General features: G+C 43.3%; 1 protein-coding gene and 1 long non-coding RNA gene across 21 annotated transcripts; both read right to left on the reverse strand.

The window, feature by feature from the left end:
* Positions 1–24,484: 24,484 nt before the first annotated feature.
* On the reverse strand, positions 24,485–353,983 carry MAGI1 (membrane associated guanylate kinase, WW and PDZ domain containing 1). 20 transcript variants are annotated; one of them, XM_088061989.1, is made up of 25 exons: positions 353,698–353,983; positions 188,785–188,901; positions 109,652–109,771; positions 98,040–98,246; positions 95,205–95,415; positions 91,735–91,817; positions 88,924–88,959; positions 84,488–84,545; positions 82,193–82,281; positions 81,191–81,283; positions 78,510–78,692; positions 76,739–77,359; positions 61,583–61,614; positions 54,664–54,880; positions 48,911–48,988; positions 46,161–46,252; positions 45,059–45,251; positions 41,564–41,857; positions 38,196–38,399; positions 33,620–33,710; positions 33,441–33,504; positions 32,295–32,438; positions 31,007–31,145; positions 28,940–29,028; positions 27,166–27,361 (listed from the first exon to the last, which is right to left on the reverse strand). In XM_088061989.1, the coding sequence occupies exons 1-25, from the start codon at positions 353,981–353,983 to the stop codon at positions 27,305–27,307; spliced, it is 3,798 nt and encodes a 1,265-aa protein (XP_087918115.1). In that variant the 3' UTR covers positions 27,166–27,304. The 20 variants fall into 20 exon arrangements, with proteins under 20 accessions (XP_087918113.1, XP_087918111.1, XP_087918097.1 ...); XM_088061984.1 differs by having other exon boundaries at positions 88,924–88,962; XM_088061982.1 differs by having other exon boundaries at positions 32,295–32,441; positions 88,924–88,962.
* Positions 353,984–423,385: 69,402 nt separating this feature from the next.
* Positions 423,386–428,145, reverse strand: LOC148183235 (uncharacterized). The gene is made up of 3 exons (XR_015773682.1): positions 427,759–428,145; positions 426,379–426,440; positions 423,386–424,751 (listed from the first exon to the last, which is right to left on the reverse strand). It is a non-coding gene; the product is annotated as an uncharacterized LOC148183235 (long non-coding RNA).
* Positions 428,146–436,630: the final 8,485 nt, after the last annotated feature.

Here is a 436,630-nt window from a genome sequence, read left to right on the forward strand (position 1 = left end):
TTATTCACCAGAGAGAGCTTATGGATTGCACTAAAGCAGGTTGATTTTGTAAGCATCCTTAAGTACCAAAAAACCTAATTTACTTTTAACTTTCTGAGTTGGATGAAAGGTGACCGGATCCAAACAGCAAGTATGAATTTTTAGTCCATTGAAAGCCCTGGGGCCCGTTGGTTCAGCAATCGTTTGCAGAGCTGCAAGCAATCAATGCTGGCTCCGTGTTTACACGAGGGAGCTGATTGATTACTGACTGCCAACATGATTGCCCCATGCTACAAACATTTTTCTCTGGACAGCTCTCCAAGGCAGCTGGGTTGTGAGGCTAACAAGCACCAAGAGAAGGGTATAGCAGCAGATCAGCTGTTTTTAGGATGCTCAGGTTAACATCAAGTGGTCTGAGGCTCTGGAAGCCCCCAAAGCTTTTGTGTGCTGTAAGGTTCAACCAAGGTCTCGTGGCCAAGGCACCACACCTTCAGTGGAGAAAAACAAACCATCCCTTCCTTCCACATGACATTTTCAGGGACATCCTGCCCATATGTTTTGTGAGGAGGGAGAGAGTTTTCTGTCTTATTCTCACCATAGCTGAGGGCACAGGAGGCAATTTCCCCTTCTTTCTTGGTTTAAACCTTCCCACCAAAGGCACTCCACAGAACCTTGCTTATAGTGCAAATTTTACTGGTTCTACAGAAACCCAGGACCTCTGTATTCTCCATCATCTGAGAAATAGAATGGTTTGTGTTGGAAGAGACCTCAAAGATCATCTGATTTCACACCCCTGCTCTGGCCACTAGACCACATTGCCCAGGGGCCTGTCCAGCCTGTCCTTGAACACTTCCAGGGATGGGGCAGCCACAGCTTCTCTGTTCCAGTGCCTCACCACACTCACAGTAAAGAACTTCTTCCTAATTTATTTTTATTATTTTATTTGCAAATAGAAGAAAACACCTCTCTCCTTAATCTCTCTTGTAAAATCTGCACTTATTTACAAACATTAACAAGTTCCCCTCCAGGAGCTATGATGGTTGGTATGAACTGACATCCTTCATGACTGTTTCAAGCCTTAAACTGAATGATGCAGAGGGATAGACCACACTTCCCTCCCCAGTCAGAGTTGCTTTCAGGCAGAGGTGAAGCCAGGGGCTAGAGCATGCTTGGTATTAAATCAATAAACTGAGTCTTTTGTACCAAAATGCTGCTTTTGGGAACAAAAGGATCATTTTTCCGTAATCAAAGACACCATATAAATAAATAAGAAAACTTTTATGCTATTTTTGTGTTTCATGCCTGCTGTCCAAAACCCTGGCAAATAAATGAAAGAACCCAGTGAGTTTCTGGCAAGTGGCATAGACAAGACAGTCAAAGTACTCTCTGGTGCCCCAGGCTTTCCACAAGGGCCTTTTACAGGACACTATTAATTAAGAATGCAGAAAAAAGTGTTGGCAGCTACTGGTGATCAGAAAACACAACCAGCTTGATTTATTTGGATTCTACAACTTCAAGACAGAGTCCAGTTTTAAAATTAAATCTCTATTTGCCCCTGCTGCCCTTTCCAGCACCTGACACAGCAACAACAATGCCAAGAACCAAAGCAGCGAAGTCCTGAACAAGGGTGTTGATTAAATGTGCAGGAACAGACAGTGCCCAAGTAACACCACCAACTTTTACTCCAGCCACTTTGTTGTGTTAGCTACAGGCACAGCAGCTTTAGTAGCTGTTGCCCAAATATATTCAAAAAGGAAACTGTTATTGCAATCAAACTTATTTTTCAAGGAATGAACCCAAACACCTTGCAAAAGCCAAATGGATCCAGAAGGCTGTGGATGAGCTCCCACCACTTCCACTGGCTTTCCTTCACAGCTGGGAGGTGTGTTGTTATGCCCACTCTCTCTAACAGTGAAAAGATAAGCCCTTTTTGCTGCCTTTTGACATTTTCCCTTTTATATTGAGAAGAAGGTTTAGCAAACAATAGCCATATCTTATTTTAAGCATGCAAAAAAAAGAATAGTACCCTCTATACATCACAATGTTTGCAACAGTAAAACTACTGGATTTGAGCTGTGACAGATGGCAATGCATTAGGAAAGGGGATGGAAGGGTGTGGATGTTCCCAACAACTACTCATAGACACTTCCAGCTTTCCCAAGCAGTTGGTCATCATCAGCTTTTTGTTTCTTTCCATCTTTCTTTTTTTTCAAGTTTGACCTTTCTTGCTCCAGCTCTCCCAAGGAGAGGCCACATTGACTCCAAGTGACATTTCAATCACAGAGATAGATCTCAAGCACAATATATTATTAAAAACCCCACTAAATCAGAGAATGCCATAAAACTTCAAATGCTGAAGTTCTGATGCCATTGATCAGTAAAACAAAGTCCCTGCTACAGACAGATGCATTGGCTGGGTATATTTTGTTGAAGGATTCACAGGGAAGTAAGAGGGAAAGGGTTTTTCAAAGTTGGACAAGAATAAAATAGAAAATTCAGCAAGTTGAGGGTTCAGCTGAAATACATTTCATTTTGTCAGAAAGAAAAAAAAAAGTTTTCTTTCTGAACTGACACTTTCATGAGCCATTTCAAGCCCTCCTATTTTCACACGTAGTTCCACAGCCAATGGAAAGGTGTGTGTCACACCAAGGCACCACAAGTGTGACCTTGTTTACCCCTTGATGGGTGAACTGATGGGGCAGATCTCTTGCAGCTCTTCCTCTTCTGCTGATACAACTGAAATCTCCCACGTGAGTGGGAATGCACTGCACTTCAGTGGCAAGGACAATGGCAATTTCCACCATTGCTTTTGCTATTCTGGATATTCATCCTACAGCTTGGCTGTTCAGCAACAACATTCTCAATAACAATTTAAGTTAATGATCAAAAAAAATTTTAATGAATACTTTCATTATACTTAGTTGCTGGAGGCCCTGCCAACATTCTGTTGGTCTGAGTTTTAAAAAAGCACATGAAGGAATACTGGATACAAGAGGAGCCTTAGAAACTAAGTGGAATTACTAAGGTCACTGATATGGGGTAGTCAGAGAGTCCCTCCATCAGACTGCAGCTAAGAAGAGAAAGGCTCTGCTCTGCAAACTTTGACATCAAGATGTAAACCTCTGAAAGGAAATGGTGCCCTTCTTTATCTGTATGACCTCAGCTTCTCAAATAGAGCCTGTGTCACCTCACAAATATGCTGAACTCCATATGTGCCCTCCTTGCATTGGAGCAGGGTGGCCATGGGCTTTCCCTGGCACACGGGACAGAAGGTGGATTAGCCCCAGAGCATCTCCTTGGCAGGTGAGAGGAAGTGAGGAAAGCAGTGCTCTCCTGCACCCTGGCCAGCTCTCGTGGGGCTGAGGCAGAAGTGGGCTCATGCCAAACATGCAGCTGTGACAGAACCACCCCAGGAAAGCAACAACATCTCTTGTGTTAACTGAAGGCAGCTGTGCAGCCAAAGCCCCCCCATCAGCAGCAGTGCCCAGCCCTCACCTCCATCCTGCAGCCTGGCATCACCGAGATGGGCCAGGCACAATTTCAAACCCCCACAAATCCAGGGGCACCAGTCCTAATGCCCTCCAAAGGACTGGCTTCCGTCCTCAGGAGGGATTCCAATTCCATCTACATTTCAGTAAAATACTGCTGATTTCAACAGAGACCATCCCGATAAATGCCAGCTTGTACAGGCACAGGAGAAAATCTTTCCTGCAATCACCCAGGGCATCTGCAAGCAAGAGGCATCTTGGCAGGATGCATGAATGGCCTGATTGTGTCCATTTTCAAGAGGGAATACATATGTATAGCTCTGCATCCAGCTCAGCCTGTGCGAGGCTCTGCTCCCTTGATGAGCAATCAGTCTGCTGCAGGAACAAACCAGTAATGACTGCTTTCAGCTGCTAATGCCACTGCTTTTTCTGGGACAATATCGAGGTCTGAACTGCAAATTCACATCTGGCTTTGTTGGAAATTAACTGTGAATCAAAAGGGGTTAGCAATTAGCCTTTGGAAAAATCTCCAGTAATTCACAAGCAGGGAACAGGACACCAGAGCCCTCAGTGACATTTCAGAGGGATTTGGTGGTGTTTGTGTGATACGGGGGGGGGTTTGGGTTTATTTTAGGGAAAGGCCCTCCCTGTTTTTAGCTTTGGTCTATGAAAGAATTCAGGAACAGTGATTTTCCAAATGCATGTTGATATTCATTTGCACAGCAAAATGCAATTTGACTACAGTTTCCCACTGTGCATTCAATTTCCATGAATGTTACTGGGATTAAGATTTTTCATGGCTGTTTTATTTTGCCATCTTCAATGAAAACTGGCATTGGTATTTGTACACTTGCTGTTTTCTTCAAGTCTGACAATATTATATTCTGCTAAAACCCCTAAACCTCCTTAAGGTTTACAAAATTCATGCCAAAAGATTGGTTTCCAACATTTAACTTGCTTAAAGGCTGTCTCTATTTTTAGCTGTTAAAATCACCAGTAAAATTAATTAATTTTTCACCCAGTTTAACTACACTTTACTCCAGTCCTCACACACCTAAGAGGAATAGCCAAATCAGCTCTGGTCAAGCAATAATAAAATATGGCATCTCCCAACTTTTCCATCAAGCAAGTAAGTCAACTGGAGGAAAGGAAGAAAATAGCCAAAGTTTCTAGTATTCATGGGGACAGTACTATAACTTGTTGTTTGTAAATATAAGCTGAAAAATCACTATTTTTCAATGAAAAAAATAAAATTATGTTTCCTGCTCTTGCAGGGGGTCAGCATGCACCATCCACTGCTCCTGCACTCTGTGTCACAGCACGGCTCCTAAGAGAATTCTCTCCCTGGTTCACCTCTAAAACCTCTGTGGCTGCTCCTGACTTTGTCACTCGAGGGGCTCAGGGGAAGAGGAGTGCGAAGAAAACCCCTCTCATTCATATTTCTCCTAAGTATTTAGGGTGGTTTGCTGATTCACTTCGCAGTTTAGCTTGCAGCAAACTCAAAATTAAGTTACTAGAGAATAATGACCATTAAGTGACTGAGATTGCTTTATTTCTCTGAGCCTTAGCAACAGTCATTTCACTTGCCTGTTGCCATAACAACTCCAGCGTGCACATCAAGGTCACTAAGCCCACTTTGCTTCTTGCCTGTAGCTATGTCTCTGATGGCTTATACGCCTCATTTTTATTGTAGGTTCGTACACGGTGACTAGGAAGAAAAGGTACTTTTTCATCTTAGGAGTAAACAAGCACACAAAGAAGAGCATTTCTCAAGGTAAGAGGAAATGGACAGAAGACAAAGCGTTTGTGGGAAAGGTTCATTCTTAATGGGGAAACAATTTGTAGAGAAAAGAAAAAGTGTAGAAATACATATACATATATATATATATAAGGTACAAAATACCCAACATGCAAGGAATCAAATCTGCAGTAAATTCTAGCCTAGAAAGATTAAGAAAAACTTCCTGAAGAGTGGATATGAGTTCCATGATTTCCAAGAGGACCTTCCAGCCTGCCTGAGGATGTGAGCACAGGCACATCGAAGTCCCTCAAGTGGCTTCTCGGATATTGAAGAATTCTGACCTTGGCTCTGAAATAAGTTTAGCTCCAATGGAAACTCTGCATTTAGTGTTAGTCTAAGAATCCACAGTGCACAGCTGTGAACTGAGGCATGCTGGCCTGAAATAAGCTGGAGCTGGAAAGCAGGAGAGGACCACTAAGCTGATGAACTGCAAAGCCCCAGGTCAGGCGAGAAACCGCTCGCAGCATCGTTTTCCTTTGTTATTCCTTCCACAAATGTTAATGGATGCAAGTTTTACTCTGTATTATTTACATGTCACACATCATCTTCATTGTATGGAAAGGTTATAAAACATTTTTTTAATGTGAGTGAACCACATTCGTTTGTCTTGTAAGCCAACTAGAGGGACTTTCAAAGGAAAATCTGAACTTCTACATACCAAAGCATTTTTTCTGCCTTGTGGAAGGAGAGAAAAGAATTACTCTCTCTGAACAAAATATAAATAACTTTGCTACCTCATCTTACAGCTGGTTGATTACAGCAGCCAGTAAATGTAAGACTTTTCTGTTTATTTGTCAGATTTATGCCAAAAATATCAGGAAAAAAGATTAAATGTCCAGAATTGCAGAGGGATTTATGAGGCACTAAATAGTTCTGTGAATCAGGATAGAAATGTAATTTTATATATGTGTGTAGTAGTTTGCTAGAGGACAAGATAGAAAGACAGGCAAATACATACGTGCACATCAATGGATAGACAAGCAGCCATCCATACTGGAGCTGGACCACAAAATGTCAAATCTCAGTTCTTCTTGATCATTTCTAGTAGGCCCAGTTTGGTTCTAACAGAGTTTCTGGCCCAGCTCACCCTGAATCTTTCTAGAAAAGGCAGAGCAGTAATTAAATTTTCCAGACAGGACACAGAAGAAAAGGAATAGCTGCAGACCTTACAAACCCTCTGGGGCCAGACAAAGAACTTTCCGTGACTGGGGACTCTCAAACACACAAGCCATGACACAGAACCTCCCCTGTGCTTCTGAGCTCCTGGATAAACAACAGGGGGTTGTTTTGGAGCTGACACCAAATGGCTGAAAAAGAACTGGTTGGCTTTTTGGCTGCTATTGTGCCCTGGTGATACATACAGAGAATAGAGGCAGAAGGCAGAGGTGTTCTTGGCAATGACTACAGCCACGAGAAAGTTCAACATGCACAGGGAAATACAGATTGCTGATGAGTTAGAGAGGAATTGCCAAATTTTGGACATTCAGGAGTAATCCCAGTACCTATGATGGGATCCACACCCTCTTAAAAAGACTTGTGACAGATGATGGGTGGGGAGAAAGCGTGTGCTGCCTGCCAGGCAGCATCACAAACACAGCCTGGGTGGAGGGGTGGATGTGGCAGGCAGGATTGGGGCAGCTCTGGAAGCAGTGGGGAGCTGATGCCAGCCCCTTACATGGGTAATGGGAAGGATGGTGCATCAAGGACCCAAAAGAATCATCCTGGACTCCACAGGAGAGTGGTAGTTAAAGTCTAACATGAGGGCACAGTCTGTCCTGCTGAGGGTATAGAAGGTTGAGGAGAAATTTGTTCCTGAACCCCTTTATTTATTCATCAGCTCTAAATTTCTTCAATCCAAATAATCTTTTCAAAAGTTGTCTTATTTAGTGCATGTTCTAGGCACCCAATGTTAGGCCACTTTAATAATACGAAGTCCCTTTGATGTCCTTAGTGCAGTCAGCTTACAGGAAAGTCCCAGCACGTCCACCCCAGAACTCTGGCTGTCTCTAGGTCCCAGCAGAGACAAAACACTAAACAGCTAAAACAGATCCAAAGCTTCAGTATTGATCTGCCTCGAAATCGAGGGAGCTCACCCTGATCACCTTTGGTGAGCTGCAGCCCATAAAGCTCTGCCTGCCCACAGGTATTAAAAGTGTGGTGCTTAATGCCTTTTGCATTACTAAGGGGAGATGGATCTCAGGGAAACAGCACATTCAACTGCCACAGATTCTGCTGCTTCCCACAGAGCATCTCTTGTTATTACTTTAATAACCAAAGAGGAAATCCTGTTAATCATAAGTCTCAAGGTTGTAGGAGCTGTCAGCTGTGATCTCACAGCTGTTGATAGCTCAACACAGGCACGATGAGATGGCAGATAAGGCACGTCGTGACTGTCAATAGGGAATTGAAGTTGTTGCCTAATTTTTTGCCATGCACACACCTTCCCTCCCAAAAATGTCACACATCTTTCTTCTCCTGGTTATTACAATGAATGCACTGCTCCTACAATCAGATGCCAGCCTACAATTAAAGACATACAGGTGTCAAACATTGATTACCACATTTGAGTCAGCAAAAGGTTAAACAGGGAGAAGATGAAGTCAGCCCAGAAAGAAAGTAAAACAAATAACTGAATTAAATCTATCTCTGCTGGTGTAGTCTGGGTTTTGCCATTAAAAAAAAAAAACAACCCAAAACATCCAGCAGCCTGAGGTTGCTTGAAACATCAATAAACTTTTCTTTAAATCATTGTTCAAAGCTCACGGTTCACGTGCCAGTAAAAGTGCCAGTGTGGCAAAATGAGTCTGGTTTTGAGACTCCTTTGTGGAATGAGCTCCCTAAAATGGTGGCTATTAGGAAGCTTTTATATCCAAGCACATGCCCATTACCACACATAAAAGTAAAAAGTCATCCTGTGCAAAATGACTGAAGCCTGGGAAATATTTTAAACCTTTTGTGATTTTAAATGACACACAGTGATCTTCTGTTTTCACATCACTTATTGCCTCTGACACACAATTTGTTGGCATGCCTGGGGTCACAAGCCAGCAGAGCAATGCTGAATTACAGCAGCTGGGAGGGTTTTCCTCCTCCTTGCTACACATTCTTTTACACAGCACATGGTCTGTAGCTCCTACAGGTGCTCCAGAAATAGAGGTGACACAGGAGGATGCTGGATAATGCACATGGATGTGGCCTCATCTTCCTTTCCCTAGGCCCTGAAGGAGGCTGACAAAGGCTCCCACAGAGAATTCAAGGTCTTTGTGCAGCACAAGGAAATTCCCATGAGAAAACAAAAATATTAGTGAGAAACCCAGTCTTGACCAATGTGACCAACATGGGAACTTTCTGGGGAAGAAAGGGGTAAAAGAACCCCCAAAAATATGTCCCAAAAAGGCAATGGAATATCTGCTTCTGGGCAAGACTGTGGGGTCCAGGCCAGGACATGGTGGACATGAAAAAAAGCTTCCATTGCTGCAAATCCAAATATCTCAGCAAAAAATGTGGCCAGTCCTGCATCTGCTGGACAATTCAACCTTGATTCTCTGGGCACCCTGGGCACTCACCTTGAGCAGCAACTTTAAATTTCTCTGTAGAGGGCTGATGTCAGTACAAAATCATGTGATTTGTTTAAAGATTCTTACCTTCTCTTCCAGCAGAGCCCGCTGGGGCTTTGTGGAGATTTCAGAGGGAGGTCATTGCATCCTCCCCCAAAGAGAGACCCAAAGCCCTGCACACACAGCAGCAGGTGTGGGAGATGTCTCCTTGGGAAGATCCCATGGGATGGCCCTGTGCTCCCCAGATCAACACAAAGCCTCCAGAGAGAAAAGGTTTCCTTTTACTTAACTCAGATCTGACTTTGCAGGAGTTTTTCACAGCCCCAAACTTTATGTAATACTTCAAGATTAACAGTTAAATAAGAAGAGACTTGACCTGGAAAAAGTTCCAGCTTAGGCAAAATTTATCTTTTTCTTCCTTCTCATTTTTAGCAAATATGAAGATGTTTGGCTATTGTAGGTACAGCTGTGCCCAGAAGCATTAGCTATTAGTCAGCTCACAATAATTAGTCATCTAAGATACCATTTCTTAAAGACCTCAAATAGCTCCATCTGCATGTTACACTGAGGATTTGAAGCTCAGTGTGAGAGGGCAGGATCCCAGGCTGGGAGCCCAGGAGGAAGGACCAGGACAGAGCTGGAAGCTGCGTGGCTGTTTTGCCTACCCACCTCAGTCCCCCTGTAACGAGGGAGAAAGGACACTGATGCTGCTGCAGGTGCTCTGAGCAGTTGAAAACGAGTGCCTGGAATATTGATTTCAGCACTCCTGATGTGCTGCTGCAGACTCACTCCCCTGTGCCGGGTGGGGACCACGGCAACATCACCGCAGGCTGTGGTGGCTCCTCACCCCAGGTCTGCTTTAGGAGAGAGGTTTTCTGCACAGGGCATGGGCTGAGGAGCCCCACAGGGCTGGCAGGGGCAGCATTGCTCCCCTAGCCACGAGACATGTGGATCCAGACCTTCCCTGATACACTCTACAAGGAAGAAAGAAATAAAGCAGGGTTAGAGATTTTTGTCCTACTCCTCCTCAAATCAACCTTTTATGATTAATTCAAAGGGAAAAATTAGTATCTTGGGAAGGAAAGACATGAATCTTATCAATTATTTGAGTAGGGTGGAATGCAGTGACATCAGCAGCTAATGAAGTAAATCTAAATTAAGCCACCTTTTTTTTTTTACAGAAGCCAGAACATCTGGTGTTTGACAGTGAGACCAATCGAGTCACCAATTAATCTCACAAAGTGCCATTGCTCCTCATTTTTCTCTGTGAAACCATTTTTTCAGTCCTTACCACCAGTATAGAAAATAAAAAATAGCTTGTTGAATGAGCCACTGCAGGAATCTTCCTGTCGTGAAGAACTCATTAGGTCAGCATTGAAGTGATTTATCAGGGACTTGGACTTCAGATCAGCTTTGCTTGTACAACTGACTTGGTGGCAGTGCTTCAAGCAAAGGCTTACAAATTACCATCAAAGCAATCATGGCTCACCTACAGCATCCAGCTCCTGACCAGTGGAGTGGAGACAGAAATGCAATCCTTCCTGTCCTCTGTTATGTCCTGTCAGCCATCCAGATGTGATGCAAGGAGTGGAGCAGGTATTAATGCTACTGAATAGTGCTCATACACTGGAAGAGATGCCAAAAGCAATATGAGATTAATTTATGTCATCTTAACTTCTCCTAAGCCCCCTCTGCTGATCTCCCCAGCCCTTTGTGGGGGTGGATGGTCCCTCAGCACGTGGCAGTGATCAGCGTGCTCTTACACAGCACCTGGCCTTATATAATCCAATGTGTGTTTGATGATATTTTTCAGTTCCCTTGAGGTGAAAACTGCCTTTTCCATGTTGGTCAGAATTGTGTGTCTTTGCCAATCCTGTTCTTCCATCTGCCTGAGCTGAGAGAGCAAAGTGGAAAAGGTGGGGAGGGGGGACATGACTTCTTTAAAAAGTCAAACCCCTGAAGTTTCCGTGGTCTGAAACATAAGATCAAGTTCACCATCGTTCTTTTCAGCCCATCACATGTGCAACAGACATTTTTCCTTGCAAGACAGATTTCACTTTCTTATCCAAGTTATTTTTCAGACAAGAAGAAAATCCACTGCTAAGTACAGCTTCAGGAATAAGCCAAATATGTGCCTGCCTCCCATCCCCATCTGTATTACATTTTCCATTCTCAGCTCTGCCTCTGATTCTTTCCCACCAGCTGGGTCTTGATATCTCCCCTCACCACCTTTCTCTCCCTTCCAACTGCTTTTCCCATTGGAATTCCTTCCCCTTCTGCCAGCATCCTCCACTCCCTCAGCACGTGAGCTCAGTCACATCAGCACTGAACTCTCAAACATGTAATGTTCAAGTGGATTCAGTCAAAACAAGCTCATCCATCAATAGCTTTTAATGTCAAGAGCTCTGAGGGCAGGGGTGGGTGGGGAAGGCAGGGCCACAGTGCACATCCAGGCAACAATGAAACTGCTGTTAAGGAAAAATTAAGTGTGCTCCTGTAAAAAGGTTGGCACTGCACTTTTGCTAAGGTGAGAGAAGTCACAAAACATTCACAGTTTACCCAGAACAAGCAGCCTTTTATGTCCAGCCTGCATCTCCTCAGCAGTCACAGGAGATCCAAACCTGCCTTGGGCCAAATAATAATTGCATTTTTAAATAATATTAATCACTTTTTACCATGACTTTTCGGTTTGCTGAGTCAAATGTCATATTCCTTATTGCTGGGCAGCCCTACGTGCTGCTCTGTGAACATTAATTAAATGGATAGATGGAATTTGTTATCCTATACTTGAGCCACAAAGCATAAACATAAATAAAGGAACTTCTTCCTTTACAAATATTAGTCTAAAATAATTTGTTTATCCAAAAATTCATTACCAAAGTATAGTAACACTACCTTTAGGAGCTTAATCAGAGTCAAAACTTCATCCCATGCAGAAGAATCTGTACTTCCTTCATATTCAGGGCTATTAAATTATTTCCATGTACCTGGGATACAGAATTTTAACATGTGAATCTGGCAGGATTTGGCTGCTGCAATCCTACCCGGTCTGAAAGCCAGGGGCTGAATTCTAAGAAGAGATGAATTGAAAGAAAGCACCTGGAGAGGATGCTTGACAAACAATATATATCTCCACTGGGTAGGATTTCCATAAGGTGAAAAATATGGCTGTAAGCCAGATATAAAAATGGAAAGCAAAAGCAGCGTAATGAACTGAGTACCTGAAGAGCAACAAGAGAGCTGATGCTCCCTGCATGGCTGAAGGGCTGAGTATGCTATTGACTGAGATGACAGAGTTTTTGGACAATATGGGAAATCAAAGAATGCCAGAGAGCTGGAGATCCAGCATTGTTCTGCATCCCCTCCTTTCCAAACTAGGGGAGTGAAGCAAAAATTGAATAATAGAAAAAAAACCCCTTGTGCCTTCAGTGCTGGGAAAAAGTCCCTGTGGAGAAAGAAAGGGCCGTGGACAAAACACACCCAGTGAAGGACTAAGAGCCCATTTCTTACTGCAGTGCCTTACCTGCCTGGAGACAGCTCCTCTTATTGCCCTGATGAGTTACCCCACAGAGGAGAGAGCAGGTTCTGCTCCTCACCAGCCTTCATGCCTGGAGGCACAGGGCAGGAACACAGCAGCTCAGCTTTTATGTCAAATGATGCAAAGCAGACCAGGCAATAGGTATTTTTCCCCATTAGTTGAAGAGTATAACAAAGCCCAAGCTTGCTGAGCACTTGATTTGGTCCTTAGTCAGCCCTGGAGATATCAACAGGGAGTTTGGCAGCACCCAACACTCCCAGGTGCACAAAGAACATTTCTTATCAGTGCCTTTCCAGAGCAGGGGGGAAGAGAATAACTTTGGCCTCCCTTGTGGTGACACAAGAGTTGCTTGGCTTCAGAAACAAACATCTCTGGCAGAGTGAGGGCTGGAAGCCACAATTCCTGGGTCTTGTATCAGCAGCATAACAGAAGTGTTGGCCTCAGGCTGAGCCCAAGCCCTGAGCTTTTGTCAAAGCACCAAAGTGAGGGACAGGCCATCCCGTTTTAGCTCCCCTCTTCATCTCCTCTCTAGCAATTCTGCAAATATTGATTGAGACAGAGCTGTTTGCTCATATGTCCTTCCAAGAGCTCACTGTGGGAGATTTCAAATTGTTTTATTAGACCATCTCCTATATATTTACCTAGCAGCAACCCAATAATAATGTGAAATTAAAAACACATTACCTTTAACTGCAATTATCCCATTATAGAAGCAGGTGAGTGCTGCAGAGGCAGTCATCACATTTTTACAGCATAACTACTTTGGATAAAAGTTACAGGGAGGCAGGATTATTATCTGTGAGGAGATAAAGTGGATCGTTTCAGAGCCTTGGTTGGTTTGTGACAGGAGGTCAAATGAAGATATTCTAAGGTTAAAGTCAGGGTTTCCAGGTGACCTGCATTTTGCCTCCAGAAAGCCCCTCTTTTCCCTTATCTCTGCAGCCTTTCTCACCTGTAGAATATTATTCAATAGGTGTTCTGTTGTTTTGTCTCCCAGCCAAGATCCATCTTTCTCCAGAGCCAGCAGACAACCACAAAAAATGAAATGGCTCTTGCTGGTCTCACCTTTTCATGGAGGGTTTTATCCACCTTTCCTCTCCTCTCCAAATGGCAGAATTAAAATGCAGGTTTTATCCTTTAATACAGATGAGAAATGTATCCACACCACATTTCTTCTGTCAAGCTGAGAGATCAAACTGGGACTGAGGGAGAGGCATGTTTGGGATGTGGACTGAATAGAAGAGCATTAGCTGGACAGATGAGTACAGGGAGAATTCAAGTAAGAGAATTCCATTCCACTCCCAAGAGTCCTGGGCAAACATGAAACCATCCAGTCCAAAAATCACTTCTAAATCTTTTTTGTGTGCCTGCTGCAAGCTGTCCATTCCTCACACAACAAAGGGTGCTTCAAGGCATAGGGAAAAGAGAAATTTGCCTTTTCTGAGGACTTTGGAGATCCCTCACTGTTTTGCAGAGCTGGGAGTGCCATTCTCAAACGTGTTTTCTCCAGTTTTCACTAAGGGAGACTGCATCTCAAGTCCTTTGGAGCATTCAGAGCAAGAATATTTGCTTCTTGCTTGGCATTTCTGGTTCATTTTTGTTTCAGATATTCAGGGTATTTGTGTTGTTTGCACTGAACATCACAAAGTTCCCACCCATAAAAACTGGAATTTTATTTTGCAAATACAAGACAAAACGTTTATTCTGACCTGTCTCAAGGAAGCAAGTCCCACTTCTGATCATCTCTCCCAGAGCCTCTATACAAAGGGAAGATGTCCTTAAATACCCTCTTTTCCTTGATGAGTACAGAGCTCTCCCCATCTGCTCTCTGAGCACAGACATGAGCCCAAGCCTTGTGTCAACGTGTTCCCAGCCTCCTTTCGTAATATGGAAATGACAGCGGTTGCTGCTTGTGAAGATGAAATCAAATGAATAAATGAATGTCAGCAGACTGTGGGTAGGGGCCCAGAGGTTGCATAACAGGGGGACTACAAGTGCACAGATGCTGTGAAGCCCAACTGGGTGCTGAGTGATTGTCAGGGCTTGTTTCGGAGGGATGCACCTACTCATGTCACCAGCACAGCTGTCAGCCCATGAATTATTCCCAGTGAATTAAGAAACAAAAAATAACGCTCTCTACCCATCCAGTACTCATGCAGGCCATTTAGAAGGAATATTAGGTGACATCTCTAGGTAAATCAGCTGGTGAATTATTACAGGATGGTTCTTCTTTCTTGCAGAAGCAAACTCTAGAGATATCCTACAAAATCCTTACTATGTCAATGTCAAACTCAATAATGCTCCCCCCAAAAAATTATTACCAGCTGCACATGTGGCAATAATGTCACACTAAGGGCATGGCTGCATGGATGAGGACTGACAGACTTATGCTTCATGCCCCAGCTCTGAGCTGGCCAGATGCAAAGCAATTCTACTCTAGAAGCAGAGAGCCACATTAGCAGGGTGACAGCTTATGCAAGATGAAAGGACAAAATTTTTGCCACTATGGTTTTCTGAATGCCACTGTTTGGACCGATTTGTCTCCTTTTCAGGTGGCTGTCTTGCCTGTTAATCCTTTAACCTTTAACTGGAATGCTTTCTTTTTATTCTCCTCTCTTGCAGTAGGAGAACTATACAAAACAAGGCTGATTTCACAAGCCTGGCAACAGCTTCTTATATAAACAGCACACTTTTGGGTTTCATTCCTCTCAAACAGAAATGCTGCTTCATCTTCTTTGTGCCACTTCCCCTCTGAAACTGCAGCAGCAGCAAGGCAATTAAGAGAGCATGAGGTAATATCCCATACAGAAGACCTGCTTCATTCCACGCAAACACACAAATAACCTCCAGCTTGAGAAGGAGGAATGCACAATTAGAAGCTAATTCCCAAACCCAGCAAGACAAAGGCAGAGTTAAAAGACTCAAAACACCTGAGAAAGCAAAACAGTCTCTTATCCCTCACTAAAGCAAACACTAAGAATAATCGCATTCACTCTTCAAGCTGGCAAGCCAGCCATAATATATTGCCTGCCACAGCTATGATCATTGTTCTTGTGCTCTCCACCCCAGCCTGATACACACTCAGCAGATTCATAACTCTTTCAAGTTCTCCAAGATAAACATGAGGGTGTTTGATAAAGAATTTCAATTATAATGTTCCTTGGAGCATCCAACACACCACCCCCACCCCCAACACAATGGGAGATTTGTCCCCCACCGCCCCAGGGACACGGTCTGCAGGTCAGCTCCAGAAGGACCAGAGGTTTCTTGTGCCTCTGGAAGTCTGTCTTCTGTGCAGATAGGTCTTGGACTTCCACAGCTGCCCATGGCATCTTCCATGGGCATCCCAGGATGTGATCCCAGGGGGATCACAGAGGGGTTGTGTTGTGTTGGGTTGTGTTGTGTTGTGTTTGTTGTGTTTGCTGTGTTGTGTTTGTTGTGTTGTGTTGTGTTGTGTTGTGTTTGTTGTGTTTGTTGTGTTGTGTTTGTTGTGTTTGTTGTGTTGTGTTTGTTGTGTTTGTTGTGTTTGTTGTGTTGTGTTGTGTTTGTTGTGTTTGTTGTGTTTGTTGTGTTGTGTTTGTTGTGTTTGTTGTGTTTGTTGTGTTTGTTGTGTTTGTTGTGTTTGTTGTGTTGTGTTTGTTGTGTTTGTTGTGTTTGTTGTGTTGTGTTTGTTGTGTTTGTTGTGTTTGTTGTGTTGTGTTTGTTGTGCTGTATTGGCCACCAGCATGTGTGACAGGAGCACTCGAAGGCCCTGCTGCACACTGAACTCACTGGGGCTTTGGGCAGCACATTTGCCCTCCCCTCTTCTATGCCCAGTGACTAAAGAGCTCCTGCTCAACCTGACTCCTATTTCCCATGGCCAAATCCCAGCCTGAAACACCCTCTTCAAATGCTGAGCTGCCACAAATGGTGGGAAAGCCACCCTCAGCCAAAGGGGTCCAGAGTTTGGAAAAGTCATCTCCCCCTTCACCCCAAGGCCAGAGTGGATTTATCTGACAGGCAGCCTTTATCAGAAGGGGCTGCTGGGGTGAGAAGGGCATGCCAGGGTTGAGCTGCTGCCAAGAGCCAGGAGAACACAACAGACTGCAATTAGATAAGGGAGGTTATCTGGTGCATTCAAATCCTGATTCAAGGAACCCGTTAGATTCACTAGTTTGGTGGTGGAAAAAGCCCTGACAGTCTTTGGCCATGTTTAGCATGCAGGAAACCCTGGAGGAAAACTGGGCACTACCTACATGTGTGCATGCACACCAAACAAACTGCAGGTGTCTGTTTCCTGAGACAGAAACCAGCACATTCCAAGTGAGAATCTGCCCAGGACTGTCACATCTACTGCTGCCAGCGATGCTCTTGTTCAAGCGAAAAGGGCACCAAATGATGGCAAGGAGCTGCGTGCTGATATGCTCTTTGTATCATATGGGGAAGAATATCTGTTCTGCTTTCCCTTCAGCAAGGGTAGATGAGGTGCTTGACAGGCAGAGCAGCATTCAGCCCAGCCCAAGTGTCCCTGCCCACTCATCCTGTCCCCCACCCCGTGACAAAACCTTTGGCTGCATAAAAGCCTCCCTTTCCCAAAGCCAGGAGCCCTGCTGCAATCCAGGCCCTGAGGGTGCACATTGTTCCTCCAACAGAGCCCTCTGCTCCTTCCAGGCCATGGCTTCACCAGCAGTGTTCTGCTGCTTCTTGAAGCATCTGCAAGCACTTGGCCCAGACTTTCTCCATCCCTCCCCATGTCCTCCTGCTGCCTCTGCAGACTGACTGTGATTTATGCCATGGTCTGTAAGAGGAAGATCAGGCTCACTGACTCCACCAGCACTGCAAACTGACAGCAGCCAGAGGCAGCTCCGGGCTAATGTCACAGCCACAGCTCCAGCACATGGCAGGGCGACTCTGACCTAGTTTTAACCCTGCTAAATATGCAGAGAAAGAACATGAGAGCGTGTGGGGGAAAACAGTACAGAGGTTTCCCTATTTCCTCAGTACTCTCTGCTCCTTTAATACTCACACTACATTGGAACACATCCAATGCCAGTCTTCTTATGGGTGTACCAAGAGAGGAAAAACATGGTAACATTTGAAGGGTGGGATGCTTGGGGTGTGGGTTTTTTTTTCACATGCTTATGGGAAGATGTGATTTTTCAAAGATTAACATTTTCACAAAATTTAAAAAAAAATGGAAAACCTTTTTGAGTGGAAATCTCTTTTAAGTTGCTTACCTTTCCTTTTTGCATGTTTTTTTCAGTCTTTTTGTTCTTAACTTAGTCATCAAGAGCTAAATGCTAGCCTGACTATCATTCTGACAGGAGTTTTTTGTTGTTGTATTGTTTTTAAGAAAATTAATTTTTGTGCACTTGGCTTTATTTTTGTTTCATCATCTGCCTTTCCCTTAGCATTGCTGGTTCACTTCCACCACAGAAAATACTCAAACTTCAGCTTCTCTTCATTCTTTATTAACTCTAGACCATTATGTAGTATGTATCTACTTCTTTGCTACAGAAACACTTTTATTTGAAGTGCCTACACGGTTCTGGGTATTTCTGTTTTCCAGCATCTTAATTTCAATATAAAACTGTTTTCACTGCCAGTGCAATGTGATTTACTGAGGGTAAGGGCAGCACAACATCCTGGTCTGGTGATAGCCAAGATGTGTCCCCTGAGTCTGAGAACACACCTGGGGCTGAGCTATGAAATTCCACCATGGTAGGTATGGGAGTACTGCCTGGCATAGTGACCAAAAAACCTGTGGCAAAAAAGAAATCCTCTAAATACTTGCTACCAGTGATCATGAGGGAAGAGATGCTCTTCTCATCCAACACTGCTAGATGAATGGATTTCCTCAGTGTAGTGCCATTTTCTGCTCTGGAGAACACGAGCACCACAAAGCAGAGAAATATGAGGAAAGTTCCTGGAGAGGAATTTCCTGTGGAGCAAAAGGACAGCAACGGGACACAAAGCCACAACCATGTTTTGAATGTGCTCCTGCTGTGTGAGGGGCACTGCCACTTGATAGCACATGTGAAACAAGTCCCAGACATGGAGATCCTTGTCAGAGTGCTCAAGAGAAAAAGGCAAGGACAGGAAGCCACAAAAACCATTAATCAGTAGACTGCAAGTGGTGTTGTTTCTGGCATAGGTTGAGAGAATGCTGATCATTAACTCCTATGAACATTCCTGACCTTGCTCAGGAAGGCTCTTAATTAAATGATTATGTCCCTTGACTTCTGCAAGTCTCAGGCTTGTGTCTCTATGCCTTCCTCAGCAAGGCATTTTTTTGGAATCAGGATCTCCATGATTACGCTCAACTAATTATTTGAAAAGCATTTTCATCTGGACTCCAAACAATCAAATTAAATACAGTTAATGTGGGTTTGGCAGGACTCCACACAAACAAAAGTTGCTCTGTTTTTGTGCAAAACTGGAAAATCAGATTTTGCTAACAGCCTGGTGTATGAAATCTGCTGCTTCAGCTTTTCACTGTTTACCCATCTTCTCCATTTTGCTGCAAAACTATTGATGCAATTCTGCTGTGATAAATGAAGCCCAAAACCTCACAACATCCTGCCTTTAGCAAAAGACCTTGTAGGAACCAGAGACTGAGAAAGAATGAATTGTTCTACTTTGCAGTAAAAGTTGATAAAGACAAAGAGCATGCATGGAAATAAAGGAGCATGCTGAAAGTAGAGGAGTCAACTTTACGCCACTTTATCAAAAGAGATACAAACAAGACAGTGATATCAATCACCAGGCTTTAGCAGCTATAGGAGATTTCAGGTAGGAAGGCAAACTGAATAACACAAAGTAGAAAAAGCAAACCAAACCTCATTTTGTTGAGAACTGCAGACAAGCAGATGGACACTTGCTAATAAGCTCACAAGTCTATTTGTCTAATTACTTAACACTTTGAAATTAATTTGATTTTTCCCTCTGAACTGCTATCCTTATGGATCATTTTCCACAATGAACAGGGAGTAAAGTACACCTAAATCTGAAGACAGCATGTGTCTATTTTTTGGCTCAAGAATTAAGAGTGCATCCTTTTTATAAAGAAATTGTGATGCAAAAAAAATCATGAGACTTCATTGCTGTAAAACATGTCAATCACAAAAAGGATTAATAATCTGTACCTGCCATGAAGCTGTGTTAGAAGACTGTCTTTATTAAGTCATAATTGGAATAAGAATTCATCAGGCAGATGAATGAAATCCTTTGTAAGCAGAGGGATATGGATTTTCACAATATGCTGAAGCAATGCAATAACAGAAGCTACAATCATTAATATTAGTTACAAACCAAGATCAATCTCTAGGACAGGCAGAATTTCAGGGTAAAATACTTGAGATGATGCAATGTCACAGGTGATGGCAGTGTTAGTCACTGCTCTCAGCAAAAGGAAGCAATTCTTATTCGGAGGTCTTTGGGAGTAAACTCCCTTCTGGCTCTGGGATGCTCCCAGAGATGCACTCAGGAGTGAAGCAGAGCTGTGTGCCTACCAGCCCAAACTACTGAGTGCTGGAATAAATACAACCCAGCAGCCCCCAAGCCCCAGATGCTCCAGTTTTTTTGGGCAGCTGGGAGGCACCAGGCAGGGATGTGCCCAGCAGGTACAGGGTCCCTCACACAGGCTTGTGCCACGCTCCCAACACCAAAACTCTGTGTCTTGTCACTTAAGCATTTCAGAGCTGTTTATAGTTTGCATATTTGCATATTTTTGCATTGTTGTCACACAATTAAGCCAAAGACTTTTGACCAAGAGCACAAGGAAATCCAGTGGCAGTCAACTTTCAATCCAGGTAATCTGTCAGAGGTTTAAAACACAAACTGGGCCCATGTGAGTCAGGCACTTTAGGAAAACACAGTCAGTAGTTTCTTTTATAAAGAATTAAACCTTTTTCATGTTAGCAAATGTATATTAAGTGACATGAAGTACCACTTTTATAAAACAATACTTTTCAAAGACTAATGAAGAACTGGTTTAGACTTTTTCTCTGAGGTTCTGGCAAAATTATTTCATTTTGACATCCCCAGCATTTTGTCTAAAAACACCTATTTCATCAGGTTATTATTTCAACTAGAAAAGGGACTGGAGAAGGAAAACAGATGTCTGATGCATCCTCAACAAGAAACAAGAAAACATATGCCATGAATGTTTTCATGGTCTTTTCTTTTTCTCTTACTGTTGTTACCATGCAAAGAACGTGCACGGGAATCTTTAAACATCTTCTAACCATTCAGTAAATCATTTCACAGAATAATGAATTCAAGTTCTGTGAATCAGCCCCCAAAATTTAATGACTTTTTAGTTTTCATGTCACATCTGGAAACCGGCAGGACATGGTACTTGGGTGCACCTTCAGAGGGTGATTCTTGGCTTTTCCTCAGCTCTCCGTGCCTGTGGTGAGGAGCTCTGTTTCCACAGAAGAGGAGGAGCAGGACATGCTGACCATGTCTGCTGCAGGGTACAGCAGAGAAACTGCCTCGTGTTCTTGGAATCCAGCCCTGTGTTACACAACTGCAGTTCAGAGGTTACAAAGGCAGAAGCTTTGCCAGCAGACTCCACACTTCAAAGCCGTGGCAACAATTGTTGGATCAAACAGAGAGGAAAGAAGTTGCCTGTGGGTCCCCAAAGCAAACTGGAGTCTCATGAAAGAAAAAACAGGATCCAGAAAAATCTTACTGAGAAACAATGAGAAAAACCCCTGCTCATTTATATGGAACAAAAGCCCGAGTCCTCAAGAAGCTCTCCAAGTTGCTTCCACATCCAATCAATATTTTCTTTAACACATATGGAATGAGCCTCAGCCAACTTCCTCCTCCAGACATTCCTATTTCTGATTATCCTTAGAAAGAAGCAAGGCAGCTAATTCAAAATCTCATTCATACGAACACGAGCCATCAGGCTTGCAGGGACAGTCTCACCATCCCGTTTTCCTGACTCAACAAATTGCTGCAGATAAGCTCAGCCATACATCCAAATGTGAGCACAAATATGGCCTTAGCTCACAGCAGATGTGAGGTGATGTCACATGGGCTCAAACCTCCAGTGACAGACAAAAAACCTGAAGACTGAAATTTTTTACAAATGCAAATGAAAGAAAGGAAATTTAAGACTGGTCATAGATGACACTGGGGCAGAGATGAAGCCTGGTCTACAAAATCTACATGAGCAATGTGGAATTCCCATTCCATATAAGCCTGACTCTTTCTTACCATCAGCACCAAAGTCACATCAGCTTAGGAATGGACCAAAAGTACCTTGGCTGAGGCATAATGCCAGCAATTTGGATTTGCTTGAGTATGACCTCTTCCTCCTGCTGTAGAAAAACCTCCCCAGAAGCCCTCTTTTAAGAAACTCTTTACTGCAAAATATAAAGCTAATGAGACTTCTCAAGGAGATGAAACCACCCCCGTTTCAACTTCAGCATCTTGAGGCTCAGACTGTTCCTTGAAAGGGAGATTTGCAATGCACATGCTGCCAAAGATGATTTGCTGAGGATAAGAGCCTCCTCATCTGTCCAGTCAGCAACACGGACGGTGCTGTTCATCTCTGCTGCCTCAGTGAAGAGCTCATTACTGCAGCTCACGTTATCACCAGAATGGGTCCATGCAGAGATGTCTGACATTGATGTAGAAGGGCCAGGGCACACATTATTTTCTGCTGAATTGCCAGAGCTCATCTCCTGGTGCCTCTAGACCCAGATATGAAAGTCTAAACTCTGACAAAATACGGGGATAAACACTGCTTGAGCCTGAACTCATGCATAAACCTCACTGGATTTTAATGGCTTTTGCACCCTATTTTGTAGGGTATGCTTGGGGTATTTATAGGGAATTCAGACACAGGAATACAGGAACAGTATGCCCTAAATTTTGGAAAGAAAAATAAAATTTCTGAATTGAAGCTCATGTTTGTGTGTCAGACTGCCCAATCACGGTCAGCCCCAGCCACTGAATTCCTACATTCATTAAGCAGCAGTCCTTGTGACACGATGCATTTCATTCTCCTCTCTGTCCTGAAACCCCAACATTTCCATTTGGGTGATATTTTACTGCCTCTTCATTACATACCAGGAAGAAATGCTGATGGATTAGCATCACATCCAAAACAGAAACTGGCATCATCTCAGACTCACGCGATTTACAGCAACTACTAAGTAAATTGGGATACTTTTTTTAGTTTCCACTCTTCCTTTTTTAGAAATAAATCTTAAAAAAAATACAATCCCAAAGGCCTAACAGGCACACATTTACAGATGGCAGCAGTGAGTCATAAATGACATCTTTTCCTGGTACTATTTATGAGAGCCAAAAAAACTGAACATATTATGAGCCATTTATAATGTTCTTCAGCAGAACAGTCAGCCAAGAGACAGAGCTGAAAGCCTGTTGTAACAAAAGGTATCAAAGTGAGGAGGAGAACAGTATCTATAATTACTACTCCAGTGATAAAACAAGCATATTACAGCAGATGGTTTAACACAAGATCACTATTAAATAAAACACTGGCTCCAATGCCAAGGGATGAATATTCAAGGAGTGAACTGAGTAAGTGTATAAAGGCAGCAAAAACAGCTCAGTTAACCCAGAAGTTACGTGCAAGACCAACCAAAGAGATCAAACCTCACATAATTCTCCATGTTGGCTGCACAATCCCTCTGCAGTCAAAACTTTCACAATTAGGAATTAATCAATGCAAATGACAGGACTGAGCATACTGATGGCACAGGAACTTTATCATGTCTGACTGATAAAAAAAAGGTGTGAAACTCAACCCCAAAACAAACCCAAACCCTAACCAAATCAATTTGCAGAGCTTTTTCACGTACCACTTCAGAAACTTCCCAGTTCTTCATAAGAAACAGATTCTAACTCATCTTCTTGGCAGCTTCACAGTTGTAGGATGTTGTTTGACAAAACAGGAGCCAAGTTACAATCTAAAAAGGGGTTCTTTTCATTTTTAGAAGTTTTGAAAAATATTTTATGGTTAAAAGTAAGGCTGGAATTAATTACAGTGACTAAGGCTGCACCACAGAGTATGGAGCTGCAATGCTCATGCTGCAGAGCAGGGCTCCAGCTCTCAGGGGGTTTGGAAGCAGTAGAAAGGATGCCACCACTAACAAGGCATTTTGAATTTTGTTTTTCAACTTGTAGCACTTTCTTTTTAAATTAGATGTTTCTGTAATTTTGGTATTATATATGTAATATCTTTAGCTGAGATTCAACACTTAAAAAGCTTGAGACTCACCTACTCATTTCTGTAAGATCATTTGAATTTATAACATGAACAAGAGGAGAAACAGTAGCAACAGCAGAAGGTACAAATGTATACCAATGTATACCACTACAGAATGGTTTCAGGGTAAAAAGGCATTGATCATCATAAGAGATGAAAATTTTAAATATCCAAACACTTTCTCAGTGACCCTTCCATACCCCTAAGGACTCAGACTGCACCAGACAAATCCCTTTGAGGATGCTGTGACTGGAAATACAAATCCTTCACTATAGACTCTCTCTAGCTGCCAGGACTCCCAGCAGGTTTCCTGAAGTTTCAGGTAAACAGGTGAGTGGAGCCTGCTGAACTATGCAAGATTTAAAAGTAATTTTAAAAATATATATATGTAATATAAACATTTTTCAATCTTAAAAGTCTTTCTACATTTTAAGAACTAAGATGGGAGACATACAGCCTCGGTGATATATATATGTATGTATGTATATTTGTGTGTATATGTATATACACTCATACATCACACACACATATATATGGCACCAACAACCTCCACAACAGCAACTGAACAGTTGCTGCCTTGGTTTTCTATGGTCACACGTGCCTACGTGCTATGAAGAATCAATGACACAAACCTCAGACACAATGACAGACCCTGCTTCACCTAAACCTTTCATTTCTGACTATTTTAGGGGAGGAAATTTTATCCTGGAAGACTGGGAAACTTTGCTTTAAGGCTTGTCAAATGATAATACATATTTAATGGATGATTAATACATATTTAATAGATGGCCCTTGGTGACCATAACCTATGATTTTATTAATTTAGGCAGGGATGAATAAGTAACATTAAGGTGTGGTTCTTCCTTTATCTTATCACTACACTCGCATGCATGCTTTGTATGGAAAACTTTATTTGATAATAAAAATAGCATTCACAGACTTTCTCCTTCTTTGTTGCTACATCATATACATAGTGTCTGTTCCAAGGAAAGAAGCTCTTACTGGGTAAGTCCACATCTACTCGTCCTAGTGTTATGTATAAACCCAATTAAGTCAAATAAAGCTATGAACAATGTAGTATTTATATATGCATAGTGTTTTATAAAAAAGATTGGCCCACATACTGCTTTTCATCAACACAGAAAAGAGCATTTTGCCTATAGCATGTTGCAAGAAATGATGATTGGAGAATATAGACTGCATACAAGTGCTTAATAATACATAAGCAGGCCCACCATGAAGAAAGAAATGATATTCAAACCAACAAAAGCTTTAGAATTACTGATACAGTCTCCCATTTTAAAACAGCTTTACATACCTGATTCAGTTTACATTAAAATATATCCCCTGAATCAAATTTTTTTCCATTTTTAGAAATATAAACACTTAATCACATTCCTCACACCTAAATTTTGTCATAAATCCTCTTTTATACAAGAAAAAGGCAACAGTTTTGTTTTTTTTTTCCAACAGGCTCTATTAATTACAATTTCAACTGTACACACAATGATTGGCCATCTTCTTTCTTGGTTTTGTTTTTACAGTACCATGGCAACAACAGTGATAGACTTGCAATGGTTTTGTGTTCATATGGAGGATGTGAGTCAGTATACATGTACACACCAATGCACTGGAAAAAGCAGCAGTTTACTTTAGTGGTCCAACAGTAACGGCAAACATTTTGGCTCAGCTAGGCAGTAATCCATTAAATCTTAGACCAATGCTACAGCAGACTTACCACACAGCTTGCAATTTTAAAAATACAACTTAGAAACTTGCAGGTTTCTCTTTTGCTGCTGTTCTTAGACTCAAATTTACAGCATATAACCAGGTATGGATAGGCTTCTACAACCAGGTTGTCCCACTGATTGCCTCTTTCAGCCTGTGATTTCCCTTTGATACTTTTACTTTTTTTCCTTTTTTTTTTTTCTTCTTTCCTCCCCAGCAAGTGCACTCCTTTTGTCTCAGTAAGGATGAACCAGTAAAACAACAAAAAACCCAACCCTTTAAATACAGAGCAAGAAGAATTGAGAGCTTTTGGAATTTGGCAAAATGAAAGCCCACTGGTTATGCCTGAGCAGAAGGAATACACCTGCTCCGAGCAGGGGGACTGTGCTCCCACCGCATTGTGCCTTGTCCCAGAATCCCAATCCCTCCCCTTGCTTCCAAGCAGATACACAATACCATGCATTGCTGTCCATATACAGCTGGGAGATGAGCAGGGCTGCTGCCTTAATGACATAGCATCGTTACATGTTGCTGAGGCTAATGAGAGCTCAACAGTCCACGTTAGCGTGTGGCACAGGCATGGTGGTGACCAGTCCTTCTGCCTCTGTGCATCCTGTCCAGGGGGCCTGAAAGTATAAACTGTTCATGGAACAAACTACAAATTACATATTGTAAATCATCTTGTGCTGTGTGGGTTTGGTTGCTTTTTTTTTTTTATTTTTTTAAATTATTTATTATTATTATAAATATCCTTCATTGAAACAGTAGTCTCTTCATACAGTTCTTGCAACTTTAGGAACATTTGTCTCTTTCCTTTTTAATTCCTTCAGCAGGAGCGCTCCATTCCTACTGAGATGAACAATTTTCTTCCTTCCCCACCCCCAACCCTTAAAAAATTTTCTACATACAGTGTAGCAGTGAGTCACTAGAGAACAGTCTGGATCAAATTATTCAAACTTGGTCATAAAATCCTTTGCCTATATTATATTACTGGCTACCCCCACTTACTATATTGGGGAGGGGGGAAAGTAGCCCAATAAAGGAATTATTTTTAAGAAATCTACAAAGAATGTAGAAACAAAATTTTATAATCCTTTAGGACCAACATTTGGCAAGTAATTAAAAAAAAAAGAATACACTGAAAAATACTTTCTTTAATATTATACATCAGGCACAATGCTTTTTTTTTTTTTTTTTTTTGTTATAAGATTTCATCTGCATAAACGGTTTGTAGGATCAGCAGGCGGCGGATGTCTCGTCGCCTGCGAAAGCCAGGTGGTTTCACTCTCTCCTCCGCTCCCTTGGTGTGGGGAAGGTGACAGGGACCCCGGGGAGCCCCTCAGATGCTGAGGTCGGTGCTGCACTCCTTGTAGGGCCGCCTGCGCTGCTCGGGCAGGTGCCTGCGGCTCGCCTCGTGCTTCCAGCCGGGGTCTTCCCTCTCCCGCTGGCCAGCTCGTTCCTCCCTGAGCCGTCTGTCGGGCGACCTCTCCCTCCGCCGGTCGGACGACTTGGCCCGTCGGTCGAGGGAGCTCTCTCTTCTCCGCTCCGGGGACCTCCTGGGCTCCGTCAGCCTCTCCAGCGACCGCCGCCGCCGGCCGGGCGACCGCTCCCTGCGCCTCTCAGGAGAGAGCTCTCTCCTCCTCTCCAGTCGCTCCCGCCTCTCCAAAGTGTTGTCAGCGCTCCTTGTCCCTTCTCTGCGCTTTTCAGGAGACCTCCTCTTCTGCCCGTTCACCACAGCCCTCTCTGGCTGCCTTTGGTGCCTCCTCTCCGGCGACCTCTCCATCCTCCTGCCTGGCACGTGGTCGTTGGTTTTAGAAGTCCCGTTCCAAGTGTGGTGTTCATTGGGATGTCTGCTAAACTCTCTGCTGCCTTTTAGGTCTCTAACGTAAGTCCGCTTGTCCCCATGTTGTGATGATTTGTGAAGGTCTGGTGGATAACTGGACTCCGATGATGGGTGCTGCCGTCGGTCGGATGGCGCGGGTTTCATTTCCGATACATTTTGTGAACCTGTGGCGGGACTGTTCCTGTCACTGCTGGGGTCTGAAAGAAAATAACAGCAAAGGGTTTGGTATTGATGCCTTCCGCGGTGCTGTGACACCACTTAGCACTCTCCAGACTTCATTAGTGACAAAAACAAACAACTGTTAAAGCAGTCAGGAAGGCTAACCGAAGCTTTTGTTAATTTAACTGTGAACAACGAGAGTTACGGGTTAGTACTGGTGCTGCTCTGATCGTTAGCCATGTTTTGGTCCAAGCTGATCTCATCTTTATGCTCTTCTGGGCACGGGGCACTTTACATTTTTCCCCAAGCCCAATTCATAATGTTTCGGTTACACTACATTCTTTCCAGTGGAAAAAAAAACATTGTACTTCAGGTTGTTGTCTGCTTTTTTTTTAATAGCTTCCAATAAAGAGGGCCTTTAGGAAACAATTTTTGTCTTTTAAGACATTATAAAGAACTGCCTTCCAGGTGTGGGAGGCCCCGGTTCAAATAGCAGAAAATGTACAGAAAATAGAATTGATTATTAAGTTTCCACCTTGTAAAATAACATTTTGAAGGTGTGAGAATTAGACCATAATCATGCCATTTCCATTTCATTTAAGGCATAGCTTAATCTCACTTAGTTCTACCATGTTATGTAAAGTCCTAGGGTAGATTTTGGTTTTGCCACAATGATTCAAACAACGATGACAGTAGTTATGATTTTTTCATATCAAAGCAATGGAAAGATACTGTAATATGTAGGATGGCTTTGACTCAAATCTAATCTCCAGTTCATTATTTTTCATGTACTATTTGAGGTAAAATACAGCTGAGCTGCCTCTGCAAGACAAACTGCAAAGCAGAAGTAGAAAAAGAACATCCAAACTAAACCCCAGCCCTGCACTGCAGCTAAGCTACAATTACTCCCGTCATTTGTAACGGATGTTTATGAATGATTCATTACAAACATGAAATACATTAAAGTAGCTGCTCTGCCTTAATGCAAATGCTGCTTTTATTTGCTTATTGTTTTCTTTCTTTAACTCCTTCGTGGCAGCTTGGCTGGCATTAGACACGTCCTTATGCTTGCACCCCAACACCCACCTCGAGGTGGAATGCCCTGATAGCAACGACTGGAAACCCTCACAAACACTAGTGGGGATAGGCAGATTTTTTTCCCTCTTTTTCTCCTTTTTTCCTTCCCTCCCACCAAGCCAAACCCTCTACATTCCTCCTGCCATCATGCCAAGTGTCTCCCATTTGATGGCATTGCCACTCCCGAGCTTGGGAGGGTAGGTGTGTCCATGGGCTGTGATTTTTGTGAATTCCAAGTGAAACCCACGTTGTAACTCACACCTGGGCAGCTTGGCTCTATTAGCACTTTCAGGCCACAGCTGGGGATGGGACCACGCTGCTTTCCTGTGGCTCTAAGCATGTGGCTTGTGGCAACCTGCCTATCACACAAGGTACAAGCGAGGTTCAAACATGTCCTGCGGAGTGTGTACTTACAATTTGGGGGACGCAGGGTGTTCGGGATGAATTGCTGTACATATAGAATATAGCGAAGCAGAAAAGCAATGTGAGGGAATTAGGCCACAGCACAAAAACACCTAATATTGATTTTAGCTACAAACCGTAGTTTGATTATGGCCCATAAGGTAGAAGCAAGACTCCCCGAGCTTGTCATTTCTCATACATGCAGCGATATTAGGAGGTATCATCGCTGAGGAAGGAAGAGCCCAGCACCAAGAAAAGTAAGAGAAAGAGAAAGAGAAAAGTAGAAAATTTAGATTCCCTATAATAAAGATGAAAGAAAGAAAAATCTACATATTTTATCTTAGAATAAAGAAAGTTTATTTTTCCAGTCAGATTGTCTAGGCTTCACCCAAATATAAGGCTGCAAAGACAGCAGTTGTTATTATTGTGACATAAAGAGACATCTAAGAGGTGATTCAATAACCCAGACAACGAGAGCATCCATTCTAAAAGACAGCTGGAACAGCGACACAGAATGTCATAGAAAAAACATTAACAATCAAACAACAACAAAAAATAAAGTCCACCAGAGACCACAACATTAAAAATAAGTACAAAACTCATTACAAAAATATACAGCCTCATAGAGAAGCACGTTCCAATCAAGTCAGAAAAATATTGGAACTTAACATTATTAGAGGAACCATTTGTGACTGCAGCGAACAGAACAAAGAGAGAAAGGAGTCCCAAATGTTACAAGGATATTCTTTACAGTAGTGCAACCCCTGTATATTAAATCCTTGCTTGGAGAACGAACGTTTAGTGGTTAGCATTAGCCAAAAGAAAATTTGTGATGGATTTCCATCCTCAGTGCAACAGACATATGCTTTGAGAAGTGAAGCACTTAATTTACAGGGTATTTATGCAGTCTAGCATATGATACAGTACTGTACATCCAAAGGAGTATAGGAAAAGACAAAAGTAGAAAGAACATTACAGAATTTCAGTGCCATCATTGAACCTTCTGGTGTGCTATTTATATTACAGAAGTGTAAACCCACAACTTCCCTTCCATATCGTTAAAACACTTCAATTGTTTGTTGGTTATACTCTGAATTGGTCATTTTAAGTTAAATAATGAGCAGACTGAGCAGAAACTCTTAAACATAGTACAGCAAATGAAAAGAAAATCTAGCTCATAAATTGTGCAGAAGGGCTTTGTTTCTGGTATTAGGGCATGGAGAGAATGATAAACACAGAACTTACTGACACAGAAATAACCCAAATACGGGGAGGAAAGTATAAAGGACATCCCTTCAATCATCAGTTTCTATAGAAACCTCAAAGACCTTTGGTTGGGAGTAGCCCTCCATCGAGGGCACAATATTTGACAATTATCTCAAATAAATAAGACATAATTATATTATTAAATAGTGTGCTAAGTTAAGCCACCCAGCAATCCAACCTCCAGGGGAAGAAAAGGAAATCTAATGCAATTCTTAGTAAGAAACAAGGACTGACTGTTTCCCCCAAGACAGACATGAGAGCACCTTTTCATAACCTCCTCACCTTTTCAGACCTTACATATTAACTAGCTGAAACCAGCAGACTGTTTAAGGGGGAAGAAAAGGGCTCAGGAGGCCAAATCAATATATTTTTGCAGTAAAGCTTTTTTCCCCTTCTTTTTCTCAAATAACTTTATAAATATTTACATAAATATTAAGGAAAGGCAAAAATCTCATAAGCCATCTCGGCATTCATGTCTATGGATACAGACAGGAACTAAGAGAAAAACCTAACCAAAAAAAAAAATAAATCACTGCTTCAGAATAGCAACTTGGGATCCCACTTTTTGCATTGATTAGAAGAAGAGATCTATGTGAAACAACTATTCAGCCGCTGAGAAACAGTTTGGCACAGTTCAATAACATTCCTTTTTTGGCTGGACAAGACAGTAAGGTTTGTTTTGTTTTGCTTTCCTCTCTGATCACCAAAAAAATACTGCTATGGTGTTCTTGCCTTACACTGCGCCCCAAGTCCATGGAAGCAAGCAAAGGATGAAATGTGTAGAAAATTCAGCACAAGCGAGGCAATTATATGTTGCAAAGGTTGGTAAGACACTGGTGAGAAAGGAAAATAAAAAAGAATTCCCGCTTCAGATCTTGAGACAAATATTCATGGAGTGATGCCAGGGAAGAAAGGAATGTTTTCATAGTTTGACCCACCATATTCTGGGACAGAGCCATCTCCACGTTTCAGAAACAGGCGGACCTTGCGGCCACCATTTTTAATCAGTTCGATGGCCCGGGCGTGCTTCATGTTCTTGGTAGTTTCTCCATTGATCTCTAAGATTTCATCACCGATCTGCCAATGTAAAAAAAGAGACTATGATTAGAAACAAGGCCCCACAAGGGTCCCTACCAGCACACCACAAGACAGTGGCCATAGCAAAGCTGGAACAGCTATGCATCAGGTGAAGCTACACATGTCCAGCTCCTTCCAGTGACCATCCACAGTGCACAGTGTACAGCAGTCTGGGAGACATGAAGATGATAGAGAAAGCCTGAGGTACGAAAATATTTCACTGCTGTTCTGCAAAATCACATTGCAATTACTGTGCTTCTCAATATTAAGTACAGTGTTAGAACTGCTGCTATTTTATTTCATTTTGATTATTTGTAAAGTCTTCAGTCAAAGTGATTGCTTGTTTCACAGTCTGCTCCAACCGGGATGTTCGTGGAGTTTTTTCAGGTCTGTTTCTAACTTGGATATAGACACCTACTATGAATCAGCAAAGCTGATTCTGTAAATATAATCATTTATCAGCAGAAGAAAACAAGGCTTGGCAGTGCTTGTCAAAGCCCTGACTTTCACAGGGCAGCACTGATTTTGCATTATATTTTCATCAGCAAAAATTCTGGACCCACAGATCTACCCCTAGCACAAGACTTTTGAAAATGCTCTTCACATTATATATCTAGAGACAATGATGTATGCAGGGAAGTTATAATGCATCTCTAACAGAGGTCCTAGGAGTACATAAAACCTGTCAAATGATTTTTTTAGTAGGCATTTTATAACATATGCCCTTGTTATAATATTTGTTGTTTAGCTGATACGTGAAGTTAACAATTAATCTTAATCAGAACCTACATTATGATTTTGTAACCCGTGGGCCACAGACATGTTCTGTCCCCTGTCTGCTCACTAGCAGGCAAAGACTGTGGCTGTTCCGTTTTCCCTGCTACACGTGAAAGCCCCTTGGGCTTTAAACAACAGATCATGTACTGGAGTTTGGAAAGCAGTGCTGGAAGAAGGGGGTGAAGTCTTCCACTGAACACACACTGCTATAGACCGTGTACCAAGAGTTACAAGAGATGCCATCAGCAGAAGTAAATAGGAACCACTTTCAGTTCACATTTGATTTCCCTTTTAGCTGGCACAACAGAAGGGAGAGGCAGGGAAGTCAGCTTATTGCAAAGAGAGGTGTTTTTAAAGCTGGTTTGTGCCTACCCTCATTTTCCCACATCGCTCAGCGGGCCCATCCTCAGCGAGCCGCAGCACGTACAGATCCATGTTGTACTCCCGGCCACCTCGCAGGCTGAAGCCAAACCCTTTGGCTCCTCTTTCTAGCTCAACAGTGTAAAAGTCTTGGTCCTGCTGGAGAGAAGACAACAAACGCCCAGTCAAACGGAAAGTCAAATACTGCTCTGCTCTCATGTTGGAATTGTTCAACCAATGTTTTGTTAGTGATAATTAGAAATGCGAAAACCAGTTGAATTTTCACACATAGACCAGGATTTGCTGCTTCCTCAGACCCCACTCTGCAGTTTGGAGTTCTGGTGGTTGGTGAAGGGCTGTTGGAATGAGTGGGCCTGGCCATGTCCTGCGGTGCTTTTTTGGGCACCCCTGTTACACAGCACCTCCCGTGCCCAGGGCAAGAAGGGACATTTTGGGAAGGTGGTTAAAGGTTCTACCAACCAGGGAAGGCAAAGGACAACCTCCCTTCCAGTGCCAGCTTTAGTGCAATGTCTGATGGTACCTGGGGTGAACCTGTGCCATGGTGCTGGTTTTCTGTGCTGTTACCACATAATTTTTTCCTCTGTAAGAAGCCCAGAAGCCTTTGCATTGTTTTTGTCAAATGCTACTGTGGAGATGTTTTGAAGTCCCTAATGGAAGATGGTACTTCTGGGATGGCCAGTGGCAAGGAAAGCTAACAGTGAGATAGATAATCTCTCTAATAAGATGCCGTCTCTGCAAGCTGGAACACTCCAGCTATCACCCCTTATTAAGTTTTCCTCTTTTTTATTCTCTGAATTTATCATTTGCACACAACAATACCTTCTGGAGAGGCCCCTCAAAACAGACAATTCAATAAACAAACACATAAATTATTACTGCCCTAAAAATGTCAGCTCTTTTTTTCTTTAATTTTACTCCCTCAAAGTCTCGATGAGAATGTGTTGGAAATGTTTCTCAGCTGAAACAACAGCAACACATATTAAGAAACTAATCAGCAAATTCCTCTTTCTTTTCAGCAGTCTGAGGGAGAGCAGCTTCTCAGGAGGAATTTTCAAGGGAAATATTTAAACACAGCCCTCAACCAGATTGGAAACAACAGTCTGTAGTAAGCAAAACAATTAGAGAGGTACTCCTTACCTGTGCTGCTTGGGGTGGTTTGAAATCATACTGGGATTCCTGCTTTGGTTTGGTGTTGCTCCTGCTGTAATGAGTAAAAGGGAGAGAGGAAAAATACAGCTCATGGCATGTGAAAGTGATGCAGAAGTAGCTGAAGAGAGAGCATGTCAAGATGCCCTCCTCAAGGAAAACATTCTGACCTGGTCTCCTGTGGTATTTGCTGAGGAGTATGTGTGGTTGTGATTGTAGCAATTTTTTCTGCATTGGTCAATAAAGTAGCATTGGAGGATTCTGCAAAATAGATTTTGCTTTTATTATGAGGGAACATCATTGGCTATTCACTGAAAGAAAAAAAGAGTTTTGCAAAAGCATTTCACTCAAAAGCATCATTACATTGTTTTTATAGAACTGGAGATGGGATCAAATTTTTTAATTCCCCAAATTAATATCTTAAGTATGTATATGAAACTGTACACTCAACTGGAAAATTAAAAAAAAAAATTGAATTAGGAAATCTGGATTGGAAATCCCCCTTATCATTAGACACATTCATGAAGACCCACTTGTATGTTTTGTCTATTGTCTGAACATATGAATTCCAATCAATTAAGTCTCTAAATATTGTAGGTTTGGTGGATTAATTTTATAGTAGCTATAACAACTATTCCAGGGATTGTAAATTTATCAGTCCTTCCTCCATCAGAAACTGCAGTCTCCAGTAGAATTAGGCTCTTATCCAATACCTCACAAGATGATACTGAATGTGGCTAAACCTCAAACTTAATGATATCCTTCTTTGAAACACAACCCACTACTGCCTCAGCAATGAAAGCAGGAACATGAAACCACCTGTACCAAAAGGATCAATAACTCTGGGTAGCACTTACAAAAGGGTGCACTGAGAGAATACAGGGAGCAGGAGTAACTTCTAAGCTTAATTTCTGCCATGGTAAAAGGCTCTCAGCCCAGCATCACCTTTGCAAATTGCAGATTTCTTAAGGCATGGAAGGAGGGGCTCCAAGGACAGGTCCTGTCTCCTGCTTCCCACAACTGAGATGGGAGCAATTGAAACGTGACTATGTAGATGTCCCTCCCAGAATGGCATGGCAAAATATTCCCCTTGTCGTTCTGGAGCTGCATCAGAGACTTCAGCAGGACCAGAGTTAACCCCAAACTCACTTGAAATTCAACCTAAAATTAAGGTCATGTCAATGCCATTAGCCAAATATTAGCAACACAGAGACGGAACTCTTCCATATTGAACTCAACATGTTTTCCAGAACTATACATTGTACCAATCCTGAACTGATACTAGTATTGAAGAGTTGCAAATGCTGAATTGCTCCAGAAGCCAGCAGTTTCTGAAAACACCCTTCCTCTCTCGTGGGAGTTTGACTTCAGGGGAAGTCTCAGTGGTAACTCCATGTACACCTTGATGGTGCTTAACCACACAAATGTTCAACACTTATGTTGGTTGCACTTGGAGAATGATGGGCAGAGTCAGCAGAAACACCCACTCATCAGACATGGCATTCCCTGCAGTGGCAGGCACCTGCTCCTTTGCAGAACAGCTCTGTGCCCAGGAGACCCCCTCTTTGTGTCTATAACCACTGTATCCAGCAGAGAACCACAGATTCCAAGTAACTACAAAATACTGACCATGATCCACCTCTCAAGACCAAAATCTAAACTCAATACACAGCCACTATGACAACAGTGACAAAAACTGGAGGGAAACATCTGGGTCTCCAACATTAAATTACAAGGCCTTCTTGTTTGCCTCTCAAATTACAGGCATCCACTAATTCATTTTATTGGCTATGGAGAAATCTGTTATTATTAAACAGAGTTCAGCTGTAATACAAAATTGCAGCAATGGGAGGGTTTTTGCTTGAATTAAGATGTGGTGGTCATGGGCTTACTTGGTCCTAGGAGTTTAATTTACTTTATGGATTTATATTAACTCTGGAGAAGTCTAGATAAGGGGAAGCTTTTTCCTTTCTGCAGCTATTTGCATGTCAAGGGAAATTCAGGAAAAGGGACAGAGAAAAAGAAGAACCACTTAGACAGATGGGTGCAACAAGGGCACAGCTCCTTAGCCTGCAGTGCTGTGCTCAAGTTAACATGCCCAAACCCTCAGCATATGGAGCTGAAGCATCTTCCAGACCAGAGCTGGCTTGTGTCCAGTGGCTCAGAAAGCAAGAGAGGCTCCTGGGTCTGCCTGCACCTCTCAGTGTAGGCATGACCAAACCACACCTTTGTGGTGATGTGCCACTGACAGCTGGCTTGTGTAAGAAGAGATGCCCCTACGTGTAGTTACACTGTTGGGGGTTAAGAAATAATTCTGTTTATTTTGTAAAGATGCCTTGATGTTAAAATCTGTCTTCTACATAACAAAGACCCCAAACATGGTTAAGTGTTCCATATTCATCCAAAACAAAAGCCTCTGAAATCCTCCACAAATATTTGGAGATCAGATGAAGATGGGCTTCAAAGAGAATGCAAGATTCCTAGCCTTTAGTGGGTCACACTAATAATACCAAGCAGAGCAACAACACATCTTTGGTACAGATGTATCTTCACACCACTGTGCTGGATCTATCTTTAGCCCACCCTCTCCCATGAGTCAGGAGTTGTGCATAATTTTGCCAGTGTTTTAGACATTGCTTCAGGATGCATGCCAGCCACCATGCAAAACCGGAACAGAATACAGCAAAAATTATCTTTAGTACAATTATAATTGCCTGTTCTAAACCCTACATATTTCATTGATTCCTTGCCCTGTTCTGCCCTAAAACTCTCAGTCACCAATTGCATGCCTAATCTAAGCTTGTCCACTTCCAGCATTCTGTATCCTTGAATCTGCTGGAAGGGTGGTAAAGCATCATCATTTCATTGCAAATACAATCCTGCAGTCATCTGTGGCAATTAACTTGTGCAAGACGTATTACAAAGCAAAAACTCTTGGTGTTTTTAATAATGTTAGAAGAGATTAGCAGTGTGAGTTTATCGTGAGTCTTGTGATGCACCTCTGTTTCATGTTTATCTGATGAGTGGCTTCAAATTTATGCTCCCCCCTCCCTGAAGTACACAGACCATTTATATTTGCCAAAAAACACTCAGAAAGAAACATAAGAAAACAACAAATCAAGAAGAGCATACAAAGACATCAAAGAGAAAACAACACTGAGACCAATTTCTTGTATCTCATGGGGTTTTAGAGCAAACCCCTCAGAGATTTTGAGAGTGTTGGGTCTTACTGTCTTTTGGAAAATAAATGCAGGTAATACTATGCAAAGATGGCAATCTGACTTGGAATTTCAAAGTGACAGAAAATAAAAAGACTTAAAGCCTGAATTGCTATGAAAGCAGAGTTGATTCCTTCCCTAAAGACCAGCTTTCCATCTTCTCCAGGAATACGTGATGTCAATCACAGGTACATGTTTTCCCAACCTAAGCAATTTACATGATATTTGGGACACATAATTGCATGAGCAAGACTGGCTCAGCATTTATGTCAGGAGGTTATATTCTTAAAAAATTCTTAAATCATTCAGAAGTTGTTTATTTCTCAGATGATTTTGCTTTTTCAGAAAATAAGCCCTTTATTTATTTAAAAGTTCACCTTCCTTTTTATCAGATACTGAAAAACAGGTAATGAACAATTCTTCTCCCAGTTTATCTTCCAAAATAGGCATGCACAGGCCAGCTCAGATGTTAGCTTGATTCACAGCCATTTCATTATTCATGAACACCCTATTTGCTCTAAGCAGCAGAGGATTATATACCATTTGACCTGGTACCCACTAGACAGTAGGAAAATAAAGCTTTTGTGCAAAACAGATCACCCTAAACAGAAATAATTTATAACCAGATCATTTCTCATCCTGGTCTGTGGGGAGCAATGTGGAAAGGTTTCTGCCCAACAAGCTCTTACTTTGAACTCATGCATGGCAGAGAAGAACAATAAACAAAGAAAATACTTAGAATTTAGAACAGCAATTTTAGTTCTGCTGCAGATACTTTAGCAGGTTTCTGATCAGTTCCTATGTAGGGATCTAGCTAGGGATTAGTTTAATGGAACTGATGCTTATTTTTATTAAATACTTCAGTGACCTGAAATCAGCACGAAGTGTCAACTTATTATTAGGGAACCTGCACATTCCCTCTCATCTGAAACAGTGAGATCCTGTCTAGGGTAACTTAAAATACAGCTTCAGAATCATCACCATTTAAGCAGTCATTTAAAATGTACTGAGCTTGCTCTCAAAGCAACTTACCCAGAATAAAAGCAAATCTGCTTTTAAAACAGCTTAAAACATGTCGAAGTGTTTATCTTTTTCTGTGATCTCTTTATAGCCTGCTTGTGTCTATACAAAGCTTCAGGAATCCCACATACTAACAAGTGATTCCCAAATATTCTAAAGCTGCATTGTTAAGCTAAGAATCAAACCCAAGTGTATTGAGAGATCCATCAAATTTATGGAATATCATTTTAATACATGGAATCATTTTAATACATGGAATGCAATATTATTTGTTTTATTTTTATTTTTTTATATTGAATTAGCACCTCCCTGTTAAAAACCAGCCATCTCTACAAAAAGAATCAAAAAATAAAGCTATGGGAGACTCACAACCTCCCTCACCGCTAACTCCCAAAGTGGGAGCGGAAATCGAGTCCTCCATGGCTTGGCAGCTCCAAGTGACAGAAAAAGCCCAGGGAACAGAACCAAGAAGGGGGTCAGGTAAGACAGCAGGAATCAGATACTTTACCATCTCCTGGAATGATGCGCAGGGTGACGGTGTTTCCCGCTTCCTTAATGAGGTTGACGATGTCTGAGTGCGACTTGTTGGTGATGGAGCACCCATTGACGGCCAAGATCCGGTCGCCTACTTTCAGCTTTCCACAGCGGTCTGCGGGGCTCCCTTCAATTATCCGACCTATTTTGTGAGGCATGGCCACACATGCATTTCCCGCTTTTGTATTGGTTTGGGGGTTGTTTTTGTTTTGGTTTGGTTTTGGTTTTTTTTTTTTTTTTATTGTTTACGTATGTGGGAATATGGTGAAGGGGAAAAGGAAAAAAAGGGTTGAAAAGGGAAAGAGAAGGTTAAGGGTTAATTAATTAATGCATCAAGCAAAAGTTATTATAGGATAGCTTTGCTGCCAGTGTTCAAAACATTGGCAATCAACTAGTTGAGTGCACAACACTTAATTTCTTCCACAAAAAGGTGTTTTGTTAATCCCTCAAAAATCCCCCCAAGTGGATTTCTGCTAATAAATGGTGCAATTTTTATTGACAACAACTGCACTCAGCAGCTCCATTATAACCCAAATCTGATTTTGTTTTTGAAGAAAAAAATTGAAACTGTTTGTAGAAAACTCAACTTTTCTCCTCCAAGATTACATCAATGTCAGCCTCTCTAGTCCTTCCCTAAGCCAACTGCTGTTCAAGCTTCTGCCAATGTTTTGTTCTTTCTCAATTTAGAAAGATAAAATCATTCTAGGCCTAGGAGGGAGTGTGGCTCCCTTTCTACCACACAGACCCACTCTATCAGCGCTGCATGGGGAAGCAACATGAAACGTTTTTCTTCCATTGGGAATAAAGGTACTACCAGGGAAGGCACAGGACCACTACAGATGGGCCAAGACTGACAAAGGAAACCTGTTTGGTGCCTCTTCAGCCTCTACTAACCCTTCCTCTTTTATGATCTTAGATGGCACCAGGTGAGAACAAAGAAGGAATAAGGTTCTCCTCATTCAAATACCTCTAAAACCACACACAAAACCATTGGGATGTCTGACACACAGAGCAAGAGCACTTTAGGATGAATGTGTTCTGGAGACAAAATTCTCCTCCTGCTCCATGCAGTTGTTTTGTTTCAAAAACACTGGGCTGTCCACAACATGCAGAATTGGGACACAGGGGATACACAACATCACTCAGAGAAATCCAGTGAGCTTTCTTACAGCTCCTTTACGTGGGCAAGAGGCCTTGGGGCACACAGCACATGGTTAAAGCCATGGGGTACACACAGTGGTCATCTTGCACTTTGCATCCACAATACATTCACCCTCAAGATGCACTTTCCCATCTCTGCTGCAGTCTCCATTTGATTAGTAGTTTTAGAGATATACACACACATGACAACACTAGAAAGACCATAAAGAAGAAAAGGCTAAGACAAGGACATGTGAGGCTGGAAAGATGCAATGAAAACTGGCAGAAAGTGTTAATATTAGTTACAAACATTAGGGAGATTTCCTTCTTTTTTTTTTTATTTTGCCATGATGTTAGAAAGTTTCTCTTTCTGGTAATACAAAACCCCATCCAGTTTGCAGGCTGTTTTGAGGATATGAGTTTCTACTCTATCCAGTCCACTAACACAGACGATAGAGCTCACACCAAAGTGACCAAGGTGGGTTTTAGAACCAGTTTGGCCCATCTCTAAATGCTACCCATAAAATAAATAAACTACAAAGCAGGTCCAGAGCAAGCACCAGACAGCAGAGGGAACACATCTCATGCGGAGTGTTAGGAAAAAACTGAATATACTTGAAAAAATTAAAGGAAAAACAGTCACAGATCAACAGATCTCCTTGGGAGCCCCTGCATAGAAAACTTCCAGTTAGCAAGTATTTTTGGCTAAAGCAAACACAACTTTTTACAGCCTCAGGTCAAGGTTTCTCTGCAGAGAAGAGTTACAGCATAGTCTTCATACAGTAAAAAGTTATTTACACACATTTGCAAATCTGTTCAGAAGATAAAAGCACACCCTCTGTTCTAGACTGTGTTCAGTTTAATCTGTTTTACATTACACCACTGTGTAATGCACCAAAACACCTATCTTGGAAGAGCAGTTTCCAGCACCAAGGAGAGTGTGAGAGAGCCTAGAACCTGAGAACTGACAGAACTCAACACACTAGTTTTATACCACACGTTTCCCCCTTGAAATCTCTGCTGCCAGACCACCCACATCTCTGCTAGAAATGGCCTGTTCTACATCAACACCAGCAAAGGAGCTGGTGCTCCCTCGACTAGGGGTGCCACTGATGGACAATGGCAAGAAATGTCAAAAATAAAGCCTAGGAGAATGAGGGAAAAGCCACTTCCTGCACCTGCGTGCCCCAGGAGCACTCAAGCTGCACAGGGAGCTGCAAAAGCTGCAAAATGTTTTCTCTGCAGATCACAGCACTGCTGTGAAGATGGCCAAGGAAGTGCTCTGCCCTTCCTTTCCTTCCACCCCTATCACGTACCACAGACTAAGGGAACACCTTCCTTTACAAAGTACAAGTGGATGCTGCATCCGGCCTCATTTTGGAGGAGATGGAAAGGGAAGGAAATAGCATCTCTGACTGGCTTCCTCCTTGTAATGACACTTCTGCTTGAGAACAGGCTGTTCTGGGCATATTTGCAAAACCAGCTGATGTACATCTCTGCATCAACCCCTGGAAACGGGTGTCTGCCTAGCAGAAAGACTGTCTTCAGACAGAAACCAGGACCACCTCTATTAGGTCAGGATATTACATGTGACATAGCTTAAAGTTAATTTCTTCCTACTCGGAAGAAATGCATTTGCGAAGAGGTGAAATGGATAAAAAAAAAATCCTGTTCTTTTAACAGTGTTCCCCATTTTATGTCTCACCAGCAAGCACTATTAATTAAAACTTTCCAGCATGCTCACAACATAATGATGATCAGAATAACACTGATTGCCAAAGAGGAGTTAATCAGTTTAAGCATTACTGCTTTTAAATCAACTGGCTTTATTCCACCATCACAAGACATATTTCATTCCACCTGCTACATTTCTGCATGGGCAAATGGCATCACTGGGAGGACTGCCAGCTGCTCCTCTGAGACCAAACCCCAGAGAGGCTCTCCCAGAAAGTGAGCATCAGGAGCTGCCATTGGTGGCACTTTAGCTCTTCAGGTTGGGATTTCTTATTTCGCTTTTCTCAACTCAGTGACAAACAAAACCCAGGAGGCAAACACCTACCAAGTCTTTGCCTCTGATTGAACTATTAATTACATAAATTGGGGCACGCTCATGACTTTTAATTAAACAGATCCCCACTCGCTTCCTCGGGCTGCAAGCCTTGCGTCTCGCTTGAGGTGCAATTAAAAACGCGCAGGACTCACCGAACGTCGTCCCTGCCTCGGGCCTGCTCACCGACGAGACGATGACGAAGCCGAAGCCCTCGTTCTCTCCGCGGCGGATTTCCACGTCGTAGGGCTGCACCACGGTGCTGACCACCCCGCTGCCCCCGCCACCGCCGCTGCCGATGCCGCTGGTGCTGCCGCTGCCCGAGCTGACCGTGTTGAGCGAGTTCTGGCTGCCCTGCGGCGTTCGCTTCTCCTCCGTCAGCGAGGCCGGCTGGTTGCTGCTGTGGTGGGAGGAGGCCGGGGATGGGACTTCGTTCTCTGCCTTGGGAACTGGGGACGGGAGAAAAAAAGACTTCAAGCAGGCTGCGCCATTTAGTGCTTGGAAACAGCTGTCTACTGAGAGAAGGGTGGAAGAAAATCACCTGCTTTGGTCTGTTATACCATGGCCATGCTTTCAGATGTCACCACCAACAGCTCTGCTCAGTGGCGGCACTGCCCGCACACGCTCACCCTCAACTGTGTGCAGACAGGACTTCTATCCAAGGATATATTCAGCCACTGTCTAACTGCAGCCTGCTTAAACCACTGCAGTGCTGTGTGCTTGGATGCTCTGGAGCATTTTAAACCTGTATTACACCAGTTCAAAGGTGTCTCCTCTAGCTATTGCATCCCCACTTCAGTCATACACGTTCAACCATATGTACATATATATGCACAAGCCACAAGGACAGGCAGTAATATCTCCCAACAACATCTTTTGTGTAGTTTTAAACTGAAAGCTATCAATTAGTGCACTGTCTGCCTTTGATTAATGGGATCTTTAGTAATAATAATAATCTCTCTACATGAGCAAAACAACTTGTGAACCATACACTTCTGGACTGAAGAACCAGCAACTATGATCTGTACAGTCTGGTACAGATATTAAATATTGTTAACATTAATAATAAACAAGTGTTTAACAGCAACTGAAGTTGGAAGGAGTATTAGTTTAAATCTAATCAGCTGCCACAAGGCTTGAAGAAATCTCAAAAAAATTGCTCAGTCTAGACTCTGCTCGAGTGAGGGCCAACTACACCTAATATCAGTCCTGACAGATGTTTGTCTAATCAGCTGTTAAATATCTCCCCAGGCAATCTATTGGTTGTGATATCTGACTTAAATCTTCCCTGCTGCTACATAAGGCTATTATTTCTAGTGCTATCTAACAGGCATATGGAGAACATATTATTCCCTTCCTCTTCGCAGCAGCCTCTTATAATCTCGGGGAGTTTAATACCTCCTCTGCTTTAAGCTAAAGAATCCAAATTTGTTCAATATTTCCTTTCAGACCATGTTTTGTAGAGCTCTCCTTATTTTCCCTGGTCTTCTGGACTCCCTCCACTTGGGCTCTCTCCAACTCAACTATGTCTTTCTTGAAGTGCTGGACCATATTGCACTAAGCCATCATCTGCTGGGAAATCAGGAGAGTTCCCCCCTGCCTACAGCCCTGCAGTCTTTTTCTTCACCTGAACCAACCTCAACACAAAGCTCGTGGCCCACAACAGCTTCCACTTCTTGTTACTCAGCCTGTTCTGTGCAGTCCATTTGTGCAGCATATTGCACTTGTCCTTGCTGAATGGCTGCCTCTGCTCATCAGGTCACTTCACCAATTTAGTGGATCAAAATTAAGCTGAAGATCTTAAAAGCATCAGCAAGAAAATGGATGGCAAACAAAATTTAAACCTGTAAAATCATGATGCAAAAAAAAAAAGGACTTTAAAATATCCTTGGATAGAAGTCCTGTCTGCACTTACATACTCAAAAGAATGTACTAAATACATAGCATTCTTCTTATTAAGAATACAGGAGCATAAAATTCCCCCTAAATGAATCTCAGGACGGAGAGTACTCATTTAGGTGAACTTTCTTTTTCTACTGGCATACAGATGACAGAAGGAACAAGGGACCAAAATTCAGGAACAGCCTTCTCTACAAAGTTATGCTGAAATTTAAAAGCTTGCAAATATAAGGGGAAAGAAGGGATTCTGAATAATTTATCCTAGAGTAAGTGTCCACATTTGCAATGATTCAGAAATAGCTCGATCTGCAGTAACATGCCTCTGAATGAAATATCAAGAGAGATCTCATGCATCTAAATCTTTCATGGTAATTTCCAGCCTGGAGGCTGTAAAACTGCATAGAAAATCTACACACAAAAACAATACCAAAATTCAGCTGCCCTTCCCCTTCCTCCCAATGCTCTTCTAAAGCTTCTCTCACACCAGACCTTGGTCAGGAGCTAAAGAGAGGTTGTCAGAGGAGAGCCATAACCTGGCATTTAATCCACACTGGGAAGAAGGAAAGAAATGAGAAGTGAACATTTATTTATTATTGTGCAGAAGGAGCTCAGGCCTGGATAAGAACACAGAGCTATTTTAGAGGTACTCTTCTAGTCTTAACTTCCACCGAGGACCTAATTTCCAATGAATGTTATTTTGATTCTCTCTAAGATCAAACCACATCACTGCCTATTTTATCTGATGATGCCTACACTTGAAAAGCTATATAATATCCTCTTTTTTTGACAGAGTTAAAGCAAATCCCACACCTCAGTTCCTAAAGGTACTCAAAGGGAGAGGCAGCACTCAAAAGTTACTCTCCAATATTAAACAAAAGGCCACATGTTATTTAGAAAGCTCATGCTTGTGTCTTCATATTCTCTGCTATCATGACATTTTTCAATCACTTATCTGTGTGCCAAAATGGTACCAGGCAATGTCACTTCTCTTTGCATCTTTGTCTTTCTGCCACCTTCTTTTTTGTTCATTTAGATCCTACACTTGTGCAGTGTGTGCACAATGCCCAGCATAACTCAGCATACAGAGAACTCTCTAGATCTGTGCAGCCTGGTCTAGTGGAAGGTGTCTCTCCCCATGGCAGAAGGGTTGAAAATGGTTGATCTTTAAGGTCCCTTTCAGCCCAAGCCATTCTATGATCCTGTGACAACAAACACACACGCCCTGGCCCACCAGAACCAACGTTTACAGTTTCCCATCCTGAGGTCATTTGACTATTTGACACGTTGAAGATTCCCTGAGCCTGGGACAGCAGCCACCACACACCAGAGCCCTCACTGGCTTCTCTGCCCTTTCATCCCCCTTCTGTGGACTCTTGATCATCTTCTCCCTCACTCCCAGTTTAAGGACACATTCATTTTGGGAAGTATACAGAAAATACAAGCAGTCAGCCATACTGTATGTTTGCTGCATAAATTGAACTAAAAATTAAATATTGCAAGTGAACAGTTCCCCATTTTATCAGCACCCTTATAAAGACTGGGAAAGCCAACTAAGAAAGTCTTGACTGGGAAAAAAAATACTTATTTGATCAGGAACAAAAAATACTGAAAACAGGCAAAAGAGGAAAAACAACAGTACATCCCTTGAGTTTTCCCAGCACTAGAAGTTTTTTTTTTCCCTTAGACCATTTGCTGAACAGATGGGATCCTGGCAAGAAAACCTACCCCTGCAGGGTGATACTGCAGCCTACCTGTGTAAACCACTTTGCGCCTGACGGTCAGATTGACATGACCTTGTTTGGCCGCCTGTTGCATAAGCTGGACCACAAGCTGGTGTGATTTCCCCACCACAGGCGTCCCATCCACACAGATCAGTTCATCACCCGATCGCAGGCGGCCGTCGGCGTCAGCAGCACCCAGCGGTACAATGTGACCGATGTAAATCTGAGGAATTAGCACAGAAGGAGAGAGATAAATGAGAACCAGCTCAACAGCCAGCTGGAAGCAAGGGGCACTCGGAGTTAGACCCAATTTAGTAGGGACAAAGAATCGTTGACAAATGTCTGCTGGTCAGGAAAGCTGCTCCTGTGAAAGTGGCTCTATGTGACTACAGCACATTGTGGAATTGTAATAAATTGATATCTTGTTTCTTTAGGCAGTCCACTCGCTCTAGGGATAGACAGCCTTGGGAAATGTGTTCAACGAGACAGTGACCAGACAGAAGATGGTTAAAAGCACTGAGGGTCTTGTCAGGGAAGCTGAGATTGAGTTACCCTTTCAGTTGCCTGCAGGGTTTACAAGCTCTGCACCACACACTTGTCCACCAACTCAGTCTTGGTTTATCTTCAGTGAGTTCTGTGGAGTTACTCTAGCATGAGACAAATTCATGGTCTCTCTTCCCATAAATGAGCAAAATAATTTTGGCATGGGAAAACATGGAAATTCATGCTGCCACCATCTAGCTGTGACCTGTGCAGCACAGGAAAGGATGACACCTCCCACAGGCACTGGATTTATGGTAAAGAGATTAACTGAATTCAAGGAGAGAACTGAGCATTCTGAGATCTGAGAACCTGGCATCCTAAGATCAAAATACTTGCAAACATGACCAGGACATCCTGCCCTCAGTGTCCAACGACCTATGTTTTCATTTGGTTTACCATTAAAGTAGAAGGAAAAGCCAAACCCATTTCAGCTATGGAGTAGTGGGGTTAATTTGGAGGGAGGGTGGGGAGATGAGGATATATATAGTCCACTAACTATTTTAGTGGTGATGCTAAAATAGTTCTGCACATCTGCACATTCTATTGCTGTGTTTCTGAAAGATGTCACAAACCAACACATGATACTTACAGGTTCTCCAGGCTCATTTCCACCTAGAATCCTAAATCCAAACCCTGTTTCCTTTCTCCATAGAAAGATATCCTGCTCTTGATAATCTGGAACTGAAGGGAAAGAAGAAAAACTATCATTTTTAACCAAAACATCACATCTTTTTACCCAAATCAGGACTACTCAGATGTATATAAAAGGATACGCTATGCAATTTTAACCTTTAAATAAGGTTGGAGACCAACTCATTTTTACATAAAAACAGAGATATAACTATCAACACTTATAGTTTTAAATACTAAAGGATCATTATTTAAATCACTATTAAAAGTTATGCAGTGGTTTCCACTTTCTAGGTATCTAATTGTGACTTTCCCTTTATTTATCACTATAATATTTCCTTCTGTCAATATTAGCATCATTACCCAGTGCAAGAGCCTCTTCCAAGCCATCAATAAATAAATGTGTACAGCAGAGAATTATTCTGCCAGAAACAATACAGCTGCCTCCTCTTTCATGGGAGACAGAAGAGCCAGTTGTTATGACTTCTACTGTTTAATTAACTTTCCCAAGCATAGTTTGCTACCTGTCTACCAACTCTTCTTTAAATAACTATGGGACAGATCCCCAGGTGGTGTAAATCAGACAGGCTCCACTCAAAACAACGCAGCTCTCCTCACTGGCTTGTGTGCAGGCTCTGCAAAAGCACTGAAGAGATAAAACCAGCTGGAAACATAAAAAAACCCAACCTCACCTACTCATTAGTATGGAACACCAGCAAGGTTTTTACAATGAATATTACATACAGTGAAGTACTAACCTTGAAGCGCTGTTGAACAGCAATGTTTTATATTAACTTACTCATGCTTGCTTTCATCCCTTTTTTAAAAATGCAAGACTAATTGCTAACATTATATCATATCAGAAGACAACTTCAGATTCATTTAATATTTATTGGATAGTATCTATAACATTGACTAATTTTGTAATGATCCCCTCCCAAAATTTATAATTAATGATAATAAAAAGCTGTTGCTTTACCAGTCAGCTGCCTATAACTTCAGCAAAGAAACCCAAGTATATAGCTCAGGAATCCAATTTAAGTAAGTGCCTACTCAGACACCAGATGCAGCACGTTTAATGAAACATCATCTAGTTTTCTGTATCTGTGAACAGGTTGTTTTCCACTGGCATCAGTGGATGTCAGATTGGGCCCTAATTGGATTTTACACTGTCTGTGCTTATTGTGCAAAAATTTGGGTCTGCTCTGGTGCTTGTCAGTGTTAAGACTTTTGGTTACCTCTGAAGGTCTCTCTTCAATGAGTTAAAATATGACATGCATTGAAGGACTGGGAATACTAAAAATTAAACGAATAGGAGGTGAATGGTAAAGTACAGACGTCTGCTTCGACACTTCATTTAAGCTGGCTTTACAGAAAATATTTTTACATTTTAATTACCTGCAATTATAAGCTACACTTAACACCCGTGCCCTCACTGAATTAGAGCCTGATTTTTGTCTAGACACAATTACAGAGCGCTGGGGTGATGAACATGCCGGGTGCCTGTGTGGCTCATCTCCTCTGGCTGAAGGCAGCTCGCCACGCACAGACGTGCAGCACAACAGAATCCAGACAATGAATTAATTGCTGTTTGTCACTGCCTTCAGCAAGGGGAGCGTGACAAGCAGACACAGTCAGGAGTGTCTCTCAGCCCTTTGCAGGCTGTTTTGGCAAAGGCTGGCCCCAAACAATTAATAGTGTGTGCTGGATCTGTCAGAGGTAAAGCGGCTTCTGCAGAGAGCTCGGGCGTGGGCCCGTGTCCTCGGCGTCTCTCAACACCTTCCCATTTGTCACCCCTCCAGTCTCACTGAGCGGTGCTGTATGGCCCTGGTTTGGGTCCCAGCTACACAATTAACGCCACTGGAGGGAACAGCAGGCCAGGCTGGACCAGCCATGTCAGACCAAAGCAACCAAAAAAGACAGGTCTGCTCCCAAAAGAAGCCAGCTCTTTCACACAGCGCTTCTCCCACTGTGAGGATTTCAGCGAGGTGGAACACAGATACAACAGAATACAGACAACACACCTTTACACAGAATGAAAACTCCTTTTACCACTTCTTGCAGCAGCTCTGCAGGGCAGTGATTCACTGGCACAGCTCAGAACACCCACTCACCCCCAAGCTTCAGAGGTGAGACCCTCTGTGGTTCAATACTGGAGAATTATTTTAGGTTCTCCCATTATTCAGTTGGACTTCAGAGGAGCCACTTTCCTTACTCAAAGGGAACATGGCGCTGCTGAAACTTTGTTGAAAATGAATGAAAAATGGCCTTTAGGAGTCATTCACTGCAACCTTGCACCTTGACTGATCTCAAGCATGTCTGACTGATAAAACATGTATGTAGCCCAAATGGGTAAAATTTAACAGCAGTGTGCTCGTCCCAAATGAAACCAGACCATTTGGAGAGCAGTGCCAAAGTGGTAAGAGGAGTTCTGTGAATGGCAGGAGAGGTGGGTGATGCAGTCCTGTTGATGAGACACAGGGGCAAACTCATGAAGGAAACAGAAACACGACACACCCGCCCCCAGATGCCTACACCCTCCAGCCAGGACAGCAAAGCCGGGCTTTGCCCCTCGGTGGCTAAACCTGGAATATGGCCCTGCCAGCCCTGCCAGACTCCCCTGGTGATGCAGAGCCCCCCACCACAGAGCAGCAACAACACCAGAACAAGACATCACAAGACACAGATACATTCTCAGCACAGTCTTACATTCTCCAAAACTCGTGGAATTGATTTCTCTCTCTCTCTCACCCTTGCTCAGTCCAGTTGCAGGTGAAGGTGACATAGCTGTAATATTAATTTTACAATTTTGCAAAGCTTAATGTATCTGCTTTCTTGTTAGTTCATTTAATTAATTGTGACTTTAAGGGTCATGTTAGGCTTGCATGCACAATTTGTTAAGGTTATAGCTACTATGGATTATGACATACTAAGTTTCACATCTCTCTGCACATGTCTGTGCACATGTGGATATAAAATACACACACATATGAATTTACACATTTATGCACATGCATGCAGGTATATTTTAAAAACCTTTTTTGTCCTTAGAGGAAAAATTTTTTGTGAGAATACAAATATACTTTTCTACAAAAAACCTTTCAACATCATGACATGAGTTAGTTTTCCAAATGGAAATATCTTTGCCTAATGTTAAAAGAAATTCTAAATACATGGTGATGAACAATGAACATAGTGCTTAATTACAGATCATATTAATCAAACTTTACTATGCCAACTTTAATATGTTATATAAAATAAAAATCTGCCTAATGTGACATCAGTTTCAACATAAGATGGATTCAAGAATGATCAGTGTGAGTTTGCTTTAGTCACTGGCTCATTTCAGGCAGCAGCACTTTCAGTGACTCATAGCTTGGCAAAGCATGAAATGTTTAAGGCCCAGATTCAGCAAAGTATATGAGGACAAGTCTGAAATTAGGAGTGGACAGTCTCACTGAAGCTGTTGCAGAGTTTCAGAGTTGAAAAGTCCTGAAATTTAGCCACAGATCTCATAAGGCTCCATATTTGCAATAAATCCATTTTCTAAACTATCCCACTGCAGGAAAATTCAATTTTTTTTTCTCTTTTTCTTTTAACCAAGCCTTTGTGGTGGCATGGAAAGCTTTTGAAAGACAGCTTCAGCAGGAGCTCTTGACAAGATGAACAAGCTCACGCGACGTGCTGGGAGTACCACGGTCCCTTTTAGCAACACATTCTCCAAGGGCATGGATACATCTGTGAGCCCCAGAGTATCACTGCAACTGTTTGTCTACTATTAATATAATAAAAGGACATAACCCTTCCAAAGGGCTTTTACTAAACATAATCTTTCAACTCAGTCTGATCAGAAGCTGGCTGCAATTTTAGGAGAGTATTTTCTATTTTAAGGGAAAAGTATCTAATGTTTGTGTTATTGTACAAATATTTTTAGTTCTATGTAACTGCCGATGAGCGAACACGCTAGGGTCAAGACTTGTTTGTATTATTTTAATTAGATTTGGGGAGAGAAAAATCCTCACAAACAAATTGTGTGCCTGAAAATAAAATTCAAATATTAATGATAACTTCGAATATTCTAAAAGCTTTAAAAATTCTCTATCTTGTTCTGCTTTACTTTTAATTAAATGCTTAAGCCCTTCAAAGGGATTCATTAACACATCTGCAATTCAGATTAATTCATTTTGTCACTGCTGTTTTGACAGATGGCCATATGTAGGATACAGTATTTTGCAAAGCAATCAGGCCACATGAGAAAAATTTGACAACAGATTGTGTTAATCTTTAAGGAAGTTTAATAATACATTGAAAAGCAAAAAGCATATTATAAAAATATATTTCAATAAAAGAGTGCGAGGTTTCCAAATTGTGGTTCTCTGCTAAGCCATTCAATTGCTGTTTCTCTCTCTGAGAAGTGCTCTTCAAGTGTGTCATTCCTGGATCTTGGAACTGCTTCAGCTTTCAAACCTTAAGGGTTTTGTCCTTCTCTCTGATTCATGTACACAACTCCCACGAGCAGCAATGAGTTACCCATAATGAGGAGCTCAGGCAGCTAAAGCTCAGCACCAGCGAAGAGTGCATTTGTTACCACCACCAAATGCTGTTTTCACATCCGCACAAAGCTGGCTATTCTCAAACGCCTTAACCCGGCAAACACTGGTGACTCTGGGCCAGATTGCAGCACGGCATCTGAGCTCAGCCTGAGCCTTAAAGCATACCTTTGGGTTTACAGCCTGGAAATAAGCTCCCTTGGACCCGAGCCCAAACACTCAGCACCTTGCAGGGCTGATCCCCTCACCCCGGGGAGCTCCACATGAAGGAACTTTAACCCGCATTTGTGGAATAAAGTTGCAGTTCTAATCTGCTTCCCCTCAACCAGAGTCCTGAAACAATGATGGAGCCTTTGCTTAGCTTTGCATTACTAATTCTATCTTAATTTTTATTCTTTTTTTTTTCTTCCCCTAAACAAGCAACATCTGTGGCTCTCCCCCGCAGAATTGGAGCACTTTCTGGTATTAAGATGCATTGGGTAAATCATAGAAACACATGCTTTTACACAATTATGGGTTAGCTGGTGCTTTTCAACCTAATTGTGCTCTACCAATGACTTCAGTGAGACAGGTCACATAAGGCAAATACAGTCTTTTTTTTAATGAAATACTCATCCAAAGACAGCTCAAGAAGAGGAGGAAGGAATTTTACAAATTCTGAAAAATTCAAACGCTGCCTTTGCTTTCTGTGTCTACATTCTTATTATTAATGTAAGTAACAGTGGGATGCGCTCCCAGAGAAAAAGGCAGTAGGTATTCATTACAGATTCAGTACTTCTTAGAAATATCTTGGAGAAGAGGAATTCATTTATTGAATAAAACCTCTTTTCAATATTATTTTTAGATAAAAAATAATCTGTCTGGGCTGGAGCTCATGAATTCATCTTCTTGTGTCAACTGCACTTGAAAAATTGCACTATGCTCTTTTTATGTTCAACAATTTCAAAAATGGGAAAAATAAAACACTTAATATGACCTAATGCTCTAAAATTCTGTCCTTTTTAAATTCATCATATACTTCAACACAAAGGCTTGTTGCTGTTTTTTCAGTCCACTTGTTGAGGATTCAAAACCCTGTCTCTCAAAAGAACATTTCATAACCCTTTCCAGGCTTTTTAAAATTTAAGGCCAGTAACAGAGGACAAGCCCTGGCCTGAGCGGCAGAAGAGCTGTGCTGGGGCTCCTCAGGTAGTGGAGCCTTCTAGAACTCACCCAATTCCCTGGTAACTGGATGTGTCACCCACCCTCAGTGCTGGCACTAGGGTGACATCCTCCTGCTATGCATAAGATATTCACTTAGTTCTGCTCACACCTCCATCAGAAGGCTGCAGAGAGAGTCACACCCAGCACCCAAAGCTGAGGATGTCATTGGAGGTGACAGTCCCAAAGCCTGAGGGAATGGGTGCTCAAGTAAAGGAGAAAGAGAAGACATTTCCCCACCAGCCAAAGGTGGTACTGGAGTGCAGCTGGGTAAAAACACAAAGAACAGCACAGGTGGAGCTGCCAGTGAAACTGGAGTCCCCAGGGAATGGTTTATCCCATCACACTCTGATGCTCAGTGTCAGCAGAGGTCCCTACAAATGACCACGCTTGGCAACACTGGGAATGAGCCTCAAAGGGATGGTTCAGGTCCATAACAAAGGGAAAGAAACACAGGGCTTTACCCCAAGCCCCCAGGGCAGCAGAGCCAGGTTTCAGCTGTGAACCACAGACTCTGCTTATGAGACTGGTGATAAATAAGGGTTTGGTGAGGGAAGGAGGAGATTACCACTGACCTCGAAGTAAAACCACCAGTCATGCTTTGGGATTAGACCATGAAAGTAGACAGAGAACATCCAACTCAATTTTTCACTTATCTTTCCTGCTTTTCTTCACATTTCATTACCCACAGCAAAGCCATGTCACCAGCTAAGAGTGCAGGTTAATCCCCAGGGAATGTGTTTCACTCAAGCTTAGGGCTGGAAATTCATAGGCTCTTAGACACTTCTAATGGTTTAAAAGGAGATATGACCATATCACACTTGCACCATTCTCCAAAAAACCCTATCAATGAAACCAAGAAATCTCAGAAACACCTTCTGGAAGGGAACAGCAACGGGATGAAAAGGTCACTGATGTTCAAACAGGTCTTATCTGGTAGAAGAGGCAGGAGACAAGGACTGAAGCAGTAGAAGAGGATCAGCCCCACTACAGAGATGCTGGACTATGGAGAGGTGAGACAGGGAAGCTGAAGGGGTGCAGCAGATCCCTGTCTAGCAACAGGCCCAAGCAGTGAGGATTGTGGCACAGGGTGGGAAACCAGCAGGTCAAGAGATTGTGAAAAGACCCCTGGAAGGGCTCTAGTCCCAGCCAAGGACAAAAGCTCTACAGGATAACTGCAGCCATCAAGGAAAGAGGGAGGATTTAGCACATGGTGTTGGAGGTGACACAGAAGGGCGACTGCCTGCCTGTGCACTTCAGGGTTTCCCCAGCTCAGTCTTGGGTTTTATCAGGAAAGACAGGCAGGAGTTAAGGCTGCTAAGCTGATACTAATGACTTATTAGCATGAGTTAAACAATTAATTAGAAATTAGCTAAGTAGCTGCAGGGGGCCAGAGGCAATGGCAGCACAGTGGCAATGGGAATCACACGGGCTGGGCAGCAGGAAGGCCAGTGCCATGGGACACGTGTCCACCCAGGCAGGAGAAGGAGGAGCTCTGCCCACAGCTCTGCAGGGCTCAGGAGCTGCTGTCCCTCAGCTCTCACCCCTTTTTCCTATTTCAATGAGCTGCACGTACAAGTTGTCACTGCACTCTGCAGATCAGCCAGGACCGAGACTTCTCTGGCCCGAGAGCTTCCAGGGTCAGTACACCTAATCCCTAGGAAAGGATGGGAAGGGAAGCAGTGCACAAAAGCAGAGACACCTACAAACTGCATTGCTCAGACATTCAATCCAAAGAGATGCATCTTCAGCCAAGAAACTGTGACTCATGATTTAATTTTTCCAGGATAGAAGACTTCAAAGTGATTCATTTGGTCAGTAAAAAAAAGTCCTACCATTTTTCATTCTGAGGTAACGGTTAATTTCTTACTGGTTTCACCAATTTCCAGCTAGCACAATAAAGTCAAACTGCAGGTGATACTCTCAGAGCACTAAGACTTTGAAACTTCCTTTTCTGTAACTAAAGTAACTGCTGCCTTTCAAAATGAACCTAATGCTCTAACTCTTTAAGAAGCTTTTACAGATTTGATCATCTTCAGAAGCGCAATTAAAGCAAAGCCAATGTGTTTATTTTGTTTCCCTGAGAAGAAACTGATTGAAACCACATTTACAGTCTTGGAACAGAGTCAAAACCCTGCTGAATTATTAGCCAAGTGTGCAGATTATTAATTGCCATAAAAGCCACTTACAATATGCATTTAATATCTGTATTGTTAAAGTGTCCACTCTGGTCAAAGTAAAATGGCTCAGCTGGATTTTCTCCTCCCCAGAGGGAGGCTGAAAAGCATCTGATATGAATTTCAGCAAACTAAATACTTCCCCTCCTTACTAAAATTCCTATACATATCAGATAATGAGTCTTAACCTCAAAAAAGAGTTTAGGATCTGGATAGCAAACTTGAAAATTCTCCTCCAGCCTAATTTAAAAGCACAATAAAAATATAGGGGAAAACACAGTCTTCAGTTTTAAAGGGATTTTTCATATTAAGCTTTGGTCTAAGTGCCCTTTCCTAGAGACGATCTAAATCCAATCCTCATGAGAGAGCAAACTGCAGCTCTACCAAGTGGATCTCATTGACAGATATCAAATTAACCAGCGGAAGCCTTACATTTCCAGCAGAAACCTTAAAGATTCAGCTCTTTGCAAAGAAAATACACAGGGAGCAGCTGCTGGAGCCGTAGCCTTAGCAACTACACCTGCTTCATACTCACGTCGGCTTTCATACATGCTCCTGGACTGGGCCCAGATTTTGAATGGATCTGGCTTTTTCTGGCCAGAAGTGTCCGGCTGGTCGGCGGCCGGCGCCTCCGGGGCGGCGTAGTCTGGCAGCACCTGGGTGCTGTGCGCGGGGGACGCGGTGTGCCCGCTGCGGTGGCTCGAGACGCTCTGCTGGGAACTGTTTTGGCTGTCTTTCCTTTCAAGTGGTTGCTGTAAGGAAGAGAGCGAGTGGAAAGGGAGAGAACAGACGGTTATTGGTCGCTGAGTGGGTGTTTTCCATCAATTTTTCTCTCTTCTTTGATCAGGCTTTTCTGCGTGCACATAAGTAAATGTGTAAGTCACAGTTTTGCTGCTACCCAGTTAATGCTGGGTACAGTTAAATTACCTGGTGACATATTCTGATAGGCAGACTGACAGAAAGAGATAAACAAAGTAATTTATCATTTAAAAAAAACACTTTTCCAACTCACAATAAGACAGATCTAAATCTCATTACAGGTTACTAGTTTCAGCGCACTTATTTTTTTCTGAGTTAAGGCAGAAAATCTCAACAACCTTCTATTCAGATAACATTTGGGTCTAACTTGAGCCTGAAAGAAAATGGAAGAACTACCAGATTTTACTGTGAAAACTCAGACTGTCCCTCTGAGACAGATTCAAGCACAGCCCTTACTATGCAAGATCACTTTCTCTCTGCAACTCTTGCAACTCCCCACGTTACAAGTGTGTGGACAACAGAGTGCCTCTTTAATGGCTCTGCTCCCCAGAGCATTCAAGGGACTTCTGCAGACCTTAACAGATGTGAAAATGTCTATTTGAAGTTTGGTCTGTTTTAATTAAGTATATTAAAACAGGAAAAAATGCATCCATCTAAACTCAGGGCTTATTCCAAAGTAGTGTGTCAAGAGTTCTGACTGCTTGCTATTCAGCTAAGCAGGGTATACAGCTCATAACTCAAATTCTCCACTGTGTGCTCAAATGAAGCAGAGGTCACATTTGCATTGCCAGGATTTGTACTGCTCAATATGCAGCAAAATCCTCAACGAGAGCTCCCCACACTGTGCAGCAAATGCTTTTTAATGCTCTTTTGAGATGAACCTTGGATTGCCACCAAGGTTGAGTGCAGTCTCCCACCTGCTCTGGAACAGGGAACTGTGTTCCCAGGGCTGCTGTGACACAGAGAGTGGCTGGAAAAACAGCATCCCACAGGTTGTTTTTCCAACATCCACTATTTCCCAGCTAAAAAGGGTCAGCTACTCACTCCAATAAACCTCAGGTGGAAATTTAAGCCTCCTGCTGGCAGAGGGAATCTGAAAACATTGCAGCAGAAATCCGTGCTTTCGGGTACTTCTCTCTAGGAACCCCAGCTGGGGAAGGGAGAGAAGCCAGCAGCAGACACAGACTGGATCAGCATGGGGGGATCACTGGCCACAGGTCTGGCAGCCCTTGGCCTCCTCTGAACACAAGAACCCAGGCAGCCAATGCTCCAACACTCAGGCTGGTCAGGCTGGACTCCCCGCTGCCTGCAGTGGAGAAGCAGCCCTTCAACAAACCAAAGAGCAGTGTCAGACACCACCACTTCCCTGCTTCTGACTGTCACCTTGGCCACATGAGCTCTGGGGTTGGTGCTCCATCACAGAGCAGCTGAATTAACTACAGAGGAGAAAGTAACCAAAGAAAGTGCCCTCCTTGAAAGTCTTAAAAAACCTCAAAAACCCAGGTAAAATTATTGTGAGGTTGCACATTCTTCAGGTTTATGCTGAGAAAAAAATCCCAGCTTCAACAGCCCAAATAATGTTGACCTCTCAGCCTTGCATTTGAGCTGTTGTTCCACCACCAGCATCTTTTTAAAGGGTATCTCGATTGACTAGAATGTGAAATTGCCTTTGTCCTTTAAAGCAATTTTGAACAAAGCTTACCTGCTGTGATTACTTATCTGCAGACCTTCAAATACAAATATCTGAACCAATTTCCAACATTTTTAGCTTTTTAAGTGGTAAATGAAACTAATTCACATGTAGCCCTTCAATTTTTAATGAAGCCATTTTTAAACAGATATGCTGGGGATAATCAACTTAAAAAAATAAAAAAAATACATCTCTCGGTCCAGCCATCTGGATTGGTTTGTTTGGCCAAACTACTAAAATAACTACAAGCATCCTGTGAAACTTCAGGCCAATCTCATTGGAAATAGCTGGTTATAGAATGTAGAGGACAGGGACTAAAATGTGAAGCTTTATTCAGCCCTTAGGGAAATAATGAGAACTCTCTGAAAGCTTTCTGATTTAAAAAGAAACAAAGTTTGGACTTCAAAAAGTGCTCTCACTTTGTGATAGAAAAGGTTTAAATTTTGAACAAACTGTGAATTCTGTTTTGCATTTGGATTGCAAATGGAAGTGCCAGCATATCTCAAGCAAAACTACCTCTAATTAAACTAGAGTTGAAATTGCAAAAAATAAGTATTTTTCCAGAAATTAGTGATAACCTCTTCAGTGGGACTGGTGGTTTTCCCAAAAATAACTCCATCAAAAAGCCTGAAACATCTCTATTTGGGAGTGTGAGAGGGGACCAGAGCAAGGGGAACATAACCATGGTAATAAGGAATGCATGTAATTAAATTAATTCAAGACAACATTTATCAACTTTCATATCACCAGAGGAGGCCAAAGAGGTTTGGGGCCAAACTTCTTTCCACATGTTGCAGCAGCTTCAGCATGTTGTACCCAGGAGGAATTGCAGGGGTCTGACCACCCTGCCATGGGCACTGCTTGGATGAAGTTTGTGTCTTGGTACACGTAGAGCTTTCCCAAGAGGGATGAGCTGACCAAATGCCATCAGAAGGATGGCTGGTCCCTCTCCCCCTTGTGCCCAGCTTTAGGACCAATCCTCCTGGGTCTGAATCTTAGTGCCCAGCTCGCTCAGCTCACACACACAGGCAGGAAAGCAGCAGATGAGCACAGGGCCTGGCTGGTGACAGAGCAGGAGGTTCTCACCTCACCCTGAGGTGCTGATCATGGTTTTCAGTGTCAAGTAAAGCAGATCACCTGAGCTGTATTGACTTCTGCCAGGAGCTACCCAGAGCATGGGGCACTGAACGACCTGTGCCAGTAAGAGCACTCCGGATTGTTGAGAGATCTTCTCCAGAGCTGCCGATAAGCACCAGTGGCTCACCACGAAGACCTTTACCAGATGTGGCTAGACATCAAGGCTATGGTGACTACCTCTAGTCCATTTAGGCAGACTGCACACTTAAATACAGGTGATGAGATAAAATAATCACCTTGCTACTGCTTTACAGCCAGGACAAAATAAATACATGGGAAGCTGGAGCTTCTCATGCCCTGCCCAAACTCCTGGGCTCTGAATGAAGAGGGATGTCTTGTAGAGACTCGATGTAGAACTGATTTCTCTTCCTGACAAAAAGAGGACATTGGCAGAGCCCCTGCCAATAAGGGCTGCTTATCCACCAAAAAAATGTGCCAAATCTCTTGTCTGGGACTAGCTGTACATAGGAATTGCAGTTTTGGTCACAGGTCAGCTATGCTGACAATGCAGTTATTTAAATCCAAAAGAAAAATATCAGATTTTTGGAAGAGCTTAGCATTTTATCCCCCCTGCAGTGATCCCATCTTCTGATGATCTAGTTGCAGATTTTGTGCTGTGGAGCTTTTTGGAGAAGCTGGTCCTGGCAGCGACACACAACTGAACTGGAAGTAGGAATCTTTGCCCCCTTGTGGAGTATTTTGATGCAAGCAACAAGGAAAAAAAAAAGAAAAAAAAAAGTTTGTTTTCATCCATGTCATACCAGGACCATTGCAGGGGAAAATGCTATAGTAGAGAATTCTCACGCTTAAAGTGTGTATCTCTAGATGTTCAATACAAAATATTATCCATTCTTATTTAAAAAACAATCAGTGGGAAATTAAAAAAAAAAAAAAAAGGAGCAGCACAGAGAGCTGCTGGGAGCATATCCTTGGTGAGGGGAAAGGGAATAAAGAACTTGGAAATGTCCAGTCCCATGTATGGCTGGAAAGGGTTTTCTTTTACTAATTTAGCTCTTTCACCAAGGCTGAAAAACTCTCCTTAATATCTGAGAAGAGCAAAGTCTGTCAGAAGATACACACAGACTGACAAATACAGCCCAGCAAACTGAGCTCAAGGCATTAAAACTTCCCAGGCTGTGCCACAGCCCCAGCACCAAGAAACCTCTCCACAGCTTTAACACCTCACCACAGCCTGGAGGTACCAACAGCATGAATTTGGCCTTTGGGGAATGCAGGACTGGGGGCTGAGAACAGAAAATAGGACTTGTTAAGGAAGAGCAGACACTGTCAGTAAGTAGGGAATGTGTCTGGGCTTTGGGAAAGGATATGAGAGAAGGAGAGAGGGCTCATCTCCTGAGCATAGCAGGAGAGGATGGACACCTGAGTCGTGACTTCCCTGATGCAGCAGAAGAAACAAAAAACAAGCACAAGTTAAGATCAAAGCCAACTGCTCCCAGCCTCGATGTGTGCTGTCCTCTAACTGCAGCTGGTTTATTTTACAAGGAATGCTGGAAAACAGTCCCTGTGCACCGAGAACAGGGGGGAAATGGGCAGCACATCCCCCCAAGCCCCACAGCTGTGCTGTGCTGGGGACAGCCCCTGGCACACAGCTCTGATGGCAGCTCCCGCATTCACCCCATCGCTGCCAGTGCAGCGGCAAACAGCAGGTCCCTGGGATTCAGAGCATCCCTGGTAAACACGTGGGCAGAGTTCAGAGATGGTATCCCAGACAGGGACCGTGCCAGCGGGGCAGGCCTGGCTCTTGGCTGCCGTAAGTGGGAATCCTCATGGCCAAGAAGGTCAGGCTGGACTCCCCGCTGCCTGCAGTGGAGAAGCAGCCCTTCAACAAACCAAAGAGCAGTGTCAGACACCACCACTTCCCTGCTTCTGACTGTCACCTTGGCCACATGAGCTCTGGGGTTGGTGCAAATCCACCCTGGACTGCACACAGATGCCCCAAGGCACTTTGCTCCAGGTTTCCATGCTCAATCTGCACAGGTCAGCGATGCCCGGGGAGGAAGGAGCGGCCGCTCAGTGAAGCTGCCGCACGATGCTGCAGTGAGCACAACATCACTGCTAATTGCGCTGCCAACCACCCCGTGTGCAGCCAGGGGAACGGGAGGCTCTGCTTTTTGGGAATCCTGCGCTTTAGAGACAACAGCACCACCTAGGACCACAGGAAAAATTACTGAAGGAACCCTGAAAAGGCTTGGGAGAGGCACGCAAAAGAATGTCAGTAGAGACAGTAGAGAGAAATCTGCTGTTGCACAGCTACACCTGTTTGTAAGCAGCCTCTCTGTTCACCAAGGTGGGATTATCCTGACATGGATTTACATGCTGCTCAGATTTTCACTGTGCACAGCTGTCAACCAGAGAGGTGCCTGACACAGCCAGATCTTGCTTCACCTGATGCCAAACGTGTGTGTGGCAAAGTGGGAGCATCCACGCTTTGGAAAGACCAAGGCTCGTGGATTAGGACTGGTTTAATCACAGAAGTCATAGTCCAGATTGCGTGCAGCCAATCCTGCTCTGAGCAGGGGAGAAAGTGGAGGCAGAGAATAGAAACGTGCCAGGCACGTCTGTATTTTACACACTCTCTTCTGGTTCACCGAGGGCTGCAGTAACCCCGTGTGTGACAGCAGCGAGCGGGCAGGGGCTGGCAGGGCTGTGATTTGCGAGGAGCACACCCCGCACTTCTGCCTTCCAACATTAATGTGAGCTGACAATGGTAGAGGCCTGGGCTCACATGACTTTAATCAGTGCTGCCCTAAGCCATCAGAATCACATTAATTATTTCAGGGCTTTCTTTTTGGATGAGCAGAGAGCTCACATTAGAAGCAAGAGCCTTCTGCTCAGCCACTTCCTAAACCTCTTGCCCAGGTTTGCAGCGAGGTGGGCTGTGCCCAGCTGCAGGCTTTGGCAGCACCAGGGACTGTTGGTGAAGTTTCACACCATCTTACAGCATGGCAAATACCTCACTTGCTTTGCTTCCCCAACACTCCTGGCAGATAATTTTGTCTCTCCCCCACTCTCAACAGATAACTGCAAACTTTCAGGCTTTAAGTATTGCATTCCCTTTAAAAATAAAACATTGTTTTTTGTTGCATACAAATAGCACATTAATTTCTTCCATAATATCATTCATGGAGCTTTAATGATACTTTAGATCACAGCTTCTGGGCTGCTAGCTAAGATGCTAAGATGTTTCCAGGTAACAGCTTTACATGGAAATACATTCAGGGGGACACAAAAATATTGTTCTGTTATTGCTTTTTTAAACAATTAGGAATCTTATAGCTGCAGGACAATCCTCCTCAGTACGGAAATGCCTCCAGAGCAGGCTCTCGGACAGCTGACTGTATTCCCTGGGAACTGTAACCATGCTCTGATCATGCTTTGTCTCTCCCGACAAGGTGCACGCTTTCACGCTTTCCCATTCTGTTAATAATTCAGCCAAGGGTTCTCAAGAAAACTCAGTTTTCTTGAGTTAATGGAAAAGGTTAGTGCCTATGAACACCCGACAGGAATTGGTACCCGACAAGAAGGTGGAGCCTCCCATCTTTCCAAAAGGAAACAATAGCTTTTTTTTTTTTTTTTTTTTTTTTTTTGGTAAGTTAAACGACAGAGAAGCTCATCTGTCAGGGAAGCGGATCTGTAAACCTGAGGCTTTATTGGCAAACAAGTCCCCCTTCTGTACTGCATCTCCCTCTCATCTCCCCCATGCAGCAGGAGCCGTGCAAGGTAATCATGGTTGCAACAGAAAGACAACTTGAAACAATCGAGACCCAGAAAGCAAACAAGCCAAACTCATGCTTTTTTTCCTTTAAAGCAGACAAACAGACAGAAATAGTAGCTGAAAAGTGCTTACCGACTTTGGGCTCTTCTTTGGGACTGGCAGTCCTGAAAAATGGCAACAAGGGAAAAATAAACATTAGCATTAAGCGTTACCTTCCCTTAAAGAAAAACCCCTAGGTGCATCATCCGAAGGTAGCCATCTGCAGAGTCATGTCAGCTTTCGCTCTGGCATCGGAGTTACCAGTCTGTTCATATCGAATCAAAGCCCGGCGAGAGGCAGCGGCAGCGGGGGGAGAGCTCTCCCTGCATTAGCTATGCTGACTTGTGCTGCAGAGCCGGGAGGCTGCGAGAGAAACCCACAGCCCTCAGCGCCTGCCTGGGCAGAATCTCAAATGCTCCCCTGGATTACAGGAGACTTAGCTCACAATTAAGCTGAGGCTCTTTGCTTTTGACGCGATGGCTCGGCGATTCTGATCGGACCAATCGCAGTGGCGCAGGGGGAACAGGTTGATTTTTTAAAAAGTATTTCTCTAGAAATTGATTTTGATTTTTTTTTTTTTTGAAGGGAAAATGTGCATTGGGCTTGAGCCGAGAGGTGTGGGCTGGGCAAAGGAAAACAAAAGCATGAGGAAGAATAAGCTTTTCTCCCTAAAATTATGAATGTTACTGGAAAAACACACGTTTTCCTTCCTGTCCATCCTAAGTGTAAACCTTTGAAGCCTGAGGTTTAATCTGTTGGGTACAATTTCAGAGAGCTGTGGCTTGGGAACAGCACTACCCCTGACCCCTGGGGGGGGATGCCAGGGAGCTTGGAGAAGGGGGGCTTACACGGATTGCAGGTGATGTAGAGGAAAAAAGGAGGGCACCAGGAAAGGTTTTTTCAAGGATAATTTTGCATTTTGAAGCAGCCTCTTACTCAGTCTGTGATGAGCAAGAGAACTCAAGCGAGATTTCAATCAACTAGTTGTGCATAGAGCCCAGTTGCCAGAAGCAAAGGAGACACTTGTCTGGGGATTTAGCTACAATGCAGGAAAAGCTCGTTCTTGGGGTCAAGACCTCCCTTTTTCTCCCCGCTGTCGGAAGAGAGAGGAAACCCCCCATATTTTTCTCTGCGTGACACTCCAGAAACCAACATAAACCAAAACACAGATTACACTCCACATTAAGTGCTCAGTAATTCAGATGTTTGAAATCTGCTTTTGTCTTTAGGATGTGATTTATGTGGCATTTATGCCGCATTACGTTATCTACTTTATGCATTTTGTTTATTCTAAACCCCATGCCCTCATCTAACTTTTACACAGAGAATAAAATAAGCTATTCAAGTGAATTACAAATCTGTCTAGGAAGATGCTTATTTTAAGGTAATTTGGGAGATGTTAGCACTGAATAGGGAAGATCCACAATTAAAAGTGATAATCAGAGCTCACTTTGGTGCTGCTCTCAGACTGGGATGAATACTGTAACGAGTATTTTAAATGAAATCTTTGCAAGCTTTTGAGGAATCTCTGTACTCTGCATGTCACTCTGATGCATTCCCAGCCAATAGCTGATACCCCTCCAGGCACTGATTGATTGAGGGACAATGAAACATCAAACTGTTTGAACTAAACAATCAAGACTGCAGCTTCATTTCTGCTGACGGGGACTGTGTTTGTGTAATACCCTTAAAGAGGAAAACACGCATAACATTCGTGGCAAGTCACATTTTTAACAGGCATCATTTATCACAGAGATAAACACACAGATAGATTCTCCTCTCTCTCTCCCTCCTTCCACATGCATGCACACACGTTTACTCTCCCTTCCCAAGAGATGATCTTTCCTATTAAATCAATACATAGAACGCATCCCCATGTACGCACGCACCCTTGACAGACCAGCATGATACAGAAGAGATTTAACAACATTTTAAATGTTCCCTCCAAAAAATAAAGCAGAAATTCAGATGAACTGCTGGGTCAAATTGTATCAGAATTCTGTCTATTGCATCACAAGCATTAAATGCTAAAATTTAGTAAGTACGAACCACTGAACAAACCTTTCTTTCAAAGTTTGTCATTAATGTTGGCTGTTCCAACCCCAAAGAGACGGAAAACAGTTGAAAAATAATGGAAAACACATCAAGACTATTGTTTGGTGGGTCCTTCAGAGGCCAATGAATCTTAGTGTCACTGCTCTGTGCCAAACTCTGCTGCAGAACAAGCAATAATTTACTTCTTACCAAAATAAGTGACTGCAGAACATGTTACAAATGTTGGTAGTTTTTCATGGGACAAACTTATAGTCAGGGGAATAACCTGCCTGTACTCTTTCCTGTGAAAATATTATTTATTCATCTAATTAGGGTCTCATTTTAGAACTCCAGTTCCTGGCACAGCAGGCCAAATGAGCAAATGATAGCTATAATGGGGAGTTTTCACGCTCAGATGATGGAATGGATGCCATATTTAACAGCAATGAACACAAAGTGCTTGAATAACCCCCAAATCCTGGGAGCTCCACGAGCAAGGAAATGCCAAGCTTTTCCAAAAAGCTTCTGCTGAAAACATTTCCCAAGCCCATGAATTTGGGATAGTGACAACTGCAAATTACAACACTGGCCTTAGGATTCCATTTACATGTCCCATCACTGCTCATGCCATGCCTTGCTAGGAAGCTCATCCTCCTGGCTGCTCCATTCTCTCCCAAAACCTCACTGCAACTTTTTCAGAGGTAAATAGGTAAATGCATCTTCTAAATTTGGGGGGTTTTGGAGATACAGATTAGAGAAGATGGAAGAGTCAAGCAATCACACAGGGCTGTTGTCACCACAGAGTTAACAATGTTTTAAAACAAATGAGCACATCTGGTAAACAATGTCAATATGACCTAAAACCCCTTGAATGGGCTCATTGTAGCTACTTACTAAATGTGCCTGGAATTAAATTAATTAGAAAACACAAATTACTTCCCTCTAAATAACAATGTAATAAAGCAACTGCTTAATGAAAAATATCAGTGATCAGTGAGCAATCCACAAGAACAAAAAAAGGGATTGTAATCAAACTAAATTCACAGACCCATCAGCAAAGCAAGAAAGACTTCATACGAGGTTAGTCAAAAATGAGTCAGATGCAGGGATCTAAATTAAACTAATTATCACAGAGATTATTACATTTATCTTAACAAAACCCTCTCCCTTTTCTCCCCAGTACTCCCTAAAGCTCTCTGTACAGCTGGCTGCATCCATCTGCTCAACTACATTTTGTAACATAGGGGGAAAACTGCAAATCATTAGGCAAGTTTTGTAGCATGACTTCAGCACTCTTCATGCACATGAGGAGCTGCACTTCTGTTGCATTACACTGTGTTATCTTGTGAGTGATGTGACCCATGAGTTAAATCCATAATTCAGCTTATTTCATATTATTTGTGTTAACTCTGCAGTCTTGTGTGGTAAAACTTTTGGGAAGCTATAAGTTTGCTAACCCTATTTATGATAAGTTCATGGAAGAACACATGGGACAATACTTGATCCCAAGTGTTGCTGTTTCCAACATGCAATTTTTAAACGAACATTTTTTTTCCTCAACTCCTTTGTTTTTATACAACCTAAGTAACGTGGGAAGACCACGAAACATGGCAAACTCTGCCTTACTGAGCATACACAGAATGAAATGTGTGACTACAAACCCACACCACAGCCTGGTTCTGGTGAGAGCTCAGAAGGCCACAAATGCCCCAAAATTACCTAAATGGACACCAGACACAACATGCCCTGTTCCACAGCCCTGTGTTTTAGAGATGGTGGGTCAAAATTAGCTAAAGTTGAATCCTAAGGAAGACTTCTCTCGAGGCACTACAGGAGTCATGCAGTCAGCCCATCCCTACAGCTTGGACACGTGGAGTCCAGATGCTGTGAATACTTTTCACCACATACACAAATTATATATTTCAGTGGGATTTCAACTCAAGCTGGAACAATTCAGTAGTTTGCACAAGCCACCCATAGGACAAAGGCTCCTGGAGCTGCTAAGAGCCAGTCTGAATGTCTGACTAACATCTTATGTATGGTTTACAATATCTGTGTACTGCTCAACATTTTTCAGTTTTGGGGTGGTTTTGCACATGAGAGAGAAGAACTGCTGTTTCTAGATCTTCACTTCTCAGAGTTTCTTAACTCTTGCAACCTGAACAGCTTATGGACCATCGATAACCAAGAGCAAAATAAGCCACAGGTGAGTTTAAGAGGAAAGGTCACCCATTAGGTTTTGCCCTTTTGCCTGTCACCTGCAGCCAAGAGTGCACCAGAGTTGAAAATTAATTGGAGATGAAGAAAAACACAAGAAAATAAAGATTTCGGACTGTGTCCCAAGGTTAACATTTACAGAGGAAATGTTTCTGCTTGGAAAAAAGATAAAACCTTCAAGCTTTCTAAATAGCACTAACATGGTGCTGAATAAAAACCAAGGGCTGTATCAGAGAAAAAAGACACTTTGAAAGATGAGGTTTAGGTAAAGCACCAGTGACAGGGGGTGCACAACCATATACCTGGCATTGAACATTGATTGCTGCTTTCTGTGAGCAAAACAAGGAACTTTAAATAATTAAAGCTAATGGCCATTAGTGCTGCTGGGGGGGGAAGGGGACAGGAGATTGGTGGTGACAAAGCAATCACCTTGATTCTGCATGATCCATTGCCAAAGAATTTCTAATAAAGGACAAATACTATTTCAAAGAGTAGATGGAAGTTCATCTTCTCCAGACCAGAACAATCTGCAGAAAAATCAAGAAGAAATCCCCTGCCCTACCAGCCAAACTTTTCTGCTTGTCATCGTGATTTCCATAACAAGAGTGTCACTGCATTAGCAAAAAAAATTAGCTATGCAATACAAGCTTTAAGCAAGAGAATAATTTACACTGCAGTAATACAGCCCTGCCATAAAACAAGTTTGGTAACTACCAAATGCAGTGAAAAATGCTACATTTCTAATGCTAATGCTTAATCCTAATGCCAAGAAAGCAATGTTTTGAAGAGATCATCTTGGGCATTATTAGCCCACTGTCACTGACGAAAAGCATAATGAGGCATAGAACATTATTGTCATTAAGAAGAATTTCAGTTCTAGATGCTCTGAAGATGCTAAATTTTATTAGGCTCCCTCATTTTTGGTTGGGATTATGAACAATTCCTTGTCATTAAAGTCTCAATCATATTTTCAGCATCCCAATTGATTTTAGAAGTGATAAAAAAGATATAGGCTAATAAAATGCTATTTAATTACTATGGAAATATAAATTTAACTATGCAGTAATATATATATGTATAAGATAATTCCAAGACAGTGAGATAATAAAAGAGATTGAGAATTAGTGTGACAATTACCCATCTAGCCTATGGTTGAAAGCATGTCAGCAGTTCTTGTATTTTTATTTTGAAGCTCATTAAATGAAGTGCTTATCATAAAGCTCAAGCTGTCGGAGTCATATGCTTAGATGAAAACCTTTGTTGATATTTAAACAAATATGTACATAGACATTAAATTTCTGAAATCTCACAAATTTCAGGAGCTAAACACTAGAACTGGAAAGTAATGACAGACCTCCACTTTCTTACACAGATAAGGGGGTGTGTACACACAGTATTCAGTAGCTATTTTTCATATACATAAGCATTCATGTATGGCTATCCATAAGCTCAAGCTTTATTTCTGGAAACCCTCTCATAGTTTTTGGGGCATGACCATGGAGATGCTGAATGGCAGCAGCACCTCCAGGCAACCCCAATGCCAAACTCAGGAGAGAGGACACTGGAGAGGAGAAACCATATTTTGCTACAGTCACATCTGTATTTATCCTGCCAGTGAGAGTGTTTGTCTTCAGACTTACCACAGCACTGCTACAAGGTGTAAATCCATGTGCTCAAGCTGGGTGGCTGATGGCAGATTCTTGTGTTTCATATCTGCTGAGCAGCTTGCACAGAGGCTCTTGGCATTAGCTGGGTGCTGCTATTGATATGTAACATCCCTTAATAATGAGCTAGCATTTACAGAATGCTCAGGCAGATTCAGACCTGGGCAGTGCACATACACACATGGCACACTAAAAGGCTCTACTAGAGGACAATGGTTTTATGGATGTTTTCACAAAACACAACTTTATTATTATTATATATTATTATTCTATTAAAATAGATCAGTAACTTGATATAGCTTCAAGGATGTAACCTGTACATCTCAGAAACTAATCCCCAAGCACGGAAAGGAGACTTCTGAGGACTGGTATTTGCCTGCATGTCCCTACCAACATCTTCATGTGCTCCCAGCCAGAGGGTCCTGACCTGTCCCAGCATCCTCAGCCAGCTGTGTCACCTCCCTCAAGCTCAGCCTTCCCTACCAAATCTGTCTGGCCTACAAGCCCTGCCAAACTCTTAAGCCCAACTTATGGCACACTGCAGGTCTTCTGGCACAAAAGGCACAGGTTAAGCAAGTCTTAAAGCTGGTATAACCTAATTACTATCATGATCACAAAAATAAATCTGAGACAAAAATAAACATTAAAACGAATGAACATAAAATTCCAGTGCAGAATGGGAAAAACATTTAAATTCAGAATGGAGAGACTTAGAGACATGCAGACAGATATTTAAAAGCAATCCATTTCAAAACAAAACCATTGACTAGTCCATTACAAACTCATCCTTCTTCCTCAGTTTTGCCCACCTGCTATTGCTTTTAATGACTCTCCAAATGTATTTAATTACAGTGATAAACAAAGACCTTTCTTGGATTTCTGACACCTCATTACTTCTGTTATGGCTGGTTATTATAATGCCAAATCAAGGCAGCAGCTATTGCACCTACCTGCAGTGTGGCTGATAAAAACTCATTATTTACTTGCACACCAAAATGTCACCCAGGCAGTAGGTAAGGGTAGGAGGAAAAGCTGAGTGGAACAAAACCCTCCTTGCTGCACACCTCCAAGTCTGCTCTATTTCCTGCCGTGCAAATCCTGATGAAGATGTGGGAGGCACATCTCCAGCTAAATCTGCCTTATCTAATGCACAGTATTAGGTTCTGCTGTGCCACCTTGTGTTACATCACATCACATTTGATATAAAACAACACTGTGTGAGTTTAAGTTGCTCCACTTACACCACTTCAGCATTTAATACCAAAACCAAATCAACATAAGGTGAAAAAAAAGGACAAACTTTCAAAACCTCAAGCTAAGGAGTGGGGAAAAAAAACAAACAAGCAACCCTTCAGGAAGAGTTTCAGAGCTCTCATCTTTCATTTGATAAGCAACCTCCTGTTTTATACTCATTTCAGAGCCTACTGCTTTCTGCAAGATAGGATGATTTAGGCAATGAAACCCCCTGATGAGGAGATTTCAGCCATGTTTTTTTTTCTTCCAGCATTCAGCAAATGCTTTGGTTTTCTTACTGATGCTAAAGCAGATCCAGATTCCCTGCCACAGAAAGGCAGCCATGCGTGTAACGTGCACGCCACCACTATTGTGCTGTCAGCACACAGGACTACACAAAACTGACATTATTTCCCTATTCCCAACATGTTAATTGTTCAGCTCCTTAGTAAATAAAGTACAGGTTTCCTCCTGACTTAAAGCTTGCTTCATGAAATAGCAAAAAACTTTAGAAGATTACATCAACCCTTGAAATAAATGCAAAATGTGTAACAAAATGCTGAATAATGAATCAGCAACTGTTCTATCCTATTTTACACTTCCAAGCAACTCTGGAGCTCAGATGACACATATATCTGGGGGACACAAGCTATAGCATAGATAGGCCATGCTGCCACAAAAATCCAGGGTAGCTCATGTTAAAGCTGATGCTGACCCAAAAAGCAGATTTCACATGCATCTCTTCATTTGCTTACTCATTTCTAGGAGAGAATCAGTGCAAATGGAGCTAATGAAGGGTAGCTGAGGGGAAAACACTTGGGCCTCGAATGCCTAACAGATTAGTGTCAGCAATTCACATGTATCACACCAGCAATAGCTGGAAATTCTGCAGGCAATTAAAATGTTCATACCCCAGCAATGCAGAATCTCCCTTATTATCAGAACCCTTATATCTCCCTTATATCAGATTAATATTAAATATTAAATATTGCTTGTTTTGGAATCAAATGTTCATAGAACAATGTGCTTTGTCTGGAGTTCCTTGGCCTCCCATGGTTTAGGAAAGGCATTTGGGTATGAATACTAGAAGCTTGAAATAAAAAAACAAAACAAAACAAACAAACCAGAAAGAATTCTGATGTGGTATCTTTATATCTGGAATTTTGGGAGATTAAGGTAGGATTTTTGCACACGTGGGCTTTTTGATATTTGGGTTTATCAATTACTGTTTCAACTGGATGTCTTGTACAGAAAAATTCCAGCAGGACCTGGCAATGTTAATTCATTAGTTCATTTATTTATATGAACATTAGTAACATACATTAAACTATTTGGTGTCTGAGCAAGCTACCAACAATTACCCTTGTGGCTGTAGCATCTGTAGGCACGAAAAACTTGGGTGAAACCCTGCTGCCTCCTGGAGTCTAATGGGAGCTCTGCCATGGATTTGAGCATCACCAAACCCCCTCCCCCTTTGTGTTTTTGGTAAGCAAAGCCATCCCAAACCTCACAAATTCAGATCATCAAAAACAAACGACTAATGTCACTAAGATTAACACCTGTAAAGCACTTTGAAGGAGAAAAAACACCACATAATCCCAACATATTACATTATTTATAAGACGACCTGATTTAAAATGTTAAGTTCGGCTTATTTTTATCACAAAGAGAAAACAAGTTTCTGCTCGCTTGCTTTACAAAACCAATTACTGTGATCAGTGTATGGAGCTGCATAACAATACACAGCATTGTCCCAAAAAGGCGTATCTAACACTCCGGAGCTGCTGCAGGAAAATTAACTCGAACACTGGATTGAAACACATGCACATAAGCAATTCTAATGAGGGGTATGAACTTCAAACTTCTTATTAAAAATACCTTAACTTATAACATTTCCTTTATTTCATCTTCTCCTGACTTCAACTGATTTTCCTATGTGCTCCTTGATACACTAGTGCCTAATCAGAATAAGGCTGTGAGAGAACAGTAAATGTTACATCAAATGTGCTTTAAAATCTCAACAGCTTCTTTTGGTGTTAGAACATAACTCCAGTCAACAAAGAGAAGAGAATAACAAAGAGTGACTTGGTGGTTTGAAAAAAAAAAAAAAAAAGATTCAGCTACTCCCACCTAAAGGTTTCCCCAGTCCTGCTCCTGAACTGAAAGATTCAACAAACAGGTTTGGTGGGATACCTGAGTAGAAGGTACCAGGAGCTTTGGTAGCTGGTGGTGATGGATAGAAGGTAAGACAAGGAAAAAGGCGATTTGGGAAGGAATTTTTAAAAAGTTTAGAAGTCAACTGAGCACACCAGAGGGCAGGAAGGAATTAGATCTGCCCCTGATCTGGAAGGAGCTGCCACAGGAAGACCAACCATAACAGCGGCCCATGAAGGATGCCTGGCACCAGCAGCTCTGTGCTCAGCCAGATGAGGTCCAGGGAGTTCCTAGATACAAACACAGCACAAAGACCTCAGTATAAAGCTCTGGTCCCTCTGTCCTTGAGCTGAAAACACTGCTGGAAATGGTGAACTTTTCTTCCCATTCCACAAGCTTTGGCACTGTCAAACGTGCTCTGTGGTAACCATCAGATGACTCCCAGGTTGTGATTTTTGTCCCAAATGCAGCTTGGACTCACTTTCTCTCTAACTCAGCAGCTGCTAAGACAGTTTGAAATTTTCTGGCAGCTCAATGCTTAAGTGGCATGACTTTCAAGTCACTCTTCACTGCAAGCCTAAAGGGTAAACAGAAGTGAGTGGCTTGTTCAAAAGAGTTCAAGTCTGCACTGAATAGCTGATTGCAGCTCTAATTATACCATGCTTTTACATCATTAGGGACAGCAAATGAAAAGGAGCTCTAATTTCATCCCTTCTTCTTTTTTTTTTCCTCTTACCACTCAATGATCCAGTTCCAGCTAAAGAAAGGAAGAGAAAACTTCATTTCCAGGTGGGAATTCCAGAAAGGGAAGGTCCATATAGCTAAGGAGACTAAATACATTTATTGCTTTAGAGCTTTGTAATTTTTTTTTCCATTGCTGCAAATTTTTGTTGTAGTTATATGTGTCACATGGAACTTCTTAAACCTACTGACCTGAGGAGGTCATAATATTCCCATAAATAGGGAGTTTACTATGGACTTTTACATAGAAGTAAGACTCAGGCACCCACTGATGGGCATTTAGACAAGTAGATGCTGCATTGATTCCTCTTCCCATAAAACACATTTAGTTTTGACACTCCAGTATATATCTACATATCTATCTAGCATATGTATTTTTTTCAGAAGATGCATTTCCATTCCCCAGTTTAATGTGAGTTTGGCACCAGGGAAAGCAATTAGAAATGGCACTGATTTGCACATGACATGTGAGTGACATTTCACCTGCGTGCCTTTACTTTGATCTGGAGCAAAGTGGGAACACATCTTCCAGGGGATTACGTAGATCAGGCTCAAGGTTTATGCTATTTTTGACCTTCCAGTGAATGAAGATGCATCTAAGCACTAACTGTGAAAGCTCTGAATGTCAACTGTCCATTCAAACCTGCATGAACACTGCTCAGTGTAGTTCTTAGAACTGAACACAAACTAAACATATTTTGGTTAATCTGAAGAGTGACCTAAAAATGGAGGAAAAGGGGAAAAAAATAATCCTCTTTAATCAGAGGCAATTCACAAAATATAAAATACATGGAAGTTTTCACTGAAACAAATATTAGATGTTAGTGATTCCAAAAAATACAGCACAGTAGTTTTGCAGAATTCCTTGTTCTGGCACATCCCCCCACCTGTCCCAACAGACACAGAATAAAAGTCCCTTGGGAAGCAGGGAAATTATTCTGACAAAATGTTTCTTTTATTATGAATAGAGTGTGCAGAATGGAGAGGTATTTGAGAACTGCTTATTTCAGTTGGTTACAGTGCATAGGCAAGGCTTCAATGACTAATGGATTTCAAGTGGCAAATAATATTACCTTGTTTCTTTGCTTTTTAAGTTTTTTTGGCTTTTTTTTGTTGAAAGTATTTTATGTACTTGGTAGGTTAAAATAACCTTTTCAGCTACAAAAATTCAAAAGGAAGTTGTACCTTTTGTGGCTGCATTAACAATAACTCTTTAAAATAACCAAAGTATGTAATCATAATTTCCAGTGCAGGGACAAAAACATATGCCTAATTCTGCATTTTGTAGCAGCAGCACTGGTTTACTTTCAGGTGCAGAGCTCTCAAACAGTCCTGCTGGGTTATCAAGCATCTCCTCTGCTGTTGTAGGCACCATGTCCTGTCCCCTTCAAACGTGCTGAGCTTCACCTTCAGGCAGTAAAGCCTTCATGCCTCCTCCAGTTTGACTTACAGGCTCTAATGGCTTGGCACTATCTTCTCATTTCCAGTTTAAATTACTCACAGCCAAACAACACACAGTTATTCAGCCAACTCCTTCATTTAAGTACCTTCTATCTTTCCTGCCTAATAAAGACAATAATTATTTTGTCCCCTCTGTCCCTTCATTTTGCCAAGCAAAAGCAGCTTTGCCAACCAGCCCAATCAACCCTCTGCACCCTGGGAGGGATGAACTCTTTCTGAACCCCTCAAGATCAATGAGTTTTATCCAGTTTTATCCAACTATACGTGAAACAGGAAAACAACAGCAATATGATTAATCCTACAGAGTGGAGGAGGGAGAAGAAAATTTTAAAAAAATTAAACTAGAAAGTAGAAAAGGTAAATTTTCTATGAGGCCTCTGGAAAGCAAATTCTCAGTGATCTGACTTTGAAGTGATGTCAGAGTGAAGTCACATCACTCAGTGATGTGACTTTGAAGTATTTCTCCCTCTGCCCCAATCCTGCTAATGATTTTAGATTGCACATAAGCACACAGAGGGGGCATTTCAGCTTCATCCCTCCTGAAATCATCCTTGTGTTCCTCACTCAGAGGCAGCAGTAGGATTCGCCCTCTCCCATAAGCCAGTGCTTCAGCTGAACCCACTTCACAGTAAATATTTTACAGGCTGTTCTCAGCAGCTCTGCATTTGCATTTCAACAATTAGACCTCCTTGTTGGGGGTGCACCAGCAGCTTGGAGCAGGCAGAGCTTTTCCTGTGTATTGCACATCTCTTTCTGATATTTTTCTGCTTGATTAGTAATCACTTCTAAAGATCCTTTTGACAGCTCTTGAATACAAGCCTTAGTGTGGCAGGGATGCTTCCTGCACAGCAGGGCTGAATACAAGTGCTGGGCTGAATGGAAGAATGCTGACAGCATCTGAGCACTTTCCTCTCTGGACACCAGAGGGAGGAGGAGGAAAGGACAAGCGACAGGGAAGCTGAAGAACAGCTTCAAAAGCCCTGAAGGAGCTCATCAGACACCCGAGCCAAATACATTTCTGCAATGGGACCAAAATAAATAGCGGCGCCTTGTCTGGGGATGGTGCTGCTGAGGAGAGACTTGGCAGGGGTAACACGAGGTAAAGTTACAGGGGAAAGGACCCGAGTGCAGTAGCATTGAGTGCCAGGTGGATTTTAGCCAGTTACACCTTTTGTGTTTTTTAAATAGTTTAGGTTGGAAAGGACCTTAAAGATCATCTAGTTCCAACCAGCCTGCTGGGCAGAGGACACCTTCCAGTATCCCAGGGTGCTTCAAACACCATCCAGCCTGGCCTTGAACACTTCCAGGGATGGGGCAGCCATAGCTTCCCTGGGCAACCTGTGCCAGGGCTTCACCACCCTCACAGGGAACAGCTTCTTCCCAAGATCCAATCTAAACCTACCTACATTCAGTTTAAAGCCATTCCCCCTGTCCTGTCTCTACATGCTCTTGTGAAAAGCCATTCTCCAGCAATCTTGTAGGTTCCTTTAGGTACTGGAAGGTGCCGTAAGGTTTCCCCAAAGCTTTCTCTTTTCATGTTGAGCGCCCTCAGCTCTCAGCCTGTACTCATAGCAGAGCTACTCACATCCTCATCCCTCTGATCATCTTGGTGGCCTGCTCTGGACAGGCTCCCACAGGTCTGCACTGTTCCAGTGCTGGGCCCCTGAGCAGGATGCAGTGCTCCAGGTGGGGTCTCATAAGGGTGGAGCAGAGGGGCAGAGTCCCCCCTCACCCCCAAGGAGCTTTGGGTGCAGCCCAGGACACGGCTGGATTTCTGGGCTGTGAGTGCACTTGGCTGGGGCATGTCCAGCCTCTCATCCCCCTTCATCACCTCAGAAGCCTTAAACAAACCTGACTGGTTTTGGTTCTGAGGCTACTCCTGTGCACACTCTGCTTGGCTTCTCTGCCACAGCTTGAGAGCCTTTTGCTCCAGCTTGCCCCTGGGCATGAGGAGAACTTTGTTTCACTGATTAACTGTGGACCAGGGCCACCAGGATCTCCAAGTTCTGTACCATAAGAGTGTGAAATTTGAAACTGCAAGTGCTCTGTGGAAATGAGAAGACCTTGAAGGAAGGAGGCAGGCAGTTCAAGGAGACTGACATGGTACCTTATCTAGGAAGGTGATAGCAAATGTGGTTAGTATCTTGATTAAATTAAAAAAAAAATTAAAAAGATTCAACAAGATTACAAGGGAGCTATTTACTATTTTATTAAAACTAGGCTTTTATTTCCTCATCAAAACTTTTCATTATGCCTTCAAGGCTTTAGGAGGATTATTAAATGTCAGGCACAATTCAAATAATTAATATATGGTGTTACCAGATATATATGCACTCTCCAGGAGCATTAATAATAGCTGCTATTTTTCTTCCAACCATATTTTCTCCATAATACATATATTAATCATAAGAATGAAGTGCATTTTTTAAATCTCTTTAGTACTAGAAGTCTTTAAGGAACTCACACTTGGAAAATTGGAGAATTCTTAATATATTCTGTTCTCTACTTTCTAATTTACTATCAAAATACAAAAACACAGTAAGCACTTGGAAAGAAAGGAATATAGGAAAGGCAGTGCTTTCTCCAGAGCTGCTATTAATTGCAGAATCAATGTATTCAATGCCTTGAAATAGGTCTTGGAAAACAACAAGCCAGACTTGTAAATTCAGGAAACAACTTGTCCCTTGTTAAAATGGACTGGCTTTTGGTGTTTACTACAATCAAAACACTTCAGAACAGTCAGAAGGAAAGTATTTTTATAGCACACACTCCCTGCAGGGCTGGCTGGGGGCTGTGTTCATCACCTACTGCCTCTGCAGCGTGGTCATTCCTGTCATTCGCAGGGCACCCAAGCGTGTGCTGTCCATAAAAACCTGCATGGGACACGGAGCACAGCGGGGACAGGCCTTTGTCCCTCTGAGAGCCCCACTGCCAGTGCCAGGGAGGGAGGGAGAGCCGAGCCCTCTGCTCTTGACTGCACACAACAGCCAACCTGGACTTTGCCTGTGAGCTTGACCCTATCCCAAATCTCAATCCACAGCCTAAAGGGGTGCTAGCTCAGGTTACTGTGTGCAGGGAAAGAGTTCCTGTGCATGGAGTGGCCAGTCACAGGTCACTTGCCAACCATGCTCCATGTGGGCTGCCTGTGGGATGGGTTCTGTACCTGGTGGTCTTGCCAATGCTACCAAAAAGTGAGCTCAGCTCCCAATGGCACAGCAAACAAAGGTGCAGAAGTCACACTGCAATTGCTTACAACTTGGAGAAATTTAAATTCTCTTCTGTGCTCCCAAATGTATCCCAGGTATAATCCTTCCCCGATTAAGTCATTAAGTATCTGATTTTGAACACTGCAAATTACAGAACATATTACCAGCCTTTTCCATATCTCAGAATAGCTCAAGGAATGTCCATGTTCTATTTAAAACCCTCAAGTTTGCAGAGCATGAGACCAGGGTTTGTTATGTAAGCAAAGGCGTAGCCACACGTGTAACCACACCACCCTCCTGCCCATTACCAGCTCTGTGTGCACGTGGGAACCTGAGCATCCCCCGCAGTGCAGCAGCACACAACAAATAATTTTAACCATCTATGTGACCTGACAACTGCCAACTTGGGGCAGTTCCTACACCTCAGGAAAAAAGCCATTTCCACAGAGAATCTTAGGAGAGCAGATCTTCCGTGACATGCATTTTTTCCTTTTTTTAATTTCAAGAAGAGGTGTTTTAAAGCAGTTTTGAAGACTTACCTCCTCGCTGCACCAGCAACGTGACTTCGCTTCCCTTAGGACATTCAATCAGCATATCCACCACCTGGTTGTGAGTGAGGCTCTGCACATTCTTCTTGTTGACTTCGACTATGAGGTCGCCCTCCTTCAGGCCGCGGCACCGCGGGCTGTCCACAATTTGTTTCACTCTTTGGCCGCCCCCACCGGGACTGTCTGCTATAGTAAACCCAAAGCCCATGGGCCCTTTCACTATGTGCACAGTTATGAGTTCAGGCTGTGTTGCTATCGAGGATGCCAAAGACACCGTGTCGTTGGGGTAGCCATGGGGTCCATTGGAGGAGACCTCAGCCGGGCTGCTGGGCCTCGCCTCCTTTGTGCCATTAACTTTCCCTGTTTTACTACTGTGGCTCGCTGGGGAGTCGTAGTTTTCCTGCCCGTTCACAATGATGGGCTCTTTGTCCAAAATCGCCACGGACGTGACCAGGCTCGTGTTGGGGTCGTCGGGGTCAAAGGGCAGGGGGTAGCCCCGGCACAGTTCCAGGTCCACGCTGGCACCGATGGGGATGGACTGGAAGATTTTCACCACTTGGGCGTGAGTGTGCCCCAGCACACAGGTGTCGTTCACGCTGACTATGACGTCCCCTGCAGCGGACACAGACAGAGAGACCATTTTGTGCACTGCAGAAAGGTGAGGACTCCAGCCTGAGAGCAGATCTGCAGCATCCACAGGTACCACTCACAGGCAACAGCAGCATTTCAGCACAAGCAGGAGTGGTGACACTTGGGCGGGCAAAAACTCTCTGGATACACGGCATAAAGCCTTTATGTACATAAATGTTTTTGAAAGTGAAAACGGAATTGGCTCATGCAAAAAATTAATGAATTTAAATGATGGTACATGGCCCGTTTCACAGCTCTTTTGAAGTCCAGCTCTCCCTGTTACACGTTGACATATGATCTAAACAAAACTGAGAGCACATGGGAGCTGTAACAGAAGGCTCTCAAATACCAACTGCTCAAACACAGTGAGTGCCACATGTCATGTCTCATACTTCAGCCTGAAATCCAGCTATCAATTAAGTTATGAGTCATTTTATTAACACTGGGGCTGCAAAAGAGGGATGTTAAGGGCTGTGATGCTCCAACTGAAAGTGAGGAGTTGTGACCTCAGACGAAGCCTAAGAGGACTTCATAGAATCAAGGTGGAAAAATACCTCCAAGATCATTGAGTCAAACCATTAACCCAACACCACTGTGTTCACCACTAAACCATATTTCATATTTTGCCACTAAACTGTGGTGGACCTGATCTCTGGCAAAATCAATTTGCCCTCAGTGCCTCCACAGAGGGAGATGCAGATTAGCCCATTCCTTGGGAGCAGCTTTGGAAAGGGGCAGGCAGCATGGCAGAGACACAAACACATGGTGGTGCAGCCCTACAAACATCCATCATCCATTGCCACAACAGGGAGCAGGAACCCATATCCTGATGTGGAGCCCCACAACTGCTGGCTCCTCTCCTCAGATCAGTGTGGAGAGAGCAGGAGCTGGTACTGCCCCAGCTGGGTATTTTGACACTGAGATGGAATTCTAAAACATGAAGTGTCCTTTTCCAAGATTCTGGAAACATCCCTCAATGTATCTCACCTCCTTACTTGCTGATCAGAAAGCTGACTGACTTTCCCCAAGAAGGGAGGATGAAGACTACAGTCCTTTATGAACAGCACTTCAAACCAGCTGCAAAAGCACAAACCAAAGTGGTTGTGATGATTTTGATATAAAGCTTCAGTACCTGTTTCCATTTTGCCATCCAACGCTGCGGGACCATCAAGCACCAGACTCTTGATTTGGAGGAATTCATCTGGCTCATCTCCTCCGACAACAGTGAAGCCAAACCCCCTGCTGCTTTTCCTTAGCTTGGTGTGAATGAACTTCCCCTTCAACTCAGAAGGGTTTCGTGTAAAAAAGGGTTTTCCTGTGTAGGAAGTTTGGAAAAAAATCTATAAGCAGGCAGGCAAGAGTGTTTGATCTCTCTTTCCTCTGCCCCTCCCCATTCTAACGAGTCCATGCACAAACACAGCAGTGTGCAGGGACAGGACTGCACTTCACTCCTGCACCCTCTCATCTCATCACACTTCACCTGTCTCCCTGGATTCAGGCATGCAGTAAAAGGCGTGAACAAAACCCCAGTACCTGGCACTTTGTTAGCTGTGGTCGTGTGCACCAAAGCCCCACGGCTACAAAGGGAAAAGCATGCTGCTTTAAAGAATGGAATATATTAAAGCTGGGAATGCTGGGCTAGATGTGTGTCTCATCTCTGTCCTCAGGTGGTTATATCCATCCCAGGAAGGATGGGGCAGGGTTAGGGGGACTCCTACAGAAGGAGTCTGCACTGAGAGATGCTGCAGAAAGAGGCATCATTGTGTCTTTCACCACCTGACCTTCTCCCAACCCACTGTGCAAAAAACAAGTTCTGAGCTCTGACAAGATGCTGATACCCTTTAGCACAACCCCCAGCCCCACCATTGCTACTACCCTGTGACCTCTAGTGAAAAAGGGGAGGACGCTGATGTTGTTCTTCAGACGCTGTTTGAAGTCTTTTCTCTTTCCTTTCTTGCCTGTTGTGGATGAAACACTTCTGGTGTGAAGTATGAATTAAAGAGCAGCTCAGGACTAGAGCAGTTGTGCTGGAGGGCTGGGAATGCTCTTTGGGACCCAGCTAAGAGGGAAAGAGGTGCTCCACGGACAAAAGCACATCCTTGCAAAGCATATTGCACAGGCTCAGAAAAGGGATCATGCTTGCTGCACTTCACAGTGCCAACACTAGACACCTTTGCACTTTTAATTGTTTTTAACGCTTAGCCTGTGCCACTAAGCCCTCTGGTGACAGCTCTGGGATCAGCAGTGGGTATCCCAGCCAGCAGAGCTGGAGCACTTTCAAACACCTCAGCAACATTGCTGTGGGCCTCTGCTCAGAAAGGAGACCTCGGGGGAGAGCGGGAGGATTTGAGACTAGTAAGCCTTTGACTGGGGGGAAAAATGTATATTTGAAGATTATTCATGAGGAGGCAGTGTGAGGACTTGTAGTTTTCTTGCCTTTGAAGGGTTTCAGAGGAACATGGGAATCCTGCACATTGTGGGCAGATGGTCTGCTCAGACCCCAGCCTGCAAAAAAGCCCCGAGAATCAAAGTGCAACCCAGTGTCTCAGGTAACAAACACAGCAGAGAGGAAGAGTGCAGCAGGGCTCATTCCTGGTTCAAAGGACAAGCAGAACAAGCAGGGCTTGCTGGTGTCTGCCCACAGACACAAGCTGAACTTGCGCTGCAGCAGCAGGACAGCAGCACCACAGGCTACATCCCACCTACAGCATTCAAGAGGGTATCACATTTGAAATTAGTGTATCTACAAAACCCAGGCTGTGAGGGTGTTGCCAGGGGCATAGGGAGGGCTCCTTGTGCCCACGTCCCTGGCAGCAGTGCAATCAGGGGGAGATATGGAAACCTCTGGGCATGGAAGCTGGAAAAAAGCTGCTGCAAATGGGGAGTGAGAGAAGAGGGAACAGCACTGAGAAAAGAAGAGGAAGGAATGAAAGAGGGGAGGAGTCATCAGCAGATACCAGGATGTGTCAGAGTGGTGCTGAGAGAGGTTAATGCTCTGCTCTAACACTGCTGCACAATTTTGGTGGCCATGTCTGTTTTGGAAGGGCTGATCTGCCTGCTGCAGAGAGCACTTTCTGGCTCTTTCTGGCAGGAAAGGCTGCCTGGGATGGTACCTTCCAGTCAGGCTTGCCTTCAGAGACCACAGGAGTACTCAGCTCCCAGCTGCTCCCAACTCTGTCAGGAAGATGCATTCCTGCCAGATTCCCCCTCTCACCTTGCCCAGGCTCTGGCTCCTGCAGACCAGGGCAATGCCACTCACTTGCAGTGCAATTCAGATGTAGTCAAAAATAAGCCTACTTACAACCACTTGTAACCAGAGAGCACTTTACTGCCACAGGTACAAGTGGAACTCCCTGCCCTTGCTGGTGAGCTGACCTGGCAATGTTTCAGCTCATGCTGCAAATTCAGGAATGATTCATGTACTGCCTGGTGAGTTACTTAAGGCAAACAACTGGTCTCTGAGTAACTGGCTACACAGACCACTGACACAATAAATAAGGCTGTAATAGCCCAAAGTACCGGTACAAAGTACAACTTCTGAGTAAGTCCACTGTGTTTGCAAACTTGGAATGCTACACAGAGAATATGCCACAATCCTCTTTTCGATGCACATAATCTCATTCACCTCTTGCATTCAGCAACAAATGTAGTCTTGACAGAACTAGTCTCAAAATCTGGGAATTCAGCTAAGCAGGCATAGGCCCTGGTGTATAACCAGTCGTGGAAATACTGCCCTTGTGGCGGCTGAAGGAATTTCATCCTCAGGAAAAAAACCTTGTTGCTCTTTTACAACTGGTTTAACAAGGCTGTTACCTTGTACTGGTGCTTCCCGAACTGCCTCTTGGTTGTTTGAAACATGGTTTGGAGCAGCAGGTGGAGGGAGAGATGGACACTCCTCTGTCCATTCTAGAGAGGGCAGAGAGGGAAGTGTTACTGGTTTCACAACAGCACCATGAGCTGCTGCATGTGCACATGCTGGGAATATGGGGGTCAAGCAGAGGAGAGGTGAGAAGTATGGCAAGAGAGGAAACAGTCACAGAGAGAGGGAATAAAATGAATGAGACATCCAAAAACCAGTTCTGAAGGATCTCTATATCCAGGTCAACTGATCCATCTGCTGGGGCATCCTATCTCGCACTGAAACTCGGGATGTGATTTGCATCTAAGTGGGCTTGACATTTAAATGAAATCTACTCTTTGTGCCACTCATGGCATCTAAGAAGAACAAGCCCAAACGCCACAGGGGCCCTCACTGCAGTTGGGCTGCATTTGAAGAAAAAAATGTAAAAAGAAAGAAAGAAAAAAAGGGGCTGGGAGGGAGGAAAATAAATTTTTAAAATGCGTTTCAAAATAAGGAAATTACTTCAGATTTTAGAGCCTGACAACATACAAAGGTCTCTGTTTAAGAAGTCTCTCATGCAGGGTTTTAGTGCATCTTAGTGCCCAGTCCTCATCCCCTCTGATAGCCTGAGTCCCAGGGCACCCTGGAACAACACCATGATGGAGCAAACTAAAGAGGAAAATGTGTTTTAGCTGTCTCTGGGAAGTCTAGAAACTTTCCAGAAACGAAGGACACATAAAGAGAAATCTCTCCTGTTTAACAGGATTCAAACCTTCTACGTGTGACACAGTTTAGATTTCCTCCTTTGCTGCATCTTCTGTGAAGGACAAATGCAGCCACTCCTATGCACGTCCCCTTGCCTCTACACACCACGGCCACCGAGGGAAGGACACACACACTGGCACGGCGCTGCCATGGCCAGGGAGGACATTCCCCATGAACACCCCACCCACCCTGCCCTCAAGGGTGCCAACCTTCTGGAGGCTGTTGCTGCTGTTCCAGCTGCTTCTTCCTCTTTGCCTCAAGAACTGGGTTTTCATACTGTGTCTTCCTGTTGATGTGGCTGGAGAGGGAAGAGAGCAATGATTTAGGGAAACCTGTGGTGCAGCAAGCAGGAATGAGGGCCAGGCATTGAAACTCTTTTTTCTGAGGAAAGGAGTAAAATACCAAACAAACCAAACAGCAGTGGGTGTGGAGCAAGGCTCATCCAGTTGTCCCAAAAAGAGTATTTAGAAAAACAAGCAGGTTGTGGTATTGATATGATGTCTCAAGTAGGTATGGCTAATTCCTTCAAATAGATTAAAGGAGTGATCTATCTGTGAAAAATGAGATTAAAGCAGGAAAGGCATGCTGTCTGATTGCATTTTAAAAGACAGGCCTGTATCATCCCTGCATAATCAGACTCCCAGAGGTGCAGTCATTTCCTGGCTCACCCAAGTTAAAAACAAAACAAAACAAAATAAACAAAAACTAAACAAACCAAACCCTAACATCTGTCAGCGATCTGATCAATGCACACAGGGTGTCTTAAAAATATCTGCAGGGATGCAGGCTATGAGCTGGGCTCCAAATAGATCAAAATCTATCCAGAATCAGCCACCAGCAAATACTCCCAGTGGAAACCAGCATTTAGTGAAACTTCAGCTGCTTTCCTCAGGCAGCTTTTGAGCACCATGAGATGTTGAGAACCAATACTTTACACCAGTTCCAGGAAAAGAAAAAAAAATCAGCCCAGTCCCATCATGGCAGACAAGGCATGCACTCACCAGAGGATTAAACCTTATTAAACCAAGTGATGAACAGCAGCCACAGATGCTGGGGTGGCAGGGGCAGGGCTGGGACTCCCTGAATGGCTCATCAACTGTCCAAGAGCCATTTTCAGTAGTGATTTTACAAGCAGACCTCAGAAAAATATATTACCTTAAAGCCTATCTTTGTATACAAAGCAAAGTTTACCATTAAAAACTGGCTATTATATTGTCTCTGATCCCGTATGCCTTTATAAAAAAAACCCCACATGAGGAACAACCACATTTTCAAGTAATTGTGACAGAAGCACTCCAGGGATTTATGTTCAGAAAATTTTCTGCTAAAGATCAACATTAAATCACTAAAAAAGTATTTAACTTACTAAATAAAAAAAACAAGTTAGTGAGTTCTAACTCTCTGAAAAAGATTTTCCATTTCAAGATACCTTCAAATAGGCAAGAAAAAATGATAACTACTTTAAAAATGATATAAACTTTTTCATGATACAATTGTATCTCAATGAAAACTATTATGTCGTAACAGAGTGCCTGATTTGAAGGGACAGAGACAAATGCTAAAATTATAACCATCTTGCTAGCTTAGAGATAGCAAGTAAAATAAAATTATGTCTTATTGCAGTTACTTTGTGATTTAATTTGACCAGTAAGGAGTGCCACAAAACTAATGGGCATGTGTACATTAAGTGACAGACCAATATCTGTAAAGATCTCTTGGCATGGCATTTAATATTTGAAAAATATTCTTGATGTCTTTGGTAAATAAATGTCAAGCCTTAATTACACAGTTTGCTAACCCTGTTTCCCTAGGCACAGATGGTAGGGTCAGAAATGAGCCAAAGCAGAGAGAAACTGTATTCCATGTCTATTCTGAGGGCTATCATAAGCCATACTACTAGACAGGAGTATACACATAATTAAAAATTCATTTTATGGGGTCAGTGATGAAACAAAACTCCGATCTCTGTTTTCCCAGAGGAGCAATCTGACATGTCGATAAAGGAGAAGCTGCTTTAATTCCACAGAGAGTCCCATTAAACCTGTAATTCTATTCACAACCACACAGCCTGATGGAAGAGCCTCTGCCACGGCTGTTTGGTCACACCATCTCCTCCATTCCTCCTTTTGGGTGTCTTCTGACACAACTGGCTGGTGGATTGCTTTGCACACTCATTTTGTGACCACAGCACTGCACAAAGGGGACTGAACTCAGTTAATTGCACACTTGCTAATGTTCTTTGGATAGAAGTATTTTGTGAGGTGCTGGGGCTCCTGCACATGCCAACCTGGATTGCTACTGCCCTCCCTGAGCCCACTCCTGCTCTGGGGTGGATGGAATGGCCAGACAGGGCTGTCCCCTCCAAGACCCTGTAACATCCCCCAGCCTGTAATGGGCCAAGGTCTTCTCCTCCTTGCTCTGAGATGTTACCAGCAAAGCACAGAGTGGGCTGAGGGAAAGGCTCCTCCCCCAGCAGCCACACCAAAACAGGGAGCAGCACTTACTCTACATAGTAGACACCATATACGGGATCCTCAATTTTCTCCCAACCAGCAGGCAACTCTGGAAATAGAAAAAGCATTACTGAAGCCTCCAAGACAGGTTTTTTTCTGACAGGCAGCTGCTCCTGCCCAACGTGCAAAACACATCAGTAGGTCAGACCTTGCTTTGGATACTTAATGATCACAGCCCCCTCTGAAGGGCTGGCACAGCACAACACCAACACCCCAGCCTGTGCCCCCGTGCTGGGTCAGCACATCACAGGGAAGACACCCACACTGGACAATTTTTGATTTGCTTTTTGCATTAAATGAGCAAATGCTCAATAAATTTCCTGTCTGGGACTGCCTCAAGTACACCCCTGGATTCTCCACCATGGCCAGTGGCCCTGGATGGAGCAGTGCAGGAAAGGCCAGGGCATTTCAACACCAACCCACGAAGGTGGGTGAGACTATGGCAAGAAATTTTAGCCCACTGACAGAGACCACTTCCATCTCCTGTACCAGGGCAAAGCCATTTATGCTTACCAGTGCAGAAAAGAGGATTTTTTTACTCCTTTCTTTGGGATTTGCATGGCTCAGCCATGAGCCCAACACAAAACCAGGACAAGGTGGATTTAACCAACATATGGAACCCACCCGAGAAGGGCTGGCACACGGGTGTATTTCATTCCACAACACTTCATGTAAGAACACACAGTGCCACAGTCACATGGAACAGAGATTTCCTTCCTTTCATTACCATAATTGACAAAAAACAGTTCTGAAGATGAAATTAACATTTTGAAATGGATCCGCTTTTGTTCCTGTTGATTTTCTAGACTGCAGATAGTACTTTAACTATAATTAGTGAATGTAATGCAATCACTTCAGCATCCAACTGAGGGTTATTAAAGCTGTATGTGTTACTTAAGGGCGTGATCCATGTGCCACTCATTTAAACACAATGTTCCCATTGGCTGGGGGTAACAAAATATTCATCCTGTTAACAATACAGAGTGGTGTGTTTGTGAAATACCGTGAAACAACTCAGAAAAAGGCTCCACCACACTATGGACTGTGCTCATGTGGTCCCACCAATTCTGCACATTCATTTAAATACAGAAAAAAACCCAACATTGTTGGATGACACAAGCTCAACTACCCCATGCAAAATAATTTGTCAAAATTTAACATGAAATTCATCAACACTGACAGGAATCTATGTTTGTTCATTATCAAATGCAGAGATTTATTTCTTTTAATGGCATCAATTGCTGAGCCAATACAATCAACAGTGGCCCATTAATTAGAATAATGTTGCTTAAGGATAGAAATATCTCAAGACTGGAGAGGAACAGCATCTATACAAACACACATAGACTAATTACTCAAAGTTTATGTTGGTGTTCAGAATTGGCTGGAGATCAGATGAAATCAATTTTCAAGGGTTTTGCTCCACATGTTCCTTATTTGCAGATAAAAGGTAGGCTTTCCATTCTTATCATTATTTTATCCTCCTTGTGTTTAACACCTTTGGATTCCTTGAGACATAAGCCATTAAATGCAAGCCAGTGCTAACTTCTGGGCATGAAAAAACTCCATGTTTTTATCAGCAGATCGAAGGCTTCAGAATTAGATATTCCTTTACACCCTGCAAGTTTTTTTGAGAAAAAGTCAGAAAGCTAGAGGCCAATCTTGAAAGTCTTTTCGCAAAGGGAACTCTCAGGTTTGCAGAGAAGTCCCAGAAGGTGAGAACACCGTGGGACTGGCTCCAAGAGTTTCAGTGTGATTCAATTAAGACCTAGCATGAAGTTGGGAAAATCACAAGCTGTTGCAGCCATTTAGTTTGTTGCACTGTGGTGAAAGTAGAATGATAAAGAGATCAAGCTGAGGTGAAAGAAAAATAAAAAGTCAATGAGGGAAAGGAGAAGCAATGCACTTCAAATGAGTTCCACCAGTGTCATGCTAAATATCTTTTGTCTGTTTTGGACTATTAAGTGCTCTTTTATTTTTAAAGTTTAAGCAAAAAAACTTGGTTTTTTTCTTTTGTTCACAAAAGATTTTTATATTAAATTTCTCTTTTATTCCTCCCTTGTAAAGTATTTTCACAAAAGATCAGAACACCAGCACTTTCCTAACCCCAAAAATGGCCCTATGCCAAAATCTTTCCAGCATACTATCTCTGCAGCTTTTTTTAAGGAACAAATCTCCACGTTTTCAGATATAACAATATACAAAACTACAGCTTTTAACACATTTCTTGTTGATTATGTAGAGGCACTTTTCAACTCCTACAAGCTTCCAGAAGTTCTCTAAAGCAAAATGCAATATTCTCCACAGCCATGTTGCAGTCTAGCTTCTTAGCTGAATTAAATTATTCATCTCCTTTCTCTATCTCTCCTGCCAAACTGAAGATGACCCAGAGCATTAGATTTTACCACAAAGATGAGATTTCAAAAAACATTTTGCATCATTGGGAGCCTGAGTGAGCCATATGGTTCTTATTTTGGTACATCCATACAGCACCAATGCAGTCTCAGAGCATTTATCAGCAGGTGGGTAAATTCAATGGACAAATACTTAATGTCACAATTTTAAGCCTTGGATAAGCACACGGATTCCTGTTGAGATGCTCTAGTATCCTGCCCTACATACAGAGGGGCTGGAAGGATTCCTACAAAATTACTTCTCTAGCCACCAGGTATTCAGCTGCAGCCATGCACTGCTGTGAAGGAGCTGGAGAGGAACTCAGTACACTCAGCTCCTACTGCTCCCTGTGAAGCTATGAGGGTTGGTCCAAGCCAAAAAGAATTTTTTGTGTCTGAAAAACAACCTTCTGTTAAAATGTGGTGACCTATTACTCCACAGCTCTTTGGAAAACAAGAAGTTGTGAAAATGCCTCAAGTCTTAATCTTATATTTAGAGCATAAACTCTTGATAAGTTAAGGCAATAAATAGCTGTTGCCAACCAGTTTTTACTAACCTGAGTTACTACAACTATACTAAGTTTTCATGCCCCCTCCCTAATGTTGCTGTAACCAGTTGAGTACTTTGAAAATGTTTCTTTACACTGCAATGTCTGCACATCTCAACAGCATATTGATGGGCTATGAGCTCAATAAAAATTATCTGCACTGAAATAAAGGGAATATCTTGCGATGCTTGAGCGGAACACCTGTGTACATAAGTGCCTGCAGATCCAGGGTCAGTCTTATCAATTAATGAATTTCCCTGCATCTATGTTTTCAGCTCTGCTCTTGTACTAATTCCTGATAGCAGACTGAAAGAAGGGTAATTTCTGTTTAAAACTGCCTCTAAATTTGCTTTTTTAAAACCTCCCTCTCATTTTAAGCCACTGGTTGTGAAGACCTTCGTGAGAACCCTTTGCAGATTGCTGATCTGCATCCACCTACTTCTGATGCTACATCTGCTGCTGATCATTTGTACGAGCTGCACATAACACTCATGGACCACTAAAGAGACTGAATTCTACTTTACATTGTTATTTCTTTCAAATTCTTGCTCTATAAGAAGTTGGGCATATTATTCCAGGCATATTATTCAGAAGAAGCATTTGTGGAGCAGTGTTCCAAGTCCACTGCTGGCTGCTGATGCTGTATCCATCACACAGAAGCAGGGAGCAGAATACACTTACTTGCAAGTCATTACAGAAACCAGAGCTTAATTCTCTTCTAATACAATTCCTCCAGTATGCAAGAACTGTAACTACAGTCCTTTTTAAAAGCAATAATAGTCCTAGTGGAAATAAAATCCTATGCAACCTCTTATCCTTTCAGCTCTGCGAGTGCACTAGAGCATAGCTGAGCAGAAATAACAACTACCTCTGCCATCAGTATAAACACAACGAGCACTGCTGAGATTAGATATCAAGACAGCATCCTTCACAAAGAGATGCAGCAAATAAAAGTGTACCACATGATTGAAAATCATCTGTTTATAAAATCACTGACTGAGGGAAAATTTTAAGCTGTTTCATTCACAAGCTCAGCTGAAGCATCTGATGTAATACTTAAACTTTCTGAATCACACTTAGCTTTTATTGTCTGGGAAATGCCTTGGGCCCCACTGGAAAAGCATCATGAGCTACTTCATTTCATCTCTGGCATCTATTAGGTTTTTCCTGGAACCAGAGATGCAAAATGAAAAGACCCCAACTTCTGCAGAGTCCAGGAGGAAGCAGCTTCAAAACAACTTTGCAAGATTGGGGCTCTCTAGCTTTCTTCAAACTCTGAATCACTAAGAAAACCACTGCAGATCTGAAGCTAGGGAAAGATAAATGCTCTGTGTGCTGGCGAAGTTTTGATGATAAATCACTCTTGTTGAAATAAAAAAAAAAAAACCTGAAAGATGCAAAATGATACAAAGGAGAAAGTAAGTAATTAAAGGCTCAAAACAGTGCAGTTGAAGTCAAATATCAAAATGAGAGATGGATGATTTACCTAGTTCACTGTCCAGTTCCTCCGTGTGCACCCCTTCTTCTCCAAGGGAAGAGCAGTAAATGAGACAGAAAAAATTAAAAGAAAATTTCAGATACCAGCCCCAAGCAAGAAATTCCCTACAGCAAACAGCAGAACCAGCACTAATTTTCTACACACCGAGCCCAAGCTTTCCATTTATCACACTCCAGTGATCAGAATATTGATGGATCTGATGCAGATAATGAAAGAAATGGTTCTTGCACTCTCAAAACATTTGCATTGATGGACTACTTCCACGTCATGGTTTGATATGGCAAAGTCATGAAATTGTGATGTTCTCACTGTAGTGAGGCTTCTCCCTCAGATCTGTACGGTCTGACCTTTACAATCTGTTCTACAGACAAATGGATCTATCAGAAGGCCAGACCTGGATTCTAATGAAGAAATCTGAGAGGAAAACCTTGCACCTAAATAAGGACCAATGTAGCAAGGTTTTCAAGAAAGCACCTAAATTTATGTGCACACAAGGTCCAACAGACTTCACTGTCCTACTCAGATGATTTAAGACAGACATGAAGTGAAGTGCCTTGTTTAACTGGAGGCACAGACCCACAGTCCAGATGCACTGGTGAGGCACAGACAGGGATGCACCAGTTTTAGCAGGGCACCTGGGACAAAGATCACATCATTTTTCAAAGACACAAAGCCATCAATATTCGCTGTTGCTCCATTTATCATTATCTGCTCCATATTCATAAGTTACCAGTGACACAGATGATTAAAGTATTGCTTGGCCTATAAATAATAATAATGCAGTCTGAAAATGAAAGATGGTGACAAAACCAGAACAAAGATGGTAAAAACAACCTCAGACCCAATACAGCAAAGTTTAAGCCACATAAATGAATGACAGAAGCAACCAGAAGATGTAGGGTTGCAACAGCTGGACACCCAAAAAACCACTTCCATGACCTCTTTGCAAAACATTCTATCAAAGCAGTTGTTTGGGACCATTAGTGTGAAATACAAATTACAATTTCCTTTCATAGCCTAAACAGCGGGAAACAAGCAAAAGCTTTGTTAGGGATATATATCCTGATGAAGCAAAAGCACAAGGCAACTGCACCCAAACAAATCTGAAATAATATTTAACAATTATAAAATCAATAAATAGGGTGGGATGAGCCTGCAACTCACATGCACACACACCAAACAAAACAGAGGAATCATCCCACTGACTTGTATGGAGGGACACACAACAGTGACCCTTGCCAAAAAACCTCCAGTTTCTATGATGAAGCAAAACTAACCTTCTCCCCACTTTGTTTTTTGAAACATAATTATTCTCGTGTGCTAAGCAAGATTAGAGCAGCCAAGCAAAGCAGTGCAGAGCACTACTGTAAGTATGAAGCAACTGGTTTAACTATTGAATGTTAAAAATATCCATTAATGAGCAAGTTGGTGAATGAAGTGAAGGAGTGTGTGGGAAGATGAAATTAGCTGATTTTAAGGAGTTGATAAACAAAGATGCCACTGCTCTCCAAAATTATGAACTCAATGAAATACAATAATACCAGCTGTATTTTTCTATTCCAAATTAAACAAATTATTCCAATGTTTGCTTTATAATTGCTTAGAGGACAAGAGAAAGACTTTCCCTTCTGCGAGGAGACTTAAAAGTGTAAGAGAGGAGCTCAGCCACCCGCTGTAGCCTTGTGGCACTGGCTGCTCCTCGCAGCACATCCCTGTGGTTTGAGGGTATCCTGCACTGTGCACTAGAAAGCTGCCTCATCACAGCAGCCTAGAGTGCAGAGGTAAATTCTCACAAGTGAAAGACAGAAGAGTTTGAAAAACTACATGTGTAGAAACAATTAACAGCAGTTCTGGAGGCCATGGTTGAACCTTACAGTGAAAAGGGATTGAGTTGATTCTTTTCTGAAATAAAATTGTGATTTTCACTGGAGGACTGACACCAGTAGGAGGTTCATCATATTTTGAAAACTGATTTTACAAGGACAGTACAAACACTGATAAAGTGGTCCATTTTTAAGAAGTGTCTACCATGACAGTACTCTATTAGCCAAGATTATGTATTTCAATACCATCACCTTTCCTGGTCAGTAGACCAAAATTCCCTCACAGGTCTTCCCAAACATTTAAGTTGTCTTCATAATTTGCTTTTTCTTCCAGCATCTCTTAAAGGAGGCTGGGAAGGGACCTCCTTTAACAGTCCTGCATTTGGCTGCTCTAAATCGGACAGTGGCTTGCATTTCCAACATCTCAAGGAATACCAAATCTTAGTGCACACTTTCAGTGTCAGTAAGCTACACTTTCAAATGGAATTCATTTCAGCAATCACAACACTGCGCAGACTGTCAGCATTTAACAGCAGAAGTGAAGCAATTGAGTTATTTCTGCTCAAACAACGAAATAACAACATAACTCTTTCAATCCATGTGAAGCAGGCGGTTGAAGCGGAACACAGCGGAGCACGCAGAGACTCAGTCACTCCCTCCCACACAGCGATCCAAGAAGCAAACATGTCAGACAGCTTTGAGTCTTGTTCAGCACCAGTGGCTTTTCAAATGCCTTTGCAAAAACAGAGGCTTCTTACTCGTAGCACCTCCTTGATTTTTATTAAATGATCTGGCACCTCAATGGCTGCTTTACATTCACAGCAATTCTACAACATAACGGATATTGTCTCTTTCTACTTACTAATAAATTTTTAATTTTTTTTTAAAAAGTCTTTCTGAATACTAGTTATTAGAAAGAGAGAAGGAAAAGGGAAAAAGTCACCTGGGAATATACCAAACACTATTTTTCTCTTACCATCATCTTCACATTCTTCTAGAGGCTTCTGCTGTTTGTTCAGGCACCGCGGATCTAGCCAAGATGTTGTTTTTGTGTTATGGCTGGAAACCAAAAATGGAAATATGACCTTTGTTAATAAACCAGAGTTAAAGTATCCGTGACATAAAAGTATATATTTTCTTTGTTATTCAGCAGACCTGAAGGCATACTTTTGATTCAAAGAAACAGCTACACAATTTGATATTGTGCAAACTAGTCGACCAAATCACAAGAACTTTGGCATTGAAAATACAAAGGTAACAAGTGAAAATATACAAATCAGCACTCCTGAATGGAAAGAGGCATGTGAATGTTCCAATATTATAATATTAATTTCCAAATTTTTGCCTTTGGTGGCATGTTTTTAATTCCAAGAGCTGTCTATAAGCTAAAGGCAGAAGTTTCTCTTCCCCACTAAATTATGCAGTGAGCTTTGTTCCTACGGAAGACCTTTGACATGTGTAGAGTTGACCCAAGCATTAAATGGTTTTGATTTAAAACTTCGTAATTACACAAATAAAAATATTCTGTCTAAGCCTTTGATGGAAGTCGAACAGTTTTACTTTCAACTCTTCTTTTCCACAAGTCCCCTGACAGCCTCATGATGCCAGTCCCAGCGGTGAATGTTGCATAGTAAACAGGCTTAAAATACATTTTTCTAGAAGTTATTTTCTCCCATAATTTCATTTGCATAAGCAGACTATCTGGTAATAAAATGCCTTTTCTACAACCTGGTGTCATCTTAGACACAACCTGCTAAATATCCCTGCACTCCCTGAGGTATCACATATCGAGCTTAGCCTTTAACACTGCTTAACAGTTTTAAGTTCCAATACCGTAGTAATGCTATTTACTTCTCCTTCAAGGTCCCAAAGAGGTTTACAGACTGAACTTTAGCCTCACAGCAGCCTCATGAGGGCTCTGCAATGAGGGCCACGATCCCTGAGGAACTAACAACCAACCAGCAAACTTGTATTGTACTGGAAGAAAAGGGGCCAGCCCTGCTCCCAAGAACCCAAGTCAGTGAATAAAAGGGCCTTGTTTTACACATCCTACTACCCAGCCCTCCCAAGGCAGGATGAGCAAATGTGTTTAATCCTGATGTGTGCTTCAGAGCAATTAATCAGCACCTAGAAAACTGAATGGCAGAAATTCAGCAAGTCAGGCAAATTAACAAAAATAAAGCAGAGGGGGTCTGCCACCTTATTTATAAGCAAGTCTGCAGTCTAGCTGAGAAGGAGGGCAGTGGGAGGAGAGCAATAGAATATTTGCATGTTTCCTGCAATTTTGTACTTGCTAACCAAAGGCTCACAACAGTCTGGTTTGCTGAGGCACAGAAAATTTAGCTAAATACCCTTCAGATCACACTCTCAGGTGGAAAGGATTGTGTTAGACCTGTAACATGCACAGATAACAGGGGACAGGGACATGCTGTGCAATAAAAAAATCCCAATTAAAGCTCCAGAGAAACATATCTCAAAGAACAAAATTGCTCCAGCTACATCAGGATTGGTTATCTGACACACAGCCCTGGCCCCACAGGACCTGCACTGGTTCTGTGCAAGAAGCTCATGCTGCTCCCTTCAGCACCCTGACTTGATACCCAAAGCACCACAGATGCTGGAACAGATATCTGAGCCAGCTTGGGTCCACACTGCTCATTAGTTCACTTTCTTAATCCGATACAAATCAAACTAAATGGTTTCTAGGCTCAGGATGTCCTTAGAAATAACAGAACTGCAGTCATTCAGTGCTGCACTCACACCAACACGTTCATGCACAAACTCAGCCCCGTGTGAATGAATCCTCAAACCACACCACAGGGAGGGAGCAGGTACTGCTACCAGAGCTTCACATCACACAACCCTATGTGTACAGGCTGTGTTTTCCCAGCACATACGTGATTCTCCTGACAAACTACTTGGAGGTGCTACAGTCCTGCCTTGTTAGAAGAACACAGACACAGCAGCCATGGGGGTGGGTTTGGGGAAATCGGTGGTGGCAGAACCCTTGATGGAAGCACCTGTAAGGAAGGACAGCAGGGGCCCCTGTGGGGTCAAAAAGGGGAGCAACCAACTGCTTAGGCAGCATTTACTGCTCATCATCTGTCCTCCTCCAAGGAGGAAAATGGCAGGCTGAACGGGCTATTAGGCTGTTCTGTATGTAAAGGCCAGAGAGTACATCAAATAACGAGGCACCCTGAGGACACAGTGAGGGGCAGAAAGCCATGCTCAGGGTAATGTACACATCTTGGTTTCATCTGATGAGAATTTGCATTCTGCCTTCTCGACCTTGTCTTACACTCAGGGACTGTTGGAGCCTCTTCAGGTAATTGAGAGTGCCCTGGAAAATGGCCTTTTTTAGAGCAGCCCTCTCCCAGCTGAAGAAGAGCTGCTGTGATGCCCTCAGTCATTCCAGCTCCTCTGGCAATCTCCTCTAATATGTTCCCTTGCCACGGCAGCCAAGGGAAAACCTGCTCTTGAACCTTTCCCTGGCCCTGTCCAAAAGTCTCCTCTCCTGATGATGAGGCAGGACTGCTGCCCTCACAACCCTGATCCAGCAAAACTCTCTGCAGGAGAGAGAGCTAATTAGCAGAGGAAGTTTCTCTGCAGTAACTGGGCATTAGCTCCTGGTAGAGTTTTCACAACTGCATTAAACAGACCATCAAATCCAAAATCAATTCCTCAAGCCCTCTTCTACTTGGCAGGAAGGGTTTGAGTTTCAAAGGCTAATTGAGTGTTAATGTCTAGCTAAACTCTGTGCAAGACATCTTTTACACTAACAGGTCCTGTTTCATAAGTTACTCCTACCTCAATAAATTTAGACAAGTATAATTTGAGACTATTATCTATGGCATGAAAAAAATCAATATCATCATAAAACTGCTGACAGCAATCAGTTCTTAGGCAAAGACTGCAGAGCTCAAGGTAGTGGTGTTCTAAACTTGCTGTGCCTATCCTGCACTGAGCTGTACCTTTTGCAGACCACTGGGGAACATTAACACATTTTCCCCCTTTGCTATGACGAGGGGACAACACACAAAGTCCATCCCTGGCTCTGCTGCCTGTGCACAGGACTGGAGGAATCCCTTCTGCTGCATTATGCACAGACACAGGCACCAGCAATGAAGTCTCAGCCCTTCCAATTAGGAGCTTTCATTCCACCCGTGAAAACAACTGGCCTGTATTTTATAAGTGTTGCTTTTGTAACTACCCTCATAAAACAAGCAATTCCCGCTGCCTTGGAACTCAGGAGTAATTTGGATGTTAATCCAACCAGGAAATGCAAACCCCTTCAGAAGCAGTAAAGAACTAACAGCTCTGCAACCTCACTGTACACACTAAATATTTAATACACACACGTACACACACAAAACACATCCATGGAGGTTTACTTAAGCCCAAAAAGAGGGAGGGAGATGGAATTAGAACAACAAAAATGTGCTTTACTCTATAAAATAGACTTCTCCGTTCTCCGTGTAGGCCATCTCCCAGTTTTCCGGCAGAGGACCTAGGTTATCCTCGGCAGAAGGAGGTAGGTATTGAGGGAGGTTCTGAGATGGTTCCGTGGTGGGGACGTGGGTGTGGCTCTCAATCGTGGACGGTGGGGCTGCCTCTCTCACGATATGCGTGTTGTGCTCGTCCTGGTCACCAGACTCTGCTGCGGGACAAACACAGATAAAAGTGAGAATCACTCCTTGTCTTCCCTGGTTTGCTCCTCTAGGTTTATCCTGCCAGTTTTCATCTCCTTGCCTTTAATTCACGAGACACAGCAACAGATGAAGCAAGGGCAGAGCCCCAGCAGCCTCTGTGGCAGCAGGGGCGAGCTCACCTTGCCCACACACACTCTGCCAGCCAGACCCTTGCCAAACAAATCAGGAGCTGTGATAAGCTCCTGTGATTGCTCCAACAGGCACTGCTGAGGTACCAAATTCTTCCAAGCTGTCTGAAGCCACGGCTCACCAGTGTAGAGGAGTTCAGAGTGCTTTCAAGCAGGCTTACAGGTTCACTCCTGCAGTGCCAATTGTGGGACAGGATTAGGAGGATAAAATTTCTTGTTTGAAGAATGATCAAAAGAGGAGATTTTACAAGTGTATAATGTTGCCAGAAGCTCAAAGTCAACAAGCTAATGGTGAATGTCTTCAGCACAGTGTGTTATTTTAAATTAAAAATTAAAATGAATGTCAGCACTGTGTCCACATGTTGCTGCTCACTGGCCCATGTATCCACATACTGCTGCTCCTCAGACCGTTCTTGCTGTCTGAGGAGGTTTATTCCAAGGCTCATCACAGTATCCTTCCAGTCCAAGTCAGTCAGGAGTATTTTACGCTGTATCTGGCCCTTCTTCCTCTAAGGAAATATTTCTGATGCTTGTATCCATGCAGTTTTGAGCCGTATCCATGAAACACTGCTGCTCATCCCCTCCCATCACTAATCACAGTAAATGCTCCCCAATAAACAGGTCTGTGCCCTCACTCCTTCACAGAAAGGTTATGGCAACAATGGACAAATTCTAAAATTAACGCTATGTCTGCCAAAGGGAGACACAAAGGGACTGTTTGGTTCTTGAAGGTGTTGAAAATTTATAGCAGTGCTTCCACATCCCTTGAGAACATCAGTACAAGCACAGACAACACACTGAGCAAAAGAGAGATCAGCGTCATCCTCTGCCAAGTCCCTAAGGAGTGGGGCTGAAAGAGCTTCAGAGACAGGACCTTCCCTGCTCTCCATACCAGAGACCATGGACATCCTCAACTCACAGCCCTGGAAACAGCTCCTTCATTATTCCAGTCTGTGTCCTGCCATTACCAAAAGAGAAGAACATAATAAACTGGGAGGAACAGGAAGAAAAATGTCTAGACTACATCAGTACCCACAGTGCTTGCTTTTCAGCCCTCTTGGAATTTGGTATTTTTAGGTAGAAGATGACGAGATAAAGAAGCGTGAAAGAATCATCCCCAGCTTAAAACTGAGAGAACAAACATGCCAAAATCTGGAAAACACAAGTTACCAAGAGGTCTCCTAGGGAAGCAGGAGCATTTTGATATGGCAAACACACTTTCATGTGAAATAAACATAAGGAAACACTTTGATATATGATAAATAACTCTTTTCTTGATTCTGTGCCCATTTAATGAAGGCAAGAGGCCAGGGTGTGATAACTTTGTGACAAATGAGCTGCATCTTCCAGTATTTCATCTTGCAAAGGAAAACAAGGAAGAGAAATGATGCTCAAGCTACTTCAGGGTCACCAAACTGAGACGGGCATCAAGGAAATCAAATAACAGATCTCTCACCAGCTTCTCCCCAAAATCAGACCCCGTGACAAAGGCTGAGGTGCTGTCATGTCACAACATGTGAGAAACCACCCTTGGTGCAAAATTTTGTCAATGAGCTGGTAAGCAAAGACAGAAACTCCAACCTGGGAGAAATTAGGCTGGCTAGAAGCAATTTGAGTTGGAAATGTGCTGCAGGTAGCAGCCAAATGGAGTACAACACTCAAAAGCCATTTGACAGTTCAGCCCAGAGAGGACCAAAACTAAATCTCTAGGCACTAACAAATACTACACCTGGGGACATGGGGAAGAGCTCTTGCCCCTCAGAGCTTCACAAACTTCCACCTGATTTCTGTGGAAACTCAATGCATCTCCAGTAGTGTTTTACTCTGAATCTGCCTGCACAGCGCTTGACTTCAGATTGCAGAGGTTTCCAGGGATCTTTCAGCCAAGGCTTGGTGGTAGCCATGGTGGGAACAAGATCTCTGTTCAGCAGGACACAAGAGCTTAATGAAATACAGAACTTGCACCATGATCTCATTCCTGCAGCAAGCAGCACTCCATGTGCTGGGAGGTACCTTGGAAAAGAGGACCTAGGACAGTAACTGTAGGTGATGGACAGCTCTAAATGAAAGGAAGGATAAAGGACAGCAATATATTTAGGAAGGAGCAATAATTAATTTCAAATGTAAACCTGGTAGAGTTATTTCATACTGTTTGTAACTGTCAACCGTAGCTCAACTCTTCCCCGACCTTTCTGCAATTAATGGATTTGAACTTTACCACATTTTTGTCTCAACCAGTTCAATCCCACAAGTCCTTTTGGAAAGGCACAGCTGTGCATGCGGTTGTTCACAGCTGGACATCTGCCATTCAGGTGTCGGCCAGCTCTGTTTGACACTGACAGCTTTGCAGAAAACACATTAGAAACAACACCCCCTCTTCAAAACACCCTCTAAAAGCTTTCCCCATGCATTCTAACTGGAGAACAGCGGTATTTTTGCTTTACCTGTGAAGCTACTGCTCATTTCAGGTACATCATCCTCTTCCTCATTCTCTGTCTGCACTATGCCAGCATTTTGCATATCATTGTAAGACTTGGTTCGCTTCGGAGTCGACTGCTTGGAGCCAGACTGCAGGTTTTGCAAAGCATTGGTGGAAGTCACTTTCCCAGTGAGGGGCTGGCTTGGAGGCTTTGGCGTTCCATAATAGTTACCTAGGCAATAGAGACACATTTGCATCTTCAAAAGAGAACAGTTTATAGCAGTAAGTTTTCCATTTTATTTTATTTATGGTTCCATTAAAATTTCCATCCCACCCCACAGGTAAGTAAATAAAGAAACTAACACGTGCCATTCCCATTTTTGGGGGTGTATACTTTATCTCTACAGCAGACACAGAAATATTTCTTGCCTTTTTAGTTATTCTTGTCGAATCTAAAAGGAGAAGCAATGGTTGCATTGTTTAGGTGCACTGAGCATACATGGGCTAAAACAAAAGGCAGTCATGGTGAATAGCAAAACTTCATCTCATTACATCTGAATTTCAATTAGCAGCCTTTTTACATGTGTGCACCCACACAATGCTGTGGCAGATCTGGAGTGAGCCCTGCAGAAAATAAAAAATTCATGACTGCTATCACCAAGAGAAGTGATGAAAGGCTCGATGGCCTGCTTTAGTACCCAGGTTCTTTTAGGAGGGATGTCGCATTCGGAAAGCAAACACTATTCTCTCTCTAAAAGAAAACTTAGTCAAAGAAGAGAAAAGGAAAGATACCACATGGCACTGCTTTCTTCGAAGAGGAAATCCAGCTGTTGGCTCAACTTGGGTAAGAGGTGAAGAACCAGATCTTAATGCTAAACTTGAAGGGACACAGATGCAGCCCTGGCTATGCCAATACATGCTCGGAATCCATCTCCAGCTGTGATGGAAACAGTATAAAGTGCTTGGGCTGCCTCCCTGTCATTTTAACTGACCATGGAAGAGACTCAGAATAAGTGCACATTCATTCATGCCAGAACAGCCCAGAGGTATTTCACTGGCTCTGTTTCACTTCACCTCCACGCCACAGCAGTGCTTGATTTGCCCTAGAATTCTCCACAGCAACCTCAGGTCTGGAATCTGTTCCCACAGCACTGGGCATTACAGCAATTCAGACCTATTGCAAGGTGAATCTTCTAATTTTCACATAATGACCTGTTAAATACAACAGTTTTATATAAAACTACCCGAATTTTTTCTTTCGGGAATTACTGTTAACAATTATTTGCCATCTTCGGATTCCAAGGGTAGACAAAATTTTTCTCTATGCTCTCTGTCATGACAAAACACAAAGGATGCCCTCCTATACAGTTCAATTGTGGCAACAGTGCAAAATTCTTCTCTAAAACATACTCTTATTTACATTCTTTATTGATCTCCATATGCCATATATATAACCTGAAAGCATTATTTTTATATTTTTCAGTACATGTTTTCTCAGATACTGTAGGAGAAGATCAGGTTTGAGACCATCTAAAGAACCTGAAGGTGCACAGGTCTATGGGAAGTGATGAGGTGCATCTGCAGGTCCTGAGGGAACCTGGATGGAGTAGCTACATCACTTTCCACCATATCTGAGGAGTTGTGGCAGCCTGGTGAAATTCCCACTGATTGTAAAAGGAAAAACACAACCCCTTTCTTAACAATGGAAGATCCAGGAAGAGGCCAGCCAACCTCACCTCTGAGCCTGGCAGGATCATGGAGCAGGTTTTCCTGGAAGGAGGATCACCAGGACCCATCAGGAGCTGGAATCACCCTGACTTGGACTGGCAGAGTCCTTCTGGGAAGACCATTCAGGAGCCACTTGCAGTCACTCCCCCTCACTGCCTCCTGTGAGGTGGAGAAGTGTTTCTCACAGAGCTGAGGCCCAAGAAGCCAGAGCAGCTCCCACCTCCACGCTTTTACAGCTGGAGTAGTAGGGCAGCAACACGTGCAGGTTTGTCTTAACAAGGTGTGCTCCAGCCTGTACACAACGACGTGGATCCAGCTCCGCGGGAACAGCGGCGCTCCGCAACGCTTTCATCTTCTGTTCATCATTTCAGAATCTTAAATGTACATTGATGCATAATTTATGGGGAGAAGGAAATTACTTCTTCTGGAAAGAGCCTCTAATGGGTACGGAGGCTCCGTAAGCAGGTTGCAGTTTCTGCTAGAGAAATAATTCTTATGCTCTACATACTGCAGAACTGTTTTATACAAAAAGAGGCGGAATGGGGGAGAGAGAGTGCAAAGGGAAAATACAAATGTAGGTGGTCAAAAAAAAAAAAAAAAAAAGATAATTAGCCCTGCTCCCATCTATCCTCTTAGGTATTTCTCAAGAAGAATGACACTACTCTGGGATTTTGTGGTGTTTTTCAGGGTTTTTTCTTAGGATGTTGCTTTGTTTAGTTTTACAGGGGGAAAAAAAGTGTTTTCTAAGGATATTAACTGCTAAGCAGAGAGCTGTGTGTGTGCCATACACATGAAAACAACTTTCATTTATAGCACTGCGCATCGCTATTTTATACAGAAGTTATTTCTGGTCTGTTTTAACTGGTTAAACTCTTTAGGATGGATGTAACGAAGAGGATGAAGGGGATATATAGATGTTGGTAGTGTGGGTTTTATTTCCCCTGGACAAGAACAAAGCACAGATGGTACCATCCCTCCTCCAATTACAGAGAAATGTATGATTATATCTTCAAATTTTGTTCCTCTTCAGTTCCTCTAGCAACAGCAAAGCTGGAGTTCCCACCAGTCCACGGAGAGCTGTTCCTCAACAGAAAAACAAGCTTCTCTAAAGTATTTCAGGTTTTCTTACATCAAAATCATTAGTCATTTTTCAAACCAGCCATGGTTCTTGGTACTAACATTAGTGAATAATTACTCTCTACCAAAACAGTGTGCTCTCTTAGAGGATCCCTGTAAATATAAATGAGCACAAAAAAAGAGCAAATATGAATTTGTAAGTATGGCTCTGCATGTGTGGGGTTTATGGGAAATGCAGCCATTGCGGCTGAACTTTTCTTCTTTCACCACAGGAGGCAGATTAAGCCTGAGTCGATATTCGAAAAAAATAGCAGAACTCTTCCTTCAGATTCACACAAGGACAAACAGCTGGGGAAATAACCCAGCTCATGATGAAAATCTTTAGAAGAATGCTCCCAGCTTCCAGGTGAGATGGAAAATGAGAGAAAATGGAAATGCTATCTTCCCTCATGTTTGCTGTATGCAGTCAGCCCTACTTCTCTAAGCAGTTATTTCTGAAGACATGGCATGTGGGCCTGGGTGTGGGAGCAGACACACTATTAGGGGGGACTGGTAAAAATAATCATCAAACCTCATGTTTCATCCTCAAAATCGGAAATAGAAAATATTTACACTGTGACTCATAAATCCAAATATGTTCCATTAACAACCGACAGTGAACAGCCCAGCAAGAGTTTTACAACACTCAGACTTGACATTATTCGTTCAAATTAAATCTATCCATGTTTATGAAAAAACATACATTTTAAAAATAGGCTTTAACAGTGTTTTGTGAGCCACTTGTAAGCCTAAGGAAGGGGCTAACTTCATAGCCAGTGTAATTTGTACTGAATATCCAATCAGCTCTAATTATTAACAGCATGTTACATGTGCATACACAAGCATCTGCCATCCCAGAGGATCCCAAAACGTTTTCTCAAGTCAGCACAGCAGTTAGGGCAGGACTCCCTGGGGTGCTGAGCTCAGGTGAAGCTCTGCAAAACTTCTGAGGATTCTGACCCCAACAGGACATCTCAGTCCCCCAGACAATTTCCAGAACAAGACTGCAGGAAACTCTCTACTTTTCTGTGGAAATGCCAGCTCTGAAGCAGCCAGCGTGGCAGGAATGGCACTTTCCCATGACCAATTCCTATGGGAATTGGGCCTCTACCCCTCACCCTCTTCTCAATCACATTTGGATCCTGCCTACAGCACCTGAATTAATAGCTAATAACAGCCCATTCACTGCACAGATGCACATACCATTAACTGAATCCCTTGTCATCACTTTTCACTAACCATTATTTTATTCAGTCCCTTGGTGCTTAAAACTTACTTAACCACAGCTGAAGTTTCATGGCAGCATCTGCAGCCAAATCCATGACTTAATCCATGCACTCTAAAGCACCACTCAGGAGAGTACACAAAAATAACAATAATAAAACCCAAACAGAAGAGCTGTTTGGAATGAGTTGCTTTCTTTTCATCTCCTTATCTTTAAGTGTCGGCAGCTTACACATTTTAGCATCACACCCAGTAATTAGACTTTGGTAACAGCTTATCACAACAATAAGACAAGTTCTCATCATCATAACACTTCCTGCTCTGCCAATTCAAGCAGTGATCACAATCAATGAAAGCAATCTACAACAGCTTCCACCCTGTCCTGAATTAAAGCAACACTGTCAGTCAAGAGAACTTTCTTTTTAAGTTTTAGAAACCAAGTGGCACTGCAAAATTTGTCTTATATTTCAAATAACAAAGTGCTCTTATTAAGTATTCCCCTGGTGCACAGTAAGTTCATCTTAAATTGTTTATGTGACCTGGAATTTAAAATACAATTCACAAAATACACCAATTAGCTATCTTTTCCACAAAAAACTTGAATTCACACTATTGAATTCAATTCCATTTGGGTTGAAAGGACTCCATCCAGCCAAGATGCTGTTTCTGGAATAGGTAGAAATGCACAAGGAAAGAGGTACAATCAAACAGGTTCTAAAGTGGAATGGACACTAAAGCAGAGAGGGAAGAGGAGACCATGGAGGCTGCTGGGGCGGGGACAGGGAGCTGACATGGAGAGGTGCAAGAAGGCAGAGTAGCTGACTGCAAGGTCAAACATGAATTTGAGCATTAATTCTAATGGTGCAACTACAGCAATTAAAGAATGTGGTCCCAAACCACATATCTGAATTACTTTGATCTGTAGGTGTTTGCTCTGAAGACCACTCTCCTTTCTGGTGGAAAGATGTCTGTGCCTGGGACTGGGAGTGCATTTGTGTCTCAGCAGAAGACCAAGAAGAGTTCATGCAGTTCTGAATTTACTGATGCCTACTTGTGAAGCCTAATTTTGCAATTATAAAAATCCCAAGAAACTCAAAAGCCCCTGTGCAGCACAGAGGGCCCTGTGTCCATGAGAAGTGCATCTGATCTTCAAAGCAACCACTCTGTGCTAACAAGGACTCCATTAACAGCTCATGTTTTAAAAAGCACTTCATAGCTTTCTCTCATGGTGCAAATGGGTATTTTGGGAAAGACACTTGGAGATAAGCAGCAAAATTAAGCAAGGCCTTGACACAAAGACTTGAAATGTGATTATTAATGTAATTGTTTTATTTTCTGAGACTCAGCTCCTCTTCTCTGCACTGTACAAGAACCAAAACAATTGACCCTTAATTTTAGCAGAAGAGCTTCTGTTCATCTAATCCAACAAGAGTGCTCGTGTCTGATGAGCACAGGATGAATTGGTTCCTGGGAGCAGAGCTCCTGCCATGGTGTTTTGTCTGTTCTCTTCCCAGATCACATTCTGCTACAGATTTCCACATTTAGATGACAGATCTGGCTGCTGTCTGTGGGATTCACCTAGCTGCAACTGCACATTGATTAGCAATTGCCTTGAGGAAATTCAGAGTATCCAGGCAACCGAGAGGAGGCTGCGGATACAGCATCTGGATCGGAAGGAAAACGGGCAATGAGGGAGAGCTCAGAGAAATTAACCTACAATATATCCATTTGCTTTAAATAGGAGATTCTCTCTCAATTTTTGTAGTTATTAATGATGAGGTTAACTGAAAATCAATTTGGGTTTCTTGTAAATAAGTCAAACTGTTACAAACTGCACATTTCAATTAGGTCTGAAATTTAGCATATACTCCAATTAGTGTCCCAAAGGCAGTGGCAACATGGGATAAAGTCACCCACAGAACAAATCACTCCTGCTTATTCTTGTTTTTGCTGTGCTATCACTAGGTGTTGCCACATGCTCTTGTTAGCACTCATGTACAAGGGTATCCAAGCGCATTTAAGGCATGGAAAAATCCTAAAACAAAGCAACGATACTAAAAGTAATAAATAAGCAATACAACCTTGTTAGCATGAAACAGGAGGGGGCTGAGGAGGCTCAGGGTGTTCCATGAGATCAGCTGTGTTATATCAACTGCTACATCCACAATCAAATAGATTAAAAAAAAAACATAGGGAACATAAATAAACATGTACTTGTGTACGGTATGTACAGAAAGCAGGAGAAGCAGCTGGAAACACCCTACCTAGCATAGGGCTGTAGGAATAAAGAAAATACCCTGTCAAGCCACTGCAATATGAAACTTTTCTTGCAGGCAGTTGAATATTTATATATATAGTCCCACCATGAAGATGTGTCCCATTAGCACCTTCCCTCTCTGGAAGGCAGAGAGCTCTGCAGGCAGGGAAATGCTGCAGTCTGTGGAGGCCAGGCTGCTTCTGCAGAGGACCTGGGGGACACCAGCAAGAAGCAGCCACTTCTGGAGAGCCCCAAGAACACCCTGCACCAAAAAAAACCAATGCCAAAATGTGCCTGGACTGCTAGGAACAGCCTTCAACACACCAAATTATGGTTACAAAGTAAACCATGGCTGAAACAACATGAACTCTAACTTAAAAATAAAGCAACTAATTCACCATATCTCTTTTCTTGCCAGAGGTGTTTGGGAACCTTTTCCCTGAGGTTTGTGTCTTAAAACACATGACTGCTAATGAACCATTTCTGACACAGCTCACACTGAGAAACTTGTTACTGGAAGTGCAAAGAGAGGGAGAAACCAGTCCAGAATGCCACAGGAAATTCAAAGCTACTCTAAACCCCTATGATATTAAAATATTTGCTTTTAGAGAACAAGAGTTACTCGGGTACCACTTCAGCTGTTTGCATAATGAAGCATTGCTATCATTCTGAGTACAGCAGCACTCAAGCTTAGCTAGCACTGATAATTGCACATAAACACAACAAGGTGTTGCCTTTTTTCTCTACTAGTGGTTTAAAAAATAACAAGATAAAAACCAAGCAAAGTATTAAGAGCCAAAACCAGGAGAGGATTCTGCAGTGCACAGATATTAGAATGTGGATATTCAATGTGACACATTATAATGGTGCTAAAGAAACCATTATGATTTATTGAGCCAGTCTCTAGTCTGGAGACAAAAATCAGCAGGTCTGATCTTACTAAGCAGAACACGTTCACCTGCATGGGCATCCCCAGCATCTACCACCTATCCTCCCCCAACCCTTCCCTTGTGTTCTGCCTGCCACAGGCTCCCATTTCCAGGTGGGACCGAGCTGGTGACAGACACAGGCTGTAAAGGCACCAGCAAAAAAAATCCACTCATTTTGCTAAAGCTGCTGGGGCAGCGTGGCTGCTACAGAGAAACCCAAGGAGAGCCAGCACATCAGATAAATTAGGCTAAAGGTGTCTTGATTGGAAGCATGTTGCTGAATACACCTCTCTACTTGGGCTGAAATTCAAACTGCACTATTAATGTAATTTATTGCAATCATTAAGTACCACAATCAGAGACCCTGTCTACAGTAGCTAGTTTTATATACTTTGAAAGTGTTAGCAAGTCACCCCATTACATCTTAGTCACGAGATTAATGCAGATTACTTATTACTTCTCTTGGCAATCACATAACACTTGTCCTGAGAATGAAAGATGATGCCTTGACAATAATACTCTATAATGTAATAACCCTTCACATGTTATAAAGTGCAGCACTTTTTCTTTTGAGGATCACTAAGTGCTGGGCAGGCATTCATTCACACAGCCTCACCAGACCCTGGTGATACAGCCATCTCCACTCAAAATTCAGCCACCAGGCCCATGTCCCCATGTGCCTCTGCACAGCTCCCATCTGCAGGGCTGCCTGAATTCAGCACAGCCCTCCAGAACACTGTGGCTTCCACTCTCCCCCTCCTGTTTGAAACAGCAGATAGCTGCAGGCACAGGGTATCTGCTGAAATATTAATGAAGAGAGAAGTAAGTGTTGTTTTAATATTCTCCAGGCCAGTAACCTGACGTATGGAGCAGTTACCTGATCTGCCCAAGGCCACTCAGCAGCTGGGGAAAAACAGGAATAAAATCTGGAAGTGGTGGCTGTGCTCAAAACAGCCCTCCCTTGGGGTGCCTGTGAGAGCCCGCAATTCAAATGCAGAAGTAATTGCTAAATAATTAGTAACCTACACAATTACTTCCATGCATCCATCAGTATTTTCTGCCCTGAAGGAGCAGTCAATAAATGCCTGAGACTACAATTACAGTGATTTCCTATCCACCAGAAGACCTAGACGATGTGCAGCCTAAAAAGAATTTTCCTTCCTAATGAGTATTGTCAATGGGAATTTCTAACTGGCTTGAATGTGTTGTGTGCAGCACACACGTGGGGCAAAATCACCAATACTGGGGCAGCATCGCAGCTTTGGGCAGATCTTCCAGCTCCAGTTGCTGGATTCACGTGATCAACGTGTAGCTTTCATCAGGGGAGGAAAGATGTTTCTGGGCTTTATGGTCAAACCCAAACTGAAAACCTGCCAATGCCCCCTCCTACCTGATTACATTTTTTGAAGCCTTTTGGGCACAGAACACACCAGGGAGATGAGAGGTGACCAGAACAGCAGCTGATGTGCCTGCTCTGCCTTCACTGGGATGTGAATCAAAAGCTGCCCACAGGAAACTATTTGCAGTGCCCCAGAAGAAATAATAATGGCATTACAAAGCCCTGGAGGTCGGCAACACCTCTCCTCTCCTGTTCAGCTTGCACTTTCTCTTTTAGCAATTAGAGCACTTTCAAAACCCAATTTTCTTTGAAAACCTGATACACTCTCCTACTTTTTTTACAGGTTCCAACTCTTCTCTTCTGCTTGTTCTTTATTCTTTCCAAATCAATAGTATCTGTATCAGCATCAAAGTCCTGTGTTTTACCCCTCTTCTGATGGCTCCCTGTTTTCTAATCTTTCTCCCCAGAACTTCTCTTCAGTAACTGTTATTAAATGCTTCTTATTTTATTAAATGTTACCTCTTCTTCTGCAAGATCTTTCCCAGTGACAGTATCCAGGTAACTTTATGTCCATCTTCTCCACCACCATAAACTGATGCTTACAAACAAAGGCCAGAAGGGTTCTTGGGACCACAGTGAACCCAAACCACCAGCCTGCTTGAGCCACATGAGCTTGTGGCTGGCTAGCACACAAAAACTTCCCCATTCCTCATCCCTACTGTCTATTTCATAGCGTTCCTCTTCCTTCATCTCTAAATCACTTGAGAGCATTAAATCACAAGCAACCCTATCTCTTCAATTGTTCTGATTTCTACTCAGCAAAGCAGGTAGAACTACAACATTATTTCCTTTTGTTGGGTTTTACTTCTCTGGTTTAGAATAAGCCATCACTGATCAGAAATACAGTCAAATTAATCATGGTGGAGCACTTATTGAAAATAAAAAAAGTGTCAGCAAAATGCAGAGAAAAACAAGTGATAATTAAAATATCTAAGACTGTAAAACTGGATAATAACAGAGACTTGGCCATTAAAAGTGCAACTTGCTTTGTGGTTTGGATTTTTGGCAGAATTTTTTTTATAGACAAAATTGCTTGCAACTGCAGCATCAAGTCTGAATCACCCCATCTTCCAAGATCTAATCAAGATCGACACTGTCTTGATCGATACAGCCATAAAATAAGATTTCCAAAAAAAAAGTACAACAAAGCCATTAAAGAAATCTCAGAAGGCAGCGAAATAATTTCTATAAGCCATAAGTGAAAAATGAACTCTATTTATTTCACATTACAATCAAATAGTAATGTGTCTTGGTGCATATGTGCACACATGCATCATCATTATTTGCTTTATTCTTATTGATTTTTCCTTCCATGGGCCAGCACTCCAGAACCACAATGCACCAGCAGCACTGATGTCAACGGGGAAAGAAGATTCTCAGCACTTCTGATAAATTATTCCTTTAAAGTTCAGGCACTTCTATCACCCACAGAAATGAAACACACATTAGACTTATGAGAAATCAACCTCATCTTCAGCAACTGAAAAGAGCAAACCATGAAACCTAAACAGTTTAGCTGCTGCTGCATATAATCACATAAGCAATGAAACAACCGTGTTATAACTGTCCCAGATGGATACAGCATTTCCTGAGAACTAATTCCCAGCATGTCCCAGGAGCCAGCTTACAGACAGTTACCCATTTTGTCTTTCCAAGTGGAAAGGTCACTAGAACAAATAGATCAGGAAGCAATGGAGAGGCCTTTCAGCTGATCTATTTCAAGCACCATGACAAAGAAAACTAATTCGGTGTTATAATTAGAAACACAGAGAGGAAAAAGCTCATTTTGGAGAAGAGCTGCTGCTGGAACGTTAGCATTGGTGCTGATGGAGCTAATCAGCTCAGAGAAGTGGAAGAGTGAAACCAAATTATACATTTAGCATCTTCATGCAAACCAGGTTTGACACTGCAATTGTCTGGGAATAAGCACATGGTTTAAAGGTGCTCTTAAAAAGGAGTATTTAAAGAAGTAGACAAAACAGTACTTCAGGACTCTTTCTTCAGACCCTGAACTCCAAAACTACATGTCACAATTTTTTCTGTTCATGTTTGATGACTACTTTTCAAAGACTTTTGGCTAGTTGTGTGTAGTTTGTATTTCTAAATGTATTCCGTATTTCTTATTATAAAGAATAATTAGAATAAGGCTGCAAGAATAAGGCTTTTTCAGTCTCTCATACTTACAGAAAGAACCATTAAACCTCTTTCAAATGGAAATATAAAATGACTGAGCTGAAGTACACTGGAAGGACTTTCAAACCTGTAAAGTATTTCTTTTCATTGTCTTGTCAAGAAGTACATTCGAATGTTCTCCTGAGGAAAAAAACCCCAACCCACTCCAAAAGGAGTTTTCAATTTAAAGGAGCTATAGACTGCAGATTTAATTACACAAATCCTATTGTGCACCTAAAAATGGCCAATTTGCCTTGCATTTCTCTGGAGCTTTTTCCTGCTCTCACCCTGGTGACATTTCAGTGCCCCTTGGCTGTCTCAGTGCCGTTGTTTGCAAAGCTGTGCTGTAAAAAGGATCAACACTATGAGCCAAGGACCCAAATCAGAAGCAATTATCCAAGAATAAGGGGGAAAAAAAAAAGTGCATCACATAGCTGCATAGTGACACACGACCTGGAGATGAAGGAAGTGTTTTTAGGGAAGATGGAGGGAAAGACCGGGAGGAAAGAAAAATTGAACACGGAGATGAGCCCTAGTGGATACAAAGAATAAATGCATACTGCCCCAGTATTCTGTTATGGGACTGCAGATTGGATTTTCCTGGCCTACTGATGTTGATCTTTTCAGGCAGTGAACTTGAAGGCAAAAGATAAAAGCATGGCAAAACTGGAATTCCCTCTCTCAGGTTACAGAGGAAAGGGAAGTAAAGCACTGGGATGGAAAGCAAGGTCCTAACTTGAGCGAGGGTGATGCAAATGGGGTGTCCCACCATGGGTATTTGAAGTGCTTTTTCACTGCCCATGCCTCCATACCTTCATAAGTTCCTACTTCCAGAAGGGTCCCACTTCGCTCCAAGTCCAGAAACTCCTCCACAGTCAGAAAGTTATAGTCCACACCAGGCACTTCTCCTTCTCTTGGAGGGCGGGTTGTGCCTGAAAGGAAAATTAGAATACATTAGAGTTGTTTTCTTATCAAGAGTTAAAAGGGACAGTAACAAATTTTCACAAAGATACAACAGTATCAAGAATCTGTAAAACACAGTTCTGTGAACTACAAGGGTCAAAAGAAGTTTGAAGTTAAGAGCCCATGTGAAAACAAGACATAGATTTCAGGCTGAACTGGTGGCACCAATTAGAACAAAACAACTGGGGGAAGTTTCTTGTATTCTCAGAAAGACTCTGGCAAAGAAATCTCTTCTGTGTGTCCAGAAACACAGCTAGAAAAGTTTGGTACCTAGGAATATGCCAGCAATCACTTTTCTGCTGCTAGCATTGTCTCTTATACTTCACTAAAACTGCAATGTGTATTAACAGATAAAGCAACTATTTTCGAGGTTCCATTATTTCTGTATCACTCTCTCACCAAATGTTCTCTCCCATCATAAACATAATTCCTCCCTTGTTTCTTCTTACTGTTTTATCTCTTTTTATGCTATTATTTTTCATTCAGCAGCAAAAAGTACCATGAGACAATTTGATGCTCCATTCACACATGCCCACTGAAGAGACAACCTGACAACTCTTCTCACAGAAGTTCACCTACATGCTCATTCCTGTTCAGGAATACTTTTTGAGTTTTAAGTCACACCAAATCTCTCCCTCCAGCACTTGACAATTTTTGCAGCACCCATGGAGAACTGGCTCTGATCACTGCAACTATGTCAGCTCTGAAACTCTTGTCCCTTCTGGCCAATTTACAGCACTCTGAAGCACAGTGTAAGATGAGTAATTTCATTACTTTTTTCCTAAGATGACTTGGGATGCTGCATTTTAGGTCACTGAGCACAGCTTCATTGATAAGGATCAATTTCTGCTCAATAGCCTTTATTTTCCATGACTCTGGAAGCTGGGAGGTGACTGGATTCTGTACATTTGAGATTAAATATAAATGACAGATTTACAGATGGTACAGGAAACTGAATTTTGGAAGAAAGACCGGAGTTAGAGAGTTGGAGGTGTCTGAATGCTGTAACTGAAACAGTCTGCTGGCTTGGGAATAACTTCAGAGATGTGGAAACCACACCTAACATTTAACAAAGCATAATTCCTCACTTCTGAGGGACTATTCTGGCCCCTGGGCAGTGTCTTCTCAGTTCATACAATTTCTTAAACCCTCTATAAAAGGACAGAAGAAAGAATAAAGAAGCTGAGCTTCTGAAAACTAATTGGGAAGATTCCAGTTCTCAGAAGTTGAAAGAGCATAAATTTACCATGCCTGCATCTGGCAAATGTTTTCCTCAAGTGCCAGGAAAGCGGAAAGTCTGCTTATCTCCTATTCATCTGAGAGACTGTTCAAGAGGTCAGTCTTGACAGAGTGACACCCTTGAAAGACTATCACTAGATTAATTTCCTTGATTGACATCCACTTTCTCTAACATCCTCCATTTCTTGTTTCAAAATAGAAACTCTCTTTTTTTATTATTTACCATCAGCCTTCAAAGAGTCTATAAATTCCTGTGCTTTTTTCCATCATTCCTCCTCTTGGAGCTGTATGAATGGGTAAAGGAGGGAGAAAAAGTAAGAAAGGGGATGGAAACAGTGATGGATATCTTTACCTTGCTAGAAGAATTAATCTTTCCTATTTGTTGAGGACTCAGTCTTGCATTCTTTGTATTTCTGAATCCTTATACTAAGGCTACAACAGTTTTTACTGGGTAGATTGTAACAGAAGCCAATTTTCTTTCACAGATCTAGGCCAGAGAAATGCTGGAGCTGCACCATGTGCCCCACTCCGCCCCAGTGCCAGTGTTTCCATCCCCAGGCAGGCAGAGAAGCTCACTCAGGTCCCTCCCTGGCACACCAGGAGCACGGAGCACACACCCAGCAGCTGGGATGATCACAGCCCAGATGCCACAATTCTCCCATGAGTGCTGACATTGTCACCAAGGCTATGAGAACCCTCCCTGGAGCATCGTGTCTGTGGCCACTGCCACACTCCCTGAAACCCGGCCACAAGTGGGAAGCGAGGAGGACCAAAAGCCACACCAATAACCATGAGCAATGGTATGCTGTAGCTGTCCCATGCCCAGAGCACAACGAAGTGAGAACTAGACTGTAGCACTGCTCATCAATCAGTCAAACGTCACCCCCAGCCATGTGGCATGTGAGCCAAATGACAAAGATCGGGACGTGTGTTTTCCCAATAACTACTAACACATTGATGAGACACAAAGATCAGGGAACTTCAGGATTGCTTTCACCTTATATTTTAAAGACTCTTCCTTATCTCTATCTTCCCACAGAGCATATTTATTAATCATTTTTTCCTTCCTTCTGAATTTTTATAGCAGTGAAATTGCAGTCAGCAGTTTACTAGTGCTGGCTGCCTATTTGACATGACAATTATATCTCTGCCATAATTCCTCTGAGCCATTTTAATGGATCTATTTGTTTCATCTCAGTGTTCTTAATTTCCTGAATGTGTTCAAGTCAAAAAAAACGCAGCTGTGCCTGCTATCAGAGCGACTGCCTGCAACACACGCAGGAAGCATTAGGAAAGTCACCGCGGAAAAGGAAAACATCGCATCACAGAGATAACATTTGTCACCTCAGCTGGTCCTCAGCAGCAGGCCCAGGGAAAATAAAAACTACACTGGCTGGGATATCTTATCTGGGCGAAGGCAAAAAACCCAACAACTTTCCATGTTGCTGTCTGGAGCAGAGATTGCTTGCAGATGCTCCGGCTGTTATCCTGCTCCACATCTGAGCAAGTGTTACAGAATGCAATTCAGGAAGGCAGGGGGAAGGGAAAACCCGCCTCCGTTTTTCTTGTAGCAGAATGACAGGCTGCCGGCTGGACACACGCCTGGCAGATGGCATTTCAAAGAGTTTTCATGAACCATCTGGGATGTGTACAATGATTACAAACCACACTTACAACAAAGCCAGAAGGGCTGCTTCACAAGGGGGGTGGGGGGAGAGGGCAGGCGGCAAGAAAGGGGGGAAGAAAGGAAAGCCAAGAGGCACAAACTCCATGACTTTTCCCAGGCACTGGACACAGGGAATACTCAGCACCTTCCATGCAGAGCCCTTTCACAGCCTGGAACAACTGCTCCAAGGCTGTGCAGCTTGTGTGTGCACAGGCCAGCACCATCACAGCCTGCAAGCCACCACTGGAGCTCTCTGCTGATAAACTCCAATTGTAATTAAGTCTCCCATCACTAGCATGGCTTAATTACGTACAAAAGCAAAGTGTGTGTATCCTCCTTCCCCCTTTAAATTGCATTTCAACATCCTTACTGCAGGATGGTCCTCAGTGAAGGGGATGACTACGTTTTATCAGAGCTAATAGCAGGTCAGACCACTGCTAATGGCAGAATTAATTGAGCACAATGAGAGCTGTATTTAGCCCAAACAAAAGATAAGATACTCCACTTGAGAAGATGAGCCAATCATATTTAAATACGTTTAGTTGCCTGTCTTGTTTGCATTGAAATATTAAGTGGCATGAAATCTTATTGCCTTTAGGTACCAATTTAGCTAATTAATTTGCGCTATGTCCATTGCATGACTACCTCAGAATTGCTAATGCTGCAACAAGAAGGAACTGGAGGGGAAACTGGGTGGCTACCAACTCCTTCTGCACATTTAATGGTTCATAAGCTTTCAGTCTTACTTGGCTAGCATATCCCACAGCATACACAACTAGTTAGATACATTACATTCACAGGGGTATTCCTCAAATTTCCTGTAACCACAGAAGACTTAAGAAAACAAACAAAAAAATAAATAAAGCTACTGGTTAGCATTGCAGTTTTTACCTTCTCTTGTGGACTGGGCAATGAAAAGTACACCTAACATGAGTGGCTCAGACAAAATGTTTGCCCAGCTGCTGGTTTGGTTATCACCCCTAAGCTATCTGCATCCCAGTTCATTCATTCATCCCTAATGCCTGGGCCACAGTAGAGGGATCTCATCTTGGGCTGGTGACCCCACCTGAGAATGCTTCTAGACACAGGTGAGTTTGCCCAAGGAGGGCTCAGTGCTGTACGTGAACTAATTAGAGCTCGTGCACACATTCCTAGAATAACTGAGCTGTGGCTCAGATGTTCTGATGACTATCAACTACTATGCTGAATAATTTAAGTGGCCATTTAAAAGACAAATAGCTTCTGCTCTTGTGTTGCCCATCAACCATGCTGACACTTACCCAACACGAGCCTCAATTATACTATGGCCAGACTGTTAATATACGAGTCAGGGGCTATTTAGTTCTTTATCAATCTACCAGGGCTTCAAGTTAAGCTGTTAATATTCACTGATGCCCTGCTGCTAAATTAATCAGAGTCTCGCTTATTGTAATCTAAAACTAAGACCTAATGGGGCTTCAGTCACTTCAATTGCTTCCATGCTAAAAGAAAAACCGTTCTTGTGCAGTAATACTGTTAGTGTGCACCAAAACAGCCCCTAGCAAGTAATTTGGAAGTCACCATTTCCATTTCAGAATACTTACCACTCCCATTTGCAGAGCAGTAATTTCTGCAAACTCCTTCTCCAGTTCCACTGGCTGGCAGTGACAATCTTGTGAGCCACCAAAATACATCTCATCAAACCACAAGCCATTTGCTCCTCATCTCCACTGACCAGTATCTCTTAAAATGACAGACAATGTGGGAGCTGTACACTCAAAGTAATGATAATAGTTGCTACAAATATATTTTATACAGACTCAAGCCACTGGTGGTTACCAGCAGCGGGTGGAACTGCAGTAAATAAAGTTTTAATGTGAAGTGTGCAGGGATGCTCCTGATCCGGGAGGCTGCAAGGCCAAGTGCTGCAGTGCAAGTTTTGGAAAGGCTGGGGTGGGAGGAAGGCAGGGTGCTGCTCTTCCCAGTGTTCTAAAAAACTGGTATTTTTGTTCATTCAGCAGGAAGAGACCGCTCTCATCACCCACACGGAAAAAGCCTTCAGCTGCCAAAGAAACTTATTAGGAAAAACAGCCCCTTTTCTCTCCCACAGTGTTTGGAGGTCACCTTCTTCCCTCACACCACAGGGTAATTTGGAGAGCCTGCTTTGGCTCTCCTGCATCTGTCACCTATGGTGCCAAATAACTGGAAAGCAGAGCAAACTTCACAGGTCTGCTAGTAGCAAATGGAGAAAAGACAGAGACAACCTGGTCTGACTCCAGAAGAGGGAATCTGATCAGCAGCCAAGCTTAAGGCAGAACTTATCAACAGCACAGTACTAAAAACAGCCTTATCCACATTCACAAAAATAAAGTGTGACCTATCTGCAAGAAGACACTGTACACAGTTGACTTCTAGGGTTACTCAAACAAAGAATATCTTATTTTTTCCCCCAACAGAAGTAAAAGGAATTGTATTTGGACATTGTTGTGCAATCCATTATGCACAGTAACCCCACGTACCTGTGGTAAGGGGTTATTCATAGTTGTAACTACGTAAAATATGAACATTTCAGACAGGCCCAGCCTGTTACAAACCAAACAGGCTCAGCTTATAAATACAATTTTCTCCTGAAACTTGAGACTCAGGAAACCCATTTCGGGATTTTAAATTCCGTCGGTCCCTTATCCAGCCAGCGACTCAACACCTATAAACCCCAAGAACGTGACAAGCATCCAAAGTGTCTTGGTGCTGGAGTAGAAATTCAATCCAAAGAAGAATGTGTCTGCTGCTAGAAATTAAGTCACAGCCCTGTTAATGATGCATGTGCAGGAACAGATGCTGATTGACTCTTCCTGGCCACACACACAACTGCAGGACTAAAAGCAAATTACTGTCACCTTGGTCAGCAGGAACGACTGATTCAACCCAGAAAAGAGCTGACCAAGACAAAACTGTCTTTCTACAGACACGTTTTGGAGAGAAATGCATTTCATGGCCATGGTCTAAAGCAATTTTTCTTCCATGGGGGAGATGGAAGGGATCAGTATCTCCTTCTCCCACCTGCCTTTCCAGCAAGTGGCCAAAGAAAGACCCCAGAACAACAGCTTGTGAGGAACCCCTCTTGCCCAGAGGGCTGTTCCAGCCATGCACACAAGAGCTGGCAGGCTGGCGCTCAGCACATGCAGAATCCATTCTCCCTCTCTCCAAGATGCTGTGTCCATGCATCTCCCCGGCCCTTCCCCTCAAAAAGCACGGATTGCCTCGAGCCTCCCTGGAGAAGTGATTCAGCCAAGCCACACAGAACAGCTCAGATTGTGTAAACCCTTCAGGCAGAGAGTTATTTTTGTCCTTTATAAATCTATTTTTGGTATTTCAGTGGCCTTCCCTGCCACCAAATAAGAACACTGATAATCTTCAACACATTTATCCTTAGAGCGCTCTGAGGTAGAGAAAGTGGGTTTGTTTCCGGTTAATAGCACAAGACCAGCCAAACCCAAGCTCTCAGAGGACTCCAGGAACCTAATTCTAGAGAAATCAATGAGATTTAGGAAACCCTACAGATCAGGATCAGGGCCTAACAGATTAAAAGGGACAAAAATAACTTGCCACCACGTCCTTTGCAAGCTCATCTGGACATGTTGCGAAACACCACAGCAGGGCTAGCAAAACCAATTCAGCCTGAAGGGTTCACTCTCTATTGTAACAGCAACTTAAAAGAAACTGATAATGAGTTTGATCAACTGATGATGAGAATTAAGGGTATAAAATTTGCCACACTCCCCAAGAAAGCCACTTAAAAAAGACCTGTTTAAGGATCTATGCCAAATATTCAAATAGAGTATCACCTTCCTGACCTGAGGAAAGTACCACCAGTGGTTCTACTGCCATGTGGCACTTGCTAATGCAGTTACAGCCTCCTCATGTGTCCTTCTGAGCATTCATCTGCTTTCTCCTAAGCAAAGAAAAGAGTATTCTGGCACCAAAAAAAGCATAAATAATAAATATTCTCAGGTTCACAATAGCAGCAGCTCTAGATCCCATTCTTTGAGTGATTGCTTTTACCTCACCAGACACCTGCAGCCAAATCCCTCTTATTTCCCACGAGGTGGGACACCCACCAAGAAGATTAAACTTCATGAACTAATGAGTTTGCCATTAATCCCATGTTCCTAGAGTCCAACAGCATGACATCCACTAATTCAAATTGTGAACTACTGACGAAAAGGCAAACCATGTGCCTCCTTGTTAAGAATACCTTAGCTGTAACTATGCACAGTTTTATTCATTCTAATATATGGATTAGTGTAATAAAGTGCAATTTTATAAATCAATAAAGCTGTAGTAATGACATTACACAGTAATGTTCTTTTAAATACTGGCATAGAAATGAATGAAAATTGCCATTTGTCTAAGTGTGGATGCAACTTACAGAAAGTGAAATTAGCTGAAGGTAAATTAACAAGTGATTATATACTTGCATTTTATATTCTGTTTCTCTCATATATACATTTTTTGAAGCTTAGATAATTCTGCCATGGCACACACCTTAATTTCAAAAGGTCCATCTTTCATCTCTGTAAAAATTATCGTAATTACTTTCAGTAGAAATGCCTATCTTGGGAAAGGCTATGGCTGAGGGTGGTAAATTAAATACATACACTAGATAATTACAGAGCATCCTGATTATTTATATATATTATTTATAGCTGGTTATTTTTAATCCTGTAGATCATTCACTCTAGGCGATTTCAACCCAAGCCCAGCCTGATCCCTGCAGTGTTTCCACATCACCTGCAGCCTCACCATGCTGAGGCAGAGCAGTGGAAAAACACAGCATGGATTCACATGACTATTCCATATGAATGTGCACATCTGTATTACATACAACAGGCCAAAGGTGTGTGTGGGGAAGTGCTTAAAATACTCTTAACTCACAGGAGATCTGGAATGGAGGACTGCTCCCACGCATTCAGCACTTTTAAACAAATACTTCATTGTCTTATTTATACTTTCATATTTTAGGAAGCAGTTTATCAGGAGGTATAACCTATCATGTTTTAAGTCTGCTTTTCTCAGGGCTGCTTGCAGAGCTATCTGATTTCTCCAAACTGCCAAAGAGAAGGTGTAGCCCAGTCTGAGAGCTTCATAACTCAAGGACAGCATTAAACCAGGCTGTGAACTGGTCCAGTGACAACACCCAGCTGCTGAGAAAGAAAACGCCCATCAACTCCCTGTGATGTTTGGCTGAGTGGCTGGATTAAGACAGTGTAGTACTAAATACTGCATTTCATTAGCTATCAAATGTTCACATGGTACAAGTTTTGATTAGGTTATACAGTCTGAGAGCTTCATAACTCAAGGACAGCATTAAACCAGGCTGTGAACTGGTCCAGTGACAACACCCAGCTGCTGAGAAAGAAAACGCCCATCAACTCCCTGTGATGTTTGGCTGAGTGGCTGGATTAAGACAGTGTAGTACTAAATACTGCATTTCATTAGCTATCAAATGTTCACATGGTACAAGTTTTGATTAGGTTATACAGGAGTAGAACCATAGAATAGGTAAGAAATAAATGGCTCTTAAACCTTTTGCCTGATGTTCCAGACCAAAGGCTGGGAGAAAAGGGCTTTGGAAAAGATGAGGGGACAAGACAGCATTTGGGACTGGGTACACTGTAAACTCTTACAAGATGAATTGCCAAGTCACAGAGCAAAGAAAGACACAAAATCAGGGAAGTCCGATCAGCCATGCTCACTGCATTCCTGAGAAAACTTTAGGGTTTTATAAATATTATACAATCCTTTTTGCCTGCCACAAAGTAGTGGAGGAATTTTCCCGTTTGGGGAAAGACATGGAGTTTTGAAGCAGAAATACAGTGAACAAGAACACAACGACCAGTTTTATCAAAATATAATTAAAACTTGTTTGGGCAATATGTGTGACTATTTCAACCAAAAGAATAACAGCCTGACAGTCACACTCCCAAGGCCAGAGATTTTAATTTCTGGGACTGGAGGGTCCTGCAGCGCCTCTCAGTGTCCATTCACCTGGCTGGCATTCCCCAGCTTCACGTCCTTTGTTATCCCAAAGGTTCACAGCCTCTTGTCTGGGGCTCTCACCCAGAGCTCAGTGCATTTCCATCTCCATCTTAATCTGTAGCTTTTGAGCCCAGTACCTGGACCAGGTGTATTCCTCAACACCACTACTACACAAGCTGACACAAGTATTGGAAGAAAAAAATGCAACTCTTTTCTTTAAAACTGGATACCGAAACATTTAAAATTCTACAAAAACAAGATATCCTACTTTCTATTCTACTTCAAGGCTTCAGACGTGCCCTATGATCAGGTACCACAAATAAGCTCATAATAAATGGCATTTCCAACACAGACTGAACACCTGCAGTATTTCAATTCAGCTTTTATTCAAAATCAGTGTTTGCTTTTCACATCTGCATACCTATGTGCATATATATCCATGAGATATTCTGCACTTAAAAGTCACAGTACTGAATTTCAGATTATTTGATGTCCAACAGCTCAGGTGCCTCAACAGAGATTCTTTACCTCTTTTTGCTGTTTGCTCAGATGAGATACAACACAATGTTGGTCACCCCTGTTTGGGTGTGATGAAAAACTCCTTCCTTGTACTTTAACTGCCCTTGCAGCAGACCCCTAATTTGTAGTTAAACGTCTAAATAAAACACCTCACCTAAGAGCAGGAAGATCAGTTCATTAGCCTAATCTCTGTAAAATTCCACCACAGAAAGAAAGAGTCATAGAAGACATACTGATTTATCTCATTGCCTTGTTTGTTTCAGTGCCACATCCAGTCAACTGAAAAGAAAGAGTCACAGAGGGTTTTTCGCCCTTTTTTTAACAAAAAAACAAACAAAACAAACACCACTCTCACAACCACCATTCCACCACACTTCCACATCAGTATAGTTATTAAAGGCAGTCTTTTTCCCTGAACAACATACACTGTAAACACACATGGAATACTTTCTCCCATAGCCCAGAGCCATGAAATTCCATAAAACTAATGGACTTGAAGCTGTGATAACGTCATCCCACTGTTAGAAAGTCAGAGTCTCCTGTAGCTCCTCAAGTCGTGGATCTGCCCACTCCCCAACCCTTGGTTCATATGGTTCTTTTTCCCTCACAAATCCTCCTTGACCTTTGCTTAGCAGTTTTCCAGCTCCATATTCAATACTGACCAAAAAATGTGAATGCCTGTGCTACGGCAAGGAGGATGCAGACCATAGAAATGTGTGCTCATGTAACCATGTGGATGCACTTGCTGTAAAACTCCAGGGAAGGACTAGAACAGACAGCAGATCTACCCAGCAATGTGCACATTTAGACACTATTCCCTACAGATCCCATACTGTAATTTTACCTGTTCTTAACTGCTACCAATTCCTGCATTTATTTTTCTGTAGCTCTGCATGCAAGGCATGCTTCAGTCCTTCATGATTGCTATCACTTGGCTGGTTGAAAACATCTTCCTGGTATACCTTCTGTGATGCTGATTAGATAACAGCTCAAGATGCTGAAAAAATGCCAAACATTGAGAAGCTGATTGGTGTTTGAGTTTCAGATTCATCCCTGTTGATAGCTGAAAGTGTTAAAATGTAAAAGAAATCAAATACATAAATTTAAAATTTTTTATTACCTCACTGAAATAAAAACTATTACAGTATTTTGTTATTTACAGCTCCTCTGCTGAAAATTCCACATCCACCAGCTCTAACACAGATGTAACTTGTAGTTTTCTAAGTGCAATAGAATACTAAAGAAAATTCAAGTTACAATACATTCTCCTCACTTTTAATTAAAACATTTCCTGGCACAGTAAAAGCCTGTTGGTTGGGTGGTGCATAACTCTGCATCTCTGCAGTCCAAAATGAACTGTCATGTTATTGATAATGTATACAAGGTTCTCAATTGATTTTATTGCTTTTCCAGTTGTACACAAACAATAAAAACCTCGCCTACAAATCCTCTCATTGCCTAGGAGTTTCATAGGATACACTATGACAGGGTGCTTTACTCTGTCTTTCTGAAGCCAAACAACACCCCTATAAAATACTCCAGTGCTTAAATGATCTTTGCTTCATTTCATCTGACTACTTCTAGTTCTACCTTCTCTCTGTTAAATATCCCTGTACAGTCGTTTACAGCTCTGCATTCACACAAAACAATCATTCCATCACATCACACGCTCCATCACTTTATTAGCATCTTGCAAATAATTTTCTGCAAGTGACCCGATTTTAAATGCCATTTTAAATTCATTTGCTGGTTTATCAATGCCCTGCTGGTGTTGACTGGGCACCAGACAACATGAGATGCCCAACAGAGCTGTAACACCAGCAGCTCCAACTTTCACCACGGTGAGTAATTCCAGAGCATCTCCAGGTCCCCACCACCACTGGTTTGAGTCCAACATAAATAAACAGCACAAAATAATTATCCTCATGCAACTGTCTGGCAGCCCAAACAAATGAGCTGTTCCTTGTCTTGCCTCCAATTCCCTGCAAAGAAAAACACCACCAGGTTTTAGCTTGCAGTTGTGTTGGCATCACACAGAGGATAAGGAAGAAATCCTCAATACCCCAATTACCTCCTCGGCTTAGACACGGTTGGTGGAGGGTGCTGTGATCTGAGGTGTTGAGAAGACAGTCTTCCCAGAAATCTGATCTCTCATGCTCCTAGATCACTACATGTCTGGAAAATGAATGCCTGGAAGCACATAATCAGATCCAGGCTTTAGAAAAACCCTGAGATTATATTCTCTCAGAAGTATCTGGATGTTATTTGACTTAGAGGACGGTGGAGTGATTACCAGAGATAGACTGCTTTTCTTCAGGACAAGAATATCATATGACAGATTAAAAAAAAAAAAAAAAGTTTAAATCTAAACTCCAGCACTTATTTTCAAAGTGTGAAGCATTTATCCTTTGACAGCTGTGTTGAGTCCTTCAGAGGAGTGATGCAGGTGAAACCACTCTGCCAGACAGATGCTGGTACAGAACTGATAATGGGACTTGCTGCAAATCACCTGCTCAGTTCAAAGCACACAAGTATTCCAATTGCTTCAAGACCAATTTCCATGATTGGTGTTAAACACATGCTCAAGCTTTTGCAGGATAACAGCCTCAGGGCAATAAATGTTTTGTGAATTAAAAAAAAAGAGAAACGGAAAAAAAATAAAACTGTCTTCTGGTTCTGACTCAGGACACTGCTGATTCAAGGTGGTCCCTGCTGCCCATGGCACTGGTGGAGCTGACAAGGCTGGACAGAGCCAGCAGTTCCATCTCCCAGCACCATTTTTTAAAGAAATATTCTCTCATCCTGTCAAGGACGTGTTGCAGAAAGGCAAAAGAACTTAAGAGAGAAATCCCTGCTACCTCTGCCACTGCAGGATGAGGGTGACCAAAGTCCAATGAATGAGACATAATTTCATTGGAGGCACTTTAAATATTTGAAATAAAAATAAAACAAACACCCCAATCTTCCACCATACATTGAAAAATCTGAGCAGGTCTCATTTATCAGTACATTTGCCTTCAAAATGCCTCCAGCAAGGTGGGAAGATAAAAGTGTGCCCATTTTTCAGACAGGTTATGGAGGCACAGAACAGCCAAGCTGGCAGCCCAAGCCCAGAGCCGATTAGGAAGGAAAAAGCAGAAGGTCACTTGTGTCCCACAATTCTGTGGTGAGCAGACAATGTTTGGGAGTTAATAGCATTACGTGCTCTGTGATGCTGATCTGTGCAGATAAACGTGACAGGCCTTGGTGATGGCTTCATCAGAGGGAACTGCTGACTCAATATTCAGCTGTAATGGCAAGAGCTGTTTATGTGCATACATTGAAAAACAACAGATGACTTCTGGAGCAAAACACATGGGGAAAATTCTTTCTTGAGGCAATACAAAAGAGCCAAAGTAGCTAAAGCACTTTCCCACAGTGACTGTGCAGTAAAGTAAATTAGAGCTCTGAACAGCAACCATCCATTATCCCATGTATTTTTAGCAATTCTGAGATTAATAACTGGGAAGGGCCAATAAAACAGTATTAGAAGAAAACACACATCTTTTTGATGAACTGCCACTCACTCGTTTCAGAGCACTTCATACCTCAACAGAAAATATGAAGTTTGAAACATTCACTATACCGTTTTTTCTACCACTATTGCCATTTAAGTTGTGCTTTACACTTTCAAGATGCATTAATCACATTTAATTATTTCTTTTTTCCCTTCTGACTATTCAGCCAAATTAGGCTACTTCCAGAGTTGAAGGGGAAAACGCAATCATTAACGCTTCCAAACATCCATTTGGCAGAAAAACATGCAGAAGGGAAGACATTCCTGTGAGCTGTGAGAAATCATTGTCTATTACACAAATACCATCTTCTCCTTTATTGTTGTAGCTGTCTTTCATCTATAAAAATTTTACTTGAAATAGGGTAAGACTGTAAACAAGTGTACTCAAAAATCACAACTCTGAGACAACCTTCAAAATTAATAAAAAGTTATTAACACTCGTGCTGGGAGCCATTTCTACTAGGTTGGACTTGTAAAACCTGCAGCTTGGAGAGATTTGTTCATCTCTCTTCCAACTCTCATCAGTTCTTCCCAGCCCTCCATCAGAGACCACAAAACTGTAATTCCGAGAGCTGAAGAAGATTTCCTGGATCATTTTACTCAATGGGAATCTCATTTATTATTGAAAATAACAGAAACTTGACCTTCCCTGGAGACTTTTACAGAAGTTCAGACTGGAGGTGAATTTGTCCAACCTGCATAATGCAAGTCAATTCCTCCCAGGGTAAAGCAGCATTCAAAGGGAACGAGGCTGGTAGAACTGACCCCTTTGTGCATAATTAATGCAACCATTGATCAGCCACAGCTTGGATTAGGAATTTTTCTGAAAGATAAATGCACAGCGATGAACTTACACACTTTTGAAAAGTCAAACTTCGAGAAACCTGCTTTGATCAATGAGAGGCTCTTGCTACCACAGCCCTAAGCAGGTATTTTCCATGGCAGACAGATCAGGGTCATTCAGAAGGAATTCACAGCAGACAGTGGCAGCTGTGACTCTTGCTCACCACAGATCTACAGAGAGCCTCTCTAATGGACAAGTGAGTGATTTCCTGGTTTATTCCTCAGGTGTGTGCACAAACAATTCCCATCAGGATCAGTGGGAGCGTGGAGCCTGTGACCACGAGAAGACAATGAAAGCTCAGGTGCTGAAGATACCCACAGGCCATCAGTGGTCCTGTTTCATGACCTTTAGCTTACACTCCTCATCTGTTTGGAAACCATGACTACAAGTTACCACAATGTGTGAATTTACAAATAATAATGAATTAATCTAGATTGGTATACCTGCCAGTCAGGTAGCAATGGCCACAATATTTACAGAACTGGATTTATAAAGCTGCTTATTCTCAGACATCCAGTACTTGCTTTTCTTTCTCCCAGACCTTACAATAGCACAGAAGAAAATGAGTATTTTGTTTTGTATACTCTGTGTTACACAGTATACACAGTAACTTTGTGGACTGCCAATGGAACTTGTTCACTTAGTGACATCCTGTTTTCCCATACACCATTCCCATGGAAAGGACTTCAGTTTCCCAGGATGATATTTAAATGTCTGGGTAAAAACTATAGCACTTACAGGTACATTTTGAAAGAGCTCAACATCAAAAATTCAAATTTGCAGGAGGACTGGCTCTGCACCAGCAGCTACAAGTGGCTCGAATGACCAGTGGCTTTGGAACCATTAAGAGCAGAAAAATAACTCTCCCTATCACATCTTTCATGGATGATTCTTAGGCAAAGCTGCTCTTGCCTTCAGGTAGAGAAATGGATTAAATTACCTCCTTCAAGGTCTCCTCTAAAGTTTGCAAATCATGGGAGCTCGCAACACTGGAATCATGTAGCAGAATTTGCAAGAGGACAATGTTGTTGTAAACTATGTCAGAGTTGTAAAGTGTGCTGGTAGAAGAGGATTTTTCTTTTCAAAGGTATCCAAGCCAACTCATTCACCTGTTTAGAGCAGGCCTCTTTCAAATGAGTTCTTACAAAGTGCACATCTACACTGCAGTCACTTGAGGACAGGGCTCAGCAGCCAAGTATTTATGGATTTGTTAGGGCAGGTGCTGCATCTTACCAAGGGCAAGAGATCGTGTGTCTGGATTATGAGCAACACTCAACTTCAAATCCAGCCAAGGACCTTTACACACACCTATGATCAACATTTTCCAGCACAGACAGAGCCACACACTCAGTCACAGAGCATCCTGAGTTGGGAGGGACTCACAAGGATCATCGAGTCCAGCTCCTGGCCTGCACAGGACAGACCAACAATTCAATTTCACTGTGTGCCTGAGAGCACTGTCCACACCCAAACTCTTCCCCCAAGGTCCTGGAAGCTCACCAGGGCTGGGAGAGGAATGATGATGGAGGAAGGATGGAGAAGGGATGGAGGAGGGATGGAGGAGGGATGGAGGAGGGATGGAGGAGGGATGGAGGAGGGATGGAGGAGGGATGGAGGAGGGATGGAGGAGGGATGGAGGAGGGATGGAGGAGGGATGGAGGAGAGATGGAGGAGGGATGGAGGAGGGATGGAGGAGGGATGGAGGAGGGATGGAGGAGGGATGGAGGAGGGATGGAGGAGGGATGGAGGAGGGATGGAGGAGGGATGGAGGAGGGATGGAGGAGGGATGGAGGAGGGATGGAGGAGGGATGGAGGAGGGATGGAGGAGGGATGGAGGAGGGATGGAGGAGGGATGGAGGAGGGATGGAGAAGGGTGCTGCGTGGGACTCAGTGCCGGGCCAGCACTGTTCCACACCCGGCCCGGCTTTGCCCAGATCTGCACGCTCCAGGACCACATTTAATAATAATATATATATATATATCATTATACAATCGTTATTGTTATACAATACAGAACTGTTACATATTGTCATCTATAACCCTACCATCACTATGTTCGTTCTGCAGATGGGATCACTGCAGCTGGGACCGAAGCCCCTTCACCACAGTGGCTGCAGTGACAGATGGGCACCCCGCTTGCCCTCCCCGCTCCCACAGCCACCCCAGCTCTCCTGGCCGGTTCCTCCCCAGGTTCCCACGGCACAGCCTCGTTCCACAGACCCGCTAATTCACAGGAACACAGGAACAGCCCGAAACAGCCTCCCCTGTAGCCCCGGCTCCAGGCTGCAGCTCCCGGCCCTGCCCCGTGTCCCGGGCCGGGACCGCTCCCCGCTCACCTCCAGCCTGGGGCAGCCGCGACCCGCTGACCCTCACTCCTCCACACACGCAGGCTTATATAAACTCGCCTTGCAGATTAAGGGTTTAAAAGTTTGCGAGGTGTTGTGTTTCCACGCAGATAAGCGCGGTGCCACGTGCTCCCTCCTCACCTCCAGGCGCCCCTTGCCCTCCCCGACCCCCTGCACCGCCTCACGCAGCCCTCAGCAGGCCGCATTTAAACAATACCAACTAATTTTAAATTGTATTCTCTATAACCTTGGAGACAGCTGCGGATGGTGATCGTGGTCCAGGCAAATGAAAGCCGGTAACACACAACTGAAAGAACGTATTTAGAAAGACAAAAAGACATGGATGAACCGAAAGGCCCCTGTTCTTCAACTTTCAGCTTTGCACAGGGCTGCAGTTTTCTGGCTTAGCACATCAGGAGACCATGGTGATTTTCTTTCTTTCTTCTTCTTACCAGTTCAAGCAATTTCCCCCTCTCTAGGAAAGAGGGTTTCAGTCCCTCTCTTGGCTGAAATAGGTGAGACCAGAAGGAAAAGATTATTTTTGTATCATTTCATTTATGTCAGATTTGCCCCCAACACATACCAATTTTTTTTTGAGTGTATTAGCTGTTAAACCTCTGCTAAGTTAGATTTCTCTCTTCCTCAGGTGCTTCTACCCTGCCAGGGGACAACCTCTGTTCCTCCTGGAGACTGAAACTGCATCATTACAGATGTTTCTGGTACCCTTGGCCCACAGGTAGCACATCCACAAAAGTCAAGTTTTGATCTGTCAGACCAGTAGCTTGATTCTTGGGATTCAACCTCCTCACCAAAGACGGATGAGAAGTTCAGATGGGGACACCCCTCCCACACTGAACCACAAGGCCACTTCTATCTCCTTTTTCCACTAAGTAGTAATGGCTACAGAAGACACCAGTTGCTGCACCCTCATGATCTGCTTCAAGATACACTTCATGTTGCCAGCAAAGCAAATGGAAAGCCAATTCTGTCACACAGACTGTGCTGATTCATCTGCAGTAAGAAGTAGGACTCATTTGTCAGGTCATCCAGACATGAAGGTGCTCCTAGTGGTTGAAGCCTGAAAGGTTATTTTTTCTTGCCTGGAGAACATGAAGGAAGGGCAAAGTTGGTTACCTCTCTTTCTGAGAGCTTGGTTCCCATGCTAAGATTAAAGAGCAGAATATGTAAAGGTTTGCATGATGAGTTCACACCTCAATTAGGAAAGCGTAAGAGAGCAGCAGAGTTATGCTCATCACTTCTGGAAAAAAAAAAAAGAAAAAAAAAAGTCTTCATCACTCACCAAGACCTTCCTAGAGCAAGTTTCTAACTCATCAACAGCGCAGTCCCTCCCTTACTCTGTGCACATCCTGATTTTGTGAATGCTGAATTTGTGCAATAGAAGTAAGCCTGGTTTACAGGGGTCACTCATCTCCTACACCCCACGCTCAGAAGTGGAACGAGTTTGTTGTCAGACAGCAAAGCGCTAAAGACTTGTCAACACTTTCCAGGCTACAAGTTTATACAAAGTCTTCTATGAAAAGCGTCCTGCCCTTGCCCCTCTCCTTGTGCATCTCTCCAAGAACATGCAAACAGTTAATACTCAATAAACTTCATAAAATTACACATCTCCACTGCTCTGCATGTTTCACCTCTTGGCTCAGTGAAAACAAGGAAGACATCACTGCTGGAATCTGGGTGCCTGCAAACATACAAATAAGGACCAGTAGTGCAGAACAGGAATGCATTACCCTTTCAAAGCTCTGCTGACACATGGGTCCAGGCTTCATTATCACCTCTGGAGTTTACAGAAGTGTATGCTATAATTAGAAGTGTGTCAGAACTCAGAGAGAGCACTGCAATCATCACTGGTCTCTGCTGGCATGAATATGATAAGCAGCAGAGCATGAGGCAGAACTTCTATCCAAGTTCTTAAACAGGGATGAACTGTCACCCTCTTCTCCTGCTTGGAAAAGACCATATTGAATGTTTTAAAGAAAACAGGCTGCTTCATTCTGCAGAAGCCCTTGGTTAATGTCAACCTCCCACCTTTAATTCATGATGTTGCAAACAGGGCGGGGGGCAACAGGAGGGAGCCCAAGCTGCAGTGAGAAAAAGGGTTCAAAATACCACTAAAAACTTAAAGAAAAACAACTGCAAAAAGCTGACCTCTCACATGTCAAGTACCATTTTCATAAAGGATTAAATACATATAAAAGGTTTTTATACAACTATACTAATAGGTTGTTAAATATGTATACTCATGTTTCCTGGAGTAGAACAGCTCTGCAGGAGTCATTCCTCACCCTTAAATATTCACAATATTTTGGCAGACTTGCTAAAACTAGAGCCCACATATTTTATTTTTTTTTTTTCTTTTGTTGCAGCAACCTGCAAATCATTCTGTGCTTGTGCATTATTGATATTTTCTTGGCTGTTTGCTAGCTTCAGGTGCTTAATAGTTTTGCAAAAGTGCATTAAACCCCAGTTTGTAACAAGCTTTTACACAACCGACATCCCAAAGAGGAATTTTTTTTATGGGTTTCTTTAACTGCTTAAAGGCTGATTGCACACACTTATCTCTCACCACTGGAAGGACTATAAAGCTAAAGTGAGATTTTATATCCCCATTTCAGGACACTAAAAGTATGGCACTGTAATAGAAATGCTGACATTATCCAGTTATGGTGGTGCAACCTCTCTACCATAATTATGTACAGTTGGAGACAATAAACACTGCTGATTCAGGAGAAATCTCTGATTGGGCTGGAAGATGGAGAAGTGCTGGATAATCTGTTTCCTGAGTGGCAACAGCAGGCCTAAAGAGCATAAACGGAGGAGCAGAGTTGGGAAGGAAACAACAACAAAGTCCAATCATGACTTCTCAGAGATGCTCTTACTCTTTTTTGTTGTTCATATGATTGCAAGGACCCAAAGGACTCATTCAGGACTTGTCCTAAAAGGACATCGTGATGTAAACCTGGAGGAGTGAACAACACCAATGGAAAGGTTTGATTATGTGACCGAGACCCAGCCAAGAGAGCACAGGGCACTGATTTTCTGAAGAACTGTGTTCCCTTCTGGCCTTTGATAAACAAAAACCCTTTGAAATAACTCAAGTTCACCACCAAAACTGAAGGAAAAAGAAGAAAAATACCACAACATGCATGTGCATATTAAATCTTTCTGAATAATCTGCAAAAAATTGCCTTGAAATGTCTGATATATGGAACAAAGCCCAATTGGAACTGTTTCAATGAGTAATTTTTTTTAAAAAGAGATATAAGGTCTTTCCCTTCTTCCACCTTTTTTTAATTTGCTTTGGGAGATGGTTGGGACATGGATCAGACAAGACAAGACAAGAATTTTGGTGAAAACTATTAATTCAGTTCAGTGATTTCCTGTATTGTTTCTCCTACCATATTTAATTTTTTACATATTTATACACTAAATTTCCTATTAAATGATCATCCTCTCAAAAAATGCTTGTTTGATTGATACAAAAAATTCCAAATGCATCACTGTGACTGGCTCTAATTACTATTAATAAACACATAATGAACATTGATAAGATTAACAAACCATTCCAAAAATTTGTTACTATATTCACTCCACAGCTGAAACTCCAAATTAGCAGTAATGCCAGCAGGCTATTAATATTCTCAGATTAACAAAACACAAGCAGATCATACATGGATGAGCTTGAATTTTGCACAATAAAATACCTGGGCAAATATTTAGCACAAAAGAAAAACCGTGTAAGTTAATATTTGTTTATCAGGGGGTATTATGGATGAGTGGGAGTTGCAGGATTTACTTTGAGGGAGGGAATGTGAAATAATGAAATGAAGGCAATGGAGCACAACGTCCTTACCTGTGGCGTGGGACAGAGTTGCTGAGTGTCCCAGTGGTCCCCTGTTATTATTTTTAGGAGCATGGCTCCACATCCAGCTCCAACCTGGGGCTGGCAGCAGGTAAGGATAAGGGAGAAGGGCTCTCCTGGCATGAGAGCCAGGCTCTGATGGGTTCAGGGGTAGAAGCTCCTGGGAGCTGATTGCAGCAGGGTGTCACAGCCCCTGTCTGAGCAGCACCTGGACCTCACTGCTGTGTCCCCAACAGGATGGGGAGAAGGGCACTTCCCTTTGCTGATCCCTGCAGGATCCCAGCAAGAACCCACAGTGCCCCACACCCAGCAGCAGCTTCTCCCCTCCCTGAGGGCACAGAGCCCACTCCTGGCTATAAACCATCCCCTGTCTCCTTCCCATCCTCCCCAAAACCATCCCGCTCCTCCAGCACAACCTGCAGCTCCATCCGCCCAGCTACCTGGCATCACCTACTGCTCTGCAGGAGAGGTCAGGGAGGAATACACCCTTCCTGCTTCCTGTTTGTCTGGTGCCCTCAGGCACTCACAATTTAATATGTATTTCTTTTTAAAGTAAGTGGAATTGAAATAAATCCATACTGTTAGCCAGTTTCCAGTTTACATAACCAAAGTCAACTGTGCATTCACAAATTCCTCCCTACTCCGCAAGCTAATCTGACAGTAGCAGGGGGGGAAATAATCTCCCTGGCACTGTCTTGATTTCCCCGTGAAAATAAAATGCCTTCAGTTTATAATGACTTAGTAATGAATTAAACATTCTGAAACCCATAAAGGAACCTCAATAATAAGATCTTTAAAAACTGCAGACACAGTCAAAGCGAAGACAGAAAAAAAGGAAGCAGAAATATGTTTGAAATTAAGTGGAGACAAATCACAAAGACATGGATGTGATGAAGCAAGGCAATAGGTGCACCCGGGAGAGGGTGGAGAATCCATTCACCAGCCTGAGTTCACCCATTCAGCATCCACTTCCATCAGACACTGAACAAAACAAAGTTACTGCAGCTCTAGTTGTCACTTATCCAAAGGACCTAACTGGAGTTTCAGTATACAGAATTATCAGAGTTTTCAAACCTTTTGTTTGAAAGTTGATACAGGCACCCTGGTTAAATGCAAACTGATGACTCCACTACACTGGGAAGTGCTGAAATTCAGACATTTGCATGGCTTAAAATGGCTGCAGCAGTTCAAGGCTTCTGTAATTTACTGTGCACAACACCATGGAGCACAGGAGAAGGGTCTCTTTCCTGGCTATACACTATTTTAAATTTAACAAAGCCAATGTAATTAGTCCCATGAGCACCCCTCCAGTAACAGCTTCAGCTCCCAGCACTAGTGAGCTGTATGCTATGCAGTAATTATGCTACCAAGCTGTCAGAGCCTCCTTATCTGCATGCAAATTAGTTCATATGCTATACATCTGCTGTAATGACAGTATTAAACCAAGAATTTTATAATGAAGCCATCCTCTTTATAGCAACATAGCACAATTACTTTATTAACATATTGCACATCTATGTCTGTAACTGCTCCCAGTCAAACAGATGATTTTTCCATTCCTCCATACAGCAAGATCTTTGCTTCTCTCCCTATCTGTAAATAAACACAAAGAACAGGAACAGGAATTTCTAAACTACCTCCGTCCAACACCACTCCTCCATTGTTCCTGGGGAAGTACCATGCCAAATGCCACGAAAGCGTGACAAGGTGAAAAAGTATTCCCATAATGCTCCAAAAGGTTAGGAGATGGAACAGTAATAATCAAATCAGCAGCTGTTTGCTCCCAGCCTTGACATCAATCACCAGCTTCTGTCAACCAGGGGCTGCCAGCACCAAATGGCAGCGGGAGGGGGCCACAGCCCCCTGCAGCAAGAAGGGACAGCGAGCAGAGAAGGGAAGGCGAGGCAAGAAAAACCTTCAGGAGCGAGGAGTGGGCAATGCAGACCTGGTGCCTGGGAGGATTTCTGCCTAGAAAAGGCGTGTTGGTGGCAGCCCCACCGCAGAGAGGACCTGGGGGATGCGGAGCTGGGACTGCAGAGCGCGGCTGCTGCCCATCCCACCCATCACAGCATCTGAGGAGGGGGGAGCATCCTCATCCCTGCCCCTCCAAAACAGCAGCAGCAGCGTTTCTCAACACACCAGCACCAGCTCTCGGCCCCAGACCTCTTGCCAACGCTGGCGTTGGGAAAGTTTGCTGGCTTCTCAGTCCCAAAGCTTTTTCTCAGTTTGGGTTTGTTTTTGGGTTTTTTTTGTGGAGGTTTGGAATACTTCACAGAGGTTATTTACAGTAACTAATGTCAAAGAAATAAAATTAATAGAGGATTTGATTAAATTCCCTTGTGGGCAGTTGATGAGTTATTCTCTTCATTATTTTGTGAGCAACTGTTCAATTCTTCTACAATTAAAAATAAAAAAAAAACATCAACCAGCCAACCCAAAAACCCATGTAGAAAGCTATGTGATCAGCTCTAAACCTTCAGTAGATCTTCACACCAATTTCTTAGTTTAGGTCTGTTTTTAACTAACCTTAGTTTAGGTCTTCCAGCTCTATTTCCCGTGGATCTACCCTCCAATCTTCTTGAAGCTACCCTTGAAGCCAGCTAGCTGCCTCTCCAGGGTGACAAGGAAAGGTCATTTATAATAATGGGGAATATCAATTCTGGGACCTTATTCCACTGAATCTGATACAGGTTATTTATACTTGTGACCAACTGATTACTTCTTTAAAATCAACTTGGAATAGAGCAGTTGTGCTTCATGGGCATCCTCCATGGGCAGGAACAAAGACAAGTGTAAGTAAAGGGGAAAAAACCCAACCAAAAACCTTTTCCCCTTTTCATGTTATATTTCCCCATGCACCAAAAGGTGTGGATAGGTCTCCGCCAAAGTTTCAGCACTACTTTGTTCTCCATGCAAATCACCCCTTTCATCAATTATCTTAAAGCCATTTATAAAAAACAACTGCCGTTTCAAAGCCACAAGGAGATAGGTGAGAATTACCACGGACAGCACAAAGATGTTCAAATACTAAACAAATCCAAATCTTCTCTTAAAAATCTATATTTACAGCCTTAGTAAAGCCCTGAGTACTGACACCACAGTGGATAAAACAACAAACAAAAGAGCTAGGGAAAGGCTTCTTTCTCCCCTACAAAAGCTTGTTTTATTTTTGTCAGCATAACCTGTAGTTTGTAGGGTTTCTGTGAGATCAAATATTTGATCAGTTTATGAAAGGGATGATATTATATGTTTGCCTGAGGGAGCAGGGTCACCAGATTTCATGACCCCAGAGTTTATTCCAGTATTCGGTTCCCATGAGAAAAGTACTAAATTACTGTTTTCCTTCGGGAGAAGAGAACACAAAATCAGAATATATCATAGTCCTCCTGCAGCTACTAACAAGATCTTCTGTAGCCTTTGACACCACCTCATGAAATAATGCAACACAAGGCATCTTATTAGCACTCAGTGGGCACCCAACCAGTGCAATGTGCTTCCAGAGCAGCCACTCGTGCGAGGAGCAGCTCAGCCGTATCTGCTGGAAACCTCTTCTGCTGCTGTGCTGCCATTTAAATCTCTCCTCTGCTGCTGCTGATAAAGGTCCCTTAATGTCCACCCAGTCATTAGCTGCAGTGGAACTTGAGTCATGTCCTGGGGGTGGCACTGATCTCACCCAGCTTACCTGCTGGCAGGGCAGACACCTCAGACTGAGCCAGTGCTTCAGACTCCCCGTGCTCTCAGTGACCAGACACAGCCACAGTCAAACCAGGGCACTGCTCAGGCCAACAGCCACCTCATGATGAGCTCCAGGAGCATCAATTTATCTGCATTGGCCTTAAAGGCCTTTTAGAGCATTAGCTCAGATGTAGATGTTTGCAGTCAGGTGAGATGAATGCTACCTCAGAGCATAACCCACCCAGCATCATCACCTGGCTGTCTCAGTGGCTCTGAATTTTGGTGTCATGCCCTCCTTATCACTGTAAATCCCTCTGTATTTCACCTGACAGACTCAGCTTCATCATCTTGTACCTGAGATTGTGCATCCACCCTCCTCTCCCTCTTCCATCTCTGCTCCTGTGTCTCTGGACACTCTTTCAAACTTGGATAGTATTTTTTTCAGACCCACTGGTACATTCTCCATCACCTCTCTCTCCCCAGTCACATATTCATGATCTGCCACAGGACAGTTCTCTCTCCACCTGAGACAGAAGCAAAACACCTTCTGCCACCTCTTCCAACCTCCAGGTTTCCTCCAACAACTGAATCAACCACAACTCCCTGTCTCTGCCTTGGCAGCTGAGTTTACCATTGCTTCCTTATGCTTCTGCTGCATTATTAAAGATGGAATTCTGCCATCAGCACACTAATCTGCTAGGAAATAAAACCACATGGAAATCACCTGCAAGGTGTGCTATTTTAGGTGGGACGGCTAATGTAGGTCAAGTTTTATTTCCAAAAATCCTGCTGATACAATTTGGAAGGAAAATCTTCTCCTCTGGGTTGCATATGTGTTTATTAAGAAGTCTCTTATGAATTCTGAATTTTGAATCTTCTCACCATTGTTTTTTAGTGAAAAAATCACATAAGCATATGTAATTCTCACTGTGTAGGAAGCCAACTCTATACTCACAGCTCATGCATTTTGAGTGATATTCCACAAAATGAAAATCACGGTTTCACATTGAAAAAAAAAGAGTAAATTCTAACAGTGAAGAAAGACCCAAAGCACTTGAGAATGAGCTCAGGATCACTTCTTGATCCTGTTACAATTCTGTTTGCCCAATTCATTGAGATAAGTATCATGCAGGCTTCTCTTATAAGCAAATCTCCCCAAAGCCCATTCTAGTCTGAGTAGTCCTTGAAGAATTTAAGTTTTCCATGAAGCTCTGGCATTTCCTCTCCCTCATGGTAGCAACATTGGTGCATCTGGGAAGTTGCAGTCACACACCAGGCCTCAGAAATCCTGCAGAAATACCCTGAAATACTGAAGTGACCTTGTTTTTAACATATTGTAATAGACTTCATGCGTATATGACCCACATTGAAGCTCAGAGTATGGGCTTTTTTCTTTCTTCCTTTTTTTTGTTAAACATTTGAGATTGCTACTGCTCCTGAGCAGAGTTTAATCATTAGAATATCTTAATTTTGTAATTAAAAAAATGGATGCCAATCCCAAACTGGGAGTAAAATGACTGCACTTCATAAAGAAGACCTCTGACAAGGGATAAAGCAATTTATTCACTCCTTCTTCCTTCACCTAGAAATTAAATACTTCAGAAAAGATCATCAGCAAGACACTCAATTTGTAGACACTAATAACCTTGGCAGTGTCCTTGCAGAGCAGAACAGCTGTTGAGTTGATGGGCACCATGTCCCAGTAGGGAAAAGCTACAGCCTTCTCCACTGTAAATGCTGTGGTTTTCTGCTTTTCAGGCCCTCCTGCTTTGAGCCTTGCTTGCAAGACAGCCCTGAACAGAAACATTGCCACTAACATTGCTAATGTTAACCTGAAAAACTGCTCTTTTCTGGCATTTAAGTGTATTTAAATCCCAGCAAGCAACCCTTGTTCCTTTCAAAAATTAAACAACAAAATGTGAGTTTTTCTGAGATTTTCAAGTGCTTGAATCCAGCTACCACCATTTAGCACTGACCAGAGGCCAAATGTGCTGCAGCACCTCACTGCAAAATCCCCCTTAGACCAGCTGTGCAATTAAATATGGTGAAATAAAGGAGGAAAACTCATTTCTCCTTGCCTATGCATTGGGCTAAATGCATTTACATGCTCAATTTCTGCAGCTCACCTGACTGCTTCTAATGGTAACATTTTCTTGACAAAGACTTTACATAGGTCTCCCATCCTTTGGCAGAGAGAGAAGAAAAGAACACAGCATCTTCCTCGAGCACACTGGGGAACCCACCAGCCTGTAACCTTTATGTGGTGTCTCTGAAATCCTTGTTCCTGCTGTGCTTTCCCAGACTGCTGTTTACAAGTGTGGGCAGGGACAGTAAAACAGTGTCAACCTCAAAAGATCAAAACCCCTGACTTTGAAAAACTGGTCTGGGCCTGTGATTTCCAAATTCCCTTTATCTGCCGTGGTGTGTGCTCGATGCTTTGTACTGTTAGCAAAATAAGCAATGTTGAGATGAGGAATTTTGAAGGGCTTCTCACATCCTATCTCTAACCATCCCCAAAGGGCAATCCTAGCTCTTTTTTCCTTTTAATCTTGCCAGAGAAGAAAGGCAGCTTGCACCTAGCAACATCTCACAGAAAGCCATATGGCTCAGGATGCCAGGGATTGTTCTTTTCCCCACACCTAAACAAGACTTCATCAGGTACATGGCACACAAAATTTGTCTACAATCCTGCTTCCAAATAAGAGCACACTGTAGTAATTACACTGACAAGTAGATTTTTGGTATCTCACATGGTGCAAGGTCAGGCAGAAGACACTTGAAAAGACAGAGACTTAAATACAGTTTTATAATCCCACTTCTAAGGCTTTCAGAAAGTTGGATTATTTTAGTAGAAACCTGAGAGGTAAAAGCAACAGTTCTGCTATTGTTTATTACCTTGTGTGAAGTGATTAATACAGTAGTTTATTGTCTCAGTTGCACAAAAGAACTATGTGCCAACTCTTCCAGCTGAGGAAAAAGCACCATGTTGCTTTGAAATTAAAAACAACATGGAAGAGTGCCAAAGGTGAAAGGTGGACAAAATCCAAGCTTCCATCGAGCAGAAGGAATGAAAAAGTAGAGCTATGGCACAGAATCTCTTTCTACCTTTGCTTCTGCCGCTTCTGAGTTTACAAGAGAGTTGTGGTGAGCTTATTGAAAGCCCAAATGACAATCATTAGAGTAATAAAATCTTAGGGGTTTGGAACAGACCTTAAGGATCACCTAAATTCCAACTGTGCCTGCCATGGGCACTTCCCACTAGACCAGGTTGATGAATCTGGCTTTGATTCAGCTATATCAATCTAGCTTTGAACACTGCCAGGGTTGGAGAATCCAGTCTCCTCCAGACCTGCTCCCAGAACCTCACCATCCTCACAGTAAAAAAATCAACCCACGTGTGGATCATGGCAACTGAGAAAATCAAAGTGGAATCTCTTTTCTAGAAAGAAAGATCATTAAACACCAGTAAATATGAGACCTTACTAGGTCAATACCTTGTCTCTTACATATTGCTATTTTATGTTGTAGAATATCCACTGGCATCTCATTCCTTCCATCTGCCACCAGCAGCGTTTGCTGCACCCTTGTTCAGTCCTTCTCTTCTGCTCACAGTAACACAGGGGGGGCAGAGGTGGTGAGCAGCCATCCATGCTGCACCGTGGTTTCACAGCCTTCTTTGTCCAGAATGGTCTAAAAGCCACTACTGGCAGCTACTGGCTTGCCAAGGTGGCAGGACCAGCAGCTACTGTCCAACAGGTTGTTTCACAGAGCCCCATCCTGTCTACATCAGAGTGTATCATAGCTTGTTGGCAATCTCTCATGTTGATTTTGTGCTGAGTGTCTACACACCCAGCACAGCTCTGACCTGTGACTAATGTGCCCTTCTCAGGCTACCCCACACTACACTAAGAAAAAAAAAACAGTGTGAGAGCTTTCAATCTGCTAGCCAACATGCACAAGCTGTCTTCTTTAGCTTTAAGTTCAAACCATGCTAGAACCAACATCAGTGGGATGCCTCAGCTGTTACAAACACATAAACTTTATTCATCTTAGGCCATGTGGAGATACAGAGGCCAACCCAACAGCAGTCTACTGAAGCCCTCTGTAGCTTTTCCTTCTTCTGCACTGGTGCACAGAAAAATTAGAAAGACTCTGGTTTAATAAAAATACATGCACTGTAACAGAACATGATTTTACATTGATATAGGAACTCAGCAGGAAATAATAAAACACTAAAAAAAAAAAAAAAAGAAGAGAGCTTTTAAGTGTGACAGCTTTCAAGTCTGATTGCATGGCTCTCTCTCAAGTCCAGAGGTGGGCCTCTCATAGAGTAGGTAAAAATTTCTGTGCTTCAGTACCATAAAGCTCTTGTTTCTTGAGCTCTCTAGGAAAGCTTTTTAAACACCCAACATCTTGGCATCTAGAAGAGCTGTGCTCGGTGCAGCATAAATCCACGCCCATCCTGTCCTCAGCTCTGACACATTGAATTTTGTAAGAAAAACGGAGGATTTCCCAGCTACCTGGCTGATATTAGAAATATGTCATGTGGAAGATTAATTTTTGGGTAGAAAGCAGAAAATAACTTCCTTTGCTGGACACGGATTTTTTTTTCCTTCTTTTTAAGCAGAAGATGCCACAAGCTCAAAGTTAAGCTGAGATGGTGAATTCAAGTATATATAAGTGTATCTCAGTTATCACGACTACATACTTTCTACAAAAATCACATATTTTTTATGGATCAAAATCATATCTAACACAGAAAGACCAATCTTCTCTGAAATCTAGAACTGATTTACATAATGCACCTTTAAAGTCCCTTTTTATGTATTAGTTCCTGTTAATAAAGAAAGATGTTGCAGGCACAGGTTCAAGCTAGGTACATTCTGCTGTGCTCCCCCTTAAAGACAGCAGCAGAACTCTTATAAAATAACTATTTAGGAGCTGCATGGTGCTTCTTTCTGATCAGGAGTCAATGTGGAGAGATAACCTATGGATCATGCATAATTCACTGCTCATTTGCCCCTGTTAAGGCCAGGAGGAAAATAAAAGGGGCTGGTGACAATCCTGCAGCAGAAGCAGGGCTTTGGAAGGCACCTCAAAGGATACCCAAAGGTGCTCACCTCCCACTGCCCCCAGCTGCTCCTGGAATTCAGTGGTGCTCAGGCATTGCAGCAGAAACCTTGGCACCTTGTCCTCTGCTCTTACTTCCACATATGTTGTCTTCAAAAGGCATTTTAAGACCAAAGGATGAGCCAAAAACCTGGGGGAGGCTTTTGATCATTCCCAGCATGGAAGGTCTTATGTGGCATTCCCAGTTTCTGCAATAGCAGGAAATACAGCAGTGTTGTTGCCATTGTATGTCTTTATATCTAAAGAAACATATGCTCAGAATTCAAATGAGAGAATTTACACTTTACATAGACTGGGTTTGCTTTAATGTTCCGTTTCCTCCTGTCCTCTCTTCTTCAGGTTCAAAGGAATCCCTCCCTGAAGCAATTTTCTACAGGACACAATTCTATTTGGAACTCTATTATGTATCATAACTTGGTATATTAAAGTGGCTAAAATTCTGGAAAAGTTATGAAAGAAACTGGTGCTGAAATTGATCAAGACTATAACCTACACTCCCTAGGCAATAATTTATGGACTACAAAAACTACTCAATCCTTCATGTTTCTCAATTATTTCCAACACACAGTCCACACAAGATTAACATAAAACCCAGGCAACATCAGAAAGCTGTAACTGTTTACAATAAATCAGCCACTTCCCCTTCATTAGGCTTTGCACAGTTCATAGCATTTCCTTTCTGGAAAAATCATGACTAGTTACCGTCTGCCTTCAGAAACAAAACTATCAGTAACATTTCCATGGGGACCATCTGAAATGGATTTCCAATAATGTGCAGGTTAAAAGGTTTTCTTGTTCTCCCCTTTCTGCATCCAGCATTCAAACTTTATGGTCCCGATGACACTATGAAAGGCACATGTGCTTAATAACAAAACTTGTGAAGAAGTATGTCTTAAAACATACAACTGCATGTTTAAATATAGAACAGACATGAACTCAGGCACTCATGTAATGCAGAGGAACAGGTTCTATTTATTCCCCCAGCAGCCAGCCTTAGAATAGGAATAACTGACGCAGCAGATAAAGGCTCTTATCCTGGGCTGGTTCAGTATGTAGCACTTCATCAGGTCGCTTAAAGGCACTTTGCTAAAGCAGAGATGTATTGTTATCCCTATTTTACAGCAAAGGAAAAGCTTCCCAAGGTTACAGGAGAAGGTCAGAAACCCATATCTGCATCCACCACCTACATACCTGAACTGCTGTGCTTTGCCCATTAAGCCACACTCCAGATTATTTATGTAAACATTTAAGTTGGTTTCTCAACAAGCCTAAGAGAACTCACAGTTTTCGTCTCCTAAGTTGAATTGAATTAGGCCAACCTCTAATGTGCCCAAGTGCACAACACTGAGGGTCCTGATTTCTCTCTCTGGAAATGCAGGGACTCGTAGCATTACTTCTCCATAAACTCAGAGGAAATACCGACGGCCCTGATGCATCGCACTTCAACAGGAAGACCAAGAAATATTTCAAGTCCTGACAATCCAAATTCAGATAATTTTGCTAAATCTCAAGGTGGAAGACACAAGAGAGAGATTCCTGAGTTAATAAGGTCACATCGGCTCAGAGCCTTCTCTTGGAGGAATAGCACAAAACACCACAACACTAGTTAGGGTGAGGCATACAGCAAGCCAGTCCCCACAGATGAAATGTTCTGTATTTCCCTGTGAGGGAGGTGACACCCAGAAGATGTCATCCTATCCGGACCATATCTCTCCCCATACCTCCATCACAACAAAAACTGGTTTTCAGGTAACACTGCCCTCCATCAGATGAATTTTGCCCAAACCAGCTGCAGATGAGAGTCCCTTCTGACCTCCAAAGGCAAATAGAAGCCTCAAAGTATGTCTGATTAGAAGAGTCCAGATTAAATGTTCTTTTTAGTGAATGTTTTCTTTGGTTACCTTTACTGTCCCCTTGTTTCTCTAGCAAGGCACCAACCTGGCAGAGCAAGCTCAGTCCAAACACTGGAAGGCTCTAGAGTTTTCCAGCCGCCTTTTTGTTTGGCTTTCCCTCCCGTGCCTCAGCTTAGTGTCTTGTTTTAAATGGGAAAGCCCAAAGACTTCATTTTTATAAAGTGCCTGAACAGTATATTTGATATAAACCTCATTTTTCAGAGGTGTCAAATACCTTGGCTCCCACTGAAGTCAAATACATCACGGCTCTGAGCGCCAGGGCAGCGGGGCTGGCACGGCCAGGGAGCCAGGCTGTCCCATGGATGTGGCTGGTGGCAGGCAGGGCACTCTGCTCATCCCCTGAAATCTACCTGCAGTCCTGGGAGCCACGTAAAAACCAGCAGTATATTTTTTTTAGACGAGGTAACTCAGACCGATACACAATCAGTGTGTGGCTGGAAGTGACAGACGGAGTGAAAATGCTGAAATATTCACTCCAGACTGTTGTCCAAGGGTAAGCGCAGCCCTTATTTACAACCCTCTGTTTCACAGCTCAGCCACTGAGGTTTGCCTCAAAACTTCACACAATTATCACTTGGAGGTCTGTATTTTCTGGGGGGTTTTATTCTGAAATATAGTAGAGAAACAAATGAAATGAATAAGCAACAGCTTTCACGGAGGAAGGAACTGAGAACCACTCGCGCCAGACGTTCCTGCCCAGGGCTGCCCTGCCTGGTTCGCTTGTGACGGTGTGGAAACAAAATTCCCCACAAACTCACATCTCCCACTGCAAAAACACACTGACAGCACCAGGGCACTCAGAGGAAGTGGCTGCAGTGTTAGCATTCACCAGGAATCATTCCACAAATAATGGAGCTACTGTTCTCACTTCCCAGCGGGAGAAGCACATGGCACAGGAGCACCTACGCCGAAAGGGGCTGCACCAACAAAGGCAAAACCAGCACACACAGATTATTAAAAGTGCTGTACTGGGAAGTAGTGGGGAAATAGGACACTCTGGACTCTCCAGAGATCAGATTCTATTTTATGGCTAATTTTATTACTACAGTAAGGTATTTAAGCTACCACACCCAGCAGTAACTAAGGTTTACATGGTTTACCGAGGTTAGAGAGGATTTGGCTCATGAATTTTTACATCCTGCAAACAATCCCACTGTTCTGGAAACACCTGCATAACTGTCATGGCAGTGAACCAAACAATATTTTTTCTCCTATACAAAACGATTTCTGACACACTCCATTTTATCCAAGAGCCAGAACACTCTTTCAAAAGCAAAAGCACTACATCTTGACAAAACAGGAGAATGAGAGGAAACACCTTGTGCAATCACCCTCAGCAGACAGGGACTAGGAGAGGTGGAACAACCCCTTCCCATCACACACAAGACATTTCAAGTTGAAATCCATTCTCTGGAGAAGGCTGAGCAAGAGCAGACAGTCAGAACCCCCTTGCAGTAGAAAAACAGTTTGCAATCTCAATTAAAAAGTTGTGTTATGATACCATAATACACTTTTTAAGCAGCTCATTACCAATTTATTAAACATTAGGGCTTCTTTGAGACTGCTGGAGATTATTGCTTAAACTGCTATTTAAAAGTGTTCAGACTCACAGCATGGATAATTCATTCTTATGCCAATACACATACACATATGGGGGTGTAGAGCTGTGTAACAGTTCTTTTTGAAAAAGTGGTTTTGCATGCAAAGTAATTGTGCTTTCTCACATCTGGACCATGAATTAGATAAAATAACTTCCAAATAACAAACCATAGCTTACTGGAGCACTAAGTGGCATAAAATAAACATTATTTTGACATTTGGATACCTTATACAACAATAAATAAAGCCATTAATGCAGACAAGTAGGCATGTCTCCATGTTCCAGGAGATGCCAGGCTATCACCTTTTGAAAGGGTTGTGTGGCTTTAGAGAGAGGTAACAAGCTCCTTAAAGCCTTTAGTCTGTCTGGAGATTTTCTCATTTGTTTGGGCTGAGACGACTTTGTTGTTGTTTTGTTGTTTTTTTTTGTCCCAAAGGATTAACAAACAGAAGAGGAGCAGTGCTTCCTTGTCCAAGTTCTTATTTTTAATAAGAAAAATAAATATTAATTAGAATACAAACCAAGAGCAGTCCTGCTGAAGTGGAAAGACATTTTTTTTTTTTTTTCAGAGACTGGGTCCATGGAGTAGAAGGTTGCAATTAATTGACTTATACACCAGGAACCTTCGATAAAGAGTGGTCAGTTTGAACTTTGGGCACAGTAATGAGCTCTCCAGTTCCCTCTTTGACAGAATGAATCACAGCAGTGCTGCATGACTCCAGTTAGCTTCATTTTATAATTACAAGTCTGTTCTTTACTATTTTTCCCCAGCTTAAATACCACTTTTTCAAAGCGATGCTAAGGGAAAAAAGAAATGGAACCAATTTTAATGAACTCATGCAAATATAAGCCTGGTGAAATGAAATCACAGACCTAAGCAGAATACTGCATTGAACACATTTGTATGTTTTATGCTAAGCTCATCTAAATTTGAGTAATTGGACCTAATTTGGCAATCTGCACAATCCGTTTGCAAACTTCCACCACTGAATTTTAAGTATGAGCCTGGAAAATCATTAACATTTTTATTTATCATGGTGGCCCCAATCCAGCACAGTACTAAAATCTATGTTTGAATGTTTTGAATGAGGTCTTAGCACATGCACAGCATCCAAGAGTTATCAGGAACTCTAATTTCAGAGAAAAGTCACTGACGTGTTCAGATCACATAATTTTAATCTTAAATCAATCTCATATCTCTGAAGCTTGAGACTGGGAGTCTTCTTCCAGAAAACCCACTATCTTTATTCCTCCTCCATGCCACACTATCTGAAATACACTCCCCACATCAGACAAGTCGCTCTACTGCTTTTCATCTCCACCCTTTCCACTTCTCCAGGAAATCCTCTTACCTGCTGTTTCCCCCCTCATGCAGATTTTCACCCAGTCCTTTTCCTTTCAGTATGCACCTGGTCTCCACTGAGCAGTGCCTGAACTGGATGTGCTTTCCATGCTCCAGGAGCATGGTGGTAGCACCAATCCAGTTTACTGAAGGCCAGTTCTCCCACACCCTCCCCAGCATGTCTTTTGGCTGCACTGAGGTTTTTTGTGTCTCATTTCTGTTCAACAAAAATTGCAATAGGTCTTGAACTTACAAAAATGTTCTTGCTCCTTAAAATACTTAGTAGGAAAGAAAATTGTTTCCCATTCAACTGTATTCATTACCTGTTTTTTTTTTTTTTTCCTGAAGGCATCTCCGTAAAGAGAAGCCAAGCCACATTTTTCCAGGTGAAAACCGTCAGTCTGAATTTGGATCGAAGTCTGTTTCCATTGCAGTGGGAAGATTCACAGCATCCCAGTGAATGACTCAAATCAGGGGTGTAAGCAGCCTGCACAGGCACCATGAGCCCTCTCCACACCACCACTTAACTACGGTTGTGTGTCATAAAGCCATTTTAAATCACAGGTAGAGCCAGGATCTATTAAGGCAGAACTGTGGTAGATCACATGCAAGTTTTAGTTTCTCTCCATGTATACTCAGGAAATGTGTTAATTGCTCACAGCTCTAACACAGATTTTCAATACATCTGCAAGACTCAACAACACACTCTGAGGGGAAGATCTGACTCTTTTCTGAGCATAATTGAGGGATATTCAGTACATTTCAGCATTATGACTTTATTCTTTCTCAAGCTTCCTTCTACTGTCCACCATTTTTCTCCACCCATCTGGACTGGATCCTGGGTACCCAGCCTTCACTGCTGTGGCAGGATACAGCTCACTCACACTCTCGGCCAGGAAGCTGAACTGTCCCCAGGACTCCACACTGGGAATTCTGCACCAGGACAGGCTGGTGGAGGACAGGTGTTTGTGTCACGATGAGCAAAATCTGCAGCACAGCATTTTGAATCCCAACACGTCCTCCCTCCCCCATCTCTATCTCAAATCAGTTCCTTATACACTGGATCACAAATTGCTGCCACACATTAGATTCCATATTTTTGTAGGCCATCTTAAGAACTGTGACTTGAAGCAATGTGATTCAGGCAAGAATTCAGAAGAGCCATTCCTGGGGAATTTCCCCAAATCAGAGCTGCTTTGCACAGGATTCATTTTGCTCCCAGGAATTTCACGGTGTAGTCAGTTACAAAGACCTGCCTTCTCTTTTACCATTGTCATGATATTGCTGTAGTCAAATTCTCTCCAATTAATCTGAGTAGTAAAAATCAGACCTTTTATTTTGCAATGGGAGAAAAATTTAAAACATATTCAGCTCTGACACATTTAGTGCAAATTGCTGCTTGGGTGGAGAGAAAGGTCTGGTGGAGGAAAGCTCATGCAGCTCCATCTGTAAGAATACAGGTCATGCACAACAGCATCGCACAGACATAAGTCTCTTCATAAGGTACAAATTCACCAACCAAACCATGCTTTTTGTTGAGGACACGCTGCTCTTTTGACCAGGCCCTCACTAGATGGGTGAAGAAGAAATTACCAGCTGCTCAGACAACACCAAAAACCAAGAGTATATCTTCTTTTAGAAGCCTTTCCCTGTGACTGCATGACAAGCAAAGTTCCTATGCCTCGGCAACTCATTCACCTCAGCCTGTCACCTTGTAGAGAAAGAGCTGTGGTGGTATCAAATTGGTTTGGAATGGAAGATGTCACCAAAACTGAAGTTTCAAAATGCACCTGAGCAACAGGGCTCTTTTCACTGCTGAAAAAGAGAACTGAGAAGAACTAAGGGGGCTTAAAGGAAATCACTCTAAGATAATTGGGAAAAACCATTTTTTAAGTCACAACAAACACTGTCACATCCAAGGGAACTGAATTTCACCAGCTGGCATAAGCTTAAACCAACGTTGCACTCCCTTCAGCTTAGGCTTGTGTTTATCAAGCTCTGAAGTCTGATCCTTAAACCAAAATGCTGAGAGACTCTTCCCTGACAACAAGGGCTCAGTCAGGTGTCTTTATTAATCACAGATAACAAATATTTTAATTCTGGAACCTTTGGGAGGAAGGGGCGGAGTGGGGCTCGGTGTCTTGTTCCATACAAGGAGATGACAACTGAGATCTGCAGTGCCTGATTAATATTTTATGCTGAGATCCACTGGGTATGCGGTGTAATTCTGGTGGCTTGTTTTGCTCGGTGTTCGCTGCATCTCCAATCTTATTTGCAACAGCTTAGTGGAACAACAACAAAAAGAGGTTTCATTCCCGCAGGACAGCATTGGCTGACCTCTCTCACTGCTTCGTGTAATTCAGGGGGAGCAACCACTAAACAGGAACTGAAAGTGCTTTGCAACTTTTATAGGGGAACAAATGGCACCGCAGATTTACATATAGATAGCATTTCAGAGAAGAATGATGTTGATTTCTTCTGCCTAGCATTTATCTACCAGGTTATCCTGGTAGCCAGAGGATGAGCCTGCAATAGGGCAGTGGTGAACACATATCGCTGTGTCACCACCAACAGGTCACTGCACTGGCATTAAAAAAACATTAAAACACCATGTGGTCAATGAAAAGAGACAATGAAAGCAAAACGCGTAACTTTCAGAACAATTCTGCATCTACGGACCTTACCAAGACTTTGCAGACGTCTCTGATCTGAATTTTTAGTGAAAAGAAGACTACTGTAAGATAAAGTCTCACATTCTGAGGATGGACACAGTGGGGTTTGACCCACGCTCAGGAAATCACTGCATCCCAGAGGCCCCAAAGCAGTCCAGATATCACCAAGACTGGCAGACAGCAGCCCTACTGCCTTCAGGGGATGCAATAGTAAAGACAGCTGTTCTGAATCAACATCATCTTAACACATCTCAGAAAGCTTTCTGGTTTCATTGCAGTATAAGGATGGGGTGATTTTTTAATTCATTTCCCTGCTATTCAAAGATCTTTAATAGAATATAATTCAAACCCTCCCATTCTCTTAGGAATAGGAGGGATGTTTGCAGTGAACTCTGTCGTAAGAAGGTATGTGTCAGGGAAAGACTGGGATATTTCTAGATCTCCAGTCTCTTTATGCAGCTTAATGCTAATGAAAGGAAACCATTTTTTGCACACAGTGAAAGGGAACAGATGGTGTCACAGTTCTGCTGTGGAATTTAAGCAGAGTGACAACCTATACAGCAGATCATCATAATGGGTGAAACTCTTTTAGGTAGTTGCATGGAAGGTTTGTTTGTTTTTTTTTATCTACTTATTACTCTCCAAAATCTTCCAAAGTTTTATTATTTTTTTTTTTGAATGGAAATCTAAGGAAATGGTATGATAACCTCACCCTCCTACAAAATGCCAGAAGACACATGAAGACCAGTATTTCAAATACACTGTGAAGGGATAGCTGAAACACAGCAGCTCATTTTGCAAACTGGCTTTCCAATCATGTATCCACCCAGACACCAGTCACTGATGAGGAAACCAATGAGGGCTTAAAAATTACAGCATCAAGCTGAAAATCACTGCTCTGTCTGAAAACTAGTCCTGGCTTTAATTATGCCTACAAGGCAGATGACAGCAGAAAAGAGAAGTTTCTTTATTTTTAATAATTTTATATTTTACACTTTTGGTTTGCAATATTCTATGTGCAGTTCATCTCTGTTTCATTTCTATGTTCATCTGCTTTCATCTGGCAGAAAAACAAAGGCAAGCAAAAAGAAGATAAAAATCATAGTTGGAAATTTATCCAGAAATTGGAAAATTAAAACTGCCTTTCTATCCAATGATTTGTTGCTGCTGTTTTTAAACTGATGGTTGATTATTTTTGACCCTACTGATAGCTGACTCGGACTTATGTTGTCATGTGCTGATCCCAGCAGAGGCATCTGAATCCCCAAAAGCATCCCCCTCTGGTGAGACAGACCATAGGCAACCTGAAGTTTCACAATTTTTACCGTTTTAATTCCCTCAGATTCCATTCAGCTTGTTTCAGCTGCCTGCATGAGTGTTCTAGAGTGCATACCATGAAAAGCAACAGATGACATGCTCATCCACTCCATAATTCACATTGACAATAGCCAATCTCTGCTCAGCCCATGTCCCACAAGAAAAGGGATTAATCAGGCAGCGACATCCCGAACAACAAAGCTCAGGCTGCTGCGTTAGGGTTTAGATCCCTCCAGGAATGGCCTGGACCCACCCCACTCTCTCTGAAACCCTGGAAAATGTTTGCACCATGACACCCCCATATTCTCACAGGGATGAATGATGTGTATCCAAAGCTACCCCATTCCAATTACAGTTTTAACAATGAGATAGAGAAAATCAGGCTTTAGCTACAGCCCATATTGGCACATTGCAGTTTGCAACGTGCTCAGTTCTGGCTGTGAGGGCCAACAGCAATCAGGCTGTGAAGCTGAATTTATGCGTTCAGGTATGAGTTTGCATGGACGAGACACTGAGAGAAAGCAGAGCAATACAAGCACCCCTGAATTAATGCTCTGGTCCCCAGTGCTCAAAGCACTCTGCTCCCCCAGGTCTGGGAAACAGCAGAGCCTGAAACTGAGGTCTAATATGAAAGAGATGTTCCACCCTCCAGTGCAGGCAATGAACAGCTTCACATCATCCCCATTTAGCCAGGATCTCCACCTATACGTATTTGTGGGGATAAAACACCATTTCCTCAAGCGAAAGGGAATGCCAGGGCTCTCTCACACACCTAGCACCTCCAACAACACAGGAGCCATTAATCCCACCAAAGCAAACCAGCTGTGACCCCAAAAAGTGGCAATACTTAGAAGGAGGACTGGCATAGATACATTTGGGGTGGAAGCACTTGAAGTGGGGAAATGTTCACAGTGAGTGAATTCTAAACCAATTCACGGAAGTTCATGAGGTGTAACCTGCTGATTAACACGTCCTGCAGGGAGGGACAACACCTTCTAATGCTTCCTTCCAGGAGAAGCGGAACACTCGGGTTTTAAGGCATTTACAGGGCATTTCTCAAATGTGTCAGGTAAAATCACTCCCGTGCTCCAAAGCACCCAGGCTCTTGCTGCAGAAACGCAACAGCTATTACACAGCAAGTGTGAAGTGAAGAAGCAGAGAGAGACTGTGAGTAAATAGGGTTAATCCCTGCAGGTAATACCCTTTCCGTTAAATTGTGCAGCATTTTCCAGTCTGCAGATTCCCAATCCCATTTAACATCTCTCTCACGCTGCGAGCAGGCACATCGGAGCTCCCCCACCCCCGCGCCCCTTCCCCAAATTCTGCAAAGCTGTTTTTGCAGGCAGCAGCCAGTTAAACTCCAGGCTGCTGGTACTACCCCGGGAAGCTGTAGGGGGGCGGGTGAGCCGCACAAAAGATCTCCACACAAAAGGCCATCCTTTTCATCCTTTTTTCTTCTTCATTTTCTCCAGCTGAGCCATAGCTTTATTTAATCAACACTTAAAAATAGATGCAAATGTGTGAGGGGGTAGGGACTGGGGGGGGTGGATGATACGGGACAACACCTATTTTAATACAAAGAATCAAATTTGGTGGGTGAGGGGATGTGGGGAGCCTTCAGCTCTCATCTTCCCCCCGCTTCCAAACGAGCCCTCTAAGCCGCGTCCCCAGCGCTCACAGAAATCCATGCAGCATGCTACAGATATTTATTATTTTTTTTTTCCTTTCCCCCCCCGCTGGAGGAGACGTAAAGATCTTGACTCCAAAAGGACAGCGAACATCTTTGCATTCCCAGCAAGACCCGCACAGCACATAATCATATGAAAAACATGGCTGGCTGGTGCATCGACAGATGCAAACGAGAAACACCAGACTCAGCCTTATTCACAGCAAAATTAGCTGGGGAGGAGAGGGGGAGAAAGGGAAATAACTGTGGCTGTGTAACATGGCTGCACGATTTGCAAAGCCTCACGGCTGCCAGCTTGCAGGGAGCAGTGCAAATGTGTGTCTGCTCCGAAGGGAGCTGTTCGTGCCACCCCTGCAGCACAGCCCGCTCATCCCGCTCTCCATCCATCCCGCGGGCTGCCCCGGCATGGATTCCCCCGTTCCTACACACAGGGAACGACTGAAACACTTTACCTGATCAGTGCAACTTCACGGCAGCCGGAGGTAGTAGGGATCCTAGCAGAAATGCAGCAAGGAAGGGGGAAAAAAAAATCTGCTTGGATCCTTCTGGCAGTCCACAGCCTCATCTACATGCATCTGAGCGAGCCCTTTCCAGCAGCTGCTTCTTTTATCAAGCCCACAGGCACAGCAAATTAGTCCGGTTAGACAGTTCAGTCAATGTGGGCTATTCACAGCGTGGCTGCTGCAGGAGCCCGGCTTCTCCTGTGCCCCTGTCCCCGGGTAGGCACCCGCCCACCTCCACATGGCCCTGGATAAACACGGCTCTCTCACAGCACCCACAGCACGCACCACATGATCCTCACCAGCATCTCACTGGACCATTCGCCCCAGTCTGCGAAAAAAGGCTAAGCCTAAGAAAGGCTTTACTTTAAAGGGAAAAGCTTTCTTCTTCCTTCCCTCTCCCCTTTCTTTTCCCCCACCCAACCCCCCTTCCTTTTTTTGTCCACTAACCAAGGAGGGAAAAAAAAAACCAAACCAACAAACGCAAAGCTGAATGCAAAGATTTGAAGATGGGTAATATCTTCCTAATCAACTCAGTTCGGAAAATGAAGTGTCACTCCGAAATGAAGTGCTATTCAGACTTCTAATAAGCACAAAGCATCAGACAGAGATCCTGGATAAAGCCTGATGCATTCCTGGAGAGTGAGGCTGGCCACAGTTAGTGCATCCTTGACCTGTACAAAGCCACTGATTTCCATTTTGTTGTTTTAAAGAAGAAAATGTGATAAGCCCTTTGTTTCTCCTCCTTTCCCCAATGTAAACCATTTAAAAATATTCATATAGGAATAACCACACACATACAGTGAAATAAGGCGCACACCATGCTACCCTTGGGAGCAGGGAGCAAAGCTGGTGGACGCAGCACGATGGACACATGTTCCCCTTAAATACACTCATGAGTGGGGCCCATAGGGTCAAACAGAAGAAACATTTATGAAAGTCATTCAATTTTTCTGTCGTTGCACAAAGGAGAGAAGAACTAAGCCTTTTTCTCTCCCCCTGCACTCCAATATATCTTTAGGACTAACAGTGTCCTTCTTTGTCCCCTCCAACATAGGAAGCAATATGCATATGGAGCTATAAATAAACACATATCTATATATATCCTATAAAATGCAGCTTCTCTTGGTTATCTAAACTCTCTCTTTGCAAAGTAACACAGTTAATTGGAAGAGTTCTCCAAACAATCTGGCTGATCCCTGATGGCTGCCTACTTCGTGTCAGCATTTGCACTTAACTAGAAGTTAGTGTAAGTCATCCACATAAAACAAAGGTAAACACTGATAAGGTATTTGATGCTTGAATAAAAGCAGGTTTATCCAAAAATGGGTTAATGGAAACATACTGTGGCATCACACCAACCAGCTGTGTGGCTGGGTTAAAATCCTGGCTCCTGGAGCCATGACACACAAACCACAAACACAAAACTCCATAAAACCTTCTTCCTTTCCTGAAATGGGAAAGGAACTTTATGGCTCTGTAGAAGTTTGAACTTACTCCCGAAATTCCTCAGAGGCTTAAGAAAAGAGAAAAGATAATAAAAGGCAGAGGAAGGAAAAAGAATAATAAAGACACTAACCTCATGCTTCCTATGCCATTCCCACCTTCCTGATGTTGTTATGCTGGTAATACCCAAAAGCAAATGATACTTTAATCAGGACCACCATCCAAATTTGACTGTAGGATGTAAGAAACGTCTCAACAAAGGTAAGACTGAAGTGCGGTGAGCTCTTGGAACGGGTTATAAATTAATTTCAAAGTCAGGGGAAGAACTGAATCAAAAAGTTCATGAACTGGATGAGCAGGGAGTGAGCAGTGCCTTTGACAATCTGGAAAGGTAATGCTATTCTTCCTGCCTGCAATTTCCAGCCTCAGCAATGCATTGTTATCTTTAATTTGCCCATGTCTGAACACGAAGGTTTGGTGCTGCCCCTCTGCTCATCTCAGCTCACTCATTACTCTCTTGCCTGAAAGGTGAGAGGAAGCAGGAGGCGGGATTGAAGTCACTTCAGGATTGCAGAACAGGGTGTTTAATAAGCTCGGCACACGACTGTCCCTCATCCCAGAGGGAAGTATGATCCACAATCCAGGGGAAGGGCAGTCCATACTGCCATCAAAGCTACAGCTGCTGCTCACTTGTGTATGCAATCAGCCAGGGCAGCACCCTGAGGGCAGCACATGGCCTGGGAAGGGTGGTGGGGGATAGCTTTAGTCCCAAGGAATGAAAAGGAAGGACTTCCCACATACGAGCAAAATCATTGTGTGAGAGAGGTGAAGGATGCTGCAGCCCCCTGGTGATCAACTGGCACCTCTCCAGAGTGTGAACATCCTCACCTTTCCACACCTTTTCTGCAAGATCCACTGCTCAGCATCTCAGAGCAACTCCAGGTGCCCATAGCATGGGACAAAGCATTCCAGCAGCAACAGGAGATTGAATATGCACAATGTAAAGACATGCGGGCCAGATGTGATACTGGCGTGGCAAAGTACAGTTGGCTGAAGAACCTATTTTTTCAGGGTTAATTAGAATTTAGCCGTGATAAAAAGCCAAACAGTTCCCCATTATAGTCAATAGGGGTTTGTCACTGTCCTTAGTGGCAGCAGGATGTGGAACATTAGGGATAAAAAAAGGTCCAATTCATCACCTTGAATAGGTGAAAATGAAAATGCATTCTTTGCTGTCACATTTGATTCCTGAAAGACATCTTGCTGTATTGCTACGATTTAACTTAGTATTTCTTAAAAAATAATTTGAAGCAGGATAAAGTGATTTATAAGACATTTTTCTTCCTGCATATTTGATCACTCGTTAAGGGAATGCAATTTAGTTCTTAAAAAAATCCCCAGATCTTTCTCTCCGGGAGTCTCAGCCCCCTGATGCTCAGCATCCCTTGAAGCACCCCCGCAGAGCAGCGGTGGCTGCAATGTCACCGTGGAACAGGTGACATATGTGCCTCTCCATTCACTGTCTCCTGCTGAAATGCTAATGATTGCCGGCTAGTCCTGGAGTTGGCCAAGACTCTGTAGAAAGAAACAAAGGGAGGAGAAAAACATAGAGGCAATCGTAAAGCAGCCTAAAAACTTAACTTCAGAGAAACAGTTGGAGCCCATATCCATGAGAGTCTGTGTTGCAGAAGGAAGAAAAAAACAACCTCACTCTTTGAAGTTGGCTGGAAGCACAACTGGTTGGTTTCCAACTTCTCTCAGACTCTAATTTGACACTTACTTTGCTATATTTATTTATTTCAGGCAGACAGGAGAGGAAGGAATAATGTAAAAGCCTGATCAGTGTAGTACAAAGGTCATAAGATCTCAGGTTGTTGCTTCACCTATAAACTGGTCCTTGACATGTTTCTGTATATCCTGCTAAGCAGGGAATACAAATGTGTGTGTGTGTGTCCTCGAAGAGCAAATTTGGCTTTTTTCAGAGTACCCCACAAAGGTACGTGAAGAGGGCACAATTCTGATTACATTCACCGCCATCTGCAAACTGTAATCAACTATGTACATTGTTATGCACAGATTTTTCTTCATGGTCATTGATTTTAGGCACAGATATTTAATCTGCACTCTATAAAACCAGGCCTAAAATTTCAATTAGTTCCTCTGGTACTGAGCGCAGGCAGATAAAATTGCAGAACTATTATCAGCTTCAAAAAACCCAAACAACAAACAAAACAAAACCCAACCCACGCTGTTGTGATATTCCTTCTTGCTGTTACACAGAATGTCTGGAAGCACATTTGTAGTTTGTCTGAACATAATTTTTTAATGGATAAATGAGATTATACTGAATATATATATATATATATTGGAAATGTCTAGTTTTGAAAAATATGAAACTTTGACTTGGACCCTGGTACACTTGTACATTCCAATATGAATTTTTGTTTGTTTTGCAAGAGCAGAAGCATGAAAATTCTTACAGTGTTACAATAATAAACTTCTCATCTTTAAACTTCTCTGTGGATTTGTGTAATAAAAATAATGTTTAAAAGGCATCCCCTAGGCCATAAAAGTATCACACTTAAGAGATTCCAGCCAATATGTAGGAAATGACACTTTTAATATTCACAGAATAGAAAGTAAATATGAATCCTAATGAATTTAACTTTCTATTAAAGGTAAAAGTGCTTTTTGTATTGAATTACTGAAGTGTTTCACCCAAGTAAGAGGTCAATGACTTATATTTTACCAATATACAAGCCACAAGCAAATTATGAGACGCTGTATTTATCTATACCTGACAATCCCTTTCTTGCCCTTATGAGACAGAGCCCCTTGAAGAGGCTGAGGACTCTCAGAGAATTCACAGACACATTTAGCTTTGATGCTTATAGATGTAAATAGAATCAATGATGTTAAAAGGATCTTTGACAGATTCATCACGGTGTTAGCCTCACTCAGACTGAGAGATGCTCTGCAAAGTACCATTTCAGCTTGTTTCCCTGCCATGGAGTCTCTCCTTTTCTCACATTCGGAATGAGCAGAAAAAACGGAGTGATCATTTTCCCTGTGCTTAATAGATCCTGGCACAACCTGGCCTCCACTATAAACAAATAGCCTCAGCACATGAAACCCCTGAAGACTGATTAAAAGTAAGCCTGATTTCATCTGCACTGGTTTTGTGCAGCCATTAATATTGTTAACACACAACCTTTTGTTCTGCCTTGCTGGAGGGCAGCTCACATTGCACTCGCTGAGGCACCTCTGAAGGTATGTTCGCTGCCAGTGACATGTGTGATTATGTTAATGGTGCTTAACATTTCTTTAACATAAGGAAAACTGACATCAGTAATGCAGGAATTGATAGGTGCTGTAAAGCGATGCCATTGAGGCTCAGGGAGGGAAGAGGCGCCGCTGCCGGTGCAGCCACACAGATTTGTACAAGTGCGAGGGAAAAAGGCTCAGATGGACCATGAGGTGATGGACCACAGGCAACTTCAATGAAACTTTGAAAAAGCTGAGTGCTAAGCACAGCAATGCTGATTTTGGACAGAAGAAGGTGGAAACACTGGAAATGTTTGGGAGAGCATGAGAGCAAAGAAGCACAGAGCCAAGAGACCATTCCCTGGAGCCCTCAAGACCCCAGGGGAACTTCTACAAATGTCTGCAGTGGAGGCAGGTTTGTACTTTATTGTGCCTTACCTCACTTCCTAGCATTGATTCAGTGTTCTAGGACTGGAAAATTATGTCTGGCTTCATGGCCTGGCAGGATATGGATGCATATGCACCAGCCCCAGTAATAGCCCAGTACCTGGCTGCTCCCCACTGAGGGAGCTGTACAGATTTAGCACTGCTGCAGTTCTGGTCCTTGATGTTTCTTTACTGGCCTTAGGATGATTTGAAACAAAAACTAGGTGATGCAGACTCTAGGGGAAACCCGGGAGACAAAATGATCAGGGATAATTTTTTTTTTCTGCAATACTGAAACAGTAAAATTTAAGTCTGACATTTTTTGAAAGACAGGAGCTGACAAATATAGAAGGAATACAAAGCTGTCCTCAATCCTCCCCCATCTTCATGTCTTCTTTAAAAACAAACAGACAGAAGAATAAAACAAACATTTAAAAAGTGATAGCCACAACTTCACACACTAAGAAGCTCCTCCATCCACGGACCCATGGGAATGCCACCTTCCTCACATCTACTCCTCCTGATATACTGCTGGTGAGATTGACATTAAAGGACCCACTTGATGCAATTTATTCCATTTTCAGCTATTTCATTTTAAGTGCAAAGCTGTGCTGTAGGAGAACAGACTTAAACCTAAACCAGCACAATTCAGATCACAGACTCCAGTCTGCCCAGGTGAGCTGTCCAGTCAGACCAGCTCCACAATCCCATTCATTTTAGACTGGCATGATGCTTCTGGTAAGTCGAGGACACCTGGCAGCAAACTATTCATCAGCACAGGCCTCAATAAACAGCAACAGAAATAAATAAATAAATAAATAAATAAATAAATAAATAAATAATAATAATAATAATAATAATAATGAAGCTTGCAATCCTTGTGATCCAGCTGCAGCATATTCTGCCCTTTCAGACCTACCTGATCACAGGCAGTGCGAGTTTGGCTCACTCTTGTGAGGTGAGGGCCAGCCCTCCCTCTTCCCATGCACACTGCAGCCTCCAAGCTGCACTGCTGAAAGGCCCATGAATTTCCTCAGCCAGGGAGAATCTCTCCTCCTCAGCAGGATTTTGAGACCCTTTGCACAGAGTGAGGATACTCCCCTGAGCACAGACCCCTTAGGGAGCCCTTTCACTGCCCTGCTCCTCAATTCCTTGTTTCCAGCTGATGGCTGCAGCTTCACACCTTGCTCATGAAGTCCACTCACAGGTCAGGTTGCCAGTGCAGGTTCAGGGTACAATGCCACCAGGCTTTCTGTATTTCCTCTGCCAAGGGCTGAACTTTGCAAACCTGTGATGTATGAACCAATGTGCCATGAGACACGTCCTGTCAGCAGCTCAGAGGTTCTGCTGCTCCTCTGTGCCTCATGGCCCACCCAAACCTGCCCACCTCAGCAGGCAGCTCCTCTGCTATCTCCCCTCTCCTCAAATCCACGGATCTGAATGACTCCCACGCCCCCCCAGCCGAGCTGGCCATTGTACACAGCACTTCAGCACACCTGAACTGCCCACAAGGCATGGGCTTACCACCCACCCCATGTCACTGCAGACAGACAGATGACCTGCCTGAAACTGGCTCTTTTAATTATCTCTTAAATTAATATTCTGTGATAGAAGCTATTCTTAATGATTGGAATGCAAGAGGGATCAGGCTGTGGATTAGAAACCACATGTCTAATTTTTATTAGTTAGAAAAAGGCAATATATGTTTATTCTTTCTTTTATTGTTTCAACCTAAAGGTAATTTTCCCCAGTTCTCCCACTAAACATCAAGGACTAAATAGAGCTCATTCTTTTTGTTTGCACTTTGGTGAAATAACAAGTAATAGTCAGCCCTTAAATAGAGCACAGGGTCAGGAATTCAATATAAAAGAACCAAACAACAGCATTCCTACTTGTTTAAAAAAGATAAGCACAAAGGGACACAGAGGAAGAGAGGTTATTTTCTGAAAATCAAGCAGCCAAACAAGGCTGAGATTTGGACCTGTGGCTCCCACATGCTGCCAGCTGGGCCTGTGTCTCTGCTGGGGAGCCCTGGCCATGCTCTCCAGCCCAGGAGAATGCAGGAGTGGGATGGGGATGGAGGTGTGCACACATGGCCTGCTGCTTATGATGCGTCTGGAATCAGCCTCAAATCTCCTCCTGCACCTAGAAATCCTCTGCCTGAATACAAATTGCATCCCAGCCTCACTGCAGAAGTCTGCAACGATTAATGCCACACACCAGCCTCCCACTAGACTGCACCCAACGACAGAAATGGATTCATTTTGAATTTTACATAAAAGTTAACCGAATAGCTGTGCACTTCGCATGAAAATCATCTCCCTGTGAGCCACTAGACACTCCACACACCCCCTCTCCAAAAAACCCAACAACAGGGCTTTGTATCAGCAGCTACAGCCAGGATGGTTGTTAGAAGCAAGAACAAGGGAGGGCTGGTGGCTGCTATGCATGTCCAGCCAGATTAGATCAGCAGCAAGTGTCCCCAGAGAGGCAGGGGACAATACTGGCACCCATTTTTGTGAGGTGCAACACAAACGTGAAGATCCAAGAGATGCAAAAGAGACCAATTTCTGGCACCAAAGCCAGAATTTGCATCGTCTGTGTTGCGAAAGGCCAGTCTGGCTGTGCCCCTGTCCCTCCTCTGGTGCAGCTGCAGCCCTGTAGCCCCTTGCATTTCCCAAAGAAGCGAGTCAAGAGCAGCAAGAGCCTGCAGCAGGATTTGTTTTACAGCCAAGCTACAGACCAGGGCCACTTTCAGGAAGATGCTGTAGTAACAAAGAATAATGAGACTGATTCCTGCTCCAAGGCACCTCCAGCTAAGCAGTGACAATCCTTCACCCATGACCTATTCTGATATGCTGTTGTCAGTCACTCGGGCTGGGAAAACATGTGTTTGATGTGTGCCATCACTCACCCAGCCCTTGGGAATTACAAGGCAAGGTTTCTCTCACTGAGAATGGACCAGCAAAGTGCCAGGGGCTTCTCAGCAGGGGGAAGAGAGCTGACACCTCTGCAGAGGGGGCAAAATAAACCTCCTGCCACTTTTCCAGTGTGATTAAATTAGGGCAGATCTATGCCCGTTGTATAGGTGCTTGTCAGATTTATAAACAGTTACATACCATTTGCATTTAAAAAATAAAACTCTTAACAGGCCAATGCTGGAGATCCAACAGTGAACCCAGAGAAGTTCACACGATGTTTTAAAGGCAAATGCTGTGATCTTTCAATGCACAATAACTGGGAAGTAAAATATATATCAAAGCACAAAACTAAGGAGCATTGCATCTGAACTGAGAAAAAGCAACACAGCAACATAAATTACAGTCATGAATCCCCCTTGAAACACAGGGAAAAACAGTATTTAGAATTTTAAGTGTTATCAGTGCCAATAAAGGTAAATTATTTATCTCAGCACGATTTTTAAGCTGACTCAACATCCTTTTATAACTATGTGCATGCTTAAAATTGAAATGTCTTCATGCTTGAGAGGAAAGACACATGAGACACTGCATGAGCACGTCCTGTTTGTGATGGCTCTGGTGTGGCAGCTCTGTCCATGGCCTGCAGAGGGTTTGGGAGACTGGACATCACCTTTCTGTGTCCCAGTTTCCTTTTCAGACAACCGCCTTAAAGGACTTTATTTGGTATTGAGCTCACTTGGAAAACCACAGTCTACCAATACCTTGCACCAATCCAGTCCATTACTCATTTCTCCTTCCTCCTGCAAGTACCCAGCTGCCTATTTCAAGGCAAAAAGAGATGTTTCACACCTGTAGAAGCAGCTACCTCACAGCACTTGTCTTATCAGAGGGAAGATGAAACCACACACAAACACCCTGCCATGAGGATGGGTGGGAAAACAGTTGCCCCATTTCCATGCCAGTGGCCACCCAAGGGATGGGAAACCCAATCTGAACTCCCTCCACAGCTAATCCTGGCATTTTCAAAGGCCTCAGGGATGGTGGTACCCAGCCATTAGTACGTGAACCCTCATTCCCATGGGCTTTACTGGCAGTCTCAGACTTATTTAACTGCATCTTCTTGAAATATGAAAATGTGTGGGAAGGAACAGTGAGAACTTTTTAAAATTGCAGTACTTTGATCCTAATTAACAGAGTTGACTGAAAGCAAAATATGTAGAGCTAATTTTCACAATATTTTTCCACAATCCCTAGACAGAGCCTTTTTCCTGGCACTGTTTAAAATTAATGAAGTAAATATGTTTGCATATTTATCTTTTCATTACATGGAAACAACAACAAGGAAAACAGACTGAACTGATAGCAGAATTCTTCCACTCCAAAGCAGTCTGGATGTGGTTTTTGTTTCAGTTCATACAATGCAACCCAAATCAAACAAGCAATTCAGGTTCACTGGCCATGTAAGTAATTGGTTTTATCCAACAGAGCTACTACAAAATAACTGCTGTAGGAATTGACCCCTTCATTTTATTTTTGTCTCTGTGAAGAGATCCTGAGGTGGCTTTGAAGGAAAACAATATCCTTGCTCAAGTCTAAAAAACAAACTGTCACGGGCTGTCCCACATGAGTAACATGCTACTATATGGCTAATTGACTCAGGCAGTGGAAAAACGGGAAAGGACACACAGGTATGGATTCATTTGGTCTCTTGTATTCATTCCCCAAGAGATATTTTCATTTTTTGGAACCTGAAGCCCAGAATCTGCTAAGAGAAGCTTGAGAGGTCAATGGTCCATTGAAAACCGTGGTCTGGTCTGGATTTTACACAAATGGGACTGTGAGGAACAGAAGAACCAAGCTGCAGGACTGAGCTGCAGCTCCAGCAGACTCCAGGGACAGAAGACAGCCAGCTTCCACAAGTCCTGCTCAAAGGTACAGGCAGATCCCAGAGTTGGTGGGAGTGGGATGTAGATGATTAATACGTGTGCACATAAAGCAAGAGCAGAAGCTCAGCCTTGCAAAGATGATAAGCACAGCAGAAGGCAAGAGACCTTCCTTTGGGTTTGAAAATTGTCAGCCTGCCCCCAGATCTGCGCAGGCTCAGCAGCCCCTATTTATTCCCATGGCACAGAGAGGGTGGAAACTCCTATCAAGTCCCTCCAGTTCACACATACCCTATAAAATACCCACTGCATGGCTGGCTAGGCTTGCTCTGTCCTGGCAGAGAGGGTGAGGCAAGACTCCATCTCATGTCAGAAGTTACGTTCCCTTATCCAGCTTTATCTTAACTCTCATGGATAAAATAATTCATTAAAAACCAGATTTTTTTCTCCAAGGGTCACAAAGGCTAAATAAACGTGATGAATTTCACGCTACTCAATGATTCCTCGTTATGCCTTGATGACTGTATCAATTGCCATTACAAATGCTGAGCACCCATGACTGAAGTGATAATTAAAAAGGCAAATCATAGCAGGCAGTTGTTCTTCTGTTACCATAGAGCCTGGCCTGGGCTGTTTGCAGCATCGATTACCTGTACTCATACACCACACCCTGTGGAAACCCAGATTTCAGAAAATGCAAGGGAAAAAACCGTAAAGAACTATTATTATCCCCCCCCTCCCTCAGTGCATATTACAGAGGTAATGAACATGCAGACTTACTAGCTTTTTGTCTACCTGAAGAAGAAGTACACATGACACTTTCAACCCTGATGAAGGTATGTCAACCATGATATTTTCCTCTTTTTTCGAGTCTGTGATGCAAGAGAGAGATATCTTGCTTTTGTGAAGCTCTTGATTCATCTGCTGTACAGCTTTCATTTTGCTTTTTTTTTTTATTCTTTGGTACTTTGGAGATGAAACTACTGATAAACCATTTATTTCTTCCCTCCTACATGGCACTGTGCAGATGTCAGCTATACCATCATGCAATGAAGATTAAAAAAAAAACCCAAAACCCTTCCATGCTTCTCAGTTTGTTTCTGGTCTATCAGTTCCCAGTGTTTTAGGGTTTTTTGATGATGTAGTTTTCTTTTTCAGGATGTGAATGAGCAAGATCATTTAAGTGACACTCTGGTAAACGGCACGCTAACTACAAAAATCCCTTGTTAATTTTTCTGCCACAAAAGTCTCGGAAATAGCGATGGATCTCAAAAGTAAATGTTGTCTATGTGCATAAAAGGGTTTGCTCTTTGAACTGCACTGAGATGACACAATCATTACTATATGAAAGCCTGAACATTTTCTTCTATTTTGCAACAATTGTCAAGCAAGTGAAAGCTTTATTTGATTTCCATTCACACTGAAGACAAGATTTAGTACTCCAGTGGAACAGGCAGTGTCAGAAGGATTTTAAATTGTAATGCTACCACTTTAACATCTTAAAGGCACTTTTTAGAAGATAAACTCATCTGCCTATGATGACTAAATGACACAGTAATGGAGAAGAGGTAAAGATTTTCTTATGATAATAAAAGGGAATACTTCACCCAGAGAAAGAAAAGCAGAGAGCTATGTACTTCCTAGAAACACTTTCAAGAATCTTTCAAAATAATGAAAAAATAAATATATACATTATATTTACTCACATAAACTCAACCAGGACTGATATAGGACTAGATTTCTGAAATCAATTATCACTTCAGAGAGACTACATTAAAAAAAAAAAATAAAAACACTCAGCAGAATACTTGATGGAGGAACACAACTCCAGGAAGGAGTCACCAGGTGATTGCCCTGGGATTGCTGAGAGCTGTTAGCCAGCGCTAGGACTCCATCAATTTCCAAAAATGCTTAAGTAATGCAGTGTAAGTATGACATATATGATGCAAAGAAAAAGCTGTCTCAGGTGAAAGCCCTCCAAGAGTGACATGAAAAATAACCCCTCAGAGTAGAATACAGAAAAGATTCACCTTTATTTTATATTACATGAAGGGCAATTCCTTTGATATTGTCATGTCAGCTCATGTGTAGCAAGAGTTCCAACCACCTTAAACCAGAGAAGAATTTGGGGGAAGAAAACCCTATCCATATATCTTGCAAAACATCTGCATCTCTGCGGCTCTGGAAATGTGCTCTTAAATCCCTGCCTGTCTTAGAAAGCCAGTCACTGCTATTGTTCCCATGCACTGAAAGTAAGGCTGCTGCCCCTGCCTTGGGATACCAGCCATGTAACAATGATAAGTTTTCTGGCTTTTGCATCCTTCACTGGGGACATTTCAGAAGGTCCTGCCCAGGCAAGGCTGGGGCACAGCCTCTTGATGTTATTCACAGTGAGCTGCACTTAGTCACTGGCTGTCATACTGGTATCTTTATTTACACATGCAGCTAAAAAAAGATGAAAAGATGACAAAATCTGTGTCTTTTTCATTCCTGGCTCTGAGGCAGTATCTTTGTTTGGAAGTAAGAAAACCCTGTAGGTGTCTGAGTTTTCTGGAGGAGAGGCAAGAAGAGAATAGTGTTGCTGGTTTTTTTCCTGTATTTATGCTGTCAAATCTTACTGGTACATCAACAATGGTGAGTGGCTACATTTTATAAAATAAAACAGATGTTTTGAGTTAATGATGGGAATGGACAAGATTAATTTATCCTGCTAAGACAGCTGATAAAATTTGCAAACATTAGGTTGGGGGGTGGGGGGGTGTGTGTGTAAAGGCTTTGCTGATACAAGACTTCAAGAACAGACACTCTGGATTCACTAAAATTGGGATTTTTCAGACCAGTGGAGAAGTTGTTCTCTACTCATCCTAAAACTGAAGGTAAAAGTTTTCTTTCCATTGACTCGGGGAAAAGTGGCCCAGGGATTGTAGCTCAAAATTGTAACTCCTGTGTTCATGCTAAATAATAATCCAATGTTCTTTACTAAAAGCTAAATTAACTCCCACTGCAAGAGTGTTAGGTTGCAGCAAGTGCAGCTGCAATAAAGTTCTCAATCTTGACCTTTCCAGAGGTCACAGACACCACAAAAATGCCACTTCCACATTTTTCTTCAAGAAACACGAGGTCAAAATTAAGGTCTAGTGAAGAGCATGTCTCAATGTATGTGACCCCTCTCCTGTGCCTGCAGGCTCCCCAGACCCGATCCTAAAAAGACCTTGTTCCATACAAATGCGTTATATCAGTGCAATTAAACTTAATAGTGTCATAAAGCCAGGGAGCATCTGGAGGTGTTGATAAGGTTTCCATTTATGGGCACACTGGTGGGGAAATTGCTGTTTTCCTTTACATAATGATGCAGCTATTATGGATCAGGGGAAGTTGGGCCTGGGGGCTTTTTTCCTCTGCTTTCAGTTTAACAGTTTTCTATACCTTTAGTCAAACATGGATGTGAGATCACTGGTACTGAATTTCTCCCAGTTTTAATCTTGAAATATGGTATATAAGGAAGGTTTCTCATCGGTTCAACAGCTTGTCTTATCCTGATGCACTGGAATAAAGAGAAAGCTCACTTAGGCCATATGTTTCAGTTGTTCCTCTCACTCCCCCGCTGTCTTTCCACACATACCATGACTGTGGACAACCTCTCCTTAAGTGGGCAAACAAATGGTTTAACTCAGATTTGCACAGTGTTTGCTGATTTGTGTGGGCTCCAGGATCCAACTCAGCTTTATCATTTCAGGCAAACATATTTCTGACTGACACAGTGGTAATTAGAGCAGCTTGATTTTATTAGATTGATGACAGATTAAAGGCCAGGATCTCAACCAGCAGAAACTGGCATTGCTACCCTGAAATCCATGGTGCTATGCTGATCTATGCCAGCTGAGAGTGTGGTCCAAGTCCTTTACATTGTTTTGTGCCCCCTTACATAACAAGATTTTAAAAATTAAATGTTTTCAAGCGTCCATGCGTGGTCCCTAATCTTGCCCAGTGTAGGACTCAATAACATTCTTGAATTCAGTTTTCACTTCAAAATGTCTGCCCCACCAAATCATTTGTATCATTAAAACAACATAACTTTAGTTAAGAGGAACCTTTCCATCTCTTTACAATTAATAGAAAAACAAAACTAACATCTTTATTTTCCTCTACATGCCAGTGGACCTGGACTGTCTGTCCCTTATCCTCAGCTGAAACTGTTCAGAATGTGTCTCCTTTCTATCTTGCACCCCAATCATGTGAACAACTATAGGCTGAACTGGTGCTGGTTTCTATTAAGGGAAAACAGATCCAAAAGCTCAGCTCCAAGATCCATTCCCACAAGCCCTATTTGAGCAGCATCCCAATACAAGCACCACAATCTCAACAACTCAAAGTGTTGAAATGGGGATCTTCAAGCCAACATTATCTCAGGAGAGAACTGGCATTCTTAATCCTGGAGAAGATCCTGAACTGAAGGGAAGCCTCACATAAAAAGCTGTTCCATACTGGATCTTGTGGACCATCACTTTCTTTTTGTTCGAGGCTTTTCAACAGACAACATTTGCCCACATACCAAACCTCATTCTTTATACAGCTGATGGTAAGATGCCCAGTTATGTGTCAGAGAGCCCAGAGGTTCCCCCAGCCTGTCCCCACAGGGGCAGGTGACCTGGATGTGCAGGGATAAATGCAAAGGAGGCCTTTGACGTCAGGTGGGCCCATGGCTGTTCATATAACCAGGAACATTAGCAAATCTCATCAAGCACTCATCCAACCTCATGCCAGAGGTGAGCTGCATTTGGTTTCATCAGGGAAAGAAAAGAGGATAAAAATCCATTAAAATGAACCAGCTGTAAGAGGCCATTGAGACTATCCCATTTATTTGAAGTAGACTCTATATCACAAAACATTTCAAGAGCTTTCCGATGTTTGGTCTATTTTTAAGGACTTTCAGTTAGTCATAGATGAACCTCAAAATATTCAGTGGCTTGATATGAATAAATATGCTTATCCAAGCCTGTGACCTGACATTAAAAAAAGTAGCAGTGATTTATGCCAGCTGAGAAGGTTAAACTAGGAGACGGCCTCTCTTGTGATGCAGGAGGAATTTCTCCTGCTACAACTCAAGTTTAGGACAATCCAAAAGAAAGAATCTTTGCCACATGAAGACACCACTCATAATTCAGTCTGATCTCTCTAGACAAGCAAAGAATGTTTCACCCAGTAATACCTCCACCATGGCTGTAACTTTCACTTTAACAACACAGAACCTTTTAAGATGATATTTAAAGCGTTTGGATGTCTCAAAGACTGGAAGAATCCAACCCCATTCTTTCAGAAGTTTGTCAGGACCTAGTTTGTGTGTAGCAATGCTATAAAACAAAGCCAAGATACTTACTAGTTTCAAGAGAGGCAAGAGGAGTCTGTCTTTGCTCCTTTAAATCTCTAGCTCGTGTACTGCAAATCCCTATTTACAAGGCTGAAGTATTTCCAGAGTGAGAAGTGCTGTCCTGAGGGGTCAGTGCAGCAGTTCTTCACACAAATAACCACATGTATACCTCAAAGAGGCATTTCCCATCAAATCAGTAACACAGCAAACAAGCAAATTAAAGCCCAAGTGATGAGCACACTTTAGAAATTAAGTGACTGATTAACCCCCAAGTCAGAGGATGCCCCTCTCCTGGAACAACTCAGGAAATTTGGTAGCAAGTGGCTTAAAGTGAACTGTAAGGCTGGTGAGTGTCCACTACAGAGTATATATAATTTATATACTATATATATTGTATATATATACACTATATTTACACTATAGCAGAGCTGAACTGCTCCTCCTCCCAAAACTTCATCCACAGCCACAATAAAGCAACAAAGCCCTGACCCAGTGCTCACCACTGGACCATCAGGACCAGGTCACAGGCAGGGGCTCTGCCATACCCCGAGAACACAACTGCTCCCTCTCAATCTCCAAAACCAGGACTGAATTTGGACAATTTATAGCTGGAAAACTCAGGAATGCATCAGGACTGTAATGCCAACATTTTCCCCTTGGTTCTCTGCACAAAGCCATTTGTAAGGCCATTGGAAAAATACTAAGGGCTAAAATTGCAGCTTTGTTCATTCCAAAACAAGTTTCCACAAGCTCTCCACAGCTATTCCATTTTCAGTATCTCCTGCCCAATAAAAGACAGGTTTGAAACACCAAAAAGACACCTGTCTGCATTAAAAATTAACTACCTGTAGACCTACATACAAATTAACTATTTTTTTTTGGCAAAAATGGGACTTTTGGCCACAGTTTTGTAACTTGAAAATGTTTTAACTGGTGGGGTCATATTTAGTTGAACATTTTTATTTGGGCTTACAAATAAATAACACAAATTTTACAAGAACTTCTAAAGATTTTCACAGCAGAAGAATTCTGAAAAGTTTGGTAGCTAGTAAGCCTACAAAATAATTTCTTTGTTTTGTTTTTTTTTAATTCTGTATTATAAAAACAACAGCTTTAAGATCATTTAAATCATTATCATGTGGCTGACCATATGAATACTGAGCTGTGTATTGCAGTGCATTTGTTTCTTCCAGCTGGGTGATGGACAGAGCTGTTTGATGTTTGCTGTTGCCACATCTGATATTGCAAAGAAAAAAATAAATGATGAACATGAACAACTTGGCCTAATGCATTGGAAAGCAGACTTTACCCCCTGAAATGCTCTGCTTTTATTGATTTTGAGAACAAAAGCATTGATTTTCACAGCTTTTTCTTTCCATGATTTTGATAATCCCATCGTGGTGACAATGCCATGAGTTTATCCTTCTCATTTTGTGCACACAGGTGGGCTTTTACTGGAATTAAAGTCTGAGTATTGAGAACACCCTGTGGCATTTTCAGCAAGATTTCACCCTGCACTTTGGATGTTTCTACAAAAAAAAATTACATATTTGCTAGTTTTCATTACTTTTTTTGGAGATTTTCAATTTATTAGTCAAATTCTTCAAACATTCCAGCATTCTGGTGATCAGGAAATACATCAGCAAGGCTGAGTGCACATGGGCAGACAATTGGGGCATTATTTTCTATCTTCTTTTTAACTTCCGTATTACAGTCTTGACTCACTGTGGTATCATTTTTGCTTCCCAGTTTCCAAGTAAGCCATTAGACTATCTAATATGGCTTGTTATTTAGAAAAGCCAATTTAGGTGATGATTAGCTACTGAATCTATTGTAGAAAACATAAAAAGCACATAGGCATGATTTAAATGTGAAGTCACATTTTGGTATTAAACCACTCAGCTTCCATTTGACAGCACAAAACTCAGCTACAAAAATTAGCCTTTATCTATAATTATACACATGTATTTACCAAAAAAAATAAATAGTTTGAAAGACATTTTCTGGGAAAACAATCTTCAGACAAAACAATGAGGCATTCATATCAGCCTCTGCCTTGTTCAAAGTAGGTAAAAATTGTATTTTGAGGTAAAATTCCTAGGCAAATTGCATACAGCACAGCTGCTTTAGAATTTGCAAGCTTCTTTTTTTGAGAGAGCCCTCACTCCCTTTATCTCAGGAAACAGACAAACATTTGAACTTAATGGCCATGAAGATGTTGTGGGCAGAAGCATCTACGCTGCTGAGAATGTTACATTGCCTAAGCAACTCTGAGTCCCAAAGATACAAGTGGCACTCACAGCCATCACTGGCTTTACTTAATTCTATTTTTGACCAGCCCTTCTTTTGTTTCAATTTGCTCCTCTTTCTTTTTATACATTTCCAGTGGCACAAAAAGCTTCTATGCAGCCTCAACACAGGCCAGGTTTTAGTGTGACACTCTACAGTGGAACAGTCCTTTTTAATTTTAGCTTTAACAATGAAAGTCGGATTTCCAAAGCTGCATCTACAACACAATATTTTGCCAAGTGAATATATTTTTCCCCTTCCTTCTAAAGGCAGCACCATAAAAGCTGCGTTTTAATAATTACATAGTGCTTTTGATCCAACCATCCCAAAGAGCTTTAAAAAAGGAGCATATCATTAGCCTCAACTTACAATGGGAGAAAATAAGGCAGAGAGGGATAAATCCACGCCATTATTTGCATTTTTGGGGGAGTATGAGGAGCTGTAATTAGCTATTAGAACAGAATGCCTAAGGAAGTGATGGAATCACCACACCTGGAAGTTCTGTGCACTGACCACTGCACAGGGGACACGACTGCCCTGGGGGCCCAGCACTGCCTGATGCACTGGAAAATCAAAAATCTCCCAGAGAATGGACTGATGGCAGCTGGGCAAAAAACCTACTGTAAGTGTAGTGCTGCCTTTCTTCTCCTGCACTCCCACCTTTCTGAGGAAGATTAGAGATCAGCAATTAAAGCAGCCAAGCAGCGAGGGTGCAGCAGGCACCGTCTACAAATAACTTGCCATGGTCATTGTTACTGGGGGTCAGCTGCAGAATGTTGAAAAGTTAGACTGATAAATTTAATATCAGGTGGCATTTAAGCTGCTGACAGCCTTTTAAACCCACTGTGCTGTAGGATGCTGGCACTTAATTACTGAGATGGTATCAGACCTCACAGCCAGCGCAGTGTGGGATGTATGGGCTTGCAAGCAGAGCCCAACAGACCTTTTTTAATAAACCTTTAAGCTAGAGAAGCTTTGAATACAGGAACCGTTTTAGTCCTACTGCTGCACATAGTTTGTGCAGTCTGTAGCTGTGTCAAACAGCAGCAGAGCCCAAAGGAGCATCCACAGCGGCTCCTGGAGCATTTTTCCAGAAACCAGGATTATTCCTTGCTGTTGCTTCATGTTGTATTTTGAAATTTATCTTTTTTTTTTTTTTTTTTACTGTCTTTTTCTCAAAATGCAGCCAAGACCTAACAAAATAGCTCCTCAGAGGCCAAAAAACAATTGTCAGGGTTGAGATAAACTGTGGAAGGACATGCAGAAGGTCAATTGTTGCACCCAGCCATAACATGCTCCTGTTAACAGAACCTGTGGTAACTTAGGATAGGTTATTTTCTCAATCCCCACTATTTCTTTTTTTTTTAGATAGATGAGCCCATAGCACACAGAGATGAAGGTGGCCAATGTCAAAGACAGAAGGCTCCCAGAGAATACACAGAGATGCTCCAGCTTAGACCAATTCCTGCTTGCCCACTGCTCATCAGCTCCCACCACTCAGTGCCAGCCCTCGCTGCACAAAAATGGGGTTTGCCAAACCTGACTGCTACAAATCACAGAACCAAAACTGGCAGTCTCTCAGCACCTCTGCTTCTTATTGCCTGGATGCATCCAAATAAAACCAGACCAAGTCAAACTGGGACAAGGTATGAATCAAGGGAGAAAAAGCAGAAGGTTTTAACCCAACCACGCTTTCTGTTTCAGTGAAGAGAGACCACAAATTCCTGAAGTACAGTGCATACTGTCTGTAGGAAGAAGTTCAGGTACCAAGGGGATGGTCAGCAATACTAAACAACTAGACTACAAAAATTAATGGTGTCAGGCTTATTTGAATGCGTATTTGTAAAACACATTTAAAATAAGGAACTCCTGAGGGAAAGCTATCAAAAAAATATGTCATTAGATATGAGGCCAGGAAAGACATCAAAGGAGTTTATGATTTCTTCCACTCCACCTAAGAATATCCAAGGAATACAGTTCCAAACACAAGGCACAAGTGCAATTGTTTGTTCAGGTGCTGCTCACAGCCCTGTTCCTTTTTTTGTTGTAACAGTAGCACAAACCTCAAGCAACACCAGCAAGGACAGCTGCTGACCACCATATGGCAAATAGAAATATTTAAAAATGTGTTGTAGACAGATGACCAGGAGAAATCAAGTAACTGCTTGCCATACATCAGCAACAGAGCAACCCAGTACTCAAGCCAAGCTTTTAAATTGCAGAATTTTTAAGATTTTAAACTAACTCCTTTCCTTTTGCCTTCACTCAGGGAAAGGAGTACACACATGGCTCCAGTGACTCATTAAGCCATTCCAGCCCAAACACTTTGCTGTGTAAAGACACCCTTATTTTCTGCCACTGTTTTGATAAACCCATTCTGTATCAGAGGTGTTGATGTTTGGAACATTGGAGGAGTTCAAAGATCAAATTTTTTAAGCTGTATGAATATGGAGAGGAATTGAGTAAAATTGATACACTGGAAAAAGGAGAAAAGGGATCTGAGAACATCATAAAACCTCATTATGAAAGCACCCACGAGAGCCATTGGCTCACACTATAACTATATAAAGATTTTTTGTTATAGTGGGGATATCTGAAATAGTGCTTAGTGCAGTGGGACACGCTTTAACTTTACAAAGAATGTTACAACAGGCAACTATTTAATAAGGCAGCTAGAGGATGAGGCCAGCAGGTAATTCACCAGGAGTGAGCCACTTTTGAATATTTCACTAAAAGAACACACTGAGATGATAATAATATCTCATATATCAGCTTGCCCTTCAAGATGCTATAGCTCTAGTACCTCTTTTACAGTGAAGCAGACCTTTCATTAGAGAAAGGTCCTGCAATTTAAAGACCTCCCCATGGTGCCAGTGGGCCATTTGCAGCTAGAGATGCAAAGAGTTCTACGTATGAAAGAAACTTTTGGGCAGCATTCAAATCTCCCCATGCTTGAAAGTGCAACTTTTGTATGTATCAGACACAGCCAGCAGCAACACCTGAAAAGCCATTTCACACACTCCACGATCACCTTCTACTTTCTACTCCCATTTCCATTTCCCAGACTTTAAATACTGCAGGTAAAACCTCCCACAGTTGTTCTCTGACCCTCCTTAAGAGCTTCAAGGCAGGAGCTTTGGGAGGGAGGTAGAAGTTTGAAATTTTGGGGGGTTCCTTTGCTCCTCCCTGCCTTTTAAAAAACACTACAACAGTAAACAATAATAAAAAAAAAGCCTACTAAAATATAGTCTCCCAAATACAGCACTTCTGAGCTACCAAAGCCTGCGGTTCAGTTTGCTCAGGTTTTGTTTCTCTTTGTTCCTGTAGGTATTTCTCAAGAACTCTTCCATCCTGAAGTCAGGCCTTCTTATTTCCCTTATAAAACACATTTCTCACTTCACTTAAGGAGCAGCAGAGAGTAATAAATGAGGCAGAGAGTTATCAGAAGGAGAAAGCAAGACTGAGAAGAGGAAAGCTCCTATGTCACACATCTGTTTGACAAGATTTGCCCAGATAATGGCAAATACAATGTGTAAAATGTTCAAATTATGGCAGCATCCATTGTAACCTTGGAACCTCAACTTCTCCACAGAATATCTCTTCATCCCTCAGGAAGAGTCTGAGCTAAGGAAATGCCTCATAGATGGTGCCCTAGAAGAAATGCCTCAAAACACAAACCTGCCAACACAAAGCTGAATTTTCCAAAAGGGCTTCTGTTGGTATAACAAGCTCCCTATTGCAGCTAATGGTAACTTTTCCATTTCTTCTTACTTAATTTGGAAATACAGGTCAATCATGCTCAGCTTGTTAGACTTTCCTAGAATTGCTGCAAATCCAGCAATATTCCTTCAGTTGGGTAATGGTATTTTAGTTAGGCTGGCAAAGCTCCACAGGCTAGTTTCTCTCCATCTCTTTTCCAGGGATCCTATTATGCAAACACTGAAAGAGAACCTCTGCAGCTCAGTGTACTGAATGGACATCTTCATCTGTGGAGAAGAAATGGGGTTTGATTCCCACACGATGAACTCACTGATACTGTAACACAGAGCAGCTCAAAATCAAACTGCTCTGCCTTGGAGAAGCAAAAGGAAGATGAATAGAGGTCACTAATATTTAGTCACCAAGACCTTTATAAAAGTCAGAATACTTAGACTGCAATGACCCAGAAAGGCCAGTGAACTAATAAAACAATAGAATCCATGAAGTATGAGAAAGAGGAAAATGGAAAAAAATTGAAAAGGGTCCATCCAATCAAACGATAACTAAAGGAGCTGATAAGGGGAATTAAATGCTCTGTGTTGTACCCTGATAACCCAAAGAAAATCTGAAACTTCAAATAATGAGAACAGCAGGGCTCAACCTTCATGTCCCCCAAATCACATGTAAGTAAAGATGAGCTCTTTCTAAGGGGTAAGCAGCTGCTTCACAGATGATAAAACTAGCTCAAGTACTTGTATTCCAGCCTCACTGTGACTTTCTAAACCCTTTCCAGCTTCCCAGTGGTTTGTCACTGTGAGAATACTTTCTGGGACATTCATCTCCTTCACAAAACATCATCTCATCAGCAGGTAATGTGTGACATCCTCCCTGACAGTCCCAGGAGTGAAGGGAAGGATTTAATGAGCACAAACTCTGAATCACTTCCTGATTAGGACTCAAAATGAGTTGACTTCATCTTCACCAGGAAAAAAAACAAATTCAAGTCTTGAAGAAGAAGAAAAAGGCAAAGGAAAGTTTTAACTCATGCATCTAAATGTAGTAAACCCTTGATTTCCCTTAAGAGTTTAGGATGATAGATTATCACATGTTAAAATATTGCCTTGTCAACACCAGGACACTTGCCCACTAAACTACATTCAATACACATCTTTAACCAGCACTGCATACTCTGCTACAGCCATTCCCAGCTTCTGCTGCTGAAAAGAACTTGAATCCCTCAGTCTAATCCTCAGGGGATGTCTCAAGCCTCAGGTCAATGCAAGAAGCAGAGGAAGAGGAGAATTATTTTCCCCCAGTCATGTCCCCACTCTTACCAAGGGCTTGCATTGTGGTGCTGAATTGTCAGCATGCCATCACAGCAATGACACTCTGTTCATCACCAGGCAATGCTGACAGAACTGCATTTCCAACAGCACCTTCTACATGACAATTATTCAGCTGTTTCCCATTCATTTAAATGAGAGTAAAAAAATCACCACCATAGGGTTCTCAATGTGAGCAATAAACCAACCAAAGACTTCTGGAAAGCCTGTGCCCAAAGAAGATGCAAAAACAAGGGGAAAAAAAGGAGCAAATCTCCTTTTTCCCCATTATATCACAATCTCAGTTACAGAGCACTTTCAGAGCTTTTACTTTCTGTGTGCCTCTCTCACATCTTCACCTGCATTAACAGGCAGTGTTGTACTCTAATGAAAACAAAAAACATAAATATTTCTCCCCAAACAAACTAAAATTTCCAATCTGCAATGGATTGAGTGTTTCCTCAGGCAAAGAAGGTGGAAACACTGCAGATTCCAGGTGAGACACTATCTCTGTTTAGGTGGGCAAAGGAACAAGCTATTTTCTATATGGTGAGTGATATCCACAGCCATATTCCAATTGCTGACAGAATGACACTATTCATTTAGCAAGGTTTTTTTTCCATGTTTCAATAAGGAACATTTTCAGAAAATATGTATAACAAAGTCACTTAGGCACAGCTCACTTAGGGCTGACTTGACACAAATTTATTGGGTAATTGCCTCATTGGCCTCGAACTGCTGGGTCAACTATTTTTCTTCTTGGGTTTCATTTTCTTAATGAATCCTTTGAAAATCTATTTAGAAGGGAAGAAAAAAATCAATCTCTTCCAAGGAAAAGAGTGTGTGTTCATGATATTTTACATCAACTAAATATTACACAGTTTTAAAGAAAAAGTTTGACTTTAGTTATCATGGACTCTCTCATTCAGGACGTTTTGATGTTTGTAGTTAAAAGAAGTGCAAGCATTTGTATTACACACACACCATGTATATAAATCCCATGCAACCATGTCAGTATATGCCATATGGATATTAACATATTTATGCAAATATGCTAATCTGACTATAAGGAGATACAATGTCTGTCCATGGGTAAAATCAGTGGGGGTGGAGAGAATCAACCCAAGGTTAAACTATCACCCTTCCTTCCATAAGCTTTTCTAGTAAACCTGAAACATGTTCAAGTAATAATTTTGAGGTGACACTAACTCTCCCAAAGGAAAAGGTTTGGTTTTTTTTTTCCCTACTAGAAAGAGATAGATTTTTCCAAGCCATCTTCCACTGGTAGGTCCAGCAATAAAAAATAAAAAATCACTAGGATACAGATAGGAAAATCCAGTAACTTTATTTTAGCAGAAAAATATTTACTTATAGCCATCACTGCCAGCTTCATCTCTAACTAATGTGAAATTGCAAAAGAAATTCTGTCCAATCTATGTGAATTTGGAAACTTGCTTTAAGCATGTCTTTTCTTCCACATTTTGTCTAAGACTCCTGAAGACATCCTGCACAGTCTGAGCCAGTCCATGCCTCCAGATAGAGCTCAACAGACCCAGAATATTTTTTCTACTTTTCTCAGTTTTGTTTTTCAAGCAGAAGAAACTCATAAAGGATGAGAAAAAGGAGGAGTAGGATATTTGATCTGTTATTTTCTTGCAGTCAGCTGGAATGCTACTGTATATGGTCAAGAGGAGGGGGGACAGAATCTTACTCATGTGTGCAGAACAGCAACAACAGCTCAGGATTAGCTGCAGACAGAAAGACCATATAGGATTAACACAGTGAACCAGTCATCATGCTTACCAGAATATTCAAGAGCAAAACATTCAGAGGATTTCAGGACAGGATTTAGCAGAATTTGACTGAAAATAGCACCACATTTTCAATAAGGTTTACTGAGTACCACAGCACCCAGCACCTTTTGGCTGAAATGACTTGATGTGCATTGATTTTAGAGGCATTTCTTGTGCAACCATGTAAAGACTTGGTGCACTGGAAAGGATGGAAAGCTGGCAGAAAGGTGTCTGTACACAGCTCCAAAATGCAGGCAAGAGCCTTCCCTGCAGCACAGGAACTTTTAAACGAGTGAAACTCAAGGTAAGTGTTGTTACTGTCAGATGCAGACTCAGGAGCCCAACAACATTCAAATCAGCTTCTGCTGCTGAATTTATGGCTTCATTGTTGATTTTTTTCTTTATGCAACACTGAGTGCTATGACAGCCTTACCTGTGCTAGGGGTTGTTTATAATGACAAAAGGGATACCCAAAGTTTTATATTTCAGGTTGGATTATCTGCATTAGAAGAGTTTATCAGAAAAAAAAAAATAGAAAAGAAAGACATTCAACTGGAAAAGGGTTATTGCTGTTATGGCAAAACCTGGCTCTGCAGCACTTCAGCAGCAGGGAGCTGAAGTGCTCCTGGAACAGCTGCCTGTGCTCCTTCTCACAAACACTACAGCAGTTTCCCTGAAGGAAGTGAAGCATCGTTCCTGGATCTACATTGCTTCCATCTGACAGGACTTAGCAGTAGAGAAGGATGAGTGGAAACAACCTGGCAAAGGAGAAAACACTCCCTGTGCTTCTGCACCACTGAGAGCTTCCTCGCTCTCTGCAGACCAAAGTTCCTCCTTGATATGATTTCCCACATTGCAGAAGGAGCCACACAAGCACAAGCAACAGGTTCACAGCCCAGCCTTTTGCTGAACCAGCCCCTCTAAGAGAGGAGCCCTTCCACAGACTGCAGCCTCCCAGGCTGAGCCAGCCTTTGCATTCTTTGCTCATTTTTCCTTGGGCGCTGCAGAGTAGAAAATAAGCATAATTAACAACATAAAGCTCGAGCTGCTGAACCTGGTAGTTCAATTTAAAAACAAGCTCCATACATTCATGCCATGTGGGTGTGCTAGAAGAAGTCTTATGAATTGTCTGTGCAAGCACTGCCTTAAATCTTTTTTTGCTGCCAATTCCAGCCGCTACCCGATAAACCATTCCCATTTACAGGCACACAGACTGATGCCCAAGTAGCCAGAGCACAAGGACAGCGAATAGATCACAAGTGATAATGCTGTTGATGTTACACCATACAAAACCTAACCCAGCACACCCCACCAGTGCCTGGACAGTGCTCTCCAAGTGCCATTGGCACCCCCAAATAGTCACTCCCACAGCTGGCCAGTCACTAACAGCCTTTATTCATCTGCAGCCTTGGCCAGCCTTTGAGCAGACACATGAGCTTGTCCATGTTACATACTCTTAGTTTATTTTTTGACACCTTTTTTTGGCAATTTACACAGCAGCAAATGATCAAAGGTGCACAGAGATCCTAGTTGATGGTCAGCTTGGCCATTCATGCACAGAAAAGGGACACATGGAAAGGCAGCTGCAACATGTGAAGCTGTTGCAGCCACTGGTCAGGCTTTACCTGAGCTGTGGGCAAAACAGGCTGATCGCTCTTCATCACTATTAACCCACTGATATGCAAAAATAAATATGTAAAATAATTCAAGCCTTGCTTGAAAATTCCTCTGAGACTTCCAGCAAAAAAAAGCAAACCCCTCCCAGTGTAACAGCGGGCACAGATCACCAGCTAAGTTAGCTCTAAAGGCAAATATTCCATTTTCAGAGAGATGCAGTGGGCCATAATACAAATAAGGAACAAAGACCCCTTTCATTCTGCTGACAAATACAGTATAGCATGTCACAAATCACAAGGGGAGCAGACAGCACAATGACAGCAATTAAATGGGTGTATTTTTATTAAGAAATACATACAATAATGACTGACTGTGTACACTCTCCCCCTCCCCAACCCTTCAAGAATTACACTGGCAAACATGGCTGTTAGTGTTTAGGGATGTTACTTCTGTTAGACAGAAAATTAACAGGTTTTCTACTTTAACTATCTTAAAGGGAAGGGTACATCCAGCCAGGGCAGCCGGACACACACAAAAGCAGACATAGATGTTTTGTTTGCTTTTATGCACGTTGTACACCTTGTTCATTGCCATCTGCACAGCTTCCCCAACTCACTCCCAATCGGTGTATTTCTGGAGAAGCTGAAAAAATATATGCCCCCTTTTTAACTCTTTCGCTGCTGAATTCCAACGGAGACACCATTCCTGCCTCCCCCTCCTTGCCCTCCGCCCTGGTGACCCAGACTGCTCTCGGGAGATTCACTTCCCAGCCCTCACACCTGCTTACTTTGGGGGAATATTCGCAGGAAGAAGGACCCTTCAGGCCCTGCTGTGCCTTTAAGCCGTGGCCAGCCTCTCTGAGCCTGTCCCCTCGCTGCCAGCACAGGGCTGCCCTGCGCCTCGTCCAGGCGGTGACCCCGGGCGGGTTCCGCGCTCTCCCCGCGCCCGTCCCGGAGCGCTTCCAGCCGGGATGAGCGCATCCCTGGCGGGGTCTCCTTCCTGCCCCCTCCCCGCCCGAGCCGCGGCAGAACAATGCGGGGACAGACATTTAGCAACACCTGCTGTATCGCATTAATATGCACAGGGATGTATGGATGGTTTTTCCCATCCAGCACTAAGACCGCATTGTTCGGGGCGATCCATCAGCGGATCGCTCCCCCCCCAGCGCCGGCCCCACAAGCCCCCTTCTGACATGTCCCCTTGTCTCCCAGCCCGGGCTGACGAGCGCGTTTAGGAATGCACTTCATTAAATCGGAGCTGCCCCATTCCAACCTGCAATGCGGAGGCAGTACAAAGCCAGCGCCACGCTTCCTCCCGCATTTCTTTCAAAAGCCCCATTGTTCGGCAGGCATCTGCTCCTGATCTCAGCCTATTCGTGCCCACTGACCCCGCTTTTCGCAGCACACCCGCTCGCCAACGGGCCTCACGTAAAGCCTGCTTGATGAATTAAAAAGGAGCACTGGCCATCTGTCCCGGCAGGCTGGGCTCGGGCTGCCAGCCCCGCTCCGCAGCCTCCCCCGGCATCCCGACCTGCGGCTCCGGCACCGCTCGCAAACACGCACCCAGCCTGCCACATTCGCCTTTCCATCCCTTGCCTGAGCCTCCAGGAAAGAGGGGGGGGTGGAAAAAAGGGAGAGAGAATACAACAGAACATTCTCACTTGCCTGAGTCCTTCGAAATTCAAGCACAAATACAAGATTAATCCTTCCTTTGTGAGGTCTTGTCTTTAAGTCGTGGTATGTAATGATCCTCAGCACTGCAGCAGAGGGGAATAAAAAATGCAGGGATCATAAGCAGGGGGAGGACAGGGCTTACTTACATCAGGGTTTCTGCCACATGACAATAGGTTTGAGAGGGAAGAATAAGCTGGCAGCAGCAGCTGACAGTGCAAAAGGGAGAATGCAGAAGCCTGCCTTTTATATTATTGGTGACATTTCTAACACATGACAACAATTTCCATCTGTATTTAAGCTGCGAGTGTGAGGAAAAGAGCATTACATCACGACTCCTCTATTCCTAGGGGCTGTGGAATATGTAGGCCAGAGGGATTAAAAAGCACCTGTGTATGCTGGAGATCTGAAATACCACAAGGCAGATTTTCCCCCCACACTTCTTTCTCCCTCACCCTTTTTTTTTACCTCTATCACCTGCACTGAGCTGCTGTTTGAGAATGTGCCCAGGGAAGTGCAAAATGGTATTGTCCTAGTTAGCAAGGCTCAAGCATGGGGGAACGATGCAAATATGTGTTTCTGGCTCTGTCTGTCTCTCTGTAGGAGATACAGCACTCATTTTTGCAAGCAATTGGACAGAATACAGAGCATCCTCCTGCTTTCTGCTGTGCTTGTCCCAAGGGCTTCGAGTTTCTCTTAAGAGTACCAACTTTCATCTTCCTTTTAAGTCTGCAGGGAATTTCAGTGACAGTAGCAACAATGATTTCCCCACTCCCGCTTTCTTTTACAGCCAACTCATGCCTGTATCTTTTAAAAAGTAAACATCCAGAACAGGGGCCAAAGATATTTTGGAAAAAGCACTTGACTGCTTCAGAGCCAGCAGGTGTCCGTCTTGGACGCTTTCCACGTATCTGCCAGGACACGATTGCTTAGATGAAGCTCCGAAATCCGAAGGGACTCCAGCCTTGCAAGGAAAGCTGCTCCCCTGCAGCCCCAGGGCTGCTTTGCTGGGGCTGCTGCAGCTGCCCTGAGACAGGCAGGGACATGGGAATCCCGAGGGAAGCACTGCTGGGGTGGGCACAGGGCCACTCCTGCCACTGTCCCCTTGGCCCAGTGGGTTCAACACCAGTTCTGATCCCGGAACAAGCAGAATTTTGAGCCACAGCAGCCGAGAGCCATCGCCCTCAGAGCATTTGCTGCTGGCAAAGCAGCTCTGTCCAGCTGTGAGCACAGGACACAGCTCACAGGTTCACAGCACCTGTGTGAAAGGGCCAGGCAAGGGAAAACATCATCCTCCCCACCACCAAACCCAGCAGCAAATACAGACACTGCTCTTGCTGATGTACCCCATCCTCAAAAGTGCTTGAACTAGGAAGGGGCAAAACATCACTGAGAGCCAGCAACCCTTGCATTACCTTTATGGGAGACATGGCCACACACTAACAGGAGATTGGCTTGCTTATAAACAGTCTTAAATTAATCTGACATCAGTATTTTCATGAAAACACCAGCTGGGCCAAGGTGTTGGCCAATTATATGTCTCTTGTTTAAAAAAATAGAGACAAAAATTCTTTGCTCGAGATCATTTTCCTGATCTTTCAACCCTGGCCTCTTGGAGCCATAGACTATTTTTTGAGTATATGTTTGGTCAACTCAAAGCTGCTGTGGCAACTCCAGAGCCTTTGATAATGTTGGGTTTATAATATTGCACACAGTAAATTTGAAGACTGCAATACGAAAATAAATTACTCCGAATTCCTCGCCCCTCCTCTTCATGTCCACAAAATAAAGAAATCTGCATGAGCCACACTGAAATTCTCTCAACAGATGAAACTTCAACGAGGCAGTACCTACGTGAAACATTCCAGAAAAAAAGCCTCTTTATTAAAAATAGAAATGAAGCATTTTACTTTAGATTTATTCAGAGATGTAGCTCCCCAGTCATTTATGGAAAGACTTCCATACGATTTAGAAGAGGGGAAAAAGGAAACAATGAAATTACTTATTTTTAATCTGGGGTTTAAAGGCATTTTTTTCTTTCAAAAAAAAAAAAAAGTCCCACACACAAAGAAAGAAATTCAATGCAAACTTCTGTTTCTGTATCATGAAAGCCCATTCCAGTACCAGAGTAATCAATTTCTCAGAGCTTGTGTGGTCTACAGCAAAAGCCAAAGAAGGTATTTAAGTTTATACAGCCTTCAGCATTTTGATGGCTTGCTTTTGAAATATGACATGTTTAAATTTTATATATTTTTTTACAGTTAGTTATGTCTTAAGAAAATGGTTGCTGGTAAAAAAAATAGAAGGAAGGGAGAATAAATGAAATTCAACCTGGTTTTGAGCTGTTTGCCCATTCTAAAAAAATCAGAGTAGTTCAAAGTTGCACCATGAACAACTATTACAGTTGTAATTACAGCTATCATTATATTATACTCAGTCTTAATTTAGCATCAAACACTTCGGCTCATATGAACAGGAAAAAAAACCTAAATAAGAGTGGTGCTCCAACACCAAGAGCTTATTACCGGGTAAGCATCCACAGAAATTTACAGGAACAGCAAAGCAAATACTTTGTCAGATATAAGAACTCTCTACTTTTGCTAGAGCTGAAAGTCATAAGCAAATCATAAATCGCTTCAGGATGGGGAAAGGAGTCTTTGTCCTTATGGTAACCCCAGCTTCCCACCATGAAAGAAAGCCATCTTGAGACAAGATTTTACAGCTGGGATTTAAGTCACAGGGTGGAAAAAGTGTGAGATAGAGCACTCTTGTAGGTAGGAACAAACTTCTACAACAGACTTCTCATTCTTTCATCAGTACATTTTGGATCCAATTCACTTACCATGTGGGAACAGCAAATGGGGAACAAACTGTGAATTCAAATAACTGTAAACTCAGCAAGATGTGGAAATACAACACAGATGGTGCACTTCAGATTAAGGGTCAGCATTTCAGCGTCGCTTTCCACTTTTACATTGTGATAGGTGATGTATAACAACCACCTTCTCCCCGAGACAGCACTCTAATCAAACCATGACTCACTTAGGAAAACAAGAGGCAAAGTGATACCTCCTTGGAAGCCTCCTGCCAGTCGAGAGGAGCTAAGGTTACTTGGTTAAGCTGCGGGTTTGCTGCTTGAGGATTAATGTCTAGGAGTGGAAATTGTCTCCACTAGCCATGGCTGACAAAGGTTTTTTTCAGCATTTCCATCTTCCTGCACGCTGCAACAGGGCTGCTCTGCCTGGCATGGCTGTGCCCACCTGCTCCCCTCTTCACCACCTACATTTCCAGCAAGAGTTTGCAGAGGTTGCCCTGATACCTGTTTGCAAAAGCCAAGAACACAACCCACTGCTGCCAACATTCCCCAGAACCAGCCCTCAGAAAGTGCTCAGTCGTAGAACACCTCTGCAGGCCTGCATCCTGCTTGTCTGAACGCTGGGTTAATTTTATCCTCTCAGACCCATTTTGCCAAAAAATCTGAGGAATGGAATTTAGGATGATTTTATTCTGGCTATGAAGTGTTAGTTGCATGCCCATGGCCCTCTAGGAAAGGGCTGTCTGCCTGTAAGCACAAGTTCAAAGAAGAAATAAAGGAGTGAGTACAGATTAGATGACAGAAGAGCTGTAAATCTATAGGAGTTTGAAATGCCAGATAGAGAGGAGCAGGAGTGATTGTAAGGTGATTATTACCTTCAAAATATGCTGGAGGTTGTTTATCAGATCAGAGTTAATGAGGGAGAAATCTAATAGAACTATAATATTAAATTTACCACTTTAATGGTATCATCAATGTTCTATAATGTGGGCAATTTACAGAATGTCTGTCAGTGTGATTCTCCAGTGTGGTTAGTTACACAGGAGCAGCACTATTACATCTCATCAGCTTTTCCCTTCCAGAGGACACTGTGCATTTTGCAGAGGATTTCTAAGTGAGATAGCAATCTGTATGTTTAAAATTATGGGAATGCAAAAATGGGAAAGATATTTATGAACATGATGGGATGTTCACATTCCTGGAAGAATTTGGTCCAGCTCTGCCCCACTGCTGAGCCCATCCTTCCTACTTCTGCACTGTGTAGTGTCCTGCTGGGTTTTCCATCACTCTCTTTCACATCCTGCAACATTTGCTGCTGTCCTCAAAAGCTTCCATATCTGGATTTAGGAAAATTGCTAATAACCTCACTATTCAAGCACATTTTCAGCTCTCCTGTGTTATCTCCCTCCAAACAAAAGAAAGCACTAAAAAACTCACACCCTAGAAAAACATGAACAAAGGTGGTAGCAATAAATCAACACTTACATGAAAAAAGTCAAAATACCCAGTGTCAAGGTTTCAATTACTGATTCAAAAGACCGGTGAACAGTAGGAGATGGTAATGCTGTGTTTATTAATAGCCATCTCCTCATGTATTCAAGGAAAAGTTCACTAAAAGCAGCAGCTTCTTTATATGGAGTTCCTCCTTCCCTGAGCATCTGCTCCAGCCCCTCTGTTCTGAGGTTTGCCACTTCAAATCCCTAATACAGCAAAGACCACCTGCACATTTTTAGCATATGACAAATGTCCCATTAAGTAGCTTTCAGTTTTGGTAGTTGAGTTGCCATGATGGTCTAAGATAAAAAACAAAATATCATCATTGTCTCTAATAAGCCTTTTTATAGGCTTTTCACCAACATCAACTTTTGCTTACTGTTTTTTCCCCCTAGTAAATGAAGTGTTAAACCTGAAGTTCAGTGAAAAAGTTCAGGTAGTGAATGAATGATGAAGTATGAAACATAATTCAATAGCAGATGATACTTCCAAAGGTCATTGATGAGGTTTTCTTCCATATTCAGCTCAAAAAAGACCATGCAAGAAGAACTGCCAGATCACTATCCACCTGATTACTCTGTGATACACATCTCATTTTGAAGATACATTAGCCTTTCAAAGAGCCATTTATTAAACATTTCCATTTAAATAAAAATTTTCACAGTCCTCAGTGAAACAGATGTATTCCCTCTTAAATCACTAATTAAGAGCAGCCTGGGACATTAACAAAGCCCTTTAAAAGGAATTCAGAGAGCCAGTGTCCCCCTAAAATAAATCTGTTCTGGCAATGACCCAGGAATCTTGACTTCATAACTCAAGCTCTAATTATTCAAGAGAACATCATAAAAAAAGGATACATCTAGACTGTAAAGACTAATAAGGAAAGATTTATTTTTCCTTCAATAGGGGCAGAACTACAAATATTTGTTCCATTTTTTCTATCCTCTTATTCACTTGGGGTGGGGGGAAGGAAATTAGTGAAGATGAATTTACAGAGTTATTCCCAGTAAAGGTAATGGATATCACTCTCCCCAAAGAAAACCAGCTAGCAGAATCTAAACAGCTTTATAAATGATTACACGGCTAATCGCCTCTCTGCTGAAATAAAGACAAAAAGGATTTGGAGGACAAATACCGCATGCTTTATGTGAGGGAGCATGTAATGTTAAAAAAGGGATAACTGTTTGAAGATGAAATGTGACAACTCTGCATCCCCATCAAACCATCAGGAGCTGGCATCTGCCACTGCCCCCCTGGGCTCAGAGGCTGTCACGGTAGCAGGATGTGTGATGGGAACCACACAGGAAACTCCTCCTCTGCAATCCCGCTGCTTTTGCCCACCTTGTGTTGCAGGTATCAGCCTGGACCAGAAGATTCTCATATCAATGTGATTTACAGGTGTTCCTTTTTAAATAGTGACATCTTTGATGGAAAGCACAGGACTTTTGTAATGGTGAAAGCACCCACACACCTAGACAGTGATGGGTTAATCGTGAAATACCAAATGTGAAGCCCAAACACAAATGGGAGTAGAAAAGCAGATTAAGGAACAGCTACACATTTAATTTTACCTCATTTTAAATCAATCCTTTTGCTTGGAACACTCATTCTCTTGCTTTGTAGCATAATCAATAGACTGCAACCCTTGAGCAGATGCATGGTGATAGTTGAAAAGAGATCAAACTGCCTAGGAATCCAAAGCTGTGGCACTGCAGCCATCACAAAAGACCTAATCAGAACCCTGGGACATCATATGAAAAACTATGGCAGGACAGAGCCAGTTTTGAAGTGAATAATGTGGGGTAATTCATCTCCACCCCTTCAACCTCCAAACAGCAGTACCTGCTCTCAAGTCTGATTTACGCCCTGCTCTCCCAGAGACTCTCCCCTTGGAAGCCTTTATGTTTTAAAACAAATGCACAGGCATTGTTTGCACTGCACCTAAATATCCACTGGCAGCTGCTTTGCCATAGTACAAAGCAACTGCAATGAAAAACCTGCAAAATTAAGTACACTGGGGACTAACAAAGAAAACAAAGAAAAGTGGCTGTGTAATCTCTTCCCACACTCCTTACCCAAATCTCCTTTGGCAAGTGGCATGGGGGAGCATGTAGGGCTGAGCTCCTCTGCTCTGTTCTCTGGTGCCTCATGCAATTCCAACTGGGTGTACAGTGAAACACAAAAAAAGCAATTCCTCACAAATGGGGAAGCAGATGGAGCAATATTTGCCATCATAAGTGCTTTTATTTCCAAAATTAAAAAACCAAAGCAAACAAACCCACCCCCAGACAATAGTTTTACTGGCACAAAACGTGCTATTGATCTGAAGGGACAGACCAGATGGGAAAAAGGTCCTGAAGTCTTGTAGATTAAACAAAAATGATTGCCTATGGAAAGGAACTAAACTATAGAAATATTGGCCCTGTTGCTCAAAACAGTGTATTTTTCTCTCTTTTAAAAGTGAAAACACATCTGGTTCATGAATAAGTGAAAGAATGATATCCTTGAAAACTGCAGGGGACACTGCTGCAATTTGGCAATCTCTGGAACACAGGTATAAGGATTTTCTAAAGCCAGTGGTTGCACTCAGGATACACAGGAATAATTAAATGTGTGTACACTAGCTGACATGGAAAATATTATACAGAGTTAGATAAACTCACAAGCAAATATTCTTAAGAGAAAATATTTTTACATACTGCTGGTATCCATATGTGGCAACCCAGTGACAATGGCACTATTTTAAAAGTATTTAAAACTTTTTTCCTGACATAAATATTGTAAAACAATTAATTATTTTTTACTTGTCAGAAAAGTCTGCTGCTCCTCACCTTATCACTGTAGGCCTTCAAATGAATATTTCACAGACCCTGCAACTATTTCTCATTACAAAAGCAGAATTACACCTCTAGAAAGGGAACCACAACAAAAAGTACTTGGATAATAAATAAATCTGCAGGTCTGGAAAGCTTTTGAGAATTCAAGAACATTTGTGTACATAAACTGATGATTTATTGCCTGGGAAGAAAACTAATGCACACTGTCAGTGATTCTGTTTATCCTTAAAAAAAATTAGTAACTAAAAATAACATCAGAATTGTAACTCATATAGCCACACATGTAAAAACACATTCATTTGTAACATAAAGGTCTTTATGTGTCGCTTCAGCAATTTTTCCCAGTATACTGATACACTTTTATGCTCTCTATTCTAAAGGAAAGAACCTTCTGTAAGCTGGTTTGCATATCCCTTTTATCAATTCATTCTGAAGTTCAGAAATACTTATGGGGGAACCCAGAGCTACAGGACTTTAAAAACTATCCTGGGAAATCACCTGAGTCTGCACATTTGACGGGGGTTGCATCAGACCTCAGCCCATTTAGTCTCTCTAGTCCTCCATCACCTGCAGATGATGTAGTTATGCACAGAACGGCTTTTCCAGCTCCTGGAGAAACTAAACTGCCCTTTGGAAGTTCAATTATCCATGAAAATCTTGAATTCACAGAATAAGCTTCAGTGTGCAGTCTACAATCACTTACTAAAGTTTATCTTATCTAAACCATGAAGTTCTGTAGTTCAATATTATTGGTTTTGCTTAGAAAGGAGACTTTTCCTTTGCACCAGGAGATCACTTGGATTAAAGATACTCACTCTCAAATTTCCCACTGAAAGGTGAGAGAGCTCAGGCCAGCCAGGTGCCTGAGTGTTGTTGGCTTTTTCTGAGCCTCCTCACAGATCACTCAACACTTACAACTATTGATTTTTATCCATTTCTTTCCATTTTGCTCCATGTTCATCTATAAGACCAACCACAACAGCTGAACCTACTGTTCTGTAATGAGGACAGAGCAACAGATCAGACTGGGAAGGTGAAAGAACAGACAGCAGAAATGAACGTGGGAAATCTCTAACATTCAGATCTCCAGTCAGGTAATCCCAGGACGTGTACTTGTTCTGGGGAAGTCAATCTACTGTTGAACGATGACCTCCAGACCACTTATAAACCATCAAATATACAAATAGGTGCCCTGCCTCTCTTCCTTACTCTGTCTTGGTCCTGGCTTATGCTACTGCTCAAGTTGTAGACGCAGAGGAGAATGCCTTGGGTGTGTAAATAAACCCGTGGGTTTGGTGTGATAGGAACAGCAGAGCACTCGTGACAAACAAACTTGGAGGCCACCTGGAATCTCATCACAGCTGTTGTTTACTACAGAGCATTGCAGGAAAGATCAGCTCAGTGGGGAGCTGGGAGCTGAGGGTATGAGGACTCAGAGGAAGTGTGCTGGAGGGGCAGATGGCACTGAGGAGCAGGGGAAGACTTCAGTTTGCAGAGATATGTGTGTGGTTCACCAGCTTATTTCAACAATACTTCACCTCTGGGCCCGTTTCAAGGTCTCATTTCTTTGTGATAGTTCCCACAGCTAGAGATCAAGTACTCTGATCTCTCAGAAAACCATCCTGTGTCACCCAAACAGGCAAATTCTCATATGGCCCTTGGGAGCTCACATCATCCCACCCATCCTCAAGGGTTCAACAGAAAATAAATCAAACTCTTAACCAACTCTCCTAAAGAAAAAATCCTAATGATGCTTAAGCAGTGTGTCATTAACAAAGTAATGAGGTTGAGCCAAACATCCTGCATTTTTCCTCCCTTCTGCTTGACCTCTGTCTTCTACAAAAGCTGTCAAGACTCCTCTCAGTTCCAGAGCCAAGCACATGATGGGCACAGGGCTGAGTGGGAAACAGAAACCTCCTGGGTTTTCTCACCACCTGTACCAAACCAATCAGGGTTGAACCACATGCTATTCTCACCAGAATTTCTGGGCAAGAACTGGTTAACAGCACCTTTTTCCATTTTGCATTTACTAATTATTTCTCAATTTAGCCCTTATATTAGTGCAATAAAAAGCAGCTGTCAGGCCAAGCATGCTCAGTCCAAGTGACCTTGTGTTCTTGTTTGTGTTTACCACATAAGCATCAGGAAATTCCATTTTCAAAATACAAGGCTTCATAATCCATTAGCACTAGAGATTGGTCCAGGGCTCTGGATTTACTGGTCACGTGTACCAAGGAATAAAAATATGAGTGTACAGCCAGATTAATCTCCAGACCTGTAAAGCATCCCAACCCACCATGCAGTAGTCTCATTCCAAGCCACATATGAATATTAGCATCATTCTTAAAAGCTACCATTAATATTATCCCCACAGTAAATGAAGCAAAAATTAAATGCTACCTGCCCAACAATTTAGGAAGTGTGGCGACACACAAGAGCTAACACCACTTCAAGGGTTTTCCCCTTGTTTCATAAGTGAAACATAAGTACTAATGCTCTTACTAATACATCAACAACCCACATCTCCCCCAGCTATTTTGAAAAGGCAGGAATCACTTTCACTGCCCTTAATTTTAAATAAAAAGCAAGTCCAAGCACCTTAGCTCACCATCAAGTTCAATAAATCAGGTAAAAGAATCAATGGAAAGCATTTCAAAATGTAACCTTGGTAACGCGTAAAATGTTTCCCCAGAACTTACACTCATTTGCTTTATTTGCTGTTTTAAGAAATGAAATATCACACACAGGCAGAAGGACATTAGTATCACAACACTGCATCTCCCAAACCTAATACTGCACGTGCCCTCCTGGAAGACACTTTTTGCCGTATGCCCTAAAAATCTGCAGCCTGCCAAGTTAGGTAAATGAAAAACAATCATATTTCACATTGACAAAATGGCAAATGGAAATGTTCAATAGGAAACAGTAATCCATATTTATTCTTTATGTCCTTTTATGTTCTTTAAACATAATTTGTTTTGTGCTTTTCACGGATAAAATGAGCATAAACCCAATGGTGTTACAACAGCATCTGCCATTTGAAGAATCAACATTTGTCAGTGTTACCACTCAATTTTAACTGGTCTTACACAGCCTTCCTGCATTCAACACTTAGACTGAAAATGACTACTACTGTGAGTACCACTCTGTGATATTTGTTGGCAAATAGTGGTTTTTGAGTTGCAACATAATTATTCAATATTTATATAAATCTACCAGGATAAACAATCTCTGATTCACAAGAAGTCAGAAAACTTCAAATTATATTGCTGCTTATCTCAGTCTTCTATAACTAAGATGTTTACTAGTTCTTATTCCAGCCTGATCTAAAGGGCATATCATTATTTCCACAGCTCAGCCAAGTTAAACAAAAAAACCTTTTCCTGAGAAGAGTATCCCCTGCCACCTGGAGAATGTCAAACAGAGGGGCAACAAAGTAGGATCACTCTCCACTCTTCCTATGTCTTCCCAAAATGCCAAGGACAGTATCATTTTGAGTAATGATTCTGACCTTCTAAAGATTACCATGCTCCAGAGCTCTTAGTTTTTCTTCTGGTTGTTTTTTGGGTTTTGTTTTTTGGGTTTTTTTGGTTGGTTCTTTTTTGTTGTTGTTGTTTTTGATTTTTTTGTTTGTTTGTTTGGGGTCTTTTGTTTTGGATTTTTTTCTGGTTTGGTTAGGGTTTTTTGAGTGAAAATGAGCATTTCTTTCTCTGCTTTGCTAACTTTTGTTGCTTTTCTCCTACATGAATCGAGGATGACCTTCCAACAGTGGCAGATGCCTTCAACAGTGGCACCCAGCCATAAAATGCTGTTCAATACTACAAGTTAAATAAGCATCAGAAATAAAGTTCTGCTCAGGAAATAAAAATAGAAGCCACTATTTTATTCATAGGTTTTGAACCAATAAGCAACATTCACCACTGTGATATTAACATTGACTATTTCTAAGCCAAGCAACCACTTCATGGCAGGTTTTTTTTAGGGTTTTTCTCCAAAGCAGGCATCACAAGGCTTGCATCACACCATCAACTGCTCCAAAAAGGTAATCAAAAAAGCCTCATTCAGAGATGAATCATTTTCCTTTTCAACCCTTTCTGCTGTCACTCATGGAAGTCTGCCCAAAATGAGAAGAGTCTCCCCCACAGCCATGCACACCACCACAGGAAGGCTGCCCCCAAATAAAGGTGAAATTCTCCCACACAGGTGGTCCAGCAGGTGGAGGTTTTGTCACTTACAAGGCACAGCATGGCGATAAAGGTTGTCCCGAATGGTCTGCTGCAAATCGTGATCCGGCGACCCCTTCTGAAACCTCTGGTTGAGATAGTGCCGCAGATCTTTGTTCAGTCTGCTTCCTGCAAAGAGAAAAACAGCCATTTATTTATTTCTAACTGCACACAATTACCATTTCCAATTGAGGCAAATGTTAGATTTCCATTCAGAGTCCCCTAAATTATGGCACGCTGACTTTACGAGCAGAGGCTCATCTTCCTCTACAAATGGCTAATTACCAAAAATAACTTGCTGTAAACAAGAGGTCTCTCTTGCCTCATAATGCATCCTTCTTCCTGTGGTGTTAAACAGATCATCATTCCTGTTTATCACTTATTTGTCTGAGCAAATGGAGACAGACAGATGACAGGAAAAAGAAGAACAATTATAAAGGTATTTCTTTTGCAAGTGTCTGGAGGGTGAGCTGGGCAGAGAGACAAAAGGCAAAAGCTGCTCCCATTGGAGCTACTAATAAAGCTGAACATGACAAAAAATATCAAACAAGTGCTATACTTTCTACTGGTATCTATCTCAACACACAGCAGGAGTTACAAAAGTATTGATTTAATGAGTTCAGAGCACCCAAAGCCTTTAAAAACAAACAAAAAAATAATATCCAGTGCTTTTCACTTCAATCTGTTTATTTTCCTGTTCAGGTTTGAAGGCCTTCAGGAGTGTGAAAGAAGATAAATGAGTTGAAAACAAAACAAAAACAAGCAAACATAGAAAAAAAAGAGAAAAAGAAAAGAAAAATAAATGTAGCTGTTAATGAACATTGCCAGTTGCTGAATACCAAACCCTTTTTTGTAGCAGAACATGTGAACTGGAGAAACTTAATAAAGTCTTTTCCCAAAAATATTTCCAAGCTTGGAATAACACTGACATTAATTTGACTGAAGAGCAAAAACAGGGATTGAAACTCTTCTGTTCTAAAATTAAAAGGGGAAAAAAAAACCCCAAAAACCACTGGAAAAGCTTCTGAGAAATGCTAGCAGGATGATCAAAGCCTGGAGCAGCTGCCACACAAGGACCAAGAGAAGGATGCTGCAGCTTGTTGTGGACATCAGTCTCCAACATGTCCTGAGGTCACCTGAGGACTGGGCACTGCTTGTCTGTCCCAACAGCAGGACTGGGAGACACCAAGGGAAGCTGGACAGGAGCCTGGTCCAGAATCCCCATGGACCGGAGTCCAGAGCTGTGCAGCTCTCCCTGCACTGCAGGGCCAAGAAGCTGATTGAGGAGATTCAAGGGGAGATGGAAAAGCATTTGTAAGACCCATTGGGGGCTGCAGAATCACAGAATGGTTGGGTTGGAAGGGACCTTAAAGATCACCTTGTTCCACCCCCCTGCCATGGGCAGGGACACCTTCCAGTGGACCAGGCTGCTCAATGCCCCATCCAACCTGGCCTTGAAAAGAAGAGAGAAAAGGAAATTCCTTGGGCTTAACATTAACTGCTGGTGGCTGGGAGGCCTGGGAAAGAAGTCTTTCTTTGCTCTTTTCCTTCCCTTTGCCGGGCATCTTATTTATGGCCCCAGCACGAGGCAAAATGCTGGACACCATGGACCTCAGGCTGAACCACTGCTGCGGTTTGCACAGTCTTTTGTCATTTGCATTATGAATTTTTTGACTGTGAATATGCAATGCAGAGATCATCTCAATACATGTGGACACTGAATGCAGCCTCACAGTTGCAGATTCCTGGCTGGAGCCTCTAGGAATCACTGCAGAGCAAATCAAAAATAATAACACTGCAATGGAGTGCAGTCGGACAGTGGGTCTGGGAGGCAGAAGCAGCACCAGGCAAATGGTGAAATAAGAGTGCAGACTGTTACAGGGCTGTGGGCAGGATAAAACCCCTGCAGCCCTGCAGCATTTCACCAGAAATGTTGGTTTAAAAACAAAACTAAACACAAAAAATCCCCCGCAGTCTGAATTACTACGTCAAATTTTAAAAATAATTTTGTGATTTGTATTTAGATCCTCCTGACAGCTTTTTCTTTTAATTAAATCTCTTATTGAAGAAAGAAAGACTCAGGCAGCAGGCCCAGCTATTAACAGGAGGAAATTTTTAAAGACCAAGATGCCCATTACAGAAATGAAACAACAAAGCTGAAATTAAGGGAGATATAATTGGCTCAAAACACTTTCCTGAGCAACACCAGCAACACCCCTCACTCCCAGAGCGAATTATCAACCCATTTTCTAACAAATGGTCTCCAGTTATTACACCATGAAGTTTGTTTCCCGCACAGGAGGCACTTGGAGGCTTTGGTAGACTTGTGGGCTACATTTTTATCAGAGTATGACTTTCAGAGTATCAGAGCTAACTTTCCAAACTCCAGATGTTTGAACTCATAGCACGCTGTGTTACTCCAGAGGGAGACTGGGCACAAAAAAAGAGCATCTGCTGAAATAATAAAATAGTTCTTTATCTTTTAGCTAAACAGTCCATACATTTCTTTGCACAAGAGAGAGTAAGGCAAGGTGGATTTTCATAGCAAAAAATGACAAATATGACAAACTGCCTGGGCATAATGCAAGGGTCTCTTCCAGGGAAGAAATTAATGCACAGAACTGCATGTATCACATAAGTAAACTTTCTTCTAAAATACTGTGTGATCCCTGATTCAGTGATTTATGTCACAATAATGCCTTGAGGTGAAAAGGCTCTGCTGAGCTAGGGCTTGTTTGACCACAGAATATATGCAGTTTAATGATGATATCTGCTTTCAGCTTCCCTCTGTGCCCATTCCATCTAGCATCTCAGTCTATTATGGCCCCGCTGGAAAGTTTGGTGATTTGGTTTATGCAGGAGCTGGGATTTCCCAGCTGAGTCACTGAAACACCAGTTAAAAAGGCACTTGCAAAAACAGGGGCTATAGCAACACTTACACTCACATAAGTGTCCCCTCTGGGGGCTCAGAGTGATGCTTATTTCTATTACATTTATTTTAGAAGAGAAGGAAGAAGAAGGGAAAAAAAAAAAAAAAAAAAAGAGGCAAAAAAGAAACCCAAGTCCCAGAAAGCTTGCTGAGATACATTTCTGTTCCTATATTCCAGGAAAGTCTTGACAGAAATGAAGGCTTCTTGCAGCTCTGATGATCTCAACTCAGCAGTCACTGAGGCCACAAGCTGTGGGCACAGGAACTCCCTCCACTGCATGGCAGAAGAAAATGAGCTAACACAGAAACTAACTCCATGTGGAGGCTGCCAAAGGGATCCAGCCTGGAACAGGTTGGTCTTTTTTACAATTTGAAATGCTTTTCTCTGCTCTGATGTCTTCCAAAAATCTCCCCTGAGTTGAGAGGGCATGGCTTGACAGTGGCTTTATTTAGTAGGTTCTAGTGCTGCACACAAGTTTATAAACTCTGCTGTACTCTTAGTCCAAATTGTATGCACCCATAAGCTCTGAGAACCTGAAAAATATGCCAGTGGCATTTAAGCAACCTCCTCTGTGCAAATCTTAGCAGGAAAATTCATCCTGATCCTCAGGGGCATCACTGGCCTGTACAAACTCCCTCTGAGACCAAGCCTCACCTTTGATGGCTTCTGTCCATGCACCAGCCACTGCCAGACCAAAAGATGGGCACGTGCCTAGAACCACCTCATTTTATGCAAAAATCCTCCCCTTTCTAAAATTTAAATCCATATCATTGTGCTCAAGAACATACCTCCTTTAGAGAGGAGCTGTGTCAACCAGAAGTATATATTGGCCTTCAAAATGCTCCCCTGTTCTCATGGAGACTGGATTTTACATTTACTCTACTCAGATCCTTTCTTTTCTTCTCTGCTAAAAGGATGCAGAAAGATCCAATGGTGGTAACAGTGGAGGGACAGGAGATGCAACCTGGGAACAGCAGTTTCCAAAGCAGAGGATAGAGGTCTGAAGACCCAGCACTTCATTCTCCCTTTGTGCTGGTCAGAATATCTTGGAAATTATTTATTTGCACACAGAAAAATCACCTTGTTATTTCTGTACTGAAAATTAGGCTGATACACGTAGCTCTAGATCATCAGACACACACAAAAATTGAAAAGCTCACCAAAATTCATAGTTCACAAGACATTCAAAGACTTTTTTGGTGCTGTTGCAGCAGTTTCCTTTCCCTTTTTTCCCTGCTGAACAAAATCAATGCCCTTTTTTAATGTGAAAATACAGTCAGAGAACCAACTTTTCACTGCTTCGCTCTCCACAGTGCTACTCCAAATCTGAGATGCTTCCATCTTATTATCTGAATCCTTCCAATGAAACACAGAGCAAAATGGCTGGTTTAATCTATTCTTCTTAATTATTATACTGTATTTTAGAGTATGTCTATCACCCTCCCCAACCATTACATTGTAAAGACATTTTAGTAGTAAAAAGAAACCCAAGGGGGAACCATCTCTCATAGCAAAAAAAAAAAAAAAATAATAATTTACTGACATATTGTTTGCTGAGAAACAATAAACTGTCAGGTTTTTGTAGCTCAGTGTCTACTTCAGCTGGGTTTGTGATTAATGAGGAATATTGACTATTTCTAAACACATTGTTTTCAAGCCCACAGTTCAGTCACACATTTGTCCTCCAGCAGTTACCTGATATAAAGTCACTGGGGAAGACATGCTTTGAACTATGCTCTGGCACTTGGTGCTAAAATTCCCACTTTCTGCAGGAAGCAAGCTGCACGTGGGATCATCTGAGAGCGACTTTGCTGTGTGAGAACATCACCTCTTGGAGAGCCTCCCAGCAGCCAGCAGCAGCACAACCTGGGGCTGAGAGCTCCTCTTGCCTCATTGCCATGCTGGCTCCCAGTAGGGAAAGCAGACTGCATAAATGACCAAGCAGAATCTGAATTTGTTCCCAAGAAAAAGCTGAGTGTGAGCATAGCAGGGCTGCCAGCACCTTCCTGCCAGCTGGTGGATAGTCTATGCCAGGACTGTGCAATGTGTGTGTTCTGAAGATGTATTTTAAACTGGTTTGGAAACTATCATTTTATAGTTTATGTTTGTATTAATTACTGCAGCTGTTTGATCCCATTTCTGTTTGAGATGGTCCCAGATAATCCTGATAAACAGCCACACTCTGACAGAGCCTATAGATGCTCGTGCAAAGATGGGTCAGGGTCAGGCCTGGGACACACTGGTCCCTGACCTATATTACACTCCTCTAAGCAGATTACACCAGTATATATTTTTTTTTTGCTTTACCCTTCTTTAGGAAGGCGACTGATTGCTACATTCACAGTGACTGATAGCAGCTGAAGTGGAAAAATCTATTTTCCATTCCTGAATTGCAGCAGAATCCCCCTTCTCCTGTTGGATCTCTGTTTAAAGGTGTCTTTGGCAGAGGGATTCTCTGTGGTCAGACAAAGACCATTTCAAAACAACAGGGCCATGAAGCAATGAAAGGTTAAAGGCCTCACTAAAGGGATAAAAGTGCAATAGAGTCATCTGGATTAAGACTCTCTCTCACCACCCTGATGTCTACATTGAGAGGGAAGGATTCAATTTTTTAAAAACACAAAGATTGCACATGTTGGATTTGCAGTATAAACCCCTGATTGTAACTGTCTTTCATATGAAGATCTCTATCTGAAGGTATTTAACTAATTAGTTATCATGGTTGGCAAGGTTTTATTCCTGTGCTACAAAACATAGAACTGCAGATAAGGGGGAGAGAGGGGAAACCCTACAAAAACCAAGCCAAACCAAAAAAAAAAAAAATCCAATCCCTGCTCATTTAAAGGCATGAGCAGAGAACTTGCAGCTCATATTTTCTGGAGCAGCAAGTGGATTTGCAATGTCAGCTGATCAGCCCTAAATGCTGGGGGGCTTCACTTGTGCTCCTCTCTCCAGGGCTCCTGCTCTGCCCAGCAGAAGGTACCCAACACAAACTCATCTATAATTAGAGCCAAAATAGCTCCCCTTAACTAGAAAGCGTGTTACCTAAGCTGGTTATAAATCCTCAACTCCCTTAAAAACAACCACCTATTTTTAAAAGAAATGTTAAAATATTAATAATGTAACTCAAGACAACTTCTCAACCTGTTGTTAAATCCTTACCATAAAGTGGGGTGTAGACAGGGCTCCTGGGAAACAGAAGACAGTTCTTAAAACTTTTCCAACAGCAGTGCCAGGACATCACCACTGTCTCTTACTAACACTTGCCATCGATTTTCCTCAAGTCCTGTTGCAAAGGTGGCCCTGATACTCACACATACATTCTGTTAATGCTTGGAGAGATTAATATTCTATTCCTTGGCAAATTGATAGAATAATTTTCATAGTAAGGTCCAGGAGGCAGCAGCCCATCTTAGAAGGCCAAGTAGATTTTTATCATTTAACAAGACTGCACTGGTAGCCACATCATCATCAAATATTCCTAATCCCAGCAGTTGTTATGGAAATGGTAATAGTTTGTGCTATATCGTTTCATCCTGTCCCATCCTTGTCTTCCAGCTGCTGTCCAAAAGTGATTATAAATAATGGGGCTATAAAAGCCATTCAATAATTAGAGGATTCATTGGCCATATGCCAGCAGTGACAAAAGAGAGTGATTTATGTAAGATGAGCCTGTCACATCTGCCAGATCACAGTTTCATTACGCCTGTGGCTTTAAGGTCACAGTTTAGCACTGTTTCAACAGCCATTTGTCAAGGGGGTGCTGGGGAGAAGAGGTGAAATACATCATGGTTTTGTTTGCTTTCTTGCTTTAACTACTAAGTAAATAAGTAAATAAAGTCCAGTACCTACATTTGTTATTTCACGTCTCTTGTGAGGTCAAAGACACAAGAAAACATTCATCATGGTTGGCCAGGGTTCAAAATAAGATCATGAAGAGAAAACATCACATTTAAAAGCCTTAAGAATTCATGTGGCTTCTTAAATTCAATACAATCTAAGCATGTTCTGTCTTCCAGCCACCCATGAAATGAAGGTACCTTGTAAACACATAACATGTTGGTAAATTAATTGCTACTACATTTTCCTAACACAAGAAAACTTAAAAACCTTTTATGGTTCAGTGTTCTAAAATGATATTTAAACATTGCCATGGGAGTTCAGATTAACAATTAACATGGCTCAGCAAACACCTAATTTGATTCCTATTCCATTTCTCATCTTCTTTTCTTCTAAAAAAACAATAAAAAACACCAATGAACTTTTATTGCTCGGTACCAATACTAGTACCATAAAGTCCAGATGTTTAAATCTTCCCCATAAATGCTTCAATAACCTCATCTGTTACTGTCAGTGATTGCTTCCATTCCAATGTGGACAATCTCTGGTGATAAAAATTACTGGTCTGAGGGATCCTCATCTTTGGATCTTTGCTGGAAATGGTACACCCAGTACCAACCAATATATTACTTTAATTTGTACCAGCCTGCTAAAACCAGACTGCAGTCAGATGAACTGCTCAGATCAGAGCCCAGATGCTGCCATTATTCTAACAAATCCACACCACAACAAAAGCAAAATGACTGTTCACCCTTTGCCTACCTCCTGAAGTGAAACATAAAATACTTCCCAATTTTTATGCTTTAGAACCTTCTCTGAACAACAAAGCCTCATCCATTGCAAAAGACTTCCAGTGGAAGGAAATGATGATAAACTGGAGGGTTATGCCATAAAGAATTGCACAAAGTTACAGGATGAGCCACCTGCACAGCAATAAAACCCCACTTGGATGGAGCATGGTTAAGGGTTGAGCAGCAGCAGCCTGGCTGCTGAATCAGCAGTGAGCACTTTGGGGCAGCCAGTAATTCAAAAAAAGCCAGAGATTGAATCACACTTGTTACTTTATTACTGAGAGAACTTCTTAAAATGTTATTTTAGGTGTAAGCTGTGAATCTGAAGGAGACATTTCCACACTCAGAACTTTCAGGTCACGTTCAGAATCAGGAGCAGGCAAGAGCCTTCTTGGCATGGTACCTTTGGTATCGCTCTCAATCTGCATGGGTGAGTGAACCAGCACTGAGGTGGTAATTCAGCATTTGCTGCTGCAGAAATGCACTTAACAGATCATAAATCCCTGGTAAAACTCTTCTAAGAGCACCTCACCTCATCTACTGTATTCACAGGGTGCTCCCCCTTATTTTCTGTGCATTAATAGTGATTCATATTTCTACACTAAATTGAAACAAATAGCCTTTCAGCTGAGAAGGGCCAGAAAAACCCACAGAGCTCAGGCATTGAGGTTGAAAAGAAAAAAAAAAATCATTATTTATACACCAGGCCTGAAAATTTTGAACATTTGTGACAAATACGCTTCTGTTGCTCTCAACTGAATCCAGATCAGCAACAATTGTAAATGCAGCAGCAAGCTCAGCCTCTCTCTCATTCTGGCCCTTTCAAGTTTCTGGCGCCCTCAAAGTTTCAGCCCCGAATTTCTTGTGGAGAAGAAAAGTTCCTTCACCCTCTGACATCTTTGCAGCCCAGGACAATCCTGACCTGGGAGACAGGGAGGTCACACAGCCACAACTGCATCCCAGGAAGGGGAGCCTTCTCTGCCATGGAGAGACAAATCAGACCCTTCTACCTCACAAAGGATCTGTTTTATTATTTCCTTCCTCAAAAAACTGAGGTTTAAGTTCTGTTCCTCTTCTTAAATCATGTGATATCATTTGTGTCCATATAGAGCCTACAGCATCATGACAGTAGATAAACGATGACATTTCTCCAGAGAAAGTGGCAACCATACCTCCCCAGGTAAGCCTAAGGAACAGAATATCTGATACATGTGAGGCAGAAATATGATGCAACATGCTGCTCAAGCAACGAGAGAGGAAGATAAACAGAAGAAGGAAAACTGTTTGCCTTAGCTACCTCTGAAACACATTTGAACTGGCCAGGCACAAAGCTTCAGAAATGTGATCTGCCTCATCCAGATGGGTGCTGGCAGATGTGGAGCCTGCCCCTGTGCTTTGTGGCCACAGTTAATCGTGAACCCAGCTAACTAAAAGCTGGAGATTAACCACTCCTACTCTCCTATTGACCCATAGACCTCTTTTCTTCCCCTATGCCATTTTCAAGAAATACTACAAGCTCCCTGCTCTTGTCTCAGCTTTCTGTTTTCCTTGTTCCCTTCTGAGAATCCACAGACACAAGAGAAGGAAATTGAGGCTGTCAGGTGGTCTCTGGGAATGGCAGCAGAGAAGCAAGGTGAGCCAAGGTGAGAGGAGGGACCTGCTGGGAGGACAAATGCAGAATATTTTCCTACTAAAATGAAAAATCTCCAAGATAAAACTATAAAGCTTGTTAACAGCCACACACACAAACTTTGTTGTGTTTTTGATGAGGCTCAGGAGGTATGTGGACAAAGAACAGAGTAATGCAGCATCCTCACTGTTTTCAGTGAGGTTTGGATTAGCATCATGCTAAACACTTTATCTGGTTCTGTGGCCAGATCAGTGTTGACCCAGAGTTAACTGGCTGACAATCAAGCTGTAACATTAAAGCTACGTCCATAAATGCCTCTGCTTGGCAGTGACCTTAAACCAAGTGCCCAGAGCAAAGCCTCAGCTCCACAGAGCTTTCCAGAGGTGAATGCAGGCGAGCAGAGACATCCCTCTGAGCCAGGCATTTTCTGCCTCGCACACAAAGGCACTGCTGTGCTGGGGCACTCTGCACGGCGTGTTCCAGCAAGGCAGGGCAGTGAGGAGTGTGAGGCCATCAGTAGCGGCAAGAAACGTTGATGTTGCCACGTAGGCTTTAAATGAAAACACAACAACAAAAAATAAGAGGAAAAAAAACCTCCTACACAACTGAAGTGAATGGAGAATGAAATCTCTGTAAGAGAGTGCCACGGGGTGCAGCCTCTGAAGGATGCGGTGGAACTCTGAGCATTTCCATCAATGAACACAGACTGAGCTATGTGAGCAGCCCAGGAAAGGCATCCCAGGAAAGCACAGCCTGCCTGGAGCCCCCTGGATAGACTGGGGAGCATTGTTCCTTCCCCTTCACACTGAAGATGCCAGCAAGCTCTGCCTTGTCTGGGATGCAGGCAGGGCTGGTGGGAGCAGCACAAGTAGGGCAGGGGGTGAAGGAGAAGGTCTGGCCACAATACTAACAATGGGAAACTCAAGATGAAAAGCACTTGCAGTCTTTCACTCCAAAGAAAAGACTCATTTCTGGAAATGAGATGCACATCTCTCTGTCTCCTGAAAGGAGTTGCCATATGTTCTAAAAGTAGGATATAATATTTGAGCTGTAAAAGCCAAATCAGCTTGAGAAACAGACGGCATTACAATGCTTTAGCAGAACAAGCCCCCCGTAACAATATGCCAACAAACACATTTTCTAGAATGGCACTAGGAAAATATTTGCAAAATCTGAAACCCATTCCCTAAATACAGCATTTGGTTCTTTCAGAATGGAAAAGAAGTGCCACACATATGCCAGAATTGGGGAATTGTAAATAGCTCTTCATATTCTTTGATTTTTTTTTTTTTTTGCTTGCTTTTTTCTGTAATTTTTGGATAGTGGAGCTTTTTTTTTTTTTAAACTTGACCTCAAATTTCTTGAGCAGTCATTCTTGTTCTTCCTTGGTTGCTGGAGGGAAAAATTCCCATGGCCCAGCCAGGTCACCTCTGCATTTTGATCACAGGGTTGTAGTTTTTCACTCTGACCTCCCAGGCTACAGGACACACATCAATATCAACAGCCTAATTTCCAGAGGTACTGATTAAATAAAATCTAACGTTGACAACCTGGGATTGTCAGGCTATAAACACTAAATGAAGATATTGTCAGAACGCTAGAATTTTGATGCTATTTTTAAAGTATTTTTTTTCCCCTCACAACTCTCTCTATCATATACAAAATGTTGTTCTTCTTGGAAGAAACCAGCTGAAAATCATGTGTCCATGGGAAGAAGATCTGTCCAAAGCATGTTCCAGCTGCTTTTGCCTGTTCTCCAGTGTGGCTGGATGATACACTCTCAGGTGCACCAGTGTCTGACCAAAGAAAAATAAATTATTTTTTTCATCTGCAATATATCCATTTACAGAGTGATACAGGTTGATTTTCCAACTTGCCCAAAAAATCTCTCAGAACCAAGATTTGCTAAGGAACAAATAAAACCAGAAACAAGACTTGCTGTGGTCTCGACTTAGCAAGTAAAGCCCTTCTCCTTCTACATTATTTTCAAAGAGCACAACTCAGCTTAACCTCAGATGGACCTCTCTTTTTTTTTTTTTTTTTTTAATTTTTAAAATATAATTACACATTTATGTACATATAGAATAGATGCCAAACTGCTAACACAGAGTACAGAAAGGCAGGCAACAATGCTGTGTGATTTAGAAAATCAGACTCTCAAAGCTGAATATAATTATGAGCTAAATCTGTTGGGAAAAAACATTTAAATGGAAAAACGTGTATAACAGTTGGGAGCTGTTGAAGCACATTTTACAAGAGGCCCAAAAAGCCACAAAAATTGAGTAAGGAGGTCACACTGGTTTAGAAACAAACCTGGCTTATAGGGAAAGTGACTGCAGCTTTTTTTCAGTTTCATGCTGTAGCCAAAAGGAAAATAAGATCTCAGCAACTGGACTAGCTCTGCTTAACTACTCTAACTGCAAACATTTTTGTTTTATTTTTATTGTACCACTGGAAGTGTTTTCTGTGGATATTCTCCATCCCTGGAAAATGTTACATCAACATTGAATGTTTTTCTTGAAAAATCAAGATTAAAGAGAAATTGATTCCAACTAGTTCTCTAATGTCCTGAGCTATTACTTGGAAATGTGATTTAGGAAGACAGTGTTGAATAGGCAGGTAAAGGATCTGGAAGAATGGGGGAGCCAAGAGCAATTTAAAAGAGTTTAGAGCAAAATGATGCAATGAGCTGAATCTTTTGAATTGGTCAGGTGACCAAGAGCCTGGGCAAGTTGAGAAAACCTTCCTGGTTAAAGGAAAGTGTTAACACTGCTATTCTGCTGTAAAAGCAATTCAATACACAGCATTGTGGGCATCCCTTTTGTGCAGGAAATGGAACTGAAATTCTAAAATCAGATTTTACAGCACTGACAGAATGAACGAGCTGGCTGGAGCAAGCAAGAACTATGGCAGTCAGTTATGGGTTTTAATAAAGTACCACTACATCTTATTGGCAAAACTCAAAAGTAAAAGTGAGAAGTGAATGAGGGCAACATTGCTGTTAACTATTGCACACAAAGTCATGTGAAGCAAAAATGCTCTGATTCTTGGGACTATCACACAGAGCAGCTCTTCTCTTCTGCAGCCTTCATGTTAAAGTCTGGCCAAAGGCAACAGCTAAAATATTGAAAAACTCACATTTAAAACCAAAAAACAAACAACCTGTATAGTGTTGGTCTCTAACATAAATATAATCCTTCATATAAAGAGAGTTTGGCAATAAAAGAATAAAAAGGCACATGAAAAAGCTTACTAGGGTCTGGAACAAACATCTTTGCCTTGGTCACAAGGTCTTATTTTCTTAATGAGTTTAGGAGTGCCTGTATCATGTTTCTGTCACCCCAACTTTTCCCTTGAGAAACAAATATGAATATTGCAGACGGTAAAACCCACATTTTCTCGAGCAGGAAATAAATGTTTATATGCAGCATATAGCAAAACGTATATTTCCAGAGACAATAGTTACAAGATTTAGACTTATTAGTGCAGGAATTTTTAATGGAAAACATGTTTTTGGGGGTAAGAATTTTAATTACAAAGGAACAGCATACAACTTGCTTCTTTAGATATAAAGCAGAGCAGTTCTGCAGCAGAATAAAAAGGTCTCTTTGGATGAAAATAGAATACTGGAATAAAGAGAAAACACTCAGCTCATGTGTATGCAGGGTTAGACGTTTTCCTGGTAATGCTTTTGATCCCAAAATGACATTTGTCAGAAGGGAGCATTCCTCAGGAACGTGACATTCCTGCAGCCATCAGACACAGCTCTGACGGCGCCTTTCCAGATCCTGCCAGGCTGCCCTGATCCCAGACACAGCTCCAAAGGGTCCAAAACTCACTCAGTCAAGCCCTTCTTCTGCCCACATGCTTCTTTTCTTTCCCCTTCTTACAATCTTTAGACAATGGACACTGCAGGAATAAGAATTAGCACACCCATCTAAAAGAGGGGGTTTATGAAAGGCCTGATTTTCCCACTGCAAACGAAAAAGACTTAACCAAAGTACCAGTTCAGTTCTGGAGATACAAACAATTGGTACCTCCAGAATGAAGTTTCACAGATTCTGGTTTGGTAGAAATGGAAATACAGACTTTTTGTGGCAAGTGGGGCCTCCCTTATGTGAGCACATCTACTCAGCTGCAGGCATCTTGCACTAAAAACAATTAACTGGAAAATACAAGACCAGAAGTGGGCAAAATAACAGTTTCTCAGAATTCCAAGTGGAAAAAGCCACTGGTTTCATCCCCATTACATTACTCTTTCCAGCAGCACAGAAAGTGGCTTTCCTGTATATCCACAACGAATGCCGTTTGTGAAAGACTAACAGGAAAAGCAGAAATGAAATGTTTAATCAGGCTTTGCTGCTGCCTTTGGCATCATTGGATTTTCCCATTTTACAGGACACAAGTAGACCTGACCATGCTTTATGCCCATTTTTACCAGTAATTTCTGGCTCTCCAGACTCACATGGTTCTAACCAATTTGCAATTCTTCCAGGAAATCTTCATGCTCAAGCAGCAGCTTTACTGTCATTGCCATTAAAACCAACAACCACTTTATTTTTTCTTATTTTGATAAGTGTTCTGATGATCCAGCTAAAGAGTACAAGAGAGGCAATAGAAAACAATAGAAATCAGCATTAATTGTCTAAATACCAATTCTTCCTCCTTAAGGTTTTATTCTTTAATTTTGGAGAGCTCTTCTTGTACCTTCTCGGCTGGTTTGCTAACAAACACTTTTCAGCTTCATTTAATCAAAAGCATTTGGATGGAGATCCCTAACACTGACTCTGAAATGGAAAGCTCTAATCAACTTCAAACTCATTTTTATGCTTCTCTCTCTTTTGGGAGTGCACAGGCAAAGCCCTGGAAGTTCTGCAAAGCTGAAGGAGTTTTTAAGCAACACAGGTACACTGACGCCTCCTATGCTCCCTCTGCTACTGGAGGGGAAAAACAAGCTGTGGAGGTCTAAACTGATCCAGCAAAAGATGCAAGAGAGCACAGAATGGGCCTTGCATTTCTTCTGAGTGAATGTCACTCTGGTTTCTGCTTTTATGCTACTCTGGGATTTCAGAAAGCTCTACCTCCAGTCATTAAGTCATCAGGATTTTTTTCTGCTGGCTTAAAGGGACTTTGGTCAGAACCTCCAAGCTTGGCAAGAAAAGGTGTCAGACAAGCAGCATGCAAAAGGAATAGTTATTTATCAAAGGAGCAATCCAGAATAATGCACTGTTCCTGCTTGAACACAGTCCCACTGCCCCACTTTTAGAGTCTGAACCAGGGCAGATGAACAAAGGAGGAGCTTTGGCAGGCAGGCTGGTTTTTAAACAGAATAGAGCATGGTGCACAAAGGCATCCAGGAGCCCCAGATAAAGAGTTCACAGAGGGGACTCAAAATCCCAAGTCTCCCCCAGACAGGAGCTGCACTACTGTCCCCAGCTTTGGGCTACTCACACTCCTCTGCTAATAAGCCCCACGGTGAAGCCTTCAGAGTCCTAGAAATAAATTCTGCTTCTGTTTCTGAGTGAGTCTGGCCAGGCTGGCCTGGTAAACCCACCACCTTTGGCAGGTGTTTTTTCACACTTCTGTCCTTGTTTTTTTTTTTAAACTGCGTGCCTAAATATTAATTCATTGGTCTAATTTTACGTTTCTTTGAGTTTGGTCTTCCTTTTAAGTCACAGTCTGTTTGACAGTTAAGCTTTTAAAAGAAATTTAAGGAGCTTGACCCTTTCATGATATGATGCTGCCCTGGTCCTGCCTTTGCACCTCTGCTCAGAGCCAGAAATTCCATTCAAACGAGGTGCATCCACAGCTGCTGCAGAAACACCATGTACACATCACCCTGCTCTGCCAGCACAGAAATGGCAGATGCATCTACACAGGCTGACAATTGATTTACTCATAATTTGCAACCCTTTGCAAAGGAACTCGACTTCCTAGCAATCAATGAGAAAATAACCTTGTTAGCAAAAAATCCAATGTTCTTTTAAATTAATCAGTTCTTTTTCATCCAAACAGTACAGATAATGAGAGAGATGATGACATTTTACATGACCTATAAAAAGTAGTGTTTCTATTTTAGGCTCTCCTTCGTAAGGGTGCCAGGATGATTATGTTTTGTTTACTGGACAAAATAATCTCTTATTTGTTAAGGCTTGAATGCAATTTCATACAGTACAAAATTTTATCTTCTATTGTCTTAATTATCATCTGGAGAGTTGAAGCATGAAATGATGGCACAGAAAAAAATTAATATTAATGTGTTCTAGCTGCAATTTAAAGAGGAAAGGACTTGGAGCTTTCTTTTGCTCATGTGCTTAACATGCCACATCAGACTAGTGAATTATATCCCATTTATCTGCTATTGTTTTTCCAAGTAGCATGAAGAAAACAGACACCAACCTTCTGTAGACTCACTACATTCCCAGTGTTCAAACACACAACCTTCTCCTCTAATTTCCTTTTACATCACTTGCTAAAAAGTGGGAAAACGTTTCCTGCTTAGGATGATGTGCAACAATACACTATTGTTTGTAAAGTTCCTTGCAGGACACCTTTTGTCACCTGCAGCATGTTCTCATGCCAGTGTGAAAGCACAGGCAGCAGGAGCCTTTTCTCATTTCTCTCTTTGCATCCTGACAGCCAGAGAATTCAGTGTCTGGGGTAAAAGGTGAATTTATCCCAGGAGGAGATGGCAAAAAAAGAGAAAGTCTTGGATGATGAGCAGTGCACAGAGACACCAATGGGTTTTCTACCTTCCCAGCTAGAAATCAAAGGGGAGCCCAATGAATGTGCTGATTTTAAATTAACAAAATGCATGGTCTGACCACTTCAGATTCCAGAAGTACCAGTAAGGATTGAAAAAGACAGCACATAGATGCAATGATACATGGTTTAATTCTTTTGCAGTTTCATCCTGCTGTTTCAGCCCTGACCTTTCCAGGTCAGAAAAAGAAAGGGAGGAACTCAAAGGTTTAGTTTCCCTTTTTTTGGACAAGAAGAGCAATTGGATTGGACTTTGTTTCAGGGGCTCCATACACACTGTTAGAAATTTTAAAAAAACCAAAAACCAAGCAAGGAAAGTATCAATTAAAAGAAGACTGATTTCCAAATCTGAACTTATATGACAGTCAAGATACTAAAAAAAAAACCTTAAAAAATCTCTATTTTTAGGCAAATAAGTTACATGAAAACATAGAAACAAAGAGTTTGGATGGCTTATCAATGCAATTCCTTTCAAATTAAGTTTTAATGCAAAACAAAATGCACTAAGGCATGTGTAAACACAGCAATGATGATACAAAAGATCCTTTTCCTCTTATGGTGTTAAAACATGACATAAATCATGTTTATGCCATGACTATTTTAAGGCCATGGTTGGGTACATCTAAATATCTTTCTCACAGATTTTTCCCTGTAGAGTTCTTTTTGTTTGTTTGTTTGTTTGAACAACTTTGCAAAATCCCAAAATGCATAATTCTGCTTTAGCAGCTCCAAGTCCAATCAAGTGGATTATCTTCATGCCCACCTAAACCGTGTTCAGAATATGGAAACATTCATCATCCGCTGAGTAGAATTACAGAGATTAAAAAGGCAAGAAGTGGGGTTTAAAGATATTAAAAGTTTGAGGAAACTGCTCCAATAAACCCCAGAAGAGTGGGGATTAGGTGCTAATCACCACCCCCAAGTGGGTGGGATGGGAGGCTCCCCACAGCTCCAGTTTATGGGTGTGGGGTGGCAGAGGTTGCTGGGGGTTTGCACCAGTCTGTCCCAGATGTGGTTACCCCATGGCACCAGCACTTCACTTGGGGCAGCAGAGCCCTGAGCCTTTCCTTCCATGGCCAGCAGCTCCTCTGGGAAACTCCACACTGTCCTTCTGCACATCTCACCCAAGCCTAAAACACTCCAGGTCACCAGCACCCGTGCAAGGGCTCATACACAAAGCTCCTCCTAATATATTTCCAAACTATTTAAAGACCCAGCAGCATATGCAGAAAGACAAATATATTCTGCTTATTGGATGGCATAGAGCACTCAAACCTGAGCATCTCTGATGAATACCTGTGTATACACAATATTTCCTATACACACACTACTTGCTATAGCCAAAGAATGAGGCCACTCAAAAATGCCCATCTAAAAATAAAGAGAAAAAAAAAAAAAGAAAGAAAAAGATAAAAGAGAATGGAATTAACAGCCAAACAAAACACAACTGAAAATGCAGCTAAGCTGAGGTAAACCTCAGTGCAAAACATATCTGATAATCGATCAAATCATACTGTCTAGCAGATTAGTGCCTATTGAACAGGAGGGCTGAAGAACACAGACACTCCAGGGTGACAGCTATAAAGCAGAGTTTAACAAATTGATGAGCTATTTATGCAAAGTATTCATGGCTATGACAACTCATTTCTACAGAGTGAAAATAGAGTAGAAATTTGTCAAAATGCAAATACAACAGTGACCTATTGATACAGGGTCAAAGTGTGAAGGGGAGAAGCAAGTTCAGGACAGCAGAGCTACAATTACTGCAGTACTCTTATAACAACATTTCTTTCTTTACATTAAGATTTTCTATCAAAAGGTAGATCTAAGGAGCTCATTAACATGAAGAAAAACAAATAAGACATTACTGAAAAGGAAGCCAGAAATATGCATCTTATAATTTGAATTAAGATTTTTCTGCTGGAGAATGTCTTTATCTTTCCAGGCAAAACAGCAAAGCAATTTTGTAGAATTTAATTGAGAAATAAAGCACACAAAAGGGCTGCTTATATGCATACCTCAGTAAAAGATAGAGTGGAAATAAGTCCTCTGAACAAAACTGAGCACTGCAGATCAAACAATGTTGCCAAGTGTCACTGCTTGCCTATCAAATATCATATTTAAAACCGTATTTAGGAAAGTTACATTGCTTCCCCAACAAAAAAGCAGTTATTTTTAAGTTACTATTGTTATGATACAGTAGACATAAATATATCCAAGTCAATGCAAAAGGAAGTACTTGCATTTTTATTTGAAATTCAATGATCTGGTTAAGCCACTGGTATTTTGACCACCAAGTTTAATTTTGAAAAGGTTTGAGCAGCTTTACTGTCCAGCAGCCATGAATAATTCTGTGCTTGAATACTTTTTATAGAAGTACACTAAGCAAAGCAACCTGCAAAGCACTTGTCTCTCAGCAGCTCTATTATGTGGGCAAGTGAATGTGAACTAAACAAACTTTACACTTCTCAACCCATCTGACTTTTTGCTCTCTCTCCCTCTATCTGCACACACATATATTTTTTTTTCTGAAATGTTTCAGTTTTCATAAGCAGCACAACAATTTGTTGTCCTTTTATGAAGAGAAAACAATTGGATTAGGGATTCTTTCTGTGCCCAGCAGTATATATGCTATAGAAGTTTTTGAACACCTATGTATCCCTTCAACAGCATGTTTCAATAATAATAAATAATAATCATTTCAATAATAATAAAAATTTTGCTTCAGCAAATTTTGCTCTAAGGAATTTTTCTTTCAATACTGCAAGCATTGCAGCTCATTCAATAGAAAGAATTGCAAGTATCAGGAGGTTGACTTGGCTGATAAAAAGAACTAACCTGGGAGCGTTAAACACACACATGCAAACAAACATACACAAAATTATTAACTGATTTATTTGGGATCATGCTTTGGTCCCTTGGTAAAGAGCATAAAATGTAAGAGAGGACTACAGATGCTCAAGAAGAAGCCAGAAGAAGATACCTGACAGGTTTCAGTTCAATTCTTCTCTCTGCTATCCCAGGAATTTATTCATGTCACAGGAGTTGTCTGCATAAGCCAGGGGAGAGTCAGAGCACCAGTGTAAGCTGTCTGCATTAAAGACAGCAGCCTGCTGTGGTTGTCAGCACAGGAAATCATTTGTCTCTGGATGGTGTATTCCACAACTTTTTCCTCGTAATTCCTCACAATGGATTTTCTCCTCTTTTGCATTTCACAGCTTAAAACTCTATAAACCTTGCCAGCTCCACCTTGGCTTTTCCTTGCTGGCAAATCATTAGAAATGACTGAAATAGCTCCATGCAAATAAACTCACCCTTCAGCTCACATCAAAAGCCGTTTTGAGGATTGTGCGCCCTGAAAATGAAAATTGTACCTGATGTTTTCCTGTTCCAAGTCCTTCACCTAACCAAAGCTTCAGGCTCAATATTAAGCAAATTCCTGATTTCACAATGGAGTCTCAATTAAATATGACAGGAAAATTTTTTTGGTTCTGCAATTTGACTTCTAATATGGTATGTGGCACAGTGTTAAGGGAGAACTGAAAATAGAAAAGATGAAAAAAGCATGGCTTGTCATCACTTCCATAATTTAATTGAGAAAATATTTCAGAAATATAAAACTGAATGGATGGGGTTTTAGGAAGACAAGGTACTTTATATTCAGTTTAAACAGAGAGGCAAGAAACACTGATGGATGTACTCCTTAGCTACACTGAGTTTTGTCAGGGGTGTGAGCCTGCTGCTTTTTAGAAAGCTCCAGACTGCCAAGTGAGTGATTGCTATTCTTATGTGTCTCCTTTCACTGGTATGTTCTAAATACTGTTTTCCCCTTGCTAATACATGATATAATGGTCTAAAACTCAGAAAAAAGTAATTTGTGCTTTTTAAGTAGCCAGTGACAAGAGAAATGACAGAAGGTGTGAGAGAGATACAAGTACATGATGATGAGAACTGACAATCTTTAAATGGAAAGGATACTTTTTCCCTACTTTTTCCTCCTTCTTTTCTCCCTATTTTTTTTTTTGTTTAAAAGAGACAAGATTTTTCAAATGCCCCTAATTAAGCTACCCTACTTGTAACTTATTGTGCCTTTCTTTCTTTTCTTTACTCAACTGTCCTGCCTGATGAGAAGTTCAGTGATTTATCAGCAATCTTCCAACTTCATTCCTGCAGTACCAAGCACCCTGAGCCTCATAAGTTGCCAGTAGAAATATCCACAATATGAATATACAGATTATTCATGCTATACATACACAGTTATTCTTCTTTCTTCTTCAGGATAGAAACTTACTTTGGGCACATTTTTGTATCTGATCTAACTTCTCCAAAATAAAATCAGACATCTCAGAAATACCAAAGATTTTGGGAAATCCAAATAGCCCCTGTGCATCCTCATGTGCACAAGCAGTTTAATGGTTCCATTAGAGGTCAGTACCAGGTCCCAAAAAGCCTCTTTGCTGTACAGAACCTAAAATAATCACAAAGAGCAAATGCCAAGTATTACTGTTATTACCATATGTAAAGTGCAGAACAAAATTATTTCCCATCAGTTTTGCTATGAAGAGAGCACGATTTGAGGATTACAGCTTTCATGCTGAACAGCATCTCTGAAATGAACCCAAATTTAAAGTAGAACCACCTAATAAAACAATGAAGAGAAAGCAAAAAAGTCTGCTGTAGAAAATAGATAAAACAGCAGACCATGTAAACTGTCTGAGGCAAAAAGGCAGAATGCATTCCAGTCTTAATGTTGGAGTAGGTGGTTAAAATGGCTGAAAAGCTTGTATCTTCTTCATAGTAACTTACTCAAGATCTGAGAGCATCCTGAGCTCCTTATCAGCTGCAGTAAAAATACCCCTAATAAAAGGACACAGAAAATTACTAACACAAGTTTGAAACTTTCTTCCAGACTGCAGTATTTATGTCACATCTGTTACTTCAACGATAAAAAAAACCAAAACCTCATAACATCAGAATGTTAAGCACACATTTTTTAATGTATATATGGTGTGTACAAGTGAGCACAGACTGTGGCTATAAGCTGTTAGGCAGTCATATCTGTCATATCCACTGTGGGCATTAATGCAATGTGTTCTTACATGTAGGGCAGGGGAGCACTCCTTGTTTCACATGTGAAAAATGTTGATTCAGAAGGACACGTGGAATGCATGCAGACAGGAGAGGAGGAGAAAACAGCCCACTGGATTGCCTGACCCATGTGCTCTTACACTCTGGGCCGGGGAAGAGACATTGCAGAGAGCACCAGAGCCAGCAGTGGTCACAGAGAACACTCAGTGATGGCACAGAGCAGTTAAAAAACAGTTTGTGAACACGCTCTTCCATTTAGATTCCATCCTCTCAGTGTGGTTTTATCACACAGCACTATAATGATTCATTATGCTATAAATTATTTCAAGACCAAAGATGAGAACTGTGCATTGAAATGCATAGGATAACAACAAAAAATATCTCAAAATCTGTCAACAAATGAAGCTCATTTGGAAGAAATTGAATACAAAGGGCAGCTATGAAACCACTCAGTGCAGAGCAGCAGGGAATTGGTGCTATGGCACAGACTTGAAAGTGAGTGTTAATTTAGGATTTCCCGTGTGTGCACTGTGTTCTGGGGGGCATCAGGCACAGGATCATCAGCTGGGCCAGTAAGGGGATTGTCCTGCCCTGCTTTGCACTGGTGTGGCCTCACTTCAAGTCCTGGGGGCAGATTTGGGCACCACAATATAAAAAAGACATTCAGCTACCAGAGAGCATCCAAAGGAGGGCCACAAGGACGGTGAAGGGTCTGGAAGGACTGTATGAGGAGCAGCTGAGGGCACTGGGTTTGTTCAGCTTGGAGGAGAAGACTGAGGGGTGACCTCATTGTGGTCTCCAACATCCTGACAAGGGGCAGCAGAGGATCTCTTTACTCTCACGACCACTGACAGGACTCAAGGGAATGACATGAAGCTGAGTAGGAGAAGTTTAGGATGGGTATCAGGAAAAGGTTTTTTACTCAGAAGGTGTTTGGGCACAGGAAGATGTTCCCCAAGGAAGTGGTCAGAGCACTGAGCCTGTCTGAGTTCAAGAAGAGTTTGGATAGCACATGGTTTGACTCTTGGGATGTCCTGTACCTGGCCAGAAATTGAACTCGATCCTGATGGGTCCCTTCCAACTCAGGATATTCTATGATTATGACAATTGAAAGCTATTGAAAAGTCAGCATTTCTGCCCATTTATCTTTCTTAGCACACAGATGAAAGTTCTGGGTGGTTCAGCTGCCTGCTTTGGTCACCCAAAATCATTTAATAGTTATCGAGAAGTCATATTTAATACCCTGGCATTGCTCTAATGCTGCTAACCCAACTGACTGTGTAACCATATGTTTTATGAACACAAACTAGCAGAAATGCAGGGCATTTTTAAAGAAAAGCCATCCATCCCCTCTCCTTTGCTAGAACAAATTCAGACAGTTCTCAAAGTAACAACATGCCAAGACAGATCCAAACTCTTTACAGATATTGATTCACAGTTCAACCACCTCAAGGACTTTTTTACTTGTAGCAACCTTCAATAAAATGTGCACCTATTTTTTCCTGTAATGCAAACTATCAGTTTCTGCAGGGCAAATGCTCAGTTTCCCACATTTCTTTTACTTTATTGTAGGCAAGGGGATTTGTCCTACTGAAGCACAGCAGAGAGTGATTTGGTTGTCACTCCAATTCATTACCAGTTGCAAGAGCAGAACCACTGTTTTTCCAAAACCTTTTTTACCTTTTCCAAAAGGTAAAATACATATTTTTATTTTCTGGGTAAGCAGGTTCAAGTTAGAGTATAAAGGTTTTTGGCTGTGGCATGCATTTACAGTAGCAAAAGCACCACAATTTGAATCTAGGCTGCCATTGCACACATACTGCTATTCTATTTAATATTCTTTTCATGGCACTCCTAAGTACATTTGATCTCTTTGATAGCTTCTTGGCAATACTTTTTCATTAGAATCATTATTATCTAAAAATCTTTTAATTTTCATTTTAATACATATAAATTTGCTGTGAAGCCGACTTAAATACTGCTAAAGCCGCTTGGAATAGGGAACTCAAATGTACTAATGCTACAAATTCTACCTGCTGAATGCAATGTTTTGAACTGCAGGTTGTGTCAAATAAAGATGCTGAGGAGCACATTGGTATTCTTAATCAGTAAGGGAAAGTTCCTTTCCCCCTTCCCTAGTACAGATTTCACCTTAAACAAGTCATCAGGGATCTTCAGTCTGCATTTCATAATTAGTTTTTTTCAGATGTTCATTTCACAGAAGAATCAGAGGCTGTGAATAAATGGAATAATCTTTCAAGCTGAATTTATTGACAGTATTTTGTTCAGCAGTGACTTTTTCTGGATCTCAAATCCAAAATTTTCATCACAATAATCATATCACGTGATGAAAATTTGTAAAAGAAGCAAATCACAGTATACCCTAGAAAATGCAAAGCCCTTAATGTGGCAGATGCATTATCCAAAAGATCTGCTTCTGAAAGATTTGCTCTTCTGCACTCTGAAATAAGGCAAAAAAATGAGTTCCTGGGAAACCAAGATGAGAGTGACATGCAAGTTGTTGGACTAACTAGGATATTACTTGTTTTAAATTGTTTCCACTTAGCTTCACCCCTAGGTTTTGCTATGAGACGCTTTCTGATAGTTGGTACCGATTGTCAATTCAAATTAAATTAAACCCTAACAGCAAAGTCTGTAAGACCCTGGCTAGGAATACTAAGAAAAAAACTATGACTTGATATACTTGCAAAATAAATAATATTCTGCTGGTTTGGAGAAGGCTGGGGCAGGAAGAGCAGAGCTGTCATCTGCTAGAACAGAGATAAATTAGCACGGCTCTGTCAGAGAGCCCAATATAGGACATTGTATTATGTGCGGTCTCAGGATGTCTTAATAGCTTCTTGCTCTCCTAGAAGCTTAAAGCTCAGCCCAAATTCCACACACATAATTCTTCATCCTACATAATGAGGTGATTGTTGCATCATTGACAAATGCAAAATAAAAAATTCATGCTTTGGCTATGCAATATGCCAACCAAGAATCAAAAATTATTAAACCCAAGCAACATGAGAGAACTGATTCACTTTGCATTTATGAAATGTTGAGTCATTTACATAGCAAGTGCAGAAACATCTCTAACAACTACTCTAAAGACTTGCCTTAAAAAATTTCCAAACCTGTCTGTGGTCTCCCTACCCAGATGCTCTCATGTGAAAGGAATCAAGGCTGGACTCTGAGTACTGGTGGAGTGAAAGAGGTGAAGTGCATGAAGGGGAAAATAAGACCAGACATCACACAACACTTAGCTGTAGTTTAACTGACAGAGAACATTGTTGTTGCCCAGTGGTCTATGGGTAATATCTGTTTACTAAACAAACTCAAGATTCACAGAAACTGCCCTTTGTCAATGTAATGATTTTCACTGTTGAGAAGAACTAAAGCTTAATGTTAGAGGATACTCGTTGCTGCTGGTAGATTTTAAAGCTACACAGAAAAAAAATAACACTAACATTCTCCAAAGTGTGACATGAAATCTTCCTTTCAGCAAAAGCAGCTTTGTCATTCGGGGACACCCTCTACAACAAAGCAGCCCTGCTTTGTTGGAGCTGCCTGAAAAGCACCAAAAAGTTGATTTAGCAGCTATAACTATGACTGCAGCTGCACCCAAACTTAAAGTTCAGCAGTGCCCAGGGATGCTCCTGTGTCCTGAGCCATGACTGCCCATCTATTAAGCTGTCAGAAGCGTCCCTGGCACAATTTTGGCCTGTGCCAACTATAATTTTCTCATGCACTCCCAGGCACAGTTGGAGAGCTGGCACTATTTCCATTCCTATGGGAATGTTTTGCAGGTTAAGAGACGTTTAATGGTATGGATGTGGGTCATTCTGTACCAGCTGGCCTCAGTGCCCAAAACCTTCACAGACACAGTTACAAGCTCAGAGATAACCTCCAATTTAACAGTAATTGCAAACTAAACGTTGTTGTGGGGGGTTCCCTTCTCCTGCCCACAACAGTTCTTGGGACTTCACAACACTTTAAGTTAGCAAGTTTCTAAAAATAAATTCAGAGTGTGTTCAATGACAGCCATTTCCAGTATTTATTTCTTGGAATGTCCTGGAAATTCAAGCTAAATAAACAAAAGCTTGTATCATTCCAAGAGCTCTGATAAATAGCTGCTGAAAACTTCAATGCTTCTGATTTGGAGAGCTTACAGAAGCAAAGGCATTTATATTCTGAAGCTACATTTGTAAATTGTTCAAGCATCATACCATGACAACAATCTTATAGGATAAAATAATCTTTAATAACAGGGAGAGTAAATCTATATTCATGCTCCTTGCTTCTAACAAGCATCAAAGCTGACTGTCCATGTGACTCAATAGCAGTCTCTAAGTACTGGATTTAGAGCCATAAAGCTGCAAACCCTCACATATGTGAGCAACTTGGCACAGACAAGCTGCCTCACACAACTGCTTCTTATTCTCCTCCTCTACCCCAGTCCTTCATGATATGTCCATAAAGTGCATCCTACATCTTAATAAACCTTACTACAGGCAGCAGCACTCCCTGCAGAAACCTGCCCAGGAGCATTTTTGCAGGAGCACAGCACATTTGGCCCCATTAACCTGAGTAAAACTACTCTAGGATGGAAAGAATCTCCAAATCCTGCATTCTCCATATGGACTGCACTACAGCTCAGGGGGATAATGAAGGAGTAGCTCTGAGCATGCAAACTCCCCCAGGATGGTAAAAGCCATTAGGTTTGGCTCCAGAGGTGGTAGAGGAGTGAAGGGATGTGCACTAACTGCCTTGGTGGCTTTGGAAGAACTCAGATCCCTACAATTATCCTGTCTCTTGCCATGCTGCTCCCCAGGGCAGTGTGTGTTCCCCTCAGCACCTCTCCTCCAGATCACAGCCCAAACACAAAACTGGGCTTAACCTTGTCTGAAACAGGACCTAAACTTCTTCTCCTTAGCTAAATTTCTGAACCTGGAAACTAAGCTGCTGCAGAGCTTTCAGTAGCACTGTTGTTGCTGCAGAGCAGAAACATCTCCTTACAATAGAGGCAGCTACAGAAAAATCAAATGGCTTTTTTGCAGCCTACCCATGAAAAGAATTGAACCACAGCAACAAAGAAAAGAACTTATTACCATGGTTATTGCTGCTATTTCTAGACAACGTGAATGGGCTTTTTAGGCTTTCATGAGAGAATTTACAGACTCCGGGGCAAGCACACTGTTAGCAATTGCAGTTGCATTCTGCCACTTGAGTATTTTTGGCAATTGAACTGTCAGAAACCATTTGATAGAAAAATGTCTCCGCATCATTAGTGCCAGCAAGGAGGATATTATGTGCCAAAGTATGAAGCGAAAAGTACTTCTACTTTTACAAGTGAATCTTCTGCAGATCACTGATTTCAAACTTCCACCCCCTTCCTGGCCCTATTCAGGTCTAAATTTTGAGGTTGTCACATGTGTTAACACTGCCTTCATAGGGCTTTTTGGTTTTACACAGAAAAATATGAGTGTTCTTTATTCAAATCCAGTTGCGTGCCTCTCACCAAAAAAATGTGCAATACTTCTTATACACCACGGCCTTTCTCACCAGATCACTGCAGTCTCTGTTCTCTCCTGTTTAGATCTTGTCTTTCTCTAACAAAACATTATTGTTTTTTCAGAGCTGTGCCTCTCAGAGAGGCCAAAAGGAGCTGCAGGATGTTCAACACATTTGAAAATTGGATTACTGGAAAAAAGAAGCTCTGGAAACAGACTGGAAAATTTTGAGCTGCAAAATTAGAAACTAAGTAAAATCAGATGAATTATATAGTCTTCCAGGCTTCAGATCTCAGTGTCTGTCCTTTTTCTTATGGTCCTTATTAAAACCAATTACTATTTCTTTTTCAACCTAAGACACAGTAACTTCAACTGTCTGAAGTTTCCTCAGCTTGAACATTCAAGACGTTCCTCAGCATTTAGGTACCAGCTCTTTTCAATTTAGAAGCTTCTAATTACATTGGAACCATAAGCACATTTGTCAAGATTTATGAATCAGCAGATCCCCACTCTGAATAATGGGTTCCAATCACAAAGAAACTGCCCATCTTCATTTGAAATACTGTTTGCTCAGTCCTTTCACCTCAGTCTTGCTTAGCTTCTCATCTGCTGCATGGTTTCTGGAGTAACAATTTTTCTTCTAATGAGTGTGTGCATTCAGCAGCGAATTGCAGGAGTTCTAATCAACCAGAAACACATCTACGTTTACTCCTGTAAACAAGTCACAGATGAGGAAAGTAGCTGTTTCAGTGGGTCATTTCTGCTACCCACAATTCCTATTTTGTCTAGTGAAAATCAATAAAATCAAATGAATTATACATTAAATAAAATAAATAAAATAAATAAAATATTTGAATAAGACAGACAAAAAAACAATGGCTGATTTTGCATCTGTACTCCCTTGGAATTTGGAAGAGCAAATGATAATAATGGAAAACCAAAAGATATGCAAGACTTAAATGCTTTCAAGAAGGGAGATTTTGGCATTGGTGATTACACCTGCCTCTGAGTTGCACATTACAATATCCATCCATTTTCTGCTGACAGTGATTGAACACAAAGACTTCTGGCAGTAACTTTCTAAGCCAAAGAATTAGAATAATTTAAATTTTAGAATTTTAAGCTCATTTTAAACCTGAACATTTTTAAACTGTCTTTATTGATCACTGAGGACAATACACAGTTCTTCCAAAGGAAAGATGATGTCTTGCTGCCAGTGGGATGAACTCCTCTCCTGTTTTGCCTTATGTTGTTGTTTGACAGTGGCCCAATGCCAGGCACCCACGAAAGCCTCTCCCTCACCCTCCCTGCCACAGCTGGGCAGAGGAGAGGAAAAAAAAATTAATGAAGGGCTCATGAGTTGAGTTAAGGACTGGGAGAAAACACTGCAGGGGCAAAACAGGCTCAGCTTAAAGGCACAAGATAAATTTTTGCTAGAAGAACTGGATAAATGAACCAGGACACCTAGATTTGATAGTCAGTTCTGCCTCAGACTTCTCATGTACAGTTAATCTCCTTCAGCTTTAGTAAAATGGAGATAATACTATTTCCTCCAGATCCTGCCTGTCTGAGCTGAGGCAGATTTACTCACTACTGGTGCAGCTCTGCCTAAAGTGAAGGTCTATTTGCTTGAGAGCTCTGCCACCAGCTCCTGCAGAAGCTTTCATCATACAAACAACTTCACTGGCAAACCCCAAGGTCAGGAATGCTGCTGATTTTGCCTGGCTGGCATTGAGGCCTTGGTTGTGTGGTTGGAGAGGAGTGTGGCACTGAAACTCTAAAGCAGCCTGAGAAACTTAAGCGACATTAAATATATAAATAAGCTACAAAGATGGTTAAACATTTAACATCTATACCAAAACATGCAACAGCGAGACACAGAATTTACATGTACATGGATGCAATTAAGTTTGGGTTCTGGAAACCCCAGTAGGCAAAATTCAAATGCACAGCACTAACTGCAAACAGTACCAAGATTATATTTTAAGAAGCAGTGGATTGAATCAAAATACATAATTCACAGTTTCTTCCTAATCCATTTCAAAGTGAAATATTAATCAACAGAAGTATTTCATTCCACCATTTATTTCTGTTCCTCAGAAAAAAAAAAAAGAAAAAAAGCTTTATACCTCTTTCCTTCACTGCTTTACAGAGCTACAGGGCTCAGCAGTGCTCATTGCCAGCTTACAGACTTTGCCTAGGCCTGTGCTAAGCACCTTCAAAACCAGACTGTAAATCACCCTGAGTCTAAATCTGGAAGGGAAATGAATTTGCCATAAAAGCAGAGTATCTGCTGTGCATTTCAGACCTTAAACTTTAAAGTTAGGATGTTGCACTGGAACTTTTCAAACTCAGATTAGTTATGTCTTTGTTAATGAAATTTAATCTTTTCCCAACTTGAATTTATTAACTCAAAGGCCAACATATGCAAAGCAGTTCAGGCTAAATTTTAGGCTTCTTCCTCATAATTGAAAAACTCTTTTAATTCATTTGCAAACAGCAGATTCCAACATCATCCCTAGGATTTTGAGTTAATTACCTTGGAAAATGTACAGCCAAAGATTGCTGGACATTCAGAGGGCAATATTTGACCTAAAATCGGGTTTGTCAAGCTCAGAAGTTGCCACTGAAATTCTCTTCTGAGGACTGTTGTTCATACCTGAACTATTTCTAAACATTTTTAAAGTAGTCCCAACTCTTTTAGAACTTTGCAGAAATTCTCACTGAACCAAATGACAATTAAGCCTCATTAAAGTCCCCCCAGCTCTCTTTCACTGTATGCTCATCAGAAAATGCAGAGCAATCATCAGATTGTTTCATACAGTCCTGAGAGAAGACAGGATTGCCATATATTTTCATTATTTTATTATGAGTTTTATTAGGATGTATGATATTATTAAGAGTCCTAATACACAGTCAGGTTCCTTCCTTTGTCAAAATAAGATGGGCAATTTGCAGTTACTGAACATGATGGGTGAGACAGAATTGCTACTGTTCTCTGCTCATGGATTGCATGTAGGGCTAGTGTGCAACCCTAGGCATGCTTAAAAGATAAACAGCAATTTTTAATGTACTGCCATCAGGTTTTCACTGAGTATTTTCCTCAGACTCTAGAAACAAATGATGCCTTGAGAGCCTCATGATCAATGGGAATGGCTGGTCTGTGGCTATTTCAGCCACGTGGGCTGTGTGCTTTGCTGAGTACATGGCTTGGAAGGAAAGACATTGGTAACTACAGAGAAATAGCTGATTAAGTGCCCTCTCCCAAACGAGCATGATGTTATTTACCTTGATAAACAGCCTTTCCACGGAGGGAAAAACAAGCCAGCTGCACTTGCAGTGCCAGGCTGGGCTCAGGACCCTGCTCCTGGCTGCCCTCTCCTCACACACAAGGAAGACTCAACACTCGTGTCCTGCCACCAGAGCGTGGTTGAGGAGAGAGGATACAAATTGCCCAAACTGCACCAGTTCATTTACAGGTTAAACACAAGACAGAGTCCAACATCTGATGAAGAATGAATACAGCTTATGTGAAAATGTAATTTCTGCGTCTCAGCCCTGCCTTTCTGGCCAGACACCTGGAAACTCTTCTCTAAGGTACACACAGCTGCCACCAGTGGGGCTGGCTAACATTTCTGGCAGCACTGGTAAACCAAGGACAATGGTCCAAAAACCCTCTGCCAGCACTGTTCTCCCTCCCCAGTGTGGTGCTGGTGCTTTCCCAGCCCTGGTGCAAGACACCATCAAGCTCAATTAAGAGGAGCAGACCAGCAGCGCTGCCTCAGGCTCACAGCATCTCTTCTGCTCCACTCTCAGAAATGCTGCTAAAACAGAAGAGACCCCACTTAGACAGCTCAAGGGACCTGCCTTGCCCTTTTCAGGTCTCTGTTTCTGCCTCTTTCTGTCTCAGATATCTTAGGAGCAATCACTTGTGCCCTGCTGCCCCCCAGGCATCCCAGAGGGTCACAGCCATGCAGGGGGATGATGTCCCTTGCAGGTGTGACATGAGGGACAGCAGCCACCAGGAAGGTGTGCCCCATTCCATCCTGCACCAGTGAGGTGCAGACCCCAGTGTGGGGCATGCACAGCACCTCACACCATTCCCAGCCATCAGTGAGGCTGTGCTACCCCTGTGTTTGCTCAGGGAAGGAGCCCAGCACAGCAGAAGACTGAATGATCCTGGTTTAATGACATCGTCTTCTTCCCCCAGGTAATTTATCTTGTCAGACTTGGGGCCAATTACTAACAAAATCTTTGACGTGACAAATGTGCCATCGACTCTGTCACTGCTTCAAGAAGAGCTAGAAGTGGGAAGGCAGCACACGAGGACAGGGCACTGGGCAGGAAAAGCAGCCCTTGCTCTCAGCTCTGTGCTGTCAGGAACACCAACCACTCGCTTAGCAAAAATCACATTACAGCAGTCAGTTTCCAGCCAGCACACTAAAGCCAACTCAAGCTAATAAAGGAACTAACTCTTTTAATGACTAATTAACTTCTCAGCTAAACAGTTCAGCAAAGAGATCTGATTTGGTGCATGTGAAACTACCAGGGAAAAAAAAACAGTAGGCCCCAATATATTTCAGTATCTCAAGTATAAATGGTGATGTTATGCCTTTAAGTCACAGAATAAGGTGTGAAAAAACACTGTTAACAGAAGTAACAGGATTTAACTTCCCACCCTGTGCACCTCAAGTGACAGTAAATGAAATTACCACAGCTGCCTCCCCAGACAGCTACCACAGCTCAGCTGCTGAGCCACAGTCACAGATGTAAGACCAGAATCACGTCAGCCAGGTGACACTCACCATTAAATGCTGAGCTTCTGCTGGAGGAGAAACAACTCTATGGCTGTTTTTCTAAACTGAGATAGCCCTACACCCCACAGAAGGAGCACGGGGACAGAGGTGAGTGCTGTAGAGAGATCCCACACTTCTGGAAAAGGATTTGTAAAACAAGTTTTCCCTGTTTGCATTCAGCATGAGCCACGATGGCAGGACATGGCTTCACACAACAGCTGAGCTGAACTGGCAGTGGGAGGTTCAGGCCTTGCTTCCCATCCCTCCTGCTTGTGTCGAAAAGCAGAATTAAGTCAAAGCTTTTAGTCCATACTCCATGTAGTCCCACAGCATGGCACAAAACCAGATCACTACTACTGAGCTCCTCTGCTGTGAGGGATTTATATTTCCACTCAAAAACTTTTAGATATCCATAAATCAAGAGAGACTAGAAGGAAAAAAAAAAAAAATCCCCAAAATAGACCAATACTCCAGTGTTTGTTAATTTAACTTCCAATTTCTCAGCCAGTAGCCTAATTCAGAGACTGCCATCAAAAACACTATTACATTTATCTGTGTCTTGCTTCAGATTTTCTTAATGTACTTAACTACAATCTCTAACACACAGAGTGTGGTTTGGATAAATCCTGTAATCTAATCAATCAGCTAATTCCAGTGCAAGCCAAAAGGGGGTGAGGGAAAGCAAATCCTAAAACTTTTCATTACATATTTCTCTCAAAAATAAATCACCACCTAATGGATTGCTAAACTCATGCACAAGTAAATTACCAGCAGATAATTAAGAACTAATAGCCTTCTGTGATCAGAGGTTGCTATTCACAATGAGCTGACAGAGATTATGAAAGAAGGCTTTTTCTATTAAATAAATTGAAATACGAATGTTTCTACACCACACTGTGTATGAAAAACTAATAAAGAATATCAGAAATGAAAGCACATTTACTCATTCTCTCCGTGGCATACGGGAATTTTAAAATAAATTAAAAAATTTAAAAACTAAAAACTGTAAACTAAAGCCATATTTTTATATTTGTTTGGACTGGCACATTACAACCTCGCTGTTACCCTCAGCCATGAATCCTGAGTGAACCCCTAATGCCAAAGAATGGCTCCAGTGGCTCCTCACTGTAAACTTGTTATCTTGGATATCCAAGATGAGCATGTACATGGAAAAAAGTGCGAGGCTTGCCCAGACACACCGTGCAAAATCCTGTCTAATAGGTTTAAAGTTAAAGACATAGATGCACACGGAGCACACGGCGTAGCTGGAACCACACCAGAGAGATTATGAAGGAGCTCGCAGCTGCATGTTTAAAGTGAGTGGTGTCAGGGAACCTCTGCAGGCCAGGATCACACCCCCAAACCTTCACACCAGACAGCAACACTGCGTGAGGCTTCTGCTACCCAGGCAGCTGTTCTGCATCAGCAAATCCTGGCAGCACTGCCAACACCTCTAACAACTGCTTGTGCTCACACAGGGTGAAGTCTGTCCAGCAAGGGATTGCAGCTCAGGAAGATACAGCTCCTTGAAAAACCAAAATAAATCAGCTCAGCTTAAGCAGCACCTCCTGGCACTGCCCCACACAGCCAGTCACAGGGGCACACCTGGAGGTCAGCAGCTCCTGAAGAAGCACCGGTTTCATCCTCTGTGGACATGTAAACGCAGCTTAAGGGTGGAAACCTCAACCAGCCTAAAGTGACCTGCACAGCACAGCTCCAAAGGCCTCAGTCCCTTTCCCTGCACCTTTCAGCTTCCTGTGGTCCTTCAGTGCCTTGGCACTTGAAGCTGTGTGGGGATGCCAAAGCAAGGTGGTGCAAGAGACACAGGTTAATTCTCAGTCAGCTCAGGAAACCAAACCCATTTTCTCTGTGGCCAAATGAGAGGCAGGACTACTGCTTTTAAAACCACATTCAAACACAGCAGCACAGTCATGTTTTTGGGTGCCAATGTTCTGATCTGCAAGCCTTGAATACACCTTCAGACACTGTAGTGTTATATTGATCTACAGTACAGAGCAATGCTCTCAGAAACAGGCTCATTCTGCTCTCCATGAGTGCAAGATTGAGAAAACATTAAGGAACATCTACAGAAGACAAAGCACAGTTCTTTAATTTTTGTTTACCCTGCTACAGCTTCACTCTTGTGACCTTTCAGACCAAGATCAGGCAACAAGAAGGAAAAAAATAAGAGCTTTAAGAAACACTATTTTTTTTCCCCTCCTGATTTTACTGGAAGACCATCAATATTGGATGAACTCCTTTAGATGTACTGTGCCCAGAGCCACTGAATACCAAATGCTAGAGTAGCTATGCTTCAAAGAGAATATTCTGTCATAAGCTGAGTTTTAGGAAGGCCAGTTCCCTATCAGACTGCTGGCAAGAATCTTGCAAAAAAATCCAAACCCTTGTCCATGAAGTCTCTGCTTCATTATTTTGTAACAAATACTGCTACTCCACAAGCCATTATTAATAAGGCAAAAAGTACATGGTAGCATTAAACACCACAGGACAGTAGCCATCAGATAAAAAATAGTAATTTGGTGTTACCAGCAATAAGGGACATTTTTCTCCACAATTCCTCCACAAGGAAGTGTCATTCCTCTTAGAATTTGCATGCATGTGGCTGTGGACAGTCCAGCAGCATAGCTTAGAAAGAAAAAAATAAAATTATTACTCGCTTCAGTTCTGTGTGGGCATCCACTGGCTTGTGGAGAAGGAGGAGACAGCACACAGCACAGACAACAATGCTGCCTCAATTCAGTAATTAAATGCAGAATCAGAATTAGAAAGGCAATTCTTATTAGGAGACCATTACAAAGCTTCCTAGTCTACAAGATTGGGGAAGTGGAGAGAAGCAGAAGGAATTTCAAAATCTTCCCCTTTTCTGTGTAATCAGAGATTTCAGGTTTCTACTCTTATAAAACAAGCTTATGTGTGCATCAATGCACTGTTGCTCTGGCAAATCAGCCTTAAAGGAAACTGTCTCCAAACAAAGAGCATCAAAGAGAAAATACCCAGTCTCAGCAAGCACAAAGCAGTTTCAGTCTGCCCAGGCCCACCAAGATGTTAAGGGCACTGAGAGATGTACTTCTCTGGATGGTTTTGTTCACCTCTACCTGAAACAGATTACTTTATTGATCCTCTTTAAGAATGTGGTCTTTAAACCACTATTTAAACCACAGAAATTAAGATTTCCTTTGTCTCTGCAATTTATCTCCAGTCTAGAGAACAGCTGAGTTCCTGCAGCCCACCACACTGACCACCCAGGCAGTCACACTGTGGTGTTCAATTCTGTAGCAATAGCCAGACATGATCCCCACATGAAAATTCTCAGGTTATTTCCTAAAAGCTTTAGCTGGCCCAAACAGCTTCACTATTCTTCCTGCAAATTCATGTACTGCTCTTGCCTAGTTAGATGCCTAATCAATTGTTTGCACCCTCCTTCCCCCATCCATCTCCCACTACAATACAACAGAACTGTCAAATAAGATTTATTGCCATCAAATTGTAAGAGCAATTCTAATCAATGCTTACTATGAAAATTTTAAAAGTGAAATTCCACTTTTTCCTTTTCTTTTGCATGGTGGTCCAGTGAACAGCACGCAAGAGCAGACCTCTGCAGAGCAGATCTTTGCTGCCAGCTCTGCCTGGGCCACCTGGGGGATCCCCCAAAAGTGACTGTTTCTACATCCTTAAATACCTGAAATAATGACACTGTCCTGAACATGCTCAGATTTACCGATTATTTGTTGGATTTATTTTCCTTTTTCTGTCTATATTTCACTAATGCCCATGATGAACCAAACATTGCTTTTCTGGGGGAACCCCATTTGGAGTTTCTCTCCCAAAGTTGCCCTAAATTAGGACAGGCAAGCAGAATGAATCAGAGAAATTCTTCTTCTTCCTCACCTCCCTTCACGCCTCCAAATCTCTAAACAGATGCCAGCAAAGATTTCTGTGTTGTGGGTGGTTGTAGGGAAGTTTTTGTGCAAATGGAAGCTTAACACATCTGCACAAAAAGTTCATGATAACTCATGAACTAGCATTTCAGAGGTGCTACAAGCTTGATTCAGTTGCTTCAGCTGGCCTTGCTGCTGTGGAACTGAATGACCTACAAGACAGCTGTGAACTAATTGCATATGAGACATCCTGTATGAGACATCATCTAACTTGGAACAGCTTCCTAATGTGCCAGAAATCTAAACTCCAATTTTCTAGCACTACTTTAAAATACCTACCCATAGATAAACATACCCCTAAGTAGTCTTTTGAGTTAGTAAACATACCTCTAAGTAGTCCCTTTTTGAATAAGGGAGAAAAACTAGCAAGAACTATACTAACAGAAATTTAATGTAACACTTCCACAAAGTTTTCCTAGGAACCTATCTCATGCTGGGATTGCCCAGAGCCTGGACTGCAAACATCACACTGCTGAGATGGAGCACCACGAGGATGTGGCCAAATGCACAGCTGTGGAAGTGTGGAGATCTCAGGGATGAAACCACAGCATGGGTGAAGACCAATCTCGAGACCTTTAGAAAAACCTATTGTGTGGATTTAACTTCTTGAATTTTCCAGAGTCTAAAGTAAACAATTAGTAGTATTTCCCAGCAATGCCAGAATGTTTCCTGTGAGGCCCCCATATGAGATAACCAGTAAGGGTAAAACACTTCCATGTTCTGGAGTCCCTTGTAAGCTGTTTCTATGAATTCATCTCCAGAACAAAAAGTCAATATGCAGTTGGTTTTCTGCCCACTGCACCCCTCATCACTCATTTGATATTTACTTTATTTTTAATTAAAAAGATGTATAGTCCCTTCGAGGGCACTAAAATGGAGCAACTGTTTAGAAAAAATCAATATAGGCAGGGTTGTGGCTCCCCATAGGAAGTTTAATTCTTGACAGCAGATCTGCAGCAAAACAGACAAGAGTATAAAGCAATCCCCAGAGCTTCAGCACGACCCCTTCCAAGCACCCTAGAAAAACTGGCCTGAGCTGCACCATTTCCAGCAGCCTCTGCTACAGCCCTGCAAGCTCTGCCATTGAAAAGCCCAGACTGAGCAAGAAAAGACAATTCAGTGGTCCTTATATCCTAATAAAAGGGACTAAAACACCACTGTAAGAAGCTGGAAATGCAGAGGGCAGTGTTGGTTATAAACCTGCCTGGCCAGAACCTCCAGCTGGAGATGGAGAAAGTAAGGCAGAGGGGAGAGAGAAGCAAAAATCACTGATAGCTGACACTTTCCAGCCCTTTTATGTGGGAATGAAAATTTGGCTGGTTCAGGGGTACAGCAACATAGCATTTCTACAGCACCCACCCTCACTCCTCCAAAATCAAGACATGTTTTGCACTTGCAGAACAAACTTGGCAATTTAAAAAACAACCTGATGGGTAGTGATTAGATGTTCCAACATTTATCTTCTAGAACCCCTATCTTTAACTATCCAGCATAATTTTGATGAGTTCCTGGGATTAACACAGGTAAAAATGTATCCAGAAAGTATAACACACTTGTAAATGAATAAAAGTCTGACTCCATCAGCATTTCGTTTTCATGAGTGTAAGATGCTAGAAAGACCCTGATTTTTGTCTATCTACACACACTGAAAAGAGCAACATTTCATTTATTTTGGTGTTTTCCTCATTGACCTATACATTGATAAAAGCAAGTCTGACATAACTTCTAGGATAACACTGAATTTTAAATTCAGCCACTTGGCATTGGCTCAAGAAATGAGCGAGACCTGAAGAAAAATATTTAATTTGAAGCCAAATGTCTCCCTTTTGGAAGCAAAGTGATGCTAGCTATATTTCCCTGGCTTATTAACAACACAGTGGCCTACACAAGTTTTCTCCCACATACCTTTTCTGTCTAAGCATGTCTTCAGACACCTGGATACAAATTAAAATTGTCTTTATTTTAATGACTTGGAAGGTTGGAAGGGGTGTTCCGATTTCATCTATCTGCTGTGGATGGAGGTGAGCTATTTATGCCTTGAAAAACAACCAGTTAACAATAAAAAAAAATATGGTACATGCCATAAATACAGTAGGTGCAGCCTTCCAGGTACTGTCTACAGTCAAGCACCAGCTTCTCAGCACTAAAGGTGAGTTTCAGATAATGCATCTACCCAAAAGCCCAAAAATATGCACAACAGAGCTGCATCATAATAGGTATTCTGACTACTGAACTATTTTAAATGACATAGCAAAATTAAATTTCATTACAACTCACTTGATCAATCAAGTGGAAACAGCAATACTTTTAATGTTTGCTAAAGCCATCAGCAGACTGCAAGCTAAATGTCTTAGCATTTGTCTTGCCTACACAAAGAGATTTTTGTTAAAACTGCAAATATAGGAAGCCTTTATATGAAATATCCAAAATATTTAGGAATGAGACAGTACAAAACTTGTTTATAGAAACTGCTGACCCCAAAAGGAAAGGCCTTCAAAAAACTTCTCTGACAGTCTACAGGAATACTAAAGAAACCAAGGCATTTTTTTCTAGATACATAAAATGAAATAAACTGCCTCACTGAGAAATGTTCCCTGGGAGCACAGTAATGAGATGTAGCAGTAGATCCTGCTGCAGCCTTAATTACATGGGTCACAAGTGAAAAAGGATGACTGCCAGCACACAGCAAGTGCAGTAGCCTTGGAATCATAGAATCATAAAATCCTAAAACCCTTTAGGTTGGAAAAGGCCTCTTAAGATCAAGTCCCATCATTAACCCGGTACTGCCATGTTCAGCACTAAACCATGTCCCTTAAATGCCACATCCACACTTTTTTTTTAAACACTTCCAGAGTTGACAATTATACCACTTCCCCTGGCAGCCTGTTCCAACGCCTGGCCACCATTTGGAGTGAAGAAATTTTCCCTGCAATCCAATCTAAATCCTTCCCTGTGAAACCTGAGGCAGTTTCCTCTTGTTCTATTGCCTGCTATTTGAGAGAAGAGGTGGAGTCCCACCTTGCCACCCCCATCTCATCCCCTTCACAAGACATAAGTCATTAGTGAGAGGTGAGAGCACTGGCTGGATAATTGCATTGAATTTAAGCGTTCAGAAGAGCAAAGAAGTGTGTTTTCTCTGTTAATTCTGCATCCTGCATGGTGAGTATGGAGCCCTCTGTGCTGGGTACCACCATCAGCCTGGCAGGGCAAGGTCAGGAAAACCACCAGGGCATCATTCCTCTGATAGCACAGGCTGCATGAGGGAAATGAAGGCTCAAGGAACTAAATCACACTTGCAAAGTGCCACATCGAAATGCTTTATATATTAATGCATAATGAAAGTAATAAAAACAAGGTATAATTAAACCAGGGGAGAGTCCAGTAAAAGTTTTTAAGGCAAAATGAACTTGCACTGTTTCTTGCCAAACCAAACTCATGAGGTTCATCTATTTTTTTCCCCCTTCAGGCTGCCCTTCCTTTCACCTTGCCTTTTACGAGGCCCCATTTAGAAAGGTGATCCCTGAACTCACAGACTTGGTCTTTCACAGAGCCCAGAGACAGAGCGGTTCACTCGAGTACAGGCCATCAATTCTGGAAAGAGACCTCTGCGTCTGGATTCAAAAGGGAAGTTGCTGAACATCTTTCCAAAAACAACACACTTTAAAATTTGTGCTTAATGTGTGGATTAAAGAGAGCTGGCCTGAGCTGCCAGCTCAAGGGGAAAATAAGAGCTCTGACTTAGCAGTTTAGAGCACATTAATGTTAAAGCCACGAGGAAATCTTGCACTTGCATTCGTAGCCAGGACACAAGCAAAGGCAGGGTTTCTGCTTTTTCACTTGTGGTTAGCAGGCTTGGGGGACTAAAATAGCCAGCTAAGATGTTACTTTACACAGCTGGTCTCCAGTACTGCTGCTGGTCCATTGTTTGGTTGGCTTCAGGCCGAAGCCACACAAAAAAAAGTAAGACCAATGCTCAGTGAATAATTTAAATATGCAGCCATCAAAGTGGTTGTATGCCTCCCCAGAGGAAAACTCAGACTACAAGTGGAGAAAATCCTTACTGACCAAGAGCTATTTGAAATTTCTTGAAGACTTTAATCTGGTCAGCAAACTGGGAGACACAGCCTGGTGCGCATTTCGTTTGTATCTGCGCCTGCTTTTATTGCAGAAAATCAAGTAGATTCAATGTTGACATTTAGAGATAACACAGAAGATTTGCCCTTTTGAATTTTCTAAAAGTCATGGATAGGTCATTTTGGCTTAGCAGTCTGTGCTTAGGAGTTCTGCTTAAACTGCAAGCAACTGGGATGTGCTACACCCAAAAGATGGAAGAACCTTGAAGTGACATTCAGAGACCTGAACCTGAGACTATGCAAATTACCTGAACCCCTTAAATCGGCATATCCTGAAATATTGGATCACCTACTCCTACCATTTACATCCCTCCTGAACCCCTGACTGGAGTGGCACTACAGCTAATTTACTCAGGGTTGAGTGAGAGGCAGAGTAGTTTTGTAGGGAATTCATCACTTTCAAGTCAGCCATTCACTCCTAGGACACAGCATGGTCACGATTTCCTTGAAGCCATTCTATGACAATCACTACACTGGCACAGCTCACAGAAGAGCCTGAACCACGAGTCACGAAGAGAAAAGCTACTTCAAATCTGATTGAAATTTATTTATTTTTTAATATGTGACTTCAGACTGCAGACGCAGGATATCCCAAGCAATTACAGAATTCTATGAAAGTAACAGTCATGATCCCAGCCTATTAGACTGCAAGTCAAGACAGTCACATCTCCACCCAACCACTTGAGGAACATCAGGCTGAAGGCCACCATCAAAGTCAAATCCAGTCTCCTGAAATTGTAGGTACCCATGAACTAAGGCATTTAATCTGCAAAGATCCACAAAATATATTCTGCCTCCACCACTACTTTAGCAAATGTCATGCATTTAGTAGCACAGAGCTGGCCACAAAGTGTTTAATGTGCCAGATGAAAAACATGGAAAGGTCAAAGGCAGTGTCAGGGTTCCTACAATTTTGGTTAAACAACAAAATTGATTTTAAAGCTCCTAGAAAAACAAGCTTTCACCACCTGCTCCAGCAACATGCAGAGCCTCAATTCAGAAAGAAAATCAAGAATTAAGACAAGTTCTCCTTGAACTTTAAAATATGCGAACTTAAACTTGTTTGTAATTCATTTCAGCCTTTTAAAAATCAAGTATTTTCTATCATGTAATGCACACTCCTTTTCATGCATCTGACTTGCCAAAAAATCTTACAGAGATCTCTTCCCCAGTCCTCTTGCACAGCATGTACAAACCCCTAGTTTAGATACAAGCAGGTGAACTCTACCTCAGATTGCCAAAAGCTGCACCAAACACCACTTGCTGGGGTATCTTCTGTTACATAAATTTATAACAAAGAAAGGCCAAACAACCAAAATATAACCAGAACTTCTGGATTCTAGTCCCCAATCTGTACACCTGATCATAACCCTAGACAAATGAGCTCTCTTTACCACCAAATCCCTGAACTTGTTAGACTCCTTTGGTATTTTAATTTTTTTTTTAATTCAGTGGTCCTTGCCAAGACTGAAAAAGAAGACTTTTTGCTGAAGATCAGGATTTGAGATTGGCATGCATTTCTTGGGCTTATTTGACAGGCTAGAGCCAAACTGATGTCAGTCTTCTGGGAAACATGGACCTCTGAAGAGGATGAATGCTGTAAATCTGAAAGACTTTATCCAACTATAAATACTATATTCTGAGAATCAAGACCATCATTAACTTGGCAAAACTCTAGATGCACATGGTAGCCCCTGAAAATGGTATCCTATCACTAATAAAATAGTGAGAATGATTTTTGATCTGCAAACACACATAAGGCAACAGTTCTGGAAAGAAAGCCACGTTAAAGTTTCTAAGTGACGATCCTTTAAAGTAAAAGGCAGTAATTTAACATTAAGGCTCAAATATAGTTCAGTAACCAGAGTGTCAGGATTTTGAATCTGCAGGGACAACACTGATGATGTTTTAATTAAGCCCTCTACTAATCCTCACGTCTTGAGTCTCAGACTGCCTAATTCGTTTGCAGAAGGGTGATGAATTTCAACAAGGGAAGGCATACATCAATTTTAGATACTGGTGGGGTTACAAAGTTCCAATTTTTGTTGAAAGCAGGTTATGTTTTTGCTGACTTATATTCAGTTATTTTAGTGAGGTTTGTTACCACACCCCAAGAAACAGAAAATTGATTTTGCCAAGTTAACAGTATTTTTCTCTTTTTTTGTTGTTGCTGAAAAAGCAATGAAGTTACAAAGTTGCTATCAGAAATTTGGCAGCTACGATCCTTGTCAGCTTTTCTTGGCTGCAATATATTTAGCATTGCTTAAACAGCTTGCAAGAACCTGTGTAAGTCCAGAAAACAACTCCTCTGAGTAAGCTGATTTTCCACAATGACAGTGAAGGTTTCATGCCCATTAAGTCAATTTAACCAAGTCACCTCTCTGAAATGTAACTTAACTCTAGAGAGGAAAAATAGCCTTAGATATTCTGTATTAAACACAGTAGGAAATTCTATTTAATCTTCTCTGGTCATCCTTTGATATAAAGATCACTTGTTGAAGACTCATAGTAGGCAATACCCAGATATCCCCCCATACAGAAGAGCTGCTTTGAGGACCAGGAATCATCTGATTAATGCAGCTGATCATCTTTTGTTAAAAAAATGTTCACACTGAGAATGAGAAAAAAGAAGGTACATCCACAGCAAAGCAGCTACAGAAAAGAAAAAGAAGACCCAGCAATCTCTTTGGCTACTTTCTTCTCATCTCTTGTTCAACCCTGAGACTCCAGCATACCTCCTGTGCACATTCAGGTACCCAGAGCTGACAAAAGGCTGATTTTCCTCCTGTTTGATCCTTCAGAAAACAGAGCCCTGAGAAGCATTAACACACACTGCAATTTCTGTGAACAAGGTTTGTCATCCCTGTTTCCCTTCTAGCAGTCAAAGAGGCAATAATCTGTCTTTCCAACAACAGTTTTCCAGATCCTACTACGTGTATCTTTACCTCAGAACCAAAGAATCAACACCAGACATGAAGCTTTAAATTCAGCTCTCCAGAGGTGATGCAGGCTCAAGCCTTCCCACTGTACCACCTGTGGCGGCACATGAAGCACATTTTGGGAGAAAAACACAAGATCTGCTGTAGAAGGCAGGAGTCAAAGTGAGCTTAGCAATATGAGGGAAGCATCACTTCAGGGGTTACTGAGATCCTCAGTGACGCAGTCTCTCAAAGAGGGAGACTCGTGTTGGTGTCAGGGTGCTGATGAAGGAGAGATAAAAACTGGGAAAAGCTAGAACATCACCAATGATGAATTGGGGATGCAGTTTTACTGGAGGCCTAGGGAAGTTTTGAGAAAGACCACCATGATCCACACCTCTCTCCCACAAGCTGCACCAGTAAGGCATCCCTCTGAACACCCCTTTCTTTTCTTCTTCAAAACAAAACCCAAAAGAGCTCAAGCAAACCAACAAAACATTTGATACACAGCTAAATTTCAAGCAAACAGCGTGGTTTTGGAGTTCCAGATGGTGAAGTGCACATTTGGACTTTGCCCCCTCACAAGGGCTGGCAGATCTGACAGACTGCTCAAGATAAGGGAGACAAGTTGATTGAATTGAAGCAGCAAGGAAGAAGCAGGTCTGAGAAACAAACCTGTGGCACTCCTTGATCAGCAGCTTTTACACAAAACAGCCCTGGATCAATCTATGCTGATAAGCTGTAGATTGTGGGCATTAAATTCAGCCACGTCTCATAGCAGTCACAAAAGATTATGGTGCAAAGTCAACACTACTGACAATTACTGCAGTGCCTGAATTCTAAGGCCTCTGCTGTGTAATTTAGAGGTTACACTGCTGCAGAGGAGGCTCAAAGGGTTCAAAATAGAATTTTAGATATAGTTTTAACAAATCCAAATTTCAAGCCTGACAACTATTTCTTGTACCAGAAAATAAAATTGAATCAGTGCAAAAACTTGAATGAGTTCATAAAAAAAAAAAGCTTCTCTGACCTGGCATTTAAATCCACAATGTTAATTAGATGTTTCACTTTAAACTACTGGCAGGAGAACCCATGTTCAATTTTACTGTGTATTATAATTTTTATCAAAGCTTTACCCATATAATGCAAAAATCCCCTAAAAACTCCAGAAGTGAGTCTATTCCACTTAATGTAAATATATCACATTTGCCTTGGTTTGTCCCCTCTCAGTCTTTCAGGTTTATTGCCACCTTTAGACCACCCCATCAGAACAGCTTGTTGAAAGCTGCTCTTTGGGAATCCACAATTTCTATTGCCTTATTGGCAGGACCTGCACTTGGCTGTGACTGCTGTGACTTCCATAGGTTACCCAAGTCCTAGTTTAATGCAATATCGCCCTCTTATTTCTCTTTCCCTCTCTACTTTTACACAGGCATCAAAGCTGCAGTCATCACCATGGAAACTAGCTGGAGAATTAAAAAAATAATGAAAGCCTACAGAGTCATGCAAAGCTTGTGCACTGCCACCCACTGGGTACTGGCGTTAGGGAGCCTCCAAGTACAAAGCAGCCCTGCTCAGTGTGAGCACAGATCCTCTTTCTGCAGTGCTTGCATTCAGACACAAATATGTGCATTTCTAGCACCAACTGGTGTCTCCTCACAGGGCAGGATTCGCTCACAGAGCCCAGATCGCCCTGGTGAAGCTCAAGGTTAATATACTCGGACCCCCTGTCCTGTGTCAACATAGGAATCTCTTGTTTTCATGCAAGTTTATTCAGCAATGTGCTCATGCATGACACATTGCTCCATCCTCTGCAGTGGCTTATTCCCAGAGTGCAGGCATGGGCATCCTGGGAAAACACACCCTTGCAATTCCAGAGGGAGCTGCAGGGCTGGGGTTTATCAGGGATCAGGCCATGAACTTGCAGCTTCTTTCTACAAGGTATGAAACGCCCAAGAAGATTTTGGATTTGGGGGAGCTTGCTTTTGTTGATTCATAATGCTTTTTGTTACTGGCCAATAGTAACTAATAGCAGGTTTTACTTTAGGAAGATCTCCATGGTGATCTGAGCCTGCTGACATCAGCTGGGGTTTTTTTGGTGTGGATTTAAGAACAATAAACATAGTCTAATTAAAGGGGAAAAGACCTCAAAAAATTGGACAACGGAGGAAGAACTCCTGTATATGCTGCAGTTCAGTTCAGTCCAAAATACTCTAATGAAATCTCTCTGATATAATTTATGTCATTAAAATAATTTAGAAAAACCTTGACTACTTTTGCAGTAAATAATAGAGCATGCCATAAAGAAAATTAGTTGATGAGGGAAAAAGCAAAAACAAAATGAGAAAAAAAAGTGAAAAAAAGTCCCTGAATCCTAAAGTATCATAGTAATTTTTACAGGAGTTTAAGACAGATTTTTCAGACCTGCTGCAGTATTACATATGAGCTCTCTAGCACAAGTGTTTAAAATGAGAAAAGGGAAAAAAGGGAAATGTATCAGAACTGATTTGTTCTTTTTCTATATGTTCCTACAGCCTAGTTTTCAAAATACTTTAATCAAGTGATTTTCACAAATTTGGAAGGGTATTTTTTAATTTCTTCTCACACTGCTGAAAGCCATTGGATGTCTTTCCCCTGCATGACTCCTTTTCCCCCTCTTTTCTTTAATAGGTTTTACAAATACATCCACACACTTATTTCAAACTGACACTTCAGAAATGAGTTAGATTTTATATTTTAATCAGGCACAAGCCATGCAAGAAAATAATTTAAAGTAGCAGGCAATCACACCAATGAAATATTTATGGAAACTGATTAGACCAAACTACTTATTCTTATCCCAGCATATTTATATTTTACAGAACTACTCAAAAAAAAAAACAAAGCAAGATTAAGTGTTATATAAAGTTATAACTCACTCTTGTTACAAATCAGAGCACAGATTTCCAGAAGGCTAAGCAAGTGCAAGGCAGCGTTTGCAGTTCAGAGCCCAGCACCTTTGACTCCCCTGGCCAGCTTGTGAGCTACCTTAGTAAAATGAGACAGGAAAAAAGGACTGGCACAGATATCCAGGAACAGCAGTGGAAAAACAAGAAGTGGAAAGTGGAAGTCCCCCAACGCAAAGTTTGCTCCCAACACTCCTGAATGAAATTAAGCCATGATTTTGTGAGCATTAAGCTCAGAGTGAGCAAGACAGACAAATGGTTCTCTACTGACCATTCTGTAATGGTGCCTTCCCATTACTTCTAGCCATGAGTTACCTAGATTGCCAGATTATTGACCTCCCCAGGTATTCAAAAGTGTGTTGGCAGAGTAGAAAATTGGCCTGTGTGAGAACGATTGCACTTTGTGTCAGAAGGCAGATCTTCTGGATGCTGAATGTATGATTTTGTTTTGGTGGTTGTAACCCCCCACTTCTCTGAAAGTGTCAGCATTGCAGAAAGGAGTTTCAGGTCTTTATAGGGTTACATATTAATATATAATGTGGATTTTTATATAGATGGCAAAAATGGAAAGAAATTCCCATATGGATAAACAAATAGTTACCTAGAAACACAATATACAGAGGCTGGAGTAGAGTCCTAGTTAATCTATTCTAGACCTAAGGCACCATTTAATGTGGCAAGCTGCAGTGTAGAAAAGCAGTTTTCATGCCAAATACAGTCCCTGTGTTGGTGCCAAGGCCAAAAGAGCAAGAGCAAATGTAGAACTTGCAATTCTTCCCTTGGGGGCCTTCCACAACAGCCTGCAGACAGCAGATGGGGAAACACCACAGCGTCCAGGCACAGTTCTGTGCCCTCAAGCAACCCCGACAACTCAGGTGCTGCTGGTTGCACTTCCAGGTTAACCCCATCCTCCCTGTACACATCCTCTGGGAGGATGCTTCTCTGGCTTTGTCCCCTGCTGCCCTTCTGCCTTGCCCTCCAACAAGGGTTGCCTTGGACTACAGAGAAATTTGCCCAGACACCACCTCAGGATTCCTGATATGTCTAAAAGACCACACACTTGACAGCATCTACAGGGTTTCTTCTGAAAGCAAGACATATAACAACTCATTGGAGTGGACAGGCACAAAATACATATTTGGAGGGTAGGACAGATGATTAACAAGAAGGGAGAGAGCTCAAAAATACCAAATGGTGCTGCATGGAATCAGCAAAGCAAAGGGTATGTGATTTCTGCCACCTCAATATAGAGAAAAGAAATTGCCTTCTAAAGATCCCTAGGGAGAAAACTTCAGGCAGAAGGAAAGATGATTAGTTTGCATATTTGCAAGCTTTCCACTAAACAGCAGCTGATGACAGCATTAGCGATGGGAAGGAGCAAGGAATTAAGGGATAAGGAGCACAGCAAAAGTCACAGCATAAACTCTGCACAGAAGACAGAAAACTTGAAGTCAAAATTTATAAAGCAGTTTATCTTAGAGGCAGAGGTAAGAATGCCAACTTTTCCATCTCACATTGTAATGGCTAGCTCTCCAAGGAAACATTGCATGTGTGTGTGAGTTTTTCTGAGTATTTCCTTAGCTGACAGGGGGAACAAAGCTAAGTGCCCTTCTGAGCATCCTCTTCACTGCTGAGAGTCATTAAAGCTTCCCTCTTTAAGTATTGTGCAAATGTATTAGGATGAAAATAATTGTAAAAGATACAGTAATTCTAGAAAAGTACTTGAGGTTGAAATTACTGTCTTGATTTGAAAGACAGGTGTCTTTCACAGCAAGGCAGGAGCCTTGGAATGGAAAATATGACCCACTTCCCTCCGAATTATTATTAACTTTGAAATTAAGGGGCTTTCAGGCAAAGCTACGAGAAAAGGAATAACAGCTCTTTACTAGTTTGTGGATGTGTAAGAAGGCAAACAAACAGCACCAAACAGAGTTGCAGGCCCGGCGGCTCCCGGTGCGCTCCCCTGGGTGCAGTTCCGGGCTCAGCCGCCAGGGGCGCTGCTGGCTCGCGGCCGGCCAGGCCAGGAGTCCCCCGAGCCTGCAGGGGGCGCTGTGGCGCCGCGGCCACCTCCGTCACACCGGAATGGCGGGAACGGCCGGCAGAGACACATGGAGAAGGGGCTGCCTTTGAAACCCCCGGGGCAGCCGATCACGGTGCCCCTCTGGATAAGGAAAGGGGCTGTAGCAGGAACCAAGGGAAGGCAGGGCTGAGCAAAATCCTGGAGCGGTAGATGGGATGCATCAGAAACTCAGCAGTCGTAGCTGGAACCGCAGGGTGCCCCCACAGTTATGGTGCATCACGGAAACCCTGGAGCAGCGGCAGAGAAACAACAGGGCTGGGCAGTGGCTGCCCGGCTCCCGAACATGGCCAGGAGGGGCTCCCTTGGTGGGGAAAGGGCCCGGGATCCGGGGTGTCCCCTGAGGCACCCCAGCAGATGGTGAAGGGGCCCCCGTTTGGTGAGTGTTAATAACGTCCAAGCACAATGGCTGCTCTCACAAGCAGAGCTCCACTCATGGCAGAAGGCAGCAGAAGGCAGAACCCTGCAGTGGTGGCCAATTCTTCCCACAGTGACTGCAGCCTCCTTCCCCCAGAATGCAAGAGAGCAAGAAGGAGGTAGCAGCTACCCTAGCCCCTTTCTTCCCAGCCCAATTCTCAAGGTATCTCTGCTCTTCTCAGAGAATCCCTCAGATAAGAGGAGGGCAGCCAAGTACCCCCCTCCCCTGAGCTTGGCAACTTCTTATGTCTCAAGTACCCAGTAGTCATTTTTTTCTTAGCAACAGGTATGGGAGGAAATTCCTCGAGAGAAAGGAACAAAAAGAATCTTAAATCCCAACAGTTACTCCCAGGAATTAAGAGTATGCCCTCAGTTCCATAGACTGGAGTGATTCTGGTAGTATTTTCCAGAAATATTGCTTAAACTAATGACATGTCCAAAAGCTGAAATTAACTTTACCTGCTACTGCCATATGGAAGCTATATTTCTAATCCAAATCCAATGAAACATGCATTCCAAAATAGGGCAAAATGAATAATGAAGACATGAAAATCAAAGGATCTGGAACAGGATTTATCTGTCACAAGTTTCTAGGAAGGACAGACGCCAGTATACATGTTGAACACAATGACACTTCCCCAGAGACTTAGGATAATACTTCACCCTTAAATAACACACTCAAAACGCTTCACAGACATTAACTAATTAATCCTCAATCCTCATGTGGCTGTAAAAATTACACAGTAGGGAAATAAGGTCAGATCTTCCAAGGAGATCAAGCTGAGATTAAACAGTCTGCCCCAAGGCTATACACTGACTTGACAGCAGAGACAGGGTTACAGTTCCCAGGTCCAAGAGCCACCCCACCAGCAGAACACCTTTGGAGGGATTGACAGCCCCAAACATCTCCAGCAGCTGCTCAAACAAAGCAAAAAGCTTAGGCAGGGTCAGATGCCTCCCCGTGCTAAAGAAAAACACCATAATACATCTTAAAGGCAGAAAGCTGTGCACCCACAGACCTCCCCCTCTCCTGCTGCAGCTCAGCAAACCAGCTGGGGGGGGTCAGTGGGAGGGGAGGTTTCCTCAGCAGTACAAACCCCTGTGCTGCACCTCCCCAGGACACCTTCCTTCCAGATCCACATTTGCTGCATGCCCGGTGGCCATCATCACTTCAAATACCCGGGGCACATTTTACAAACGCTATACAGAACATGGTACAAATTACACCTGATCAAGTCCAACCTATCACAGCCTTTGGAGCCCAGGAGTGTGAGGATGAATGGAGAAAAGGTGACTCTCAGGAGTGTTGAAAGCACTCAGGCAGGCCACAGCAGGGGATGCACTGGCACACTCAGTCTCCTGGGAAGTCAAACAATTCCCAGAACATAAAAAATGTGCAGGAGGAGATCAACCCACACACCCTACAGTAAAATATTCCCTATGCACAGGGGAAAACAAGTGGCAACAGCTCTGCACCGTTGCCCTATGAAACTAAACAGAATGGCTACAGCCAAGGAGAGGGTGCTGGCTCCACAACCCTTTGTCCAAAACCACCCCAAGTTCTGCCATTTGTTGTGGCATTTGAACAGCTGTTAGTTTTGCCTGCAGCCATGATGCCAATCTCTACTGTCTCTCAGCTTTTTCAGAAAGTACTTCAAAGTACTTTGAAAATAGTAAGGCACCATTTAAAAGGTTCAGTTCTTATTGTAACACTATCAGAAGATTAATAAATGAAAAGCTTGGCTACCACAAGCAGCAGTATATGCCTACCAGTCCTTCCTGTGAGAAGGACATTTTGTGAGGTTCTGGTAAACCTGTGTCTAAATTTCTAATTATATCAAGAAAAGGTAAGTGCTAGAAAACTGGACCTCATAGATCTAGCAGAAAGCTATTTAAAAAGCCAAGAGTTTAAATGACAGCTTCTTTTTTGAAATTTTACCTGATGGGAAAGGAAAATGGTGCCTGGGGTCTAAGGTCTGTGTTGGCAAGAAAGGCTGTGCAAATTGGGAACGGGAGAGGACTGAGGAAAGGGTCCCAACTAACGTCAGCAGTGGAAAATCTGGTATTAACTGAGAAAGGTGACTTGGATGAAGATAAATATAGTCTACAACTGAAGACAAGTGACTTGCTAGACAAAGACAGCAATGAGCTGTGAGGAAGGGCATAGAGGCAGGCATTCTGTGAAAAAGGAAAAAGCACGCACACAAAGACGTAAACAAGATTTCAGCTTGGAGGAACTGGCAGTTCCTCTCTGTCACTACCATTTACATTGCATTTCCTCCAGCCTTTATAAAACCTGGCTCCTCTAATTCATTCTAATTCACTCTCTAATGCCTCCACATGGCTCCTTCATTGCGTGTGTGGGCAGTCTAGAAAGCAGTAGTTGGACAGCTTTTGACTGAAAGGAAATGTTTTAGGCACAGCTCAAAGCCTGTGGGAGTCAAGAGAAAGCATTGAATTTGGCCTTTAAAAGAAACAGGATGCCAGGAGAGTCACATGAATGCTTAAAACAGAAGATGCATAGGCCTGAATTTGGTTTTAGCCATTAGCTGTAGTAGGCTGGTTTTAATTAATAGCAGGTGGCTATTTTGGCAGGAGGAAAGATGCAAGTTAAAGTTTTAAGATATCAGTGCAATGTTTACCTTGCTTAGTGAAAAACAGCGTTCTGCAAACTTTTGTCTAGGACCACATCTGTACAAACACTGCCTGGGGATCTGGGATCCAAGCTGACACTCGGCACCATGTGAGCACTAACAACAGTGAAGGGTGCCAGGATCCAAAGGCTGCAACAACAAGTGCATAAGCCACTTGATCGAGGAAAGTCATTATTCCCCTGTCTCAGCTCTCTTTCAAGCACAGCTGGAATAGTGCCTCCAATCTTGAGGCCCCTCTAATATCAGAAAGATGATGATCAGTTTGGGCAAGTCCACCAGTGGCCATCTGTGGCATTGGAGCATGCAAGCTGCAAGGAGAGGCTGAGTTAGTCTGACCTGGAAAGGAGGAGGTTTTGGGGGGCCTACACAAGCTATCAAATACCGAGGCAGGGCTTACAGAGAACACAGCCATGCTCTTCACTGAGGAAGGAGAATGAGATTGTCTGCACTGGACACACTTCCCTGGGTATAAGGATTGGTACAGGAGCCCAAAGGAGCTGAAGAATCTCTGTCCTTGAATGTGTAGGCAAAGCCCTGAGCAAACTGGTAAAAAGTCAGTGCTGTCCCAGCTTTGAACAAGAGGCTGAACTACACAGTCTCCCAGGAATCTTTCCAATCCAAATGATTTGATAGTATTTGTCACAATCACAAATAGTGCACAGGACATAAGTTTATATAGACAATATGTTCTGAAAACACGAAATTAGAGTGCAATTGTTAAAACAAACAACCCCCCAGAAAAAACAGCAATCTACAACAAACAAATCACTGCTCATACAAAAGCTCACATCTTTTTTCACAAGCATTTGCAGAACAGTAATGACCTTGGCAAAGACAACAGGAAAGAACTGTGTAAATCGGTGCCATATATTGAGATTCATGGTGAGCTCAGTGTTCATTGAGTACATTTACAGTTGTACAAAAGTGCAATAAATAAACAAAATCAGGTGCCTTGTGCAAGTCACCTCAGATGCCATGACTTGCTCTGCAGAGGAACACGAAGCAATGAAAGAAAAGCCACTTTTAAAATAAGAGTGGTCTGAAAACAAATGAGGTCAAATTATTGACTGCAAAGTGACTCGTTTTAAACAGAGATTACTGGCTCTACGCTAGTCTTCCACTTGATTTAGATTTCCACTTTCATCTGATTTAGGTTTTAGCACTGCAAAAATAATAGCACTTTGCCTTTCACATTAAGTAAGTTCTTTTTCACATATAATGTTTCTCAACGAGATATCCCACAGTTTAATTAAATTAAAATTGAAATTGCATTGTAAGAATACAGACCATTTAGTACCTGAGACACTTAAGCATTCATTCTGTTTCGTGAAGAAATTAATTATGTGAGAGTCATTAACAACAACTGCAATTCCTTATGGATTTAAGTTATGTTTTCAATCGGAAGACTGAAGTTCCCAGCTGATTTAAATTCTACATGATGGCAAAAATGAATTAATGATGTTAATATTCCATATGAAACTTAGCATAGGAATGAAATTCTGTGCTAAATGTAAAGGCAGCAGCATGGACAGTGAAAAAAGAGGAACCTATTTTGATTGCACTTAAGAAGCCTGGAATATTTCTGGATGAGCTACACTGTGTGGGTTCAACCTGAATACTGGTAAAATAAATAGCAGCCTTGGAACTGGCTTAACAAATACCAGGACTAGGCTCTGGCTTCCTTGGATCACCTCTTTTCTGCAAGAAAATCTCAGAGAATTTTTTTTTTTCCCCCTCAGCCATGGTCTAAGAGAAATCTTTTCCAGCCTGATGAAAAGTGAGAATGATAAAAAAAGACCTATAAAGAATGATAAATACAGTATTTCAAAATTGGCCACCCTGCTGTTAATTATCATCATTTCCTCCACAGTTTATGAATATTCAAATTATGCTGGCACTTCTCCTTCTGGGGAAACAGTTTGAAAGGGGCAAGAGGAATCTCTACAGCAGAGCCTGCAGTTTGAAAACTCACACACTGTATCAGTTGGATAGCAGAACCAATTTTCCAGATATATAAATCCGCGTTTAACTTCTGCGAGAAAAACATTCACATCCATCCCTTTTATGATGCTATAGGGACATCTCTGTCAGCTGAAAGCATCATGCAGGGAATCAAAATGAAGATGCAGGGCTAATTCTAAACAAGCATAACCCCCATATAGCCTTCTTTGCCCAGGTCCAGGGCTCTATTTTGAAACTAAAGAGTAATTGGCTAAAGAGTAAAAGGCTGCTGAGGAATTGCTCTCTACTGTCAAAGCCAACCAAGTGCACAGGGTTCAATTTGTTTCCAGGAAAAAAAACCCTCTGATTAATTAAAATGCAAAGGCATCTTCCTGCCAAATATTTTCCAGCCTTATGTTCAGCTAAGAATAATAAGGCTCGCCCATATCATCCAAAAGACTGGTAGCCATTCTCAACACCCCGTCATCTATCACCCAACAAAAGTCCTTGTTTGCAGGGGAACAGATTGCAAGTAGATGGGCAGCTGAAGGTTTCACTTGTGTCTAACCCACAGCTTCTTCGGTCTAAAAGCTAATATAGCTGCTCCCTTTATTACAGCCATGCCTGGCTGGCCTAGAAACACCACCACCGACAGCTTGGAAGAGCTGTTTCAGGACAGCAATGCAATGTAGCAGTGGGATGGAGCCTCAAGTGCTGCCCAAGGCTCCTCAGGCTCCCACCAAGCCATGGGAGCTTGTACCACACCAGCTGAAATCCCCTTTGACTCTCATGAGATGAGCCATGCTCTAAATAAGGTCTGATGAAAATAATCACTATTAAAAAAGCAGTATTTAAGGAGCTCCTTATTGGAGCCCATGGAGAACCAGGGCCCCACACTGCAATTTTAAGGTAAGTTTCTCCATCTGCTTCCAGAGATAAACTGGTGACCTCCTTCAAACAACCCTTCCAGTGCTGAAAGGCCAGGAAATGTAGTTATACTAGGATTAATGACTTGAATTAGCTCTCTTGCACCTGTGCCTCACTGCATCCATGGCAAAGATGGACAGCAGCTTTGCCTTCTTAAAGTAACACTTGAGGGTTTTTTTGTCTACATAAAATCTTTTCTCTCCCTGTCTTACCAAAGGAACTACATCAGAAGGAAAAATGCCTCCCACTGTAAAAGTTTCTTGATATGAAAAATGCAAATCTCAAGCAGTTATAATGAAGAAAATCAATTTTAGACTCCTGGTGGCTATCTTCCTGCAAAGCTGTATTATTTTTCATCAAGTATCTACAAGAACCAGATCACGTTTCTAGCTTTCTGTTCCTCTCCTGTGTAATGAGGGAGAATCATGTATATTGCTTTCATTTAATTTACCCTAGAAATTCAGAGTTATTGATTGTAGTTGGTAGACTTCTTAGCTGTAAGAGACTGGAAGCAACACTTTTATGCCTTTTATATTGCTTACTGCAGAGAGGGACCCAAAAGGAAAAAAAAAAAAAGAAAAAAGGGAGGCAAAATTAAGCTCTGATCCTGGGGGAGAATATATCAACGTGGAGATAAAATACTGTCTGGGAATACCTAAATATACAACACAACTAGAGATGCAGACTGTCTCTTATGACATTTATTTAAAGAAATACCCATGCAACTGATTATCTGAGAGAGATCAGAAAGATCTAGAGTAATCAGGCAAAATTTGCATATTATTCACTGAAAAACATGCAGGTCTATGGAAGGACCAGAAATTATTCTCTAACTTGGATAGTATTTAGAAAACAGTTTTGCAAAGGGAAGAACAACAGAATTTTGAGGAAATATTTTGTTTGGATATTTTAAGAGCAATAATTTAATTCAGAAACCTGCCAAAATATCAAACAGGATTAATGCTAGAATACTTTGCATGATTTGGTAGCTTACAAATGAATGCACAGAGCCAGCATCTGTCAACTCCCTCAGGCAGCCTTGCTTAACGGAATGCAATTTCTTACCTGAAAAACATAAATACGAAACATACATTTACATTTTGCTCTGCATAACTTAATATGTTATTTAGTACCCTAAATCACACACGAAACCAGTTCCCCCTATTAAGCATGCAAAGATGCTACATCACTTGCGTAGAATGTTTTTTTAAATCAACAGTAGTTTCCAATTAAAACAGTTCAGATGTAAATATTTATACCAAATACAGCAACGTGATTAACATTCTTACCAGATACAAGCTCACTGGAGTACAACACTTCCCATAATTACCCCTTGCTCACGGACTGAAGTCATTTGATCCCCCCAGGCATCAGGAGAGGGGAGCTAACACCCAAAACATGACCACGACACACCACCTAAGGGTCCTCCTTCACCCAAGGAAAGCTCTCTGGGACATGAGCATGGCACATGTTCCTGGAGCACCCTCCCCTGCCCTGGGGTCTCACACACAGCTCACAGATCTAAGGCTGAGCCCTGGCAGGAGGGCACGGACAAACCTCAAGCAGTGTGTGTCGCTTGGCTCTGGTCTGAATCCCAGACTCACATTCAGGGGAAACTTCAGAGAGCATTTTCCATTTTCCCCCGTGTTGCACTCTCATCAGATCTGCAGTTCCTTTCCATCTGGATCAATTTGTGTTAGATGTGAACAGACCCCTGAGGCTCTGCTCAGGAATTAAATGTTTTTGGTGCAAGTCTCTGCAGTAAATAGGAACAAACCTATAAGCCTGGAATCATCTGAAATCCACAGGGATCTAGGCAGAATCCATACAGCTGCCGTGAAGTCCTCAGCTGCAGTCATAGATGGATTATACTCATTTAAAAAAGGTATTAATGTATAAAGCTGCCACAGGGGACAAAACCCACAACACTAAAAAAAAAAAAAGCATCAGTAAAACACTACAGCTCTTTACTGACATCTTCAAGCAGCAACGGGAATCCATCCAGATCAAACAGACGAAGTGCAAATGCCCAGGAAACTATGAGAACTAAGAATGGCCACATTTCATTCCACAAACACTGTGTCCCCTTTTTCCTCCCCTCTTCCTCCTCAAAATACCTGCTAATTCTGCTACTAGAGGCAATAGAAGAAAAGTTTAGTAAGCCTAGGGTTGAACTCTTAATGCACCTAATAAAGAATCATGAAGAGATGAGGAAAAATATCTACAATCTCCAAACAACTTATCCTGGCTCCCTGGGTTTCTCAGGTGAAGCTCTATGAATTTCTTCTCCTGGAAGTTTTTTATTGCATTTTAATTATGCAAACATGCTGTGGGCTTTTGGGGTAGATCATTAGTTTAAGCTGAAGGGAATAGGTATCCATCAATCTAATCAAAGTAGCTGCAAAACACTCAGTTCTGCACTATTTATGCTTCTCTTTCTGTGAGGAAACCATCTTGTACTTAATAATTAAACTGAAGGAAGTTCAGCTTCACTACACAGGAAATTTGGGAGAACTCCCTGTATCCCGTATCTTTTAATGTGATTTCTTAAAGTACTTCTATCTGTAAAAGCAAGGTGCTTGAAAGGCAAATTTCTCTGCTGTGTTTAAGAATGCAAGAGATAACCAGACCATGATATTTCAACAGGTTTTCTAACAAAGCTGCATTTGCAGGGCTTTCCAGAGTATCTCCAAGTTCAAGGGACATTCTTGAACTTGCTCGACCAGAGCTAATGCATTTTATTTTCCCCACGGGTTTGCAGCATAAGATAATATCAGAGCACAACTTATACCCAAATGATTGGCCACTCTCTCCCAAAGAGCAGGACATCAGGCAACCCCACAACAATGAGCAAAGTGTTTATCAGATATGGATTCAGCAGTGCCCCAAAGCATGAGGAGAACAAAGTGTCTCCTTTATCCATTTCAGTATAATGACAGATCACGCCTCTTGCCTGCCTCAGTTCAGCTCAAACACCGCTTCCTGTTACAGATGTGTGATGCAGGAGGCCTCAAAACTGACAGGTTTGAACCATATTTGATAGAAATTTGGCACAGATGTTGTTGGCTCAGCTCAACATTACACAGAAAGAAAAGAAAAATTTATTCCAACGTTACAGGCTCTGATGTTAGGAAACATCCCAAGCCTAGTTGTTAATTCTCAGCAGCATCTCTTGGTTCCCCTGCAGAGGGGAGATTTTGCCTCATGCCCCCCTTAAGTACAGGGGATTGTTCCTTCCTGCAGAGCTCTGCTAACCCACACACTGAGCTGCTGTGTCTGAAGTCACTGTACACACTGAGTGGTGTCATTAACACATGATGGTGACACACAACTCTGTTTGCACAGCAACACTTCAAAGTCACGGGAAACCTGATATAGTTTGGGGACTTGGATCTGAAGTGTGACATTCCCTTTTAAAATGCATACATTTGGGACAAGGAACAGAGCAACTTATCTGCTTAGTGTTGGACTGGCAGAATTGCACAAAGCCATACAGGAATTATCTAAAAAATTTCCAGAGGAAGCTTCAAATAAACCTTGCACTGGCATTTCCTTCATATTTGCCACCATTTCTGAAAAGCTCTTCAGAGAGATTTTTAAAGGTTATGTTCTTTCCCAGCTTGCCACTGGCATGAGAGCATGAGGAGACCTCCAGGGGCCCATCACTGAGAGGTCCCCATGAATTTGGGGCAGAATGTGGGGCAACATCAGCCCCACAAACTGGGCTCCCTGGGCATTGCAGCTGACATGCAACACTCACCCTCAGCACATCAGCTGAGACAGAAAGTGATGACAGTCCTGGCCCTGCTGCCCACATGTCAGGTAGTCCTGGACAACTCACTCCACACCTCAGCCCTCCCTCTGTCCCAGAGACACCAGATTTTGGTAGGTCAGGACTCACAGGGCACAGCAGCAACCACCTAATCCCACCTGAGGCACTTCCAGCATACAGAGAAGGAATAACAAAGACAGCTTTGACTGTTAAATGGTGGGTCTTTAAAAAAGACTTCCCTCTCCTCATTGCAGAGTAAAACAAACGTTTAGGCATTGAATACATGCGACTCTGGCCTTGGTTATACTGGAAAATATAAACTGTAAAGTAATTGAAAGGGACAGGTCAGAACACTCAGCTGATCTTTCCCAGATGCTTTTAATTTCTTGAGTTGGCATACGAGAATATCCTGGTGATGAATGCACTGTTTATAGCAGAAATACAGTAATAAAAACAATATTCTTAAAAGAAAACTGAAAATATTCTGATATGGCTCTTTGAATATGAACAGACAGAAAAAGCACCAGCAAGTGCAATGAGATAGAAAACTAAAATATCAGACAATTAGGCTTGCTTGCAGAACTGCTGCAGGTTCTACATTGCAGATATGTTATCTTAGCAATTAGCTTGAAGATTATGGCACAGCCAAACAAGCTTATATGTCTCTATGGTTTCATGGTATGCAAGCAATAAAAGCTGAAAAAGAATCTTTACATTATTTCATAACTTTAAAAGAACACCATATTGTGTATAACAGGATGAAGCACTTGTTTAAAAATTCGGTGTTATTTTAGCATCAATAGCTTTTACTAGCAGCTTTCTGCACACAGCTGCGTGGGGAGAAAATTAGTTTGCTAACATTTGCTTCTTCCAAAGGCTAAAAAATGTCATGGCTAAAAAAGTCATGACTGCAACCTTAGGTATAGACTAACACTCATCTAAGTACTAAGCCCTGGCTAAGAGTGGGAAGTTGGGGTTTTACTGGTAGCAAATAAAGAAATGCCAAAGGGAAACAGCAAAACAGAACATTATCTGCAGTCAAATTAATATTCCAGCAGCTTAGAGAGCAAGTAGTTTTTCAGCTGTTTGAGTAAATATTGACAGCAAATGAGGTCAGTTACCCGAATTTCTGATGAAATCTGGGAATGTTTGGTATTGAAATGTTCCCATATTAAATACTGTCACACATTTTATGAAACCATATCTTTGTGGGGTTTTTTTCCCCCAACTGCTGGTTGCCAAGTTCCTGCCCTGGGGGATGAGTGTCCAGCCCCAAATATTGAAGAGGACCAAAAGCACAACAGGTAGCACTAACACATTCCTCAGCATTCAAAATAATGAGATGAATCATGTTCAGACTGAAGACTCAGCTCTGTGTTGCTGCATTGAAACTTGAGAGAAGACAGAGAAAGGTAGTTTGGGAACTAATTATTACCCAACTCAGAGCAGTGCAAACTTCATTATGTGTACGTGGATGATAACAGCAAATGCTCTGCTGCCAAGGACCTTCTGCCCTTGACCTTACTGCAGTCAAATGGGCATCAAAGGTCAGCTAACCCAAGTAAGCTAAAATAAATACACCCTTGCTTGGTAGGGAAAGCAATGAACTTGCCTGATACCTTTCTGCAGAGGAGAGGAAGGAACAGAAGTGCTGCCCTGGCAGATGACTGCTTAAGTCATGCAGAGCTGCAGGGGAAGAGCAGCTACACTGTGGTGGCAGGATGAGGTGAGCAGAACCACTGAAACTATTGCAAAAACATGACCAATGAGTCAGACACCTTTAACCACCAAAAATCACAGCCCTAAAACTTCAGGCTGCCTCATTATCTCCATCACAGCTCCAAGAGTTCCAGCTACTTACCTGCCAACTGGTGCCACTCACAGCAACAAATTCCCAGGTGTGTGCAGCAAACAAATCCTTTTGTGCATGAAAAGCTTCAGTCTCTTCTAAACTGATCTGAATTTTCGCTGCCAACATCCTAAACCCCCAGGATGTCATCCCTACATCTCAATATTATCAATAAATTACCTAAATTACAGGGCAACAGAATGAAACACGAACAAGCTGATGCCCAGAGATCCATTACTAAGGAAATAAATTTTCCTTCTCTGCATAAAAATTCTAGGAATGTACTGTTAAAGTGATCAAAAGCTTAGAACTTGTGCTACTAAATCTCTGAGGGTTGCCATTTTGGGTGCCTATTAAGGGTTTATATTTATATTATAAATCATCTTATTGCATTCCATGGAGAGCAATTTTAACACTAGGATCATACCCCTTAACTAGCTTTTTATAGGAAATTTAAAGGCTGAAGAACAGTAATGGCACTATTAAAGACACCTATTTTTTGCTTCCTGAAAATAATAGCATGCTACAGAGCCATGAAAAGAAAAACTGATAGCAGTGCTAACCTGCAATAATTACACTAATAAAAAGAAAATGCTACTGAAGAAATTATGGGGAGAAAGACACTAAAATTTGTGTCTAGCTAAAGCACTAGCATAACCTTTGAGAGAATATATTTGCAAAGTACATAAAAAGTTCCAGTTATTTCAAAGGTTATGATTATGTCCTTCCTTTATTTAAATTGACACCAGTTATTACTACACTTCCTTGGTCCAGAGTCTAAAAAATATAAGAAGCATAAATTGTTGATATAAAATTATAGTGTTATTTGTTATTACAGTATTATTAAAGTGATATTTACTGAGTTCAGGCAGCTTTTTTTGCCTCCCTAGTGTAAGATTCAGCAAGGAACAGGAAAAGCCTGGGTTTATGGCAGAATCAGCTAATGGATTTTTAACTTCCCATATTTTCAGTGAGATGGAGCCAACAGAAACAGAAGAACAAGAGCATCCAGCCACCAAGCTGAGGTGTCCAGACTCTGGATGTGGCTGTTGTTGCCACTCTGGGAAAGCTGAGGGTCCTCATCCCCCAGCAGCTCCACAACCTCTCAGCTTTGCTCTCCACCCACCTCCCTTGCAGACCCTGGGCTGCTCCCTCAACACAAGCCCCTCTCTGCAAAGTGTATCTGCAGGGGGCTCTAACTTTAGGTAGAGACAGACTTTGTTAAATTTGCTCTGAGCCAGCAGTTCTCCTGGGGTTAAAGAGTTGAAGAGGCATCTCCAACACGTGAGAACAGAGAACTGCAGCCAGGAAAGAACAAAATGTGGCTATGGGCAGGAAAAGCTCCGAGTCTTCCTGCCAGACATCCCTGTGATGCACACACGACCTATAGGAAATTCCATGGCAGCAACACAGAGGAAAATCTGCCAAATTATCTTTTTTCCCCATCTCAGACAGCTGTGGGCACACAAAAAGGACCCCAGCACACTACCACACATTCAGCATACCCACATTTCAACACCAGGGATATTTTTGTGTTTATAATCATAGGTAACACACATGAAATTATGGCAAGGCTATTACTCCTAATCACTGCATCTTGTCATGTAATACCAGAAAACATTCTTTTTTCACATTGTCAAAAATAACTAAAATTGTTGATTGTTCATGGTTGTAATCCACTATTTCATATCAATAATAGCCCAAGACAGTTTATACAAAGTCTTTCCCATTTGGATGATTGGTTAAGTCTCAAAATAAAAGAGGAACAACGTTATTTGCTCATAAACAACACTGCCTTTCATTCTATGTCATTCTAAAGATATGCAGTGTTTGCACCTTCACTTCCTACTGACATCATCCTTACTAAGAGCTGTCAGCAAAATGCAAAAAAAATAGAGGAGGAATAACACACAGTTTTATGAGTGCAACCAAATATAAAGAGTGTATGCTGTTGCCTTCAGTTACACACCACTCATCATTCATCCTGAAAGGCAGGAGTGGACACATCAGCAGAACCCAGTTCCTCAAGACACAGCTGCTCATGTAGCTGATGAAAAGGCAAAGTTCTTCTGCGCTTCAACTTCAGCTTATTTTAAAAGAGATTTACAGAAAAAGAATCTGAGCCTAACCATCCATATGACTTACCTCCACCCCCTCAAGCATCAGCAAGCACAATTCAGAAGAAACCCAGCACACAACCATGTCATTAAATGCAAAAGAAAGGATCTATGGGTAAAAGGGAACATTAATTCAAACCAAAAATCTGAACAGTACGTAAACTGGGACAGTAAAAAAATACACAGTGTGCATCTGGAACTACATGGAAGAGCCAGACTTAGTGTTAGTATACCTAAAGAAAAGATTTGGAGAAGTCAGTGCACAGGTATCTGAAACACCTTTACTCTCTGGCAAGCACGACCTGTACCCTCTTATAATACCCTGGGAAATGTTCTGCCCATTGAAAGTGCCAGTAAAATTAATTTTAATCGCCAGAGGAAAAGCTGCAATCCCGAGCTGCCAGCCAAGGCAGTGCCCAGCGCCTGTCTCTGCAGCTGAATCTCTGTTGTCAGGAGCAACTGGCAGTGTTTGAGAAAAGAGACGAAAAACAAGCAGCAAATGCTTCTTTTGCAGCAGTGGAAGAACCCCCAAGATCCACCACAGAGAAGATGCTATTTCAAGAGGACTGCTGTGGCTCTGATGTCTCCAAAACCGATCTCCCCTAACCAGACAGGCAGTGACTTACATGAGAGACTCTCTGCGGAGACACCGATTTCTCCTCATCTCTCAGGTGGCAAACTGAAGTTGCGCCATATTAAACAGAGGAAATGTTTCTTCAGCAAGGGGGGAAAAAAAATCATCACCTCCTTGGTACGTCATTCTGCAGCGACTGAAATTCCTGCAGAGCTATGTTTTCTTCTGACTGAAATATTCACCAGCTAGTTTACAACCTTCTGCTGCAAGTTAAATTCAGTTAAAAGGCAGTACTGTAGGCTGAGTGAGGTTATTAAGCATTTCCAGATCTCAAAGGTCTTGTGCCACACAGAATCTTCTGGAGAAAAAAGAAAGTATCTCCACACTAGTTAGCTGGGAATAAAAAAACAAACAAAACCTAAGTCACTGGCAGCAGATAAATATACAATGTCTTTGTACTGTTCTGCTTAATTGGGACAGTATAATCTGTATTTTTATAAAGGGATATTAGTCCAGAACAGATCAGGCATGAACAGCAACCCCTTGGCTGAGCCAGGCTAACAGCTCAGGGATCAGGCAGCTGTTCTGTTCCTGTAGCCTCTCTACCTCCTTTTTTTTTTTTAATTCTTACTCTTCTTTGAGTGTGTAATTCAAAATGGTTGCTAAAGATATCTGAAGTCAAAACTATTCGTCCACTCACAACTGACCCTTGTAACACTTACTTCATTCCCTTGCTAACCAATCTCACTTTTAAATCTCATTAGGGCTTTGATGAGTGGAAGGGCTGCACAAAAGACAGGTGAAAATGAGAATACAGGCGATAAAAGAAAAGTGCTGCAACCCTGGGAAGAAACTGTTATTAAAAAAAATACCAAAGCATTTTAATATCTGCATGTAGGGTGAAATTTAAAGTATTTCAAACACAAGACTTGAAATGTTCCAGCTTATTTCGTTTGCTGTTAATGCCGCAGGGGTGTAGATAACGAGGATTGCCATGGCCCAACAGTAACAGCAAATCTAGCAGATGGCTTCAGCCTCCAAAATGAGCAGCCACCTTGACCTAGAGGGAGACATTCATTAGGTACAGGGTGCACAGTAAGTCTGACTCCAAAAACGAGCTCATTGCAATGGACCCACGCTGGAGCGGCTCTGGAGGGACTGCAGCCCGTGAGGAGCCTCAAAAGCTGGGGAGGAGGGAACAGCAGGGAAGAGCTGGGATGGACTGGGCATCCCACTGGGGAGTGCAGGGATTAGAGGAGTCGGGAATGATGGAGTGAAGCTGAGCCTGGGGAAAAGCTGTTTGGTTTTGGCTTAGTTTCTCACTACCCAAACCTGGGTTAACTGCCTCTATAATTCACTTTTCACCGAGCTGAATCTGTTTTGCCTGTGTCAGTAACTGGTAAGCAATCTCCCTGCCTTCACCTTGAGCAACAAGCTTTTGGTCTTATTTTCTCCCCTTGCTCTGTTCAGGAGGCAGACTGAGAGGGTGGGCAGGTGGCAGAGGGACAAGGTCACCACACCACAAGGTGGAGGGGAAATGCCAGCTGTAATTCTGCCATCTTGAGTTTTTCTCTGCTGTGAAAGCAATGGTGCTTACTCATCTTTTCTCAAACCCTTGTGGCCTAAAAAGCAACAACAGATGAATGACATTAACAGAGTCAGGAACCAGGACATGGATGTTCAATGAAGGGTTAAATCACAGCTACCAAAAAAAAAAAGAAGATCCAAAACACTGATTCAGATTTCCCACAGCTGCTTTCAGGCTCCACCCTGCTCCCCTTCTTCACTATTTTTTAACCATAACAAAAGATCAAGCCCAACACACTTTTAGTTTTAAGATTTATCTTGATTTAAAGGCCTCCATAAAGTGGTGCATAATTATACCAAAGGGAGGGATGACTTTAATGTGGTGTTTTTTAAATCAATACAATTACACAGGTTATAACTACAAATGCAAACAACAAGCATAGTGATAGGAGGATGCCTTATACTGCTAAAAGCCCATTCCTTGTCTCCCTGGAACCAGCTTCAAGACCACAGTGTCACCCTGCAGCTCCTCCTGTCCTGGAGCACAGCAGGAGTATATTTGTAATAACTGTACCGTTATTTTGGATGGAGTGAAAATGCTCTAATTAGGTTTTTTCTCCTCACCAAGGCAGCAAACTGACTGCCAGCCCCACGTTAGGGAAACCTTGGGTGTCACAGCACGGCCCCAGGCTGGGCTCCAGGGTGGTGCCAGCTGAAGCCTTTGCTGGGCTGGCTCCACTGCTGTTGCAGGATTGTGTTTCACCAAGGCCAAGGCACAAGGGATAAAGGGCCAGGAATAAAACCCCAAACCAAACAACAACCCCCCCCCCCCCCAAGTAAACAGCTGCTTTGGCAGGACTGGGAATGCTCCAAGAGCAGAGAGCACAGCACGAGTATGTTGGCAAGGGGCTGCTTTTACACCTGGCTTCTCACATCACACTTGCCTGCCCAAAGTGGAAAACACAGATGGGCCTTGCCACCTCCACTCAGCAACCCCTCTGTTCAGCAGGGCATTTCAATGTGTTTAACTTCAGGCCTGTACTTAAATTCCACTGATTTAGATAGGACTTAATTACACGCTTGAATGCCTTTCTCAGCTGGGAGAAGTGTAAATACCTACTTAATATCGTTTGATGAACTGGCACCCAAGGCAAACAAGACCTATTTTGCTAAGCTAATGTTGGGACTCGATCATGTAAAGAAACACACCTTAGGGAGAGTTCCCTACCATCATGTGCAAAGGTCCTTTTAATTCAGCAAATACCTACCTCTTTCTGGCTGGACTTGCAATTGTGTTCATCTCGTACTTTGTGTCGTGAGTAGAAAATCACAGAAAAGTGAAAAAGATTTCCCCAGTGTCCCCCAAGAGATGAGGGAAAATGGGCAGGAACACACTACACAGGGCACTGAGCAGTGCCTGCAACACAGGGATCATCACTGGGCTTCAGCTGCATCCCCTGATGCAAGAAACAACCAAAGATTTTAACATCTAATCTGATTGAGTGTGCCATAGGATTATCTTGTCTCTTAAAATCAGGTGCTCCCTTCATTTGGTTGCAAACTGGACAGCCAAAGCAAGAAGTCTGAGAGCAAAAGTCCAGGACAAGCTATTACAGATGAAGTTAGATGACTAGGACCAGAAAAGGAAATAAAAATATTATTTAGGTTTGTCATTTTAGTCATAGGAGATAAAGATGAAAAGACAAAAAATCCCAATACCATATGACAGAAATACACATTATTGCATTGTTCATATGATAGTAATAAAAGTAATAAAGACCATAAAGATGAGAGATCTGCAGAATAGCTTTAAGTATCACTGAGATAACCCATTTTATTGGCCAATATCTTCATTTAGAATAAATAAATATACCACTCAAGAAACTGAAAATAAAGCAGCTCCACAGGACTAAAATTTACTTTCTCTTTTAAAAAGGTATAAAAAGAAGCTATTTTTAAAAAATAACCAATATATAAACCCCCACATATGTTGCAATTATATCAAATTGAAAGGAGATTTAATTTTGTTGGCAGGGACATAAGAACTTTGGGCATGCATACCACTAAAATAATGAAATCCAGTTTCACCCATCAGAACAAGAAAAAAAAAAAAAAAAAACAAAAAAGAGGGAAAAAAAAAGAAAAAAGGATGATAACAACGAAAGCTGGTGCCCCTCAGTGGAACCACAGATTTAATAGAAAGCATGTTTCTGTGTTGCCTACAGCCAGGAGCAGATGAAAGACACTTGTGTGATTAGTTAACAAGTGGTCATTTAATCCCCCTGACAAACCCTCCTTTTCAATTGCAGGTTCTCCTGTTACCAATCCACGTTTGAATGCTTTGTGCAGCTGTGGACGTGGCTCTGCACAGATCACAGGTCTGCATTCCTAGAAAGAGCACAGATCCCCTCCCTTCTGCCAGTAAAACTAGCAAGCACTTTACCGACTCACAAATGGATTTTCTTCTATTCCTCATGAATTTAATACAAACGTGATCTTAGATTTATGCTTCAGGAAAAAGTTCTTAACACAGGCATCCAGTACATGGCAAGTACATGATTCACATCACCTAAATCCCTGGCCTGAGTGGCTCCAGGATACAGATGCTGGAAAACAGCAGACATTCACCACAAATCTCCATATTACTTGTTCCATGTCCTTACATAGTAAACATCAGACAGCTCACCTTTTTTTCAGAGATCAAGAAATTACTTTGATTTACCTCCTTTTTCCCTGAAGTAAGAGTTTAAATATGGGCAGCTCTTCAAGACAGCACAGCACACAGGATGTAAGCAGATGTTTAAAATACATATGGGCTAAGAGAGGCACAACCACGTTCACCAAGTTATGTGCTATGCAACACCCTCTTCAATGTTTATGGGTGGTATCAGCCTTGAGTTTGCAATACAGGTTTTGCCTTGCCAAGCACCCTTTATGATTATAGCCTTGTCAGAATTAAAGTAGGCAGAATCTGATTGCGAATTTGAGCCTCCAGATGGGTTTGGCTCCTGGCTTTCACACTATTCTTATCCTCTGAGAGAAGCCTTCATTATAACAATGGATAATTTGTAATACTCACATTTAAATACTTCCTCTTAAAAGGGAACTTCTGGTTGTATTACACCTTGCAAGTACAATTCATGAGATAAAGCAGAAAAATAATCATCATCTCTTGCTCACCCCCTTCCCTTATCTAATTACTTCATGAAAAATTACTCAAAGGTGCCTTTAAGGCCAAGGAGTAATTTGGTTTCCAGTCATTGACTTTTAAATAGATAGCTGGAAGCAGTGCAAATTTCTTAAATTCCACAACAGTAGCAAGTTACTGAGCGTCCCTTTCATCTCAACCACTCAATTTATGCTCCAGCACACATTACTGCAGATATGACCTCTTCCATCACCAACCAGTCACACTGCCACTGTTAATGCAAACAGCCTTGCTCTACAGCTACGTGAGCAAATTGATTCAACTCATCTCAAATTGACTTTGCAGGGTCCCAGCTAGGCTCTAGAAAAGTTCAGAGAAAGCTCTAATTTTGAGCTGTCCTAGACTGAAATAATCAATATTTGTCCCATCTAGGATTTGTGCTTTAAGTTTGATCGCCCAGATATTGGTGATTCACTGCTCAGCCTGTGCAAACAGTCTTATCCTAGATTAGCATCTTCTCTGATGAATCAGTCAAGTTACAGGCTTTGGGCACAAATTATTAAAGCATTGGAAGAGAAGTTTGAGAAGTTCAAACGTCTTTAGCATAATTCTGAAGAAATTGTCTGCATTGAATGGGCTAAATGTTTCACTTAAAAAGAGCTTTTAAGAACAATAATTACTTTATCATTTAGGATAGTTTTGGGGGTTTTGTTGGGTTTTTTTAACTTGAGTATTATTCAAAAATCACAGATTTTAGTCACACTGATGCTCCTTTGCTCCCAAAATCCTATTTGTATTCATATCTTTAACTGAATTACTGTCTTGTAGGCATAGCAATAAAAACTTGAGAAGATGCAACTTATCTTTCATAAAGAAAAATGCCCCCATTTCCTAAAAGGTGGGGTCCAAGCCATATGGAACAGTACCAGTCATGGGTTCAGAGGTGGTAGGGTCACAGTCTGCACATAAAAATTTCACAGTCCAAGTTTCTCTTTTGTCTTTTCAAAGTAAAATAATGTTTCTTTGCAGTCCAGTTAATAGACTAACTAGATAGAAGGCACCTGATGTGAACCATCAAAGCAAGTCAATGATACATTCTTTGCAGCATCTACATTTAAATATAATATATCCCACAAAATCGAGGTGAATAACCACAGCCACAACTTTCATAGCTGGTGAAACTCAATACCCCAAATTCCCGAGGATTTCACACCATCCCTTGGGCACTAAGGGGCACATCTTCCAGCCCCAGCAAAACCATCATTGTAATGACACAAGAGTCAGAGAGGAATATTTATCCTTATGAACTGAAGACATTTACCCACAGGACTAAGAGACAACGGTGACATCTGTGTTCTGCGACAGAATTTTCACTAATAAATTAATAAATAAACTCAGAGTGTACAAACTGCTGCTCACCACGAGAGGGCACGTTTTAAAAACCTAAAGCAGAAAACTCCTACTCAAGAGCAGATGTTATTCCGGTGAGGGAATAAAGGTTTGGGACGTGAGGTGGGAAAGTGCTGGGGGAAAAGGCAGCATAAAGATTGAAAATGTGAAATGCCAATAAGCACACTCAGGTTTGACAGGACAAACATTCATGTGACAGACTGAGCATTTCTTTGCTGACACCGGTGCTGTGTGGACACCAAAGGTACTTTGCACGTCTGCTGTCACCTCAAAATGTCAGCTGTGATTTCAGAATGCTCACAAAGTCAATGCTGCGCCTCTCTTCTAGTAAGCAAATTATTTATGTGGTTAAACTGCACTCAGAAGTACTGATATTAAAATATTCTGTGAAAGGAAGCACTCATCTTTCCTTCAAGCTGCAGAATAACACACACTGCCCTGCCAGCTTTATTTCTGGGCTGCATTTGTCAGAGCACGCTGGAGACCTGCTGCAGACAGAGCAGCAGCACCGTTCTGTTCCAGTGTGAGCTGAGAATGCAGATCTGCAGGAAGGCCATTATTTCCTATTACAGGTTTGGAGAGGCATCTTGTACAGATTCAGACCTCTTCTGCTACAATTCTATTAAACAGAGAAGCTAGCCCATTACCTGCTTTAGTCAATAGTGGATTAGAAAGCAGTTGCTATAGGGATGTATATTTTCCTTTATTCACCACTGTATTTATCACAAATATAAATATTAGCACTTTCCCAAAACTTTATGAAAAATATTACAAATAAAACATCCCTTTACAATACAAAATTAAATTACATGTTAGTTTAGCAAGTTTCTGGGAAATACAGCAAGCACATTCAACCTAAAAGAAAAAAAAACAACATTTTAATCCAATTCTTTGAAAAATATACAATTCATTCACAGGTCCAGTTATTATTCCTTTCTGATTAGAAGCAAAACAGTGATACTTTTCCTTGGCAAACAATTGTTCAAAAGGGAAGTAGCCAATATTTGCTCCAAAACCTTATTCTGTGTCATCCCATTGAGGGCTTCCCACATCAATTTCCCTGCTAATAAACCTTTTCAAAGTATTGCAAAGGAAACTTGCTCTCCTCATTTGCTCTCAGATTTCTACCAGCCTGAGATCAGGGCTGTGTATAATGAAAAGATTTAACAATGACTCTTTTCTACTCCTTGCCACCACAAAGCCTGTTGATAATAAAAACTCAGCATTTGTGTCAAAACTTTCTTTATATTGAAATATAGCCATGTACAATGCTAAGGAAACCATTATAATTCAGTTTGCAAGAAAATCTGATTAATTCAGTGGGACTTCCTGCACCAGAGCAGTCATTCAAACACATATTGGCAGAACAATCAACAAAAGCCAAAATACTTAGCAATCCTATTTAAGATAGAATTTTCCAGCAGCAAAGGGGCATGAGAAGCAACATCTGCCTGGCAGAGGGTTGATGCTCAGTTATTTCTTAAATTAAGGCTGCTAAAGGACATTTGTTTTCACACCAGCCCCAGAGGCACAATGAAAACAGGGAACTCAGCTACTGTGCCACAAGCTGCATGTCTCTGTGGGTCATTCTTATACCAAGAGACACCTCTGGAAGGCACTTGGCAGCTAAGGAAGGCTCTTCAGGAGCTAGTGTGCATCAAAATGAGTGGATCCTGTGTCTCAAAAGGAAGGATGAATGTTTTCCTTTTGTGAGGTCAAAAATTATACAAATAGAAATACTAAATAGTTTTGATTCTAAGAGAATATAAACAGAACAAGGAAGCAAAATCTCCCCATCATGACTAGAGAGCTTATCCACCCTCTCCAGAAGATGGTACCCTAGTTCAGAGGTTGTCATCTTCCCAGCACAGGTGACACCCAAGATGGCACTTCAGGGACTGCACATTAGAAGGAACATGATGGCAGGATACAGGACTGTCCATAGCAGAGGCAGTGCACTGCTGCCCCATCTGCTCCAGGAACCTCCTAGGCAGACAAACATTCACCAGGGTGACCACACTCCTTCCCAGCACAGCTTACAAGCTTGAGACCTTGCTAGCATCCAGCAAGTCTGGAGGTGAGTCTTAGTCTACATGCTCCAATCATCCCTCAGACATGTCTCCCCTTCCCCAACCTTCTCCCTAATTGCTTTTCAGCATCCTTTCAGGCTTAACTGACCACAAACTACTTCATCACCGATCCTTACAGACTCCAGGTCTGCAGCAGACCAGGCAGAAGCACTGCTTCACTGCACCCATACAAATCAGAGCTTTTAACCCAGCCTTGGTTCAGCCCTAAACTGGCAGTGATGATGTCTGGATAGGGCTGACAAGGGAGCCTGGCATCCCTCAGCTGCCTCCAGCCTGACACATTTGGCACCATTTGCTGCAGGAGCAGCCATGCAGGAAGCCCAGAGCCTAGAAACTTCCATTGGGCCCATCTCTGTCATCTCCCTCTGTGGGCATCCTCTGTGCTGGCTTTTGCTCACAGGCTGAGCTCATGTGGCCACAAATGTTTTACACTGTCCAAGGCAGGATTGTCACCTACTCTCATGTCTGTACAACAGCCTTGATGTTACAGCCCAGGTAAGGAGCCCATAGTGCAGCAACACCCAGCTATACTGAATTTAAGGTGTACAACTGCCCACTCTCCTGAAAGCAATCAAAGTAATACTTAGCAAACAATTGCTACTTTATCTAAAGAATTATTTTTAAAAAACAAACAGTGAAAATGGTACTGCCTATTTAGGATCATCACTTCACCCAGGAACATGCACAGTAACTACAGCACTGCTTTCATTGCATGCTGGCTGTTGCACTGGTCTATCCTTGACAAGGGATAATTCCACTTACAGCCAGGCAAATTCAGTGAAATTTATCCATAGAGATATTGCACAGATATTGTTTCAAATGTATGATATTATGTGAGTCTCTGTAGAAACTTCTGGGATGGAAGATGATAGATAAATGGAGGTATAAAATATTAATTATAGAACATCCAGCCCATGTCCTTCTTTGTACAGCTTTTGTTTGAACTTTTGAGCTAATTGCTGGTTTCTAAGGATGCAGGAAACAAGCCTCCTTAATGGTAAAACTAAAGACTGCTTGGGTTGAAATACTTAGGTGAAAATCATGACAGCTTCAGCAAGAGTCAGTCCCTGGAGCCACAGTGGTGCTGGCTCCAGAGGGAGCCACTGCCTCGCTTTTGCAGTGCCAGCAAGAGGCCAGTGCACAGAAAAACAGCAGCAGCTGAACCACCACAAAGGATCCCCAGTGCAAAAGCAGAGAGGGTACGAGGAGAATCTCTCCTGAAATAGATGATGAGTATGTAACAAAGCTGCTTTCCCGACAATAAGTGACAGCAATCGTGTGCATTGTGCTATTGTACTGAAACAAAGCAGATTGTTTTATAAAGAACACAAACAGTCGAGTGCTGCCAGACAGTGAGCGTGGGTGCATCCACACGTGTGTGTAGCAGAGGAAAACAGCAGTTTACATTCAAAAAACATGCTCTGGGTTTGAAACACCCTTGAGGAAAGAGCCCATAAAAGAACAAACTGAAAGGTAATTGGGAAGAAAAGCAAAGAGCAGTCTCTTGAAAAGATGTAAAAGCATCTTCTGTGAAACTCCTCCCAAACACCTGTAGTGTTGTTTTTGCCTTGTTAAACAACAGAACAAGGCCTCCTTTTGTAATTGCTTGAACTGTGCTAACCTTGGCCTGTGCTCAGCTGGACAGCTTCTGATCATTGTGATCATACAAAGCAGATGAGAGATGAGCAGATTGGGAGGGTCAGAAAGGCAAGTCAACACACCTTGACACGGACAGAAAACACAGCCAAGAGCAAAGACAGAGGTTCATTGCTTCCCAGGGGAACAAGTCCTTCAGAGAGCAAGGACATCCTCACTGCAGTGAAGAATTGCACTGATTCTTTTAAGACATACCCCAGGTAGCTTGCTGAAGGGGCCACCAAGATGCCCAGAAGGTGCTACTGCCAGAGCTAAGCTGTAAAAGTGGATGTTGATCAGCACACAAAACAGTTGCACTTCCAAGTCCATCAATTTTATCTCCGTAATTTGCAGCAACTTGGTTGCATTAGAGACACATTCAGGGTCCTATACCTTCCCAAAGCTTCCTCAGATTCATTATCCTTTCTCTGTGGTGGGAATGGTCTATCTCAAAGCTGTATCAACTCTAATCCAGAGCAGTGTTTGCCTTGATCTCCTCTTAGAAGTCAAAGTGTGGAGGGGTGGGCGAGTTATGGGCAGACATAGCCCAAATACATTTTCTCTTTTACAGTGGTCCAAGTATGACTGCCAACTAAAATCAAAGTTTTGTGGTTTTCTGTCTGCATAGCAGCAGTCAGCCTTTGTGAGTGGAAACTAAATCCCAGAGACACACAAGAGGCAGGCTGGCAAACGCTCTGGCTTCCAGCAAATCAGGAGAGCACATTTTGCAGATAATAAAGCAATGAGACACAAGTTAGAGAGGCTGGTTTAGCTCTACCTGCTGCATGTCATTAAAAATGTAAGATATGCATCTGTGCTACAGCTCATTCACTGGAGGAATAATGGGCTTAAGTTTAACATCTCACTAAGGAGCACTTAGCCAAAGGAGCACTCCCATTCTGTGCTGCACAATGGACCCAGGCTGCCCAGAGCAGCAGGACAGAGGCTCCCAGGTGTTCACTGCCAGCAGATAGGGTGTATGTCACAATTCAGCCTCCTCTGCCCCTGTTTACATCAGCCCCTCCCAGCAGGATGACATCCATCAGGAGCTGGTTCTAGTCTGACTAGCCAGGTGAGATCAGCCAAGAACAACAGGAATCTGACAAACCACACAGATATCATAAGGTGGGAGGTGGTGGCTCACAGATCTGCTCAGCCCTTTGAGCAGGTTCAGAGCTTTACTCTCCACCAGAGACTTTATAACCCAAAACAGAACAGGACAGGAACTCTTGCCAGCCTACCAACCAAGGGGATGCTCAGCCCTTCCCCTGGACACCCTGCAGGGCAAGCACAGCTCACAGGCAGCTCCACAACTTCTGTCAGCTTAAGCAAGTAAACTGGAAATGGAGCAAAACTGGACCACTTAAATGTCCAGAGGGAGCCGAAACAACCCAGCAGGAGATGTGCTCTGTAAAGGGAGCCTGGCTGACCACTGGCACCCCTCAAGTGCAGCAGCCCAGCTTTTGTGCTGTGCAATGAAAAAGCTTCCACTGGGTACTTAGTGGCTGTTTCAGTATTGCATATGGTTTGCTCACAGGTAAAGATCTTCTCTCAAAGGAGAGAGCAGAAAAAAGCACCTTGTGAGCTATGGCTCCTTTCACTGCAGAATTCCTAGGTCCCCCCTGCCAGATAATGTGGGGCACCACAGCCCCAAACATTCTTTTGCTGTGGAACAGATCAATTGCTTTATCTTTCCTCATATCAGAATTTACACTGAGATTCTAACATTCATTATACCACAATGACCATTTGGTCAGAAATTCCATAGAAGAAGATTTATAACTCTGGATGCATTTACTATATCAGGCAGAATAAAATCAAAGAAATGCAAGTACATGTGTATAAATGAAAAGCTTTGCATTGCTCAAGCAAAGAAGATAAAGACAGTAAAACATACAAGCAGAAAAAACTAATTATGAAAATCAAAATCCTTTTGAACAGTCTGGATGGTCATTTGGAAATAAATCTCTGTTCTTAATGCCTCAAAACTCCTGCTATGTCAAGCTTATTGCCAGAAGAAAGGCTGCTTACAAAGATAATTTTCTTTCATTAATATACAACGAAGTATTTATATGAAGAAATTCCAGATGGAGAGCAAGACTTTTTTCCTCCCTCTGCCACCAACATGCTGTAGAGTCAACCTTCCTTAAAATATATGATCTCCTGAATTAAGGGAAAATTGAGTACCTCACAGAAAAAGAAAAAATAAAGGAGGACAAATGAAAAGCTTGGCTTGACATGTTAATCTCTGTTGCTTTAATTATTGTGTTTAATGTCAATTGGAGAGAAAAAGAAGAGACTACAACAAAGCTGTGTCCTGGATGCAGCATGCTCAGCAGGACTTCTGCCAAAAGCACAATGTTTTTATCAAAACAGCTTCTGATTAATCTTTCCCTCTCCCTCTGACAGTCCTGTGCATTTTCATCTCTTGATTTAGAGCCAAATTAGCTCCCTGTTCCAAGGGTTAATGCTCTCGAAAGTCTCATTATGGCAGCTATCTGCCCAGAGCTACTCCGTGTAAACTAAAACACACAACAACCCCCAGTACATGATGCCAGTACTACATAAAAGAGATAAGATAGTACTTCTTTGACTGTGCAAAATCACTGCAGTTGACTGTCATGTGGCAGATTTAAGACTTGCTCATACCCTGATAAGCCCAGCTTGGAGCTAAGCAGGATAAGTCCTCACCACCAGGGCTGAGTCTCAAGTCTGGCTGCTGGCACTTGCAAAATGACAGGCTGCTACAGGGAATCTTCAATTTGAACCTCCCCATCAATAATGTCAGAGGGAGAAATGCTGGCTACAGAGCTGAACACTATTTTTGGTTGATTGAAAGCCATAGGCTAAAAAAAAAACTTAAAGGGAGGGATGAGAAAGAAAACCCACTTAAAACACTTCTCACTTTTGTATTTCTTGTCAATGACCCCACTACAGCAGCAGGTTCCTGACCAGTACTCCATGCCAGAGGGAATTACCATTGCTCACTGCCTCATCTGTGTCCATCTCAGAGGCACCAAGAATCACAGCAGCCCTGGCCATTAAACACTTCAGCAAATAAAAATCCTGGCACCAACACTTTTGCTTAAACAAAGGAGAAACCAATAAGCATAAAATGGAGAGTCACAAGGACAGGACTGTTCTTAACCAAAATGACCTTGCATGCTTCGGCACTGGGTCCAACAGGATGGCTCCAAGGTTTCCACCCTCTCCTTTGCCCATAACTGCCCATGCTGGGGGCACCTGGAGCCTTCTACTGCATTTCTAATGAAGAAATCTGAATTGCAGCTCAGGCTGGCCAGGGCCTCCTAACCAGCATTTTCTTTGCTCTTAAGGTTTCCACACACATCCAACCTTGGAGAACAAATGAGCATGACAGGACTGTGTGCTTACAGCAGACAGGAGATAACTCCATGAAGGAAACCACAGCATGACCACTCAGTCCTTACCTCTCCCCCAGCTACATTTTCAGGGAAAGATCTTGGAACGCTTCAATCCCACCTCTTGGTGGAAGGCAGCAAAACACTTCATGAAAGAAAGTACAAAGCACTCTTGGCAGCACCTTTGTTATTTGCTAACAGGGTTGTCCTGATCTGGTTCTACAGTCAAAGAAATGAGGCAGAGGGGTGATGTTTCACTTGGGTGAGATCAGGCTCTTTGTGGACTGTTAGTCCCCAGTGTTCCCTGCCCCAGAGCCTACTGCCAGCAGCTCACACTACCTCTCAGTCAAGCTGCACAGAGATTCATTAGCTCTGTAACAGCTTGCTTTATCTGGCTGGGGTTTTTGCTCCAGCACATCTCTGAGGCGTAAACCAAGGCTGGGAAAAAAAAACCACCCTAATTAGCATAGACAGCACTGCAATGCAATTCTCAATCTTAACAGCCACTAAGTTTTCAGGAGAGAGAGCAGAAAGCGATAAATGCTGGTACACTGAGAATTAATGAAACCTCTGAAAATCATTGTAGTAGAGAGACCCTATTGTATAAGGATTTAGATTTGAAAGACCATAAGGAAATGTCTTTTAATTACAATTACATATGTAAAGACAACAGTTACTTTGCTACAGTGCTTGTTTAAGGCTTTATTGTTAATTAGTTTACATAATGAGGCAGAAGAAAGTTGAGGGGGAAAAAAAGAAAGGTTATTTGCTCTAAATATTAATATTTCTCTGTTAATTTTGCTAGAAGCTCACTCATAAGCTGAACCACAATTAAAAACTAAGGATGAGAAAACCTTCTCTTTGCTTTGCTACACAGTGGAATTTGCAAAATGCAGTTTATGCCATGTAGAGCAGACACAAATATTGCAACTATTTCCTTAATATTTCCTTAAATGTTTTTCATTAAAGCTTTGGCATAGGATGGAAAAGCAGCAACACATCACCGAGTTTCTGCCAGAGCTCAGCCCAAGGTCAACCTGCCCCACAGAACAACAAAACAATTCCCACTGTTCCAGCAGCTCAGCTTCCCAGGAGTTGGGAGGTACCCAAGCTCCTGACATCCTCACACTGCCTTCCCACCCAGCCTCACTAACAGATGCTTGGCCACATCCTTTGGGAACAGGGACTGTAGTTTCCAAGAGGGTTCATGGGGCAGGCTGGATTTGTGTACTTGGGTACTGACTGTGTGTTTTGATCTCTGTTCTTAACAGGGAAGACATTCCCTGCTTTTAAAGTATGGCAAACAGGCTTTGAAGGCAGAGCTTCCATCATTTCAGTGCCTGATTTGCAGGGGGTAAGAAATTCACCCTAATGAGAAGGCTTCACAATAGGAAATTGAATGATAAAGTAACTCCTATTTTGAATGGCTTCACTGTCTGCTCATTCTTGCTTTCTCAAAAGAGCTACAACTGTCAGCACAGTCTGGGAAAGACAAGAAATCATGTCAAGACCTGAAGTTCAAATAAGCAGATACAGCTTACAGAAACTCTTACACCAATCAGCACCTGTTTCCTATTGACTGCTTCTTTCCACTAAAAGGCAAGATGCTGCAAATAGGAAAAAAAACCACATCCCTTTGCTCATGCCATATAATAAACCAGCCCAGTCTTTCTTACAGCCTCGTCTTGCAGATAGTAAGAAAAAAAAAAAAAAACAAAAAAAAAAAACAAGAAAAGGAAAAAAATCTCATAAGCTTTATATTTTGCACATGCACATGTACCCCTTCCTCATATAAATCAAAATCCTCCTGGACTTCAACTCAGCTATACAAAACAAGGTCAAGTGTGAGCCAGTTATTCACATGTAACTCATCTTCTCCTTGTACTGTCATGAGAACGAAAGGTGGCAGCAGGTAGTGTCAGTACCCACTCCCAGCTTAGTGTCAAGGTGAACATCACCCTGAAACAACCACTGATCTTGCAGCAGTTTGAGTGCAAAGGCATGGATATCCAGCCTGAAGGAAAAGTGTGTCAGAAGAGCTGGGACAAGTTTGCCAATGATCAGCTGTGTAGCAATGGGTGTCTCACTCTCCATCACCGTGTCTTCCCCTTCTCTCTTCCTAAGTTCCCCAGAACTCTCCCTTTTTTGATTGAGATTCTTCAGGAGTACTGATTTAGATTTTTTGATTTAGATTCTGCAGGTTTCTGCTGTCCTGAGAGTTCTGTTCCTGAGAATGCCTCGACCTCTCCCTGCTAAAAGTACCTACAAGAGAAAATAACTTACACACAGTTTAAAAGCAGCTGCTAAATATATTCCCACTCAACTGTCTTATAAACATAAATGGGAAAAGGCACCTAGTTCTTTTTCAAGATACTGAACTTCTACTGAAGCACAGCAAGAGATTGTTCTCTCTGCCTACCAGCTTTGTCTGTCTACCATTAATTGAGTCGGGGTAAGACTTAAAAATGGCATAAGCCAAGTACCACATAATAATTTTGCCTTAATACCAGCAAGCTTTTTAAAGTAAGTTAATATTAACACAGAGGATTCTGAAAAATGCGGCATCTCTTTTCTTTCTAAGGGTCAACAATGAAAATTGTAAAGCTGAGACCCCATTTGAAGAAAAAACAAACATATCCAAGAGTTAGAATAGACAAGTCTTCATTTTGTGGTCTTCTTTCTAGCTATATGGCAGTGACAAGCACCTTTACAAGTGTCTCCTCTTCCCAAGACAGTTTTTCAGGCAGCAGCAGGCACAATTCCCATGAACTTCAGGAAAATCACTAAAATGATGTTTGCAGTTAGTCCTGGAAGATATTTTATTATGTGAGAAAAATACCATCTTAATGTCCTAATAGAGATTTTTTTTCAGAGTCATTGAGACTTTCACAATACCCAGTGGTCTAATGAAAGAACTTCCAGCTTCTTTTTTTTTTAATAATGTTCATTAAAACCCTACAACAATGTCCCTGAAATGAGAGTTCAGTAATACACCAAACTCACTCAGGATTAGCTTCTCATTGGAGCTGCAACAGTGTAGTAGGAAAAAAAAAAAGCTCTGAAGACTAAAATCAGTAACTTTTGATGCACCTCTAGTGTCAAATCAACAAAGAGGCAAGTCCTGAACATCTGGCAAATGCACATACAATAGACTACATGCAAGATGAGCCTCATTAGATAAATCCATTAGTCAGCTGTCCAGACAAGAAGCCTGTCCTCCTGAAGGCACTTTTTTCATTTGTAGGACAAATTTACTTCTTCACAGCACATTGGAATTCAGACTGCTGCTCCACCCCACATCACCTCCTTCACCTTCACACAGTGCATGACTTCACTGAGCCCATGACAGAGTTATGAGTAACTCCAGAAGAAAGAGGCAAGGGCAGTGAGAGCCCAGGCAGAAAATGCTGATGGAACATGTTCAGATGGGGTAAAGGACAACACCATGGGCCAAGGACCTCACCAGCTCTGAGCCACCTCTAAAAAAGCTTTAGAAAGTCAGAGGGCGCCTTGAGGGACTATTTAAAATTACAATCAAATGGGTTTGGGCAGCAAGAAAAGCCTTTGGATATTTCCTTTTAACAGTTCCCTATTGCCTACTACAGATCTTTTATTGACACTTGATGCAACACCATGTTGCCTTCCCTAGGAACCTCAGGGCTCCAGCCCTAGCTGCAATATCCTTCAGACAGAAACACACACTGCAGGAGAAGGCAGAAACACTGCTGAGGACATGCTGAGGACAGCAGATAGGTCTTGACTTCATTTGAGTACCAAAGAATCCAGAAAAGTCCCTGTTCAGAGACTGGCTGGCAAAGAGCATCATCTTTAGAAAACTGCTCACCATCAGTCAGCTGAAGAACAGGAGGAAATTCACATTTGTGTCTCACTGCAGAGCCCGTGAAAACCTGAGTCCTGTGACTCAGACACAGAAGTCTGATCATAAAATGTAGATGTTTCCAATTCAAAGAAATAGGGTTTGCATCTGCCAGAAGGCAATATCAAATCCAAAGAGCTGCCTTGACAACTCTCCAATGGCATTTTAGTTCTTTGACCTGTATTACTGACATGCAAATCAAATATAACAAGATTTTTTACTAATTTCAACTAGCCTTCATTAGCTATTACTTTAGTTTTAAGTGGTGTCTAAGGATGAGTATCATCAATCCCACAGCAGTAAGTTGCCTGAATAAAATATAAGCATAAATTACTTATGTCAGAGATACTTTTGCCTTATTAACACAGATCAATCTAAATACCTATGTCTCTATAATTTTTTTCAAGCTTTCTAACTATATCATGTAATTAATTTACTGCTGCTAGAGAAACCAGTAGCCTACCTACACATTACTCAGCCATCAAGGGCATTTTGAGGAAAAACACTGAAGTTCTTTATTATATTTTCTTTTTTTGTTAAATATCTGTTTAAACAAACAGTCTCTGAATTTAGCATACATCATCTCCTACACAGACATCTTTGTTAACTGTGTCCTTTTTTCCTTTTCTTTGCACAGCTGACAGCCCAAAGACAAAATCAAAAACCAAATTTGTACCTCTTTCACTGCATGACCACGAGATGTTTGAAACCTGGGGTTTGGGTTTAACAAAGTCAAAAGAAGAACCAGTGTCAGATACAAACACTTTGATACAATATGATTCTAACGAATAAACACTACTTAGAGGAATCAGCAGGAACCTACATTCTCTCCCTCTGACCATCCAGTTTGTACTTGTGAACTGCCCTGCTGTGAGAGGCCAGTGGGCAGAACTTGGCTTCCAAATGACTCTGAGATGCCCCTGAAGCTGGTGGGGGCAGGCACTGGCTCATAAACATCTCCAGGGATGGAGGAAGTGTTGGAAGAAGACATGAGTTCTGTTCTAGAAAAGCCCTTTGCCTGGAGCTCCATAAGAAAAGAGATGGAGAAGAACCCAAAATCCCCACACCAAAAAAAAAAATTACCCAATTGCAAGCCAGGGAGCAAAGGAGAAACCCAGAGAAGCTCATTTCCACCGTTAAAAATACAACATAAGAGGATAAAAAAAAGTACAAACTGCCAGCCTAGGTTATCCCAGGATGAGCTTCAGTTCACTAAATATTCATTCTGTCACAGAGGCAAAGCAAGGAAACTGGAAAGTACTTACAGAACTCCTCATCCATGTGCTTGGATTTACTAACCCAACAATGAGAGCACAAGCATGAACAATGCTAACACTCCTGGTGCTTCACCCTGTCCAAAGAGGTAACAGGTCTTAGGACTGTAAATCACACCCTTTTTCCTGGCTTTTATGATGTTTAATGCTGCTCAAATCCTGTCTCTGCAGCAGAGAAGCTTCTTCATTAATTACTGCATTTCTCAGATGAAGAAAATCAGACTGAGGGTGATGCTGAGCACCTCCAACATCACATAACATCCTGCCTTTGCCTTCCACTCTCCTGCTGCCATGAATGCCACCTTTTCTCACCACTGCTGCTGTTGAATCCTCTGCAGAACTGACAGACAGGAACCTGACCTGCATTTCTTTGGAAATAAGATAGAAATGAGATTTGATTTGGCCAAGCACCTCCTGCACAGGTGGAGATAAGCACCTTCACATGAAAGAAGGGATGTGTTTTCACCCCTCTTCCTCCCAATCTCTTTTCTCCTCAAGAAAAAAGCACTAGAAAAATATTGTACAAGAAACAGATGGAGGAGACAGGGAGGTAAAATAAAAACAAACAGGTTATTATTTGGTATAAATCTACTCTTGTTCCTAAAGGAATGAATAAAGTAAAAAGAGAAGACATTCAATACACGTAGCTTTCTCCTTTCACAATATTGGGCTGGTGCCCAGAACTGAAGGAGTGATGAGAGTTTGCTCATATGAGCCAAAAGAAATGGCTCTCACTTGTTGATAGTATCCTTTACAAGATAACAGTTACAGCATTTGCCACAGATCACATCTAATTCTTGCAACATCTCAGACTGGAAAGAATTTCTGCTTTTATTACTTTTGAATAAGCTCAACTTCCCTTTTACTCATTTTCCTTGAATGCTCCTTTTCTACCTGACATTAAATCTCTCTTTGGACATTTACTCAATTAATTTGCCTTAATTAAATTGAGATTACTCCACTTAGGAAGTGGAGTGAACTGAAATCAAATTAAAGCAACTTTGATTTTGAAAAGTGTGCAAACACAGAACTTTAATGAGGTTTAAATAATCCTTTTTAAATTCACACCTCTACTTAATTTAATTCAGCTTTCCTGAAGATCCCTGTATGGACATGTTCTATGTCAAAATGTATTTGAGAAAAGACAGTGAAGGGAATAATAACAGCCACATAGAGAAAGAAAGATGATAAAGGCAATTCTGTCTACAAATCTCTGCAACAGAATGAGATCACTTCTTCTTCTGCTGTTAAAAACCCTGCTAGCAACAAGTACAAGGGATGAGTGTGGCTGATCTCCTCAGCACATCTTTTTCATCACTTACATAAGAGGGCAAAGCAATGAAAGCACAGACCTGAGATCATATTTTCAAGTGAAGGGGTCAAAAACTATAGACTAAAGCACACTAACAGCAACTAAAGAAACAGACATACATTAAACCCTGTCCTAAGGTGAGACAGACCATGACCAGAGGCATTTAAAGGACTGCTGAAAGATACCCACGATCCACAGAAAGGAGCAGCACTGTGTGGCATGGCAGTGATGGCCATGTCATTGTGCATGGTCTTGCCAGGGTCATTGAGAACCCCTCTGTCCTCCTCCAAGGGGAACACGGGCTGTCAAAGCCCTCAGGGTGAGACCAAGGAGCAGGATGGATGTTTTATGTGACACTCCCCCAGACGACTGAGCAAGACAAGACAAACGTGGCACAACATCACCAGCCTTTTGGTTTTGACCTCCAGTTCCAGGATCAAACCATCTGTTACTAATAGTTGGTTGTGGCTACAAATCTTTGATTCACTGATTTGAGCATTGTTCCAAACCTCCACCCACAGTCTGTCTTTTTACTTGTCACCAGCAGCCTCTTGGCAGTGGGAGCTGCTCTCAGCGCTCGAGGGCACGTTCTCAGAAATCTTTCCTGGCTGATTTCTGACATCCTCTGCTGATCATTTCTTATTCTCCTGCGCACTCTCAGACTGTAAGATGTGTTTTCCTCCCTCCAGTGAGATCTGCTCGCTCTGGATGTAGCTGAAGACACGTGCAGAGCACACTCAGACCAGGGAGGCTCTCAGCACAGGCTCACAGGCTGTGCCTGTGCACTGTTTCCCCATCAGTGAGGTCTGTCTGATTCACCCTGTGCAGGAAACAATGACTCCAGCAACCATTCCTTGTCTGCACAAAGCACAGACACAGGCCTGGCCAGCTCAGACAGCACTTGCCAGCAGTGTCTAAATGTCACTATTTTCCCACACCTCCCCACTTTAAAACAAAAGTGCCGAAACTTCAGACGCCCAGCAGCATGTGCACAGACACACGCTGACACACTTGCACTCTGCTCTCTGTTGGGATTTCACTGTCCTTCCCACCACTGATAGAGCCATGCACTGCACAAATTGGTGAGACTGCTTACACACATCCTTATTTGCTGCTCAGATCAAGGTTTGAAAATAAATGTGTGCCAGAGTCTATTTATGGCCCTGGAAGCTGTGCAAACTACACACATTTGCTACCTCTTCACTAACTCAATCTGCCATTATGCACTGATTAGGCACTGACAGCAAAATAAAACTCTTAAGAGTTTTCATATAAATACTGTCACAGACTAATTCAAAGACAATTTCAAATTAGGCAAGTGAAACCCTGTTCAAACTTTCCTTGAAATATAATGAATTGCTGGTTTAGTTCAGGAATTCACATGATCAGCTCAAAATGACAGAGGATTTTTTCCTCACTCCCTCTGCAAATTTAACAAGCCACTGAAACACAAGGTTTATCACTGAGTCACTCACACCTGCATAATCCTGCTCATCGCTAATATGAGCTGCAATTTAAATTCTAGGGAAAAATAAAGACTGGAGGGGTAGTGGAAGGGAATGAAATGGCATTCAGGACAATACAAAGATCCTCAGCCCTTAAATAATCCCAGAACACCATTTTGATTCAGAGACCCTGGCAGGAAAAGATTTCCAGTGAGCCAAGGGCACTGGGAATTAATTTCCCCTCTCCTCCCAACACAAAAGGCAGAGGCAAAATCAATTTGTACCAACAGCAGAACTTACACTGGGAAGCCACAGGGAGTAGGTTAATTGTGAGATTGTGAAGAAAAATAACACTTGCCACAAAGCAATTAAAAGCTGCTCTCATGAGTGTTCAGAGTCCTTTGCAATTTACTTAAAACAAACGTGTTTCCCTAAAAAGAAAAAAAAAAAATCAAAACCCCTCAACCTTCAACACAAGCTCCTTACTCCCTCCAGATTCTTCCAAAACAAGCACTCACACTGTGCTTTTACAGTGACTAGGGAAATACAACCAGAATATTCTGCTGTAATTTCCATACAGGATCTCACATGCTTCACAAGTGTTGGGTACAGCAGGGAAGGGTCAGCCTTGTGCTTACACAGAGTTAGGCACATGGAGACGGTCCAGGTCATTGCTGCCTCCCAGAGAACAGACACTGGGGTGGAACAGCATCACACATGGTTTCACTGAAGGGAAAAGCCATTTTTGCTCAGATTTTTGCAGAGACAGAACAGAGACACATGCTTAGAAAGGGCACGGAGCTCTCTGCACAGACCAAGGCTGGCTTTTCTCAGAACTTATCCAAGATGCTATCCTGGACTAACAGCACCATTGTGGCAGCAAAATCGTCCTTCACACTGGCACCTGTGCCAGGCTGGGATTCACCTGCTGCACTGGGGCCTGCACACCCACAGAGGCTGCTGATCCCACCCAGCCGCCTCCCTCCAGGGCCTGCTGCCCACACCAGCCAGAGCCGACCTGCAGGAAGGCAAATCCCAGACTTTTGGGATAGGAAAGGGTTCCAGAAAGGGCTGGATTGGTCACAAAACAAAGCAATGCCCAGTGCCTTCTCCTGGCTCCCATCTCCCCATTTTCCTGCAGAAGTGAAGGAATGGGGCTGTGTCACACTAAAGACGCTGGAGCAAGGGCTGCACCACCAAAAACCAACTCCTTTCATAAGAAAATAAAAGAGAGCAAGTGAAAGAGGGTAAGTTCTAAACAATTAATAAACAATAAATATAAGTCAGCAGCTTCTGGAAATTGCAGAGAGGAAGCTGGTAGCAGTTCCAGGGCAGCGTCCGGCCCTTCCAGCAAACATCCCTGTGCCTTTCAGACAGCCCTGAGCAGCTCTCAGCCACCCAGCAGCCACTCCACGGGGGAGAAAACCATACCAGGGCCTTGAGAATTAGGGGGAGGCTTTTGTAAAGGATATTAAAGCTCATGCTTTGGGGATTAAGTCAGTCTTTATCTGTTAGAGATCAGGATGTGGCTAACAGTAGGGGACAGATTATCTGCATCTGCCGACTGGGGAGGATTTACACCTTCTGAAGCATCTGTGCCTGCTATTGTCAAAACCATCCTTCAGCCTGAGCCAGCAGCGTCTACAGGCAAGGAATGCAAAGCTTTCCAGATTGTGTACAAAGGTCCTCCAGTAGCAGCATGTAAGACTTTTCAAAAGACTTTTCAGTAATTTAGAAGAACAGAAATTAAATCTTGATTGTACTGGGCCATGTAGAAGTCAATTTTTAATTGTAAAAACATGGACTGGCCCTGACTTGGGAAATTTACCAAAGGAAACATCCATCCTCAAGCCTAGTGTTTAATAAAGGCAAGAAAATCTTCATGGTGGGCAGAGTCCCCTGAAAGCATCCTGGATTTCTAGAGCTTCCCTTTAGAGCAAAAAAAAGGTGCATGAAAGGTCCTGGCCCACAAATAGCCAAGATTCCAGGTCTTCACTCAATCCATCCCTCCATAAAATCACTGCTGTAAATATGGAAAATAGCTGCTGCTCAAGACAGGGCCACGGTGTGGTCATCTCTGGGGCACCCAGGTGAGCAGCAGATGAGAGTGCACACTCTCAAAGTATTTTCCAGCCTTTCTTACTCGGCTTTCCACTATCTCCAAGTTCTTTAACACCAGCAGAATGACTGATATCCATTTAGCTTTACAGCACCCGAAACAAACAGCTCATTAGACCTCCAGAAAGCTATTTCAGAGGCATATATCAGTTGAAATATTCCCAAAATTTATCTTCCAGAAAAGCTGATAATCACATGCTCATAAGAAACAAATGTTCAACCGGAGTCAGTTTTGTAATATATTAATTAACATAATTTTCATCAGCAGTGACAACAGGCCATCTGCTGCTCTGGCATCACAAGAGACTGAGTTTCAAGCCACTTGAAGCTGTTTCTTGTTGTGCATGGCTGATTTTCATCTAAAATCTAGGCATGAGTTTCTCTTCTCTTTTTGGATAAGCACTTCCCAACAGGCAGCAAACAAACTTTTCAGCCTGGTAACCCAATCCCCTCTATCAGCTGCTCTTGGCTCGCTGCAGCGTGGCACCCAGCAGCTGCTACAGGGGCTGTTCCTCCAGGGTCCATGCCAGCCTCCTGGCCCAAAGTCAGAGCATATCCCAATAGGAAAAAACATCCACAGGAACAGTCAGCACGACTTTCTCTGCAATAAAATAAGTGCAAACTTCAATGGTAGAAGCTATTATCTGGTTTATCAGTAACATTGGCCAAGGGGCATAACTGCCTCCAGCACAAACTCACTGACTTATGGCCAACTAGTGACCTCAGCAATCTCGTTTTTATTTCAGAGGTAGTGAAAATGACAACACAAAATCCTGTCTGTCCTGTCTCTACCTTCCAGTTTCATTGTTTATACAGAAGGACAAAAAATGGGAGAGGTTTTCCTAACTCCACTTGTCACTCACAGGCTCCCATAACTCAAAGTCATTGTTTAACTGCTCCCAAATAGCACCTGACTCTGTAGAACCCCAGGATAAATAACTATAATTTTGGCAAAGAAAAGGGTTTGGGAAAATCACTCACATACTGGGCAATAAGTCTTCTGAACTTCAAGAAGAAATAACAACCTCACCGTAAAGTTGAAAAGCAAATTCATTTACTCTGCTATTTATAGCTTAATTATGTAGATGAGCAAGCTATTTCCAAGTCAGACCTGATAAGCTGGAATAATTTTAAAAACAGAAAATCCCTTGGTAGGTGGGAACCAGTCAGTCCCCAGCTTTGAATCCAAGCTGGGAAATGAGGACCAGCATCCAGCTCTGCAGGCCAGAATGGTTCCTAAAACAACTGTGACAAACTCAAATCCACACTGGGACTTCAAAAATTACACAAAGCTGATGTTCCTGGAAGTGGTCATCCTGTAGCTTTGGGATCTGCTGATCCCTCTTCATCTTGGTGATTGCTACTGGCCCCCAAATCATCACAGCCCCAAATTTTTTGAGAGAGAGGATGCTCTATCCTTCACAGGTCTGTTAGTCACTGGGAAAATTGATGTTGATGGCTATTAACAAATGTAACCAGGTCACCAGTGAACATTCCCAGGCTTTGACACAAAACATTTTCCAAATAAAATCTTGTGACAGTGATAAAGGTCATTTACCAGAAATCAATATTTGGAAACAGACTCCTGAGTGCAGCAGATTAACACTGGTGACAATGATATTTACTTTCACTACAAGTAATATTTACAATAATAGAGCACTGTTTTATCCTATGTGTGACCCACACAAGGAAACCTCAACCATTTAAATGTAAATGAGACCGTTCATATTTGACACCAAGACTTTGCCATTCGCTATTTGCCAGAAGTATTAAAGGATTTCTATTTACCAATTTCAGCAGGCAGTGAACCATGAGTGCTTTTCACCAGGCATTTGAGTGGGCCCTGTGTAGCTCTCACCCAACCCTTTCCAGTCTCCTGTCCCTGTCCCATAGATTACATTAATCCTCTTGTTTGTTCTTTCTTTAATTAAATGATTCAATCTTTCAGGCAGTCTGTGCACAGATATCAGCAGATAAAACTTTAAAAAAAAAAACAAAACCCTGACTGTACTCACAGGAATAATCTTTACCATGTTAATTAGCAACCAGAATCACAAGGAAACACACCCAAGATAATTAAGGGAAAAGCATGCAGAGAGAAAACATTTAAGTATAGCAAGCCCAAATTTCCCCAAGTTCCAGATTCTAGCTATTGCTTCTCATCTCCAAAAAGCACGGAAGTAAGTGACCTGACAGAGCTGGGAGGATGTCTCTTTCAGAAGGTCTTTTAATGGGCACATTAAATAAATAACTACTGAGGCAGGTTGAAGCAAAGTGATCCTCTCTGGTAACAAAATACTTCAATTCCCAACATCCCTTCAGAAGATGCTTTATAATACTTCATGGTGACATTTAACATAGGGACCAATGCCCTGTCTCAGGCACCAGCCTACAGGAGAGCAACTCATCTGGAAACTGCTGAGACTGCTGGGGAGAGACAGATTCATAACCTGGAAAAGAGTCAATAAGCTCTGAAAAGGCCTTGATGGATTTTGAGAATGATGCAAAGTTAGTTATTATTTAACTTCCATTTCAGTTTTCTCTCCTTCAATAAGATGATTAATTACACAATAATCCGAGAAACTGGTCACTGCAACACAGCAACCACCAGCTTTTAGCTGTTATCCCAAGGAAATGATAAAGGCTTCTTTGATTCACTAATGATATTTCAAGTGAGAAAAATTTTGTATTTAAGGGGAAAAAAAGAATTACTGAAACTCTTTGAAGTGCTGCCTCTATAGCAATTAAAAAGTGACAGCCTGTAGAGAACAGGAAGATATGTTCTATTTTTGTATAGTGCTAAATAGGTAATGCCATGCCAAGACAAATCAGGGCTGAGGCCAGACTAGCAGATATTCCCAAGAAATGCATGAGCACACATCTGCCCCAAGACCACTGCCAGCAAAGCTCCCCTGCATCCCACACCAACCCTCTCTGACACAGGACAGGGAAGGTTTGGGCTGGGTATAGATAAAAATACATTTGCTGGAAAGCCATCTTTATAAAAAGAGAAGATGTAAAGCAGGAGGCAATCTCTGGCAGGTTCCTGAGCACTCTAATGCCACTCCCTGGGAGCTATCAGGTGCTTTGGATGCTGCTGTGCCCACCTGCCCACAATGGCACAGAATAAAGCTCCTTGTGAAGGCATTTAACCACCAAGCCAGTGAGTTTTGGAACATTCGAGGCCAGAAAAAGAAAATTATGTCATTAAATTCCCTGAAAGTATTATATAAGACATGATCCCTCCTGGCATGTAGGGGTCTGAAGAAATGACCCACAGGTCTCTTGCAGTTTTGTACCTCAAATGTGCAAAAGAGGAATCTTCCACATAGCTGCTAATGAAGCACCAAGATCTTTCTTTATACTTCCCCAGGGGCAACACCTTAGTAGCTCAAGCAGAAAACATTTCTTTTGCAGTACAGACAGCTATTAAACAAACAGCAGACTTGAAAATATAATGGTTTTGATTGACAAAGTTATGAACTTCAAGTGCTTTGTATAAAAGAACAAGAGTTTGTCTTTAGTTACCTAATGCTGATGGTGTGATGCATTTCACCTTGCTCATAATTCAAGACAGTACATGTTTTTGCTGTTAAGGACATTGTTAATTTGAAATCTAATCATTTGGAGAGAAATAATAAGTGCTTTCAAGTGCTTTCACAGTCACATTTCCATAGTCTTACAAAATATTCAGAAGCCTCTCCTCCAGAAGACTCACACAAACAACAGGAGAACGCTATGAATAGATGAGACCAGAAGGTACCACACCATGGTGGCACTTCTGTACACAAATGAAGCTGGTAAGAGATGACAAAATGACATTTTGTCTAACAGCCACAATAATTTACTACCTGCAAGAATGCCACATGCCACTGTTAATAAGCGATCTGAACACTTGAGTGCACTGCATGACCCCACCCGCAAGCCACACAACACCAGGGTCTGTGACAGAGATGTGCAAAGGATTACAGAGCTGTGCCCAGCTCCTCCTCTCCTCACAGACAAACATGGCTAATAGTCACTTACTGATTACTCACCCAGGGGAGCCCCCCAGCATGTGCCCCCCACCCCAAACACTCGAGCTCACAGCCAAAGTGGTGGTGGCACAGCCCTGCCACTCTGTCACTGTGCCACACAGCTAAGTGGCTGCAAAAGAAGACTCCCCTTCATGCTGTGTGATATTTCTGCTGATAACAAGCCTTTAAAAATTTAAAGCATGTGAATAAAAGTTTTTGTGGTCAGACAAATGGCCCATATGCTGGCAATTAAATTATATACTGGCAATATGGGCTGACTGTCAGCTACCAGAACACAAAAGATCTTTCTGACTTTCATAAACTTGGCTGGGAACTCCACATACTTCTGTGAAACTCAGCATCCACAGCACCCAAACAAGTCTCCAGGACTCCTTGATGGGCCACTGGGCAGGAGCAGGGCTGAAGTACACATTTCCCCATAGGGAAAGTTCTATTTTTGCCACATGTCCTGCAGCACGATCCCAAGCTGTGTCTTAGGGCTTTCCCATCCTGCACACCCTCTCACTGAGTAAGCCCTCACATCCTTTGGGCTGGGGTTTCAAAGCACACAGTCCCAGCGCAGAGCTTGGCTTTAACTCCTGTCAAGCTGGCTCCATGCTCCACTCCCTAGTGTAGGGAGTCAAGACACGAGCCAACTGCAAACACAAACCAAATCCCTTCCAAGCTCCTACTGGCTTTAATCTCTTGCTTATTGCAGTAACCCTGAACTTACAGATGTTACGTGCACAGAAAAAGGAGTTGGGATTTTGCTGTTGTTGTTGTTTACATATATTTCACATTGTCAATGCCTCCATGTTTTCTACACGTAAGTGCCAGTTCTGTCCCCCTTTCAGACCACACTGCTTCAGTAAAGCACATGATTAACAAAAGCATCAGTTGACTAAATTGACATGCTCCAAATGCCACTTAATCCTTAGGAAAAAAAAAAAAAATATCTGGTAATAAAACTACATCTACTAACAGGTCACTAAATCCTAGGCTAAATTCACGGGCAAGCCTTACCTTGCATGCACACCCTGGCTTTTCACACACCGGTGTCACACAGATGTTGCTGTGCTCGTGGTACTTGTCAAGGCAATAGTGATTGCTGAAATACATGTATGAATCTCACCATTCATAAACACAGACAGAAAATCCCAGGCACTGGCTCATGTTTTGATTCCCAGCAAACAGCTTGCGCTTGTTTTAACTTTGTGCTTCATACTACAATTGATAAATAAGACAGGGCAAAGCACAACTAAAAGCTTAATTCCACCCCCCAGAGCACAAACCATCTCCTTATGAGTAAGACAGGTTCCATACAATGAAGAACTTCAGATTCATGGCCAGGAGGGGTCTAACAGGCAAAGGCACCATTTTCCACAGCAGAGCCTTGAGCCAGAAACACTAAATCCCACCTGAAATCTTTCCCATTACATCAGAAAACTGACATTTGAATTCCTGTATACAAAAGTGAAATAATTTCCTTTTCATTTCCTGAAGGCAGAAAAATATTCCCTCCAAAGGAAGGAAGTATTCTTCTTATAATTAAAGTTTGGATTCAGAGTTTTGCAGCAATGTACTGCCCTGGGTTTGCAGATATGTCATTAGGCGTGATTACTTGGAAGATCCTATGAAAATGAAAAATGAGATGGTCAAACTCTTGGGTACAGAAATAATTGCTTTTATGTTGGATTGCTTGCTTAATTCCAGAGAAAGGTAGTCTCTGATAAACTGTAGTCCTTATCATATTTCCAAATGTGTGATGTTACAGTTCATTTAAGTTTCCCTTCCTTATCTCTGCCTTTCCTCAATACCACTCAAACTTCAAAACTCATTTCACTTCCCTTCTTATACCAAAGAGTCACTGCTATTGTTGCTGTTCTAAAGAAATTAAAATCTGTATATGTAGAAGGAAAACATGCAAAAATGTAGGAAGCCTTGGCCTTGAACTTCCCCAATGCCACCAGACTTTACATCTGAAGTTAAATCATCCCTCCCTGTCTGAGCAAAGAGCAGCTGTAACACTACAGCTGTAAACAGAGAACATTTTGCTATCTACAGGCAAAATTGTCTGGCAAAAGTGTCATTATTTTAAAGAACATAGTAATCACTGTAAATTTCCCGTGGTAGCGGGGAGACAGCAATTAGACACAGCCCAGAGGGCTGACCAACACACTTCAGAGTTCCCAGTGATTTGTGAAAGCTTTCTGACCAAACTTTGGTGGGTTTTATTTCTCCCTAGAAATCAAAGCAATCTGTCTCCTGAAAACACAAAGCAAACATAACACCAGAAAAAATAATAAAGACATAAGAGAGAGATGAAATTACTGATGGATGTTGCTGGCAAAACTTCTGTACAAGCCTACCTTCTGCTCTCTTCAAATGGGCTCTGCCACACTGGGACCATTTGTTAGACCACAGCCACTGCCAAACTGCAAGATGATACCCCTGACAGTAACACAACTCATTACTCCCTGATTTATGGAACGAGAGCGCGGGAGGGGCCAGCACGCAATCAGGGGAAAAAACACCAGACACCAAATCCATCCACAGAGGTGACATTTATTAGGTTTACGCATTTTATAGCGGCATTAAGCGTGCTCCTAGAAGAGGCAGGGAAAATGTGCTTATTCAGAAGGAACATTCACTACTTGTACGTCCCAGGCCACTTTATTAAACAGCAGCCCACAGCAAGTGCTGTGTTTAAAGACTGGCAGCACTCTCCAAGAGAGCAGTATTTGGGCACAAATGCCTCCAGGGAAGAGACACTAACATGTTTGGAGAACACCTTGCAGATAGAGCCAAAACACTCAGCTTCGAGCTGTGAGGATTTTACACCTGACAAACATTCAGGTCAGAGTAGAAAACACTCCTTTTATCTTCTCCCCTTCTTCCCTGAAGGCTCCCAGACCAGGCCACCAGCTCTTCCTTCTACATCTGGAGTAGTTCCCCAACACAAACTCACCTTGCCTTTGAGTTCAAACATTTTGGGACATGCAGAGGGCCAACAAGAAGCAAAGAATTAGTGGTGCCTCCTGACCTTTCTTCCTTTCCAGCTACCTCCTCGTCTCAGGTTGAGTTCTGCAAGGTGTTTTACCCTAGAAGCCTGCAGAAATGCAAACACAGTCCCAGCCAGGCCTGACATGCACTGCAGCATCTCTGGCGCCGGTGGCCCTCGGACCTCTTCACCCCTGGGAGGAGATCTGCTATCTTGGCTACTGCTCAAAAGTTTCCCAAGCTACTGTCACAAGAATAGCAAGTGACTTCTGACACCCCCAGCATTGCCCACAGACAAAAATATTGTTCAGTCTTCCAGAGAAGATGAGAGAGGCCAAAATACGCCCAGAGATGAACAGTGGGCACCCAAAGTCCCTTCCCTGCCCAAATGGACAGTCCTTTCCCTTCCAAAGAAAGGCTCCAACAGCTCAGAAAGGGTTTGGTGCTCCTGAGCCCACTCCCCACACCTAGAACTCCCTTCTGGGGCTCGCAGGAGCTCCACAGTGAGGGGAATTTCACACTTTATTGAAACAAGCTGGTGTGGAGCAGACAAAAATGCTAAAGGAGCAACACCCAGCACACCAATCCATCCTCCAAAAACACCCACATGCACGTTCCAGGTAATAGTTAGTCATGTGAAGTGCTGTTTTATCTGACACTTTGACCAGGAATTTAAATTGAACTGCAATCCATGAAAATTGCCAAGCTGGAGGAGCTGGTGAGGTAACAAACAAAGTGAGATGACAACTTTGTGTTTTAAAAAGCATGCTGTCAGTTTGGGAGGAGGAAATGCATGCTTCATTTTGCGTCCAAACCAATGGAGCAAGCAGCAGAAAACACAATTTATTTTCATATGTCACACACCTAGTGCATATAACTCTGCCCAAGATCCTTCCCCTCCCCTCCTCCAATTGCCTAAGAACAAGTTAAAAAATGAGAATTAAATCTTTAAACAGCTTGTGTTTGCAGGAATGAATGGTGTCAATTCAAACAAGTGCAATTAGTCGATCATAATGAATTGATGATCAAAAACAACATATGAAAGCTCTGTTTTAATGTTATTTAAAGTGACAATATTTAAACATTTTATTATAGAACTAATAAAATCTTGTCACATTATCACGTATTACTACAACCAGTGACAATCAATAAATTAATACATACTAATTAACAACACTCAACCACAGCAGTTTGATTAGGAGGAGAGGAAAAACACAATGACCAAATCCCTGGAGAAGAAGTGGGAAGGATTTACAGCTCTCTAACAGCAGTGTTACAAACAGCACATTAAATCTCAGACAGATGTTTCCCCTATGCAAACAAAGAGCTCAGTGACAAGACCTCTAAGCCTTTTATTTTTTTTTTACACCATGAAGCAGCACTGTTATAGTTTGCAACACCAGGCAGGCAGCCAGGCACGTACAAAACCACACGCACACACTTGAAAAACATGAAACACTTTCTCCTGAGTGATGCTACGGTCATCAACGCTCGGTTCAAAGCGATGCTTTTAACAAACCCAAAACCTTCAGAGTTTTAAACTACAAAATGTTAACTTATTTTTTTTATGCACGTAGTAAAAAATTACTGACCAAGTTTCCTGCAGGCAGGTTTTTTTATACCTTTCTGTGTGGTCACCATGGTTAAAAACTACTAAAATCCTAAGATTTTGACACTGACCTTTACAGTAGCTCCAAACTTAGTATTTGAAATGGGATGAGGGTAGACAAGGAACAGGACATGGTGGAAACAAGATGTGCAAAGCCTCTAGAATAGCTGGAACATACTATCCCTGCAATACTTGGGTGGTATTAAAATGTTTCAGCTAAACTGCAGATTGCAAAGCTGATTTAGCACCCAAAGGTATTTGGTGTTCTCTCCAGGTACCCATTACTGTGCTGCTCATGATAATAGAAAACTTGAGAAAGGCTGACAGCCACCCTTTAATTAAAGGGGATTGTAAATATACTTAAGGCAGCACAGTTGGCCACAGGGGAATAAAAAATTTAAAAATCAGTGCTTTCCTTCATAAATTTGGAGCACCTCTATATAAAGGATATGGATAATCTCTTCCTCTGCCCTAACTGAACTGAAGCTCGTTCACTTGGGTTTGCCAGGAGCTGCTCAGAACTTGCTGCAACCCTTCCCAAACCAGCTCCTCAGCTGGATAAAAAAAAATAAAATTAAAGTATCAACCTTCTTCTCTTTAGACATTGCCAACGGTCATCTCTTTTGGCATACTTTGCCTTTTTTGGCATAACACTTGAAAGTTGCATCATCCTTTCAACTCCACAGTTAAAAAGGCATCACCGCACACAGCACTGATGCTTCGGAAACCTGACCTCATCCCTGCTGAGAAATGGACTGCCTTTCCCTCCCTTCCCTAAGGTGACGATGATGAAGTCTTGTGCCTGCCACTTTGTGAGATTCACAGCAATGCTCAAGCTCAATTTTATGACAGAGGTATCACAATTGCCATTTTCCATAAGGGGTGAATCAGTGCGCCGAGCTGATGCGCTGGGATGTGCAATCTCACGTCAGGTGGAAATTCCCCTACCTGACACTGCTTTTTTAACCTTGAAACCTCTTCTTACAGTCCCTGTGTGCAAGTCCTACGAGGTCACCCAGGGAGGCTGATCAATGCAAGGTGGCAGCCCAGGCTGTGTGCCCCCTCCTTCTCATGCTGCTGTTTTACACAAGAGCAGCGATGCTTCGCCTATCAAAGTGCTCCTGTGATCTTCCAGAGGAGACTCAGAAAACACAAGCTTTGCAGCCAGATCTCAAAATGGAAAAAAAAAAATAAAAATAAAATAAAATAAATCCTCTTAGGATATAAAACAAGCTGTGGAGCTCAGCTGGGTGAGAAGGACAGCCACATTCCCAGTGCTCTGCTCAGAGCCTGGGGGTCAGTGCTGCAGCTGAATGCCAGTGGGAATTCATTGCTCAGTGGGATCCAGTGGTTTGAGTTACACAGGTCAAGCTTCATCATCCAGCAGTGCCCCTGACCCAGCGCTGATAAACCACCTTAACTAAGGAAGGTATTATAAATTAAAAATATGCATAGAGCAGTAACAGAGGATCTTCTGAACCTTGACTTGAAAGTTCTTTCCTAGAGGGAATAATAAATATTTTTAGAACTACATTTGTGAAAGACAGATGTGATCCAGAATCATTATTAAGCCATAGACCTTAAGTGTCTCACTGCAGGAATGATGAGGTACAGAAGGAAAAGAGCCATTTCTGACACAGATGGTGTAACTGTACCTTTGCACACCTTTGCATTAAGATCTCAAGGTTACTCAGTTGAGTTTTGATTTGTAGCTAATAGACACGAATTAAAAAAGTAACCATGATGTCTGGTACCTACATAAACAATTCTATTTCTATGTGGTGTTTACTAGAGCTATGTTATTTTAAATGTAAATACATTATATATAGTGTTTATAGAGAGATATATTAGATATATATATACACACTACAGACAATAGCATATGTAACATATATTACTATTTATCGTATTTACTTCTAAGCAGTGGTGACACAAAGTCTATTTCAGTAATGTTTTGAGTACAGGTGGAATATTCACTATAGGGAAAACACAATGAAAAACAGATGCTTTTGAACCATTTGAAAAATCATCCCTTAATCCTGCTGACACAGTGATAGGTGACACTGTCATTCATAAAAGTCAAACAGTCTGATTTGTAGAAAGTGTCATGCTTCACTTCTGCAGCACAAGCTATTTGTTAGGGAGATAACACATCAACTTTTCTTCAGGAAACAAACACTACATTAAGTTAATTTTAAATCCAACAGCTTTGTTACTTCAGTCAAATCTTTAATCACATTCTCTTTCAAACAAATGGACTCAGGGCTTCATTTCTCCTCTTTCCTGGCATTTTGATAATGCAACTTTTTCTAAATGGTTTCAGCACCATTGTGCTACAGCAGCTCTGGATGTCCCACTCCAGGGCTCTTCAGCAATATGGATATGGAGCCAGAAAAGATTCACCACATCTTGTCCTTCCTTCCCCACCCAGTGGTTGAAAATACCTTCTGCATCTCAACTAATGCCACTGATTTTATACCAGCTTTACTATTAGGGGAAAAAGAAAGGCAAACATGTCCCTCTGTGGACAAGAAGGATATTTGCACAGGGGAAGAAAAAGCCTCTCACACACACAGAGCACAACAGTCCTGGAACTAAATGGCAGTCACTTCTAATGTGACACTTCATGCACAGGGCTAATAAAAAGAGAAAAAAATTAGATATAAACCCCATGTATCAAAGCCTCACCACCTGTAGCAGGATGGAGATGTGTTGCTAATGAATACCTCAATCCCAATTTCCATAGACTACACCCTCTGGTTCTCCAGCAGCTGACAGCAATTTCAGAAGTCAGGTTTCCCCAGGTCCCAGGCAGGGACATGCTTCTCCCTCCTCCCTCGTGCTTTCAGGCAATTTTTTTGCACACCACCATCTGGCAGGCTGAGCACACATCAAAACTGCCCTTTTGAAATAAAGGGAGCAGAAACCAAAAGTCAAGCTGTGCAGTTCCAGCCAGAGGGAGGGAGGGAGGGAAGAACAACAGCCTTTGCAGCTCCCTCCTCCTTTCTAACCCCATTACTGAACACCCATCCCCTGGCTGTGGCTGGGAGCCCACCCCATTATCCCTGCCCCAGTGCAGGTGGGAGGTGAAATTCCTGGCTCAGCATCTCTCCCAGTGATGAGGCTTCCCCCAGGCTGGCTCCTGACTCCCAGCCCTGCAAGCAGTGCCAGCAACCAGTTGCTTGCCTTCTTTTTTTTAATTTCAATGCCAGCAACCAGTTGCTTGCCTTCTTGTTTTTAATTTCAGTGCACCCTCCAAAGAGTGGAGGTGCCCAACCCAGCTCACTCCAGGGCACCCTTGGGGACATCACAGCCCATTCCACCTTGCTTTGTGCCATTTACAACCATTTTGTAAAATTCACTGATCTGGCTCCTTTTACAGCTTGTGCTGTTCATTCTTCATTAAATACACCTCTCCCTGGAAAATCCATTTGCTCCAGCAGGAACACCATGTATTTATTACCACCAGGCTGCAGCCCATAATATTGACTAATGCTATAATGATTGGTAAAACACTCATTGGTACAGCAGGCTCTGGGCTTAATTTTTAACACACTGACAGCACACTGTGAGGAATATTGGATTTATTTGCACTTCAGCAGCAGCACACACAAGTGGCCTCTCCATGCCCAGGTTATGTCAGCTGTAGCTCGAGGATACTGCACATCACACAACACCTACCAATTTCCTATACCTTTTGGCTGGGCCAAACTTCAGAGGTGATGGTGGAAATTCAGAGCACGGCTTTCCCGTGCTCCAGGAGTGCCCACAGTGGGGAATGTGAGCAAGTTACAACACATTTCTCCTATGAACACAATGATTCACCCAAGCCAGGACTGCTCAGGGGAGAAGATTCTTTTGAAGAGGAAAGCTCCTTATTTTCAGGGGAAGAATTCTGACAAAACCAGCAGGATAGAGAGAGGCATGCTTGCTCCTCTGGCCTGCAAGGGGAAAGGATCCAGCTGTGCAGCACCCAGCTGAAATGGAGAGCTCGAGCCCAGGTGTCCAGCAGAGCTGGTGAAGCCTCAGCAGCTGTTGGGCCCTTTCCCCCCTTGGTCCAAACATTTCAGGCTTGGCACAATCCTGACATTGAGGGGCTTTCCTCAGGTCTGAAACAAACTCTTCTCTAAATTAAACAACAGCAAAAATAAGTAAATGTCTGTAGTCTAATCACCAGAGCAGTCCATTCAAACTCATCCTCCTGGTTTTATCAAGGCCACAGCTGACAGTGCCCAGTGAAATTATTGCTTCTCAGAGGCAAATAACACACTGTCCCTCAGCAAGGCACAGATTGCCACACTGTGAGAGGTCCACCCCTGCAAACAGCTCAGCTCCTCATTCTTCTGATGGAACAGGAGAGTTACTGCTCAGCAGGGCTGGGGAAAACCCACCTGGATTCATATTTTACCAATGTCCACATAGGTAGTTACACAAAAAGCTACTTCAGATGAAGGTCCACAAGAGGGTAAACCCATAATGCTGCTGTACAGTAAAGAAAAGCAGATTTCTCTGAGCAATGCTGGCTCACAACAGAGCTCTCTTTGCATGGGTAATTCATACCAGGCCTGCATTTCAACAGCAAGCAGCAAACAAATGATTCTGCCATTTTTCCCACAACATTTTAGTAGTATGATAAATAAGTTCAAAGTATTTTCTAGGCTCACTGAAGCTGCTTTCCACTATCTCTGAGTGCACACCCCAGGAAGCTACCACGCATTTATAGTTAGCACTTGTGAATGTCTGTCTTCATATTTACAGCTCACTCAGATGGAACAGCATCCTTTGCAAGCCACGGCAAGACTGAGAACCCTGGCCCTGGGAGCCCAGGAATTTGGCTGTAATCTGGAGCATCTCTGCCAAAAAGGACTGGGATATTGTTAAAGATGATAGGAACAGGGTGCACAGGCAGCCTCTTCTTCATCTCCTCACTGCTTTTTCCTGGGTCAGTCTTGGAGTTCAGAGAAGCAGAAAATAACAGCACTAACCAAACACTATGGAAAGGCAGAACCCAAGAGAAACAGAGCTATGTTTCCCTGAAATGAGCGAATATTAGTTTTCCGACAGTTTAAATATTGTATTCTGCTCAGTAACTGTCAGTAAATTTACAAATAGTTGGCAGCTTGGCTTATGACCAGGACCCAAAGGAATGTTGACTGTAGCAATTTAATGGCCTGTTTCTATCAGCAACAGCAGCAACATTTAAGATACTTCTCATTGCTAGTGAATTTATCTTAAAAAAACCCCAACAGTAGAAGAGATGCTAGTTTCACATTTTTCACCCTGCTGAGGCCTCATATTGGATCATTACTCATTCCACACACCCCCAGCCACTTCTCCAAAGCTTTGAATTTTGCTTCATTCCAACTGCTAGGATTGCAAACTCAGTGATGAAAACAGACAGCTTCTGGCTCTTTAACAAAAAGCAAAAATTCCTCACTCCCTAACAAAGGCTTAAGTGACGATGAGTCAGCGATGCTGCTACATCAAAGAGTAAGACTGGACAATCTTCCTGAAGTTTCCAAATTTCTTGGTGCCAGAACAGGAGATACACAGACACATAAAAGCCTTAAGAGATGGGGGGGACTGAACACTTACAGGGCTTGCAATGCTTCAACCTCTCGCTTGCCTGGTGTTGCACAGCATGCTTTTCTTGAAAAAACAACACTGCAGCCCTCATCCTGGGGGGGTTGCTTTGTGCCTTGTGTGTTGACACCATCCCCTTTTCCCATCTCACAGGTGGAGCAGCTCAAGGATGAGTCCAAGCTCTCAGAGCAGTGCTGAGCTCTCTCCCCTGCCCTCAGCCAGAGATGTGCTGGCACAGTCAGGATGCTCAGGGCTGCTCTTTCCTCAGCAGCCACACAGATGAGATGGAAGATCAGCCCCTCTCCCTGGATGAGCTCCATCCTGATAATTTTCACCAATAACACTGATGCAGTGGATAATTTTTAAATGACACCTCCACAGTGTCCAAGCATGGCCCGTTAGCCAACACCAAAGAGCTTTAGCCAGCACTTTCTGCTCCAGCACCGTGAGGCACCTGCCCTGGCAAAGCCCTCCAAGCTGCACCTGGGCAGGGAGAGCATCCCAGTCACTCCACAGACTCCAGCTACATAACCTGGTGAAATATTTCCTTCACCACAGTTTCCTGTACCTCAACCTGCTTACTGTGAATTTCTAAAAGCCCTACAGACCTCACTAGACAGGCTAAAATATGCAGTGCACTGCAAAGAAATAAATCTATGGCAAGGGGAACAGTTGAACTAATCAAGAGACTACAGGGTGAACTGAGCGTGGGAAAGGCATTAGAATGGTATCAAAATAAATTCAGGATGCCTGTCTAGGAATGTGAACTGTTGCTTTCCATGCAATTACATAGGAGACAAATCATAGCTTTGGCTAAAAATGTAAACATCTCTATAAGCAAGAGGGAAGGAAAAGCAGGGTATTCAAACTAAAAGGCTCTCACACCATTAAATGTAATCACTAAGCTACTATCACCCAGTCTGAAAAGAAGATGAAAGGATAATGGAATGAGATATGGGCTAGCAATTACAGGGAAAGCAAAGTGAAATAGTCCATATTTATTTTTGTTTTTTATTAAACTTCCAGAAGTACTAATAGCCAAATTATACTGTGGGGAAAGAAGGAAAAAAAAAAGAAATAATACCAAAAGGGCTGAAATTAGTCTCAGGTTCCTCAGAGTCCTTCCCAACAGCCCCAAAGACCATCTCACGACCACCCCAGCTCCTGATCTTGGGATGGCACCTCTGGATGTACAAATCACACAACCAAGCTGGAAACTTTTGCTTTTGGATAGTTCTTTTGGATGAGCCCAGAAATGGAGCAACAGCATCAAAACAACTTTCATAGCAATGGCAACAATGAAAACAGAATTTGCTCTTTGTAGGCCTAGTTTTTATGGAAATAGCCATTTCCCAAGCAAAGCTCAAAGAAATCAGCTGCTACCACTATCATCCTTTCACAGGGACAACCTGCTACGACCACCTTGGATGCCAGTGCCTGGAGTTTCTCTCCCACCAGACCACCCTGTTTCCCCAGCCACTCCTCACCACAACTGAAGGATTCCTGAAGATTTTAAAAAACTTCTCCCCAGCCTCAAACACTTCCAAATGCCACGCCAACAGTCCACTGACTTCAAGAAAAATATGCAAGATCCCCTTATCTCCCAGTGCCTGCCAGAAAACTGAAATAATACTGCTTTCAAAAGAACTGTCTCAGTGTGTTCAAGAATTATCATTACACCTCTGCATCCATGCCAAGATGTGCAGTTACATGCTACAAATCATTACTACACAACTACTCACAGCAGAGCACGGAGCATCAACTGATACCACAGCGCTTCTTTTCAATCTGCCTACTAGAAAACCCAGCAGTATATCTGAATCAACACCAGTTCTCTTTCCAACAACAAGAACATGTCCAAAATTCACAGATAACATTCCAGATGACATCATTCTAGCAGTGGAGCACAGCAGGGCTCATTTTCAAGAGAACTTTCTCAGGGAGCAAGATGACTACAGGAGACATGCACATTTTGGAACAACTACCTTTCTTTACAAAGATAATTTAAATCATTTTTCAAAAAAGTCCTATCAGAAACATTTGGCGAAAGATCCAGAAGAGAGATTTCCAGGAATGCTGCCTTAGGGCCACACTGGAGAGCTGCTTGGACTGGTGCCTCAGGATATCAGAGCTGGTTGTGACTGTGCCTCGAGAGCAGCTGGAGCAGCAGAGGCTCCCCTGCATCCCTGCCATGCTGGAAATCCCTGTACAAAAAGGGATCAAAGAAGGGTAAAAATACACATTGAGAGACAAAAATGGAGCTCTGCAGGACAAGACTTGACATCTTTGCTACCTGCTAGGGATGCCTAGGACGGAAAAAAGCCAGAAATTTTTGACTGCCCTCACAAAATCATTCCACTGTTCCATACTTCCCCTTTTGAACAGTTACATGGAAAAGCCATCAAACAAATACACCACCAAAAATGCTGGTGCTGTTTGTAACTCTTTTCTGACATTTGCTATTCTGAGCTGAACTGCAAGTGGCAGCTATAAAAATAACAAAGTAATATTTGGATAAGCAAATGTGTACTAGATGAAATGCTGGGAAGACAGATCCCACTGCCAGTGTGGCACACGCTCCAACAGGGCTGTCAGCCCAGGACTCAGGAGTTATATCCATCTTTTCTGCAGAAGCATTAGCAAAAGCTAAAAGAGTCATTCAGCTATATTACCTTGTAATATAGCTGTCTCTTTATGACCTTGTAACCTTGCTTTCCCACACAAATCTCTGTTGCCTGTCCAAGGCACAACAAGCAGACACAGATAATGACAACACCTCCAGATGACATTTGAAAGACACGGCTAAAACTTGGGGCAGGAGTAAAAGTGGATTTTTATCACTCAGTGACCTGAACTCTGTTACAGACCTTTTATTAGCAGCACAGAAATGCACTTTATTTGGATGCATCATATCCTTAGACAGAACGTACTAAAGCTTTAAGCAGAAATAAAGGGTCAGGACTGCTCATGTCATGACTACACTGCTTCATCTCAGTGACCCAGCACCCACCACAAACCCCCACACAGACACCTGACCAATGCCTAGAAAATGTCTCTCTCTTCCCCTGATGGATTACGTATGCTGTCAGCCAGCAAAACATCCTCTTATAGGAAAGAAAAAAGAAAAGAAGTATCAGAAAGTAAAAAATTAAGATCTCCAGAAAAGCACTTACAAAAACTAAATCTAGTTATTCTGTTACATTTAGTAGCTGTTCAAATCACACATGTTAATAAACATACTTTGAAAACAGAAAGATACAGGTTTAAATTGCAGGCCCTGACTCAGAATTCCTAAGTCCTTTGCAAGCAAAAGGACCAGACCCCAAGTCTTGCACACTGCAACCTTTGGATTCCACCAAAAGTCAAAATTTTAGAAGTAATCTTGGAAGGGAACTTGCTACTGTTTTGGCCAGGCAGGAAACAGAGTGAGAGTTTAATAAATGATTGTTTACAATAATTTGAAACAAAATTAAGCCTCTCAGGGATCCCACTGCAGCCCTGGCAGCACACCCCAGGTTCCACTGCCAGTGAAAATGCAGACAGCAAGCCAGATTTACCAGAATAAAACCTGATCAGAAACTGAATCAGGAACATACTGCAAATAACAGAGCTTTTTTCAGCCTTCATACCAACAGTGGAGTCATATGTATTTTGTAGCCATCAGTTTTGGCACAACTAATTCAATTTTCTTTTAATGACTTATGGGAGGGGGGGCTTTTCCTTGGAGCAGCAGTCAGTGGAAATAATGAATGACCTCCTTTCACAAGATCAGAAACGTATTTGCACATAAACAGCTGAAGAAAACTGGACTCAACAGTCTGCAGATGCCCATGATATAATAAGAACAAATAAAAAGCTTATGACACTGTAACTCTGCACCAGCAGAAACATAAATCCTGCTGGAAGCTTTGGAGTCAGATGGCCTTTGAAATCACTCACAGGTTCTAAATTTCCCGGCAATGGGCAGCAGGGCTGGTATTGAACACAAAAACCTTCTGCCAAACAAACACTGAGGCAATAAATAGCAGTAATAAAGCAGAGGCAGACAGACCTTTGAATCCATTGGTCAGGAAAACTGCTGTCTCGAAGACAGGGTGCAGATCTGTTGGTGGGAGCTGATGGAGAGACTGCAGCAGATACCCAGTGCTGGAGGCTCTCTGCAGCACCCTGCTGCCCCAGCCCTGCTTCCTCTGCCACACAGCATCACTCTGCCTGGAAATGGGGAGAGGGAGGCAGCTGAAACCCCAGGAAGGGTCTGACTCACTGCTCAGGGACAGGAACACAAAAATCCCTAAAAAATGGAGAGGAAGGTTTTTTGTCACTGCCAATAGTCCTGTTAAGGAGAACCCTGCTGCCCTGTGTTTGTGGGAGCAGAGCTGGGCTCCAGCAGCATTCCCCATGTGCAGAGCACAGGGCAGTGCCCAGAGCCAGTGGGAGAGCCCTGTCTGCAGTGGGGACAGAGCCCAAATCCCACATCCATGGGGAGAGTTGGGACATGCAGAGCCCCACCAACACCGAGTGCAGGAAGAGGGGAGCAGTAAATATAAAGTCACTGCTGGAAAACAAACCACTCACAATAAACCCTCATGTAAACACCCAACTCTGGGTTTTTTTAAAAATCTGTTTTTACATCTAAGCACCTTGATTCTAAAATCCATGACTAAGTTCTCACTCCCTCATTCAACTATAGGTGCCCTCTCAACACTTAATAACAAAGTGATTGGATCAAAGACAGCCCTTCCATTAATCCACAATAAACAAAATACCACTCCACAAGCCTTTAGTATTCATGGGCAGGCTCCTGCACCAACCACAGCTCAGCCAGAACTGCTTTCAAACCAGGCTGCAGCTCAAATAAATCTGTGATTATATAAATGCTAATACAAAGTAAAGATAACCATTAGCATGAATCCAGTGACTAGCAGAGAAGCACAAATAGAAAAACATTTTCTTAAGCACACTCCCAGTAATCCTACAAAACACATGGAGTATCCTGACGTTGAAGGGCTAATCGGGTCACAGGTTTCTAACACTTCCCAAAGTTACTCAGCTGTAAAATGGTGGATTCATTTTACAACAAGAACTGGATGGAATTCAAAGCCAGAGGTTATTGAAACCTGACAGCCTCCAAGGTTTTCTCCTATTAAGGAAAGTGAGCAAGTAAATGCATTCAACAAAAAAAAAAAAAATCAATTTAGTCTTTATATATATATATATATATATTCCTCAACACTGATACTTTTCCTTAGGGAAAAAAGCATAAAACAAACAGGTCTTCATTATTTTAGTCTGGTGGTTTTTTTTGCCAAGAGTGGAGGAGGATAGTTCTCACTGTGAAATCTTTTCTGCAGCGACATCCTGGTCTCTGAGCGCCTGATCTCCCTCTCTCCAGCTAAGCCAGGCTCACTTTGGAGAGCACACACAGAGGCAGCAGCCCAGGAGTGCTCATTAAATCACCCCACTAATTCCCAAGGTGACTCCAGGCTGGGACCAGGACAGTGCCTCAATAGGGCACCACTGTCACTCAGAGAAATTACAGACATTTTACACATCCAGATGTAATCTCCTATCAGTACTTATAGGTAACAGATTCATATGGATTTATAGCCTCGAGGGATCCTGAGATGATCTATTCCCATCTCCCCACGTAGCACAGGCCACATCATATCAATCAATTCTTCCCTGGTTTCTGCTTTAACTAGAGCATTTCCCTATACATCAATCCTTGGCTTAACGCCTTCCACGACAGGGAACCCACTGGGTAACATTTGATAAATTGCTTCAGTGGTTAATTATCCACTCTGGTAAAAAAAAAGAGTATTCGATTTCCTGACAATGTATTACTTGCAAAATTACAACAGAGCTTTAATAAAAAAGCCTTTTTTAATCTGTAGCTATTTAAGAGTGGACTAATAAGAACATAATCTCCCAATTGCTTGAACAAAAAGAACACAAAAGGAGGTACTGGTGTATAGAAAAGATGAGTGAGAGATGTTTAAAGAGACTTTCCATAATAACAGCGACATGTCCCAGATCACTCACCCAGCTGTACCAGTTGGCAGCAAAAGCCCATCTTAATGTACAGCATTAAAATCACCTTTGTTCAGCAAACAGTTAACAAAGATGTTAAATCCCTGGACAATGAACTCTGGGCATGAGAACCAAGACCCCTGTGATGCTCTTGGCCCTTTAAACAAACAGCCTCCTGGTCAGGATAACAAGATCATATTTCATATGGAAAACCTCCTCCTTTGCAGAAGAATCCAAAGGTCCAAAGACCATTTAAACAGTTCCACTTCGCCATTAATTGCCCAGGTCCATCCTGCCTGGGTGAAGTGGGAATGAACTCTGCCAACTGTACTGCCTAATGATACAAGTTGAATTAATGAGGTAACATTTAACGTGGCGATTCACTGAAGAATCTTTCTTTTTTAGCTTCTTTTAAAAGCATCTCAGTGAGCAAGAAGCTACAACTTTTTTTTTTTGCATATGTCAAATATTTGAAGACATAAAGCAAGCTATGCATGCATAAGCTTCTTCTGACACATTTAAAACCTACATAATACTTAACCTTGGCATATTAAAGCTATTGGGCCTGAACCAGCATTTTTAAAGCTTTCAGAATCAAACTCTTTAGTGCATTGGCCAGGTCATTTAGGAAAAAAAAAAAAAAAAAGGAGATGGAGATAAAAAGAAAGGCAGGGTAAAGAGTTTTTACTATGTTAACCAGTACTCTGCTGATGCCTCTGCACTCTGGATCTGCCACAGCCCCACAAAATAAGAGGAGTTATAGGGAGGAGTGTAGGGACAATAAGACTAAAGAGCAGCAGCAGCTGAAATTAAGGAAGGACTCCCCTTTACTTCACCATCTTTTCCCATTTACAGTCCAAAATACTGACAATTAATGTATTTAAATATAATTACTAATACTGGATTTGTGAGACAGTCTGCAAAGCCTGCTCCAGCTGACTGGAGCACCCTGGCCTTCAGCATCATTCCCCACTGACGCCACACTCACACACAATTAATAACGTTGGGGCAAAGCTAGGCTGTGCTCCCCAAAATGGACAAACTCCTCCCTTGACACTCTGGACAGCCAGCAGAACCACTGGTAAGAGCAGAGAGCTCTACTCAGAGATGTCTTTTCCTACCCACTTTCACAGCATTTGACAAAATAGACAATAATCTCTCTTTGGGAGACAAAATAAAACACAGTAATTTTTTTTTTTAAGTATGACTTCTACATAGCAAAAATGATAATGAAGAATGAGGATTTACTGTCAAGAGTACAGTTCAGAGTTCCCCTGCATATTAAAAAAGTATATGAGTATTCTATTAGTTATTAAAAGTCCCTCTAAAAAATCAAGCTGCCTTTCTAAAAAAACCTTTTGTCTTCAAAACTTGGTGTTAATTTTTAAGCCCTAAGAAAGAATCTAGACATGATAAATTCATCTCTCAACCCAGAATCCCTCTGATTATTATCAAAAGAATTGCTTAACACAAAGCCATTGCAATTGTAAAGTGCCAAGTGCACAGTTAATATGCTGATACCAAACCCTGAGTAATATGGTTGGTAAACATCCCAGACTTTCTGCCAGCTTACTCAGGGTGAGAATATGGAAATTTAAAAAAAAAACAACAACCCTGCAGCACAGCTTTAAGCTGTTGACAGATTTTATCCTGAATAGTTTTTAAACTACTAAACCAAACACACAGGCAGCTGTGCCTGACTCGGGTTTACTGGCAGGCAATTAATGATTTACTAATTCCAGAAAGAACCATCACCTTCCCGATTGCTGTTGGTTTTACTGGGCTGGAAAGCATTCCCTGGTGCTTTAAAGCAGGCATCCCTCCCTGGCTCTGGGCAGGGATGCTGCAATAGGTGAGGAGGAGGATGCTGAGGAGCTCAGCCAGCACTTCCAAGCATCCACTGGAAAGGTGGAGTGTACTGATGGTGTGCACAGCAGGGTGGAGGAGGCCAGAACCCCAATGTGCTTGTCAGAAATTAGTTTGCAGTGGGCAAGCAAGGTGGAAGGTTAATGAAATACAATCTGAGGAAATAAAGCACTGATGACTTGCCACAAGGCCCCAGAGCTGACTATGCTGGCTGGAGCCCCTTCCCCACAGAAAGGGGACATTACTGGAGTTAGCAATGTGGAGTATGGGTGTTTCTGCTTGTCCTGGTGGGGGTGAACAGGTCCTTGCAGGCACCATCACATCATTTCCAGCTGGGAACAGAGTCCCCACTGTGCTCCTTCCAGCAAGGGGCTGGAGGGATTGCAAGGAAGGAAACAGATATGGAAATTGGGCAATAAAAGCTTACGTAACATAAGGTCACACACAGGTACAGATTTGGGTTTTACTTGGAGGAAGCAGCAAAGTCAGCAGTGCAGGGACAGCAGAGACCTTGATGAGGGGGGATCACGAGCACTGCAGTACCCCCAGTGGGGCTGCATCCACCCACAAACTTCAAACACAGTCCTGGAAACCTTAATCCAATGACTCAACTTCAGAACAGACTTCTCACAAAAACAAAACAAATCTAAACCAGTGGGATAATCCAAATGAGCTCCTGTGATGTCCCAGGCACAGGAATCTCTACAGTCAGATCTATCACTATGCTTTACTTTATGGCAGGCAGTACACTGTTGAGGCTTAGAGTCAAAATTAGCAGTGTAAGGACAGGGTGTGTGCTCTTGGTTTGGGGTTTTATTTTTTTCCTTTAAGGGGCAACTAATTTTTCTCATGCATAAACCTCCCATGCCACATTTATGCCATCACTATGGATTTTTCTAAGGGAACAATATTTACAAAAAAGGGATCACCATCCTCACAATTACAAGTGTGAAATTATTTTTTCTAATCCATGGGTTCAAGTAAACTCCTAGTGTGACTTCATTGAATGCAGATTCCAGATCTAAACATGATTTTTTTCTACCAGTACCTAACCAGGGTATCCTAAAATATATAAAATAAGTAACAAAAATTTAAGAGAAGTTGAAAAGGGGAAAAAAGCCCCACCAACTAACAACAAGCAAACCAACAAAGCACACAAAAAAAATAAATTAAAAAATGCACTGGAGAATGTCACCATTTCACTAATTTACTCACCAAGTGTGAGAAACACATAAATAATCAAAGAATTTCCCACTGTAGTGTGCAAGACGTTTCAAGACATAAATTCAAGAATATCTATACACAAGCTGCTGCCAGACCAGTCACATGTGGTGGGTACAAAAACTAACTGATATTTGGAATCACTTTTACAACCAGCATGTTAAAGCAACAGCCTTAGGAAAATATGAATGCAATGCAAGACTAAACCAAACAAAACTCCTGACATAATTCACAGCTAAGACTCTGCCAGCACTTTACCAGGTGAATGAAATTAGCAACCTGACAATTAGCAAGAGGAATAAATCCCCATAAAAAGCAAGCAGAAAGGAATTTTCAAGTGCATGAATACAATTTTTGGCTACATGCACTTACTGTTGTTACCAATACAAAATGTTTACTCATTTCTCTATGGGATAGAAAACTCAACTTGCTATGAAAACAAATCACTGAAAGTCTTGGCAGATTAGTAAATGTCAGATCAAATTAAACCTTTTCTTAGACTACGCAGGGGCTGTACAAATTTATCAGAGTCTCACAGATTCTTTGCTCTCCTGACATGAATAGGCTAGAACAGCCCAAAGACAAAAGGCAGCAAGATCAGAAGACTGAAAATGAACAGTTTTGGGAGGCCACTTATCGCCAGGCTTTGCTTCACTGTTCAACTCATCCACAGAGAAATGGTTTTGGAGATGGATAATGCCTTGGGAGATGGGAAGCAGCAAGAGACAGCAGCTTTCTCTTCTCAAAGGCTGTCTCTGGAAGACAGGAGCTGGGCATCCCACCTTCCAGGTTTGAAGGTTTCAAGCTGTGGCATGCAAAACATAGCAGGGAGGTTTGTAATCTCTCTTTTCTGCGAGTGTTATACAGTAGGGACACATCCCTCAAGCTTTGCTGTCGGAAGAGTCTGCAGAGGGAACGTAAAGCCTGTCTCCAACAGCGTCACTTCAAGACAGAGGAGAAAGAAAAAGAAAAAAGGGAAAGAGAGAAACATTCTGCTTAAAAAGCACCTGGTTAGGATGGATGATGAGACAACCCAAAGTTTGCCCTGAATCGTGCTGGCTTTCCCCCCGACAGACAAGCACAGGAACTCAGGAGAGCTGCCAGCAATGCTGCAGCAGGGAACAGCAGGGCAGCCAGGGATGCTCACAGGGAAAGCAGGCTGTGCCCTCCTCGGGTGCTTCAGCCACCAGCACACTGTGACAAAGCTGCTGCTGGAAAGAGCTCTGAGCACAGCAGCAAGTGATAGCAGTCATTCTGCATCCTAGCATTCCTAGGCTGGGGTAACACCTAACAGCAGCACAGAGATTTGGACAGGAAAATACATCAACCCCTTCTGCCTGATGAAGAAAAACAACTTGCCAGCCCCACTCCTGCCCAGACAAGGGGTCAGCAGCCCTAACCCAGCTCAGCAGCACTAACCCAGCTCAGCACTCAGCCCTCTCCCCTTGCACCCTGCCTGTCCTGCTGCAGCATCTGTGGGTGTTCAGAAGGATTTACAGCCCTCACTCAGCTCATGGACCTGCTGGGCACGTCCCCTCCTCTCCCAGAGATGGATTTTTGCTGGCCAGCCCCCGGGCTCTCCAAGCTGCCCCAACAAGCTCACCCCATGAGCATCTTCTGTGCCTTTAGGAGCGCTCCCCTGCAGTCTGGGCTACAAGTGCCGGCCTTTCCCTGCCCCATCGGTCACCTGGGAATTATTTGCACTGCCCAACAAGACGGCTGGGGGCGGGGACTGATATTTATCACCAGCCCTTCAAAAGCAAAGAACAAAATCTGTCCCCAGCACGGCCCCCTGACGATCTCCAGGACATGCAGGTGCAAGGCAGTAACAGAGAACAAGTCACAGCTGAGTTCTGGCAGGAATTTGAGCCCATGCTTAGCTCTGGGAACCACAAGTTTTCCCAATTTCAGGAGCCTTACCCAATGCCCATGGACAGTCTGGACCCTGCCTCTGCTCCTGCACCAAGCAACAGGAGGCTTTGAATTGAAGGAATTCACTGAACGCACACCCAATCCTTGCTGGGATGATCTGTGCCATGACAGCCCTTCAGACTTCATCCTTTTACATCACATTGGATCAGAAGTTAATGACTCCCAGTTATATTAAGTGCTTTTTAAAATCACAGAACAATTAGTTCTAAAAAACAAGGAAGTATCAGCAACTTGATTTCTCATTAAGAGGATAAAATAATAAACACAAAACTGGTTACTTGCGACAGATACCAGAGGACACGCTGTTTACAGAAACAATTGTTGTGTTTCTGTATGGCGGGATCATCTTGTGCTTTTTATTTAAGGAACACAATGGTAAAGAGCACAGAACCATTACAGCACGGAAAGCAACCTAGCTTGGAGGGTTGCTTTGCCTTTTCAAAGGGAAATCGGGAGCACAATAATGTTTTATTGTTATTCTTTCAGAATACACAAGTGAACAATATCTTGCATAAAAACAATTCCTTGTAAACAACTTGAACCGTAAAAGCAAACAATACCTCAAGTAATAAAAGGAGTTTATATCCTGAAAGATCAATTATTATTTTGGCTTGTTGATATGAAACAGAATAAACTATTTATTAGAGCTCAAATCATTTAGGAACTATAATCACAATGATCTATAAGTAAAGATCATGGCAAGGAACCAGAACTGTAACATAAATATTTAGGCTTTCAATGCAGCAAAGAACACACACAAGTTCTTAGCTACACCAGGACAGGATCAGAGCACCGCCCTTTCTGGCAGCCACCTAACAACAGCCAGGGCAAGAACTTTACTGTTTTCAGAGAAACATGCAGTTGAGTTTTGTTGTGTTTTGGTTTTTTTTTCTTAAAAGACAAAAAAAATAAATATCCAACAGATTTTTTTGATAAAACTTGCAGCTTGTAAACTTAATTTCCAAAGATATAAGCTGGAGGCAAAGCTGACAATGGCACTGAGCGTGCAGACACAGGACAGGCTCTGCCCTGACAGCCCACAGAGCTGAATTTCTTCAGAGACAAACCAAATCACCCCAGCTCTCAATGTGGCTCCAAAGGATGGGGAGAAGGAGCAAACAAAGTGCTGCAGCAGCAGCCAGGGGGATGCACCTTCAGAAACTCTTTCCAGACTCACTTACTCTTACTCAAGCCTCCTCTTTGCATCTTAGGAAGAAGACAAATCCTGCCCAGGGCCCAGCCATACCATACTCAGCATTCCTTACCTGCTGCCTTCTCTCGCTCCCTGCCCGTGTTTGGGGTCCCCAGGCAGAGCAGATGAGCTGCTGGCAGAGGGTGCGGCTGCAGGCACTCCTCTCTTCATACCTGGGACGCTGAGCATGTTCCCACTTCCTCCCTAGCCAGGTTTCAGGGGAAAAAAAGCTTCCCTGAGAGTAGAGTAGAGATGTCCCAGATAGTGGATGAGCTTTATCCAGGATCTGTTTCAAAGCATTTCAGCTCAAAAGGGAATAAAGAAATGAGCAAAGCGCACTCAGCCTTAGCTTGTTTTAGCAACTATCTCTGAATCAACCCATATGAACTAAACGTCCTGGGTCCCATTTCAGGTGCTGACAAAACACACCTGCATGTTTGGTTGTGCCTCAGCTTCACATCTATGAGGAGCAGCTGTGAGGGCCTGGTTTATTGTTACTTTTGCTTCCCTTCTCCTGTAGCCCATTTGGATAATGTACAACCTTTTACAAGGCATTTTTACAATACCTAAGACAACAGGACCTTGACCTCTATTAGAGCTGCTAAATAGTATCATGTTGCTTGCATCACTGTAAACCCAGAACTCAGGCAAATAAGGAACAGCTCCCAAGTGACTGCCAAAAAAAGTCTCCTCCAGTACCCAAACAGCACCAGCAATAGAACCAAAGCTGCTGGAGTCGAGATGTGAAACCTTACGGATCAGAAAGGAAAACAGGCAGAAGGATGGAAAAGGCAGGCTGCTTCCCCACAGCTGGAAGTGCACATTTGATTCAGGGACTACTGCTTCTCTGGAGCCGAAGGTTGCCAGAAATCTTGCATCAGAATCTGATCCAGTTTCCACACATCCTCCTTATGTCAGCCTCACTGCAGCACACAAACCCACATTTGGCTGAGCAGCTGCTGCTCTCCCATTGGGGGGATCACTGTGCCCATTGCACTGTTCCCCACAACATGTCCATGCTGGACCTCAGGTGAAAATCCTAAACCAGCCAACTTTTCATAAGTAATAATAATAACAATAGTTAATATTATTAACCATAATAGTTTCATTACTCTCCATGCAAGACACCAGTGCCAAACTGGCCAGACAGCTGGGACAGGGACCATGGCTCCCCTGAGTGCCTGTGCAGTGTCTGACATCCCCCCCCAGCCAGCTGGGGCTGAGCTGGCATGCTATGTGCATGTCCAGCCACAGAAATGCCCATTTTTAGCATATCTGCCTTGTAAACCATGCCATTTCCCCAGGTCTTCCCAAACTGTAAATATGCCCTTTTAATTGGGCTGTGGCTCAGGGGGAGTAGGAGCAGCCCAGTCACACTGAAAGTAGAGAACTCAAGTCCAGTAATACCAGGGACCCAGACAGAAGCTGTCAGCATGAGCACAGCTAACACAGGTGTGATCTTGCCCTCTTCTTTCTCCAGGTCCCTCCAGGAGCTGTGGTATGAGACTGGTTCACTTTACTCCGAAATTTAGCCCAGGTTAAAGTACCTGAAAAGGCAACAGGAGGGTGGTCTGGAGGATGGAGTGGTGCAGGTGTGGGTGAGCCCTTCCCCAGGGGTCACTGTCACCACAGAGCACAGCTGGGAAGTGATGCTGAGCATGGGGATCTGGTGATACCAGGAAAGGGCCTGGCAGCCTCATGCTTTACCATGAAGCAGGGAGAGAGGTCAATGTCCAGCTCACAAAATCATAAATTCGAAGGTGTTCAGCTGAAACTAGGTCTTCCTGTACAAACACCCAGCAAAGCAGCCTGAGAGGCCACGCCAGTCACCATCAGAATGGTTTTGCCCTCCTCCTGCACAAGGACTTGCTTTTGGGACCACAGCACAGATCAAGACACCCAGCTGGACAGTCACAGGTCACGGAGACAGGAAAATGAGGAACCTCCAAGCTCCCTGAACAGCAAAGGCGCACAGCACACCTCCACTTGCAGCTTTGACATCAACAGCTTGCCAAGAGCAAAATCCATGTTCCCCTGAAGAAGCTACTTGCACTTCTCCAGGATTTTGCCTTTTAAAGTCAAACAGTGCCGTGAACAAAGTTTTATCAAGTGCAGCAGAAAATAAACTTCAAAATATAATCGTAGGCACTTGTAGCAGGAGCTTTCAAACAGCCAGGCTGTTCAGCATGCCAGACTGCTGCAACCTCCCTGGTCCCAAAACACCCAGTTCTGAGCAAATACAGCACTCAACTTGTCCTTAACGACTCCAATGCTGCCAGCACTGATGATTTTCACACATATCTGATGGTTTTCCTAAAAAAAAAAACTGAGCTCCTGGAGTCATGCAATAAAGAAGAAACATGCACTTTTATTACGGAAAAAGGCTTTTAGATCATCTTTTTCCCAGGAAACAAGAAAAATGAACCTTTACATTACAAAACTGGAAAAATCCTAGAGCAAAGAAACCTTCAACAGTTACTGTTGCTTTAAGTCTCAGGGGGAGTGGGCACTAAGTAAGCTAAATGCTTCTTTTTTTTTCTTTTTGGAGCTTATCTCACAAATTACATGAACATCTAAGTTGTTTGCTTGGGTTTTTTCCCCCCAGAAATTTATGCTGTGAGTAATTCTGAGCAGTGAATAAATTCAAGGAAGTTATGTGCTTTCTACCACTCCTTCAATGACATAAAGCAAGGTGACATGAACAGAACAAACTCCCAATTATACCTTTAGTTCCTCCTGTCACTACAGAGTGCTCTATCTTTCAAATAATAAAATTAAAATTTAAATACAACCTGGAGAGCTATAAAGGCACAGACAAAAGGCTCCATGTTCCACTCTAAGATCTTATTACCCAAACCCTACAGATTCCCCAATTTTTGAGAGGGAACTGCCACTGAAAGCCAACACAGCATAGCCTGGTGGCACCTGCCAACTCTGAGCCACTCCAGGAAGAGTAACTCTACTAAAATTAAGGAATACTAATAAAAAATAAACCCCTGCGCCCCTCCACTTGATTTTTCTACCACACCTCTAGCAGGTCCCTCAAGACAGAACCCTGAGATGTGCTCTGATGGACATGGGCCATTCCCATGGCACCAGGGAGGGTCACATAGAGTCTCTTGTCCCCGTCCAGGATGGCTTTGGTGCAGGGAAAGGGAGAAGTGGCATGGCAGCACTGCCAGGAAGGAGTCCCAGCACAGGGAAGACCCAGACCAGCCCACACCATGCCTGGTGCTGAGCCTGTGTGTTTTAAGAGGTTTTTTGGAAGTCAGAGGGGCCAGTTCTGCCCATGCTCCAAGCAGGTGCAGCCTGAGTGAAGCCAGCGCCTCTCCCATGGGGCTGTGCTGGACTCGGACCACGGCTGACACTCGTTTGCTGTTCTCCCACCCATTTCCTGGGCTATCACATGGGAGCAGAATCCTTTCCACAGCTCAGGCTGAACTTGCCACCCTCCCACCCTGCTTGACCTGAGAGCCCTGAGCCCCAGGGAAATGAGGCCAGCAGCAGCTCTTCCCTCCTCTGTGGCCAATTCACTGGGTGGCTGTGGGCAGGGAAGGACCGAAGCTCCTCCACCATCTCCTGATCCACATCTGAGCTACCTCCAACGCTGCAGGACACTCTGGGCGAGTTTGGAAACCTCCTCCTCCCCTGGGCGACAGCGGCGCCGAGCCCCCGCTCCCCGAGTTTGCCGCTCCTCCAGCGACAGCCGGACTCTCCCCACAGCAGAAGGTGGCTCCAAGCGCTCCGTGTCCTCCTGTCCTCCCAGCACTCTGCGTCCTCACGTCAACTCCTCACCCTGGCTCATTAGGATGTTCCTTCCCGCTGCCCCTCCTCGCTCTCAACCTCCACAAGCACTAATGGGCTCCTCTGCAAAGCCGGTGCGCGCTCGCGGAGCGGGCCTGGAACGCGCCCATTTTCATACACACAGAGAAAAGCGAGTTTTATTCTAAGTAGAAGTGGCAGCTTCTAATTTAAGACTATACCATTTGACCCCTAGGCACAACAGAAGCTACCTATTGCCCACGTGGATGGTCAGTCAGCTCTAATGCCATCCCAACGGGCAATCGCAAATTAAGGTGACCGATTCTGAACTCACTGACCCTTTGCTCCTAACCCCTGCTGTGGGGCTCACTCTCCATCAGCCCAGAGGTATTTCTGTATGGGTGAAATTCCACTCCATTAATGCCATCAACCAGCTTCTGGGAGCAAGAATAGCATTAAATTATTTCATCTGCAGCCAGGCTGCCTGTGGGGGCAGGGGCGAGGGAGCAGGCAGAGGGGCCAGAATCCCACATGATCCCAAACAGGGTTTCTCAGCTGCTTTTTAAAAGTGCCTGCGGTCTTCCTTACATATGTGCACATATATATGCATATACACGTGCAGGTTGAAATCCTGCACATTGTCACTGAAGTGGACAGCAAGTGTCTTGTATGCACATCACCAGCCCCACACACAGTGGTCACAACTGGGGGGGTGCCACAAGCACCAAGGGCACTGCTGCTCTGCTCCCCAGGCAGGATCAGGACCTGCTGCATCCCACATTGCCCTGTTTCCTTGCTGAAATGCATGAGGTCAAAGCCCCACACTTCCAGGCACTGGAGCCCAGGCTGAACCAGGCACAATTTCTCTCCATCAGGAAACATCCCCACCACACACACCCAGAGCATGATGAACACAGCCTGATCTGCTTCATTTTTCAACCTGCTGAATTGCTAGAATATGTTTAGCTGTTACACACAGACCCCAGATCCATAATCCCACCCTCAGCAGCTGTTACATTTGCAGCAGTACTTAGAACAGATGTTACAGCCCCGTAAAAAGGTAAACCAGTAGAGACTTCCAAAATTGGGGCTGGGAGGGGGTGAAGCAGAGCCCAACCCCTGCATCCATCTGCATCCAGGCTCGGAGAACCAGCCATGGATGCACCAATACACATGGTACAGAGCCACATCACAGCCTTGAGCAGTTTAAGGAACTTTCAAGTGTTGCCATAGTGGCATTATAAAGCTGTCAGCTTCCTGGGAGACAAGCAGCAGAGGCTGGAATTCAGTGTTTAAAGGATGATTAAATATAAGTGATTTAAATTATACATTCCCGTTGCTGGAACTGACACCATTTAAAACACACCATCTATTCCCCATTCCCTCTGACACTGATTACTACCCACTAAAAGATGAGCATTTTCTTACAAGATGTGAAGTACCAAACTAGGGATTTATGAATTGGAGATAATTAAAAGGTTTTGCATTACAAATAGAGTAAAACATTTACATTCCGTGGGGCACCTGAGAACACTTAAAGAGTCAAAATGGACATTTTTTACCTGAAAACCTGCCCGCTCCCTATCAAGGCTGCTAATTGCAGCACAGGAAGCTTGCAGCTATTTTACACCAGATTCACAATCAAACATTTGCTGAGCTTCTGGACAACCTGAGAGAGACTCAAGACTCATCATTAATTCTCCCACATAGAGCTCTGTGAGCTGAAGCTCCATTGGGCTGACACAAAGAAATTGTCTGTTTCTCCTTGATAAATCCACGGAGTGACTTGTGAGCTGTTACCATTCAGATTTCTCAGGCATGGAGCTGTAGGATTTTCTTGGCTAGCAATGATGGCACTTTACCAAGCAGGAAGAAGAAGCACAACGGATCACCCAAGGCCATGAGGGCATGGAGAGTCTCTTTCCCATCCACCCAGAGTATCCACAGCCTCTCTCAGAGGCCAGTGTGATCAGCCCCTCTTGGTCCAAACTTATGATCTTGTGCAGGATGCCAGAATCTCCACCCCAGTGCCAATGCACATGAAGGGATTAACACCTCCACTGTGATGACAGGTGCTGGAATTGCACATGAGCATCTCAGTAACTTCAAAAAAGGCCTTTTTTTCACATGATTTTTTTCCCCTTCCTGAAATCTGCAAGCCAGAAAACGCAGTATTGATCTCACAGCCTGGCAGAAATATGATAAGGGACTAATTGAGCACAGAGGTGTGAGGGAATGAGTCTCCAAGGAGCCTTTTGGTTTGAACAAGGACCCTTACAAAATGCCAGAAGAAAGCTAAAACAAAGAAAAGAAAAAAAAAAAGGGGCTAATCCTGGATCTTCCCTCATCAGCTTGCTTTTCCCTGCACTCAGAGGAATGCTGAGCATTGTAGACTCAGAACAGGAGAGGCTCCAGGATCCGGGAGGGGAACTGAGGCTGCAAGTGTGAGACAGGGGGAGAGCACGGGCAATGCAAGCAGCAGCAAACACAAACACTGACTCACGGCACACAGCACGTAAACAACACTGCAAGAGTTTCTGCAATTATAATTCAAACCAAAATAAACAAGAATGACAGTCCAGTATGAGGAAAGGGAGGATGACAGTGATGGGAGGGGGGTGTGGGGACTCCATCACGTTCACATCTGTTGCTGTCATAGCATCCCAAATGAGCAGCTCCAGAAAGAAACAGAGAAGGGAAGATATATGGGACAGCAGCAGCTTCTTGTGATCTACATCCGTGCTTGAAGTTTTCATGACTGCACTGAGAGCAGAATTTATATCTCAAAGCCATGCAATAGCCTATTATGCTGCTACTGGTTTTGACCCCTGGCCCCTGAAACCAACTCTAGCAACAGAAATAAAAGTCCAGCTTGGAAGGTTAATGAGTGAAATAGACCCTGTGTAGCGGGTGGATGGACAGAAGGCAACAGAGGGGGAGAAATCACACCATCAGCAAGAGGCACTGCTTTAACTGCTCTGAAAATCCTCCAGTCAAGCAGATTCACAATTTCTTTTGCTCTTACTTCATTACCTCCTAGTGAGAAACTTTTTCCTTGTCTACACCTTGAATATTTTTTTCATGCAAATCAAGGTATTTTTCATCAGTGAGAACTAATGATCAGTCTTTTTACAGAAATCTTTTCTGCATCAGAAAATTTGTTGCCTGCACTTAGGCTTATATTTCCAAATACAGCTCCTTCAGCATTCCCTCTCCAGCCTCACCATTTGCTGAGCCTCCCACCTCTGTGTTTCATCTCCAGACTTGCAACCATGACCATTCTCCTCAGGCCCTGCACTGCCCAGCACCCCTCGGTGCAGCAGGGATTACCAGCCCTGCCTTAGGCACAGAGCTTCTGCAAGGATGACCCAGAGAGAGATTTGAGTCTTTTCCTCAAACCTCAGACAGTGTTGGGTTTGTTTGGGCTGGCCACGCACAACAGGTCCCACCATGCGGTACCACCCTGGCCGCTGCCCTCGGTCATCTCCTGCTCCCTCTGCACCCTCCTCTTCCCCATTCCTCATCATGCTGCTGCCCTGCTGGTCTTGCTGATCACCAAGATGATTCAAATCCTGCCCCTAAGCCTCAGTCACATCAGCAGCCCTTCCCACACATTAATGAGTTACCCCATTAAAGAGGGAAGTTGGACTGATTATCCTATTTGTTTTTAAGTCAGCTTTTTTTTTTTTTTATCCCATCCTCCTCTCTGCTGTGAACAAAGCGCTCTGGAACATTTTTTGAGGAAGCAGTGACATTCCTTGATCTTTCATTTTCTGGGTCTTGCCTTCTCCTCCCTTTAAAGGGCTGGAGTGGGCTTTGCTCTTCCCTCTCCACCACATCCCTGGGGAACATCGATGGCAATCCCTAATGATTGACCAGTGTTCAGAGCTTGCCAAGACTGAGTTTTCCTCATTATTATACCTAGAATAATTTCACCAAGTCCAGCTGATGTGAATATTGAATAATATCTTCTCTATTTGACGAAGTCTGTGCATGTCATCATCGTTACAGTGTGGGGAGGACTGAAGCAGAGGAAGCACAGAGCACATCCATCTCTTGCAACCCTTCGTCTCTCCAGCCTTGTTCTGCTCCTCTGAGTCTTTTCTTACACATTCCACATTTCTTTGCAAAAACTTCACCCAATTTAGGAGCTTTCACGTAAATAGTTTTTCCACTAGAGGGCACAAAGACAATTTCTTCTAAATGGAAACTGATGTTAGAAGGATTAATAAAATAATTACCAATATCTCATCCTTCAATAAATGAACACTCAATAAATCAGATGTTGTTTCAGCTCCCCAGGTACCACACCGCCATAAAATGTCTCATAGAGACTGAAAACCTAAAAATCCCAAAGTGATGCTACTCTAACAAGATTTCCTATATCACACTAAGCTCTTTATCCTGGGATTTCTATGCTTCCCTGCCATTTCTCACTAGGCACAGACCACAACATTAACACAGCAATGGAAACAGAAGACCCATCCTAGTATTTTCTAAGTTGAATTTACCCAAATTTAGCTTCAAATCAATGAACTTTTTAATGTTTTCGTTTCCTAGCTCAAAAGAAGTTTTATACCAGCACTTCTGTTCACAGATACTTTTGGGTCATGATAAGTCACTTCCCAACCTGTCTTGGGTAAATTAAAGAGATTTTAGCTTTTAGCACTCTTCTATTCAAAACAGCTTTTTCAGTTTTAAACCTTGCCTTGTAAACTTGCCAGAGGTTATATCTGTGCCCATAACACACCACACCAGTTCCTCAATAAGGAACGGTGTAGGAACACAAATTCCATGGGAAACCAATCAAGTCGAGCACTCGGTTACACAAACCCAACGAGCGGGACGATAATTCCAGAGCATTAACCACGTTGAGAGCACTGTGGCCCTCAAGGTCCAGCAGCCTCCCCAGCCCCACAAGAGTCCCAGGCAGAGCATGCCTTGCCCAGACCCACCTTGCTGGCTCCTGTGAGCCCTGCATGCCGCGCTGCCGGGGCGATGTGCGCGGTACCCCAGCCGTGCGCGGGGGTCCACGTGCAGCCCCACGCTCCCTTCCATGGCCCCCAAGGTGCTCTCACTGCTCCAGCCCAGGGCAGGGAGCTTTGCCTCTGCCTGTGGATTCCCACTGCCTGGAGGGTTTGGCTGGAGCAGAGTCAGCCCCGAGACTTTTGCTAATGGGAGAAGAGAGACAATAGCGATGCGCAGGTGCTTCCTCCCATTTAAAGTGTTTACTTGTGCAGCCCAACGCAGTGACGCGATCGTGGATTAGATCTGCATGCTGCTCCACAGAGTTCAAAAGGTAGCACGTAACAAAAGGAACCCTGAAATGCTGCTTATTAAATTAAAGTGTTGGGGGTTTTTTTCTTTCTTTTTAAACTCTGCTTCCTTTGCCAATGCCAAGTAAGAGGGTTTTTCCAAGCATACAATAACAGCGGTTTCAAATGGGAAATGATACATACTGTATCAAAACAAAACACCAATTCTAACACAAAAGCAAATGGTTTATCAGTGTATCTCCACTGCCTAGGCAGCAGGCTCCTAAGGCATGGCAAAGGCAATTTCTTCAGCCAGCAGAGAAGGCTGAACTCAAGATCCATGCATGGTGTGAGAAAAATTTAAAAGATCACGAGGGAAAGAAGGGTATAGCTAAGCCACAACTGCAAGCTAAGGAAAACATCAGCCCAAAAGAGCAACAACGGCGTATTTGTTTTATGAGATAAAACAAGCAATTCAACTATATTCCACAGTAAATCATTTGGCTTAGGACTGCAACAGGGACAAAAAAAAAAAAAAAAAAAAAAGAAGCGAGCATCTGAATCTAATTTCAATGCTCTAAGTTTACATTTCATGAATTAAGATCCTTACTAGAGAACCCAGGCACCCAAATCCATGCTTGGATCATGTGCATAGGAAGTATCAGATGTACTGAATGTCTTACAGTTCCCTCTAGTCAGTGAAGGCCCAAAGATACTGAGCACTTAACAGTAAAATAATAATAAAAGCAATAACAATAATAAAAAATGTCAAGGCGCTTTTTCTAGTATCAAAATGAAATCCAGCTTCATAGACAGCATTTGTGAACATCTCAGTCCTCCCAAAAGCACCACCTCTACTGTTTGAGAAGTTTCAAATAAAGTATCATCATATTTAAGATTCTGCAACCAGAGACTGCGCCTCATTTTCATACAAAACTACACCTCAAAATGCTGGACATGCTGAAAACAGTGCCACACACATTCTCATTCAGCCCCATTCCCTTTATGTCAAAATAAACACAACAGAATCCTTTTGTCTGAGGTGTATATTATTTAATCCTCTCCCCGTGGTTGCAGCTATTTCAGATATGCTTCTATTGACTTTCCTACTTGGTTCAAACAGACTGAGTGGGATTTGCACTTCCATCTTCTGAGATCTGGTGGGATGATTGCTCAGAGAGTGTCAGATCATCAGTGAAGCTAGAAATGACAACTTAAACCCCACTCTGCTGCTCAATCATAGGCATATGCCAGGAGATAAGTGGCTGCTTTCATTGATGCCACTGACAGAGTAATGCAATAGCTTAAAATTAGCTGGTTAACAATTTTAGAGTTGCTTTTGTTCAGCTCAGCAATCCTGTGTCCAGCTCACCAGACTTTTCTCCTTGAAGTAACATGAGGACATGGGCAGAGGTGTGCTAAAACAGCTGCAGCAACACATGAACTCAGCTGTTGACTAACAAGTTTGGATCAAACCCGTTTTACCTGTGCTGAAACACTCTGTCAGCACCCTCAGCCCCCACACGCCCTCCCTCATCTCAAACAGCACTGCCAAACAGCAGGTGGGCTTCAGAACCTCAAACCACCTTGTCTGTTCTGCACACAAACCTCTGCCAAACAAAGGCCAAACCAGCATCTACAGTCAGCTCCAAGTTATCAACAAAGACAAAGGCAAGGCACTGTGTGCAGTGTGTTTCCAGGGATGAACTCAAATCTGGGATAACTTCTAGGAAATCCTGCCCCAAATCCCTCAGCATCACCATGAGCAATCCAGCCTGCTCCACCACACCTTCCATCACGCAGAGACCACAGGCCTGGTGAGGTGGCAGGCAGGACTACAGCACTCCTGTGTCTCTTTTATTGTCAGTTTTAGTCTTCAGTCTTGCTGGACACCAGCAATGCATATATTTTATTTTTATGCCTTTCATTCTACTTCTCCTTGCAGTTCCTGAAGGGACACAAGATGCCATTCATTTAGAGGAGATCCACTTGAAAACAATTTAATGCACATTCCCTGAAAGAATATCAGAACATAAACAGGTGAAAGTAACTTCATTTACCAGCAGAGGCTCATGGATGCTCAGAGACACTGAGATATATTACACACTGCCTTGGGCAAGTGGAAGGACAGCAAGAGGAGAGATGAATTTCTGGCTGTAAAGCATCATAAATGCCAAGCCCCAAATGAGTCTTTACAAGATCTATTACTTATACTCGCTCTGAAGCTGCAAGAAGGGGGTGGCCAGGGGTTGAAGCCACTGCTGAGGACCCCCAGCATACTCCAGGACAATAATGCAAGTGAAGGGCTTGGCCCCACCAGGGCAGAAGGCTGCAGGAAAGCTGCTCTCTCTCAGAGCTACTGCTGGTACCATGTGCTGGTGCATCAAGTCCTGCATGGTTCAGTGGGAGAATGGGATTAGGTGGGATAAACTGGGGAGAACATTAGGAAGGCCTTTCCAAAGCTCTTAGTATGACAGAAGAGGACAAATAATACAAATTACAAACAACAACTTACAAATAATAACTAAAAGAAAACACATTGGCGGGGAAACACTTCTGCAAAATCCGGAGCTTTTTGTTTGTTTGTTTTAAATGGCTGAGAATAGAAGAAACAATTCACCCCCAGAGGACTGCAGCCTGAAAGAGCTGAATCCTGCAAGCAGCAACTCACAGAAGTGGGAAGAGAACACAGCTGGAATTAGCAAAAAGAACAAATGAAAGGTTTTCATTGTGGCAAATGGGCTTCTGAGCAGACCGGCAATAACACGATGCTCAAAACTTTGTTGCATGAGTTTTATGATTCCTCCCAGCAGCATGCAACAAAACATACCTGAGCTGTAATCAATTTCTTACAGCCTTATATAAACACCACAGGAATTTTGTCCTCTGTAATACTTCTTGCTCTCAAGGCTACAATAAATAAGTCAGTTACAGCCCTGCTGCCACCGTCTCAAGTCACTGCCTTTACGTATTTTGAGCTTCCAGTTTAACCATTTCCAGCTTCAACAAAGACTTTAAATGTAACCTGTAGCTAAACTCCAGGCAGAATGAAGCATTCTGCATTCAAAGGGAAGGAGTGGAAAAGCAATTTCCCACTGTTAACACTACCTTCCTTTCATCTCTGATCCCTCTCTAGTGGCAGGGAAGGGAATTCCAGTAGCAAATATCTCAAACAATGATTCAGAGATTTGGGTCTGGAAAGCTGTGGACACATTGACTGCACAGGATGTGAACACTGGCCCTTGCATGCAGTTGGCAAGTCCCTTCTCCAGCATCACCCCACTGCTTGAGGACAGTTCTGGTTACTTCTCATGGAGGCAGGAGAGGACCAGAAAGAGCAGGAGGGGCACATGCCAATATCATCCATCTTTTGAAGGGAGAGACCTTCTAGGAGGTGAGTTGCTCCCTTTAGTCTGTCCTCAGGCCCTGCCCAAAGCACCTCATGCAGCAGATCCAGGTGCAACCAACACACTGGGCCCCAGGTTTTGGGGATATCTGAGAAGGGAATTGCCTGGGCTCATCCCAGGGTCAGGACTTGAGCGAAACCTGAACTGGCCCACAGCCATTCTGAGAGCTCTGTATCACTTAGGCACTGAACTGCCTTGCTCAAGGCTTCATTTTGTCCATGAAGAAAGGCCTTAGGTTGTCAGAACATGTGTCCTCCCATTCCACAGTTCTGTCTCAAGGAACAGCAGCAGCAATTGCTTCAGGCAAAATCCCAAGAGAGGACAAGTGCATGGCAGTACTTTCTCAAAGAGTACTCCAGCTGGCAGAGGCTGTGCCTCAAGCACCACCACAGCCAGAAATGTTATCTTGCTATAGCCCTGGTTGGGTTTCTCCAGATCATTCTCTCTCCCTCTGTTTCATCCAATGAATGGCAAATTCACCCCACCACCATAATAAAGCACCAGGGAGGGTGGAGAATGGGGGAGAAGAGACACCTGAGCCAACTTCAAAGGTTTGCATCCTTTGAGCACTTCACTCATACATAATTGAAAGGGCTGTATATTTGGAATACAAGAAAGTAGATTTTTTTTTTTTTCCTGCTACCAGACACATCACATGAGGGATGCTGTCATACGATAGCCTCGGGGGAGGATTGCAAACTTGGACAATTTACTGAGAAGCAAAGTAAACTACTACTGACAGCAAGTGGACCAGAGCCCAGATCCCTGAGAGGTTCTGACAATGGGAGGACTCAGAAAAAATAAGCCAGCCTTGACCTCGCATCAGGGGAGGCCAAGAGAAGCACATGCATGTATTTTATTTCACACTAACCTCTGTTTGACCAGTTATGCAAATAAATCTCTGCTTGTCCTGAGTACACTGCTAGACACTGAGAGAGAACTTGGAAGAATTCACAATAAAGCCAGAGCTGCTGATCACTGCATTGCGACTGAACTTCTGAAGAAATGCAGTATAAAGCAGGCAAGAATGGCATATACAGCCCATAAAACAAGGGAAACTGCAGCCAAAAAAAGAAATCCAAGCTCAGAAGAGAAAAAAGAAGAAAGTACTTAAGAATTTGATACACGATCAGGATCACTTCAGCTCCTTGCAGGCAGAGCAGCAGTATCTGGTCCCTGAAGAATACATCCCAAGGCAGTGAGAGCCATGGGAGCAATGTGTCACTGCAGTCCCAGCACGGACCCACAGAACCCAGCCATGCCTGCTGCTGTGGGGATGCACAGCCTGGGGAGGGAAAGCTCCATGGGCATGCCCTGCACAAACACAAGGCCTCTGCTAGTAAAAAGAACAAACCAAGATGTGTCTAGCATGGTTATGACACCCAGACTGCCCTGGGTGCAGGAGGGATCTGTGCTGCTCCCCTTGGAGCTCACGGTCCCCAGGGCCAGGACTGCAGCATCACCAAGAGATTTTTACCACTGATCACAGGCCATTCTCCCAGGGCTCTGTTACAGAGGCTGTTCAGAGACTGCTGCCATGAAGATGGCACAATTAAACCTGACTTCAGCTTCCTCTGTCTTCAATCAGCATCACTCAATCACCACTAAACTTCTCAGCACCAGCTCAGTTTAGGCCTGGCAGTGTATGCAAGTGAGTTTGATGTGAACCCTCCCATTTTCTAATTATTCTGGTTATTACACAGCAGCTTTCTCCCAACATGTCAACACTTCAGAACACGGGCATGAAGCTTCCCGAGATCATTGCAGTGACTGCAAAGGGGCTCATGAAGGGGCATTGCTCAGCTGAGGGCAGCGGTGGAAGTTGAACCCCTAAATCCTTGCACACATCAACTTCAGCAAAGCACCCTGTGCAGACAGAACAGAAACTGTCCTACATCCTCCCCACACCGAGGCAGAGTGCACAGCTGACCCCAAGCAGAGGAGGTGATCCAGCCCAAGGCACGCCGCTCCTCGGGGTGGGTCAGGGGAAACACAGCACAAGTCAAGGGAAAAATAAAACTTTTGTACAGTCTAAAACATTCCCACTTGGAGGCTCACCTGCCCCTAGCAGCTCTCCTGCATGTCCTGCCCATGGCAGAAGATGCTGCCCACTGAGATGGCCAAGGTTTGACCCGAGCTTCCCACGGGGAAGGTTCAGCTCAGGCCTCTGTGGCACAAGAAGCTGCAAACCAGCAAAGCAGAGGAGAGGGTGTCACTGCTTCAGTGCACTGATCCACAGAGACAGCAAGAGGCAGGGGAAGGGGGAAAAAAATGCACTAAAAATTCTTCTGACAGGGTGAAAAATGAAAGCAAAGTGAAACACAGCTCAGTCTGTCAAAACAAAATCACAGCAAGCCCACTGAAAACACACAGCTCAGCTCACACTCTCTAGCAGGCAATATCTGGTACACTTGTTTTCCTGAAGATAAGCGGGCGAGTTAAGTTTGCTAGACAGCACTGAGCAGATTTGAAAGGTAATCATGGCAGAAGCACAAACAATCAGATTTACCAGGGACACTTAGGACTTGCTGTCTTCCACCTTGCCACTCAACAGACTCTCACAGAAGCATTTACAGCTGCGCTGCTGAGCCGACGGATGGAGTCCAAGGAGCCTCATCAAGACAAGCTTTCCCCGGTCCCTCGGAGATCATCACTCAAGGAGGAGGAAAGATGATGCTTTCAGCAGAAAACAAGTCACAAACTGGCATGGCAAAAGGTCCCATACAGTGCATTTTTGATCAGGGTAGTAAAGGCCAAGGTAATATTTAGGCTACAGAGAAGCCATAAATGGCATAAGAAAGCCCTAACAAAGTTACCCAGAGGGTATTTTGAATAGTGAGACAGTCTGTAATTAGCTTAGCTGGGCCAACCTAATTATTCATGGCCTAAGGAAGCATCTCCTGATAAAAGAGAAGTACAAGATACATATTTATAGTTCTTTCCCGATAAGCTCATTAAAGGTTTCAGAGATGAATGACCACAGCATTTGGCTGTTTTGTTATAACACGAGATGCAAATAGTAATGAGTGAGCAAGCCAGGAGAACAAAGGCAGGGGCTGCACAGGGCTCTAAGTAGAGGGAAAAAAACCCCAAATAAACCAGAGAAAAGTCTTCCAACAGATTTCTATTACACTCCAATGTGAAACTACCATTTGATGCTTCATTTTGAAATGCACAATTATACACATGCCCTTTTTCTATAAATGTGTGAACAAGCATTGCAATAAACCCCATTTTAACAAGGCCTTGAGCATTACCAACAGGAAATAATATAGTGGAAACAGTTAATATAGATGTGCAACACCTCATATATATTCAGAACTACATTTGCACATTAAAAAAATCTTAAAACCAATCTTCCAAATAATTCTCTATAATATAAAAATTCTGATTTCCTCATGTTTCCATTCCAGTAGACCTTTGCCTGCTCAGATCTTTCTCAGACTGAACTGGGCTGCAGGTGCACACACAAATCAAACTGGGATTTGGCACAAGACAGATGGGAAGAAAAATACATTTTTTAAGGCTTCCATTTCTGTTTCTCATTTATTTTTTTAGGGCATCTTCTAACCTAAGACTCCCCAGCAAACACAGCTCTTCCAATTGCAATGTTTTAATCTCTCCTCTTTACCTCTCTATTGGTTGCCTGTTTTCTGCAGGAGCTGAAATTATACCACTTTTTTTGTTATAGGAATTCTCTTCCCTTTCCTTTGAGGTTTTCCCCTTCATTAGAAATTAACTTTTCATTAAATTACCTGTTATACATCAACCTCCCTATAGCCAAGTGCTTGGCATCAGGTACCGTATTCCCATGACACCCTTACACAAAGGCAAGTGCATCAAGCCACCCCTGGTGTCCCACACCACAATTCTGGTGTCACATTATTTGTGCTTTGCAAGCTACTGAAAGCCCATTTTTTCCACAGAAACTCAGTCCTGCAAAATAGTTCTCAAAACTGAGGAAGAAAAACTAGAGAACAAAACTCCTTGATAAATACACAGAAATTTCCTCATCCCTTTGTAAAAAGTTACTGGGAATGATGTGCAGTTTAACAGGGTAAAATTTGGGAACTGCCAGTGGCAAATCCTGTGACAAACCCTGCTTCCTGCCTTAGCTCTGGCCAGTAGAAGACTAAATTCTCTAGAAATTAGTCACCTCCAATTTTCACTATCAGCAAGAACCTTAACAAACACTGACCTCCCTGAAAAAAACCATTTACAGAAACATAGGTCTTTTTAATTAAAAACCAGAACAATATTGCTCAAACCTCTCTCCTTGTCAGCCCCAAGAAGAGCATTTCAAATCCCAGGTGGCTGGCAGGTCTTTGGGGACTGCAGACCCTACTCACACCTGGTCAGACCCCACTCCTCTCCTTGGCCCAGGCCCCCCAGCCCCACACCTCGTGCCCAAGGTGGACTAGGAAAACAGCATCTTCCTTCTCCCAAATGCAGAGCCAAGCCATGCCAGCCAGCTCTCCTCCATTTCATGCCCTGCCTTCAGAACCTTTTGCTTTTTCTACTCCTCCTCCTGCCACTCTGCTCATGGCTGGTTTCAGCTCCATTTCCCCGTTAAGCCCCTGTGTTTAAGGCACACATGTATCCCACCCTCGTGTCCTGGGAGCTCCTGTCTTACTCCTCCAGTTTCAAGAGAGCTGCCTCTTCCATAGAGCTGGGGAGCACAGATATAATTATGGAAAGTGTATTTAGGAAGAGCAGATTACCAAAGCAGGAGCAGGAGGAGAGATGAAAGCGGGTTTGGGCTGCCAGCAGCGTGCAGCAGCGGCCGAGCGTCCAGAAGCCAAGCAGGGAGGGCACCCTGGCCTGACCAAGAGCTGTCTGGTTTTCCTGGGATGGTTGAAACCACCCACCACAAACTGCATTTTGGATGCAGAACTGTCCCCTGCACGTGGCCAGCCAGTGGCACACCCAGCCCCTCCACCACCTCAAAGCAGCTTTAGCCAAAATCCAGCCGAAGCCTCAAAGCCCAGCTCCAGCATCCAAAGTGGCATTTTCCTGTCCCTTTAATGGCCTGAGCAAGTGACCATCCCTGCTCCTGAGAGGATTCATCACTGCAGGAAGGCTGGGCAGAGCTGTTTGCCCAGAGGGATCCAGCCTGATCCAGCACAGGTCTGTGTGGCAGCAGATGGGACACTGGCACCTCAGCAGCAGTTTGAGACAGCAGAAACTGGAATGTCCCAAATGCTCAGCAGAGGGTTTCAGCCCACCCAAGCTGAGCAGCCTGGATGAAATCTGGGTATAAGGCACATGAGCATTGCAACTTCCAAAGCTGCAGCTTCTCTCACAGAATTAAAGCACTTTACTAGCATGTGTACACTGACAGATAGCAAATTGCAACAAGAATAATGGGACAGCAAGAAAAAAAAAAAAGGTAAATTAACAAAATAAAGTTGATTCTGATGGCATGAAATTCTTGTAACTTCTGGATTAGTCTGTACTCCATTTATCATCCACTCTGGGTTTTGGTTTTGTTTCCCTTAATTCTAGGGAGGTCTTTTGAGAAACATGGCATTTCTTCCCTCTCTAGAAAATAAAAACCTCACCTGCACTGCATATTTTTAAGATTAACAATCCAAGGTCAAGCTCTTGAAAGAAATTGTAGTGGTGAAATATTTTTCTGAACCACATTTCACTGAAGGAGGAATTTCATCCTGATTCAGGATATTTGGTTTTAATCTAGGTAGGTTCTGGGGCTTTTTTTGGCTTCTTAAACAATGTCAACCAACTAGAACTCCAAGGCTTGATAAAATCAACACCCTTCAGGTTAATGCTGATTCCCAAAATGACAAAGATCAAGCACTACAAAACAAACAAACAAACAAACAAAACCAACCCACCTCAGGATGGACCCAAATGGTACATAAATATTGTTCTACTTTTGTTCTGTCAGAAAGAAAAAAGAAAGCTGAAGTCAGCAGTGCCTAAAATATTAAACAATACCTGAACAAAGCGAGGACTGAACTAGTGAAAGGGACCTTGCTTGGCCAAAATATCCCTTCATTTGGGCAGGAATCAGTAAAGAACCCTCACAGACCTCCTCATCATGGGAGGCAATTAAGGCTGGCTGGAATAATCTCTCCTGGCTCCACAGATGAGGACATTTCCACAGATGGTTTTGCCAATCAGAGGATTAAAGGAGCTGAGTGTGCTCCAGTCCAGGTGACTGGAATGGAGGAGACAATGGTCCAGGTACAACAGGCTGTGTGCTGTGAGGAAGGCAGGGTCTAGCAAAGGTAGAAGAGGACAGAGAAAAAAGAAAATATAAAAAAGGAAAAAAAAAAAAACCTTTAAACTGACAAAAATTTCCTAGGAGATGCAGATAAACCCATTTTTCCTAATGCCAGCAAGTAGGTCAGAACCAGACCCTCAAGACTAAAAATCCAGAAATCCATCTGAACCCCATGGCTTGCATTTACGCTTTGCAAAAGAAACCTGGCTGGACAAATCCCCCCAGAAACTGCTGATCTCTGCAAGCTCCAAAGACATGTAAAGAAACTTTAAAGTGGAAGAGCCACAGAAGAAGGGTGTTTGTTTTTAAAACCTGTTCCCAGGCTGAAACCCTCAGTTCAAGAGTGAGACTAATGTACACAGAGGTGTTTACAAACCTCCCCAATGAGAGTTTTATAAACGGAAGAGCTGAACTGTAGCCTTGAGAGTTCTGAGCGTGTTACCACACTCTTCCTGTCTCCAGAGGTGACCCATCTCTTGCATGTCACTTCAGCCTCACACACAAACATTAATTTAGGACCGATGACTCATGATTCCTGTTTTCCAGAACATTCAAACCAATATTGCAAGGAAACCTGTTGTGGTTTTTTTCTCACCCATAAGCTGAGTGGCTGGGTAAGAACAGGAAAGGCAGGAAGAAGTAAAAAATTGAGCAAAAAATGGATAAACAGTTCTGTTAACCTTTCCTGAGCCTTCACAAGTGATGAGCTGCAGAAGGTGCCCCCTGCACAGGTCACGGGGTGTGCAAAGGCTTTGCATCAAAAGGCCAAGGGCTCCTTGGAAATGCAAATGACACCTGGTGGATCTGGAGCAAACTGAGGACTAACAGACCCAAACATGCTAACTCCAGCATCCCAGATGCACCATCACACACTCAGCCCCTTCCAGGAGCTGCACCATGCTGCCTGGCTGCTGTGGGCTCAGGAGAAGAATGCTGGAAGATTTTATTAGTTCCAAAAAACAAGTACGTAAAAACGCCTTGCTCTACTAGCACTGAAACTTTCCATATGGGGGAAGAAAAAGGAGAAAATAACAACAACAAAAGGCAACTGATCACTTAAATAGGCTGGGGGCACAGCAGTATGGTTATCTCCAGCAGAACAAAAGCTCTCCCCATTGAGTCCCAGCCTCCTGAACAGTCCCAAGGAGCACCTTGCTGCAGCAGAAAAACTGCAAAAACTCCTGACAGCTCCCAAAGCTGCCATTTGCAGGAGGCCAGTCTTGGCTTCAGCACTGTCTGCACATTGCTGCTGAGGCTGAAAGGTTTTTAAACACTCTCATGGCCTAAAACAGTGCAGAAGCAACAGGGCCCTGCAGGTGGGAACCCATCCAACATGTGCAGCCTGAGCCCCTCTCTGCCAGGACCACGATCCTCTCAAAGCATAATATGAAAATGCAGATTATGCAAGATAAAGTAAAGTGGGGACCACGTCACACACCACAGTTTGTAGGGACACTAAGGGCCACCTTTCCCATGCCCTGGGGATTTCACAGCTCTGAGTCCTGCTCCTGCAGGTGTGACCTTGGGGAATTAATTCCAAGGGATGTATTTGCCATCCATCAGAAAACAAACAGATAAAGTGATAAAACTACCGACTACCAACTCACATAAAGCTACAGCCAGCCTGCCCTGCTGGCAGAGAAGAAAGCATGCAAACATTCAAGGCACCTTCAAGGAGCTCTCATCAGCTGGTTTTCCTTTCTGAGGAGTGTCACCTTTTCTGAAGACATTGCAGAGGCTGTAATTCCAACCAAAAGTGACATTACTTCATTTCCTTTGGAAAACAACAGCTCTGCCAGCCCCTCCTTCCCTTGTCTTGCACTCTCATGAGCGAAGCACTCTGATCTCCAGGAAGGGGGGTAAGGTCAGAAGCAAACGCCTGAATTGCTCCCAGATTAGCAGCCCAGAGGGAGCAATTCCAACAGAAAGCATTTACAATATTCTTGGTATTAAATGCTTTTGGCCAAGATGAAATTTGTTAAAGTTGCACTTTTGTTTCTTCAAAGCTCTGAAGTAATTTCTTTCCCCAAAGCTGCCTCCACAAGCTGAATCTGTGGGAAAATGGAGATTTCACACACAGAAACCAGCACAGCTAAATAATAAACTCAGGCAATTGCTCAGATGTTGAAGCTTGATCTATTATTCTCCACAGAAGCAAAGCATCCACACAGAAAGGCAAATTGTTGCCCCAAAACCGATGTGTCACTCTAATTTCCTGAGATCAATCCCATATCAGTCAAACCCTTTTCTAAAAGCAAATAGAAAAACTGAATGTACAATCAAGCAGACATCTAAAAAACCCTTGACTACAATTTGGCTGGACAAGAGCTTTATGAGGAGCAGCTGGTTTATACCCAACATTTCTGAATTATTTTATTAGGATCCAAGAGTTCTTAGACAAGGTTGACAGGACCCCATTAAATCACTGAATATTTAACTATCCCATTTATTACATTTTTCCCTTCCCCTTCTTCCCAGGACAAAATAATATTTTCTTGTTTCTTTTTTTGTGCTTTTTATTCCCCAACTTCCCTGATCCTCCACACAAGGAATTTCTATCACAATATTGGATGGGAAGCACCTCATCTATTAAAATGCCATTGGTACCAACTCTGTGGGTGATGTCTTCAGAGAGGAAATAACATTGCTGTTCTTTTTTTTTTCCTTTTTTTCCTTCCCCTCCCTCTACAGCTTCACATTTTCTCACAAGGAAAAGGGCACTGTGCTCTCAGACTGGAACTGATAAAAACCTCTGTGGAGCAAAGAAAGGCCTAAAGGCTGAATGAACAAATTCTAACCCCTGCAGAAAAATACTGTTTTCTAAACCCAAGAACAGTACAGTACCTGGGGAAGATCCTGGATGAAAGAAGGAAAAAAAAACCAAAAAACACAGCTCTTGGTTTGCCTCTTTTTTTTGGTGCCAGCTGGAATTCAACACACTTTTATCCACCAAGTTTTTATAATCTAGCACAACAAAAAACTCCAAAGAAAACACAGTTAAAAAGCATGTTTAAACCTCAGGAAAGCCTGTCTTGACAATGCTTCCAATCTTTATAAATGAAAGAAGAGCCATCAAGTCTTGGACAACTGCTGATAGGGAAGTGTGGGAGAACTCAGGATATCCATGGGCTGCCTGATAGTCCTTGGCTGAAAACACTGAGAGATATTCCCAGTGCAGTGATTTCATGCAGAAGCACAGCAGTATGATGACTGATGGCCACATAAAACCCATAAAGACAAACATATTTTAAATATTTCAGATTATTATTTTTTTAAAAGTTCAGCAGAGTTTCCCACCCAGGAACAGATATCCCCCAGCACTCCTGCAGTCCCTAATTATGTCTTTTTGGCTAGGTGGAGACCATGGCCTGGGACAAGTGAACACAGATGGATAACAATCATAGAATCACAGAAAGGCCAGGGCTGGAACAGACCTGAAAGATTATTTGGTTCCAGCAACTGACCAGGCAGGTCCTGGTATGACAGCACCCAGGATGGAGCTGCAAACAGCTCCAGAAACAGTGGGGAAACGAAGAAGGAATCCCTTTTTTATATATCCCTCCTCTTTTACAAACCTTTGATGCTCTGATGTTTCACGTTAACATCTCTGCTGGCAGGGAGAGCATCCTGGCTGGAGCAGAGGAGGTGCAGAACACAGCAATTCCTCCTGATGTGCTTCAGAAAGACCTTCTTCTTCCCAAATCCAAACTTAATACTGATTGATATCCTAAAGCATGAAGACATATCCCATCCAATATTCTTACTTTCAGAGGGCTGGGTTTTGTTTCGGGTGGATTTTTGCCTTAATCTCAGTTGCTCCAACAGTTCATGTATATTTAATTACTGGCATAGTCTCAGACATTGAATTTTGGCCCTCAGTAACACCCCATGGCAAGCAGCCCTGTGAATTAACAAGGGGGAAACCATTCCCTGTTTCCTTTGGAAGGCAATGCTAAAGCTGCATAGCTAAATTCCCAGAGGCCAGGAAATGAAAACATTAAATATTCTAATAACATCACTAAAGAAGCCATGTTTTACATATATGTCATTCCAATGAAATATTTTTCCTGTTTAATCATTTAGTGTTAATGCAACTCATGCTGGCGTTAAAGGTTCACACACACAAAAAAAAGAGAAAGGAAGGATCTCACATGGGAATCCCATACAGGATATAACATAACCAGGCAACCACTACCGCAGACTCTCAAATTTCACATTTTCTAATTTTGTTGATTCTAACTAGACACACTTAATAGCATAGTAATTATATAAATTACCTGGAATACATAACACTGCATTTATGCATAATAAATGAACCATTGCAGAGGAAATGCCAAGGAAATATAACTAAATTTAATTCATTTTCATTCCTTAATAGAAAAAAAATCAAAGGCCATGTAACTGCAGAAAAATGATAAACAAAGTCACTTTCTGTAAGAAGCTTCTTCCCACAGATCTTTCCTTAAATCTTGGCAATTAAGACATTTCCAAGAGGTTGGGGGCTGCAAACCAACAGGTTCATCTCTCCCAAAACTGACTCACAAAAAATTCAAATTCCCCGCTCTGAGATGTAGAAATCCTGGGCAGCCTTAGCTGAAGTTGCCAGATGAGCAGGACCATAACTATGCAGTGTTAAAAAAAGTGAAGGGGAAAAGGAAATTTCCCATTTAAGAGCTGTCACACAAAATGAAACAAACCCCTTCAATTTAATTTAATTCAAAAGGAGCTCTCCTGACACAAGGCAAGGACAGATGCAGAATGGCTGAGATTGTCTGGCAGGAGCAGACAGCTGGTCCAAAGCTGTGAGAGTTTATACAAACATGTTCAACCCAGAATAAGATTTCTCAAGCATGACACAGATGCCCAGGCAATAATCAAGCAGAAGCTGGTGTGATGATCTTGCATTTCTGTGTCTCTTTAGGAGAGGGGTGCGGTAACAGGCAGTGAACGTGGAAGAGAATTGAAGCACCTCAAAAAAAGGTGAGAACAAGACTCACCTCCCAGCATTACTGCCCAGACCACGATGCACAGAAACACCTCACATGTCCATTTTTCACAATTTTGCATTAGGAAAACCGCTCCACTTTTCCACCAAGCACTTTGCAGCTGCTCCCAAAGCAGCCACAGCAGAGCCCTGTCTTGACAGAAGGTGGGCTCAATCTGTTTGGTAAAGTCTTCTTGCCTGGGCCAAGCATTCTCCAAAAAAGCAAGGTTTGAAGTGACTGGCATTACTGGGACCCCCTTGCACAAAAACTGTATTTTACATTTGCTTGACAGTAAAATACCCAGAGTTGCTGAGTTTCTGCCAGACCACTGGAACAGAGCACTTGCTGGAGCAAAAGCTACCCTGAACATACTACTGAGATGAGGTTCCCATGCTATGTAGCACCACAGCTCTTCTTCAACCCATTCCTCCCAGTGAGATTTCAAAAGCAACTGGAGTCTAAAAGATGCTTCCAACTCTTTTGGTTTTGAAGAAATAAAACCTCTAAAAGGCCAGCAAACCACTTATGGGAAAGCACAGACTTGAAATACGTACACATATTCAAGAAAAATTAAACTATAGGCTTCCACTCCAGCCAAAAGAGCAAAGCACCTAACCTCAGTCTTCAAAGACAAGGAAATTCAGAAATAACACTGTCTCTCCTAATACTCATCCCTACCATGCTGGGTTGCTACAGTCCATGCAGGCCACCCAAAATTAAAGAGACCTCCAGAAAAATATTTCAGCTTAAAAGGGATATGTTAAAAACCAGCCCAAGGCAGGTTGTGTGGTTGAAATGAAATGCACAACATCCATCAAGAGCGTTGTATATGCCATTCCTGAATTGCAACAGTCACACTCATGTGGTTACAATTTACAAATTAGCACTAGGTAAAGTAAGAATTTCCTCACACCTTGAAATCTGAAATAGCACCTATTTTCTCACAGTCAGCTCCATCAGTCAGTGCATTTCCTCATGGTGATAATGTATATTTGGCCAATATTTAAGCTCTCAGCTCTGTTTCCCTTCCCTTTGGTGGCAGTCTGATGTGCACTGAAACCAAAATTGTCACTGGGGGGTGAAAGCAGCAATCCTGGCTCTGTCTGGCCCATTCCCATTGCAGTTTGTGGTATGTCAAATGTTTGTGCAGCCACACACAAAATCAAGGTGCAGAGGCAGGGAAGCAGCTCAGCAAGCAGGGGTGTGTAACACCAGGTCTGGCCAGGGCAGCAAACTGTGATGCTGGGAGAACACCAGGGACAGCATGTGAGAGGATCACACCTGAAGGGAAGCACATAAACCCCTCTTCCTCACCCCCTTAGCATGGCAAGCCCCAAACTCACTGCCTGGGGACAGTGCCCTCCCATTCCCCATCCCTTTCCCTGAACAGGGAATGACTCAGGACTGCTCAGAGCAGGCCTTTAATTACAGCTCTCACTGCCATGTCTGCATGCCCAAGGCTCAGTTACATCCCAGTGAGAGAGACCTCGGTGTGGACAGAGCAGGAAGGTGTTTTCAGCCACATCATCTGGGAAATGCAAAAACACAAACAAAGCCCTTTGACTGAAGCCTCCCTCCACACAACCTAGGTCAGGAACTGTCTTGCTGTCTGTGCAGAATGCTCAAACACCCTTTAGAATTTATACATGGATGGTTGGGCACCAAACCTGACCCACACAGCTACCCAGAGGACTCAAGATGATATAAACCTCATCAGTCCACTGGGACAACAGGAAGACAAAACCAAAACATCCCCTAAACTCAACCAGCACCAATCCCCACCCTGCAGACTGGCCTGACCCATTGATGTGGACAAATTGTCATCTCTGGACATGCTCCCTCTGTCTTCCCATGGACCTGGTGGCCTGGAAAGGGACATCTCTAGCCACCACAGACATGTGACCTACTACATGTGGGTCCAGTCCCCAAAAGATGTTTTTTCTCATTGTAAAATACCATCCATGCCAGGAGACCCTACAGCTTTATCTTCTTCATTTACTTCCCACCACACAAGGTCCTCACCTACAAGGCAATATTTTCTCATTTAAGCACTTTTGTAGCTTTATTCCAGTGGTTTGTGCACAATGCTGAGGCTGCCTGCTGACATTTGCAAGCAAAATGCCAAAGTGCTGCTGGAACTTGCACTGATTTGTAATGAAATGGCTTTGAACCAACATTTTCATCAAAGGTGATTCTGCCTCACCCTTTTGCTAAACACAAAGTGGCTTCCCTGTTGGGAAAGATAATGAATACTAGAAATAAGAACAGTTTTGAACAGAAGCTCTCAACAAAGCAGAAACCCTGGAAATCACCTGAGGAAATCAACTTTTCATCCCTATCAGATTTGAACTGTTGGATACGCAGTCTTTATCCAACAAATCAGTACTAATTTCTCATGCCCATCTCAAGGATGACCACACTCTGCTCTATTTTATGCCCAGAGCTGAGCTAAACATTGCCCTGAGGAGCTACTGGCGACCCCTCAGCAGCTCTTGGCACCAGAAGCATCTCTGCTTGCCAGAGATGGAGATGTAAAATACAAATATATACATACTTACACACACTTTACTCCATCAACAGCCCTTCCTGCACATAACAGTGCCCCACAGCAGAAACAACCCTGCTTCACAAACACTACAAGAACATGTCTTTCCCCTAGGAGGGAGGCAAAGAAACACCTGCAAACGTTAAAAAAACACTTCACACAAAATTTATACCGAGCTTGCCAGCTACTACAAATGATTTTTCAGGGAAGTGGTGTTTACAAGGCTAGCCAACAACTTCTGAGTAAACCCTGTAAGTCAATTAAATACCACTCTGACACAGAGTCATGGATCATCCAGTGCTCAAAGAGTAGAACTGTTGATTTTAGTCAAAGGCAGCAAACTGGTAGTAAATACATCACTGTGTCCTGGCAGACAACTGACTGCTATCATTAGAAAGTCTGTGTTCCACCAATTACAAAAATTAATTATGAAGCCATGTCGGGTCACTGGGTGGGAAAATAATTATTTCACTTCACAACACTATAAATGAGAGGCAGTGCCCCACCTTCATCAGTATGCAAATTGCAATGGATTGCTTGGGACTAACCCAGCTATCTCCAATGCTGGCAGGTGCCCAACATAACCCAATATAGTCCTCGGGGTGAGATGGATGAACACCACCTTGTGAGAATCCAGTTTGGCAACAAAGAAAACACAGCAGTGGAAGAAGGATGGCAGAGAAAAGAAAAAATGCAGACCTAGTGAAAAGTTCTGTAGCAAAATTTCTGATTCCCTAATAACATTTCAAATATAACAAACAGTTCCCGAGTTGGGGAAGGACTGATAATATCAACACTTGCTCTGAGCCAGGACCATGGGTGCTGATGGGATACCAGAAAACAATCTTTGAAGACTGGTGCACATGGAAGCTCTGCTGGAAAACCATCACTTCTGTGTTTGGGAATAGGCTGGCTGACCACTTTCCCTCACTAACAAGTTTTGGTAAAGGTACTAGGGAAAAGTTTGGCAAAATTTTGTCACAATGTTATGACTTCAGAAAATCAACACTATGTATTTCTGGGGTAAGATTCCCAAATGTCTCTGTCCAGGAAGGATTTTGCACCTCCTCTGATCAACCAGGAGCTGAGATACCAGACTACCCTCACGTCAACAAGCATTTTGCCTAAGGTCCAGCTGTGCTGCGCTTACACACCAGAAAAAACTAGGAAGACTACAGAGATCTCAGTGAATAAAGTTATACATACAGATATATATATATAGATATAGAGAGATTTATATACATGTATATCCTATCTTCCAAATTGTAATTAGCCTTCTCCAAACCAAAGCCCATTGCCATTTACAAATAGGTAACCTCTCTTCTCCCCCAGATTTACCAGGAATGCAGTTGATGAGGTGCCCAGCTCCCATGAGATAACCTAGTTTTCCCCAGGTGATGGGTGCTGTCCTTGGGGCAGCCCTCCAGACTTTCTAAATTGCCTCTGCAACATGAAAGGACAAACATAGGTTCTGTAAGAGACACCTTCATTTCTCTCAAGAGCACTTACAAAAAACATTGCACACTGACAAGCACGCACATTCGCTTTAAAGATCTAGTGAAGAAATTGGATAAAACAAACACCAAAACCATGCCCCAAATACTGCTACACACCTGAGACACAATTTATTACATGCACAGCAGCTGCACACGTTGAACCTTCTTTTATTGCTTTGGGGACTTACATCACAGCTACCTTGAGTTTGACAAACATTTCCTCACACAGCACAACAAAACAAAACTGGCTCCTGAGGAACAGGATAGAGATTTCATATATATCTCTGTGTGTCTGTGTGTGTACAAAAACTGTAATACATTTCCATATGATACAAGCTGACGTTTCCTTATCAATGCAAATAGCCCTGCCCTGCCACTCCCTGAGGCTACGTGATGAGAGGAGCGCTGTGAGCTGTGGATGTGAGGAGTCTCACAGGTAAATGTACTTCACTACTGCAAACCCCAGGCATTTTCTAGTTAATTCTTGAGCCTCTGCTTTGACCTGGCTCTGGTGTGTCAGGGCCATTGATAATTGCCCACACCACCATGTGCTGCTGATGTGCCCCACAGGCTCCTTTCATAACAGGGTGATCTTGTTGCAGATATGGGGGAATCACTTTGCACCTCAAAGCAAAGCAGGTTAAAAATCTTCTGCCTCGAAAACCATAGAAATAAAATGATGTTAAGCACATCCCTCATATTAAAAGCTATGAGAGATGGTAAAACATTTCCCCTTTAGGACAAGGAGAAATGGCCTCAAGGTATGCCAGGGGAAATTCAGGTTAGATATTAGAAAAAATTTCTTCACTGAAAAAATGGTCAAGCATTGGATCAGACTCCCCAGGGAAACTGTGCAGTCACCATCCCTGAAAGTGTTAAAAAAGGAGGAGACATGGCACTCCAAGACATGACTTGGTGGGCGTGGTGGTATTTGTTTGAATGTCGGCCTTGATGATCTTGGAGGATTTTTCCAACTTTAATGATTCTATGATTCTGAAACAACTGTGTTTGCCTTGCAATGGTTAATACACCCCACACAAGCACTCTCACATAATTATGCAAGTTAAATCAAATAAATCAGAGATGCTTCCAAGCCTTGACAAAGCCCAGAAGCCTACGGGCTCCAAGCAGCCTTAGAAGCGGCATTCTCAGTTTTGCACAGTTGCAGGGAGCTCTGTATAAATGGCCTCACTGTTCTGCTGCAGGTGCAGGGATGGGAGCTATCTCTGCTATCTGGCTCTGTCCTTGAGACAAACTTGCCCCCTCGCCCCACCTCATGTCATGGCACAGCTTTCCCACTCCAGGCAAGCCCGGGGAGGGCTGAGCTTCTCCAGAGGCCCTTGGAAGCGGTGTCTTTCAGCCTTGCTCAGATTTTTCCCCAGTGCCCGTTTCTGAATTGCTGACACTGCAGGGAAAAGGCAGAAATGAAGCTCTCCCTCTGTGCAGCACAGCAGGACTGTGCCCCAGAGGGGCTGCTCCTCACTTTGGGCATCTCTGCACCAAAGGGCCAGGCAGGGCCTAAACTGGCTGGATAGGTACTTTTCTGTCAAGCTGTACATTTGGGGTTTATTTTTATAGTCCTGAATTTTCACCCCAACCCCCCTCTAGCAAATCATGCAATGCAGGAGTCAGAGGCTTAGGGATGACAGCTGCTCCCAAATCACCTGGGGTCATGCACATCCCCATGCTCCAGATGACAGCAGTGACCAGAAGCAGCAGCAGACTTAATTTCCAAAATCTCACGTGACCACAGGCCACTGCACCAACAGTCACAAGCCATCTCATATGGTCTAAAAGCAATTTCCTTTTTTTTTCATTCCTTTTAACAGGTTTGAGGGGTTTGTTTGTTTTTAAACAAGTAGCTTGCTATCTATTTTCCATTCTGATTTGTCTTTCACTGGTTTGTTTTTGCTTACAGAAACAATGTTTCATTTGTCCTTTTTATGAAGTTTAAAATTCAAAGTTCTGCCATATTTTTAATCAACTGTCTGTATTAATTTCCTCTGCCATTCAGACGAAGTTTACTTGTATCAGTTTCTCGAGCTGTATTCCCACTTGCTGAATAAGCTTCAAACATACTCATTTTCTCATGATGGATTATTTTCATTAAAAAAACCCTTTTGAAATATATGTCTTGTCTGGATGTTTTCCACCTCTTTTGGAGTTTCACCTTCTTCACTTGCTTGCCAGGGCTCTGTGTTTGTTCCTCTCCAACCCAACAAGAGCACACAGGAGTGCTTGGAGGATCTTCCTATCAACAAATGTTCAGGTGAGCAAAACATACTGGTTTATCTGGTTTTGCTGCTGAATCTCTAGCTGCAATCTAAACTGGTTTAGATGGTTAATAAAACATTAAAGACCAAATAAATGAGAGTATTTAAATGCAGAGCTATGCTAAGACATTCTTTACTTTCAAGAGTGCCTTCTGCACCCTGATTTCCAAAGCTCTGATGAGAGCCTGCCTAAAAAGAAGCCCTAGACATGGGCAGGCTCACAGTGCAGTTTTCAGTCATTGTAAAAGCCACCCAGCAATGGCCATGGAAACATTCATGAGATGTTCAGCAGCTTTTGAAGATGATCAACACATTAATTTTACTCCCTTATTTGTTATTAATTCCCAAGGGAATTCTGAAACAGTTACACAGCACAGCTTTCTCTGAAAAACTTTCTAGCCAAGATCAGATGCTAGAAAGGCCTTTATGAGTAAGTCCAACAGTTTGCTCACAAAATTCCTAGAGAAAAAAAGAAGCAAACCACAGTCACCACTCCAAGGGACTGCCTTTGGGAAGAAAGATGGAAATAAAGTGGGGCAAGGGGAAGAAGTTCCTTGCATTGTCTGATGTTTGATGGTCATGGTGTAACCAGCCAGACAATTCCCATGAGAAAAGTCTACAAAGAAACAGAGGCTGGCCAACCCTATATTTAAAAATTTCCTAAAGTATGGTTGCTACATTTAGCCTAGACAGTACATGAACACAACAGCAATTTGTAAAATTAAAACTGATGGGGATATCCCAATGTGATGTTGTTTAAATCATCAAGCTTCCAGTGGGTAGCTACTCAAGCACTTTTTGGAAACTGTTGTCTTTTCTTCACATTAACAACCACAGATCCAAGATCCCTCATCCTTTGATAATTTTTTTATAATTCCTAAATGACTGCACCTCCTAAACCCCTAAGTAAATGCCACCTTTTGATGAGCCCATCTGGATGAAACAGCAACCTCTCCTGTTGATGTGATGTACTTTGTCAAAACAAGGGCAGGAAAAGAAAGGACCAAATCAATCTCTGTACTTCCAGCTAAGACATGGAAGTCATTTCAGATGACAAGCATTAATATGGTAAACTTCACCATCTTCTGTTTAATTATGTTCATCAAAATCACCATAATTTTGCACATCTTGAAGGACTGGCTACAACTCTGGGTGTTTCTGGTATGAAAGGTCAAGATACCAGAAATCAAAAATTGCTTATATTAAATTACATCTGTGGGTCCAAACTCTGCTTCCATGGTTTTTCTATACTTCATTTTCCCCACATACAGCTCAGCTCGATTTTTAGCCATTATCATATTGCCACAATGAAAGTATTAACTTTCCCATTAACCACAAGTAAATACATTTAACCAATTCAAAACATTGAATCCGAGACAAAAATCACTTCAGCCCTGCCAGCCTGGTAAAGTCACTCAGTCTCAGCAACAAAAGCTTTCAATCAGATAGCCAGAACTTTTGTCCATCAGATTTAGATTTGTCCTGAAATGCAAGACAGACTTTCCTCCTTCCCCCCTTTGCAGAGCCAAAACGCACAGAAACCAAGAAAATTAAAACCTGCTGCATTAGTCTGCAACATGCTACAAAGTGTAATAAAAAGCCAAATGTCTCTCTGCCCTCCCCCCTCATCTAGTTGAATTATTATTTCAAACAGTCATGTAGTTGCAACTCTGCCTACATCTCTAAAAACTAAACAATTATGCCACAATAGGGGTATTTTGTTCACTCAGAAGAAAAAAAATCATCTAATGAAAAACTATGTTGGTGGTTGAATCCGTTTCCTTTAGGAGGAGCTGGCTGTAATCTCAGTGGGACTTGTGGTTTCAGCTATTCATACTGTTCATAGCAGTTTCTGTTTTTTCTCAAAGCAACGTAACCCAGCAACACAGAGAAAAGCTGTGATTAACTTCTGAGATACAAGATGCCACGGCAGCGCAAGTCGCCTCTTCACTAGGAGAATCATAAATCTCTGTTGCTCTGTTTTGCACAGACAGCTCACATCTCAGGCAGAGTGAAAGCCAAAGTTAGAAATCACTGAAATTTTCTCTTTTACCCAAGAACAAGCTGACTGTGGACTCGTGACTCTCAGAGCAGAGATCATCCTTCAGAGCTGCAGGAAACTGCATCTCTCAGGGCCTGATCGATACCTTCAGTTCCTTGCCAACCACAGGAGAGCTTTAAAATTAACAAGCATTACATTAGCTGACTTTACCTAAGGAAGAGCTATCAATTATCCACACACACAGAAGACATTTCCTTTTATTTGTATGCAAATGTCCATGTGTGGTGGAATTAAACTGCAAGGGAACATCTGGGCATCGAAATCTTAACATAAATTACATACATTTTTAAAATATGCACTAAAATGCTTGTGTCAATCTCAATAAATAAATGTACAGAAATCCAAAACACCACAACCAAGCAAGCAAGCAATTAAAAAAGCTAAGGGGAATAAACAGAATGATGCTAAGGAAAAAAATAAAACTCTTTCCTTTATCTCTGGCGTGAGGCACCGAGGCTTGCCCTGATCTCTCAAGTACACGGTAAGACATCCAGGCTCTGTTATTCGAGATATAGAATAAATCATAATTGGCTTAAAAAAAAGCTGTCCCACCAACAAAGAGATCTTGGGAGAAGCTCAGCTCGCACTGGCCAGCACACCTCTGCTGCCCAAACCTTTGGGACAAGCACCAGCCTTCCCCTAGCCAAGCCCTTTCCTAATGAACACTGATGCAGTCCCTTCTGCGTGCTCTGGGAGATGTTATTTCTTTTTTTTTTTAATGACAGGTTCTGTTATCTCCTGTGTATATTAAAACTGGCCTTTCAGCTCTTCCATTAATACCAGATACCGAAGTCAGAGGTGAACTCTAAGTGACTCTGACACTTTTGGATTAGGGCATCTCTCTGACACGGCCTCTTTTCATGTCTCAGGACTGCAGCAAGAGGGGAAAAGCCTGCCCAGAACTCAGGGTTTCCAAACTGCTCTCCAGCAGCAGTTATTTATTACTGCTCTGCCCTACAATGTCACCCAGGTGCTGCAGAGGAAAGGAGGACATTCCCTGCTATCAAGAGTTACAAAATATTTTCAGAAAAAACTGGCGAAGGATAAGCAGATGGGCACAAGATGAAAGCAAAGCAATCCTAGGGCTGAAAGCGTGACTTTTATGTTTTATAAAGCTTTTTTGTTTTGCAAAGTTGACCAGGTGGTTTAAAAAAAAAAATAAAGGAAAAAAAAAAAAAAAAAAGAGAGAATTCAGATCAGAAGACAAGAATAAACTGAATAAATTTATCAGAGCCAAAGTAGCATTGAAGAAAATTCACTATTGCCACGAACTAAGTGCACTGCTTGCCTATTGCACACGAACAAAAAAATCCAAACTCCAACCAGGCATGCCCAAAGCCACACAGGAATGGGGTGCCTTTATTCCCCTGTGCTCCTCTCTGGGAAGAAATCATTCAGGAGCCAGATATCAGCTCTTAATGACTAGTTTTGTTACTCACAGGCCCCACAATGAAACAGGGTGGCTGAGGTTATCCCACTGTGGTAATAATCAAATTTAAGGGGATTATTATAATTACAAACTAATCAGGGTAGAATTATATATTTTTAATTAGCAGCTGCTGTGTGGTTAAGGCACTAGAATCCCCAGCTGTTTGCTACTAAATGCAACCAACAGAACCTCACTTGAAGTGCAAAATACATACTTCTACATGGAAAATATATTAAAGAAATTTAAAAATGCCCTTAAAAAATCTATATACTGTAAAGCCTCACTACAGATCATGCTTTTTGCTTTCAGCATCGGAAAGACTTTTTTTTAAAACCCGTGCATTTAATCTTATATTAAACATAGGCCAAATACAAAAATATACAATACATTGTGTGTATTGTTACTTCAAACCACATACTAGTAACTCATAAATCCTCCAGCATTTGGTATAAACACATAATGTTTGTCTACTCATTGTAAGCCTAGAAAAGGACATCTTTATGGGGAGCCCAAAGAGGTATTCACTGCATGAATAATGGAGACTGAATAAAAGTTTGGATTTTCATGTAACAACAGACTTTAATCCAAGATTCCCAAGTAAAGAAACAGATCTCCTTGGTTTCTGTAACCATCCCTGCACACACTGTTATATCTTTAAATTATTTTTCAGCTGCATTTTAACTGAGAACCTTTCTATGTTATCACAGAGAAACTTCAACAGGCACCAGCCCCTGGAGATCTTGCTTTGTTTAAAAATAAAGCAAACCCAACAGCCAGTTCAACTGAAAACAAAATGGTTTTGTTAAAGCTGCTCAGGTACAAAGAGGCTGATCAGAGCCTGCAGATGCTTGGCAGAAGTCTACAACAAAAACCCCAAACAGCAAAGCAGCTGGTCTTGTCTCCGAACACGTTCTTCAGGTTCCCCGCGACAGACCAGCCTCCTCCTCCACAATCCAGCAGATTTGTGACATTTTGGCCAAACCCAAGGCAGCAGCAGAACTGCAGCTGAGCACAGCCAGGCCCCTCATTCCAGAATCAAGCTCCTCAGGAACTACTTGAGGATATGCCTCAAGGTATATCCAGGTGCTGGAGAGGGCTGAGCAGTGTCCGTCAGGTTCCCCAGAGGGCAGGGCTCAGCCCAGGGAAGCAGACAGCCAGGCTGGCTCGGTGATCAGAACTCTCCAAGCCCAGGCACACCAACTTTGGATGCTGTTTCTGGGTCCTGCACTGTCAGGGCTGCTCTGTCTGCTCCCTGAGCCTTGTCCTGCCCAAATCACAGTGACACTTGCCCAGCTGCACTGTGAGCACTGTGTCTGCTCCATCACCTCTCTCATCGCAGACCAGGTGCAGATTCTACTGCTGCAGAGGATAAATGACCTTAGATTCCTACTTTGACTAAAACTGTTTCCTATGAAATATATGCAATACAACCAGCTCTTCACAGAAACTCCTGTTTCTATGACTTTCCAAGCTCTGGGCAGTCCTGAATAGCATCCTCTGCCATGGCTGAGGGTTTTGACTAACGGGTCAGCAAACAAAGACTCAGAAAACCCAACAACCATTACTTGACTTAAATACCCTTTTGTTGACTCAGACTAACAGTCAGCCATGGCAAAAAAAAAAAGGGCCTCCCTAAAATGCCAAGAGCTCTTGGGTAAATCATCTGGTCTTGCAGATGGGTGCTGCTGCAAGAATGTCTCCTCCAAGACACCCAAAACCCTGTGAGGGTTACTGACAGCTTCAGACCAAGGTTATCAGTGATGGGAGCTGCACAGGACTTAAACTCTTGTCTTTCCACTCTAAAACACAGCACACACTCAGAGCAAGGGCAAAATATATTTGAGGGAGAAAGAGGCCTAAAAAGACAGCTGTTACACCCAAAATATTAGCCTCAGAAACACGGCACTTTCAAGTCACAAGGACAGAGTCACTGAAGACATGGCCTCTGACAAGAGATGCACAAGGAAATCAAAGACTTTCACAGAACTGTGGCACTGAGCTGTGCCCAGGCAGGCAAATAATAGACTAAATTAATTGCCTGTAGCATGACGCTGCTGGAAAATCTTGGAGGTTTTGACTGCTTTGCAGCATCGTTCTTTCAACTCCACCCCATGCTGGGGCTTTAATCTGCAGGGCTGTAATGGCACTATCAGCAGTGTTAGAGACGAGACTAAAAATAAACGAGGGACAAGAAAAATGCAAAGCTCCTCCTCCCCACAAGGTCTGGAGGGAATTTCCTGACTCAGACTGCTGGATCACTTGTTTACTTGTTACTAAGTATGAATTTTCACAGCAGCGTGTGTGGTTTTCACTGAAGTTTCCAAGTTAAAATCAACAGGGCAATAATGTCGTAAGGAAACTAAACATCACTGACCCTCTTGAGGGACAGGATCCCTGCTGCTCCCCTGCCCACGCTGCACGTGGTGTTCCCAAGGAAAACACTGCATTTCTAGGTCAAATATGAAAGTACTGGGGGTAAAGACAGTCCCTTGGATATTTGGGTGAAGGACACCAGCTCCCACAGCAACCTGCACCCTACCCAATCCATGAGGTCCATTACCCCCAGATAAAGAAGCTGTCATGCAACACTCAGAAGAGCTGAAGGGTTCACCCCTCTGCAAAGCACCTCTTCAAAGGTCCTGAGTGCCAAGAGGCATCTGGGGAAGGAGGGATCAGCTCTTCTCCCTGTGGCACCCACGGAGGACACAGCCACGGAGCAGCAGACACAAGTGATTTCAGAGCTACACAAGAAGCTGGCATGGAGATTTGTTTATGGAGAGCTAAAAATTAAGTTTGACTTTAAAATAGCGCAGTCACCAGTCACAGCTCAGAGGGTCACATTCTTCTCCCATCTCTGCCTCCTCCCCATCTTTGCCCAGCAGCTTTCCCAGACTGGCCTGCAAGCATGGAAGGATTTCCCCACGAGGGTGGCAGGCAAAAATCCGTGCCTGGGGAGCTGAAAGAACGTCCTTGTGAAGGGATGCTCGGCACTTCCTACTGCACTGGACACTTTTTTTCCAAGACCAACACAGCAGCTGAGACCATTCCTGTCTGTAGCAGCCTGGCACGCCAGATACTGTGGTGTTTCAGGAAAATTTTAGGAGTTGCCTGCAGGTTCACAATGCTCAAAGACAGAGGCTCACCTTCCCACTTCACTGTCCATGGAGCTCTCCTTCTTCACCTCCCCTACCCCTGGAGCACGCAGCAGAGGAAAATATAAGATTTCAAGCTTTGCAAACCTCCAGCCTAAACCAGCATCCTGTAAAACTACGAGTTAAAGGCAGGAACACTTCACTTCCAAACCACAAAGGCTGTAATGAGTGTGGTTTAATTGGCTGGTACAAGAGCTGCACAGCCAGAATCAGCAGCTGGCAATGAAATCAGCCCTTCTGCACAGCAGATTGCTAAACTTTTGCCCTTGTCTGCAACGTGGTGTGTCACAGAAGCAAGAAGTACCCATAAAAAGAATTATAAAAGTATCTAAGAAAAACAGTGTTAGCCCAGAGCTGGCAATAGACTAAGATTTTTTCCCCAATAGTTTCTAGCTGTAGACTCTAGACATGAATTTCTACTATGTGCATATATACATAACATCCTCCAAAAGAAACCTGGATATTTTAGGTGTCACTTAAAATCTGGCCCTTTAGAGATACTGATTTTAAGAGGCTCAGTACATATTTAAAAATCTCATAATTAGAATTAGAAATTAGATCCTTTGAAAAAATCAGTCCCAAGTGACAGAAGTCTCTATCAAAGTGATGATGGCACATTTCCTTGCTTCATTTATTTAATACATCACTCAGCTATTCACACATGTCCAACTTCTCCTTTAGAGATTTACAAAGCACACAGCAAGTTAGCTTGCATCTAACTACAGAATAGCCAGATGAGTAAGGAACAGGGTTTTACAGCAAAGCCTTCCTTTCATCAGGGGCAAAAAGCTTTCAATCTTATGAAACCAATGCAGTAAACTTTCAGACCGAGGTATTTCACAGAGGTATCTGGGGCTCATTGCTATCCTATCCCCTTGATGGAGTTAATGGAAGTTTTATAGTTTACACTTTACTTAAACCTTGTTCTCAAACAGAGAAATGCACATTAGGCAGGGTAAAAAAAATATATAAAAAGTAGTAACACAACCCAAAACCCACATCAACAGGAGCTTGAAGTGATTTGTGCATACATATTTTAACTCAAAAAGCGAGGCTAACCTAAATAAAAGGAGTACATATGAGAAGAGAACACAGATTCATCCTGCAAGGAGCTGAGGAATTGCTGTTATCAGCCTCTTCTTGCTGTGGGATCCCGGGTGCTCACACCCAACAGCTTCTGTCTTGGCCAAGGCAAGGCTGAGGCCAGAAGCTGGCACTGCCTTTAGGAGTGCAGCACTCAAGATGAAGTGCAGAGCAGAATTTAAACTCCTCAGTTAGCTCAGCTGCAGACCACAGGCGAACAGTCCATGCCTTTCTGCTTTTACCTGCACAACTTTATTTTAAATTGGGTCTTGTCCCGAGGGCTCCATATTAAAGGAGTTGCTCATACAACGAATCAAGAGTCAGAAGCTTTGGACATGTCAGGACAAATCCCACCAAATGTAAATTGGTGTAATGTACAGATTTATGCTGGCTTACATGGCACTAGAAAGGGAAAGGCAGTAATTCAAACTGCTGCACAGGCTCCTGACAACAGTGATGATAAGCATTGCTTTTCTAAGGCTGAAAGAAGGTTCTGGGAAAGGAAGATAAATCAAAACATGTCATCTTTGAAAAGGGAGCAGTGCAGGAGCTAAGCCCCAGTGGCTTCACAAACACCCATCTCTCCCCAGTAAAACAGGCTTTGGTGTTACCCAGTACCTAAGTTTTGCAACAGTTTTCATTCTAGTTAAAATTGCATGAGGGTTCATTAATTTTAATGCTGTGTGATTGGCCATGACCACACCTAGGAATGCACCGAAGCCTGGAAGCGTTTGCCTGCTGGCAGGGGGATGAGCCCTGCTCCATCCTCCTGCTCCAGAAGCAGGCTGCAGCAGCACACTGCCTCTGCTGCCTTCACACCTGACCTTGCCAACCTCCAGCAGCTGCCCAGGACCACGTCCCCAGCCAGGAACCCTCTGAAAGCCACCACCCTGCCAGGGACAGGGAACACAGCGAGACACTGAGGCTGAGACAGAGCCTGTCCCCTCTCTTGGCTTGTGCAAGTTCACACAGAACGTGGGTCTGTATTCTCTAAAAATCAAACACCCCCTCAAAGAGAAAAACTTGCTGGAATGTCAATTATGACAAACACTGCTGGTCAGGACTGAACCTGTGAGCTCAGCCTGCATTTTAAAGGCAGTTTCTCCTATAACTTGGTGCATTCTCTTGACCTGAGATACTAAATCAAGCACGCTGAGCTAATTTTTTCCCAGGTAGTGAAGGGGTTTATCAGCACACCTCTGGTGGAATATTAACTTCAGTGTTTTGCTGGGATGAAGCTGAATTTAATCTGGATTGCAATTGGAGAGCGGGAAAGAAAAAAGGTCAGGGCAAACATGGCACCATTATTAAAGAAATGGGTTAATTATCAACCACGGGTATGAAACTGTGGGAACAGCAGCAGCCCAGTCCTGCTGGTGATGATGCTGGCTGCTGGACACACAGAAAGAGGAAAGGGATTAAAGCTCTCACATTGTTACATAACTAAAGAAGCTGGTTCTGAAACAGATCTCTCTATCTGCAGGGTATTTGGGGTGCAATGGTTTTATTAGCCAGAGACACCACAACCAGCAAGGCAGGCTTAATGCCCATTAAAAAAATATTTTATGCCTGGTATCAGGGAGCTCTGCAGGGTTCAGAAATGGATCAGACATTTCTTCACATAACAAGAAGAGCCAAAGGCAGCATCTGATATTCCACAAAAGGCAACAAAGACTATAAACAAGGTACATAAAGCCTCCAGCTTCCAGGCATAAACTGCCCTCTGCCTACAAGAGACCAGGACATTCCACCAGGAATGGGTTATTCTTCCCAGCAGGTGCCTGTTTCTAAAGCTATCTTCTAAAACATATTGTATCCATCAGTATTCCATATTCATATTCAGTATTTCATATATCAGGAGTATTTGCATCAGGAAAGCAGCTGAGAGGACAGCTCACCTGACTCTGCTGTGACAGATCCTACACCAAACCAAACAGCATCCGACAAAACCGTAATTTCCAAAACCATTCACAAAAAAAGAAAAACAAAAACAGAACCCAGAAAATTTGTAACTGTTACTTTATTAACTACCACTACGGAGAAAAAACCAACACTGTAGCAAAATGTTAAATTACAAGTAAAGGTATAGCTACAAAAAGAAAGTCAAAATACCACATCAGCCCAAACCCGCCAAAACTGAAGGAATCCTAACAGATAAAAGAAAGTATTAGAGGAAAAGTGGGTAAAAATAGAAATGCCAGGATGTGACATGCCTGGGAGTTATAGAAAAAGCATCTGGATTGTCCTCAGATCCCCTCCTGACTGCTGTCTAACTCAGTAATCATCCCTCTTGAGCAACAGGGCTGTCTCGAGCACAGCAGTGGGGCAATGCTGACTTCTCTTCATCCGATGCCATTTGGGGCAAAGCACCTTCCCAGTCAGACAGGGAAGAGTTTGTGAGCCTGCCCTTCAGCCAAGAGCACACGAGGGGACACACACCACCTTCTGCTTGTGGCCCTGGGGAAGGACCAACCTCCATCCATGGGAACTGCATCAGAGCCACCAAAAACCAACTCTGCAAATCAATGCACTGGTGCACCTCAGCCCAGGCAAAATGAACAGCACAGAAACCCTCACCTCAGCCCATCAAGGTCCCAGAAATACAATTTCCATTTTATTTCTGGAGCCTGCTATTTATTGAGCATTGCTAAGGAGACCCACTTCTCTTCTTCAGCCTCTCTCCTCTCACAAGCCCAAATACAAGGCCTGGCAATGCATCCTCATGGGATACACACTACACATAGTGCTGCTCTGTGCAGGGCCACCTGAGCACAGTGACAACTTGAAATATTTCTTTAAAAAAAATAAAAATAGAGAGAGAAAGGAAAAAACCTTTTCAACTGAGCAATTTTTATTTTTAGAGCAGTTACAGCCAACTGCCTGCCTCAGTGTCTGGTACCTGCCACGTGTGTCCTTTGCTACAGTGAAGTAGATGAAAATGTTTAAGGAAAAGATGCTTTGTCATTTTGTGATACATTAACACCGCTGAACACTTTTAAAGGACACTACAACAACTTGGCTGTGGATCCACACTCTCCAGCTTAAATTATGGATTTTATAATGCTCTGAACATCACTTCTAAAATGCACAGACTTTGGAGTGTCTCTCCTCTGCTCACTCCATGGTCCCCAAAGTCTGAACCAGGCAGATATTTGAGTTTTCACAGCTAAACTAGGGCAGGAGAAAATCCCATTCTATAGAAATCTGAGGAAAACAAACCCGAGCAGCTGCATGTGAAAATTACATGAAGTCCAAAGCCACTGAGTGTGAGCCTTAGGACAGAGAAACAGTCAGGCAAGTGCACAAATGCCTTCCACGTGTTCTGGGTGGAAAGAAACTGAATTTTTTAAAGTCTAACATGGAAACCGCTTTAAGCAATTTGTCATTTTCGATAGAGGTTCTGCAGCAAAAGAGAGATTTCGACAAGTTAAACAACTCCCCACTGGAACGGCTGCATGCAATGTTTGCACCTCTCACAGACTCCTCAGAAAAGGAGTATTTCTAATTTTGCCATTCAGAAAGACTTTGAAATGTCACTGCTGTTTGATTTGACCAGTGCAGAGGAAATGCAGAACTGAGAGAAGGGGAAAACAATGCATTTGCCATTCTGTCATTTTTTCCAACTTGATTCCAAGGCAGCTATGTGAGCCAGTGCTAAGAAATGCAAATATTGCTTCTTTACCTCCAAGAGGGGGAAGCTTCAGCCACATTTCCTGTAAAAGTTACAACTTAAAGCTCACCTGGGTATAACAAGGCATCAATGTGCAACACCACCTGAAGGAGAACTGAGGCTGAGAGTACCTTTTAGCTAAACTGAGCTAGAAACAATGTCTTTAGGGCAAGAAGTCCTCTGCACATGACCCACTGCAGTGGATCACAATGCTGGAGCCTCTTCTACACCAGGGATTCTGAGGAGAAGTAAGTACACAATAAATATTCACCAGTGTTTCTGCCCCCAGTTCAGACAGCTATCAGCACTCAGCACTGCTACTGCTCTGTCCCAGCACTTGCAAGGTCTGTCCTCTGGAGGCTTTGATGAAGATCTGTTTATCAGTTTGTGCTGCTAATGGGAAGCCTTTCCTCTCAACCAGAGCTCAGAGAGGAGCAAGCTCTGCTTGACAAAGCCCACAGGTTGCTGGAAGATGCTTGAGGTTTATAAAAAGTAGCCACAGCAGAACAGCATCAGAAGTCAGCTATTATTTGTAAAATCTACCTCCACCTGCAACTAATACAGAAGAGGAACACCAGTTTTAATTAAGTCTGTAAGACTGCTAAAAAAGTCCCTAACTTTTTTGAAGGAAAGTTTTGAACCTTCCTGTTGAGCATATACCCAGGGCCTGGAGGACAGGAGGTGCTGCAGGCAGGAGAAACACTCTTTTGTCAGAAACCCACCAACAAATTACGGGATCCAGCACATCCTGAGCCAGGCTCCAGCCAGGCAGCTGATGGAACCTTCCCTGCCAACTCAACAGCACTGTGGAAAAATGCTTGTACTCCCTGCCAGGGGCGAGATCCCATCCGGGCAGCGCCGCTCTGGCAGCCGCTGCCCCGAGCGAGAGCAGAATACAGCAAATAAAAGCGAACTGTGAGGAGCCAGGGCTCCCTTGTTTCCTCAGCATCCTCGGGGGGACAGCAGGCAGAACCACCACAGCAAGATGCAGTGCCAACTCACCCACTTGGTCTGGGGACTCAGAGCAGCTCAAAGCACCACAGTCCCTGGCAGGACACAGCTGACCAGGCTGTTACACACCAGCTACACTAAATCTATTGGAAATAGGTTCTGGTTAATCCACTGCAGCCTTTTAATGCTGGGATTGTGACAACTTGCCCGGCTTTTTAGGCAAACAGCAATTTCCACACTGGTTTAGGCAAGCCTCAGTGCTGATTATAGCATCTTTTACAGACAAGATACAAAAAGCCCTCTGCAATGTGTTACGTTAGCACATGCTTAAATTTAAGCACTCTCATTTTTACTGGGGCTTTTCTCATGTGTAACAACTTCAGCACATCCAAATTTGCCAGTCTGCAATATGACCAAGATATCTTATCCCAGCTCAGAACGGTGTAAAAAAAACCCTCTTTGTATTTAGCTCTTGGAAAAACTGATACGTGGGTATTTCTAGCATCAACTAATACAACTGGAAAATTGGCAACAGAAAACAAAAAGAAATGGAAAAGTTGCTTTGGCTAGTCCCTGAGCCATCTTTTTTGCAGATAAAAAAGTTCAGCCTTTGACATGTTTTATAAGCACAAATTAAAAAAAAAATAAAAAATAAGAAAACAAACAAGCTATAGGGCATTTTATGGAAACACTGTTGTGGCAAAGCTCCACCTGAGCAGGACATCCTGGAAATGCAACAAGGGAGCTGCTCCACCTGAGAAATTCACTCTTCTCCCTTGTTTTAATGAGGATCTGGAAAGCAGCAGAGCCCCACAGCTCAGCAAGAGGGAGCTGAGGTTTGTGGGTCCATGCCCTTGTCACAAACATCCCAGTTGAGCCAAACAGCCTTTTGTGCTTGGCTTTCTCCCCTCCACCCATCACCTGGGCTCTTCATAGCCCTCACTCTCGGTCCATGCACTGCCTGGCACAAGAGTGCCCCAAACTTCCCATTCCTGACAGACTGACATCACACCCCCAGGTGTTCTGCACATTTCCCATCCTCATGAAGGAGTGACCTTGTGTTAAAGTGTAACTGCCACCTGTCCCTGGAATGAGGGAGCTAAATGCCATTTTATGGCCTTTAACGTGCCAGAGACCTCTGTGCACGACGAAACTGGGCACCTTTCCAGATAAAGTTTATAGGTGCACTCTGGATTTCCCTCCTGCACGCTCGAAATGACTCACAGGGGCCAGACAAAGGTCTAGATAGCAGCCGCCCCCAGCATTTGCCAGGAAAAGGGAATCTGGATCTTCTTCAGCAGCTTCATCACAAAACCTGAAAGCCACTGAGGTCTCATGAGCAAAAACCATCTTTCAAAACCAATGTGTTCCTGCAGATGATTTACAGGACAAGTATCACCAAAACAGTTTCACCACAGGAACACCACAATAGTGATTTTCAATGTTTTTACAGGATCAGAGGCTGCCCCTGCATCTGGTGATGAGGTAATGGGCATGGGAACTGTTCTCAGCCATAACGGTGGTGGTTTCACACTCTTCCTTTTCAGCTTCCAAATAGCTGTGCCAACAACAAATTTTAGCACTTGTGGTGAAATCCATGGCACTGGCTGTTTTGCAACCTGAGCTACTGAAATCGTGGGATTAGTTTCCATTTAAAAGGAAAAATTAAGAGTGAAGAAAAGGACATTCTGGAACTTTTCACTGAAGCAGCACTTGACAATATGGATGCTAAAGTGAAAAAGTTAAATATATATATTGATATATATACACGCCATTCACATATACTCAGTCTCGCCCAAGAATTCAAACTATTTTGATGGGTGAAGCAATATTTTCACCAGCTCCTCCTCTAGGACTGAGTGCAGGCTGTGTGTAGATATAAAATTTTCCCCTATATGTAAGCTCACTGAGCAGCCAACCCTTGGACCAGCAGAGCCCTGATATCCTCAGTGCCCATCTGGATTTTGCCCAGAGCAGCTCCACACCTCCCAGAGACAGCCAGAGACAGACAGTGGGGGTTTAATTGCCTCGCTCCACCTGTAGCAAACAAAGCTTCTAGCAACATGAGGGATTTATAGGCTGTAGCTTAGTCCAGACAAGAATAGCTCCACGTGAAACTGGGGGAACAATCTCAGCATGCCCAGATCTCTTAATTAAAAAAATATAAAATAAAATAAAATAAAATAAAATAAAATAAAATAAAATAAAATAAAATAAAATAAAATAAAAGTATAAAAGCAATTGGTGGCTCAGATCTCCCCTTGGAAACAGTTTGATTAATAAAAGCAGACGGTAGGTGACAGGGAGGACTCCACAGTGCACACACACTATACAAAATTAACAAAACACTGTGTACCATTGCTAAGCAAGTTTGGTATTTGCACATCAAACAAATACACAGCGTTTGCTGGGGTACCAGCACAAGACAATCTAACAACAACAAAGCAAGCCACCCCCTCCCAATAAGTAAACAACTTACTGATTTTATTCAGAAACAACAGATTCTCTGATCCTCAGAGTCCCTGCTGAGCAGCCAGCAGAACTCCTGGGCTTGCTCATGCAGTCAGGCTGTTACTGCTCCTCTAAATTCCTCTAATTATATATTAGTTACTTCATTGTTTAAGGAAAAATGCATACCAGGGAAAAGAGAAGGACATTATTCTTTGTTTTGCATCATAACCCCTCTTTCAGCCACAGGACAGGGAGAGAACAAAGCCTGGGCTGGACCAGTGGTTGCCATCGGGTGTCCTGTCCTCGGTGCTTTCCCTGGGCAGCAGCACTGTGCAGAGGAGACTCAGCCTGGAGCCAGCAGTTTCCCCAAATTCAGCCAAACTGCAGATTTCTCATGCCCCCAGCTCCTCCTGGGCTGAGCTCTGCCACAGTCCCCCATGGTCCCTGTGCCACACAGGGGAGCCACACACTGTCCTGGGGCAGCACCAGCTGCTTCAGGCACCCCGTCCAACAGAATATTCACCAGCAACTGCAGCACAGCCACAGATCGCTTTTGGTTGGAAGGGACCTTAAAGATCATTCAGTTCTGGCACCCCCTGCCATGGGCAGGGACACCTTCCACTGTCATCCAACCTGGCCTTGGGGTCCAGGGACAGCCACACTGTGCCAGTGCCTCACCACCCTCACCCATTCAGTGAAGAACTTCTTTGTCTCTAACCTAACCCTGCCCTTTTACAGCTCAAAGTCAGTCCCCTCATCTCACCACTACACACCTTCATAAAAAGTCCCTCTCCTGCTCTCTTGGCCAGAAGATAGTGGGCTGGACTCACTGTGCCTGGGTTCTGCCACCAGCTAGGGAGAGCCACGCTCCTGGTCCTGCAGAGAACACTCAGCCTGTTCCTAGAGACAGCCTCAGTATGAACAACTCCTCTGGTGAACGGGAAACTCTTCCCCAACCCAAAGCTTTTGGTATCATTTATGTGTCTCCTGCTGCTCTCTCCACCTCTGCTCCAGCCATCCCTGGCTTCCCACAAGGCTCCAGTGAATTGCTCCAAGCCCCAGGAACCTCCACCTGTGCTCCTGCCATCTAAATTGCTAATTGGGAGTTGTAGCTGCGCCTTTGGGGAAGGAGGAGGATAGGCATGTTCCCTGCTATTTTTAAGAAAAGTCGTTTTGCAGTTATTCTGCAGCCCAGGTCCTCACCTGTCCAGTTCAGCCTGTTTGGGAAGTTAACTTTCCTCTCCTATTCATCAAAAAAAACCTCGGAGACATCTGTGTCTGTCATCAGTTTGGTCAAACACCCACTTAGTGCAGGATCTGTACCACTGGAATAAGACAGGTTGAACATCAAAGTTGAGGTTTTTTTTAAAGTACACAGTATCTGCCCAGCTTTGTTTGTGTTGAGGGAGTGGCTGGATTTTAGGCAGCTTCTTTTTCAAAGGCTTTTTGTTAATAACTAAATGAAAAACCCAGAGCTGAGGTTTTCCTCTTAAAAAACAAGCCAGAGATTAAGGATATGAAGAAAGAAGTCAGTCACTTCCCACTGTAATTGTACTGAGACACTGACTTGAGGGCTCCAAAATCACAGATTCGTAATCCAAGACAATGAACTCTTTACTGAAGGATTAGCAAACCATGCAAAACTGATTCCTTATTCAAATGCCTTGCAATTGTAAGGGCATCTGTTCCACTTTGCAAGTCATCCCAAAGGCTTTGTTTGTTTTGATTTCCTGTTCCATTATGAAGACAGGGCACTTTGCATTATTTTCACACCGTGTAGTAAGCATTATTGTTTAGTCTAATAAGGGACAGTTAATGAAATTCAATAACTATTTTTTAAAACCTTATTTTTCTTTTAACTTACAATAAAAGCCCTCACAACCATAAAAACTGGAACCGTTTTTAGCCAAAAGCCAAGTGTGTAAAAATGTAACCCAAAACATCAGGACCTGAAGAAAAAAACAGGTTTGTTTCTCTAAGGGGCAGCGAAAAAAAATAAATGAATATGCAGGTTTAAATAATATTACTAACACAAAACAGTTCAGCACAAATGATGCCAGAGCCAGGGCTGGTGACTAACAGTGAGCATGATGCCACCAGTCCAGCTTGTAGCAGAATGCAGAATACTCCTGGAAACCATTTAAAATGTCACAAGAGGAAGGGTGGATGGAGTGTGTGACCTTTGGAAACCAAAGGGTGGACCTCAACAAAAATATCCCATTTACCCTGAGCCATGCTGCTTCTGCAGGGCCAAGAGAGATGCTGGGCCACCTATCTGGTTCAGAAGGAAAAGAAAAAAATTACAATTAAGGGGAAAAAAAAATAAAAATATCCCAATCTGCCAACATATCAGCACAATGCAAAAGCTGCCAAACTGCTCTGGAAGCAGGCAGCCTCTTCCACAGCTCTCTCTCAGATCAGCAGATAAAGTCTGGATGATAGCCTAGGCTTAAGTTTGTTTCCCAACACCAGATCCTTGCAGGAAGCCCCAAACTTAAGCCATGAAAGGCAGCGATTAAAGGCTCTGATTCCGTGGATCTCTCTGGGCTGCCAGCTCTGAGCCCCGACCTGTCAAACCACTGCAGCAGCTACGCCAGGCAAGCTGCACGAGACCGAGAAAATCAAACATGAAGAGTCGAGAGAGAGACAGAGAAAATGATGATAGTGGTGAAAATGATGTTTCTGCAGGAGCTGGTCCTGCAGGCTCAGCAGTGCTGTCACTCAGCCCTGAGAAGCTGCTGCTGTTTCCCCTGTCCTGCAGGAGATGCCTCCGGTGACAGGGCAACGGGAGCGGAGAAGATCTTCACAGATCACTGCGGGGATGACCCAGCCCTGCGCCCTTGGTGCAAAAAGGTCACTTCATACTCGGTCTCTAAAAGGCAAAAATAAATCTTTTCCACAGCTGAGCTAGAGAAAAACTCTGCAGAAATATGGATGAGGAGGATCTGCACTTTGCTCTTCCAGGATTTGGGACGTGGAGCTGGAAGGAGCTCAGACAGGATGCAGAAGTCTGAGTGCTCACAGCAAGGACCCCTACCTTCAGCTAACATTTAACCTCAAATTCTTCACAGTCCTTCTATAAATTCACGGCACTTGCTCTTACAGAACCACTACTCTGTGCTTTTCACCAAGAAATTTAAGTCACTCGCAGCACACAAAGATCAAAACCAAATGCCTTGATTTACAAGTTCCAGTCAAAGTCAGAGGAAGTGTGAAAAAAAAAGAACAAGCAAACACCTGAAATAACTAGCAGGCATAGCTCCTGTCTGGAGTTAAGCAAAGGAATGCTAATAAAAAACTTGGCCAATTATTTTTAAAAACCTCAAGAGAGGACCCAAAGATCCTGCCCTTGCCCACAGCCCAGACCCTGCTAAAGCCATAGAAAAAGCCCTTGAGGCAGCAGCATCTTCTCCACATTACTTCAAACTGAGCCACGCTGAAATCTAATGAGAGAGGGCTCAAATCATCAGCTCTGCACAGCTACAAAAATGCTGCTCTGAATATCTTTACACCTTAATGCAGCTGCCCTGGGGCAAATGTTTCCCTGTGTACGAATACACTGCCAAAGGAGCAAGCGTGCTTCTCAGGCATCAGACCAAGAGATACAGGAACAGCCAGAAGAGATGCATGAATGATCACAGCCTGAGCTGAACCAGACCATGACAATCCCAAACCCAGGAATGCAAGGAGCTGCTGCTGGTTTGGCTTTCAAACCTGTTTAAAAAAAAAAAAAATTCTGACATTTCTAACATGGAAGATGAATCTTAAATCTCGTGATAGCAGGTCAATAATTCACTCATGCAGGAGTTGTAACTCGGCCTTAAAAACATGGAACAACATGCAGGATGGTGTTAACATCCTATTTTGCAATGGTGTTGAATGACTGCTCATAATTAGACCATAATTGTGATTTAATTGCTCTGTGATCTGACTGGCCATAATGAGGGAGCCAGGAGTCCCATCTCAATGGGTGGAAAGATTTAACTTTATTGTGGAAAGTATAATCCCCTTCCATGCCATTAGAAGTATCACATTAATTCCTGGAAATTTTTATAACAGGCACGATGTGGCTCTTGGGCTCTCTTGTCCATCTCTGGGCTGCTCCTCTGTGGCTCAGGACAGGATGGATGACTGCTTTGCCACAAGCAGGATCAACTTCTAAATCCTGGAGAGTTCTACACTGTAAATTCAGGCACAGTAGAGACAAGGTCTTCCTCAAGGCAGTATTTTAATACAAAACACACACATTTCATGACTGCTAAGTGCAGTACTTCTTTAAGTATTTCTTTAAAGAAAGAAGACTACTGATTTGCAGCAAAATATGTGCCAAGTCAGAGAAGAAGAGATTCTGTCTTTATTTTACATTTCATTCATGACTACTCCAACTGTCAGAGTTCAAAACAGGCCTTATAAATCTAGAATACAAGAACATCTCCCAGGTTTTCAGATAGCAAGATTTCTTCCTCTCCACTTAAAACCCACCTGGGTCCGAAAAGAATTTGGGTCAGATGGAAAAATGACAGAGAATTCGCCATGCAGAGACTGAGCTAGCAGAGACTGAAGGAAAACACTTTTTGGAGCTGATGTGTGACGCTGCAGAGGTAAACTGGGAACAGCAAGAGCTCACTCTCTAAACAGCCTCTCCCTTTGCTGGCCCAGCACATCAGTCCCAAGCTCTGCTCCTCACAAGCACCAGCGCTCACCGGGTGCCAGGCACAGGCACTCAGCGTGGGATGCTCAGCATCACCACTCACAAAGTGACACTCTGCTTCCCTGTGCTTGCTAAACCACCAAACAGATGTGTCAACTTCTCCTTTTTTTTTGTTTCTTTAAATGTTTTACAGAAAATCCCAAAATAACAAAACAGGAGTTATCTCACGAGCTCTCTCAGGAAAATAAAAGATTCAAATACCAGCTCACGAGAACTTTTTGAAAGAAGCTGGTTTTGTTCACATTAGTGTAATGTAACTGAGTTTAACATCTCATGTATAGCAGATGCCAGCCTGACATTGAAGCATTGAGTCACTGCTCTGTATTTCAGAATTTATCTTAGGGTCAAGTTAATGTTTGAAAAGAAACAAATGCAGTTGATAGCACTGGGTAAACAGTGACTGTTTCTGCTTGGGATCATGCCTGCTCCTGTCCACCCTGTACAGAGCTAAAAAAAAAAAGCCCCACAAGCCCCCTCAACTCCTCCCTACCGTGGGATCATCCCAGCTGCAAAGTCTATCAAAATTATTAATTGTATAAACTGCTCTCAGCACCTCCAGTTTTCAAAGCAAATGGTCATTAGGAACTTGGGATTCTGTCACTTTTTTAGGGAAGCAAAGCATTGAAATGAGAACTAACAAAAAAAAATAAAAATAACTTAACAAGCGTATTAACTTTGACAGTTTCCCATACCAAGCATCTGGCTTGGTGTGGTTTGGCACAGGTCATTGAACAAAGGATCAAAAAAACCTGGAAATCACTCTGAATGTGCCCATCTCTCACTGAGGGAGAATGAAAACCCAAATACCCTGCCTCAAACAAAACATGGTCCATTTTTTATAGATACAGTCTTAATTCTTCTCTTTTGGAGGATGGCACAACAAATTTCTCTTCTACTGTGCTGGACTCTGACAACCAAGATCCACGAGAAGAAATGGTGTGCCTGATTTTACAACTATCTATCCAATGCAATCAATTATCAACTTATCAAAGTGAGCTACTTTGACAAATCTGAAATATATTCAAGGAAACTACAATATTCACAGTAAAGCTGGGAAATCACTATCTTAAGGCAATGCCAGCTTTGTACTAGAATATGTGACCACTGCTCCAATAATTCAATCTATTAATTCCATACTCACTGACCAAGTAATAATAAAAATGTATTTATTAACTCTACAGAAGTTAATTGCCAATTTCATCAGAACTTAGGCACAGATGTAAGATGGAAACAGTCAGTCATAAAAGCACTACATGTTAACTGAGTTTTTTTCACACATTTGACAGTTCTGAAAGTTACTAAGCTACATGGCATAAAGATTCTTCCTCTCTCTCCCCCAAAACTGGCAACTATAATGCACAGTTTTATTCTCAAATCTAATAGCAAAAAAGGGTGCAGAAGGGGAAAAGGAAAGGAAAGGTCCACTAAAGTTCTTTAGCCTTTTTCACTCTTCTTCACAGTGTAAGCAAAGGACCAAGAAATCCCTTATGACCAGTATTAAATACCAGTGTTCCCATTAAGAGATTTCATAGAAGTTCCCCCTTTTTGAACTTACTTTCTGAACTTACCACTCATAAAAGAAAAAATATTACAGGTGAACCTGTAAGTCTACAAACTCTGGTTTAATGATAAAGCCCATGCACAGCCTTTCCCACCTACATTTCACATCCTAGTCTCTTTCACCAAGAGCAAGGTCAGAACCATTATTTTCTCTGCTCATGCTTGCAGGTGACTGACTTATAGTAAATTTCCTGTTTTTCCAGCCTTGTAAATGTAATACAAAACAGACAGGCAATAAAATGTACACATTTCTAGGTTAATATTGCCCCAGCACTCCAGCACCAATCAGTTAGGAAATATGAACTGGGAGGAGGAGGAGGAAAATCATAGTTTTTTCATCGTAGGAAAAAAAATGCTTACAGTCTTATCTGCACACTCCTTTGCTGTCTGCTTTACTGCCACAAGTTTCCTGTTGAATGACAGTTGCCATTCTCATAATCAGATTTTTAATCAACACAGAAGTAATGCATTTTAATTAAAATGCTCTCCTTTTCTATGCTTATGATTCTGATACATGAGGGAGATCCCTGCTTTGCACAGAGCAGCGTGCAGATGCCAGGCTATCATTGACAGGCACAGGGAGCTGCTTTCCAGACCACAAAAATATTTAGTGACTTAAAAACCAAATATTTATTTCTATTCCACATTCTTGGCTAATAAAGTATTTTTTTAAAATATGGAGAAAGAAAAGTAAAGTACAATTGCACAGTAACCAAGGGCATGGTTCTCAGCTGTAGATGGGAATAGCCCAATGTTTTTCTGCCTGCCCTGACTTACAGATGGGTTTTGAACCCTTTTCTCCCACTTTCCAGGTAAACCCAAAAAACACACTAAAACTCAGCTCTCTGCCCATTCTTTTGACTGTATCCTGGAGCTGAGAAACATTTACCACCAAGTTCTGTCACTTGCAGTTTATTCCCAGGACATGTTTTATTTATACTAGCTCATGTTTCCAAAACAACAAAAAGTTTGATCACAAATTGTTTGGTTGGGAAGGGTTTTTATACACACCTTCCTTCATCCACCAACACCGATCACATTGCAACACCACAAGCTGTATTTTAATACTTCTGCTAAAACAATCAGTATGTAAAAAAAACTCTGCCTAATTTCCTCATACTTTTCTTCATGCTTTTCTCCCCCTCCCACTTGGGCAGGGAAACCAGCAGGCTGAGTTTCCCTCACCACTTCCCAGTGAAGTGAACGCAGCAGAGAAAACAGGCATTTGTTTAAGGAAAACTGGGGTTTTTTGGGAGTTTGACAGTGTTTACTGGAATACTGCTACTGAGTCCCGGAGGGGACTAACAAGTCTCTGTGCTGTGGTGGATCAGCTCCGGGGCAGGTGGTGGAGGGGGAGTGCACAGGGCTCAGCTCCTCTCCGACACCCCATCGCTGTGATCTGCTCTGGCTCCGGAGGTTTGAAGGATGGCTGTGAAGCAAGTGCCTGCAGCCCGTCATCTCAGCTCATCAGTGAGCCCAGGGACAAGACTTCAGGTGACAGTCCTGCCAGCTGGCTAAAAATTCTGTCTGCAGCTACCAGCTGGGTTGAACGAAGTACAGGGAAAAAAACCTCTCGCACCACCAGCCACAGCGAAACCCCCACCTTTAGGCTGCACACGACTGGATGACAAATAAATTTTCCCCATAGGAATCTCTCGGGCAACACGAAGAAAACTTCCTTTCCTTCCTGCACTCGGAGCTGACCTCGGGGTTCTCCTCCACCTCTCACACCTCTGGCTGTCCAGCTGCAGTCCTGCTCCTCCTGCCCATCCAACCAGCCCCGGTGGCTGCGGCAGCACCAACAGTTTTTTGGCACTAAACTGAAGTCCTGCCCTGGAAATCACAAGCCCATTAGCCAGGCCTGCTAGCTAACCTGTTGAGCAACTGTTCAGTGTACGCAGATGTGAAGTGGCATCTTTTTAATCCAGCATGGGAGGACTCTTCCTATCCTCTTCCTCGGCCAGGAGAGCTACCTGTCTGCTCCTTCACCTGTGTGCTGCAGGGCTGGCAGCGCGGATGTGCCCTCACCCAGGGCAAACCAGGGGGGAAAAAGGTAAATCTGAGCAGCCTTGCAGCCAGAGAGGGAAGATACAGGAGGGTCCAAGCTTTTTCTTCCCACGCTGGCAGCCGGCAAACACACGCTGCACTTTCATAACAAGACTCCACTTATCACTCAGCAGCTCCAAAGGATGCTCAGCTGCTGGAGGAAGGGATCCCTGCCCCATTCCCCCAGCAGTGAAGGAAGGGGGCCTCTCCAAGGGTCAGCCGGACACCGAGCTCCCCGGGACAAGCGCGGGTTCCCCGCAGGGAGCGCTGGCGGCTCCGCGGTGCTTTTGGGAAAGTCTCACGCAATTGCTCGCTGCGCTTAGCGCAGGGCAGGGGATTGCGGGGCTCCGGAGGTGCCTGTGCATCATTCCCCTCGCAGAAGGAGCGCACACGCGTGGCTGCACCGGCACCCCGTCCGTGCCTCCGCCGGGGCCCTGCGCTGATGCTCGCCACCCCCGGCACCGCACTCGCCCGCGGCCACCCAGCCCCGCACCCCCCGCGGGCAGCGGGTCCCCCCCGGTCCCGCCGCGCCCCCCTCGCACCTTGTCGGACGGCTTTCACCACGATGGGGTCCTTGCAGCTCCGGATCACTTCCAGCACGTCGTAGCGCGGCAGCCCCGACACGCGGACCCCCTGCACCTCCAGCAGCAGCTCGCCCTCGCTCAGCGCCGCCTCGCCGTCCCCGTCCGCCGCGCCCGCGTACGGGAACTCTCCGTGCCCCGCGCCGCCGAGCAGGGCGAAGCCCAGCTGCCCGCCGGGCCCGCGGCTGAGCGCGCACTGCCGCACCCGGCTGGACCAGTGGTTCTTCTTCTGCACGACCCGCGACATGGCGCTGCGCGTCCCTCCGCGCCGCGGAGCGCTCGGCAGGTGCGCAGGGGGCGCGGACCCGCCGCCCGCTCAGGCCATCACCGCCCGCACGGCTCCGCGCCCGCGGAGGGCGCGCACCGCCTCCCGCCCGCCCCTCCGCGCCGTCCCTTCTCCCCTCTTAGTAAGAAAGAAAAAAAAAAAAAATTAGAAATAATTTTAAAGCGCTGAAAAAGCAAATCCGTCAGCCGCGCGGTATTGCCGCCCCTCTCCGCGGGCGCTGCGCGGGGCGCGGAGCCTTTCAGGCGGTACAAAGCGCCGCTTGTTCTGTTCCAGTTCGGTCCGTCCCGCTCCGCCGCGCTCCGCGCCGCCGGCGCAGGCGCCCTGGCACGGCCCGCCCCGGCCCGGCCCGGCCCCCGCCCGCTCCCCGCCCCCGGCACGGCCCGGCCGGGCGGCCCCCCCGCCCCACGTGCGGCCGCGGCTCCTCCCGCTCGCACCGACAACTTTCCCGAGGGGAGAACTCCGTGCCCGCGCCCCCCCGGCAGGAATCATCTTGCTCCGAGCGGGCCCGGAGCGCGGGTGCTCTGCCCCGCGCCCCCGGAGATGCTCATGTTCCAGGCGGCTGGGGATGGCAGATCTTTGCTTTCCCGGGCGGATTTCTAGGATTTTCCCAGTTGCAAACCTCTGCAATCACTTCTTACCTGCGCTTTCCAGGTGGTTGTTACAGGAGGAGACGCAAAGTACAAGTCCTGAGGAAAAAGTTGCACAAGCCCGTCATTAAAATGGTATCAAAGCGCTTGCACAAGGCTGAGTGAAAGTCGTGCTCCTACTCTTAGTTCTCCACTTTTTTATTGAACTTGAGACATTAATAATGTTCTCACATTGTCCTGTCCTCGTGTAATTGGTTAGAAGCCGGACTGACTAATAGCGAGGTCTCGCTGCTGGGGAAAGGGACGCGCATCCATTTGCTTGTCCTTGGCCACAACTCCTCAAAGTTACCCAGAACTAGTGCAAAACTCAGAAGGGGAAAATAAGAAAGCGTGCACGTACCAGCTGTCCCTTCCAGGTCATGCTCCATGCTTCCAAACCTGAAAGCCAGGCCTCATTTTGAGCAGTCTTATGCATGACCGAACCCCTTCCAGCAAGGAATTCAGTTGTCAGATGTGTGCGTGCCCTATTTTGCTGCTAATCGGGACTGAGAAGTGACACAGGGAAACAAAGAGTCTGGTCTGGCTCTCTGCGCTGCCCTAATGTGTGCTCAGACGCTACAGCCCGCAGACTTTCACTGCTGTCGCTCTTTCATCTCCCATCCTCGCAGCCAAGCGTGCCCTGCAGTGATCTGCGATGCAGGAGAGGCGGCAGGCTCGGGAAGCATCGGTACCTGGGGAAGAAGCTCAGCCTAACATCGTCTGATGCTGGCCCGGCTGGTCAGCCAGGCTTGGCTGGCTAAGAGAGGTGACCGGGATACTTTGCCTGCCCTTGCACCGGTCCCGGATGGAGCAGGGGAGCCTGTCCTTCCCCCGGCCCCTGCGTTCCGTCCCTCCTTTCCCCAGCTGCAATCTCTCATCTGGCTGCTCTGTAGCACTGCAGACACCGCTCCGCGGCCTCGGGCTCCCGCCCCGGCGGCACAGCCACGTCCAGGCAAGGGAACGGAAGGCTTGGCCAATGTCACATAGCGCAGCAGTGAGTCAGCTCCGTCCCCTGTGCCTCAGGCACCTCTGGCCAGGTCTCCATGGGAAGCAGATGGGATTCCTAGGGCTCAGGAAAGTCCTGCCAAGGGAGGGGGCAGAGCCTGCCTTCTTGGGTAGAAATGGGCTCATGAAGTTCAATGGACCTGCTGTGTCTAGCCCTCATTTGCTTCCAAGAGTTTTCTTTCCATTTGGAACTTTCATACTTTGTTTTCATCCTTAAAGCTGTTCTGATCCCTTATGTTTGAGCAGCAATAACTGCCTCACATCTGCTTTTGCTGGCTCAGTAACCAGCTGCCCAATTTGTCACCTTTAGGATGACAGCACACTTTTTATTGTGCCTTCACCAATAAAGAGTGGATTGGTCATCGGGCTGGATCCCCTGGGCAATAAATGCTCCAGAGGTCTGTAGACCCTACAGAGCAGCAGCATGGCTTGTGGGGAAGGGTTTCTCTCATCTGTGCACTGGCTGATAGTTGTGTCACACACGTGAGCTCAGGGTGCAGGGAGCCCCTTGTTCACAGCCAAGAGCTGGGTGTGACGTATTTTCATCACCATCATTTTTCAGGGTGTCTTATATGACAGCTCTCCTGAGCTAAAAATCATCTGGGATCCATGTGAGCATCACATGAGTTGTGGTTGCCCTGAATAGATCTTACAGAACTACTTGTGCTTCATGGAAAAAAATTTTGAAAAAGATTATTTGGAAAAGTTTTGATAGTAAATGTATGAGGTGACAGACTTCCAAGGGCCCTTTTCAGTTTGCTTACAAACAGTGCAACTGTAATGGAAGTGTGAGCTGTCCCCGCTGTAATCCTAACACTGTACTCATGTCTGGGCACCATGGTCCCAAAATTGCTCTTGCTGATCAGTAACAAAACCAGCAAACCTCAACCAGAACTTCATTTTCAGATTTTCACTTCAGTTTTTCTCCTGGACCAGTTTCCTACCATTTTTTCTCCTTGTTGTATCCAGGTGGTCAGTCTGGATAACCCTAGATCCTGGAAGCTGGCACCACTTAAAACAGCTCAAATATAGCCAAGGTTTTTTGTTGTCCTGATTGCCAACTCTGTGACTGCCCAGCACCTCACTGCTGCAGCGAGATTATTTCAGGGCACAGCTGCTCCAACCACCTCTATTAAAGGAAACCCTTGGTCAGACTTTAAAAGCACTGAGCCCTTGACCAATGGCCAGGCTGCTCCTGCCCAGAAGGGACCCTGACACCAGCTGATGGATAATTGGGTTATTACTCCATACAAACCTGGCATTGCATTTCGTTGCAGAGCCTGGCCTCTCTCCCAGGGACACTGGTCCTGCCTTTGCAGAGAGGATGGATTTAATGATTAACAGACTGTCTTCATCTCTAACAACTGCAGCTCTAATAATGAGATTCTCCTTTTTGTGAGGGTCTCTAAGCACTTCACAAACAGTAATTAAGGAATCTTCACAGGGCACCAACCTGGGGAGCAGCTGAACATTAACACAGGGCAGGGAGAAGCTATGGGGACATTCCTCATTTGAGGACAGCTCACTGTAGCCATCCTACTTCACCTGCAGCAGCTGGTCCAGCCTCATCTCATGCAGTTCTGCATGTTCTTTACCAGCTCACAGCCCATGACAGCGCTGTAAAAACTGATTTGGGTGGGCTCAGGCCTTTAAGCAGAGCCTGATTCCCTTGCTCTTTTTTGTCTGCAGTCACTCTGGCCCATGCATTTGCAGCTGCTAATTTGTCAGGATGAGAAGGCTGGTGCTTTCTTCCTCCTTCAGAAGGTGCTCTGCATGCTTTGGGCCCAGCTACAAACACACAACAGCTCAAATGGTTCTTTCAAATAGGATATTGACCCATGGACTTGGTCTCAAACGTCTCTGAAATTTCGTGCTGTGTCCCGGATTCTAAAATGGGTCAAAGCTCCCCCAAGCATCATCTCATTCTCTCAGCTTTCCTACTGAAACTTTAGGAAACCACAGTTTTACTTTTTTTGGAATGGAAAACCATGTCTAGTCGCTGAGAATGTTGTGGGTTTATGGCAGTTCACAGCCATGTAGTCCCACCAGAGAGCATTACAAAAGATGACAATGATTAAGACTACAAATGAAAGTACAGAATATTTAACATAGCAGAATTTATTCTTGATTTCCAAATAAACCCCAAACCTTTGATATCACAGGCCTCAAGGCTTTGAAAGCCTGAGCACATAGATCCTGGAAAAAAAGAGAGTAGAGAGACTTTAAACAAGATCCAGTTTCTCAGACATTGAAGTTTCCTGTTGGCACACTAACTACCAGAATCTGTCAGTAGGAGAGCCATGTATTGTGGTTATTTCCCAAACAAGAATTGTTTTATAGTAATCCCACTTAACTCTTACTGGAGGAGAATTTTCTGTGTAGAAGCCAGGATTTCTCAGCAGGCTGGTACTGCTCTCTGGTAGCAAGGAGGAGATGGGTTGCTGCTGCTTTGAGTCCTGGTCCTGGCAAACATTTCAACAGGCGACCCAACCCCAGGTACTGAACAAACCCTGGATTTATAGAAAACCTTCAAAGTGTCAGGACATGAGAAATTCTGGTTAAGCTGATGACCAGCCAGCACAGACAGGTCCTGCCTAAGGTCAGTGGCAGAGCTTGGTCAGCAAGATCCATCCCAAAAGGCAGCTCCTTGTGTAGGACATTTCCAGCAGCAGGGTGGCTGTACCCCCATCCGGGGCTGGCTCAGAGTGAGTCTGTAACCATGGGATGCTGGGAAGAAAAAGGAAACTCGCCCCTTACTGGGACTTCATGTCACCTTCCTCTACAATTTATTTCAATAATATCACACGTAGTGGAATATAAAGCTGAAGATCAATCTCATAACCATATTAAGACACTCTGGGGTGTATTTTATAGGACCATTAATGTACTTCTTGGGTGGTTAAAGTCACCCACAGCATAAATTAATGGCTCCATAAAACATGGTCTGTCATATCCTATGGCTTAAATAACACACAATAGGCTGGGTATGTTGGGATGTGGTTGAGCTTATTGGGTGTAAGCAGAGGGTCAGAGTGACCACCTGGAAGTGAGGATGCCAGACTCAAGGAGCCGAGTCATTTTTAAAAAGCAAGATTGTAGAAAATCCAACACAATTACAAGCTGTAGATTTCATTAGTTTCATTAGCACTTGTACTCCCAGGTCTATTCCTTTCATTCAGGCATAGCCTCCCTGCAGATGCGTTCTGCTCCAGGGTAGGATTGTTGTGGGTGGGGCTTTTTGGCGTGGAGAGATACAGGCTTGAAAAGCCCTGAAGAAGTCGAGCACAGAGCAGGTAAAGCCTCTTGGTTAGAGTAGGGATCAGATTGGCTTTGCAAGGGAAGCTAAGCCTGCCATATGTTTCAACTTTCTGAAAGAAACTTGAAGGAAATGTCTGTGCAGTGTCTATTTGGGACAGATTTTATTGGAGTAGAGGTCTCTGGTACACACAGGAGTATTTCCAAAATTAAAAGAAAAATAAAAGAAAACAAAAGAAAGTCTTGTTTTTTCCTAGTCTTTCTTGACCATGATCAAGCTATAGAAGAAGCAAATTCCTCCTCCTAGTCTGGTGGATATTGAGCCTTATTAAGTCACATTCTCCCCCAGGAATTTTTCTTTGCTATTATAATGTCTCCACATGAGTTACCAAAGACTCTTCAGTAGACACTAGCTGTGTCCTGCTAGGATAAGCTGTCCCAATTCACCTGTCTCCGCTGATAAACCTCCACTTTTCCTCTTCTGCTGCTTGAAAAAGAAAAGGGCTCACCTCTGATTTGTGCTGCAAGAGCTCAACGCAACTGCCCAAGGCACCAACTCTCACCCAAACTCACTTCAGCTTGAGAGCCTCATTCTCTCCTCCTTTTTTATCCTCCTTGTTCCCTCTGCAGATACAGACAGAGCCTCACTGCATCCTTATACTCCACCAACGCTCTGCTGAGGCTTATGGAGATGTTGTTCCCTGTCCTTCCCCTGTTGCCTCACCTCTCCAGTCCTCTCCTTTCTAGTTTCTCTATGTATTTTCAACACAAAACTTGCTGTCCATTCCCCCTAAAAATCCTGAAAACTGAAGCTTTTATCAGGAAAGATTTCTGCTTTAAGTCTTTACGGTGCCATAAAGAAGAGGCAAAGTCTGAGCTTTTCAAACATGCTGCATGCTGAGTAAATTGGTAGTCCCTTGTGGTGGATATGTATTAAAGTCTAATGGCTTAAGTATGGAAAAAGATCAGGAAGAAAAAGCTGGGAATAATCCATCTCTCCCCACAGCAAAGGCTGGCTCAAACAACTTGAGTAGGGCTGTCAATCTCATGATTTGGTTTGAAAATAAAACTAGGCACAAAGGCTCAGCTTCCCAAAACTAACTGGCACATGGGTTGCATCAGAGCAGTATCTTGTCCACCAGCTCCACTTTCAAGGGGTTTGTTTTTCTCAAAAGTAAAGGATCAATACACAGAATATCAATAGCAATTCTCTATACAGAATAAACAGCAAAAATCCCTTTTCCCTCTAAAAGCACTGAGTTGAGGAAAGATTTCTGTAATAGAGAATTGATTTCATTCTCACTAAATGTTTGTCCAAGTACCCTCAGCAAGATTAAAAGAAATAAATAAAAAGGCAGCAGTAAGGCACAATGATGGGACAAGCTGAAGGTTTGGGGAAGGAATTCCTTTGGAGCAGTATTGATATGCTCTTCCTTCATGGTGAGGAGTAGCTTGGAGATTCCTGTCTGGGTCAGAATGCTGATCCTGGCAAAAGGCAGGAGAGACAAGGCAGCAACAGACAGCACAGCCTGATCCTGCAGCCATCTGGGGCCTGGCTGTACTTTGCTCCTGAAAGTAATTTACAGGCATCAGACAAGCCACATGTGTAAGGCTGAGCATACACAAATATTCTCAGGAGCAGAGCCAATTAACACACCACGAGATATCACTCAGTGATTTGGAAGATATACAAACCCCATCTTGCTTTTTGAAGCACTGAAGCAGAAGAATTCATGGCGATGTATCTTCACAGAAACATCCCCAATCAACTTACTGGTCCCACAAGAGCATCTTTATGTTAAAGCAGCATCTACTGCACATCTGAGCTTGGTCCAACAAAAGCAGCAGCTTTGATACGAGGAGCTACCCTGCCATGTCATACCTCCTATGGAAAGATTATGATCATCATTACTCTTTATATAGAATAACAGCCAGCAGCCTTGGCTGGGACAAACAGCTCCCAGGGCTAACCCAGCCAAACACAAAGGGAGATGCTCCTCTTCTCCAGACAGCTACAAAGAGGGATTTGGGGCCTGGGAGCAGGTCAGTGGCAGTCGGGATTGGGATTCCTGACTCCCTGCCTGGTGTCCTAATATTAGCTCGCATTGTCTCCCAGCCCGTCTCCCTTCTTCCACATGAGCTGCGGGCCCGAATTAGCGCGTCTCGCTGCATCATCTGCCAGCCCATCCTGTGTGCTAAATTAGTCAGGGGCTGAGCAAACATCATGGGAACAGCTCTCACAGAGTCTATGTGGGCTAAGCTATTCCTACGGCATTGTTTGCTCTGTGTTTTCCAAGCATCATCACCAAAGTATGACGGGCTGTGTCCTGGAGCTGGCATCGCTCCCCAGCGCGGCCAGGGATGAGGGCTGGCCCAGTGGGGGCTCTGCTGGGAGCCAGCCTGGGGAAAAAGTGTTAACAAATTAACTCCAGTGGCAAATGAGCAGGCAAGGAGAAAGCAGCAGCAGCAGCAGCACATGCTGGCCTCTTGGAGTGGTATTTACAAGTTTCCTAAATTTCCTTCCTCCTGCTGCACTCAGTGGTGGATGGGCTGATGGGTTTTTGTCTGCCACGTGAACTTCTTATCTTGTGCCCTCCAGCTGCAAGCTCAGGGCTGTCCATAAAAATACCCTCAGCACAAAGGGGCTGGGGCTAATAGGGTTTCAAACCAGTGTCCCCAGCAAGTTTTGGTTGGTTTAGAGTCCATCTCCTCCTTCTACTGGGGGCTGATGGCATCAATTTCCACTAGGCTCATTAGCCTCTGTGGAGTGAGGCTTTAATCAGAAAGATACAGGGGAATCATATCAAATCCTGTCTTTGGGTCACGCAACACATAGCCACCACCTCCTCCCAGGTGAGGGATGCTGCTTGCAGGGCACAGAACAGCAGGGAAAAGGAAAAGAGGGGGTCGTAGGAGAGTCTGTGCCCCTGAGCAACCAGCCAGCCCAGTCACAGGACTGGTTTTATAAGGTGCATGCAGGGTTTTGGACAGCAGCTATTGAAAGACAAGCGTCTCATTGAATATTATCCTTTTCTGGCAGCAAGATCAGCGCAGTCAATTAGCTGTAAAATCTGAATCATGTCCCTGGCAGGCAGGCTCGGAGAGGAAGCAGCTCCACCTTCCTGCTCTGCCCACAGAGGTCACAGCATCCACTGCACGGCTCTGCCGACAGCAGCTTGCCAGACCTGTCACAGGCAGCCACCACAGCGGGGATAAATCAGGATATTGCTCCCATCACACAGCAGGAACAGCACAACTCCCAGTTCTCAGCATGACATCATGGAGGCTTTCCACGATCCCAAGACCACTGCTCAAAACCCTGGGCAATAAATCCATCCATAGCACACCAAGAAAGAATGGACAGCACATCTCCATACATCCCTCAACACCCTTTTACTGCCAGGCTCATTTCTTTTTTTTTTATTGCTGTAGAATAAAGTCTTAAAAACCCCTGACTTGAATCAAATGAGCTTTTAGGTGAAGATGCAGATCCGTGGAAGGAGAATTGCGTTGTACAATGACAGACACAGTCCACTGCCCAGCAGAGACCCAGAACTGGGAAAAACAAGCCCATCAGAGCTCCTGCAGTGAATTACTTGCTCTTGGGAGCTGTTGCTCCCCAGTGACTCTTTGGAGACAACATCCAAACCAACAGAGTTGTGTTTGCAGCTCTGTGTTGGCCACAGATCCACTCCTGGCATATCTGTTCCCAGTTTCCAGCTCCCAGATGTGTCACTAGGTCTTATCCAGCCTTTCCGGCTGGAGATGAGTCATCTTCATCCTCCTCGGCGTGACGGGGATTAGACCCAAGGCATATTAGCAAAGTAGAAGGCTTGCCTTGGACCAGGGCCAATTTCAGCATGTCGATAACTTATAAAAACACATTGCTCTCCAGCCAAGCCAGTTTCAGTTCCTAGATGATTCAGCAGCAGTGCTACAAGGAAATATGGATGTGAAAAGTCCCTGAAGGAATTTCTGTATAATTCTGCATTGAAGTAAAAAGCCCTGAGACCAGCAGCAGAATGGAAATTGGGAATTAAGGATCATTCCTTCTGTGCCTGCAGGGACTGCTAAAAGCTGGGAAATTTTGAGTGGAGTTTCAGGGCAGGAGGGAAGAAAGAGCAAACACAAATCAGGGAGGTGGAAGACCCTGGAGGGGGGAAAGAAGGGAAATGCAACTCCTGGTTTTGTTTTGGCCACTTTGCACCAGCTGCAACTCTGTTGTCACTAAAAACATTAAAATCCTGTGGGCAGGTAAGGGGAAAATTGGAGTGAGAAACCTCTAGAAACACATTTTCAGAAGGCAGCCTGGAAAACGGGAAATATAAAGAGCCAGGGACAGCTCTAAAGTCCATCTGAGCACTTTGGGTTCTGGATCTGATCCATGTCTATTTTAAAAAAGAATGAGAAAAGAAAATACAAAAGGAAAAGTACCACATAACTGCCCAATGTAAATTAATTCCTGAAAGGGCATAGCAAGCCAAAGATGAATATTTCATCTCTTCTGACCTCTTTCAGTTCATTATCCTAATTGTGAGCTTCAAGACCACAGCAGCATTTCTCTGCATGCAAAATCACCAGGGATGGGATGGCACGAGGTGTAACAACCCTCCTGAACAGAGTCCAGTGGGAGATGGAGTGAAGGGGACTAAGAGCTATAAAATCACTGCAATAGCATGGAGTAACTTCAAATGTGGTTACTGGACAAATTCCTGTCTACTCAGAAACGTTTCCCACAAGAGAGAACACCCCCCTCTCCCTCCTTTTATCCACTGACTCTAACACCACTTGCCCTGAGATGTCCAGAAGTGCTTTGCAAGGTCAAATGGCCATTTCTGAGCAGCCTGAGCCAATGCTGGACTCACACCATGTCATGCAGAGCAGTCTCTTCCCCTCAAGTGATGTTTTCCAGCCTGCTCCTGGCAGAAACCTCACATTCACCTGTGAGCAGCTTGGCAGCCTCCCCAGAGTTCAGAGAACAGCTCAGCATCCTGCAGGATACAACCCTGGCAGGAGCCCAGCCCTGTCTCCCTCCCCAACCTGCTGCACACCTGCCTGCCTCCATCACTGTTGAGTCTCCACACAAGCAGCAATTTAATCCTTGTTTCCATAAAGAAAATGAATTCATGTTTTACTGTGCAGCACAGACCTTACCATCCATCCTTACCTCCATGGGAATCCCACCACAGGTTCCCTGACAGTCAGGATTGGCTGCTGTACTCAGACTATTGAAATTCCCTGTATTTTAACTTTGGCTGGCTTTAATTGCTGCTCAGCACTGACATTTGCAAAGGATGCTTCTTTGCTCCTTTTGTGTAGAGCCTGTTTGTGCTCTCTGCTCACTGCTGTCTCTTCCCTGGAGCCCTAGCTAATGAATGCAGCATGCTGATGACCCCTCCATTATAAATAGTTTAATATTTTTAAATAAATATGGGATGGTGCCATGATTGTGTGGGTATTTCATCCAGCCTGCAGCACAAGGAGCTGGCACTGACAATGGCAACCATGGCTTTATTTGTCATTCTGTTGCTAGTTTGCCATGGAAAGCAAGGGAAGGGGCTGGGATGTAACACGGCATAGAATAACACAGCAGCAGATGTGTTATTCCAAGTGTATCACAAGGAGCTGCTCCTCATCCCAGCACAACAGATGAATGCAATAAAGAGAAAACTTCTAAGTTGTTACTTGGTTTCTTGAAGCTACAGGGCTGCAAGATTATTAGCTGAGCCCCAAACCAGAGGAAGGTACATACAGGGGGGGAAATTCTGTTATATCATGTTTCCAGCATGTTGCAACAGAATTAACACATTAGCTTGACATGTTGCTGATATAATTTATTCCTAATTTCAAAGAAAAATGTATCCTAAGCAGTAATGTTAAAAACCAAACCAATAGCAACAAAGGAAAAGAGGAAGGGGAAAAGCCTGAGATCAGGTCAAATTTTTCAGCATGTTAATTAAGTTTTCAGCCCATCAACTTCTGTTGTCCTAATTTCCCTTCTTTCCTTCTGGGTGTATCTGGATTTTTTGCTATATGTAGATCATGTGGGTTAGATCTAAATTTGCTTGTCCCTCACAACCACTTCTCAGGCAGTAAAAACCTCCTAGAAAGTTCACCCAATGGAACCCGAGGATTGCCTTCACTCCCAGGTGGCATAAAGCCAGGATTGATGCTCCACAACTTCCACTCCCAGCCTACGATTTTACCAAGGCATGGGGTGTGAACAGGGACTGCTGCCAAGGCAGTGATTTACAGCAGTGCAATCCATCCCCATGGACAAGGAGGAGCAGCGATAGCTGATACCAGCTGTTCCCCAAATGTCTCCACTGAGGAGCCAGCTTCTGTGCTTAAAAACCTGACTGGAGAAACCTACTTCTCTGGCTGCAAGCTTCCTCCTGCAGCCAGGCATCCTTCAGGCTCATTGTGCTGCTGCCTTCTTGCTAGACACCTCTCCCGTACACCTGCTTCCCTCAAGGGGGAAAAGTGGGCACAGCCAGACCCAAAAATGTGCCCTCCTGCAATCCAGCCAACTCAGATAAACATCTTTTCCATGCCAAATATTCATCTGAGCTCCAGAGTACCAAGTCCAAGCCCCATCAGCCTTTTTTTTTTTTATGAGCCCAGCACACTGGAGAGCAAGCAGCCCATGGTGCTTTGCCATGAACAGGAGCAGTTAGACAGCAAATGGATGGGGAATGGAAGGTCAGGCTTATTTTAAGTGACTTTGCTCTGAGATTAATGAGGAGGCAGTCTGAAGCTATACCCAGCCTCTCAGTTGCTATTTCTGACTCTTTCCTCCCTGTGCAGCTTCTTTCAGTGGTGATGTCTGTAATAGCACTGTAAGGAAGGTGTCTCTACACACCCCAAGCCTCACCACCATATGTGCATTTACCCTTGAAATGAGGAGTGCTGTGCATTAAAATACTACCCTGGCATGGCATGGGCTGTGGCTGTAGATTTTAGGAAGGGCAGAGTAGCTGGGTGCCCTTGGGAGGAGCAGAAAACAGCCAGCAGCTTGCCTGCCATAGGTTCTAGCCTTCAAGAGAGGAAAAAAAAACATAACGAAAAGACCCTTTCAAAAATCAGCTTCACAGAGATCAAGGTAACACCTGCCTAAGCCTGAGAGCTTGCAGTGTGTGCTGAACTCAGGAGCACAGCAGAGAGGTGCAATTACCTAATTGCCTCTAAAGTGTGTCATTTATTAAGTGTTTTGCATGGTGCCAGGGCCTCTGGAAGAGACAGTCCTTGCCTTGAGAATCTCCCCCCACGCCACCCTGCCTGTCAGACTGGCTCCCATGAGCCAGGAGGGTGACAGTCCTTGGGGTCCCCACACTGCCTACCTTTCCTTCACTCTCTCCTCTGCACCCAAACAGCCAAACACTTACATTAGTTATGGTTCACTGACTGCCTGCATTTATACATATGTATATAAAATAATCAGAGGTGCCCTATAGATTTAAAATCCCTCTGTGAGACAGGGTGGGCATTAAGTGCTATGTTATTAACCACTGGAAAACAAACCTGAGAGGATTCATTAAACAAGAGGGCAGTTGGGAAATAAACCATTTCCCACATAGTTTGTGAACAACTGCAGTTCACAAAACATTAAATTTCTAATTATAAGCCCAGGAAGTTTTAATGTAAAAAAAAAGTGACTTGTGAAACAAAGTATGGTTTTTTCTGCTCATTAAAATATCCCCTGAGTATAATTTCCTTGCCCTTAATCCTGAACCTTAAGGTTTTCACAGGTAAGTAGGTAATTAACACAAATCTGGTTGAACTACAGAGCTCTTGCAGTGCTGCAGGTCTGGCAGTAATGGGTTCTGCTGGGTGCAGGGTTCCCCTTTGGATAACAGCAGCAGGGAGCCCCTTACTTACCTTGCTTATCCTGTGGTGTTCCTGGAGCACAGGCACTGGGAAGCTGCTTCCTTGGGAAAGGACTTCAGACCAAAACACATGGGAAACAGAGGGCCAAATCTCTGAGGGCATCACTTTCCCAGTGAGAAGCAGCAGCTTTCACACTCCTGCAATCTGCCCTAAGCACATTATTCTTCTCCCCAAGCAGCACTGACTGCTCTGTGTCAGCACAGACGCCAGCCCATGCTAAAAATCCTTCCTGGCAAGAGGGCTGGTGGTAGCACACAGCTCTGGCTTGGCTCAAAGCAGTTATCTGCCCTGTGGTGCATGTCAGAGAGGGGTTTTGTGAAGTCAGTTCTGTGGTGGGGGGGGAATGAGGTTGTCAGGCAGGTTTGGATCCATGGGGAGAACAAGTCCCATTGTTACCAGGCCCCCTGAGTGAAATGACTTCTGCAGTGCAGGGGTTAGACTGATCCCTCTTAAACCAGACTGGGAATCTCAGTCCTGGGAACAAGTCAGGCAACCTCAAACAGCCTCAGAAGAGGAGACATAGTTCCATTACATCGAACAAGTCCCCTTTATGGTACCTTGCACTCAGAGGTGAAGCCCAAGACACATTTCATTTTAAAGGCAAGGAAAATTTCTGCAATTTCCCCAGCTTTATGCACCTCACCAAGGCCAAGCAAGACTTAAGACCAAGATCATCTGCCTTCCAGCCCTTCTGGGCTGACTGACAGCCACCCTTCCTGTGCATTTAAGTCCAGGCTTTCCTGAATTTATCACAACAAATGCAGCTGTATGTGCAACCACAAGTAGCATGAGGCAGGCAAATCTGGAAGCAGCTTCCTTTTCATGTGGGAAGCAAATCTCCTACTAATGCACTGCAGCCTTCTGACCCTCCAGCCTGGAAACCAGAGCATCAGAAGCAGAGCAGGCAGAACCTTCCTTCAGCCCTTAGACAGAATCCAAAGTCATCTCTGCACGTGGTGCATGGCACAGCTCCAGCAGCAGGACCTTCTGTGCTGAGGGACCACAGCCCCACACCACAGCCCCAGCCACTGGGAACTCTGGCTCACCTCTCCTGACCCAGAGGCTTCTCATTTGCAGGGTCCCAGCCAGAGCTGGGCATTGTGCTCAGGGGACTTTGTGAAGTTTGCTCCAGACCACCTTGGGTGGAGGTGTCAGGTCCCCCAGGGCAGCTCCATCACCCCAAGCTCTGTGGGAGCAATCCCTGAGTGCTTAACAGCAGCCTTCCTACACACCACTTCCAGTAACCAAGTCATTTCTCCCTGAAGTTTTGGATGAAAAATAAGATGTAAAACCAAATTACCCACTGTTTATGTACATAATTCCCTGTGCATCTGGATAAGAGCATGCCCGTGGCCTCTTTATGCTGCATCTGATTCTCATTAGGTGCTTGTGATTCCTTCTTGATAAGGTTTTATTGCTCTCCTTGACACTCTGAGCTGTGGTTGGGCTCTTTATTCTCTGCAACTGCCCTGGTGTGCCCAAGGATTTCCCAGCCCAACCCAGCCCAGTCTGAACTGATCCACAACCAGCTCTGTCAAAGGACAGCCCTGGTGCTTAAGAACTAGAAATAAAGCCAGATCTCTCCAAAGTTAATTTTGGGAATTGGCTGCTGGGGCTTTGCTTACAGTAACTGAGACCAGAGCAGGGGATAAACCAGAGGCAGAGCCTGTGCATGGCCTGGGGCAGCACAATAGCAAAGCAACCCTCCTTTGCACCAGGCCAGGCTCTGGAGGGATTCTTTAGCAGTTAAACTTTGCATGACTCTGTGGGCAACATTCCAAGAAAAGATATTTTGCAAATATATTTTTCTTTCTGTGAATTACCCCACTCTTCACTCTTCTTATCCATGTACAAAAGCAGATTACAACCTGTTTCTGGGTGAGCAGGTAAGAGACACAAAGGGAATTAGGCTGATTGAGTGTTAAGCCTCATCTTAAGAGATTTTATCATTTTGTTCTTCAGAATCTTGGTTTCACCAGAAAAATTAATGTTCTGGGATATGCACAGAAGTAGACCAATTTCTTTCCTATAATTATTGTCACCTTCACTTGAGGACAACATTATCAGATGTAGCCTTTGATGCATATCAGAAACATTCACCTGGATAGCATTCCTATTTCTAAGACGCAGATTTACCTTGCAGTAAAAATCCCTGCAGTAATCAGCAGCAGAAAGGTTTAACATACTTAAAGATTTCTTCCACTGACAAAGAAACAGGAGAACTACAGATTTACCCTAAACTGGAATTTATGGCAACCCTACAAAAACAAGGAAACAAGAAACACGTAGACAAAAATCTCACAAAACAACCAAACTCAACAGTTTTTCATGAACCACTGAGATATATCTTGGCAGCCCTGATTTTCTTGTAGTTTCCAGTAACCAGCTCATGTGAACAAGGGAGTAGACCAAAACAACAACAACAAACCCCCCCCCAGTTCCTTACCACCTTTATGGCTTATGGGAGTTGAAATTCAAAAGTTTCCAGGAACATCACCTTAGCCTCCAACTTATTGAAGAGGAATCTAAAATCTCACTTGCATGAGGTCTCTTCCCTGCTCCTCATTTTCCTCCTCAGCACTTTCCCTGTGCCAAGAGGTGAGGTTTTGTGACTCTGGGCTGCCTTTATACCTCTTATCCAGCACCCAGTGGCCAGAATTAACTCCATCAAATTTATAAAGCAATTAGGACTGGGTGAGCAATTCCAAAAAAAAAAACCTCAGTGAAAGTCCTCTCAGCTTTTTAAACAAATTCATTCCAGCTGGGTTCATGCTCCTCGTGCATCAGCTTCCCACATGGATCCCAGCATGGGAGGTCAGAGGCAGGAAAGGTTTTGCAAGGGTGAATGTTAAGGGAGAATTAGAAGCTATGTGCAAATCCCAAGCTTAAGTCAGGGCCTGTGCAAACATGAAATCCTCCCAGGCCACGAGAGCTAAACAGTTAATTAAATCAGCACAAGCATGGGGTCCATGAATGAGCTATGGGTCAGGGACTGGGGAGGGGAAAAGCATTCATGGAACTGATTAATTGAAGGGAGTTGTGATCTGTCTGCAAATAATTCAAGCGAGCTATTAGAGCTGGGCAAGGAAGTGTTTTTCATGTGGAAGATTCTGAAATATTTCTCTGTTTTAGCTTAGGACAAAAGGAATAAAAACTGGAAAGTGAAAGAAAATTCAGACAAGGTCGATCCTGAATCTGCTTACATTAGTTTGAAATGTTTCTTTTTTTCCTCTCTGGCCTTATTATATTTCTATTTTATAATTATTTTACCTTTCAACTTCAAGAATATGGTACAGATCTCATATCTGGAAAGCAACTTCATTTTAAACATCAAAAAGATTTCAGAGTGTTAAAAAAGCTTTATCAAAACATCTCTTCAAGGTGAAAAAAGCATTTTCAAGAAGTCGTCATTATTTTTGGGGAAAAAAACCTCCTAGTTAAAAATCCATAACCCTCTCTGTCCTTTTTCTGTTGCATATTAGTGATCTCTAAAGGCAAGGGTCTTGGAGGAGGTCAGGTTTTCTCAGTTACCTTAAATGATACAACCCATCAAAGAGCATTTATTAATTGTCCAGGTGTTGGGAACAGAGCATATCCAAGTGAAACAGGACAGGAGCATCACAGTTCTGCACCTCTTACATCTCAATCCACAGCTCTTCTCATTATCCTAGTGATCTTAAATGAGGTATCAGTTAAACCCTCAGCACTTCTCCAAGACAAGACTGGGGAGATAATTTTTCAGTGGACTCTCAAAATGACAGTGGGGTGGCTCAGTTCCTCCACAAAAAGCTGTGACACCAGCAGGGCACAAAGGCAGTGAGGCTCCCTGATCTCCAGGACTAAAAGTGAACAAATGTGCAGTTGGCCCTGGAGAAAACACCATGCAAGGACCTGGTCTGACCCCAAACACCCTTAAAAGTCTCCCAAGGGAGGCCCTTGAAGGGTTGTTTCATGTGTGACTATCAAGTAAGCATTGATTAGGGTTTATTAAGATTTAAGATAACTTTGACATACAAAAGCAAGGAGAGTGAGTTGGTCAATTTTCATCATTTTGAAAGTTTCTCTGCCACATCGTAATGACATTTAATCAAATCTTCCATGGGAAATATTTGATTTGGTTGATTGAGTCTCAAGAAATGAAGATATAAAGTTTATCTGACTGAGGATGGTGTGCAGCTCACAGTGACAGCCTGTTCAGAGTGACTGGCTCAGGAGTGGGATACGAGACAACCTCCCAAATACCACTTATTAACTCTGGGTGTTGGGATTAAAAACTACCATAGGAAGAGGAGAAAAGCAGTTGAAGTCTGGGTCTCACACATCTCCTGTTGTCCAGCAGCTTTATTCTTTTTGGTTCTGGCTGTGTATGATTGTCACATATTTCACTCTGACATGAGTACCTTTGTCAAGGTGATCAGCAAATTTGTATTGCTTCTCTGATAAGGGTGAATGAGAAAAAGCTTCAGCTAACATTGCCAAAGCCTGAGAAAGGATTACTCATCCTTCACATCTGGATGTCAAAATTAGTCTTATACTAAAAGGTTGTTGGAGCAAAAAATCTTTAATATATGATTTCTCTTAAAAGGCCTTCCAACCCAGGATCTCAAATCAATTTAATTAGATACTGTAAACTTAATTAGACGTCAGAACCACCCTGCCACTGGGACAAATCTCTGATTAATGGAGAAGTGTCTATCAGGGGCCAAGACAGACTGGCAAAGGCATCAGAAAGACAGACAAAACAGCTGAAAAAAGGCTGAAACAGAAACTGTCCTTATAAAACACCAGATAGATGCAACCACCACAGACCAAAGTGCTTTGGGAAGAATTCCTTGGAGGAAGAAACCCAAAATGGCACCCTGGACACCCTGTGCTGCTGCCAGGTGTCCTGGGAGCTTGTAGCAGGGTGAGGTGGAGCCTGGGGCGCTCCTCCTGAGAAGAGGATGAAGCAAACCAAGGTGTCCTCAAGCCCAAGAGCTTCTCCCTGTCCCCTGCAGAGCAGTGTCACATGCAGGCTGCACGGTTCGTCCCCGAGGCCTGGCCCAGCAGCCTGGTGTCACCTGGGCAAAGCAAATAACACTGCAGATAACACTGAAATAGCAACATGCCTCAACAGTTGGCAAACTGTTGGAAAGGTGACTTTCTTTTGCTCTATGCCCAGGGACAAAGGACTGGCAATTTAATGACAGGGAGCTGTTTGATTCCTGACTGGCAATAGAGAAACTGGCAGAAGCACCACCTGGCTTTGTGCAGCAAAGAAACAAGGTCAAGGACTTCTCTCAGCCCATCTGTGATGTTTTTACATGGCAGTTTATATTACAGTGGGAAGAAGAGGTCTTGTCAGAAATCAAGACCTCCATCATCCAGGAAAAACCCCAGATGAGAGGCAGTGTGTGCCTCAGAGCCAAGTGCTCCAGGTCCAGCTCCCCAGAGTCCCCTCAGGGAAGTTCACTCCGTTGGGGCACAGTGGATCTCAGGTGGACCTGGTGCTGCAAACACCTCACAGCTCTGCTGAGGAGCTGCTGGTGTGGCTGGAGCTTACCAGACAAGGCTGGGGGATAAGGGGGATGCAGATGCAGTGAGCTTCCAGCCCACAGGGTAGGAAATGAGATCTAGCTCTGTCACAGCTCCCTGTGGTGGTATTTTACAGGAATGTACTCCCTTTTCCCTAGACACCTCTGTACTTGGCTGTCAGTATTGTAACACTAGCTTAAAGCCTTTTGGATGCTATAAGCATCCTCTTGCATGAATTATGCCCTCAGTAAAAAACAATTTCTACTCCCAGTAACATCAATTTAAGTCTTCAAATGATGATTTTGGCTTTGTATCAGTGCCTTTGATAGACACAGGCCCCCTGGGCCTGGTTTGGCTGTACTTCCACGTTTTCAGTGGAGCTGCACTGGGAACATGGGTTTTCTCCCATCCTTCAGTTTCCTAAAACCTCAGGTGGTTTGGGGAAGGTTAGTGCTGAAGAGCCAAAGTGAGAGCAGAAGTGAGGAGCAATTCCCTGTGGCAAGGCTGTGCTGGCTGTGCTTGGGGAGGGGAGATGTGGGGCTGGGATCTCCTCCAGGAAATCATGGGCTCAAAGGGGGAACAAACAGCATTTTCTGCTGGAACTTCATCCCACTCCTCTATAACTGTCAGTCCCTTCACATCCTTCACTGCCCTGCTTGGGTCACTGTCCTCTGCTTCTCTTCCAGCCCAAACCATCCTATGATTCTAAGGAAGCTTTTCCTATAGAGGGGATCCAGGTATTTTCCCTGGATATGAAAATCAGGCTTCTTAATGGAAATTCAGCTGCAGAATTTTCCTGTGCAGAAAAGAGTTGGCTAGGTAAAGGCAAAGATGTAAACTACAAGCAGAATGAAGGAAGATTTTGCCTTGTGGCTTTATGAGGCTGGTTTATGAGATGTGTGTTACTAATGAGATATTTGATGCAGACAGTTTACTAATGCCAAACTCCCTCAGAAATGAGGAGTTTTGCCTGGGCAACAAGGGGATTAAAATGTCCCCAGAAACTAGGAATACTTAGGATAGATAGTTAAAAATAAAAAATGAAAAAAAAAAGGGAAGAGGGAAAAAAAAAGGAAAAGGAAAACCCCCTCTGGATTTAGTGTATAGTCTTTAACAAGGTATCCCACAGGTAGAACATGATTTATTGAAAACTGGAGAAACTGTCCTGGTTTTGCTAGAATGGAGGTTTTTGTTCTGCTCAGGGCACTTTATATGAAACAGATGCACAGTCGATAAATCAGGCTGTCCAGCAGGAAGCACAGGCTGCATTTGCTGTATAAATTATCACGTTCTTTGTAGGTAAGTGCTATGGATGAAAACAGGGATATTCTTGCTTCTTAAAAAACATTGATTATCATTGCTGGAGAAAAGAATTCCTTTGGCCTGTAGGATGTAGCAGTGGAGAGAACAGTCAAGGCAAAACTCCCTACAGAAGTCACTTTCAGAGTAAGAATTCGATTAAAAGAGGAGACAATGGGAATATTTGGTATTTAAGACCAGCAGGACATTCTACTTTCTCAAGTTTCCCTCGGATTTTTTTCAAATGGCTGCCCCAAAAAAGAAAAGACATTCAAGTACTTTGAACTGATAGGAGCAGCAAATCCATTTGCAAACCCCTTCTTTCTTTTCTTGGCAAGGACATTAATCAGCACTTGGGCAGTCTGCAACACGCCACGAGATTTCCAGTGATGCTGTGAGGAGCCAAAGCAGGGAAAGCAGCAGGACATGGCAGTAGGAGGAGGAATTGTTATTGTTTGAGAACTGCTAAAAATATGTATACAAAAAGCTGTAACGTGGGTGGCTTTTAGTCAGAATTTAGAATACAAAAGGATATTATGGCTTTTCAATAAAAACTGGTGAGGAGTGATGCCATGGGAGGGGATTTCCTGGAGTTTGGGTCTTATGAATGGTAGATATGAGAGACACAGAGCAGAAGTTCACCAACTGCCATTTCTATGTGGCTGGATTTTCACATGCAACGTTTCCATGCCTCACCCCACGCAACATTAAAAGTCTGCTGAAAATGGGTGCTGTTTTATTGAAAATGTCAACTACCTAAGCCAAGGCTTAGGTGAAGGCAGCATTTTCCTCCAGGGAGGCACTGAGGAATTCTCTGAACAGAGCAGAGCCAATGGTGCATCCCCCCTCACTCCATCCTGGCTCTTTCCTTTTTTTCCTTTCTTTTTTTTAGGGTTTTTTGTTTTTTTTTTTCATTTAAACTGCATAAGCTGCAGATGAAAAAATATATAAATAGTAATTCTATATATAGTCCCGGGATAAAACTGCAGTTCATTTATGACAGCTGACAAATCTAAAATGGGCAATGTAAGTGCATTACAAAATGATTAAACCTTAAGTTCTCTCGCCCCCAGCTACAAGGCTGCATTAACATTACATTACCCACTGAATAATGCAATCTGCTGCAGTTTTATGCCAACACAAAAATATAGCCAAAATAGCCCCTTTCCCTTCTATTTTCAGCTTGTGTCTCAAAAGCCATCTTCCTTGTGGCAGATACAGCTTCCGCTCACTCGTGCTTGCTCCTTGCTCAGAGTCAATAAAACAGGAATCCTACAGAGCTGAAGTTGGTTGGAAGAATTTTCTTGGGTTTAAGCCACGTAAATGGCATGTGCAATGGGCTTAGGTCTCTGCTTGCAGAATTACAGAAGTATCAGACTACATATCCCTGGGGCTGGGGCTGAAATCAATACTGGGTACTTGGGAGAGATGTAATGGATTCAATCTGACCAAAACTTTAATTACAATTTTCATTATGACACCGACTCTTCTGTCTCTGGATCTCGTTGAGCTTAGGCAGAATATGTCAGAGCATCGTGTAACGGGGTGTCGAATATTCCCATTATCTACCCCTCACCAGGGAAGCAGTTCCCTGCATCAGGCCACAGGCAGAAGAGATGGAAATCAAATGTCCACCAACCCACCCACCCTCTCCGAGCTGCAGAGGTGACACAGCCACTCTGCCTTTGTGATTTATCATCGTGCTGTGGTTTCAGGACTCATTGATAGCTGCCCATTCCTTGCTGATTCTCGTTGTGGCACGACATGAATGACAAGATGTGAAAAAAACATAATATGAGGAAGGAAAAAGGAGCCTGGCAGAGAAATTTACAGTTGTCAGTTTGTTTTTTCCCAGCATAAACAGTTTTCTCTGTCAGTGGGACAGCAGGCTGGGATTTAGGATGCAGGTTTTGAGAACCAAGGAAGTGGGAATGGTCCCTTTGGTCCTGCCTTTGCACATGTGAAAGGCTCTTTTGTCTCCCTCGAGGTCACGTTCTGCTTTATGGTACTGACACTACTTCGTACACCACGGTCCCCTCCAGCTCAAGAGAATAATTAAGGAGAGCCCCATTAAAATGCAATGATTTTCATCATTCCTTGCCCAGGACCCTTGGGATTTAGCCAGGAGTTGCCCAGGGCACGTGTTCCATCCAGCTTCCCAGAGAAGGCACCTGAACAGTAACTCCAAGGGGAACCTCCCTAAAATAGCATGGGCTCAGATCCTAGAGCTAATACCTATTTTCCCAGAAAACTCAAAGCCATGACTGTAATGAAAGCCAGCTATCAGACTTTCATTTTAAGCAGCCTTAGTTCAGAAGGAAAAGAAACAGCGTCATCCCATTACACATGGAGTGTGTTTTCTCTGGGGAAAAAAAGAAATCACTCATCTTTCAAAAAGTACCATTCTGTCAATATTGCTCCTGTTCACAAAGAGGAGATGTCAGACAATTCAAGCTAAAATTGGCATCATATTAAAACCTCAGTATCAGGACTTGAATGAAACCAAGCTGGAAGCACTCACAGTATTACACTTTCACCCAAAGTTTCCCAGCTGCTGATTTGATCTGCAGGGCATCGATCCCTGCTCCCTCTGAAAGGCTTGATGGCTTTTTCCTCTGCAGCAGCATGCACAGAAATGAAGAGCAAATGAAGAGCAGGGAGGTTTCTGGGCTCCCAAAATCTCCCTCCCCAGGCAGTCATCCACAGTTGGTGCCTGCAGGGGAACTGGCACAGGTGGGACTCAGCATGTGCTGGGACTCAGCCCCTCTGCAAAGCATCTCTATCCATTAGTATCCCAGAGAGCAGGAACAGAGGTGTCTGAATTACCTAAATGAAGCAGCTGCTCTAGGAGAGAGGGAAAGGAATTTTCTTGTTCAGAATTATCTGACTTCATGGAGGAATTGAGGGATTTTTTTCTATATTCAGTCCTAATTATGAAGCTCCATTGAAAACTGCATATTTGTGCTGCCTTTATGGGGTGCTGCCAGCAGCAAACTACACTCAGGTATGTACCCCATATTCCTGCCAAACCAGTGTCTGCCCTTTCTCTCCTTGCTGCCAGGGGTTGGTGCTGTGGGAGCTGCACACACCATGCAGCCTTTGCCCATAGAGATGCTGGTGCCAAAGAAATTCATCCTGTGGGATCAAACCAGGAGTGAAATGTAACCCACTCCTACTCCTGCCACATTCAGACTTCTCCAGGATGCTCCTCTTCCCTCTGCTGCCTCCAAGATCTCTCTGAGGATCACAGTTTTCCTTCCACTCACGCTTCCTCCGTGGGTCCCTTCTCTTCCCCCGTCCCACTGTGTTCCCTGGTGGGTGATGGTGCCCAGAGTGCGAAGCCACACAAATTGTACCATCACTATTATCATCCTGTGGCCCCCTCAGGAACATGCATTTCATTCTCTGCTCTGTCTTGGACTGACAAAACTCAGCTGCTGCTTAGTGGCAGAGTTAATTAAACTCCTCCCCAATTCCCTCATTAGCCACTATTTGAAATATACAATTTGTTTGCCAGCACCTTGGGGTGTTATTGCTATCATTTACACCAGTCACTGGTGTATAAAAGCAACTGTTTCTTTATCAAATACAAGTAACAGCTTTTAGGATTAAAAAAGAAAATCCTGGGGTTTTCTCTAATCCTGGCCAGGCTGTGTGCTGAGGGGAGACCTTGCTTTGCATGGAGCATGGCTGAGTTGTGAGTGCTTTGTCTCATGTCAATGCTCTTCCTTTTCCATTTGGTCTGAGAGTTTCTTGTTGCTGCTCTTTTGTACTTGCAAATGGAAGTGAAGTAATACAGACACTGGGAGAGCTTTTAAAGACTGAGGGAGCAGGATTTGATAGCCCAAATCAAATAATTCTCCCATCAAAATCCTGTTTTCTGACTCAGAAATAGTCGGTGTTCAGTCCATCAGATGCAGGTGAATAAGCCATGGGGTCAAGGACAGTTCTGTAACAGACTGTGTGTTGGAAAGGGGAGAAAGTTCCTTCCAGAGTTGTGCCAACACTGGATATACCCAGAGCACCAAGTTTAAGCACCTTGTGTTTCTGAACCAGCTGCAGTGCAAAGACACTCCACCAGGCTCCTTCTAAATGTGACTTTTAGAGGAAGAATCACAGTAAATCTATCAGACAAGAATAAGCAGTGATAGTTATGTCAGTTCTTTAATCCAGCTACCGTAATTGGCTCAAGAAAAACCTCCTTTAAATCCCACTGCCTTGCTGCAGGCAGCCAGCAGGATGCTCTGCTCGGGGGAGTGGGGCACAGCCAGACCAGGAGCTGCACACTGGTGTAGTGTTGGTACTAATGCAATTTAAAGTGGGTAAATATAAAAAAAGAGGTGCATGGATGGCCAAGAAAGAGTAAATCACCAGGAGGCAAAGCATGTTTAAAGAATAGGATTTGTAGACATCTCCTGTCTGAGGGATTACGTTTAAGTGTGTGAGAAGCCATCTAATAAAGCTCACAATTGCACAGAGCGCTTACTTCACCACCACAGGAAAGGAGCCTGGGAGAAATGAGTCAAGTCTAAATTTCTCTTTACCTTCCCTCAAAGAATAATATTTTTTAAAAAGCCAGTTTTCTCAGTTATTCCCAATGACCTTGTGCTCTGTCCCTTCTGTATCCTGTGACTGTATGAACGTGCACCCCAGGCCATCACAGATTTACCCCCGGGAGTCAGCTGTTGCTGTGATTATCCCAACCAGTTCTGCACCACTGAGCCTTGGCTCCTGTGGGGCTGCACCTCGCAGGGGGGAAGCACCTGAGAGAATCTTCTGACTTGTGGAGGACCTTAGATATCTGAGCCAGCTCAGTGGTTTAGTGCAGTTGTACTACAGTGTCTGGAAAATTAATATGCCAGCATGTGTGCCCAGCTAGGAATCTCTTAATAGAGACTTCTTGCCTTCACCATGATAATGGTGTTAAGTATAATCTGACATACAGCTGTAGAAAAGGTCTCTGAGGAAGCCCAGATGCACAAGTTCTGGGAAAAAAATAAACACCTTCAATGTGGTACTGACTGCCTGGTGATTTTTATATCTGAGGGCAGTTGTGTATTTCATGCTTATTCTAAGGAATCACATCTCTCCTGAGCTTTCGTTCAGTGTAAGGAGCCTGCCCGCTGTCCTGCTGGCTTTTATTATATTTGTATTGACTAGAATAATGCTGCCTTGTGGGCAGCTTCACTGTGCTGAACTTTGAGAGGGGATCTCTGAGGATAAGAATGGCTGGTAATAGATACAGGGCTCGCTCAAACCCAGACAGGCAGCGAGGCAGCGCTGCAGCACTAATCAATTCCGGGGAAAGCTGAAATCCATCGATGTGAGCGCTGCCCAGACAGCCCAGTGTGGATTAAGGACTCGGTTCCCCATTCTCTCACACCGAGGGGGTTTGGCAGTGTTTTGTAGCTCGCTGCCTTTGAACTTCACTCTCACACAAATAACTACACGAGGGGTCTGGTGGCGAGGCATTCATCCTTGTATTGACTGTGGATTTTGGCTTTCAGGCAGCAGTCTGTTCTTTTCCCCTGCAAAGGCAGGCATGCAGCCTTGGTGTCTGAAGGGTGGGAGTGGAGAGGAAAAGAAGAAGTTGAAAAAGTAAGAGTTTGTGTTTAACAGCGATGGATGCTGCGTGTGCCCTGAGCACACCGGTGCCAGCGGCCAGGGCAGCGCTGCCTCTTTATCTGCAGGGCTGTGCAGCTCAGCAAAATATATTACCTGTAATAATGTGTCTCATATACACAACTGCCTTTCTGGATGTACTTTGAAATGTTTAATGATGTGTGGCTGAAATGGAATGATATCTTCCTAATGAAATGCAATGGAAGGAGAGCTCGCACACATTAAGACATCTTATCTGTGCTGGCAATTAATAACCTGGGAATTAAAACAAAGTATAAAACCTAAGAGTTTTAGCTAAAGCCATGGGATGTTAGCAAATGGAACCCAGTCAGGTTTGCACAATGGTTTGCTGTAGTGAAATCCAGATGTCAGGGAACTCCACCTATCAGCTACTCATTTCTTTTAGGCTGTGGGCTTCTCAGTGATTTTATGTCTCTCAGCTGTCTTGAAGTTCATATATTCATATAATTATATTGCTATAGATTTTTCTCTCAAGTCTGTGGACATGTTTTAAATTAAAATAGTCAAGGGCTAACTGCTTGAGTTACCAAATGTTAGAGTGAAGTCTAAACTGGACACATCACAAACATTTATTCCAGGACCTCAGTGGTTCACCAACTTTGTGACTCAAATCTTCATGGAGCATCTAAATCAAGTTCATTAATTCTTACAATCACTTTTATGGCAAATTAATGAGTTAAAACTCAAATCTTTTTCATAAAGAAATGCATTCCCTTAGGTGATAAGTCACAGAACACTGTACATTCTCTGAGGATTGTGCAAGTTGGGTTTAAAAGTGTAACCCTAATGCTTGATTATGATAAATATTCTTTGAGCAAAAATATCACTTGAGAATCTGGATTGGATTGGATTGAATTGGATTGGATTATCCAAAGTATTTGACATAAGGAATATTGAAATTCTGCTCTTTGATTTTGCAAGATTACTTTAGTGGATTCTCCTCATTGTAGAGAAAAATAAAACAGAGGCCAAAAGTTATTTAATCTCATGGTCTCAATTTTAAACATAGAGATCTGCTGATAACCCTTGGCATGTTGCTCTTGCACAATTGCAATAAGTGAAAAGAAAGGCTTCAAGCTTGCAGCAAAGTTCCATTGCACTTCAATATAATGATAAATTGTTTTTCAGTAAGAAGTTCACAGAAGTTCACAGGCAGACTAGGCAGAGATACTATTTGCATTCTTCCATAAAGAGCTTTAAGTTAGAATCATTAGCCACCTTATATGATTTAAGACACAAAGAAACCAATATATGATTAAAAGTAGATCACAGGGAAGTGACTGTAAAATTGAATTTTAAATGAATGATTTCAGAAGACTATCTTCATCTCACCATGCCTTGTGGTATGTATTTCACCCTCCCTAAAGATTTAATAAAAGCATTACTCTGTCAGCACTTGGTAAATATTAAAATAATAATACCTGCCATAATTACCTTCCAGACATTACTAACATGTTCCGATCTGCATAAAGCTTGAATCTCAAGTTACACCAAAACTTTAAAGAGGAGGAAAATGGTTTCCCGTTCCTACACCATTTACAGGAGGGGCCAGGTTGGCAAAAAGGCTTTGTACCAAGCTGGGTCCTTGTCCTCATCCCAGGAGGCAGATCAAGACGTGAACCAAAGGGTTGGTGCACACTTGACTTCAGCTGGAGGAGACCCTGCCCCAGCCAGTACCAAGCAGCTGCACCTACAGATCCAGGGGGGTTGTTTGTTTAGGGACAAAAATGCACATTATAATGTTTATTAAAACATATAAATATATTTATATAAATATAAATAAAACATATAATGTATATTAAAACATATAAAGTTTGTTTAGGGACAAAAATGCACATTATAAGTATAGTAAGAGAATGGCCCATTGTCTTAGCAGAGGGACCTGTGGAGAGACACTCCAGGCTGTGTCCTTGAGCTGGCTGCTGCTGGAGGGTGCTGCTGTGCTGGGAAGGAGAGGGTGAGCTCTTGGAGAGGGGATTTTGGGAGACACAAGCAGTGGGAAGTGGAAGGGTTAGTGGCACTGCTGTTTATCAGGGCCCGTCACCACAGGCGCACGGAGCAGTGATTAATTGGCCAGCCAGGCTGGATCAGGCAGTTTCCTGATTTCACATTTGTGTCCTGTTATCGTGCAGAAGCTTTAGGAGACGCAAACTAAAGGTGGGAGGAGAGCTGATGATGCCCTTGGTGAACAGGAAAAGGTCTCAGTGCCGTGGCTGCTGCAGACTGAAGGGTCAGCAAGCCCCAGACACGCACACACTGCTGCACACACCTGGAAGGGTGGCACAGACCCACGGCCACTCCTCCTCTGACACAGCCCAAGCACTGGGGCACACTTTGGGAACAGCACCAGAATGCTCAGCCCCCACCACTTCTGCAGGAAGGTGTCAGTGGGCTAATGTTCTGTAATGCACAAGGGGCTGAGAAAAGTATTTCTTTTTGATCCCTTTTTTAAGCTACATATTATTTCCACACCATTGTCTCGGACATTTGCGATAGAAATTGAAGCACATTTAGATTTAGTGTTTTGGTCTAAAGCCAGAGGTAAGTGAAAATGGTTTCTTATGCTGCTCTGTTGCACTGCAGATCTGCAAATGGGGCTACCACATCCACTGAGGCCACATAAGCAAGGGAAGGCAAGCGAGGGGCTGAGTGGTGAGAGGCAGGAACTGGGCTGGAACACAAGTGCAAAACGACCCAGAGATGAGAAGGCACCAAAAAGGCCTTTTTGCCAGTGGGACCACATAAAACCTTGAGCACTGTCATCCCTTTCCATCCAGGAACCTTAACTGGAGACATGGCTCTGGCCATGATGAGCTTGTGGGACTGTGGAGCCCCACATCAGACAGCTCTGTGCTCATGGATTTGCACCCTGGGGATGGGATGTAGAGAGGGGTCAGTGCAAGGGACTGTTTGAGCTGTCTCTCCTAGGAAGAATTACCTCTCTGGTGTCCCAGAGGACTGGAGGTGTTATTCCTCAGTGCCCTGCTCTTGCTTTTGTCTGGGACATGCACTTACACAGCCAAAGAAAGGAATTGTTCCCTCTGCCAACCTGTCTGAGCTCTTTAATTTTGATAACATTATCTTAAGTTCAGTACCTAATGCAGGATGATTTCATATTTTAAAATATTTTATAAAAATGTGTGTGTGCCCTTATGACAATAGTAATAAAACAATAGTTCTAGTGGGAAGAAGAGCCAACACATTTGCAATTCCCTTTCCCGTAATACGCAGTAATTCAGCAATCCTGTCGTGAGATAAGAATTACTTTGACAAGAATTTTCTTTTAATAGCTCTGTCTGCAACAGAGTAAATTTCTTTCCTTGTCATTACAGCTTCTGGCCTGCAGTAAATGCCTGAAGACTGAGTAAAACTGTAAAGGCAGCAACCTGCCATCACCCACATAAACAATGCACACACCACTCTCCCTTCAGAGGGTTTGAAAAGCATTTCACATCCTTGACTGTTTAAATAAAAGCATTAAGAGACTTGGAAGCATTAGGGCTCTCCAAGAATACTTAATTAATTTTGCTGATTTATGCCTTACACTAAGCATGGGAGCATGGGGCTGAAGCAAAGGGTACACACTGAGAGCAAAATCAAAACCATTTACTTGTAGGAGGCACATGGACAAAAAATAACATGTACAGTCAATAAAGCTAAGGAACTATGGCTGTTTGGCCTCAAGGGTTAGACTGGGAACCTGGTGGGATATCTGATGCTTTTCTTCATGTGAATTAATGCTAGAAAAGCAGCACAGACAGTTCCACTCAAAGCCAATCCTATGTCAATATCTGCAGGAACAAACCTCTCTGCTGATGGCAGGAACTGGCTGAAGCATCCACCAGGGTTCTAAGCAACAGGCAGTGATGTGAAATGTGGCTCCTGAACAAGATGTAGGATCTCAGTGGTTTTGTTTGACCTTGGAGCTTCTTCAGCTCGTTGTTGCTGTACCTGTCACTGCTAATGTAAACTTGCATTCTCCAAGTGCCTACAGCTCCTCAGCTCTTTTCAGTCCAAGAGATTGCTTTGGGAATGTCTACCAAGCTGCTGGGTGGAAGTTTGACTCCACAGGTTTACTAAAATCCATGAGTTGTTTAGTTCTTATATCACTCTGTGGCTCCATGTCCTCGCTGTGGCCACCCAGCCCTTCCTTCATGAGTTTCTCATGGCATCCTTGGCACTGGGTATCCAACACCACACAGATCCCTGCTCCCTACCCCTCTCTCAGGAATGTAACTCACAGGCAAAGTATGACAGCAATTGTAAATCTCTAAAGGTCACTGGTTAGTCAAAAGTGTCCAGAAGTGCTTTAGCTCCATCAGGTATGATGAGCCTCCAGAAATATCTGCAGTGAGGCACAGAATATGTCCACAGCCAGCTTGGACTTTGTAGTCCTTGTTCTGAAAAGGCAACACTGCAGAATGGAGCAGAAAGCAAGAATTCCCTGTGATACCCCCAGGTCTGAGCAGCTCTGTGATTGTGCACAGGTCCTGGTGCACACCTGGGTGTGGGGCTGGTTAAAATGGCATTTTTCACCAGCAACTAATTGTGCTTAATGTTGAGCAGAAACAGCACAGCAGTCTCAGCAGATGTCTTATCCAATTGATTCTTAGAAAATTCTTCTCTTTTTTCTGCTCCTGAGTGAAAATTGGTTTCCTTGCAGGATCTAAATGTGATGGGTATTTTTAGATCTATAATTTTTCATATGGAGCTAATGAGGCTGCTTTTATTCTATCCAGTACAACACACGAATAAGAGCACCAAACTTTCCCAGACCCTGCTGGGATAGCAAGCAAGACCACAGGACTTCTTTCCTATGGAACTGCCTAATTTTAGATCAGTTCTTTTCGCTTACTACAAAGATTTACAGCTTTTACTTTGGCATTCAACAGACATGCACAATCCAGTTTTCAGCCCTGATCTCCAAATAAAGAAGATTAAAGCCTGAAAATGCTGCTCCTGTTTAAAGACAGAAGGAGAGCCATCCTCCTGCAGTAAATACTCTTGATCATTATCTTTGAAACATTGAGCAAAAAAATACAACTTTATGTTCTAGCCAACAGAAAACAGAAAACATTTGTAACTGAAAAAATAATGCAACCAACATAGTTTTATCTAAGTCCTCCCAATTTCCTTAGTGCTTGTGATAAAAAGAAAAAAATTGAGAGCACATGAAATTCCCTGAAATTTAGGAGCCTGGGTTAGCTACAGCTCTGCAGGACTTTGGTCTGCAGAAGGCAGTGGTGTAGCCAACCCTTTTTTAGGGCCCTGGGTTTGGAACAAATGGAAACAATGGTTTCTTTACTCTAGGTGCTAAAGCAGAATATCATGTCTTGTGTTGTCTTATGAGGAAGAATAAAATGGGCATTTTTGAAGTAAAGCTGATGTCCAAGCTGGCATAAACCAGTTCATTGCCCAGCCTTTAGAAGCAAAAATCCTTACAGGAAACACACCACCTGCAATGTCCTAAGGTTGGCTGAGACCCAGGAAATGAAGGGAGCTCTCAAGGAAGGTTTTTTGGAGGGAGCATAATGCCTTTCCAGTGCCTAAGACTTCACTCCAGACCAATCCAAAACATAACTGCAACCACAGTGTGTCAAACCGAGGAGCTGCATCTCATCCAAAATGGGTACAAGCTCTGCAGCACCCCTGAACTGGCCCAAAGGTCTGCAAAAGGAGTAAGGTGTCTCAGACCTGGATGGGAGCCTAGGAACAACACCTGCAGGGAGAAATTGTCACCCTGGGCTCCTGCAGCTGCCTGGAATGCCCAGAGCTGGTCTGGTCTCCCCTGGGGAGCTGTGACCATCACCCCACACCTTTGCTGCAGCTGCTGGCAGCCCTTGTACCTCCTTACCTGTGCCAGAGCTCAGACTAAGGTGGAGCCAGGAGAGGTGCTGGGAGATGGTGACCTAAAACCAGTCTAACCACTCTGCTCTGAGAGCTGGGCTGAGAGCAGCTGGGTTAGACCAGGGAACTTGACCCGTCATGTCTTACATCGCAATCCGACATGGGATGAGAGAGCAGCCGCCTCTGCTGCCTCCCAACACATCCTAACCTCTGCAAAACATAACTCTTGATCACACAACTGCTGGGAAAAGCCAGCCTGGCAAACACAGAGCTGCTTGCACGTGGCAAAGGGAGAGGGAAATCAGGAAATCCTGAAATTCAGAAGGAGGAGCCAAGCTCAGCTGTGCCCACCACGATGGCAGAAGGGCACATGCTGAGCTGCAAGGTGGCTGTACTTACGGTGCAAGTGGCCAGGGACATTTGTTTGGCTCCCCCATATCCCCAAAATTGTTCCATGCCCACTGGAAAGTATTCCTTCTTTACAGCCAGAGCCAAGATATTCATTAACAAACAGAAGCAGCCCAAACATTGTACTGAATTTAATAGTCATAGAAGCCCCCAAACACTCCTGGGCATGTATTTCATTGATCCAATGATTATGGAATTAATTTACTAATGAGTCAATAAAATGAATCCACATGATATTTCCAAAACCAGAAGAATATCTTCATTTAAATTAGGCCCATTCATTTTCCTGAGGACCATGGGAGGGATATTTTTTCAGGACAGAACACCCACAACATCTGTTATCTCTAACTAGAACTTCAGTTACTCAGCAGTCCCACAAACCAGAACATATATTTTTCTGTCTTTAATTGCTGTTTAGTTTTCTACATTATTAATGATCAGTATAAAGTGTCCAAATGTGCCTCCAAAAAAATACTGCCTTTAGCTGAAGGACTGAGAAGTTTGAGTTCATGCAGGCAGTGATTTATACCAACCAAGCAATGTGTTAGATTAGCAACTTCAGTAGCACAGCATTCAATCTGCTTGATCAGAAATGTGTTTGTACCATTTAAGGGCTACCATTGATTATTATCTTAGCTGAAATACACATTTTTATGGCCAAACTTGAGCTGACATCCTAGTCTCATAAAATTTCCTGACAATCGATAGCAATTAGCAGAATTTGCAGCTGTCACAATTGATGTAACACGACTGTCTCTTGGTCTGACTCTCTTGCATGTCCAAACACCTTTCTCTTTCTGTGCCTGGTCACAGAGTGTGACATGAGCTGTTCAGCTCTTCACCAAATGAGTGCCTCAGCCCTGGATTCACAAAGGGCTTGGGGGGCTCATTGTCCCCCCATTCTGAAGGGCAGTGCCACGGGGGGTCTTTGCCAGCCCTGCACCCCTGAGCTCCTCCTGCTCCCCTATGGCCTGTCCAAACTCCAGCCTCAGAACTATAGAACCATAGAAGAGCCTGGGTTGGAAGGCATCTTAAAAATCACTAAGTTTGAATGCCTCTGCCATGGGCAGAGACACCACTCACTAGTTCAGGTCACTCAGGGCCTCATGCAATGTGACCTTGAACAGTTCCAGGGGTGTGGAACTGTTCAGCCTCCAGAGGGGCTGCTGCATCTCTCCAGACTGGTGCGCAGTAAATCCTATCCTGAGGCATAATTCATGAATATAAGTGGGGCCATTACTTTTCAGACCCCAATTTCTTTTGAAAACCTTCATCCCAGTTTCAGGGCAATGCAGTGAACAACCCTAAGTGCACTAAACTAAAGATCCAACCTGTTTTCTGCTTTGCATCTTTCAAAGCAGGCAATAAGCACACGGCTTACTGGGATCAGTGGCCAAGAGCTGGAGGAGGACACGTGGGCAGGCACTGCAGTCACTCAGCTCTTTGCTAAAGGGTTTCTCTTTCTCAAGGAGAACAGAGCCCCTGCAGAGGCAAGCTGCAAGCTCTCCCCTGGGCTCCAGAGGATACTTCATGTGATAGCTGAAGGATATCTAATAAAATGACTGAACTCTGAAACAATGCAAACAAACATCAGCTGCAAATTGATCCAAAACCCCTGCTCATTCTCTGATCTGTTACTGACACAAACCTTCTTCCTCAGGCAGGGCAGAAGAAATGGAGGTCACTAATTTGCTCCTGACAGAAAGCAGAACCCAGCTTCTTAAAGATTATGGGAAAAAATAAATACAGCAAAATGCTTCCTAGATGAAAGATTTGAATTATTTTATGCTCGTTAATTGCTTATCATATCTAGCACACACTGTCATTTCCAGAGCAGTGCAGTCAGAGACATACAAAAGGGAGAAAACTTTGCTGTCTCATTTTGGCTTCAGCAGATCCCTGTTGCTTACCCAAAAGTTAGAATTCAGCCAGTGAATTACTACTTTTATTCCATTCATGTTCTCGGAACTTGATTTATGAAGAGAAATACAAAATCATGTGCTCTGGTACATCCATACACATGCACGTAGAAGAAACTAAGAGTTGTTATTCTGTTTTACATTATGCCCTGCTGTACAGCAGAAGTGGCTGATCCCACATTTTTTTGGGTTTTTTTTGTCATTCACACTGTGCTACCACTGAGGTTTGTGGAAAGTTTCCTTGAAACTGGTGGCATAGCAAACTACCCTGCTTCAGGATAGAGAGAAAGCATTTATCTCCTTATGGAGCTGGAATAGGAACCAGTGCCCAGAGGTTGCACATGAGGCAGGAAGGGAACTGTGTGAGCAGAGGAGTTCTGCCAGTATCTCTCATCTGCATGTGAGAGAGCACACAGGTAATATCCCAGCTGGGGAAAAATGGAAAGATGGAAGGTTTGAGCAGTGTCTGTGCTAGAAAGAGGCTTACAACTACTAGCAGACAGTGTTTTCTGGTGTTTGAAACATGTGGGAGTTAAGGGAGGCATAAGTCTGCATTAATTTATACACATATATATATATATATATTGCTTGCCTGGAAATGGGGGGAGGAGGGGGAGAGGAAAGACAGCATTAGGACAGGGCTTTATACATGAAATTGTTGCTCAGCCCTTGGTCCCGAGGGAGAGAAGTGCCTTATTTGGCATGTAAAGGTAATGGAAACAAGGACTAAAGTCTCTCTAATGAGAAGAAAACACCACACAGTTTATTAATTTAGGCTTCTGGAAATCAGTTTGCTGAACTTAAGGGCTAAATACAGGTGTTAAGCCCAGCCATCCCCACTCTAAATTACATGCTCTCCCTTACATACAAAATCACTGTCTATTTCCCATATCGCCTGCTGTTATGGTATCTAGGCAATGATTCTCATGCTAGTAACTTGACACCTATTTTTACAGTCCTGCTAAAGTACTAACTAGTACTGCTGTAGTCTGCCCTGAAATCAATTCCTAATGTTACTGCAGGAGCAAACATAAAACTTGATGTATTTTTCTCCGAAGGTTAATATCATATGTTTCTGATTGAACATGGAAAAAAATAATTTCCTCACAGGGTGGATTTTGTTATGTCTCTTGTACAGGCATGGAGGAGGGGAAAACCCTTAGAGGATGAGGATCAGGACCAAGACCCCATGTTACTATGTAAAACAGGTAGGGGAGTTGTTTCAGAAAGCTGCTCTTAAAACTGAGACAATTTGGTGTTTCTGTCCATATTCCTGGGGGCAGGTATCCACATTGCAGGTGACAGAGCTGGAGATGATGACAGGTACCAGATCACCCAGAGGGGCAGCCTATCCCAAAGAGTACAACTAAAGCTTTCCTTACTTTTATTTTTTTTTTCCCTTCTAGTTGGACAGAAGACAGGTTTTTAGTCTGTAGGTAGGTAGATATATCCATCAGGAACACTCTTCCAGCTTTGCAACTGAAGTGCATCTGACTCTGCCCAACCTCACAGACATTTCACAGGGAAATGTGCTGTGCTCTGATACTGCTACATGAATCAGCCAGTGCTTCTTTTTGGTATGCTCTAAATTGCATGATCAAGCATGGCTCTTAATAGCTAAGTGATGATTAATTTATGATGGCACCAGGACAATCCAAGGGAGTTTTTACCTTTTATCCTCAATGTAATGGGCTCCATGCATTCCAGTTTCAGCAAGGTCTGAGCAAATTCAATCATCAGACCAGTATTCAGCACTTTTTATACACAGATCTAAACCAAATTGCTACTAAAATTTTAACGAGACCAGCCTTTTGCATTAACTGTATAACAAGAAACACAAGGTTGCCTCAGGTTTGGGGTGTTTGCTCTACACTGGCTGTAAAGGGTTTTAGTCCCAGGTTATGGAATACCACAGAATTCCATGTGCTTTAACAGCTGCAGGAGGAGGTGGAGGGTCTCCAGTTGGGGCTGGAGATGAGCAAGCTGCAGTGCTCTCCTCGTCCCCAGCTGCTCCATTAAAACAAAACTCAGAGGCATTAAGTACATTCCCAATATTGCTTTTCTGTGTAAGCAAATGGAAGCAGGGAGAGAGGTTGTGTGATGGGGAGTGGGACACGAGATCATCTTTTAGCAAAGAGGTTGTCTGTGATACAAAAAGAGGTAGGGAATGCTTGAGTTATACAAACATTCCTGAAATAGCAGGAAAACTTTAGCAGATGTTTCCTCCATCTAATTTTCCCCCTTTCTCCTCTTTCTGCGTGTGGCTTCCCAGATCTCTCTGCTTTCTAAAAACCTCTTTTGTATGAAGGGCCTGCATTAAAATGTCAGGCTTTATTTTTCCAAAAGACAACTGCCAGAAATGAAACCCTAAATGCTCGTTTCAGAGCCAGGCAAGGATCTCTTGGGAACTGCTGGGAATCCCACCCCTATTTCTGATTAGGTTTTCATCAGCAGTATAGGAGCCAAATTCTCAGTTGCCTGAAGGCTTTCATCTCAATGAGAATCAGACTCAGAGGAGCTCTAAGGTATCAAATCATATTTACTGTCTCTGTTAGTTATTGGCAAGGCGTCTGGAAATACCTTGGGATTAGTGTTTTGATTAGAATATGATCATAACTTTATAAAACACAGATAAAAATGATCTCATTTTCTGAGCCAAGAACTCAACAGACTTGAGGAAGGAATAATTTTAGCAACACTTTCTGCAAGGGGCTTTAGAAAGGATCAAAATCTACTGCTGAGCAGAGTGAGGGGATCCCTGACAATTTAGGATTGGAACAAGGACTTTTGTCAGCTAATTACTGAGCACCCTCTAATGCTCTTGGTCACAGCTGGAGCTGGCATAGAATCCACAGAATCTCCTGAGCTAGAAGGGACCCATGAGGATTGTGAAGTCAAGTTCTTGGCCCTGCACAGAGCAACTTCAAGAATCACACCATGTGCCTGTCCAGATGCTAATAATGCAGATGGATGGTAGACAAATCTACACTTCTGTGGTGAGCAGGACATCCTTTGTTCCTGTGGATCTTAGTGGCAGCAGTGGGTCAGCCTGGGCCTAAAAAATTCCACCCTGAAACCCCTCTTTCAGTGAGCAAACACAGTGAATGCAATATATTATATAGATATATAGATATATAGATATATATATACGTGCACACACACACACACATATATATATAATATATATATATACACACACACATATATTCAACCATGTAATGGTGACTGGGGTAAGGGAATAAGCAATAAAAAGCCACAAAACGAGGGGTATTTTAGGGTGGCAGGTTATGGCAGAAGAGCTGAAACACGCATGTCTGGGTGCACCCTTGGCTCTCCCCTGTGCTTTCCCCCTTCACCTGCTGTACTCACAGCTCCTCGCAGCAAAAGCTGTCCCAGTTTCCTGCTATCACAGCAGAAAGGCTCCTTAACCTCAGCCTTTATGCAGAGCAGCACACAGAGAAAAGGCTAATCAATGACAGATGATGAGAACACCCTGCCTGGTTACCTGGGTACTTCCCACCCCTCACTCAGGGATACACCGACAGAAGGGACCCTTTTTTCATGTGCCATCCTTGGACTCTAGGGATGTTTCATTATCTGCTGGACTCGATGATCTGACAGGTCTTTTCTAACCGGAGTTGTTCTGTGATTTTGCTTTGGAGGAAGCAGCGATGGGAAGCGGGAAGGGTCTCCTGGCAGCCCGGGCAGTCTTTGCCCTCTGCTGGATAAAGCCAGACCTGCTGATTCCATCCTCATAACAGATATTTTTGCCAAGGGGAACATAGCATTTAGAAAACAGTTCAGCCCAATGAATATCCCAATGAATATTTTCAAACTGTGTTGAGGCAGCAGCAAATTTGCTATCACGGTGTGAACAGGCTGGGAAGGAGTGCTGGAAGTTGAGGGAGTGGGAGACACAGACACTGCATTGCATAACACCTAAAAATTAAAAAAAAATAAATTAAAATGAAGAGAAAAGTGTCAAGGAAGAGAAAAAAGTGTCAGGCTATGTCTACTGTTCTTTATTGTGGCTGTCCTTGTTTCTTTACAACCGAATATACTCACACCAATTTCAAGTCAGCCTATCAAGATGGCAAATCCAAAGTATATTTGAGTTATTGATTCAAAGAAAGCAGATCTTACATCTTACTTTGAAGCCTATTTGCAGTAACAGGATGTGCCATCTGCTCCTTGCAATGGTACAGGCCAGAGATTTCAGTTCCAGAGACATATGGAAAATATGAAGGGTTTTATTCATTTTTGGATATGAAGCTTCAGGAGCAGAGGCCATCCCCTTCAACGCCTCGTGGGGGAAGAGGAGCTGGGAGCTCCTGTGTGACAGCCCTCACTGGCTGGCCCTGGCTGGAATCTTGCTGAGGATGGGCATGGGGGAGAGGGTGACAGGGCTGTCTGAAACCATGTGGTGACTTGGCAGTGGCAGGAGACCACAGACAAGGACAACAGCCATTCCAGGTGTCCTGGGTTGATTATGATGTTAAATTGTATCCCCATTCGTCCACCTAACCCAGACACAGGTTTTGTATTCTTAAAATTCCATCTCAGAGTAAAAGTGAGTAGAAAAGAAGCACCGAGTCTGTTATCAGAGACTGTACTTGCTCCCCCCACATCAGGAGTTTTGACTACAGCACAGACAGACAACAAAAGACAGATCACCTTAGCTTTCCAACTAGCCGGAGCAGAGAGGTCTTCCTGGACTGTTTTCTTTCCCTTTTTCTGAAACAAATCGAACCTGCTCTGGACTGGGGACTCGGGGGAGCACCAGGAGCTTGCACCCGTGGACTACCGGGAGCCCAGCCTGGGCAGCGGCATTTTCCAGCGCCAGAGGGACTGATAACAGAGCGAACACCCACAGGAAAGAGACCCTCTGAAGTTTGTCATCTCTTCTGAAGGGCGAGAGGTTTTGTAATGTGATATCATTCATTTTTGTGCTGGGTAGTGCTGTGCCTGTGAAATAAACAGGTTTTTTCCACTTCTCTCAGAGAAATCTCTTCCCGAACCGGTTGAAGAGTGGGAAAAAAAGGGCCACGTGGGTTTGCTTCCCGGAGAGAGCCCCACTAGAGGTTTTCTCCCAAATTTTGCCCTAAACCAGGACACCAGGTCATGCCAGTGTTTTGGGGAATCATTAGATGACCCAGTGCCCAAGACCAGCATTGGGAGTTTAAGAAGTTTTGGATGGGAAATAACTCCCAGAGGCAGAAGCATTCTCCTCCTTGAACACATTGCTCAAGCCTGCCATGTGCTTTTGGCTGGGTTTGCAGGGAGGGCTGGATCCCCTGGTTGTAGCAAACACCTCTGTGTCCATCCCTCACACGGGGTTGGACTGGCTGACACCCTTCTCTGCCATCACACCCCCAGAGGAAAGGGAAATGCACTGAATCACCAGCTGGCAGCTTGCAGCCCGTCATAGGACCAGGTTCCTGCTTCAAATAACATCAGGGACTATTCACAATATAGCCATCAACAACTTCACCCCTTTCACCTACGGTTTAAAAGCCCTCCCTTTATTCTGGTTCCAATCCAACAAGTTTCTGAAGGGTAAACAAGGTCTGAGGAGGGTAAATGGTTTCTCAGAGGTCACCCATAGTGGCACTCACACAGTGACAAATGAAACAAAGTGGTTCAGACCACCCGTGTACCCCCACCAAAAGAAAACTGCAGGAATTTTGTTTTATCATTCATCAGTTCAAAAAGATATAAACACAAACACATCCACAGTATCATCTCCTTTGACTGATTCCAGCCCAGTGCCATTTCAAATAGCTGCAGTGTGAAATCCAGTTATTTCATATTGGCTGTGCTGCACTTGAAAGACAATAACATTAATTTTTATTGTAACAAACAGCCTTAATTAAACTTGCAGAATAAATACATAGTCATGCAGCCTGTATCCATATTGGAGCTTGGCATTAATCTTTATTATTGTTATTAAGTGTTAAGAGATGAGAATATTTTGATGAATAATAACAGTGCATTCCAAATCAATGCATATTTAAAATATATGTTTACAAAAGGCAGTGGCACAAAGATATGATTTGAGAGCTCTGAGGCTGTTATGGCCAGATAGACAAATGCCAGTAATTCATCATGTGCTGTGGGGATTAGAGAATTCAGCAAGAATCCTTTTCACAGTTATGTGGCAAGCAGGCAGCAGTGATGTGCCTGGTCCATATCCCAATCTCTGCTCCCATACTTCATCCTCAGAGACACGAGGTGAAGCTTAAAGATAAAGCAAGCCTGAAACTTTGCTGTCTGCTCTTGGGTACTCACAGCAATTGCTTCTCAGAAGAAAAACTGGAAATAAATTCTACATTCTTTTTCCCAGTTCTCAAAAGAGATGAAATCTTGGAAAGTTTCAGCTTTCTTTATTATTTCAGTAATTTATAATTGGAAATTTGGGAATTTATTTCCATTTAAGTTTGATTTACTGTTAGCAACCAGGCCTACACTGAAATCAAAGATCACAAAAATGGAAGTTCAGACAGCCCATGCTTGGGGTCTTGCTCAGGACTCAGAAGATTCTCCAGTTCACACATCTGGAGGCCTGAGGTACCATCACTGTCACCCAGCTCAGGCTCTCATGCACCAGCACCTCTGAAATGTACCCAGCACTTCACAGATTAAATCCAGGAATTTGTGATTGATGGAGCACATGTCCTAGAGAAAGAAACCCACCCTAACTCAGAGACTACAGTGAGCAGAGAATTTTCCACATCCCTTCATAAGCCATCCCAGGCTTAGTTAATCGTTAACTTACCACATCCATTGAAAAGGGTTTGAGTGATTTACTAAAAATCAGACTTATTTTAGGCCAAGCTTTGCTCCGTTGAACACCTTTGCTGTCCTTAAGGTCTGGTTTCAATCCCCAGCTCTGCCTCAGCCATCCTCTGTCACCTTGGGCAAACAACTCCCCCCCTCTGTTGCCATCTGCCCCAACAGCACATCCTTAGGCTGCCTTGTCTGGTTCCATCATATCTTTGTTCCAGATGAGGATTTTCCTGCAGATACATGGCACTCACATGCTAGCAATTTGCTATCAACCATGACTTCTAGTTGCTGTACAAATATTTAATAACAGCTTGAATGCTGGACTTGATGCTGGAGTTAATCTCACCAACAGGCTGGATCAAATCCACCCAGCTGTGAAATAACTCAAATTTGGTATGCTAGTTCAGAACTGTTTCCTCATCTTTTACAAATAGAAATAATATATCAATTACAATATGTTTGCATTTGAAATTATTCTCATTTCAGTTAATTAATTCACGAGCCAGGCCTCTGAGTACTATTGCACATCCTCTGAAAGGGCTGGGAGGTGGCTGTAAACTATTAGCTCTATAAAAATACTCTCTGGCACTATCCCAGTGGGTAATGGTAAGAGCAGGAGTCAGATGGGCACTTCACATATGCACACCCAGCATGTCTAAACTCCCATGTTGCCAATCATTTACACCAAAAGTACACAACCATGGCATGGGAAAGTAAATAACTCCTCTGCAGCCTCCCAGTGCATTTTCTGTGCGTTCTTGCCTGCACCCAGGGTCTGACCAGGGCTTCACCTCACGTTGCAGCTCCAGGTTCAGAGCACTGTGCCCTGTGGTGAGTGGTGGCAGGGACAGCAGGTGACCTGCAGACCTTCCCAAAGCAGACATCCTCACCCACTGCTCAGCTCCTCCTGTGTGTGCAGAGAACTTCCCTTAATTACACAGGGGTCACTCTGAGTTCAGTGCTTGCAGGACACAGCTGGAGATGAGGAGCAAGACCCCAGACCCGAGGCTCCAGGCTGCACAGATGTCCTCACTCTGCCCTCATGCACAACCAGAACACACTGGCTGGTGAGAACATCTCCTTTTTTTCAGCTCTCCGCCCTTCCTGCTCAGCAGTGAACTGTCTCCACACATGGAGCTGTATTCAAGGTACAAATAGGATGTTATCCTTTGCCCCTCCTCCTTCTATCACAGCCTATTTGGCTTTGCAGTGTTTTAACTCCAATACTCGTGCAGTTGAGTCAGGCTACGAGTGTGCTTGTGCACATCAACCCAAGAGAGCCCCTCAGCTGCAGTATTTTGGTAGCTGTACCATTGCCTGTCCCTTTGAGGAAGGATTAAATCCTCTCAAACAAGGGATAGTCTGACCTGGCCAACGAGAGCCCTAAGAAAATGACTAAATGTACTCCTGATGCAGAATGTGTCTCTTGGTGAGAAGCTCCTCTGCCTGAGCACGGTGATTCACAGTGAAGGTAAAGTCACTGTGCATTTTGTCCTCCCTTGTACCAGTTAATAGGAAGCAGTTACACGGATGAATCTCACCAAGAATCTCCTAGCTGTGATGTAAATCAGTGCAGCTCCACTGAAGTGATGGGACTCTCCATATTTATATCAGTTGTGGAGCTAGCTCTCATATATTTTCTGGAGAAATAGCAGGACTTCAGAAAAGAAAACATGTTCTAAATGACTGAACTAGAACAAAACCCCAAAATGTAGAGGATACAGAAAGCATGAACCAAAAAGACATGTCCCCTTATGGTTCTCATACCTTTTGACACTGTCTGCTCTTTTCCATTAATTTATAACAACAACACTCTATGCTCAGAGGAATTTTTCCACAGACATCACTGCAGTGATGCACTCAGCATGATCAAGTCTAAGCAGGAAATAACAAATGCAACTAAATCACACCTACAATTTTCTTATGGGATCTATGTATGTATTTTACCCACCACAGGCATCCTCCCTCAGAAATACACAGTTTACATGCCTTTGGTATTTTTCATGGTTCATTACTCAAGGTAATTTATTACAAGTTTATGCTGCTACAGTACATCATTTTGTAATTTTCTGCAATAAAACCATTGCACTGACTAGTCTTGGTTCTTTATTACACTTGAGGTCACTTAAAAGGGTAATTTCATCTACTGAACATTAAATCCTGCAATAATTCAATATTTTGAAGATATTTGAATGCAGCACTCTCCTCTTCTGCAAGAACATGTGGCCAGGACTGAGGGTAACACGGAGCCATGGCCAGTATGGCTCAACTTTAGCTGGAATAAACTACTGTCAGAGTTTAAATAATAAACTGTTAATAAACTACTGCTGGTCACCTCTGAAATTCCTAATGTGATTGGAGCACCCTGGATATGGATATGATATGGATATGCTGGCATGATATGGATATGCTGAATGCCTTATTTTTTATTAATAAAAATATGTGCACAAGGCCAGCACAGCGGACAGACTCATATTTTAGAAAGAACTTCAGGATGGTTGGGGAAGCCTGTGGATGTGTCTCAACAGGGTTTGCTTCAGTGGGACCTAACCAGGCTCTTGAGCATCTTCTCCACCACTGCTTGTACAGCCAAAGAACTGGGACCCCTCGAGATCCTCTAAACTTGATGAATTTGCTGCTAAAGTGCTCAAGGAATTGTAGCTGCACAGGAACTGGCTAAGTAATAACAACAGAATAGCTTTAATATTGCTCCATATCCTACAGCTTTACCTCAGACCCCCGAGGACTCCAGGATTTGCCCACACCAGTGAAGAGCAATGCTTTGCATTCAGGGTGGTCGCTGTGGAGTAACAACTGCTCTGCTGAAAGAAGTCGTTCAGGGGATTAGCACACCAATATTTTTTCTCTGCAGAAGCCATAAGCAAGTCCTCCCATCCCTGCCAAGAGATCAGAGCCGTCAACGACATTTTTAAATCGTCTCACCATAAACTTTTAAAAACAATGTTTAAATCATCTGCCTTGGGAGAACTTGAGGAAGAAGAGAATGGGGAAATAAAAAGGAATCAATATCCTCTGAGAGGCCTGAGCTGCAGACAAGCTAAACAGGAAGAAGGAATGTCCTGAACAGCCCAGCACCAAGGGCAGTGATTCTGACTGCCAGAACTGCTGTTGAGCTTTTGTGCAGTACTGCCAGAGCTCAAATGGGGCTAGAAAGAAGGAGAAACTCTTATATCCCTCTAATTTACAGATCTTTTGCTTCATCAGGTCTCTCTGGGTAGGAAAACTTCAATTTTCCCCTCACTGCCTTAAAGAAATGCAGAAAAATCTGGCATCCACCCTGTTTAAAGTGAAATGAGTCTGGTTCAAATATCATACCACATGCCTTCCTTACTGACAAGCCTTATTTTGTGGGTGACCTCAGTGGCAGCAGGATGTGGATCCTTTTTCATCAGAAGAGTAAGAGAGCTGTAGCTGTCCCACCTCTTACTCTTCTGGCTGGATAAAAATTCTTCTTTAGCAGGCATTGCAAGGGCAGGTCACCTTCACAGGACCCCCTAAAGGCTCTGGGGCTGTGCCAGGCCTGGGGTGGATGGTGCAGGAAGAGCCACGAGCTGGCACGGAGCTGGAAAGACGAGTAGGCTCCAGCAGAGATTCCCCATCCTTGACTGTGCACATCCTAAATGAGAGGCAGTGAGAGATTCCTGCCCACCTCCACCTGTTGGCATCACCACTCTGTGATGAGGACCCAGGCTCCCTTGTTTCAGAGTCCAGCCACATCCAGCTCAGGAAGGAAAATGGTGATGAGCAGAATGCTGGAAAACCTCCAGTGACTTGAAGGAAGATTCTGTAATGCACAGAAATGTGCTGATTGCAAGTGTTGATGCCTGGGACACGCTGAGGCTGGAAACTGTTCACATCCTCCTCCACTTTCTCTACCTCTAGCATATTCCACTATGTGCATTTCTCCATCACTTCTTTCTCTACAATTAACACTTTTGTTTTCCTACTAACACCTGTACTTCACTGCTGCCCCTCTCCTGTCTTTCTTCAGCACAGAAGGGGAGGAGAGAGGATAGGGTTATTTGCAGGGAATATTTGGTAGCTCACCTTTGCCATCTCACTCCCTGGCTACTTAACCATAGAGCTGTTCAGGAGGAGCCGGGGTAATTGCAGGAGTGCTTGACCAGCAAAGAGGTTGAAATAAACAAATTACTCAGATGCTCTGGAGAAACAGCGAGCATGACCTCTGCTCTTCAGTTGTACCAGCCCAGTGCTTTGCTATTTCATCCCTGCACCTGCCCTAACTAAGCCTGAAGATGCTGAGAGTCCCTGCACAGGAGAACATAGATATAAGATTTCCTGGGGGATCTTCACTTCTCACCTTCCTCCTCACTTAATGGGGAAAAAGTAGCCTTGGATATGGACTTTTGATTTATGAAAGAAGGAACCCAAACACACTCTGCTTGTTTCAGCTGGGCTGTTAGTCATCAAACTAACCTGTGCTCAGACTCCAGTGATTCCCAGCTTTTGCTGTTACAGCCTGAATTGCTGTTTCCCTCTGAATTTCAATCAGGAGTCATTACCGTGTGCTGCCCGCATTCTGCTCAGGATAGATGCCTCTCATAAGGTACTGGAATTGCTCAATGCAGTGAACTTACTCTCTTTAAGAACCTGAATTACACTAAGTGCTTCACTTACCATCTGCTTTTTTGATTTGCTTACTCTTCTGCTCGTACTGTCTGCAAGAGCCATTTGTTTCCTTGCCTATAAATTCCTGGTCCAGAAGAAACTGCAGCATTGTCAGCAGAGTGCTGAAATATGGTTTGAGAATGGACCTACAAAAGAGGCTGGAAGCAAAACTTAGCACACAGTCAAACTATCTGTAATTGGATTTTGAGGCCAAACCATTATAATGAACAGAGTGAAGGGAATAAACAGGATCGTTTATTTTATTCCATCATTAGCAAAACTCCTTGGATACATGTGATAATTGCTGGCAAAGAGTTACATACAGAAATTGTGCCTGAAAATGTTTAAACCCATTTCTTTATAACAGATCCACTACCAGCATACCAATTACATGACATAAAGTGTCTTCAGCTTGGAGAAACCCCATAAGGCTTTCAGCAGCATAACCTGCCAGCCTTTCCCTGCTCTGTGCTTGGGATGTGCCTGGATGGACTGATTTAAGCAAGGAATACACATTCTCAGCAATCTGTCATGAATGTTTACAGAGTTATCTCTAGAGGAGCCTATAGGTCAGCCTGGGAATGAGAAGTGACAGAAGATCAAGATCTTCAGTCCTCACTCTGGTAACATACTAATGGATCATAATGGGTGATTTTGTGTAAGCAAGGCACACGGGTACATCTCCATTAAGAACCTTTCTTATCAGCCTGTTTTAAAAAAGCAAAGTTTAGAAATTTGCTAGGGTTTACATCCATTAAAATAGAGAATGAATCTCCAGCTTGTTCCCCTGAGAATGTACCATCCTGGGGGTTGATTTGAAGGCCACTGATAGGAAGAAATTTATTGACTTCAGAAATGTAGTCCAGTAGTTGAAGAGCCAAAATGCAAAAAGGCAGAGGCTTGGAGGGAAGGACACAGCCATACCCATGAGTATATAGAGATTTACCTTTGGAGGAAGGATCTAATTAAAATTTGGTGGAAGGATCTGCAAACGACAAAGGTGTCTGTCTGCTGGCTGGTTTTGTGAGCTGGGTTTTTATATTAAGGCAGATAGAAATAGGAAAATACACATACTTTTCACTGCCTTTACCTGTTTCTGGGCTGGCCTGCCTATCTTTTGAAGAAAAAAAATTCAAAACTTTGGCTCTGCAGCTTTTTCCAAAAGGTCCCTTCCTTTTTGTGTACCCCTGGTCCTCCTGCAGCGCAGGGAAATGGAGCGGCAAGGGGAAGATGGACATGACAGATGTCCAAACTTGAGCCAGTCATCTCAGTTTTTGCACAGAGTATCTGGGTTAGAGAGCACATTGCCCATTTGCAGCTCTGGATGTCCAGCTCCTGAGGCAGTTTCCAGTGATCCAGAAAAGGAAATGTGTTAAGGACACTGGTGCATCTCCATCCCTCCAGGCAGGCGTGGTGGGAACGGTCCCCACCCAGCAGCACTTCAAATGCCACTGGGGCAGGACCAGGGCTGCTGTGGGTACAGACAGGGTGGGCAGTGGTGCAGGTTAAGGAGGGTGGGGAGTGCCCCTTCCTGGAGCTGCAGATGGCAATACAAGCCATAAACTACCATTATTTACAATTCAACAGATAGCAAGGGAGATGGTCAGATGAGCAAATCAAAAGAAAGTCTTCCTCAGTTTTCCTTGTGTTTTGTCACTGAATTCAGTGGACCTGGTCAAAGGAGGCAGCAGAGACCAGAAAGCAGGAGGGAAGCAAGATCAATGGCCACTGTCCTCAGTCCTGGAGGTCTTTACATCTCCAGCTCTAAAGGTCCTGAAGAACATGTAAGCTGAATTTGGATCTGATGCTGTAGCTGATTTCTCAGCTACGCTTATCTGTAGCTCAGGCATTGTATATTGCAATGGCTTTACTCCTTGTTACAAAGGCTATTTTTTCCCTCCAAATACAGAGTGATGATTTAATAATGATTATTTGATTATTTGACAGCAGCATTATTCCCTCGTTTCTGTTTATAAAAGCAGCAGGAGAGAGACATGGATACTACAGTGTGGCTGACAGAATGGGCTGTAAGACCTTCAGAGGGAAGTGAATCTTTCTATGTTTAGGGTATTAAAGTCCATACCTTAACTCTTCCTGGACCTCAGCAGGAAGACCTAAGATTTGGATCACATCTTTTGATATGAACCTTAAGACTTAAAAAACTCCTTTTTGAAAGTTTACAGCCCCCTCATGTATTGGAATCAATATTTAATGCATTTAGAGGAATGACTGGGGAGAAGTGACCTGTGAGAGAAGAGCAGGGTACCATCAGGAAGGTAAAGTGACAGGCTGGTAACAGCAGAATGACATTCTATAATTCAGAGACCCTTTGCTGCAGATTTCACGGGAGAGGGAGTGCTGACAACAGCTGCTGTGTCCTGCTCTGCCTGAGCCCTATCACAGCCCCTACCAACAGCCAGTCCTGCTGAACATGCACCTGACCTTTCTGGAGGAGCCTGAAGGCAGAGGAATGTCACATCTGCTGAGGATGCTGTAATGTAGCTTTTGTCTCTTTATGCACATGCCTTCAACACCCCAGGCTGGTGCAGCACCCCACTAGGGCTGCTGGCTGAAATGCTTCTTGTGCTGTGCTGCACTTTCAGGCTGGACTTTCCAGTCTAGTGATGCCCTGGAACACAGGGAAGTGAGGAAACCCAGATAACCTTGCTAAAATCGGCAGAGAAATTCCCTGGTGGAATGAGGGAGGGAAGGACACAATCTGAACCCATACATTCTTCAAACGCTGCCATGAGGCATTTTAGAGTCATGCTGGGTCCTCCACACCCATGGAGACACAGGTGTATCTGCTCAGATGTATTGCCCAGGATCTATTTCCAGAATATTTTCATATTTAGGCACAGCCTGGGCTGGTGGCCCACCGTGCTGGACATTGTACAAGAACCAGAGAGCCAAAACTTGGAAGAGATGGACCCAAATGGCAGAGCTACAGGTAACACAGCATGGAAGGATGACTTGGATTTTACCCTCCAGCCAAATTTTGCTTCCTTTCCAGTAATTTCATTCTTTCATGCTGCTATCTGCTCATTGGAAAGGCACACCTTGTGCCATTTCCCCCCTTCCATTTTAGCACCAATACTGACAGTGGAATGAATTAGTGGCACACTCTTTTCTAGTCTAGCAATCTTTGTCACAAAAGTGAGGGAAAGCATGCAGTGAAAATGAAGATCTATCAGCACTGCCATCTGACTGATGGCTCACTCTGAGATCTGATCTGAGAACAGAAGATTAAAAAAATATCTCTTTCTTATTTTAATACCAAGAACAGTATACAGAACCTGTATCCATCTTTTTGACAGAGGCTGTAATGAAAATGGCAGCATGCTGGAATGTCACAGCACCCCCATGATGGGCTGTAATTTCAGCCCCTTCCATGGGCACTGCAAGTAGCCAGCAGTCTGTCTGCAGGTATTTGGGTTAAAAATGCCTGTCACTCACTCTGTGTACTGCATCTTGCCATCACCTAGATGGTATTTCAAGCCCTTCACACCACACAAATTTTACCACATGTCCTCTTTTCTAAGAGTTAATTGGGCAGAGACACCAAGTGCAGAGTGTTTTTTTCCTCAGAGTCAGTAACCAGCCACAGTTGATGCATGATTTTTTTCTATGCAAGACCAGCTAAAAAACAATGTATTGAAATTCATTGCGCACATCTTTAGCTGTCACGCCACAGGCATGTTCTTCACTGACCTTTTCCTCTGTTCCAGTTTTTAGGATACCACAATCCTCCTTGAACTTTCACAGGAGCAAAAATAAGTGTTCTTGCTTTCTGTATCCCCTGGCAAATCTTACTATTTCTCTTTTTCAAGACAAAGGCACATTTGGATACTACAGAGTTCAGATACTGTTGTTCTAGGAACGACCTAGGAAAGGTTGGTTTAGAGTTTAGCTCTTCTGGTACAACTTTTTGTGGATTTTGAAGACATTGCTTGTGCCCAAATCCATCCCGCGAGGAGGAAAAGCCTTCTGAAAGAAGAGCTGCGTGATTGAAGCTATACAGGAACAAACAAGGCAGTGTGATGCTGAGGTGAAAGATGAAGTGTTCATCTGCACCCTTCCCTCCAGCAAACCAACACTGCTCATCAGTGGGAGCCCTTCCCTTGCTGGATTTCAGGACAGTCCACTGGAGATGAGAACTTTTCCTTTCCACCACGATGTGGAGGTGAACCATATTCCCTTTCTTTCTGGGGAATATAAAGATTGCTTCTTGGACATGGGCCTTGAAAAGGAATTGGATAGAGGCAGCAGGAGCAGAGAAGATGAGTAATGCAGGGGATTGCTCTCCTGACTTCTGAATTCAACAATTTCAGCAAGAGACGAGGCAGACCCTGGACATTGTCTCCTCCAGCTTTGGCGAAGGCAGTGTGACCCATCAAGAGTCTGGTGCTGATGGGCCATGACAGGTATGCAGGACACACTCTTTCAAGTAGGATGGGGCTTTTGGCAGCAATTCAGCTCCCTTTTTATTGGATCTGTCCTGTTCCAAAGCCCTGGGTTTACTAATCCTCACTTGTTTCCTCCTTTGAGCAATTTGCATAGTTATTAGGGCCAGCTCTCATTCTCTTCTCCAAAACATGAGGAGAACAGGGCTGAATGAGAGGGGAAATTTGATTGCTGAGTATTTTGTCTGCCTGTTACTATTGGTAGGGAGCAGCTACACAGCCTGGCAACAGCCTGCAGAGAGTCTGAAATGCTCTAAAATTAAAAAGGCCCAGATTCACACCTCCTGACTTCTCATTCTCACAGACCAAAAGGAAAAAAAGAAAGGGAAAAAGAGAGACAGAAAGGAAAGAGAAGACCATTTGTTTGCAGAATGTTTCTGTATGTGTGTATTTTGCAGAAGGTTAATTGGGAAGGGTGTTTCTATGCCAACAGGGGCTGAGAACAGACGGCTGAACCTGGAGAAGCATCCTCCCCCAAGGAAGTGTGTTGGATGCATGGATTGTGTGGCCCAGGGGCTGCACATGGAGATATTTCTGGACCACAAGCCTCCCTTCCAATGAGGCTGCAGGAATTGACCTGTGCCCTGCCCTAACTCTGGCAGACTCCAGATCTTAATATCTCTTTAGATCTTCAGATCTCTTTGGATCTTCCCCTCAGGCAGAAATTTGCAGCACTGGGCTGAACTGGGCACCTGCAGAGGGGAAGGCAGATCCTTCCCATTCTACACAGACCTGGTATCTCTTTGAGAAGAGTGAGCAGGATAAGAAGAACATGCCACAGATCAATTCAGCAGCCAAGTCTGGAGCTGCTGGAATGGCTGCTCCCCCTCCCCAGCAAGGGGAAGCCACAGGGGGATGGTGGTGGTCATTCAGCCCTGTGGCTCTCCAGGACTGGTGTGATGTTTGCCTTGCACAGAGGAACCCTGGTTTGGCTGCAGGGTTTGGAAGGAAATGTCATCAAGATACCAAGTACTTGGCACAGTGAGGTGTTCAGATCATAGTTATCTGCTCCAACCCTCTCCCCTTAAACATATTTAAAGTCTGGCGATGAGCACAAACTGTGTTCTAAAGGGAAACGTTTTTAATAAGTGCACGTCAAACCTCCAGATAAAATAAAAAGAGAATACTATGAAAATTTGGCTTGAAACTACTCAAAGAAGGCAGATTATGTTGTGGTTCCTAATGACTCATTTTTCACACAAGAGCCATAATTTAAGATGGCTTTCAGGACTGTCTTGGGAGGAAGATCCTGCTCCACACACTTTCCCATTCTGAGACATTTGAAGTGCAGATGGGGAAGGAGGCGGCTTAGGCAGCCTCTGGATGAGAAGCTACAAATAGTCTCTAAATGGAAGTGTAAATCATTTATCCTGGGTTTCTGAGGTGAGTTACATAATCATAGTGGTAGACAGGTCTCCAGGACATTCAGATCGTTCTCTGCTGACTGAGTTCAGCACCTTTACACAGAAATTCAGGGGGAAAAACAAAGTGTCCTACAAGACCAGCTGAGGTCTTGCAGCTGGACTGAAAACACCCCGTGGGTCAGTGACAGTTTTAGCCCTTGGTTAAAGTAATTTCTGTCTTAGCTCGTGGCCGAAGTGATTGCATCAAATTTTACTTTCCCTAAGTTAATCTCAAAAAGAACCAATGCCACTCCAAGAAGCTATTTCTTTAAATCAGCCTTGGAAATAATTACCAAGAGACAGCACAACTGCAAATCTGAACCCTGCTTAATGGCTGAGCCACTTTCCATGTGGGCCAAGGCAGCACTTTGCTGCCTGCCACTGTCAGTAATGAAACCACTGAACAGCTCTGCTGCTCCCTTTGATGTGCAGCATCTGCTGAGGTACCTGCCTGCCTCAGGGTCAGTGCCCTTCACAGCTCTAATGCTTGCCAGAGGAGTTAGCCAGCATCCCTAGCATCCATCACAAAAATACCTTTCTAGTGAGTGTTGTGTGCCCCTGTATCTGTTCTTAATCAACACATAGGTCCTGTCTGCACTGGAAAGCTTTGCCAAGGTAACACTGAAATGATGGCTTAGTTTATTCAAAGAAATGACATAAGCTACAGCAAGAAATACACTGACTCTAGTTACAGTCACAAATTATCTCCTGGACTGAGTTATAGATAAAAGTCCCACCAGCACAGCAATGCTCCTTAGGGATACCATTTTTTCATGACATCCAGCCAGCACAAGTCATGTGAAGGCAGCTATGCCAGCATAAAACTCCTTTTGCCAGCAAAGAAGTGTTGGCCAAAAAATTTAAATTCATAGCTCTTTTTACTTTCCCAGGAGAAGTTTCTAGCACAGACTCAGCTGAAATTTGAGCACTGGGGACAGAGTAGTCTACTCCATTTGAAATCACTTCTCTCAGCAAGGTAAGCAAGGTATCTCCCAGAGCTTTTATTCTGTGCTAGGCTGCTATTTGCAGCGCCCTAACATCATGTAATTTTCTTCTTGGTTTATATAGCCAGAGCATCTCTGCATCAAAGAAAATGTTCCAAGCAAATAATTTAGGAGATGAGCCACTTCATTTGTGCATGAGGAGAAAACTTGTTGGAGAGCTGTGGTGCAGGAAATGGCATCATCCTCCCTGGGAACATTCCTCACAGTGGATGCTGCTCGGTGCAGGTCCATCCAGAGCACCCCATGCCCAAACTCAGCTGATTCTGCTACAGCAGAGAAGGATGAGAGACAAGCTCCTAACCATAACCTATCCATAACCTGCAGCCTCAGCAAGTGCATTAGGAATTTCCAAAAAAATGCCTGAATTATGGAATAAACAGCACCCAATTCTACCGATTCTTCATAACTGCTTGATGTGTGCTTTGAGCTCTGCCAGGCAGCTCCTGCTCACCTCCATCAGATCTAGAGCAGCCAGCCAGAGAGGGAGGGAGGAGGCAGAGCTCATGTCCTGCTTGAAATTCCTCAGGAACACATTTGGATGTGGTGTCTGTGCTTTTGGCCATGCTACCTGGATTGTAACGTTTGTGTTTCTGCTATTCTCTAGGCACAGGGTTATAAAATTAGCATTTACATTCAGATTTATAACCCAGTAAAGGTGAGTTACCTGTAATAAAAACAAGCTCATTTATGAGACCAGATTTCAGGCATGACTTGCAAGAGGGAAAACAACATCCTGTGTTTCACATCTCAGTGGGCAGACACAGAAGACATTTTTTTCTGCAGCTCTGCTTCTGCTTTCAGCCTTCCCTCATCTGTGGAATGTTTGGGGGTCATTTGTGAAGTCCTGTGGTGCTGCTCCGAGCTGCAGATGTGGCACCGACCCTCTGCAGTTATCCCAGGTCTCTGTGTGTACACCCTGGGGGAATGGGAACAACTTCAAACCCTGCCTCAGCTTCCCATCCCACTCTGATAAACACCCTGGGCCAAGGTTCCTGCCTGAGGTGCCAAATAGAGGCCACAGAGGCTGGGCTGGGAGAAAAGCCCATGTCCACTGCACTGCTGTCAGTGCCTTCATGGCCCTCTAACACAGGCAGGCAGCACTCCTGGCACACTTGCTGTGGAGATTTGTGCCTGGGTCCATCCCCACACAGCCAGGAATCCTTCTGCCACCCATCCCGAAGCAGGAGACTCTGGGATCAAGGGGGTGGGAGGCACCTAAGGGTGGTTTTGGACTGGCCAAGTTGGGGGAACACAGGGGACACCTCAGAGCATACACCTGGATAGATTTTAGCCTCTGACGCAAAGGGTTGTGAATTACAGGGCAGGAAAGCACAAGCAATCAAAGACTAAAAGCCACAATTTCTCTCTCTGTATTTACTATACCAATAAAATATCTTCATAGCAGCTGGCTGTAATGTAAATCTTCTTTAAGAACTAATGGCTGTGCATGGGACCATTATAAAACCAGCTCCATCATTAAGGCTGTTGCTTGGGACACTCTTTGTGGTGTTATTCTGCAGGGAGGGCTGCTCTGCAAGGCTGCACAGAGCTGCTCTGGTCTCCACTGCTCAGCAGCAAACTGGATGGATTCCAGCAGTAATGGCTGGATTTCAGGGGGAATTTTCTCTCTCTAAATCAACAATTCACTAGGAAACAGCAAGGCAGGCACCTACCATGGCCTCTGGTCAGAAGCTGCTCGCTGGCCAGACAGCTGCTGGGCTGCCACTGAGTGCACCCCCATCACAGCCAGGAAAAGGTCAGGGCACACAGAGGGGTCTGAGCACTGCTCCAAGCTCAAAGCCCTTCCCATGATCCAGCACAGGACAGTGCAGTGCCCTGCTGGCATTTCTGTGCAGTGGTTGTGATGCACCACTCCCCAGCAAACCCCACCTTGTGCAGCCTTTCCCTCTGGCAGTGAGCCTTGCATATATTTTCAGGGCCTTTTGAATGCAACACTTTCATGAATACATAAAAAAAAAAAATATAAAAATCAGCTTTCACCTGAAAAACATTTAATTAGTTGCAGAATCAGCTCCTTTTGAAGTAGTAATATAATCATTCTCCTCTCTCTTTGTTCCTGGAGCATCTGCCTTTAATCTAACATCTTGCAGGCTTTCCAAACAGTGCCTGGTCTGTGGTGCTGAGCTGCCGGGATGCTGCACTCACAGGATACTCTGCCACACCAACAGAAACTATCCCTGTCCATCTCATCCCATTTTGGGGTCAGACTTGACGTCTTGGTGCTGTTTGTCTGGAATGCTGTGAAGGACACAGGGCAGGCTGAGGAGCATGGCAGAAGTGATCAGAGCAGAGAGACAGACAGTGATGCTGCCCTGCTTGATGGCCTCAATCCAGTTTTGCCTGAGTAGGAGGGTATTGGGAGGAACAAGGATGAAATCAAAGCACTCTGCAGGGATGAGAGCCTGGGGCATCACACTGATCAAACAGCAACTGCTTCTCTTTCTTCCAGCACAGCATCCATCCTCAGCTGTTCCTCCGTGCAGTTTTGGGATCAACCTTGTTGCACACTGGGAACATTGGCACAAGTCTCACCACAGCCCCAGAGCAATGGGACCACTACAGTCTCTGCCCAGCAGCCTGGAAACCTTCACTTCCCTCATCTTCTAAATCTTCTGACCTCCACTGGGTCAGGCTGGAGCAGCCACACCAGCTGTGCCTCCCTGCCTGGCCAGCAGCCACTTGTTCACTTGTGCCCAAGCCAAATGAAGCAGATAATTGCTGACCTCCTGCAGTGGTGGCTCCTGTTGGAGTGATCTGGGTCCCTCTGCTCAGCCTGAGATCTACATCCTGAATCACCACTGAGGTCTCCTCACTGCTCCTCAGCTTGGCTGATGCTGTCCAGAGGGTCCAGCAGGGACTGGGGAGGGACAGACACTAAGTAGTCCTCTTGATCTTGATTTCTGCCTTCACCAGCTGCAGGTGAGGCTCTCACATTAAGTTATGGATGCCATGGAGGCTTTGCAGTACCACAGGCTCCACTAGTAGCAGTCTCTTATTTCTCAGGTGATGGAGCAGATGCTGAGCCCAGCACCCCAAGGCCAGCACCCCACGACTGCAGCCTCTTCCAGCAGCTGCAGCCAAACCCCATGAAATGGGCTGACTCTATCACAGATTCAGATTTATGCTTTGCAATGTGCTTTCAAGCAGAGAAGTTGGCACAAGGAGCGTGCTCTTGCAGGGTTCTGGCTGGCAGCTGCCTGGCAGCATTTAATCAGTTATGTTCATGAAACCTGACCCAACCTGCACCTGCTGACCTTGGCCCTAAGATTTGCAACAAGTCAAATGAGCTCAGGCTCACAGATCCATCACTATCTTTTTCTAAGAGCTGGAAATCCATCCCTCCACCCATTGCATCATCATGATCTTCATGGAATCAGCATACAAATTCCCACTTATATGTGTTGGATATTCACAGAGGAAGTGTCCTGTGTAAAATAAAGAGATCATCCATGTATCAGACAAATGAAAAATATCTGCATCTTCCCACAAAAGATCTCCCCCTGGCCATGTATTTGGGTAATTACTGCAGAGTTTGTGTCTCCCTGCTCCCACATCTGAGCTGTTCATTATGAGCCAACAAGCCCTGGCTCCTTTCTCTGAAGTCTGAGGGACCTCACTCCTCCATGGCCAAACTGACTCCATGATCACCTCAAAAGAAGAAACCACAATGATGAGATCAACCCCAGTGAAAAGACACAGTAAGAGCAACCATTTCTGTAAAAAAAAAAAAAAAAAAAGACATTTTCTTCAAATTTGGCACAAAGGGGACAAGGAAAATACCCTGTAGGAGGAAAAGTAAAGAAAGCATTGCCTTTGGAGACTTTTAAAATGGGTGCCACCAAAAAGGTTTCATTGAATTTTAATTAGACAAGGATTTTGATGGGTTTGTATTATTCTGTTATTGAGATATTTAAATGATATATAAAATGAGTCAGCAAGGGGTGGGTGACACATAAAGGACAGTCATCAAATGAAAGTTAATTTACTGATTACATAAAGATCAGCAGAGAGCACATGGCACAATCCAGGGCTCTGTGGGGTCACTTGGAGGAGGATAGCTTTCACACTGACCTAGGGGATTCTCCCTTCCTTTCCAAACTCATCAGACCTTCACAACAGAGCCCTACTTTGTGTATGCACAACAAAAGTGTGTCCTGGATCAATGTCCCACCTTGGCCATCAGGTGCTCAGGTTTGTGCATGATAGGACTGAGGTGGCTGGTAATTCCAGAGCACATTATATCCTGTTGGCTGTGCTGGAAGCATTAACTGCAGGGAGAGTGGATGTTGTAACTCTATTTTTACAGCCTACTGAAGTTTTCACCTTGATCATTAGAAACCACAGTGCACAACAGATGGCTGATTGATGCCATATAATTTGGCTTTATCACAGCCTTTCTCCTGACTTTTCTTTTTTGGGGGTCTGTGTGTGAATCTTTTAGCATTTCAAACATAAACTTCACTATAAATCATGTAGTAATTTTGTGACTGAAAAGCTACAACCATATCATCAGGAACTGACCTTGGAATTAAATGTTTTCCTCTGAAGTTCTGACTTGATAAAATGTTCCTGTATTTCCATGCTTGGTGAAACTCATCATGTGAGTAGGCAGCCGTGAGATTTTCTGGGTCTGCTTTCCAAGCTTGGCTAATCACACAATTTTAATAGCAATAAATCACTATTTCAACAAAGGGCTGTCTCTTCAGCAGAGACGTGCAACTTTTACTCACAAAGGTATGAATTCATCATGTTTATTAATAGACATGCTCCACTGCTTTGTCTTGCTTTGTGTACTGCAAGCAGTGACTCAGCCCTGTGCCATGGGCATGCAAATATTATTAATAAAACCTTATTCTGCCACATTTAGACAGATTATGGACAAATGATAAGGAGGGATTTGCATATAAGCAGCCCCATCAGAAGTATATGAGAGAGGATCATATTTTCTGGTAAATTAGATATGCCATTTCCTCTGGGGGGAAAAGAATCCAAAATACAGGTGGTCTATCAGAAAGTGTGTTACAGCCTCAAATGTGGTAAATACTCTGCTGTGCTACTTCATCTTGTCCGTGAGGCATGTCAAGATAGTTCCAGAGGAGGATTTGCAGAGCTGAGCGAGCTCTGCCCGTGCTGGGGACGGGGTGGGTCACAGCTGGGCCAGCTGTCTGTCCCTGGCAGGAGCTGTGCTCCATCTCCTCCCAGCACATGCTGCAGAATGAAGAAAGCAGGGATGTGCTCACCAGCTTCCTGCTGCAAACACATGCAACTGCAGCTATTACTTACAGGCAGCAGACTGGGACTCGTTGGAATTCCAACTCATTGGAATTAAGCTACAATCATTCATGGGCATCCAACGACCTCCTAAGGTCTTTCTCGGGGTCCCAGTTCTGCTGCACGGGTGGCAGTGGGGATGATTCAGTGCACAGTGAAGTGTTTCACTCTGAGGCTTTCAGCTGTGCTTCATGGCACCAGGACATCCCTGATCAAGCCCCAGATCTCTCTGCCAGCCCTGGAACCCTGTGTGAAGACATCTGGCTCCAATGATATGCCACTGCTGCAAAAGGGAAACCAGCCAGCACTGCTGCTGGTTGTCAGGGCCCTGAAAAATCTCCATATTGGGGTGCTCTCAGTACCACCTCTTATCATATCTGATAAGCACCAGCATAAGAAAACCTACAAAATACTAGTAAACAAGGCTTCCCAGGAGGGAGATAGACTCCACTCCTTTTCCCTCCCACTCTCTCTCTCTGTGTGCAGGCAAATTTAGCAGTGAGCCAAGATTTACAGCTTTAATTATGAACTTTAGCCCAAGCAGTCATTCTGGAAATATCCTCACAGGGGAAATAGGGAATGGGACCTGGCGTGCGCAGCGAGGTGTACAGCTGTGCCTCTGCTTAATTGTACTGGTTCTGGTCCTTCACTAAAATGATTTCATGTGAAGGGATTTTATCTCCCCCCTGCTTACCGGTGGTGACAAGGAAAAGAAAATGGGGAAAAAAGGTGCCTCAATCTGTCTTTTATTGTATTATCTAATAAACCAGCAAAAATTAGCCTCAGCAGCAAAGATTAGCCTCTTTCAAGCTCACACACCTTAATTAAACATTCTGAGCTCTGGCTGGCAGCAAGCACAAGATGTTTTACACTGTTAAAAGCTGTTCATTTGTTTTAATGTCCAGACATCCTATTTTTTTACACCCAAAGCCAATCAGGACTCCTAGAAAGAGCGTGACCAGGATGGTGAGCCACAGTGTAGAAACCTCCTTGCCTGTTTGAGAGAGAAGGTTGCAGGTAAGAAGGCAAGGGAGATTTCTGTAACAATGTCACTTGTGAACCACTTTTCTGAGAAGGACCACAGACCCTGCCACCATGACTGGGGCTCTTTGTGTTGAAATAGAATCTGGTTTGAGTACAGATCTCCAATAAACAGCCCAGAAAATGGAGTTCAGTAATAATCTGGGTCTGACCTCATATTGAAAGTGTAGCTTTCAATCATGATGTGCTCCTGTGCTGCTGAGCCTATAACCCAGCCCTAATGAGGGTTGTATTGAGACTGTGGTTCTGCTGAAGAACCAAAGCAGGAACCAAAGCCATGCAGAAGGTCTTTGTGTCTTTGCTTACATGGTGATTTTAGTGAAGTAAGCTTTCTGTGTGAGACTAGACACCTGTGAAGGTGGCAGGGCCCTGGCACAAGTTGCCCAGAGAAGCTGTGGGTGCCCCATCCTAGAAGTGTTCAAGGACAGGTTGGACAGGGCTCTGAGCAATCTGGTCTAGTGGAAGGTGTCCCTGCATGGCAGAGGGGTTGGAATTAGGTGGTCTTTAACACCCACTGCAACCCAAACATTCTATGATTCCATCATTCCAAAAAAGGCTTTGTGGTATGAGGAGCTTTGTACGAACTTACACAAGCTAATGGCAAGAACCTGTAATTTCCTTTTGCAAAAGGTTCAAGGTATTTCGACAATGCCAAGTACAGGGGACAAGAAGCAGCTTAGAGGCACAAAATTCAGCGGCAGCATTCCACCTGTCTGAGGCAGGGAGCATCAGGGGACACCGTGCTGGCAGTCAGACCAGCAGGTGAAACAGCTGAACCTGACCCTGGGCTGGCCACCCTGACTGCAGAGCATGGTGGGTTTGAAAATTTTGAAATCTTGAAAGAGTTTTTCACAATATTATTCATTAGACAGAATGAATGGGTGCTTGCAGTTCCCTGGGGAGTCGAGACAGGCCAGCACCACCTCTGAACACATTCCCTGACCCCCATCCCCTCTGGGCACAGCACGGTGGGGCTGATCCCTGGCACAGGCAGGGAGCAGCCTGACAGCTGCTAAAAGATGATGTTCTAAGAGGTTTCATTGTGTCACATCTGACCTTCCCAGCTTTCCTAGTAGATTGTTCTTGTCATCAAGGCCTAACATAATACATTACCTTGCTGGCATTTGCTGCTCAGCAGTAAGTACAAATTTTAGCTCCACAAACTTCATTTGGAGGTCCAGCACACTGATTTAGAAAGTAGCTTCAGAGGCTAAAAAGCTTAATTTTTTCTTCCTCCGAGAAGATTAAATTTTAAATCTCTTTGTAGGAAGACATTTGCAGCTGAACAGTCCTTTTAAACTGCATTTCTTTCTTGATAAGAAAGAAATTGAAGTACATTAGAAAATATTCAACCAAATCAGTATTCTTAAATATTGGTGTGCAGCACACAGAAAAAGTGCCTTTTCTTTTCTATGAGGTGCAAGAAAAGCCCTCCAAGCACTTCTGGAGACCTTAATCTGCACCTGTTGTGTGTATCCCAAATGCCCTCTTCATTATTATTTGAAGGCTCCCAGTTTTATGGTTTCATTTTCAATTCCATACCATTGCTAGCTCATAGCTGGTGTTTTTGGCCTGTCTTGCCAAAGTTCAGTAGTCACCAAGAAAGGTAATTTTTTCAACTATATACCTTAGGTATTATATTACTTCCTGATGTCCCTTTTGATCACAGTTTAATTACAGTGAAGATGGCTGTGAATAAGGTTCCTACTCTTGAATTCATTCTGTTTTCTGAAGGTCATGCAATCCTGTCCTTCTCTCAACCTCTCCTAAACTCTGTTAGAAATAAGATCCTCCTTATGGTTTCACTCTGTGCTGGTTAAATTTTAGAAAAGAACCCATGAGCACCACTATCCCTGACCCTGATGGTGAATTATCTTCAGCCCAGTTTTGCAGCCATGGTCCTTAATCCACTGATCCTTGACCACATGCAAACAGAGGTTGTATAATTCCTCTAAAGGCTCTGAAAATATTAATGCTCACTTCCACTGCAGAGAAATATGCACTTATACTTTCACTCTAAGCCCCTCTTTTGAGACCTGCCTGAAACTGCATAAAATGCTGTACTTCCTTTACTAGAAAAATTATCTGGAAGAAATATTGCATCAGCTGGAGTTCACTAATGCACAGCCAAAAGCTGTCATTAAGTGATTGATCATGCATTAAGATAAAGTTATAAGCTTTAAAACAGATCTGGTAAAGGAAAATTTAACTTACTTTAAATTACCTATAGAAATAACTCATCTAAACACTGGCTTAATTCATTATGATCAGTGCCATTGTAATAAATATCAGATATATTCATAATTGCATGGCATTTATCTTCAATTAATGACCTGTAGGAAGGTTATTAAATAGGTTTCATCCTTTGGTTACTGTAAATGGGAGAATTCACTGAGCTGGTTTGCAATCTCACTCCTGTTCCTGAAGAACAGTTACTGCTGAGCCCTCCTGCAGCACAACAAAGGTGTTGGCCAGCCAGTGGCTCTGTGAGTGTTAGGTTTGACACAAAGCCACTTAATCTGGTGCTCCCTACTGCTGTTGCTTGTACTGGCAGCAGCTGCACTGCCAAATCCTGGAAGGGAAAGGTGAACTTATCTCACAGCCCTGGTTTGGGAATCATGGTCCAAGGAGGTGCTTGGCCAAATGCTGAGTGAAAGAGCTCAAATTCCATGTCTGTGTCTATTCCCTTAATTGTCAGTGTCCTTGGTTTCCCTAAGCCTCATCAAAGCAGTGGGTGGCCAAGCAGGCTGAAAGACCTTTTGTAACTATTAATTCACCTCCACCTTGGTCCTCCTGGGATCTCAGTTCAAGGGTGGTGGTTCCTAGCATCTCTGTTCCCCTTAATCCAACTCTTCCTGCCTCTAACCACAGTTAATGCCTGCAGTGCAGAGAGAGCAGCTGCCTGTCCTGGCAATTAATGGCTTTTCCTTGGCTAGTGTTTTATCTAACAGTCTTTCCTCTCTGGACTAATTTTAGAAGCTGGATTCAGTGCCAGCTTCACAGATGATCTTTTCATTTTGTAAAGGTGTTTGGCTTTGTTCACTAATAACTTAATTAGAGGCACTCTCCAGATTCCCTCTCTGCTTACACAGCCCTCGCCCTTTCTCTTTTCCGTGTTCTTTCTCCGTCAGACCGGTACATCAGAGCTCAGAGGACCTGGGGTGATGAAACGTGGGAACACTGATGAGGCCGTAGGAGGATCAAGGGCTGCAGCACCTGAGAAATGGTTTGTCAAAAGCTTCTTTCAGTTGCAACCACATTAAAATGTCCCCCCTTGATGAAAAATGGGGATGTTCATGAAGCTGGGAGCTTAAGGGATGAGAGGGGACAGACGTTTCATGGTCCACACAAAACTGGGAGGACTGGTGGTGTGCCAGATGGTTGTGCTGTCCTTCAGAGAGACCTTGGCAGGCTGGAGAAAAGGGCTAACAAATGCAAAGTCCTGTGCCTGTGGAGGAATAAGCCCTGAGCCAGGACAGGCTGGTGCTGCTGGGCAGGAAAGCAGCTCTGCAGGGAAGATCCTGCATGTCCTGATGGAAACCAAGCTGTCCATGAGGCAGCAGTGGGACCAAAGGCAAAGAGGGCCACGGGTCTCCTGGACTGGCACCAGGTCAAAGGAGGTGCTCCTGCCTCCCAGCTCACACTGGTGAGACACATCTGGAAGGCTGGGTCCAGCACTGGGTTCCTCAGCACATGGACATGCTGGAGTGAGTCCTGGGAAGGGCCACGGAGACAATGAAGGGACTGGAACATCTCATGGATGGGGACAGGCTGAGAGAGCTGGGACTGCTGAGCCTGAGAAGAGGAGGACTGGAATCCTGTCAGCGTAAGTAAATACCTGATGGAGGAAGTAGAAAAGACACAACCAGACTCTTCTCTGTGGTGTCCAGTGGAAGAACAATAAAATACACTGAAATACAGGAAATCCTGTAACATAACATAAACAAACAACTTTCTTACTGTGAGCAAGGCTGAACACTCAAATTGGTTGTGTAGAGAGGCTGTGGGCTCTCCTTCCTCGCAGGTGTTCAAAGCCCAGTGGGACACATTCCTGGGCAACCTGCTGTCTGTGACCCTGCTTTGAGCAGGGACCAGGCAATCTCCAGAACAGCCTCCAGCCTCAAGCACTCACTGATTCTGTGATTTTTCCTATCTCTCCTATCCTATCTCTAATGAAATTACTTTCATTACTTTCAGCAGGGTAAATTTTGTCTGCAAATGTTTCTGACATTTTCTGAATTTCTACCAGAAACTGGTGTTCACTCTTTCCTTTTGGGAGCAATAACCATCTGTCCTAACTCCCTGAATGAAAGCTTTTACCTCTTATCAGTAGGTATGGTGGGAAAGAAACAGCAAAGACTGAAAACAGCTTATTGTTTATTAATGTTTGACTGAGTTTATATCCTTTCTGAAAGTCTGCAGCCTTGTGTATGCTAACTATTCTCCTGGATATCCTTCCTATGGGTATAAATATCTCTTTTTTTTAAAACTCTTTAATAAATTCTTGGCCTCAGTCAGAATTCCTGGGGGCAAGAAATCCCTAAAAATGTGTTATATTAATACAAAATATATTACTTACAAAAAAAGTCTGAGTCCAGGTGTGATTGATTGTGCAAAGCCTTGCTTGGATTTTTCCAAAAATGTGACCTGAGGCCTAGGGCTGGAGGAGGATTGTGATTTGATGGTTACCTGACCCCTGGCAGAAGAGTGTGATCCAGCGAGACTGACAGCAGCAGCCTCTCGTTCCAGCGTCGCTGTTTTTCTGGTTTTATTTAAATTGGAAAGGGGAAAGGGCTTGGGAAGCTGCCAGTGTCAAAGATTTTGTCACTGACAAGGTAAAAATTGGCTTGAAAATATAGACAGCTCTACTTTCACAGCCACAGTCGCTTTAAAGCTGGAGCTAAACCTCTCCTCAGAGCAGGTACAGGGGGTGTGGATTGCATGGAGCCCTGGCCCTAGGAGGTGGGGAAGAGATTTGGTGTCTAAAACCAGGCCCAGCCCTGCTGCAGGAGGGCATGGCGAAGGGATTCACCGCCTTGCATTGTTTAATTGTCCTCAGCACTGCAATCTGCAGCACTTTGCTAAATTATGGCTAATGTTCAGCTTTATTTCTTTGTGAGAAACAGCAGCCAGTAACGAAGTGGAGCATTTAGTCAATGGTGAAAAATAATTTCACCAGTGGGGAAAAAAGAGCCGTAGCTGGGCAATCAGGCTCTTCTTCTTTTCTCTCAGATAACATCACCAACAAGAAAACAGGAGCTTTAAGAAGTCAATGTCCACCCAGGAGTTTATTGGTGCAACACAGCAGGTTTTTCTAGACTTGACTCTGCCATCTCATGCTTAAACCTCAAGCCTATTCTCTCTCAGGCATGCATTACAAAAGAGATTTTAGCTCTCTGCCCACATAACACTTTCTTCCCTCTTGCCTGAGCCTCCTGCTCTTGGCAAGAGCAGAGTCTCCTACAGAAACAGATGTTTCCCTCTTGCCTATCAAGGACACTCTGCTCTTGGGCTGAGGCTTTCTGCTTGCTGGTACTTCCAAGTCTGGTGGGTAAGCCATGCTCCCCTCTGGAGCTCCCCTCTTTCCCCCAGGGAACCCCTGCACCCCCTGAGCAGCCCTGGGAGAAGAGACTCAAGTGAACAGAAGCTTCCCAGAGCTTTTGCTGTTTGTCTGCTCTCAAGTACAGCAGGGGTGTCCTGGGATGTGTTAATCCCCTGTATCAGGGACCGATTTGGCTCCCTGGAAATGCTTTGGCTGTTTGCACTGCCATTAGAATTTCCACAAACAAAGGGACCTGCTGGCACTCCCTGGAAGGGCCAAGGAAAGGGGATCAAGAAAACAATACATACAGACTGCAGAAACTCACTCATGGCCCCAGCAGCAGCTTTCTTTGTGACTGGGGACCCTCAAGGTCCAGCCTTTGTTCAGAAAACCTTAACTTTTATGTACAAATTAAATCAGGTGACTGAGATACCCCGTAAGCTCTTGCTGGCTGTACAGCAGCAATGTTTAGGTTCTGTTAATAGACCAAATGTCTGGGGATGCTGCTGGCTCTGCCTGGATCCTGGGTGTTTACTCATTAGTTCTTTGTGTGCTCTTCCCTGCAAGGTACTGCTATCAGTGTTTGGAAAGAGGCTGCACACCAGTGACTGCACTCGGCCTCCTCTGTTCTGTGCCTCATTAGTTGTAGCTCTTGGCATGTTGATAAAATGTTATCTCCCAGATAAGCTGAACACACTGCGTGGTTGTCTTGACTTGTGCAGTAACACTTGGCCTCTGCCTCTGTGGGAAATAGTGGAGAGGGTACATGATTAAATTACCTCCTTGGGGGTATTGTCCCTGCCCCACCGCCACAAGCACTGGTGTCTGAGAGGGGATTTGAGCACCTGTGAGGTGTCCAGGTGTCCCCTTCCCTGCTGGGGAGCAAATGTACAGTGTCCTGGGCTGGCAGCTGAGCAAGGGGCAGCAGCAACCCAGACAGCTGTGCTGGTCTGGGAAAGCAAACACCAGCTGGGAGGGTCATGCTGCTATAGGCACAAAACAAAGGACCCCTCTGTACCTGGTATTCTTGTGACTTGGGGGAATTTAGAGCTCTTGGGACCACCCAACCACTCTGCCTTTCTGCAATACTTTGCCACTACATTTGGGCTTATTCAATATCCAAGGACTGGGAGCACCTGGGGTTTTGATGCACATCATGAGGGAAGCTGAGGCTTACCAAGGTTTGAAACAATATTCTTGGTATACGTGTGCCAGTAAAGCAGCACAAATCATTGCCTGTGAGGCCTCCATGTGCTTTCTCTGCTGTGCCTCCACTGGTTTCCCAGGGCAAACACAAAACATGTGGAACCTTTTCTGCAAGCCTCTCAGTAATGCATGGCTGTCAGCATTAATACAGCAGAAGGAGCTGCACAACCATCTGCAGCACTGACAGGAGCCAGGCTTGATCCATGAGAGCACTGCATGTTTTCAGCAAGGATCAGAAAGCCAGCTTACCAAGGAGTAAAACAAAAGAGCTCATCATTTAGTACCCTCATCTTTCCACTCCTTCCCAGGATATGTATCTGGACCCTGTAAGGTTCTAGTTTTTATTTCTTTCAGCTGTCTAGAGGATGAAATGTCTGAGATCCCCACTCAAGGAGATAAACGTGGCTAATTCACAGGTAGTGCCACTACAAAGGGCCCAACCCACTCTCAGGCCTCTGAGCAATCCCTGTTTGGTGATCTCTGCAGATGGCTGAAGTGGCTCATCCCCTCCCTAGCAGAAGTGTTTTATGTTCTCCATAGGGGAAAAAAAAAGGAGAATAACTGCATAAATTACCACTGGAAGCAATCTCTTCCCTGACAGTCTTCCCTGTCTGCTCAGCTCCTAAAGGACTAGTATATACTGACTCTAATCAGGCTTGTCTGCTCGTGTTGGGAATTTCAACAAGAAGGAGAGGAGATACTCTGCCTTGCAAGCAGAAGAAAGCTCCTGCAGCAGAGATTGCTCCCAGGAGCCTCTGGCCCTTTCCCTTCATTGATCAGAGGAAAAAGTCACTCCCAGGCACTACCCACTCACTTTGGCCTATGCTTTCAGCAGCAGCAAGAGCCCAGCTCCCACTGAGTGTCCAGTTTATATTTTAACAAGGCAGATTTTCAGCTGGGAGGTGCCTGGTGCCTGGGTATTGTCCTGCTTCCCCCATTGCCCAGGCTGGGCTGAGCGTGACCATCTTCATGTAACACCAGCCAGTGTAACCACAGAGCTCCACTCTATTCTCAGTGCAGGGAAGGAGAATCATGAGAGTTCTCTTTACAGGTTTCCTGTCCTAATCCAGAGAGAAATCTCTCTCATTGTTCACCAAAGTTACTGAATTGCAGGGGTTTGTACTTTCTTTTAAAGAACTTGCAAGCCCTGCAGAGGCAGTGCTTGTGTTCTGTGTTTTAGCACCTGCAAAAACCACTCAGATCAGCAACTTGCCAGAACTACAGAATACATAAACCTGGTATTTCTGCATCTGTTTAGTATGGGCTGTTAGTGGGAACCAGCTGAGTAGGTTCATGTCGCTTTTGCAGGAGAAAGCAAATGACACAAAATCCCTCTCCTTGTATTTTTAAAAGGAGGCCAAGAGCAGCCACTTCTCTCTGCCATAAAACATTCAACAGTGCCCAACTCATTACTTGGCACATTTTTTGTATAACTCTCTAAAAGCAATGAGTGCACCTGGGAAAAACTGCAGCCTACCAGCCATGAGATGCAGGTTTGGATTGACCTGTCCCCTCCCACAGCTTCAGCTGCAGTGGGACTGAGCAGCCCCTTCAGACTGGGTGGGATTTAGAACTGCTTTCCTTGCTGGTACTTCCCATCCCTCCCACAAGCCTTGAAGATCTGGGAGCTGTCTGGGGAGATGGGATGAAGCAGAAAAGAAGAAAACACCAATATTGAGTTGTTAAATGTTGTCTGAATGGCTGGATCATGGCTCGAAAATGAAACACCACTCGCAACCTCACTTGGAGTGAGAATATGATATTAAATTGTGAGAATACTGTATTAAATTGTCTCCTTTTTCTACTTGGGCACCACCTGCTGGCATGTAATTAAATTAGCATCATCAGCCAGATATTAAACTCTGCAGTCCCTGAGAGTATGCCAGGTTTTTTCCAGATTATTAAGCAAGCCAGAGAGGAGAGTTTTTTAATCACCTTATGCACACCCTGTGCCAGCACTTAGTTACTGTAAATGTAACTCCTTGTTCATGCCTTCTTTTTAAGTTTATGGTGGAGAGTTCTTAAGGTGAATGTCTGTGTGCACTACTTGCTCTTAGCAAGCGGGAAAAGCCGGGGATATGCATGGCACAGGCACAGTGCTCATTTCAGCTCTCAATGCTTCTCATCCCACCTGCAGAATATCCCTGGACCTCCTAAACAGGACCAACATGGGATTGGAAGGACAATCATAGAATGGTTTGGGCTGGAAGGACCTTAAAGCCCATCCTGTCCCACCCCCTGCCATGGGCAGGGACACCTTCCACCATCCCAGGCTGCTCCAAGCCCCATCCAACCTGGCCTTGAGCACTTCCAGGGATCCAGGGGCAGCCACAGCTTCTCTGGGCACCTGTGCCAGGGCCTGACATTCCTGGGGGCCAAGGCTGTGTAACTTGATATAACCCAAGCATATACAACCTCAGTCATGGGACTGAGAAATGCCAGCACACCTTCCTCAGGCACCCCAGAGAGAGCCACAGGATGAGAACAGCCCAGGGAGCAGATCCCAGCAGGGAAGGTCTGCAAAAGGAATACCAGGAGAGAGTGATCATTCCTAGGAGCTGCAAATATGTTTCTGGGAGTTTTGACTTCATGTCTGACACAGATTCCTCTTTCTCTGCAGTGTTTCATGCAGGAACAGGAATAATCCTCATGCTCAGCAGTGTAAGCCCATTCAAGCTAGCCTGGCAGCATGAAGCTTATCTGCAGTCTTTAGCAAGGGTTTGCATCAGCTGTTCCTCTGCCCTTGGCAAAACATTCCCTGCAGCCAGGGCTGGCTTTGCACAGGTACAAGTGGCTTCCTACCAGCTTCTTCCAGCTGCAAAATGGTGAGTGTGCAGGCAGGGCAAAGGAGAACAGAGTGAAGACAGGAACATATTCTCAACCTGGGGATCAGCAAGTCTTCCTCTTCAGGAAGTCATGCATGCCATCCCTTGAAAGAAGGAACAGACAAGTTTTCTGGCTGGTACTCTTCCCAGGAGTACAAAAAAAGGGAAAGGACAGCCAACAGAGCCAACTTCTTTTCCCTGAGCACCCAAAGTCCTGTTGTGGTGGGGGAAGAGATGACACGTAGTACCCAGTGATCATCCTAAGATGCTTCCTACTCAGCTTTTGGCTGAGAGCTTCACAGCTGGTTCCCAACATGCTGTTCTGTTTCTCCACACTGAGGGGAAAAAGGATAACCAGGACTTGGATCCGGAAGGCTGAGGGGAAATGAGAAGTGACATCCAAATTCCTCATTGCTTGCAAGATGTGTGTACACCACAGGAGGAAACAAGCCAAGAAGAAATCAAATTAAAAACTGTGCTTGTGAGAAATTATGCTGAGAGTGAAAGAGCTCCAAACTCTCATTTTTGCTACAATCTGCTGTTGAGGGCTTGTGGTCTCACAGGAGCCCTGGAGCTGGGGGAGAGCAGCGTGAGGTGGCTCTGCAAAGGGGTAGGGAAAGTCCTGTGAGACATATGGGAGCATTTATACATTATCTGCCTTTAGCTGGCTGCAGAAACTTGTGATTTTTATAAACAGTGGGGGCTTTTGGAAACCTCAGCCTTGCTGCAGGGCAGATATTTGTCCATTTTCTTGGCTATGAGCTCAGGGAGACACAAACAGCCCACTGAAGCCAATATGTGTGTGAAGCTCCCCTGGACCTAAGGGACAGGTTCCCAATGGGATGAGGCAATCTCAAAACCTTATCCAGCTCTAAAATCCAGCTTGTCTGAGCAGCCAACTCTGCTGGGATGCAGAGCATCCCAGGGAAATGGGAAGCATTTCCTCTGCATGGGATGCACATACAGAGCACAAAAACAATAATGCTGAGAGAAGGGTGCATGGCCGAGCACAGCCCTGCTGTGTGCCAGCCCCATCTGGGAGACCCCTGGATGAAATGCAGCCCTTAGCCCCAGGAGAAGCCCCTGGGAGAACAAGAGTGGGTGGAAAAGCAGCTTTTGGGACCTGAGTTGCTGGTGTTGGATGTTCCTGGGGTAGCCATGGAGAGAAAGGCCATCCTGGACCCGACCTGAACTTTTACCCTGATACCCTGGCCAGCTCACTAAGGACACAGGGCTCTCAGCAGGGCTTACAGTGCTTTATTCATTAGCTCATTTACTCATTAACTCATTGATAAAGAGCTTGAACAAAAGCCCTGCTTTCAGATAGCATCATGGTGCTCATAAGCCTCTGCAGAGGAGAGGCCCATGGCAGTCAAGTCTCCCAAACACAGAATTGTCACTTGGGGGCTGCCCAGGGATGTGACCTGCTCCCCAGGAAAAGCTCCTCCCCCTACCAGGGGCTGGGAGATGAAGTCTAGTGAGAAATGATGAGAAAGGAGGGTAACAGGAGACAGCAGAGCTGCTTGTGTTTCCCTCTGCTGAAATGTTTGTTGGCATAGGGATCATTACAGGGCCACAAACCTGGGTAAGGAAACACGCAGGTGAACATTCCCAGTTTAAAGATGGCAAAAGGAGGCATCTACCACCACTTTACAGCCCCTCTGTGTTACCTTTTTCAGCAGTATCTTTCTCAGGAGCCTTCTGAGAAGGCAGAGAACATGGTCCAAAGCCTTTAGATAAGACCCAGTTTTAATTTAATTTCTTTTAGTAAAGAATAAAATTCACTCAGAAGTTAACTTTGCAAAAAATTATTATTTCCTGGAGGATTCGTTGTGAGAAATAGAAAGCTTAAGGCAATCAAAGTTTGCCTTTATGGAAAACTTAATGCTTCCTCCTTTACCAGGCAAGGGAGAAATCCAGGCATTTAAAGCAACTTCTGAGAAGGACCCTGCAACATGCAGGACGTGTGGAGCTGCATGTGGGATCCATGCAGGGAACAGAGGCATGACCTGAAGCTGATGACAGGATTTTCTGACAGTTGTGCATCTCTGCTTTTACTTGGCAGCTCGAAGAAATGCATATCTCCGTGTCCTCCCTGCAGTAACAATAATCCTCCAGCTCTTAGAAAGACACAACCCTCCTCCCAAAATGCTGCTGCTCCAGAAATTGTATCTAGGATGAAAACTGCACTCCCATCTGGAGGAACTTGGCCTTTGCCTGGTCACCGTTATTTCCTGTGATCTGAAGGAGATGGTTAAAGAAGTGCAGTACTGAGATGCTGTGCTTGGTAGAGCTGCAATTTCTCTGCTTCATTTGCCCAAGGGGAGTGATGCAGCTCCTGGTGGCACCAGGCAGCAGCCCTTGGAGGGGAACAAACCCTCTGCCACCTGCAAACCTCCTTGCTTTGTCCATAATGACTAGCACAGGCAGGAGTTGGACATGCCTCCAAGGGCATTAGGGTTATAGCAAGTTAGACAGCACACGAGAGAAAAAATAACCAGCCAACAGTGAAAAGGATTTTAAATATGGTTTGTGAGCAATAAGACTTTCCCATATAGACTCAGTCTGAAAACTTCTCCTCATACAAATTTCAGTGATGGTTTTACCCTACTGAAAATAGTCAGAGGCTCTCTTTTATGTTTTTTAAAGTCTGTGCAATCAAAAACCTCCAGGAACTGTAGACATTGTCTAGAAACATCTGCTTCTCCTTTCCTGCTGTATTTTTCCTCAATGTGAAATGAAAGCAATCCAGCTCTTGCTATGGAGGGGAGGCAGGGTTGCCCTGTGCTGACAGGCAGGGTTATGGGCTGGGACTGGCTCCACTGGGAGGGCTTGGTGGCACCTGCACAAAGCAGCAGTGCTGGGTTTCCCAAAGCCAGGCTCTGCTTCCCTGCTGCGATCTGTGAGATTTGGTCCAGCGTGCTCAGGCAGACCAGCGTGGCTGCAGTTGCTTCTCTGGTCACTTGCTGTTCCCAGCCATGGAGCTCAGCTCCCCAGCCTCTCCTGAAGGCCTGGGTGGGGAATTCCTTCTGGATGGCTGATGCTGGAGGACACATTTGCCTGCTGCTTCCCAAAGCTCAGTCTCAGGGAGCTTTTCCTTTGGTTCAGCCACATCTATGATGGAAAGGAGAGCTTGAAGGATAGCACTGTGCCCTTAGAGAGCCCAAGGGGCTGCCCACATCATCCCCCATGCCCCTAGGAAGGAAGAACATGCTGGCTAGCCCACAGCCATCACATAGATCACTTTGAGTTTACTGTTTCCAAGCAAGCTGGAGAGAACAGCTGTGGATTTGTCATTTAAGAGCATTTTAATGGGAAGAAGCTCATTTTTCAGTGCAAAAGCAGAAGCTCAAGGAAATATTACAAACTGTGAGCATTACTTTCTGCTTCCTTCACAGCAGGTCTGAGCCATCTCATCTGGTGCATTATGAAAAAATAATTCTAGATTTTCTAAAAAAGAAAACAACCCAACAACAAAACCACCAACCCAGGAATTATAGTGCAGCTACCTTGCTGCTTCTCCCAGGAGGTAATTGCTTAATAGGAATATCTCACTGCATCAAAGAAAAATAGAATAACTAGGCTCTTTAGGTCTTCTCCCCAGCTGTTACCTATGAGTACCCACAGCTGCTGCCAGTAATTTCTAGCACCCTGGCTCCTTATATGCCACAGTACAAGAATATCATCACCATAAGCAGCCTCATTGTGTAAGAAAATAGTATATACTAAGGTGGAGTTGATTCCACAGTGACAGCCAGAGTTGCATGTTCTGTGTTCCAGGAGAATCAGAGCTGATCCAACCTCAGTGGCAGCCAGGGCTGGGACCCAGCTGGAGGTGATGGGTTCCTTCTGTACAGGTAACTTTCTGTTGAAAACCCAGCAAGCACAGCCAGCAGGGATCAAGCACACAAGAGGAGATAGCTCAGGGTTCCTCAGGTGTTATTTTTTCACCTCAAACCCTGGGCTGAGCAGTAGGTGAAGTGGAAGGAATAAGCATCCAGACCAAAAGCACATCTTCAAGGGGAAGCACATTTAAGCAGAGGATAAATTGGAACATTTTATGTAATTCTGGAAAACCTGCTCAGAGGCAGTGCTAGGGCAGGTGAGGGGGGCTCTCACTGTGGCCCTGTGTTCCCACAAATGACCAGGGCAAAGTCGGTTTTTCACAGCATCAGTGAGCTTTCCCCAGCACCCCTACCCCTGCACTGTGTGCCACTCCTGAGCTGAGAGCTACTGGAAAAGGCAGAGACAGCCACAGTGTCACTCCTTTGCTTCCTCAGCCCTTTTGCCTTTCTGATGTCCAGCCCCAGCTTTCAGTGATTCTGATTTTTGCAATGGCTTCCTAATTTCTTCTCTCCTCCAGCTCTTCTCAGGACTGCTTCAAATAGCTCTTAATCAGGTCTCTAACTGCTGCAGCTGCTGCCTGCAGACTCCCTGTGTCTCCAAGGGACTCACTCTCGCCCTGCTGTGTTGGGCAGGGTGGGCACTAAAAGCAGAACAGAGCTCCTAGTCCATGCCCTGGTGAGCTCCTGGGCTCTGTGCTGAGCTTTTCCTCACATTGGAGGTGGGAGCTGGAGACTCCTTACCCTGGATGTCTGGTGACTGGGAGGCAGCGTTGATGTGCAACATCTGCAGTGTAAAAACTATTTGGGGAAATGAAATGGCAGGAGGTGGGAAGCTCAGTGTAAAATTCTGTGCTCAGCTTGAGGCTGAAAAATCAGTGTGTTCTCTATTAACCCACCTGATTTCTTCCCTCCCAATTACCGTGACAGGTCCATCAAAGCAGTGCAGCTGAGCAGATTTCTGTGTGGAAATATGAGGAGCGAGGATTTGGCATTCAAATTGGGAACAGTTGATGCAGCAAGCAAGAAGTTCGGGAAAAAGAGACTTAGAAGTAAAACAGGAAGATTTTAGGACATTCAACCTCCTCAAACCACATACACCCAGAAACACAAGGGAAATAATTTTTAAGTTTAAAAAACTAGAATGATGTAAAGCAAATTCAATGCAGCGTGAGCTGCATCTAGTGGCCAAGGCGAGTAGTGCTTGGCTTTTTTTGGAAGAACAGTCCAGCCTGGTAGGAAGAGTAACAGCCAGATTCAGGAGTGGAACTAATGCTTCTCTCCTTGCTGCTCACAGTGGGACCCAACAGCAATCATCCTGCCTGAGGAAAAGCAGCAGCTCACGCTGAATCACATCTCAGGGTTTTAAACTACACCTGTTCTGGAGGTGCCACAGGTGCCTCATGACCCAGGTTTGTGGCAGAGCCTGAAGGGATCCCTGTGGGATCAGCTGCAATGACACCAGGCTGCTGCTGCCGCTGCACCACTCCAAACAGGGCAGTGTGGGCAGGAGACTGGAGCAGAGAGGCAGGAAAGGCAGAGCAGGCAGTTTCATGTGTTAGTGAAGAGCTGCCAGCATAGGCTAAGCCAGTCCCTGCAGCTTCATATTCTGCTCAGGGCTGTGGAATCCCTGGCTGCATTATTAGGATCCTCTGCATTTCCTCCTCTGGAATTTGACAGTATACTGATAACTCAATTTGAAAGCCAAGGTGTTTCTTTGGCACAGGATTTTAAATGGAAGGCAGAGTACATCAACCCATGGCACGATTCATTACCCTCAACTCAGAATGTATAACATGTCAGGGATAAAGCCGTGAAGTTTTGATTTATACAGGCTAATCAAGCAGAAAGCTATTAACCGAGGGGCAATGGATTATTAAATAAAATGACAAGAGAAACACTGTCAAAACACCTAGTTCTGACTCTTGGAACATATTATTGCTCTTCTTATCTGTCCAAAGTCTTAGCTATGAAAGTTAAGGCAATCTCTCCAGCTCAGATACAATTTTAAACACATTGAAGACTGGATCCAGCATCTATTTAAGCATTTAGAGCATGGCAAGTAATTTGAAACTCTGAATAATATCGCTGACGGGCTTTCTCAGAGTACTCAGTGAGTTCAAAGACCAAACCTGGACACTACCTGCTGCAAAACTTTCAGTAAATTGCCCTTCACTGACAGCAGGGCCAGTTTTGGGGGGCACAGCCTGGAGGGATGTGACACAGCACATGACAGAGTGCAAGAACAATTTCTATGGTCTTAAATATAATACTCCTACCTGAGCAGGCTGAGAGATTGGTTAATGTCCTATAGCATTTCTCAAATAAGACAAATTTGACGATAAACCAGAAAACCTCCCACCATCCTGCTCTAGCTATTCAGACTATTTTCTCATAGGGCCCTCCCCAGCTTTTCCTTCCCTTCCAGCGGGGTCAGACTGTTCTTCTAGCTCTAACTCATTGCCTGGTAACCAGCTGACTTCAGGGATTCTTTCTTCTCTTCTGTCCCCTCTGAAAAAGGAGAAAGATACAACCCTTCCTCTGTAAAACTATCCCATGTGCCTTTTGAAGGGATTGTCACTCCCAGCCATGTCGGTGATTGACTGATTCCCAGGTGACTGGAATCTGCTGAGGAAGGGAGGGATCACTGACCCATCAAAGGCAAAGCTGAGCACTGTGACCTAAAGAAGGTTTACCAGGCTGGGCTACAGCAGGTTCTGCTCCAGACCAAAAGGTTTCTCAGTTGAGGAGTGCTGCTGTATGGTGCTCTTGGAGCACAGCAGTAGGATGGACTGGAAAGAAATAGTTGAATTTTCGCTTTAATTTTGCTCTCAAAGATCAAGTACAGCAAAGCTCTGTTTCTTGCAGTGATAAGCCTTCAGGATGAAGGAGCTGGTACATTGATTTTTCTTCTTGCTTAGTAAGTTGACCTTAAGCCTTTCCTGAGTATTTTCCTTAGTTGATAGGGTTCTAATGTTCTAATCCACTGCTACCAACTAAGCCCAAAATTTAAGTTCTGGCTTGTGTTTTATTGTTCATGTAAGACAACCTTGTTTCCTAATTCTCATGGATGCCTAAACACAAACACAAATACTGATCCTAGTGATTTTGGAGTTACCCTGAACATTGGCTATCTCAGACTTTCTGCAAGGTGTTCAAGACTCTGGAAAAACCTGTCTAGAACTTCTTCCTATGTCCAGGGAAGCAGTTTCCCCTTAGTACAGAGAATCCATTCTTGCCCCCTTTGTTTCAAGAGGGGTTCTGCTGTCACAGGTGGATTAGTGCTCTATCTCTCCCCTTTGTATCAATTTTCTTCATCAATCAGCCTGAGATCTCTTGGTTATAAGCTCTGAAATAATCTCCTGGCATGCCTAACCTGAGTAGCTGTGTGGCTTCTGGGGATCTTGGGAACCACAGAAGGGAGGGGGGTTTGTTTGTGTCTGTGTAATTAATAAAGGCACTAACAGGTGGCAGGAGAGAGAAAGAACATGATGAAGTCTACTGATATCACTCCCATTCTGATGGAAACAGTCTGTGAATGGTCACTCATCTTCTGCTTGGTGCATATCCGTGGCAAGGGAGAATGTTGGTGGCAAATATCTCAAATAAGGTTTTCTCTTAAATCAATAAAATGACTTTCCTTTGAAAAGGATTCCTTGGCTGCTGCCACACAGTTCACATTGAGAGAGAAAGCAGCCATCAGGTTTAGATGTCAACAATGTCATTTTAATGTTAGAGGGAAGGACTTGGCTCCATGTCAGTCCTGATCACATTTCTGGCAGGACCAGAGTGAGATGGGCCATTGATTGTGTCCCTCTTTGCTGGGGGAAGTCTCTTCAGTGTTGGCTGATGGGAAAGTTTTGCTGCTCTCTGACACTGTGGTCTTTGGCTGGCAATTGGCATGCTCAGCCTGTGGGGAGACACAGAGATCTGCCCCATTTCCTGCCTAGCTGTCTGTCCTGGCTCCAGTGCAGGGGATTTCTGCTGGGAACAATCTCCATCCTGTCCCTGGCTGCAGAGGGCTCTGCAATCCAGCAACCTTTGCTCTACCCTACATCTCCATAGCAGGAACTGTGTACCTTTCATCCTGGAGTAACAAAATTCACTTTAGCCTAAATAGCTGAGCAGTTTTAATTTTCAAATGACTTTATCAGAGAAGGATGATTAGAGGTGCTGGGGATTACAGCTGGGATATCTGAGCTGCAGGAGAGCTTTGGGATTTCTTCAGTCCACTGGAGAGCATATTTTAAGTGTGCTAAAAATGAAAGGCTAGTGTTCTAAAAAGGGTTCAAGAGCATTTATACCTTCAGCCTGAGGATGTCAAGACAACATTGTGAAATTGTGTCAATAATTTGAAGAAATAAGGTGCCACTATGGCTGCAATACCAAAAGCAATGTAATGGCTCTTCTTTGCAATCAGCAGGTTAAAGGCTTTCTCTGAACTGCAGTGTTTCAGTGGAAAATGTGTATAATGAGCCTGGCATGGTGCAGTCTGTCACAGCTCATTCAGTGTCTGCAATAAAGCAGAGCTGCCTCAGCAGTCCCCAATGCAGTATTTTTCTGGTTGAAAATACTGTTACAGCACATTGAAACTGTAAGTGGGGGAATGAGAGGATTGTAAAGCATATTTTAGCACAGGAGTTTTCATAGGTCAAAGGGGGAACTTCTTGAAATTGTTTTGGAAAGTGTAGTAAAAGTCAAAAGCTGGAAAAGTTTTTTTTTTTTTTTTAAAAAAAAACCATTCATGGTTTCGTGGCTTCCACTGTTTTCCAGTATCCCTGCAGCAACCTGGCCAGAACAGAGTCCTCTTCCCCTTCAGGCAGTTTTGTAGAGTTTGCAATTCGCTTGAGAGCACTCTGGACTCGCTTTTTTAGGGTGGGCACAGCAGGCAGAGACTGTAGCTTAATTAGGCTGATATTGCTGAAGCCACCTGCCCCTTGCTGAAGGAGACAGGGCAGACAACCAGTGGGGCTGGGGCTCCAAGGAAGCTTTTGATGTGGGAAACCTATTTCAGAGAAAAGATACCTCTTCTGGAATCCTGGAGAGGTTCTAAATATGCCCCATCAGGAAATGTGAAGTGTCCTCAAGTGCAGTTGGTCCAGCAGAGCTCTCATGAGCCTCTCCCAGGAGAACTAAAGATGCTCCTAAGGCAGTAAGAGATGCCCTGTGTGGCACTGAGGCTCCACACTTCATCTGTGCCAGTTTTGCTGAATAACCCAGATTGCTACAAGAGCATTAATGTGGTTTTCAATTTTACTGGACCTTTGGGAGAAAAGTATGGAAACCAAACACATCACTTAGGCTTCTTGTGAGAGCTATTACTAAATCAGCTCACTTTTTTTTTTTTCCCCAGGATTGTGTGTCTAGTTGGCTTTTCTATTACAATTCAAGAGGAAAAGGAAGATGGCATTGTGTGGCCTTCAGTCTCTTTTCTATTTGTACACGTGTCTCGGGAGATGAATTATTTATGATAATGTAATTATAGAAGTGAACAAACAAGTGCATTGTGCAGTTTTCCCCCCAAAGAAGCTGCAGTCTGTGACCGGGACACTAGATGGTAGTGTCAGCCCAGAAACATTTCAGTGATGTCTGACAATGCAGTGGCACTAAATCATGGCTGTTTCAGGGGCATTTGCTCCTTGAAACACGAAATTTGAGGTGAATAACGTTATTCAAACCCAAACTTCTTGCAATTAGGTTCGAAAGCTGTAAACCATTTCCAAGTGTTTTCCAGAAAAGGAAATCTCGAGTCTGATAATTTTGCAGTTCACCATTACTGATCTACCTGAAAACCAGTGAAATCTCTATTTGTGGTGGTGTGAGCACAAGTTCTGATCAAAAAAGAAACCCAGACCCTTGATATCTCAATCACTGACATCGATGATGTTAAGAAGATTTACAGCCATGTTCCTTGCTTTGTTCTGTGATGTTTTAGTGTGAGATTAACAAAAACTGCATGTGAGGTGTGGAAATCACCATTTTTAATTATTAGATATTGTAGATTGACTGAGAAATGAATCCAGTTCTGGGAATAGAATCCAAGGATAAATCAGACATACATTACTCCTAATGTGAACATTTCAGTTTCAACAAATAGCAAACCAGTATTGATTTCTATACATAAACTATGAACAAAAAAGAATTACAAAACTTCTCAGCAGCCTGAAAAGTCAATATCAACCAAACTAGAATGGCATTTAGGAGAGGGATACTCTGCTGATGAAAATAAATAGCAATAAAATAGCTTCTCACTTGTAATTTTTATCTAATATTGTATCAAGTTTGTAATCCTTTGCAAGTGCCATCCAGTGCAGCACTGGTGACTGCAGAAATGTGCAGAATTAATAAAGAAGGTGCCTGGATGTGGAATAGCACCAGCCTTCCTGAAAGGTTTCAGTTTGATGGATGATATTCCACTGATGAAAGTATAAAATCTATTAATTCACAAAGTGAGTCTTATTCTTGAGTTCCAGCAGAAGAAGCCCTTTCCTCGAGGCCCCAGTTTCATACCATGAATTTATCTTTATCCCAACATGCGTCTTCAGCTGTGAAACTGTGTGGTTGTGTCACAGCACTTCTAACAGGAATGGCTGTGGAGCTGCAAACATGTGGATTAGAATAAAATCTCGTTTAATACTTTGCTTTAAACAACCCTTAAACACCTGAAGGAGAGGAAGGGAGTAGTGGGTGTGAATTGCCTGGCTACACATGAAAGGAACTCCAGCAGGAAGGGGACTATGGATAGGGATGACTGGCGTGCTGTGAAATAAATGGGCATGGCAAAAAGCCAAAATGTACAAATATTCCCCAGAAGATATGGGATTAGTTTTTCTGGAGATCCTTTCTGTTCTGTTGTCCTGCTCCTCGAATGTTACTGTCCCAGCATATGACAAGAATTCATAATTTTTAAGGAAAGTGGAAGGAGAAAGGGTTTCTCGCTAACACAGGCCAATCATCATTTTGCATTGAACAATCTTTCCTGTTTTTTGGTTTTTCCCCTGGTTTAGAGCAGGGGATGGAAGGGGTGGATGGGAGAGCTCATAGGGATGGACACTGGCAGAGCACGCCATGTGTGATCCATCCATAAAAACACAACTTCCCACTACCATCCCAGTGCCACTGCATCCCTGTGGAGCAGGTGTTACATCTCTGAACGCACCTGCTCAACTCTTCTAATGATTTGGCTGGAACTGGCAGTTGTGAACCCTCTTCCCTTGACAGGTCCTGTGTCTCTCTCAGGTTCAGCAAGGAAGTGAGACCCAGCAGGATGTTCCTTGCCTTCTTGGAGAGCTCTTCAAAGTGCTGGACTCTCTTTTTTTCAAAGGAATTTTGAGCAATCTGTAGCTCCTTCAGTAACCTGTTCTACTGACCTGAGAAATTCCTACTAGGCAACTGCCACTGTAATTTTTAGGCTCAAAAGCAGTTTGTTGTACTGGTTCTGCATGGATGTGGGCTCTTGCTAAGGATGGGAGGATGTTTCTTTTAGTCAGAGGAGGGTATTTCAAGTTCAACACAGACTCTGTCAGCCTGGAGCTCAAATTTTTATCTATTTGTGCCCAATTGTAAGCAAGAGCAGCTCTATCCCTTCCATGAGAAATATTACTGTTTGACTGATATCAGAGTTTGAAGATAAATTAAATTGAGAAGCAGGTGCTGCATATGACCAGACAAACAAAAAGTTCAGGAAGACTTTCTGTATCTTCAGATCAAGATAAACTTAGATAAACTCTGGTTATTAAAAACACAAGCAACGTTTATCTTCCTCTTTTGACTTGCAAATTAACCTAAACTCACATAACCAAATCTGATGGGAGTTTATTTTCAGCTGTAGATTTTCACCACAGATTTAAAAGACTAAACCCAGAATCATAATTGCATATTGTGAACTGCTTCTGCTGCAAAAGCTTCCAGAGTAAAAGCCTACTTTAGTGAAAGGGGCTCGTAAACTAAAAGAACAGTTAGAAATGCAGAATTGGATGTTGCTCATTCAAATGCAGTAAGGATTTTGATTTGGATCCTTTCTTCTTCCTTTTGAAATGCTATTTACCTACATCAGAGTTTAATAAGGTTAATGTGTTAGATGTTCCCCCAGTGTAAATTCTATCAGTGGGAAGAATACTGACTGAATAAAGTCCTCCAGCTCTATTCATTTGCTTTCAATGTGTCAAATTAATTTTGCCACATGGGTAATAAAAGCTGTGCTTCTGTGTATTTCTGTAAACATCATACTATTTAGAAAGTGTTTATGATTTCTTTCAACAATGAACTTAAACTGTGCACAGTCCAATGCTGGTGAGTAATTTCAGAAGTGACTGAGGCATGTAATTGAGTTTGTCAGTGTAATTGTATTTTGGAATAGATAGTGGTGTGGTTTTTTCAGTCGTTAGTGAGTCTCGTATTTAGTGTGCTGATTAATTCTATTAGAGGAGTTAATTAGACTGAGAAGGTGGGGGTGAGGATGGATACAAATCACTTTCAAGCACTGCATTTAACTCAGAGTTGATTATTCTGTGCACAGAGAAATGCCGCCTCTCCCTGTTTTGGACTCACGTGTGTGATTAGAGCTCATCAGCGCAGCCCCACGCCTGTGACAAGGACAGACAATGAGTACGGATACAGTTCTCTCTCCTTTCAAGTGTGAACTTCCAAATTAAGGCACTGCAGGATACAGGGATGACCAGGCTTAAAAATAATAAGTTCCTGTGCATACTCTGGAATAATAAAAATAATAATTACAGTATCTGTATTTCTGGCACAGCCTCCCCATATTGTTTCCTGTAAAGAATAAAAGGCAATAAGGAATAAGCAGGCATCACTTAAAGGCACCCTCTGGTTTTGCAGAATTCAGAAGAGCTTGGCCTCCAGTCTTGACACGGGAGATTCAGAAAGGGGGAATGGAGAATTGAAACAGCCCCCTCCAAAGCCAAAATATGCAAAATAAATGTACACACAATAGATTTTTAAGCAGCAGTTGGTGTGTAATTTTTTAATTACCTGGAATATTTCCAATCAGACAAACACAAGACAATGTCAGAAGAGCATTAAAACAGGCCTTGAGGCATCAACTGAGCTGCAAAAAAACCCAAGGTTCTTTATAAACTAAATGTATGTGTTGGAAGACAATGCAATTTTCTGGAAAACAGTCTCAGTCTGAATAGGCATGAAGGAATGATTCTGTAAAACAAAGCACTGGTGAGGACCACACAAAATCCAACACTTGGCACACTTGCAAGGAATTGTGATGCCGTGTCAGGGAACTGCTCCCAGGCTGCCTGGTCAGGCCATTACAGCGCTGTCAGTAGAAACACCTCTTATCTCCCAACTCCTTCCATGCCGATAAAGCAGCTGTGCTCAGGGCATATTTTATTAAGATTCAGAGTGGTAACATCTGGCAAGTTCACATGTCGTGTGCTGCTCCTTGCCCATGTACAAAGAGCCCCCGTTCCCACGGCTTTTTGTTTCCCTTAGATAATGGCTTTTCTGCAGCAGAACCCGGCCCATGGGTTATCGGCTGGGAATGGCAACGCGCCTCACAACGGCACCGCAGGAAGGGACCATCAGGAACTTTCAGCAATGGGAAACTTCACATCGGAAGCCAGCTCTGATAATCCTGCTGAGAGGAGAAGAACTGGCAAGTTTCTCTCTGCAAAACAGGAGGGAAAGGGAAAGGGCCCTGGAAAGTCACAGGAAGGTGAATAAAAACTTCTTGTCACCAGCCTCCTTCCGCTGGTCCTGGGAAGAACCCCTCGGCTGCCTCTCACCAAAGGGTTGTGCTCCACAATGTCAGAGAAAACAAGCAAGGTGTCAGGGTTCTCTCTTTGAGGGCTCAGCTTGCTGGTGACACTCTGAGTCTTCTGGAAACAGTCAGAGGAGCCACTGTGTCAAAGCCACTCACCTGTAGCCATAAAGCAGTTTAGTTTGGACTTGATGGTGGTGTAGGGACAACCTGACAGATGCAGCTGGGTGTGGACAAAGACCCACTCCCTGATCTTCAGGAGCTGCTGTTTCACATCTCTCCAGGGGCTTTGCTTTGGGTTTGACCTGCAGTTAACAGGAAATGGAAAAGGAAGACTGAAGTTAGACAACCTTCCTCCCCACTGTTGACCTCCTCTTTAGGAGCAGTCATCTCCATCCAGCCCACTCCTGTCCCCAGCTCTTCAGAAGGGAATATGGAGCAGGATTTCATGAGGTCTTACAGGACATAGGCAGCGGTGACAGGAGTGATGGCAAAAAGGGATGTGCAGGAGTTCTGGGACAGTCAACATGTGCCCCAGCAGCTATGAGAGTCTGTGCTCCCTCCAGCCCTCTGCTCCCTGTCCCTACCCTATCACTAATGTCCTTTGGTTTCTTTGTCCTTCTCTGAATAGCCTAAGCAGATGGAGAAACTCTTTTCTTTGAATTAAATGATACTAAAAGTGAATTATATCGAGTCCAGAGTGCCAAACACACAGCTCATTTTTCTTAAAGCAAACTGTATTATTTCTACAGTTTATGTTAAAAGGAGAGCTGTAGCTTGCACGCCAAAGTTCAGCTGTTCAAATAAACCCCTTAGCTCCTTTCTTCATTGACATCTCCAAATAGGTGGATTGTTTAAGCCATGGTGGCTGTTCTATATGTCACTCCAAGCACTTTCCATCCACTCCCTGGGAGCTGGAGATTGGACTTAGCTGATAAAAACTCTGAGCTGAGCAAACAGCTGGCAATGAACTAATTTTTTAAAATACTGCTCCTTGTCTGTCCAGAAACAATTGCAGTTTATTTCTCCCTGATGGAGCTGAGCAGTGGACGTGAGGGTCACCCTTGATTTGGAGCCTCTCCCAGGAGTCAGTCATCTCTGCAAAACACTACTGGGCCACATCATTGGGATGGAGGACTCATCCAACCCCATGGAACAGGGAGGAGTCCAGTTCTCCAAACCCATGAAAATCAAGAAACTCCTTTTCTACTTGAGTCTTTTCTTACAAAGGTCCATCAAAATAGCCCAAGGGGTCATGCTGAGCTTGTACCAGGATGACCTTGATCTTGTGCTGGTCCATCCTAGTTGGAAGAGGAGGGAAAGCAGGTCTGGCACTAATGTTGCATCCACTCCTCCTAGGAGGGACAACCCATGGCACGTTTCACTAACTCCAGCAACAGCCTTTGGAAGAGACC

This window comes from Pseudopodoces humilis, chromosome 13 (genome assembly GCF_049639895.1).
Source record: "Pseudopodoces humilis isolate 2021_Gansu_Grassland_sample_001 chromosome 13, ASM4963989v1, whole genome shotgun sequence".
Classification (NCBI taxonomy): Eukaryota; Metazoa; Chordata; class Aves; order Passeriformes; family Paridae; genus Pseudopodoces; species Pseudopodoces humilis.

Excerpts from the sequence above, each read along its gene's own strand:
- MAGI1 (XM_088061970.1), bottom strand. The coding sequence starts at position 353,983 with ATGTCGCGGGTCGTGCAGAAGAAGAACCACTGGTCCAGCCGGGTGCGG. Across the intron at positions 77,360-78,509 it reads GGATGGCAAAATGGAAACAG|GGGACGTCATAGTCAGCGTG; the intron begins GTACTGAAGCTT and ends TGTCCGCTGCAG. Across the intron at positions 41,858-45,058 it reads GCGCAAAGTGGTTTACACAG|TTCCCAAGGCAGAGAACGAA; the intron begins GTAGGCTGCAGT and ends TCCCGTCCCCAG.